Raw genomic sequence first — 576,716 nt, forward strand, 5'->3', positions numbered from 1 at the left:
GTATTTAAAACTTTTTTTTTTTTAAGTAGGGATTTAACAATTCCAGGCACATTGTTTTGGTTATTGTTGTGTTTTGGGTTTTTTTTCCCATTTCAAAATTGTCCTGTCCCTCACATGTCTTTCTTCCTACAGATATTAAACTACATCCTAACTTTGTTAGAAGAATAGGAAATCTCTTTGAAGAGAATAAATACCACTCCTTAAGTTTTAAAACTTCTCAGTCATGGCAAGAAGACTTTTACAGTGCTGAGTGTAGAAGGCACAGTGATTTGTACTGCTCTGCAAGAGCCTTACCTTATTTTATATGTTATGGAAATGACAAATAAAAAAGCTGACCTATCTACTTTTTTCTTTCCTCATTATTCTTGGTGTTTCTACACCAAGTACTAAAAATCGTTTGATCCTTGAATAGAATGAAACCATTCACTAAGAATCCTTGCTCATTCACTTGATAAGTCTGCCTTTTGGCTGGAATACAACTGAAAAAGTGTGTGCAGGATCAAAGGCAGTTGGTGATCAAAATAAAGATAATCACAGCTCACTCATACGGTCATGAACGTACAAGGGATCACAAAAAACCCACTCTGTATTTACTACTTTAATTGTATCTACTTTAACTTTGATCAATTATTCTTTCTTTTTGCCTTGTAGGGATTTAATGTTGGTTTTGTCATTTGGTTTGGGTTTTTTTTTTTGGTTTTTGGTTGGTTGGTTGGTTTTGGTTTTGGTTTTGGTTTTTTTTGGGGGGTGGATTCCTTATATATGACAGGCTTTTACCTTAAACTGTGTGCTATTAGAATAATGTCTACAAGATAACTTCAGGGTGCCCTCTCTTCTGCAGTGTGTGAGCTCCATAAGCTGAGAGAAAATTTCAGAAAAGTTCTTTATGAGTTAAACAATTTTTGAACAAGGCCAGTAATTCTCAACATTTACTTTCCACCTGGAATATATTTGGAATTAAGAAAGTAAAAGAAAATTACTTGTGGACAAAGATAAAAAAATCAGACAAAAGTTAAGTTTCACAAACTGTCTGGCAAATATCTCTGGAAAATTAAACAAGTCACTCCTTGTATAACAGTTGTGACCCTGGTTTTGAATGGCTCCCGCGTCTCATAATGATCTAAATCATTAATCTTTCTCTCTTTGAGGTACAAGCTGGATCTCTTCCAATATCACTCATCTCCTCTCACTTGTTTTTTCACAAAACTTGCAAAACCCACCTATCTTTTAACTTCTACCACTGGACCACATTTTGCAAAATACTATCAAAATGCAGAAGTTATTAGGAGCACATTCACAAATATGTAAATACAGGGGATGATGGTATAAAACATAATTAATAAAACTGGCTAAAAGCGTTGACATAGACCCACAGAAGCAGCTTGCTAGAGTGACTAAGGAAGTTGGAGTTCCCACATCTAAGCCATCACCTGTGTTATGTGCTCTCAGTCATGCCTGACACACACCAGCAGAACGTGCGGTGAGTCCCTACAGCAATCCTTACCCTCAAGAACATTCTTACAACACTGCGTAGTAGCATTTATGAAGGAATTACCCTTCATTACATTAACTCAATGACGACTTAAAGGTTCTACCTAGACACAACTGTCATGCAGCTCTGATGGAAATAGTCTGTGACTCCTTTTCTGAAAAATACTAGTATTTTGGAAAACCAGGGTTTTTTTTTACTCATGTATCAGAACATTCAAGAAGTTAAAATATTTATGTAAAGAGGAGCATGACATGAGAGGAACCTTCCAGGGATAAACAATATTTTGTTTTAGAAAGAGAAGACAGTTATGAAGAGAGAGACATGAAATTTCTGCTCAATAAAGTATCACTCCTGGCTCAACAAATAGTGTAGGGATCTTGTCAGATTTAGGAATACAGCAGATGATAGAATGTATTCAAAGAAAAATCAGATGTTAAATGTTGGGGTAGTTGGGGTTTAGAGAAAGTTTAAAAGAAAGGGTATAAGTAATATTTTTAAACCATGAGGCTGCTTTTTCTCTTAGAGCTTAACTTTTGACAACATTTGATGTTTACTTGATACTAAAAAGCTTGTTATCTTTGCTCAAATCTAGTTTAAGCCACAGAACACTAGAGGTTGTCTAGTTTTAATTGTCTCTAAAAGTTAACATAATTTATTGTGCCTGCTGTGAAATGGCTAACTTACACATAAGAGTGCTCTATTAAATGCACTTCTGTTGTCAAAGTCAACTGCTTCTGGCAGTGCCATTCCTGAGAAGCTACTGATCAAAAGGTAATGAGAACTGACAGGCAACATCACAAATGCTCCATTGTAAACAGACTGTTAGACTAGGAATTAAGTGAGCGGTACTGATTGATTGTTTTTACATTAGTGAAATCTAGCAGAAAGAACAAGGGTTTCTTGACATTCACTTATATGTTATGGTGACTAAACCTGCGCATTAAAGCATACTGGAAAGTGCCAGCTACTCTGAAATACATGGAAGTGGGTATATGAATTGCCTTCAAAATAAATCTGAGTATCATGGCACCCTAAACCATAAACTTCTTATGAGTGATTTCTTTGCTGTGCAGTTATTGCTGTATCTGCATCAGTTAGAGAAGCCTAAAAGAATAAAATAAGGGAAATAAAAAGATCCCAGAGAAAAGATGATATCTCACTTCGGTGCAATTCTTTCCACACTTTCAATCCATTGGTATGACTGATGGTTACAGACCCAATTTACAGGTGCCATGCTATATTCCTCAATTAGTGAGAAAAAGAGAGCTCTACATTCTGGCAGTGCAGGGATCAACAGAATCAATTGAAGTGTATGTGCTTGGATGGGTCTGTGACCATTACTTTTTGTCCTATACCTTGTGGACACAGCAGTCTGTTTTCTTCTTAGTGACAGCCTTTAACATACTGACAATCATTATCATGTCATCCTCTCAGTTTTCTCTTCTGTTTTAATTAATGCTAGTTATTTCAACATTTTCTTATTTCTTTGAACAGACCTGTACTCTTCACTGGACTGTTTCCAACTCAATGTACTCGAAAATTCAGTGATTTTCCTTCAATTTTCATATCCTTTACAAACTAACATTTTTCTCATCCAGTGTTTAAATCTTTAATTACAAAACTGAGTAGTAGGAAACCTGGAACAGACTCCTTGACTGCCTTGCTTGATACAGCTTTCAGTTTGAGGACTATTCAACATTGTTTAACCATCTATGTACCCTACTATTATGGTTTCATCTAGACAATTTTTGCCTGACTTGCCTATGAAAATGTTAAAGGTGTCCTGATCTCTGATTCTGTATTAAGATGTGACATTTTCTACTCTTCTCTCACCTACAAGAACTTTTGTCCTGTCATAAAAAAACATTAAACTGTTTTGATTTGTTTTGCTCTTGACAGATGCATGTTGACTGTTGAAAATAGCTGATTTACTTTTTTGTTCCAGGTTTTCTGGGTGTTTTTTGTATACTGAAGCTAGGCTGGATTAGCTACAATTCCTTGATTATCTTATTTTCCTTTTTTTTCTCTCTTTTTTTTTCTCTTTTTATTTTTTGAGTTTAAAGAAAGTATATACATTTGTCAGTTTGTAATTTTCTGGAATTCCTTCCTTCCTTAACAAATTCTGATATTTTTTTGTTTGAATACTCAAGAATGCACAGTTCCTTATGGGTGGTAAGGCACTGGAACAGGTTGCCCAGGAAGTTTGTGGATGCCTCCTATTCAAGGCCAGGTTGGATGGGGCTTTGAGCAACCTGGTCTAGTGGAAGGTGTCCCTGCCCATGGTGGGGGGGTTGGAACTAGGTGATCTTTAATGCCCTTCTAGTTTTATGATTCTATGATTCTCTGAATCTATGTAGCCTATGTGAATATCTCTAGGTCCACTTAATCTGAGAATTTTTAACAAATCTTAGCATTCTTATCTTCACTTGAGCTTCCACATTTAGACGTGCCACTAGTTGTACTAAGCTTCTGATACTACTTATGTTAGTATAAACTGAGCAAGAAAAGCTTCAAAACCTTGTCATTCCTGTCATCATGTATGGCTTTTTTTTTTTTTTTCTGTTACTCTGTTTCCCTACGGTTCATTCTGTGCCTTATGCCTCCTGATTTTGTCCTGTCATGCTATAGCAGTTTGTCTTAATCCTTAGTAATCTCAATTTTCCAGTTGTGTGATTCCTTCTTGAGCTTCAGATCATTGTAAAGTCGAATTTAGCCAGATTAATCTTTAAGTATGTTTTATTCCATTTTTCCTTACATTTTGGTTTTGCTCCACCAAAATTCCTTTCTCCTCAGTGTGTTTTTTCAGAAGTAGAAAAATAATTTATCAAAAACCCTCTTCCTAATTCATGTGTAAAATGCCTAATTAGAGTTATAAAAGCAACTATAGCTATGGCATTTCCAGTTTCTGATTAAGTACTTGCCCTTACATCCTGGGTAATATATTGCACAATCATGTAAAAGAAAAGAAATTAATACAAGAAGACAAAAGAGACAAAATTGTTACCTTTACATGTCTTTTCTCTGCCCATCACAAGAGTTCCTTCCTACAACTGTACCTTTAAAATACAGAAATACAGAAATGTAGATTGTTAACAATGCCACTCCTACTTCCTATGGCATGATTAAGAAGTGATGGTAAGAAAATCCGCACAAAACTATTTTAATTAAAAGTGAATTTATTAAATTAAAGCTTTTTTTTAAGTTAATAGTTTTATTGCATGTGAAGTTTTGTAAGTAAACAAGTTTGTATTTTCTCTGATTTCTCAAAGAACAGTTCAGAACTTTTACAGAATTAAGAAAATTTTATTACTTTGTTAGCTTTAGATATGACATGACTGAGAGTATTTGGGAAGTTTAAGTCAAATGTTATCAACTCTAGTCCTTTAGTTTGCCCTTTTTGTTAGCAGATTCAGAAAGGACAGTAGCAGTGTTTATAACTCAGTTTCCTTGAGAATGAAGATGTACTTACACTGATCAACATGGCCTGGTTAAAAGAATATTCAGTATTCACTCTTCAGTTAAAAAAAAAGCAAAAAACTTGTCCACAAATTTTCGTCCTTACAGAAGATGAGCTGTTTTTCAGACTCCATCTGTTTCCCAGTGATTGTTTAATAAGAATACAGGCAGCACAAACTGAAAAAGATCAGAGAAACCTGTGCTCCTCAAGGCTGTTACCTTGTTCACCTAATTTATAAAGCCAGGCCAAATATTTTCATCCTCTTTGCATTTGTTTGTATTAATTCATCACTCTGTGAAACATAATATTCTAAAAGCAACTGACCTCTGAATATCCTTTGCCTATGTCAATAGTGAAAATCTGAAATTCCTTCTTGTAACTGTCAGTTCATCTCTAGGAAACACTGGTTACAAAGTTAAACATAGTCCTGTATATTGAACTGCTCCTGTAAATAATTCAGCTTACCCAGGACTACTTCAGGAATGAGCAATTTGGTCTTGTGACACTGAAACTGATTTAATTTCACCACATGTTACAGGTGATTGTCCTATTTAATCCTACCATGAGTACATGGCCAGGGAAATAGTGGATTTCAGTCCATCTGATCCAATGGTAAAGTCTTACATTTCCTAGCCTCTCCGTATTAGAACAAAGCATCCCAATAAAGAGCACAGGTATACTGGTAAGTGAAGACCAATGAGACTTGTACATAATGAAATTATGTAAAAGCAGTGACAGCAGCACTATTTAGTATAGACTGAGAAAACAAGGGCACAGGTTTTTGTTAGTAACCTGAAAAAGAGTCCAGATGCAGAATAGCTCTCTTCTTAACAGTACCCTGATATTTGAAGATCCCAAAGAACTACCACAGAGACACTTGCATTTACTGTCCCAGGGATATTATATAAAGGCTGCGTATTTAAGAAGTCAGGTCTTTTTTCCAGACTTTTTTTCTAGAAATTTTGCTTTAAGATTTTTAATAAGGAATTTTCAGCAAAATCACATCTTAATAAAAAGGCTTATTTCTTAATGATCATTAAACATTTCCTTTAAAATTTTGCTTAATATCAGTTAGACTATCTCTTAGATGGTCAAGGGAACAATAGAGTAAGAGGGTTGGACAATACAGAGGCAGTAGTCTCTTGACTCTTAAATTACCCTCCTTTGTGAGTCTATTTAACTGATACTAGTTTCCTGAAATTCATGCTCCTTTCTCACTATCTCTTGTTCTTGGTGGACATAAATCAAATGTTGTGGCCATAAGTACATAGGGTTTTATATCAAAAAAGGTGAAAATATTTTCTCCTTATTTTGAAGATGATAAGAGAAGTACAAGTTAGTATCTGCAGAAGAAATAAATTAAATTTTCTGCTTTGTTTTGAACACCATTATTCCTTGGTTGATCGTTATAGAAGCATATTAATAGAAATAATACAAAATTAAGACTTAAAAATGTTTATAAAGTAAGAGGTGAGCAAGGAATCATAAGATTGTAGTTTACAATGAACCTACATTCATTTGGTGGTTCCGTTCTGCAAATAACAGAAGGGAACATACCATCCATTGCTTTAAAGTTTTTTTTTTGTGGTTTTTGTTTGTTTCTTCTTTCTTTCTTTGATTTTATTTAGGAATGAGTAACACAGTTTAAGGTATATTTTGGATTTCATAGAATCATAGAGTCATTCAAGTTGGAAAAGACCTTTGGGATCATCAAGTCCAACCATCAATCCTAACCTACGAAGTACACCCCTCGACCATATTGCCAAGCATCACATCTAAACGACCTTTAAGCACATTAAGGGACGGTGACTCAACCACCTCCCTGGGCAGCCTATTCCAGTGTCTGACAACCCTTTCGGTGAGAAAATTTTTCCTAATGTCAAGCCTAAACCTACCCCGGTGCAGCTTGAGCCTGTTCCCTCTCGTTCTACCATTAATTACCTGTGAGAAGAGACCAACACCTGCCTCTCTACAATGTCCTCTCAGGTAGTTGTAGAGAGCAACAAGGTGTCCCCTCAGCCTCCTTTTCTTAAGACTAAATAGCCCCAGTTCCCTCAGCTGCTCTTATAAGACTTATTCTCTAGGCCTTTCACCAGCTTTGTTGCCCTTCTCTGGAGTCTCTCCAGCACCTCAGTCTTTCTTCTATTGAGGGGCCCTAAACTGCACACAGCATTTGAGGTGTGGCCTCACCAGTGCTGAGTACAGGGGGACGATCACCTCCCTACTCCTGCTGGTCACACTATATCTGATACAGGCCAGGATGTCATTGGCTTATTTGGCCACGCAGGCACACTGTTGACTCATATTCAGACACTTGTCAATCAGCACCCCCAGATCCTTTTCCACTGGGCAGCTTTCCAGCCGCTCTTCCCCAGGCCTGTAGAGCTGCATGGGGTTGTTGTGGCCCAAGTGCATGACCCAGCACTTCGCCATGTTGAAGCTCATACAGTTGGCCTTGGCCCATTGATCCAACCTGTCTAAGTGCCTCTGTAGAGCCTCCCTACCCTCACGCAGACCAACACTCCCACCTAATTTGGTGTCATCTGCAAACTTATTAAGGGTGCATTCTATCCCTTTGTTGAGATCATTGATAAATACGTTAAACAGAAGTGGCCCCTGTACTGACCCCTGCGGAACACCACTTGTGACCAGCCTCCAGCTGGATTTAACTCCATTGATCACCACTCTGTGGGCCCAGCCGTCCAGTCAGTATTTTACCCAGCAGAGCATATGTTCATCCAAGCCATAAGCAGCCAGTTTCTTCACTAGAATTCCATGGGAAACAGTCTCACCGTTACCTTATGTAACTCCATTCTCTTGGGGATGATTTTGCCCACTACAGCATACTATGATCATGTTTGTCATTTAAACAGTTACTCATCTTTGGTGAATTGGTATCAGTTGAAGTATACATTAATTAGAGCCAGTTTTTCTTTTCATTGTTTCTTATATGTATTCTTGTATGTCTCTTGCTTTTCCATTTCTGTTAAATCACTTAGTAAAATTTGTATATATTTTATAAATAAACAGAGAGTTGGTAGAGCTTCCAACCTTTTGACATATACATGGGATATAAATTGCAGACACACCTTCCATTTTCTTGATAATATTATGCTGTTCTCCACAAGAGTAAAGTATCAGCTAAAACCAGAATTTTTGTCTCCATTGATGCATGTATGTGAACAGCTCTTACTCTTTCTGTTATTGGGTAAATTCCATTGATCTGCTTTGTATGCTCAGATTTAGACATGTTTTCAAGCCTCTGATTATACTGGTGTCATTCTCTGAAACTCTTCTAGTTTGCCAACATCCTTTTTCAATCATGTATGACAGATCTAGACATCGTGTCAATATCAGTGTTATTAATTACATTGTATCAAAAATGAAGACCAACTTTCTGCCTCTGTTAGTTTTCCTTTTCTGATGCAAGAAACTAGATAATTAAATTTCATAACTAGAGAAGGTGAACAAGGAACTCCTTTTCAGTGTGTTAATTACCATAATCCATAAGACCTTTTCAGTATCTTCAACTTCACATGATGGTTTACCATCTTGAAAGTGTACTTGCAGATTTTTTTTCCCCATGTAAGCCCATTCGACTTTGGTGAAATAAAACTTTGCTGTCTTAAAGAACACATTATTAACATAATTTATTTTACCCATCAGTTCAGAATAATTTCTGAACTGATCTATCATTTACTAACTAAACTATCATGGCTTACAGTTTTCTGCAGCTTTTCATCACAATTTCATGTTATTTCCAAGTCATGATAAATATAACACTGTATCAAAAGGAGATTTCTCTATGATGTGAGGATTACTTGTTTATCATTGCTTGTTGTCTTCGGTCAGTTAAGAAGTTTTAATGATCTGGTGTAGTGCTCTTTTCTGTTATATTTTAAAATGGGGTAAATTAAAAAAAAAAAGCTATACTCAGTATTTCTTTCCTGATTAGGACCTTTAGCATGAGTAATGTATGCATATAATAGCCATAATTATGACAACTATACATCAATATCTTCCTAATATGGGAAAGATTCTGGTTGCTGGATAGTAGGTGCAAACAAATTCAGAAAGTCTAAAAGTACAACAAAACCAGAGTGGAATTTAATCTAGAAAAAATAATGAACATACTGGGAAAAAGAGAATATAAAAATATGTTTTAAAAATGAGATTGGACAAAGATACTATTTTCCCTTCCTCTGTGACTTTCAGTAATGTTATAATGTTTTCATGCAATGGGGGAAAAAATCAATAAAATCTGAAACATTAAAATATAAATTAATGCAATGAGTCTAAGGCAGATTATTGGGCGGGGAGAAAAAACAATAAAAAACCAATATTTTCTATTATGAAACATAATAGGATAAATTTTGAGGTGGGATTTGGCAGAAATACTCGTATGAAGGGAATTTCTGGAAGGCAACAGATTTACGAACTAAATGGATAAAAGAATAACTCATAAATAGCAATATATTTGTGACATGCTAGCATGTGCATAATTAAAGCCAAAAATAAACAGGATAAGAGTGTTGTATAAAGTGACTTGTTGTTGAGGTTAGAGTGTAGGAGGATCATCATGAAAAGTTTCCCTCAAAACGTGAGGCATCACTTGCTGGTATATTTCAGTCACAATGAAAAAACCCAAATGCCTAGGACCCTGACGATATGTCGGTTTTTACCTATTTGATTGCTGGAGGACTGACAAAAAGGTATTTTTTTAGGATTCAGCAAATTAAAGCATTTAATTGCAGTATTTCATTCAACTCAAAATAATCTTTTTAGTTTTAAAGCATTTTAATAAAAGTAGAGCAAGACTTGTGTAGGAGTTAAAAGCTTTACAAACTAGACTGTTGATCTTCGTCACCTGCTTGTGATTTTGTTGATATTTTTGCACCTACTGACATGAAAATCTAAATTCTCTGAATGTATATAGAGAAAATGTAGGCTAAAAGATTTTAGATACACTTGTTGCAGAATAATCTTCTAGTTCAATAGACTAGGGATATCTTCTGAGGAGCAGGAAAGTCATTTTGAATAGGACATCCTAAGTAAAAATAACAGCTTAAATCTTTTCTGTCACTCGCCAGAAGATCCTGGCCTTTCCTGTCAGTAGCTCAGCTTGAACTGGGATTGTCACTCCAGCAAGCAGGAGAGTATAGGGACGTTTCTGGCTAAACAACCACCAGAAGAGGTATTCACCAGCTGCAAGACTATGAGTTCTGATTTTCAGCATGTAACCTGTCAAAATGTATTGGTCACTTCATCTCTGCACACACATGTTTCTTGGATATGTACTGATCATGCTAGTGATGTGTTGAGACAAGACCCTGAGCTGGTTAGAGATCTAAGATACAACAGCCTGCACATTTACCTCAAAACAGAACACACCAAAATACCAAAGTTTTTTTTTGAATTTTAAAAGCTGTATTTTATTGGAATTTTATCTTCAAAATGAATTAATTTAGATGGAGAAAACTCAGAGTATCTGGTAAGGAGTCAGAGGTATGCAAGCAAATGTCTCCCCTCTCCAGCAGTCTTTCAGGGTGGCTTCTTTCCTTGAGTTTATTTTCAAGCCAGCAACCAGTGGGTTTCTGGACTGCACCAAACATCATGCAGTACCTAAAAAAAGTTGTCTTTTTTCCTTTTTCTCGTGTTGTATCATGGCTGCCTGTCTTCTACCTGTTTGTCTTAGTCCTCTCAGTCCCTGATCTTGCAGTCCTCCTTTGAGTCATGAGTATCTTCCCCCTCTCTGCTTGCATCCTGCCTGCCTATTACCTTTTGAGTGTAATAGCACAACACACCACATCACAACATAACCTGACAATAAATAGAAGAAATATGAGTCATACATGATTATCACTCCCACAACGGTTCTCAACATTGAGAAAGATCCACTTAGTTGTCCTACAAATAGCTAGAATTTGCTATTCATTGCCTTTATAATTCAATCCTAACTATATTATAAATGTTAGTATACTTCATTTACTAGGACTATGAAATCAACCACACAGATTCCTTTCTCTGTTTTAAAGATTCTGACTGATATATCCATGCTGTGACAATTAACAGAACCTGTATCTGCATTTCATACTGAACCCATTTCCTAAGAAACAGGAGCGGTGTGGTAGTTGTGTAATTAAGCTGTGAAAGGCTTCACTCAGCGGTGTATGCACATGCCAGAAAAAATTATTAAAACTAGATGTTGGACTGTCAAAGAAGTCTTATCAGCAAAAAGAACAGGTCAACTGAGGTACTGACTAGAAGGGATGAACCAAGTGGGGTGAGGATGACCGAACCTACAATGAACACGTGTCTTGGTTTGGCTGGGATAGAATCACAGCCCAGCCATGCTGGGCAGACTGTTAGCGGTTTTGAGTCAACCAGTGCAGTTGACCCGTGCTAGCTACAGGTGTAGCCCACACCATAATGTCACGCTCATTATAAAGGGGGAAGGTTTACAGGTTTGCTGAAGAGAGTGGGCTTATGTGGAGTTTCTTCTGCTGCTCCCCTCTTGATTGCGACTGCTGCATATTCATTTGGCTGTGTATAACTTTGTATACCTGTGCTGGTATTAGTGCTATTTCATGAAATGTATTTTCACTTTAAGCCATGGGTCTCTTCTCCTTTCCTGATTTCCCCTTCCTGGCTGGTGAGGGGTTGTTGGGTGATAGAGCAACTATTATAGTTTAGTCCTGGATATGGGCTAAATGTAGGCAATGTGCCAAGGTAACCCCTTGCTCTTTTGTTGGGAAAGGAAACCTGTATTAATCTATGGGGGTAAGTCACTGATTAATGAAAATACAATGAGTGCCAGAAAATAACCTCTCCATCTCATGGTGAAAATAAGATTGTTTTTTTTAACTAATGGACAGACTGGTAGTACAAGGTACTTTGAGTTAAGCATAGCTGCACAACAATATCAAGTCAGTGGCTGCAGTAGGCTTAGAAAGAAATGAAGATAACCATATTAAAAGTGATTACTCCTCTGATATGACTCTTCTGCATGGCTTAAAATTCTAATACTTGCAGTGTCATTCTTGTTTATTCTCTTTTGTAAAAAATAATCCTTCTGGCAGTACTAAGCAGGCTTTCAAATGTAAATCACATGTTATAAAGGTATTTATGTCAAATATATTATTTCTCCTTTTAGAGGTATACTTCTAACAGCACTTCAGCAGCTTGTACCAGATTGTATAATTACCAGCCTTTCCCTGCGTTGCATTCTAATCTTTAGTGCTATCAGGACTTTAAGCAGTGGCAGCCTCTGTTCATATACCAGTTTAAAAAAACAAGACACCAAATCTCTTAACTATTTGTGGAATTTATAGCCACCTTAAGACCATTTTATTGCTCTAATGAAATGATAGACTTAAGTGGAAACAGACATTTTTAGATTTAAAAACAGAGGCCTTTCTCTGAGGTATTTGAGTATGAAATTCATAGTTTTGCACATTTGGGTCATCTTGGGCTAATGTAGCTGGAATGAGTCTACTCATTACAGAATTAATGAATGATTTCTGCTCTATTCAGGATTCTCCTGGACAGACTCTGCAGGATATATTAATAACAGAGAGTTCCTAGAACTACCTCTTTGCCTTTTGGTAAATTCAATTTATACCAAAGGACACATTCAATTTTTAAAATCATATTCATCCTCACAAAAAAGTTTAACTTAGTAGGGTATACCTGTGTAGAACACTGTTGATTTTTTTTGCTGTTGTATACAGCTTTACAGCTTTGAACATTGAATAAAACTCCTGAGATGTCTTGGCAGGCACTTCTTCTGCTTTCTTGGATACTCTGAATATTGTATTTGAAATATTTATTTCACCTTAGAAAAAGTTTTAGTAAGAGCTCACAGTCTTCTCCTTCTTCCTTCTCATTATTAGCCATTGAACAGACTGTATCTCCAAATCATGCACTTTTCTACAAGCACTGTAACATGACTATGTAGCTGTACAGATTGTGGATTGATTTGGCTGTTTTAATATAAAGCTTAAAAAGGTAAGCCCTTTCAAAACCAATTTAAATAGTAAAATTTTAAATGTTAAAATTTCCCAAATTTTTTGAATTTTCGTTTATGGAAACATTTTTGAAGAGAATATTGTGAATAGAACTATCATTAAAACTGATTACACAATACCTAATTTATATATATACATATAAACATAAAAACCTATACAACCACAAATATTTCAGTTTCCACCTGAGAGAAGAAGAATTTGCAAATATTCTACCTTTCGATATTGAATGTTTATCTAGTCAAGATAACTGGCAGCTGCTGAGGACGCTGGACTAGTTAGCCAAAATACTCAGGGCATTTTCTTGCACCCTATGAGTCAATATAATTTTATACTTGTGCAACACATTAAATTAAAAATTGATTTACTGTTTCCTCTAATGTTTCCTAATGAGCACCCATAACTGAAACAGCACCCATTGTCTTGTCTCATGCTTTGTCAGTTATACCTGCTGTTGGACACACAGCCCTCCCTGGTAAAGTAGCAATAGGTTTGAGGTGACTGTGTTTTCTGGAGGTTTGCATGTTGTTAGGTGGCTATATGGACTTCTAGGGACTAAGGAATTACTTCTTGACTTCAGTGGGAATTTTATCTGAAAGGAATGCAGTGCCATATCCAGTCTGTTACGCTGTTGTATGTTGCCTCGCCCTTTTGTTAACAGAGTTGTAAGTATAATTTGCAAGAGAGATAGAAAGCTTGGATGAAACAAAGTGCTTGGATTTGCCAGGGAGAATGAGCCTTTTCCAAAGTTGGAATGTGCTTCCAACTTTGCACTGGAGCTCAGTCTGCATTTAATATTTGATGAATTACAGAGAAGTTCTATCATCCCATTCTTTCAGATACTTCTGAATTTGTTATAATAATGCATTAGAACTAAAATGGTTAGGTTGCCTTCCTTTTTGTATTTGACAGAAAGTCATATAGACCATGTTGATGGTCACACATCTAAGGTGACTACTGAAAATTATGGTTTTTTATTTTTGAGACTAAAGATAACCTGTAGCACAGACCACACAATTACTTAAAACCTTCTCCTTTACTCTAAAGGTAATGTTATTGCAAAACTGTTTACTGGGAAAAAATAAGCAATCCTTCCCATTAAAAAGCGTGCTTCAGCAGACTGGATTTACAATTTATCCAGAGCTACTGTACATTTTGCTGAGCTAACTTCTACAACAAGGAAAATATTTGATGCTCAAACAGACTGTCACATGTTTCCATGGAAACCATAACCCTTAAGTTCACATGATTTGGAGAGGAAGCTAAGGACTGTATTCTAGCTGAAGAACAGAATGGTTGGAGTACCTTGTTTTGTTCAAATGCATATATAAATATACCATCTTCTCTCTATATAGAAATAGATGTTAAGATGATTAAAATTTCATCTCAGTTGAAATTAGTAAAATATAGCCTATGATGCTATAACTCAGAGTCAGATTTCATATCCTTAATATGAAAAATAACTCCATTAAATTACATATGAGTAGACCCAACTTAAAGAATCAGATAAAGTGGTCTGTGAAAGACCTAAGAGAGAACCTGTATTCATGAAAAGTTTGAGAAATCTACAAAGAATATTAAATAAGTATATAAGGACATGTAATTAGGGCAGAAGAGGAAAAAGAGAAGACTATCTCTCTAGAAGAGGGAAATGGATATTGTGGGGAGAGAGGGAGAGAAAGAGTTAGCCATGAGCAGTGGGGAATTGCTTTCAAAGGGTATTAGACATTGACATGTATTTTCATCTGTGAACTAAAATAATAACACCTTAGTAAGTTTATAGAGAAGAAATAGAAATCTCTGTTGAATAAAAATTATTTGAAATCTATTTTCTTTGTTTTTAAACAACTCTGTTTTGTGCAGATTATTTTTGCATGGGCAGTTTCACACAGATTTAAACCAAAAAATAGTTTTTAATGCATGGTGGCCCGGTGGCATCGTGGGGCTAGTTTGAGATTATATATACATATTTCCACATGGTCACCCCCTTCTGTAAACAATAGGTCCTTATTTTGGATATCTAGACCGCTGTTGGGTAGGTCAAAGGGTATTACAAAGGTATTTGAACCTAAAAAAGCATTGCTGTCACACCACAGCAACAAATTTATGGGAAAAGTCAGAAGACAAAGACTGCTGTAAAAATATGTATAAGCTTCAGTCAGAAGGCTGATCTTCTGCTCACTATGAATAGATTTTTTTTCTGCTTCTACCTTTTCAATTGGCTATTTGAGAAAAAGAATGCATTAGGATTTTTTTCCACTGAGTTTATATGTATGTCTATTTTGCCACTGTATGACAGAATATGGAACTAGATGAGAAATACCGATTCTGTTGGAAAAATCATTTAGGAATACTTTTGGAATCATGGAAACTCTTTTATGGCAGAAATAGCCCAGAACTATTGAAGTCCTCAATGCCAAAAAATCAAAATTAACTGCCTGCATCCATCTTAAATTAAAATCAAACCTGTAAGCTTTCTTAGCTTGGATACCAGGTGAGTTTTCTTTCTTCCAGGTTGTGCTGGGTTTCTGTGGCAGGGTTTTGTTGCAGGGGGCTACAGGGGTGGCTCTTGTGAGAAGCTGCTAGAAGCTTCCCTGGCTCCAAGTCAGACCTACTACTGGCCAAAGCTGAAGCAATCAATGAAGGTAGAAATGCATCTGTGATAACATATTTAAGAGCAGAAAAACCTGCTGGGCAAGCTGGAGCAGAGGAGAGGAGTGGGATGTGAGAGAAACATGGATGCAGACACCAAGGTCAGTGAAGAAAGAGGGCTGCAGCCCATGGAGATCAATGGTGGAGTAGAGATCCACCTGCAGTCCATGGAGATCCCCACACTGGAGCAGGTGACTGTGCCCAGAGAAGGCCATGACTCTGAGGAAGCCTGTGCTGGATCAGCCTGTCGCTGGGAGGACTGCACCCCATGGGAGGGACCTGTGCTGGAGCAGTTTGTGAAGAGCTGCAGCCCCATGGGAAGGACTCACATTGGAGAAGTTCATGGAGGACTGTCTCCTGTGGGAGGGACCCCACATTGCGGCAGGGTAAGAGTGTGAGGAGTCCTCCCCCTGAGGAGGAGGGAGCAGCAGAAACAAAGTGTGATGAACTGACTGCAAGGCCCATCTGCTGCTGGAGTGGGGAGGAGGTAGAGAAATTGGGAGCAGAGCTAAGCCTGGGAGGAAAGGAGGGGTAGGGGGAAGGTGTTTTTTAAGACTTGTCTGTATTTCTCACTATCCTACTCCATTTTGATTAGTGACTTAATTGTGGTGGTGTTGTTAATTAAACTGATGGTTTTCCCACAAGTTGAGTCTGTCTTTTGCCCATGACCATAACTGGTGAGTGACCCCTCCCTGTTTTTGTCTTAGCCCATGAGCTTTTTTTTTTATATATTCTTCTCACCATCCCACCAGTGGGGGAGGAGTGAGAGAGCGGCCATGTGGTGTTTAGTTACCAGGTGAGCCTAAACCATGACACAGGTCAAGGTATTACAAAGTGAATATGTGCTAACATTCTGGGCAACTAGAGATTCAGTTCTGCATCCTAATTGAATTGCCTAATTTGCTCTTTTTAGGGTAGTGGTGACATATCTCTTGCTCCCTTTCAATGAGAAGTGCTCAATCTATTGCTTTAACTGTTACACAAATTCCTCTCCATCCCAATTTTCATAGATATGTGCACTTTCATCTTTGCCATTTTAGTAATTTTCTGCAGTGATATGCTTCTGTGGTTAATTATGCAAGTATTCTTTAATGAAAATGTTCTGAGAAACCATTTTATCTAGAAGACTGAGGGACAATCTGTTTACCAGCCCACATGTAGCTGATGTGTAACTGGCAGTGACAGAAAAGAAAAAAAAAACCAAATACTAGGGAAAAAAAAAAAAGCAAGCTACTGAATGTGATCTTAGTAGGAGAACTGATTTCTAGGGCAGGGAAGATTTCTAAGCCAGGGAAATATGACATGAGACCTAAATGGAGAGCTGGAGGTCTTGGGGAGATTAGCGAAGGCAACCTGAGTGCTATTCATCTCATAGCAGATGCAACAATTCCAAGACAAAGAGAGGATCTCTGTGCACAGTGTGTTTAATGCTCTTAAAACACTATCAATAAAAAGCATGAAAATCAAATAACCAGTACAGTGTCCTTCAGGGTCAATAACTGTTATTTGAATATAAGCATATTAAAAGAAACATATGTTAAATAAAAGAATATATTTAAGAAAGATTTAAGTGACAGGAGAATTAACAAAGAGTGTTTTGTCTATGTAACAAGCGGTTTTATTATTCAGCCAGGGCTCTAAACACTACTCAGTCCCTGTAGATAGTTAAGAATGGAATAACTGCTAAGTATGTGAACAATGTTACATTGCCTGAATGCAGATGAGCAAACAAAAAACCAAACCTGTATACTAGAAATACTTAAAAATATATTGTGCAGAATGGCTACATTAGCTAGGAGAATACAAACTGAATAACGTAAAACTGGAAAATACTATAGGCAGTTTTTCTATGGGAAGCTAACATCTGTCATATCCAAAATAGCATGTGAGAAAGATCACAGACAAGCCATCTGAAAAGTTTTTATTACAAAAGACTTGTTCATTGTATTCAAAGACAGTATCCTAGGGTAGGAAAGGAACCACTCACAGGAAAATAAGCTTTTGAAATGAAAAAAGGAGTTCTATGCAAATTACTAGAAACTGGGCCTGAATCTTCATTTTGCATTTCCAAGAACTATGAACTTCAAGAGCATTCCTTCATACTGCTGATATAAGTCAGAAGACATATCTAGCTCTTTCCCTTGAACATTATTTAAATATTACTAATAATACACACATTAAAAAAAACCCCAAATGCAAGGTTTAAAAGAGTCTGTGAAAAAGTTTTCTGCTGCATCTTCATCTCATGTGTCTTTCTTTAGCCAGTTTACTAAGAAAATGGATAGGCAGTGATGTTTTCTGTTTCTAACCCCTCTCCCTTGTCACTAGTGAGGAGTCAGTGTAACTGGAGATGCACATAGAATATTTTGCCTGTTCTCATGATTCATTTACAAAATTTGAGTCGTGTCCCAATTTTGCATCATTATTTTGATTGAGAAGCAAACCAACTGGATCATTGCTTGGATTTTCAAATACCAAGCTGAGTTCTTCCAGTGAAAAGAAATCTGATTGTCAGGTTTCTAATTGAGCCACTATGCAAGGACAAAGGAGAGGGTGTACTCTCCCAAATTTCTTTCATTTCAGTGGTGCTAACATTTTACTCTGGCTCAGCTGAAGATGTGACTCTTCTCCCAGTCTGAGGAAATGAAGAATAGGTATAATAAAAATCTCAAATTTATGAGAACTGTTGATATTCATATCTTTCATTTTCTCCTGCTTTGGTGTTTTAATAATATCCCGAACATGCATTCTCATCCCTTTCTAAATGGAAACATTACAGACGAAACCATTATATTTTTGAAGGTCTGACTGTATTGAAAATATATTTTAAGTAGAAAAATTCCATTTTTCCCCCTTTCTTAATTACAAGTGGGGAGAACAGAACAAAACAGGCAAATAAGAGACTGAAGAGCATTATCCATGTCTCACACTGTTCTGACATGGATATTTTAAGATAGATATTAAAAAAAGTATAAAAACCCTATACATAGGTAAGAACAGAGAGATTATGTTTGCTTAAAGGCTGGAGCCTTTAAACATCATATATAAGAAGGTATTTGTAATGATCCATCATTCTCAATTATCCAATTTGCTCCAGATGCTAAAGAAAATGTGAGGGTTTTGTAGATCATGTCAGCTACACAAAGAAATTTATTGACGGGACAATAACTTTAACTGATTTTATACAACTGCTTTTCTTAAGCAGAAGAGGATTAAAACTATTTTCCTACTTACAGCCTTGTGTTTTAAGGACAAAACCTACACTTTACAAGTGATTTCCTCTAATTCTTCTGAAGCTGTCACACATGCATTTCCTTCTCCTCGTACATACGTTCCCTAACACTCTTCAGCAGTACACAGTGGAAGGTCCACTGCTCCACAGCGTTTAAAATATTTAGTAGTTTTGGTTTATACTTCATTCTTCAGCAATTTATTCTGTTCTTAAATGCAAAAGAAAAAAGATGGGACATGGTTCTGCAATTGCTCCTCTGTCAGCTTGGATGAGGTGTGGGAAAGGTTCATGGTGTGCGACTTCAGATGATGAGAAGCATCTGCTTCCCACACCCCAGTGGGTAAAGAATGTTGATAAGACCAGGAGCAGCTCTGGCCTTTGGCTCCTGAATGCAGCTCATCTATCCTCCAGGAGAGGAGTTTCTGCCCTTCTGCCAATGTCTGAAATCCAGCAGTAAATTCGTGTCTGTTCAATGATGAATGGAAGTCAAAAGTCTCTTTGTTTCAATAAGGTCTAGCCTCTCTTATAAATATCAAAATTTACATAAGTGGCAACAGATCTGACATCCTGATGTTTACTTATTTCACTTACTGAAGAGAAGACTTTTTTTCTGGATCACTCGTAATTTTTGCAACTGACACAATGGGAACATGTTCTGATTTTTTGTGACGATGTAGGGAGATTTGTACTGCGACTCATTTGTTGAAGAACCTGCTAGCTATTTCTAGCCCAGTGCATTTCCATCTCTCCAGACTTAAAATTCAAAATAATACAGTCCATCCTGTCAAACGTTCCTTCCTGTCAAACAACTGAAAACATATCTTTGAGACCAGGCAGCTTCAGAACAGCAGTAGAAAAATAAATAATTTCATTTATGCTCAAACAGTTCAAGTCAGCGGTGAATAATGTAATACCTGAATATTTCTGCCTGTTTGATTACATGGCAAATATCTGTTCAGTATTTCTGACTTGCTTTAATGATTCAGCTGGAGTCCAAAATTTGCCACTGGCCAACATTACACCTGCTCCATCTGCTGCCCAGTCACTTTCCAATGTACAGCAGTTAGTAAAACAAACAACTTGACTCATGCCATGTTCCTGGCAACAGTATGAACCACCGTATTTTGTTTTTCTTTACACTTACATCCTCACATGCCATCTGTGCAATGTGCAGAAAGAGTGTGCTAGAGAGGGGCACTCATAGTTAAAGGGAAGATTACACTTAAGTCTACTGCTGCACTCTTGACAATTGACTTCCACTGAATTCAGAAAGAGATTACAGTCTCATAGTGACAGAGATCCCTCCCAGTCTTTGGAAGCAAGGGTGAATAAGGAGGCTGTGACACTCTGTTTAAAAAGAAAGCATTTGCTGAAGAAAGCTGGAGATGAAAGACAATCTCAAGGAAACTTAAGGAAGTGGAAAACAGTAGTATATGGGGGAAGACTGAATAATGCTCTAGGTTCAAGATGCTGATTGAGAGATGTAAAGTTACTATAAAATGGAAGTCTCCACTGTCTGAATTTTGTGACCAAGAAGACAAGATTCTGGCAAAATTTAGTTTGTTTGGGTTTGTTTTGTTTTGTTTTTAAAAATGAGAATAAGCAAAACCAGAAGTGCCCAAATAGGTTTTGCACTCAAAATTTTGGCAGTGTTTCAGGCACAGGCTCCAATGGAGAAACTCTGAGTTTGTGTTGTTGTTGAAAGATGATGTGAGAAGGTTTGGAAGAACAGTTGAAATTTCACAGTCTGACAACAAAAATTTATTAAATAATAATGTGCAATACAAAATCTGATTACTTTATAGATATTAATGGAACAAATCCTATGACAACAGCTAGAAGTTTCCTAGAAAGGATCAAAAGCTGGACATGATCAGTTATATCTTTGTTGGACCAGCAGCTACAAAAGGTTCATTTTACAGAGCTATTTTGTGAAACTCCTGTTCTCTCATGGTGAAAGATGTCAGAGATGAAAGGCTGACTTAAACCAAAAACAGGTAAGAGATGTGGGAAACTTTGCCCAATCTGGAGTCTTCTAACAGAGATGATCTGTACCAAAGATTAAAAGAACTTTAAAAGAATAGAACGTCATAAACACCACTGGGATTGAATAATCATGATTAGAAGTTGGAGTTTTAATAATTTATCAGAATTGTCCATCCATGACAATTCTATGAAATAAATTCTCCAAAAAGAGATTTTTTAACAAGACTTGTACAGTCCTTGGGCATGCATTTAGAGGCTTACTATTAGTCAGAAGAACAGAACATAGCAAAGACATAAAAGAAGAGAACTTGTCTTGCTACTCCTGGTAAAATCGACAGTGGGCTTGTGGAGGCAGACATTATTGGGTGTCCAAACCCCAAATTTGCCATGGGACTACAGATTTTCCTTGAAGGATCTCCTTAAAAGATGAAGATTTCACTCACTAGAGGAGAGAGGAAACTAATCACAAAGAGATTTATAATGATTACTTTTCTGTGTCTAATTAAGAAGTGGTGAAATGCTGAGTACACTTACTGTGTGGGATGACAAAAATTGGCCATTGTCAATATGGGCAACTGTTCTATTAAATGCTGATCCTGTGGAAAAACTGACCCTATCCAAAATGGTCATCCATGCAAAAACTATTGTACAGGGCTTGAAAGTGTTTCTTGGCAAAATTAAAAGGTTACTGGGCTCAGGTCGCCATTGTGCAACATTATACATTTTATGTGGGGTATGCTCCTTTTAGGTTTAAATAATTACCAGAACCACAGGAGTCTGAACTAGTTATCTAGAACTACTGTTTTTCAACATAGCCTAATGTTGATAGTGTCTAGACTTATGGAGTAATTTGTAAGAGAATTGATAGTTCCTCAAGCTACAGTTATCCAGGCAAGGTTGGCAGCCTGTTCTCAAAAGACAGAGGATTATTTTTTTTATCTTATTATCTGAAAGACTATATCTAGACATGCATAAAAGCAACAGTCATGAGATTTCCAATGAGCTGTGAAAGAGAATAACATGCAATTCCAAAAAAGGCTGAGATTGTATAAACAAAGTATAATATTGGGCATGAACACTGGAACAGGTTGCCTAAGGAAGTTGTGGGTCCTCCATCCCTGGCAGTGTTCAAGACCAGGTTGGATGGAGTCTTGAGCAACCTGGTCTAGTGGGAGGTGTCCCTACCATGGCAGGGGAGTTGGAACCAGATGATCTTTGAGGTCCCTTCCAACCTAAACAAATCTAGATTCTAGGATTCTATGATATTTAGCATGTATTTTTTAGACATTCTGGGAAGGAAGGAAGGAAGATACCTGTGCATCCTACTGCACTGTTAGAGGTTTTTTACTGGTAAACTGACAGTTAAAACCTTTCCTTAATTTTTAGTTGTACTTTATTAGAGAGCAGTGTTTAACTGTGTCGCCAGTTTCCAACATGCCAGGGATTCTGGGGAAACCTAAAGAGGAAATTTTCAGGTCAGGACTGTAGAAGGAAGAAGTTTAGAGCTATGACCAAGGAAACAACTATATTCTTAGAATCTGAGTATACAGCCTACCATATTTGTTTATTCTTAGAAAGAAACAGAACTGAACTAAGGATGCCAAGTTTCCATTGTCAATTTCTTCTTTTAGATGGAATAATATCAGAAAAAACATATGTTGTTTAGTAGTCCAGGCCAGCATGGTAGCAATATGCTAATTATTTCTGGAGCTACATAAAAAGTGCATTACTGATTTTGATTGATTTTCTACGGGGTGTTGAGCAAAAAAAATTATTAAACTAGTAGCATGAGTGGAGATCAAGCATCTCATCTGAGGATAGGTAAGGCTCAACAGAAACTCATAAAGGCTCAAAGTTTACAAACTGGCACATTAAGGCAGTCCCAAAGAGCAAACAAAACCCCGGTGAAGTGAATAGAAGTCTCCACAAGTATACGAGCCTATGAGAATTCTGTATAGAGAATTATTTATACATATATTATATTGTAATATACATCATATTAAAGCTACTTGAGGGCTTATTAGTGCCATAAGTACCATTTTATCTTGTTTCTCTAAAGACACTTTCATTTTACTTCAAGTACACCACAGGAGACCCAATTCAATATTTATTGTGTCACAAATAATTTATGAAACAACAGTTTCTAAGGATTTGTGTGATGTTTAGTGACAACTCTAGGTTGTAATCAAGGTCAGTTGCCTACCTTTCTTGTTCTGTCATTCACTATCTGGACATTCCTTTTCCCTTCAATGACATGCAAATTGGCCTATAATTAGAAATGCCAAGAGCACTCGGAATTCTGTTGCCTTTTATGCACAACACTAGGAAAGCTGAGAAAGAATTAGCAGCTTCTTCTAGCAACAAGTAAAAACGGCTTTTGTTATATTTATGTAAAGATAAGAAACAATAAGAAAAAAATTATAGTTGCACTTGGATACAAGGGAAAATAAATTTGAGGTACAATCCTTCTCCCAACTAATTTGTAACACATTTCAGCAACCCTAGTTATCTCAAATCATTCAAACACTCCTATGCTAAGACCTGAAACAGTTTTGTCACAATGTGCTATGTGTCCATCCAGAAAAACAGTAGTTTTGAGAGGTGGATTTGTAGCCCGTGGAAAAGTGTTAGAATTTCTCTATACTAACTAAAATCTAACTAAAAATCTTTTTGTCTGTGCTTTTCTAACAAGAAGTATGCTGAAGCCTAAATAACTTGAAAACGTTAAACTAAGCCTTGTTTTCTTAATTTCCAGCATTTACTTAGCCATTTTCTCTACATCAAGAATTTACACTGATTTCTGTGTCTGTTTTTTTGAGCACCTTAGAATGAACCTCTACTTCATTTATGTACACACTATTTCACATCACAGCTTCCTAACAATGATTAACAATGATTGTTGCCATGAGTGACCCTTGTGGTCCAGTAGAACTTAAACTGATGTGGACTAACAAAGCATCAACTTTCAAGATTTCTTGAACTCTTCTAATCAGATAGGAATCCTGGAAATATTATTGTCAGTAGACTTTTGCAGAAATATTTGCTATGGTTTTCTGACTCATCAGTGCTTTGCAGAGGCTGTGGGCCTACACAAGCACAGTTTCACATAAACCTTCAGTTGCTACCAGAGAGAAAATCAATTTGGGGGAGAAGAATGAAAGGAAAAAGAAAATAAAACCTTGGATCTAGATCCTTTTAGATGTTTTAAATACCTAATTCTAGCAGATTTCATATTTAAGCAGAATATGACACAAAATTTTAGATGTTGCCAGAAAAGGCTAATAAAATCCTACTAACATTTATTCTAGCTACTTTCCTAAAGAATTATCCAGATATCTATTTTTGTTTCTCTTTCTCTCTCACGAGGTTTTGACTAAATCAAATATTTAAAGAAACAAACATGTTTAAGGTTCCAATTTCAGTCCTGTGTGAGTATATGGTGTGCCTCCAACATTTTCACCCTCTTCTGTTCTTCAGTAACAGGGGGTGTATTTCACAAAACTTATATTGGCTCACTTCTTTCTCCTGCATGAACACAATATTGGTGACTGATTCAAAAATAAAAGTATGTATAAATCCAACATATTATAACAGACACCTCATATCAGAAGCAAGAAAAGAGCTGGAACAGGTATGTTTTAGTTCCACTGCAAGCATGAGTTTTCACTTCTTTTTCGTTCTTGAGAAAAAGATGTTGGAGGAGGCATACTAGTTAGGCAGTCCCTTCCAAAATTGCTTCTCACATATAAGAAGTCAAGTGGTTCAGAAATGAGTCTGTTTCTGTCTAACTATTGTGTTTTCCTGTACAATTTAAGAACGATAACAGTTTTCAGTGAAAATATTTAGAAAAATAAGAAGGCAGTAAATCTAATTTCCCTTTTATTATAGATGAAGAAATTGATATCCAGGGGACCAAGTAATTCTCAGCACAACCAAGAGGAATATCTGGGAATTGAACCAGTCTTGTCTGTGTTTGAGAGGTACCTTTTCTAGAAAAGCCAATGTCGTGTTGCAAATAGATGGGGCTGAACCTGTGTTTTGACTCTCCTTTCTACAAGAATCATGTAGCAACAATGTTGGCAATTTGTTTTTTACCATATGCCTTTAGACTGATTTCAATCATCAGCCACCCAGATAAGGGAGTTCAAAGGGGCCGTTGTGGTTCGGGCCAGCCGGGAGCAGGGCATTGTGGGCTGCTCGCTCACCCTCCCCCCATGGCGGGGCGGGAGGAGAAGCTGGGGGAAGAGGGTCAAACCCCACGGGCTGAGGTGGGGACAGTGTAATGGAATAGCACAATGAGAGAAGGAACCACGACACCGCCACCACCAGCACTAATGAAATAATAGGTACAGCGAGAGACAGGGAACCGCGCCGCGTGCACCTTCCCCCTGCTCCTCCTACATACCGAGCATGACGTCAGCATGGTATGGAATACCCCTTGGCCACTTCTGTTTGGCTGTCCCGGCTGTGCCCCCTCCCAGCTGCTGGTGAGAATGAGCCCTATCCTAGCCGAACCCAGGACAGGGGCCCTGTCGTCCTTTGGGAAGGAAAAATGCACAAAGGAACGAGAAAGAGGGTGCCAAGTGGGTATTCCCCTCTGAAGAACCAACACAAATGTGGTTGTTCTTGTTGGGGCACAAAGCCCACTGTCTAGGTCTAGAAGACAATGACTCATGTTGTTTTTTAACAAAGCACGTGTGTACCATACAGTAAAGGCAAATACAAATCACAGATGAAGTGGCTTTTGCTTTATGTCAGGCACCAAGGAGCCTTCTCCCTGACCAGTAAGAATTAATGGTGGTGATTTTTTTCTTTAAAAAGTCTTCTGTAATTCAAGTTATAAATATTTTTAGGGAAGTGTTAACTCTGTGTAATCATATGTTATCATAATAATACAACACCCTTCTGTCCTTTTAGTCTATGGGATAAGGATGTACCTCTTTATGTTATAAATGTCTGTCTTCTTTCAAGTTTCCTCTGTGCACAGAAGATGGCTAATAGTTGTGGGGAAAAGCAGAATACAATTATGTAATTGATGTAAATTCCATAATTATTCTCCTTGCTCCTGCCATACTACTTAGCATTGGTAAATTCTTGTACAACCAGTTAACAATACTGTGACACTGTGAGCTGGGCCCCAGTGTGCTAGAATTACTGCAATGTCTGCTACGCTTTTCACAGGAAATGTAAGTGGCAATAAAGAAATGGTATATCTTGTAAGATTATATTTTATGAGATAATAGATTACATTTTTCATTTTGAGGAAAAAAAAAATAATTGCTGTCTATAAGACACAGCTTTTCCAAACAGCAGAAGTCTGCTTCAAGCAGAAGGGCAAAAGCATTTATCATAATGAAAAGTGTTAAGCAACAGAAATGCAGGGGTTGTTGTTAGCTTCCTTCAAAACAAAGAAAATGATTCTTCAGACACTCCTGCCTCAGTGAGGCAGTTGGTCAGTCTAGAGGGTTCCAGCTCCTCCTTCTACCAAGCAACTGAATAAACACCTTAACCATCCCAATCATGAACCTGTATTTTAAATGCAAATAGCTAAGCATTTGTGCTTGTCATGTGTTGGAATTTGCCATAGGATATCTATAGAAAGATCCATTCAAAATATATTTGCAAAGGAAGATTTTACATAAGATGGTGGTACAAATTCTTACATCTAGCATTCGAGGTACACTACCTTGGCCCAGCCACTAGATTGTTCAATTCTTGCAAATTTGCTTGTTATATGAAACTTTAGATTCTTTGTCATTCTTGTTCTTTAAATGTTCTTATGATACCTTTACCTTTTATAATGATAATACATCTTTTTGATATACTTCATATGTATACAGATATTTATAGATGTATATTTACAGAGAGTTTATGTTTTCTCTCTGGGGTAATTATACTGATTTTTTCAAATAATAGCATTTACTCAATTAATTTTTTTAATGTTCTCTGAGCCTTGAATTTTTACATTAACATTACTATATTTTTTCAAAGCATATTGTTTCACACGACATTTTCAAAGAATAAGGAGAATCCAATACTACCTGACTTAAAAAAGAGCATATAAATTTCGTTATGTCACTTTGACAAATTTTAAGCACTGACCCTACTCCCTGTATGATCATCACTGAGAATTAGTATTTGTTGTGACCATATGAACCTTTCTTTCTCTTGCATGTAAGTTTTGCATAAAATTTTACTAGAGCATATAGCTTCATGGATAAAATTTGCCTCTTGACTTCAAAATGGCTAAGTACTGTTAGAAACAAGGACAAAATGGGGAGCTTTGATTTTCTAGAAAACAACTGTTACGTGACCCACTAGGAAGAATTATTGACTTGCAGTCTTCATGTTTAAAGTCTTTTTAGTCCTTATTTATATATTTGTTTCAACACTGTATGTTGTCAAAAGCATCTAATTATTCTGGCTGACACAAATAATGCTAGATAGCAAGTATAACAATAATTTCTGCTTTTGCAATATTTTTCCAGTGTCATTTTTTGTATGTGAGTATGTAATACTTATTTGCAAAACGAAGAGTATAACAAAGAGACTGAGATTCAACTAAGAAGCTGAACTATTCTAAGTTAATATTCTCATTTAAAATTCATTAATTGCTTTTGAACAGGTTATGCCATTCACCATTTTTTTCTGCTCAAACTTTCCTTAGAGCTTTTCTATGAACATATTATTTGTAATAATTATATGTCTGCAGTCTCATTGCAGGAAAAATGCATTCTGCTGCTTGCTGCCAAAACCTCCTATTCACGTAGTTAGTGGTTACCTAAATCACATCATCTATTTGTTGACCGGATGACCTTACTTGTATACATTTTTACCACTAAAATATAATTTAATAAACTAACCTTGTTCCATGAAAAACTTTAAAAGTACTATTAGCCTAAAACTCATTTTCTGTGGACATAATTTGAAACAAGACTTAGGTCTCATAAATTAGTGATGGGAAAGAATAACTGAAGACTTAAAAGGCCACCTAGCTCATTGAAATATGTGGTTTTGATTGAAAGAAAACTCAAAAAATATAGAGACATAAAAAAAAAAATAATAAGGGCTCTTCTATTCCCCAGTGAATTTATTTAAATTCTATGTTGAATCTGCTTGCTTTTTCTGAAAGAGTTCTTAATTTTTTAACAATTAGAAATTATTTCTATTAGGGCTGTTTAATTCAACAAAGTAACAAAACACTAAAAATCAAGATTAGTATCATGTGGCAACATATTTCCCATCCTATGATAACAGCCCCTCAACCAACCTTTCTCCTTAAACCCCTCAAAGCAGTATGTTTTTTCCTGTCCTCCTCCTTTGTGCAGCAGTATTTGTCTTCCCACTTACAAAAATTCTCTGCCTTGGGCTTTCCTTCCTCTGAAAAGAAACCAGTGATAAATGCGCCCAGTAAATGGCACAGATGCAATATCCTTCCACTGTTCTGTGAAACAAAAGTAGGGTGACTTACTGCTTCTCCTGTGAGGACCTGAAAAGCAAGGTTAATCTACCAGCTGCGGATTAACTGGCACAGTTTGGAAGGGCTGGCCAATGTAGTGAAGTTCATCCCTTACCAACAGCCTTTTTGCTCAGCCATTTGAGAGGAACACACTGCCTCTCAGTCCTCTGGAAAATCAGATGGTAGCCTATATTTCAGCTGTTAGCTTAAAGAAAATGGTGTTGGTGAGCAAGGTTTGTTAGCACACTTTGGAGAATGCAAGATAGAAAAAAAAAAAACAAAACTACTTAACAGTTTAATATTGCCTCCTAACTGTGCACCTGTTTTCAGATATGCTGGGAATTTTCCACTTTCCATAAATTCTCACAACATTCAAATAAAGCAACTTGAAACTCCCCAGATCAGCATCCTTCTTCATCCAGAGATGGTACCTTTGGGATAAATAGCCCTTGACAGATTTTTCTTCCTTGAATTTTTCTGATTGCTTTTAAAGTGACGATAAACTTCGAAGATTCGCAGTGGCATAATTCCCACCACGCAGAGAAATATTTCATTTTACTTTCTTTGAACTTGTCACATCTTAGTGTTATTTGATTGTTTTGTGTCTCCATGTCACACTATGTTTTATACGTATCAGCAACACTTTCTCTCTCCTTATGGTACTTTGCAATGCTGAAGAGTAGTAGTCTACTTAGCTGTTTCTGAGAAGAAGATATATATTTGATCATCCTTACTGTCCTTCAATTTTTATGATTTGATTATATTATTTCTGATAAGAGGACCACATGGGTAGACAGTATTCAAGGAGTGGATTTCTGTTGATTTACATAGTAATCTAGTGGGCTTCATGATTTTATTATGTAGAAGTAAAGCAGCTTGCACAACTGGCTCCATATTATCTGTAAGAATACTTCTTGTATGGAAAATAAACTGTATAGAAAATGGTAAGAAAGTTATGAAATGGAGATGGCAATTTGAGTGAAGCCTGCATATACTAATAACAAGAAAATAAGCAAATCTGCATGCTATGCAAATGTCATCAATCCTAAAAGAGCAGAGAGAAGGCTGATGGATTTTTTTTAGGCAGATTTCAGTGAACATTTAAAGATTCACATAACACATCCATCCTTTTAAAATATAGGATTAGATTAATGTTACATGGTGCTTTATCTAGTGATAAATAAATGGGTATAGCAACTACTTATAGATACTTGAAAAGACTAAAATGAGAAAGAAGTATAACTTAGTTTTGTAGAAAAAGAATTTTTTTGCTTCGTACCTTATTTGATAAATTATAGCCTCTGCTGCATTGTTGCTTTATTGCTTTCACTGTTTATCCAAGATTTAGATTACTGTATGACCCTCTGTGGTATCTATAGAGGGACCTAAGTGCAAGGCATCTCCTAGTATGCCCTGACTCTGACCCTTACATCTAGCACTCACAGTATCCTAGACTGTTATCCACCCACTTCTTCAATAAAGCAACCGAGGAGATCAATTCTGTATATTGAAACACTCCCTCAACAGAGGACTCAGGCTAAGTCTTCCCAGCTGCTTCTCTTAAAGTATCTGCTTTCCTTCTCCTCCTTTCAGGCTCCAAATTCTAAATACAAGGTGTTTGTTTTTCCCTAAACCACACCTGGAAAAAATAGAGAAACTTCTTCCTCCTCTCTTCGTGTAACAGACTCTTAGCTATGTCTGCTTCTTATCACATCCAGTGTCAGGAGGGGAGTAGTAAGCCTGGGAAGATGTGGATTTTAGCACAAAATAGATCTTTAAGCAAGAAGTAGCAGTGGCATCAGTAAACTTACCTCTGACAGATTAATTCATAAAGTGTTTTTTGTGGTGTAATTTTTTAGAATAAATAGAGGAAATTAATATTGGAGAGCATTTACCTTCAGAGTTGTAGGAGAAAATAAAGACTTATACAGAGAAAGGCAGAAGAAAACCTGTAGGGTTGTTTCTCTGGACAGACTCATTAGCCAGAAAAACTAATTCTAATTCAGTGTGTAATTTTCTGCTCCTCTCCTCTGTGGTATGATCCCAGAACTCTGAAAAATATATAAAAGCAAGGGACCATGCAGGTCTTTATGCAGGTGAGATCAGTTCATCTTTAGTTTAGAAAATTAGAGCTATTTCTTGTTTGTCCGTTGCTAAATCTAAGGCGAAGTCCGTGCAGCAGCTGACCTTCGTCCCAGTTTCTAGGCTATGTAAGGCTTTAATTCTATCAGTACAAAGTGAAATTAAGTTTGGAGACTCAGTTTGTACAGGGAAAAATATGTTATGTTCCTTCCCATTCATGTCTGTGCTTTTCCAAACTTCCATCAGGGATGACAATTTGTGTTAATTGATGCAGGTTTTTTTTCTGTTTATTATAACGTTCATTGTGAATCTCCTTGCTGGTCAAAAAGAACATAGTAGACCACAATGGAAACTTTACTAAGAATAACCAGACATTGCTGCAGTTAATATCAGTAGCACTTTCCTATGACACATGCTTCCTCATGGTGAACTAAAAGGTGTAAAAAAAATGCTAGAAGCAGCAACATCAACAGGGAGTTCACAAGTTCAGAGAGAAAAAGCAGCAGCATATTGTTACTGTATAGAGCATGGTACTGAAATGGCATGAAAAGCGAACCAAAACACAAGAGGTGTTTTGTAAACTTGGGTCACTTTATATAAAGAAATAGAGTCATTGAGACTTTTCAAGTGATTGAATAATACACTGAAATCTAAGTTCACAGCTCAGGTAGAAATAAGAGGGCTGATAGGATTTGGTAGCTTTTCATGCCTATTTTTTCCCTCTTTCCTGTGTATTTTTGTACTGTGTACTGGAGACTGAACACATTTCGCTCACTTTCTGGTAACTCCTCTGCCATGAAATGGTAATTTCAAGAAGACTGTTACCTTCCAGGAAAGTTTTTAATGAACCCATGGCACATGTGTATCCTTTGTCTAAATGATGCTAGTGTGATGTTCAAAAGCAGTTTTGCAATTCCTGGCTTCACTGCACAGGTGCAAGGTACTGTTCTGTATCCCCCTGTGTGTGATAGCAAATCTGGTCCAGTTCTGGAATGTGGTGAGTTGAAAGAAAAAAATACTCACCCGATGGAAGATATCTTCCCCCTTTTCCTAAAGCTCCGCAGATCTATTGGTTCACCTCTTGAGAAATGCCATTACAAAGATAGCCCTTGATCACAAGTCCATATTTATAATCCTGCTCCAACATGTACAGCATGTCCATACTGCTTTGTAGATATGCTTGGCCTGACTAATCCAAGTTTTCAGTCGAAAATCATACCCTTTCCATGAAATAAAATTGCTGTAATTCAAAAAAAATCTCTTCCAGTTTTGCCCTAGAAGTAGCAGTGTTATTTCCCACTTAAATTACCCCAGCTCTTAGGCCAGGAATTTAGGAATGACACTACATCTTCCTGGACTCACACTCAAGAGGAAATTGAAATGCATCTTGGAGACACCTAAAACATAACTCTTCACGGAGCACCAGTATCTTTAAAACATGCTACTCTTTCCAGAACCAGAGGTTAAGATTACAAGATAGTATGTAACCCATGGCCTCTCCTCAGCTCTATAGAGAAACTAATAGGTCACCATTGAAGGATGCAGGTCAGTAACAGAACAAAATGCTGTGTTCCAGCCACTGACTTACAGCTCCTCTAAAAAGCATGCAAACAAACTGAAAAATAAAATCCAACAGGGTCGAACCAAGACAATCTGGCTTAGATTTTTAGCTATCAAAACCACAAGGGCTTGGAAGCCCTTTGGTATTTTTTGACCTTGACCTGTTTAAATACTGGACTCAAGAAGTGCTTCACATAACAGCATGACAGATACAAACTAATGGTCTGACAACAGGGTTTTTTTGTCTTTAAAGTTGTACATCCAGATGTAACAGTTCTGCCTAGGAAATGATTGAAGGTGCACAGACACCCAAGCCCTCTTGGAATAGCTGTTACAGCAGGAGAAAATTTTTGGACTCTCCAACCTTGATTAGTTTACAAGGTTAGAGGAGGAACATGTGAAACAGCAGGGAGCATGAGAGTAGAACAGAGGACTGGATGAGGTCAAAGAAGCTGCCAGATCTTTGCCCTCACTGTTGGAAACTTTTTCAACTGCTAGGAGCAAGGAAAACAACTAATCAGCTATCTACTATCTTCACAAGTCCCAGAGCAACCTGCGTGGCTGCCATTGGTGCAAAAAAGATGATGGCTTGAGTACCCTCTTATTAGCCATCAAAAAGGTGTAAAATTGAGGTGGCTGGAAGTCTTTCACAAAAATACCTTTCTGTTAAAAGCTCCTGATCTGACAATATTCTATGTTTCAAAGGAAAATGAATATTTGACAAAAAATTGACACAGATAAAGAGGAACGTGCCAACAGCGCTGATCAGCCTGTATTCCTGCCTTGGGCTTTGGGCAGTATGGGGAAGCAAGTGTTTTACAGCTCTCTAATTGCACTGTTCTGTATGATGAGCAACTCGTGGTGAAGTATGTTGAACTGTCAATGCAATTAGTCATATGTAAGTCACAAAAGCACCTTTCATATCCCAGTGTTATCCCAAGTGCCTGACATACAGAGGATACTGCTATTAACAAGAAAAACATAGTCAATACGGTCTATCTAAGCAAACAGTATAAGCAATATTGTTCACTTAGGGCAAAATAAGCAAAATTACAGAAGGCAAAGTAGAAATAACATGGTTTAAACAGAAAACCACTATAAAAAGAATAAAATAAAATCAAATACTTGAGGTTTGCAATCTATCGTTTAAATGTACTTGCCCTTTCAAGAGACTGAGAGACTGGGATGTCTAGAGACATCCTGTGGAGCGTGTTGGGGTGCTCCATTCTATGATTCTTGCTTGCTGATGTCAGCAGCTGTGAATGAAGGTCACTGAAGTCTGCTGTAAATGTTTTCACTGAACTGGTTGTATCTAAGACTTCAGATAGCTAAAGGAAGTACTAAACTGGAGTTTACATTCACCATAAGAATCTACAAGTCAATCTATACTTCCACTTGGCAGCTTTCAATTCTTCATGGGAAGTGCAGGGATTTTGAGTGGGCACAGTCTAAAAATATAGCCGGCTGGGGAAACAGCAAGGTGAGTACAGGTCTGGATAGAGCAGCCCTATATGTATGCAGGTCATATCTCATTATAGACCTCTTGATAAGCACACACCAAGTCACTGAGGTGCTTTCTCCTTATACAAGCTATCAGGAAGGTTTAAGAAGCAATAATACTTTTGTGTGATCTCAGGGTGGACAAGACTCCTCAAGTGGTGTAGGACTAGAAGATGATGAGAAGTAGCAAACAGTAAATCCTTGAAACTAAAGATTAAACTTTGTATTTTCATATAGAATATGACAGTAGTCAATGAGGTCTGAAGGCTGATTTTTGCCCATCAGTCCAGGAATATGGGTAAGCATTTTAAAAGGCACATCCCTAAAGGGCACATCTCACATTAAGAGAAGCCAGAAAAGGACAAGACGAAAGAAAAAAAATACTGCATGTTTGGAAATGGAGTAATACATTCAGGGGTAAAACTAAGTTTACTGACAATTGATGCTCTACAAAACCTTGTAAATCATGTCAGGACAAAGAAAAAAGTTATCGTGGCCAAATTAAATACCGACAAGGTAGCATAAGCTCTTACACAAGACAGTAAAAAAAGCTGAATTTGGAGGACCCATCAGCTCACTTCAGATTCAGGACAAAATAGTTAAACCAAGAACTCATTCAGAGAAATTGCACATGTAGTTGTAGAAACATGTGAGTCTTTGATCTGCCATCCTTTGAAATAAAAGCATCACAAACACAGAAATTAGTTTGCCATTTTTGCATGTCCAGGAAGAAATTTATTAAGCACAATGTCACAAATTTCCTGTTGAATTTGAATATGATCATCTCAATAGACACATAGGCAGCATTAGGAGGTAAAATAAGCTGTAATCTGAAGTAGGTAGGTAGGACCTTAATATTACATATTGGGTATATACTGTCAGACTTTGTACTGAGATAAAATTAGATTTTGAACCTGGTACTTGATCCCATCCAAATAATTGAGTGTAGTGCTGCACATCTATCAGATATCATTTTCAAAGACCAAACTCATCTAATATACCTAAGAGACAAGAATTACTATCCAGTAATGATTATTCTCATTAGTACAGCTAACAAATGGTAAGCAGACAAGCAGAGAATTCAGTTCTACATAAAAAGCTGGTTAGACAATACCTAAAAGCGATTCAGAGAAGTTTGAAGGGGAACCTCCACACAAGCATGACAGCATAATGAATGGATACATCGTCTTCAGTGATAGATTCAGAGTTTTACCCAGATTTAAAGAAAGGATTTACTTAAAATGAACTTGCCCTCTCTGTGGATTAACAGAGATGGAAGTGAAATTTAGATTTCTCTGATTCTTAGAGAGTTTAGTAGATTATTAGGACAGCACCAATGCTACTTTATTCTAGATAAGAAAGAACAATATTGAGAAAACAGAGTTGATGAGAAGCCATTTGAACATGAATTTTCAAGACACTGTAAGGCAAATTAAAAATGTAATAATCTGTCTCCTTTTTTCCATTCCTTTCCAAAGGTCAGAAAAGAAAGAATTGCAGCACATCAGTGGAATCTGTGGAATTTAATCATAGAATTATTCAGGTTGGAAAAGACCGTTGAGATCATCAAGTCCGACCATCAACCCTACACTACCAAGTACACCCCTGAACCATATCTCCAAGGCCTCCATCTAAACGACTTTTAAACACATTAAGGGATGGTGACTCCTGTGACATTTGAGACCTGAAAGAATAACATCAGTTCAGGAAGAATACAGTCACTATAGAAGATGATGGCATTACTCGAGCAGAAAATATCAAAATCAGTCCAGATACAATATGATTCATGATGAAACAAAAATATGTGGGTTATATACTAATTTCATGGATTAGAATTCTAGAATTATAGAACAGTTTCAGTTGGAAGAGACCTTGAAGATCATCGAGTCCAACTGATTCAAGTGAGATGACAGAAAACTTAAGTCTCTGTCATCAATGTAACCTCCGCAAGACAAGAAACATTACAAAAGGTTCAGGTTAAGATTAAATTTTGTGCATGGCACGTGTTTTTTTAAACATCTTTGAGTGATCCATTAAGAAAACTGCTAATAAGAACATCACTTAACAATGTTCATGACATGATACTGAACCACTATTCTCTATGGCATCAGTGCTTAGATTCTGACACCAACATGCCAGTCACCATTTGAGTATATGCATCCAGAGAAGATCATAGAGTTTGTCTGTAAGACAGAAGTCATCTCATATGGAAGACAATTTCTGAGTGAATTATGCCTAGACTGAGAACTACTTACTATGTTGTCTGTCACAAAAAGTGTACAAATGGAGAAGACTGAAGAAGCTGGTCACATTATGATCTATGCAAAGCATTACCGTTTAAAAAATCTCAAGTAAGTTGCATCACATTTTGATTCAGCTGCAAAAAATATTTGTAAATGTATCTTATCTCCAATGCCAAAATGTGCTTTTTAGATGCTACATAGAACTGCAGTGAAACATATCTCAAAAGCAGGGGATGGAATTTTACCTCTGATGTGACCTAACTCTGCACCCAATATAATTTTATGAAACATAGAAAGAGAGATTACATAATTTCAGCTTCACATAAAGTTTTTATGAGGATTGCCTTCACAGAATATGATGGGCCACAGAACATAGTGGGCTACAAAAGATGATATGGTATTGTGACAGTAAAGAAGGTCTGTTGGTGGCAAATGACAGAAAAATTCTGAGAATACAGAAAAAAGCAGAACCAATATCAAAGTGTTTGCCTGCCTCATAGTGAAGGCTTTCAGAAACTTGAGTGGTATGCAAGGTACTAACTAGGTCTGAGACTACAAAGATCAAATAACGAAAAGGAAATGTAGTTGCATTGCAAGACTGATGAAGCGTAAGAAAGCTGCTGGCATTTTGGCAAGCACTAATGTGGTTAATTTTTCCAAAACTCATTGCATCTATAAGACAACTCAGCATAATTGGACATTCCTGAACTAAAGGCTGCTTTTGCATGATCATGTCTTTAAATAATCATGAATTAGACATAAAAGAAGGCCCTGCTATGGCTTACCAAATTTGCCAGTTGTAGACATTAAAAACGGTGGTAATGTTGCTGCTCCCCTTTGTAAAGAGTTTTATAGTGTGTTGATGACAAGTATCATGTTACAGAAAGATACAGTCAGTCTTCAAAAAACTGGAAATTTATTATCCATGATATGAAATGAATTGATTTATAATGCATAAATAGGCTCTTTTTTTTGGAAACATTTATTTTCTGTTCAGATAGTTTAGAAGAACGACATCGTTTTGCTCTAGCCCTTAGAGAATATAAGATTACATTTAGCTGGCAAAGACCTGCAGAAACAAATGCAAGAGAGACCTACTAAGAATTAGCATAAAAACAAATACAAAAGCCAGAGTGACTAGGAGAACCATAACAGCTATAGAAAAGAAATTGGGCCAGAAAGAAACTGAATAAAGATGATTTTTCCCAATTTTGTGATGCATGAGATTGTCATGAGAATATTGTTATGGTCCCATATTCTGTATTAAAACAAAACAAAACCATACCGAAACAAACCAAAACAAGCCAAACACCTGTGAACTATATGGGATTTGTATTCCCAAATAATACCGGAGGAACTACTTAGAGATGTAATTATACATAGGTTTATTTTATCCTTGTCTCCATATGATAAAAAAAACTCAAACAGGGAATAAGCTGTGTTTCTTGTAAAAAAGATCATACTAAAGTTGTGTTTGAATATGTGATGTCAAGGGAATGAATGATGCAGCACAGACATAACTGGATCAGGACCTAAATTTCATGTCAATTTGTCCTGGTTTGGCTGGGACAGAGTCATAGCCCAGCCATGCCGCGCAGGCCGTTAGCAGTTTCAAGTCAGCCAGGGCAGCTGACCTGAGTTAGCTACAGGGGTAGCCCATCCCGTAATGTCACAGGCATTATAAAGGGGGAAGGTTTACTAAGAAGAGAGTGCTTCTGTGGGGTTCTTGCTGGGGTTCCTGTTCCTCCTCCCTCCTCTACCTCCTCCTTTCACCTGCGCGCATGCCCCCCCCCCCCCCCCCCTTCCCCCCTTCTCTCTGGGTTTTTATTTGCCTAAGTGTGTAAGTGTGTTGGTGGCGTTTTAATTAAATCTGTTGTCCTTCCACCATGGGTCTGCTTTTCTTTTTCCCTGATTCTTCTCCCTGGCTGGTGAGGAGTTGTCAGGTGACAGAGTAATTGTTATAGTTTAGCCATGGGTACAGACTAAATGTGGACACAATTAAATGCATTTATTGACTAGTTCAACCTACTGAATAGTTTACTAGTTTACTTGGTATGTGTAATGATGAAATAGTTTTCACTGATAAGCTGTGTTTTCTCCCAGATTTTGGTGCCCAACTGTCTGAAATTTATGCTGTTCAGTTTACCCTGCATCTCCCTTCAGAAGCAGCACAACTAAAGATGAGATCAGTTTTAATTAGGTTAATAACAACTTACTGTCTCCACATACAGTATTTTCCCTTTTGCATGTACTGTTTTTGAATACAACAGATTAAAAACCAAAAATATCTTTCACTGGCTTTGTGCTTGAAATACAGAAAGGAAAGTAAATCTATGTGTTCACTTTTGTATCTGTTTGAAAACTATCTCTGTTAATGGTTCATTGGTCATCAGAACGCTCCTTGAATTTGAATAATACAATAATTTAGGTTGGAAGAGACTTCTCAAAGTCATCTATTTCAGTCTTTTTCTCAAAGTGGGTTCGGTTGCACCAGGGAGCTAGGGTCTTGTTCAGCCTAGGTTTAAAGCTCCAAAAACAGGAGTTCTGCATCTTCTCTAATCTAACTTTCCTTTTGGTGATTTTTTCCACAATATTTAATTGTAATTTTCCTTGTTACAGCCTTTGTTCATTGCCTTTTCTTGTATTGCTCTGCATTTCCTAGAAAATTCTAGATCCACCTTCTCTAGAGCATTGCCTTAGGTAGTTGAAATCAGTAGTAAAATCTACCCTGAGCCTTCTCTTCAGGCTGAGCAAAATCCAGCTCCTGACTATATTAGTACACCTTGACTGGATTCACTCCAGTATGGCCATGTCTTTCACGTACCAGAGAGTACATGAGTGAACCTCAGCCTGGGAAGAAGGTGGAGGAGGAAGATGTTGTTAGTTTTGTTCTTATTCATCACTGCCCTACTCTGTTACTAATTTAATTCACCCAAGTCAAGTCTGTTTTCCTGGTGAAGGTTAATTTCTGACTGATCTCCCTGTACTTATCTTGACCCATGAGTTTTTTCATCTTGTTTTCTCTTCCTGTCCTGTTGAAGTGGGAGTGAGAGAGTGGCTTGGTGGGCACCTGGTGATGAGCAAAGGTCAATGCACCACAATGTATGTGAGGGTTAACAGGATTGTTGGTGAGCTATCATTTGCTTCTGGGACTATGAGGCATGATGGCAGTCCCGTGTTAGCTGGGACCAAGTGTTTCATGGGGAAAAGAGTCAATCCCTGCAGGATTCCCTATGGCAGTACTGCCACAAAGCAGCATCTTACAGAAGAAACTTTTGTTACTTGCAAGTGTTTGTGCTTTTCTGTGCATTACAATATACAACAGCAACACAAAAAAAAATTGGAGGCACAGCAATACCGTATGAAATCCCCGAACAAGAAATCTTCCTTTTCCGATGCTTGTCTGTGGTGGTAAATACCTTTAATAGAGATCTCTGACACATTAGTCTTTTTTTCATCAGTAGATGGTCTACATTAACATTTATATTAAAGAAAACAAAAGGGAGAAATAGAGGAATGATTTATATGAAAAACAAAACATATAAAAATGGAAAAAAATAATGACAAATAAGACAACTAATGCATGATGTTGATACTGCTGCAAGAACCCAGGAAAACATGCCTGCCTATCTGATAACAAAATAAACATGGGGATTCAAACAAAATGAATCATCAGGGAGAGAAACAGTTGAACAAGACGTAGGAAAGCATTTATGCAAAATAACAAACAAACTAAACAAATTGTGCACAGACAGTCACATAACTTGCTGCCTTTAAGAAAAATATAAAAAAAGAATTCTTATGACAGACAAGGACAGAATTCTAGAAATAGGGTACACAAGCTCCCCAGCTTTATAGGGAAGCATGGAAAAGGAAAAAAAGATTACATCAGAGAAACTTTGCAGTCACTCTAGGGAAATATAAAGCTGAAGCTTTCTGCCCCCAATAGTAATCACTAGTTAATCACTAGCAGTAATCAGAACAGGCATATTTTCTCAACACAATGTCAGCATATATTCTGATTGTTTTTACGTTTACTTCTTGCAGTCAGTAATTTGATATCATAATTCCTGCTGGTAAGAATGGTGTTGCAGTAAACTTTTGTGTTTATGACCCTGAAAACATACCTGTGAGTACAGAACAGAAAAAAAAAAAAAAAAAAAAAAAAAGGAGGAATCGTTTAAAGAAAGCTATGGGTTTTAGTAGGAAAAAATGAAAGGTCACGAATTAGATAAAGCCAGAGTATCTTACTATTTGTTGATTTCTAGTAAACATTTATATTTTGGCTATTTCGTTATTTTTAAATGAATAAAAAAGAACAGGTAACCTGCACATAGGTTTTGATTTACTCCAGCCATTTCACATTTATTCACGAGATAATATATTATTTAAGAAAAACCTTAATGAACAGATCAATAATCTATGAATAGAGTTTGTCACACTGACCATATTTTAATGGATTATAGGGACATAGTTCTACTGGTCAGCTTCTTGCTCCTCCCTCCACCAACTGATTCAGCAAGAGATTAACCCCTTCTGCCTCTTCTCATCCCTCTCCATACACACAGTAATTACTTTTTAGCCAGATCATCTCCCTGAACAGGCTAACTGCACATTCATATGTGTGCTAGCACAAATTGGATGTTGTGAAGTGAAATTGCGTAAGCCCAGATTCAGATTTGTTTAAACTTTCATGAAGCCTCACTCTAGATGCTCAATCCTGCAAAAAGAATAAACATTGGAGTATCAGTATTGCCAAATTCTTCTTTATTGCTTGGTATAATAACTTAATTCATTAGCTTCATCTTCTTCGACTACTTCCATCTGCATTTGAGCTGTACCAGATGGTACAAATGTATCTTTAACATTTCTATCTTGCCCTGGAATTAATATTGCATCTAAAAACATGACCTATGATATGGACATTTCTAATTTAAAATATTCCCTTTTATGTGGTCATTCAGACCTACAGGTGCCTCAACTGTAATAAATTTCTTTATTTTAAACTTAAAATATTCTTAGGCACCTATAATTGTGCCTCAACACATCACTAGAAACATTCAAGATTTGAAAGGTACAGTGTTTAATTAACACTTCAGCTTCACTCAGATGCATATTCCTCCTTGTGGAGCTTGAGCTTGCAGAGATAGGTGTCTTAGAGCATACCTTAATTCAAAATTCTATTTCTCACAACATGTAGTGCCATGTGTCTTTTGGAAATGAGGAGTTAACTTTAGCCTTACAATATACTTATATACATGTAATAGAACTATCCTGAGTATCCTCTTTGCTTTCTTTCTTTCAGGGCTTGTACTTGTCTATCTACTAATGACCCCTTTCTCAAAATTCCTATCTCTGTACGTTTACCTTTCTCACATTTTAGCACTTTTCTCAGAAGTCTGAGCTAACGTTGCACAGCTTTGGTGAAGAGTGACTGGAATGACTCCCTGACCCAAACCAAATTCTATACAATCCCTTCTAGGTTCCTGAAGAAGCTGGCTTCCCCCCTGCGCTGCCCCCCCCGGTGTGTAAGACTTCAACATGAATTATCTCTTCTTCTTCACAGATACTGTAGATAGCAAATCTCCTCCACTAAGCATGCTTAGCTATTGCTTAGCTATTGCAAAAACCTGCTTTCGTAAGCCCACCTCAACCTTTTTGAACAGGCTACTCAGTATTTATCCAGAAACTGAAAGCAAAATCCATAGTTCTATTATCTATCATGCTGTAGTTCAAAAGAAAGAAATGAGTTTTTCTTAAGTGCTTAGAAAAAAGAGAGAGTTGTAAAAGCTTACTTTCAAGACAGTTTTAGGCTGTGGATAGAAGTATTGTATTTACCCCTGAAAAACTCTTTTTGCCTCAAAGACCAGTCATTATCCTCAGTGTCTTTTATCAACTGCCTTTAACTGTGTTGCTGTCTTACTGCAAGGGGCTACTTCTCCCCTGTGCAGCAGAGGTGTTTTGGTGCATAAAATTTTGTTCAAACTCAACTATGGCTAAGATGATGTTGTGACTAACTCTTACAATGCTCAGTCTACTTCCAGGCCCAAGTTTAAATCCTGCATGCACTGTTACATTTCTTTCAGCTGCAAGCACTACTGATAAAGGTATTCACTTCTATTTAGAATGTTAAAATTACCTATATATTCCTCTGTCAGTGAAACACACAATTATTCCTCCAAGGCTTAAATTCTAGTCTCAGATTGACTGTATATATTTCCAACATAATATCCCAATATTTTCAGGTTTGAGTATGGATAGGTAAATCTCTGCTCTTCTACTTTTATGTTTAAATTTTATGCAGCTTCATCAGCCCATATCACATTAAAAATGTATATATTGCTTGTTTTGTAGTCTTTGTACTCTCTCTCCCTCCTGCTCTCCCTCTTTCTTTCTTTCTTTTTTTTAAAATAAAGATACTTCTTTTATGGTAATCTGTGATAGGTCAGCCAGGTTTTAAAAAAGTTTTTATTGTACTAATCTCTTTTTAGGAACTTCCTTTATTTTAGAATCATGTTTAGGGATTTTATTGTTTTAGAGAAGCAACAATTCTTTTGTGGCACAGGATGACAAGCCAAGTAAATATAAAAGAGCTTCTGCATGTACTCATATTTTTTAGGAAGTTGTGCCTGACTTTAAAAAGTCATGTTCAAGGGATTTTTACTTGCTTGCTTTTTATTATCTCCTTCTTAATATTAATGACCTAGGTTTAAAAGTAACTTTATGTTAACCCAGAAGACTGCTGGTTTAGATATGAAGGGAAAGTACAGTCAATATGAAGGAACCAGACTGTGATACAGAAAAACTTCGTTAACCTTGCAAATTGGGAAAAGCAGAGTTATCCTGAGTACCGAAAAGCTTTCAGCTGATGAGCTGAACAGAGCCCATTAAAACCTGGGTACTACTTACCATAGGATGCCTATGAGCTTCCCCAGTACGAGACTGCAGCCAGGGAAAGGTAAATGAAATTTAAGATTTTAATTCATTAAATGTTTCCAGGAGAGATGAGAATATTATTGCACAGGACTGAGCTGAAATCTTGGGATATTGCACAGATAAAATCTACCAGCAGATATAGGGAAGGACAGCTAAAATGAAAATGAAAATGTAGAACCTCTCCTATTAAAAAAAGGCCTTGGCGTACTCAGGTAGAAGAAAGAGGAGAGGGAATATCCATGCTGTTTGTTTAGACACTGAAACATCGGGGAAGAGGAGACCTATCAAAGCTAAAGGATAAAGCTGTCAGAAGAAAAAAAGTATAATGTGAGCATGAATAAATTTATGTTGCTAATTAGTAATTTCTAACCATCAGAACAGTCAAGTATTGGAACAACTTTTTATGTAGAGTACTGAAGGACAAAAATCCAACCACCTTCTAAGGTGAAGATTAAGAAATGTATAAAAAGGCTTATTGAATATGTCTGCCTTCAGTAATAGGGAGCTCAAGACACTGACCCAGCAGCCTTCTAGCCTTGAGTTCCCAAGTACCAACGTATTTTTTAATTTTAAAGTTAATATAAAAGAAATTGCATTTTTGTCCAGGTCCTATAAATCAAATTTTAATATTTGGCTATTTTATAACTACATAAATTTCCTTTAGAAAAGTCATTACTCTATAACATATTTACAGGCTCTTGCAGCAACTAGAGATAATATTAACTTCCCTTGACTGATATACTGAAAGTGACCACACAGTGCATACTAGTTGGAGCCATTTTCATCTAATTACTGCTATGACATTTTTCAGAATAACACTACTTGACATTTACAGTGAAATGTGCTATCGTTTCCTTATGTTCATTGCCTTTATAGCCATTTTAGTCTGCCATTGCAGTAAGACACACATTGTATGTGAACTTTCACTCATACAGTAATTTCCTTTAAATTTGATAACTTTTGCAGTAATCTTTGGTATTAGGAAGGACAGCATTTTTATTAAATCTAGCCCTCTGTCAAGTACTGTTTCAGTTTCTTAGTATGGGTACAAAATTTTCATTTATGTGCATTATTACTGCTGCTCTGAAGATGCCATACTGAAAGGATAATATGAGAGAGAAGCAGTTTTGGAATTCTGCTGAGTTCTACATAGAAAAAAATAGAACTAATTTAAAATTTTAGAAGCTGTATGACCTTGAAGTTAATAGATCTTTCTAGAATGTATAAAGTTTCATTTGTTCTTCCTCACTTTTATGGAAAAAAATTAGAGATTCTCTCTGCATGTAGTAGTTGGGGGACTGCAGAAGTATGACCAGTGCTTTATGGAGTTTTGATGACGTTTTTGTTTTTATTTACTTGGTGAACAGCTACATTTTGCACTTTAGGAAAGACTAAATGTACAAGTGAGCTACAAATTTTGCTTTTTCTAGTGATCAACTGTATATAATTTGAAAGCATCGATTACCATAAATATCTTTGTGTGAAACCTAATAGATTTCCTAACCTTTTAAAATAGGGATTTAGGTGTAGCTTGGTATCTTATATACATTACTGTTGCAGTTTTATTGTAAAATTTTTCCAGGAGTTATTCACTTATCTATACTAATCTGTTTTTCTTGAAAAGAAATCCAGCACTGCAAGGAACCCTATTAGTTTGCAATTATTAACATTACATCAACAAAGCTCTTGGTTGCTCTGTCTCATACAAGGTCCCCAGTATAAAAAGGCTGGATGCAGTATCTGTCAAACTGGCAATAATTGGCCCCAAGTTTTCCAGCATAAGAATAATATATTACAGGCTGTTTCTTGCTGCTGCTTCTTTCCTATGGGATGTTGTGTCAGTCATCATCCATCACTGGCAATTGCTGTCTCTTTCTGGTTATGTGATTAACAGACAAGCAATGTTGTAGAAATAGAGCAGACTATGCAAAACCCAGTAGAATGAATTTCAAGCGAAAGTATCTGCTAGCAGAACTCTGACAGTTACAGCCTCAACAAAAACTTTCTTCCTTTTTCATAAAAATTCATTATACATCTTCGAAAGTCCCAGAAGCCTCTGGATCTTTTCATACTTCCAGAATGTGGAATTATCACCTAAGCTTTGTAAATCATAAATGTACACCCAAACAATACCTTCTATGAAAATTTGTTTGGTTATTAAATATAAGGTTTTTTCAGGCCCCATTATTATATTGAAATAAAGAAAAGTCTTTAACATCTCCTTAGAAACAGCTGGTGATTTTCCATGTTCTTCTCTTTGTTTTGTAGTCCAGTCCGTTGACCAATTGCTTACTCATTCTACTTGGCAGATTTTAACTGTGATTTTTGGAGAATTCAGATGGAAATACTATATTTAAGTCCTTCAGAACCTACGATAGAATATTTTTATTACTAACCAGGTAGTATAACTATGACTTTTAACTATATTTATAAATGATCTTTTAATACTAAATTAGTCTTTTTACAAGTAAAAGATAAGCTATTAAACCAGATAATCCACAACACATCAAACAAGAGTTTGAGCAACAAATACTGTTCAGGCATTCTGATACATTAGTTTACTAGGTGTTTGAATTAATGAACTAATTTGCTACTGAAACAAGTTACAATTTCGACAGTTATTTTTGGATTTTGGTAATTTTCTTTTTTTTTTTTTTTTTTTTTCTTGGAGTCATCATGAACAGTTTCTCTCTATTAATTTAAGAGTTAGGAAAGAAATTTACCTCTGTGAAACTCCACTGCTTTAGATGATGCTTTTACTTCATTAGTCAGAAATTCAGATGTGCAGGCTAATTCTTTCCTAATTTTATTCTTCCCTAGCTAATTAGTTGAATTCCATTGCAATGCAAAAATATCACATTTCTGACAATATCTCACTTTATTGTCATGCCTTGTTCCTTTTTTGTCTCACTGCCATATCACAACCATTTCCCAGATCTTCTCTGTTCACTTCTTACCCTTAGCTTGCCAGCTTTACTTTGTGATTAAGGCCAACCTACTTCAGTATTTAAAATTTGCTGCTCAGTACAAATTTCTCTCTTTCTTCTTCTGTTTTCGACTTCTTATGCAATATTCTCACTGCATTTTTTCATTTTACATTACATTCCCTTTCATATTTATAACATAGGCTTTGTCCTGAGCTGTCCAAATAACAGTGGTTCGTCCCTTAAAAAATCAGTAGTGCCTATTTCTAGCTCTTCAAAATGCTTCTCTTTTCTATACAAATGAATGTTAAATACTGTAAATCTTAACTTTGAATACACAGTGGAGAACAGCGTAGTCTTATGAGCAGGGACTGATAGAAGTTGCCAAATCTGATAGTCTGTCAGAGCTGAGGCTGCTGCAGCTGTCTCAAGGTCCAGCTGGTAGTAGGATGAGCATGTCATCCCAACAGGCACACGCACACGCAGACACACTATGAACATATACGTATGCATGCGAATGGCCACACAAAGCAATATAGAGAAAATGCAAACAGCAAAAATGGCCTGATCCTGTTCTCCTCTCTGGCCGATCAAGGTAAAAATCAGTAATGGAAAATATATATCTGTATAGATAATATGGTTTCCTTCAGTAGCTGGCATTAGACTTTTGCCCAGCAGCTGGCCCCTGGATCTGCCAGGTCTCCCCAGTTGTCTCATGCACAGACATACAAGGTGGGTCTTTCTAGTAGTTGGTCCAGACCTATGGCCCCATTGTCAGAGTCCTGGATTCTCTGGTAATCTGCTTGCACTGTGATTCCTCCAGAAGCCAACTCTCACAACTTCTGGTCTCTTCAGAGACGGCTTCTCTGATACCTGGCTTCCAAACTTCTTATTCTAGTCTCTGGCCAGTCTGGCCTGATGATCACTAGTGAAGTACCTGCACTCACACACACATGTGCACACACACACACACTGTGCACATATTCTGATCTCTCCAGCTGCTGCATCACGGACACATGGGCTGTGACACATGGTCTGACTCCAGTGGCTGCACTCAGACCCTAAACATACACACGTGCAGAGAATAAAGAGCCCTCAGCCAGTTAGAAATGAAGTTTAATTAGAAGAAGACATTGCAGCATGGCCAGTCAAGTGTGCTGTCCTGTTTCTGTGCAACTGGCACCTTTTATGCTCTTTTCCCTCTATTTTGCCATGCCTTTTCCTCCTCAAAGCACCTTTATCCTCCCCTTTCCCCACCTTTGGTTCCTCCTTTAAGCATTCCATAACAAGTCCCGCATAATCCCAGAATGCTCTTCCCAACATCCCACAATGAACTCTATCCCCCAGGGCTCTTTTCACATTCATCATGTAAAAGCAAATTTTCACTAGCAACATCTCCATCATCCATATAGCAGATTTAAACTTAGTGAAGGAAGAAGTAAACAGCTAGCAGTATGGCTTTCTGGGCAAGGCAAGTGTTGAATTCAATCCTATTCTGAGATCTTGGGCTTTTTTGTTGTATTTCATTTCATTGGGTTATTCAGACATCACACATACTACAGAAATAACTTTCACATATTAAGATTGATTTTTAGGTTATAATTTCTGGAGATAGCTTTCTTTTTATTGTACATATACTACATACTGCATTTGTAATATGGTTAAAAACAGTAATATACCACAACCAGATCCACAATTATGATCTGTTCCTAATCACACAGAATCACAGAATGTTAGGGGTTGCAAGGGACCTTGAAAGATCATCCAGTCCAATCCACCTGCCAGAGCAGGACCACCTACAGTAGATCACACAGGAGCACATCCAGAGAAGGATACTCCACAACCTCTCTGGGCAGCCTGTTCCAGTGCTCTGCCACCCTCACAGTGAAAAAGTTTTTCTTTATGTTAATGTGGAACCTCCTATGCTCCAGCTTGGACTTATTGCCCCTTGTCCTGTCATTGGCCATCACTGAGAAGAGCCCGGCTCCATCCTCCTGACACTTGCCCTTTACGTATTTATAAACTTAATGAATTAATTTATAAACATTAATTAACTCCTATTTTGAAACAATTGATTAATAGATACATGTGATCCTTTTCATGTTATATATATGTGGTTTTAATCTTTCATGAATGTGAAAGAAGTTTCAGCAAAAGTGTAAACATGCTTGCAAATACATCTCAAGACTTTACATATTTCGTGCTATTTCACTCTGGCAGCAAGAGCAGTGGTCTTTTACTAATGTATCTATTTTCATACATGCAGTTAAGTGTTTCTCTGCAATAAAATGTTCTATTAAGTATGAAATGTTATATTGGTAAATTACAACTGCTGGCTTCTATTTTTTACTTTGTACTGTATTTAGCAAGGAAAATGCAATATCCAATGTAAGCTTTTAACAAAAAAATACATATTTTAAAATCATTGGAGCAAAGAGTCGCTCTACTGTGGTGCAAAATATTTAGACAGTTAAATTTGCTTAAAATGTGTTCGCCTCAAGCCTGTAGATTTTCTGCAAATATTATAGCAAAGACCTTAATTTACTCTTTCTACATTCTGTAATTGGTAATAAAATTAATGTGGTGATACATATGAAAACCAAATTTGAGCTAACACATTGAAATGGAGAAACGGTATGTGTTATTAGTATTCATAAAATCTGGTCAGAATAACTTTGGTTCTGAAAGTTTACAAGCAAAAAACCACCTAAATAACATGAGTGGAACTCAGCCCTCTCTGATGGGTTTGGATCTCTAATTTCACTAACTTCCACATGTGGTTTACTTATTGAGCTGACAGACTCCAGCACAGAAATTTCAAAAAGTAATTAAAAATATGAATAGAACTGAAACTGCAATCTAATTCATAGAAAGATGCTAAACACCATTGCTAAAATACTTGTACAATACTGTAAGCCTCTTAATATTTGAGAAAGAAAAGTTTTCAGAAGGACAATAGTGATTACAATTTCTAAAATTAAAGCAAAAAAAGAAACCCCAAAATACAGTTTTTATTCTGAAGAAATTATAAGATTATGCTCCCAGAAAATTATTTCAGTGGGATTCCAGCAAATAGTGTCTGTGTGCACTGGGGTTTTGTTTCGTTTGTTTTCCCCAGCATGAAATTGCACTTGTGGGACCACCTGTAATTGCACCATCTAATGGCCTCACAGTTGCTTTTAAATAAGTGTTTCCTGATGTCAATGAATTCTGAAGTTTTCTACAATAATAGACCTACAGGTTCTGCTGGAGATACGGTCTAAGTCTTGTAAGATTCCTTTCAAAAGCAGGGTAAAGAGCAATTTGAACACATAGATAGTTGTGGAAATTGACGTTTTTCATTCATTATCTTTGAAAAAGTTTCAGCACTTTCAGGTAGATTTTCACAGTAGACAATTCAATGACAGATTTGTATTTGATCATAATATTTACAATGTTTCGCTTCACTTCTACATGAAATATTTTACTTTTCTATTATATGGCAGTTTTGATCTTGTTCCAGTGGTGTTTATGAAATTGATATTAGTTGTAGTTGTGAAAGACTAAGTCAATGATCACCTAACTGCTCATGACAGTTAAATTAAATCCTATCATAGATTTAATTAATGCCTTTTTGCTTGCATATCTACATAAGGTTAATTCAATTGATACTGATCAACTGAGCTGAAGGGTGCTGCTGACAGGCTGATGGCATATGAGCTGGGAAGGTTTGAGTATCCTCCTGGTGATGAGCTCATTGATAGGATCAGGATGCAGCTTGCCAGTTGCTTTTGTGCAATTTCTAAACATATGTTAGGAAGGGGTCAGGAAGATGACGATGTCATCGGACCTAGGGCAACTGCAGGCATGGTAATACCTTTGTACTTGTCTTGGGCTTCTCCCCTACCCCGTCCCTTTGAATGAAGGGTGGTGTGATCAGGACAACTGGTTTTGTTTCTTGCCCTGCTCAGTCTGCAATAATCAAGTGCATCTGCTATCCCCAATAGACAGCAAATTATTACATCATTTGCCTGTCTCATTATCCCCTTTCTGGTTCCTTAAACATTTTTTTTTTTTGCCACACTTGTACCTGTCTCTGTTCTAAGAACATACAACCTGCTCCAATTTACTCTTTCACCTTTGATCTCAGCTTTGCTACATCTGTACTCAAATTTGATTTTTCTGACTCTGCTACTTGGGTGACCTTGGCAGTACGTGGCATTACTGGCACAGTTACCCCGCTACTGCTGGCCTTGGGTGATTGCACTCCCTGGGGGCCCCCAGTGCTCCCTCTAGGGGCCTGTGAGCCTCCTCCTTTTCCCACGTAACTCCCCTTGCACACCCGTTGAGACCCAGTTGTCCTTCGCAGCACTGCCTGTAACTGTTACCTGTCGTGTCCAACCGTTTTCGGTGTCCTGCTGATACAACTTAACCTCAGCCAGTGCCCGGTAAGTGGTCAAATCATGTGCCTGTGGCATAACAGTGCACTCCTGTGACCTTCTACATTAAGTACATAAAATATTACTGTACCATTACTTTATATATAAATATGATGATTCCTGATGCAATTTAAGCGCTGGAGGTAAAAAACGGTTATGCTTTCCTTTCGCCTAGTAGATCTCTTTCCTGTTGTTAATCATAAACTACTGTTTGCTTTTTTCAATCAGAACACATTTTGGGGGCAAGACAGTGTGCTACCTTTCCACTGTGTTCTAAAAATCCCACAAACAACAATTGCTATCTGCCATACTGTGTTGAAACACCTTGTCTCTTGCGAGCATGGTCCCATGGTGGAGGGCTCTTTATCTTTGACATTGAGACCCCAGAAGCCTCTCCTGAGATGTGTATATCAAAGCTGGAATATCTTCTTTTAAAACAAGCAGTAAAGGTGTTACTTTTTATATAACGGCCTACCGGTATGAACCCTCTGCATGGAGAAGAGTTTCATTCAGCATAGGGGAATTAAAATCCATGTATGTTGCCAAAAAGATGCAAGCCCAAATTTCAAAGGCTTTAAAATATGCTGGGGTTGCAGTCTGCTTTTATGTCTGAGTTTTGCAGAAAAGAAGTCAATCTTTACAGGGCAAGAGTAGGTTGGTAAAACAAATTAACTCTTTATTCTAGTATTTCAGACACTCATTGTTCACAGCTCATAGGATTAATTCTCTAGTTATGTTGAATAGTATCTGGATGGCATGCAGAAATAGTGCAGTGAAGTGGTTGTCTTTCTCATCTCCCTCTTCTTCATTTCACCTAGGCTTCATGAGGGCATTCTCCTTGCAGGGTGTTTTTCCCTTAATCTGTTTCCTTACTCCCAGCTGTTCGGAAAATGTGCGTTTTGGAAATATAGGTGTAGGAGGGTTTGGAAATCCCTATGCTACTTCATAGGAAAGTCTTATAATCACTAGGTTGTCACTTCAGAAGGATGAATGGCAATTGCTCTCCCTCCATTCATTTCAGAATAGACAGTGATCATAACCATATTTTGTAAGGGATTTAATTTTCTACATTTGTATATGAGCGTATGTGTGTTTTCAGCATGTGCTGAGAAATGTCTGGGTTCCTCTGGATCCAGTGAAGTTTAGAAACGAGATAATCACTGGGCTGCTCAGGCTGCAGTACTTCTGTGTCAGTACATAGTCAAAACTCCAGGGAGAGATAACTTCAAGCAGGGAGGAATCCATCTACTTAGGTACATCTTGTTTTATACAAAGCAGCTAAGCAGGAGCTTTTGATACTGAAGTAATTAGTTTAAGGACTTCAATTCTACTTAATCCCTATTTGGAAACTTAATTCATTTATTTAAGTTTGCCCTGTGTGTCTATTAAATTGTCTGATTTGCTACGAACATTTCTGAGATTTTGTTAAGACTGCTATAGCACACAACAAAAGCAAAGATTATGATGTAACATATGAAAATGTATAAATGTTTCTGTTAATGACTGAGAAATAGTACATGAGACACTGGAAAGGAAAAATAACTTGCAATTAGAACAGTTAAAATGTTTTATCAGATATTCAACGAATGATTGTCCAAAGTACTTTAACGACATAAAGCCAGCTGCCAAGTGTATATCAAAGCAGGGAGAGCATATTGTGGAACTGCAAAGTTTTGCTTTGCCCATTAGTCAGTACTGCAAAAAAAAAAGAGGGGGGCAACCTTAGACTGAATTAATCAGGAACACATAGAACTATGTGCCAAGAACGAGTATTAATCAAGAGAATGTTCTGAAATAGTACTAGGCATTATAAAATGAGTGCAGTGCAGTATTCCATATCAAGGCTTATAATGATCAATGATCCTCTAATGGGAACTCTTTTACCTGATGAAACTCTGAGAGGAGTAGCCAACCTGAGAGGGGTCACTGGGATACCTTATTGCTATGCTTTTTTATAGTACATGATTTCACACATCATTGTGGAGCAAAAATATTTATTAATTTATTTACTGACATCAGTAAGATCATCAGTATGCAGTTCCTGCAGTGCACAAGAAATCTTACTTTCCATAGTCACTCTGGAGGTAGTTTATCGATCACAGTTCACCAAGTAGTAAAGAGAGAGAGAGAAAGCAGAGTTTGCTTAAAGGGTGATGCATTTCTTCATCCCTTTGCCTAAAGGGCATTTTCTAGTACAACTAGTTAGTGATAGAAACTTCTTTGTATGGTTGTGAAATATATCTATGTAGACAACATCAAGCCTGTAAAGGTATAAAGTTAAAAGTTGTCAGTGCCCTCACTCTCCTAACTCAAACTGCTCTGTTGTGTTTGGGGACTGCTTTAACGATGGCAACCCATAATCATTATAACTTACAAAGTAGCAAGCTACAGGTCTTTAAAATTTCTCTTTCTAATACACTGTACTCTGGTTTGCTGAGTAACCCTTAGTTATCTCACGTATCTCAACAGAATTTTTTCTCTGGGGAAGCTAGAGATAAGGTCCTGAGGGGGACATTTGCGGCCAAATGGTGTTTTGGTCTAGAGGAAAATTTCTAGCCACGTTATATGGTTGTGAGTTTTAACATTTTTTTCACAAGATGTCCTGACTACTGCCTTTTCCCTGGGCAACAGCGCAGTTCCGAAATACATACAGTAAGGCCTCTGTGATACAAGAAAAATATCTTAGAATAAATCCACCCTCATAATATTATTAAAAATAAACGACCTATTTTTCTAGATTATTTTTCTCCTTTTTTGCATAATATTTTGTTTATTATTTCCATTTCCATATTTGCATTTTCTAATTCTAGACTTCTCTAAGAGAAAATTTCTGAACTTCAGAAGGAATCATGGTTTTATTGTTGCAGTTATTAAAAAAGTGAGTACATTAAATAGGAAAACTTTTGCTCAAAACTCCAAACTTTCTATCCATAAATTTTCATTAATTTAGGAATTAAGAATAACAGTTACAACTGTGGTGCTTCATTTTATCACTCCCGTCTAAGGAATGGACTATGGACAGATTATACCCCAGAAAATCCATGACCCCAGTCCTTCAAGGAGGATGATCAGCAACAAGGGGGTGTTCATTCCTCACCTAGGAAAAGCCTAATATTTTAGATATCCTGTATACTGCCCTGATGAGCTACTGGCTCAGGGTGACAGTTTCCTGACAGTTTTTCATGTTATGTCAAAGCTAAGTACCTCACTTCCACTGCACAAAATGAAAAGTTTCAATTCAGGGACACCAAAGTTTTCATTGAAAATACTGTAAATTTTATTTAACATCTGACCAAAGAATTGTTATAGGCTCAGCTTTCACTACAATAGCTTGTAGTTGTACAGTCAGAGACAATAAACCCTTAAGATACTGGATTATAAGTGGAGATTTATGAAGATGAAAAATTATATATAAAGAATAACCATTATTTTATTTTGTGACTCACAAAAGGTCAGAGAAGCTCAAACATAGAGTTAAATTACTCTCAGTTATTTTGTGTTACTTTTCATAGTAAATTCTTCATTTTTTTACTGAAATACATCTAAAAAAATATGAAGGGCTAGAGGAGCATCTCTGAATTTGCGAAAGAGACTGGATGGAAACTTGTTAATTCAACAGCTATGAGTTTGGGTCACTGTTGCCAGATAAGTAAAACCTTTTTTGAAATTCTTTGTTTGCTGGAAGGGTGAGAACCTGGAGTACCTGTCCCTTGAGGGAACTCTTGCACCAGATGGTTATGAAAAGCGCCAGAAACCAGCTCCCATTTTTTTACACTGACTGTGTTCTGCATTGCATACGTTAGATAAATAATCATCCATGCAGAAAGGGATATTTCTATTTAGGGAGAAAATCAAAGCAATTTTTTGTTCCTGTTTCCTTCTAGATTCCATAAATCTAACTCTTCATTATTACCAACAGTAAGGAGTTCTGAACATGTCAGAAAAATAGTTTGGATATTTTTTGAAATTTTACAATTTTAATTTCAGTGAAAATTACTCATCAATTTGAGTCATAGTTGGTTTATAGAAAATTTCTTTTTTTCAATGATTAATGACTCACTGAAAAAAGTTCATTTAGCTTTCAAGTCAAGTACTAGTTTTAAAATACGTTTTGAAATATATATTACCAGATGTCTACACAGGTGTGTAGACAGTCACTATCAGTGTGAAATCAGTTGTGCATTAAGGACCTGCATTGGCTAAACACAGTTATACCATCTGTGAGGCTGTTCTACTTCAGGTTGCACATCTAAAGATGCTGAGTTATACCTAAAACTGAGAAGTTTTAAGTCACCAAGTTTTTTCTCCTTCATCTTTTCAGCTGTTCGTAAGTCCTTTAAGTTATGGATGAGAGAGTTTGGGTCTTTTTATGCTAGTACACTCTTCTGTGATGTTAACATTAAGATTTTGAAGGCAAGAAAAAATGTTTACTTCTCTAGTGTATTGTACTTAGCTTCATGTGTTGCAGAAATTAAGCAATTAATGACATCAAAATATCAGGTAGACTTGCGTTGTCTTAATATCAGATCAACAGATCCTTTTGGTTAAAATTTATGAAATAATTTTAATATGTAAATAGAGTTTCAATTCTGTTGTAAGAGTCAAAGGGACTTAAATATAAATTTCAGAAAAAAGATTTACCACTCTGTTTAATGTATTCCTTCTCAACCACACATGCACCTCATAGCCTTGCCTTCCTTGTGATGTGAAGGCCATACAATCTGGAACTCTGAAAAGCCTCTGATTTGAGGTCCATGTTAGCATAGAAGATGCATGGACAATATCAGGGAAGTCATGCTGTTAAGACATCTGTTGTTAAATTAGAGTTATTTTAGTGACATCTATCAGCTCTCCTGAACCAGACAGTTTCTGCTAAAGAATTATTGTAGGTTTCAAAGAATTATAACTCATTTCTTTGGCATCCCTGAAACTCCCAGGACTGAAAAGAACTAAATAAATTTTCTGGTGAAATTTGCTTGGGGAAAATAAAATAAAATCATGTGTGTTCAGATAGTTTGAGAAGAAAAGAACTCACAATTTTTTTCCAATATTTGATGCTGAATGGGATTTTTTTGATAGATTGGAGATATTTTCACTGTACTGTATAGCAACACTGATTTAGTGGAGCTACTACACATTTACTGTGTAACAGTGGTCTTTGCTCTATGTTATGGAAAAGATGTACAAGCATTTCAAGTTTGTTTTGATTAGCTGAAGACAACTATTAAGGAAACAAATTTATTTCCTTGTTCCATGATTCATACTATTATATTGCATTTTTATGAACCAAATTCTTTTGTCCATTTTAAGAATAATTTGCTTTTTCTTAATAGTCCCAAACTCACCATTTTCATGGGATGCTAAAAAAGATGGAAAAAAAAAGTCTCACAAAATTAAACAGGAGTTTTATGTTTCTTTGAAGAATTATAGGAGAAAGGTAAGTCAGAGATTTTGTGAATCATCACAAACGACCAACAAAACAATCAATCAAAAAAAAAGAACAATGAGAGAGCTCTTTTTTTTTGTCCTGTCATAGCACACCGCATCTTGTACTACGCACTGAATGGATCATGTGCACGTGTGTACGAATATAAACAGGCCTGGCTGTATCTTATTCTTACTACATGACACCATTTTTTTATAGGAAATTTGTTAGTAAATGATAGAATTTTCAAATGTCAAGATTCAAATATTGTATTTTTTTTTTTGTTAGGAAAGTGATATTTCAAAGAATTATATTATTACATACCAAATACAAAACTCAAACACACTTGCATTTCCAAGCCTCAGAACTTCTTTCCCAGAAATTCTTACTTGTTATGCTATGCTTGCAATGACCTAAGCTTTACTTTCTTCTTTTCCACTTCATTTTTCTCTTGCATTGGTTATTTTCTGCAGTCAAACACATTGCATATCTTTTCTATTAAGGCTAAACCTTCAGTTCTATTTTACAACTGCATTTTTGTACAAAAGATTAATGATTTTTATGTTTACAAAATGTACAACTTAAACCTAGAAAGAACCTATGATACATCTGCTATGTGCTTGTACCAACTATGTTCTCATTGTAATCAGTGGAATTATATTAATTTCCATATGTTCCATAGGTATAATTGAGCCAAATTTCTAGAAAATAAGATTTATGCAGGGCATTAAGTAGAATTCTGCTGAGAATTAAGGTTGGGTTTTTTTTGTGGGTGAATAAAATATCGTAATTTGTGTTAAGTCTGTTGAACTGAAATTTGGAACTTAACTTTTTGGATAAGCGAGGACAAAATATTGCTAAAAAAGTCATTATGGGGGGAAGATACATATTTATAGTTGCAGTCTTATTGAATTGAAGCCATTTTATAGTTTATGTCTTGAAATTGCATTATTGTCATGGAAAACATATGCAGTATATGCTTGCATGGTAAAACAAACACTTTTGTGATAACAAAAGTGTTTCTTTCTAATAGTGTGAAGTTATTGCAAAGATTAGTGATGAAAAAATGGTACCATGGAGTTGACATAGTGATGTTAATCAAACCCCAGATCTCTCACTTCCTGAAGCCTCTCCTACTTCCTGTGAATTGCCTTACCTAGGACAAATATCCCATACTGATAATATTGCTTTCATTAGTATTTATAGGTCATATAACACTTAATCTATTCCTGGACTATATCCACTCCTAATTCTAAACCCTACTTTCATTAACCTAAAGCAGTTATATCTAGGTTAGACGAGGTTTACTTAGATTTAATTTAATTGAGAAAAGACCCACAGAATACAGTAGAAAAGAGTTATTTTTCAGTATCTGGAAGTTAAAAATAACCATGGAGAGAGAAGCTCAACCAAACTCTTTTACAGATTCTTAGACATCTTAAAATTATGTGGTTAAGTTGGGGAAAGTGAAATGGAGAGGGTCTTTTTCTTTACCAGCTGAGGTAGTCATACGTTGCTCTTTTTTTTTTTTTTTTTTTTTCATTTTCCTCTTCTCGCTTAATTTTTTCCTTTCCTATTTGTCAAGTTCACATTCAGAATGTCAGCTGGAAATCTGTTTGTTTGAGATTAGTCTACGCAAAGCAAAGTGAATACTGAATTACCTTCTATGTATGCTGGAATTTGAAGTTTAGAGAAAGTGATATAATACTCAGTTGAACATGAACTGTGCATTATGCTAAGTAAACTTAACACAATCTTCTTTATCGAACACTTTTTTATGCAGGAGCATGTACGCTGACTGCTGGAGATCCATTTGTGTTTTAACAATGTGTTTTTCTTTGCTTTCCAATGGGGAACAATTTGTTCTAGCAGATTCTAAACTCATTTTCATAAATACAAAGCAAAGCAATTGATTTCCTAATGTATTTCTGAAGATATACCATGAGTTTAGGAATAGTGATTAAGTGCTCAGTCAGTCTCCTTTCCTTCTTCTCTGCATACTTATATTTGCTTAGGATCCTGAATTTTTACAAGGCTTATATAGAAATTTGCGACAAAGATATTCTCTGCCTTCCTTTCTACTGATTCTGCATACTTCAGGAAGTTTAGTATCACAGCATCATAGGATAGTTCAGGCCAGAAAGGACCCCAGGAGGTTCTGTGTCCAACCTCCTACTCAAGGCAGGTTAGCTGTAAGATCAGATCAGATTGCTCAAGGCTTTATCCAGTTGTGTCTTGAAAACCTCCAAAGAGGGAGACTGCACAACTTCTTTGGGCAACCTGTTCCAATCCTTAGCTGCCCTCATATTGAAAAAATTTTTCCTTATACTCAGTCTAAACCTTTCTTGTTTCAAGTTTTATCTATCGTCTTTCTTTGTCCCACCAGGCACCACTGTGAAGAGCCTGGCTCCACCTTCTCAGTAACCTCCTCATAGATACTTGAAGATGACTTTGAAGTTGTCTCTTCTCCAGGCTAAACAAACCCTCTTTCTTCACCCTCTATTCACGGGGTAAGTGCCCAAGCCCCCAGACCATTGGTTGATCTCTGCTGATCTTGCTCCAGCTGATCAATGTCTTCCTGGCATTGTGGGGCCTGAAACTGGGTAACTGTTCTAGGTGAGGTGCTTAGCAGAGGGAACGTCACCCATCCATCAATCTGCTGTCTATGTCCTGTTCATATAGCCTAGGATCTTGTTGGCCTTGTTTGCTGCCAGGGCACACTGCTGGCTTATGTTCATTTTGCTGTCTACTAGGGATCCCAGAGTCTTTTCTGAAGAGCAGCTCCTCAGTCCATCAGTTGCCAGTCTGTACTGCTGCCAGGGACTCTTTCTTCCCAGGATTTTGTTTTTGTTCTCGTTAAGTTTCACGAGGTTCCAGTTGGCCCATTTCTCCAGCCTGTCAAGGTCCCTCTGAATGGCAGGGCTGCCTTCAAGCATATTGACTGCTCTTCCCAGTTTCATGGAATCTGCAAACTTGAGAAGAGTGCACTCCATGACTGGTCACCGGCAAAGTCGAATGGGACATGCCCCACGATAGACTCCTGCACTATTTTACTTGTTACCAGCCCCCATGTAGAGTCTGATGAGATCAGATTTTTATCCATCTGGTAGCCCACCAGACCAAACTGTAATGTCCCGAATTGAGTATAAGAATACTGCAGGAGACATTGCCCAAAGCCTTGATAAAATTAAGGAAAATAATGTCCGCTACTCCCCTCTTGTCTACAACTCCAGACGTTTTATCATATAAAGCAGCCAGGTTGGTCAGACCTGATTTATGCATGGTAAGTCCCTGCTCACTGTTCCAAATCTCCTTCTCATTCATGCATCCAGAAATGGCTGCCAAGAGAACTTGCTCAATAACTTTCCCAGGGACTGAAGTGAGGCTGACCAGTCTGTAGCTTCTTGGGATGAGCTTTTAGACTTTTATGAAGACGGGTACAACATTTACTTTTTTTTGATCATTAGGAATTTACCCTGATCTCTCTAAATTTCCAAAGATGAGAGAATGGTCTTGCAAGTGCATCAGCCAGCTCTCAGAGCACCCTTGGAAGCAGCCGATCTGGACCTGTGCTTATAAGTAATTGTAAGAATTCAACCCACACTCAACTAATGCAGTGGTAGAAGGTTTTCCTGTTGCCCTTGATGCCCCTTGGAAGTCTTAACTGTTGCCAAGGTTTAAATCTCATTTTTTACTGTTTCCAAATTTCTGAAGCAAATTTTCTGAGCCTTTCTGAATTTAACATTTTCTTGTAATTTTTGAGGAAGCATTTCAGTAATATTTCAATGAAGAGAGGGGATTAAGAATGCATTTTCTTTTCAAAGAGGAATAGTTTGTAGCCTCTGAACAGTTAACCAAATCCAAACAAATAATGTTTGGAAATTGCTATTTGACATTGCAATTGATTTTATACTAAACAAATTTGTTAACAGACCATTTATTCACTTGACAAATTGAGTTGTGTAGAGACCTACACAATTCACTTGCAATTTTAAACATTTAACTTTGGTACCTAAGTTACAATCTGAGCAACTCCTAAGGTTGCTATAAAAAGAGAACTTCTAGAGCATGATCTACCTATGTTAAGATTCTACTCTGACTCATTCCCTGGAGGAGCCTGTCTCTATCCATTGACTACATTAAAATGACTACCTTCCCAAGTTAGTTACCTACTATTGCTTAACGTGAATAGCTCATCCGGTCACATTCACAGTTGAACATATGGTAGAGCAGATACACACTTCTTTCTAATCAAGGAAGTGGAATTGCAACTTAGTCCTGAAACTTCTGGACTAAATTTACTCAGAAGTAATATTCAAGATGTAACAATATTTGCATATGTTTTACATCCCCAAACAGAAAGGGTTTCACAGTGGGGCAGAAACAGGTCAGCACATCTGATTTTAAGATGTGCATTTCCTGACTTTTGAATATTTTATTTTGTGACTCAAGAACAGAAGTATGCTGTCTCTACTTTCATTAGTACTTTGTCCACTGTGTCCTACAAACTTTGTCATGTCTTATACACTTTCAGCTTCACCTTAAATGAAATGGCAGAATTAAGATTTTGCTTGCCACTTGCTATTAGGAGAGGTCCACTAATGTCAACATTAACCTAAACTGATTACCTGAGCTTTCAAAATTAATTCTAAAAGGCGTAAAATGAAATGGATTCATTATAATTCTTGTAGAAGAAGTAGAAATTTGGCACAAGTTCATTCTGTCATGGTGATTTAGGTTTGTGTACTCACAAGCACATGAACTTTATTAGTCCTTGGCGCAAAAAATTCTAGGGCTGCATATCGGAGTCTTTGATGTAAATTTATTTTTAAAACATACAAACCCCCTCATTTATTGATTATAGAGAATTTCAGTAATTTAGGTAGTATAATTCCAGTAATATGTTCAGACACACCCGGTTTACCAATTACACTTTCTGTCTCAAGTGTGAGAATACAGGTAGTTATAATTTAGGGGATCCTTAGTCACAGCTAGTCCATTTGCCTGTTCACTGCTCTTTCCGTTATAAATATACTTGTCTTTCTTTCATTTGCTATCACCAGTGTTGAAGGAATTCCGATTAATTATCAGGAACTTTTGTTAAAGGGTTGCAAAAACACACACTAAGTTCTTGATGCCTTTGAATATTATGATGTATAAAGAAGATAAATAAAAAGCTAACAGACAAATGCAACCTAATCCTTTGGCTTGACTCTTTCCTTGATGAGTGGCTGCTTTGTATTATGTAATTTTTTTAATAAGTGCAAAATTTCCATTAAATAGGACAATAATATCGGGTTTATTTTCAAATAGCTTCATTTTCTTCAATGGAGTAATGACTTCTGATGTACACTGTTAGGATAAAAATGTAAAGTGCTTTACACTTTTCATGAACATCTAGAAATGTGTAAAAGATGTAGTAATTACTGACTCCTAACCTTTTTCCTTTTTATACTATACACTTTATACTCAGAGAAAGGTTTGGTTATTGAGGAAAAGATTAATAGAAAAAAAAAAACTTTCTCTAGCTTTAAATACTTAGTTATGTTTCATTATCTTAAAAAGTTATGCTTTCTAGATTGCTCACTGTTGCACTCACTCTCCTTCCAAAAAATATGATAATGAAATTCCAGTATACTCGAAGAGAATAGAGGTCAGGACAATACAAAGACTTTGAAAATACCTCTACTTGGTTGTAACATTCTTTTTATCTCTTTTGATCAGATATACAATGCAAAGCATGATTTGTTGATTATTAAGGATTTTCAAACTTGGATTGTGTTTAGATATCTGGTTATTAATTTTGGAAAAGAAAATACAAAAATTAGATACCTATTTTTAATTTTCAAATTTGGAAAAACAGTCTCTCATTTTTTATTTTTTTTATTGAAAACTTTCTCTGAGGTCTTTGTGTTGAAACTAGGTAAAGTACTCTCTCCTATTTATTTATTTAGTAGAAAGCTTTCAGTAAAAATGGATAGGACAGAGTTCAAATGTTTCTTATTAAGACTGAAGTCTCTAGTGAGACAGGGTAAGTGCTCTTGAATCTGATAAACTCCTCTCTGGATGAGAAGAGAGGACCTTAACTTCCCTCTTTCAGAACTATCCAGGTTTCCAATCTGTTTCTTTAACAATGTTAGACAAGTAAAGGGAATGACAGGGACTGAAGTACATCAGAACGCTGATAACATGCAGGCAACATCTTTAATTGGCCTTTTATGGTCCACTTATTATTTAGAATAGACGTAGGCTATAGAAATGAAATATATGCTGAGGCATTACTCGCATCTGTAAAGAAGCATTTTCAGAGATGCTTATTAATGGAATGCGGATGGTTTCCTTAGCGTGAATGACATCCATGCAAGAGAAGGCCTGTGTAATGATAAATAGCTCATCCTCTATGAACATCTGCTTAATTTCTACAACCATCCCACTGTCATTATAAAATGTGTTGCAACATTCACAGTTGTTACTGTTCTGTAACCACCTCAGACTGCTATGTTTGGGACTCATGTTTCAAGCTGTGGTACACACAGCTTTGTTTGCTTACAGGAAGAAGTGCCCTTTCTCTTGGCTTCTGGGATATTTCTTACACATTAGCTGTCTATTATGACTTCATGAGTACAGGGCCTTACTACACTTCTTCTTTAGCTAGGCAATTTCAGCAGACATAACCTAACAAATTTCCGTTATTCAATCTTGAAAGTACTCTGGGGCATAATTCACCTTCAGAAGTTTGCCTTTGGGCCTCTTATAAGTCCTCTAGTTCCTAGCAGTTAAGCTAGATGCAGATGCATCATTTGCTTAGTTTGTAAGACAGATGATATTTGATTCAGGAAAAAAAGTGATGTCTGTCTGTTGACCCTGGCTATTCTATTCCATTACTCTACAAGTATGTCACAGCCCAGCATGTATGGGAAACCATGCTGACTTGGTACAGTAGTGGTGTTTTTTGTATCAATTTTCAGCTAAAAGTACTTTAGTGTTGCCATCTAAGCAGCAATATTAATCATTACCTGTACTTCTTCACAGTTTTCTTTAATAAATCTTGTTAATAATTAATGTCATTCTTTTGATAACTCCAAGATAAGCTAGGAAAGATTTAATAACTTTTCTCCAAATGACCTACCGAAGTCTCAAAATCTATTATAGTAATTAATGCTTAGCTGTGAAGTTGAACATATTTCACACAATTTTTTAATGTGCTTCTGATAAATATTGTTTACAATACTAGTGATTAATCAGTGTTATAATTACATGTCCATATGCACAAAGGAGAAAATCTCAAAGTGAATTTACATTTTGCTCTTATTGGAACTAGACAAGAGAAACTGAGCTGTGTATGAGGTAAAGGTCAAGAACACTTGGTAGAACTGCCTCTGAAGCAGAACTGACACCATCACAGTGATGTATTTGTACCTCTAGGGCTGCATTTTCACCATTATGATGATATAGGATGCACTTTAGGGCAGTATTCATAGAAATGCATGGATGTGATATGGTTTTCCAGAGTTTCTTTCAGTGATGCTACTCATCATATTGCTAATATAATCGTCTATTGAATAGAATTCCTAACCTAACACTATGTAGTTGTGCCACCTCAAAAATGTAACTCCTTAATCTAATTCTCATTGCATATACAAAAATCTCTAGGGTACTTACCCTTCATATCTAGGGTGAAATTAATTTTATCACTAATGTAGTTTTCTCAATGTAAAAACATTTTGGAAAATAACTAATATACTACAAACAGAATTAAAAATTCTTCTCCAGTCATTTCAGTATGAAAGTATGGATGTGCCCAGCTTTAAAATGTATATGAATAATTATTCTCTTGTAAAAGAACTGTGCTTTTCTTATAGCTGTTGTGCATTATGGTAGAATTCCGGATGCTGAGGTTAGAACTACATTCATGATAGAATATTCCTCATAATTTTCCTGTGATTTAGCTTCCAGAATTAAATTCTAGTCTTTGCTCTTGTTTTTTTTTTGTTTGTTTGTTCGGTGGTTTTTTTTTTTTTTTTTGGTTGGGTTTTTTTTTATATACTGCCTGTAGAAAGATTTCTTATACACATCACTCTTTATCTGTGGAAAGTGAACAACTTCAGGAGTATCACTTCAGAATATACATCCAGCTGCAAGGTAGAATATGACTTAGGAAAAAAATCATAGTACCATCATGTAGCAATTTTTCTTCAGCACAGCACTAAGGGAGCATTCAGTCTGCAAAACAAAACTTGTTTAAAACATGATTTTTATTATTGGAATTATTGCCAATAAAATCTCTTCCTGGAAATTCTTAACCTCAGAAAAAGAAATGGTCACTTACAAAACATGTCTTATGGATTAAAATAGTGTAAATCTAATGCCTCTTTTGTGCCTAAAGCACAAAAATCTGAAAAGGATTAAAGATTCTTGAGATTTTATTTTGAGACTCGTTATTCCAAGGGATTGGGGACTTCTGGGATGGTTTTCATAGTGCCATATAACCCATCAATAAATGTCCAGCACAGCTGAATAATAATGCTATTAAAATCCACACTACTCACACTAACCATAAGTGAAACAGGAAAGAGAAAAAGAAACTGAAGTGTTTCTTATTTTTTTTTAATTTCTAAAAGCAAGAAAAATTTTAGAAAGTACTATAATAATTGTTAATGCATTCTTCCCTAATTTTTTTTTTTCCTGAGTTTCCTTATGTGTGATTTTGTCTTTATTTGTTGCATGTGGTGTTACTGAGATGCTATCCGACCATAACGGTGCTTTTAAGGTCTGAAAGTTGCTGTTTATATTTCAACCTGAAGTGCTGTATGCATTTAAATTAGCATATTTTTCTAGTTCTGCTTATTGTCTGAAAAGAAGATACTAACTCACCTTAGAAACTTTGCTTAGCATACATTTTACAACAATAAAGTCGCTCCTAAGGCTTTTCTTGGCTAATCAAAACCAGAAAATTATTTGCTCTATGATGCTACTATAGATCTCACAAAGTTTCTCGGTCTCGTAACCATGATATGTAACATGAACACAATTAAAATGCAGTTTGTTTCTTTCCCCAAAAGAAGTTAAAATATATAGAAGCCCTTGATTTTCATTACGAGGAAAGTCATGTCACTTGGCAAGCATACTAGTGCTATGTGTACAAAAAATATTGTTCCATTTCCAGAACTTTATTTTACTAGTAGTTTGTAGTTACAAAACCTGTAATTCTGGGAGTGATGAAGGCTTTGTATTCGACTGTTACTTTATTCAATAATAGCCATGTTTTAATGTTCTCTGGAGTTTCATGTATAACTGACAATTCAGTAAAATCTCAGCTCTGTTTCAGCAGTTATTTAGGGAGAAACTCAGCCAGTCTGCCGCACTTAGTGGCTTGAGGCATGGGCATCCTTGGTAAATCCTACCAGAAAGTTGGAAGTGGGGTCTCTGTAAAGCTCTGCAAGTTCTAAGCAACCATATTTAGTATTCTTTAATTTACAGTTTACATTCTAAAAGAAAATACAGAGTGACGAGGTACAGTATGGGCTAAGGACAAATTTCTGATGATGATCAGCAGGTATTATCTTTCCTTTTCAAGAAATAAAACAAATAATTTGTGCTTAAATTATAACTTATAGTGTTATAAGACTTAATAAAGACTTATTTTCCTCTTTTCATCTTGAAGTGGTAAGGTAGCTGGAGAGAGGGTCTCATCTACTAGACTTCTTTATTTTGGAGAGAGACAATATCGCTCGATCAAGAGTGATGTAAGATTGTACTTTATTAAATTTCTCTTCACTGAAAAGAGAATGTTCTTACCAAGAATTCTATCTTTATTTATAGTTTTTTTCTTTTTTATGTCATCTATTCCTTTGCTCAAGAGTATAACCATTTTCTCACTGTTTTTTTTTTTTTTGCTTGACATCCCAGAAGTCCTAGGCAAAGTTGATAATATAGGAAACTGAACAAGATTATCAGTCTTTTGAGGACTGTAATTTTTCCCTTACCACAGTGATTCTGTGATGCTTTTTTAGAAGTATCTTATTTGGAAAAGATTTGCTAGAGATATTTGGAACTATAGTGTACTGAATGAAAAGATTTTTGTGACAAAGGTATTAGTGGACAAAACCCTTTTTGGGAAAAGCTTAGCATCTTGTCTAGTGTTCTGAGGTCCGTCTGCTAGCAGTGAAATATATTATCAAGCGCAGAATACAATCATATGGTTGTACTTTTGAATTGTGTGGAGAGTATGGTGTAGGCCAGCTGCATCACATATGACCATGTATGATAGAAGGATGCACTAAAAAAGAAGATTTTTTGTCTTATCTAAGGAATACTAAAAACTTAAATTCTGCATTCTTTTTAGGGCCAAACGCAGATCATTGTGTATCTGAGTCATGCTTACTGTTAGCTTATTTTTCATTCCTCCTACCCATATCCGTTTTGCTCCTAAAATATTCATTTGTTTCACAGTGTTAAGGTTTGTGACATTCTCCGTCCTTTCTTCCACTGTACTGATGTGTCATGGTATTATGAAAACAGAGAGCACTGTCTGCTCAAACCTCTTTTGCATTAAATTCAGTCTGTTTGTGCAAACTGCTGATTGAAGCTTCTGGGTAAGGAAAGAATAGTAGTCATTTATAACAACAAATCATTTTATAGACTGATGAAGGATGCATATCAGTTGCTGAAGTGCACCTTCCAAACTACCCTGAATTCAGAAAATGTGTTGTCTTCTATCAGCAGAAGGGAACGGACAAGGCATGGTAGTTGAGAGAGTATATCCTAAGTTTGTGAGAAAGAGCTCAGCAGTCAGTGTCTGAGAAGCCACCGGTTTCGTTCCCAAGGGGTATATACAACCTCTATGCACATTGCTTTCCTCGGGGACTTATCCCTTCTTTATGTTCTGGATTAGCTCCACTGAATTTTTGTTAGTCTGGTCTGAGACAAGAAGAGGGATGGACACAGAAGTCTATGCAGTTTCTGGGTGGCAAGGCAATGTATCTCTGAGCCAATAAAGTGAGTGTTGGGGCATGATTTTTTTCCAGGTAACTTCATTATATTCTGATGTTTAGTTTCAGCTAAAATAAAATATTAAAATATGTCTTCATAATTATGTTTCCTGCCCTACTAGAGTGGAAAGTGTACTGTGTATATAAAATATTAAATCTTCACTCTTCGTTTGTGGGTAGCAGGTCAGAAGCAAAAAAAAAAAAAAAAAATAAAAAGAAGAAAAAATGTTATCTATGCAATTTAGGTAACTTTTCTGTTTTTAAAAACATTTGGCAATGAAATGTGATAGGAAAGTTACAGTTACCTTTCTTTACAGAAACAGATATTAGGTAATAAACAAAGTTTTTCCCAATTCTCATTGGAAATCAGTGTGAAACTGGATTAGGTTTACATTGATTTAAATGAAACTATTCTTAATTTACAATCATGTAACTAGAAATAGAGGTAATCCAGTTTATGCATAGTATTACCGCATGTATTACTGTTTAGTCACATTGCTCATCTTTATCTGTGTCATACAGGAGTAGGTGTTCTCCATAGCTTTCCAAGATACATATATCTGTCAAATTAAGCTAATTTTAGATTCCAAACATTTGATTTTATGGTTTTGGCTTTTAGGTTTATTGTATGTTTGTCTTTAAGACTGGTAGCAGGTCCACAAAGTATTTGAGGTCTTTTTTGAATTTTACAGGAGTGTCCAGTTGCAAGGGTGTGCTCCCGAATTAATTATATTAATTCAGGAAGCTGGAGCAGGAATATAAATTCTAGATTAAGGCTTAATGTGGAAGGGAAATGCTCACTGAATGATGTTGAGGCAGAGCAGATCCTGGGAGAAGGAGCAGCTATGACAGGAGAAGAGTTTGTTAGAAGCAGTTTTTAATAGCTGGTTGTGCTGCATTTGTTTCATACTAAGTGAAACATCACTTTAATATTCTGTATTTTCTATGCATTTTATGTGTTGTAATACTAGCTATTTCAATTCCTGTCTTGCAAGTATAGTTAGCATTCACTGTCAACATTCACTGTAGTAGAAAAAGTGTATATTAAATGGTTTCACATGAAAAAGAAACATGCTCAATTTGGAAAATACTGTGGATATTTTGCATTTCTCTGTGACCAAGATTAAATGAGACTTCTATTTTAAGCTACCAGAGCCTTTTATGCTGCAGAGAGGTTGTTCCATCTTACATGTGAGTAAGGAAGAAAATACTAATTATTTAGTTTTATCATCAGATTATACTCTTACAGCCTAGTGAAGTTACTGAGTGCTAATTCATCACTAAAATAAGCAGCATTGTTTTCAAATTAATGTTAGACTATTGTTAAAATACAGCAATTTTAAAGTTATGTTACTACCTGTGGTAAGAACTGATATTTTCTTTAATTTCATATGAGAATTTACTACTACACTCTTATTTTTTAATACTTAAAGTTGGAACACTGCTTTTACAGAATAGGAAGAGGACAACATACAGGAAATATTATCAAAGAAATAAAGTATTTGTTCTGAAAATAACTTATATGCTAGTTATTTTAATACTTATAAAAATGGAATACAGTGATATTAATCTCTAAATCTGTGGTTTTACTTCTGCTTTATATCAGGGTGATCAATTATTGTAATTTCATTGTAAAACTTTAATAGAAATGTTTCATTATGGCAATGGAAGCTCACTTCTGGGAAGGGAGCTGTACAGGAATATAATGTGGAACTTGATTATTTGTGCTGTGATAAATTTCCTAAGCTTCATCACTCCTAGCATATTATAGTCACATAGGTAATGTGCATTTACAATATCACTGTAAAAACCCAACCACTTTAGAAGTACTTCTCCCTGTGTTGGGAGTCCCATTTCTTGGTCTTTTGCAATTAAATGAGGAAATATTTTTAATGTTTAATTTACAATAACATATTTTGTTCTTGTGGTGGTGTACTTTTCATAAGCTTTAATTAGTTCTGTGACTAGTCTAATTTGGATCAAATTTTAAATTAAAAAAAAAAAAAAGATTGTCCCAATATTTTATGGAGAACAGAGAGGTGATGTTCTCAAATTGGTCAGGTCTTGTGGTACTGACTAAGGAAATGCAGACTCAGGTTCAGATTGCTGTTATGCAGCATGTGGAATTGATTCCAAACTTCCCCTTCTCTAAAAGACTACTGCAGTCAATTACTAAGGAGAGTTGCTCCATTATTCCTCCTCTATCTTTTCCTTCATCTAAGATTGCTGAATTTGAAAAATCTTTCAGATAAATTTTATAACTGGAAAAGATGAGTTGTAAGTGAAACAGCTATAACTGTAAAAATTCCTACTGTTCAAAAAAGAGGTCAACTTAGCTCTGATTCTCCAATGACACTTTGCTGTAGGTTAATGCCTGTTCTGCAACATATTGTTTAATGATATATGGTAAAGGTCTAACAAAACTAAACAGTCGTGTAACTCACATGTGGGTCAATAAGAAAAGAAAGAGTGGTTGGACAGGCTGTTTAAAACCATAAAAAATAATACCAAGCAGACCCAAGACTGATGAAAGGAGTATCCCCACGCTATCAATATCATACTCATCTCAGGAAAGAACTCTGAATGCTGATATTTCGTTGCAGCCCCTTCTTCAGGAACACCAAGTTCAGCCTTGGGGCCCAGAGGGGCATTAGATAAGAGTAAAATAAAAGCGGTGGATATGGGTAGATTTATGTATAATAATTTAACTACCTCATTAATTAAGGGGTTTTTGTATTTTTTTTTAAATAATTAGATAATTTAGCTTTTGCTACCATCATTGTCAGTGGACAAATATAACTGTTACATGCATATTTATTAGCCTGTGAATAACTTAATTAGTCAAATGCTAAACTCCTGGCTCGATGTATAAGGTGTGTTCTCTTTTTGGCCATAATGAGATTTTGGTTGTAACAAGGTAGTTTTTTATTCAACTGTTAAAGTCTTTTGTCCCTGTTTAGATGTTGGTATTTCTTCAGAGTTTATCCATTTCAGATTACTTGATACTTGATTAGATTTTTATCCAAGCTGGTGGAGAGCTCTTCCTTTCTGCCTTGCACCAGTTAGCGGAGCAATTGAATAGGAGACAAGCAAAAAAACGCTTGGATAATAATTGGGATGAAACTGTTGAATGAAGCTCTATGAAAATTTTGTGGCCAGATCTACAGGAATCAGGTGTAGGTAGGTTAGAATTTAAGTTGAAACCTTTAATAATTGTATCTGCTGTTATCAGGAATTTTTCCTAAGAAAGTTAACACCAAAGCTTTTAAAGGTCTAAAAGTCACTATTTGTTTGAAATAAAATGAATATTCATAAACTTATCATGAGAAACTCACGAATAAATCAAGACATATCCACTTTGTAGTCTTCTTTTAATATCAATCAATTAATATCAAAGTCACAACAACCATTGTTCATTAAAGCAGTAAGAATGAGTTGCTAAAGAGACTGAGGCCTAATTGCTTCTGGTGGGAGAAGTTCATGCTGATGCACTAGACAAATTGTCAATGTGGAGACAAAAAAAAAATCAGCCCTGTGTCAAAGTCAGAAACATTTAGTACTTTATTTCAGACAGTGGATTAAAAAGGAGTAACAACCACTGACTTTGGGGGTTTTGGTTTTGTGGGTTTTTTTGCTCTTTATTTGTTTTGTTTTGTTTTGTTTTTTAAGAATAATGTGTATTATCAAAAAGTGCACAGATATTGTGACATTCTGACGTTGCATGCCAGAATAGTGTTGAGTAAGGATTTTTAAAATTTTTATTAATTATTAAACAAATTTTATAGCATTTGTGAGATATTACATCTGAATGGTAGTCTTACAGTCAAAACATTTTGAAGTTAAACTTCCATCCTTGCACACTTAATTCATGCTCCTCTGAATCTTACATTTCTCTGAAAAATTGCTATATACAAGGTGTTCATGAAGGCCATTTTTATAACGTATGTTGTTGGGCCATGTGAAAAAAAAATTTCAATAAAAGCAGTAATAGACATGTTCCTAACTCAGAATGAATATATTTAGTGATGTCTTGTGTTGGCATGTGTTGAATACAGATTTAAAAAAGAAAAAGGAAAAAAAAGAAGTAATGTTCATGAATGCTCATCTTCTAGAGTTCTCTGGAGTAAAGGGAACATATGGATGGTGTATGTTATGTTTTTTATTTGCCTTGGTAAGTAAGGTTTTGATATTAGATGGTGATCTTTGAAAAATAAATAAATTGGCAAAGATCACTGTCTGGGAGCAGTGAAAACTTTCTTGATGTTTCACTTGACTGAAGTTTACCAACTGAATGAAAACAGAGAATAAAAACAGGTCAAAGTGAGTTACTGGTAAGAAGTTTATTGTTGCGTTTATCTTTATAGTTAGTTTAGGAGCTTGGAATTTTGGACTGCATTGAAAACACATCTTCTGGTGGACAAAAGTACACAGATGCTATCAGAGACTGAAAGTCCTGAGATAGTATTTGCTGTTGCATAACTCTTGAAGATGCTTTCTTACACACAGAGCTACTGTCAGAAGACTGAATCTACACATGGGCTAGCTAAGCTCCTACTATAGTCACTGGAAAGTAGGTTAATGTGGAGCCTGGAGTTGGGTTCATCCAAATGCAGGCATCTTCTAGTTGATCAGGTGAATAGTGTGGAGTGTATTGACCGAGAGGCAGGATTCAGTTTCATAAATATAGTCTTCCTGGGTGATAGAACATGCTTTAGGTTACCTGTGACACCTTCAGAGGACTGAATAAAGTGACACACAACTTAAGACACCAGTCCCCCTATGGAGAGACAGCTGGAGGCAGGCAAGATATCCTAGCTATCTCAAATGACACTAGATGCTACATGTGGGCAATTGAAATGAGCCCTATATCTCCATATAATGGAGATGCTACATATAAACACTATGCACAATCATCTGAACATAGCTGATGGTAAAAATGTCGTAGACGTGGTCTTCTAAAGGCACAGGTCAGATTAGACAAAGAGAAAACAGAAAAAATATAGAATCATAGAATGCATTGGGCTGGAAGCGAATCCCAAAGGTCATCTAGTCCAACCCCCCTGCCCTAAGCAGGGATCTTTAGCTAAGTCAGGTTGCCCAGGGCCCTATCAAACTGGATCTTAAATGTCTCCAGGCATGGGGCCTCCACCACCTCTCTGGGCAAACGGCTCCAGTGCTTTACCACCTTTATCTCCCTAATATCCAATCTAAATCTACCCATTTCTAGTTTAAAGCCATTGCCCCTCATCCTTTTGCTACATGCCCTTGTAAACAGTCTCTTCCCAGCTTTCCTATAGGCCCCCCTCAGGTACTGGTAGGCTGCTATAAGGTCTCCCCGGAGTCTTCTCTTCTCCAGGCTGAACAACCCCAACTCTCTCAGCCTGTCTTCATTGGGGAGGTGCTCCAGCCCCCTGATCATTTTCATGGCCCTCCTCTGGACCCGCTCCAACAGGTCCATGTCCTTCTTGTATTGAGAGCTCCAGAGCTGGACGCAGTACTCCAGGTGGGGTCACACCAGAGCAGAGTAGAGGGGGAGAACCACCTCTCTTGATCTGCTGGCCACGCTTCTCTTGATACAGCCCAGGGTGCGATTGGCCTTCTACGAGGATTGCCTCGGCCCAGGTGCAGGACCTTGTACTTGGCCTTGTTGAATCTCATGAGATTCACATAGGCCCACCTCTACAGCTTGTCCAGGTCCCTTTGGATGGCATCCCGTCCCTCAGGCATGTTGACTGCACCACTCAGCTTGGTGTCATCTGCAAACTCGCTAAGGGTGCACTTGATCCCACTGTCTATATCATTGATGAAGATTCTAAAAAACTTCAGAAATTAGTAGAATAGAATACACTAACTTTCAGGTGCAGAATTCTTTACTCAGGTCAATTGTTTGATTTTCTGGACAGAAACATGTTATTTTGAGGATGGAGAGTAAAGCATGGTATACAGTTGGTTTAACCAGGTAGAGTAAATCAGAAATATTTGGATTATGTGCACAGACCAGAACAGGCCAGGCACTTTTAAAAAAATGCTGGATCTACAGTGTAGGCTCACAGTGCCTGTTGGGTGTCTGCACTAAATTAAGGTTTTGTTGATTCTCTTTGACATGTGACTGGCACTTCATACACAAGAGATTTAAAGTCTTCCTTTAACAACGTCTTAAGCAGTTGTTTCCCAAAAGTGGCAGTAGCCAACATAGCCAACAATAGCTTCCAAAAGCACTGACTATTTGGTGAGCAATATAGATTGCAGTTTTTAGATAAGAATACTAGAGACTACTGAAATACTGGGTTTTGCTGTTCTTCGTAGGGCTTTATCTTTCTACAAAGAGTAATCATGGCTAAAACTCCTCTAAATTTGGATCCTGGAGTAATCAGTTTCCTCTGCACTCAGTAGATTTTAAAGCAATCCAAATACATACATGCATTTTAGAAAAGCAGAAGTTTTTAAGAGGAAGAGTTTCTCATGGTGTCAGTACTATGTGCTGCTCTCAGACTACTATCTGCTATCAGCAGTTTATGGACATTTACTCTGCTGAAGAGCTAGTTTAAAAGCAGCTTGAGTACATCACATAGCAGAAATACAGTGTGGTATAGAAAAACATATAGTTCTAGAAGTATAAAAAACTTGTAGAATGTTGTTGAAAAGAAGTTGCAGGGCTTGACCATTTCCCACACAATTCCAAAGGATTATGCACACTTCAAGACAACAATTCAAAGAGATCCATTTCTTGCTGGATAGATTGAGCGTGTTTTTCTTGTTCAACAAGCCTGTGCTTGTTCAGTAGGACAGTAGCTGATTGGTAATCTGGCCCCGCTGCTCTGTTCTTTTGAATTAACGTGTGTGCAGGAGAGAGAAAAGAGGAATGGAGTAAGGCTGCCCAAGAGGGACTAAGAAGCTTTCGTATATGGACAACTTGAGGGAGGACAGAGTTGATTTTTCTTTTGAAAAGGATATATGAAAGGAAGCAAAAGTGCCTACTGGTTATTGCCCTAGGCTCTTTCTAAGCACCTAGTGACAGAAGGAGCAGAAAATTCAAAGGAGTAGCAGATGTGAACTTTTGACTGAAAGAAGTTCACTACATTGTAAGTAGCTGCTACTCAATGTGATTGAGGGTTGGGATTGTCCTATGTTGCAGTGCTACAGAGCAAGGCATTTTAAGGGGTGCAAGTAAATTAAGCTCTGTCATATATGTAGAGATTGGTATGATCTTCTGAAGTATTAAAACACATGTGGAAAGCTACTCTAATGAACTACTTCAATTTTTGTGTCTTCAAGGTTGCAAACAAATATGGATAGATTTTCAATTCTATTGACTTTTCAGATCACTAATTCTACATATTGAAGAAAGTTTCATATGGATGGAACTTCTATTCCTTATTTTGGTGTGGATGCGACATTCTTAAAAAAATATCCTTTCTGAATCTCAAATCTTGCAAAAAATTTTCTTGGCATACTTCTCACCTTTTTAAAAGAAGATCAGTTCAGTGATGCTGAAAGTTAAACTACAAATGGTTGAGCACTTTTGGCATTTAGCTGGCAAGGCAAAATGAGACTTCTTGTAACGTTTTGGGAGATTTGGAATATGTTAACCTTCTTTCTGAGAAGTTCATGTGGTGTTAATTTTATCCCTATTTACTTTCCTATACTTTTCAATACCTTGTGTTAACACAGAAGCATGGTAAATTCATTTTTAAGTCTTTGAAGTGAACTCCCTTGGATTCATGGAAACCAAGGAGAAAATACAGGGTTTCCACATGATAATCTGAGAATGTTGTTTATTACTTTGATATCTTTTCCCTCGTACTCCTCTACCAACAAATCAGAAAACAACAACTTTGCTCTTCTAAGAGGGTCAATTACTGAAAAAATAATAAAATAGGAATATTTCTTTAAGGAAGTTGCACACAGCTGTGTATCAGGATCTGTCTTTCTCAGCCTTTCTACCAATTCTAGGCAGGTAAATTCCTCTTTTCAATGAAATGCCTACATTCACTCTTTGCTCACTTGGTGCTTGTTTTTTTTTTATTTATTTTTAATTTAAATGAGTTCTGTATTGCTTATGCCTATAATTAGTTATTTCTTCCTATCCACTTTTTCTTCACCAAAGAGTAGTGCAGACCAAAATTTGACCTTGAAAGAAGCAATGACAGAAGTGATGGGTAAGCAGGTCACAAGCTATCTGTGTTCAGACTGTCCAGGAATATGTTTTAACAATTTAACAATAAAAATGGAGTGAGAAAGAAAATCACTCTGGATAACATTAAAGTGAATTGGGTTAATTATTCATGGAATCATATATTTTTAAAAAAAATTTTAAGAGGTTAAGGAAATGTAGTCGAGTCGCTCTCATTTGGGAAAATTTGGTATTAAAAATAATCCTAGTATACAACTCAGTCTTTGAAATGGTATAGATTTTCAGCAACAGTAGTCTGCTACTCATTTTTAATCAAGTTAGGAGAGCAGGCATATAGTATTATGATATATGTTAACTTTGAGTTTGCCCTTTTTGAGTAATTGGTGGGGAAAACAGCAGAAGACCTCAAGAAGTTGCTTCAGGCCTGATATTTTTAAAATTGACTTAGTATATACTAGGTTCTCTAAGCTCTTAAGGACTCCAGAGGAACAAAGCAGGCTTCATTAAATGTTAGTATTGCTTATTCTTAAAGCAGAATCATAGCATTGTTTTTGGTGAGAATATATCAGACCTCTCTCAGGCGCATGCTGGGACTTCAAATGAGGTCTTGAGGTTTTGAACCCATATGGTCATTAAAGGTAACATGCTGTTTTTTCATTAGACTAATATTGGTGACTTCTAAATTCTCAGTTAGGAGCTGTTATTGACCTGAATCCTAGAATTTCTAGTCAGTAGCAATGTTTTTAGATTTATTTAATCTACTGATAATCTCTAGAAGATAAAATTGGCGGGGGGTGATTACTCCTCCACTCCCATGAAAATATCTGCATATATCACTTTGCTCCAGTCAGGACACATGTGTTGATAAGGAGAAAGTATTATTCAGATAGTAAAACACTTTGTGATTCTTTCTCATATATTCAGGATCTGCTGCTATGGTGCAGTCTCTCTGTACCTGGAACTGTCAGGGTGCTCCTGAAATGAGGTTTCTTGTTTGTGAAAAATTGCTGCAGTGAAGATCACATCTAATCTCAAAAATAAAATGTTTCTGCTTCTACTAATGTCAATATAGTGGTGGTTTTTATAGAAAAATTTCAATAATATGACTAATTCTCTGCAACATCCAGCATTTCTAAATTATTATGCCCTGTTACAACTAAGGTATTTATGATACTCATCCTTGCCACTCTTGCTTTTCTACCTTGCATAGCCATATCTGACTCTTGGCTGCACTTTCTGCACCTAGCATGCTTCTGTTTATAACCAGCCACTCCTTCTCCTTCCACATCCATCTTTGCCATCACTGCCTGCCAGATGAATGTATTTTTTTCTTTTCTACCCCACAGTTATTCCTTCTATTCCTTCTTCTCTTTTTATTATTATTCTTAGCATAATACCAGGGAAGAGCTGTCATACATAGGAGTCAGTAAAAGCAGAACACTTGTCATTTTGATTTGAAATCATTTTATACCTGCTGCACACTCAAGTAGTACTTCATCTGGAAGGGATGTCTCTCTGGCACCTTATTCCAGGCCCCTACATCTGAGTCACACTCTTTCCTTTTCAAGTGGTCAGACTGTGTCACTGTGTCTCTGCTACTCCTGTGGGTATGACACTACAGTCTAACCCAACTTCAGCTAGACTCATATGCTTCAGTGCTTGCTCCAAACTGCCAATCAAAACACAGATTTGACATGTACAGAGTTTTGCTTTTGGAGCTTGTAGACGGTAAGAATGTGCCATGTCCGAAGAATGGTTTACGATTTATTTGTTTGAAGGAGAATAGCATTCAGTATGTTTATGACACACTGTATTACCACTTCTGGCATTTCGGTGAAGCCTGTAGGTAGATATGAGGTAGCCTTGCTTAAATCCTGTGATTCGCACTGTCTCTTTAGGAACATAGTGTGTCCTAATTCAAATTGCCCTCACTCTTTCAGTATGTCAGATTCTAAAGGCTGTGGGGCAGATTACTCAGGTATAAGTATGTATTCTCTTTTTAAAATCTTCCTGTCTCAGCTATGGGACTGAAGAATTATATCTTCACAGCTTCAGAAAAGAAGGATATGTTGAACGGGATTCTGTAAGGGTCTGTCTTGGATCTAGTCCTGTTCAATATGTTCAGTTACAGCACAGGACACAGCAGAAGTATGGCAATTAAAATTTACTTCCAACAAGAAACTGGGAGGTCCTACAGATACAGGAAAAAATACCCACAAGATTTTAAATAATCCTAAATAAATGCTCCAGAGATGAGAAAGATGCTAGTCAATAAACATAGTTGCAGGGTGGCATATTTATAATAATTAGTTACACAAATACAGGGAAATAATATGCCATGTAAACAGGTCTGCAGAAAAGTGTTGAAATGGATCATAAAATATAACAGGAGTCAATGTTGTGTCACCACTTTTACACACATTGTGTAAGCAGAAGTAACACCAAAAAATTATATGAATAATGCTTCAGTGCCGCTTGGGAGTAAGATTCCAGCAAGAGGAAGCTGTGTAATTCTGGGCACTCCAGTTCAAGAAAGACATGAACCAGTTAGAAAAAGTCGAATGGACATTAACAAGAATGATCAAAAGTAACAAAAACGAGGTTTATGAAGAAAGATAGAATGAATTCTACACACACACACAGGTATACACACACACACACACATATATATATGTATGAGAGAGAAGATAATATGGTTTTCAAGTATATAAAAAGTTCTGCAAACAAGGAATATTCTGCATATTCTTGGTGACTATAATAAGACATAATTGACAAACATTGTAGAGACAGGAGAAAAGTTTCTGACAGTGAGGGCGGTGAAGCAGTAGAATGAATGCAGAGAGAGGTCGTGGAGCCTCCAGTTGTAGCGTTCTTTGAAAACGAATTGATTAAACATCTTTCAGGAGCGGTACAAGTACAGTTCTGTCCTAAGAGCAGGACATGACCATTTATTTTTCTTCTTTTTAGTCTTTCTCAAATTCTAATACTTTTGTATTCTAATAGAGGTATGAGTAGCCCAAGTTTTTTGGAATTCTTGAAAATAACTCTTTTTCAGACTAAAGTAAAATCTAATGAACAATGCATCATATAATAGCAGCATTTGTAAGTGTGAGAAAATGGTTTCTGCCCGGAAGTAAATAACTTTGGATTGAAATAGAAGGGAAAACCTATGTACAGAAGAGCTATCCATAGGTGTATTCCATCTGTGGTTTTAACTGTAAGAGGAGTTACAGACTGTTTTTATCACACTAAAAGTATAACTCTTCTCCAAACACTGACAATTTTCTCATGAAAACTTCTTATTTCAGGCCAAAGGAATTTTTCCTAAAGATTTACTTCACATCACATAAGGGTAAAAGATCTGCACTGAAGATTTTGGAAGAGAGATGAATGCTTTAAAGGCTAGTACCAGGCGACTGCAGGTCTGAAGGTAAGTGTGATTGTGCTGTTTGTGCCGTCATTGTCATCACTGAATCATTGTTCCCAGAAAGTCAGTGCTACAGCTTGCACAGTCCATAGTTAAATAATGACTTGAGGCAGAAATGGCACTTCAAGCAAAATTAAAACTGCATGTTTTAGCGAAGTGTCAAATAGCTCTTGTCAAAGAGGTTATTTTCTCCAACCTGCAAATATCATGACATTTTTTATTGAGTTTAAGGGCAAATTTCCATGTGTTTTCTTGAAGAATTATGACACTTTGTATTTACAGGTAGTGTATATTTCAGTTCAACATTTTTCCCTCTGTTGAAGTTCCAAGAATAACACTGCGATTAATTCTGGTTTAGGTTTTGTTCTTTTGTCTGCAGAAATATCTGTAGGTTTAGATTATGACAAACAACCTATGTGGTTTATATCTTATTATGGATGTTAGTTCTCTGTAGAAAATATCTTTGAAAAAGCTCAGGATCATAAAAATTAAGTCTGTGTATAGATCTTCTGGTGTTCAGCATTTTGAATGACCCTGGAGACTTTCATTAGTATATCAGAGCTTTCTCATGGTTTTGTTTTTTCCCATATAAAAGGTGACCACTTCCTGGCAATGTTCATTTATTCATCAATATGATTCACTTAAGCAAATAATTCCTTGCTATAATTACAGTACATGTTCAGTACTGGTTACTTCAAACATTTCATATTATTCCCCCACTATTATCTTTTAGCATATGATTGGACATTTAAGAATAAATAGGCTGTTCCAAATAATCCAGAAATCAGTAACTAATCAACTGAAATGGCTGATTTTGGGAGCCTTCCTGGTCCCATGAATTGTAGCTGCATTTTCCTTACTTGTTTTTCCAATTATGTACTTCTACAGGAGATTGTAAAAATATATTGATAAAAGACTTAAGGGTAAAGTAACTTAAGATTTAGATTGTCATATTAATTTTCTGGCTAACTGCAATCAGTTTTCAAGTATATCCCAGCACGACAGATGTGATTTCACTAAAAATATTTTTAAGAGCACAACAGTTTTGATTTGGAGAAAGAAAATTTTCAAACCTTTTAAATGAACCATCAATTTCTGAGGTCACAAAACATTTTCACTCCTAGTTATTAGAAGTAATGTCAAAAAGGAAGAATTTTTTTTAGACTAGAAAAGAAGCACCACTGCAGAGTATTTAAGTGGAAGCTTTTTAGAACTATAGTCCTTGTGGTTTGTAAATTGACCGTTAGAATTCAGCTATATATATATATATATATATCTAAAGTAGTAGGCTAAATTGATTTTGCTTTATAGACACTGAGAAAGTGATGGGTTATATTTAGCTAGAACTATGCAGTAGCCATTGAAGACTGCTACTTTTTTTAATAGTTCTTGGTTATTGCATATAGGCAGACAAATAGAAGAATCCACACAATCTGGTTGTGCACAGAGCTAGATCATGCACCTACTATTGTTTTTCATAAATGTGTTTTTAGTTCTGTGAGATCACAAGCAGGAAAAACAAGGATCTGGGAAGATTAGTTCAAAAAAACCCACAACAATAATTCTGAAAATTTTATATTACCTGATGTTACTTCCCACAAAAATTACTTGTGTCACTTGAGAGAGAAGCTTTGGTTAGAAAGTAATTACAAAATGAATCTATAATACTGATATAAGCATTATAACAGCATAATATGCGGTAATAAATTTTGATATCTGTTTGGGTATTCTTTAGGGATTATCATAAAATATAAATCAAACATATTTAGGAACATTCAGGGAAAAATATACTACACAAATGAAGTAAAACATGAAAACTATATTTACGAGGACGGATGTCTTAGAGATGTTTCCTCAGCCTGATTCTTGTGTACATGTCACGGCTACAATTTACCCTTCTTTACCCTTGTAAATGAGGCTGTAAATTGAAGACTATGTATATTTGTCCAGCTGCTTTTGTCGTCTTCTTTTTTTTTTTTTTTTTTTTTTAAGGTATAGCTGCATTCATATTTAGTAATAAAGGAAATAATTATTATTGGTTCTGTTGAATAACCCTTAATCTTTTTAATCTCAGCATGAATAATCAGCAGAGAATACCAGTAATGTAGCAAAAGTTTAATTGTCTTCATCCAGTATGTCAGTGAACACACTTGTTCTTCCCCTTTGCCTTTTTCTGTACCTGACAGAACTTTTTGTGCGGTTTTTTATTACATATGTGTAGAATAGGCCTTAAAAAGTAAAAAGAAGCTTTGTGGCCATGAAACCAAATTTAAAATGGAAGTAGTGGTAAAAGCCCACTGACTACAGTGGCAGTAGGATGCATTCATGAAAAACCTGTAGTTAAGAATTTCAGGCAGAAATATGTCCTATCATGTCTGTTTACCATACTTGCTGCACAGGCTTCAAGTCTGGTTTAAGTTTATTTGTAATTAATCTGTACTTGGAGGTAACTAATGCTATACGGAGTACAGTCTGTGGCACATCAAAGTGCTAAAGTATTAAAAAAAACCAGAACAGATGACTAGTGACTGGCACTATGTTGAAGTTCAGACATCTATTCTGTAAAAATTGAACACTTTTATTATCTTCAAAATAAAGATAAAATAATAAATAGGTGCCTTGCAATATACTCATGAATTGAGGTATTTTTGTCTCTAGGTCACTTGTTTCACGTCATTCTACATTAACATCACCTGAAAGCCCTGGCATCTAGGTGTCTTTGTGTGGAGTGTGCTGTTCAAAATGAACTAATGGGAAGACTCAAGCTGTCTCAGTGAAGGCAGTCCATCATGTAGCAACATATCAACGTCATATGCCTATTCTGGCACTAATCATGTCACTCTCTAATTCAGTCTGATGGGATGAGCCCTTTACAGCAATTTGTTAATTTTAGTAGGTATGTTCCTGAAAGTATCAAAGAGAAGGAGCAGATAATCAATAGTGTGACCAATGTAAACAATAGGGGTGATGAAATTAATCATTCAGTCAAAAACTTTTAAAACTGTGTTATTCTGGTTTTGCTTTATCCTCTTCCAACAAAAAGACAGACAAGATGTAAGTGATCCCAAAAAACTAAAATAATCCTATTAATTTTGTTTTCTTTTCTTTCTGCTCAGCAAAGTCTCAACCAATTAATAGGAAAAAGTTAACCTACTCTACCAGAGGAGAACTTTCCTCTGAACAAAGCTAAAAAAAATCAAAGGTTTTATAGAATAACCTGTCTTTTCTTCTGAATTGTTCATATAAAAAACTCCAGACTACAGAATCCTCAATCTGATATTTTTGTTATGTATTAAATTAACATTAAAAAAAACCCTTCAAGGGTGAATATTACATAAATTTAAAAGGTTCATTTTCTTACCCTTAGACTGCCTTAAATGCAGTATATATATATAAAAATTATGGTATAGTAGTTGATAAATTTTCCCCAGTAAGGTTTCACAAAAAATTTATCTTGCAAACTTATGATTAATCATGCAAAAGCTAAGATATCAGTGGATTTAGGAATTCTTAAATTATCATTGGTCACTAGCCACTGATTTCATGAATGTCTTGTCTTAGAAATGTTTCCAACTTATGAAGTAACATCATGACTCATAAGAGCTGAGTAAGCATATCCATAAATTTCTGTTAAGTCGATGGTCGTGACTGTAAGTGTCCTTATGGTCCTAAGTAAATGTGCATCTTTCCCCCTTCATTGACATTTATCTTTAAATAAATTATAGGAACATTGGAAGAAAAACATGTTACACCCACAGAATGTCTATAAGGATGATCTAGAGCTCACTGAAATAAACAGAAGTTTACAGAAGATTTTTATTTGGATTATATCTCTTCGCTGCAGTTCTGAGTGGCCTGTTTCTCTGGTGTCCAGGAACCAGTGAGCAGGAACTAAGAATCACACTGATCTGCTACAACGAATGTTGTTGATGTGTCCTTCAGCCCTGAGGCTAAAGCTAGCTGCATTGCATTTAATGTAACGCTGCCTTCTAGGCATTGCTTTTACCAAAAATTCTAGGTGCAACTTTGTGGACCTTTTGTTGTGCTACCACACATGGGGCAAAACAAATCTCTGTTGAAAGCGTATTAAGAATTAAGCTATCAATGAGTATCACAGCTGTGAATGCCGTCACACAGTACATATGTATAGCTGTGGCGATGCAGTGCCAAGGAACTGTCTCTGATGTTTTGTGTCTTGTCTACACCACCACATACGTGTGCAGCACTCCTGTGATGAGAAACAAGGTTCTTAAGAGGCATAATACGTAAATGCCTATGTTATTCAGCGTTACTTCTAAAATAATTTACTGCTTGTTCAGTCTGCTCATGGCAGTGTAGGCATTTCACTTCTAAAGAAAGATTTCTGCTCTTGGGGAAAATGGTATTGACTGCAAGGCAGACGTTGCAGACATCTGAAAGATAGTTTGAGGCTCAATTATTTCTTCTAAGATCTGAACACAGTGGCAGCCAGGGAGTTGTTCTTCTTTTAGCTGTCCATTACTCAGGGGAGTTATTCTAGTTTCCCTGTTCTCCCTTTGAAAAGCCGTTGGCTTTGGTGCAGCTGTAGGGAGCACTGCAAATCATTGTATTATGTGACTTTTTTTTTCTTTCATGTAAAAGATAATGTTTACAGGGTTCTATACAGTGAAATCAGTTAAGCAACTCACTCTTACAAAATATGTACTGTTTTTTATAGAAAGTCACGTTAAGTCTAGATTTCCCTCTTCCCTCCTGTGTTTTGGCTTTTGTAAATTTTAAAGAATGATCCAGTACACTAAAGTGCACATGATAAAGAGACATATTGAACACTGAATTTTCCAAGTCTCTCAACATTTCAGGGGCATGTGCTAGATACCTTGGTATTTATAACTTTTGTTAGTACTTAATACTACTTGCTGAATTTTAATTCCAACTGTTATTTAGTAATTACTACAATGCTGCATAGAGTAATGGATACTCTAGCTCAAGATAATTTAAATAGCTCTAATTTATAATTCAAGGGATTAGCTGAAGAAGAATGGCTAAATATAGTCATATCTGCATTAGAATTTAATTTATAAAATATGATAAACTCAATTTTTGTCCATTCTTAGTTTAGGATCCACAATTAAATTTTGTAAGAGTGATCAAGCTTTATTCTTTGGAATCTTATGTGAAATAATGTTTTCCACAATTATTTAATACATGATTGCTTTGATATTTGGGTTAACTTAATTTCTCTACTTTTTTAAAAACTTCTCCTCCCTGTCAATTTACAGAATTCATACTTTTCAACATTTCTTTTCGTCTTTTACTTTTCCCACAATTCCCTAGGGATTTATGATATCAGAGACATGAGACCGCAGACACTGCCACTCCTAGTTTTCCTTTAGTAGGATGCTGTCAGGGAATGTCTCAACCATCTTATGTGTTTTACAGAAAGCATAGACTGCTGTCCCACTGAATTCAGTTTTCCATTATTCACTTTACCTTACTGTCATATAATACTTTTTATTAGAAATCTTTGAATAGTCTATCTATGTTTAACCCAGAAAAGCTGTTTGCTTCTTACTCACAGTTATTTATTTCCCTTAATAATATCTTATGGACAATCTTATTAAAAAAATCTTTGAGAACACGACATATATATAGATATATACAGGGTCACATTTGGCTCATGTTTTATTTTTGTTCCTTCATACCAGAAAATCTTTATATCCTGCCTAGAAGCTCTCAGCATCACTAATCTTGTCTAAATTTGTGATGGTTATAATGAAGCTGAACATTATTGGAATAGACATTAACTCTGTATGTGATCACTATCAAACTTAATCTGCTCTACAGAATTTACAATATATGCTCGTAACTACCAAAAGCACATAAAATCATGCAGATCTTTATACTGCTTTTCTGTTTTTAGAAAGATGTCAAAGCCTTTATATTTTTTTTCAGTGGTTATTACCATTTTATAATTATCAATGCCTTAAAAATTAAAAACCGGTAAAATAAAATTCAGAAAATTCATTCAGAAAAATGGAAGAGAAGGCTGTGGACAAATGCTAGGCTTGCAAAGTTTGACTTAAGCAAAGTAAAGCAACGTGTTTATCATGCTGTGGATAGAGCAAGGATAAGAGCTGAGCAACTTGCTCATCTGGTAAAAACCAGCACAAGGATAAGAATGCTGGTACCCTCTTATCCCTTCTACAAACCTTGTGAGGAGTGATAACAACTGGAAGAGGGAGCCTTGTGGTGGCAAGATGGCTCTCTTTTGACTAAAAAGGGAGGAACCAAGCAGAAAAACAGTTTCAGCACAAAACTTTGAAGGCTATCGTGCTCAGAGTGAAACCTTTGCTTAATTATCTAGAAAATTAATATTACAGTCAACATCCCTGCATATGTTAATGAGAATTACAGAGATCATGCTATACATATATGACTACGCTACTGAACTCTCCACCTAAACCATGCTATATATAACCTGTGGGAGGGGAAACAGAGAATGAGAGAACAAAAAAAGGAGAATAAGCGGTAAAAACTGTGAGAAAGGGACTGAAGATCTAGAAGAGATAGTCAACGGGCTGTGCTCCTCTTCCTCCACACAAGACAGGGATGCCTTCTTGGTAAGAACTGCGCCTTCACCCCTGGCACAGAATACCCAGGGAAACCTGGCTAGCATTATTATACTATATTAGCACTATTGCAGTAAAGGTATTTCTCAATGACAGTTCCATACTTGTTATATCTGTTACCTTAATAACTTACCTATATTTGCAACTTTGTGAAAGTATTTCAGTTAAAGTCCCTGAGGGGACTCTGACAGACGTCACATCCTTACTCTTAATGTGACAAAGGTAGATTTTATGACTATCTGTTCATAACATTGCAATCATTTTCTGTGTGTTAAAAACAAGGAGGAAGATTTATATGCTCTGTTTTTTGTAAATATTGGCAGCACACAACAGCAAAGAGAGGTACAAAGAGCTGGGGTTAAACTTTGAAAAAGACAAAAACCTAATGATGATATAACTAGTGCAAAATACTTCCTGATCATTTACAAAGAATGGATTTACTTTCATCTGGGGTCTTTCCTTCTATTTTTCCTTTTCCTAGCACCTGTTTGGGCCACTATGGGTGGCACCTACAAAGAATGTACTGCATACCTAATATGTAGTGTCTTAACACTTTCCTTGGAAGTTTTGTCATATAAATGCTTAAGAAGGTGGGAAAATTCAAAATGTATGCCTTCTCTCTTTAATAGTAGGAATCTTAATTTTGGCTGTCAACATTCACAGCCCCACTTGTGTAATTACAGTGCCAGCTACATGTCTCCCAAGCTGATGATTGTGCCAGTGACATTTCTTTGCTTGTATATTATCAGATCTTCATTAATGTTTGATCAAAAATAATTGAAGGAGGAGATATTTGCTATGCAGATGAAGATCCTTTTGGCCATATGATTATGACACTCAATTTTCCTCTATTAAAGACACATTTAAACCGGTAGTAGTAATCCCTAGGATTGGGTGGAAAACTGTCCTATTATTGCATCGAATTCTTCTGACTGTCACTGTTTTTTTGTCCTATGGACTTAGCCATTAAATAACCCAAAATAAATCAGGGAAATAATCAGGGAAAGTTCCTTCAAGACAGGCAATTATTGTTACTTTAGTGTGAGGATTCAGACCCTATCTCCCACCTGGAATACCACCTTTAACTCTAGGGACAAATGCCCAGAATTTCCACCATGGACATAGTACACGTTTGATGATGAAAATGACATCAAAGTCAGTTTTTAATTTGTAGAGCTCTTGACTTAAACTCAGCTTCAGATCTCTCCTTCCTAGGTTCTGTCAGCTAATGTTTCCCCAATTTATCTACATCCATGGTGTCCAACTCAGAGCTCTCACTAATGACCAGCTGAGAACACTGCTTATAAAAAAAGAATGTAGAAGTAGGAAGAGCTAGGAATTGTGCTGTAGCATAGTAGCAATAATACTGCTAGTACATAAGATAAAAGCAGTCCAGAACTAGATGCAAATGCACCAGCACCTATATAAAAATGTATTTGCACTGAGTCTCATCTTGCAACCTGGAAATCACACAGAAACCATTACGGTCCTGCTGATGTATTTTAGAGGAATATGATTTTTCATTTGAATTTCCTTCTTCAGGAGCTAAACTAACTCATGAAGTTATGCCTCTCATCTAAAAGGCTATATTTTAAAATAGATTATTGCTATCAAAGTTCTGTTTGAAAAGGTTAACATTAAAAACAATTATGGTGAGAGACCAGGGATTAAGCTATGGAACTTTTTCAATTTTAGAATAGTTTGTCTCACCAGGCTGGGTTGACTTTGACTAGATTGCATTGCATCAAAAGATAATTCATGAATGTTCTCTTATGTGCTAGAGAGGCAGTGCTATCAATTGAATTCCTGTTACAGAAAGAATCCATATTATGAATGGGCCTAATTTTGAATGGCTTAGTCTCAGAACTGTAGATGTTTTGATGGCGATGACTAAATTGGATTGCATCTCAGGGTTAAACTTGCTTTATGTCTTGTGGAAATTTGGGCAGGTACTAGAGGTACCTTGTTCAGGTTAGTATTTATATGTCTAACTGCAGTGAGGAGATATTTTGATCTGTCTTTAAACTGTCTAAATTAAGGCCTAGGTTACTCTGTACACTATTTTTCATCTGTTGGGCTCTATGTGCGTGTCAGTCTTGAAATTTGTGTAGATGGATGTTTCATCCAAACTCAGCATATCATATAAAATTTGGAACTGATCTTCTAGAGATATAAATTGTTTCACTGTCAAAACCTAGTGAATTTTTTTAAACACCTGTTTAAAACATTACTAGCAGCTGTTCTAAGAACAGCTGCTTTAAAAGTATGACTGTATTATAACAAAAGAAATTTCTGTATTTTTTATTTATTTTCTTGTATTTTATTTTCTACATTTTTCTGTGGGGTGTCTAAATGATAACTCCGCTTTTAAAAAAAATCTGTTCTATAAAGAATAAACTTTAAATGCTTTAAAAATCTAGCAGTGCTTTTACTATCCATTTACAATCCTAAGTACCTGTAAAATATTATTCCCCTTGAACTGTCAAGGGCAGACAATGCTGAGCATTCTTCCAATACTATGGTTAATAATATTTTTTTCTGATGGGTATCCTGCACATGCTTTACAGGTTTTCCATATATAAAACTATGATCTTAGCTGTTTAGCATCATTATTTTGAGATCTGGTGTGAGTATGAACACTCAGAATTTGTATGCCTTTTGACATTAGACTAATATCATATGCCTTTAAGATGAATTTTTCATCTATTACCTGTCTCTTATAATTTTTCATGGTCATTTTTGCTAAACATGGTCTTTTCTGTGCAGGCAACTGTACTTTGTATTACAGGTAATTTGTTGGAATGGTTTGCAACGATTACTCCATATGAATTTCAGGGACTGTGAAATTTGAGGAAATTTGCTTTTGTAGGTAAATGGGAAAGATTGCAGTAGTATAAGCCGCCTACAAGAAGAAATCCCACTGAACAGTAGAATTGTTATTCTGGTTGTGGGAGGTAGTTGCCAGGCATACACTGTGGAAAGCATAAGTTTTAACAATCTACTTCCCGTATTTACTCTTAGAAAAAATTCTTGAAGTTACTGTTTGGAATAGATTTATATATGCTTGCACAAACAACATATAGTTACCTACGATACCATATTGATTTAATTTCTGTTCAGTACTTTTCCATTTTACTATTTTTGCTATGAAATTTCAAATAGTTGGTATATATAAGAAGATCATGATGGACACAACTATAAAGAGCATTTTCCCAGTTTCAGTAAAATATTTCAACAGAAATTTGCCCAAGGTTATTTGTCCGTTAAGTCATCCATCTGCACACTGGCCTTTTTGGTGTGGCTTGCACTGAGATGGAGGAGGAAGCTGGTACTGAATAACATTAAAATACACTCCCTCCCACTTTTTCAAAGTTAAGAATTTGAATTGAAACATGATCTGTAAAGGTTCCTAATTAAGTTACCCATTATATGTACTACTTCTAAGTGTCAATACTGGGTTAAAAGAAGTCAGCTTTGAGAAATCTTAATTATTACTATATCAAGATTTTCTGGGTGTACTTAATCTGGTTTATAAATCCAAACGAAATATTCTTTTGCTCCTTTCATACTGATATCTCTATACACTGATAAGCAATAATTAACATAATCCACATGCTACAGGCTTTACTCTGGAATAGTTCCATTCACTCAGTGAAGTTGTTGCTTCAACAAACGTTTGTTGATGCTACAAAGACCGTGAGATACATATATATCTATGACAACATTTTATCTCTGTGTTACATGACCATGCTGGTTAATTTTCTCCATAGTAGCTGGTATGAGGCTATGTTTTGGATTTGTGACAAAAACACTGTCGGTAACATAGGGACATTTTTGTTACTGCTGAGCAATGCTTACACAGACCCTCAAGGCCTTTTCTGCCTCTCACACCATCCCACCAGCGAGTGGGCTAGGGGTGCACAAGAAGTTGGGAGGGGACACAGCTGGGACAGCTGACCCCAGCTGACCAAAGGGATAGTCCATACCATATGACATCATGCTCAGCATATAAAGCCGAAGGAAGAAGGAGGCAGTGTGTGTGGGGGGGCATTTGAAGCGATGGTGTTTGTCTTCCCAAGCACCTGTTAGGCATGACAGATCCTGGCTGTCCTGGAGATGGCTGAACACCTGCCTGCCCATGGGAAGTGGTGAATGAATTCCTTGTTTTACTTTACCTGTTAAACTGTCTTTATCTCAACACACAAGTTTTCTCACTTTTACTCTTCTGATTCCCTCCCCACAGGACAGTGAGCAAGCAGCTGTGTGGGCTTAGTTGCCAGCTGAGGTGAAACTACAGCAGTGAAGATATTGCAAAGCTGCAGAGAACTGTAACAAAATGAGAATAGTTTAATAAAGCTTACTATTTCAGGCAAAGAAGAATCTGTGTTTAGCATCCACGGTGTCTGTAACTACCTGGATACTCCTGCTCCTAACTCCAGGAAATCTAGATATAAAAGTACTCTTTCAAGCACACTGAGACTCCACACCTACCGACATCAATTATACCCTATAGCATATCCACACCCCCAACCCCCCAATATATTCTGATTTACAACTAGCAGATACCACTTTATCTCTGCAGGTTCTGCCTCTAAATCCAGCAGGATGAGGTCTAATGTACACTGTGGTATTAGACCTGTGAGACTAAACTCACTCCTACCAAACCAGGATGTTAATTTTAATGCCACTTTTCCAGTTGCAAGTAAAATACAATTTGTTTGCACGACTATGCTGATATCATTGGATATGGGAGTTGAAACTTTAGTCTTGGCACTGTTTTTGATTGCTGTACTTCAAAAGTACAATCAATGCCTTTTACTCTTTGTACTCCAGGATACGGAAACTGTTGTGTTATTCTGAGGATCAGACATGATGGTGCAGTTCTCCCGTTCAAGCTCCATCAAAGGAGCTCTGTTTGTGTCATTTCACCAGAGACCACAGGTCAGTTATGTCTGTCTAGATGTTAGACTGCAAGTGCTGAGGAATGCAGAGATGAACAGTGATAACTGAGGCAGGGGATCAGGTTTGTTCCTAACATCAAGGTACTTACCAGCCACTACAGATTTAAATCTATGACACCAGAATGTGTGGCATCGAAACAGGAAGACTTGAAGCAGATTCCTCCCAAATCATAGAAAGGATATGTGTTCATAACTTCGAAAATATATCTCAACATAACTGTTTATTATGAACACTGAAGTATCCAATTACAGCTCCAGTAAATTCATGCGGAAAAAATTTTTTCACTTCTATCATTTTTTTCCTAAAGAATTTACTCTGCAAATAAATGCTTCAGTGATAAATTGTGTTATTCAAATGTTTTAAGCCAAGAGCTCACATTTATTTTAATACAGACTATTATGGTACAAAACAAATTTAGGGTAGTAATTCCTGCATTTAATAATAGACATCTTTAAGTGAAGCATACAGATGAAGCTAGCTAAGCCTGTTCTCTTTACAGGAAATGAAGACATACAGGAATATTCAGGGAATAATCCATCCCCAATTAGCTTAAATATTTGTCTAAAAGTGGGACAGAGAGATACTTCATTTCTTCTACTAAGTAGAAAGGGAGACTAGAAAATAAACTGAGAACTAATTTCTAGCTGGCTTTAGTTAGGTGATGTGAATCTTACACTTTATCAGTTACAAATTATTCCTTTGAAGGTACTAACTGTAGCCTACAAAGACCATCTGAAAACACTAGCATATACTTTTTTTTTTTTTTTTTAATATGATGCAAACTGTGGGCATGAATCATCAAATTATTCAGTCTGAAAGTGCCCTAAGGAGGTCTTTAGCCCAACTACCTGATGAAAGTAGGTACGACGTCAAATTCAGAACAGGATGAGCAAGGCTTTAGCCAGTTGGATCCTCAAAACCTCCAAGCATGGAGGCTGTACAACATCTCTGTGCAGCCTGACCAACACACTGGCTGTTCTTATGGTAAAAAAAGATTTTTCCCGAAGTCAGCTGGGGAATCTGCCTTTTCCACTTTATAACCACTACGTTATACCCACAATGTACCTCAGTAAAGAGCCTGGCTCTGCCTTCTTGTCTCCTCATAAGCACTTGCAGGAGCTACATGTTCCTCCAAAGCCATCCCCTCTCCAGGAAGAATCAGTCAGGCTCCCTCAGCCTCTCCTCACAGGGCAAGTACTCCAAACCTGGCCATTCTGGTGGCCCCTCACACATGTTGTGAATGTGGTCTAGCCAGTGCTGAGTCAAAAGGGACTAGTCACTTCTTTGATCTCCTGGCTGTGCTCCTCATTAATACAGTGAGGATACTGTTTGCCTTTACCATTAGCAGGACACACTGCTGACTTATGGTTAAGATCACCAGGACCTTTTCAGCAGAGCTTCTCCCTAGCCAATGAGTGACCGGCTTGTATTGTTATTCCTTCATAGATGCAGGCCTATGTGTATGCCCTTGTTGAATTTCCTACCTGATCCTCCAGCTTGTCTGGGTTCTTCTGAATGGCAGCTCAGCCTCTGAGCATGTCAATTGGTGTCATTCCCTACGTTTAGTGTAATGTTCAGACTTCGTGAGAGTACATTTTACCTCCTCTTCCAGATCAGTCTTCAGAAATATTAAACAGAACAGCCACCAGGATAGACCCCTGAGGAAATCCCTTTGTTAACTCTTCTCCAGCTATAGTACAAAACAATAACTACTACCTAGAGTCTAACAGTCCAGACAGATTTTTACCCTCCTGGTAGTCAGCCATTCAGACATCTTGCTTAGGTACAAGAATATTATGGAAGACAGTGTCAAATTCCTTACTAAAGTCAAAGTAAAAAATTTCAACTGCTCTCTGTTCATTCATGGATCTAGTTATTTTATTATATCTGTGATCTTTCTCTTGATAGCTTTATGATCTTACTGTTGTTAAACCCATGCTGGCTGGTGCCAGTAACCCACCTCTCCTTCATGTGATTAGAATGGCCTGGACTGGGATTTTCTAAGGACTGAAGTTCAGCTAACCACTCTGTTGTATCCTTATCTTTCTCGCCATTTTTTGAAGACAGGTACAAGATTTTCTTTCTTCTGTTATTGAGGACCTCTCCTGGTCTCCACAACCTCTTATGGGTGATAGAAAGCAGCATCACAATGACAACAGCTGTCTCAGCGCTTTGGTACCCATCCTATCTGGTCCCACAGGCTTATATTGGTTGAGAATACCATTCTTTCTTATCTAAAAAAAGTAAACTTGAATTTATGGTTCAAATATACACTTATGAAGGAATACAGCATTCAAGCATAATTTCAAAGCATTGTATCTTGGTTTGTTGAAGAGTTCCACTGGGGTTCTCAGAGCAGCAGGTTTTCTCCGACACCATAAGAAATGCAATATCTAGACATAATGATACCCAATAAGGACAGAATTTTTACCTTATTTCTGAGTTGCTTGGCTTTAGCCAGCCTACAAGATATCATCTGTATCTTTCAATAAATCCTTTTTCATTTCATATGTGTGGGTATACACTCAGCACTAGTTATCTTATCTTGAAAATAAATCAAACATCTAGCTAAATCTGCACTGCATTGTATTTTAATATCTCCAAGTGAAATTAAATAAAAGTTGTCTGAAGTGTATACTTTTTAAAGGAAATGTGTAGTTTATTGTTGTCCTACATTCATAGGTTGTGAGGGCAGCAGCAGGAAGTGAAACCATTTCCACCTTAACTGAGTATCTTATGGTCTATTTAAAAAAGGGAAAAAAAATACCATGTGAGGAGAAATGTACTATTATAATCTTTAAATAATAAGTTGTGTAATGGCTCTGAGATGGACTTAATTTTCTCCATAGCAGCCCTTATCCTGTTGTGCTTTGTTTTGGTAGCTAGAAAGGTGCTGGTAATGTATTGGTATTCTGGATGCTGCTGAGCAGTGCTCACACAGCATCAAGGCTGTCTCACCAACATTCCCTCCTCACCAACAGGCTGGGGGTGGGCAAGATCTTGGGAGGGGACATAGCCAGGACAGCTGACCCAAACCGATGAAAGGGATATTCCATACCATGTGATGTCTGCTCAGCAATAAAAGTTAAGAAAAAGGAAGAGGAGTGGATTTGTCTTCTGGAGCAACCACTACATGTACCGAAGCCCTGCTTCCCGGGAAGTGACCATACATTGTCTTCTTACGGGAAGAGGAGAATAAATCTGTTTTCCTTTGCTTCTGTGTGCAACCTTTGCTTTTGCTTTTTTAAACTGCCTTTATCTTACCTACAAATTTGGTGGTATTTTTTCTACCCTCCCTCCCCCGCATCCTGCTGAGGAGGAGAGTTATAGAGCAGTTTAGTGGGCACCTGGCAACCAGCTGAGGTCAACTCACCACAGTTGTTAGATGATGGATTTTGTTTGCTTAATACAGCTTTTCTAATTGATACAATAAAGCTTTATAAATATAATCAAATTGGAATTATTACTTTTGTACCAGCATTGTATTTGTTAATGCCAGCTCACTTGCAACAAAGCCTGTGAGCATAAGGAGTTGATTCAGATGTTCATACTGTGAATGAATTGCTGTTCATATTCAGCAGGACTTAATCTACAGTTGCATTTTATTCAAATCAGACCAAAAGGATAGTTTAGTTACTGAATATCAACAATAAGTTACACAAAACCTTTTCTCCTCAAACTCTCTATAGCATCTGATTTTTAATCTACACAGATACCAGGGAGCCAGATCACTGTGTGCCAAATAAACAAATGCAGCAAAAAGATTTTTTTTTTTTCCCCATCCTCATTCTCTACTGTCCTTAATTTTGTATAAACATTGGTAGTCTCAGCAAGAAAATGCATAACCAAGCAGAGCCCTCACAGTATTACAAAATTGGGGCTTTTTGTCACAGACTGTCCACAGTTACTGGTTTATCAGTCTACATCCTGGAATCCTGGGGTGATAATGATTACACTGAGGTGGATCTGTGAATAGTAACTAAGGAAACCATACCTGTTGTGTGTCCTGCAATTTGTCTGGAGGCTGGCCACCCCTGAGCTGAGCCTATCTGGACCAGGAACAAAAGGCCCTTGAGAAGCGCAGAGCACAGGGTACGTTACCTTGCCTGATTCACTGTGCTCATTTGCCATCTGCCTGTTATGGGCACAGCTAAGACTGTATTGTACAGAAATGCTGCTTCCAGTACCCAAACTAGTAATGTATACTAGTTGAACTTTTTCTGTGCTGTCTTGCAGTCAAATCTATCCTGTGGATTTCACAAGCGTAAACTTAGTTTTGTTTTCATGATATAAAAAATTTCAATATTACTACTTTCCTTTTATATTTAATCTTTCTTCCCACCCAATATATTCTAAACCTTCTTATTGACAGAAATTGTTGTAGGCTGTATTTTATTCAGGTATAGGCCACAACTACCAAAAAACACTCTTGAAATATTAAATGTTAATTTCTTAACTATACTAACATTCTCAGTTGCTGAAATCTTTAATTTTGATGTTCTGTCAAGGTTTCAGTACTAATAGATCTAGTTTGTTTTGTCTCATAAGTTATCTGTGCTCTTTGCAACATCCTGTGACAAATAACACCACAGACCATACAGCCCACATACAATATATACCAAACAACATGAGCATTCAACACAGCTAATGTGTGCCTTTTGCCAAGGAAAGATCTGCCAGGAGACAGTGACATTAGGATGGAAATATTAATTATTTGAAGCTGGGTGGAAATCAATCAGTTCAGAGCAGTTCTAATTGCTTTATTTAAGAGATGACGAATAACTCAGTATAATTATTGTTGTCAAGTGAAGTCTATGTGATTTATCAGCAACTGGCAGCAGAATGGCTCCAGTGTCCGAGAGATCAGGCATATCACAGTGCTCATGTCAGAGCAGGGCATGTAGCTCTCTCAACAAGCCTTCAGGCATTCAGCAAGCTAGGCAGGTGGTTTCCTTTATCTCAGCTGAACAAAGTAGATGAACTCAAGGTGGACTGTTAATTAACAGTGGAGATGGCATAAGTTTTGTCACTTACAACACAATTAAGCTGTGTTAGAACATCTTTGAAATCCTTTGTGTGTCAGTGAAAGACTTGAAAACTCCAGAAAAAAGTCATCAAGTTTTCACAATAATATTATGGAGTAAAGGCTGTGGAGTTTATTAAAAAATGTGGTGTTGCTGAAGGCAAATCTATTTATTGTCTTCTTTGATAGAAGTATTTGATATCGTATTAGGAAACCTGCTCAGATATCTACAATAAACTCTTCAGTAAAAACACAGAAATTTATTTTTGGAAGCCTGAGTAGAGCATTATGTCATTCCCAATACCAAACACTTCTGCAAAGATATTCCTAGAATTAATCAAGGGTATTAGGTAGAAATAATAGCAACTTTGTGATCAAAAGAAATGTGAATCTGAGTAATTTATAGAAGCATCTTGCTTAAATTGACTCTTTACAAAATAATAATTCTGAAAAAGACAATAAAAAAATTCAAGTAATATCTTTTAAATGTAAAATGTTCTGTAATAATGAGAGTCTTGTGTTAGCCAATAGACAACTTGAAAAATAGGAAAATAAATTTAGATAAATCTCATAAAGCATCTTTAAAAATAGAGTTGACTTTAAATCAAGTTGTTACCTAGATCAAGCTGGTATCACAGTTAACTATATCAGTAAGTATCAATATTTATTGCCTTTGATATTCAGCAATACAGAACTGCACACTAGTAAAGAGTTGCTATTAAGTCAAAATTTAATCCTTTGTTTGCTTCCTCAGATTGTCTTCAAAGTCAGAGCATACTGCAGTTGGATGTCTTCAAATGGTATCAAGGGTATCAGCAAAGTCCCAACTCACTAGCAGTTGCCTATCTCTTAGAATAAGATAAAGTCCTTCCCTATAAATAGGCAATTTTGTGCTTTTATCCCTAGGCAAAACCTGATTTGGTTAGAGCTGATAAAACACATGATTACTACAACATTGTGCAGGATGAGATATTAATGATTATGCCAAGGAGATACAATGCACAATCATGCAATTCTGCACATTTTTGTACTGAAAGAATATTCTTGGCACTGTAGCAGTCGTAAGCTGGTAAACTTGAAACTCTTTGATGCATTTAGCACAGGAAAGGATTTTGTATTAATTAATGTAACTGATGAAGTTTCACTAATCAAGAAAGACCTGACCTAGTGACACTGTTTCATGGACTAAACCAGCTTCATTTTTCACAAGAAGAGTAAAAAAATGTAAAATAGAGACAATGACTCTCTGGATTGTTACTGAATCTAATGGATAATCCATTTATTTCTCCTGATAAAGAGCTAGCAAAAGGTGTCTTTTTCACTATGCTTACTTACATCATCTCTGTTAACACCGACATGAAAAAGGAATGTCTGGAAATATTCTGCACAACAAAGTCTCAGTGATGCAATGTATTGAACAGCCCTACAAGGTGACTGCTGGCAGTATTGATGGGAAAAAAAACAGACAACACATGTAATCTATTCCCAAGTACCTAAGAGTTTTAGATTACTTGTCAAACTCAGTGAAAATAAAGTCCATGAAAAATTAGTTCACAATCTAGTCCTGTATGTCACTAAATTACTAATTCCCACTGTGTTGCTGATGCAATATAGATGTCCTATTATAATGACACTTTGTACTCAATTTACAAATCATACCTGTTCCTATAACATGCAAAAAAGGTATAGGATTGGAAGTAATACTGGTATATATTACTATCCTTGAAGTAAAAGATCAGACCCATTGAATGAAATAGCTAAAAAGTTAAAGTTTCACAGTACTGATAATACTCTGTAATAATTACTGCTTTAATTCGTTGTTTGCTTATTAACATAACATACTGGAAACTTGTTTTAAGTGCTGAAATTCAGTCAAGAAATCAAATTTCTACAGAAAGGACAAATAAGAATAAAAAAAGTCAAAACCACTATAGAATCACACATTTTTATGACACAATAGTGATGACATCAAATTGCATTATTTCAAGGGTCTCTAACATTGGAATGACAAGCAAGCTACATGCCTACTACTGTCTCAAGTTAAATGCTTTTCAACATTAATCTAACAATCACTCCACTAATTATCTGAAGTGGAATGACCACTTAAAATAACTGAGGATTTATCCCTGCATGTTGCTATAGGGATGACAAAGTATACATAAGATGTAGTCTTAGGACAACATTGCTACTTCTTTTTTGTCTACATTTGGACTGTACCAAGGGCTAAACTGGCACAGTTGCTCTGTCACCCAATGATCCCTCACCAGCCAGGGAGTGGAATCAGGAAAAGGAGAGGAGACCCATGGATTGAAGTGAAACATTTAATGAAACACCACCAGAGACATACAGAGTTATACTCAGCCAAACGACTATCCAGTCATCACAATCAACAGGAGAGCAGTCCTCAGGAGGAGCCAGAAGAGCTCCCTCTCATCAGCAAACCTTCCCCCTTTATAATGCCCATGACACTGTGGTATGGGCTACCCCTGTAGCTAACTCAGGCCAGCTGCTCTGGCTGACTTGAAACTGCTAATGGCCTGCCTAGCATGGCTGGCTTATGATTCTAACCCAGCCAAACCAGGAGGTTTGGTAGGTTGGAAAGGATTAAGCAATAATATAATAAATTGTTTCTCACTCCAAGTAACCGTAGTACAGATATCAGCACAAATATCCTGTGCAACGGAGTAAGTTCAAATGTACTGCATTAAGCAGCTTGTTATCTCTAGTTTTATTATTATTGTTCCCAAGTCAGGCTATTGTACTCTAGAAACTGTGCTGTTTCTGGTTTATCTTTTTCTTAATTTGATTGGAAGACATTGCCTGCCAAATAAAAGGTCACTTAAAATGAGACAATTAAATAGTGTAGTGATCCTCCACTGTAGCAAACATCTTGTCTGATGGGGCTGTGCGCTATTTCATAAATACTTATGTTATTGTGATTCTGGCCACACAGTGAATACTCATAAATATAAATTCAAATGAGAAAAATAAGGCAGTGCAGTAAAAGAAGAGTCTAGAAGATAAACATTGTAAAATACTCTGTAGACTTGCATTTGTTCCTGTCTCCACTGAATACCTGCAGCAAAACTGAAATATAGATGGTGTTGGGACTTCACAAGCAACAAAGTTTCCTAAATAAGACTTATTTTTTCCCTATATCTGGATCTAAATCATAATGTCAAAGACTGCTTGTAATGTGTTTTGAATCAAACCTTTATATAAAAAAATGTTTTTCTCAAATATGTTTGTTATAAACAGGTATCACTGAATAATAGGATTGCTTATGTTCTGTTTCTCTTGCCTCCTACTAATGTACATTGCTTTGGCTTCCTAGTGTTCATAAGCAAAGGAAAGGCATTACATTAAAGAACATTTGAAAATGTATTCCATTTCCATTCTTTTGAGCCTATTTCAATCTCTGAAGTCCCAAGAAATTAAATCAGATATAGTAATTTTTCCAATCTAACATCAAGTCTTTTACAAAAACATCAATATCAGAAAATAGAAGAATTCAGTAAACTCTGTGAAAGGGTGACACAGCCCATACCATTAATATGTCCAGACATAGTACTTGCTTCCTTGTTTGTTTTATAGTTCAGGATTTGAGTCCTAAAGCACAGAGGAAGTCCAGTGGTTATTCATGCTTGTATAGCCACCAGTCTTTGATTTCTTGCACAATACTGATTACAGTATTTGGAACTAACACAATTTTAGAAAAAACAGAGAAAAGCTGAATAGTAACCTGTAAAAGAAGGCTGAGTACAGAAGGTATCAGGTAGACTGAGAGCAACACCCTAATTTTAGAAAGTACATATCCTCATTGAGTGATTAATATTTTTCTCCCTCCCTACTGCAGCTGCTGTCCACTATATCTCTCCACTGCATTTGCAAAGCTTAATTTACTTTGTGTGCCACTGTGCAAGAAACCTTCAGAATGATTCAAACGGGGAGAAACATTGTTAGATCTAGATGTGCACCTACAACAACTCATACCTTTTCTTCAAATGCTTATCAAAATTTCATTTTGCTCTCTCTGAGGATCTTTCCACTTAAATGTAGTACAGCAATGTTTGGAAATGTAAATTTGCATTTTGTCAATTGTTGATGTTCAAAGAACTAATTAGAACCCTACAAACATATACAATATGTAATTATCCTTCTCTCTTCATGACAGAGTTAATTAAAATGCTCAGCACCACCTCACTGAGACAAAAACATGAACAACATGACATTTCCAAGAATCAAACTAGTGCTTTACTTCCTATTCACTTCTACAAAGTGTACTCACCCTCACATGGTATCTATGCTGCCCGGTAACAATTCTCAGTAAAAGTGAAATTCCTGTTAAGGTGAGATATGTTATCCTATATCAATTATGTTTCAATGTTGTATATATATTTATTATCAAAAAGGATTCAGACAGAAAAAAACCCAACTTCTTAAAGAAAGCATTCCCTGAATTATATTTCTAATAGTGCTTATGCTGTGATTTTTAAATAAAGATTTAACTTACCCTGGTTAAATGATGAGAAAAATCACAGTCCTTTGTATAATGTGAATGTTGATACATACTTCTATAAGGAACACTTAATTATGATAAGATATACAAAACACCTTTAAATGTGAATAATATAGATGTGAATAATCCTATAACCTTAATTTCTCAGTTATATTTCTTTAAAGGAGTAGAATGGATGTTGAAAGTCTATACGACACTAATTTATTAGTTCTGTCTTATCATGTATCAAGGTGTTTTTACGTTGTATTTTTTTCATTTTAAATATTTTTGAGCTTAAAAGGCCTAAATCCGTGAGCCTTTCCTCACTCTGTAGTTTGCTTCAGTTGAAAGCTCTTCAAGAATAGAATCTACCATGTAATTTCTTTACCAATACTTTTATCTGTAATAACTCTAAAATTATATTTGGGGGGAGAAAAATATAAACAAATAGTTTTGCTTTATTGCTACAATGTCTGTTTTCCAGTGGATCAAAAAGTATTCATTTTACAGATTTTTTTTTTTTGCTTCTGCTCCTCCTGAACTGCATGGCAAAGTTTTTCTTGTCTTTGAATAGCATTAAATAAAATAAGAATCCATGTTTCATTTTGATGGGTTTAATATGGGCACCAGGGCAAAACACAGTAGAAATTAAATGGAGGATGGTCTAGAAACTAAAAATATAAATAGGTTTGAAGAACAATTCACTATCTTCGAAGCACAATAGTCTAAATATAATCTTTGGCTCAGGAAGTCTGTAATTGCCAAGCACTGGCCACTCATGGGATATCCATCAGATAATTCTATATTTTCCACGCTTTTTTTAGATTCAGTGTTTCATTGAGCAGCATTTTATACACATGGTGAATCACCATTTCCATTCTATTATTAAAAACAGTAAAAAAATAATTATTTTAACAGTAAAAAATATCTGAGTCTCATAAGTGCCCTAATTTTTTAGCAAACAGGTTGTTACTCTCCAACAGTCCTTTTATTACCGTTCTTCAAAAAGTAAGATATTCTTGATGGCGGTGTTACTGCTGATGTAAATGCTTTAAAATACTGACATTCGGGTGAAAGAAAGTGTAAATACAAAGAATTCTACAATTATTTGCTATTTAATAATTTCATTTGCTCTTGAATGTAAGTACGTAGCAAGAGCAAGTAATAACTATTACCAAAATGATTTATTTATGATATTTATGACCTTACGAATCTCATAAAATTGTTAAATTTCAGTTAACTGTATAATACTCTAATATTTCAACAATTAGTAGCCATTAAGAATACAAGTGGTAATTTTTAGTTCCCAATGAAAGCCTCAGTCTACTAAAGTTTGTATCAATTTTGTTTCAGAGACGCTGATACATGTACAGACAACACAGGTTAGTGACAAAGAACTATCTAACAACTGTATTTGGAATCACTTTTCCTGACTGCCATTTGTCATTTACATAATATTTGTAGATAATTTGCTATTGCATATATTATCTGGTTCCATAATCTGATCTGGTTTCACATGTTGAGCCATAATATGGCCTTAAAGCCATATCCAGTGTATCAGAATACTGCTTCCTCAGGAGGCAGTGCCACTGAGAGCAAAGATAACCATAAATTTTTAGGCAAAATACATTTTTTAATATAATCTCAAATGTTTCATTAGAAACAGCTGGCATTCTCCAAAGTTTTACTGATTCCAAAGCAGTTTTTTAGATTTTATTCCTGTAGAAGTGAATGTATATAAATCACTAGTACAGAAACAATCCAATCCTTAATAAACTGAGTAGATGTAGCTCTTAGTTGTGCCATCATACCTTCCATGGCAATGTTTCCTTTAAGTACATCTTCTAATGTAAAACTGTTTGTTAGCAGAATCAGACCTTTTAATACTCATACGGTATTGGACATATGTATTGCAGTGTCTTTTTTAATCTGGTGGACAAAATTCTCTACGTATTTTTTTGGCAGGTACAGCTCAATATTTGTCTTAATGGTATTATACCCGTTCTAAATAACTATTTTGAATTAAATGATACAGCTCTGTTTTGTTTAATCAAGTCAAAGAAACAAAGCAAAACTACTGAATGCAGACTTCTAAAGAGCATCATTTTAAGCAACAGAGAATTTGTACTTCTGTGTCATCAGAGGAAATGTTTTTGATTTAATCGAGTAGTCTGACATAGCACTAGCTGACAGACCAAGTAGACAATGAAGGACTGAGATACAGAAATACACCATGCATGAGAGATGGAGAAATGAAAGAAAGGCAACAGTGAAAGTGGCTGACAGTACTGCCGTGATGCTGCTGGGGACTGTATCAGGTAACACAGCTTCTTCAGTACTGTAAATAATATTAATGAAGCTTACTGGTTTTTGTGTCTTACAGAATTCAGTTTTGGAGTGAGCATGAGTTGACTGACATAAAACATGGTTTGGTTTGGTCTGGGTTTGTTTGATTTTCTTTAGTGTACTTTGGTTCATTCTGTTTCAATTTGTAGCACCTAGGACGTTCAGAAAAACAATTCTTTTTGGTATTCCACAAAAGCTGAATCTCTAAACCTCTTATTGGGTTTCATATGTGTCTGCATTAATTCAGATATTACTGGTGAATTGTAGGATATGTCTAAAAGAAAAGACAAATAACACTGAACTCCACAGCTGCAGCACCTTGTGTAGCACTGCTCAGTTGCAGAGTTGTGGCTTTTTCCCAAATATCCTGTCTTTTTTCTTGTTGCTATGCTATCTGTGATGTAGACCATTTATCAATAAAACACTTCTGCAGCCAGGTGTCTATTTTATCAGATATAGAAACACTACCAGTCCTCACTATAAAGGATAAGTAACAAAATGGTTCTACTGGAGAACCAATATTAAGAAGAACCATAGTAATATTCCAAGTAACAGCTAGATGCGGAGTTAAATATTATTATTGTTGCAAGCAGAAGAGGATTAATCAGCTTTTTTAAATAATAGAGAGGGCATTTAATGGGGTCTTTTGGTGCTTCATATAGTAGCGTTCTATTGGTTATCATCTCCCAAGGAAACAAATGTAGCAATAAACTCTACATCAACCCCCTTAGAAAGGACATAAAGAGAAGGCAAGCATTTTACTCAGGAAAAATTCATGCAGTTGGCATTAATGTTAGATAGGAAAATTTATGTACATTTTTTTATATCTCTTGAAAAAGGGAGAGATTTTTGTTCCCCTCTATTTTTAGACATAAATTTAAACCATAAACAATTAGAGGTATAATAGAATAAATATGTCTTAAGGCATTAGTAAATGAGAAAGTCTTGTTCCATATTAAAAAATAAATACAGAAAACCAGAATGTAAAGGTCTAACTAGATTATTCTATTTATTTCCCTGTGAGGAAGAGATGTCACATAAAATCTTTCAAATACTTTTTGAGGTCCAAAATTCAGCAAAGAGTATAATTTAGCCTGACCTCTTCCCGCTGGTAAATTGAGATCCTGACCACTAGACTAAACAGTTATGAACATACTATATTCCTAAAAATCGTGTTTCAATGGCATGCAATAATATTAGCAATGCACTGGAGGCTGTGTAGTTCAAAGCAAAAAAAACAGATACATAAATAGATCAAATAAGAGAAGTTCAGCTTCAAACACAGTAATGAAACAGAAAAGTAGGAATGTTATTTTACTTCTGAATAAAAAATGTGCAAAGCTCTCAAGTATATGAAGTAAAAAACCCCCCAACTTCCTAGTTATTGCAAATTAACATCATGCTGAAATTTGAAAACTTATATCAAATATGGAAATGCATAAGTCTACCAGTCCCACTAAGTTACAGGTCTACATTAAATTACTGGTAACTGACATACAAGCCTGCATTGTCAAGGTCACAATTATATCGATTTTGAAACCTTCAGTTATGAAAGGCTGCAATATTTATATCAAACAATCCCATCTATGAAAAATGTACAAGTAAACACACACCAATGTATGAATTTGCTCTTTCTTATCCCTTTAAGAATTGAAAGCATCTCAGTAGTTAACACCCATGTTTCACACAGAAGTATGAGACTCTTCACACTGTATTTTTGATACCAGATGGAAAAGGTAGAGGGCAAAAGAAATAGATTTGCAACACCTCATTTAACAAAAAAAATAATCTCTGTATTTATGCACTAATACTAGGATTACCATCATCTAAGCAAGTGGTAAAGCTGAATTCACCAGCTAAGTAATATTGTATGACTTCCATTGTATTGTTGGGCAGTATTTAAAGTTGCTTTTAAGCCTACCACCACTAAAATGAAACAAACCTGACAAAATATAAGGCAAATCAAGTAGTTCTTTTCATTGTGATCGAGGCAATGACATCCTCCTCTTTTCACAGATTTTTTTAAGCCCTTTTTGTTCTCTGAAGTCTCCTCTGTATTCCTTCAGACTGAGGGTAATCATGCATCTACCTTTTCCCTAAACATGTCTTATTTTCAGCATGGGAATCTTGTTCAGGCAGATTTTTGAGTTTTTGAATTTTGCTGGCTTCCCCGTCTTCCTGATAAACCTGTTCTTAATGGGAAGTCAAATGATGTTTCAGATATGTTATCCATTTGGCAGAGTATGTCCACAGTAGCTCATGCACAGAGGTCGCATTGCACACTCATGTCTGGGCTGTCCTTTCCAGGGGCCTGTGTAACAGTTTTGCATTTGAAGAAAGTGTCTAACTTTTTGAATGTGGAAAATATTACATGGTTAGACCATGGATGGAAAGTCAATTCCAAGGGCAAGCATTATGTCCCCTTCTTCTCTTCTGATTTCCATGAGCAATCTGTATGAAAGAGTTGGTATTCTGCCTAAAAAGGTAGAAAAATAACCATGATAGATTGTTTCAGTTGGGGTGAATGTTCATTCCCTGTTAAGGTATAAGCACCTTTATCTCTTTACCCTCTTAGCATGAGGAATGATGGCGAGTTGCTAATGTGGTGCTGTAATGGGTTTGCATGGCAAGGTTTTGGTAGCGGGGTGGGGGAGGCGGCGGTGTTACAGGGGTGGCTTCTCTGAGAAGCTGCTAGAAGTTTCCCCTATATCTGATACAGCCAATGCCAGCTGGCTTTAAGATAGACCTGCCACTGGCCAAGGCCGAGCCAATCAGCGACGGTAGTTGAGCCTCTGGGATAACATGTTTAAGAAAGGAAAAATGTTATTGTGCAGCAGTAATTGCAGCAAGAGAGAGGAGAGAGAATATGTGAGAGAAACATTCTGCAGACACCAAAGTCAGTGAAGAAGGAGGGGGAGGAGGTGCTCCAGGTGCCGGAGCACCAGTGATTCCCCTGCAGCCTGTGGTGAAGACCATGGTGAGGCAGGCTGTGCCCCTGCAGCCCATGGGCAGTGGAGCAGATGACTGCCTACACCCTGTGGAGGACCTCACGTCGGAGTAGGTGGATGCCTGAAGGAAGCTGTGACCCCATGAGAAGTCTGTACCAGACCACGCTTCTGGCAGGACCTGTGGATCCATGGACACAGAGAAGCCCAGGCTGGAGCAGGTTTGCTGCTAGTGACGCCAGGAGCCTGGGAGGGCCCACGCTGGAGCAGTCAGTTCCTGAAGGATGCACCCCATGAAGGAGACCCATGTTGGAGCAGTTCATGAAGAACTGTAGCCCATGGGAGGGACTCACACTGAAGAAGTCATGGAGGACTGTCTCCTGTGAGAAGGAACCCTACACTGGAGCAGGGGAAGTGTGTGAGGAGTCCTCCCCCTGAGGAGGAAGGAGCAGCAGAAAATAACAGTGTCATGAACTGACCCCAACCCCCATTCCCTATCCCCCTGCGCCGCTCAGGGGAAGGAGGGAGAGAAATCGGGAGCAAAGTTAAGTCCAGGAAAGAAGGGAGGGGTGGGGGGAAGGTGTTTTAAGATTTGGTTTTATTTCTCATTGCTCCTCTCTGAGTTAACTGGTAATAAATTACATTTTTCCCAAGTTGAGTCTGTTTTGCCTGTGACGGTAAATGTTGAGTGATCTTTCTGTCCTTATCTCGACCCCACAAGCTTGTTGTGATATTTTTTCTCTCCCCTGTCCAGTCGAGGTGGGGGAGAGTGATAGAGCGGCTTTGGTGGGCACCTGTCAATCATTCAGGGTCAAACCACCATAGGTGTTCATATTAGTATTAGGTCACAGGAAAACAAAAAGCAAAATGTTGTTCTATATCCTCACTCCTAGAAAGCTCTATTATTCCTATCTGATATTCATAGAATCATAAAATATCTCAAGTAGGAAGGGACCCATAAGGACCAGCGAGTCCAACTCCCTGCTCCTTGCAGGGCTACCTGAAGTTAAACCTTATGACTGAGTTCCTAATGTCCAACCCGAACTTCCACGGCCACAGCTTCATTCCATTTCCTCATGTCCTATTGTTGGTCACCGGAGAGAGGAGATCAGCACATCCCTGTCTGCTGCCCCCCTTGAGGAAGCCGTAGACTGCGATGAAGTCACCCCTCAGCCTTCTCTTCTGCAAGCTGAACCAATAAGTGACCTCAGCTGCTCCTCTTAAGTCTTACCCTCAAGGTCTTTCACCATCTTTGTTGCCCTACTCTGGACAAACTAATAGTTTAATGTCCTTCTTATATTGAGGCACTCCAAACTGCACACAGAACTCGATGTGGGGCTGCACCAGTGCGGTGTAGAGTAGTATTCATATTTATGAGTAACAACTTCAACATGTATCCCTCACTTTCCAAAAATCTTTCTGTGTAAACGGAATTTAATAAATACCGTAAGTCACCATGCACACTTGTCAACTAAGCAATGAGAACACTGGCTATCCAAAGGGACTGCATCATGAGGTCTGTCAGCAGAAGGGTGTCATATTGAATCAAACCAATAATTCTCTGCTAGCTGGTGAAAAAAAAATAAATATTTATTGTTCAGACATGGTTTCCAAAAGAGTCCATAATCCATGTACAAACTTCTTATGACTCTAAAAGCAATTAAGTACTCCTGTAAGTACTCCTGTTTTTAACTCTCCTGTTTTGACTTCTCAGTGATATTACTCTCTATTGGGAATACATTTGGTGCACATGTTGCAAATTGGAGCATAAGTTACTTGTAAGCCAATGCAGGTAAGGAAGACAGGACTTTTTGCCTTTCATCAGTTACCCTGGAAGCCTCTGTATCTCCATGACCATGTCCTGGATGCCATGCCCTGCAGTGCAAGCCTAAGGATACAACAATACAAGCCGCTCAAATCCTGTGTCCAATTTCTGGGGAAGCCTTGATGGGACTAAACTACAAGTTTGTGAGTTGGGATGATGCTGCTAAAACAGAGTGCTTTTTTTCTTCACCCAAATACATAACCTGGCCTACACAGAAGGGGAGGGGAGAGTTATTTGGTCAAATCCTATTTTCATTGGGACAACACCTACCCCTGGCAGCTGGAGTCTTCACTGCCTGTAGTTGTAAGATCAGTTATTACCAGGATCATGTCCTCTTACCATTATCTAAAAGTTGGAAGGTACACAAAACCAATTCAGTGCTTAATTTACTCAGCCTTCTTAGAGAGTTTAAAAAAGGTGTTCTTGTTGAGTAAGAATTTCTTATTTATCTCATTATCCTGCCAAAATATGGAGACCTACTGCAATAAACCTTGTGCAGTTATACCAGCACAGTATCAGTAACCTAACATAGTACAGTTCAGCATGCCATTTCATTAAAAGTAAAGAGGCATGGTACAACACTCATGAAGGAATGAAGCTATGTAATCACACTCTAGAATTTAGATAGCTGAAGCTTCCAGTTTTTGATGTGAATTTTAGAATTTTCCACAACCTCTGTCCGTAAGAGCTGTATGAAAGACATGATTTTGTTGTATAACCACCAAGGGAAAATAGCATCTATGGTATCAGAGGACAGCACATATCTGCTCTATTCTGGCTGTAACCAACAAGGTAACACGCACTGTAGCAATTTTTTCTCAATTTACCATAAATCAAGCAGTGGCATGTTCTGCAAATGGATCATTAACATGAAATAGAGTTCTATGTATCTGGCAGACTATTGTTGTCAGCTAGCTGGCAGGTAATTGCTGGTAGCGTTTTCCTCCATTATTTGATGCACTGACAGATCTGTCTGTATACTTTAGTTTTGATTGTAACATCTGTCCTAGAAAACATGCCCAAAATCCAATCCAGAGCAACTGGTAATGCGTTGTTCATTGTCTTTCCCTCCTCTCAGTTACAAAAGGTCCTCTATTATTCTCTGCAAAACAACCATGTGTGCATTTGATTAACAGCCGAAGTCTGGCAGGATTGTTCCATAATCGTTTCACCCTGCCCTGCTTTATGACTTGCAGCTACCGAATAGGTTCACCACCCTTATAGCTGATGAGGAGCTGGGAGTGCTGTGAAACAACACCTCTGGTGGCTGAGTCTGAGCCACTCAGGACCACAAAGGGGAAGTGGTGAGTGACTGGGGTAGAAGAGTCACCATGCAGGTGACAGAGGCCCTGATCTGCTGAAGAGACTTGTCATGTAGAGAGGTTTGCTATGTGCTGGGGTCTTGCATTTAGGATTTTGTGGAGAGGTGACTGAGGCCTAATCCAGCCTATTAGTCCCTACTACTCTTCCACATAGGCACCACATACGGGCAGAGGTGACTTGGGAATTACCAAGTGTGTCTATGGGGCTCCAGAGGCAGTGTTCAATGGTATGGGGACCCAGACAGCGTTTGACTTGATCCTGCCAGTGACAAGGAAGGGCATTAGGAGGACTCAGCAGGTCTTATGTGTCAACAATTGTTTACATAGCTGGTGTTTACAGGAAGGTTTCAGGTTCTACAACCATGGGACTTTCTTAAAGGGTCAACAGCTGCTTGAAAGAGATGGGATCCACCTGACTAGGTGGAGCAACATTATCTTTCCCAACAGGCTGGAAACACTGGTAAGGGGAGCTTTCTCAAAAAAAAAGTGTGGAAGTTTTAAATGGGGTAGGCAAGCCAAAACTCAGGGTGATGGGAACAGAAGGAACACAGTGATCAACAAAATGGGATTGAAGTGGAAATACTTCAAGCTGAAGCATGTAAAGAAAGAAGTGCCTACAGAACATCTTTACGGGGAAGCTTTCAAGCTTATATTAGGGAATGAGCACACTTAGGTTCCTATCTGAAATACCTCTACACTAACACATGCAGCATGGTGAATAAATGGGAGGACATGTACAGCCTCCATGCTTGGAGGTTTCAGGACTTGACTTGCTGAAGCCTTGTGCATCTTGGTCTGAATTTGATGTTGTACCCAATTGCAGCAGGAGGTTGAGCTAAAGACCTCCTTAGGCTGTTTCCAAGCTGAATGATTTGATGATTCACGCCCACAACTTGCATCATATTAAAAAGAAAGAGGTTAAAATACTGATTTTTTCAGATCATCAGTACCTTCAAAAGCAATAATTCATAAATAATAAATTCACCTCACCTACCTAGACCCAGTAGAAAGTAGGTTTCCAGGTTAAGCTTATTTTCTAATCTCCATTTTTAATTACTATGAGTTTCTCTACTTATATATAACGAAGTGTCTCTAAAGGATAATCTGTCTTTAGATAAATATTGAAAGTACATTTGGATGAATTATTCCCTGAAGTTGTCTGTGTGTCTTCATTTGTTGTTGAGAGCTGGCCTAGCTAGATTTGGCTATATGCTTAGCTTAAAGACGTCTATTATTAAATACGAGGAGTACTACGCTGAACTTAAGGTGTACTGCACACTAAGCAGCTTTAAGTGTAAAAAATAAGTTTTCAAGTCCCAGCTGGATGAATCTTTGTGCAACCCGGTCTGACCTCAGACCTGACTCTTCTTTGAGCAGGATTTTGGACTAAAGACCTAAATTCCCTTCCAACTGAAATGATATTATGAATGAATGATCAAGCAGATGATGGGCTAGTTTGTATTTCAGAGTATTCTCCAGTGAATCATTTTTAATCTGAAATCAGGCCATACCACAGTAATTTTTAAATATTTCTTAACAGTCCGTAGCTTTTTGTTACTCAAAAAAAAATATTTTGGAGATTTGTGTTTCATGTAAGGACATCAGATTGTCTCAAACAGTGACAATAAAATGATTTTTAAAAGCTATTTCAAAATGCTGCTTACAATATTTGATCCTTGTACTCCTGCCAACAGAAAATGGACAAATGGGCAGTGTTGCTTTTTTGCCTAGAACAGCTGTGTACCTGAAATTTGAAAAAAAATATTCTCTCTGCATGCAGATTTCACTTTCAGGGACTTTTAAAAAGCAAACATATTGCAATGAAGAAAGAGCATGGTTTCTAGTAGTCCTGCATTATCAGCATATCATTTTACCTTTCTTCTAAATTTGATCCTGATTGCTTTGTTAGCCATTCTTAGAATAAAATTGTATTTCATTTATTTAATAGCTAATGGCTGCACTAATTTTTTATCTCTGCTGTTTTAATGTTCATTGGGGGGAAAGAAGAACTCGTTATGTCTTCACACACACACATTTCACCTTCAGGTAAAAATATCAAGCAGACAGTATCTGGAAAGTATCAATTCTGTGAATGCTCATTGTTTTAAGCACTATTTTATAGCCATCGAATAAATTATTTATTTGAATTTATGCTAGAGAACTGAATTGGAGGCAAGAGACCAAAAGAACACAAAATAAAATGGAATTCTTGTCTTTCTGATGCTGAAAAAGATGTGAATTGAGGCAGCTTTTTTGGGTAGAAGCACCTTAGTGAGTGTTGTGACTCAGTGACAGGACAAAGGAGTCTTGAAAAATATGGGGTACAGAGACTAATGAACTTTGATTTTATGGTGAACAGTTGATTTACAGGAAAATACCATTTTGATCACCAACAACAGAAATTAACATTTCAGCTGAAAAAATAAAACCCATGTTATTTAAAAAAATCATAAATATATAAACTCTTGTGTTTTGGGTTTTTTTTTTGGTTTTGCAAGAGGATACTGTAATTGCTTACAAAGCCATTGAGGGAGATCCACCTTCATAACTTGTTCTATAGACTGTGAGAGCTATTATATCACATATATGGGAGAGTCACATACAAACCTTTTTCCATATGAACAATGACATCTAAACAATGTTGAGATCTCAACTGCAGCCTCTGAACTATTAGGCTCTGGAGTATTATCAGTTTCTGCGGTTTGAGCTTCTCCATTTGGTATAAAACAGTATTATAGCTGACATCATTTCAGTGCTTTGGTCACCAAGCTGCAGAGTTATTGTCTCTCTTTTTAAAGTTTGCTCTAATATATACTCACATTATTAATACATTAATTTGCTTTTATTAATATATTAGTGGCTCAGAAATAAAATAGAGTCCACATAAAATTATTCCAGTCAAGGAAAATATTCTACTTAATGAAATTTTTTTTTAAAGAAATACGTTACATTAATTTAGTCTCTCCTCTTTGCTCATTTTGTGCAATATAAACCAGATTCCTGGTGATGGTGACTTCACCCTGGGTTGAAAGTGGAAGTGACACTATTCCCCCAATTTAAAAGATAAAAGCCAAAGTTTTATTACTGATTTTTTAAAAAAATATTCTCAGTCTCAAAAATCTCAAAACCAGCCATTAAATATAATGACTTTCATATTTGTGGAAGTTTGTATTTTTTGTCTTCTTTATTTTGCTCAGATATCTTATCAGAGCGTAGGTATTATGATTCCTTCTTAGCTAGGTCTTTTGATCGAATTTCATGTCTACACCTTGATTAGTGGCTTGGTCATATCTTTTTTGACACCTTGTCCTCACAGACATTTCTCACCTTCTGATTCTTCTTCTTATGTCTGTATCTGAGACATATCCAGCATAACTCTTGGTGGACTTTTAGTGGATTTATGTTTTCCCATTGAACAGCTCTAAAAAACTCTAGCATAACATGATGTCTTTTCATAAGAGGTTATGCTGTCCTCAACTCCCGTCTTTACTTTCTAGTACATCCTTGCAATAGTCCTCTTCATAAATCTCTCAGTACTAGCTACTTCGATCCAAATCGGCATCTCAACCTTTTATACATCTCCTCTTAGAAGCTGTATAGAATGATCAAAACAGAGCTTTGAAAAAATCTTTCATGCCTTTCATCTAGTTCTTAACTCACAGATGTGTGAAGTCTCTGTCCGCTGCTTGTAGTAGATGAATAAAAAAGTCCCTAGTAGTGTGGTTTCACACGATCATCTGCTCATGACTGTGTGCAGAAGTGCCAAAGAAAACAAGGCTGTGAATAAAATAAATACCCCAAACCCTGATGTTGTCAATAGTCTTCGAATGTTCTTCCTTTAAAAAAAACAACCAACCAAACAAAAATTCCTGCTACAGCTAAAGTACTCAAACACAAACAATTTCAACACCTCCTAGTGCTAACATTTTGTCAGAGGCCAGAAAATTAACGTGATTACACAGCTACTGTGCCAGCAACATTTTCCATGCAGAGGGATGAAAACAGTTTCTGAAATGTGGTATGCAAGTGACCTTCATAGTTTCTCTTTTCCACTGCAGTAAGGCAATATTGATGTTACCTCTCACTTCTAGACAATGACAAAAAAAAAATAAAAACAAACCCAAAATGAAAAAGAGTAGCTTCTTCAACACCTTACAGATACCATAGGTTTTGTCAATTGTTTCGTTAGCACAGAATCACAAAATCACAGAATGGTAGGGATTGGAAGGGACCTCTGGAGATCATCTAGTCAAACCCTCCTGCTAAAGCAGGTTTGTCTAGAGCAGTTTCCAAAATTAATTTTGCAAAATTAGTTTTGCCTTTTAAATTAATTGACACAGAATTTAATTGAAATATTACATTAACATAAAGTTTTTGTTAGCAGAGAATCTTAAATAAAATTTCTTAGCCAACCTGGAATCTGGGGAGTGGAACTGAGGAAGACAGAAACATCATCATATGCCATTCTCTTTGTGAAATAATTCTTCAATTCATCACTAAAAAGATGGTACTCTATTCAAAAAGTATTCTAGATTCATTCAGCCATTGTAAAATGCTCTTATTCTTGAAGGCTACTTTCAGGCAAAATTTTGGCCCCCAAGCTTCTTCAAGGCAGATTACATGAAGCCTGGATAACAAAATTTTTTATGTCAGAGGTTTTTTTCAATATATTTCAGAATTTACAATATGGAAATGAGAATTTTAGAATTCCTATTTCAAAATTATATTTTCACCTTTCAATGCAATGATGATATTGTCTATAACATGTTTTCAACTGTTATAGATAATTGATACACGCCATTTATTTATTGAGCAGATACAAATTAACTTTTTTGCACATTGAACCATTTGGTGGTACTGTGATTGATTCAATATTTTTTAGGGTTCTTGCACATCTGACGTTATGAGTCACTGAATAAAAGGCCAGTGAACAAAAGATGACAAATTTTCAGTTGGGTTCATTGCCATCTGTCTGTATCAGGATACAGTACAGTAGCTATACACAAGATCCATAGAAAATGGTGCAGGATGTGCAAATAAATGTTGGGTAGCCTATAACATGTCTACCAAAAAAAAGACACAAGCTATTCTACAAAGTGGCAAAAAAAATCTCAAAAGAGAGGCACTTGAATAAAGTTCCAGCCATGTGTTTTAAGTATCAAATACATGAGAAATACCTAATGTAAAATTCCTTAACACTTCTGCCTCTGATAAATAACAGAAAAGATAATGATAAACCTAGACAAAACCAAATAATTTATGTGCTTGGGAAAAATTAGCTCTTTCTATACAAGAAAGTGCCATTAAAGATTGTTTGCTACAGATGATTTTTCCTTTAAATAGAACTTCTTGCCAAGACTGATGGGGAAATGCCTCAAAATCAGTTGTAAAAGTTGCCCACAGATCTCTCATTTAAAAAAAAAAAAAAAAAAAAAAAAGAATTGGCCCAGTATTATAAGGAAAGTTTATATTTTCAGTACAAAAGTTTTTCAGCTGTATTTGCTTGTGAAGTTTTCTGCATGTGTCCTGTGTAGAAGTAATTTATTCTACTCCAGGTCTGTAGCTTAGAAGACTGCTCTAGGTACGCTTGGTTTACTCAGGAGCAGCTGATTATAGGATTTTAACCGCAGTATCATTTCTTAAAAAGTTTTCTGCCTTCTATTTTTTTTTTTTTACCAAAAGGAACACAATTAAAGTTCCTTGAATTTATATCCAAGTGATTTCGTTCCATTTTGTTAATACAGTATTTTTATTGCCTTACCTTTTTTAACCTATAACAGATAACATATCCATGTAATACAGAATACTTTTAGACACTGTCCTGTAATTTCAAATTGTGTTCAGATTATGTTTTAATGGCACAAATAGCTATTGAAGATTGTGCAGAACAGTACTATTACAAAAGCATAGCTATTTTCCCAGAGCAATGAAGGATCAAGCATGTATCATTAATACTCATGTGGATGCATTCAAAAGCTATTCAGCCTTAGTAACTGCTACTCAGCAGAGAATGCAGAATGTAGTTGTCCTCGATTCATTTGTAAGGGATGTTTAGCAGAAGGTTCAAGGATGTCTCCAAGCAATTGGTCTCTGTAAGGAGAAGGAAATGTTTCCCCTGCAGGGAATACAGTAGTTTGGGCCTAGATCACATCTCTGCACAGCTCCACAAGCACTTTGTAGATGTATCAGCTTGCTCATAGATAGCTATCTGTTTATGTGTTCATTTCTATGCTCATTTGTGTAGACAAGAAGCTTCTTTTAAGCCAAACTTCTGACAATCTAAGTGATAACATTGCTTTTAAATTATATTTTTTATAGACAAAAAGAAAATGCAAAATATTCCTGATACGTGACTTCTTGTGCATATACCCTCACTTCACACAGTGCAATTAATTCTGTATGGACTATTGCATTTATTTAGGATAAACAGTTTTCCCCCTTCATTCCAGCAACTACTGAATTACTTGCTAACAATGTATAAAAAAAATCTATTCAGCGCTGTCTCAAAAAAGATAAGTTAATCATAATTATTACAAGTTGGAAATTTACGGCATGTTATATACCGGTATACATTCTCTTTGCATATAAGATTAATTGAAAACTTACATAGGAAAGGTGCTGCTGTCAGAATAATCAGACAAATACATGGTAAAAAATATTTCAATAAAGAAGAATGTGAAGACTGAGTTTAAAACAAACCAGCTACTGCAACCACTGTCAAAACCCAGATCTATAAGGTGACAGTTCTGGGCTCTTTGTCACATTTGGCAGCTAACAAAGTTGTGCCTCTTATGAACTATTTGCATTGCAAAATTTATATGGGCACCTCATCATACTCCCATGAAATCAATGTGATTTTTGCCATTCAAGAAAAGGAAAATATTAAATAGTCCACATATCAGCTTTTAGGATATAAAGTAGCTAAACTGAACATTCATATCTTCTCTTTAAAGTCTGTCTGAATATTTCATTTTAATTTTAAAATATAAACACATGAAAATATGTACATTTTTTATGAGGATAGAAGAAGAGGGAGGTTATTTTCAGTTATTAGTTTAATTTAGAAGACTTTGAAAATATTAAAATCGAGTGATTTCTTCAGTAAGTGGTTCATTCAAGCAAAAAATATGGCAATAAAAGTGTGTATCAAATACACATCAAATCAAAGAAGTTACCAGAACACAGACACAAAAAGGAAGACCAATAGAGCTTTGTCAAGTATCAGGGCTTAAAGTCATTAAATAGCCCTGAAAGAAGAAAGTCCAAAGTGCATGAAGAAAAGCATGTATTCATGAGATAGAAACACTAAACTCTATCAGCAGCCCAGCACACGTATGTGGGCACACATGCACCATCCTACCATTCTGATTGTTCCTGTATGCACAGAAAAAGGGCTTACAAGAGCATCAGGTATGTAAGATCCAAGAAAGCTCCATGCTTATAAATTCCACATGGACATATCAGAGCTCTTTTAATGACTCCCATCCAGCAGTCTTAACACTTTACTAAGCACAAAACCATCAGTCCCTAATGTATCAAGAACTTATTCTGAAAGCAGCCAAGTTAGGCTCTCTAAGTTTCCCTCCTTCAAGTTATGCATTTGATTTAAACTGTTTTATTAAAAAAAAAGAAAAAAGCTACTTTTAATCTCCTCAGCTCAAGCAGCAGCAAATGAAAAGAACCGTATTTCCTCACAAACCCTACAGTTTAATAGTAATAAGCACTTTTAATAATAATAAGCACTTTAATAATGAGGACCTTACACATATTAAAACTGAATGGTGTCGAACGGAATTTGCCCTGAAAAGACACATGGCCACCAACTCTGGTCCCTGCCCCTCTGGTCTGGCTGTGATCAGCACCGGAGGACAGGACACGCCCTTTGACCCATCTGTGTGTCACAGCGCTGGCTGGTGGCCTAGCATTGCCATCTGGCACTCAACTTTCCTCATGGTGCTGGGCATATGTGGATGTACTCCCACTAAAGTGTTAGTATTTTCGTTATTTCTTTCTTTCTAACTCTCATGGTTGGCACCAGTTGCTAATGGCTTAATTGGTCATGTAGTCCCAGGTCAACCTCTTTTACTTCGTCTGTATCTAAACCCACTTAATGGTAATTTCCTGTGTTATTGTCACCTTCTGGCCTCCTGTTGCCAAGAAGAAAAGTGAAAGGTTCATCTGTGCTGGTTTTTTTGTACCCATGCGTGCCTCAAGAAATTAACAGAGGGTAGACGTAGCCCAGAGCTTTCAGGTATGTCTCCCTGGTAGCTATCATCTGAGGAGTTTGTTTTCCGAGCAGATAATGGCATCGTGTAATGAGGCAGAGCTGCGTGGATGGAGCTAAGGACTCATTTTCTCTCAGGGGTGCATCTGAGTAGGTTTCAGCCTGTGACACATATAAACATGTTCATTAGTGAGTAGATGGATAGCTGTAATCGGCACTGCTATTAAGCTATTGGCTATTACGCCTTCAGAGGAACTGACTAATTTTAGTCAGATCAGCAGTATCAAGTATTTTTAATGAAAGGAAGCAAGTTGAATGTTATTTTATAAAACAAAGTTTTCCACAATGTCCAGAGAATTTCCTAGGAAAGTACACAAGGCTTGTACTTTTACACCTTGATTTTTGCAATCCCCACATACGTAGCTTTCCTTTCTCCCCCAAAAATGTTAAGGTTCCACCTTTGAGTAAGCAAGCAAGTTTACATGCCACATTTATATTCTCAAATGGATTTTCTGAAACCTTTCCCTTTTAGGAACTTAATTCTCTGCTACAAATATTTCTTTGTAGAAAGGGGAAAGAAATCTTATGGTGAGGTAAAACACAGTTTCCTTTGAATAGATTTGGTCTCAGAGCAGATTAATAGTCTGCAGTTTTAAGACATGGTCTTCACAGGTGAGGCACTGCATTATCTAATTAAAATAGATAATAAAAAGAAAGAAAATAATCAAAATAGATTAGAGGAATTTCTTTTTTTAAAAGTGAGATGTATTCAAATGTATTATGCCACTTTGCTCTTGGTCTTAAGGATATCTTGAAAATGTATCACTATTAACGGACTGCATGTTTTCACTAAACTGAAGTTATTTACAAAATATAAAAAGTATAAAAAGAGCTCTGCTCTAAATCATACTCATATTTCCATCTCTTGTCATTATTTTCCACTATACAAATAATCTGTTTAAATAATTTAAAAAGAAATGTACTATATCTAAACTAATCTAAATCTAAAATAATTCACTTTCTAAAAACAAAACTTGAAAAGGAAAAAAAATGTAAATGGAACATATTCACTGCTATTATCTCTGTATGTAATGTGAAATAACTGCTGAAACCCTATTCTATGTTAGACATAATTGCTACAAACTAAGAAGTCTCAATAACCTGCTGAGAAATGGTAATACTACCCTCCCACATATAAGCCATTGTCTTTTATAGTACTGGATTTCTTAATTTAACCAGTGATGATTGTTGTTGGTTTTTTTTAAAGAACATTTTAAATTTATGTTCAAAGGGATCCATAGATTTATTTGGAATAAAAAAATGGATAGCTTTTTCTTATTTAAAAGTTGACCTCAGCAAACTTTTTTGTTGTTGTTGTTGTTGTTTTTCTTTGCTCACTGTTGCTCAAAATCAGATTTCTACTTTTTTGAGTCATGGGTTGAATCTATAAATATTTCTGAATGTTGGATTAATGCAAACCTTTCTATTTCCATCTAGATGTCCACTGATATTTACAATGGTTTTAATATTTTCATAATTCCTTAGTTAATTGATTTTTTTAAAACAAAATTTATGAAATAATAGCCTAGTGTAGTTCTGTTGCAAATAAAATAATTTTCACCTGTAAGGCCATTTTTTAATTAATTTTCTGTTTGGAGAATGTATCTCTCAAACTAGCAAAAACTCCTTGCTTAACAAGGAAAGATATTTTATTTTGCCAAAAAACCTCAGTTGTTGATCAAAAGGAGAAAATGGCAAACTTCTAGGAAAGATAGCAAAATACTAGGCATTGGAGACAATACAGGGAAAAAAAAAATCTTTCTAGATTCCCACTTATCCAGGGCAGGTTAGTGCCCTCATAGTCTGTTATATCACGCTGGTATCTTTTTATTTTTATTTTCTGTTTAAAAAGTGCATCTTTCCTGTAGTGGTTTTTCCCCTTCCCAGTTTCACATCAGAAATGCTTCTAGGTCTCTGCAATGTGTTAGAGCTACAAGTCTCATCTGTTATCAGCTGACAGTATCATAGCCTGGAAGTTAGGAAGCTACTCTTAAGAGAATATCCTACTTGCTCTGACTCGGACTGAGCATTCCTGTAATGGGAGATCTTGGAAACATTTAAAAGAGAAAATGAGATAACAGATTTCAGTGCCATAAGCCTGTGGTAAAAATGAGAACTTTTTCCTGAGACAAGAGGGCTTGAGGACATAACACCAAGCTTTTTATGCTTGAACTAAGTCTGGAGAAAAAAGAAACCAAGTATCATGCAGAGGCGAGAATCAGAGTGCAACAGTAAAGCATACAAGCCAAAATTTTGCTCGCAGCCTTATCCAACTCATGCTAATTACTTCCCACCAGGTTGTCTTGGAGCTGTGCAGCAGAGGAGCTCAACCCCATATTGCTGACTGCAGAGGCAGAGCTGAAAGCTGTGTGCCTATTAGAGGGTAGGCAGAACTGATTGCTTATCCAGAAGAGGAAGGAAAACCCCCTAGGATCCGGCAATCACATTCCTGTATGTAAACAGAGACTAATATGTATGACCCAGTCTGGATATACCATTTCCTACAATGTATGTTAAAATGAATCAAATTTGAGTACTGATGACAGGGGAGTAATTGCTAGCAGTGTAAAACTGATGTATGTAGGAGAGATCAGGCCAAAATTCCTTGGTTTGTTGCAGAATCAAGACTGGAAATCTATGCCACATCTACAGACACAGTAGCAGAATATACGTGGAAACCATAGCTTTTTTTCGTTTGTTTATAATTTTAAGGTAACCTTACTTCTCTGGTACACATAAAAGACATAGTAGCAAAAGTAAACATATGCACAAATTTCATTTTAGGATTATAAATTTGCCTGTCTGAAAAAGACTAGAGATAAGTATATTACAGAACATTAGAGATGATCATAAAAATTTTGTCCTTCAGCAACTGTGACATCTGGTAAATCCCAGTAATTCTTAATGTATGTATTGAACAAAACATAAATGCAATTTGGGATATCCTACACAGGAAAGCATCAAAATAGGTTGTTTAATTCTGGATTGTATGACACCTAGCTAGTTTACTGTGGATGGTAAAAAAATGGAATACCATACCTGTATCAATCATCTGTACTTGACAGTGACGTGAAACAGTGTGTGTGTTCTGGGAACTCATACTTTCATCTTATGTGGTCTTTATATTGACACTGAAGTGTGATTAATATAGAGACCATGAGGGTAATTGTTGGTTTGCTATCTATTAAAAACGCTCTTAGGAAGGGTCGATAATCATTGATATATGAGTGCCTGACGAGCAATTTTATTGTACTTAATTTTTTTCTTTGAAGGGTTTGATTCTTGGTCTTGCAGTGTAATTTGAATTTTGAAAGCATGTAATTGAGGATATTTCTCCAGATCTGTGTTTTGATCATTTTGTGGCAGTCAGAACAAGGATGCGTGTTTGGTGAAAACAACCATAAATTCTTAAAAGGTGAAGCTTTAGCCTACTGTGGATCTGGATCTGGTGTCGTACATAAAGTGCTGGCTTATGTTTGGCCAAATATTATTTCCCTGTCCTTGTGTCATCCAAAGGCAGTTGCCTGGTTCTTTATGGTTTGAAGTCTGCTATTGAGAGTATATTACTGTGAATAGAATTTATAGCATCTTCATATAGGTATTATGGCTTAGAATAGCTGTGAAAATATTGTGTATATACCTACATTTTTTTTTTAATAGGTTACCCTTTTCTATCAGTTGAAGATCTGGTCTTGATTCCGTCTTCTCTATTCCTTTTCCCTTTTTAATAATACAATCTGTGATAGAGTGCATCAGAAAGAGAAATTGCTCTTGCAGAAGACTCTAATAAACATGTCAGGCGTATTATATGGAAACTGTCTGTTTATTTGGAGTTGAAACAAAAAATTAGCATAAGAGAAAATGTGAGCACATCTTTGGTGTCTTTCATTTTCACCTTTGGTAGGCAAAGGCATTTCATATTGTTGTTTACACTTTCTTTGTATCAAAATAAAATTAAAAAAAAATTCTGACAGCAACTCCGAAAAAAAAAAAGTATGTGCTGGCTGTCAAAAGTTATTTGGGAGACCTCTTCTGTATGTATACAGATTCAGGGCATTTATGTTTTGAACACTATTGACATTGAATTGTAACATGTCAAAAGCACAACATACCATTTTTAAACTTAAACGGTTCCAAACATATTAAACTTTTCTTTAAAAAAACATGTGAAATGAGGGGAGAATTTTACTTCTGAGTGATTATATCTTCTGTGACTCTTTTCTCTTTAAGGAACATTTTCAAAAGCTACATTTAAAAAGATTCATGCTGGCACATTATTCCTATGAAATGCCACCTACTTACTATTTTCTTACCGTGTGACAGGTGAAGACTGCTGAATAAGTGAACTTTGGCAGGAGGCAAAGAACAGGGAAAAAATAACCAACCAATATTATATATATAGTGACACAATACATACAGTATTGCAACTTTCTGGAGAAAGTAAAGTTGGTGAAGTACGTTGTGAGGACACAGAATAGAAGACAACAACAGAGGTAAAAGTCTGACAGGCTTTCAAAAACAGGCTGCAGAAGTAGGGAAGATTTAAAAAAAAAACAGTGTATAGCAAAACAACATCTAATCCCCAAGATCAAAATCTGGTCAAAAAGAGTCAGGGACAGCAAAAAGCTTCACAGATTGTAGCAAAGAAATTAATCCCAGGAGTGCTGGTCTCCTGGGATTCTCTTTTGGAGCACTGTATCTGTTTGAGATTAGATGCACTTAATCCAATCAAAGAAAAATCAAGATGCACTGCTGCTTCTCTCTAACGCTTTCATTGAGGAAATACCACACTAACTAAGGAAAGGCATCAGCTGTCCTTTTGAAAGATCTTCCTTTCACTTGATCAGCTTCTGTAAACCGCATGCATACAGTCTCTTACAGGAAACTATCATATGGAACTATCAGGTGCAGATGTACTTTCTGTTGTTCGTCTGTAGTTTACATATACTTCAGCTTTTAAGTGGCTTTGTCATTATACCTATTGAGATAACAACTGAATGTTATACTAAGTTGTGAGATTTCAAAATGTATTTCTTTATCCCATTGAAATGAAACAAAAAAATTCTTGAATAATTTTCAATGTGCTATGTCAGAAGCATCCCCTGAAAATGGTAAATTTTGAGGCTTCTCCCTCCTTTTCCTCTCACCTCTTTCTGAAATTCGCGGAAGTCTCCACCTTGGACTAAAGAAAACATTCACGTTCAAAAGACTGTTGGAACTGCAATATTTTTGTGGAACAATTCTGCTCAGATAAAGCAAGCATAACCGTTAAGTAAAAAGTGTTCCATCCTACCCTCATAGAGTCAGCAATACAGTTTATAGTCCCTTTGTCTATCTAGTGCTCTTGGCTTGCCATACATGGCAGCATATTACATATTTCTACCAGCTTCTGCTCTAACCCTTGCTAGAATTTTCCTGCCAAATATTTAGATCCCTTTTAACCCTACTTCCAATTTTTGTTGTGGGAGATGTTGGCAGTACTCATGCAGAAATTTGGTCAATCTGAAATCCATTGATGACATTCACTTTGTTAGAAATAAAATGGGGTTTTGTTCAATTTGAAAGCTGACTGGTGGGTTTTGGATAAGGAATTCAGCTTAACTTTGATTCTTCGTTCTCTTGTGGATCTGAAGATGTATTTGGTTTTTTGTATTTCATGTTGTGGTATACTAATATGAGAACAGAATTTTCTTCCTTGACATTAAGATATCCATCTGTAATGCAACTACAGATGCAGTTTTATGATGTTGTTGTTTGTATGATCCTGGGATGTAGGTTTTATATTCTGTTGCACACTTGGTCAGAAAACTATGTCTTTTATTAGTGCGTCCTGTCATGTTGACAACTGAAAGTCCTCCAAATATATTTCTGCATCTGTAAATTGTGGCCTCATAAATGTTGTGACAGGTTTGGTTTCCAGCACTTTGATGCCCATTGTATGATGTTCACCAAGCTGCGCATTGGGACCTTTACAGCCACAGATGGTTGTGGAGTACACATCGTGCAAATATTTACTTACTTCATAAAGCATGGATGTTCCTTACACAGGCTGTGATGGGTGCTAAAACCTTACATAGTTTCTGGGCAGTATAGTAAGCTCATGGGAAAAGAAAAAAAAATCCTTACAATTTACAACGGCAATGATGTGTGATTCATGGTGTCGCTGAGGCACAAATCCAAGATGGGAGACTATTCAGGAAAGTATGAGTTCATAATTGCTCTGTGTTTATGTTTTTACTTATGTGTGCATGTTCGGCCACTCTTGTAGGTGTGATACTGTTGTAGAGAGATCTTTGGTCTCACTGTAATCAGTCTTATTTCTCATATCGTTATGAGCAAAGAAACTTAAGAGACCTTCTGGTCTTTGAATGCAGTCCCCTGCGTTTTCTGGTAACATGTTGAAAACCTTTTTCACAAACTCTCTTCCCAGATCATGGTGGTTAGAGTTTTTCTCTTCTCAAGTTCTCACATATGTTCCTTTGCAGGCACAGTGGAGGTGAATTCTGCGAATGGCTCTGACTTAATGGCAGGTGGTGAGGTGCATGAAATAATTTATTCTAGCTAAAATCAGGGATTTGAAAATCAGTCCACAATACCTTTACTTATGATTTTTATTACGTCCTTCTCTCTCTTGCATGACCACTTCTCCTCTCCTCTTATTTAACTCCTGCTAGTCTCTTAAAACTAACTGCCTGATTTTAATTTATTATGTTTTTACATTGGGCACAACTTTTATTCATGTATTCTCTACTGCTTTCTACCATTGCTCCTAACTGTGGTTTGGAGGTCCAGGTTTCAGCAGTTTTTGAGGTGCTGGAATTGGCACTAGAGAATGTGGGGTTTGTTCATACTCTGTACATTTTCACTTATGCAGTTCTTATGTTCTCAGCTTTACTTCTATTTGCACTTCCTTTACTCCAGAAAAAAAAAAGCACAGACTAAAATCTTCTCAGTAAGGGAAGCTGTGTAAAAAAGTGATAGTCATGTGGCACATACCTCCCTTGAAAAGTAAGTATGAAAATGTAAATGTTCCCTATGTTACGTTAATAAATCAATAATTCCTTTATTAGTATACAGCTAATTTTACTTATAAATTAGATACCTAACTAACATACACAAAAATTGCATTTTGTATACATTTAAAAACTGCTTTATGATCTTAACTTTGTCTATTAAATGACACTTTTCTGACATTTGCTCATAGACAATGGTAACACCAGCCACAGACATAATATATGACATTCTAACTCCTTTAAGAAAGAAACAGTATGTGCAACTCTGTAGAAAAATACCAGTAATGAGACCTCATTCAGGCTAGAAAAATACAGATATTACATTGTCAGCAATAATTCAGATAAGGACCACATCAAAGCTTCTACTTGCTAAAACCAGCAGTCTTTGAAAAACAACGTGGAAGAGTTCACACATTTGAAATGTAAAAAGAACACAAATTAGAGATCAAAGTAAAATATATACTGGGAAATACAGAAAATTAGTTTGACAATGTAGTCTTTCTGCAAAAAACCCTCTAAGATTTAACAGGAGTAAAATGACTAAGACCTTACAGCAGCAGCACTAAAAGCTAGAGAGCAGAATACGAAGTAAAATTTTTACTAAAACTCACACTAGATTTTTATATAAGGATACTTAGTTTGATTCACTGTTTTTTCCATTTTGCAGCTGCTTTTACTTTCTTTCACTTCAGCAGAAACCCCCATTTATTTCATTTGCCTTTCAACATCGCAAATATATTTTCATTGTCTATCAATAGAACTGGTTTGGGGGGGGTTAGCTGGTTAATTGCCAAATTAAGTATTATTCTGTGGGCCATTCCTGATAGTTTGGATTCAAGGCAGTACTGTTTGCAGCTATTATTCATAAAACCATGTAAAAATCTATCATTACATAAAGTGTTCTGCACTATACTGTTTATATAAAAATATATTCAATTTTCATACAAGCTAAGTAAAATGAGCTGCCTGCACAGATGAAAGACTGAGCGTACTAAAAAGATAACAGCTTGAATAATCATGAACTAATTTCATAAGTCATTCCATGTCAGAAAATGCACATAAACTTTTAAGATCTGCTAAAGACTTATCTTTAAATAGAAAACTTTGTCCATCTGTGTCCATTTTGGATTACAACTTATAAGTCAATATATTTTAAGAAAGTTTAGCATATAAAGAGTTTTGAAAGTCAGTCAAAGTTATTCCAGCATCCTGAGAAGTTCATAAGGATTCGTCATACACACCACCAAAATGCGGAAGCACAATGCATTCTTTAGAATGTTGTATATTAAACTATGTAAGTCTGATGCTTTTGGGTTCTATACACTGTTCTTTATCAGCCAAAGTGCTCTGAGCTCAATACAAGTAAGCACGCATTTTGTACAGAAATTCTGGATGTGATCATACCGGATTTGATTATTTAATTTAGAAATAACAGGGAGTCTCTCTTATCATAGGATCATAGAATAGTTTGGGTTTTCAGTCTATTTGAACCATAACCATAAAAGTTTTGTGTTGAACATTTCCTTACTATTACCTTAGAAACATCTTGACTGTTTGGGTTTTGCTCTTGAAAATGACATAAACTAAATGAAACATTGGTAAATTAGGAAGAAAAGCAGTTAAGTTTCTTCTCTAAACCACAAAATTTGAAACAGACTAGAAAGTCAGTCACTAAGTATGTCTATCTCAACTATGGTCATGGGTGGCATGATGAAACCATACCAATGAAAAGGAAATTAATCTGGTTGGTAACCCTAGCCTTAATATCACATTAATATGAAAGAAAGGTTTCTTCTCTGATTTTGTTTATGCATTTGACATTACAGAACCACAGAACCACAGAATCACAGAATCACAGAATGATTTGGGTTGGAAGGGACCATTGGAGATCATCTAGTGCAACCCCCCTGCCACAGCAGGATCACCTAGAGTAGATTGCACAGGACAGCGTCCAGGCAGACTCAAAATGTTTCAAGGGACGGTGACTCCACAACCTCACCGGGCAGCCTGTTCCAGTGCTCTGCCACCCTCAAAGTAAAGAAGTTCCTCCTCATATATAGATGGCACCTCCTATGTTCAAGTTTGTGACCATTACCTCTTGTCCTGTCACTGGGCACCAACGGAAAGAGGCTGGCCCCGTCCTCCTCACACCCATCCTTTAGATATTTACAAGTATTGATAAGATCCCCTCTCAGTCTTCTCTCAGCTAAAAAACCCCAAGTCCCTCAGCCTCTCTTTGTAAGAGAGATGTTCTAGCCCCCTAATCATCTTTGTCTCCCTTTGCTGAACCCTCTCCAGTAGTTCCCTGTCCTTCTTGAACTGGGGAGCCCAGAACTGGACACAGTACTCCACATGAGGCCTCACCAGTGCAGAGTAGAGGGGGAGGATGACCTCCCTCGACCTGCTGGCCACACTCTTCTTGATACACCCCAGGATCCCATTGGCCTTCTTGGCCACAAGGGCACATTGCTGGCTCATGGTTAACCTGTTGTCCACCAGCAGTCTCAGGTCTTTTTCCACAGAGCTGCTTTCCAGAAGGTCAGCCCCTAACCTGTACTGGTGCATGGGGTTATTTCTCCGTAGGTGAAGGACCCTACACTTACCCTTGTTGAACTTCATAAGGTTCCTCTCTGCCCAACTCTCCAGCTGTCCAGGTCACGCTGAGTGGTACCACAGCCTTCTGGTGTGTCAGCCACGCCTCTCAGTTTTGTATCATCAGCAAACTTGCTGAGGGTACACTGTCCCTTCATCTAGGTTGTTGATGAATATATTGAGCAGTACTGGATCCAGTACTGACCCCTGGGGAACACAGCTTGTTATGGACCTCCAACTAGACTCTGTGCCAATCACCACAACCCTCTGAGCTCTATCTTTAACCAATTTCCAATCCACCCCACTGTCCATTCATCTAACCCACAATTCCTAAGCTTGCCTATGAGGATGCTGTGGGAGACAGTGTCAAATGCCTTGCTCAATGCAAGGTAGACAACGTCCACTGCTCTCCCTTCATCTACCCATTTGGTCATGCCCTCGTAGAAGGCTATCAGATTAGTCAGACATGACTTCCCCTTGGTGAATCCATGTTGACTACTTCTGACAACCTTCTTTTCCTGCTCCAACATCTTTCCAGGGATGGAGGTGAGGCTGACTGGTCTGTAGTTTCCTGGGTCATCCTTCTTGCCGTTTTTGAAGATTGGAGTGACATTGGCTTTTCTCCAGTTTTCAGGCACCTCACCTGTTCTCCAGGACCTTTCAAAGATGATAGAGGGTGGTTTAGCAATGACTTCTGCCATCGCCCTCAGCACTCATGGGTGCATCCTGTCAGGACCCATGGACTTGTGGATATACAGTTTATTTAGACCTCTAACTTGATCTTCCTCAACCAAGGGAAAGTCTTCCTTCCTCCAGACTTTCTCTGATACCTCCAAAATATGGGACTCCTGAGGGCTGGCCTGAGTAATAAAGACTGAAGCAAAGAAGACATTCAGTAACTCCACCTTCTCTGCATCCTCCGTCACCATGACACCTGCCTCATTCAGCAGTGGGCCGTTTCTCTAGTTTTCCTTTTGCCTCTGATATACTTGAAGAAACCCTTCCTGTTGATTTTGACATCCCTTGCCAGGTTTAACTCCAAGGAGGCCTTGGCTTTCCTCATTTCATCCTTGCATACTCTGACATCATTCTTGTAATCTTCCCGAGTGGTCAGTCTCTTCTTCCATGTACTTACAGTACTTATATTCCTCCTTCGACTTGAGCTTTTTCAGAATCTCCCTGCTCAACCAAGCAGGTCTTCTTCCCTTGTCTGATTTCTTGCTCTTAGGGATACACCAGTCGTGGGCTTGGAGGAAGTGGTACTTGAATATCAACCAGCTCTCTTGAGCCCCCCTACCTTCCAGAACCCTGGCCCATGGGATTTCTCTAAGCAGTTTCTTGAAGAGGTCAAAGTTAGCCCTCCTGAAGTCCAGGGTTGCAGTCCTACTTGTTTTGTGCCTAATACCCATGATCCTGAACTCTGTCTTCTCATGGTCACTACAGGCAAGGCTGCCCTCAACCTTAATGTCCTCCACCAGTCCCTCTTTGTCAGTACTAGGTCCAGCAGTCCACCTCTCCTTGTTGGCTCCTCCACCACCTGAGTCAAAAAGTTATCATCAATACACTGGAGGAATCTCCTGGACTGCGTGTGCTTGCCTGTGTGGCCTTCCCAGCATATATCAGGGTAGTTGAATTCCCCCATGAGAATCAAGGCCTGCGATTGTGAGGCTACTTTCAGCTGTCTGTAGAAGGCCTCATCAACTTCCCCATCCTGATGAGGTGCCCTGTAATAAACACCTACAACAGTGTCTCTCATATTAGCCTGACCCTTAATCTTTACCCACAAGCTCTCTACTTGCTCTTCATCTACCCTCAGGGAGAGCTCAATACATTCCAGTTGCTCTCTCACATAAAAAGCAACTCCACCACCTCGCCTTGCTGGCCTATCTTTCCTGAAATGGACATAGCCATCCATGACATCATTCCAGTCATGTAAGCCACCACGTCCCAGTTATCACAATGAGATCATGGCCCTGCAGCCACACACAGATCTCCAGTGCTGCTTCTCCAATTCATTGAGTAGAACTACCAATTCTGCAGTTAAACTGTGTGCATTAAAAAGGTTTGTATATTTTTATCTGGCATCCCATCCTTCTCTATGTCTAGACATTACAGTATCACATGTCACTATAGCAGGATGTCTGCTGGAGAAATCCATCAGCTTATGAAATCTTGGAACCTAATGCAAAATGTCTACTGTATAGATACACATCATTATTTTTTTCTAGCAAAGCAAATTTCCCATTTTATATATAAGCCTTTGACTTGTATCATGGGGAAGGGCCTAGTTTCATAGCCAACATTTGGCTTTCCTGATCTTTCAAATCTATGAGTTTTGTAGATGTCTTACAGCAACATTTCAACAAATACTGGTTTTGTAACACAGCAATCAGAACTGAAATCGTTAATGAAAAAAAAAAAAACCAAAGTATTTTGTAATAGCCAGCTCTGGCCAGTGACGTAGAGGACTGTGTCTCAGGATCCTGCTTGGGCCTGGAAGAATAGCTTCTAAAATCTGCATTTTCCACTTCCTATCTAAGTGCCAGAATCATCTGCTTATTCCAAAGTAATCTACCGCTTGCTGCTTTTGAATCTCAAAAAAGATTTTGAAATTTATTCCCCATTGGACAAGTACATCCTAACTGTAAACAATACTTTAAAAAAAAAAAAAAAGGCAAACTTTGTTTTCTATCGTTCACCATTCAATTTATTGACTGGTTCCTCTGCCACAGTATGTGGTCAGATTTTGGAATAATGAGTCTTTACCACAGAGTTTCTTTTTGGATATGAGTAAGCTGTTTAAAGTAATCCTCTAGTCTCTAGCCAATGAAGAGAGACAAGCATCACAAAAAGGCAATTAATCTCATTTTTCTTAAACATTTACTTTAACTGAAAGAAAAGGGAAGCTTACAGGCACACCACCTTTCTTCAGCTGAAATATATATATTCATTATGAGCAGATTCATTTGTAGATTGGAGTACAGTAGTATTTTATGCGAAAGACATGTTACAAGGCTTAGTTAATTAATTAATTATTACAAAGCACTTTGAGAACCCTGGAGAGAAGACGTTATAAAAGTATGTGATGTTATTTTAATAATGTTCCATTTAGCAGGGTGGAATGAATTACCTTAGAGCCCTTGGGATCCTGGGCCTGATTAAGGACTGTTGACTGCATTATAGAAAGTACAGTTTCCACTTCCCTTCTGCTTGGCAACCTTCTGACTTCCAACTGTCCTCTAGTAAAATAAGAACTCCATAGATTTTTACATATGAGTTTTGAAAGGTTAGAAAATTCTTTTAGAAAAGCAGATATCAGCTAATTTCATCTTGTCAGAATCCCTGGGAAGCTGCTATGGTGAGAAAAAGCTGTTTGAGTTTTAATGAAAACAGAAATCTGGAGCAAAACATTCTGTTGTGTGGAAAGCCCTGCCTATTCAGCAAAAGACCCACCTGGCTAAGGAAGGAGCTTCTCAATGAACCGAAATGCAAAAAGAAAGCATTCAAGAAGCAGAGACAAGGCCAGCAAACATGAGAACAGTATAATAGCATTACTAGGGACTTAACAGACAAAATCAGGAAGGACAAAACTTAGCTGAAAATAAAACTAGCTGAGGACTTTTAAGGTAATGGCAATAGATTCTACAGATATGCTAATAGTAAACGGATTCAAAGAAAATGAGGCTTCAGTATCTGCAGAGAGACAAGTATCTCTGCAAGTATTACTTCAGGAGTGGTGCCAGCAACAGCAGGGGAACACTAGACTAGGGACTACTCAGAATAGCAGTATGTCTTCAAATCCATCGCTAGATAGAACTCCCTTGGATATAATGAAAGCGTTGACTGGTTGCAAGGCTCTTGTTTGTTATCTATGAAAAAAAATATAGTGACTGGGAGAGGCCTGTGACAATCACAACAAGGTTAATCTGATGTATATTATACGATGCATATATCTGGAGCTCCTCCCCTATGAGGACAGTTTGAGAGAGTTGGGGTTGTTCAGTCTGGAGAAGAGAAGGCTCTGGGGAGACCTTATAGTGGCCTTACAGTACTTCAGGGAGGGTAGTGATAGGATGACGGGTAATGGTTTTAAACTGAGAGAGGGTAGATTTAGATTAGACACTAGGAAGAAACTATTTACTGTGAGGGTGGTTGAGGAGGAACAAGGAGAGAAGGGATGGAAAGAGTTAACAGGATTCAGGCAGTTCCTGCCCTGAGCCTTGAAGAAGAGTAAAGGAAGATAACGGGGAAGAAAGCGGGTGCAGACCGTTAGATATGAGAGGAACGCAAGCCTGCGGGACAGCAGCCAGTGGGGTTAGCGGTAGTGGTGCGTGAACAATGCCTGTACACCAATCACAGCTTGCTTAGTGGTGCGTGTACTAGTAAAGAAAAGTATATAATGATGCTGTAACAAACAATAAAGGTCTTCGGTTTATCCCAAATCAGAGTCCATGCCTTAATCCGCCATAGGTGGTGAAACACTGGAACAGGTTGCCCAGAGAATCATAGAATAGGATCATAGAATCATCAGATTTGAATAGAACTCTGAGATCATCAAGTCCAACCATTGACCTAATACCACCATGCCCACTAAACCATGTTTACAAAGAAGACAAGAGAACATGTGTGGGTGTCCCCTCCCTGGCAGTGTTCAAGGCCAGGTTGGATGGGGCTTTGAGCAACCTGGTTTAGTGGAAGGTGTCCCTGCCCATGGCAGGGAGGTTGGAACTAGGTGATCTTTAAGTTCCCATCCAGACCAAATAATTTTATGAGTCCATGATATTTCTTTAAAAAAAGTAAGAAGAAGGACATGGGAAATTGTGACTAATAAGCCTCACCTCAATCCCCAGACAGATCTTGGAGTAATGGAATCAATCTACTTCCACAGATGTAAAGAACAGGACTGAAACCAGGAGAAGTCTGAATGAATCAAGAACAATGCTTATCCAGCCTGCTTGCCTTCTGCAATGAAATTACTGTCTGTATGGATAGGGGGAGAGTGGTGATTGTGACACTGCTGCATGCTGGTAGGTCCTGTGATACCATCTCTCACTGCTTTCTCAGAAGCTGGGGTCTGGAGGAAAGCACTGCTTTGGATGTTGAAAACTGGATGGATTGTCAAGCTCAAAGGGTGGGAATCAACAAGCTTGTGTCCTGTTGGTGGTTGATAATAGTACCAGGGAGTTACTGGGACCCATATTGTCCAGTATTTTCATTGATGATGTGGGCAATGACACAGAGAACAACCACGGTAACTTTGCAGAGACACTAAAGCAAAGGGAGTAATTGACACAATGAAAGAACGATCTTCAGTTCTGAGGAACCTTGATAAACTTGATGAAGCGAGCAGAAAACTTATGAAGTTTTTCAAGGACAAAACTCTGGATCCTCTACTGAATCTGAGTCTATATTTCACTCTCTTCACAAATAAACCACATGCTGGACTTGCTTTAGAAAGAGCATGGTAAGGAGACTTGACAAAGTTGTTACCGCCTCTACCCTGTGCAAGTAAGGTTGCAGCTGGAATACTTGTATCCAGTTTGAAAGTGGTGTTAAGAAACTGGGGTGGATCCAGTGGAGTGCTACTGTGCTGGTCAGGGGCGTTGATCACATGACCTGCAAGGAGAGGCTGAGGGAGCTGCACTTGTTTCGATTGGAGAAGGGATGCTAAGGGGTGGTCTAGAAGCAGCACGCACCTACTTTAATAGCACTTAAAGACCTACATCCTTTCTGGGAAATAAATTCTTTTGATATGGGCAGAAGATCAAATAAAGGACAATAACCATGAGTCATTGCCTCTTAATATTCTCTTTTACTATGAGGAATAGATTATCCAAAAAGGTTGTGGCCTCTGCACCCTTGGTTTTCAAGACAGAGTTAGCCTAAGTCTGTACCTTTGTTTCAAGAGTTTGCATGTTTCCGCCTGTGTTCGCTTGTGTGGCTGGCTTTGTCATTACGTGTGTTTTGTGTATACATGTATACACAATATTGATGTGCGTGCCTACCTGGAACACAAGCTCAGCCGCAGTACTGGCTGGACCTGGGGCACAGAGCTGCAGCAGCCTCACCTCTGTTGGGCTACAAGATTCAGCAGCTCCTAGTACATATGTTTGATTTATTCAGGTTCAAGATATCTATAAACCCCCAATCATGAGAATATGAGAACTGGGATAAATAGCAGTTTTTAAATTTCTTACTAATCATAAAATTGAAAAGAATGCTTTTATCAAATCAAATAATCCAAATATTATTTTGATTAAGTGAAATATTTTGCACAGATAGATGTAAAAGGCTTTATTTTGATATTAAGGAAACCAAAATTTAATTTTGAATTTGTCACAATTTAAATAATTAATTCTTTTAAAAGACTTAAAAAATTATTCAGATTAATAAGTTAAAGATTTTATTTTCAAAGTATTCAGGTACAATGAATTAGTTCACATCCAAAGAAAAAAACCCTCAGCTATAATCAAAGCAAACTGTCGTTGTTCACAAACACAAAGTAAATATAAAAGTAATTTAATATCTGATGTCACGGAACCTACATTTTTGGCAAGAAAAAAACCCCAAACATCATAACTGTTAATCAGAGAAATACTAGTATGATGGATGGGATCATAAGAGCAGGAAGGATTTCAAAGTTGAAAATTCTAAGGATCGTAGTCCTGAAATGAGCCTGTTCAAATGCTTTCTAAGTCTGGATGTCCTTGAAGGCTAGATGCTCTTTCCCCCTTTCCCTTTCCCCTCTTCCCTTTGCCTTTGCCTTTCCCTTTCCCCTTCAGTTTTCTCTTTCTCTTCCCCTTCCCCTCCCACCTTCCCCTTCTCCTTCTGCTTTCCTTTCCCTTTTCTTCCCTTTCCCTTTCTATTGTTTCTCAGACACTTAAAGCTATGTTCCTTATTTTACCAGAGCTCTTTACACCAGGTGGTTTAGCAACTCGGCATTAAATCTACCAGATTCATAAAGGTGCTCTACATTAACATTTTAGCTTGGCTCAGGAGTGTGCTTTTGAAGCAAATGTGACATTTTTTTCCCACTTTCTCTGCTTTAGTTCTTGTCACGCAGCTGTTTTGGAGCACATGAACAGGATTTTTTTTGATGAAATAAACATGAAAAATGAGAAAAGAAACTGCAAGGGCATATGTAATTCACACAACTACTGGTAAGCAGCCAGTTGACAGGACTAAACCAGAGCTGGTCTAAAGTATTCATCCCAAAATGTACATAATGTTGGTGCCATGCCTTCAGTGCCAACTGTTTGTCTGTACACAGCCAGTCCTATGAGACCATATTTCTTAGTGGTATAAGTAAAGCCCAAATCATGCTCAGTCTAACTAGATTACATTTTATTACCCTAAATCACATCTTACCATTCTTATCACAACTCCTGCTTCACTATGCAACTGCAGGCTTTTCTAGAGCTGAATACCCAGCACTTTGCCCAGGACAGAATTAACCCAGCAGAGGGAGATGGAATGAAGAACCAGAAGCATGATTCTGCTGTGTGGGTGGTCAGCTGCACAGCTCCACCACTTCTTAGACAGCTTCCCTAAGAAATAGGTTATTGTTTAAAAAAGAGAAGTCAGGACAAATACAACTGATAAAACACAAGGTAATACCAGAAACCTGTCCTCTTCCTGCTCCTGTGTTTCTATTTTCCTAAAAGAAAGACTGTACATTTCTGACTCCAGGAAAATTTCCCACCTGTGGTTTCACTACTCAAAGAGACAATATCTTTGCACGCACAGATGTCCCTGTGGGAGTGGATCTGAAAGACTAAAACTGTTCTCCTTGCTTCCCTACTGTTGATCAACGAGCTGTTAGAGATCAACATCCTTCTGAAGGGTGTGACTGTGCATGACCTGAAATGGATCCTAGACAACTGATTTCAGAAAAAAGGCCACAAATATTTTATTTAGATATGGCCCATTGCTTCTTTTGCTAGAACTGCAATTGGAAAAACATCTAAATCCAGCCATGATTCTAAGATTCTTTTAAAGTTTTTTTTGAGAGTCAATGCTAAGCTATTTCAGGAAACGAAGCAAACAGCAAGTAAATAAATAAATAATAAAAGAAGGGAACATTTTTCCTTCAGAGACCTTCATTCCTTATGCTGAATACCATAAGAAACAACAAATGAAATAAAAGTCTTAAACCCTCAAGTGTAATGAAAAATCTGAAAATACTTTATCACTGTGAAATCATGCAAACAAATTTTATCTTATTGAATGGGCAGGGAAGTAAAAATGTCCCATTAAAAATTCTCAAATCAAAACTGCAATGAGGGGGCTTATAACATAAAAAATGATATTTCTACATTCCTAATCAAGTCATTGTACAAGCAAAACCTGTAATATATTTTGGATCTGACAATTCACAAATCAAATCAAATGCAAATACAGTAGAGATATAAGAATCCATATGTTCTCCAAAATGATTTGTATTAAAAGTTGAGATATGATATGATATGATATGATATGATATGATATGATGCTGTATGCATTTTTGCTCAGACTACTGTGGACTCCTGAGCTGGTTTTCTCATTGTTTTGTTTTGTACTTTTAGTATTTTTGCACCATTGTGATGTTTTATCAGAATTATCAATAGATTGTGCACATACTATCTAAAGCAATGTAGCCAATTTATGAAAAAAAAATCAATAATTTATTTTTTTGTTTATCAGGTTTCTGTGAGCAAACATAGGCATTGTAATGTCCTCACATAGTGTATGTATCATTTGAAACTTTTCTGTGAGCAACCATTAGCATATCTGAAATGGGAAATTGGTAACATGTTCATTGCATCTAAAGAGCAGTCTTTATGTTTGTTTGCTGAGCTTCTCTTTTCAACAGGCTACTGCTCTAACAAACTGATTAACCATTATGAAAAGCAATGGTTTTGTGATGCAGAATCTTCTAAATGAGTTGTCTTAATTTATGCTTCAGTTATGCATTTTTTTGCATAATGACAATAAGTATTTGACTTTATCAAAGTTCCTTATTTACTTCTGATCTAAGTTTTTGTTTTTTCCTTTTTAATCTCTGTATATGTGTGTGTGAAAGAAGAGGGTTATTGCCTTTTGTATTCCCAGTTTAAGCCATGTTGCTATTATTTTTTCAAACACATTTCAAGACAAGAAAGGGTTTCTTTCATGATCTGTATCTCCAAGTAGACCTTTATAGCAATATGAGCTGCCAAAAAAACACCCCATAAGAAAAAGAAATGTAGAATAAAGCTGTCATTAATAAGCTACATGATGAAACAGAAAAATATTTTTGTAGCGTTCCCACTTTTCATTCCTTTAATTTCAAGTTTTACTAACAAGAAAAGTTATTGAGTTTTCAGTTCAGAATTTGATCTTGTTGTTGACCAGCTCATGCATGCACTGAAGTATCTTCAAAGTGAGGTTTCCAGAACAAAAAAAACCCCATGATTGTAATTTTAAAATCCATTTGCTATGAAAATTTTTTCATATTCACTTTAAAGTAACCAGGAGAGGAACACTCCTGCCACTTCAAATACATGCTAGAAAATGCATAAAATTTGAATATGCAATCCTGAATTGAACTGAAAAAAATAGCTTGAATTGTAATCTAAAAAGAAATTCATATTAGAAAAAGAATGCCCCAAGAGTCCTGCCCTAGTAACTATCTCGGTTTTACAAGGTGCATATTCCTCTGTTCTCCTTTATGAGTCCCACTCTCTCTCACTTGCTTGTGCAAGGGGAGTGCAATAAACTACAATCAGCAACTTCTAGGGAAAGATATTACTCTTACCATGGCAATGAAGTGGTGGGAGCTGTAAGATAATGATGTCTACAACTATGATTCTTACATATTTTCTCCACATATTGAAGTTAAGACTGTCAGTACATATTAATTCAGCTTTTTACTCTGCATCTTGACAGGATATTTTGCTTGGAATAGCACTGCTATTTGAGGCACAATAAAAAAGGCATTCTAGTGAATTGAAAATACACTTACATTTTTTAAAAATAAATGGACTGTATATTTGTTCTTCATGGTAATCTTTAAGAGTTTTGCAATCAGCTGTCTCTTTTCAGCTGCCATCTGCATGTTCCTGAATTCATTCAGGATGTCATACAGTTCTGAATAGAAAGCCTCATAAGGTCATTTTCTGCCTTACAGCTTTACACTTAAAAGATTTGGCATATCTGCATTTGAAAAATGTGAAGCATTTCACACAGAATAAACTTCCTGTCAAATGACAATTCATATCTATGCAAAGCATAGCTTTTGTTTATGTGTCACAGGATTGACTATGTGCAGATTAGCTGAAGCCTAGAGAGGTGTCTTAGCTTTTTCTAACAGAGAACAGGAACCAGCAGTTTGGAGCTAGAAACCAGCGGCGAACCTGCCTGACATAATATTTTTTAAACTGACCCAGGAGCTGAATGTTACATATGTTTTCGTTACTTTATTATGTCAAACTCTGAGGCACTGACACAGGTTTAGAATAATGCCATGTTGAAGTAAGAATTTGGATGGAGCTGGATTCACTAAGGAAGCATTGTGTTCAACTTTTTAATCTTAATTTCTCTGAGAGTGTGCTATTTTTTTGCCAAGAGTGGGTTTTGCCATTAGTTTTTTATTTATACAGTGCAGAGCTTTGGACCAACATCAGGCAACGCAGAAACAGGTCATGAAAGTCAAGGCATGTCTCAAAGATCAGTCAAGGTGAGATGGTTGGGACAGTAGAAATACAGATGCATAAAGAAGAAAACTAAATTGTGCAGATATCATAGAAGGCATGAATATAATCAAGATTTTGCGTTTTAGACAATATTCATTCAGCAAGTTATCTTCTAGCTGCATTTTCTGTTATTTTCTGCTGGGATTTTTTTGTTGATATGATCAGATTATTTGTGAGGAGAAAAAATATGTCTAGAGATAGAAGTAAGAAGCCAGAAGAAAGGGAGAACATTACACCTAGTAAAAAAGAATGCAAAGATAATGTGAAGTTAAATGCAGTAGCAGCATGCTCCTGTTTGAATGCTGTCTTCTCCCAGCTGGACTTGGATAGAATATGAGAGCATTAGCTAGTTCAGTGATGACAATAAAGTTTCATGAGGACATGCAATCCAAAGTCCTATCTGGAGGACAGAAGAAACCTTTGAATTTTCCACTTGTCCTCTGAAAAAAAAGATTTTTTTCTAGTATTTCTCAGATTTTGAGTGCTTCCTTTTGCTACTATTAGATCCACAATGCCTGTGTGTTGCGCATCCCTCCCTTGTGATTCACACAAAGTGAGGATCTTGCCAAGCAATTGCAGGTTATGCCTACAGTGTTAGATAATGCAAGTTCATTATCTAACACTGCTCACCAGAGCACCAGCACTAGTCTGTCCACCAGTGCTGGTGCTCTGGTCATCTTCTCTATAACAGTCTACCCACAGGACTTTTTTCAAAGTAAAGCCAGGTTGTCTAGAAGCCAAATCCTAGTTGCAGTTCTAAGGATGGTGCACTCCACAGACAAACATCTGTAGGCAATGTGTAAAACTGCACCAAGTTTGGCTTCGTTTACCTACATAGGCCTGCAACATCATCCCAGCAGGTCTTGCAGTTTCTGACGCTCCCAAACACCTTCATACCACACCCAGCATACGTACCCTCTCTCTACACAAATCCTCAGCTTCATCCTATCATATAATACTCAGAGGTGTTTCTTTTACATAGAATCATGGAATAGTTTGGATTGGAAGGGTTTTTTAGAGATCACCTAGTCCAACCCCCCTGCAATGACCAGAGACCTCTTCAACTAGTTCAGGTTGCTCAGAACCCCGTCCAACCTGACCCTGAATGCTTCCAGGGATGGGGTACCTAAAATATCTCTGGGCAGCTCGTTCCAGTGTTCTACCACCCTCATTGTAAAAAACTTCTCCCTCATATCTAGTCTGAATCTACCCTCTTTGAGTTTAAGACCCTTACTCGTTGCCCTATCACAACAGGCCCTGCTAAAATGTTTGTCCCTATCTTTCTCACAAGCCCCCTTTAAGTACTGAAAGGCTGCAATAAGATGTCTCCAGAGCCTTCTCTTCTTCAGGCTGACCAACCCCAACTCTCTCCGCCTGGCCTCATAGGAGAGGTGTTCCAGTCCTCCGATCATTTTTGTGGCCCTCCTCTAGACCTGCTCCAACAAGTCCATGTCCTTGTGCTGAGGACTCCAGAGCTGGACACAGTACTCCAGTTGGGGTCTCATCAGCGTGGAGTAGAGGGGGAGAATCACCTGCCTCACCCTGCTGGCCACGCTTCTTTTGATTCAGCCAAGGATATGGTGAGCTTTCTGGACTGCAAGCACACATTGCAAGCTCACGTCCAGCTTTTCATTCACCAGTTCTCGGCCAGGCTGCTGTCAATCCCTTCATCCCCCAGCCCGTATTGATACTGGGGGATGCCCCGACCCAGGTGCAGGACCTTGCACTTTACATTGTTGAACCTCATGAAGTTCACATGGGCCCACTTCTTGAGCTTGTCCAGGCACTTCTGAAAGACATCCTGTCCCTCAGGAGCGCTGACTGCATCACTGAGCTCGGTGTCATCTGCAATCTTGCTGAGGGTGCACTCGATCCCACTGTCTATGTCATTGACAAAGATATTAAACAGCACTAGTCCCAATATGGACCCCTGAGGGACACCACTTGTCACTGATCTCCATCATAGAAGGCCACTCCATCATTCTCCACCATGGAAGGCCACCAGGTTGGTCAGGCAAGACATGCCTCTGGTGAAGCCATGCTGGCTGTCTTAAATCGCTTCCCTGTCCTCCATGTGCTTTAGCATGGCTTCTAGGAAAATCTGTTCCATTATCTTCCCAGGCACAGAGATGAGGCTGACAGGTTGGTAGTACCCAGGGTCCTCCTTTTTAGGCTTTTTGAAAATGAGTGCAATGTTACCTTTTTTCCTGTCACCAGGGACTTCACCTGACTGCCATGACTTTTCAAACATCACGGAGAGTGTCCTGGCAACTACATCAGCCAATTTCCTCAGGACTCTGGGATGCATCTCATCAGGTGCCATAGACTTAAGTATGTTCAGGTTCCTCAGGTAGTCACAAACCTGATCTTCCCTTTGCTCCCCAGTCCCTGTCTTGCAGTACATCTACTCTAGAGGTCTGGGAAGAGAGGCTGTGAGGCAAAAATGTTGTTCAATACCTCAGCCTTCTCCTCATCTGTTGTTACTAGTTTGCCAGTCTTGCTCATTGGGAGGGTGTGCTTTCTTTGACCTTCCATTTCTGGCTGACATGTCTGTAGAGGCCCTTTTTTTTTGCATGCTTTGCCAAGTTCAACTCCAGCTGCCCCTTGGACATCTTTTTAGACATGTAGGATTGGGAAAAAGCCCATGAAAAGTAACTTTTTTTAGAGCTACAAGGGCACCCAAAGAGCTCTAATGTGATGCGGACAGAGCTTGTCCATCCTAGGGCAAATCAGCCCTAAGCAGTGTGACACAATCTTTCCGATGATCCTTTCCCTGGAGACTCTACTTCAGGATCACACCTGGGAGTGACTTTATTAGTGTAGGTGTAGTCTTAGCCTGCCTTTACAGTGTTAGCTGCTGGAAATAAGAAAACTTCTTCATAGCATAGACTTCTTTTCCCTACCTTCTTTGCAGGATCCTTGGGCAGGGAACCGCAGCACTAGACCATCATGCAAGCATCACTACAGACCTAAAGAGTTTGCTAAAAGGCTGTTTTCATTCTATTTGTATCATTTGTCACCATAGACACAAATAGGCTCCTCCTACCGGAGGAGCGATTCAGGCAAAAGGGGTGAATTCAAGTCAGATTGGAAGTATCACAAATTCTAGTGGTGAAATAGCTCAGGAAATTAAATTGCAATACATCACCAGAAAAGGGAGATATTCATGTCAGACTCTGGAAGGATCTAAACAAAGTAGCTAAGTCAGTGAGGAAAATGGACAATTCATCATTAGAAATTCTGATTCTTCTGAAATACACTATTCTTTCCTTTTTAAAAAAAGTTGTTAAAATGATCCCCAGACTAGACAGTGCTACAGATTACCTTTGATTCCAAAGACTATGTTGGAGTAAACCAACTTCTAAACCTTTAATTGTAACTGTAATATTTTAGAATATCTGAATATTAGAGTAAAAGGCACAGTTTGTAAACATATATACGCCAGTAAGAAAGATTTTAATGGAACAAAGATAATGTGCCATAATACTTAAAGAATTAGCTTTTAGTGCTCTCTCTGAGTCTTGGTCTTGGTTCTTGTATATCTAATCTTAGATAAACATATGAAATTAGTATAGAAGCAGAAGGCAAAATTGCTCTTCATGTTTGGTCACTGGTAAATTTTCTTCCTTCATTTCCTTGTTTGGGCAATTAGGGTAACAATATTTATCACTGAAGGAAATTTTAAAGGAGTAAGGTAAGTAACGTTTAACAAGATCTTTAAGATACCATGTGTGTTTATTCAGTCGTTATCTTAACTGGACATAACCTTTGAGTTAAGCCTGAAAGTTGCTGTATATCTATGAATTACTGTGATTAAACCCTGTGTTTAATTACTTTTCCTAGGTAATATTCTATAGGTAAAATGATGACTATCTTAAAAATTCCACTCAGCTTGGAAGATGTTAGAATGAATGTGTAATTAAAAACTTTATGAAGATGTTAGAATGAACGCGTGATTAAAAAATTTATGAAAAATGGCTAGGACATCAGTAATGCAAAACTAAAAGTAAAGTAAAGCTGTGTAGAGAATTATTCTAACTGACCCTACCAGCTGTCATACATTTTCTTTCTTTTGGTCGAATTAGTAAGACCATAAGCAGACATATGAAAACCAATGCCTCCCAGAAAGCAATAGTGTCGTGGTTTGAGCCTGCCCAGCTGGCTCCAAAAGCACCACGCAGCCACTCGCTCACCCCTACCCTGTCACCTGAGGGATGGGGAGGAGAAAATGCAACCAAAAGGGCTTGAGGGTCGAGAAAAAGGACAGGGAGGGCTCAGTCACCAGTCATGGTCACGGGCGAAAGACAGACTCAATTTGGGAGTAACATACATTTAATACAAAACAACCAACACCATCCAGGATAATGAGAGCTACAACCAGGTCTTGAAAACAACACACCTTCCCCCCCCGATCCCCCCTGTCTTCCCGAGCTCAGCTCTGCTCCCTCTTCCCCCCCACCAGCGCAGGGGGCAGGGAATGGGGGTCACAGTCCGTCCGGCACAAGATGTCTCCGCTGCTCCTTCCCCCTCAGGGAGAGAGGCCCTCGCAGCCCTCCCCTGCCCCACCGCGGGGTCCCTCTCCCGGCAGACAGCCCTCCATGAACGGCCCCAACGCGAGTCCTTCCCGCGGGGCCGCAGCTCCCCAGAACCCCCCAGCGCGGGTCCCTCCCGGGGCTGCCGCCCTCCCACCCATGGGCGGCTCCAGCACGGCCGCAGTCGCGGCTGCTCCGGGCCCGGTCCCTGCTCCTCCGGCCTGGGCTCCTCCGCAGGCTGCAGGGCAACCTCTGGGCCACCGCTGGGCTCCAGGGGCTGCAGGGGCTCAGCCGCCACCCCACCGCGGGCCGCAGGGGAACCTCTGCTCCGGCACAGCTCCCCCTCTCCTGCCTCACTGACCTGGGTGTCCGCAGGGCTGGCTCTCTCCCATCCCCCTTCGCTCACGGACACAAACAGAACAAAGAGACACAATCAACAATTTCTTTCACTCTTAAACAGTTATTCGCAGAGGCGCCATTGGTCTGGCCTTGGCCAGAGGCAGGTCCGAAATTGGAGCAGGGGGAGCTTCTCGAAGCCCCTTACAGGAGCCACCTCTGTAGCCCCCTCCCCCACTACCAAAACGCCGCCAAAACCTGGCCACACACCAAACCACCACAAATAGCCAAGCACTGGAACAAAATCAGTGATGTCTTCCATTCCCTAAGGTAAATCATAGTCATTAAATACAATGTTGACTCTCGAGCCATCTTAATTTTAGGGGTCCATTAATCCTGATGCCATTGATATCAACCCCATCACCTCATTTGTGAAAATTCTGGAGATGAGAACACTTTTTTTTTTTTTGTATACTGAGAACTTTAAGTACATCAGTACCTATCCTGTCTTTCATTTAAAACTTACTGTAGGTATCAAAGCAACCTTTAAGGGTAGGAATGTATTGAATTGTTACTGTGCCGGCAAAGTAGAGGGAACTGCTGAAACAAAGTAGGATTTTTCAAATCAAGTTCTTTGCTAAAACAAAAGTAAAGGGCCCTCTTTTAGCCATAAACACGTTTCATGTTACTTTAAATAGAAGAAGGTCACTTTAAATAGAAGAACATATGGTAAAAATAACAGGTGAATAAGTTCAGAGAAGTTTCTAGAAGAACAGTAGCTATGTATCTGTCTCGAGGCTTTAGTGCTTAAGAAAAGCAGCTAAACTGTAAACATTCTGGAAATGTAAGTCTTTATTTGATTTGGGTAGTTGGAAATGTGTCTTACGCTGTCCTTCAGTGTAACAGAATAATTTCTGCATTTACATAGCTTGCATCATCAATATAAGATGTTTTACAGATAAAAAGTTATAAAGTTTTTATATTTAAACTTTCAATACAGCAGAATAAATATTGAAAGAAAGGTCTTTATGTGCACCTAGGCGAAATATGAAAAAATGTGAAAAATGGCAAAAGGTTGCAAAGCTCAATATTGTTTGTCATAAATGTCTGTGAAAAGACAAGCCGTATTCTGCACTTGCTTTTCAGCTGTGGCATAACACAGAGGAGTGATTGTGAAAGGCATATGTGTGATATACTCATCCATCTGCTTAAATTAATGATACCTACCACATACGCATGAATCTCACTTCCCTCCTTATTCGGAGTCTAAGCTCTTGGAAAGAATTTATGGTCTTTGAGTCATCGGTGCTTTGACATTTATTGAAAGTGTTGCTTGCTAGGAAATTCAATACAGGACAACAAGAGAAGAAAGAAAGGACAGAAAGTTGAGGACATAAATATAATGCGTAATCAAGAACTGCGATAAATCAAGGTAGTGCAGGTAATGGAGAAGGGATATAAGACATGCCGTAAGCCACTTATCTTCTGTAACTGAATTTGATTGTTCAGAAATTGAAAAGAAATAATTGGTCAGGTTTTCAAAGACCTCAGAAACAGCTCCTCCCATTCAGTCCTATGTTAACTTACTTGTGGATAAGGCAATTTGGATAAACCACAGAAATAAGCTTCCACTGACAAAGAAACACCGGAGACCTTATCCTTCCCATCATGGTACCACTGTGTACCATGCAAAAACTGTCCCTCTGCAATAAATTCTCTCTGCACCTGAAGAAGTCAATTTATAATTAATTGTTAAAAAACCAAAACAAAACAAAACAACAAAACCCCCCATGTTATCTCCCAGTAGTTAACTTATTCTTCTGGCTCATAAGCCAGATATATTAATACAAAATATTCCAGTGGTCAATGCATGTTTTCTATCCAGTAAGACAATTTTCAGTAGATTGTATATGTATTTCAACATGTTGCATCCTCAAACCTTTCTGATTTGAAAACAAACTACATTTTATATTTGTGGAAGTAGACATGGAAGATAATAATATGAAGTTAAGAAGGGACATGGCATTTGGTATTACATCCTTTCTCCTTGTTCAACAAAAAATCTTCCACTGATTTCTGAAGGAAGCATAACTAAGGAGTTCTAGGTAAACTTTTTGTGGTGTCTGCTTTCTGTGTGAGGCTAATTTCACTACAGGCTAGTGAGCCGTTGAAGAAACCCATCTATGCTTTCTGATCAGTACAACATCAGCATAGTTTGCAAAATTTTTAAACAAAACAAAACGAAAAAATCAATCAAGCTTGCACTGGAGATAATTTTTCTTGTCAACAGTGTATGGATTCAGGAAAGAGAGATGGAGAGTTACAGTACAGCATTAGCTGGTGGGTTAGAGAGGTAACACCGTTAACTGAGAAAATATGTACATTAAAAAATGGTCCCATTTTGGGGATGGGAAGATAATTTTTATGCTGATAGAAATTTTCTGCCTGTTGTGATGCATTAAACAGTCAAATGAAGTTTCCTATCATCTCAGACCTTGTCAATAGCATTCTTTACAAAGAGGAGAATCTGGCCAAAACAGTCACATTCAGAATTTGTCACCTAAAGTATACTAGAAGAGAAGGAAGATCTCTTGCATATAGGATCACAGGATGGTTCAGGTTGGAAGGGAACTCAGCATCAGCTGTGAGATCATACCTACTTGCCTGAGGCTTTACCCAAAGTTTTGAAATCCTCCAGGGATGGATGCTGTACAGTCTCTGAACAGTTTGATCTAATGCTTTGCTCTCCTTATTGGGGGGAAAAGTGTCTCCTAATATGTAGTCACAATCTCTCGTTTCAATTTATGACCACTATTTCTCTTCCTCCTGACATGCACTACTGTAAAGGGACTGGCTCAGTATTTGTAGGAACCTTCCCACAGGCACTGGCAGGCTCCTACAAGCTTAACTCCCTCAACTTCTCCTTGAAGGTCAAGTGGTCCATCCTGACCCTCCTGGTGGCACCTCACTAAACTTAATCCCATTTATTCACAACTTTCTAGCACTCAGAGGCACAAGCCTGGATAAAGTCTTCCAGATGTGGTCTGGCCAGTGTTGAGTCAAAAGGGACTAGTCACTTCCCTTGGTCTCCTGGCCATGCTTCTCTTGGTACAGCCTAGGATGCTTTTGGCTCCTTTACTGCCAGGCTCACACTGGCTCACATTCAGTTTGCTGTCCACCAGAGCCCTCAGACCTTTTCAGCAGACCTGCTGCCCAGGCAGTCAGGCCCCAGACTTCCTTTTTGCCAGGGGTTCTTCCTTCCCAGGTACAGGACTTTGCATTTGTTGTTAAATTTCATAAGATTCCTGTTGGACCATTCTTCCAGCCTGTCTAGGTCCCTCTGCATGGTCGTTCTGTACCTGAGTGTATTGTTTATCTTCCCTAGCTTGATGTCATCTATTAAACTGATGAGTGCACTCTGTCACCTCCTCTTGGTCACTGGTGAAAATGTTTTAAGGAATAGGTCCCATGATAAACCCAGGTGATACTCTACTATTTACTGCCCTCCAGGCAGACTGCAACAACAACCTGCTGAGCCAAATCATCCAAAAACAGCTTGCTGAGCTTGATCATCCAAACACTTTTTTATCCATCCACCCAGACAATAATGCCTCAATTTGGGCACAAGAATATTATTGAGATAATGTCGAAAACCTTTTTATGTTTTGGCTGTTGTACTTAGTTTGTTACAAGGAGTGTTCAGTAAACCTTCAATTTCCATGTCCACCTGCATGGACCTTTCCCTAGAACTGTGTATGTAAGAATACATGCTGAATACTCTTTCATTTTAAAAGAACTGAATCCATTTAGAGACAAAATTCAGGCTGAATACTCAATATGTCATTCGTAGTATTTGCATTTTAATTTTACTTTCTTGTTCTTTACTTGAATTGTTTCAGATTTGGTGAAATTATAAGAACATTGCCAATTTGGAGTTAATATATCATAGGTATATTAATGATGTTGGGAAACAATGAAACTGATGTTTCTAAATTATATTTTTGATGTTTTATTTTCTTCAGGTCATTGCAGTTTTCCTGTTCTGCTTTAAACTGTAGAATTAATTTCTATCATATTCTGGTTTTGGTTTCGTTTCATTAATGTGTCTTGTGAAATACACATCTTGCTGGGGAAATATGATCAAAAGAAGACATGTTGCTTTTGGAATAAAAGAAGGTGAGGTTTCAGCAGGCCTTAAGTCTAAGGAAATATCTTTCTTAAGAACACGAGTTTCAGAAAATCCTTTTCAGCTTTGTTGTAATTATAAAGAGTCTGGATGAGACTAAGGCACCTATTTTAGTCACAGATGTCTCTTCAGTTTGTTTAGGTATCTTCCAATGAGGTTTAATGGTAAAGGAAACAAATAAATTTTAGCGTTCATGGGCAGTGAATTAAGAAAGAGGTTTTGTCATGTCTAGTATCTCGAATTCCTAAGAAGACAGATCTGAGCATTTTAGTCTTCTCAGAATTTCTGAAATATAATTGTATCATTGCCTAGTGAGGTAAATAAAAAATATTGCAGTTGAACGCAGGGCATTCAAGTATATTTCTCTTTCATCTATTCATCGAGATATTCATTGAAATGTGTTGGAGCAACTCAAACTATTGAGAAAGAACTTATTAGAAAATAGCTAGAAGAAAATAATTCAGGTACTATCTTGATGCAAAGGAAACCTAAGTTTAGCTTTTTTTGTCCTGAATACAACAAAATAAATTCTTGAAAATAAGGGCACACATATAGTTTAGAGGAGAAATCTTGAAAGTTCTCAGTCTCCGTATAGAATGAAGACATAAAATACTAAAACATACTACATAAAACTACATGAAACACTGAAACATTTCAAGGGATGCAAAAACTATTTTCCTCTTCATCCATTGTTGTCAATGATGCTCTGTCATCACTGACTTGCTTTTAGCAGAAGGAGTTTATTTGTAGGCTGAGCAATGTCTGAGTGAGCAATGTGTTGAAGAATAAGGCTGGAGTTCAGGCCTTCTACCTTATAAATGGAGTTTTTTGTCAGTCTCATTCCTGTGTTTAAGGGATGGAACAGAAAGCCCACTATTTTTCTTTTAGAAACAACATCTAATTGGTGTTCTTAAATATCCAAAAGCAAAGGTGCTTGCAAATGAGCATGTCTTTTCTTCTAAGTGGCGTTAGTAGACGGGATAATGAAGAGCATGATGATTGGAGTGAATATGTTTAATTTGCATCAACATTGTTCATGTCTGAAATCAAGCTTATTGAGAAAAGAAAAAAAAATTTTGTAGTACAAAACACTTTTTTCTATCTTTCAATATTACTGATTTTCAAGGACACACAATGAAGAAACAAAACTACATGAAACAAATGACTTTATTCTCAGGGTTTTACAATAACTGAATAAATTTCCATTTCCCTTGTGGTTCACTGGATAGAACAGAAGGTGAAAGGAAGTATAAATCATAATGTACCTTATAATGCTGGACAGAAGATTACTACATCTGTTTCTGGTTTAATTCAGACTCCGCGTTTCTAAGTCTCTGATACAGCACAGATAAAATTCACAAGGGAAGAAAAAGTTTTCAAAAATTCTTAAAATCTTGAGCAGCTAGAGAAAATAAATATGTCATTTCGAGTATACTAGTTAAGTATTAAGGAATAGACATCAAGAAAAATGTAATATTACATCTTTGTTAAATCGCTACCAGCATGCTTTGTGACAAGGCACAGTAATAACACACATTAAAGACATCCAGTCAGAATATACAAATCACTAGTATACATCATAATGTGCTAAACCGACCAAATAACAGAGAAAAAAAAAATCCATGTTAATTATTCGTAATGGACTTTGAAACAGAGGTCAGAACCTCCTTTCAGTTACATCAAATTAAGAGTAACTTTAAGGATGTTTTTACAATTATACAATAAAACAATTGCAGAAATGGAAGAGTAGATATCTGATGGAATGGGTCCAACCCCAAATTTCTTTTGCCTAGACCTACATTGTTTCATATGAAGAATTTCCAGTTTTCCAATACTCAAGAATATTAGACAAACATCACCCAAATTACAGAAAGAACATGACTACTATATTGAGTTTGTTCTTTCATAAGGAAACAAGTTTTTCATCCCTGTCATCCAAAATGCACATTCCTTAAAAATTATGGTGTGAAAGGTTGTTCTTTGATCAGCCTACATTCTTTTTATTTGACATGTCACTTCCAATTTCATGTCATATGGATTAAGCTTTCGATGAAAATTAGTCAATTACTGCCTGCACTCTGTCAATACCTTAGCTGGGGTCTGTCAATAATCATCAGACTTCCTATCATGAATTTTACCTGATCTAGGTTTGTTTTGGTTTGTTTCAATAGCTGCTTGAGCTCTACTTTTATAATTTTCAGTTATGGGGTTTTTCTTCAGTATTTAAAATAAAGATCTCATGTAGAAACAAAGGTCTTCTGTTTTAACAGAAGTTAATTTCTATGGAATTATCCCGGTATTCTGGTTTCTACTGCAAATCTATTTATATGTGTTGTTTCATGTACTACCTGTCTTCTCTGGAGATTTTGCTGAGCTCTTGTGAGATTTTCAAATATTATTTTGCTTTTTTGAAATGTAGATAGATACACATTCTTGTAAAATGTGACAAGAGTATCTTAACTTATGTAAGTCTGCTGGCTGAAGTCTTGTTTTGATATATTTCTGTGATGTATTTAGAATTTCATATTTGTTTTGATTGCTGTATTGCTTGATTTCAGAGAACTTTTTTTTTTTTTTTTAAAAATGGTTTATATTTATGTTGTTTGTAGACTTCTAGTAAGGTTGAATTAGGATGAGCCTGGCATCCCCAAATTCAGATATTAAATCCCTTCGTATAATAAAGTTATTCACATTTGACCCATTGTACCAAAAGATTAAAAGCCAGAAGCCAGAACCACTTATGTTTGTTTAAGAAATTGGGAAGGTTTCTACTGATTTTGGACTAAGCCTTCACTGTATACTTTAATGCTGCTAGAGATCAGTTGAAAGCTTGACCATATGCATCTTATACTGCGTCCAAGACCGATCAAACGTGGCTATGGTACTTAGGAAGAAAGGGTAGTTTTTAGGACCTATATTTGTTAAATTCCTGTGGTTTGTATGTGGCGTTAAGTGCCATTTAGGTTTGGCCTTTTTGCAGTTATCACCATCTTCTGTTAATAGAATAAAATAATCCAATCACAAAAAGACTGCAAGCTGAAAAGTCAACCTTGACAGCAGACACGTACATAAGTGCACAATTATTTGATGACAATGTACACGTGACTGTTTAAATTTGAACAAGCCTAGGGATGCCTTTGGTGCCTACAGAAAAGATGGGGAGGGACTCTTTATCAGGGAGTGTAGTGATAGGATGAGGGATAATGGTTTCAAACTGAAAGAGGGACGATTTAGTTAGATGTAAAGAATAAGTTCTTTACTGTGAGGGCAGTGAAACACTGGAACAGATTGCCCAGAGAAGTTGTGGCTACCTTCTCCCTGGCAGTGTTCAAGGCCAGGGGGCTTTGAGCAGCCTGGTCTGGTGGAAGATGTCCCTGGCTGTGGCAGGGGGGGTTGGAACTAGATGATCGTCAAGGTCGCTTCCAACTCAAACCGTTCTGTGACTCCATATTTCAACAAGACCATTGTAAACTTTTAATTCAGTTGCAATCTGGAACAAATGTTAGCTTCAAACTGCTTCTTTAGCTATCAAATGAATAGTAGAATTATGCATAAAAATATTCAGACTGAAAGGTCTTAGAGAGAAGTATCTGATACAGCCATGTTAGTAGAGGATGTTGCATAGTTGCATGGCTAATATTTTTTCACAGGACCCAAAACCTAAATACAGTCCTGTATGTTACAAGTGGAAAAGGATGAGAAGGCAGAAGCTGTTGACTTATTACTAACTGGTAAGTCCACATGGATCTTTAAAATAACATGAAAAGCATGACAGATATCATATTTAAAATTTTATAGATTGAAATATGTCTTAAATAAAAATAAGTTACATAGCATTAGAAAGTACCCAAGCCTGACAGAAACAGAAAGAATACCATCAGACTGGTCTTTAAAGGAGTTAATGTGAGATGTTGAATGAATTTATATGAAATGTCTCATATTTTCATTCTAAATTCTTTAGTCCCTCTATTTCCAATTTAAAGCATGTTAAAGTAAGCAGTTAATTTTTTTAGATCCTCAGAAATGCTGGTACACATTTGTTTCATCTAAGTGGAGAAAGTGGTAATGGGTTAGATTTTTCTCTTTGATACAGCTGATTAGTTGTAAAGGAATATGCAAAATCCTGTTTCTTGAGAAATGAAGCATGAAACAATTTATCTGTGTATATTAAAAGTGTTTTCAGTAAGCTATCACTTCCAAAAACCATTTCTCCAGACTTTTTTGGATGTTCATGTCCTTGGGACATTCTGGCTGCATCAGCTGTGTTTCTTTTTTTCCTTGTAATGGCTGTGTTGGAATTTCTTTCTGTTTCACTAATTTATGCAGTTTATTTTTATGCCTTATGAAAACTAAATGTGAGTCTCTGACAGGTGCTGCGTGGCTCCTTTCCCCACTTCCTGGTCTTCCCTGTTTGCTTCCTTGCATCCAACTCATACTAGTATTGCTAAAGCACTTGTGAAAAGAGAAGTCTCAAGAGTTTGCAGCTACAGTGTGGAAGGAGAAAGGAAGAGAATAATTTCCCCTTTCTACATTTAAATACGACAGATTAGGTCTGAAGCAGAACTATATCCGGGTATACCTTTAGCAAAACAGTACTCCTCTGCCCACATAGGACAGATGCGTGAGTGAACTTGCATACTCACAGCAGCACGTATTCTCTTGGAGGCCTTGATTGTTGCAGCTACCTACTTTTACAGAGAAACTTAATGACTTCTCACAACTATGGTCTATCTTGTATCAGTTTAATTTAGATTTAATTGGATGCCTAATGACTTGGTGACTTATGTACAGTTCATACAGAATGTACACTCTAAAGACTCACCTTTAAATCTTGGGAAAGTTTTAAGTGGAACACGAAGGAAGCAGCAGATATTCCAGGATATTTGACCAAGATTAAAGTGCTTAAAGGAGTAGCTGCTGAACAAGAAGTTCAGAATTCAAGGAGCATCTGGACAACACTCTTAGTCATATGGTTTAGTTTTAGGCAGTCTTGCAAGAAGCAAGGAGTTGGACTCAATGATACTTGTGCTTCCCTTCCAACTTGAGATATTCTATGGTTCTAAGAATTATCATTCCAGATCACATAAGCTATGGAATAAATTATTTTCCTTCAGTTTTCTCTTAAACCGTGTGAAAACAAAAGTAATATATCTTTTAGTGAATTGTAACAGAAGACTTAGCTGAAGAACAAAAGACTGGTTGTGCAAAAACAAGTGATTACTTCAGTGTTGCCCATGCAGACATTGTGAGGCTAAAACTAAGAAATACTATGTTGTTCTAAAGGCAATAGAACCTGCTTTTCAAATTATCATAAGCTTAAGAATATAGCCTATGTAGGGAGTTTTCCAATTAAAAAAATCTGTTGTATTCCACTAGCTAGTGTAAACCTTCTCTAATTTCAAATAGATGTCTTTACACTTGTTCATTAGCAGTTGTAAATATTTTCATCTCTTTTTTGTGAAATTACAAGAAATGAAGCTGACATTGAGGGTTTCTATCAGCTGAAGCTAACCTGGATTTCACTTCAAGGTAGCAAGTAAAGTTAATTCCTAATTTACCATGGAAAATAAAATACTTACCTACATATATATGTAGGTATAACGTAGATATATGTACAATATCTTTATGAAAACTGACAAGAAACAATAAAAATAGCAATGACAGAAAGATAAAGAAAATGTTAAATAAAATATTTTTAATTGAATGTTGACTTTTAGCAGACATGTCTGTTAAAGCAATTTGTGGTCACGTTGCTCGTTTTATTTACAGCATAGCTTTGTTTTTGAAAGTAACATAGCAATTAATTCAAAAGACAAGCAAAAAGAAAGTGAATCTGCCTTAAAGTATTGTAATGTAAGAAAGACTATAATGCGTATATGCTTCATGCATATCCATAAAGGATTTTCAGTTCTCTCCTGACTTGATTCTAAATCTGTCTCTTCAGATACGCACATTGATTTTGAAGATGTTGCAGCACTAAACAGGATACGTTCTTGATTCCTTTCAGTGCTGTCACTGAGATTTATAAGCCACATTATGGTTTGGTGGCCATTTAACTCTTGTGAAATTGTCAGTCTTTCCCTGGAGCAAGGAAAAGAAAAAAAAGAAAAAAAAGAAAGAGAGACAACAAATGTGCTGGACCTCAGCTGTGCTCAGGATTGCTCTGTGTATGAAATGCAGAGGTTTTCTGACAGCAAAGCCAATCTTTTCTCTTCTTTGTTGCTTCCTTGCTAAGGAATACAGAAGAGTAATTTTTTTTCTTGTTTTAAAGCTATGCAATTCAGACTTAGTCTTTGGAATGGAAAAATAATGTTTGCAAAACTTCAGTGTAAGGAACAGAGCTGTGCTGATTCTGACAACACATAGGAATTGGACATGTTTGTCTGACCAGAAGGCTTGATCACAGATGCCCAACTGTCCTCCTCCATCTTCCAGGCAGGTCTCAGGACATAAGCAACTAGCAACTGGGACAAAAACTTCTATATGCTCTTTGATTCTGCAGTAGAGTTTATAGTTATCTTTTAGAATGAAAAACAATGAAATTTTCAGGATTTTTTTCCAGGTTTGTAGTGAAATTCCTGCTCTGCTCCTGAGGAAGAATGACTACATCTGAATCCATAGTGAAGACTGGGGACACAGGTCAAGAGATGATCGAAACCAAACACTAAATGGAACATAAACAAAGTCAAGAAAAAGGACCAGAAACTCCATGAACGAATGGCTGCAAAATTAACTAGACATATTTTGACAAACTTTTGCTGACAGATAAAACTCAACTCAGTTGCCCACAAAAAACCTCTGTAATTTTTGTTGCCCAAGATCATTCAAGTCAACTGCCCAGTACTGGCAGCTAAGGCTCAGGACACACTTGCCTCCCACGGCAGGTGGAGGCAGAGGGAGACACCCACAGGCACTGGAAGCCTATGCTTAGGAAACAATGAGTCCTGGGATTCTCAATGGACAACACCCTCCATCTGCAGCCAAAAGTTCAGGTTAAGGACAGAAGTTCAGTCTCAGTTTTGTGGTCTGTGTTTATTTTTGACCACTTCAAATGCAGGATTAACAAATGGATGCCTATGGACCAGTGGTTTCCTCTCACTTTCAGCTTCAAGGGCCTGAAGAAACCTGAATGTGTCTGTGTTTATGGATTGTCAAAATGATGTACCGTGATGTGGTTGTGAGAGTCACTGCTCTCAACTTACAAGCACCTCAGGATATTTTGTCCTGCAGTTATATAAAACTCAGTATTTCTTTTTTTTTCTCTGTTTGTATTATGTAGATTGAGTGGGAGAATTTATTGTCTTAAGATAGGGTGTGCAAACTTCACAAAAAGATTGAAATATAATTTTATTAAAAAAGTAGATGCTGCTTTATCTACATTTCCTGCATAATAAATATTCTGCGTAATACTAATTGAAGAGCTAAAATTCAATTAATTTGACATAATTCAGCAATTGTAAACAGAAGTAATAAAATGTATTAATTAAAAATGTGATGGTTTCTCTTTCATACACTAGAATACTGTGAAACAGCAATGCTATTATACTATGATTAATTTATTCAGAACCTTTCTTCATTGGGGTAATTATATTCAGCCAAGGCCTGTCAATACAATTTGCTATCAATTGTCGCTTTATATCAACTGTAGGGAGTACAGCTGCGTATAAAGTCATTGTCATTTGAAATATCGGATTTTTTTTTCAGGAAACAAGAAACCAACAATTATTGTTTATTATTTAACTTAGTTTAATTTATTGTAAATCTGTTTAGTGTTGTGTTTTCTTGTATCAAATATTTTAGTATAGATCTGCTGTGCTGGGGTTTTGGTATCCCCATTAAAAATTTTGAACATGTAAAAGAAAGTTTCTTCTGATAAGTAGTGTAGAAAAGTCCTCTAAAACCTCCCATACGAGTTTTTGAGGTAGAAAAATAGATCAAATCTTAGATAAAAAGAATTGCTTGGTGTTGGCATCATTTGCATTCTCTTTCACAAGCTCAATTAATATTTTAAGTATTTAATATAAATTAAAACAGCTCCAGTAGAAGACAATAATGAAATGCCATCTGTACAACTGTACAATTGGATATTAGAAATTTCACATTGAGATACATATGGAGAGGCAACAAAACTAAATCCAGTCCTACCATGCTTTCAGTTTGTGCCTTGGTTGTTTGGACATAGAGGTTGCTACCTACCCAAACATATCCTTTTTCTGTGAGGTGTGTCAGTATAACTATTTTGACTTACATAAAATAGAAAAACATTTTGATTTAGGTGGAAAACAACTCTTTGTCCAAATTAAACACATTTTTCTCTTGCCTTGATAGATAAAGTAAAAAAATAAGATTATTTGTGCAGGTATAGCTGTGAGTTTTTCACTGTTTCCATTTATTATTTGTTACTGGATATGTTTGTCCATCTAGACAAACACTATTGCTTTGGTTGTATAAATCATTTTATTTGATAAAATGTAGAGATTAAAAATCTTTGTATCTAGGTCCAGACAACCTTGCTAAAGTGTGAATAATTTTTTTGTATGTAGAGCATCAGGCTCGTCCCAGTCTTGATTATTAGGTTGGTGAGTTTTTTTGTGACATGAATCTTTATCTTGTGATTGGTGCAGTCACTACTTTCATAACAGAATTGACTCTATGAGAAACTTATGGTGTACTCTTCTATATTAATGTCAAAATAATGCAAAAATATATTTAAACAAAATTTGCATGTGGAAACTGCATGCAGAAAATTTAAAGCACACACAGCTATGAAGAACACACACACTTTCCTGGAAAAGAGAGTCATAGAAAGTAGTTAAAACTGTGAAAGGATTTTGTCCAAAGGACACACAAGTTTGGACAGAAATCTTAACTCCCATTGACCATCCATGTAACTTTAAACATGCCATTATCCTTACTGTACCTGCGTTTTCTTCTGTAAGCGAATATTAGTAAGTAATACCTGTGTCTTTCAGGCATGCCTCAATTCATATGTGTTCATCTTATTGAAAATCTAGGTGAAAAGTATTCAGAGAACAGCCTATTGCCACTTACGGTGTATACAACATTGAAAATAGTGCTAATACTGTTCAGGAAATTATGATTATTGACAGTTGATTTGAGAGGAGTATTACTCAATTTAAAGCCTTGATTTGAATTGAACATGGTTTTGGAGAATCAGTGGAGAAAAGAAGAAAGAGACCTGTGCAGTACATGCCATCACTGTTCTAAAGAAAGACCAAAGCATAGGCAGATTAGACAAATAGCTGCCTTTTGCTATTATGATCAATCAGCACTGGCTACAAAAAGAAAATTATAAAAAACTGGTTATAAGGTCGTGTCTCTGCCCCTAAGTTAGATGATGTCTTCAATAAATCACAGCATGCTTTGAAATGAACTGCTAGGACTCAGTCTGACTGTTAATGCTTCTCTGACAAACCATGCCATGACTGCTTGATATTAATTTAGGCACAAAACCTCAGAAGCGTTTTGCTAAATCAAAGGTCACAGAGCATTCTATAACCTGGCTATAATACACCTGAGCTGAAATAATTAACTGAACAAATTAAAAGCAGAAAAGTAAAACTGGAAAAATCTTAAATTGGGGTATATGTGCATTTGTGCTAATTACAAGCAGTTTTCCAGTGTTTTCTCAATTCTTTCTGGCTGCTATATGTCAAAAAATCATTGACTAAAGCATTGAGGATTAGGAATTCGTCACTATATATGTCCAGCTGAGAAAAATGACAAAACTACTGGGCTCAGCTGTAATCTAGAAAAATATGGAAAGCCAGGACAGACTGAAACATTGAAAAAAGGTAGCCTATGGATGAAGTATGAAGATGCAGATCTGTGGGAACAGGGAAACTTTCATAGACACAGATAAGCTAGAAAAATATAATAACTGGGGAGAAGAATGGAGAAAAAGAGTTGATGATGATGAAGAAGCAGTAGAAAGGTCTTTCATCTGAAAATGGCTTAGATGTTCATAGGTCTTTTTTTTTGAGAATATCAAGTTGTGAAAGTTCAATAGGTAGATGTCTCCACAGTTTCCATTCAAAATATGTTATGTCTTCAGAATTTAGCTTCAAGGTTTGCACACTCGAACTAAGTATTTAGTGCAAACAGTACAAGCAAAGGTCGTTCAGCTTCTACATCTTACTTAGCAAGTGATATGCCTCTTTTTTGAAAGTGTGAAAAGGGAGTGTACAAAAATACCATGTAAAGAGTCCTATAATGTAATTGTCCTGCTGGTCTAAGAAAACTAATTTGAAATTGTAATTTCAAGGAGGATTTTAAGACAATATTTCTCTTTTTCAGAAATTTTTTTTTAAGATTAAATAAAAATAAATGTAGTTGGTTTTGGCCAAAACTAGACATAATCAGCTAAAGGCTTATCTTTTATTTTGTTCATTCATGGACACACTCTGAATGATGAGTAGGCACAGATTTACTAAACATGTGGGAAGATAAAGGAGCCCTGATTAGTATAAGCAGGTGCATATGCAGGTCTGTCACAAACCACCTACATGGTGATGTGTTGGCTTTATTCAACAAATCTGGCTCATAGTGCTGTGAGAGTGTTTAAGTTGCAGTCTGTTTGGAAAGCTGGCAAGAAAACATTTGTACTTTTTGTGACCTGTTTAGAACATGCCAAAGGCCACTACTGTTTGGCTTATTTCAAAACAGCCGAAGGACACCAGAGAATTTCTTTGCATTAGCTACCAAAAAGCTTTTGGTCACCAGAGATCTAACCTGCTGATTAAAGAACACAGATTCCCACAAGCTATTGTTAATTCTCATAAACTTGCCAATACCCCAAAGAATTTACTGGATTCGGTGTGATTTGACAGCTTAAGTAAAGGCCTTAAAATTATGACAAAAACACTGCTATAAATATATGACTCACTTTATCTAATTAATCATTGTATACAAATTGGTGGCTGCCCTGGTATTGTGTAATATAATGGGTAGACAGGTTTTAATAATTTTTCATTCATATCACAGACTGAGATGCCTGGGGTCATTAGGTATGGTAAAGTATACGTCAAGATTCTTATTAATATTCCCGTCCTGCTTCTTGTAGTTTTTATTACCACTTTTGCAAAAATTAAGTGTTATTCACGCATTTAAAAAATAAAATTAAACTCCTCGAAATTCAGCATTATAAAACCAGCAGGAACTCTGTAGTAGTAAATTGACACTAATTTATTGGGAGTTAAAAAACTGTATGGAGGACATTGTAAAGCTACTTTAGATAAGAAAGAACATTAATAGAGTGGGAATTACAGAACTGTAATACAATTATTTGAATTGTCTTTCAATGAAAGGATCAAAATTTAAGTAATATAAGACTTGGAGTTATTACTTTCTTTTTGTTTTTATTTGTTTGTTTCTTCTATGATATTTTCTTAGAGTTCAAATTCTTTAGTTTTTAGATATACAATTAAAAAATTAGCTGATTTGGATGAAAAAATTCTCTAGGTATAAAACCCCATCATTGTTTGTAAAAAGCTTAGAAAAATTATGAAATCTGAAAACATTCTGGAATTTAAAAAATAAAAAGCAAGTAGGTTATTGAAAGAGTGATTTAGCGTGCAGCTACATTTCTTTGAAGTTGGTAAAGAAACTACCATTACCTTGCAAGGGAGTAGGATAGCAGCTGAACAGAGATTAGGAAAATAGTATTTACCCCATTCACTGCATATACACTCAACTTCCTAAGTTAAATCAATTCAGACATACTTACATCCTTTCTACCAGTAAATGAATCATCAGTTATACTGGGATGGATAAAGTAATTTCAAAATATTTTTCTTTTCATGCTGGAGTTCTTTAGTCAAAGGAGGTGGGATTAAACTGACTATCAGACAGCATTGTTTCCTTCCTGAGCAATACATGACATCATGACTGCGTTATGTCAGAGAAAATTTACACACATATATTTGTTGAGCAGTGTTATCCTTAAGTCTAGAGTGAAATATACAGGCATGCAATGCAAGCTGGGATAGAACTTAATTCTTCTGTTTCCAGGTATGCTGAGTCTACAAGCAAAACCATTTGTGAACCAGATTGATGACTATGTAAGCAATTATAATTTCAGTGAGGATAATTTATGTGTGAAATAAATCACTGGCAAGTTGTTTAGTTCACCCCCAGATGTCTTTCAGGGTCACGCTATTCATTCCTAAATTTTATTTGTTTCATGTAGGAAGATCAGACAGAATGTATTCCTTGTTGAATGTATTCACTGCTCTACAGGCACAGATGACTGAACCATTTGTAATATAAGTCTTTCCTTTTCCAACATTTTTTTACTTCTTTCCTGCTAAAAATTAAGAATATTTGGATCTGCATTCCATCCTACCAAATTACACAGAAATGCATAGGCAGGCATAGCATAAGTACGTGCATTCAGTTTCATCAACTATAGGAAAGATTGATACACCTGTCTTTTTGGTCTATGTGTATTTCTGGAACAATGCAGATCTCAACCCAAACTTGCTGAGGAAAATGTATATATTTGTATTGACATAAAAGGACTGAAAATGTTGTTTTGATGACTAAGGATTTTTTACCATTCTATAAAAAGCAAAATCCATTTGTTCATCTAAAACTTGTAGGTTTTTAATAGATCTCAGTGTTTCTGTTCTGTTCATTAGGACTAGAGACTTCCACCTTAATTCAAGTTAAATATGATCTCACTGAATTTCAATATTATTAATTAACACGTAAAATAAGTACATCATTTATTCCAAAACCAAACTGATGTTAATAATTTAAACAAATCCACATGGCTTATATGACTGCTGTTTAGTTCTTTTATAGTAGTCTAGATCAAACATACAAAAATATCACTGTTTTAGATTTACCTGAAAGACTCATTAACAGTATTGTACATTTTTCTCCAACTTTTCAGTAGCTCTGAAAACAAATAAATATGCAAAAGTACATTTAATACCAACGATTATTTCTGAATCTGTCAGCTTTTGTTTTCTCTGCTAATGACAGCTCTGAATTACATTTATAATGATTTTTTTCCTACAGTCATTTAATTTGTTTAACAATGAAGTCATTTTCGTATAAATTGGCACATGCTCTCTCGAAGTCTGAAGAAAGTTTTTTTACTAGTGTTGCAGGTTTTTTTTCACAAGGCTTGTCTGGCGGCAAATGGTTCTTAAAGGAGCATTTTTGTCATAAGGAAAAATTATACTGAGCTATTCCAGTGAATCTGATTAGATTCAGATGGCACCAAGAAGTCTCACTAGAAGAAATAAATCCCTGTCACGTTTGTGCTGAGAGCTGCAGTCTACTTGGAGATTTGTCCCTTGCTTACAGCTTTAACAGGAAGAGAATTCAATTACTTTATCCTGAGGCCAAGTTTACTAGCAGAGCCACACTGGCACACAGAGGAGTAGGAGCTTGTTTAGGACATTAAATACTGAAAACACTATTGAGACTTATGCTGTTGTAATGTGATGTAAAAGTAGTATTGATTTCAAAAGTGAACAGCAGCAGGCAGTATGATAAAACAGTGAAGGCAGAGGGTACTTTCAGGGTGTGCTATTTTGTCTCTCCTTAAGTGCATCCTCTGGAGTTAAACACCCAAACTACCATTTTTCTGGACAGAAATGAAGAGGCAAAACAGCAATCATAAATTATTTGGTGTAATATCTCTATAAGGGATCAAGGGGTTGCTAATTATATCAATTCTGTGTTTAGTACTACAAATTCTATTTTGGAAGCCTACTTTGACATTATATTATAAACCAAAACATAAAAAATACCAAGGGTGTCTATCATATGCTGGATTTCACTTTCCTTGCAGCTAGGTAAGCTTTCAATTTGAGAAGATGAATACCTATATTAAATCATAGATAAATACTGTTGCACTCAAAACCTCATGAGCAGTGGGGACACACAATAAACACAGGATTTACAGTTAGCTTATGTGATGTTTTTGCAGTCCAAATTAATAAGATCATTAATAACACAATTCCGACTTTAATGAAAAATAATCCCTGCCCACTTTTCCACCCCTCTCTCTGTGGTTATTTTGGTTCTTCTTAGAGGGGCCTGGCAGGAGGGATGGTGCTCTTGGTGGGGCACTTTCTCCTTACTCTTTGCTGGGAGGAGCATGACTTCGCTTTCTTCCTCCGCTGTCTTGGGGTCTGCTTAGGCTCAGTTTAGTACCTTACTATAACTGACCTGCTTCAAGTCCAGTGTGAAACCCGCTGCCATTTTCTAGCATTGTAAAAAATTACATTTAGTGGCCACAGCCTGCGCTTCCATGGCTGTCCAATGCCCAGCAGCTTGTTTGGGCTGAAGCAGCATGGAAGAGGCTCTGCACAGTAATACCCTGCAAGTAGCAATCGTGCAGGAAACCAAGTACCTTTTGACATGAAGGTTTTACAGTCTGTTTTGAGTTCCTTCTTTATTGTAATGTTCTACAAACTGATTTTCTGACACTGACATTGTTAGAACCTGAGGTACTACCATGTACCTATTATTACCACAAGTAACCGTATGCCAAGAATATGAAGTTGTTGAATTTGCTTAAATGAAACATAAAGAACCAAATATTGTATTACTTGCCATTCAGCGTACCGAATGCCCTCTTCTGGACTGGCTCAACAGGTCCATGTCTTTCTTGTGTTGGGGGCCCCAGAGCTGGACGCAGTACTGCAGGTGGGGTCTCACAGGAGCAGAGTAGAGGGAGAGAATTGCCTCCCTTGACCTGCTGGCCACGCTTCTTCTGATGCAGCCTAGGTACGGTTGGCTTTTGGGGCTGAGAGCACACATTGCTGCCTCATGTTGAGCTTCTCGTCAACCAACACCCCCAAGTCCTATTATACTTAGTACTCCCCCCACCTCCTTGTGAAATGAGGGAGAGAATAGGAAGGGTAAAAGTGAGGAAAAAAACCTCATGAATAAAGATAAAGACAGTTTAATAAGTGAAGAAAAAAACCCCACGCTCACTAACTCTGACCAGTAGACCTATGTCCAGTCAGTCTCAGAGCAACAACTACCTTGCAAAAACTACCTCCTGAGTTTTATTGCTGAGCATGACGTTATATGGTGTGGAATATCTCCTTGGTCAGCTGGGGTAAACTGTACTGGCTGCATCCTTTCCCCACCTCTTGCCAATGCCAGCCTACTCTCTGGGGTAGGCAGAGTGAAAATTATTACTCCATTACTCTACCAGAGTGCCATTTCTCTATTTTGTTTAGGGTTAGTTTGCAGGGAAGAATAGTCATGAAAAGACAGACATCTATGCTATCTAAAGAAAGACATCTGTGCTTTGAAGGCCTTTCATAATTCCTGGAAAAGTAGGTTTATACCTTGTTTTGGCTGGGCTTAATAGACCTCTCCCAATTTTACTTTTGAGCTACAATGAACTGGGTAATGATATTGTCAACTTGGTGGACCTTTGACTTCTCTTCTGGATGACATCTGCAGTAACGATGCCTTTTGAAGCATTGTTGGGAAAGGGACCTTTGCTAAAATTGTCACAGACTCACAGGCGTCTCTAAAATACATATTCAAGAGAGAAGGTTGAGATAATGGATAAAATTAAGCAGGATCATTGCTACAGGGGATGTATGTAGCCTGTCTGTTTGGAACTGTTAGCCTTATTTCTTTGTTTCTTTGTGCAACACACCAAAACCTCTTTTAAATGTTGAGTTAACAGCTATGATTGCAGTTTTTAAATTAAAGTTTCAATTGAGTTTTGAATGACTGATGAACATTTATAAACTCAGGATCATTAAACCTTGAAAAACTTTTGCTCTGGTGGAAATGTCTGGTGATAAAATAAATGTTCAGTTACCCTCGTAAACTAGATTTTTTGTTTAAATTTCAGAAGAATACAGAAAAGAATGAAAATAAGTGTTAATCACAATATCTGCTGAAGAAGTAATGCCTAAAATTGGATATCAGATCAAACTGGTTTTATTGCGAATGACTTCAAGCAACTATAGCATAAATACATTTAGAAACACTTCTGTATATCTCTTTAACATACTTTTAATTTAAAAAAAGTAGATTCTAGTTACATCTTAAGATAGCAGAGTGGGTAAAAGCAAGAAAGCTGTCATAGCAAAGCAGTGATAATAGTAATTTGAAAGCAGAAAGGCTTACTTCAGATCTCACTGTTTGTGCTTTATCATCTTGGGGCTACACCTTTTCATATTTCTTATGTTACTCACTTGGGTAGCAGGAATGCTTGCTATTCTCATAATATTAAAACTACTAGTGAAATCGGTGAAAATTTATCCTGAAGAATGGCAACAAAAACTTGGGTCCAGTACACAGAAACATTTTTTTCTCTGTTCTGTTTCTTTCACATAGAAACATGATTGCATATATATATTTTTGGTTTCGCCTAAAATTCAGTCTGCATTCAGATCAAAGTGTTTTGAATGCACACAATACTGATGAGACAGCTAGATGAAAGCTTTTAATATATATTCACATCTACATTTGCCAAGTTTTAGCCAAATATCTTTGCACAACGCCCAGTGCTAAGGGATACTGACATTGCATAAGACATCCGATCTCTAGTTTAATTATAAAAAAACCAACAAACCAGCCACAAAATAATTACTGTGTATTTTCCAGGTCTAGCACTGAATCTAGTCCTAAAATACTGTGTAAGTTGAATGGCTTCCATGTTCAAATTCACGGAGGGAGATGAAGCACATGTCATGGGAGATTTACCAAAGGAAGTGGAGAAGGTGGCTAAGGTGGTCCTCTGTTCAGCACTAACTGGTAAGATACACGTCCCTGGCAAATATAGGAGGAAATGCTCTATTCGTGTCTCAGAGTTTCCTCAGGGCATATGTATTCCCTACATTTCCCCACTGTGTACACAAACAGCTTAAAAGTGGAGTTTACATCAAAATGTTTTTTGGAGAAAATACTGATTTATTGAAACCAAGATTCGAGGAATAGACAAGGATGTAATTTTATGCTGGCTTACTGCAGAGAGATGAAAAATGTGTGGGAAAATACTGACCCATGATATGGAAAATATAGGTGCAAAACTGTTTTTCTTCTAACAGTTTATCACATCCCAGGCAGCTTTTTTGAGGGTAAAACTTTTGGATAACCTGTTTTGTTTACTTAAAGTGTTGGTTTATTCCAGCTTCAACTCTACTTGAAAGCTATCTACAAACTGTGATCTTTTTCTTCTTACCCAGGCATCCAGTGATGGATATTTTACAAATATCTTCTGAACAGTTGCCTCTTTGGTGAAATTGTGATGCCGTTCATAGTTGTTTTTTTTTTTTCTTTTGTGTGAGAAACCTATAAAGTTAAGAGTGAAATGTCAATGTCTCTATAAGTGCTCTCTGCATCACAGAAATGTTGCACTGAGAATTGTTTTAGGAAAGTATGCTTTCCCTTGACTATATTAAGATTCAATAAACCTTTCCTGATGTTTACAGATTTGTGAAATAGATTTGCTTTATTGATTATGCTAATGAAATACAAATATTTTGGAAGATTTGCTATATATTACTGTCCTTACTTCTTTCTAAGCGTTCTTACTCTCCATAGTTCTCCTTTACAGAACCTGATTTTGGGTTATTTCTCCCCAGATATATAACCTTGTACTTTTCTGAGCTGAATCATCTTTTACTTTTTTTTTTTTTTTTCCTGACTGTATTTCTACCATCACTTGTTAAATTGGTCCCACTGCTTCTCTCAAAAATAGTTTCTTTACATGCTATCCTTTCAGAATGTAGCATTTAAATATAGGACATGCAAAAGTGAGTAATGATTTTGTGATACTGTAGTAAAATATATCTCTGTTAGAGGGTTATAAAAAATATTTTGAAGCGGTAGACTTACTTGTTGAGAATGAATGGCCCATAAAGTAAAATAACATTTTAGAGCTTTTTAAGCTGTCTCCTTGCAACAAGGAATACTAAATACATTTGTTACCTAGTTTTATCAACAAAACAGGCTGTATAAATTCTCTGCAATTATAATTCACAAAAGACTCATTGTTGGGGTAATTAATAATATCAAGATTGTATTCCTTGTACAGACAGGGATATGAAGTTCCCAGTTAAATAGTCATAAATGACAAAATGGAAGATCACACATTCAGAACAACGGCTACTAATTGTATTTTGAATGGAGGTACCAAATTGTTATTGTAGGTATGCCTCTTGTTAGAGTGTGGATCTCATACCTTGATTATGTTGTGTAGTTAAACATCAGGGCTGCTATGGCAAGAATGCTTTTGGGTAATTCACAACCCTGAGTACAGGGAGAAATAAGCCACATAGGTAGCATAGACTCACATCTTTGTGTGGCCAATATGTGGTAAGCATCTTGGACCTTCCAGCCACATAAAAACATGTAACTCATAAAATCAGACAGGTTAGCCATCTCTGGCCTAGTGGTTAGAAGCCTATCTTGAGACAACTTAAGGTATACTTTAGAATCTGTACAGCTTTCTACCTCTTTGTACAGCATGGATAAGACCTACCGGAACATTAGAAGTTGCAACGTTCTGTTGCCTCTGGAAGAAAATAGAATTTAAGATTGTAGAGCTGTAAAATGAGCCTATGACCTATGGCTTACATAACTGATGTAATTCCAAGTCATGAAGTAAGCTGATTCATGACTTGGTTATTATAAATCTATAGCTGAACATGGAAAAGAGATACAATAGTGCTGAGCTTCCTGATGAAGTTATGACTGGATATAACAGCCTACTGTGGCTAGGTAAATGCAGTCATGAAAAAGACACATTCTTAGCAGTGGGATAAAGCACAATTAACTATTTACCTGCACTGGTATTTATGATAAGATTTAAAATACTATTCTGTTACATGCTCTTTATTCTTTCTAGAGTCATTCTAAGAAAAGTATGTTCACAGAACAAGACTGGATTCTCAAGGTAATCTCTTCTGGATGGTGAATTTATGTAGCTATGAATATCCCCTTGTACAGCAGAGCAGTAACAGAATGGATTTTTCACAATATTTGCAATATTATCACAAAAGTTTCAGTTCTTTCTACTTGCTGATTTAATAATCAAACAATATTCTCCTGGCATTGGGAAGGGTTATACAAATGGTCAGACATATTATTTTGTTGTTGTTACTTGCTTTTGTGTTTTCCTCAAGTATTAAGTAGCAGAAGGAGGTGGTGGTGAGGATTTAGAAAAAGTGACCTTGTGATGCTATGTTGGTGGAGAATCTTTTTTCATAAATGTCAGTGTGTTTTGTATACTTACCCATAGGCTGGACACCAGACACAGAACTGGAAAGTTTTCCCTGAGGTTTGCCAAGCCTTTGAGAGGGCATTACTTTCATTCCAGAATGGTCAGAAATACTTCAGCAATTTTGATGGGTCTTTTTCTGAAATGAAACATTCACCTTTCCACCAAACTAATGTTGTTTGCTGTTTGCTAATTGATTGCTAATACCTTCTCCATTTTATTGTGTTGGTTTTTTTTTTTTTTAATATAGTTGCAGTGTTTAAAGAATAGAACATTTAACATGTAAATTTTTTTCACTTTCTTCACAGAAGCTATATATAAAATAAAAATGACTGGATTTCAAGTTAATTGATGCTGCACCAGAAGTAAAATGTATAATTCTTCTTCAGCCTTGTAGGAATAAGTGTCAAGCATACTTTCAAGGACTATGCTTTTACAGTCAAGATCCCAGGTATCAAATCCCAGATATCTGATTCACAATACCATTTTTTTTGTCCTTACACTTATTTCATTGTGAAGATTGGAAAAAATTATTTGCTTGCACTTGCACTTTTCCAGTCCAATAATAATATTAGAACCCCCAAAGCTGTACTATATCTATGTCATTATTTTTCAAACCAAATTTCTAAAATATTTGTCTTTAAAAACATTATGTATCTAATGAATTGTCCAACCATTATTTTTTGATGCAGTGACAGACTTCTGTCATAACTTATCTAAGCATTTGTCCTTTGAGTCAAGTGTACTGCTGTCAACATAATTAATCAATGTTATAGCTAGATTAAAAAAAAACTATCCTCTTTTTCATAATTTTTGCTCTATGGTTTATAGATTTTTACTGGTCAGTCCAAACAGACAAATTGTTGTTTTCCTTGAATGTGGTTTAGCAGCTAAACATTGTATGGAGTATAATGGGCCACAAAAATGGTCAGGGGGCTGGAGCACATCTCCTACAAGGAAAGGCCGAGAGAGTTAGGGAAGTTCAGGCTGGAGAAGAGAAGGCTCCCAGGAGACTTTATAGCGGCCTTTCTGTGCTTAAAGGGGGCCTACAGGAAAGATGGGGACAATCTTTTTAGCAGGGCATGTTGCAATAGGACAAAACTAAAAGAGGGTAGATTTAGACTGGATATAAGGAATAAGTTTTTCACAATGAGACTGGTGAGACACTGGCACAGGTTGCCCAGAAGAGTGGTAGAAGCCCCATCCCTGGAAACATTCAAGGTCAGGTTGGATGGGGCACTGAGCAACCTGACCTAGCTAAAGGTGTCCCAGCTCGCTGCAGGGGAGTTGGACTAGATGACCTTTAAAGGTCCCTTCCAGCCCAAACTCTTTTATGATTCTGATTATATTTCAAATTGAAAATGTAATTTATTCAAGATCATGAATAAATGCCTAGATGACGTTGATGATAAAGGATTACTTCTTTTGTTTTCCAAAAATAAAACCCCCAAACATTGGGTGAATTGGAACAAATATCATGACTCAATGTAAATATAATATTTAGCATATGTTATTTTAATACAGTATCTGTTTTAATACAATATCAGACATTCGAAACAAAATGTACTGCAAAACAAATAGTTCTCCATACTGCTTTATTCTAATAATGCTTTCATAACAAGGAGTACCACTAAGCAGGAAACACCTGTCCAAAGAATAGTTAGCACTATGAATTGTTCAGAATAAGCAATTTAGTTAAGAACTAATTTTTTCTCTTTTTAGAAATTGTTTATCAAAAAGTTTTGTTCAAAAGCATATTCATTATTCATAACTGACAACAAACTCTTAGTGCTACTTTGTTTCATTCTGTTGATTGTTATACTATGTTTCAAAAGGGTGAGTATTCTCGCAAAGTAGTATGGTGAACCATAATCTCTTTGAGGTGTATACATTATTGTTGGGGGCTTGGGTTGCACAAATTTTCTTGGGATTATCAGGCTATTTATTTACCAGCAGTGAAAGTACTTACTTGCATTACAGAGAATTGTTTCTACTCCCTGCTCTGATCACAATATATTTTATAAACAGGAAAGAAATCAAAGTAACTTTAAGATGTTTACACTATCTCTTCTGTCAAGGATCTTTGAACAAATGTATTTTCAAAAACGTTTGTGAAACTTTCTGCCAGGCAGTATTCTCACAGATAGAAAATAGCTCAGATAGAAGTATTTGTGGAAACTAATAACAATGGTTATAAATAATGTCAGAATAAATTTTTTGTTTGAAATTCAGCACATACTTGCAGATCCCTTTTGTAAGATTCTTTTAATTTTGAAAGTCATTTATCATAACAGCATTCCAGCTATTAACAAGAATTGTTTTGTGTTCTTAGCATCTTTACAATGTTTGTAAAGACCTTGGTCTTCCTTGCAAGATTTTATGCTGCTAGAACATGACCTTGGGAGTAAAGTTAACTATAATGATGTGATCAAAACTTTTGAAGTAGTGTAGAGAAAGACAGCTGAATTTACAGTGTTATCAGCTAGTGATGATTTACACAGTAAGAATGCTGAAGTGGGATATATAGCTTGCTCTTTTTTATTGTTATACAAAACCAGAAGAATCTAACACAAAACCCCAAATAAAAATGAATTAATCTTTGCTTTGGATACCATTCTATAAAAATATTTCTCCCAAGTCAAGAGGAGTTATTCCCTAAATACTTTACACAATTGTATTATTGCCAGAACACTTTAACAGAGCATGAACAAAGAAAAACAATGAGAGGAGTTAACCAGATGTTTTGCTTAATTATGATTCTCCTTTTTTTCCCTTGATTATAAAAAAAAAAAAAAAGGAAATCCCCGTTTATCTTTCGTGTACAAGGAGAGAGACACAATGAGGAAAGCTCATTTCTGCAACAGACAGCAAAAGAAGCATAAAAGAAGTTGGAAGTATCCTCGTGTAGGAAGTTTAGCAGAGTTACACTGATCATTCAGTAAAATATATTTGAAAGACAGAAAATGCCATGTTGACAGTGAAACCTGCCAGTGTGCTACTGTTTGATTTATAGAAAGAAAATTTAGGGTTTTGTTTTTCCCCCTTTTAGAAGTTGATATTAGGTTTCTTCTTATTTTCTACTTGTCTTCATTTATATTTACATTGAAAATTTATATATTATTTTATGTTGAAATATTTCTGTTTTTTCAGAGACATGTTTTTGTCTCCCCTGAAAGATATATCTTTTGCAAGGTATGGGGTGTTTTTTCTGTTTTGATGCAATCCATCAATGACCCAGAGTGCTCTAAGAATGAAATGACAGTGTATAAAAATTAAGCTTAATTTGCTTGTAACAACTAGTCAGATTATTACAAACAATTCTTCCAAATCTTCTCAGAAAGTTGCCAGTCTCTGTGGGAACTTAATGGCTGTCAACTGGGAGGAAGTAACTCTATGTATGTTCCTAATTTAGTACAAATTCAAGTGGTACAAGCATTACAAATCACAAGTTAAGGTAATTGAAATGTAAGAAAAGAAAAGAGGTATTTATTATTTCACAAAATAATCTTTTGCCCCTCCCCAAAAGATTATACTTACGAGTAGTAATTTTGCAGTACTGAGAATTATTGGATTTTTCTTTCTTCCTATCCTCTAAACGAGAGTTCGTTCCATGCTTTTAAATAAATCCAAGCTCAGGTACCTGAATTACTAATAACCAAATGTATTAGGAATAAATCTTTCCACGTCACCACAGAAAGGCAAAAATCTTGCCTGGATCACCTGAACATGATAGAGAGAATGGAAAGCAGTGTTTCATAGGCAGTGTCAGAAAAAAGTGTTTATTAAAAATACGATTTATTTTATAATTCGTTGTTGTCTTTTGCCTGGGCTAACAGTCATGTGGGGAAATGATTTGCTCTAATGGGATGGTTAGTCACTGTCGGGATGGTAACAGGAATCTCCACTGCAAAAGTCCTTGCAATGGCATCTTCAGCTGCATCAGGTGAGACTCACCAAACTATTTTGATAAATTCTTGTATCCAGCTAAGCCATGGTCCTATAAGACTGTTCCAGCACATGCATGATCCACTACTGTTGATTATCTTAAGCTATGTAAAAACATCTCCTTTCTTATCTATGCACAAGAGACCATCCTATGTGACCATTCCTGAGTCTACTAATGACTACTTAAAATTACCTGTGTGCAGCCTAGTGTATTCAACAGAAGGAACTGTCTGGAGAGACAGCCAGACTCTCCGTCTAGGATATTAATCACCACACTGAAACACACAAATAGTACTTATCGATTAGCAAACACAGCAGGGGCTGCTTGAAGGAGTCTCCAAGACCATCCCAAATTCCCACCAATCAAGGTTCTGCACCAAGCAGTCGAATGCTTTGGTGTGAAAGTACTAGAAGTTCATGCAATCACCTAATCTCTGGTGACCTGTTTCAGCCACACATCTGAGGAGTTTCTGGGCCACGCAGTTAATTAATGACTAATTGCACTGGGTATGTACACGGTCAAAACCCTGATACCCCAGCTGAGTATGCAGTTATTTGTTTTTTCCTTTTGCCATTGGAATTTGAAAAATTTTTGTCTCTCTTATTAAATTTCCATTTTATTAATAGAGACATTGTTTTTGATTAAATAATTTCTCTGTTATTTTGAAATATTAGAAAGAAGAAAGCTTCAAAATGATTCAGGGTTTGAGGTTTTTTATGTTTTGGTTGGGGGTTGTTTGGTTTTTTTTTCAAAACAAGTACCTCAACAATAACAACAAAACCATCATTTTGTTCGAATGTTGTAATCTACCCTTAGAAGAATTTAATTGTAAGTGTCAGCACTGAAGAAATTATGGACTACTACTTTAATATTAAAAATCCATTGTGATTTCCAGTCCCTGAAGACTACTTTCTTACTTACATTCTATTGTTTTCATGCATTTAAGCTCCCTCCAGTAATTGGGCTGACTGACTAGTATATATCACTTCAAATATACAAATAAGTTCAATTTAATAATTCTTCCATTTTTTTCAAGGAATGATTTTCCCAAATATATGAGAATAAGCTTGACCACATTAAATAACATAAGGAAAGAAACTTTTAAATTATTTTTGAAAATCAAAAAGAAATAAAATAAAAAGGAGTTAGTTGTCTTAAAAATGTGGTCAAATCTGCAGGTAAAAATACAGCAGTAGATTTCTTAGTCATACTGTTGGTAGTAAATTATTGTCATGGTTTCAACATCTTTGTACAACTAATACAGTTAGAGACATCATACGGAATTGCTTATTAACTGTTTTATTTGGTCTCTGTGAAATAAGTTATCTGTTTTCCTTACTGGCATTGGTCTTTCCCAAATCGAGAGCAATCAAAAATCAGTAACCCAAAGAGACATTATACACGGAAAGCCATAAGAAAAACAGGGAGAAAGAAAGGATCTTAAACCTGGGAGAACCACATGGAAAAACATGAGCTATATGTATCTTCATGCAAGGTCCTGAAGGACCCAAACCCCAAACAACAGTGAGGTGTGATGAGAACACAGCACTTCGATGCTTCCGGTTTTGCTGGGACTACGATATCCGAAATCAGGAACCTGTCAATCTGAGCACCAGTGATCTCTGGTATGCCTCTTGACTTGAAATACTGGAGCTGTAAGGCTTTTCTCTATGAATGTCAGTCACATGTTTTCTATCCTGCTGAGCCTTTCTCACACAATTCTGTAGTTATCTTTGTGGATTGTGAAATAAATCCTTCTGATAAAGGGAGGTATTCCCCAGCTTCCAGTTCAAATGTTTCAGATGATCTTTACTGTGTTATGCTCTATGTGTGAATGACTATCACCACTGCGTAGGTGATAGGTACATCTGTATATGACCTGGGCATAGATTTCACCATGCTGCAAGTGCTGGCTCCTTACAACCTGCCTTCCTTTCTTGCTCTTTCAAGAGCTTCTGAGAATCAGCCTCATAATCTCAGAGTGCATTTCAATTTTTGTAGTTAGCAATTGCTAATGTTGCAACAATTTATATAATTTTATATGTTTCAAATGTGTGTATTTAAAAATAATAACTATTCATATACTAAGTGATAAATAAAATAAGACCTGTTGTGACAGGAAGTGTAAAAACTGAGAGTGCCAGTTGGTTCTGGATGCAAAAATCATTAACTGTAAATGGTTACAGGAGTCCTAAAAATTTTCTGTAGGCTTCATAAAAAGAAGGATTCATCTTTTTCCACCATGAGGAACTGCCTAAAATCGAAAAACTGCATAAAACTTACCTAGGGTTAAATAATTTACCAACAAATTAAGGAAAACTAAGAGAACCATTGTGTTTTGATTGCTGTAGGACATATGCTTAATCAAAGCATTCATGTCTCAGGTTGAACTTAAAGGTTAAAATGCAGTAATTTCTAGGTTCCAAATGTAAGCTAGAATAAATATATTAGAATACATAAGCTTTCAGCAACTCTGAAACCTACTTGTTTTCTCTCTTATCTCCCTGAACAGTCCCTGAATAGGTATGTAAATTTCTAAAAATGGAGCTTAATGCTAAATACAGGAAGAAACTCGAAGTTCAAAATCTGCAAAGAATCGTGTTTGTACCTCAAGTGAACTGCCCACTAATACAATGCATGACATGCATCCTAAAAGTTAATCTTCTGAATAAGCCCTTGTAGGCAGAGTGTATTAAAGTAGACTTATTTCATGATTAAATGTCCATTTCATTTTATGACAATTTTTTTTTTTTTTGTCAAGCACTTACAGCCGTTGAAATGGAGAGCTGTAACAGGTACTTTCCCAAACAGTCTTGCTTTATCTGAAAAATATTTTAATTATTTCATCATTTATAGTGCTCTTCATGGATGCTACATCAGTGGTTGACCAATGAACAGCAATTTGTTAAATTTGAAAGCTGTTTGTAAAATTTTAGCAAAGTTGTTTGGGAAGTGCAGTACATTGCTTTCATACGTATCAAGGAATTTTTCAGATTTAAAAAAAAACAACACTTGAATTGGAGAAAATAAGATTTTTTTAAAATGTTTTGAAATACTTGATTTTTCTGGTTTTTTGGTGTTAAAATATATTAAAACTGCTATTTTTTTGATAAAATGTTCATACACACAAGCACATGTATAAATACACCTATGTATATACAGAGAAAAAGAATAAGAGAGACAGAAATACTTTTATATTTTTGATCAGAATTAAGCCAGTTTCTGCAATTCTAATATCTATTCAGAAATGAGATATGTATGTTGTGATGGTCACAGTTCTGAAATAAGCTGGAGACATGTACATGTTGAAACCCATGTGACTGGAGAGGGTCTGTCTGCAACATTATGTGACAAAAATGTTCCTGTGGTGGGGTTGCGGTCATGCTCTCTAGAGTCTCCAGTCTAAATCAGCTTTACCTGCTATGGCAAGCTGAGGAGTCAACTGAGTAAGTTGTTAATAATCTGTGAGCTTGGAACGTGTACAGTGGGGAAGAAGCTAAAGTCTTTTCTGTGTCTAAGTAATACACCCCCATCTATCTTCTGACAGATTTAATAACTGTTCTTTTGCATACTCCAAAATCAATCTCTTACACTTGAGCTTGTGTGGGATGCCTAAGGATTTTCAATTGTCATATTTAATTTCTGAAGAAAGAATTGGCACCAGATGTTAATAAATTTAAAAGTGTCTGTAACTTAAAATGACAGAAATAGAACACCACTAAATTCAAAACAGCTAAAAACCACAATGAAATGACACTTTCTTCATAAGAAAACTCAGAAAAGCTAATTCATCAAAATAGTTGAATACAGTTTGAAAAATATGCCGACAGTTACAGGTAGGTCTTAAACCTCTAAGGACATGAATGAAGGTTTACTCAGCTCTGCCTGAACAAAAAATGAAATTCAGCCCTTCCACAACATTTTAAATGACTTCTAGGAGAGTATGGCATTAGAAAACAATAGATCTCTCTTGAATTTACAGCTAACATGACTTCAGAGAGCTGGTTTTTGCTGATACAAAATTTAAGCAGTATGACATTTTCACTATCTCATGTAGTTAGTGTATATAACTCCTTCTTCAGGATATTTTAATCTTTTCATTGCCCCCCAAACCACTTCTTCAGAGAAGGGCCTGGTGCAATGCCCTATAAGGTCATCAGAAGTCCATTGGCTTAATTGGATTTTGGTCCAATTAAGAGCTTTATCTTTGCTCAGTGAAGTGTCATTCAGCAGACTCCTTCTCCTGAGACCATTTAGTGAAACTGTTTCTTGTTTTTCTTTTCAGTGGTCTCTAGAACTTCATGCTCTCATATTTATCCACTATCATCTCTTATCACAGTTTCTATCTACTACTTGCTCATGGATACTAAGGGTGATATCCTGGCTATCATCAGCCAGCAAAAGTTAGACTGACTTTCATCCATCCTGCTCAATATTACTTTCTGATTTAAATCACTCACAAAGTAGGGTACCTGATAAAGTCTCATGACTATTACTTTTAGTACAGTTTAACCTGTAAAAAAGAAGATCATTGCTAAGCTGCTTGACCTAACAAGTAGTAATGATACAGGATATTAGCAATAATTTTATAATTTGTCCTATATTATCAACACTAATTGCACAGCTTTTCTGTCTGTGACTTGCTTATTTTCACCGGAACTCTGTTAAAACAGACATATCTTTGAGGAACAATTTCCTTTCCATATCTTGTACTTCTGTGATGACATCTTTCTGTGTGAGATAGCCTGGGCCTTTTAATTTCATGGACCATCACAGGGTGGCTGAAAACCACCATGGCCCCTTTCCTGCTCTGTGATGCGACCCTGAGGCATGGATACCATTTTCCCGGGTACAGTGATACCCACATGTGTGTAGGACCCATGTGAGATGTTAGCCATGAATAGGCTGCTCCTGCCACCAGATCTGCTATCATTGCCCAAAGATTCCTGAATCACTCCTGAGAAGGAGAATTTCAAGAGCAGGCACAACAGGTCACACCCAGACTGTGATTGCTGGCTGAAGGCCACTTATGTAGAACATGAAGGAAGTGCAGTAACAAATTTACCCATTCTCCTAGAAGAAATTCACTGTCACCTTTCTCAAATGCAATCATAAATCCTTAGGAGAAAGATGCAGTCCATAAGGGCTTAGGTATCCTGAACAGACACTAACGAGCGTTAGCTGAGCTACACCTGCAAACTGTGTGCATGTTAGTTGGCACATAAATTTGCAACTAAAATCTAACTACTTATGTGTTATTCATTCATATGCAATACCTCATTTTTGCTCAGAAACAGCCCTTAGATGCATGCAGCAGATCAGCTGACCTAAGATTATTCAGCTTTGTGCCAGAGTCCTCAAACAGAATAGTACAAAATGGGAAAAAAAAGGAGATAATCAGTCTTCCAAAAAGACAGTGTTTGTGAGTATATCGGCAAGCTCCTACAAAGCCCCATCAGCTTAAGCAAGGTTCTAAGAAGATTTAGGCTTCTATCCTAGAACAGGTTTTTGGCATGGAAAATCTATGTTCATCACAGTTCAGTTGTTTTAAGCCAGTATTTTTATTTGGTGGTGTTGCACATGTGGCCAGAAGATTAAATGCTCTAAGTCTTCTATGCTTATTTGAAGGGATATATGAATACATTTTGTGTCGCTTAGCTCTCTTTCACATGGCTTTCTGCTAAGAATAAGATCTATGCTAGCAAATAACCTTCTACTGATTTATCCTGGAACTGCATCCTTGCTTTCAGCTGAGTGCAATATGACAAAGCAGAGGTTTAGCTCATAGAAGGAAAACACACAGGAATTCGTTTAATTCGCCAAGGTCATAAGCTCACCGAATACCTGGCTGCACAGTGGATATTTTTTTTTCAAAGCTAATTGGGCTTAGAGTTAGGCTAGTGATTACACATCCTCTTAATCACAGGTGAGGAAGCATTTCAAGCTGGGAATCATGCCTTTACGCCTACTCTTGCATAGTGTTTTTCCTGCCAATGCTCCTACTCATCTCCTAGACTGGCACGGTGCCTTCTCACAAATTAGTGGAGGACTTGCTGAATAACAGAGATGCCAGTCAATTGTATGTTATACAAAAGCAAGCTGCATCTTAGCACAGGTTCTGAGTCATTCTAAAGAGCTTGTTTGTGAGTGTGACACAAGAACAGACAAACTGTGACCCTTTCGAGCTGCAAACCTTGATATTTCTTTTAAAATCGCCACCTTGAATACCTTAAGAAAGGTTAATATAAATGTCAGGGAAATACGTAACTGCAATCAAGATAGATTATGTTCTTGGTTTTGAGTTTTCAATAGAATGGCAATGAACAGATTTTAAAAGTTACTGCTATTTGTAAGAAAAAGTGTTTGTCATCGTCATGACAATACTTAATCAGAAACTAACATGATTTAAATAGGTGGCCAGATGTACTAGCCCAGGAATTGAATTTGTTAAAAAGAAGTGATATATACGTTTTTTTTTCATAGTGCCAGTGCCTTCTGATTTTTTCAGTAAGTTTAAAAGGTGATTTAAGCAAATGGAAGAATTTAATAAAGCCCTGTTCAGAGCTAATAGTTATCCCTATTGAATACTTCATAATGGGAACGGTAAAAAATATTATGGTCTAATTTTTAGAATATTTTGATTTTGATAAGGGGCACAAAAGGTAAGACCTACTAGGCTATTATGTAAGTAACAATATACTTTGTAACCAGATTCAATATATGTGAATTCAGGATTATGTAAATCACATGGGAGGAAACAGACTGCAGCTGACGTGTGGTCTATTACAGTGTAGCAGCTGACCAAAAATTGTGATGGTTTTGGTCAGAAAGCAGCTTAGGATGAGAGGTGTAGAAAATGTTTCTGGGCTTTTAATATGAACATTTCTTTTTGTTAATTAAATTAGTCTTTATGGAGCTCTGTAATATTTGACTATTGACTAATAAATCTGTGGTAGTAATTCTGCTCCCTGGCATGAAAATACTTATCATTGAAAGGACTTTACTTTTCTGGTACTATGAACGAAGTTATTTGCTGAGCTTCTTGGACTAGGTTCTAGTAGTATGCTGCAGAAAGGCTACAAGTGAGAGGCAGGGTGAAATGTCCTGCCATCTATTACCGATTCCTGAGTTAGAGTACAAATTCTTGCTTATGATAATAAAAATGTCCTAGAGGTTCCCAAGGATGGGTTTATTGTTAATAAAAATAAGTGTGTTTCTCCTTTTTTTCTGTTTAATCTCCTGCTTCCATGACACTGAATGTTCTGGGATACAAGTGCCAGGTTCTTTTTTCACCATATTTTTTTTTTGTCTGGTAAAATATTTTAATACCTAGATGCTGAAGACTTAGATGCCAAATGATACCTAAACTCACCATCATAATGTTGAAAATCCATGCATATCTGCTATGTAATTTGTGTCTTTTTTAGGTTAAAAGTAATTCAGATTTTTCAGAACTGTGGTTTTGCATACACTTAAAGCTATCACTTAAAACTGTCATGCAATGCTGAGTGACTGGGTCTGAATTCTATCTCATGTCTAAAAGGAGAATATACCATCAAGTCATATGAGAGTTTGATTCTGGATACTACCTAAATAAAGAATAGAGATGCTAGCAAAATCAGTCCTTCCACATGATGCACTGAGATTTTCCTTACTGTGGGTTATCATTAATTAGGAACATTCTGGTTGACATGCTCACTCAGAAACGGGAGATGTAGCTTTGGCTTACCCTCTGTTGTTTTCAACCTCTTTACAAGAGCATGTCTTGCACACCAAGTCAAACGAATAGCCTGCTAATATGGAGGCATTTCTTTCCTTATGAAGGCAGTCTTTGTTTCCTTCATGTCTTAAAAAATGGGTTTTAAAAAAAATAATACAACCCCCCCCTCGAGATTTAAAAATAATTTCACTTAATAACCCAAACAATTTAGAAATTTTTTAACAAAACTGTATTTAAAAAATTATAAGATACTTACAGATACAAATGCCATGTTATATTATCCTATCTAAAATTAAAACTTACTGTCTAACCTCACACTTAGAGCCACAGTTGAAAAGCTGTAACTTGTGAGAAACTAATATTGCATACCTAGAAGCAATGCAAGAGCTGGAGACATTTCTCTGAAAAATGGCAGCTACGAGAGATAGAATACCCTGGTAGGAGGCTCACTGGTCTGTTTTAAAATAAGTTTTGTATTGCTTTGGTGTACCCTCCATTCTTCTGGGCTCCTTCTGAAAAATCCTTTTAAATCTTTCAACCACAAAGACCAAATGACTGTCCTCAGATACACATTTTCAGCTGACCAAGGGAAGGAATGGAATTCTTAATGCTTCTATTTGACTTCTAGCTCTTCTGGACCCTAAGAGAATGTGAAAAATTTGAAGTTGCTATTTATGACTTTGATTATAGTATTATTTCTGTTAAATAGGTGGGGTTGAGTTGCACTGAGGTTTGATGGTTTATCCAACGTTACACAGGATTATTTTGGGAAAAATGCTAGTAATAGATATTTCAGTTTTCAAAGCATGTTTTGATTTCTTCTTCAATAACTGCTAAATATATTCAAAGGTTCTTGTAAGCTAGGTTTGGTTTCTAATGGAGTCTGATAACTTCATAATATCTTGCAAACTTAGAAAAACTTTTTACAGTGGTCTTGGAAGGTGGATGATGTACATGGATTATCCAATTCAAGCAGCCTACACAGGAGACAGAATAGCAGATTTAGTATATCAGTCAAATAGCGTGAGGAAAAGCAGGACAGGACAGCTCGGTGAAAATGATGAAAGCCTGTATGATGAAGTATTTTCTCTACTTCTACACAAATCCAAAATTCCATAGCAAATTTCTCTGTAGGAGGCTCACACCTGTAATGGGGTCATCAGAGCTTTACTATGATCTCTGTGAAAAGTATCTTTTTTGAGACCGCGTGCTGTGACTCAGAAACAATTAGTAGAAATGTAAACACATACAGACCAGAACATGACTAGAGAGCCGGGTCTCAGTGGCAAAAATGCACTGCACCTTTCAGAATAACCTTCTGCACAAAAGTCATCAGCTGTTAAAAATCATGGCTAGTGAGAGACAATCCATTTGCACAGATGAAGATTTGTCTTCATAATACTTTCTTCTGGAATGGAAATTAGTTTAAGACTAAGGTGGGTGCAAGAGGGAAAAACATGAAAAGTGAGGAGACAGACTTTATGGGATTTGGACTTACCAGTGCACTGATGAAAAGAGCCTGGTTACGTATTTCTGCACTGGGGGAACAAGTGGGGCTAATTCCTCTGCCTGGGCTGGGTGCACAAGAAGGCAATTGACTGAATCTTTAAGTCATTCATGACAAACCAGGAGAAGAATGCAGACCTGTGGAGGGGTTCAAAGAAGCAATGTGACTAGGAGTGAAGTCTTGTTCTTTATACAGTCCCTTTTTTTCCTTCTGCATGCTTCAACTCTTAGTGCTCCTACTTCACCTTCTTTTTTTTTTTTTTTCCTGTAGATTTTGAGATCTATGCATAACTTTTACTCAGAGTAAAGCCGCCTTTTTGTGGAGAAGCTAATAGCTGAGCAGTGGCCCCATTTAGCTGAGGAATAATTAGATGTCCCCATCTCTTATATGTATGCCCTGTAACTTTATTGAAGTTCTGTGGCTGTCTTTTTCAGTCAAATAAATTCTGTTGCATGATCTTCTGCCTCCATTCTGTTTGATTTTCAGATGCACTTCATATTCTACTTGCAAATTTAGTTGCATACTTTACTTGCGGATCTATTTGCAAAAGTATTGAAAACTACAGGAAGATTTGGATTTTAATGATTTCTTTGGCTACCAGTAATAACCATTCTGGCTAGACACAAACAGTACTGAATTAGTAATACTTTGAGAGACTTTTTTAAAAATAAATGATGCTACAACTGTGGGGTTATTATGTTTCTTTTTATTCCTTTCTTTATTCAGGAAACAAGTGGGGAAGAAATGTGTTTACACTGAAAGCAAAATTGTTTATCTAAAAGATAAAATAATTTAAATACAGTGGAGTGAGTTTTTCCTTGGTTTTTTTTTGCATTTCTGCTTTTCGTGGGGGTAGACCGTCTAATTCATGCCATGAGAAAAGAATACACCCATTAAAGAAAAGTTACTGGTACTGTGGAAACTTTCAGATCTATAAAGAAAGGTGTGACCACTGAAATTTTGTGATAACTCACATGAATACATCAGAATTGTCTAGTAAGAAGTACATTAGTACTATTTTAGTAAATTCCTAAAGAAGATCCAAAAATAACATAACTAAAATATTTCCAAACACTCATATGGAATCTGTATCCTTGTAGAGTAACACATCTTGGTGAATTTGAGGTAGAATGGTCAAATCGTATTCTTAATGGTATTAGTTCAGGTTTTAATAAAGTCTAATATTCTAACAATAAACGAGTATGTACTGTTTGAGGAATGGTAAATGAAAACATCTTGGTTTTTTATGACACATGTCATGAGTCACTGGAAGCTCTCGTTAGCTTACCATTGTGTATGGTTATGCAGGGCCTGTATTCCATATGCTCCAAGGAAATCCTGAGTTCACAAAGAGGAAAGGGCTTATTGAAACCTTGAACTGCAGTTTATTTCCTTCTACTTATCTTCATTTCAAATGCAAATCAGACTAAAGAGCTGGCCCAAAGCTGAGGCTAATGCTGAGTTCCTGAAAAGCATTCAGCATATTTTGGAATGCATCTGAACTAAGTTTTGGTTTGAAAAGAAATTGTGCTTATGCATCTTATCCCATAATCCTATCATCACCTATTCAACTATCATAGTTTACAGTGGTATTTTCTTGTTATAATCCCTGATAGCAACTTATTGCTTGTAAAAAAGAATTAATGATGATATGTTTCCAAAAAGATATTACAAAAACAGTAATGGGAAGCTGAAAAGTTGCAATGAAAATTGTACTATTGCAAAAGAAGGAAAGCAAAACTTCAGTTACTCTCAAATAGTTCATACAATAAATATTTTTTTTCCTGAATAGAGAGTTTTCAAATATAATTTCCATGAGCACAGGTCAACACCAGTTTTTTTTTTAAAAAAAGGTAACGCTAAATGGAGAAATACTTTCTTCTGTGATAAAGTGAAGCATAAGATTGTCTTTCATCTCTCAGCATGCTCTATCTGATACAAATCAGGGCTGCAAAACAAACCTCATGTCATGATCCTATGACAAGGGCTCGTGTATTCCAGCATCTGTTATCTTTTCTTTCCAGAAAACCAAATATACCTGAAAAATATTTACGTATTTGATAATGCTTTAAAGACCTCTGAGGATTTACTTCTATGGATACGTTCATCTTTCCTTTCCCTGTAGAAATGAGTAGGTGTGAGGAGCTATTTTTTTACTGCTCATAAGTATTTCAGATATTTTCCAATGGAATATTGTGTATGGTTTTCCGTTGTTCACTGATTTTCCATTTGTTCTACTCTGGTCATTGAAGAACCTCATGAGATTATACAGCTGTGTTTTATTCATTGCTTCAGTCTGATTACTAGTACTAATTCAGTAAAATTTAGGACAATCTTCTTAATCTTCATGTTTTTTTAATTTCCTGCTCATAACAGGGCAATAGATATCATACAAAAAACCCTTTCAAATTGGAGTTATGATTTCAATACATTGTTTACATATATTGTGGATATGCTCTAGGCAGCCCAGGAATATCTAGACAACCCACCCAGCTGTGGTTCTTTATTAGTTTTGGTATCAGATAATTGCTAAGCTGCTAAATATTCCAGACTGCATGTGTGGAAGGAAGAGTTCCACAAACTGTCCTGTCCACAGAGCCTAGTTTCTGTAGCAGCAATGCCTGAGAGTACAGGGTAATAGCAGTCTGGAGAGTACAGGCACAGGGCCACACCAGAGAGCTATGGAGTATAAATACAAATCATACACAGTTACTGGCTCTCAAAAGAATGCAGCCTTGAGAGGTGGGTGGAACCAGTACTAGAGTGTAGTGAAGATAACAAACAACTTTTATCCAATATATGCTAAACATCCCATATATGGTGAAAACACAGAGGAAAATAAAATTCTCCAGTATTTTCTCCCCAGTTAAGGGCATTGTGTTTGGTCATTGCTACTTATCTACAGTGGGTCCTCTCTCATTTTTGTCAGGAAAATACTCCTTTTCTCCCCCCCCCCCCCCCCCCCATCTGTTACATTTCCCTAGTACACATCATTGCAGACTTGCAAGGTTTTATCTCATGTAAAGTTGGGTAAAGTACATTAGAATCTGTTCGCCTGTGTAGGTTTTCTAAAAACAGAACACTAATGTAGCAGAAGGGACCCCATTTACCCAAGGTGTCAAACCAACACCTTATGGGAAAGGATGAAAACGTACTGTGCTGAGTTTTTGTGAAAAGGGAGATGATTTAGACCATTTTTGATGGCTACTAAGCTGTTCTATAGATATCCTTCTGCAGCAAATAAGATGATGTAAGTTGAGATTGCTGCATCCCTATTCCTCTCTCTTCATCACCCAGTTTGTTGTGTGTCTGCCCTTCCTGGCCCATTGGTGAGCCAGCTCAGGAGCAAGAAAAATAATAGATGCCTGTAGCCAGAGGGAAAAGAGTGGTGATCCTGTCTCCAATTCAGCTATCTACCTTATAGTTACATGCTTGATACTTGAGTGTTTTCTCTTGGCTTTCAGTGCTGCTTCATTGTAAGTAACAAGATCAGATAAGAAAAAGAAGAACATTTATTTGCTGTTTTAGACTAGGAAAATATGAAGCAAAGAAAACCCAGTGTGAAGTTTGCTACAGTTCAAATAATATCACACCGACTCATACAGTTAAAATGAGTAGAGTGAAAAATTTCCTTCAGCTGGCAAAAAGCAGACTGGAAGTTAAATTGATGCTTTTTCTGTTGTTTAAATACTTAAGTGGTTAATTAGCTTCATTATAACTTGTAACCAGGAAAAGGAATCACTCAATGAACTAGATACAAATCTGAAGAAATTGGTTTTATTCTCTGCATTTTCAACAATTAAAAACTTGAAAAGTTTCACTTACTACTTCTCTCTGAGTAAAGACATGAAATCCAGGGTGTTTCTTATTTCTTGAGCCTAGGAGGAGACATAAATGGATTTTTTTCTAAAAAATATGAAGTGCTCAAGGCCTGTAGCTCCAAATAAACGCAGCTGTGTAGACTGTCACAGGGATGAAAGCCTTCAGGGACCTCAAGTTTCTGCTTCTGGACAGAAATGCAAATATGACCAATGCTTTAGGAGTAGAAATGCTAATCCAATGTGCAATTAGGAAATCCAAAGAAATTTCAGTCTTCTCCTTGTAGAGCTGCAACCTTTATTCTTCCCTTAACCTTTTTGCTTCTGTATCTGCAGCAAGGAGCTCTGGAAACTGAAATCTCTGAACTGATCCAGTCTAGGGATTTTAGATTGCCAGTTTGCACGCTAGGAGCCTTGGGAACAGTACCAAGGTGAGCTGTATTCCATGGCTGAGATTTGTATCAGAACTTTGCAAGTCAAAAACTTCTGATGGTTAAAAATTCTTATCCCATTGGAATATCCAAAATAGAACATCTCTTTTTTTTTTTTTTTTTTTTTCCTACCCTTGGAATTTCTGTGCTGAGGAAATTTTTGCCTGAACTATTCTACAGACTAATGTCCTTATAAACCAAGCAAAAATTAGTTCAACCAGTGACATGTTAGTTTAGCATTTCAAAACCTGGTATCCTCTGATTTATGTGAAATAGAAAGCAAGGAATTGTGTTTAGTGTAGTTAAGCAATGACGACAATCTCAAGTTAATGTATTAATAACCACAATGTAAAAGTTCTGCACTTTATAATTTGTGTCATAGTTTGTCATAGATTTTTCTAAATGCTACTTGTTTGATTCCTTGTGTTGTCATTTGTCACATTCATGAGTATCCTGCACTTGACAGTTAGGAGAAATATTTGATATGGGTTAAGGAAAGGGCCTAGATAGGGAGACTACCACAGACAGGTTTTCTGAAGTAAAGCTACTAACAAATCCTGTTTCTGCAGCCAATTCTGGTCACATTTAGTTTCTGGAGTTCTTCAGCCTGAGGAAAATACAGAATCTTTTAATCTAGCGTAAAGTATGAGACAAGTCACGTAATGATGCATCACAGCATCTTGCACTGAACAAGAGCATTTACATAGTCAGGAACTGCTTCAGCAACACAGTTTATACTTCTAAATCCCAAGTAGATGCAGATCTTTTCTTTGTGGGCAGGTGCAATTCTGCGGACTTTACCATTTGTGAGAGATTAACTGGTATAGCCATTCTAAAATAATTATATTCTGCTAAAGCTTCCTCAATAATTTCCCCTTAATAGCTGCTCTTTTCTGTATTGGTAATATACACTAATGAGAGTGACCCACTACTGCAATGACCTCTCTCTTTTGGCCAGTGAATGACTATACCAAAGAAATACTACTGCTACGATGGAATAGAAAGGTATTCTAAAATAACTATGATCAAGCACTTTGTGTATGTAATTGACTGTTTGGGAATGATTATGTGAGGAACATTAAAGTTTTAATTAAAACAATCAAAACCTACCAACAATAATTTGTCATAGAATACACACTGAGTATTATGGCACTTCTAAACAATGTTCTTTTATAATTTACATATTGTAAGAATAAGGGAAAGAAGGACTTTTTAGGTCACTTCTGTTTTCCATAAATCTTGATTTCCATCTCATGCCCCCTCAAAATATTTGGTTTCTCAAAACCTATTGAACTTCTTTTTACTCTTAGACAATTACTTAGTTAACAGATAATTTCCCAAATACATGAAATGTCTGAAATCTTGATATGTTTCTATTGACAAAATTCACAATAATACATGTGTTAAGTTTCTGTGTGGTGTGGTGCAGATAAAGACATGAAAGCACTGTAATTGATGAATAATTCATTACAGCAGTTAACTTCTTATAAGAAAACAAGTGTTTCATAAGGGAAGATATCTGCAAATGCAATCATTATATCATTACATGTTTTACATGGCTGAACTATATATTGAAAAGTGTATTTTTAAGTATAATCAAGACCAGAGGTAGCTATGCAATGCAGCGAAGCAAAATGCTTATAAAGAATCAAAACAAAACCCATCAACATAATGGAACAATGTCAATCTAAGGGTAGAGGAATAAATGAGGCAGCTTTTTTTAAGTCCTTTTGTTATCATTGGCATTAATGAAATGTAAAATGTGATTGAAGCAACTGGGAAGCTGCTAAAAGTCTGCTGTATAGTCCCAATCCTACTTTGTAACAGTAACTAGAAACTAGCTACTATTGTCAAGAAATAGGATATTTCTGTCAGAAAGGGTGATGGATTCTGGTTTTGTCAGCAAACCATGAAGAACTACTTGGGACTGCCAAGATTAGAGAAGTAGGCAAAAGGTAATTCTGGCAAGGGGAGATTGCGACCACCAACTCATTAACCACCAATTCAAATGATACCACATACTTAAAGAAGACAATAGAAGAAGACATCAGAGGCTGCGCACTAGTTTGCATTAGAAGGGAGGAAAAAGAACAAAACACTGAAGGGAATAATGATGAATATGTAATAATTAAGTGTATAATTATGGAAAACTCTGAGGCCAGGCGTGCTGTCTTGATATAGACACCCATTAACGTGCATCAATGAAATAAATACCTCAACTGTGTGTATATTGGCGTTTTGCACATCGGGTACCGGACCCCGCTTTTGGGACAACACTTTCATCAACCCAGTGATTCTATTGAAATAAGGGAATTACTAGGACCTCAACTGATGGATGTTCACTGGATGTTAGTGACTGTCCAGAAACAGGTATAAAGCACAACTGTATTTTACAAGCAAAATAAAAATTTTGGGAATGAAAACAAGGAAAGTATGCATCAAGTTACTGAATAAGTATATTTTTATGATGGCTGCAAGAGGAATTATTTCTGTTCTCCCTCTTCTTCATAAAAGTGGTGTCTGGTGGGCGTAATGAGACTAATGATAACATTCAGGGAACTCCTTTTATGTAAAGCTCATCCAACGCCTTTCCAGTATTCCAAAGCGGTCCAATATTGAGTAGGGTAGCGTTAATATCTCCATTATACGGGTTAAATCTGAAGCAAATAACATTGAAATGCTTTGCTCTAAACCCCTGACGCATTATTGTAAATACAGCTTTGTCCCCGGGATCAAATCCAGTTATGGTATGAAGCAATACCTGTTCCTTTACCCATTTGTCTGCACTGTGGAAGATAAATTTCCTAATGGTTGTTCAGAGCACAGACTGGAATACTGTAAGTCAGTCTGACCATTAAAAGCCTTTGCCACAGTTCGCTGATATCTATTAACTGCAGGAGGTTTTAGGTCAAACACAGTTCTGTGTAAAGTCTTGTAAATAGGTGTTGCCAAGTTTTGTCTGTCTTTAGTATAACAATTAGTTCTTGCATAACCTTGGGAGCTGCAAAGACTTCCAGGAACTCCTTACATATTATCTTCTTTACCAAGATGGATTATGAAGCTCACAGATCTCAAGGAAAAAAAAAAAAAAAACAAAACCAACTTTATTGATGATAAGTTAATGTAACACAGTAAAATAGTTATATATCTCCAACTTCACAACTGGTTAGAGGGCAAATACTTGTGAATTGCACAATTTATGATGCCATCAGGGCATATTATAAAAGGAAGTCCAGTAGGACTGTCAGAATTTGCACTGAAAGAAGTGATAACAAATGCAGTGTTATACCTAGGAGGTGATAAAGAGCTAATAGGAAGTGTGGATGTCTCATCTTTGTTTCACCAGACTGTTCAAGAATCACAGGTAGAAGCTTCTTAGTTTTGGTACATGCTGGTCATTACAATGCCTCATACAAGAAAGATAAGCCTGACCTTCTTGCAATGAATCCATTCTTGCTATTAGAGGAATTCTGTTTCACATGTCACCTGCTGCTCGTCTATCTGTTGTTTAACTACATTCCTTTATGTTTCTGTCCCAGAAACAGGGAGTTGCTTAGCCACAGTGCTGCTCTTTAGCCTCTATGCTGCTCAGGGTGTGAAATGGCTGCATACATGCATTCTTGCACTAGGACAACATGTAGAACAAAGAACTCTACCATGCTACTTTTATCTAGGAATAGTTTCTTTAACAGCACGAAGTATCCATTGAAATATTGGAGTCATTTCCAGCAAGAATGATTTTGAATGTCTTTTTGCTTCTAAAACCAATAAAAATAAAAAGTATATATGTTATATATACATACATATATATATATAAAAATGATGTATATTATTGTGGTGGTTGACCGTGGCTGAACACCAAGTTCCCACCAAAGCTGCTCTATCACTCCCCCACTTCAACTGGAAAGGGGAGAGAAAAATATAATAATAGGCTTGTGGGGTCGAGATAAGGACAGGGAGATCACTCAACATTTACTGTCACAGGCAAACCAGATTCGACTTGGGAAAAAAATGTAATTTATTACCAATCAACTCAGAGATGAGTAATAAGAAATAAAACCAAATCTTAAAACACCTTCCCCCCTCTTCTTTCCCGGGCTTAACTTTATTCCCGATTACTCTCCCTCCTCTGCTTCGAGCGGTGCAGTGGACAGGGAATAGATGTTGTGGTCAGTTCATCACTCTGTTGTTGTCTGCCTCTCCTTCCTCCTCAGGGGGAGGATTCCTCACACGATTCCCCTCCTCCAGTGTGGGGTCCCCCTCACAGGAGAAAGTCCTCCATGACTTCTCCAACGTGAGTCCTTCCCATGGGCTACAGTTCTTCACGAACTGCTCCAGCGTGGGTCTCCTCCATGGTGTGCAGTCCTTCAGGAACTGACTGCTCCAGCGTGGGCCCCCCTCACGGGGTCTCTGGCAGCAAACCTGCTCCAGCGTGGGCTTCTCTCTCTCCACGGGCCACAGGTCCTGCCAGGAGCCTGCTCCGGTGCAGGCTTCCCACGGGGTCACAGCTTCCTTCAGGCATCCACCTGCTCTGATGTGAGGTCCTCCACGGGCCGCAGGGGAATCACTGCTCTGGTACCTGCAGCACCTCCTGCCCTTCCTTCTTCACTGACCTTGTTGTCTGCAGAATTGTTCCTCTCACATATTCTCACTACTCTCTTACTGCAATTACTGCTGAGCAATAACTTTTCCCTTTCTTAACCAATTTATCAGAGAGGCGCTACCACTGTTGCTGATTGGCTCAGCGGCAGGTCCATCTTAAAGCTGGCTGGCATTGGCTGTATTGGTCACAGGGGAAGCTTCTAGCAGTTTCTCACAGTAGCCACCCCTGTAATCCCCCATTACCAAAACCTTGCCATGCAAACCCTTTGCAATTTTTTTGGGTAACCTCTTCATCTACTGAGATGGATATAGGATGATCAGCATTTGATTATAATGCTTTTAATTATCTTCTTTCAAGCATGCCTATTTTCTAACATGTTGTATTTTTTGTTCTTTCTAATAGGTAGCATGTTTTCCTTACCAAAGATAAATTTAATCAAATCCTTTCTCTGTTTGCATAGATAAACCTTTTCAAGTTAGATCTACAAAGTATAAACTTCATGGTATAATAAATATTTTAATTATTCTTCTATGTACCCTTCAGGGGTCAGATCTAGGGAGAGAACCCAATGGGACTGCATGCTGAAAAAGAAAAAAGCTTTAATTACTGTTCTGCATATCATTTATGGGTCAGTGGTAAAGAAAGGTGTCTAGGGAATCTGTTCTGCATATACTCATGTTTATCGGGTGAAATGTTACACTAGCTTTAAACTTAACTTTTTTCATTTAATCTTTTTAATTAATGCTGTTGTAATACTTAGAATATCTGAGCATTCTGCAGATCTTAAGGCCATATCTGTGGCCTTTTGTGAGAAAATTTAAATGAACTTGTTTAACCCTATTGTTTATGTTTAATAGGTTTATAAATCTTGATCACATCTAGGATATCTACTCAGACACTCTAGGCACTTTGCATTCTCTGCAATGATTTGATGCTGCAGTTCATTTCCTCAATCAGATCTGTAGTACTGTACTCACTAGCCTTTTTTCTGTGATGCTTAGCCCAGCATAGATTGAGTGAATATGACATGATTGCAAGTTTAAATGGTGTTCAATGGCATTCCATATGCTTATGTTGCTATTACAGTGTAGGAATGAATGTTACTAGACTGCACTGTTGTGGTCTTGTGTTGAAGAGAAGTGGCAGAATTTAACCTAATTATTCTTGCACAAAGCTTCCAAATATGACTGAAGATATCTTCAGAAAAAAAAAAATGACTAAAGTTATCTTCAGGAAAAAAAAAAGAGTTATAAAGGGAAACAATTAAAAAAAAGCATAATCTGTTTCTTTCCTTGATAGCTTGTCTCAGGCACAAATTTACTTAGAGGTTAGAGGGTTCTCATTAACCCTAGTCTGATCTGTGCAGCCTCAGTTAGGGAGTTTTGAATATCTGCAGGCTTTACAGCATTCACAGCAGGTTCCTGTGGCTCTACTTTCTTTCAATAGTTAATCACCATTTTAATTAAAAAGAAGAAACTGTGTCATTACAGTTTATAACAGCATGACAAGTTTAACTGCTGAACTTTTACGGTTCTCAAGACTTACAGTGCTGTTGCCACTGCATGAACAATCCATCATAAGCATGATGAGGAAGGGAGGCTGTGCAAGAAAATAATGCAGGCAGCTATCTTCTTAGCTTCTGCAGACAGAATTGCTAGTGTGCAGATTTGCATTTATTTTATAAAGCAGGCTACAGTCACAAAGCAGGTGAATGAAGCATGATGTCTTTATTCAACTTGGTACAATACAAGAAAAAAAGAATTGCTTCAAGTTTTAGAAACTGAGATTAACCAGGAAGGAAAAATTGTAATAGATCTGTTCTTAGTAAAATTTATTGGTTTGGAATGGAGTCCGTGACTTTTTTTTTCCACTTCGATTAAAGATTTCTTCTGAGTGCAAAAAAAATACAGAAAATTGAAATAATTGTGATACAAAGATTTTTCTTCTTCTATGTGGGCTGATGAGTTCCCTATGGATTGCTAATCCTGTGTAGAACAAATGTAAGTCACGCTATCAGTAAAGATAAGTGTTATTTAGGCATAATTTCTAGTTGGGGCAGTAAATTCTCTGTGAACAGTTGTTAGACAAAATAGAGAAACGAAGTTATAAAGTAAAAAATTATCCTTTCAAAAAAAGAAAATATATGTATATAATGTATATTTGAAGATGGTTATTTTAAATGTTGCATCATATGGCTGTCATTTGGTGATTGGAAACTGTTAAAGCTGAACATTCATTTATGGATGTTCATACATATCACCTAGGGAAATTGAGATTGTATTGACAGGAGTGTTTAGAAGACTGACAAATCAAGACACTTAAACTTTGAAACTAAACTTTACTAGTTCAGTTCAATGACACCACATATTGTACTAATGGTTAGTTCTTTCTTGTTATTAATCATCACTTTTACACCTGCAAAACTGTTAGTCTTGAATACTTGTATTTTAAAATTAACCATGTGTATAGCATACCACACCACAAAGTTGATGCTGTACAGTGAGCACTAACGACTGCAGCTGTTGTTGGTTCTTCATCACCGAGGTCAAAGAGATCAGTCATGAGCATTTTTAGGAAAGAAGTGGGAACAAAGGTGTTTTCTCTTTTCTTTGATTTAATTGCCTTTGACTGATATTTCTATGCTACTTGCCTTCCTCACAAAAGTGGGAAGTTTGCTCCAGCACTCCTGGTCTTGTTTTGTTTTTTCTACTCATCGTTCTCATGTATTTGGCAGGATACCCTATTTACTGTCCCTTGTGCTTGTCTTGTCTTGCAACTTTCTTACTTGGATGTCTCTTATGCACAACTACATGCATCTTTGCACCTTCCATTGTCACATCGCTCACATATTTACACAAAACCACTTATCTTGTGTCTGGCCATGTTTTTTTTTTTTTTGGTTACACTATGTTAGTACACTGCCTCTAATAAAAACATCAATAAGAACACAGACCTCTAAAGTGGTCTGATGGAGGCTAATTTTGGCTGCTGTTGATCACACCTGCAGAAACTCTCTCAAGTGGCTGGGCTATGTAGTCATCTGAATGTTGATGTTACAAAGTTCATGTGTTTGCATTAGAAAAAGGTATTTTATTTCTGCCAGTGACAGGATCTGACAGATGAAGGTGACTTGGCTGAAGATTGATCCAGATAGAATTTGAATATATATTACAAGAATATTTGACACCAGCTTTGGTGAAATTGTTTCTTTTTTAACAATGCTGGCATTAAGAAATTATTTCAAGTAAATAATTTTTCTATGTACAGACTGTAGTGGTAGTGAAGATGGCATTTCTTTCTCTAAAAGGTGTGATGTTCAGAAATTCTCACATTAAATTTAAGCCTTCATGTTTTGACCTGTATCTGCCTTACTTACAAATTAGACTATTCCGTTTTACATACAGACTGGAAGCAACCCAACACTTAAATTTTCTCTAGTTAATTGCGACTGTATTATACCTGTCTACTAACAACTACATCAGCCTTCTCAACATTTTAGTAGCTGCAGATGATAGTTGCTGAACACTTTTTATTCTTGTAAGCCTTAAGATGTGAGAAACTGACTTGTTACTATTATGTGGCAATGATGTTTGACGGAGTTAACTGAGTCTGGCATTCTCCAAATGTCATTTGCCTGCTGTTCCTATTTTGTGATTGGAACAAAGGTATTTAGGGGAAATGAGTGTCACCCCTGACCGTGTTAAAACAAAAATTCATTCTTTGACTTCAGAGATGGCTCTGGTTGATTTTGTTTGAAAGATTTTGGTTTTTTAAAGGTGCACCCTTTTAAAATTAGGTTATGCAAATCTATCTTCTGAGATGAAATGGTACATAAGAGATTTAGACTCTGCTCTTATTAACAGAAAATGATTAAGAACATGCTGCATTTCTGGTCAGCTAATTTGGAAGGTCTGTTGTGCTAATGGGTTATGATTTTTCAATATTTCAATATTAAATATTTCTTTTATAATTCTTATGAAAGAAAGAAGTCTCAGAGGAATACTTTATGAATATTTGTTACAGCTCACACTGTACAAGTGTAGAAGAATTTTAGAATATGTTTTATCAGGATAACTGAAAAGTTTTTATTTTATTACAGATATCAAAATTAGAATTTTACACATGTATTACTAAGTAAATAAAAACATAAATTCTTATCTGCAATGTGTTGATGATGATCTGTAGTTTTTACAGAACTATAACATTTTTAACATTTGAACTTCTACTATTCTTCTTTTTCTTTTATATTTTGACTATTGTGGTTCAGCTATGGCAAAGCTTCTGCTAGCTGAGTATAGGAGATGTAAATTTCTGATTTTAAATTTTTCTTAGAATGATGGACAGTTTAATTTTAGTATTTAAATATCTTGATATGCAATAGAATTATATGAATAGTTATCTGATATAAGTTTTCAGGATCCGAAAGCTGATTAACATATTTCAAAATAAATTCCCATTTATGGAACATCTGTGCTAACAAAGTCATGATTCCTTAACTCCCTCAGCTCATCATAAATCCAGATAACGTGCCCAGCTGTCACAGACAGATATAAAGTGCAATGCTTGGGTAAAACATTTCCAATTAACAATGAATTGGAGATTTGGTTTTATTTCCTTTTTTTTTAAAAAAAATACATTTTTAATCATCTATAAATCACTGGACTTTGTCCATTTCCAAAATATTTTTAATCATCAAGAAACCCTGATCATGTGATTAACACAGATAAAATACAAACTGGATAGAGTACTGCACAGTTTTGTTAATGCATGGAATGCCAATATTCAGCACTGCTGACTTCTTAAGTATTTTTGAGTATTGTATAAATTAGGGAAATAGATTGAATCTGTAAGAATTCAGTCAAGCATTTGTTCTACTATGACAAAGAAAACATGCAGTCCTTAACACAAGAAAGGTGATTAAAGAACTTGTTAAAGTGAGATAACTATAGATTTTACTGAGACATTTGAGTTAAGAAGGAATTTTCTAGTGGTGCAGTACCTCAATGATAAGTTTGCAGAATGAGGTGCTGTGTTTGTTGTTGTTGGTTTGGGTTTTTTTGTTTGTTTTTGTTTTTTGTTCTGGTTTGGTTTGGTTTGGTTTGGTTTGCAGAGGGGGCTGAAAGAACTAAAAGGCTAGAAATGTAAAATAGAGAGCAAAACTCTTCTGGTACTTTTAGAGATAAATTTTAAAAACTTTTTTTTAAAAAAGAGCAGCTACAAAAGAGGAGTAAAGGAAGAAGGATCAAAGTAATTTGATGATATTAGTTAATCAGATCAGATAACCACAACTGTGGATTTCTGAAGAAAAAGAAATATGACTTTTATTTTTAGACATATGGCATCTGTATGAGTATTGCTAAGACCTTATTCTAGAAGACTGAACACCATTCTGGTTACCTGATCATGAAAGACAAGTTAAAATTAGAGTAGGCACAGATAAGAACACTTCCCAAAGAGTGGTGAGTCAGTTTTATGAGAAAAGATTACAAGAATTTGACTTGTGTAACCAGAAAAATGAAGAATGAGAGGAGATCAGATTGTTCTCCATAAATACATCACAGGAGAAAACAGGAGGTAGGCGGAACTGTTATTTAAGCTGAAGGACAATGTTGGCACAGGTGGATGGTTATAAATTAGCCATGAACTGGACAGGCTGTAGATTTAACAGAAAATTTTCTAGTCTTTAGAGGGTAAGTGAGAAGGGAAAAATATACAGCTGCTTTTAAGATAAACCTTGACAACATTTGATTTTAAAAAATAATAAATTTAATTTAATTAATTTTATAATTAATTAAATTGTTATTTCAACTTCCAAATATTTTTTCTGTGAATTTAAATTATCTTTAAAATTCATATGCAGAATGACTGTCTTTATGTTCCTGTCATGGAGAAAATTAAACTGAGACAATAGATATGTAATGGATCCACAGTGGTTCAAATTTGATGAGCATTTTTTCCTATTAAAAAAATCCAAAAGCTTGCTAGGATCTCTTAGGAAGGAAGATTGGTGATTAGGAAGGAAGATTCAAACATATTGAAAGAGCTAATTGCTATCTGGATTTAGTCATAATTTCCTAGCTAAGTTCCTGCTCAAGTTATTTCAGTGATAATTCCACTTTAAGTACTTTGATGTGTTTAGACCCTTGGCTACATCCTCTTCCAGTCGACAAAACTATACCTAAGTAAGCATTTCAAAAATACATAGTTACATATGATTTTTCTTATGCTGTTTTACAGAATTTTTTAAGATTGTTTTCTTATTAAAAGGACTTGTAATCAAACTGATGACTAATTTGGCATAATTTCTGTCTGTGTCTTAATTCTTCTCTTCAATAGTTGTTGCAAATAAACTTTAAAGCAAAACTATAAGTATTTCTTATTTTATGAGATAATATATATACAAATTTTTAAAGACTGCAGTTTTCATAGTTTTGCCTGAATTGACAGCTTCCCCACACTCTTGGGAAACTATAGTTTCTGAAAAATCCCCTAATTTTTTGTACTTTAAGGCCAACATAAGTTCAGATCTGTACTATGCTGTAGGATTTTTTCTTTTTCTCTTTTAACTTGTAGTTAGTTTTTCATCTTGAACTGTATGACATACTATGAATGTTTTTAAATAGTGGGTACATACAACATTGAAATTAATTTTTTCCTAATTTTACCTAAAATCTTACTAGGTCGCTTGTAAGCTGTCTCTTGGAAAGAATTTGAACAGAAGCTTGTATGCACTTTCAAACTGAACAAAAACATGCCAATCAAAATCTTGTATAAAAGATTCTGCCAACTTTTTTTATTCTATCTGCAGAACCTACTGGATTATGATAATTTAACATTATAAAAGTGCCCAAATTTAGCTGCCTCTTTAAGAAACTATTATTGATATAGATATATATATATATCTATCTAAATTTCCCTATTCATTTCTTTGGCAGGATATCTGTAACCAGTATAATCTTCAATAAGCATTTGGTCTGAAAAGCTGGCAGATGGGCACAGAAAAATACCATCACAGGCTTTTTTGAAGGCCTTCAAACACAATCTAGACTTTAAGGCTGCCAAGTATGGTAACGTGGCATATGTCGTTTGTAAATGACCACCGATACATTGACTAAGATGTTTGGAAAATGGTGATTTTCAGGCAATTATAACAGAACTGACCTTATTTCTTTTCAGTATCTGCTGTGATTCCTCATTCCTGTTCAAAGTGTCTCTAAAATGTGTGTCACGGATATGCTCTGGGGTAGATGACTCCACCAGATAGGACTCCATTGTACTATGTAGTCCATGAATTCATGAAAAGTAACAACCTACTGATAAACTTACTGTTTAAGCTGAAAATTATAGCTTGTGAATAAGGTAAATAATTTTGAGGGAAGAAAAAATAAATTGGCCACAAAATACTACCCATGAAACAAGTCACAGAATTGTTATTAGTTGTTCAGGTTACCAGCATATGTGCCTGGATGAGCGCAGTGTGAGATGACAGTTTACTGGAAACTTTGAACCTGGAGCCCTACATGGCCCAAACCAATGCTTTGCTATCTTACTGTCTGTGAACTAACTCATCAGCTGAATATCTTGGCAGCATTTTTCTTGGATGCACATTAACATTGCATCAGGACCGAGGTCTAAGATGTTCGGCATTGACATTGAATTGCTTTGGGCTTTTGCTTCCATCACTTTGTGCTTTCACTTGCACAAAGTGAAGTGAGATCGATCAATAGCTGTCAGTGTAGGCACACCTTTTAAGCTTTTATTAAATAGCTGCTTTCTGAGTTATTAGAAGAGAACTTTTAAGTAGTAACTTAAAGAATAATAGAAGTCATAATATTGTTTGCTAAAGAATGGATTACAGTGGTGGAAAGTAACTACAGTTTTCCTGGTTATTAATGATTCTGGAAGTGGGTGGCTAACACATCTTGTTCACTATGTAGAACTGTCAGATCCTGCAAAACAACCCTTAGATTTCATTTCAGAGTAAAACTAAAAAATTTGAAGCCTACATTTTCTTAAGATGCAGAAAACAGAGAGCAAAATCCTGAAATGCATTATTTTAAAAAAAGAACCACAAAAAGAAAGAAATTATACTTTACTTTAGTCTTTTCTTTTGCTTCTGAAGTTGGTATTGATCATGGATTGTTTCTGTTTGGAAACAGTGGAATTCACTTATTGTGCACTTTGTACTTTGTGACGGAATTACACCTGCCTACAATGCTTGTCTTTCTTACACTGTAGGCATCTACAACTGAATCTGTTTGTCTATGCTGTGACCGTTAATACAGATATAGTCAAGAGTGTAATTCATCTCACTAAACGTGGGTATTATAAAGCATATGCCATAAATAGTGCAATGAATTGCATCATAACATCTGCTGACTTTCTCGCAATAAGTGCTAAAGTAAGCCAAGGAGTCTTGCTCAGATCTAGATGACCATTCAGATGGATTTTTTCATAGGAATCTTTTAAGTTACTCACACAGGGCACTGGCTCATATTCTGCTTCCAGAAGACCAGTGTGATTGTGCAGAAGTCAATGGCAGAGCTTCTCTTTGGCACTTTTCTTTTATGTGCTTGATGAAGTGGACGAAACTTTTGTTACAGTTAACTTTGTGTCCCTTTTACAGGTAGAACTCTGAAGATTCCCCCACTCCCTATTTTACTACCAGTATTATGCTAATTATTAACTATCATATAATTTTATTAAGGTGTTCAGACCTCATTTTCGTCCAGTAAGGTTTGTCCCTCCTCAAAAGATAGAACTCTCTATTCTCTTCTATTTCCTGTATTCACTTTCAATATAACTCCTATCACATAACCATTACCAGAAGTAATAGCTAGTATTCATTTAACAGATAACATAGTTTCAGGAGAGCAATGCAGTGTCCAAGTAGCTACTGAACTAAGGATTGTAGGCTTTGATTTTCTCATTTGTGTGATAAGGTATTGAATGCTACAGAAAGTTCTCAGCTGAATATGGCCCACCCTCTGGTTACACTCGGGTCTCAGTTCATCCCCTCTGCAAAGCAGCCGTGTTCTTGCTGGTCTTTAATTGTTGACTTAAAATAAATTGAGGAAGAAAATTCCAAGTATTTCTTTACCAATATTTTGTTTTCGTCTATGGAAACATCAATTTTGCTACCCTGTTATTATTCAAAGACACATGAATATCACTAAAGAAAAATACTTAATTTCTTTCTCTGTCTGTCATTCACAACTGAGAGGCCTTTTTGGGTAAGAAATAGCTTGACCCTTAATCTCTGAGGCTTGATCATATGGGACAAAACTAGTGCAGACTGTATCTTTACTTCTCTTAGAATTAAAATAAATATATGCACACATAGAGCACATGCCACTTTCTCTCTCTCCTGAAAGTTATTTAATATCTTAGAGCTTCTTTTCTCTTGAGTTCTTATTTCTGAAGTTTTATGACAGATTCATAAAGTTAACAGGATCTAGTATAAGATGTTGCCTCTATGTATAAGATAAATATTTTGTGTGGATTGTGATAATGGAAACTCTAGAACTTCAGTATCCAGTACCCTTCAAGCATTAACTAATTGTCTGACCAATTCAGACAATTCCATTGTATTCATTTTTTTCTTCAGAAAATTTTAACTAAGCTAGTCAAAGGAGAGTCCTGATTATTTTGTAAGTTTGAGCATTGTTTGATCTGAGTTGCTTATCTTCTGCCCATACAAATAATTCAGCACAAGATGTAAGATGTAAAATGCCACCATTTATCAATATGAAGTACTTCTGTACTGTCTCCTCCTCTGATGAAAGTATATCTCAAGCCATGTTTGAAGTTTAAAACTCCTACTTTCTTTGATTTTAGTTTTGGACTGCTTCCTGGTTGGAAAGTGAATTTAGACTGATATTTAAGAAAAGTCAAAGGGAAGTGTTTCAAATTTTCTATATGTCTACAGGGCATTCTGCCTGTAATACTTACACCATGTGAGTATGGAGGATGTTTGTAAGTTTATGGGATAAGGCAGCTTTTCAGTTACCTGATAAATGATTTCTCAGAAGACTGGCAAGTTAAAGGTGTTCTTCCTTCAAGTTAGCTGCATAATTTAGAAAATTTCTGCAATGAAGCCCTGTGGTCATCATACAAAAGTCAGTCATTTGGGTTTTCTGTTAGTTTCCTTATCTCCCTGAATGAACGGACTTCAGTTTGCAGACTCTTCACTCTTAGTCCTCATCTGTCCTTGGAATACTTGTGAGGTTTTATCTCAGCACAAATTAAGTCTCAGGGAAGCTATGACATGTAATGTACAAGTTGTATCACCCTGTAATGCTTCTAGGGTTTGGGACTCCTATTTTTTCACTTCAGAGCTAGTAACTAGCGACAGTGGCCAACAGCATTATTGAATTTTATTGTTTATAATTAAAAATTTTAAAAACACATAAGAATATGCATTTCTAAATAGCCATAACCCTCCATCTATATTTAATGTCATAGTTTTACTCTACTGCAAGGTCTGTCAAGCAAGCTTTTTTCTTGACGTGCCAGAACAGAACTAGTTTATGTTCCTTTAACTCAGACTCAGACAATGCAGTGACCCACACCAGACCAGTATATCCTGTTGTGTTTTGTTTTCTTTTCACTGTTTGTTTGGAGTACACAGGAAAGCTATGCTTGTGTCTATGCTTAAACTACCTGATACAGTTTTGCATTTCATTTTAAATCTCAAATTCATCTTGCCAAACAAGGGAGACATTCAGCAGTACTGAAGGAGCTTAGGAGATAATATCTATGCACAAGACACTACTAGGTAGATACACAGAATTACTTTGAGACAGCTCTAGAAATTCTTGTGGTCTTGATGTAATTTAGTCTTCTTGTCTTAAAGCTCCAAATACTCCTGTAGATATCTTGGTCATGCCATTCTGTTAGTTTTCTAAACTCAACAAATGCACCTCTCAGGTTTTGCTTTCACAAATAATCACTGGAGGGAAGGAGGTGGGATTTTTCTTTTTTTTTTTCTTCATGCTTAGTTATTCTGACTCTTAGCCCCTGGACAGAAAAAACACAAAGCTTACCTCACTTCAGTTTGCTGAGCTATGGATATTTCACCTTGATAAAATTTTCTGGGGAAACAAGATAGATCACAACCATGCACTGAAGTAAAAAAGGTTAGTTTGTTTCCCCCTCGCCCCTCCCAATTCACTAGTGATGCAAATGTCAAAATACATTTTGATTAGTTGTAACATAGCCTTTTTCATGCTTACTTGAAATTTTTCTTTCCCCCGTTATGTTGAACATCCAGCCAATTCTTTCCAGGAGAGTACTGCTGTGGTATTTTCTCACTGCTTGGCCAGGTAGCTCAGTGTCTTTATTGGCTTCATAATTCAGTGCTCCCATGAGAGAGAACATTGTAGACTGGTGAAATGGATGGTTTGATGATTTAACATGCACTCAAAAAAATCAAACGGTTCCAATCCCACCTTCAGATGGTTTCAAAAAAGCAGTTTGTTCAGACAGCTGAGAATGTGTGTTGTTACAGCTACAAAAATCTTTAACTTTCTAATGTCAGACTAGTGCTAGGAAAAAGGAAACTTGTAGACGTGTGAGAGGAAGTTTGGGCAGGATAATTAATAGTAAAAAAAGAGAGTGAGGGAGTGCATACAGAAAAATTTAACTGCAAACTGGTCATCCCAGCATGCTACTTTTTATATTGGTATTTCTCTTATTCTGCTGCAGTAATGATGCAGTTTCTGCCAGATCTGAAACGGTGTGAAAGAAAACTAAAGCTATGAAATACGTATTTTCGTCTGCCTTTGCTGTGATCCATTCGAAACTCTGTAGATTGGTGTAGTCAGTATATACCATGGCCCTAAGATGCTTTGGGGGATTTTGTTATCTATGAAAACATAACATATAATTTATATGGCTAATATTGTAATACAGTGAGGAAGTCCGTGATTTTAACGTATAGTTGCTAAGATACAAAGGAACTCAGCAACTCTTAAACAGTTTTCTAAAGAGTAATTATAGGACTCTAGCAAGTTATTGGAGATATTACTTTTCAGGAAGACTGAAAGTTATATTATAATGTAGAGTTCAGATGCTGACATTTCTCATATATATATGGAATAAGTAATTTTATGCAGTGTAGAAGAACACCTCAGGGTGCTTGGAACTGACATGCATATGACAGTCTTTTTGGAAAGCTAGGAGACCATGAGGCTGGTGAAAGTAATGGTAATATAGATTTTTCACTTTTGGTATAAAAAACATTTAGAAGCAAACTCACATTTTAAAAAAGTAATAATCAGGGATCGCTGAAGTTCAATTCACTTATCTTCAGTCCGTTATCTTTGTATATATATGACATTATTTTTTTTTTACTCTAATATCAGTCTATATCTAGAAAAAAACAGAAAAACTATCTCTTTTCAGGGAAATCTTTGTGTTTAATAGTCAGATAACATTAACAATTTTCAATTTATTTTGAACTCAATCGCTCTATAAACATTTTCAGGTTCCTTTGACGTCACACTAGTGTTCATCCAGACTTGCTTTAATCTAATTTTAATGAAATGCTTCTTACTCGGGTGCTAATTTTCGGTGAGCACTAAAAGGACTATAAATTGTTCCTGTCTGATATGAAGGAAATGTGGAGCACTGGAAGTAATTTACATTCTGGTTTTCCGTATTTTCTCATCAGTCTGTTTTCCTTCACAGTGACATGATACTTTATATACAAGTTGGAAGAGGTTTTGTTGCTGAAAAGGTAGTTATTTCCTTCTTTTGGCAAAGATGGAAGAAAAGGTGGTAAAGAGTGCTTTATCTCCTTCTGTATAGGTCATGCCCAATGAGAAAATCCACCTCTGGAGAATGAGATTACTAATTTATTAAAGAGGTTTATAGCAGATGTTGATTTTTAGAAGCATAAGCAACGATTTTCTTAGTAGAGTTAAAAACTCATATGAAGTAATGCATCTTTCTGCCTGAAAGATGATTTCATGGAGATAGCTTTCTAATTTATTTGCAACTTCCATTGTTTTTAAAGCATGGTTCATACATCAGAATTATTTTTTTTTCCATGGAGATTTTTGAATTCTTGGCAGTTAAATAGCTGTTTTTAAATGGACCCATTAGTATTACAAAATCTGAAACAGCTACTGAATTTACTAAAACTGAATTAATTGTATTCATACTAGTTGAAGTATGTCAATTCTTACTTTGAAAGTAATTTTCAGAAATAAATAGAAGTTATATAAGGATTAGAAATACATTAAGATTGGAATACATAGGTTCTTACATCCTTAATTCTCTCAGAGAATACATGATGGATTTTCAAAAGAAATCCTTTTGTGAGATTATGTAGCTTTGATGGATGCTAGAAAAAGAGGCAAAATAGATTTCTGGATTGTTCACATTACGAATTCACAGAGCTGACACTCTACATTGACCTGTCATCAAATTTGTTTGTATCTGACAGTTTTAGTCCCAGACAAGCAGCTTTAGTTTGCTGGTAATATTATTGTTACAATAATATCAGACAAAGACATGTATGTGAATAAGACATTACTATGTATACCATGTCTTTAGGTATTCAGCATAACTTTTAAGCTATAAACCTAATTTTTCTAAATGAGACACTTCACATGAACCTGCTTAGGGATACTGTATGTTGAATTTTGAAAAGTTTCAGCAATAAGTAAATTTTGTAACTGTGTGCCATTCTTGGTAACTGGAATTATTAAGGAACAAATAATTACTTTTACCTAGACTGCTTTTACTGTCTTTTCATGGGAAGCTGAAGTAGAAAATGATCGTCTTATCCTAAATGAAGTGACAGCCGTTCAAACAGATACATTTGTTTTATACATAGTGAGAAAAAATGTATGACAGTGCAAAGCTGCATGAAGGTTTTATCAGTGTAAACATGGGATGGCTACGTAAGTCAGAAATGACAAACCCTTTAGTCAGCCTTATAGGTCATCCCATGCACATGTCGATAAAATCTACAAAAAAACCCTTACCCAGGTAGTGGTTAAGTACATGTGTGCATGATGCCTCAGAGGCTTAGGATAGTCTGATAGCTCCAGAAAAGTTGAATGGGTAGTTGGAACACAGGTGAATATGTGAAAAATGTCTGAAAAATTTTGGAATTATAAAATATAGTTTATTTATCAGTGTTGTGAATTAATAGAAATTTGTGTATCATATTTTTGCTTCTGCCAGTAATTGAAATACTATTTTCCAGACATTCATATAATTTTACTGCCGTGAGAAGAAAGCCTAATGTCATCTTTCTTCTATGACATGAATTTAACCATGAATTTTGATAACCTACATTTTTAGAAACTTCTGCTGACAAAGCACTAAGGAGAAGCTTTGTTATAAATTACATTGCTTTGAAGAGATGCAGATTTGCTTTTCCTCTGAAAGCAGATGGTCTAACTTTATGTTCTCCTCCTACCTTTCTTATCAATATAAGTATCAGACAGATTAATACTGACAAGTGTGAAATCCATCTATAACATTTTAATATCGTCATAAAAATTTTGAATCAGAAGCATATGAAGGGTGAAATTCAGTATTAGTGTTCATATCACAGATTTTTGAATACAGCTTAGATTTTGTGATGGGTTGACCCTGGCCAAAATGCCAGGTGCCCACCAAAGCCACTCTATTGCTCCCCCTCCTTAACTGCACAGGAGAGAGGAGAGTAAAAAATAATAACAGGCTTGTGGGGTTGAGATAAGGACAGGGAGATCACTCAGCATTTACCGTCACAGGCAAAACAGACTCAACTAAAGGAAAATGTAATTTATTGCCAATTAACTCAGAGAGGAGTAATGAGAAATAAAACCAAATCTTAAAACATCTTCCCCCCACTCCTCCCTCCTTTCCCGGGCTTAACATTGATCCCGATTTTTCTCCCTCCTTGCCCCCAGCGGCACAAGGCGGAAAACAGGGAATGGGGGTTGGGGTCAGTTCATCACACTGTTGTTTTCTGCCGCTCCATCCTCCTCAGGGGGAGTACTCCTCACATGTTTCCCCTGCTCCAATGTGGAGTGTCCCTCATGGGAGAAAGTCCTCCATGACTTCTCCAACGTGAGTCTTCCCACGGCTTCAGTCCTTCATGAACTGCTCCAGCTTGAGTCTCCTTCATGGTGTGCAGTCCTTCAGGAACCGACTGCTCCAGCGTGAGCCCCCTCATGGGGTCTCTGGCAGCAAACCTGCTCCAGCGTGGGCTTGTCTCTGTCCATGGGCCACAGGTCCTGCCAGGAGCCTGCTCCGGTGCAGGCTTCCCACGGGGTCACAGCTTCCTTCAGGCATCCACCTGCTCCAGCGTGGGGGCCCTCCACGGGGTGTAGGCAGTCATCTGCTCCCCCGCCCATGGGCTGCAGGGGCACAGCCTGCCTCACCATGGTCTTCACCACAGGCCACAGGGGAATTGCTGCTCCAGCCTTGGAGCACCTCCTCCCCCTCCTTCTTCACTGACCTTGGTGTCTGCAGGATGTTTCTCTCCCATATTCTCACTCCTCTCACTCGCTGCAGTTACTGCTGCACAACAACTTTTTCACTTGTTGATTGGCTCGGCCTTGGCCAGTGGCGGGTCCATCTTAAAGCCGGCTGGCATTGGCTATATCCGACATAGGGATATACTTCTAGCAACTTCATACAGAAGCCACCCCTGTAACCCCTCCGCTACCAAAACCTTGCCACACAGACCCATTACAGATTTAAATCTATAGCTTGATTCTTGAATTAGATTATTAACTTAAAGCAAAAATATTTTTGTGCAATTCTTTCTGAAGAATTGTTTTAGAAATATTTATCTAGTATTTCTTTCTGTACTTTAGCTTTCTATATAGCTCCTAAGATGCCAGTCATTAATCAGGTCATATTTAAGTCCTGTGTATATTTACTTCTTTGCTACGGTTTATGTTTGGCTTTTGATTTTCAGACAATTAACACTGTGTCTCTAAACAAGGAATATGCAGAGACCTAGTAATATGTCTATTTTGGAATGTCATTCATGTCTCTTAGGGAAAATCAAGTTTTGGTAGTTTCATACAGTTGATAATTTGAAGGTAGGCTATACGTTTTGGAATTGGATGCTTATCTTTTCTAATTACACGCTGAAGTAAACATGATAACCAGCACAGATGCTTGTGATTTTGTATGGTCTAAGACATACTGTAAAACGTACTTCAGTAGAAGAGATTTCTAAATTCAAACTTTTTGACTTCAGGGGAAAGGACAAATGCAAACAACAGTAAGTTAAACCATTAAAGATATGTGTATGTATAAAAATGGAATAGCCTATGCTTTGCTTTAATATATTGTAAAAGCAAGTACAGTTTTGAATAGTTTGAAAACTAACCTTTAAAATTAACTACATCAGATGATGACAGTGTCAAATATTATAGCTGAAACTTTTAAAAAATGTGATAACTTTATGATCAATACTAGTATTTGTAATGGTGTAAGTTATAGTGAAATACAATAACCTCTGCATTCACAGTGACAGCTTACTGTTATGGTATCTATTAAGTATTTATTTTGTATAGGAAATGGCACAGTTTTGCTATTGTGGCTTTTTGTCATTTCTTAGCTATCAGAGAAATGTGTTTGAAATTGTTATTCTGTTTCCATAGACCATCCATTCAAATGTAACATTCAGTTTTTCACAATCTAACTATTGAATTTCTATGAGTTGGAATTGCTTGTGACTTTTTGAAATAAAAAAGTGATTTCCCCTCTTCTTATTCACAACATACTTTACATAAGTATAACGTATTTTTAGCCAGGAACTTGGGCTGTTTGAATCATTTCTCAGGGTATTAGGAATGGGAAAGCACAGTTATATATCAGATCTCAGATTCTCTCTTAAAAGAAATTCCCTCTTAAAAAACCCCGCATATAAGTTTCATGGTTGCTTTTTTTTTTTTTTCTGAGCTCTTGATTTTTAAAAATAAGTGAAGTACACATTTTTTTCTACAACATCCAAGGATGCTTTTGAGAAAGTATTGTTTTCTAGAAAAGAAACCCGAGATAATGTAGCCTGGTAAGTGAAGTTTTTGCTATTATCAGTAAAGACCGCAGTCTATGTGTTGACCTGATAGTGCAGTATCTCACACCTTGTCTGGACTTCTTGTCCTGAGCTTATTTAACTTGTTTAGCTTTAACAGCTGCGTAATGACCACGTGGCTTTTATCTAATTAGAATTTTTTTCTTAAATTGATATTATTTTGTGATGTAATGCCTACTACAAATAATTTCCATAAAGGCAGAAGTAACAAGAGTTACTATGTGTTAAATGAATTTTGGCCCTAGAAAGCTAGTGCAACATAGAAGAGGGCAGTCATTAAATGATACCAGAGGTGCCAAGGCTGTCAGCAATTCACCAGTGGTGAATTATGGATACAAATGAAAATTTATAAAAAACCTTACAGTTTTAGGAGTAACATAAAGAATAAATAACCAGTATCTAACTCATGTTCAACATACAATACCTAACAAAGTCAAAAATAAAATGAGTTTTGGTCTGGTGCAGACAGAGTATAAAGCATGTTAGAAAAAAACAGGACCCCAAGTAGACCTTAGGTTGATGAGAAGGAAGCATGAACATCTTGCTAGTCCTGGCAAAGCAAAGGAGGAACACCCGTCGTTAAACACCGTACTTCTCCCTGTGAAGGCTTCAGCCTGGTGACAACTCATTGTAATGCCTTGCTGCCACTCCAAGGGGGAAGACCTCACTCAGCCTTAGGACCCAAAGGAGCAGCGTAAGGATGAACGTAGCACCAGAGGAAAAGGAGAGTGGACAATAAGACAGGGTTTTTTTTGTATAACAGCTTTTAAATGTAACATTGTTAGGGAGATGCACATTAATCAAAATATTTGTTCTGTATTAGTAGTGGTGTACCTGACCTAATAATAATTTTTTTGGTGTTTTGGTCATGCCATTAAAACTCTCGGTTAGACTAGTAATAAATTCTTGGCTTCACTTGTTCCTAGTGTATTTCTATGCTTGTCCATCACAATATTTTGAGCATAATAATATGCCCACATCAAGACTTCAGAAAATATTCATAAACTGAGAGCAATAGGGAACTAGATGGTGTTGGTCCAAATCTGGGACATCTTACAAGAAATGCACTGAATTTCTAAGGATGTGTATTACCTAGTTAAATTCTGTTAATTTTTCTAAGGATCTGTAAAAATAATGTTCACAATCTGTCTCTAAATGAAATTATTTAGATAGCAGTGCTGATATTTATAGACTAATGTTTTGTGACAGTTGCTGATAATAGTATTAAAATTACTGCAATTTTACATATTTGGGTCATCTAAAGTGGGGAAATTCCAGTAAAACACAGAACAGAAATTTTTGAAATTTCTTTTGAAAATAAGTTACTGAAAGCTGTGTATCTGAGGTGCTCAAGTATTATATTAACTACTCAGATATAACAATGAAGACTGAGTCCTGATTGATAAATTCAAATAATTGAAGAGATTGAACTTGATGGGACAAGTTTCTCTAAGGTCTCTCTCTAAAATAAAAGATGAGAAAGTACCAGACCTCCTTAATCTTTTTCATAATACAGCTCCTCCTTCCCCCAAAGCAGTAAATATAATGGAGGTACTTACCATAATCTGATCAGGAGGAAGAACTCTATCTATAATAAATACGTCCAATCTTCCTATGGTGACTGCAAAGCCTAGCATACATTGTGACTCTGTAGTGTTATGTAAGACCTCCAGTGTAAAGCCAAACCAACTCCAAACCAAAACAACCACCTGTGTGGTTGTGTGGCCATTAGCTGCCTGCTGGAGATAAACCATGACACTGTGCCCAGTATATATGTATTGGTGCATGAGGTATTCCTCCCCGTTTGAAGGACTTTCCACTTCTCCTTGTTAAACTTCCTAAGATTGTGTTAGTCCATTTATCCAGCCTTTTGAGGTCCCTCTGGATGGCAGCACAGCCCTCTGGCCTTTCAGCCACTCCTCCCAGTCTTGTGTCATCAGCAACCCTGCTGAAGGTACACTGTACCCCAGCATTGAGATTGTTAATGAAGATGTTAAACAGGACTGGACTCAGTACTGATCCCCGGGCTACACCACTAGTCACTGGCCTCCAACTAGACTTGGTGCCAATGACCACCACCCTCTGCGCTTGGCTGTTCAGCCAGTTTTCAATCCACCTCGCTGTCGGCTCATCTAGCCTATACATCAACAACTTGTCTGTAAGGATCTCGTCAGAGACAATGTCATAGGCCTTACTGAAGTCCAGGTAGACAAGACCCACTGTTTTCCCCTCGTTTACCAGGCCAGTCATTTCACTGTAGAAGTTTATCAAGTTTGTCAAGCATGACTTCCCCTTGGTGAATCCATGCTGACTACTCCTGATGATATTGTTGTTCATGTGCCTGGAAATGGCTCCAGCAGAGAATATATATGCAGAAGCCCATCTGATACAGGTAGTCTTGTTTGACACAAATTAGATCACTGAAAGGTTTTGGGTTGGTTAGAATTCTTGACTCTGGAGCCTTTCTTACTTAGTATTGCATATATGTTTGCATAGGTAATTTGAAAGAAAAATCTGTGGCAGGCATGTTGAACGAATACATAAACATGATTACACATTACAGGAAACCATAAACTTGACATGAAAAACTAATGCAAAAATGTTCTGTTGTCAATGAGAGAGACCTGTGTAGTGCGTTATATGCAATAGATTGTTCTGCACACACAGTTAAGTCATTCCACAATTCACTACATTGAACTGAAGACTAATTCATTTAGCTCTCACTCAATTAATTGAAATCTTTTCTGTAGCCTGAATTAAAGATAAGTGAAGCATCTGCTTGTAACCAGAGAAATATTTGGCTTTTTAGAGCTATTTTAAAATCACCTATTCAACCAGTTTAACAGCCACATCAAATAAATGTGCCTTCTAGGTAACAAGAAAAAAATTATTTGGAAAAAAAAAACCAAAATGTAAAAAACCCCACAACTATTTCCTTGATGCTAGAGAAGACAAAAGTGCTATAATCTGCATAAGCAAATGACTGACCAAAAGTAACTCCAAAGCTGCTAGCACAAACTGCTGAAGGATCTTGCCAACCAGTCAAAGAGTACTGCTAGAAGAGAAATCCTTCCTGGCTGAGCAACTGTTTCCTAGGATTCAAAGGAACAGGGAAAAAAAATACTTCAGTCTTATAAGAAAAACATTCTGTTTTCAAGATTCTTTACCTAACGAAGAAAAAAATAGAAAACTGGTCTGAAAATATTATTGTTCAGGGAAGTAGGGGTGCATTCCTTTTCAAGTGTCTATAGAAGTCTTTCTTTAGGGCTACAGAATGAATGTGCTTTTCTCAGGTGACAGGTGATGTAATAAAGCACAAAAGCTGAGAGTGAAGCAACATCCCATTGCTACAGGGAATAGATTCTATAAAAAGACACCTCAAAGCTATTATTTTTTAGTTTGTAAACTGTCACTTTACCTCTTGATTTTGGGGTGATATAGATGAATAAAACCCTTCCTTTCCAAATCTCTCAAGCCAGGGTGTTTTTATACTCTGACATAAGCTATTGAACTGTTCACAGGTCATGAAACAGGCTGACATGACTGATAACACTCAAGAAGACCATTTGTAGTTCAAAAGCTCACACTAAATAACAGAAAAGAAAAATATTATCTTCTCAAAACCTATATTAAAGTGCTGTTTATAGGATTGGTTCAATGTTCCTGAAAAATGCATCTTGAAGACATCTCATAAACTGTCATATATGAGCAATCCTTATTAAGATTCACTAACTGAATCTGAATTTGATTAATTTAGATTAAAACATCATGCCAAAAAATCAAACAGCCTTTTCTATGCTGAATTAGCAGCTGTGGCAGGTGGAATTGGCCAGCTGCCAGGTACCCACCAAGCTGCTCTCTCGGTCTTCCTTCTCAACAGAACAGGTGAAGAAAGTAAGATGAAAAGTTCACAGGTTGAGATAAGGGCAGGGAGATCACTCAGGAACTACTGTCACAGGCGAAACAGACTGAACTTGGGAAATTAATTTAATGTATTGCTGGTTAATAAGAGAGTAGGTTCATTTTGATGCTGGCTGATACTGGTTCTGTCTAATATGGGGGAAGTTCCTGCCATCTTCTGACAGAAGCCACTCCTGAAGCCCCTCACTATCAAAACCTTGCCATGTAGACCCAATACAGAAGCTCAAGTCTAAATGATGTCCCATATAGACTCTAATTTGAATGGTTAATTCGAATTATCTTATTGAGCAAGAAATATATATATTTTTGTATTATTTAGGCATACTTAACTAGTAGCCGTTTCTGTAAGAATTCCCTAAGTACTCCTTGACAAAAAGAATTTTTGTTGGTTCCTTTTATCCCGTCTTATGGAAAGCTTTGCCTTGGAAGGGGTCGTAAGTCAATTGAGAGCTCAAGGATCAGAGGAGAGACCAAGAATTGTGACATGGTGATAAGTGTTTGCCGCACACTACCTATTGAAGATGAGTAATTAGATGAAGCCATTTTAAGCAGCTGGAGAAATCTTCATGCTCACAAGATAGCATTCACATAGGGTACACCAACCACCCCAGTATCTGGTAAAAGGGCAGCGTGACAGGAACTAACACTCTAGGGACTTCTGAAGAGTACTGAGAATAGTTTCTTAATACATACAGTCTGTGGGAGAGGATGTGCTGGACCTGTTGCTCATGAATAAGGGAGAACTGATTGGTGATACACTTACTGGTAGCAGCCTTGACTACAGCAACTATGAAACAGGACAGTTTAAGATCTTGAGAAAAATGAGTAAAAAAAAATAAAAAATAGTAGAATTACAGCCATGAACTTTTGGAGAGCAGATTTTGGCTTGTTTAGGTATGTGCTTTCTGAGATCTCATGAGAGACTGACCTGAAGAGCCGGTTGATCATCTTCAAAGCACAGAATGGTTCATCCTGACATGCAGAAAGTTGATCAGGTGAGGCAGATGGCCAGCACAGATGAACAGGGAGTCCCTGACTGAGCGCCTGTGCAGGAAGGAAGTGCAAGGTGGGGTGGAGAAAAGGACAGATCACCTGGGAGGACCACAAAGACATGGCTCATGTGTGCTGGTTTGGAGAGCAGAAAGCAAAAGCTGAGCAGGAGGTAGCACCTGCAAGAGATGTGAAATGAAGGTTTCTGGAAGTACATTGGCAAAGGGAAGGCTAAGGCTGAGAGAATTGATCTTATTCTTTTTTAAACAGGAAGGCTAAGGGAGATCTTGCTGTCTTCAGTTACTGAATGGAAGGCTGTAGTGAAGACAAAACTAAACTGTTCTCAGAGGTGCACAGTCATATGACAAGAGGCAGTAGGCACAAGCCTATTGTGATTAGGATAAGGGGCAAGGCCAATAAAGCTGATATTGCTGTGGGATTCTGCTATAGACCTCCCAGTGAGAGCAGTGAGGTAGATGATACCGGACAACCAGTCAGCATGGGTTTATGAAGGGTGGGTCCTGTTTAACAAACCTGATCTCCTTCTATGACAGGGTGATCCGCTTATTGGATGAGGGAAAGGCTGTGGATGTCATCTACCTCGACTTTAGTAAGGCATTTGACACTGTTTGCCACAGTGCTCTCCAAAAGAAATTGACTGCTCTTGCCTTGGATGGGCACATGCTTTGCTGGGTGAAAAACTGGTTGGATGGCTGAGTCCAGAAAGTTGTGGTCGCTGGAGTTAAATCCAGTTGGTGACCAGTCACAAGAGGTGTCCCCCAGGGCTCAGTACTGGGGCCACTCCTGTTCAACATCTTTATCCATGATTTGGATGAGGGGATGGAGTGCACCCTTAGTAAGTTTGCAGATGACACCAATCTAGGTGGAAATGTTGATCTGCTTGAGAGTAGGAAGCTCTACAGAGGGATCTAGATAGGCTGGATCACTGGGCCAAGGCCAATTCCATGATTTTCAACAAGGCCAATTGCCGGGTCCTGCACTTCGGCCACAACGACTCCCAGCAGCACTACAGGCTTGGGGAGGGGTGGCTGGAGAGCTGCCAGGCAGAGAGAGACCTGGGGGTGTTGACTGACAGTCAGCTGAACATGAGCCAGCAGTGTGCCCAGGTGGCCAAGAAGGCCAATGGCATCCTGGCCTGTATCAGGAATAGTGTTGTCAGCAGGAGCAGGGAGGTGATCATTCCCCTGTACTTGGCACTGGTGAAGCCAAGTACTGTGTCCAGTTTTGGGCCCCTCTACAAGGACACTGAGGTGCTGGAGAGGGTACAGAGGCAGGATACCAAGCTAGTGAAGGATTTGGAGCATGTGTCATATGAGGAATGGCTGAGGGATCTGGGACTGTTTAGCCTGAAGAAGAGAAGGCTGAGGGGAGACCTTATCGCTCTCTACAACTACCTGAAAGGAGGTTGTAGCGAGACGGTGGTTGGTCTGTCCTCCCTTGTAACAAGTGACAGAACAAGGGGAAATGGCCTTAAGCTGCACCAGGGGAGGTTCAGGCTGGATATTAGGAAGAATTTCTTTACTGAAAGGGTTGTCAGGCATTGGAACAGCCTCCTGAGGGAGGTGGTGGAGTCACTATCCCTGGAGGTGTTTAGGAGACAGATAGAAGTTGTACTTAGGGACATGATTTAGTGGTGTTGGTAGAGCTAGGACAAAGGTTGGACTTGATGATCTTGAAGGTCTCTTCCAACTGAAACTGTTCTATGATTCTAAGAAGCAACATGAGAAATTCTGATTAGATATGAAAAAAACACCCTTTTTATCATGAGCGTGGTCAAACACTGGAATAAGCTGCACAGAGAGGCTGTTAAATCTCAGTCCTTGGAGACAGTCAAAATCATTTAAGTGGACCTGCTTAAAAACAGGGATTAGACTAGATGACCTCTGGAGGTCCCTTCCAATTTGTTTTTAAAAATTAAATTATACAATTAAATTGTAATTGTATAGTACTGTATTGTATGTTGTCACAAGTGTCCAAAAAAATCTCCTGCCATGATAGACACTCTTGTATCGGTCTTAATACATTTCAAAATTCAACAGTAATTTGAAGGAAGGACATAATGGGGCAGATTATCCCTTGACATTACTACCATTAGCTATATTAGCTACAGGGGAACAGAATCTATTTATCTCAGTCAACTTTGCTGACTAAAATTTGGTATGTTTTCCTTTGCTTCTGTAAGTGAGCAGTGTCAAAAGACAAATTAGCTATTAAGTAGTCAATCAACAGATTTAAACACTCTTCGAAATTTAATTGATGTTACTTGTGGATTTTTTCTTAAAGTAACCAGAATGAATGAAGAACTTTGGAAAAAGCTGTACAGTTTTACTGCTGTTGCTTTGCTTTAATTGGTTTTGAAGTTTCTGAAATTGTTGTGGAAAAAATAAGAATAAATTAAATTTTAACAGAAAATGAGATACTGACAGTACAAATTGTTCAGAACATAAATTTGCTAGTTAAATCACCCACAGAAATAAAAAATCTTTAATTTAGCAAAACACATTTTCCTTTCGAGTGGCTTAAAATTACTTCAGAAAACAAGGGATACTTGACTTTGGTTGAATAAGACCATTTTTCATTTGGTCAAGATCTAAACAGGAGGTCTTTTTATAAAAAAAAAAAGTCACCAGATGTTGTAATCTAACACGTAACATCACCCCCCCATCCCACCCCCCCACCCCCCCCCCCGATATTTAAAAGGAGCAATAAGGGGAATAATTTATACACGTAATGAAAATTTACGTTTTAGCCAAGCATGTGTGATATTGCAGGTTTGCGTGCTAGCACTGGCTGTTTAGGCATCACATGAAATCAGTTAGATGCTTTTAATTTTTTTAGACTGAAACTGTTAAAATTAATGAAGACCGCATATGAAATTGAACTGAAGTTTATATTGAGTTGAAATTGAGGTGAAAAGTTTTATCTGTGTTTTCATACAGGTTTATACTGCAGAGCTGTCTGCTCCTCTGAAGAGGTGTTCAAACCAGTCAGGAGTTAGACTTACTGCATTCCTCAGACCCATGGTAAAAGTTGTTATCCTTTGCAGCTGGGATCTGCTTAAAATGAACTCTGGGATTATTTCAAGCTGCAACATCTAACAGATCTCTTGCTTTTGACATGTAGTACGTAAACTTCACAGTTATTCTATCAGGGGATAAAGGCAAGCAAGGATAATCCCTGTTTTTTTACAGCTCTACAGGTAAGAATAGTTCATCGTTCCACCTAGCATTTATTGAAAGTATGCTTAATGATAGGTGGGTTTCTGAAGACTGAGAACAGTTCCAGTAAGTATTCTACTAAGGTAAATCAAATATATGAGCTGCAAAAGGTTTCCTATCAGCACATCCACTTTAGAAGTCAGACACTGTAAAGCTGCATACAAATTATATATTTTATAACTTCTAATAATAACTTTTAAATGGAATTAGCAGCAAGAATTATTAAAACCTGAACATTATACATCTGAAGCCCCACAGGTAGGTGCCCTATATGACGATCCATCACTGATTGTGGTTTTGACACTCTGCTAGTTATTTCCCCGGCTGGATTTCTATCTGTCCTGTAATTCATGCTTTTTTCTTTTTCTTTTTCTTTTTTTTTTTTTTTTTTTTTTTTTACATCTTGGATATATTTGTTTTTCTTTGTGGTTCATGATTTGATTAAACTTAAGGCTGCTTTAAACTATGTATGGTGAAGAAGAAAACTGTCCCTGTCTAATTATACAATTCTCAGCCTTTTTTTCCCCAGTAAAATGCAGTTACTTAACAGGGAAAGGAATTCTAGTCACAAAGATGTCAAGATGCACATATCTCTGTGTCTGCTCTTATTGAAAGTATGGTTCTAAACACTAAACAAAACATGTTAGTTTCTGTCTTATCTGCAGAACTGCTGACCAAACTCTTCCCTAACCTGATTCCTAGAGCTATTTTATTTTATTTTATTTTATTTTTATTTCTGGACACAGGCAGAAACAATTCCTGCTGGCATTGCCACTACCATTTTATGCAGTGACTTTGTCACCATGTCAGTTCTTGCATCTCTGTTTTCCTTTTTCCTACTTCATCTTGACAGGTCATTTTTCATTTCCTATTGCTAGATGTCCATCCTTGAGTTACTTGAAGGGATCTTTATATCTGGAGGTACATAAGCGCTGCACTGGGATCCTCTGGAGAACCTTGTCAGGACTGTGCTTGGTCATTCTGATTGATGACTACAGATGTAACTGTCATCATACAGCTGTCATTTGCACTTAGGAAACCAAATGACCTTCATTCAGACCTGTAATTAGGTATTATAATACATAATGTTTAAGTCGTTTATCTTTTATGGTCGCTGGTTACATGAAACTCTAGAATAATTCTTACACATAGTTGCTGAAAGGAAGAATTCAGATTGCTGGAAGTGTTCCATCCATGAGGGTTTTTTTGTTTGTTTTAATTTCAGTCCTTATTTACTTAGTGTGGTGGGTTGACCCTGGCCAAAATGCCAGGTGCCCACCAAAGCTGCTCTATCGCTCCCCCTCCTTAACTGGACAGGAGAGAGGAGAGAAAAAATAAATAACAACAGGCTTGTGGGGTTGAGATAAGGACAGGGAGATCACTCAGCATTTACCGTCACAGGCAAAACAGACTCAACTAAAGGAAAATGTAGTTTATTGCCAATTAACTCAGAGAGGAGTAATGAGAAATAAAACCAAACCTTAGAACACCTTCCCCCCACCCCTCCCTCCTTTCCCAGGCTTAACTTTGATCCCGATTTTTCTCCCTCCTCCCCCTCAGTGGCACAGGGGGAAAACAAGGAATGGGGGTTGGGGTCAGTTCATCGCTCTGTTGTTTTCTGCTGCTCCTTCCTCCTCAGGGGGAGTACTCCTCACACGTTTCCCCTGCTCCAATGTGGAGTCCCCCTCACGGGAGAAAGTCCTCCATGACTTCTCCAACGTGAGTCTTCCCACGGCTTCAGTCCTTCATGAACTGCTCCAGCGTGAGTCTCCTCCATGGTGTGCAGTCCTTCAGGAACCAACTGCTCCAGCGTGAACCCCCTCATGGGCTCTCTGGCAGCAAACCTGCTCCAGCGTGGGCTTCTCTCTCTCCACGGGCCACAGGTCCTGCCAGGAGCCTGCTCCCGTGCAGGCTTCCCACGGGGTCACAGCTTCCTTCAGGTATCCACCTACTCCAGCATGGGGGCCCTCCACAGGGTGTAGGCAGTCATCTGCTCCACCACCCATGGGCTGCAGGGGCACAGCCTGCCTCACCATGGTCTTCACCACAGGCCGCAGGGGAATCGCTGCTCCGGCGCCTGGAGCATCTCCTCCCCCTCCTTCTGCACTGACCTTGGTGTCTGCAGGATGTTTCTCTCCCATATTCTCACTCCTCTCACTCGCTGCAGTTACTGCTGCACAACAACTTTTTCACTCTCTTGAAGACGTTATCACAGAGGCGAAAAACGCTGTCGCTGATGGGCTCGGCCTTGGCCAGCGGCGGGTCCGTCTTAAAGCCGGCTGGTATTGGCTATATCTGACATAGGGGAAACTTCTAGCAGCTTCATACAGAAGCCACCCCTGTAACCCCCCTGCTACCAAAACCTTGCCACGCAGACCTGTTACACTTAGGTTTTATATGGTCAGCTCTGAGGACAATTGAGTACAACTTTTATTTTGGAACTCTTACATGACTTCCTGTTCTCAGCTTTTTTTAGAGTGATACTTTTGAAATAGCAAGCTGTCGTGATCACTTGAGGAGGACTTTGACACAAGGAACAGAACACAGATTTCTTTGAAAATCATGTTTAAGTGCTTTTCTATGTGCCTATAGTGCTGTCTGCTACAATGCTTGCGTTTCACATTCATAGAGCTGGTTTGAGTTAAGAAAATTTTAGTTACTTTGATCTAATGGTCATTGTCATGCATTCTTTCATGAGAGATCCATTTAAGGCAGAAAGACTAAACAAGCTCCAGTATTTCAACTGCAACTATACTGAAGTGAGATACATAACAAGTTTACAAATACTCGGTTTTAATAATTCTAGATAGAATATTTTCTTCCTAACTGATATGGGAAATCCTGTTGCAGTGTACTTTATCTCTTAAATACACAACCATACCTTTCCAGTTTCTTAGTGAAATCAGACAATATAACAAATAAAGGCTTTAGTAATCTTCGCAGATGAGAATTTTTAAAGATAGACCATAAAAGTAACATACCAAGATTCTCAAGTAGTCAAATATTGAAATGACTATAATTTTTAAATCTACAATTAATTTGAATAACTGAAATTAAAATTACGTTAGGAAAAATGTAGGCCTTATCCCTATTGCCAAGTGATTCATTGGCAACTTTGAGACCCGGTTTCTGGAGCGTTGGATGAAAACTTCTTATGAATACTTTCACTTCATTTAAAAAGGGTCACTGACCTCAAGCTTGCAAAACTGCCGTCTGTTGTTAAGTGGGCTTTAAATTAAGGATAAAAAAGGGAAAGGGAACTGTCACATAGCACAAAAGAACTGACATGATCTCCCAACCCACAAAATAAGCAAATGCTGAATGCATTAACTATCTTTTATTTCCAAACAAAAGGATGAATATTAATATTGTAAGATGTCTAGATGAAGAGAAAAACAAGATCAAGAAACTACATTATACGATGGACCTGTTCTAGCATGGATAATAACTTTGTGATAGTTTTGCACAAAGGGATCATCAGTATGTAATCTTTGTAAAAAGCATCACAAAATCAACTGTATCATAAAGATGGCATGTACCAGAAAGGGGTAGCAAATAAAAATTACAGAATCTCATTGGAAATTCTTTGGGTTAATACTAAGAAAAGAAAAACAGAACTGAGGGAGGGCAATTTTTTCTCCAACTAACCTGAAATTAACTGTTTACAATATAACTAACTGATTTTCTGTTAAAAAAGAGAGTCAAGCAAACCAAGAAATAATGTTTATGAATAGATGTTGCTTGCTCATTCAGGGAGACAATTATTCTTAAAATGTAATGTAAATCATCACGCTGATATAAAAATGCTTTTAAATGCAATCAATTGGTTTCTATTATAATAGACGTTGAAATGTCCTGGGAAAGATTATGGTCTTACAATAGAAATTATTTTTTTTTGTTTAGTACTATGTTCGCATGTGAATCATTAGCTATTTGCTTTAATTGAGAAAATGGCTAAGTATTCCAAAACAAAATGTAATTGAGGTCAAACATACTAGAAAACCTTGAACAGAACCTATACCAAAAGCAACCTTATTTTGACAGTGATATCATTCTGCACAAAAACTGAACTTAGACTCAACGTGTTTAAGCTGTACAAAGGTAATTATTTTTTCATGTTTGATTAAACTAAATTTTATAAATTACTTCAATTATATGTGTGTGTGTGCGTACAACTATGGCTGTGTATACACATCATAATATATGTTCACTGTCGCAGCTATACAGCATTCTCATCTTAAATAGTTTTTTGTTAATTGACTTGCCCTCAAACAGTTTAAAAAAAAGCTACGACTTTCAGTTCTGTGACACAATGAAAATTGGTCACAGAAGACATCCAAAGACAGTCATCTGTCTATTTGTATTTCCAGTCTGTCCGTCACTTCAATAAGTAGGCACTAATTATAAAGCTTAGGAGAAGCATCTATGCTGTCCCACTAGGATCATCTTCACTGCCCATCTTAATGACTAGTTATGTTTCTTAACATATGTAGAAACATAACTGTATAACATATATATACATATATAGTGTCACAGTATTTATAGGTTTTTTAATTGGCTATATTTCTTTTAATATTTTTATTTTGTTAACAGCTGATGAAGGAGCCACCAGTGATATCTTACTGATATTTTTAAACCATGTTAATACATTTTTGAGAGATTAGTGCCTGATCCATGATATCTATATCTATCTATCTATCTATCTATCTATCTACGTATTTTTTCTAGCTGCAGCAGCATCCTTTCAGGGTGCCAAGTCTAGACAAGAGAGTTTGTTCAAGGTCATTTATGCTTTATAAAATCTGGCATTTTGCAGCTCAATACTTGACCATAATGAGTGACACTGATAAAGTCTAATACAAGGTGTCCTTTACGTGTGGCAGCTTTTCCTGTTTTATTTGTATTTACGCATATTGCCTAGTTAATTGTCATCTGTATTTAAGTACAGCAAACAAATGGGAAATGAGGTTGTTCAAACACCTTTAAACCCGCATATGAAAGGCTGATTTTATTTAGATCTATCTTGTGTCTTTTTATAATCCGTGTTTATGACAGAAGCTGATATTTTATTATTTTTGACAGCCAAACATTACTACAGAGAGGTGATCCTTCGGACAGCTATTAAAATTAGGTAACAAACATCATTTTCATCGGGAAATATGCAGCTCATACAGTTATATTAGTTTGTATTCTATCTGAGTGTATTTCCTAAAGGTATCATCTCGATATAGAGTTAAGCAAACTGCTGAATGTCTGCCATGAGGGATGATTCAAATTCTGTTTTATTTGAGCTTTGGGTTTTGAATTCTTGGGCTTTGCTATGTTGGATAGATGACAAAATATTTAAAAAAGTATTTGAATATTCATCAAACTGCCCTACTTGCACTGGTGAAACCACATCAAATACTTCTGCATAAAAACTTACATTGTTCTACCTGTGATGCCTTGAAATCAGGCAATTGCTGTTTGAATTGCCAGAGGAACTGATGTGGAAAACATGTGTATCTTCAGTTACAGTTTATCTAGATGGTTTCATTAAACTGCAGACACCGTAACTCTCTATAGTGAGAGCCTATTTCTGATGTCACGTGAAACCAATGGCAGAGCCACCATTGGTTGCAATGGGAGCATGACTCTGCTCCTGCGGTGCCGTGAGAGGGATGAGCTCAATGAATCACTCAGAAGTTGCTTGGTAGTAAGGTGTTCATGTGTAAAAGGTTAAATTTAAGTGGAGTGCTGTTTCCTTTCTTTTATTAACTTCAAAGGTGAGTTTGCATGTGTTTGCTGGTAAGAAGGTTTAGTGCGCACTGGGCTGTGGTTTATTGGCTTTCAGCATTAAATAATACAGGTGAGTTTACTAAAAGAGGGTTGAGCAGTATTGACAGGTGGTGTCATGTTCGATCCACCAGTGAGGGCATCTGGGGTGGGACAGCTCAGCTTTTTGGGGACCTCTGCCTGTTTTCACTAATTGTAGAGTTACAGGCTTGTTCCTATGGTCACCTCTCATGGGTGTTTGTAGTTTCAACTTCCTCCCACAACTCTCTCTTCTTCCACTTTGGCTGAAGGTCTATTTTAAAGGGCTCTGAAGTGTGCTTTTGCAAAATTGAAAGCTCGTTGTCTTGTAAGTAGGTTAAAGATGGCTATTACATACTCTGTATCAGAGGACATCTCTGAGAGCAAGATGTACCTGGCTGGGGGCTGGGATACTAAGGTATACTATGATGAAGAGTGAGATACCCCTCTTCTAAATGTTATTTACTGGTGCAGATGACCCTTCAGTTATGCATTCTTAGGTACTCTCACTTTTTTTTATACAGGAAATCAAATTTTCTTGGATATTATTTTTCTTATGTCTTGTGAAGCTTATGTGAATATCTCACAAGAAATTCAGAGTTCATCTGAGTGAAATATTTCATTAATGTTTTAAGGCTGTTCTATGGAACATTTTAAGCTTATGGTGTTTTGTATATGGTATGCTTTTTTTAAAAAAAACACCTTTTATTTAAAAAGTTTTAAATGTGAGAATTATTTTCCCTGATTTGGATACATTTATGTTCATTATAATAATACGTTGGAAACCTCATCTCTTGCCAGCTCTTAGGAGGACTGCACTTTAGAAACTATGATCATATGGAGCATTTTAAAAAGAAGCTTTTAGAAAAAAAACCCACAATTTTATAGAACAATTATTCATTTTTGCAAATGGTAGTGTATGAAAAGATGAAGCTTTAAAATTACTGGCGACAGCACTGAATTACTTCCAACCGTACACTTGAAAATGTAAAAAGGTAAACATTATATGTACAAATTATGTATTAAAAATGTTTTGATTTGCTCTTATTTTTTAATTAATTCTTGATGAACATGTGTTGCTTGGTAACCTTGGGAAAGTTAGTTAAAAATGAAAGTTATTTTTTGTTCCCTGTGGAAGATCCCATGGTCAGAAATTATTGGCAGAGTGATATATCTAGGACTACAACAGGAGCCATGAGACTGTTTAGCTATGCCAAAGAACATAAATTATTATTAAAAAAAGGTCAATGAAAGTTTTTCACCATTGTGAGTGAAGACAACATGTTCTTCAGATAAGGAAGAAGGGATCATTTCCTTTTTCCTTTTTTTCTTTTCCACTCCTCTGTACATTTGGTCCACCCTTTTCCAAAGTCTCTCAGTAGTTTTCCGGAAGAGGTTCAGTGAGGCCAGTGTATATATCATGGGGAAAGGTGCTATGCTACCTCACAGCCTCATGTCTTAATTTCCATTTTTAAAAAAATGTATATATTTATTCTTTTCTGTATGCCTAAAACTTACTATTTTTGCGTTTCTTGAAATGAAAGTTACCACTGCTGATGTTACATTACAAATACATAGGGTATACATTAGCACTGTTCAGTACTGTATGCTACACTTGAAACACGGTCATGTCTACTCTCCAATTTCCAATTTCTGCTGTCTTCTGTTGACTTGGCATTTCTAATAAACCAAGGTTCAAGGATAATGTAATGAGAAAATTCTCATCATCTCTCCATGATATCCGTGTTTGGGTCCAGGCACTCTGAAAAATCCATTTCCTTGTGCTCTCCTTATTGGCAAAATACAATTCTACATAATGGGGGGAAGGGGTGTTGTCTTTTTTTTTTTTTTCTTTTAATTTAATGGAAGCCTTATAATCCTCTTATACCAAAATTTCATCTCAAGCATTTTGTGAAACTGTTTTGCCCCACAGAGAACAAGGATATCTCTTTGAGTGCAAACAACATAGTTTGGTGCAAGAGACATTGCAAAAAAGAGAAGGTAAAAGACATTGATCTTAACTCCAAAGTATGGACTTTTCTTCAGCATCTGCAGAAGCGTAACTCACACGTTTAACACGATGACACAGAGCCACGAGAGCTACAAGGGCAGTAGGCTGATCAGCCACAGCAGTGTCCAAAGCACAGAACAGAAATGGAAAGAATTGGCAAAACAATATATAGTCCAGGTGCCCTCACATGAGTATTAAAGCACAATAACTAAACATAAACCCGAACTTAGCAAGCACTTCAAAAATACTAGAAAAGCATATGCATTTTCTCTCCAGTTATTCATGCTAGGACCTGTATTTTCTGAAAAGGTGTTAATTGACTTTATCATGAAATCTATCCTCTGTAGATAAAGTGTTGTCTGTAGGTCTTATTTTTCCTGGTAAGAAATGTGGCAAAGGAGACTTATTTCACTTCATGTTATTTTGGATGTAAGAGTTTAGGCAAATAACAGTCAACCGATTATTTAAATTTCTGCTGTCAGAAAGTCAAATACATTTCCTGAATTTCCTCTTATTTTTACAGGTACTTGCACATGTAGCTGTGCCAGGACCAAATCTATGAATACCCACAGTTTTTCTTAATCTAGTACCATAAAACAAGTAGAATATGCAGTGATTTTACATCTGTATACAAGGATTCAGCCTGGGGCTTGAATTACAGCCCTGCTGTTAAATCCCTGATGACACAAACTAGGCATGTTTTTACTCTGTAGTCTTAAGTTACACGTTGGTGATGGTCCTGAACTGATAAAGTTTACCAGAATCAGTCTCTACCCAATCTGACTACACAGATGGCCATACTGCTATGTGACAGAAAGCTGTTTGACACTAGCTCCCATTCTGGGGGAGCTCGTGGAAGGGGCTGAAGATTAAAATCACCTCCAGCATCTCAGTAAATCGGTGCTTGTGCTCTGTCCATTCTTCTTATTTTTGTTAAATTTCTCACAAATCTTTAACATTGTTCAAATCTCTCACAAGAGCAAACTTATTTTCTCTCTTCACATTGCTCCATGAGGCTTATTGAGGTCCAGGTAGGATTACAAGACAAGTAAACTCCAAGTGATATATACCAGTTTGGAACGAGCCAAACTACAGATCTTGTTTGTGCTCATCTAGCTCCAGGCAGTACATGAACTTCAGGTGATCTGATATCCCATTTTTACATTCCCTGTGCCATTTCTTTAGCCTCAGAAGTTTCTACTGCACAGTTGAAGCCCTCAACATTTTTGATGATGTGAACTTACCTTTGCTTTCACAGTTACTTTATTTTCTTGCCTTTGCAAATGTGATGAAGTAATCTGAAAGAAGGAATTTTTCAGGGTGTTATAGTTTATCTATGCTCAGAAGTAGTCAGAATGGATTCTCTCCCTGTTCTTTCAAATTTATTCTGTTAAATCCCTTGCGTTTAATATACATCATTTTCCTCTTGGAAAGTAAATTCAATTTCTTTCAATGTGGCACCTTCTTCTTGAACTGCTGAGTCTTCATTTTTCTTGAGAGACATTATTTTTAAATGCATTACTGTATTATTAAACTTCCTCAGGATGCCATCTTAGGCTACAATTTGAAGCCTATTTTAAAATTTTCTTTTAACTAATTTTTGTGGCAATGTGTTAAGGTGCAAGTTGCAATACACATAATGCTTTAACCCTTTTTAATCAGAAATAATGTATGTAAGTCTGTGTCTTATTCTGAGTCTGAGCAATACTGAGATGTATTAAGAGTCTACATATTTATGTGCATTCCCTCTGCAAATTTTTTTTCCTATCTTCATTCACTTGAATTCTCACTGCATGTAAGATTCAAATAGTTTTGTTTATTTTTTGAGCTCCATTTGTGTGCTTATCACTATGTAAATCATTGAGAAAAAACTGATAATCGTCCCAAGTTTCTTTACAGTATAGATAATCTGAGTAAAGAAGGTTTTGTGCTTGCTTCTTTTGCCGTTTATTTTTTATTTATGGAGTTTTCAACATCCTCTTCAGTAGCCATCTTAGGACACCAGCTGTGAAGTACATCAGCTTATGCCCTGTGTAATGAGTGATTGTTCAGCACAGATCTCAAGGGAAAGAGCTTTGGGGTTTTGTTTGAGTTTGTTTTAGGAGACTATGAACAGGCTAGAATAAAAGGTTTGAGATAGTTCAACATACCTCCACTGACTCCAGGGTTCTGCACTGGCTAAGCAAGTCAAGTACTTGTTCAATTCATTTTTATATTAACTTCAAACTATATCATATCTGATTTAACGTAGATCTAGTAACGAAGGATATAAAAATAACAGAAGTTTTCTCTACAAAAGAACACAAAACATATCGCAGACCTGCTGCCTCACTTCTTCATGAGTGATTTGAAAGCCCCTGAAGATTGCCATTGCAAGGCTCACCACTTTCTCTTAATCAAATATTTCCCTGGGGCCCCGGTGTAGCCTGTGCACTTGGAGACTGCAACTTCCAGTATAAGCCATCAGTGTTGAAAACTGTTGTCACAGATATTAATGTTGTTATTATTTTTCTGTTATCCAGGTGTTGCATGAAAAATGTTAGCGTTGTAAGAGATGACAAGTGGAGACTGGACATGATATAAAATCAGACAAGAGATAGAAAGTTAACGACACCTACCAACAGATGCTTAGTAGAAGGAATTCAAATAGTGGAAGTAGAATCATTCAAACAGGTTGAAAGCATCTGATAGCAAAGATTTCTCACTGTGTGCTCTCAATGTCTGAGTCTTTTGTAAGGCTTAAGGTGTTTTCTTTTATAACAATCTTTGCTCTTGTCATGACATTGCTCTAGCTGTGATGGGTTAAAGTTATTTGTAAGCAATGTTTGTGAGGAAGATAATATCAGTTCATCTAATAGAACATACTGTTGGAGTTGGCAATAGGCAACCTTCCAGGCAAACAGACTATTCTTTTATGTGTTCAAGAGCTTGTTCTTTTTTCCCCACTATAGCAGTTATAATGACATATTACATCTTCCTGCAAGTCTTGCATGTTTCAGATCATTGTCCAACGTAAAAAGTTTTTAAGGTGGCTTCAAGTTAAGGAAGTTGAAATATTTTAGGGGTGTGGATGTTTGGGTTAGGGTTTTTTTGTCTTAAGTTCATTCCACTTCTGTCTCTGTTTTTTGTTTGTTTGTTTGTTTTTTGAAGGGCTGTCTAAGTGTTTGAGTATTTTTGGCAATTCAGATAAGCCCCAAACATCCTCTTTCATTAACTACACAGTCCTTCCTCTCTCTTCAACATACCACTACTGTGGTATGTGCCAGTATGTTGTTGCTTGAGATAGGAGGAGAATGGCACTAATACATAAATAAATAAATAGTTTCTTGTTTAAATTCTGGGCATGAAAAAGGTCTAAAAATTGAACTTAGAGTAACATTTGCTTAGCCTGAGAAAGAATGGATATTACAACTGAAAAGTTAAGTCCCTAATAAGAAAAACTCCTAAACCTCAACTCTCTATATCATCAATAGCAAATTAATCTGCCCTCAAAAATGTATCCAGATAGTTCAAATTAATTATCAAAGCACCTTTCATGTTTTGAAAGAAAACCAAAATAATTTTAAGAAAGAATCAGTACATTAACAGAGAAAAGGGTCCAATTTATTATAAGTACACTGAATAAAACAGCCAAGTGTGTGTTAATTTATTTTTAAAATAACATTTTAAGGCAAAATTGAGTTATAGAATTGGGTGCAGAATACTGTGCACGATATTGGTTGAACTCAGCAGAGGCATCCCAATTTGTACCAACTCAGAATTTGGTATGGTGTGTGCTGCACACAAAATTAATATGCTATGCACACACAATGAATGAAATTGTCAGTAACATCTCCTTTCACTGAATTTAGGCAATACGTTATTAAATATGAAAAAATTTTTTGCTAAATTTATTGCTAAACATTTCTTGTAGGAAAAAAGAATAATTGTTTTCTAACTATAATTATTACCATTTTTACAAACTTAAACTATTATTGCTTGGATTGAATATGTTACTATTTTTATAACTGATCAATTTTCAGTAATGTATTACCAGGTCAAATTTTATCAACTAATGTTTTGGAAGGTTAGTAAAGGTCTCCTTTGGAGAAAATGGTTATTGAACTTTCCACTACCACATAATATAAACCATTGACTATTTGTATGTAAAAATATGTAGCTGATAAAATACAGTGAAATTTTATACAAAATAGTCCTAAGAAATACTAAACAAAGTTTCAAGATATAACATGGAAAATTGATCAGATATTTTATGATAGAATGCAACTTTTCAGACATTAGAGGAAAAAGACATGAATTAAGGTCAATGAAGCTGACCCTGGACCTGAATGAAAGGAGAAAGTCAGGTGAAGAAAACAGTTTTGATTAGAACATTTCATTGGTCTTTAATAATTTTATCTCTAATAAATTTACATAACTTGATTCATAAAAGTCGTTGAAATAATATGTTGGGAGGGATATGATGCAAGATAATGTTAATATGGAGAGACTTTAATTAAAAGTTGCAACCATAGGTCACACAAAGTTATTCTCAGTAATGACTCAGACTTTATAATACTTGGCAATAGTTATTAAGATATTTTACAGCTGCTATTAGGAATAAATTGACATTTCCGGATGATTTAAATCGTTTTACTGCTAGTGCAGTACTGAGGACAGAAACAAATAACTAAACGGATGTGCAAACAAAATTAGTTTACTAAGTGTTATTGCTGAGTTGCTATGGTTTTATCACTTAGCCATGGCTGACCACATCATTATGTAAATTATTATAAAATATTTAAGCAGGCTTTGAGAATTTCAGGGTTTCCTACAGATCCAAATCCAGATCCACAGCCTTATTGCAGACTTGCTATGACTTTTTATCCTGATAGCATAAACAGGTTGTGATATGAGATTGTCATCCTTTTCCCTGTCATGACTGAACTGTAGCATGAGATAATCAGTTCAGTTCTGCCTCAACTCCCCTGGGCAAGATTTTCCAGAGAATGGACTGGTGGATTTAGCTATAAACAGGAGATAACTTTAATTTGCTTTTTCAACCTAAAAATCCCTAGAACTGAGGATGCATGAAAAGTTTTTTAGAATTGCTTGTGCGCTTGCCCTTATTGTCTTCTGCTTGTAGAGCCAAATGCAGATAACCTTAACCAGGAGGCTCAATCTGTTACCAGCAGCAAACTTCTCAGTGCAGTGCAGTCTCCAGAGTGCAGAAAGTAGCCTCTAGGCCCATTTCTACTACCTCCCACCCTGCCCCCTGATATTAATGTTACAAGGTCCAGTTATGCTACCTTATCAATGACAGATTACCAAGGAAGGATTTCTCACTTTTCACCAGTATTTTAACTCAATGACTGGAAATATATGTTCTCTATCTTTTTGTATGAGTTCATAATTGTTAATAATTAAATAACAAGATCTGCAGAGCTTTAGGGTGCCCTGACAGTTTGTTTTCCTCTTCTATGGATTTACATGTGTTTTCTGGAGAGGCAAAGACAACCTCACCTGATTTCTGCTCCAGAGGATGTGAGAAAACATTCATATTGCTGCCATTTGGCATACATATGAAGATTACTTTCCAGTTTGATTTGTTTACACTATGTGCCAAAGCCTTCTGAAATGCTACACTAGTTGCTTTTCTGGTTACTAAAGCAGTGACATCCTTATTGTGCTCAGTACTATGAAGCAAATGTGTTCTTACAAATACATTACCAATCTATACGTATAAGTTTCTATAATGCCCTTCTGAACGTATAACTGTAACAAATTTTAGCAAACTTAGATATATATCTGTATATGGGAAAAAGGGGAATACATATATATGAGCATGGTGTTTTAGTATATCATTTACATAGCTTACATTTGAAACATTTGAAAAAGTTTCATTGGAATTTTTTTTCTCATCATATTTTAAATTGGCTTTTCCTGGTTTATTTCTATTTAATGGAAATGTAACTTTTTTTTTTCCTTTCTTTTTTTTTTTTCTGATAGAATTTTAGGATACTAATGCAACAGTGTAATAGTTATAACTGCAAATGTATTTATTGTACCAGTAGAGTTTTCTTATCCCTGGAAAGGTTGTTTTCTTGCAGTGAATTCTCTTAACATCTATGTCATTCCTATCTTACACTCTCCTCTTTATACAGTGATGCTGTCTCGGCATTCTCCCTACTAGGAAGAAATAGGTAGGTATTGGACTTCTTACGTTTTAACTAAACCTAAGTAGTTGGCCACAGTGGATTTCTCTGAAAGGCATTTTGCACTTTCACTGAAGTATTGACTTTTGTGAAGTGAAAAGCTATTTTGCATACTCAAGATATCAGCAACTGTTGAAAGTCTCCAGATATTTATTAACTGCAGGGTAGACTCATATAGAACCAACTCATGTTGGTTCTATATACAAGATAAAGTGAATTATCCTGGATTTTCCACTACTTTTTGGTCTAATATTTGTGTCTTACTTTTGAGATATTCAGGTACTACATGCAGAAGACAAGACAGTGGGATATAAAATAAATATGTGTAAACTAAGTATACTGAAAAGTTTCTTTCCACTGTCATGTTTATTGTTCCTTTTTCTTACATTTAAATTGCATAGAACTAGAAGCCAAAGACAAATTGCAATTTAAGGTTTTTTTGCACTGAAAAATACTCTGGAGAGCTCAACACCTTAGTAAATATGGCCCTTTCCTGGAGTTACTGCTGTCACACTGAGTGAGTCATCATTATAAAAGCTCATCAACATTTTGTCCTGTGTTTCAGCAGGAAGAATGTGACCCATAACTGTTTGTGACAAGGAAATATATTAAGGAGTGAAGTGGAATACCAAACCAAACACTTTGGTTACCTGATGTATTTTTTTTTATGAAAATCTCAAATTCGATTGATTTGAGAGATAAAGTGAATTTTAAAGTTAGTTATGCTTTCTGGGTGAGCAAAGAACAAGTAACAGCTACAACAAAAAAAATCTTGTATATTTTTGGGATTAAAAGCAGCTATTTTCAATCACTGCCAGTCCCGATTTATGGATGCAGCTGTAAGTTAAGGCATTTTTATTCACCTTTCATGGAGAAAGAAAATGCTGCAAACATCCATTTGCTCCTAAGGCTCAATTTAGTTTATCTTGCTGAAGTACTGTGGGTTTACTTTTTTTTAAAAAAAAAATTAAAAATATAGTTGTAAGATACTATGTTTAGTATAAAAATAAAGTAGATTGAAATTATTATTAAGTGTTCTTAAATTCTGATAGGTACTCAGGGACACTGAAATGCAGCTTCTAAAAATCTTAAGAAATCTTCATGATGTTTCTTTGAAGAGTAAAAATGAAAATGAGAATTGAATAGCTTTAAACTTTCTTTGTAGCTCAAGCCAAAGATCATTCAGGCCTTATGCTTCACTTTCAAGTTGCATGTTAAGATATTTAAAGGAAAACACAATAGTAAAGTATGTAAAGATGAAACCCTACCTCATTTTCTGGAAGCTTTTGACAATAGCAGGACCTGGGCCACCTTGTTTAAGAGCAAGAGACAACTTTTTTTTCTCTTAAACTTTTGATTGATTTTGAACACATTTATACTTTTGATCTCCAGAATGTTGTGTGCCAAATGAATTACACAGTTAATTCTCTGTTTTGTGGAATGTGTCTCTCTTTTTGCCAATCTGATTCCTGATTTCACTAGCTGACCATAGTTCTTGAATTAGGAAAAAAAACAGATAATCACTGCCCATTCTTTTCTTGAACTTATGGACTTGTGTCATATCTTCTGCTCATTATTTTTATCAAAGTATGAAAAACTAGACTATTAATCTATCTTCACATGGAAAATATTGCGTACTTTCTTGTCCTTCTTCAAGCCTTCTTTACTTCGCAAGTCTGTAGGACAACACTAATTTAATTTTTTGTAATGTTTACCATTTCTGTATACTAAACTGTTGGGTTTTTTTGAAAACTAACTGTAACATTTCCAAGATTTCTTTCCTAAGTGGGAATATTCTAAATTGAGCCCATTCCTGTAGAAATAGAAGCTGTATTTTATGAGAAACTTTGTGTTGTTAATCAGTTTAATCTCTTTATCACTCAATACTGTGATTTTTTAATTTTTTTTTCAGCTCTTCACAGTCAACATTGACATTTTGGATCACCTGTAAGCTTTTTGTGTTTCAGTATTTATCATATTTTACAGCTCATGCACAGATAAACACATTCTCATATGATCGAAAAAAAAAGGCAAGAATATGGGAAAGTTAGTTTTTCTGTTGGCTTTAAAAAAATTTTAAAAATAGAAATTATGTTTTATAGTAGCTAAAAATGTCTTTCATTTTATCTTCAGTTGTTTCTGACATGAAAACTTCTCCCAAAAACAACAGAAGATTTTCAAAGAGAACTTGAAATCATTTAAAAAATATATATACCATTCACTCCTTTGCAACTTTTATTACTGATGGCACATTTGACTAGCATGTTACTTTCAGCTGAGGAACTGCTGAAAAACTGGGAAGATGGGAAAGCTGTAACCAGAAAACTTTTGGTTTTATAAGATATTCTAAGATGCTCTTGGATGCAAATTAAACAGGTAGCACACAGGATTCCAATGCTTTAATTAAAAAACAGCAAGACAGAATACGTAAGGAGAAATAGTTATTACTAAATTGGAGAAGATTTAGGGGAAACAGCTGGATACAGACCTATAAATTTAAATTATGAATTGTCCTAAAAGTTCTAGTATTTCACTTTCGATTAGTTGGAAATATTTATAAACCTTCATTTGACACCTATCCGAATCTCCTGTTGTAGACAAACTTGTTGGATAAACATGAGTCAGGAAGCAAGACATGAATTTGAAGTACCTTGGCACAGAAAAATCATAAGATAATGACATATCTTTGTTGTATTTGTTAATTTTCATTGAGAACATGATGGATATTTACAAATAACATCAAGAATACCTTTTATTCATAAAATATTTTTAAAAAGACTCCTTGTTACTTGCTTCTGTTTTAATAAAATTTGCCAATTAAAGTGATTTATGTAATCTCTAAGGTAGGTATTTATCCTGAGAGCCCATAATCCATTTACAGATAGATAAAACCAATGCAGTCTAAGTACTAGTAAAGTCATTTGCTTTTTCCGAGAAGAAATCATTTCGTGTTCCTAATGTTAAGTCAGGGCAGAGACAATACCTGAATTGCCTCTTCTTTAAGAGTGTGAGATGAATATACAGATATAGAGTGTACATCCATGTACATGTGCAGTGTATTTGAAAAACATTCTGGAAAATGTAAAGATAATATATTATCGGTGGACAAAGTTTATCAAGACAGGAGTTTTGGCTAGTGAAATGCTACCCCTTTCCCATCCGCAAGGCTGAGTAAGTGAGCTCTAAGAGTCATCACAAGGTAGTGGCAGCACAGGGAAAAAAGAAAGGTGGTAGAGAATAGCTTTTGCTAGCACTCTGTCCTCAGATGTGAAATGTATGTATGTTACTTCAGAAACTGTCTGCTTAACTGACTTTCTACATGCAACAAGAATAATTTGCAGTCATCACAGAGAACGCTTAATGAGACAAGGTGCAAATAAGGTTCAACACTGCAAGAGCACGGTTTAAGCAAGAACAGTTTTCTTGGTATTATAAGTACATAGTAAACAGTCATGCCACATCAAAACTTGAAAATTCAGCTATTCTGTGTTTGCCTGGAGATTCTGATACTGTATTTTTAAAGGAAATAATATTTTGAGCATCTAAGGAGTTGCCATCATTTGATCCTGCACCTATAAAACTTCAGGAACTTCAAATATGTTATGCTGTTGATAACGTCTCCCTTTTTGATAATGATCAATATCTGCTAATTCTTTGGTATATTTTCCCCTAGTTGTGCACTTTTCAGGGTGTATTTGCTTACAGGCAGAAGTCCTAGAATATTTAGTGCGGGAGCTGCGTGAGGACACTGACACGATCAATGTGATCTAACAAGTGAACCTTTATTTCCGTGTTTCCAGTGCAATTTATAACCCTCGACCACACCCAATAAATACTGATTGGCTTCATCGCAAATAATCGGCCCATAGTCCAACCTGATGGGCCACATTGCGAATCATGTTCAAGTCACGTTCACAGATGTTCACACCCATCTTCTTCAGGAATTAAAACTGCGTCATTAATGGCAGCTGTCTCTTCTCCTGCACCTGCAAGATGTTCATGCCCCCTGCACCGGAAGTTGTTTATGCTTTCAGCAGTTCCGGTACGTCCCAGCTCGGATTCTCTGGAGAGGCTGGATTGTTCACATGTCCCTTATTTCGTAAATATCCTTCCACAATTCAGTATCTCACCAAAGTCGTGGTTTTTGCGTCTCATCCTTCAGCTCCAAACTAATTTGTAAGAAGCCATTTATCCTGCATCTTTAACATCATTCATCATGTTTTATGGAAGAATGTAGGACTTTAACAATTTTTTACTGAACCCTTAAGTGATAAGTTTGTATTCTTAAGACTTCAAAAACACTGCTGTCATGCTGTTTCTAGCTTTCAAGTTTTAAAGAAAATACGTCTACTCACACCTTTTTCTGAAATTCTACTGTAAATCAAGTAGAAATCGATGTCTTTACTAAATATCTGAAAGAACCAAACAACATCCTTTACTCCATTATCATTTGCTTATAATTTATTGTTTTTCAGCAGCAGATATTAGGTATGCTATTGCATTTGTTGTATCTTCAGAACCTATTCTTATGGACAACTATGTTTTCTCAGTGATTTGTTGTTTTAAAGAATTCAATGTCACAACTTACACAAAATATAGACAGTCTTTATTCTCGCTATAGAAATGGCCAGGTGATTTCACTTTTTTGTTAAAATGAGGCTTGACTGAAAAAAACCAAGTCCATTAATAGGTGCTGTACTAGACCAGTGCCACTGAAATCCTATAGTTTAAAGAAAAGTAGTTTATTTTGTGCTATATATTCTTACATACATATTCAAACAGTTTCTTTTAACTGCTGTTTGAAGCTCCTTGTGAAAGAAAATACCAGTCAAACCAAATTTTATTCTTTAAGCAGTAATAGTAATCATATAAAGGTCAGTTTTGTAAAATGCAAACTGGTACCTCATTTAGAATTTTTAGAAACAAGTTATCATTTAAAGAAAAGAAGATGTGTAAATGAACAACAATGTTACAAAAAGATAAAGCATCAAGCTTGAAAGTACAAAATTGTTTGCTTTAATATACTCATTTATAGTAGTGTAGAACAGCCTTAAAATTACAGTTGATTCCCAAACACAGAAGAAAAAATTGTGTGACTGCTCTGCTAACTTAATATAAAATGAAAGACACAGCAGTGTTAAAGCCATTTTGTAATTCATCTTAGTTATTTGGTTTTTCAGATAATCATGTGATTTTCAAACTGTTTGGAAAAAGGTTATATATTTAGCTCTTTATCAATATCAAAATATTAGTTTCTACATTCACAGAATCGCTGAACGGTTGAGGTTTGAAAGTACCTCTGCAGACTTTTCAGACAGAACTTTACTCATCTGTGAAGCAAAATTGTGCAATAAGAAAGAAACCCAGACTACTCAATACTCTTAAATTGATATGTCTGCTACTTCATGTTTGTAGGGGAAAACGCATTCTGCCAAATCTTACACCTATCTGCTACACCTATATTTAAAACAGATTAATACCGTAGAGAATGACTTTTTGCATCATGAACTGACTAGTGGACAGGGACTGAAGTGAAAAGGCAGAAGACTAGACCTGTATCTTCATTTCTGCTAGCCAATAGTTGAAACTTCTTGCCTTTCCTCTTTAGAATTCAAAACTTCTGAATTAAAGCATGTCACTCACCAGGTGAATGTGCATTACATAAATCAATAGGTATGGCAGTCTATTTGTACTTAGAAATATTCAAAGTCAAGAATGAGCTTTTGAAGGACAATATTTTGTTTGATTTTAGCTAATATATTGGACTGTGTCTCATTTTGTCTTTTACCGAGAGAAGGAAGAAAATTTTAAAAGCAAGAACCATCTAAGAAATGTACACATACACACACACACACACACATATATATATATGTGTGTGTTTACATTAAATACATTAACAGCACTTATTTCTTCTTCTACACTTTAAATTCCCCAAACCAAATACGTCTGGATTTCAGTGGATTTCACTGAATTTGAATTGCCATTCAAATACAAATAAATGTGATTTGTATGAGTGACATTTTATGCAGTTAGAGATTATTTCAATTTTCAAACCCTAAAGTTCTTTCAGCTAATAATTTCCTCCTCCGCTGTATTTCAGTGTAGGAATTCTGTATGTAAATATCATATAGATATGAAGTTCTTTCCGTGTTCCAAATTGTCTAATTAGTAAAGGAGCTTAATTACTATACTACAAGAAATTAGTGAGTGTAAAGGGATCTTGGGCTATAGAGTGAGGAGACAGTGAGACTGACAACTACTTCTGCTGATAAAAGCTTTGATGTAAGTTTATCTTTTTTCCCGTGTATTTGGTTTATGTGGTAAGATTTTGGTAGCAGGGGAGCTGCAGGGGTGGCTTCTGTCAGAAGATGCCAGAAGCTGCCCCATGTCTGACAGAGCCAATGCCTGCTGTCTCCAAGATGGACCAGCTGCTGGCCAAAGCTGAGCCAATCAGTGATGGTGGCAGTGCCTCTGTGATAACATATTTAAGAAAGGGTAAAAAATACTGTGCAATTGCTGTGGGAGAGAAAATATCTGAGAGAAACAACTGTGCAGCCACCAAGGTCAGTGAAGCAGCACTGAGAGGACGCTCTCCAGGTGCCAGAGCACAAATTGCCCTGCAGCCTACGAAGACCATGGTGACACAGGCTGTTCCTCTGCAGCCCATGCAGGACCATGGTGAAGCAGATATCTGCCCTGCAGGCCATGCAGGACCTCACACTGCAGTAGGTGGATATGCCCTGAAGGCAGCTGCAGCCCATGGGAGCCCATGCAGGAGCAGGTTTTCTGGCAGGACCTGTGGACCATGAGGGACCCGCACCAGAGCAGTCTGTTCCTGAAAGACTGCACGCCATGGAAGGGCCCACACTGGAGCAGTTCTTGAAGAATTGCATCCTGTGGGACAGGCAAACATTGGAACAGTTCATGAAGGACTGTCTCCTGCGGGTGGGACCCCCTGCTGGAGCAGGGGAATAGTGTGAGTAGGAAGGAGCGGGAGACAACACATAATCACATAATGAACTGACTGCAACCCCCATACCCTGTCCCCTTGTGCCACTTGTGAGAAGGAAATTAGAAGAGTCAGAGGTGAAGTTGAGCCTGGGAAGAAGGGAGAGGTGTGAGGAAGGTAATTTTAGATTTGTTCTTGTTTCTTATTATCCTGCTCTTTTTAATTGGCAATACATTAAATTAATTTCCCCAAGTTGATCTTTTGCCCATGACAGTAATTCCTGAGTGATCTCCCTGTCCTTAATTCAACCCACAAGCTTTTTGTTGTATTTTCTCCCCCTGTTCTACTGAGGAGAGGGAGTGACAGAGCGGCTTGGTGGGCTCCTAGCAGCCAGCCAAGGTCAACATACCATATCCTAATTGAATGTTTTCTTGGTAAATTGCATTTTCTTTTATTATTTCATTACTGTTATTTGCTTATTACAATAACTTTCTAGATTTTAAAGCAAGTTAGTCACTTTCACTTACAGGTAGGAAAACTGGAAGATGCCTTTTGTACAAATAAAAATACCAGCGTCGTATTTTGAAGTACTTTCTTCACTGATATATGATTATTTTTCTTAATAATATCCCATAAAAGTTAACTAATGTTCAGAAAAAAAAGAATGTATAATCTTTCATTGTAAAATCCTATACATGTCAGACACCTTGGATTAACTGACTGATGAGGTGTTATTTTAAGGATCATGTTTTTAATTTATTTATCACTAAGGCAGCTTAGGTCCAATTTTAGATAGCTGCATCTTGGGCCTCTGTGTCTAGCATTGTAGTTAAGGATCCTTTTCATAATCTCTAAATTTACTCAAAATCTAATTAAAGGAAGAAACAATGAAGTAATGCAGCCAGAATTGTATCTCTTGGTACATTCCCTAGTTCAATACACAATGCTTTGAGTAGTTTAAGTAATTAGATTAAGTTATATGAATTCTCTTTCCTTTAATAAAGATGTTGGCAGAAAACTTCCTATTGTCTTTTTAATCCATCTAGCATTCCCTACTGAATTCACACTCATCACAAATAATAGATTTCTGTGAAAAACAGGTAAGTAATTTATTCTCATGCTTCAAGTAACTTTACATTCAGACATGCAAGACTTCGTAGAGTACAAGAATATCTTTTTTTGCATGTACCTTGAACACTTGTGAACAAACAAGATACTCTCTGTATATGTTTTAATTGGAGGAAAAGATAACTAGGTTATCCAGGACTTAAAACAGTTCTTAGGGCACAGGTCACCATTCTGCTCTCAGTTATCTTCCTCTTGTGAAGAGCTCATTGCTATAGGTCACTCAGGCTTGTTTTCTACCCATCACTGATAGCCCACAAGTGGGCATTTTAATGATAATTAATTGAATGTGCTGTGCAAGAGCTCAAAAGTATATGCAATATTTAATAGAGCAATAGGTAAAATAAGAAACATTAGAGCAGAAAACACCTTGTGAGGGTGAAAAAGGGATCTGCAAGTCCTACATAAACTATTTGTCACAGAAGTCTGTAAAGAAATGTTTTAAAAAATAATGTCTCAGGTTTTACTTCATTTGGTCCAAAGACTCTTAGGTACCACTTACCCTATAAGTCATGGTTTTGTATTTATTTTTATAGTTAAGTAAAATATTTGGAAACTTCTTTACTCTGCCTTTTCAATTTGTGTGAGTTTTGCAGAATAACTAGATGAGGTTTATTCCAAGTCTTGTGTTAAACCTGGGCATAACACTATAAAAATATGTGTGATTATGTGATGGAAATAAAGCTAAAAAAATTATACTCATATTTTCTCTTCTGGTGGACAGAAGTGAGAGACGAACTACTATCCTCAAATCTGGGTTAAAAAAAGTAAAAAACTGGGACTCTAGTGCTCATCTCAAAGCAGATTTATTTCACAGTTAATACCTATAAATTCCCTCTCCTGAGACAGGAATACCTGATTTTTTCTTGAATCAAAGGGTGTGACTGTTTTCAGATAGTTTCGTACAATGTAATGAAAATGTAAATGCTAAACAAATCCCTCTGTAGTTAGGATCACAACATTATTTAAGTTGAATGAAACTCTGGAGGTCATTTTGTTCAAGCTCTTACTCAAAGCAGAGCTATCTTTAAAGATGGATCAGGTTGTTCAGGGTCTTGTCTACAAGTTGATTGTCTCCAAGAATGAAGACTCTAGTTTCTCTGAGTAACCGCTCTGCTGGATTGATCTTAGCTGGCTGCCAGTCACCCACCCAGCCACTCTCTTACTCTACCTCTGCAATAGGACAAGGGGAGAAAATAGGATGAAAAAGCTCATGGATTGAGATAAAGACATGGAGATCACTTAACAGTTTTACCGTCAAGTGCAAAACAGTCTAGAACTCATGAAAATTAATTTAATTTATTAACAATTAAAAGAGATTTGGAAGGAGAAAAACAAGGACAAAATAACAGCACCTTCCCCTACACCTTTTTTCCCCAGGCTTATCTTCACCCTTTCTTTTCCAAATCTCTACAACCTCCCCCTCCCTAAGCAGTGCAGGGAGGATGGGGAATGGGAGTTACAGTCAGTTCATAACAGTTTGTCTCTACCACTGTCCTTCCTCAGTCTGTTCTCCTACTCCAGCATGGGGTGCTTTCTTCAGGATAAACCTACTGCGACATGGGTCCTCCATGGGCTGCAGTCCTTCAGGAATACCTGTTCCAGCATGAGTTCTTCATGGGCTTCAATTCCTTCAGGAAATATCCACCTGCTTCAGTGTGGGGACCTCCATGGGCTACAGCGTCAATAGCTGCTCCAGTGTGGTCCTCACTGTGGGCTGCAGGGGAACTGCTGCTCCAGTAGCAAGAACACCTCCTTCCACTCCTCTGACATTGCTGGTCACAGGATCATTTCTTACGACTACCCCCCCACTCCCCACACCCACCCTCCCCTACTCCTTTCTGCTCTCTGGCATTTTTCTCTTTTTTAAATAGGTTACCACAGAGACACCACCAGCTTGGCTGATGGGCACAAATGTGTTTGTCACGGCTGGTAGATGCACCTGTCCTGAAAAAGGCCATAAAGTCTGGGGCCTTGCTAAAGGCCTGACAATGACCAGGCTTGCCAAAAACAAAGATTGGGGTTTTTCAGAAGTTAAAACCTGATCACTCTGTTTACCTTGCCTTTTTGCACGCTTGGTCTCAGCTAATTAGAATAGATCACAGGTCAGACTCAACTAGCGTGTAAAGGGAGTCCCGCCAGAGAGCCGGTTGGAGTCGGTCCTCCTTGGAGCAGTGGGTCTGCAGTCGAGGACTCTCCCCTTGGATTGGGATGCAGCCCAAGGAAACTTCCTGGGATAGAGCACCCTCAGCCCCCACCTTTAGTGACTGAATACTTCTTCTGGATATATCTTTGAGTGAACCCTCACCCCTTTTGCGTGAGTGATTCCATTTTCTGGGTAGCCTTAAGTGGGAGGTTTTCACCATTTTGTGAGTGTGTGCACATTTAGGATCATCTTGCTAAAAGTGCTAACTGCAAAACTTAGGAATTCTTAAGTCAAGTTGTGTAGTAGTATATTCCTGCCTGACATCTGAACTTGTGATTTGCTTTGGTCTGTCGGAGTGCTGACTAGTTTTTAGTTGCAATAAATCTTCGTTTTGAGTAGCTGCTCTGCCTGTTTTGTTGGTGCCTCTGCCTGGCATCCAGGCCTGAGGTTTACTGTGTTTGGTCAGAGCGTTTTGAGTGACTATTCTGTCTATTTTGAGGGTGCCTCTGTGACACATGGGTCCATTGTGGAGGTAGCTGGGACCAGCTGCACCTGGCTAAGGGCAGCCCCTGCCCTCTCCTCACAGAGGAGCACTGCCCCAAACCATTTCTAGTTAAATTTAAGATAACCTTCATTTTCTTCCACACTGATTGTATGTAGCCTTCAAATCTAATACTGAATTTAAAACAACTGATGAGAAAATTACTCATTAGGAACATAAAGTTAGTCTGGTGAATCTGTATTAAGAACTATTTATCCACAATTCAACACCTGATGAACTTAGAAATAAAATAGTTTGTGTTTGTTTGTTTTTTTTCCCAGTAAGTCAAAATCCCTGTCCCTGTCTCCTTCCACTTCCTGCACCTAGCCTTCACTGTCCCAGTTTCACTAGAAAGTTCTCGGGTACAAGTGCTGTTCCTGACAGCAGCTGAGTTTCAGTAAGCACAGACACCAAGACCTACATATTACAAAACTAAAAAAACCCAAACCAACAACAAACCATAAAATAAAAAGAATTTTTAAAATCCTCCTATACACAACATAAGTTATTTTTCTTCCTCACTCCTGTAAAAATCTGAGCACTAAAACTTACTGGGGAAGTTATTCCATGATACTCTAATACCTTTCTGACAGGTTAAGTCAGTCAGTTTATTTTTGTATTGGCACTGATATGCAAGACAAGCTTCTTCATGCTCTCTCTAAATTTGTTCTTCCTGCATAAAATTTCAACTAGATTAATTTGAGCCCACAATACCATTGTCATGATGCTATTTTTCCAGATTGCTGCATTCAGATCGTGGTGTAATCTAGAAGGTTGTTATTTGTTTCAGTGAACTCAGTCCTGAAATTCCTACTCATGAGTAATCTTTTTTTTTTTTTTTTTCCAGAGAATCTGCCCTCATGAGTAAGATTTATTATAGTTGAAGATGTAACTCAGTTCTTGTGGGACTCTGTGAAAAGATTCATATCAACTTTCAGGGAAGCTGAATCAGGCTTTTACTATTATGATAAGCATCTATGGTCTTTATGCATATTGCAAAGATAGCCTCTTTACCAGGTGTCTGCTCACATCCTGTATTTATGCTATAGTCATCTGGTCTCTGACTTGTTTAGTGAAGTACCAAAATCTACTGTAAGGGACAAAAGATCAAAAGACATATGTGGCGTTTAAGAATAATGGACATTCTGCATCACGTCTTTCTCAATGATGCATGTTACATAGGTCAAGCCTTAACAGAGATACAGACTTCAAAAAATTTAGTGGGCATAGCTGGTGGAAGCAAAAAGTTAGTAACTAAGAGCCTGATGTACAATAGGAAATGCTACAGAATACAAATCTCTCTCATGTTGAAAACCAGGTTCTTTAATCTCAACCTTGTAGTAAAAATATTTACAGGCAGTAGGAAATAGGTTTCTAATCCTCTGAAGTATATCTAGGGGGTTGGAGGGAACCAAAAATGTGTATCTTATTATGCTGGTTTTGGCTGGGATAAAGTTAATTTTATTCATAGTAGCTAGTATCGGAATTTGTTTTGGATTTGTGTTGAAAACAGTGTTGGTAATATGCTGATGGTTTAGATATCGATGAGCAGTGCTTACACAGTGTCAAGGTCTTTTCTGCTTCTCATGCTGCCTCACAAGCAAGCAGCCTTGGTGCGCACAAGAAGCTAGGAGGGGACACAGCTCAGACAGCTGACTCCAACAGACCAAAGGGATATTCCATACCGTATGATGTCATGCTCAGCAATAAAAGATGGGAGAAGGAGGAGGAAGGGAGAGCACATTTGGAGTTACGGCATGTGTCTTCCCAAGCAACCGTTAGGTGTGATGAAGCCCTGTTTTCCTGGAGGTAGATGAACACCTGCCTGACAATGGGAAGTGGTGAATGAATTCCTCTGTTTGCACACCCATCTTGTGCTATACTTATTAAACTGTCTTTATCTTAACACTCAAGTTTTCTCACTCTTACCCTTCTGATTGTCTCCCCCATCCCACTGGGGGGAAGTGAGCAAGTGGCTGTGTGGGGGTGAGCTGCCTGCCAGGGTTAAACTGACACGCAGAAAATAAAGTACAACAAATCAAACAAAAGATCAACAAATGTCAGTGTGTTTGTGATATATTTATGTACTCTAATACTAATTGACAAGGACTCTAGATATGATACTTGCTTGTAACCACAGATCCACAATTTTAATGGGTGAGGGAAAAATGCATAAACAACCATCTTGCCCTAATTCCCTCCACCTCAGTAGGTTTTCCAAAGAGTATGCTAACTTAACAGGACAGGGTAAAATAACATTTGAAGACAACCTTTAAAAAAAATTATTCTTAGACCATATGCTATAATGCTGGCTTGTATCATCAAGGATGAGAGATTTTACTGAATTAAAAAGGAGCCTGGACTGTGATTATGCCCTACAACTAAGGTTTGCATTGCCTCTGGAAGTCATATGTATAATTCTGCCTCTTCCAAATGAAATTAATGATGGGCAGGACAAGCCACTGCTTGTTATCCTGAGATGAGTTTGTTTCTACAGCTAAGATAAATGTGGTTTTCATTATGAAATATATTTGAATGTTGATTGAACATGAATGCAGTGCACTTCATCATCAGTATTTTCCTCCTATAGTGTGTCCCAGGGTATAGATTTTCCTTTCTAAGTAGGGGAACAGTTCTACAATTGATACCTTTGACAGCTAAATGCGTTCTTCGTTCCCAGGATACCTTCAGGTACAGGTTGTAAATGATGTGAAACACATGCTATGTCATTGAATATCTCAAATAAAGCAGTGTTTTCATTAATTCTTTCCTCATGATTCCAAGATGTTTATATTAAATCTCTTAATCCAGCCTTGCCAATTCTGGCAGGCAACTAATTTAAATGGTAGCTCCAGACTGTGCTGTATAGCTTTTAGCATGAAGTTTGGCTCCTATCTAAAGAGATTTGTTATTCTCAAGAACACCATTCATGAGCATGGAAAGTTCAGTTGTGTTTCGGAACAAAAGATACATTATTCTATTAATTTCCCTGATGTCCTGATATAAAGCTCAGTATACTCTATGATGTATCTTTTAAAATGTTTGTTCCTTTCTAAAGAGATGTTTCTTTAGCAATTCCTCTATCTATAAACAGGCAGTTTCAATGTATAAATAGGAGGTTTGAATTACATTAGGGCTCAAAATGCAGTGTTTTCATTCCTGGGAATGAAGAAATACAATATTTTCTCTTCAGTAAGAACTGCATAGATTTTTATTTTCTACAAGTCATGCTAGTGGACCACTTTTCCACTGATCGCTGATTTTTATTTAAGTTTCATTTTTTCCTGTTTCATTTTTTCCCAGTCACGAGAATATTAATAAGTAAAAGTTAATTGTCCTGCAGAGGGTTACATACCCATACTTTGTTTATAGCAACCCACATATAATATTTACAAACAGACTAGAAAGCAATTAAACATATGAATACAATTCAATTGTTAATCTGTTTTTAAAATCATAGGTTGTAAGTATAAATATATGATTAAAGTCTGTACCAGAATCCTGAGAATTCACTTGTGTGCTTCTCGTGATTTTGAAGTTTGACTCTTCCTGTTTCTTTACAATGGGAATACATAAATATATTTAATTAAGATTTCACATATCAAGATTTTTGTGATGCCTGACTAAATCCATTTGACCACAGATATATTGTTTCCCTAACAGTATGTATGATCTAAATAGAGATTTATAAAAAAGTATAATTAATTGCCTTGATTACATTGTAGCTTTTTAACACAGTAATTGTGGAGTCACTTTACAGATCATATTTCATGCATCAAAACAGTACCTAGCAAGGCACCTAGCTAGTGCTCTGTGCTGTGCTTCAGTTGAAGAGTATAATTCACTAACAGATTAGTATTGTCACGGTTTGACACCAGACAGCAGCTTGCTCACTCCCCCCTGCTGCCCCAGCAGATTGGGGGGAAGGGCATTGGGAGGTTAAAAGTGAGAAAACTTGTGGGTTGAGATAAGAACAGTTTAATAGTTGAAATAACATAAAATAATAGTAATGATGAAGTCAATAAGAGGTTCTTTTAGACTTCATCTTGCTTTTCTTTGCAACATGAGGTCAGAATCCCTGATCATGTCATTATCCTCTTCTAACAAAATTGCTTCTTAGAAAGCACCAATCCACATGTAAAATAATGTAATATTTACAGAATTTTGTAACATCGCACCATTTTCAAACACTGACATAATAAGATGTTACCATCAAATAAAATAATTATTGATATGCAGAAGCTTTTGATGTCTTGTTATTAAAAGTGAGTGATAAGTAACAAATCTGGACAGGAAAATTAGGGAAAAAACACTGTATACTCATGTTCATGTAGCAATCAGCAATAAACTAGTTATTCTATCAATGGATGTGCATTGCAAGAGTCCTCGGAATTACATTGTAAGCATGTTTTTCTGATCAGTTATTAGCAAGATCTTTTTGGTCATAATATCCTTATTAGCTCTGTTATGTAACATTAATCATATTGTTTTGGTAACTGACTGACCGAAAAGCAAATACAGCTGTACACATGTTTCTGGACAATTCTTTTCAACACAATTCATAGATGTAAAGCTTCTATTAGTATTTCAAATAAATCTTAAACAGATTCTAAGAACTCCTCCAAAAGAAAGGAGTTCTTCAGTGATGAAAGGCTTGAAGACATATTCAGAATTATCACTGAGATTTACAGGTGAGCTTGAGTAAGAGAAGCTGCCTGGAACACTTGGTATGTGATGGAGTTTTGTTTATATAGACACAGGATAATGGGATATATATTCATAGACCTGATCTTTGTTTCTTATTCATCAAAAAGAATAAAAGAGGCTTAAAAACCTGTGTTCTGTCTGTGTGGATTGTTGACAAGAGAGATCACAATTCAGTAGCAGCTGAAATCACGGAATGACAGGTATTCAGCTGGGAACAGGGTAGACAATGTGTTTAGGAAGTTGAATTGTTTGGCTGTAAGATAGAGGAGATGTCTTCCATCCCAACCCAGTAGCTGTAGCTGCTGTTGTTCCCCTTCCCCAGGCTCAGCTAGTAGCAAGCCTGTGCACATACTCTCAATGGACACGTGAGTACACACACACATAATACAGAGAAAATTTATGAACAAAAAATAGGTCTTGGATCCATGGGAATGGAAATAGGATAGACTGATAGACGAGCATAACTTGCAGGGAAAGAAAGGCATTGGCACATGGTATGCCTCAACAAAATGTTGCCAGCCACCATAGCAGGGAGGAGGGGACGGTTAAAGCCAAACTAGTCCATGATACAATTTTTGCTAACACTGCACATATATATTCAGCATTACTTGCAGCGAGACAAGGATTAACCGAACCGTTGATCTAGTGTTAACATGGGGCTTTAAAATATCTACAAGCTGTGGTGACATCGAAGTACTAAAAAACTGCTGATTAAGCACAGTAAACAGAATGTGGAATCATAGAATAATTTAGGTTGGAAAAGATCCGTAAGATCATTGAGTCCAGCTATTAGCCTAGAACTGCCAAGTCTACCACTAAACTATGTGTCCCTAAGCACCACATCTACATGTCTTTTAAATACCTACAGAGATGGTGACAGAATCACTTCCCTTGACAGTCTATTCCAGTGCTTGACAACCCTTTTGGTGAAGTAATTTTTCCTAATATGCAACCTAAAACTCCTCTGGCACAACTTGAGGCTATTTCCTCTTATGCTATTGCTTGTTACTTGGGAGAAGAGACTGACCGCCACCTCACTACAACCTCCTTCCAGGTAGTCTTAGAGAGCCATGAGGTCTCCCCTCAGCCTCCTTTTCTCCAGACTAAACAACCTTAGTACCCTCAGCTGCTCCTCATAAGACTTTTTCTCCAGACCCTTCCACCAGCTTTGTTGCCCTTCTCTGGACACGCTCCAACATCTCAATGTCCTTCTTGTAGTGAGGGGCCCAAAACTGCACACAGTATTCAAGGTGCGGCCTCACCAGTGCTGAGCACAGGGTGACAATCACTTCCCTACTTCTGCTGGCCACACTATTTCTGATACCAGGATGCTGTTAGCCTTCTTGGACACCTGGGCACACTGCTGGCTCATGTTCAGCTGAGTGTTGACCAACACCCCAAGGTTCTTTTCTGTCAGGCAGCTTTCCAGACACTATTCCTCAAGCCTGTAATGTTTCATGGGGTTGTTGTGACCCAAGAGCAGGACCCGGTGCTTGGCCTTGTTGAACCTCATACAGTTTGCCTTGGCTCGTTGGTCCAGCCTGTCCATTAGGAAAACTAATGCAGCAGCAAAATGGTTAAGAGAAATGCAGAACAAGGGAAAAAGGAACAGTTAATTTTGACTCAATTCTTCGTAATCAGCTCTCCAGAGGAACATCTGCAGGATGAGGAAACAGAAGGACATTGTGACCAGTTATCACTGGACCAGGCAGTTGCCTCAGCACAAATAATGAATAATCAGTTGGGAAACTGAGGAAGTGAAGAGCAGAAAGGCACAGGTCACAGAATCTTGATGGGATAAAAAACAACTTAAAGGATGGGATCAGCCAAAGAGGATCATCACTGAAAATGCCAGCAGCTAAGAATACAGCAGTAAGTATCTCCAGGTCACTGCAACTGCAGGCGAGATATCACAGCATGCCCCATGCCATGAATGGGGACTCTAAGGTGCAATAAAGGGACTTGTGGGTCTTAATGCATTAGGAAAACTAAGGGATTTGATAGTGTCTGTTACAACCATAATGCTATGACAATAATACTTGTACAACCGTATGCTGCTAAGGCCTTTATAGCTACTCTCTGTCATCATGGTATTTATATCATAGTTAAGCAGTTTCAAACTGTGGTTTTATTTGCTATGGCCACACTAAATTGCTACAGTTTAGCAAAGTTTTCAGTCACCACAGGCTACTAAAAATCTTCATATATACGTCATATATATATTTCACAGTCTGTTCCCTCCCCAGATAACACTATTCTATATTTCAATCTTCTCACACATGTGCACACACGTGTGCACACACACAGACACACACAAACACTAACAGCCCTTACACAAATATGAACAAGTCAGATGGCCTGATCCTGATCCTACTGTTGGACTAATCAGGATGGGAGTTTTCTACCAGCCACAAACACACACACAGTCCCTGAAGCAATTGACTCAAATCCCAGTCCCTCCAGTAGGTACCTGCTGTGACCAATGGCTCTTCCTCCTGTTGCTGGCACCTGACCTCTTCCTGTTCACCAGCTAGTCCAGACTGAAGTTTGCCAGTGATTATACATATACACGCACACTGAAGAGAGAGCATACACTGAAAAGTCAGGAATAGTTTAATAAGAAGATGGGTCTGACAGTTGTGGTCGTGCAGGGACTCAGTCAAAGATGTGTACTGACAGCCATTGCTTACATGCTGCCAGCCCCTTTTATCCACCTCCTTTCCCATTTCCAATGACTTGTCCTCTATGATCCACACTGATCCCTCTCTTGTCCTCCCTGATCCCTCCCTTTCCCTGCTTTTGAACTTTCCTCAAAACATCCCATAAGTTTTGCACCTTCTGCAATTCCTTTAAAACATTCCATAATAAATTTTACATAATCTCACAAGCTTCCTCAAATGTTCCATAATAAATATGTGTTTTCCTATAAAACTTAAGATAACTTTGTTTCCCTGCCCCTGCCCTCTTGTAATCTGTTGCAAAGACCTGGTTGAACCTCCTCAACAGGTCAGAGCTTTTGTCTTCAGTAATGTCTCAGTTACTTCCTGCTCCGTATGGTTTATGTACCTGCGTGCTTAATTTATCACTTTTTTTTGTCTCACAGTTTCAGTTTTTGTGCTGAAAAGTCATTGACTGACTATCTACTTACGAATCAACTATCTGCTTTCTAGTCATCAATATATATTTACATTCCACATATCCTTATGTAATAATCTAAGATTGCTCCTATATACAGTTTTTCAGATCTGATAAAGATACCAGAGCTGCTGTGGCAGTTTCTTCTGTTTTATTCAGAAAAATCAGTTTTATTGAAATATCAAGCAGAGATTGTGGAATTACTTTCAATAAGTAGAATTATTACTGGTAACTACAGGACTTTTGTTTAGATATCCTGATACTTATAACACTTACGGTCTGTAAGTGGCTTTAACAAGAACATAGTACTATCTCCCAGACTAGGTGCTTTTTCTAGAGGAATAAGCAGGGCTTTTTGTTCATCTAAAAGTTGGGTAAAATAATCTTTAAACTGTTCATGGCAGGTTAAGTGGAGCTCCTTCTAGTTTGTCTTGTGGACTCACAGGTCAGCTATAAAGACCAAATGGCATGCACAATGTGCTTCTTACAAATCCTTAACAGCTGACAAAAAAGGCAAGAGGAGAAGACTGGAAGCTAAATCTACATTCACATTTCCTCAGAATAACAAGGGCAGATTTGTATATACAACAGAAATTTGATTAAAGTGACATCTTGGCTGCTAACAAAATCATTTTGGCATGAGGGAGAAATACAAGAGTTCTGAAATTGTACATCGAAAACAGAAAGTCAGAAAAATTATGACCTGGAATATTTTTGTAAGTTAAAAATAAAGAATTAAATCAACTAGGAGAAAAAGCTTTTGATTCTGTGATTTGTTCCTGTTTGGAGAAGGAAACTTCTAAACTGCAGTGGCTTCCCTGCATATAAGCTATTATTTCTGATGTCACACAACTTTGCTGCTTCTGTGTTCCTAGTAAACCATTGTGACTATCCAGTGTGATATTCGGAAGATGACTCACAGGCTAAATAATTCTCTGATAGATGTATCCATAGTGTAGTGCTGCTCAAGGCAGAGAGAAGGTAAGACCGGAATAAGTGCCTGAGAGAACACATACTTCTCTTGATAACACTCCACAGTATAGCACACGAATGGCCATGTAACTGTGGAAGCCCGTGAGCCTCTGGCAGTCAGCAGAATATGAAAAATGATTTGCAAAACAACTGTAGAAAATATGCATGAGATACATGTAGAAGGAAAATAAATGGATTGAACAAATACATAATGAACAAATATGAACTGTATTGTTCGTATGAACAGATGTGACTGAAGAAGCAAGTTGCCAAGACTGTAGAGGAAGGTTTTGGTGCTTCAGAAGATGAACTATCTGCTGAAGGCTGGAATAAGGAAGTTGATTTTAAAGGACGATTTCTGCAGAGCCAGCATTTCATCACAAATGATGCTAGTTTCAGGCTAAGAAACTAGAAATACAAACTTAAAACCTCTTTCAGGGCATGCACATTAGAATGAATTGAGATAATTTTTTTTTTTCTAATGGTCTAACTGTATGATTGATCTGACTTAATCTGACTTATAACAGAATCACAGAACAGTTGAGGTCAGTAGCCACCTCTGAGATCATCTTGTCCAACACCCTTGTTCAAGCAGGCCCACTTAGAGCCAATTGTCCAGGACCATGCCCATACAACTTTTTAATATCTCCAAGGGTGAGACTCCACAACTTCCATAGGCAATCTGTGCCACTGCTTAGTCACCCCCACAGTAAAAGTGATTCCTGATGTTCAGAGGGAACCTCCTATGTTTCATTTTGTTTAGAATAGACTATTTCAATTGGAAGGGACCTACAACAATCATCTAGTCCAACTACCTGACCAATTCAGAGCTGGTCAAGTTAAAGCATGTTATTAAAGGCAATGTCCAAATGCCTCTTAAATGCTGACAGGCTTGGGGCATTGATCATCTCTCCAGGAAGCTTGTTCCAATGTGTCTACATTTAGCCCATATCCAGGGCTAAACTTTAACAGTTGATTTGTCACCTGATGACCCCCCACCAGCCAGGAACAGGGCATCAGGACAAGTAGAGCAGACCCACAGGCTGAAGTGAAAACATTTTTAATGAAACAGCACCAATTACAACAAAAGTATACAAAGTTATACTCAGACAACTGAATATACAGCCATCACAATCAACAGTAAAGCAGTCCTCAGGAGCAGGAAGAACCCCAGGAAAAACCTCACAGGAGCTCCCTCTCATTAGCAAACCTTCCCCCTTTATAATGACCATGACATTACGGTGTGGGCTACACCTGTAGCTAACTGAGGTCAGCTGCCCTGGCTGTCTCAAAACTGCTAACAGCCTGCCTAGCATGGCTGGCCTGTGATTCTATCTCAGCCAAACCAGGACACAGTGTATGACCATGCTCTCAGTAAAAAAATTCTTCCTAATGTCTAATCTAAACCTCCCCTGGTGCAGCTTTGAGCCATTCACACTCACCCTGTCAATGGATACCAGGGAGAGGAGATCAGCACCTCCCTCTCCACTTCCCCTCCTCAGGAAGCTGTAGAGAGCAATGAGGTCACCTCTCAGCCTCCTTTTTCCCCAAACTAGACAAGCCCAAAATACTTAGCTGCTCCTCGTAGGACATCCCTTCCAGCCCTTTCACCAGCTTTGTTGCCCTCCTCTAGACACATTCAAGGACATTCACATCCTTCCTAAATTACATGGCCCAGAACTGCACAGGTGTGGCCTCACCAGTGCCGAGGAGAGGGGAAGGATCACCTCCCTCAACACGATGGCAGCACTTTGCCTAATGCGGCTCAGGATACCATCAGATTTCTTTGTAGCAAAAGCTTATGTTCAACTTGGTGTCCATCAAGACCCTCAGGGCCTTTTCTGCCAAGCTGGCTTCTAGCTGGGTGGCACACAGCATATAGAATCACGGAGTGGTTTGCGTTAAGAGAACTTAAAGATCATCTAGGTCCAACCCCCCTGCCATAGGCAGGCACACCTTCCACTAGATCAGGTTGCTCAAGAGCTCATCCAGCCTGGTCTTGAACACTTCCAGGGATGAGGCAGCCCCAGCTTCTCCGGGCAACCTGTGCCAATGTCTCACCACTCTATCACAGCAAAGAATTTCTTCCTAATATCTAATCTAAATCTACCTTCTTTCAGTTTAAACCTGTTACCCCTCATCCTATCACTACACTCCATTTTGAAAGGTGAATATATATAAGGGTGCAATTTTAAAATTCAATAGCAATGCATATTCCTTTTCACAGCCTCTTTTTACACCATCCTGAAAAACAAGCTACTCTAACGTGTATTTTCACATCCTTCCTTGTCTCTTGCCCAGTAAAATTCTAAAGGATTACAAGCTTTCAAGATATCTAACAGAGAAGGAGTTCTTGTACTAAATGTGGTGCTCAGGTCACTGCATTCTTGTGTGTTATTTCTAGAAGGTCAACATGTATGGCAATCTGTATCCCACAGCCTGACTTGCACATTATGTGTGAACGGGCCAAGAATAAACTTTGTGCATTTCATTAATCTGGAGCATTGTGGTTTTGGTGCTGACATGATTTACCAAACCATTGGTTTGAAAAAGAGAATGCATAACAAGTTAGGCTTAAATAATCTTTCTAGGGAAGAAAGTGCTCAGTGCAGGCAGAAATAGAGAGGCAGCAGAGCATTATGGAAGAGGTCAGCAATCACTTCAGCCTTCTACTAGATGAAATTTCTGTCAAAGGAGTGCAAATAAATGTAGGCAGCATCAATGTTTTTTATTGTTGTTGTATCTTGAGAGATGCATGATAAAACTCTGTAATCCAAACAGCTCTGAATTCAAAGAAAATTCAGGGCCAAATTTGTAACCGAATGTTGTAGCTTGCTCTCTTTTTTTTAATGACTGTAAACGGTTGGTCAGTAAATGGGATTCTGCCACTACTAGAAGATGGTGGCAGGAATCACACTGGGCTTCCAGGGCAGTTTTCAGCACATGGAAGATTTTGTCTGGGCTGGAGCTGGTGCCAGCTTGCTCTAACAGCAAGCTGGTGGCCACAGGACCATTTTCTGGCCTGAGCCGAACTTCTGTGATGGTCACAGATGGACAAAGCTGCATAAACTTGGGAGTCACCACAGCACAGGTGGTCACCCATGATGTCCCCTGGAGCTGGGGAAGGTTGCAGCAGAAGCAGGGCTGGGAGCCAGTGTGAAGGAAAAAGGCCAGGGTAACATAAGGTACTGAAATAAACCCAAAACTGAGGAGGAACTATGAACTTTGAACTCTTCCTGGCAAGGACGTCTGGGCGCTGTCAGCTCCAACTATTTGCTCTGTTCCTTTTGGCCCACAGGGAAATTTTGACACTAACAAAATGTTCAGTCCAAACAATTCTACAGCTTTACCTGCTGCACTTGCAACAAGCTTGGATCCTCCCAAAAGATTTTGGAGCTCTAACCTATTTCTATCTTTCCCAAAACATTTCCTTATCAGAATATTCTAGTCTGTGACTTGGGGATGGGATATAGAAACTTTTGCTTTGGCATTTTGTTTTAAATCATACCTCAGTTGCCTGAAGTTAGATTTTTTAAATCATGTGCGTTTTTCTAAGCAAAAAAAGTTTTGTTTTTCGGAGGTTCAGTAGCATGTACATAAATTGCTGGGGCTGACACATGAAAAATGAAGGGCAGAATAGAATATGCTTTCATCACAGATCTGATGAGGTTTTTGATGTAAGGGTATAGTCAATATCAAAACAAAGGAGTAGTGTTTATATTTTAATTTGGAGAATCATAATAACCTGGGGAAGGGTGTGCATATCAAAGACCGTTCAACTTGCTGGTTTACAAGACATGCAATTAAACAGTATGGGCTTGATCCATTTGCCTAATTGGAAGCATTTATTGTTCTTGGAGATATCCTAAGTATCCTGTCTAATCTCTGAAATAGCATGAGTTTCCTATATTTGACAGTCCCATGCAAATGTCTCTGATGTTTAGGGCAATTCAAACAGTGTAGACTTCTACCTTTAGGCAATTGAACTTATCCCTTTCTGAATCAACTGTGACACATCTTGCTGAAGCTGGTTTTATTGCAGTTTTAGAATTTACTCTTCCCTTTTGACTTCATGTAGCTTGACAGTACATGGCACACTTTGTAGCAGATTGACCATTTCACCTGTGTGATTTAGTTCCTTTCCAACAGAACTGGAGATCTGCTGGATTCCAGCATCACCTGAGAGCCAGAGATTCTGTTTCACTGAAGCAGTAAATCACAGTATCCTCATTACCTCTCATTTTCCCGTAACTAACAATGTCCCCCCAAAGCTAGCCAACTTATTCCCCATATCCATTCGTGGCATGAATGGGATAGATATGATCTGCCAAAGAGGTAACCCAAAAATAGAGAAGGAAAAAGGGAAGAGGGCATATCCTTATTCCTACTTCTAAAATCCATGGGGAAGGCAGGTAGAAAGAAAAGGAGGTTTTACCTTTCCCTACCTTATCTCATTTTTTCTTCTCCATTCTTTTAATTTTTCCTTTTCTGGCCCATTCAAAATTGTGGTCCGGAAAGAGGATGTCCCTATTTTAGCCAATTTTCTGCCGGTACTGATCATATTTGGTGCTACGAGCACTAAGTACTAGCTTGTGTCTATCAAGGAACCTGATTACATACAGTACTACTCATGTAAATAAGCACAGTTCAAGATCCAAAACTTGCAATTATACTGAAAGGTATGAATCAACATATTTTAATTTCCTATTTTTTGCAGGAAAAATGTGAACTTATTTTGTAGCAGAGAATATAGCACTACAATTTAGAGCTGCATTTTAATGTTACTTGAAAGATTGGGTAAAAGTAGGATTTTTTTGTTCAGAATAAGAGAAATATAGTGGTAGCAATCAAGATATGCCGTTGGTTTGGGATTTTATATCAGCATGTGTTTACATGCAATGCAGTGACAAACAATTAAGAAAACAATTTTCCATTAAAATCCAATATATTCAGTATTAGCTCTTTCAGAATTCAAGTGTGTGTTCTCAATGTATAAAATTTCTGAAACCGCTTCATGTAATTAGATTTTTCTCTTTAATTTTAAATTATTTTTCTTTTTTTGTTCTTTTTCTTTTTTTTTTTTTTTTTTTTTGAGAATTGGGTGCTCCAGAAAACTAGCAGAACATTGATTAGTTGCTCCAGAGACTGAAATCCCATAATTATCATCAAAGAAACGAAAGAGCTTCCGTGTATTCCCTACTAGCAGTAGGCAACATTGTAACAGCATGACAAGGTGTAGGGCCTAGAAGATAAATCACTGGAAAAGCTAGATGCCTAGCTAAAAGGCACAGTAACCAAAAGAGCAGGTTAATATCAGCAGTTCGTTAGCAAGTGGAGTTTGGCTGTGTGTTGTGCATACAAATCTCGATGTTTACTTTGAGTAATGTTTTATTTTCCTAAACAAGTAAGAAAAAGGAAATGACGTTACACAAGTGGTTCTTGTACCTCCTTTGTTTTAATGCACCGTATTACTCTATATTAACCTTTCCTGTCTATAGGCAATATTAACCCAATTAGCATGGCTTTGCCACTAACAGTCTTTGTCAATATATAAATTTATTATTCTGCACTTTAAGTACCAATTTTCTGTTAAGATGGCTTCTCTCATTCTTCTGTTGCTTTGAATGTAAAAAAAAATACAGAAACCAGGAAATTCAGAAAACATTTCAGGATTGTTGGTGGCAGTTTTAACGTTTAAGAGACTTTATATTTGGGGCCAAACCTAATCTAATGTAGTTTTCCTTCTAGTCTACCTTACTCTCTTTTGGAAAGCTGTTATTTCTGTTCTCTGGTTTGCATTGAAGCCACTGCTATATTCTGGAGTCAGCAAATACTTAAGACTACCAGAATTTGCCTTTGCACAAAAGTAAGATTCCTGTGTCATTTGTGTTTATTTTCAGAACACTAACAATTATCAATTTTCTCTGAATATAAGTACTGACACTTAAAAATCTATCATGAAATGTCTTTGTTATGTTTTCTTAGTGCTTTTATATAATGTAGGTAGTGTTATTTTAATTCAATTTTCCTCTTCCTTATTCTGGGTTGCAGACATTCTTTAACACTTAGGTTCAATGCAGGCAAGAGTCCTTTTCTGGCCCCCCAGACCATCTCTTGATACATCTTCCACAGCAAGTGGTATGCAGAACTGAGCCCAGTTAGTTAAAGATTATTTCAAATTTGTAAATACATGGACGTGTACATCACATTTTGTAAGTACCTATAGCACATCTGATTTAAAAATGAACAAAAAAAACCCAAATCACCAACCCCAAAAATCCGCACACTTTATGTTCTGCTAGTTTTAGCTGCACACAGGCTATATACATTGTCTACAAAGCTCACCATGACAGAGTGGTGAACTTAGGGGTTACGCACGCTGGTAGGTATAACAAAGAAATGTGAACGCCATGGAGGATTGCATTGTCTTTTCTTACGTTGGTAACAAACACCACTACTTCCTAAAAATACTTTACACTTTCTGAAATGAATTTCTTCATTGATCATAAACTCTTTTCATGGTCAACATGACTGTTTCCTGTAGGGGCTTCTTCTGCCCTCCCAGAGCCATGTGACTTATCAGCTATTCTTAATGTTCAAAAAGCCTATAAAAATGATCCTTAAAGAGTAAAATAATTTCATGGTTTACATAGTGATATAACCAATTATCCTTTTCATGCAGACTACTGCATTGGATTATTTGTTTGGGCTTACGCCGTTTAGTCACAGTACTGTCTATTTTAAAATTTATCCAGAGCACAGAACAGAGCAGAATTTAAAGACAGCTTTCCCTTGAAAGTTTTGTTATGTTGATCACATTGCTTGACCTTCTTGATGGCTAAATTTGCCTTTAATTCAGATAAATTCAACTTCTCAAAAAACTAATGATATTTCTTGAACTATTGCTTGAGTAAAATGTTTGGAACACATACATCATCTTTCAATCTTAAAAGAAAATGATTTGCTGAACATAGAGATGTTGAGTTCATCCAGGCAAGTAGGTCAAGTAAGGTTCACCAGAAGGATGAACAGCACTTTTCACAGATGTCAAATTTGTGATTTAAGAATTAACACTCTCAGATTTCCCAGAGCATTTTCAGGCAGTGCATCAAATTCCTAGTAGATTGCCAGGAGAATGCAGGGTAGAAGAAGACACATCATTCAATATGTATTCAGCCATGGAGTGTCTGCCCTTAGAGCTGCTATGCTTTGTGGTATTACTGGTTGCCTTTGAGAGAAAATGTTGATAAGTGCAGTGCCTGGCTCTAGAAATGCTCTACATAAGCTTCATATTTGAGTTTTCGACATGCCTATTTTGGTTTCCGCATCTATTCTTACATGATTCCTAAAACTATTGGTAGGATCCTGCACTTATGAGTAGTCCTCTATAATAATGTTTTGATGATTCAGCAGAGTCACCCAACTATGCATAAGTTTGCAGATCATCAGTCTGCATAAAAAGATATAAAGAAACTAAAAAAATAAAGACGGGAACAAAATGAGAAAGTAGGCCCATTAATAAATTAGATCAGTGAGAATAGTGGAGTTATTGATTTACTTAGTAAAATAGTCTCTAAGGTAAACAAATGAAGTGAAGAAGAGGAAAAAAAGTCTAAGTGCAGGAGAGTAATGCAAAAATAAATACAAAGATGGGAGGATATCTTTGGTAATTGCTGAGCAGACCCGCATGCTAGTCAAAGCAAGTATAATTATTCCACTCATAAAATTGTACTGGAAGAAATAGTATTATTAATAGAGCCAGTAATAGTAATAAAACCTTGTATATACGCAGTCATAAACATGTGACCTTTGAAATAATGGGATAAAGGAGATAATCTTAAATCTTTATATACATATCAATTAAAGTATTTCACAGAATGTTTTTGGAAAATTTTCACACAAATAACCCCACATAAAAATCTAAGTTACCCATGAGTACTGGGAATTGCTTTGAAGACAAATTGTTATTACCTTTTCTGTTTATAAGGAAGAGTTAAAATTAGCCTCTCTGAGAACATGAACCAGGAAGAGAGCCAATTTATTTTAGCATAAAGAATTAAATTAAATGGTAGCAATTGAGGAATACGTTGCACTTTTTACTCCTGTAGTCTGAGTAAGAAGGTGAATCACTATATGAAGCTTGTGCACTGTATTTTGGTATGACTTGTGAAAAATTTTAGAATTAGAACAATTAGCATATATATATTTTATATATACCTCATCTGGTATATATAGATTTATATACACACTTAACTGTGGGGAGATTCCAAAATATCTTTTCCTATGAAAACTGTGAAAACACCACAAAGGATGTGAAGGAAGGTTCTGACTACACCGAAGGAAGTTAGGAGACCCACACTGATTTCAAACATTGAATGTAAAATTAAACTAGGAGCTTCAATGCACAGACTAGATCATTTATCGAACTACAGGTCTCTTTAATGAGAGATATCCAGATCAGCATAATTTTGAGAAATTAGATAGACAATGGGAATCAAATTTAGTTTTGTTGCAAGACAGGCTTTGAAAGTATGAAGAGCGGGACCATTTCCCTTATATTAAGTAATATGGAATGCAGAAATATCTTTTAACCAAAATGTTGTCTTTAAAACTGGTAAGGTAAGAAGAAAAAGTAAGTTTTTAATAAGTATACTCTTGCTAACCCAGTGGTTACCTAATCTAAGGTCTTCTAAATGTTCTAAGCAGATATTTTGCCAAAGAACTTGTCTTGATACTTGTCTACATTTAGCCTGTGTCTGGGGCTAAACTATAACAGTCGCTCTGTCACCCTATGAACCCTCACCAGCCAGGGAGGGGAATGGGGAAAAGGAGAGCAGACCCATGGTAGAAGTGCAACAGATTTAATGAAAACACTGCCAATAGAATAGTAAAACTAAGACAGGCTTAGCCAAATGACAAAAACATGTGCTTGAAATTTGGGAAATAATACATTTTGGTAATATCTGTGCAGACTGATTCTTACCCTCATATGTTATATACTTACATTGATATATCTGTTATCTATGTGCAGGACCAGTTCTGCACACAGCATAGAGGAATACATAGGTAAAAGAAAGATACACAAAATATCAGAGATTGACCCTTCCTTACATACTAGAATATTTGGTTTCAGACATGCCCTTCACATCCCATTCTTCTCTGCTACTTTGAGAAGCCATTTATTATTCAGTGTCTTCATTCCCCCCCAAAAAAAACATTTGGCCATTGCAACCAAGTCACCTTGATTTTTTTTTTTTTTTTTTTCCCATTTTGGGTTAAGTTGAAGCAATTTAACTCTTTATTTTTTTCACTATTTTATCTTCTATCCTGACTCTAATATTATTTTTATGGATTTTTGAATGATGCTGAGGTTTTCCACATCCTTTAAAAAATATAACCAATATTGAAAATGTAACTAATTGTATTGAGGAACCCATCTGACCAATAGTGGTAATAGGCCTTTTTATACTCTTACTATGTCTTCACTATTTATACTACAAAAAACGTTGTTAGTCTTTTTTTGCTACTGTATTACCTTTCACCCTTATGATCAGTTTCCTATCTCTTAACTCTTGCTCAGAACCAATGATTTCTGAAATGAAGTTCCCACTTCTATAATTATGGTCCTTATTCACACATGTATATGTTAATATTTAAATATAAGTAACTGAGGTAATTCCATGAGTAGTAAAACCTTTGAACATGGTTTGCAATTGCTTTCCATGTTTGTGAATCTTCTAATATCTTACAGGATGATGAGCCTTTTTCTATTAGTTTGGCAGACATGGTGTCTTTCTTCCTAGTGAATTGTCAGTGTTCATAATGAGTCTAACCTGTGTTTTTCAGGTACCTAACAAACTATTTTCTCAGTTGGGTCTCTCTTTCTCTCATCCATTAGCCAACTATTTTCTCAAAACATGTGGGAAATTTATATCTGTGACATCACTACTCTTCGAAGAATCTGAATTTTATTGGAAATTTCCAAAGATTAAAAAAATTAGGAGTGAAAATTGAATGCAAAGATTGTCAGATAACACACATAGATACACACCACACCTACACAAATGTGGTTTCTGTAAGAATCGTGAATGAAAAGGGATTTTTGTCCATTTATACATATTTTGTAGGGCTGTCTTTGACGGGAGGCCTCTTGTGCGGAGGGCAAAGGGGATCACTTCTGATTTGCAGTTTCCCTTGTCTGAGAATTTACCAGGCAGATATTGCTGTATTTGTGTTATTGTCCTAGCATGAATCCTTGATGTAAGATCAAACTGTGTACTTTTAGTGTTTGAAGGCCCTAATCAGACCTTCGGTTGTCAGATTCTGGGGCTAGACTTGTATTCTTAGCCAAAGATAAATGGAATTTTCAAAGCATCCCAGATGAAAGAGAGGTTTCTTAGAGTTTGGGGTTTTTTTTTGCCAATGGTCACTATCAGATTGAATTTTCAAACAAAGAGGAGTTTTGGTGAAAATATTACCATTGTTATAACCATTTTCTATGCCGTGTTCTGTCCAGGTGTGATTTTATCAGGTATCTAACTATGCAAAAAATTTAAATGGAACAGTAAGTATCAATTTTTCTATTTCGCTTTCTATTGAATCTAAATTCAAGGAGCCAAGTTATTTTTGAAAGGGGAGTGGTTGAAGTTTTTTGTTAATCTAAAGATGTACTTATTGGACAAAAGTCAATATGCCCCAGTATCACGCATAATTAGTAAATTAGATCTAAACTCCTGTCAGCTTAAAGAAAAGGGAAAACCTGAATAACTGTGATTTCTCCATCCACAAGAAAGGCTAAGTGTTAACCTGAATTTATCAAAGGTTTATGAATTCTTTTATTTATGCAGTTTTTATTATTATAACATAATTTGTAAATGTAATTTTTGCATCTTAGACTTAAACTTTTACTTAAAATAACTATCAGATAAATTTCATTCTAGACTGCAACAAATATATTAGATTTTATAAACATAAATTTACTTTAAAAGATAGATTAGGTGACTAAAAAATAACATTCAAGACCTTTTTTATTGTATTGTTGAATTATAATGAATTGATCTCAGAGCCTGAGTTGTAGATTACAGACTGAATAGTGAAAAAAGTATAAAACTTGATTATATTCTTAATAAATTCAAGCTTTACCTTGAAGGATATTGTTTTAAAACACAAAATATTTCCTATGGCTAGACTATTCAAGACATCTTTAATTAAATATAAAAAAAAAATGGATAGTTTGTGTATTACTTTCCTCTCCTGTTTGCCTGAACTACAGCTGAACCTAAAGCTCTGGCAGAGTTTTGAAAGCAAGCAGTTGGTGAGAGTACAGTCCACATTTTCTCTTTTTTTTTTTTTTTTTTTTTTTTTTGGAAACAGCTCAGTGACTGCTTATCTTTGCTTTAAGAAAGAAAAAAAGCAAAACATTTTAGATATTTATGGCTACATGGCTATATTACAGCAAAAAAAAAAAAAAAAAGAAGGTTTTGGGTAAAATAGATGACTTTTTTTACTCACAAAAGAGATTGCATGCAGAGTTATACAAATATTTCTCTCCCATGTGTTTAAAATTCAGATCTTTAAACTGCATTTATACATTTAAATGTGACTTCCCTGAAGCAAGTGGTGTTCACTTGGGCATTAGAAAGACTTAGAAAGGAGGTTCTTAGCTCCTCTTTGAATAAGACCAGCTATAGATAGAGAGTCATCTGACACCAGTAGCAGCAGAGTCACAGAGATGGTCTTGATATCAGGAAGGGAAAAGTGTACTGGAAGGAGAAGTAAACTTACCACGTGGCACAAAAGGGAGGAACCAAGATTCATAGGCCTTTAAGGAGACCCAGACCATCTCTACATCCTCAATATGTTCAAAATTTCCTAGAGTTCAGAATGAAAGGAACAATATAATATTTTCTTTCCTGTATGGAAACTGAATCAAAATAATTCAAAACAGGTTTAATAACATTGAAAAATTGCATCCTTGTGTTTGTTACTAGTTATTCAATACATACAGCGCCATACTTATCATGTCTGCTTTTAGTAGCACTGCATTATTTATTTATTTGTTTTAAGGAGGAATAAAATTATAAAAGATCTCTTTTGAAAAGCAAATAAAATTTATTATCTAATCTAAAGAGAAGTTATGTCAGCCTGAAAAATTGATCTCAAATTACCGTAGCTGCGTGACTGAATTAATATGGAACTTGTTTAGGTTACTGACTCACAAGCAGATTGTAGAAAATTCTTGTAGTGTTATATGAACAAAATTTTTAAACAGAAATGACAAAATACAACATCTAAAGATGCATTGAATGACTGCAAAATGTGATTCTGCTAACAATGAGAATATCAATGCATGTTTAGTGCATGGATAAGCAAATGAAATTTAACTTAGGATGCATGATAAAGGAGAATAAGCAATAGAAGGATGTATGATACAACATAGAAATAATTTACTGAGCAGAACTGTGGTCAATATCTTTGGAACTGGGCACCTAGGTGCCACAGCTGTTTTTGTCAGCAGCTGCTGAGAGCCACGCAGCCAAGCTATCACACTGCCCTGATAGCCAAGTGAGCAGAATGCCTCCAGGGTCGGATCCAGCTGTCATGGGCAGTGAGTGAGTGTGGTACCCGCTGGAGGTGTGAGAGGGAACAGACCATGGGTCAGGCAGGTGTAGTTCATGACTGAGCAGCCGCACCTTTGAGTCTCAGTGGGAGCTTGGCAGGATTGGAGTTGGGAGCAGGGTGGATAACAAGAGAGGACAACTGTGGAAAGGATAATTACGTCATTGATTTGACTAGGGGGAGTGCAAAGGAAGGAGAGTTACATCTGTGACCTCTTAATTTTAAAATATGCTTACATATTTAAATCAGGAAATACTGCAACACTCCTTTTTGAATTTGCCCAACTATTCTATAATAATAATACCCTTTGAGTTCAGGAATATTTTTACATTACTAGAAACTGGTTTATCTGCTCACTATGTTACTCTATACCTGCACAAGCTTATATATCAGCAATGTCTATAACTCTAAAGCTAAACTGTCATTTATTGTCATGCATCAGTAATATTTTAGCATATTTATGGTAAGAAAATTGATGTTAGGATATAAAAGCTTTATCATTCTATCACAGATTTAAATTAGCCTGAAACTGTGCTTGAAAGCCCGTTATTCTTCCACTGCCTAGTCTCAGACTATGACAGAGACCTATCTACATCATCAGCACATCAGCTAATGGTGTTCAATGGCAGTTTTGAACACACACAAAAAAATAAATCGAGATTCAGTGGCTGTGACTGAACTAACTTCTCATGTGTAGTCCCTTGCTAATGGGTATCTATTAGAGGAACAGCTTGCAGAAATCTGTGCCATATCTACACAACCAGTTTTCTGCCTTGTGAAATAAAATCACAATTTTAAATCCATCTACTTGCAACTCTTCTGATTCAGAAATTTACATTAAGTTAGAAATAATGTAAGTTTGTTTTCTTTCAACGTAAAATACAAAAATCACTCATTTTGCCTCAGAAAGTACATGATAAACTCTTTCCCCCTTAATTTTCCCAGGTGAAATAACTTTTCAAAGCATATTAAAATTTGACAAATGAGTAATTCTTTCTAAATTTCACATTTTTACCATTATTCTAATTTATGTTTCTTCAGTGTTTTATTTTGGGGAACATATAACACACCTGATTTGTTGACCTCATAAACATATCCACACAAACATCAATGAGACTTCTTTTTTTGAATGATTTTCAAGGTGTAGCTCCATATCTTTGGTAAACAGATCCAGAAAATACTGGAACTTGGAAATCTATGAGTTCACACGCTTTTGTACTCTTTGCACTGTTATACAAAATACTGCTGGTGAAGATGTTGAACAGAGTACTTCATAGTGAGCTTCTCGGCTGGCTAAAAAAGAGACTATTACATTAACCAATCTTCCCTATCCTAATTTACGATAACATTTTCAGCTTTCCCATAAAGTATTGCGCCACTTCAATGCACCTCAGGTGAAACAACAGAATTTGCCAGTTCTATTTTAAACACACCATCTGTGACAGATCTGTTGTGAATGTTGGCAGCATACTGACACCACATTACCAGAATGAATGAGATGTGACACATGGAGAAGTCCCAGGTTTCTCTTCCAGCTGATATATATGTATATGGATATATATATGTAAATTGGCTTTTATTCAGAATTATTTATTTTCTTTGGGGAAGGTGACTGCTACTATCAATAGCAATGTTGTAGTCTGCACTAGTATTTTAATACCTGTTTAAGCTCTTCTGATCTTGTCAGAAATTAATGGAAGAGATCTTGCTGAGCAATGATTCTTGGCATGGTGGAGTTAAACAGCTATGTTCCTTTCCTGACTTTTCTGCTATCAGCAGCAAAAATTTAATGTAGTCAGGTTTTTATTACACTAAACTGATGGTGTTTTGTCCACTGGAAAGATGGAACAAAAGCAAATTTTTGAGATGAAGGAGTCTGCCCTAAAAATTTGTGCATGAATGTGATGTGGGCAAGCAAGGTAACCTCTTCAATGGTTACATTTTTGTCATCCAATCCCTTACATTACCTGTAAAATATTTTTAATTCTAATAACTAATACAACTCAGAATTAAATATGTATACATCTCCTCTTGTCACTTTACTAATATAACTAATTTTGTTAAGGCCAAACCATAGCTTCATTGAAAATTTAGACAGAAGTTTATGTTTGCAGGTTCTTCAAATATTTTTTGCATGTTAATGTACCTTACAAGCTTACCTTTTTCAAAAATGAAATGTTTCTTTCCTTGTTGCTGAGTAAAGGCAATGGGATTCCTCAGAGAACAGATGTTTCTCAGTATACTAGAAAAACAGGGTAAACTTATTCAAGAGCTGAAATATAGTACTATTAACTGATTTTTGGGCATTTAGCTATATAACCAAATAGTACAACATATGACCAACATTAGATCTGTCACAGTAGTCTCCTTTTCTTTCTAGAAAAGCTCCTGTCACAGTTTATAAATGGCTCCTACAGTTCTTTGGTCTTTTAAAACAGAGGAGGGCCCTAGGATAAATCTCACGTGTGCAACAGCACAGATGGAGAAGCAGTTTAAAAATTCAAGCAAAAAGTTTCTTAAGGTCATAGAGTTATAGAATCATTTAGGTTAGAGAAGATCTTTAAGATCATGAGTCCAACTGTTAACCTAACACTGATGAGTCTACCCTTAAACCATGTCTCTAAGTGCCATATCTAGATGTCTTTTAAATACTTCCAGGGGTGGTGACTCAATCACTTTCCTGAGCAGCCTGTTCCAGTACTTACTAACTGTTTCAGTGAAGAAATTTTTCCTAATATCCAATCTAAACCTTCCCTGGCACAACTTGAGGTAATTTCCTCTCATCTTATTGCTTGTTACTTGGGAAAAGAGACTGACACCCACCTTGCTACAACCTTTTTTCAGGTAGTTGTAGAGCACCATAAGGCCTCCCCTCAGCTTCCTTTTCTCCAGGCTAAACATCCCAGCTCCCTCAGCATCTCATCATAAGACTTGTTCTTGGTCCTGTCCACCCATACACAACTCTCTTTTTGTCTGTTTCTCCCTTCTGCTGCTGCTTACACTCATAGACAGGTGAGCTAACCTACAAAAGGCAAAGAACCAGGCTGAGAAGGGTGGTGTGTGGGGCTACTGCAGAAAGATTTTCAGATCTATGTGTGCTGGCAGGCTTTGAGCCAGTTGTCCTTCATCCATTCCCCAGACCATGGAGACAACATGTTCTCTTGCAGTGATGGTCTGTTATGAATGCTTAGACAGGCATTATTTCTAGTTTTTTTCTCTACATCCCTCTCTTCTGATGAGGAATGGAGTTTTCTGCTGCCCGGCAGAAAAGGACCTGAGGGTACTGGTTGACAGCCGGTTGAACATGAGCTGGCAGTGTGCCCAGGTGGCCAAGAAGGCCAACAGTACCCTGGCTTGTATCAGAAATAGTCTGGCCAGCAGGACTAGGTAAGTGAACGTACCCCTGTACTCAGGACTGGTGAGGCCGCACCTTGAATACTGGATGCAGTTTTGGGCCCCTCACTACAAGAAAGACATTGAGGTGCTGAGTATGTCCAGAGAAGGGCAACAGAGCTGGTGAAAGGTCTGGAGAACAAGTCCAGAACTGTGAGGAGTGGCTGAGGGAACTGGGATTGTTTAGTCTGGAGGAGTCTCAAGGGAGACTTTATCACTCTCTACAACTACCTGGAAGGAGGTTGTAGTGAGTTGGCGGTCGGTCTCTTCTCCCAAGTAACCAGCAATAGAACAAGAAGAAATGGTCTCAAGTTGCACCAGGGAAGGTTTAGATTGGACATTAGGAAAAATTTCTTTACCAAAAGAGTGGTCAAACATTGGAACAGGATGCCCAAGGAGGTGGTGGAGTCACCATTGCTGGAGGTGTTCAAAAAACATGTTGACGTAGCACTTCTAGACGTTTAGTGGTCATGGTGTTATTAGGTTGATGGCTGGACTTGATGATCTTAGAAATCTGTTCCAACCTAATGATTTTATGGTTCTACAATTCAAATATTCTATTTTTCTAATAGGCTGAATATAATGTACATCCCAGGACTTTGGCTGTTCCAGTTAGTTCCTTGGTAATTTCCTATCACCTTTCATCCCCCACTGCTACACTGGCTGGTAGCCCTGCTAAGTATGACTGTTCACTTCATGCTGTGTCAATAAGTTGATAAGCACAGAGCCTATGCCTCAGAATGATGTCAAAATATTTCATGCCTGTTATGTTACAGTTGCTATGACAATCAGTGCTGCAATCATCTCTTTACATTTTTGATGAGCACAGAATTCAACTCCCTGCACTTTAGTGCAGTTTGTCTCAGCTCCATATCTAGTTGTAATACTAAAAAAAAAAAGGACACAAAGATCTTGATGTTAGGTCTGCACCAACTTTTAACAAATTAAATGAATTGACTTTTAAAAGATGTCTTTGCTAGACCACTCTTCTTCTCATACATTGTAGATTTATCAGGTTTCCTTTTATACTAACATAAAAATGCAGGGAAAATGCAAAATAATTTCTTTAAAATTACCCCTACAGGAAGTATCATAATCTCTTGTTCAGTCACTGCAACTGTCTCTATTCTTAGATGTCTGAGTGTGTTCAGCTCATCAATATTAGGCAAGTTGATGAGAAGGTTAGAAGTCACAGTATGTTTGGGATCTGTGTGTGTGACTCTAATCATATTTGCAATAAACATTGTTTATCTTACAACTTTTTGTACGGGATGTAGGTGACAATGTTTTGCTAATGGTGGGAGCTACAGGGGTGACCTCTGTGAGCAGAAGGCTAGGCCTGCCCCACGCCAGGGGGAAGAAATAGTAAAAACCACTGCACAGCAGAGAAGCAGGGGGAAGTGTGAGAAAGGATTCTGTAAACACTGAGGTTAAAGAAGGAGAAGGAGGTGCTCCAGGCACCAGAGCAGTGATTCCCCAGCAGCCCAGAGCTACAGCCCATGGAGGGCCCTACACTGGAGCAGGTCGATGTGCACTGAAGGAAGCTGAAGCCTTGGAGATCCCACGCTGGAGCAGAGAAGGACTCTACTCTGAAGGACTGCAGCTCATGGAGAGGGTGCACGCTGGAGTAGAGGAAAAGTCTGAGGAGGAAGAACCGTCTGAGAGAAACTGTTACAGACTGACTGTAGCCCCCCACTCCCCCTCTATGCTGTTGAGGGGGATGGGAGAACGTGTTGTTTTAACTTGTCTTTATTTCTCACCATCCAACCCTATTTTATACTGGTAATAAATTAAATTAATTTTCCCCAAATCAAGCCTGTTTTTCCCATGATGGTAGTTTGTGAGTGATCTCCCTGTCTTTATCTCAACCCACAAGATTTTCCTGTAACTCCTGTTGAGGAAGGGGGTGAGAGCGGCTGGATGCACATCTGGCAATCAGCCAAGGTCAGCCTACCACAGCTATAAAATGTATTAAACAGACAACTCTCAAAAGACATGTAGAGTATGTAAAATCCAAATGTCAACACTTTCCGAAGAAATAACATCTTTAAATGTTACTTTTCTTCTTGAAATCCATAGAATGGCAAAACATTTATCTGCTTTATCATTCTTAAAGATTTTCTAGAGAAATTAACAGAAAATGTAACGTTCTTGGATCCAGCCTTTTGGATCAAAGAATCCTTTTGTCTGAACAGTACTAATGCCACTCATTCTCTATTTTCTAAAGCTTCTCCAATGAATCCACAGATGCTCACAGCGTTTGGGGCATGGGTACGGCAGGTGGGAGAGAGTTACAGGACATGCTTCCCCAGCCAAGCAGCCTCCTGTGAGTTGTAGTGTGTGCTCGCTGTGACCTGGGTGCTACTATAATCCAATCTCTCCTGGGTACACTGAAACAACCATCCACGCCCTTTATATCTTCAGTCAATCTATATTTATATTACTTCTATAGATTGATTCAGGGCCAGAGGTCATCTTGAATCTCTCCTCTTCCTGTCTAAAATAAAAGACCTGGAAAATCTTTACCTAAAATCCTCTTAGGGAGTAGTCCCTTGAAATAATCAGTCTTAGGGGTGCTGAGAATGTAATTAAAATAATGTTTAACAGGAGGGTGGCAGAACTGCATTTTCTTTATCAAAACCAGCCTCTCTTCAGTCCTCCTCAGTCTTTGTTGCAGCAGTGCTAATTTCCAGAATGTTTAAAACAGGAGACCTCCCAAATCAGAAGCACCTGGAATATCTACAACATTGCAGCTAAAGGTGAACAGATGCAGCCTAAGAAGACAGTGGTAACATGCTTCCTCAAAAAAAACATCAATACAGCAATCACTCTACACATGCCTTTGGAGGCAGCTTATATTTATGGGAAATTTTTTTAAGATTAACAGAGAATGCAGATTTTTCCTGAGACTTTTAACACTCTAGAAATTTTTATAATAAAGAATTACACAAACATAATTTTTGGAAGAATATAATCCTCTATGTAAAGAAAATGGTATTTCAGTAAATTTATGCTGTTTCACCCTTGTTAAATTCTGCAGACTTTTCCATAAAGTTGTCTGGTCTACAAGCAGGAGCTCTGTATTGAGGTAATAAATGGAAGAATAACCTTATAGTATCTTCATCTAGTAGCCATACATACATATATACATATATATACATATATAAAAAATCCATGTGGTTTTCTAATATTATAGCAGCACCAGCAGATCTGATACTATCAGTAGTTTATATCTCTTACAAGAAAAAATAACTTTCAGTTGTGCACAGAAAAACAGTACCTGCATAGCATATCAACAGCATTGTTATGGCTCACTACACAGTCAGCTTTCCCATTTTGTCCGCCGATTGATCAGCACCACTTTCACCTTCTCTGAATTGAATTTTTTTTAATCTATATTCTGACAAGAGTTTCAGTGATGGGAAAAATTGCTGAATGCATCTTGTTTGTGTTTGTTCTAGAAGATGGATCACTATCAGTGATTATAAAGTGGAAAGGGTAAACAAGAGGTCTAAACTGTCTATGGAAAACCCCCAGCTTTTCAACTCTATCCATTACAGAGGAAATTTTTAAGCAACTACAAAAAATAAAAAGTAACCTTTGTTTTCAAAGGTTTCAAATGTAATTTAGTGGGACTAAAATACTATACAGCAATGCAACATCTATATATTCTTGATTTGCCATCCTGAAGCAGTGATGCCAAACAAAAATTAAAAATCTTTCTTATTTAGAGTGCTTTCAAGCAAAATTCATATGAAGCTTGTGAAAGAAATCTGGCTTTTTTTCCTTTCCTTGCTAATGGTGATACAGATGATACATAAAGTATATGTTATTTTATTTTTCAAATTCAACTCTTCTGCCTTATTCTTTTATTAAGGAAAAAAGTAAAGAGTGAGTTTAAAAACTCTGTGTTATTTCCTCTGAAAGCTTTATTTCCTGAGTTTTTACTTTATTTGACAAAATATATTGTTGTTTTCTCTGATTAAATATTTTATTTTTTTGCTGACTGTTAAAAGTTATTTAGTACTATGCTTTCACAGCATAAACGTAAGCATTCGCATGACCACTTCTGCACTTACTGTATAGTCTACACATGCCCTTAAGTGCGGTGAAGTGGACTCAGTGATCTTGGAGGGTCACTTCAGCCCTACTTTTTCAGTATTGCTCCTTCCAGTTCTGAAAAAATAAACAAAAAAGAGAGTTAATGTAACTATACGTATATTTTTGTTGAAAGTGGTAATTGGCACAATCAAGTCAAGGAAGGAACCAGAAATGCTGACAGACTGACCTGAGAAGCAAGCAGAGGAAAAATGGGACTAGGAATGTCCCTGCACAGTGACAGTGACAGAGCTAGGTCTGAAGCAGCAGAAGCACAGCACCAGCAGGGGATTAGGAAGGTGGGAGAGGGTGAGAATCAGCAGCATGAGCTGCATTATCAGTCTGTCCGTGTTGCAGTGTTGACCCATGTCTGAAATCCCTCGCACATCCAGGGCACTTGCAAGCAGCTGAGTTAATTGCCCTTAACATGGTACCTGGATGCAGAGATCCACATATAAATACAGGATGACTGTGTTATGCTAAGAAATACAGCTGAAAAATAACCTTCTAATTTAGAATACTTTATTGTCTCATCAGCATTCAGTACCGTAGTGACAGCTCAGAATAGTTGAAAACCAAACAGAGGAACAAAGAGGTTTAGAAAAGTAGATAAAAGGAGAGCAATGAAAGGAAAAAACATGGCACTTAATGTGCTCAGGGAAAGGTAGAGGGCAGTGGCAGAGCCTGAGGCTCTGTACTCATGGGATGTTTCTTCCAGTGCTATATGTGTTACAGATGAGCACGTAATGTGGAGATCAATTTTTTGTTGATAGTGGGTGAACACGGAGGTCTTTTTCTGTCTCTGATATCTTAAGTGTTATAATCATGCTGTAACAGGTGTAATAGAGCATTCTTGAAAATTTACATTTCTTCCCTGTTTAAGATATTTTTGGAGATGAAATGTTGTAATATAACTGGAACTCAGTTACTATATTTGGATGTAACTGAGTAACTGATGAAGAAATTACAGTATAGCAAAATTTGTACTTACATATGATGACTGTCACCCACAAATCTGACCTGTGGAAGATCGGGACCTCCGTTATTTGAACTTTTGGCAGAAGCATGCAAAGAAAAGGAAAACACTGTGTAAACGAACGGTAATTTCTGGAAAAGGTTTTGTGCGTCGTATTTTATAGGAAGGGGAAGCTCACATTTACAGACCTTTTTTAAAGATTTTAACTGAATTTTATAGATAAATAATTTGGGTCTCTAAATAAGTAGAAGTTGAAAATCACTTGCCTTTCATAGGTCAAAAGGTTCATATTAGCCTTTATAATGTGTCTGAGAGTTTGATCAGAAGTTTAGTTTCGAGACAGGCTTTCTGTATGTCTGAACTGACATATATACATACAGCAGTTTGATAAACATCCTCTGCAATATATATGTCTTACCTTATCGTAGTACAAGTGCCTCCATGAGACAGTCTGAATACTGACCTTTTCCATGGGTTGGGGTTAGGAACACTAACAAACAGGTGTGTTCAAGTTTAAGAGGAGAGGAAATATGTCTGGAAACAACAATAGGCTGCAGGAAAGTGAGCCTATGGCACTAACAACATGCCTTAGACCACAGGTCCTTGATTGCAATATCCTGACATAGCACAGTCTCAGTAGCATAATTGTCAGTAACATAATAAACAACCATACAAGTTGGTTATTAGCAGCCTGCAAAGAAACTGAGCTCAGAATCAAGGTTAATGAAGAAAAAGATGGTTGAGAGGATTGTGGCAGGTAGGGTCATAGGTCAAGGTTTGCCTAACAAAGAAACTAACTCTTATGATTTGTGATTTAAAAAACAAAAGGAGTGTAAGAGAACTTCTTTGATGGATTGCTCAGGGATCTTTCTCTACAATATTTTTTCACCTTGCTAAATCATTCGCTCCTCAGTTTTAAATTTCTCTTTTTCACTTTTTCAGTAAGTGTGAAGACGGGATCTCGATCAAAAGATTTGACTTGAAACTTGTAGATTTCTTTTCATAAGCTCCCAAAGCAAATATTCATCCCAGTTATCTAAAATGTTTTATCTATCCGTAAGTTTGGTCTGAAATACCGTGTATAGGACTTCACTGTACCAAATAATACGAAAATGGAGGAAATGCATTTTAATTACAAGATTTGTTAATTAGATGTTCAGATTTATAAAGTATAAAAGGCAAAACAGTAGTCCACATACTCCCACAAGATAACGCTAGGTGTTCTGAAGCAGGTGATTATGGAATAACTTGTTGAAGACTGGAAAAAAAGACCCTTTTCTTCTATACATGAATAAAAAATTCACAATTTGGTTGGCATATGTCCATCTAGACAAAGATGTCCCTGCTTATGGCACAGGAGTTGGACTAGATGATCTTTTAAGGTCCCTTCCAACCCAAACCACTGTGTGATGCTATGGTTCTATATCTGTGTTATCTATAGAAGAATAGAAGTGCCATTCTGCATATGAGCAGAGGACGGTATAGACCACTATATACACTTCAGGAATAATGATGGCTGCTTCTCTCTTTTTGGTTTAATTTCCTTTTAGTTTTAACTGTCATTTTCTAAGAATTAACCAAAACTAAAAGCTGCAACATCTTGCACAACAAGAACTTCCTTAGTGGCTAATTTAGATGGACAGAAGTCTTTAGACAAAAAAGTAAATTGCTTTTAGTGATGTATTTAATTTCCTATAATTTTAATTCTTAAGTGAAAAACCATAAATAATACATTAATACAACATAGCATCTAACTAAAATGAGTAATAAACAGACAGAAAGAGGTAGACTTTAACAGAGCAAAAAGCATCCCCCAAAATAATATGCAACTATTACTTTAATTCTAACTGGAGGCCATAATGCACTAATATAAAAGAAGAGCTTGAGAAGAGAAAATCAGCCAGCAGCTCTCAGACTCTGGTTTGCTAATAAGTTTATCTCTTGTCAAGAACACAGAAGGTAGTTCTAAACTATTTTTTTCCTCCCCTCTAAAATCTCAGGCATTGATTTTCATCTCTTGAGTCTTTAAGGACTTAATGATTTTTGACAGTGACAACACGAAAACTTTCAAAAATCTAGATCTATATGTTCCTTAGGAGAAAACATGGCACCTCTGAAAATGTTAGCTGAGTTTCAAGGATCAAATACTGAAATTTAAGAAATGCCAAATATGTTTCTTTGTTGTCACTTGAGTCTTATGCATACTGATTAATGTTTCAGTCCCCTGACTGTATCAGAATGTAAGCTCACAAATGAGTAAGGCATATCCTGACTTTAACCAAACTCATCTTGGCACTGTTAGAGAAAACATTATGTGTTTATGCAGATGTGTTTGTATATACATCTCCAATATGGCTAAGTCTAGGCTTAGCCCCACATACTGGACAGAACAAGGCCAGGCCACACTCACTGAGCCTGAGGGATATGGCACAATCTGGTTTATGTCCATGTGGCTAAATTCTCTTCCCCTATAAAACAGAATGCCTTGAAATCTTGTCTGCTGCTCTGGTGCTCGGATCAGGTTATCTCCGATAATCAGGGGCTTCTATAACAAGTGGGGATTGGCTGCATCAGTACAAGCTGATACAGACCAAAACTCTTCCAGGAAACAGAAAAATCATTAAACAGCATGGATGATCACGTACCTTTGTAAAAACCCAAGGTGCAATGTTCTTGTGAATATGAGCATAGCTTTTGTGACCAAGAGTCGACAGTCCCATCCAGCCTTGCTATCCTCTCCATCTGTCACAGAACCTGCTGCTGCTGCTGTTGTCGTTTCGGAAAAGCCAAAATATTTGGATTCAGCTTCTACTACTGTGTAAAGTTACATTTTTCCTGAGCGATGAGAGCAGGGAAATAATGTCTTCATATTTCAAATCACAGCTAAACTATAATAAAATTCATGGGACAAAGGAAAGGCACAGGTTTAGCCCGAGGCCTTTTTCAGTGCAAAATGGGAAAGGCCTGTCACAGTGAATGGAGGGGCCAGAGCTTCTTAAATGAAAGTCACTAACACAGTTTATAGCACAGAGTAACAATTAACCAAAGAATTGGATCAGACTGTGTCCTACAAAATATTTCGCTGTTATAGAAGAGTCCGGCAAGACTCTCTGCCAAGTTGCAAGGTTCAGACTGGACTACCTTACTTTCTAAACTTCCTCTCAGAGAGGATTCTAGATGCGGCTGGATCCAGTCTTAGCCCCCAGCTGTAAAGAAGAGTTCAGACCCTAGGTTCTGCCACAGAATTGGTTTATTTCAGCTTCAGTTGGGACGCTCTGAGAGGGACCCTGAACAAAGAAATCCCTGGGCAATTGTACTCCTACAGTCTAATTTGCCCTGCCCTCATGTGATGGTTCAGTCCAATAGCAATATTTGGGTCTGTGGTCTTTATGTTCTTCATTGTATGCTTTTTCTGCCTCCAGTTTTTTCTTATTTTGAGGATGCAGATTCTGTTGAGAAGATGGAGATCTTATTTTCTGCTAGATGCTATTTCTGTTGAGAACGAGGCTACCTTATTTTTCCCAGGATGTAGCTGTCTAGAGGCCTCCCTTCATATAATAAGTTCAGCATAAGTTCACTACTTGTGGCCTAAGGCTTCAGTAAATCTAGCTACTCATGCTAAGCAAAGCAAAACAAGTTTTAATTCAATCTAATTTTAAGCAATCACATAATTAGTTCTAATATTCTACAAGTAAATTGTTTTAATTCGCAACACTTGCAAAATAACAAGGTTTTTTTAAAGTAAATATAATGTAGAAGGTAATCTAGAATGTGTTATTTCATGAAATAGAGACTATATATTCTTATGTTAACATAAAACTTATGATAAAATAATGATAAAAGAAGTGAGTGATATATTGATAACTATGTGACGTGTTAATGCATATAATTCTATTTCTTCAAGATAATAATATGACAAAGGCAAAACAAGAGAACTGCTCACCTTCTATATGGTAGCTTTCTAAACCTAACATCATTGTGATTTTTTTTCTCCAAGACCATGTCAAACTCATGCTTAAATAATAATGCCTCAAGGTATTGCAAGTTTTGCTTCCTAGCTCCAAAGAGTGGGAGGGCTGAAGAACGTGACAAAGTCTTTCTCTCAGTTTGCTTTACGTTTTACCACACAGTGTTCATCTCACATGCTGTGCTACTATGTGTTACAAATACTTGTAAACATCTGGGAAAAGCAGCTTAATTTCCATAATCTGCAATCAATATGCCTTTGTGAGCGCACTCTTCTCCCCATTTCTCTGAGATCTTCTGTGGCATCTTTATCCTGTGGTGGTCATCCAGGTTCTTTGATGTTGCAAATCCAGCCTGTTCTCTGTCTAGGGGCTTCTCACCGCAGTCTGTCTCCTCCTCCCACCCCAACCCTCTGCCTGCATCTCTCCCTTTGTCTCAGCTGCTCGTGTCACATTTACTAGTAACAGTCTCAATGTCCAACCAATTCCAACTTTTCTTTCCTTCTCTTGTAATTCCTTTTCCATGCAGTTACAGCCCTCTTTCTCACTCAGTCCTAGCTTCTATACTCCCACTTTCAGCAGACTTTATGTCCCAATCTATTTTTTTTTTCTCTCATGCTCTGAGTTATGGCCATCTGTTTTTCTCTATCAAACTATTAAGTGGTCGTCAAGAGCACAGGAAAGACAGGGTCCCAGAGCCATACTTTCTCCAAACACTTCCATTGTGCAGTAAGCAATGCTTCAACTGAGTTCCTTGTAAGTTATTATGGATTTATAGTAAATGTTTCAGTCCAGGTTTTGCTTTTTTGTGTTGTTATTTCTTCTTTTTTTTTTTTTTTTTTTTTTTTCTTCTCCTAAAAGAATTACATTTTCAAAGTAATTTCTTAATCAATACAGATATTAATTGGGAAAAACAAAAAAGTAGGATGAAATAGCTGTTCTTTTTCACCTTGATACTCACTTGTTCTAAGTAAGTTAGTCACACTAATCACTTTCTTCCAGTATATTATTTCATTAATAGTCAATATGATTTCAGCTTATAGAAAGGGGCATGAACAAAATGGAAAAATATAAGAGAAAGAAATCAACCAGAGAGAGACAGAGCAGCAAAATGATCTGACCTAAAATATTGAGAAGCACCACCAAGTTAGAAGGTATGATTTGAATGCTTTCCTCCATTACTAAGAAAAGAAACATTGCTGCAAACTGTAGGGACCAAAGGTTGTCCCCATTGATTTCAGCTCAGGGCTTCATATTTTCCTTAGAGGCACTAGGATTCAGTTAAAGCTAAGATTAAATATGTATCTACATAAAAATATATACTTATATGGACAAAAGTACATGATAAGAACATTTTGCTGGTTATAGGGATTGTAATCATTTTGAGTGTCACCCAGTGCAGTGTGACCCCTAAATTGACATACTGTAGTTTTTTACAATTTCACTATAAATAGATTATTGGTTTCCTGGCTTAAGAATCTGTTGGACTTACTTTTAGGAAGTATATATATATAAACTGCAAATTTCACCATCAAACCTGATCTTAAATGCCACTATTTTTCCATATTGAATGCCTCTTTATTTTTCCTGTTTGCAAAACAGAGGCTTCTAAAAGCAAGAAAAAGAAGTTATTTCTCATATAGTGATTATAAAAAACAATCCACCAGTGCTATCAGGGATTTCTAAACGTGATAATATTTTGGTAAAGGTATTTGAAAATCTGTGCAGTTCCAGTTCCTATATGTCTTTCAGTCTAAGTCAAATAACTTGCAAAATGCTAATTTTGAACTGAAGGACAAGCAAGAAAAATTTACTCTGTTATTCTTACCAGACTTCACATCTATCAAATAAAATATAATTTGATATTCCAAGAAGCAGGTCTTCAAAACGGTGTACAGAGAGCTACACAAACAAATCTTTTTAATGTAAACGTGACTTGAGCACATAACTTCCCAAGAGGGACCTATGAAAGACACCCCTCATCATCTCTAAATGTATTTGAGTCAAAAGGAGATCCCGGAAGGATAGAAGAACTTTTTTGTTATGTTAATTAAACTTGTACCTCTAGCAATTTGTTTTTAACTACTCATCTCCCAAAACAAGTAAAACTATAGTAATAATGAAGAAAAGAAGCAGTTATTTCAATGAGGACAAAGGAAAGATAGTTCCTAATTACCTAAAAAGGTGATGACCTTTATACTAGTCTTGGAAGTACCTTTTATTATGGTAAGTTAGCACTAGCTGGTGCTGTTCTTTTTGCTTCGTATGAAACAATCTTTAAAACTCTTAAATGTTATATTGTTGTAAGTTTTACATAGAGTTTATTTAAAATACAGGTTTTACATGCTAAAAAAAGTGTTAGACTGGTAACATAATGTGTATTTCAAGATGGAGAAGATCTTCTGCATTCAATTATTAGTGGAGAGGCTGAAACTTCTGAAACTGAGTATTTCCTATTGCAGAATGGGAGGAGATTTGCTGTGGCTTCTGTTCCAGTACACTGTTTAAAAATAAGCAAATTAAATAGGAAGGCACAATAGTGAAGAGACTGAAGAAGTCATTCCATACTAAAAAAATATTTTAGATTAGAAGTGTTTCAAAACATACAAAATTAGGAATGACAAACAGTGAGAATTTGTCTTAGACTGAAGAACATGATGGTAAAGATGGAGATAGTAAAAAAAAAGTAAGAAAATGCAAAATCTATCATATACATGACTTGTTCAAGAGAGTGAGCTACACTTAGAAACAGTGAAAAGACATATGATGAAAGGACTGCTTATGGTGGTTGAGCAGAAAGCAATGGATATTATCTATTTTTGGTTTAATGAGGCTTCCGACAGTCTCCTAAAACATCCTTGTAGACAACCTGAAGGAGTACAGATTAGATAAGCAGACAGTGAAGTGGATTGAAAACTGGCTCAATTGACAGGCTTAAATGATTGTGATGAGCACCATGAAGTCCAGTTGGAGGCCAATCAGAAATGGTATCCCATGGGGTTCATTACTGATGTTAACACTGTTCAATATCCTCATTAATTACCTGTTTGGTGGTCATTCTTAGCAACTTCACAGGTAATACAAAGCTGGGAGGGGTGACTGATACATCAGAGGGTTGTGCTGCTGTTCAGTGGGACCTCAATAGACTGGAGAAGTGGGCTGAGGGGAACTTAATGAGGTTCAGCAAAAGAAAATGCAGAGTCCTGCACCTGGGAAGAACAACTCCATGCACCAGTACATGCCGGGGGCAGACCAGCTGGAAAGTAGCTTTTCAGAAGATATTCTGAGGATCCTGGTGGACACCAAGTTGGCCATGAGGCAGCAATGTGTTTTTGCATGTGTATAAATGGCTGACTGGGGAAGTAAAGCACAGGAAGTCAGTTTCTCCTCAGTGGTATCCAGAGAAAGAATAAGAGGCAACGGGCTGGGACAAGTTGGAATACTACTGATTTAAAATTATCATATGGGTGTGTGACTCGTATGAGCTTCTAGTTTATGCGTGTAGGTTTTCTAACAGAAAATCTCTGCCTGCAGGCCAGGGAAAGACGGTCTAATCTATCTTGCGTTCCAGCAGGGTGGATATAATGATCTGTGTCAGAAACAGTGTGGCCAGCAGAAGTAGGGAGGTGATCGTGCTCCTGTACTCGGCACTGGTGAGGCTGCACCTCGAATACTGTGTGCAGTTTTGGGCCCCTCACTACAAGAAAGGCATTGAAGTGCTGGAGCGTATCCAGAGAAGGGCAAAGAAGCTGGTGAAGGGTCTGGAGAACAGGTCTTATGAGGAGCAGCTGAGGGAACTTGTGTTGTTTAATCTGGAGAACAGAAGTGTCTCAGGGGGAACCTTATCACTCTCTACAACTACCTGAAAGGAGGTTGTAGTGAGGAGGGGCAGGTCAGTCTCTTCTCCCAAGTAACAAGTGATAGGACGAGAGGAAATGGCCTCAGGTTGTGCCAGGGGAGATTTAGATTGGACATTAGGAAAAAATTCTTTACTGGAACAGGCTGCTCAGGGAAGTGGTGGAGTCACCAGTGCTGGAGGTGTTCAAAAAACGTGTTGATGTGATGCTTCTAGACATGGTTTAGTGGGCATGGTGGTATTAGTTTGATGGTTGGACTTGATGATCTTAGAGGTCTCTTCCAACGTAATGATTCTATGATTTTACGATTCTATGATTCTAGGGTACATAATTGAACGAAAAGAATGCTTTGATGAAATATTATCACCTATCCTCACCAGGAACTGCCAGAATAGTATGTTTGTTGCCTGATCATTTTAATGTTGCTAAGTCTTACTTTTTCCAAGCACATGCTGTTAATGCACGTTATGAGTTGTGAGTTAATGTTCAAGTACTGTAAAATTGTTTGAATTTAGAATAGAGCCTCTTAGTTTTTCTTCACTGGCACACACTTTTATGCTGTAGGCATCCCTGCAGAGCCATGATATCACTGTTTATTTTTCCCCCAAAATCCTAGATATTAAACCCATTACACAGTCCTGGTGACCTATAAAGATGGACACAGTAAGAATGTGTTACTCCATGCAGGCAAAACATAGTAGTAGCTCTACTTATGATGGAAAAAACAGATTAGTACAAAGCCCTGCTATTTTGTCTGAACAAACTGAGATATCTCCACGGATAATTTACAAAGACTTTAATCAGCTCCGTGATTTTTAATTAATAGATTATGTCTATAATAAATTATTATACGTTAGCTAAACTTCATATAGTCTGGTTGGTTGACTATTTTAAGTGTGATAGAGTCAGAGACGACGTTCACTAGACCACAGCATAAATTGCAGTTGGCCTGGAATTTAATATATAATACAATACAATCACAGTAAAAGAGAGTTTCTCAATGGATGAGATAAAGTGAATGATGACATTTTTATCTGTCATAAATACATGTTCAGCTCTTATTCAAGTTATCTACAGGCTGGCAGAATAGTTGTAAAATATCAGGCAGGCTAATAGAATAAAACTTTGGAGATAGAGTAAAATAAATAAATAAGTAAAATGGCTATGCTTCATTGTTCCTGTGATTGAATTTCCTCGTTTGAAATGTCAGGAGACTAAACCACTTTCCTTATTTAGAATGTGCATCACTTAATTAAATTTGTACTATATTGTAGAATCAAAACCCATCACTGTTCCATTGCTAGATATTGTATTTGGGTTATAAGCAAGACAGAAAAGAAAATATTGCAACTTTGTTACAAGTTTATAAGACCCGACGTTTTTCTGGTTTAATGAAATGTTGCCTTGAAAGCCTCAGCTCCACTTTTCACTGAGAAGTATTAAACATTGCTATACAGTAACTGCCAGCAAAGAATGTGCATCTTAGACCTATGTTTGTGTCCCTGAATATGTTAAAAATTGGAGTTGAAAAGCATTTAAAACTGTATCTCTGAATATCAGCAAAACATTCTTAATCACTTTTACAAAAAAAGTAATTCATTTTAATAATATACCTTACATATTACCGAAAGTAAGTTGTGTGATAGGTGCATCACTGCATATGTTTTTAATTTAAATAGATATCAATTGTCTAGAAAACATATTCTCATTTTTTTTCAACTGAAAGCAGTATTTTCTGGAGTTTCTGAAACTATCATGTGTGAGAAACCATCATATATGTATCATTTTATATTCTTAGTTATTGCCATACATTTATCTCATTGACTGACGACAAAACATCATGTAATAATGACTTGTAAAACCCAATAGGATCCGTGATGTATACAGCATCAAAAATATTCTTGAAAAGATTAAACAGCTTATTTTTCTAATTTAGAGGATGGTTACATTTATTGCTTTGCAAAAGTATTTTTGTTATTGTGATGCTTGTGTTTTAAAGTCAGCTATAGCAGAATGTTGCTTTCAATGAACTCGCTATAAGGAGGAAACCTTTTTGTTTAGCATTTTGCTACCTGAGAAAAGGATATTACACTCTGGATAATATCCAGTAGCTGAACCAAGTTACCAAAGCAGGCGTTCTTCCACTCCTTGAAATCTATATTGTCACTGGGAAACATAATCATCTAAATCCCGAAATAGGCTGTGCCTGTTGCTTCATAGAAAGCCATTTTTCACAAAGAAAAACAGTACATCCAATTGCAGTGCTCCTCCAGGTGAAGAGATTACTTTTTCTATCGACATATGTGACAATCAAATTATTTTTTAGGCTACCTATTTTGTGATAATGTTAATAAAGGATATTGCCAAAATCACAGTTAGTAAAGGATCTTGCCTCTGCCGTCAGAAATTGCTTTGGTGGCTACTTTTTCAGGTGCTTTCGCTTCCATTTTCATGTGTTAATTGACCCTGGGAAAATTCAGTGTTTCAAACAGAACTGGTTTAGATTAGCATTTGTTTAGTTTTGCTAATTAAATAGTATTTTGCAGTAACTCACAAATTTAAAGCTAAAATAATGAAAAATAGTTCTAAACATGAGCACTTACATAAAATGATGTGATTCAAAGACTTTTATTTAACAAGTTTATATAATGCTGGCTATGAATGTTTTAATCTGCGGCTTCTTATTTAGAATACATGATTATTCCAAATGTGCTTATGTATATGTAGAATCATGACCTTAAGGTGTGAGTCATTCCATTAACTGTTTTTGCTATGTCTTTCATGTTGTTTCATACAGCTTCGTGCTTTCAATGTGGAAAAGAAAAGAAGCAACTGAAACAAGCTGAGGCATTTCCTGTTGTTTCTAGATTGTTTATTTTGAAGCTAACCTTAAAAAACTAAAATACTCTGCCTATATTCAACACTATGTAAATACCCAAAAGTCATGGCAAGAAAAGTCTGAAGAACTAGCTATCATGACTCTTTACAAGGATGGCATTTATTCTTTTCAGATAGTAAATTTATTTTATGAATTTCAGGCTAAATTGGGATACAACAGCGACACAGATTAATTGTTTTTCACATATGCAGCCACAGATTTTTTTATACTTTATTACATACTGCAATTAGTATATTTATTCTTTTTTTTTTAACAAAAAGTCTGTATTTATGACAAATTCAGGAAAAAAAAAAAGCTGTAATTTAACTTCTGCCATTAATCTCCTTATTTAGCACTCTGGTTAAATGACCGATGCCAATCTGATAAAAAAATTCACTTCATACCTATGAATTAATTCATATTTTTTTTTTCAAAGTTGAGGCACAATTCAGCCCACTGTCTAATGTCCTTCCTGCTCTTTCTCACTTTCCATTCCATTTCTTCCTGTTGTGAGTTGACTTGGCTGGCTGTCAGATACATGCCTCCCCTCCCGCGCACCCCCCCCCCCCTCCCAGCTGTCCTCTCACTCCCCTCTTCCACAGCACAGGAGAAGAAAATAAGATGAAAAAGCTCCCAAACTGAGATAAAGACATGGAGATGGCTTACAGATTACCATCGTGGACAAGATAAACTTGACTTAGGGAAACTGATTTAATGTATTCCCAATTAAAAGTAGAGTAGGATGGTGAGAAAGAGGGACAAAACTAAGACCATCTTCCCATCTCCCCACCCCCCCCCACCCCCCCCCCAGTTCTGCTCTTCCCAGGCTTAACTTTACTCCTTCACTTCTGACAGTTCTGCCTCCTCCCCCCGAGTGGTGCAAGGGAATGGACAATGGTGTTTGTGGTCAGTCCATAACACTTTGTTTCTGCCACTCATTCCTGCTCATGCTATTCCCCTGCTTTGGTATGGGGGCCCTCCCACATAACACAGTCATGGACTGCTCCAGCATGGACCATTTCCATGGGATATGGTCCTTCAGTAACAGACTGCTCCAGCATGGATCCCCCATGGGCCACAAGTCCTTCCAGAAAACCTGCTCCTCTGTGGGCTGCTCTCCATGGACTTCAGGTACTGCCAGGAACCTGCTCCAGCATGGGTTCCTCCATGGACTGCAGAGTAGATACCCACTCCAGTGTGGTCCTCCATGGGCTGCAGGAGGACAACCTGCTTCCCAATGGTCTTTACCGCAGGCTCCAGGGAAATCTCCGGTGTAGCACATGGAGCACCTCCTCCCCCTCTTTTTCACTGACCTTGGTGCCTGCAGGGCTGTTTCTCTCACACTTTTCATGCTGACATCTGCTGCACAGTGTTTTTTAGCCTTTATTACAGACGCACCGCCAGCTTGTCTGATGGTCCTATGTTGGGTTCATTTTGGAGCTGGCTGCAACCAGCTGTGCCTGACACAGCCCTTGGTCTTTTCTCACAGAGGCCATCCTTGCAGCCTCACACCACTACCAGAACTTTGCCATGTAAACCCAATACACTTCCATAGTCATAGTCAGCCCTTCTTTTTCAACCAAGTTTTCAAAACACTTCTTTTAACTTTCTCAGATGTTTTGACGTGATTTTACATCTGACCAATTTTCTCCATATCAGGTTATTAGGGTTTAATAAACCATGTTGTACTGAGCTTTTGTTTTGGAGTAGCCACTGAAGTACTTAGATTTTTATTATAAATATGAAAAGTCCTGGGGTCCTTTCACCCATACCTAGATATTCCTCAGACTGGGGAACTACATGGTCACCAGGCTATAATGCCATTCTTTCTTAGCCTTTGGCTATTGAATAATTCATTTAAAGGTTACATGGTTTCAGCAACATAGGTGGATGTGCAAGAACAGCCTAAATAAGGTTTTCCTGAATGAAAAGGCAACATGTATTTTAGGTCCCCCAGAAAGAATATTTTTTGATTTTCTCTCCAACGACTTTCTCATTACAATTTGCTTCACTGAACTCTGAAACAGTTTGAAGCCTTATGTCCCCATAGAGCATGAACACAGTGAGTGCTTTGTTTTCTGTTTAATCACTGAAACATTTCATTACAAGACCCACGCATGCTTTCTGACTCATAGATAGCTTGTACTCTGATTCTCCTCTTCTGTCCCAGTCCACTAGGCAATAACTCTGTTTAATCAATGGGTGCTGTATGAGGTCTTCCTAAATCCTTCTTTCACCATGTAGAGAAATTTTGTACTAAATGCAGTCAGGTGATAATAATGCACAAAATAAGAGTACATAGAAAATGCAACTTCATGTATAATGATGAAAGCAATACACTGATATATTAACTGATACACAATTAAAATGATGGATAAATTCTACTGTGTACATTTTGTGAATTTTGAGCAAATTATACATAATCCACAGATGTGTAAATTTTAATTAGGTTTTATCATTTTTCCAAGAAAGAAGGTGACATGCTTGCATATTCACATATGCTTTCACATTGTTACATCAATGGACAGCTAAAGAAAGTGTGCTTTCTCTCCCCCTGCCTCTCTCACACAGCTTCTCACATTTATATAATTCTACTAAACCATACAGAATTTCTGTTTTGGGGAAAGGACAAAGCAGAGAACAAACCATACCTGACAAATACTGGTCACACTGCCTAATGTCCCTCTGCAGGATAGTTGGGTACCACAGTGTTGAGAATGGTACGAGTAATTACACTTAAAGTGTGTGAGTGTATTGTGATGCAGCGCTAAGATGCCAACTGAGATGAACTGTAGATAATATTGAACTAACAGTTTCAGATCTGGGTGACAACATGTACCTTCCTCTCTCCATTGACCCAGGGGTCCAATCTGCCTAGATAAATAAACCACTAAAAATGTTACCAGTGTTGCAACACCCTTTGTATCTTTAATAATGCTTATATCATCAGACACCAGTGTATATGGATGTTTTTTGTGTGTAAATGTGTACAACGAATTAGGCTGTATTTGGGAAGAACTACAGCAAAAATTATTTATGCTCACCACAGGTTTGTGTCTAATTTAGAGAATTACTTAAACATGTCAGCCGTTCTAAATGAGGGAGTTAGATAAAGCATTATTGGCTGTGTATCAAGAAAGCAAATTTCTGCTAGAGATGAAAATAGCAGCACAAATCAAAAAAATGGAGGGTGAGAATTGTAAATATAATCTTCTAGACTCTAACTTATTCCACTTCAGGCACCTATTTCCTATTTTATGTTCAAGCCTCAGATTTCTTTGAAAATCCTGGTCCTGTTATTTTATGTTTTTTACATTTCAAGCCTGAGGTAGTATTGGTGGCAAACCTGTGGCAAGCTTTACAAATGTTTGTGAAGTTTTGAACATCAGTGTCACAGCTGTCTAATCTAATTAGATGTTAAGCTCTTCAGGGCAAGGACTGCACTTAACCATGCACCCAGTACAATGTGATTTCCAATCTTTGCTTGGGTTTGTAGACAATGCTATAATAAAAATGATTAAGAGGGGCAGAAGGTTTAAATAATGCTGATGACATGGCTTTGATGACCTCCCTGGGGAGATTATTCATCACAGTCTAATGAGATCATTAGGTGGAAAACTTTCCTGCTTCAGTATACAGCCAACATAATTTTGGCTGAATCAATGCAAAGTCCAAGTGGCTATAAACCGTAATGGTGCTGTGCTGGCGACTGTGGGGTCAGAAGATTCATAAAGGAAGTGGGATCTTTGTGAACCATTTAAGTAAATCTTCCAGTTAAATGAAGAATAAAAGAAGGAAAGATGAGGAGATGAGATATGTTAAATAAATAATAACGTAGAGACTAGGACCTGAGTCTCAGAAAAAAACAGATACTTACAAAAGTATCTTTGAGAGTTTAATGATACGCTGTCAAATATTATTTTGGTTTCTGACTTAAAAAGGTCACTCAAACTGATAGCCATCATCTAAGAATGTATTTCCTGTGAAATTTCTATGTAAATGTTGCTGGTAGTGGTCATCATTCAGTAAGTGACGTTTTTCCCTGTGCATCATTATTGAACGGACACCTAAGTTCAGGGAGAAGAAGACACATAGCTGGTGCAAGTAATGTCACATAGATAAAATTATAAAATTAGTATCCTATTGATCTATTATGCTCATTGGAAATGTTATAATTTCTTTATTACTTAAAAGATGTTTGTATACTGTGCCCAAACCAAAGCTTATTTTTCACTCTTTACACTACTGTTTTCATTAAAATGGTAGAAAGCATTGCCTCACTCTGTAAAATCAGTTTTATTTTGTCACAGTGGTGACAGTAGATTGCGAGACAGGGCAAAGTGGCTGTACATATAACATCATTCTTCTGCCTTACTAGTTAATAGCAATTCTCATATAGATTTAAATTAATATTTTTTTTTCGGAAAAGTTTAACAAAATGTAAGGATCAGAATTTGGGATATCATGTTTATTTTTAATGGCAATCACAAGTGAATTAGAGTCTTTAGTCTGAATACAATAATTTATTTATTTATTTGTTTGTTAATGGGAATTTTCTTTGAGTAATGCCTGAGTAATGTTGTGGAGCTGGGCCTGATGCTTGACTAAAAATAATCAAGTCAAGATGCAATGGCATTTAAATGAAATAAAAAGTTAGACAGATAGAGAGAAAGAGAAAATTATTCCATTTCATGTGCTAGTCACTGTGAACATTAAGTTTAATTACTTCAGCTTTCCTTCTAATCTTTAGATTCTAGAGATAGACGTATCAAAACTGCATGGATTTGGAAGCATTTCTTGTCTTTTTTCAATTCAAATGTCTTTAAATATAATTATTAAAAACAATCTTAGAGATTTTAAAGCAAGACTTCACAAAAAGAGATATTCTTGCTTTATAGAAAAATGTTACATATTAAAAGTACATAGTATTCAGAATGACTTTCTTTTTATTTCAGCGGTATAACTTGATGCCTGAAAGGAAGGTCCTAAAGTTCATAAGACTGATTTGGTAGCATGTGAGGTGTTACATTTTCATATAGAGAACAGTAACTCTTTGCAGTCAGAATGACCTTTCCTTTAGAAATTAAAATTCAGCAACACTATAATAATCTCTCTTTGTCTTTTCTGCAAGAAGTTGAATGTAAAATGGCATCTTCTGGTGCAGCAAGAAGGGAGTCTTTCTTTGCTTGAAAGGTTGGTAAACAGAAATTTAACCATAACAGCAAAAAGTTGCATATGCAGAAATAAGCTTTGTAAAATTGAGCAGGCAACATCTACAAGAAAAAGTAATCAGTAACTTTCATTGATGAGGAAAATTCAGCCTGTATATGTATCCAAAGAATTAAATCTAACCTAATGTGTGTCTAGCTGGTGGCTGTGTGATTACGGCTCCACGGTAGAATTATTCCTGTTTGATATGCAGAGCAGTTGTGTACAGAAGTTGGACATAAAAGAAAAAGGAAAGAGTGTTTACAGGAATTATTATCTTAATGTAACTGAGTAATTTGTAAAGCAGAAAATCAAAAATGTATCCAGATCATTTTGGGTCAAGAACTGTGCTAATCTTGCATGAATGTTGAGATTATGTAAGAGCTTTCTGAAAATGCTCACAGTTCTTTTCAGGAGTGAAAATGTGACAACTTCACACCAATGGTGGGATAACCAAAAAAGTCTAATAAAATAAAGTCAGGGTTTTAAGTTAAGTCTTCCATTACAGACGTTACTTAGTCTTGATAATTTTCATATTGACGCTCAATATTTTAATTTCTGGTAGTGAGGAAATAACTACAATGACATAGTAATTCCTTTAGAGGTAGTCATAGCTAATTTTATCAGTCAACCATTGGAATATGGAAACCTCAGAAAAGTAAAGGTAATGTGGATAATCACTGGGTGCACATTTATACCTATGAGAATAGTTTCAGAACGATGTAAATTCAGATGATTCAAACACCATTATAAAATCTTGAGGTGGTATTAGGTACTAACTGAAACTTCACATTCATATAAAAATACATAGATACAAAAAATATAACTATTTCCTGGTTTTCTGACAGTCAGAAATTAACTTGCATGTAAGAATCAAATCAGTGTTTCTTAAGGTGCTCAAAACTTCAAATATGAGAGTGTAAGGAATGGATTTTTTTCCTTTCTGTTTAAACTCATGCTTATTTTTAGATATTTAAAAATATTATTTAGGTTTTATAACAGACATGAAAGAGCTGTTCATGAACTTGATATAAAAGTTTAACTTTTCAATTTTTATAAGCCTTTACAACTTATTTAAAGTTTTACAATAGAGTTGACTCAGGACTAAACGGAAAAACTCCTTTATGAATTATTTAGAACTAAAAGGCTTGCTTGGGGATAAAAACCTAACCTGAACAAATGTTGTGTTGAGAGTCAAATTCTCCCTCAATATTGAAGTGATAGTTCAACTAGCTGTTAATTTTCACATTCAGTGACTCACATTTTTGTAGCAGCATTTTCAGGACAGCGATTTTTGAGGAATGTTGTTTTGCTAGGGTTCTGAGTGCTCCTAAAAATACATATAATCACACTTTCTTTTTCTGCCTCTGTATCTCTTGCATGACACAAAAATTCAGAGAAAGATAATATTAATTTCTTATTCAATCACATCCAAACAAGAACTATAAATCCAAGTAATTCAAGATGAATACTATGTTTAGAAAACTTAAGTTAAAAAGAAGAGATAGACAGGTTGGTCAGGCAACTACTTTGATTACATTTTCTACATACGTGTCACAAAACCCTTTAGTCAGGATTAAGACACTGTAGTGTATTATCAGATTAAATTGATAGATAAAAAACTAATCTTATTTTTTCCCTTGGGTCACTTAAGTGAAAAAGGTAAGACACCATGCTTGGCAAACCCCAAATCTGAAAGAATGACCTGAAAGCTCAGGTGAGAGATCTTAATCCACAGTTAATCCACTGAGGATTCAGTACAGTTGGAAATGTGGATAGTCGCTTATGCATTATACTGTCATGCAAGAAATCCAATGAGTTTTCATATGGCCAGGCTTAAACCGTGCATTTGTTTTGTCTTAACATCTAGTGACAGGTTTGTGATTTTACAAGACCATTATTAAATCAGTCTGGGGAAAACCAGCTCTAATATATCTGTGCATTACATTTATGCATTCATCTGAAATAGCCTACATTATCAATCTCCAAACTGGATCATAGGTTATATAGACATGTATTTAATGCTTGATTCTTTTATTCAGTGCTCTCTCTTAAGTTCCTGTTATAAGAAATAATAAATAATCTTTACTTTTTAAATTTCTCATTCTTATTTATAACTTTAGAGTGCACTGTCATATTCGATCTGATCATCTCCTCCCTGAGCTGAAGAATCCTGGTTTTCTGTACATGGAAAGCATTCTGTAGTAGTAACTGAAAATCCTTGCCACTTTGCTCTATCTTTTGTACATTTTGAGGAGGTAGCACAGCTTTAGACAGCGGCATATATTTTTTTCTATATCCCACCTAACAAATCTGAAATTCTACCTGCCTTTTAGCTAACCATGTAAAGAATTAATATTTTATTTTATAAAAACTTCTAATATCTCTTTCCAGCATGGTAATATCTAAATTCAGCTTATTGTTGAAGAGTTAAAGCTTTTATTTGCTTTTATGCACACTAGTCTTAATATAATAAAGCTGAAGTTCACATTATATTTTATCATCATCGAAAGTCATAGCATCTTTTTATAACTATATTTGTTGTCACCTTTCATTTTTAACAACTGTCAATAATTTATACTGTCAGCAAACTTTTCACCTTACTACTCAATCTCTGTTTCAGGTTATGTATTTAAGAGTATACAGAGCAGAATGGGTCACAACACAAACTCCTATTAGATTCCACTGATAATCGCCTTTTTTTTTTTTCAGGAAACTGACCATTTACTCTTTCCAGCTGTGTTACATACTTTATTCTGCCACTAATACAGAAGAAGAACCATTTTATCTTTGTACTTAGCTTCTTTAATGCTTTTTGTGTGGGCACCTCACTATAATTTTTTTCTGTTATTTTTTAAATAAAAGTATACTTAATCATCTTCATTGGATGCCTCAAAAGTCTTAAACGGACTTTGAAGCTTACGTTTTTAACAAAAGCTTTATCTTTATTCTAAAGATTTATAGATTTAAAAGATTCTATTCTATGTATCTGCCGTCTCTGTTTATTATGTATTTTTCTGATTTTCCTATTGAAAGTCAGACTTCCTTTCCTGTACTTTCCCAGTTCTTTTCCAGAGCAATTTTTAAAATTTGCAATTTAGTACACACCATCCATCCCTGTTGTCCCCAATCTGTATTAAATGAGAGCAAATATTCAGGTTGTTTATATTTTTTTTTAAAAAAATAGTACTCTGTCCTAATAACGTTTATTTTCCAGTTTATCCGTTTTTTACTTTCTTCAGCTTCAGGGAGAGATTATTCCTTAAAGTGATGCTACAAAGAAAGCCTTTGGAAAGAAATTCTCTTTGGATCATTTGTATTTAACATCAGGGTGAAAGACTATTTTAGTTTCTTTCATCTATTTCCTTGAATGATCTTTTTGACCAATCACCCACTAGCCCTCAGCTTCTCCTACACAGTCCTTACAAAGCTGAGAAAAAGATTTTATTGGTAGCCTTCACATTTCTCCTACATGTATTCTTGACTCATTTTTTACAGTTTTATTGTTAACTTGTCAGAATTCTCATTCTTTTGTGCATTATTTAGGCACTTCCACTTTTTGAAGGACATATCATACTTTTAGTCATTTCCTTTATTCTTCTATGTAACTATCCAAGCTTTTATTTTGTCCCTCTACTGTTCCTCTGAACTTGTAATATAGTGTATCTAAAATGATTGTCTCACACTTGAAAACATTTTATCCATTCTTCTGCTTGTAATTTCACATATTTGACTAAGTTCCCTTTCTAAATTAAATATGAATGCAGTTATTACCTGAGGCAATACAAAGTCATAATGGTCTCACCTTACTACAAATGTTGACTAGTCTATATACCTCTCCAATCCTAAAACAGATACAAAATTAAATAGAGAACATAAAATGCAAATTCTTTTCTACAAAAATAGCCCAGAGTCAGTTTATTTTATATGTATGAAAAAGCTGAAGTATATGCTACGTTTTTTTTTTTTATTAGAGTGATTCAGGAGAAAAGGCAAAGGCAAGAGAAGGAAGGGAAGACAAGGGAAGGGGATGGGAAGGGCAGAAGACGGAGAAGGCCAATGTTGACATGCATTACTTTAAAGCAGAGTCTGTTTTTTGTATTTTGAATCACTGTGATATTCTCAAACATTTATCGCCTATTGCCTGTAGTGATGACAAACTTGTTTTCTCAGTGTGTTTTTCTGGGAAGCTCTTTGTCGTAATAAGAAAAGGCAGGAAAAAATGTTGGAGGAAGCTGAACTGTTCTTTTTACTTACACATACAGCTCACCGATGTGCTTGCTTAGCACCTGCTCTCAGGACAGTGAGCTCAGGGACAGCTGTGAACCTACGCTTGTCCTCTATGCCTGTCCTTTCCCCATACCACCTCAGCTTTTTCAGTATACTTTTCTTTCTGACAGATTAAGAAACAGCAAACCCCATTTTGCACAGCTTGACTCACACAAGACTCCCATTACCTATTCTCGCATGTATGCTCCCCTTATTTATTCTCTCTTCTCGGGAAACATCAGAGAAAATGACTCATGCACAGAAGGGGGCACCCATCCTGTTATTCTGGAGGGAACTGATAGACCCACTACCTGTTAAAAGATCAGCTCTATAGTAGTTACTTCAATTCAGGAATATAGTCACAACATGTGGGAAGAATCCTGAATCAGAAATTACTCATTTCAGAGCTATTATTATGAATCATGCTGTCACCTCAATGCAGGAATTGTCATTCTAGTGCTGCTCTCAGCATGCAGAAACAGACAGTGGACTGTTTTAATTTAGAAAAAAATTACCCTTTGCAGAGTGTGATTTTCATATATATCATAGACCAATAGGTGCCACCATTGCACTGTGACAGTCACAGGAAGTCTGAAAGAATTAATAAGAGGACCTGTTTTGTTTTACAGTTCAGAAGATGCTTTTTCTGGGGAAAAAACAGGGAGTTTTTTTCCCCTTAGAAAAAGCGATTTTGGGGAAGTAATTTGGTTGTTGGGCTTCTTACTCCTTTTTGTTTCCTTTCCCTTCTTTCTTATTTTTTCCCTCTTTGGCTCATTCTAGCCAGAATGTTGCAACCTTGCTATTTCTTTGTAATTATTGGAAGCCTTTGATCCCAAGTATCCAAATGAATTAAACTTAGTAAACTGTGTGGTTGTGCCTTTGTGTCATTTTACTGCTGAGCAGCAAATAATACTGCAGAATGACTTGATTTGATTAATTTCTCATTTCTTTGGCGATCTAAATATGTCTGCTCTTTCAGTTCTTTATTGTATTTTTATATATGAAAGTCACACCAGATATACAGTTGCAAGTTACAGGGTACAGTGGAAAATTATGTTGAGTTTGGCCTTGAACAATCTGGTCTAGTGGGAGGTGTGCCTGCCGTGGCAGGGGGGTTGGAACTAGATGATCTTTGAGGTCCCTTCCAACCCAAACCATTCTGTGATTCTATGATTCTATGATGGTATTCCTTTGATCCCAATGTAATGAATGGAAGCATGTTTTTTGGATGTATTACTGACTTCTCTGCCCATACTTGGGTATGTCTCAAAGCCTCTGACTGCTACTGTTTACTAGGCAAAAATTAAAGAAAACACCACCCTTCACAGTTAGATTTTCTGGAACTTAATTATCAGTCCATTTAGATGACTTTAAAGTGTATTGTGTTAGATGCAATCTGTTTTCCTATTTGTAGGCAACTGTAATATCATGCCATTGAGAAATGGCAGACACACAAATACTTGAAAAGCCAATTTAGATGATAATAAGGGAAGTTTCCTATACTGTCCAACTCACTTGTCTGAACCCCAATTTAGTCTGAATCTCCAAGATGAGAAGCAAAATCTATATGAATATCTTTTCAGCTCTTATCTTGCTGCTCAGACTTCTAAATGAGTCAGCAATTATTGAAGGTTTGTATGTAATTGAGAGGGATGTAGAAAATGTGATAAAGCAACTTCACTTTGTAGTAATTATCAAATCATTTCCTAGCAGTAAATCAATACCAGTATGACTTGGTTTACACCAAACAACATAAAGATTAAAGAGTTGCCCTAGTTTCTTCAGTTATTTAGTCTTATCTGCATGACGATATTTTATTTGGTTTTGTTTTGCTTAATCCTATAACATGCCAGTAATATATTAAATGGTTAGAATACCCACTCAATCACTTTTGCATTGCATAGTGGTCTAGGGAGCTTAATTCTTTCCCATTAAAACCACTGGGTTTTCCATCATTTCCATAAAACCATTGAAGGGGGAAGAAAATCAGATATGTAATGTTCCATATCTTAATGAATCAAGTCCATTGTGGTAAGGAGTGTTATGGGTGACCGTTAAAATGTCATGCTTTTCTTTTGCCAAGAGCAGCCAAGAACCAAGACTTGCACAGATCAGTACAGCACAATGTCTAAATCACTGTGTGTTACTTAATAAACAGAGTTTATTAACCAAAATACTTTTGTACTAACACAGATTAAATCTCTGTCAAATCCAAACTAGGCACTCCATATGTTTTTTTCCCAGTAAGTTTATGCAAACTGATGTGTCTCTGTATTGTTTTTCCCTACAGAAGGCTACATGGATATATCTGCAATAGTTAACTAAATAAGGTGAAAGAATGTGCCATTACTGTTACCATTTGCTCAAGTACAAATTGGCACAGTTTTGGCCTATGTCAGCAGCACTCTCCCAGGCAGTGCCCAGCTGCAGCTTGGGGGATAGCTCAGGAGGAGGGCACCAAAACTGGGAAAGAGGGATCCAAGCCCAAAAAGAAGGAAACATAAAGTATTTCAACACTGACAGTCAGGCTCCTTACAAAATATCTTAGTGCTGCTGACATTTTTTTTATTTCATATAAAATGCTTCACGTAGTACAAACCTACTTTGTTTCTGTCAGCTAACATTTTCACTAAAGATATTTGTAGCTTTTGCCCCTCAGAGCTGAGAAGCTTTCAGAATCTGCAGCTGCCTGTCAGCTCTTACGTCAGGAAAGGCAGGGACACACCATCAGTAAGTGATGAAAAAGCACAACACTGATGCAAAAGGCAAGTTTAGAGGAAAAGATGAGTCTGACAGAAAGTGTAGGATTAAGCCAGCAAGAATATTTCATGCACCAGGCTGTCAGTTCTCTGTATAGTTGACTAGATATCTCACTCCAGGATAAGGGTGATAATGAAAGACCCTGAGTATACTGAAATATCCTGGTCTGCTTTCTGGTCTGTGCTCTGGCCCGGCAAACCAACTCCACTGCTTGTATGCTCGCCCTTTCCTTCTTGACTTGCATACAGGTAACCATTTACTTTTTCTAAAACAACATTTTTATAAAATGCTACAGGGGGTTGCTTTTTTTTAAGTAGCTGAATGGTTTTTCTATTAATTGCAACGTGTCATAAAAGAGTAACCAGGAAAAATCTACAGCATAATATAAATGTTTCCAAACTCTACTTGCAATAAAAACCAAAACAATCCCAGTGTGTTCAGTGCACTAAATACTGTCATACAAAAATATACAGAAGCCTTTCTGTCCTCTTTCAGCATGATAGGTAAAGCCCAGGTCTTTAAAATACTTTTCTAGAACTGTGTTTTACATCAACATTATCAGTGTTGGTTACTAAAGAGACATGAAAGTCAAATTTTAAAAAGGCTCTGGTAAAGCAGTTCTGCTGAAAACAAAAGGAGACATCTAAAAAATAAAAGTTGTAAAATATTTTAAAATAAATATAATAGATTGTTTCTACTCCTGGGCAGTCATTTTACAGAATTTTGTGATCCACTATTGAACAAAATTATGATTTTACTAAAACAGCTGCGATATCAAAGTAAATCAGTTTTCTGTACCTCCAAGGTATATGTCCTTCTTGCAAGACTTTGTGATTATCAATATTTTGAAACAGTTCCTTGCTATTTTTCTCAACATTTTAAAAAAATATTTGAAACATATTTTCCTGCAATTTTTTTTTGGACTACATCATCAGTGGATGTTTTTTTCTGGGAAAAGAAGATTTGTTAATGGAAAATAATGCCCATATCTCTTGTCTAAATTCTTCTCTGTCTCTGTATATGTGTCTCCCTTTCCTTTTATTTGGACTAATTTCAGGAAACACATGAGCAAATGGTCCCTGTCATCAATAAGATTTAATCTTTTGTCTAAATGAGCATGTATTTATACTTCTAGCTGAACAGTGATTAATTGGAGCCTTAACATAAACAGACTGATTAAAGACTTATTTTGTGGCTACATGGACAAGAATAGAATCTCTCCTCTTGTCCAGTAAAGCTTTAGGTAGTCTGAACATTTATTGTACTGTTATGCAACATCATAATTCCTGTAAACCTTCCTTCTATTTAACCTCCAGGTGTGGATAGTCCCATTGACATCAGAGCATTTGATCACATGACAAAGTCTTATGGAATATTAAGTAACCTCAGGCACTTTTATATTAATAGGACATTAGGACAGCAAGACTTGGATGACTGGTACACTTGTTTTCCAGGTGATATGAGAGAAAATCTAATGAATCCATAAGAATCAATGCAGATGCTCAAAGTGTAACATCCCTCTCTTTCGCTGTAATTATAGATGAGATGTTTCTTCATGTGTGAAAAGCTCCACAAGGATGCATTTGCTAGTTTGGTTTTTGGGTTTGTTTGCTTTCAGGATCTTTTGATCAGCTCTAGGCATCAAAAGATTTAGTACACAGGATAATTCCAATCACTGTCCTTTCAGATAAACTACAGATACTTTTTTCAAACATACTGTTTTACATTTCAAGGACAGTGAAGTTGTTTCTGAAAAAAAAAAACTCAACATAAAGGCAGGTATTGCAATGCTAAGGCAAAGATATCAGTTGCTGGTAGCTGATAAGAGGTACACAGATCATGTTCTTAATTACATTATTAATGAAACCTTGTTCAGCAGGGATAACCCAGGAAATCTGGGAGAGTGAGTACTTGCAAAACTTCCCTGTTCTGAAGTTCAGTCTTCAAACCAGAGTCTCATGCTGAAACATGAAGGAATTTCATTTTTAAGGGAACTCTCTGTAGTTTTGGAATTTTTTTGAGGGGTGGTTTGGGTTTTTTTCTGAAGTTCTCACCCAGTCATTATCACAAGCTCTAATGAAGCTCACATCACTTTCTAGCTCCACTGCTAGTGTACAGCTGTATTTCAGCACAGCGAAGCCTCCTGGCAGCCAGAGCACCCTGCTAACAGGCTGCTGAACCAGAATAACTATACCCAGAGACGCCCTATGTTGTTTCCCTGTATAAAGTTTCAAGCTCTGCCATAAGGAACTGGTTTTATATCATGTTTCCTAACCCTATACTGCACTAAGTATTCACTAATCTTTAGATAAAAACATCCTAACATTCACTTGTGGAAAGCATTTTCGATTTATGTTTTCACTAACAAACTTCATTGAGTTGACGAATTTTCTTCCTTCATTTCCGGTTTTTACTTGAGGTTGCTGATGCAGCACCTGCTGTTCTTCTTGGGAAGTAACTTTCACATATGTTTCAGGTGTGTAATTCTTTGCAGTCCCAGGACAATGCAAAATAAAATAATTTTACTTTCTTTCTTTCTTTCCTTTTTTACTTTCTTTTGTTCTTTTTGATCTGTGCAATGGGTTTTGTGAAAGGTAGGGTTCCTTAGGCTGAATATTATACTAGAAGCAACAATAAAGACATTGTTTGGCATTTTATGTAGAGATTTCACTAACTGGTTCACCTCTCCCACTATAGGTGCAAGAAAATATTTAAATAAATTATTTCCCTAGAAATAAGGACAGATGATTACCTTATATTCACTTCTTACCACTTACAAGAGGACACCATGACCAACATTGGAAACTGCTACCAGTGATTAAAAAATAACTTTATACTTCAAAGTAATGCAAGATTCGTAATTTTGTATTATAAATTTCACATACTATATAAACTGGTCTTAGAGAAACAGAAACATATATTAAGAGAAGATTTTATTTATTTTGGGCAAATGTTAAATTAGCAGAGTCAGATTCATATGCCTTCTCATACAAAGAATAAAGGTCTTAGATTTAGGTATAACTTCCTATGTTCCTCAACATATCTTTGCCATGGAACCAGCTAAATAAAACAAGCAAGGCTGCAGCTATTCCTCTGTAATTAAAATTTGCACATGTTGTGAAAATTACAGACGAATAACAGTAATGAACAATTTTGCAATGAGATGTTGCTTAGCGTAGCTGAGACATGGAGCTCCCAAACATTTTACTAAATCAGTTCATGAGTCAAAGAAAGTCCAGGTGGCATTTTTCATAGCTAGCATCATGTATGCACCAGCAGTGGAAAATCCAATCTGGCGTGAGCTCAGATATCTCAGAACAATCTGCTTAAAGCAAATAGAATGAAGTCAAAATGTTTTGACTGAGTATTTTGGTCCTAAAAAGAAAACATTTAGAAGGTTAAAGAAGTTCTAATCATATATTAATTACATTTTCCCACATTAATAATTAGTTTTGAGAGAATGAGACCCCCAGATTTTAAGTTACACAAATATAATTAAAGGGATAAAATAACAGACTATTTATGCCACCAGTTCCATTGAGCCGGTAAATCACTTTAATAAATGAGGGCTCATTGTGAGGTGTTCATGATCAGTCTAGAAGTTTAGTTTACTAGAACTAACACTCATAGCAAAAACGTAGAGCACATTCACATTGTGGGTGAATTCAAGGAATCATGATTTGACTAGGTAAAAAGGGAAGCGGGAAGGGAAGGGAAGGGAAAGTAAAACTCTAGTTGTGAGAAGATTGGTATCTTTATGTAAGATGGCTAAGCAAGTATTCACATTTGGGGGGAGGAAGGAGTATATCATACTATCCTATCGGGACAATGCTCTCCTATAGGACAACTCTGTGCATCATACTGTCCCATATGGTAGTTCCCACTGTCCTATAAAGCCTGAGAAGGAACCAGTTCCCTCGATTGAATCTGTCCCTGCGTATTCAGGTTATTCAGAATTGATCTGCACGCTACATAACAGGCAGAGTGAGGCAACTGTCCTCATGTACATTCCCAGTCCCCAGTTCCCAGACATAGGAAAGGCAAGACCTGCTGTGCAAGCAGTCCTTCTAAGCAGATGTTTTGCATGCTGGAATTCCTTGTGTTTTCTCAAACAAGGAGTAACAAAGTTTATCTCTGCTTCATTCCCTTGAACTCTACCAAAGAAACACTCTGCCATTGGCTTCAGGAAGATGCTTGCTGCAGTTTCTAAGTATGTAAGAAATATTATGTCAAACAATATGAAAAAGGAGATCAATAATTCATGGTGATTTTTTCTAAAAAAAAATAGAAATGGACTGTTGGATTTCCTTACTGGTTGATTGGGAGATTACCTGAAGCGATTCTGACTAATGATTTCTTGCTTTGATTTTTTTTCCTGTGTAGCAGGCTAAGTATTGACCAAGAGATTTAATGAGGAACTCAACGAAATTCAACAGAGGCACAGGTTTCTCATCTGCGCTGTAACAGGATTCTTAATTCTCCCTCTCTAAAAGCAGTAAAGATTTGATTTTTTTTTTTTTTAATTGAACCTTGCAAAATTGAAATAGGTACTGATGGCTTATTTTCAATAATAAAATAATCTGTATGAGTAAACTTCATTGTTGTGAACTTTGTGAATTTTTACCGGAGCATCAGTTTTATTTATTTGTATAAATATTTGTGTATTCTTTGAGGGTATAAAATTTGAAAGTAATTTCTTTAGTGCTCTAAAATAAAACTGAAATAATTTGATTTCTTATAACGTGACTATGAAGTGCATATCCAAGCACCGATGTGTTACAAACAAATACATCATGTTACATATGACTGTGTCAGAGGCAAAGCACTGTCTGGAAATCTGGACAAGCTGACTGATAGCAAAATAAATGGGAGACTATTTTATGCCAGACCAGCATTTTGTGGATTTCATGCAACATTTTATTCTCCTTTCTTTTTAACTAAAAATATGAGAGATAAAAGAACAAAGTTCCCGTCTCCACGGGGATTTCATTGGGCAAGAAATAGATATGGAAAAAAATCTGGGTTTACAAAAGAAATTATTTTTTATTCAACCAGATGCAAAACATGTTTAATTTGAAAGCCTATAATGTTTGGTACATGATTTTCAGTTTTCTGAAGAAAACTACATTCAGTACAATACTAAATACTCAATTCGAACCAGAAATTAGAGAGAAAATTGACAGAAATCTCTAGATGGGGAGAATAAGCACTGGTGCCAATGTGTTATTAATTGTTACACAGGGAGCTGGTTTCATTTTTTATGCCTTTATCATTTATTCAAATCTGATTTAGCAAACAATTTTAAAATATCTCTAAAATGTTTTCTGTGTTAGCAAAATTCTCCACATAACGAAATTCTACATATAATTAATTTCAACTCTATGCTGTCTGTTCTCCTTCATGGGAGGACCTGGACTTGAATTCCAGAAAATGAGGTGAGACTGCTTGAACTTCAATTTCCACACTCTTCCCTTTGCATTTTTTGAAGACAGGTGCCATGTTTGCCTTTTTCCAGGCATTGGGAACCTACCTCCTTGCCATGGCCTTTCGAAGGTGGTAAAGGGTGGCATTGCAAAGACATCAGCTAGCTCCATCAGTGCCTGCAATTGCAAATCATCTGGTGCCATGGGCTTCTGTGGGCACAAGTGGGCTGAGTGATCTCTAACTCTTCCTTCAGTTTCACTTCAACAAAACCTGAATGTAGGCTCAGGGGCATGTGAGATCTAGGGCAAAGCCTTCAAAAAAATCCATTGAATACCTCAGCTTTCTTAATATCCATCATCACCAGGTCCCCTCCGCACTGAGCAGTGCGCGCACAGTTCCCTCAGCCTTCCTTCTGTGACCAATGAACTTCCATAAGCTTCTCTTGTGAGTGCCAAATCCCGCTCAACTTTGGCTTTCTGATCTCCAAGCCAGCACACACAAGCAATGTCTCTGTGGTCCTCCCAAGCGGCCTGTCCTTGCCTCCACCCTGCATGCACTTCGTTACTGCATCTGAGCTCAGTCAGGAGTTCCATGTTCATCTGTGCTGGCCTTCTGCCTCACCTGCTCAACTTCCTGCATGTCAGAAATAACCTTTCTGTGCTTTGAGAACATTGTCCTTGAAGGTCAACCAGCTCTCTGGCACCATTTTGCTTTTCAGGCCAGTCTCCTATGGGATCTCACCAAGCTGAGCCCTAAACAAGTTAAATCTGCTCCAGAAGTTCGTGATTGTAATTCTACCATTTTTCTTGCTCATTTCTCTCAGGATTCCAAACAGCACTCTCTCACAGTAGCTATAGTCAAGGCTGATCTCAATAAGAACATCACCAACCAATTCTTAGTCATAAGAAACAACTCCAGCACAGCTGCTCCCATAGACCGTGTCAAAAAATTGTCCTCAGTGCTCAGCAGAAACCTTGTATAAAGCTCTTCTCTCAAGGTTAACAAGCCAGATGACAAAAGTGTGTGTGTCTCTGTCACTTCACTATTAACTATTCACACAAAATGAGCCATACCTGTTTGTAAGCCACAAGACTTTACTGTAAATGGTACTCTGGTATTAACTTATTTGTGTGATCTTCCTTCTTCCAATAGTTATTTGCATTTCATAAAAGATTTTAAAAAAACAGAGGAAAAAATGTAAACTAATTGTGATTCAGAATTTATTTCTAGTTTTACTTTTAAACTAAGTATATTAAAAAAAGAAAAGTTAAAAAATCGTTCTTATACCTTTCCTCCTGGGCATAATAGTTGCAGATTGACTATGGGGAGGGTACTTTGCATTTTCGTTTCTTTTCACTATATGCTTATTGAAATATGCATCTAAATGACCTCTAGCTATAGAGCTGAATTAGTCTAATTTAAATTTTTAAAAGTCCTCGCATTCTAGATGTTAATAGTGCTATATGAAACAAGAGGTTTTTGTACTTCTCAGCTATCAAAAATAATTTCTTGTCTGATTTACAGTTAATATAAAAAAGCAAAAATATATCTTGAAAGTTAAAAAAGGCTAAAATGTTACCTTTTTCATCACAAAGAAATCTTTCTATTCTATGAATTCTGTTAAAATCGAAACAAAAATCCGGGTCTTCCAAGTGATTTCAAATTCATACAACTTATTATGAGCTAAGGAGGATTTTAAAAAAATGTTTCAATTGTACAAAGCTACCTTTTAACATCTTTTCTACTATGATTTAAGGTTTTTGGTTACAGTAAACAATAAAATGAAATTGGCTCAATGCCCTTCCTCTGGTTAAAATATCAGGAAGTTTTCTCTTTTTTTTTCCTTCCCTCTTTAGCAATAAATTTGCAAAATTCAGGCTTTATTCAAGTAGAAAACATTGAATCACACAAAATAAATTCCGAGTAACATCTGTGAGTTTAGTCAGTTTTCTAAAGAGCATGACAAGGACAGTAATTTTTCAGTCACATTTAGAGTTCAAGAATGAATTCTTTTTTTTTTTTTTTTCTTATAATTCAGTTCACTAGCAAAAGAACCGGTTCAACTTTTTCTCTAGGTTCTTCCAAAATCTCTCCTTCAAAATGCTTCTAATGATGGTCAGTTTTCAGAAATATTTAGATATCTCTCTCCTGAAATCTGTCAAAAGTTAGACATCTGTTTTATCCTAATATGACAGTTGCAGCACACTATTTTATGGTTTTCTTAGGCAAAGATGACTTGATTTGTGTCCGATTGTTCTTAGGCTCTGCTCAAACTTCTTTTTTTTTTTTTTTTTGTAGAAGATCATTCAAAGAAAAAGAGACCACTATTAAATTCAGTGTTGTTGCTGCAATTTACCTTGTTAAAAGATATTGTTTTCCCATCGGCTTTTGGAATTTTTAACCATCAACTACTATTAAAAGATCAGTCAATTGTTTGAAATTCACTATGAAAACATTTCTCAGATGGCAACATTTATTGAATTTGACATTACATGTAATTCAGGGTGAAGTAATTCAACTTTACATGCTATTGACACTGTCTAGTCACATGTATACTTAATTTTCTTTGATACTTCTTAGAACTAGAGTATGTAAACAATAATATATATTTATAGAAGACAGTCACCATTTCCCATTTCACAAATATTTTTCACTAGAAGATAAACCCCAAAGATGAAACTTACAGTTTTAAACTGGCTCTCTGTTGTATTAAGATATTTAAAAGCAAGCTGTGTAATGAATCTTGTTGTGGTCCCTGGGCCTAGAAGTCTTTCTATATTAAAAACAAAGAAATAAAATCAAACCAAAATATGACCTGGAAGAAGGGATCTGGTGTTTTCTCCTTTTTAGCTCCTTGTCCACAAAGTAAGGCCTTCTTTCTTCTATGTTGCCTGAAGATTTCTTGCATTCTGAAAATTCTTGTTTTAACATTAAAAAGAGATCATTAAAAGATCAGTATCTTCTGGTTTTGTTCACAAATGTAGAAATGTTTCCTGATATACTATTTCATGTATACTTTTGTGGCCTGAGAGTGACCTCAGCTATGACACTGTGTAGAGGAAATATGGTGGCATATCCTTCTTCAATCATATTTGTGGATGAGAGACTATTCAATTTATTGTGATTGGTGATAATTTGCAATAAGCATACTAAGAACCAAACAGAAAGTCAGATGGGGATTAGAAATCCACTGAAATATGAAATACTTCATCCACTTAAGTGCTAATTTTGATGCTGAAATAGGCAATCTGTATTTCATAACATCATAGAACAGTTCAGGTCAGGTTGGAAAAGACTTTCAAGACCATTGAGTCCAACCTGGGCAGCCTGTTCCAATGTTTGACAATCCTTTCAGTGAAGAAATTTTTCCTAATATACAATCTAAAACTCCCCTGGCACAACTTGAGGCCACTTCCTCTTGTCCTATTGCTTGTTACTTGGGAGAAGAGACTGACCCCCACCTCACTACAACCTCCTTTCAGGTAGTTGTAGAGCTATAAGGTCTCCCCTCAGCCTCCTCTTCTCCAGACTAAACAAACCCAGTTCCCTCAGCTGCTCCTCATAAGCCTTGTTCTCTAAATCCTTTACCAGCTTCATTGCCCTTCTCTGCATGTGTTCCAGCACCTCAATGTCTTTCTTGTAGTGAGGAGCCTAAAACTGCACACAGTATTTGAGGTGCGGCCTCACCAGTGCTGAGTACAGGGTGACAATCACTTCCCTACTCCTGCTGGCCACACTTTTTCTGATACAAGCCAGGATGCTATTGGCTGCTTTGGCCACCTGGGCACACTGCTGGCTCATATTCATCCTGATGTTTGACGAACACCCCAAGGTCCTTTTTTGTCAGGCAGCTTGTCAGCCACTCTTTTACAAGCCTGTTGCATTCATGGGCTTGTTGTGACCCAAATGCAGGACCCAGCACTTAGTCTTATTGAATCTCACACATCAATCTGACGTGTCCAGGTTCCTCTATAGAGCCTCCCTACCTTCAAACAGGTCAACACTCCCACCCAACTTGGTGTAATCTGCAAACTTACTGAGGGTACTCTTGATCCCCTCATACAAATCATTGATAAAAGTGTTAAACAGAACTGGCCCCAGTACTGAGTCCTGGGGAACACTGCTTGTGACCAGCTGCCAACCGGATTTAACTCTGTTCACCACCACTCTTTGGCTTGGCTTTCCAACCAGTTTTTTACCCAGTGAACAGTACACCCATCCAGGCCATGAGTAGCCAGTTTCTCCAGGATAATGCTGTGGGAAATGGTGTCAAAGACTTTACTAAATCCATTCCCTTATGCACTAAGTGGGTCAGCTTGGCATAGAGATTAGGTTAGTCAAGAAAGACCTGCCTTTCATAATCTCATGCTGACTGCACCTGATAACCTGGTTGTCCTGTACATGCTGTGTGATGGTACTCAAAACGATCTGCTCCGTGACCTTGCCCGGCACCAATGTCAGGTGCTGGCCTTTAGTTCCCAGGCTCTTTCTGGCCCTTCCTGTAGATAGGCATCACATTTGTTAACTTCCAGTCAACTGACCCCTCCTCAGTTAGCCAGGACTTCTGAAAAATGATGCAAAGTGGCTTGGTGAGCACTTCTGCCAGCTCCCTCAGTAACCTTGGGTTGATCCTCTCTGGCCCTATAGACTTGTGTGTGTCTAAGTAGTGTAGCAGGTTGCTAACCATTTTCCCTTGGATTATGGGGGGCATTTCATTTTGCTCCCATCCCTGTTTTCCAGCTCAGGGGGCTGGGTACCCAAAGAACAACTGGTCTTACTATTAAAGAATGAGGCAAAGAAGGCATTCAGTACCTCAGCCTTTTCCTCATCCTTTGTCATTATGTTTCCCCCTGCATCCAATAAAGGACGGAGACTCTCCTCGGCCTACTTTTTTTATTGTCTTTTACAGCAGTAGCCAGATTAAGTTCTAGTTGGGCTTTGGCCCTTCTGATTTTCTCCCTGCATAACCTCATGACATTCTCTGTAGTCCTCCTGAGTTGTCTGCCCTTTCTTGCAAAAGTCATAAACTGTCCTTTTTTTCCTGAGTTCCAGCCAAAGCTCTCTGATCAGTCAGGCCAGTCTTCTTCCATGCCAGCTTGTCTTTTGGCACATGCAGATGACCTGTTCCTGTGCCTTCAAGATTTCCTTCTGGAAGCATGCCCAGCCTTCCTGGACTCCTTTGCCCTTCAGGATTGCCTCCCAAGGGACTTTGTCAACCAGGCTTCTAAACAGGCCGAAGTCTGCCCTCTGGAAGTCCAGGGTAGCTGTTCTGCTGACAGCCCACCCCCCACACCACCCTTACTTACCTGAGAATTGAAAACACTATCATTTTGTGATTGCTATGCCCAAGACAGCCTCTAACCATCACATGAACCACAAGTCCTTCTCTGTTCACAAACAGCAGATCCAGTGGGACGCCTTCCCTAGTTGGCTCACTCACCAGCTGTGTCGGGAAGTTATCTTCCACACACTCCAGGAACCTCCTAGACTGTTTCCTCTCTGCTGTACTGTCTTTCCAGCAGACACCAGGTAAGTTGATGTCCCCCATGCTTGCTTTGAGAGAAGCAAGGATTCATCTCATTAAGTTTTAGCTATGTGAAAGTTGGGTCCTTGTCTAGGTGGCGTGTTTTGATTCCCTAGATCTCAGTGGAGTGAAGACAGGACAATGCTTCCTGCCTCTCACGTATAGCAGTAGAATAGGGATCCTCATTTCCGCCATGAGACACAAATAGGTGGGAAGTGTCACTTTTAGGTGATTCCTTCCATATGTCTTGTGCTACATCACACTGGAAGCCTGTGGGAGAAGTAACAAATTTCACCCCATGTGAAAACTGGAAGCACTAAATACTGTTTGTAAAAAAATGGAGGAAACTGAACAAATGAACATTTGCTCATAAGGGATATAGCTAGGAAAAAGCTTATAGATAAATTAGACAATGTGAACCTGACATTTATTTTCTTTTTTAAGATAGCATTTCTCTTCATATTTTAATAGGTGTATTATAGTTCACATCCAAAATACCCTCCTCATAAATTATAGCAGAAGCCTTGCACTGCCTGCCAAGCTCCTTTTTCAGTCATTTAAGGCAAAACTGAAATAAATGTTAAATAGTCCCATTTTCCCCTCTTCATCCTATTAAAACTACCCTTTCTTGATAATCAGTTTTTAGTTTTATTTTCTACCTTCTACAGTTGTGTTGCAAGAAGGCCTTAATTATGGTTAAAATACTCCCCATAGTTCTATTTCAATGTATTTTACTTCTCTAGTTATCCTAAAAAAAGTGCTCCCACTTATTTTTATAGATGTCTCAATTTTCCTTCTTACCAAACTTAGTTTAGGAATTATAAACTACAGTTTTATGAACAGATAATGTAACAGAATTAGAAATGTTGGGCATTGAGACACTGTAGTCTGCAATAAATGGTGATGCTAAATAACTATTTCAATCTCAATATAATAGCAATGTGAGGAAGCGATATCTCTTAATTTTGTGTGCGACAAATCAGTCACACATAATAAAAGCAACCACAATTTAATAGACTTAGAGATTAGACCTTCATAAAATCTTAACTACTTATTTCCCAAACAATTAATAGGAATCAATTTTCATGCAGTGTATATAAAGGCTATTTTCTTTCCAGTTATATAACTGCAGGTAACAAGACCACTGTAGAATAAAAAAAAGAAAAAATTGCAATTCACTAGAGAGACATTCTTTTAAAAAAAAGATCTAGTTGTCTGTAAGTCATGGTTGTTTTCTTACATACCACACTTGAAACTTTTATTCAGGAGTATACGAAATCTTTGTTCTTGACATGTTATTACGTTGTAATAGTTAATTTTCTATTAGAGTTTACATTGCAAGTCTCAATTTGCAATTACTTGTTTCTAAGATCCTTTCTCTAAGTCTTATGCTAGGACATAAATCTGTGACATTTTTAGGTGTAGTAATTATAGGTAAGAATCAGTTATGATGTTGTGAATAGAAATTTAATTTTCAATTTAATAGAGACAAATCTAGTTTATATTCTTAGATGTGATGTAATGAAGGATGTATTTTCACAAGTTCTTACAGTAACCACTGCTACACTGAAGTGAACATTAATGGCAACAAACATTAATACAACTTTTCCATTGTAATTATGATATCGAAATATAAAGAATTTCAGTATGAAAAAAAACTTGATTACAGTAAAAGTGCCTGATAGTACATCAGCAAATTTTATCCATTCCCGTGTTTACCTTGTCTTGATTTTCTGATGACTTCTCCTCATTAAAAGACAAAATTACTTAAAACCTACCAAAATTTTCACTTTGCTGACACTGTCTACTAGCTATGAAGTAGTTCACACTCACAGGACAAGCTCTCTGAAACATTCCCTTAGGAGGGAGATCTCATACTTTCAGAAAACCTTCTACACTGGCTGGTCTGATTCAGGACTGTTTGTGGTTTTCATCTTCTCTTTCAGAGGTGGTAATGGTCAGATGTAGGTGAAGGAAAAAAAAAGCTTTTATGTCATGTATAAGAACAAATTAAACTTTAACCTGAATATAAATTCCTTTCAGATTACTTAGACAAGCCCTCCAGTGTTTTTGCTCAACAGAAGTTGTTCCTCTGGCCTTTAATGAATCTGATTCTCCTCCCTTACACTTCAGTTCAGTTCAAACTTCTGTACATTACCATAACATGATGTTTAGTTTCTGATTGTTGGTACACTCATTTAATCTTTAAACTCAAATAACTCCATTAATCATCATAAGGTTACTTCTCACTTCTACCAATGTAAACAGGAGGGTAGTTAGTCTTTCGCCACATCCCTCTGAAACACTCTCCTCTCACCAGAGAGTGAATAAAATAATTTAACTTATTGATCACATGTACTAGGTAAATAATACCTTTTTTATAGAAAGTAGCTTTTTAATTGCTGGATATAGGGCTTAAAAGTTCTGCCAAAAACCTTTGTCACAAAAGTATCCACCAGACAATGACAATGAAATGAGAATGCAATTCAAATATACGTACTATGATTGCACTTAAAAAGGGATTTAATGAAATTAGTTTTGTGACCCTACTTGTAACATCAGAGAAAAAGAGGGCGAAGACTGGAGCGCCTGAAGTAAATGGAAGATTTTTCCAATTGTTTCCATGGACCAGCATTTATGTCAATAAAAGAAAAACTGAAGGATCATAAAGAACCAAACAGAAAACAAACCAACCAACCAAACCACCTAGCCACACCTTTTTTTATCAGCCTTTAAGGGATTTAAAGAAAGATAAAACCTTACCTCTACTTGGTTCGCTAAGCAGAAATGTTTTGGACCTACCTCAGTCTATGATTTAGCTAACCAAATGTTGCACTGGGGAAGATCAGGGTCAACTGTCAAGCAGAAAATCCAAGTGTCTTAACTGGAGATTTAATGCTTCTATCCTTCCTGGATCATGAATCCCTAGACACCTCCAGCCTGATCATTAGCTTTACCTTTGTGTAAGCAAACCTCTGCTGTTGTGGCCCTTCCCAGGGAAGACCAGTCCTTTTCATGAATGGTCCCCCAGTACGGATCCTGAGCTCTGCAGCAATCTATAGCTCAGCTTCTCTACTTTAAAAAAGCTTTGATGCTGAGTTATTGAATCACCTCTGGGAGCTGTGTGACCTTCCTTGGAAGATAGGGAGCTGTTGATCTGCAAAGCAGTTCTGATTACAATGGTCATTAAAATTTGTATATACTTATATATGTGCGTATGTGTGTGTGTCTGTGTATTTGTGCATTTGCATGTGTGTAGATAATATTTAGTGACCATTACTATGATACATAATATTCAGTAGTTTTTTTAGACATAACAAAATTATAAGGAATTACTTAGTAAAAATATTTTAGTAAAAAAAAAATCACACTCGCTACAAAAGTTAAATTAAAATAGCAAACATGATAAGAAGGACATAGCAGTTACAAAAGCAATGCTGGCTGGAACTTAAGTGGCAAAGGAACACCTTAAGAGTGTACACAGAGACTTGTGGGAGTATACACATGAAGTTTTGGAGGTGTTAGAAGACAGCACCAGAGGATTAGACTTTGGGAAGTGTATAAAGACTCTTCTAGCAGTCAGTTTTGCTGGTATGTATGCTGATGTTCCCAAGAGCACAATATTCAGAAACCATTTCCCATACCTGTCCCTTATTTGGAAGTCTGGTCAGATTAACTACGAGCTAAAGCTTATGCTCTCAAGGAAGCCTGGGGCTTAGCTTCCAGCAATCCTTTATAGTTAGCACATGAGTCATCATCAACTGGAGATGAATTTGAAAAATACTCAAAATACGTTGCAAATACCAGCCGGATGTAGAACTGCCACAGGTGCCACTTATGGGAAAAATGTCACCATGTCTGTTAATCAACATTTTATTTCAGCTGAATCTCTTTTGACAACAGTGTTTTTGAGGACAGTATTCAAGCATGATATGAGAAACTCAGTAACATCCCACCGCAGGTGTATAGGTCATGACATGTTGTACCTGACATCAGCCAGCCAAGTGCAACATTTTCATCCTTGACCTCCCTATCATAAATTCCAATTTTCTGCAAACTGCTTTGAACTTTCTTTAAATTCCACTTCTTTGGACAGAAGTATTTTTTAGCCTTACCTTATCAGTACCACAATGTGTTTACATGTCAGAAAGGAATAGCATAAAAGTAAGTTCTACTCATCTGTGACAGGCAAATATTTTAATTTTCATCAGTTTTGACAGGACTTAGTTTGCCATAGGTAATATACATTTATAAGTTGTATTTTATTAGCACATCAAATCATGTTGCACAGAATTGCAATTTGTCACATAGTATTAGTGTTACATTGCATCTGACAGGACATTCCTTCCACTTAAACACAGAAGTTGATAAACTTACAGGAATTTTGTGTATTTTGTATATATCTTCAGCTTCAAAAAGGTGGGGTTTTCTTATTGGTCAACTGAATGGGTATCTATTAATGAATGTTTTGACACCAGATAGCATAATCTATCAACTGAAATCTTAGAATTTATTTTTTCTCATGATTTTTTGATGTTTTAAAATGCAAGATTTTGCAAGCTTTAGTATCATGTATAGAAATGCAACATGCAAAGTTCACTGGTGGCCTAACCCTGTGTTATTTAAGTATGCAGGGGCTTCAACCATTTGTTTACTTTCAATAAAAGTCCTCAAGCTCTATTCCACTTCATTGTATTTTGTGCAGTGTATTTTATTCAGGGTGTGTTCTGAATGTTTCATAGAGTAACATGACTCGACTGCAATGCTAACTGCCATCTTATACTTAACTAAGAAAAAGAAATTAAGAGGGATAAATTAGATATGTTTTCAGGAAATGGTGACAGTGACCTAACAATTCCTTTTACAGCTGTTTGTCTATTTGAAACAGAGGTAACATCTTATGAGACTTAGAAGAAATTAGTAATCTATACTAATATTCATTACAGCATGCATAGGTCTCTCAGTCAGACAGACAATGATTCCACAATATTAGATATCTCTCATTTGTACCTAATAAGAAAAAAATAGAAGGAAAAATGAAACTGAAAAATTTGTACTAAAATATTTGTGGACTGACACGCAACCAGATACACAGAAGAAACAGTACAAGCCCACAAGGAGATTATAAAAATTAATTTAACAAGTTTGAAATGCAGTCATTTTTCCCTCTGGAGTGGCCAGTTGTGAAGTGACTTGTTTAATTACCTTTTCTTACTTCCAAATGTATGTATACACCATAAATTTCGCAAATGATTTAAAATTATTCTCGCCTATTAAACTTCTAAGAAGTTATTTAACAAAATCTTTTCTAAAGGTGCAGTTCTTTACTGCTTTAGGAGGAGCTTTTTACTAGTAGTAGTGTATATATATTGTTCAAAATGGGCATCAAAACAGGAACTCTGATTCCAAATCTATTTAATATTTTGTTATAAGTGATTGTAATCTAATTAACTACTGTTTAATATTTCCTATTATTCTGTGTTGCTAAGAATTTAATATTAATCTATAATCATCAAATTTTCTAGAAACTATTAAATATATCTAAATTATACATATAAATTATTTATAACATTATATATATAATATATATACACACATACGAAGAACATAACAACTGAACTCTCAGTAAGGAAAATGCAGTCACAGCCAAAGCAACTTCATATCTCTTCATCTTTACAAAAGAGCTCTTTACTTTCATTTTAAGGCATCTTTTGTTAGGATGGTATATTATGAGTGTCCTCTTGATCCACCACCTAACTGATCTCCACTAGCTCTGTTATGGTTAAAGGAAACTGCAAAAGCTCTTTCAGTGTAAGTTTTTAAGAAGAGATTTTACAAATGGATGTTGACTTAAATATATATCATAGAGATTCTGCATTAGACTGCATGACCTGTCAAGATTAATTTCATAATTTCGTGATAATTTCTTTTATATGCATCCAGTCATTAAAAGCGCTCTTGTTTTTTGTTTTAGTTGGTGTGGCAACTTGACCTTGGCTGGCTGCTAAGTGCCCACCAAGTTTTTCTCTCATTCCCCCTTACTCAACAGGACATGAGAGAAATTAAGTTTAAAAATATAGAGATCAAGATAAAGGCAGTTTAATGAAGAAAAGCAAAGGCCACATGGAGAAATGAAGCAAAGCAAAAAGACTTATTATCTACTTCTCATCAGCAGGCAACAGCCAACCCTTTCCTGGGAAGCAGGAACTCGTTATGCATAGCAATTGCTTTGGAAGAGAAACACCTTTATAACAATTTCCCCCTCCCCCCTTTACCTCAGATTTTATTGCTTAGCATGGCATCATATGGTGTGGAATATCCCTTTGGTCAGTTTGAGTCAGCTGTCCCAGCTGTGTCCCTTCCTAACCTCTTGCCCACCCCCAGCCTACTGGCCTTTAATGGGGAGGAGGTGTTGGAGAGGCAGCCTTGATGGTCTGTGAGTACATCTCAGCAGTAGCCAAAACATTGGTGTGTTATCAACACTGTTCTAGCTACAAATACAAAGCACACTGCTGTAAGGGTTACAGTCCTTGGGTTTGGTTAGCTTGGAACCTAAATCCTAGCCTACACGAAGTTTCCCTTTTTCTTCATCCCAAGAGCTTTACATTATCTCACATCAATTATATACTGCATATAGTTCTAAAGTGTTTTAGGTTCCTAGCATGAAAATTGCTGTATGCCCACTATCATTACAAAAGAGAAAATGACATGTTCTAACAGTTTAAATACAAGGCAAAGAACTGAGTACTTGTGAGTTCTTGTACAAAATCCTGCTGTGGTTTTGGGTAATAATAATTATTATCGTAGCTACTATTTAATGTTTCACATGCCATAGCTTTGAAATGTCAAGTGAGATTATATTATCAATTCTGATTCCATGCAAACTCTACAGACTTTTACTAGGTGGTTATCCCCCCCCTCAAAATTATGAAATATAAGTAGATAATATAAAGGAAAGGCTGATATCCTTCAACTACAGACTGAGAGTAAAAGCATTGAGTAATTAAGGAAAACATCCCATAGAGCACAAACCATGTGCTTTTTTAATCCTCAGGAATGGGTTTATATAGCAAGGTAATTAATTTGATTTATATCATATTTAAAAGCAAAGAAGATGACCTTGAAGAATTTGGACTAAACTGTGAGGTACAGCTAAGACAGGCAGTCTGCAATAGCCTTGCAACAAACCCTGAACAGTGCTTTACTCACAATCCATCTTTGCTATCCTTGAATTAACCTCTACTTTAGTTAAAATGAAAACCAAAACAAACAAAAAAACCCCAACCACAAAACAAAAAAAAACCCTCAAACATGAGATCATGAGATCAAGACCTCAGAACTGTAAAAACCCCTGACATTAAAATCCTTATTCGATGAACTTAATGTATAACCCATTACCTCTTGATATGCACTGCACATAGTACAGCACCGTTGCATATTGTGGAGGAGAGATATTATTTACCATTATAAAATGTCACTTCTTTTCCTGCCAAAATTCTTTGCCCGTCTTTGAAATAATTAGTTTTGTCATGACTATTCAAAATTCATTAATAGAAAATTCTGGCTGATTAAGCACATCCAAGGCCAAGACTCACAAACAGTGATTCCTCTGATTTACATGGATTCCCGGAGCAAATGTTTATCTGATACTGAGCCAGAACTGCCTACATCTTTTACATTATGTTATCAAAGCTTAGTTTTGCTCTTGATCACACAATTTCACTACCCTTATAAAAAATGGAATAGAAAGCTTGAAAACCCATTACCTACCTGTGGGGACTAAACTCTAAAAGCGCTTTGCCCTTGTTCGAAAGACAGCATTTCCAATAGCTTTTGTATTTCCCTGCTGGTAGGGGAGAGAAACTTGAAACTTTAACACAAATCCAATTTTTTAAAAAAGGGCTCCCACTCCCACAATAAACTAAGAACATGAATTCTCTGTCAACTACTTCCTTTTTTCCCCATCTCCTGATTCCATGTATTCTATTGGCAAGCCTATAGAAAAATACTTGTTACGGTGCATTGCTTGCATTTTGGAAATGGCAAATTAACCACTGTCAAAGATGAGAACATACAAGTGCAGTCTGCATTCAAGAAAGGGAGAAAACGAACAAGCAAACAAACTTCTGCAATGGGAATATAAAGGTTTAATGAAAGATTTTGGTTTTCTTCTGAAAATTATACCAGTCCTTAAATTGCTTCTTTCAACACTTTCTTTTCTAGATTTTTCTACAGAGGCACATGAGTGTATGAAGACATAAATTTGAAAACTGTTTTTATCATTGTCTGTGTTGTGGAACTGTTTTCTTTGCTGATTAATCGAAAACTAGGACATTTATAATCAAAAGTTGTTTTCACTCATAGACCAAGAACATCAGGAATCATTTTAAAATGATGGAGGTGATGTTTCTAAGTATTCTTAATTATATTCTTTGATGCCTTAACTCTAGGAAGAAATACCAATCAAATTCTATATGCACTGTTGTTATGAATCACCTAATAATTTCAATGTAAATATTTGTTAGTAACAATCTTCTCAGTCGTGTGTTTATGAGGTTCCAGCTTAGTATTACAGACCATGAATTAATAATACCTGTTCACCATTAAACAAAGGAGTCACATAAATTTCCTTTGTTGCTGAAAATAACATTGAAGAGTGAGGACAGCTATATAGTGAAAGTCATACTGAACAGAAAGCTCTTAAAATGACAGAGGCACACTGGCATTGCAGCAATGAAAGCACACTGGGATTTGGACTAAAATTCTAAAAGTTAGAGAACACAGGTGGAAAAAAACATTTTTTAAGTGTTCTACTCCCATCAGATCTGTAAAGTTAAAGAAGGTTCAGGAAGCTTTTGTACTTTTGGATAAGCAAAATGTTTAAGACAGTTTGCCATGACAGTTTTGCTCACAGCTACAAGAACATAAAAAGAAGCCATTTGCATGGTAGCAGCTGATATAACCAGTAGGAACAAAAAACATGCATCTCTTCCTGTCTTCCAGCCTCTTGCCAGACTGAAACACAACTTTTATAGTACCTTTTTCCTCACTTATTTTATTTAATAGACCTCCCAAGACTTAGCCCCTATCAAGTTTCATTACAGTGATAGCCATTGTGTAAAAGTAACATGCAAGTATTTGTAAATAGGAAATAAAAAGAACCTGAAGAATATGTAAATCAGGGCGTTTTATACAGAATATGTCACAACTGGAAAAAATTCAAGAACTCTTAGAGCATATTATTAAGGACTAAACCTTTGATAACAAAAATATGTACAGTTCTATTGCCTTCAGAAAATTATAAGTTAATTACAACATGAAAAATGATCTTTCATACTAGATTTTTGTAGATTTGAGGAATGTCTCATTTCCTGAACACTGTCACTGCCAGCACTCTGGAGGTGAAAGTGTCAGAGAGATGTTGCCCCATTGTAAAACCAGATGTGTCTTTCTCTTCTGAACTTAGTTTTGCAGCGTGTATAAAAGCAAAAAAATCGATTACTCAGCTCCATAATGAATATTCATGGTGCATTGTTTGATTGCAGCCCCTGGAAGGAATAACTAAAAATAGTTCAGAGGCCTCCAGAGTATATATTTTCACTCATTTCCATTCTTTTCCTTTGACATTCTGTACTAGTTTAGCTGCTGTTTCAAAGAGTGAGAAAATTAGTGGGGCTTAGATACAGAACAAAATCTGTTGTGAGGTACTAGTGTGGTTTCAGGTCAATAGCTTCTAAAAATGGGTCTTTCCATGCTTTAGTTCATGTTATGAAGAAATAAAATATAAGCTGAAGACAAATATTCAAAGTGGAATTCAGTACTGTCACAGTAAAATTATAAAAGTTTATTATAGTTGTATTGAACAAATGAATTACATGACTGTTTCTAATTTTTACACTTCATCTGTTTCCAGGTTAAAAAATGTTATGTGTGTTTTCTCTTCTTGGCTTTCCAGAAGTCCACTTTTGGACACTACAATGGGATAAATAATTTCAACAATAATTTAGTAAAATTAATATTTTCACATGTACAGGTGAACTACTTGTTTAAGCTCCTACTACAGTCAACAGAGATTTAGTTAGGCAGTCAATGTGGCTTAGACTTATTTAGATGTCTCTACCACAAATGAAGGTTAAACTCCATAGTAAATTGTGTTACCACCATGAACTGTTATTTAGAGGTGGTGAGCATCCGTATCTCATACTCGTATGTGGAAAGTTTTGTAACCAGACCCAGAACATCTTAATGCTCGCAAATTAAGATATTCCTGTTTCAAAGGACAGTACTAAGCACAATAAGATTGACACAGAAATTGATGTTCGTGACTTTTTGATGTATCAGAAGAGATTAATCTGTCTTGTGGAAAACAGGGAATCAGTCTGAAGACTGCCTGTACTTGTACACAGTCTCTGTAGGGCCAGAAGTTTGCTGGAGTGCATCCTGGTAGTGACAGTACGTTGTCCTTTGGAACAACCAAGGCACAAGACATAGATGCAATATAGCAAATTTCATCACTTCCCAAGAAATTGTTTGAGAAGTGAACTTTAAGCCAGTGCTGATTTTTCTGCCCATTATAGCTTTCCTTTCAGGGGGAACCTGGTTCCTCTGTTATTGCATTCCTACTCGTAGGTCTAAAGCATGGTGTTCTTTGTGACCTGTTACGCTTATTTCATTTCTGTTGTATGATCACTAATTTTGTAAAAATAGATATTTTTCACTCAAGAGGATTCTATATATTGTTTAGCTAGTTCATTTTAAACATTGACAATCAGATTGTTAAAGAATGGGCTTCCATGCAGCATGTGTAACATCAGACTTTATCAGCCCTACTGTCCATTGTATCGAAGAGGGATCTGTTTCCGTGTTATTTTATACTCTTATTGGAGTCCTTATATCTGTTTAGCATAAATGTAAGCTACCCCTAATCAGATTGGAAATTTGTCACATTTATTTTGAAAAACAATTTGCTTCTAAACAAGGAGAAATAAAACCAGGTGAAGAAATCTTCTAAACATCTAAGTCCAAAAGAAATACATTGAAATCAGTTTGTTCCTCACCTACAGAACTGCAGATATTTAATAGTTTTAATAAACCCAAAGAAAGACATGTATTTTATTATTAAATAGGATATAAAATAACTTCTTCCATTGTCTTAAGATTATCCAGTAAGCTGCTAACAGTAACTACTTGTTACTTTTGTCCTGGTTTGGGCTAAATCAGAACTAATTCTGTTTTAGTGCTTTAACTTTTCAGTTAAGTCTACTCTAACTAATGGCATTTTCTGAAACAGCAGCCTGTTTTTCCAGACAGTGACTGCTCCTAGCAGTGATAAGGCCTGGTGTTTATAGTTCATACCAAGGAATGGGATGCAGAGAGGCCCTTGCTTATACTTGTTCTTCTAGCCACCAAGGTCACTGCTAACTCTTGTACTCCATGTCGGGGTGCCGGGAGTGAAAAGAGTCACACCTACAGGGAGGAGTGAACTGGACAGGTGACCCAAACCTGACCAACAGAGTATTCCATCCCATAGACGTCATATTCAGTATAAAGCTGAGAGATCACAAGGGTCTCGCTCTCTTCCTCTCTTCCTTGATGGCCGACATCTGAGGTGGACTCTGTCTGTTCTTCTGTCATCGATCCCGATCCGTGCATCCCTGAATCCAGTGCCTGAGTCCAGCTCCTGCATCCCGTCCCTGTCTGCTGCCGAGTCCAGCCTGGGACTGCCCCAGTGCCAGCCCTGCAGTGTGGTGGTGACGTATTGTCATCAGGGTCGGGCGAGCTGGGTTTGGTGTTGGTTTTGTATATATTTGTACATATTGTATATATTTCATTATTTCCTTATTCTTATTCTTATTTTTTCTTTTATTGTTACTGTTTCATTAAAGCTATTTTAGTTTTCTTTTCCAAAAGTCTCTCTCTCTTCTCTTTCCTTTTCCCTTTTGGGAGGGGAGAGGGGTTAGTAGAGAGCGTCTGTCATATGTTAGTGGCTGGCCCAGCCTCAAACCGTGACAAATTTGCACTCTACATACTATTTGTATTTTGAAGAGTAAGGCAAGAAAAATGGAGCCTGTACTTTGAAGTTATATTTGTCTTCAGTTACTAACACTTTTCTTAGTGCTCTGAAAGTGTTCTAGTGCTGGTATGTGTCCCATATGCTTTCTGCTTCAGCTGCTTAATTTGTGACCCAAGGTCATTAGAAGGTTACTGAGCTGATCTTGTATTTTCTTTCTGAACTGGGGGCGGGGTGGGGGGTGGGGGATGTGTGTGCCAGTCTGATTAATATCTGCAGAATTTCTTAGTAAGTAAAGTAACTGTTTTATTGGATGATTAGTAATCTGCATTCAAGAGAGGGTTCTCAAGTGTAGCCAAAATATTTCCTCTTAGAGAAAAGATTTAACCAGTTGAGGCTGCATTGAGGTGTTCTTGTGAGAGCTACTGCTGGTGCGTTCTCTTAAACAAGAAGTACTGTGATTTGAAAGATCTACACCATCCAGATCCATGTTTTTAATAACACGAGTCTACTATATATGGCAGTGCTACTTAGGTGTGCTATAACTTAATTATCATTGCTCTAAATAGTGAAAATGCTTCACATGTTCAGGAAAAACCTGTAGATAGTTCAGCTAGTACAAGTACAAATTATCTTTGATTTTTTATACTTGATTATGAATACTTTGAATGAACAATAACACTACTTATACTTATTGAGTGCCTGCTAATTTGCTATGTCATTATTGATTTTTACTAACTTTTTATCAGCCTGAAATGAAAATAGTGTAGCTTAAATCACCCCGATGTTTACATTTTTATTTGAAATGTTACCATCTCACAATTTGTTCAATACTAGATCACCTAGAATGTACTTATACTGGCAGCTAAACATAGATAATCAAGAGTTGTCTGTGCCATCAGTCTTCAATTGTGAGCCTTGAAGTTTTGACATTTGTGTATAAAATCATGAGATTTTCCTAAAAAAAAAACTTGTCTTTTTTCTTTTTCTTTTTCTTTTTTTTTTTTTTTAAACAGTTTATACAGTCTTTTCCAAGTTTCCCTACACTTGTGAGGTCCAAAATCTTACCAGAAATTTTCAATTTCTGAAACACTTTTAAGTGTTACCATTAGCAAAAGACACAACAATAACTTATAGCTATTGTTTAAAATAGAATCCTGAGGAGGTAGACACTCTCAATGTTCATTCAGGACCGAGTTTAATATGTTGATTTTGAGACTATGAATTACTACGTGAATAAACAGTTACTCAGTTGATAACCTTTTGCTTAATTAGCAAGAAAGAACTTTAATAAATTTATATTTTGTATATTTTTTCCTGTTACAGAAAGCTTAATTGGGAAAAATGAAATTGGTTATCCCACTGCAAGTAATTTCATAGATAAATCTAGTTAATTGCCCTGGAGTGAATCAGTCTATCCATTTAGGAATATAGATGGTAATATAATTCTTTGGTTTGTTTGAATAATTTTGTTGTCTTTTACAGATTTGCAACACTTTTCATCCTAAGATATTACTGAACGAACTATGATGAGTGGCATGATTTTTATGATGATTTAAAAAAAAAAAAAGAAGGGGCTTCCTGGAGAGGGGTCTTATTACTTATATACCCGTTTCAAGGGAAGATCTATAAAAATATATATAAGTTATAATGCACATTTACAAAGTTCCTCTTTTTTTTTTTTTTTGTATTTTATTTTTAAAGATGTGTCTCGCAAAAGTGGAAAAATTTGTAGCAGAGATATTACTTCTGTTAACAGATTTTGTTTCTTCTATGTATTTTTCCTCACAATTTCTATTTCAAACAGCTATACAAACTGCTTTTTAATGTTTTAAAAAATAATTAATTAAAACAAATATTTTGGCATATGCTTGAGTGGTAGATAAAAATAAAATTTAGGATCTTTGTAACAGTGTCCTGGTCTGAATGGTTTGTCTCAAAACAGATTTTGCCACCTAGGTTTTCGCAGTAAATCTATACACATTCTCCTAGGGCACTACTTTTCACAAAGAAAAGTATATACCAAATATATTCACATCTCAGAGGCATGAGGATTGTTGGAGTTTCTGTCTGTGGCCATTATTACATGCAAGTGAAGCAAAGAATGAATTAAACAAGTGAGCATTTGGAACAACCAAAACTAATTGTATCCTGGGAAGCTAACTAGGGAAATGCACACTATTAAAAGTTAAAAGATTAATAGCTTTACCACGTTCCAATAATCATTGGAAGTGTTTACCTAATGACTCTAGGGTTTTCCCAGAGACTATCTCTAAGGAAGTTATTGTCTCTTTAAATTGAGTACACTTTGTTGAAGAAGTAGGAAGTAAGAAGGAGCAGTAAGAGAGCATAATGATAGGAAGCAATACAGGGACAAAGTGGAAAGATGGTTTAATAATTTGGACCGTACATTAACAATTAGGACTGTAATTTACAAGCAATGAGATGCAACTTATATCTTCTATGAGCTGTGCGACAAATCATTCAGTGTACTGCTCATCTCAGCAAACGTTATCTGTAGTCATCCAGACTCTTTTTATAATCAATAGAGGGAAAGAGCCCCTGAGTTTATCAGGACACTTGAGCAGATGCTTATGTTCCCCAGATGTACACATTTGGCCTTAGAGAACCAGCTTGTGATTAGTGATGGTTAGATAAAGCCGCTTGGTGTCCCTCCTTCCAAGCAGTTATGGTACCAAGTATTGCAGATAAAAAGACAGGTTAGGATTGTAGGCAACCTGAGTTCAGATAGCTGAAAAAGTATAGCAATATAGCCGCTTAGAGCTAAGACTTGGAGTGTAGCAGACTTCAAGCTGCACAGGCTGAGTGGTATAGCTAAGGCTTCTAAGAGCCCTGGCCATAAAACAAGAATATCCAGTACTTTGATATCTGATGGGGGAGAGAAAAAGAATCAGTAACCACATGGTGGTAACTGCTACTAGTGACAGCAAATCCTACTTAAGGCTGATAGAGTAAGAATCTCATTTTCTCTAAAAGAGGGGGAATGAAAATATAATGTGAGGATTAGGATGTTTGTCTTAATCCATACCCCTAGAATGACTGGCAAAAAAGAGCAGAATTATCTGTAAGTTAATCTACTGAAAAGTAAGTAACTCTTATCAGTGCAAGCAACTAATTATATCATTTATATTAAAAAAAAGGTTTGTAATTTTGAATACTCCTACTTTTTTCAAGGAGATGTCTACAAAGCCAATCATAACTTTCTGCTGGCATGAGCTGTCTAAAGAACAAAATGATCTGTAAAACATTTCTACCATTTACAAATGACTACAAACCAATTAAAAAAAACCCAAAAAGTTAAAAAGTATTGAGTTTCATTTAGTGGAACTGAAACCCCCCGAGATTGCACGAGTTTCCAAATTTCCCCAGCCATCCTTTAATGAATTGTTTTCCTACTAGGTTTCTGCAAACCAGCAAGTTAGCTAAGCGAGCTCTTTGACTCAGCAAGGGGAGCATTCAATCACCAGACAGTAGTTCGTAGGGCTTCTAGTAGAATTTAGCTGCTTCCAGGAAAACTTCTATTTCGACCTTTTGGGGGATGTCAATCGTCCAATGAGCCTGGCAATCAGGCAGGGCAGCTGCGTGGGAAGCCAGTTGCTCTAGCCATCTGGAAAGCTTGGGAGATGCTTAGTCAAATCTCCAGACCAGGATCCAAGAGAGCCAGTTGTTAAGGAAACTTTAAATTTCATTAGGCACCCTGAGAAATGCACCTAGCTAAATACCTGATTGCCCTGCAAACCTGGGCAAGCTGGTGCCCTGACAGCCTGGGTATGACACTCTGTCTCCCTGGAATGTCTGCCTGTTGGTCAGGTAAGAGGGCTGCTCTGCTCACCAACTTTGCAGTCGTCTTGGCTGGTTCACAGGAGGAACAGCTGTGGTGTGCACAGGATTGGTGAGACAGACAGCTCAGCAGATGGAGAGCAGCAGAAATTTGTAAAATGAGCTGTGGGAGCCTGGGAAAATCACTTAGATTTATGTGGAAGACTTAGGAAGCTGAATGATTTGGTTTCTTGGTTTTCATATGAAGTGTTGATATGATTTAATATTTCCCTAAAATATTGGATTTTTCTGGATCAGCATTTTCTGTCCATTTTTTTAACCAGCTCTAGTCTCACAGCCTACTAAAAACAGTTAAACATTTTTGCTAGTTCCACATAACTGGAAAAAAGAATGTTTCATATTTAATATTATTATACATTTTTATTTAATACTTTTCATTTAAAGACTCAATTTGGCCTCACAAGAAAAACAAAACAAAACAAAGCCATTTAATTTGTAGCCTTAATAGCCAACTGAGAAATCCAACCCAGCTGTTAGACTGTCAGCATCCATTCTCTTGACCTTTTAGTCCTGAACCCACATCCCTTTCCTTGGCTCTAGAGATTTCTGAGCCTAGAAGGGAGTTTTTCCTTTCAAATGTAAAATATCACTGCCTAGATTTGGGGCTAAATTGAAAATCTACTTGTCTGATTTAACACTTTAAAATGTTATTGGTTCTCGTACTATTATTGACTACAGTATTTGCAGCTCTCTTGGGGGTGGAAAATAACTGCTCAACAATGGAACCTGGATTGATTTTCATTCATTAACTTTGAAAAAGGACATAAACATCCTGAACTATGTATTCATTCAAAATTTATCATTTGTCCTTATGTTTTAATCATGCTTTAGGAACTGATCTTATTGTTCCTTTCAAGAAAGTCAGTAATAAGTTAATGTGTTAGAACTTAATTGAAAAAAAAAAAATCCAATGAAACTGCTTTTCAACAGGTTATTTAGTCCCATTACAATTAAAAGTTTTCAAGAATTTATACACATACACACACCCCACATTCTTCCATATATATATATATATATATATATGGAAGAATTTAAATACATCCAGCTTCATCATTTCTATTTGACGCAAACCATAACTTACAATAGTTTTACATACACACATATATATGTGTATCTATAATATTAATTCTGAATTTCTTTTATAAAATATTTTACAAATCCTGATATGGGAAATTCACACATTTGGTTTTCTGATAAAATGAGAAGCTGGAGGAATGTGCTGTGAAATACATACAGTATAATGCATACACATCCTACAAAACATTTCATTATTTACCAACAGATTTCAGAATGCAACAGAATTGTCAGAATTCCCCGAATTATTGTTTTTACATCTGTAGTATGACTAGTATCAGTAAAAATCTACCAAATACAACAAATAACATGTAGTGAAGCACTTCAAGTACTTACTGGATAGGGAGTTCAACACAGTGGAAAACTTCTAGAAGCTTGATCTTACGGCTGCCTTAACCCTCAGGATCTTTAGCACCCTATTAAATCTTCTTCTTATTGAACATGAATTAACTCCTGGATAGAAATTTGCTCTTCAGGTAGTCAGTATTTTGCAAAAATGGGAGCCCTCTCCCTCAATTTTTCGTTGCAAGATTTTAATCAGATTTATTAATTGGTGAGGAATCTGGTTTAAGGAAAACCAGCTTGAAGGAATCAGATTCATCAACACTTACACTGCGGAGTTTGATGAAAGACACTAGAGAAGGAAATACTGTTTTCTTGTGTTGCAGGTATTTCATATTAAATAAAATAAAGCATACTCTTCTTGCCTTTCAGAAGAACCTACATAAAGACAAAAGTTTAAAAATATTTAATGTATGTAGAATTTTTTTTAGAAAACAGAAAATTAAAGAATATAGGCAACATCTATAGAAAACGAGAAAAAGAACTTGTAGGAAGCTCATGCTGTTTATTCTGTGTTTCCCCACGTACCTAACTGCCTTTTCAAATACCGCTCATGAAAAAAAAGAAAAAAAGAAAAAAACAAGAGGTCTGTACACTGAATCATACAACAACAGGCAATGAGATCATTGTTAAATAGCTCTAGGTTTCAAATATATTTTGATGTCTTATCACATAAGAATAATCTTCTTGTGAAAGTAATGGATTCAGAAGTCCCGAACTCCTTTTTACAGGATGCTATGAAGGTCACAGATACAGATCACTCTTGAAAGATGATTAGACAAAATCCTTGGTGAAAACTGAACCTAGTAGTTCTATGCAATCCAGTTATGAAAGCTTCTAAGACTATCAGCAAAAGAGCTTCAGGATTCTTTTACTTGGAAGCTTTGCTTTTAACATGGTAGTGGTAAAAGTATATTGAGAAATGTTCAGCTTGGAGGAACTACTTTTATGTTGATATGCTAGTGAGGCACTTCAGAATCACCGGTCACCTGTGTGAGTTTTCTGTGATTTAATTTTTCAACATTTCTTATCTGTGCCAGAGTATATGGCTCATTTGACAAAGATGAGAGGTAGAGATTACCTGACCTAAGATATGCCAGGCATTTGCATTGTTTTGACAACTCTGCAGAAGACGTTACACCACATAAAAGCTTTAGAATATATTGGCAACTGAAGAGAAAAGGCACTAAGACCTGTCAGCAGATGACAACTGCTAACCAGTTCTATTAAAACATGTGGCTTAACAACTGATGGTTGAAGACTACTGTTCATTTTTACGAAAGACGTAATTGTTCCTTTAATTTTCAGATTTCATCCATTACTACTCTTCTCTGAAGAAACATAAAGCCTGTAGTGTACTTCTGTGCATTCTATCTTTTTCTATAGTTATCTCTAAAGGAAACCTATGCATGTATGAAGAAATAAATGATAAATAAATATCAATGAAGAAATTGAAATAAAATAACTTAAAATACTCCAGATAATATTCTTCAAAGGACACTTTAAGATTTCAGGAAATTAATAGTAAAGAGCTGTCTTCACAGTCTTTTGAGCATTTGAAGTTCCGTTTTAAAGAAATTAAGGATATTGCATGCAAGTCACTTTAGAACTTCATGAAACACTACTTCATTAACTTTCCAAACTGTAAGTGTTTGTTAATGGAGTAAAGACTTGCCTTTTTTCTACACCTCTTCAGAAATTTGCTGTTACTTTTCCTGAAGTGATCTCAATGTTCTGACTGTTCTTTTATGCAGTAGTGGGGCATGAAATATTTTATGTCACAGTGCCTAAAAATGAAGTGCAAATGGAAGCAAAATGTTACTCCGGTAGACATTTTTAGTATGCCCTCTGTGGTTGTGTATTATTCAACATAAGGCTTTGAATGGTAGAATGGAAATTTCTGTGACAGAAAAGAGGCAATGATGAGTACAGCCAGTACCATACTTGTTTACCTACACATTTCAGGATATGTGTTTTTTAAATTTGTAACCTCAGCTGTAGATACACAAGACAGATCGAAGACAAGAAAATCATGTTATATGTCTTCAGTATTAACTCTGGAATAACTTCTGAAAAAAAATTATTTATCAATCCTCCCATTTTTAGTAGGCAGGCTTTTATGTAAATCATATTTTCTATCTGCAGGCTAAAATAGCTGCATTACAGAGCCCTGATTGAGTAATAACAGTGCAATTACATAGTTTACATCTTCATACTTAAAGAAACTGCAATGCACTAGCATAACTTATTTATCTGTTTTATTAATAGTTGCAGGCATTATATCACTTTACACATACAACACTACTTGTTACATTCAATCAGACGAAAATAAAAAAAAATAAAATAAAAATCCAGACCGGTGAAAAGAAAGACAGAAATAACCTACAGTTCTGAATACTGTATTAGTTTCTTCAAAGCTATGATTCATTAAGCTGACAAAGAGTCCTGTCTTCTTTTTAGGTCATTTTTGTTATTCTGGTTTTCCTAGACTGCTGGTTAAGCTTTCTTTCAAGTGTAAAACTGTAAGAGAAAAATATGGGAATTCAAACAGTCCTCATATGTCATTGTGTTGTTTTGTACTGTTTTTCTGGAACAAATTAAAAAGTAAAGCTCCTGGGTTAATTTTAAGCAGGTAGGTGGAAACTTCCCAAAGAAAATGTTATTTAATAGAATACATTGAATTATCAAAATGTTAAATTTCATGGAAGCTTCTCAATCAAGGAGGCTTTGCCTTTAGGATACAATTTCCACTTAAAATAGCTAATTTGGACAGCAATGCAGTGCTCAGGGATCACCTATAACACTTGTGACACAGGGTTAAGAATCTATTTTAACACTCAAGTTACTGTTTCATACTCTACCTTATTGCCTTCACCATACCAACTATTCTGGCATATGGTCTCACTCATTTCCTCCTACTTCTTACAGTGTCTAACAATAAAGAAATATTTGTCAGAGTACAGACTTTAATTTTATCTCTCCAAGGCTGTGTACATAAGACTTTGATTTACTTAAGGCATTTTTCTTTCAACATGAGCAGTAAAATTTTTGAAATTTTTAAAATTTTGCCATTATTTACTAAATACTTTTCCCACTCTCTGATGTAACTAGATGTGACTATATAAGCTGTCCTAATGTTCTCACTCTGTCTCTGTTTTCAGTGCTATGTAGCACTTTCAAATATTACAAGTTCTGAGGTTCCTGAAACAAGTTTGGACATTAAGGAAACTAGAATATCTTCCTTTAATCTCAACTGCTTTGATTTTAAAAAATGTTGATCTAACAATTTTTCATAAACCGTGTTAGAAATAGAGCAAACCTAACAAATGTCTGCTGTTATGTCCTTAAGGCTTCAGAATGGTTTCCTGCTGCAGGTTTTTATTTCGTTCTCCATTTTTTTAAGACAAACACGCAATAACATTGGTTTTCTTTTCCATGTTAAAAGAGGTTAATCTTTTGACACAGAGCCATTATGTAAAGTTACAGAGCCACAGTCCTGTTCTCATTTGGCTGAGCCATGCTGGGCAGGCTGTTAGCAGTTTGGAGTCAGCCAGGGCTGCTGGCCTAAGTTAACTACATGCGTAGCCCATACCATAATGTCATAGTCATTACAAAGGGGGATTGTTTGCTGAGGAGAAAGAGCTCCTGTGGTGTTCTGGCCGGGGTTCCAGCTGGTATCTTGCTGGGGTTCCTCCTATGGCTTCTCTCTGCTCCTGAGGACTGCTCTCTTCTTGATTGTGACTGCTGCATATTCATCTGCCTGAGTATAGCTTTGTATACCTTTGTTGGTGTTAGTGCTGTTTCGTTAACTGTTTTCACTTCAACCCATAGGTCTCTTTTATTTTTATTTTTTTCCCAATTCCCCCTCCCTGGCTGGTGAGGGATCACCAGGTGATAGAGCAACTGTTATAATTTAGCCCTGGATACAGGCTAAATGTAGACAAGTCACTAAATGGTAAGGCTGGAAGAAACATCTGCAGGTCATCTATTCCAACTCCCCTGCTCATGCAGGACTATGTAAACCTGGTTGCTCAGCACCATGTCCAGATGGCTTTTGAATATCTCCATGGATGGAGACTCCACAATCTGTCTCAGCAACCTGTGTCAGTGGTAAGTCACACTCACAGCAAAAAAGTTTTTCCTGATGTTCAGAGGGAAGCTCCTGTGTTTCAGTTTGTGCCCATTGCCTCTGGTCCTGTCACTGGACACCACTGAATGGAGTCTGTTTGCACTTTCTTTACAGTCTCCCTTCAGAAAGTTATGTTCATTCATAACACCCTTCCTGAGCCTTCCCTTCTCCAGGCTGAGCAGTCCTAGCTCTCTCAGCCTTTCATCATATGAGAGATGCTCCAGTCCCGTGATCATCTTGGTGGCCTTTTGCTGAAATCTCTCCTGTATGTCCGTGTCTCTCTTGTATTGAGGAGCCCAGAACTGGAATGTTGTACTCCAAGTGTGGCCTCACCAGTGCTGAGGAGAGGGGAAGTGATCCTCCTTCAACTTGATGGCAATACTTTGCCTAGTGCAGCCGAGAATACCATTATCTGTCTTGGCTGCAAGGGCACTTTGCTGGTTCATGTTCAACTTGGAGTCTACCAGGACCCCCAGGTCTTTTTCTGCCAAGCTACTTTCCAACCAGCTGACCCTCAGCCTATATTAGTGCATAAGGCTATTCCTCCCTAGGTGCAGGACTTCTGCACTTTCCCTCCTTAAACTTCACAAAGTCGAGTTCTAGGGAAGATTAAATAAGTTACAAATCAAGGAGCTTGTCCTGAATCTTCCAAATAATAAAGATACATGAAACAGAAGCACCAATTGGGAAGCTGATCATACATTATGACCATGAACATAAAGACTATTTAGATAGGTTGGGACAACCAGGGACAAGGAACCCAAAAGAAGTGTTCACCAAAAATAAGAAGTGGTTCTGGAAAGAAGGGGCCTAGAAAGAAGGTGGTGAAGATACTGGCTGGAAAAAAGATCCTGGAAGTTGAGGAAGGACCTGAAGCTGGGGAAGACACATAGAGGTGAATGCAGAGGGAAGCTGAGAGACCTTGGCTGGTGACACCCAAGACTGTAACTGGAAGGAGTGGCACAGCATGATCCAACAAAACTTTGTGCCCACCCTTCCTTGGCCAGCAGAGACCTTCCTGCTGGGAAAGGAAGCTGAAACCTACTAAATGTAATGCTAAGTGGAACAAGTTAAGTGAGTGTGAGTGGTAATCTAGTAAGGTAAAAACTCTAATCCCCTTGCTACTTCAGTAAACCCCAGTATCCAGATCTACTGTGGACTCTTGTGCTCTGTCTTGCTGGTGAAACTTAGCTCTGCTAAAAAAAGTAATTTGTTACAGGTACTTGGGAAAGTGATCACAGCTGATCTTCAGACCCACTGAAGAATTTGACTACACCTCCTACTTCAGGCCAATCACTGAGCAAATCAATTAGGAAGAAAAAAAAATATTACCTGGAAAATTCTCTTTCAAGAGGGTAACTGTCAGCAATTATGTTTCATTTTAGAGATTAATTTTATCTTAAAAGAAAACTATACATTATCTGGAAATTACAAATATTTTGGTACTTTGAAATTTTCACATATTTTGGAACTGAATATTTTATGCAAAACTGAATAAAGTAAAAAATTATAAAAGAGGTTAAATTATCCTGAATAGATTGTATGCCATTAAAATTCATAAATTGACCAATGATAATGTAAAAATTTGGTTTTATTTCCCTATGTTTTCTGTATTACTCAATACAACAGATAACTATATTGTAAAGCAGGATATTTGTTTAAAAAAGAATGACCAATTTAATTCTAATGTATTGTTATGATCATTGATGACAATAACCCCATGTGACCTATCAAATGGTTTTGTTGCATTCTTTTTGTAATTTTTACTAAAGGTAGTCTAAATATGTTGTAACCCTTAGTGTCTGAAGACATTTGAAAAGTAATTTAGCTTTTTTGTCTCCTTGGACTTCAGGGGACCATAGCTACTTGTTTCTCTCAGAAGGCCTTTCTTGTAGCACCATGTCAGAGGACCTACAGCATGGCAGGTGCTGTCAATCTTCCTAAGAGAGATCTAGAAAACTAATATTATCAGCACTATTATGCAAACAACTCTTTATTTCCAGATTTGATCATAGAATCACAGAATTATTTAGATTGGAGAAGACCACTAAGATCATTGAGTCCAACTGTAAACCTAACACTGCCGACTCCACCACTAAACAGTGTCCCTAAGCGTCACATCTACATGTCTTTTAAATACCTCCAGGGATAGTGACTCAACCACTTCTCTGGGTGGCCTGTTCCAGTGCTTGACAACCCTTTTGGTGGAGAAATTTTTCCTAATATCCAATCTAAACCTCCCCAGCACTGTGACAGTCCATGTCCTAGATGTTCGTACCAGTTTACGTACAGAGAACAGAAAATACATTCTTTGCAATGATGCGGTATGATTTGGGGACCTCTTATCAGAATGTCTAAATACTCTCCAAAAACACAGTTTAACTGGTCAACATGACATAATAGCTACTGTCACTCTGCATTTCTCCTTTTTCTGTAAATTAATGTAATCTGGCAGGCTAACAGGCTAGTCTGTTTTTCCTGTGTTCTGTGTTTGGAAATACTACAGCTAACTAGTTCAGAATTTTCCTGGTAGAACTGGCACATAAAAAAATAACTTTTATATTCAGCAAATGGTATCTCTGTTTTTCAGTTATCATACAACTGTCAATCACATTTTTTAGTTCTGGCATATAACACACTAGCTATGGATTTCAAAACCTATTATACTATCATTCCCAGCCTTAACATTTAAAACCCAATGGTTTCCAGTCCTTCCTATAACACAATCTAAAATGATTTATATACATTATCTCTAATCTTCCTTCCCTCAGTCATTTACTCCCCTTTTCATAAGAAAGACTAGAAATCTTTCCTGCACTCATGCACTCATTTAAATGTCTAATCTCATCACCAGCTAAACTATATGGTTCACAATGACTGGCTGAATTTTTATTTTCAAGTTTTAGTATTTATTCTTTATGCATAAGTATCTGCAAATCTGTTCAAGGAGTTGATTAGAAGCAAATGATTGTAGTAAAATACTTGAGTTACTGAAAACTGTTTCTGTATAAAACCATACACTTCTTCTGAGATTATAATTTTACATTTAATTGATCTATCTTTACAGTATAGTTAGGAGGTACATTTCTGAGTGAAGTAACTGCTTTTAAGATATGCTGTTTTGATAGTCCCAGAGAACAAAATCTCCCACATCAACAGGAAACTAGAAATTTTCCATACTGCTTTGTCAAAACTATAATCACTTCCATTTTTCAGAGCCTGCCAGTAAAGGCTACTTTACTGCAAAACTACTGTGTTGCAATGGGCAATCAGGTAGGAGGAACCTCAGGCTGTAATTTGAGACTAATAAGCAAGGGACATGTTTTGAAGTTCAAGGATAAAATATTTCCATATGAATTGGTCACACGGCACAAACCTCCCTACCTCAGCTACATATATCCACAGATACTTCCTTTTAGCAGAGTAAACTCATCTAAGGAATGTGAAATTCACTACCTTCCATTATAATATTCATAACAAAAATTCATTACAGCAAAGCATGTGCCACCTGGATGGTTGCACAGGTATATGCTGTAGTAGGATATGCAGAACACACGACCGTTACAGACTATACACTTGGATTAGCGCTCAAATAAATCCAGTCATGCTTCTCTGTAACCTCCTTCTTCTGTAACATTCATAATGCCATCATAGGGACATTTCCCACAACATGTATTAACTTCAGAAAGAGTGCAATGTATGTCCTTGCTTTTCCATTTGTATTAGATCTACTTCTGAAGTTTTATTCTACAGCAGGCCTTACAGGGCATCTTGAGTGAATCTCACTCACAGTAAGGAAGATACTATAATGAAAAGATTTGAGGGGAACAACAGCAAGGTCTAAACATTTCTGTCTGTGCAGAGGCTTATAACAATCTCAGATCCCCAGAGACATCTTGGTTGCCTCAAGGAATTGGGTGCACTATCCCCTTCCAGTTCTAGGTTCTTTTGGTAGAAAACCCAGGCATGCAAAGAAAAAAAAAAAAAGGTAGCATTAGTGCTCCATTTCCCCAGTCTGTGTGGTAGGAAGAAAAGCACTGCAGGGTCTATTACACAGCACACCTACCCCACAAAATACCTTTGCTCTACTTATCTCCTTGCTTGTTGCTTATTCCCTTTGTAGGCACTTGTGATGTTTGTAGCACTACCAAAAACTTGTCCTGGTCTGAGAAAATCAGTCAAAAGCTTTCTCAGCTTCTGCAGAAATGTAGTAAGACAAAGTTAGCCACAGGCAAAGTGAAATTTGTTTTGCATAGACAAGCTTTCACACCTATACAAGAGGTCAGCCAAACTAAATCTAAGTGATACCCTAAGTATTATAAAACAAAGACAGATCATTTAAATTCTAAGTAATGAAAATACATTGATCTAGCTTTGACAAGAAGAGTGTGTTCTTATTACTAGCACAACACTGGACATTGGCTTTAGGTTTGTTTTGTTTCTTCTTGTTTAGCTAAAATATCTGCCTTTAAGCCAAACAGTTGATTTGATGTAATGATGCATTACAAGTGAGAGCCACTGGGTAAACGGTAAACATAAAGGACTGTGTTAGAATGAAGTTATAAAATCACTTTTGAGTTTCCATGATTTTCATGATCTGATATTTGAAATAATTTCTGATGTATTAAAGAAACAGAGTAAGATGACACCTGCGATATTAATTAAATTTGTTTGTGTTAATGTTAGTGAACTCCAGTTACTTCTGTCTAGTACTAAGTCTTTATTGTGTCTGGTATTACAGCTGCCAGAAAACAAACAAGTACAAAAAAGATCACTTTTAGGTTTTTCTCTCTCATTTTATTTATTCTTGTATCTGACCATGCAAACAAGATACAGAACATAAAGTACATTCTGATAGAGTTTGAATTTTTCCTTTTGGCTAATCATACACATTTAAAGACATCAGTGTTTCTTTTTATAGAGTTCAACTTTTCTTAGTTACAATTGATATTGCTGCTAACCTTTTTCCTCTTTTCTCATGCTCTCCTTTTTAAACTCCAACTCTACGTGTCTTCTTCATAGCACAACTCATCACCAGTGAGAGAGGCAGAGATTCTCGATATCTATGAAAATTATGTCTTACCCATCTACACATTCTCATCAGAATTCTGTTCAATGAAAAAAGAAGAAAATTCTGTCAGTGAATTACAGGAGATTTCTAGCTATTTTCTATTGTCCTGGTTTGGGCTAAATCAGAACTAATTCTGTTTTAGTGCTTTAACTTTTCAGTTAAGTCCCCTCTAACTACCAGCACTTTCTGAAACAGCAGCCTGTTTTTCCAGACAGTGACTGCTCCTAGCAGTGATAAGGCCTGATGTTTATAGTTTGTACCAAGGAATGGTATGCAGAGAGGCCCTTGCTTATGCTTGTTCTTATGGCGACCAAGGTCACTGCTGAATCTTGTACTGCGTGTTGGGGTGCCAGGAGTGAAAAGAGTCGCACCTACAGGGAGGAGCGAACTGGACAGGTGACCCAAACCTGACCAACAGAGTATTCCATCCCATAGACGTCATATTCAGTATAAAGCTGAGAGATCACGAGGGTCTCGCCCTTCGCTCTTCTTCGATGGCCGACATCTGAGGAGGACTGATCCGTGCATCCCTGAATCCAGTGCCTGAGTCCAGCTCCTGCATCCCGTCCCTGTCTGCTGCCGAGTCCAGCCTGGGACTGCCCCAGTGCCAGCCCTGCAGTGTGATGGTGACGTATTGTCATCAGGGTGGGGGGGAGTTGGGTTCGGTATTGGTTTTGTATATATTTGTACATACTGTATATATTTCAATTTTTTTTCCTTATTATTATCTTTTCTTTTATTGTTATTGTTCCATTAAAGCTGTTTTAGTTTTCTTTTCCAAACTGTAAAGTCTCTCTCCCTTGTTCTCTCTCCTTTTCCCTTTTGGGAGGGGAGAGGGGTTAGTAGAGAGCGTCTGTCATTCGTTAGTGGCCGGCCCAGCCTCAAACCGTGACATCTATATTGTTTATTTATGATCACATGACTGTATTAGCAATATTTTTTTAAAAGTCATTCTAATGAAGTTCTAATAAAGCAATTAAATATTATTTCTGTAGATAAAAGTGAGAAAATTGAGACATTTTTGAAAGCACATTGGGTTTGCATGACAAGGTTTTTGGAAGTGGGGGGGCTACAGCAGTAGTTTCTGTGAGAAGCTGCTAGAAGCTTCCCCTGTGTCTGTTAGAGCCAGTGCAAGTCGGCTCCAAGACGGACCTGCTGATGGCCAAGGCCAAGCCCATCAGCAGCAGTGGTAGCGCCTCTGGGAAAAAAAAAAACTATGCAACAGGAACAGCAGTCAAAAGAGAGGAGTGAGAGTATGTGAGAGTTACAACTCTGCAGTCAACAAGGTCAGTGAAGAAGGAGGAGGAGGAGGTGCTCCAGGCACCTGAGCAGGGATTGCTCTGCAGTCTGTGGTGAAGACCATGGTGAGGCAGGCTGTGCCCCTGCAGCTGTGGAGGTTAACAATGGAGAGGATAGCCACCTGCAGTCTATGGAGGACCCCATGTTGGAGCAGGCGGATGCCCGAAGGAGGCTGTGAACCCATGGGAAGTATGCACTAGAGCAGGCTCCTGGCAGAACCTGTGGACCCATGGAGACAGAGGAGCCCACACTAGAGCAGGTTTGCTGGAAAGACTTGTGAACCTGCAGGGGACACATGCTGGAGCAGTCTGTTCCTGAAGGACTACCCCTCATGGAAGGGACCCATGTTGGAGCAGTTCATGAAGAACCGCAGCCAATGAGAAGGAGTCATGTTGAAGTTCACAGAGGACTGACTCCACACTGGAGCATTGGAAGAGCCTGAGGAGGAAGGAGTAGCAGAGACAATGTGTGATGAGCTGACTGCAACTCCCATTCCTGGTCCCCCTGAACCACTGGAGGGGAGGAGGAGGAGAAATCAGGAGTAAAGTTGAGCCTGGAAAGAGGGATGGGGGGAAGATGTTTTAAGATTTTATTTTATTTCTCATTACCCTTCTCTGACTTGATTCGCAACAAAATTAATTTCCCCAAGTTGAGTGTGTTTTGCCTGTGACAGTAGATAGGATGGCTTTGGTGGGCACCTGGCGTCCAGCCAAGGTCAACCCACGACAGAAAGGCATATGATAAGGTGCCTTAATGGCCTTTTCTCTTTTAGAATATTTCATACTTTCACTATATACCTCAGTTTCCACATTCTAACTTACATTCTGAATTAATTTCCTCTCTTCTCCCATATTTTCCCCTTCCCTCTTTGATTGCATATATTTACTTTCTTTTAGATATATTTAGGTAACTAGAAGAGTTTGGGGGTAAGACTCCTCTAGCAGAATCTACTCTAGGCAATGAAACCTTTTGTGCCAAGAACAGACATCAGCAGCAGTTATAGATGAATTAACACAACTCCCCCACCCCAAGTTAACTGTAAGTGCCAGCAGTCAGAATTCTTGCAGACACCATATTTCTGTTCTGTTGAATAATCCGGGTTCATCAAGACCTCCGCAGAGAGAATGTCTGCAGTGAGATTAACAAGTCTGCATACAGGCTTCAATTTAACTACCACAGGTGATCACACTAGGAAACATATGACAAGTCATTTACAGCACGGACGTGCAAAGCTGTCCAAACTTCACAAATTCTAGTTGGTGGAAAGCTTTATTTTCACAATATGGCCTCTTGGTCCAGAATATTAAGAATCAGAAAATGAGAGAATCATAGCATCATTGGGTTGGAAGGGGCTTCTAAGATCATCAAGTCCAACCATTGACCTAATACCACCATACCCACTAAACCATATCTAGAAGCACTACATCAACATGGTTTTTGAACACCTCCAGTAATGGTGACTCCTCCACTTCCCTGAGCAGCCTGTTCCAATGTTTGATCACTCTTTTAGCAAAGTAATTTTTCCTAATGTCCAATCTAAACCTCCCCTGGTGCAACTTGAGGCCATTTCCTCTTGTCTTATCATTTGTGACTTGGGAGAAGAGACTGACCTCCACCTCACTACAACCTCCTTTCAGGTAGTTGTAGAGAGCCATAAGGTCTCCCCTCAGCCTTCTCTTCTTCAGACTAAACAATCCCAGTTGCCTCAGCTGCTCCTCATAAGACTTGTTCTCCAGAACCCTCATCAGCTTCGTTGGCCTTCTCTGGACATACTCCAGCACCTCGAAGTTGCATTCCATGCTAGAAACCTGTTCAAGATATTCACAGTCTTTTCTCTGTAGGCTGAATAATTTCTAAAGCCTTGGTTTTTAGCAGACTGTGCATGAATGCTAGACCTATGGCTATATTTGTGAATCAAATTCAATTTAATTTAATTATCAGTGACAATTCCTGAGGACAGGACAAATGATTGTCTAACTGAAAGAATGATCAACGTGCCTGGGTTAGGCTTAGGAGCTATGATGCTCCTGGGACCTTTCCAAGTTTCCCATTTCCCAAGAGGCAGTTTGAACATGACATGTCTCTCATGTAGCCCCTGCTGACTCTGTAATAGTGCATCGGGTACTACAAGAGCTTATTGAACCTGATGTCACTCATCCTGTGCAGTTACCACTATGGTTTGCAATCCTGGGTGCTTTTAATTTGCATATACCTTTAGGGTTACTGCTTACTGCTGTGTGGTAAGCAAGAAAGCCTGGATTATAATATGGCTTCTAAAAATTTAAGGATCAATATTTATATCAGGTTATCTTCAAATCTGAGCTGTTAGCTCTATAACTTAAGGTCCTTTGCTCTGGGGACATTCAAGAGGTTGGTTCTCCTAGAACACTAAAAGGTATGAACATTAAAAGATACAAGATCTTTATCAACCTGCTGTACTCTGTCAATCCACGGATGTTTATTGTAAGATTTGTTGGGTCACAATTTACAGAAAAAATTGCAAACACATCTGTCCCTAGAGTTCTTACTATGTTCAAAGAGAAAATAAGAATGACCATATTTGTATATTTATCCAGAACTGCTATTAAAGTTAGCTGAATCAAAGCCAGGATAATATATCTACCTACTTTGCAATCATACTTCTAGCCTAGAACAAGAACTTCTAGAAATTCATCAGGTGTGTCTTCCTGCAAAACTTTATTTCATGTAATTGTAATGGTTCACATCCATGTCATTGTCAGCTCAAGAACAGTTTCAGGAATTGTTTCCATGTTATAGTCTATACATATATTAAGATAAAATTTAGTAGGAATACCAGTTGTATATACTTATGGCTTCCCGTTATTTCTTATCTCTTACATTTTAAATATATTATTTAATTAGTTTATTAATTTATTTTTTCTCCGCAATTAATAAATATTTTAATGTAGTTATTTCTGAAGTACCATAAAACAATCTATATTTGGTGAGGAACATTTTGAGTTTGTGCCAACTTTCATTCTGGTGCAATTTTTACTGCAAAAATTGTAGTGGTTTACTGCTTTTTGGAGACAGAGAATACTGAGGATATGCGTATCATGCATGCTTATAGACAAACGAATTGTATGCATACAAATATACATAAGTAATATAGATATACATGTACTTCTATTGTATTTTTAGTCTTTTGAAACTACCAGAGTAGGCTTCATTAGTATTTTCTTGTTTCCTGGACCACACAAACCTCTTAGTCTTCTGTAATAGCACTCATCCAGAGCTCTAAGGGGTTTTAAGTATTTACCTAGTCACTGGGTGTGTAGCTGTGACATTAAACGTATACATCTTCCTGTTGTGTGTTCCTTGACTCATGTCAAATGAAAGTTTTTATAGAAGTAAGGAACTTTTGGTTTAGCAGTTTAGTCTTATATTTGTATTTGTGTTGTTCTTGATGCCATGTGGAAGAAAGCCTGGGAGCAAAGATAAGATACAGTAAGTATTTGGAGATTTAAGTCTTTCAATAGAAAAGTTCTGCAAGCCTGACTTTAAGACTTTGTAAGTATGCTTTTTGTCTTTTTTTTTTGTCTTTTTTTTTTTTTTTTTTTCCCATTTTGTGTTTCTCTGAATGTATAGTCAGAACAGAACCAGTCAATGTAACAATGTTGCTTAAAACTCTGGAGAATTTGTCTCTCTCTAGCATCTGTCAGGACACAGTAAAAGCTTCAAGGGAAAAGTGTTCTCTCTTTTGCTATTATATTTGAAACAACTGAACAACTGGAGCTCCTTGTAATACACTCCTGGAAAGACTAATAAACCTAGTAGAAGGCCACAAAGAAAATATTGAAGCCATTAAAAATGTAATTTGCTTGAAGCCAGTTAAAGGATCTTTCTCAAGATGGAAAGCAGCCATTCAGTTGCTACAGCCAGTTTGCTTCAAAAGGAGCAAACCTTCTGATAGGAAAAAACCAGCAACAAAAAAAGTAGCATCATGGGGTTTAGTACTGTTTCACTGATACTGCAGATTATGCTCTAGGCACAAATACCTCTCTCCTTGTTTGGCTGGTTGTTTTATTTTCCCTCCCTTAAGAGTGTCTTTTGCTTCTGTTTCACTACCACCCTAGTCTGTCAGCCACACCTGCCCAAACTAAATCTAGAATATTTTAACTTTTACCTTTATATGGTCCAAAAAAGAAAAGCCTCTTCAAAAAAAAAAAAAAAAAAAAAACACCAAAAAACACCAAAGAGGAGTTATTCAACTCAGTGTATTTTACTGTAAGGAGCATACTGAGAGAGATGTTTTTAAGCAGAAAAAACAGATCTTACACAGGTGGTCCAACAGTTAAAACATCTTCATTTTGGTGAAGTAAAATAGAAGCAGACCTAAAAGTATAGATGGGTAAGCACCAATATATTGCTATCACATTGTGCTTTTTATGCATTAGGCACAAAACTTTGAGGATATATGCAAAACAGTTGGTTATAGGTTATAATATTTTGTATTTTCCTATTTCATTTCATTTATAATAGGTTATACCGATTATATCATTTAACAGACAAAGCTTGCAAGTTGAAAAGTGAAACTTTTGTCACCTATTAAAATTTTCAAGATTTGCATGATGTGGGGGGAGTAAGGGAAAGAATTATGAAGACTTGCCATCCTATATCATTAAGCAATGTAACAGTATGGAATACATTCAAACTATTGTCACTTTCACATACTATATTGGACACTTCAGGTCAGCAGTCAGATATGGAAAAAAATGTGGTTGGTATATTTTCCAAAACAAATCTGATGGTTGACTAATAATTCTATTTGAATGAAACATTATCTCCCAGTAGAATTATGTATATTTAATGTTTGCACCTTTCAAGCAGTGTTTTAGCTTATCTGCTTGTTATTAAACCAACTATGATCTAACTGCCTCTCCAGAATGTGTATGAGATATGAAAACAGTGAAACTAACAGTGAAACTTTTGACAAGTTCTGCATATTCTGGTTTGGTTGTTTGGGGGTTTTTTTGAGTGAGTATTAATTAATTCTATTATTTTTTGATGTATAAAATTTAATACAGAGACAGATCTCTATTTCATATTTTACATATTTATATATTTGAAATGCCAAGAAATTCCATCAGGATTATAGAGACTTGCAAGATTTAACGTGTGGAAAGTGAAAGCAGGTTAGTGTTCTTCCAAGATAGGAACAGGCACATGGATGTCTTTTAAAATGTACGTTTAATGAGTAAGTCAAACTGTGCATTTTAACACACATGAAACTTTTCAGTAGAAAATTATATCCTCAAATTTTATAAACTAATCTTCTGCTTTTCTTACATTTTTCCAGAACATTTAAAAACATAATGACAATTTCGTATAATTTTCTTAGTTATTTTATCCATGAAGCTGGAAACAAACTCCAAATTATCAGTCCCGTTTTACCCACTGGCACTGTATGACACCTTATGGCTGTCTCATTTCCTTCTGCCTTGAACAAGAGTCCTTTCAAAACCAACGCAACGAATTATTTCTAGAATCTTCAATACCATGTTCTCACTCCCTTCTATGAATGAGATATAATTATGTTCTTTCAGTGAGAAGGTGAATGGAATTCAACTGCCAGTAAATGTGAAGGTTTCTTCTTTTTGAATGTGATAGAGACCAGAACTCAAAAATGAGAAAGGTGTTCCCTCTTTCTCTTATTCTTTTCATTACACTGGAAAAGAAGCTTTTTACTCGAGATATCTCAAGCATCTAGCACTTTTCTAGGGTTTCTGAAAAATGTCCCATTCAACATCAATCTGTAACGGAGAACTATGGTCCTTCCACAAAAACTTCTGGTTGACATCATCTCATCTGATGTCAAAAGAAATGAGATTACGTGAGTACAAAATCAAAATGCAAAGTTGTGATTTCACTCAATGTTTGAGCTAGGACAGTTGTGCCATGTGAGCTGCATAATTTCAACACAGGAGGAACCTGTCTCCTGTATAAAGATCACAAGAACATCTTACTTAAACCCTGAAACTCTAGAATCAGCAGGACAAAAATTCAAATTTCTTTTAAATGACAGTAGATTTTACAACCAGAATGTTGCCAGTCAGTGGCAGGTAACATTTACACATTTATGACAAGCACAAATATAAGCTAAAAATAACTTTAAGTGAGTTTTGTTATTTTTTAAAAAAACAATTTATGTTCACAACATATTACAAAGGAGGATCCCTGTCTGATGTGCTTCACAGTAGTACATTATGTGGTATATGACTAAGACTACTCATTGATCTAGAGATTTAAATCTGCTTTTGATTTCAGTACCTGGAAACAGGTCCTGTAAGCCAGCAAGGGAGTAGAAGGAAGACAACCTTATTCTTGACAAAGGAAGAGGAGGATACTCCATCTTTAGTTACGTTCCATACTTTTACCCTCCCACTCAAGCTGCCTACGTGAGAAATATTTTTTTCTATTATTCTGTTCTTGCTTTCGTTGCCTGTTAAACTAAAGGTCTATGAGACATAAACACAAAGGAGTTTGCAAAGTTACAGTGAAGAGGCTGTGAATGGTTATGGTTTTGAATGAGAGGTTGTATTTTATTTTTGAAGAATAGTAATTTATGGAAGTTATTAATTTTCCTTTCTACTGCAGAAATTGAATGATAAAGTGGTAGGGGAGAAGTGTGTACATAGGTAATTTTATTGAATATGTATACTAAGTACTAGAGCCATGGTAACTAAGCCTCTTAGTCTAATCCTGCCCTAAAAAACAATATTCTCTGATTCTCCAAAGTTACTGATGCTAAGTAGAAAAGGCAATGCTAAATATAGAATTATATAGGTTTATTTGCATGTAGAGGATGTTTATTAAACCCAAATCTACTCAGCAATGCACATGGGTTTTTCCCATTATTTATTTTTTTATTTACTGGAAGACAGAGTAATAATGCTCTTACTAGTTTCATTAGAAGTGATTACAACCACAGTTAAATATTGACCCTCAGATATCTAAAGAGCTTTTCCTTGATTTGAGTAGGGTTTTCTCTACTTTCAATTACGTTTACACTCTGCTCTCAAAGCAGAATGACAAAAATTTTTGTTCTGGAAGAAAACTGTTCAAGGATTTACACAATCAAACTCAATATAAGTGAAGACAAAACATCATCATCTTTTAGTTACAGTTTTACTGTTGACTGTTTTCAGGTTTCTTTTCAAAACCAAAGTTAACAATCTAATGCTTCATAGTTAAAAAATTATATGTGAAAATTTTCATCTTTCATACAACACGCACCAGAAAAAAGGCAAATTAGACACAGAAATAAGTGCTGTACCTACATCCTGATAATTACCAATTTAAATATGCATTCAATCAATTTAATAACAATTACATTATTTTTTGTCTTTTCTTGATAGAATGAAATCTGCTGTATTGGGAAGGATTTTGTTATTATTCTCATCGTCTTTGACTGCAAAAAAGTGTTTCTTTAGTAGGACGTAAATTAATGGTCTTACTGACTATATGTTGTGATAATAAATTAATGGTCGTACTGCCTCTATGTTGCGACAATTCCATGTCGCTGCTTCAGAAACACAGTTAAAAAAACACTACATAAAGTAACTCACCTGTAGCATATTGTGTTCTTGGTTAGCCAGTAATTTGTTTCCTACTGTTGGATCAGTAATTTACAGATGATTGTTGCATTTTTTTTTCTTGCACAGACTTTATTGGAGACAAATGTCTTTTCTGTAACAAATTCAGGAAAATATGCTTGTATCACTTATGGATTCCCTATACTCAAGGAGAATAGATTTGATTTTTTTCCCCTAGATACAAATAAGTATATCAGTGTTTCACTTTTTATTAGTTAAAAGTTAAACTGTGGTGTGGAAAACGGTATGTCTAGCTGTGAGAGCTTCCTTGAGGGATAAGAAATGAAGTCAGACATCTTAGATACAATTTTCCCAGAGAGTTATTTTCTTCTTGTTGTTTGTGGGATGGAAAAAGGCAGTAGGATCTTCAGCCTTTTCATCTATATTTTAATCATTGGAAGTGATTTCTGTAAATTATATACTGCTATTTTTGGCACTAGCCTGTCTTGAGTTCTCATTAAATATTTCCTTTTTTTTTTCTTCACAGGGTTTCCTACTCACTTCTTTTTTTTATTATTTATTTATTTTAAACTGGCTTGAGGTGCTAGGATTCCCTGGAGTGCATTTGCCATCAGTTTGGAATGTGGCCATTAGTGTGCAGCTGTGATATTTTATTGTGAGATTTCATTTTCGTTGTTCAGTCTTTCACGGGACATAAGGAAGATTTATTTTATATGACTTTGTTCTGTATACAGGGCAAGATTTTCTTTTTCTGTATACAAATTTGTTCTTCTTTTTGGTAATTTTATTTGACCTGTGGCCAAAATGTTTTCCTGTTTAGTTGCCAGCTGTGCTTTGGTTATTTCTTCTTATGCATTAGCCTGATCTTACAGATCATTCCACTTACTTTTTCCTTCACACATGAAAACTCTAATGTCATTATTGATTTTTTAAAGCATTGTGTACTGCCAGAGTGGAGACCTAACCACTAACATAGGAAAAATAAAAGGAATTTAATAGTGTTTCCCAAATTCCCAAAATATGCAAGTTTATAAAACGTATTTTGCAGATCTAAGCTGAAATGATCCTAGCAATGACCTCCTATGACATGCTTCAAGTAAAACTAACCTTTCAGCAGGTTATTTTAGCTTTTTCACTTTATATTTTAAGTATATCATATATAACTGTCCAGTAGGAACATTTCTATTCCCACTGCTAAATCACATGATGAAAACCTTACAATATAAAATACTTAATGAAAAACTGGTTACTTCAAATTTCACAAAAAGGTCATTCTGTTTATTTGAAGGAATGAAGATACATTATTTTTCTTCAATATATTCTCCTTGCCCTTTAAATTATGTCAGAGAAAGTAAACTAAGTTTCTTGTTCAGATGAAAATAGTTAAAGTCTTCTACAAATGGATCTTATCTTCCACTTGTCACTGGTTTTAAATTAGAAAGACTACAATACCAGCAAATTTTCTGCATTGTCTTCAGCGAATAGTAATAACCCAGTGGACTTATTTCATTCTCTATATATACAGCTGCAACTTTTTGTACGTAAAAACACATAAATCAAAAGAACAAGCTATATTCAATGGCAATTTGGAATACATCCAAACACAGAGGTGACAAATAACTTGTGCAAAACTCCGTATCTCCTGTGCTTGATACCTAATATAGACAGATGAAAATAATTTAATCTATTTCCTAAACTAAGGAAGTATCACAAATAATAATGTCTCGTGGAGAGAATGACTCACGAGAATGCCCAAGTATACAAAATGCCCCAAAGCAATAACTAAAAATAGATATTTCTATTTATATATTCTGATTTCTAATTCCTTCTATAAGATGTTTCGCTTATGAAGGATGAAGAAAGAAAAGTTAAAATTGTGTGTATGCAAAAAATGAAATGGATAAGTATGCATCAAGTAGGAAACATAGTTTACAAGTTCAGTGTTCTTATTTGTGGTTCTTAAAATCATTTCAGAGATGGAGTAATGTAAAACAATCTAAGCCTTTGAAGTACCTTAATATTTTCTTTCTCAGATTCCAGATGAAAGGTACTAGGATGCCCCTGAACCTCAGAAGTTTTAAGAAAAACTTAATAACAACACAGAACAGAACAAAAAACAAACGACTCCAACAAATCTGTCAGAAAAGCACACAATAAGACCTCCTGAAATCATTGTCTTGGTTAATTAATCTCTCTGAGTCTGCGCATCTCCACTGACTTACCAGAGTCATTGTAACCACAGAAAGGTGGTATTTTAAGATCATGGTTCTAGTTCCAGTTTACTGGACCTTTGAGATATTACAGAATAACTTTTGTTTATTTTCATGTACACTGCTTTTTGTGAGGGCTACACATTCTGGTCGAAAAGGATGGGTTGAGCAGCAAAAGCAGAGGCTGCCTCTTGGACTGCTCTTGGCTGCGGAACTCAGGTGTGAACAAAACCTTCTCAGGGAGCAAGAAGGGTTGCCTTCTCTCTTGTAGCAATTACCATGGCCCTAAGGGTGAGTAGAGGTCAGCAAGCAGCAATACTACAGCATGGGAAGGGACAGGGAAGCATACTTTTTTACGGACCCAGAGGTGGCTATACGTCCAAGTTGCCACGCAGGAAACAAACACTGACCTGACTGCAAGGCTTAGGGAACCCACTTGGTGGAAGCAAACTTCAACCCTTCTTATCTGAATTTGTAACCCAGTAGATGAGCGTTCTGTCTGTGACAGACACTACATAATTCAAATATGTTTTCTAATAAAAAACCTAGAAATTAGAAAATATTTCTATTGCTGTTGTGCATGTTGTTATAAACACTGACATTGGATGCTATAAACTAACAGCAGTCATAATGGCAGTTATTCCAACAGTTTTTATATCTACATATGTGGCTATACCATGGGCAGACTGTATTTTCACAGCAAGCCTAAATACAGTAAAAATATAAAACACCTTATTTAAAATTCATGGTGAAGTTTTTCCTCTTTTTGTTATTGAAATGGACTAAACTTGTGTAATTGCTCTAATGCTACATGCAAATATTGTAAGTTTGTATTTTGTTAGACTTTCTGAAATAGACTGAAATTTCTTCCTTAATTCTTTGTTTTTTTTATTTTACGAATGGCTTACAAGGAATTACGGTATCGTTAGATCTCAACGTGTTCGATTTTTTTCAAAGATGTTACAATAAGATCTCTCCCACTCTCCAAAAGGAAACACAAATTTCCCCAGGAATCATTCTGCTTTATAGTATACAGATACTTATTGTGGAAGAAGGAATGATGGCTTTGAAAAGGTAGAAAGCAAAAATTCAGTTTCTAAAATGATATAAAAATGTATTACCATCACGAAATTTTGAGGTCTGTTTGGAAAACAAACAAAACCTTTGTAATGGGTTTGCATGGCAAGCTTTTGGTAGCAGGGGCTTACAGGGGTGGCTTCTGTGAGAAGCTGCTAGAAGTTTCCCCTATGTCCAATACAGTCAATGACAGCTGGCTTTAAAATGGACCTGCCACTGGCCAAGGCTGAGCTAATCAGTGATGGTGGTTGCACCTCTGTGACAACGTGTTTAAGAGAGGAAAAAAAAAGTTATTGTGCAGCAGCAATTGCAGCGAGTGAGAGCCATGAGAATATGCGAGAGAAACATCCTGCAGACACCAAGGTCAGTGAGGAAGGGAGGGGAGGAGGTGCTGCAGGTGCTGGAGCAGTGGTTCCCCTGCAGCCTGTGGTGAAGACCATGGTGAGGCAGGCTGTCCCCCTGCAGCCCATGGGCAGTGGAGCAGATGACTGCCTACACCCCGTGGAGGACCCCATGTTGGAGTAGGTGAGTGCCTGAAGGAAGCTGTGAACCCGTGGGAAGCCTGCACTGGAGCAGGCTCCTGGCAGGACCTGTGGATCCATGGACAGAGAGAAGCTCATGCTGGAGCATGTTTGCTGCTGGTGACCTCATGAGGGGGGTTCATGCTGGAGCAGTCGGTTCCTGAAGGACTGCACCCCATGAAGGAGACCCACGCTGGAGCAGTTCATGAAGAACTGTAGCCCATGGGAAGGACTCACGCTGGAGAAGTCATAGAGGACTGTCTCCCATGAGGAGGGACCCCACATTGGAGCAGGGGAAGTGTGTGAGGAGTCCTTCCCCTGAGGAGGAACAAGCGGTAGGAACAACACTGTGATGAACTGACCCCAACCCTCACTTCCTGTCCCCCTGCACTGCTCGGGGTGGGAGGAGGGAGAGGCATTGGGAACAAAATTAATCCCAAGAAAGAAGGGAGGTGTGGAGGGAAGGTGTTTTAAGATTTGGGTTTATTTCTCATTACTCCTCTCTCAGTTAATTGGTAATAAATTACATTCTTTCCCAAGTTGAGTCTGTTTTGTTCATGATGGTATCTGTTGAGTGATCTCCCTGTCCTTATCTTAACCCCACAAGCCTGTTGGTATTTTTTTTTCTCTCCCCTGTCCAGCTGAGGAGGGGAAGAGTGACAGAGTGGCTTTGGTGGACACCTGGCATCTAGCTAGGGTCAAACCACCATAACCTTCAAAACCATTCTAGAACTGGCAGGTAAGAGGCAGAGCAACAGCTGAAAACAAATGAATAGAAACATCTTAGACTAGATCCTCTGCTACCTTCTACTGCAGTTAAGACATGTGTTGGCTGTGTCTACACTATAGGACAGATGTGCTGATGCGGTATGCTGGTCTTCTTATCCAGCTTGCATGCTCAGTTTGCTTTCCAGGGTGTCTGGTAGGCTGCGGTGCCTATTGATAACTTGTTTTGATATGGAATTGGAGAGGGGGGTCCCAGTAATAAACATGGCTCATTATATTAGACTGGGATCCCAATGCAGAGCTTCATTTTACTGTGATTTTATTTTAAAAATACATAAGCAGATTATTAATACAGGTCTGGAATAACTTTACACAAAATATACACATTTGCAATTGCTGATACTTCTCAAAAATGTTATAGTTCTTTCCTGTTTTTCCAACCAACAATAATTTTTATGAGAGGACTCATGGGCTTTGATTTCAGAGATGACTACCTGTACAGGTCTCTAAGATGCAAGTGAAATTAGCTTGTCCTTGTAATTTTACCTCGTCTCATACCTGTGAGATGTTTTTGTACCTTCCCTATAAATGGTGTTTCCAATATCAAAACCTGTATCTCTCAGGACGAAGTAACACCCATCTTGCTATTCTATGTATAATTAAAAACAATACTGACATGTTTAGAAAAAACACCCAGAACTCCAGAACTCCAGAAACTGAAACTTGCATTATCCTATAGTTCTGAAACTATGATGGGCTCCTTACTAACCAAAATACGTAGCCCTCTTAGTTATTCAAAAGAAATGTTCAAAATCTGTAGTTTTATTAAGTATGTCTTCTCTTCCTTTTGATTTGAGAATTGAATTCATTTTCTCAATCATTTCTCTAAAGATACAGGACTAGAAACTTATCCTTTTTTTTTCTTTCAAATGAAAGCTAAAGCATTTCACAATTATACAGTCCAGGACACTAGAACATTGTGATGAACATCAAATATTTTGATACTGGGAAGTAATGGATTCAGTGACCCCTGTTTTCCCGTGGAGAGCCTGTGAGGACATAAGCAGTGCACCACAGAAGGTCTCCTGACTCTAATGAAACTCCTCATTATTAACATTATTCATATTGGCTCATAATTCTTCCTTCTGTTCAAAGAACAGTCATCAGAAGTAAGTCTGTGCCATTGTTCAACAGTAGCCAATTAGACTGAACACAGAAAAAAAAAAAGGAAAAAAAAAAAAAAAAAGCCAGTATCGGATAGAATGTCATCAGCTTTTTTTGCCCTGTATTGTAAACACATAGGAGAGTAAAGACACAGGAGGTAAAAATATTCATTAATTTTTTTGAAAAAGTTGTTTAGTAGGTTTTTTTTTTTTGGGGGGGGGTGGTGTTAGGTTTTTGTTGTTGTTGTTTGTTAATGGAAAACTAACCTTGAGTAAGTATCAATATTCTCCAAGAAAATATTTTTTATGTCTGAGATATTTTTTAACGGAATGGAATGATAGCACTCAAAACTGGAAATGACTGTTTATGATTGAACAAGATATATTTTGGAAGAACATGAAACACAATCTGCTTAGAGACAGGTGAAAAATTACCCCAGAGCAAATAAAGCTGATGTGAATTTTCGATTTTGATTGATGAAAAGCTCAAGTAATCTTTATCCAATCCTAAATTGGAAGTCATTTAAGTCTGTCTGCTCTGTCAGGTTTTTATTTGGCCAGAAAAATAGCTATTGCAAAACAAGCAAAAGTGGCAAGTATTACAGGTACTCCTGGGTTCGTTGTGTTCAGGCTGATAATCCCTGACTGACTGCTGAAACACTTTCTTCTGAACAGACTGCTGCTTTAATTTCTTCAGTACTTTATTAAAAACTGAATTCTCTGTTTTCTGAGCCAAGCATAAGCTGTTTGTTTACTTTTAAGTAAGACTAAGCCAACTTTTCTTAGGATGTTGAGCTTAATTATTGCCATTATAATTAGTGACATAGATATCATCACTTTTTAATCTAATTTTCTCTGAGTTACTTAGGGAACATTCAAAATAATTTATCTTCTCATTTACTTTGGTACTCTCTACTTTAGGAGACAATTATTTAAGGTGTTGAAAGGTCTTTATGATATACAGCCCCTCAATATGACATGAGATCAGAGTATACAGATGTTGTTTAACTGCTTGTCTCTCTCCTTCTGTCTCACATATATTCATATACATATATATATACACACACACACATATTTTTATATATAACTGACCACACTTCAACTTGTTTCCGGTAAATTCTGTTGACAAGTCCATTTCTTTCTTGGTTTTGATGTTACTCAACAGAGATACAAAAATACCTTAGCAGAAGAGCATATTTTAAATAGAAGTGTATCAATTACTATTTTTTTCCAGCTTTGGCAATTGTGTATCCTTTGTTAACCTTTTCCTTTTTTTTTTTTTTTTAAATTGATTGTGAGATGGAAAAATGTTATTTTTCTTTTCCCTGAAATCCTGGAGAAAAGAATGCCCACTGAGGCTGGGCAAAATGTTTTCAGGTACTTTAGAGTTTTAATGCATAATGTAATTAATTTTAGTAAAGTTTGGTACTGAACATTTATTTTAAAAAGAAAAGTTGAAAAAAAAATTTCCTGTAGCTTTCGTTTACTCTTTTCTTTCCATTTCTGCAGTATGATAGAAGCTTAAACTTATTTAAACAAAATAGTTTGATCCAACTTTGTGACCAGTTCTGAATACAGTTATTGCATTTGTAGAGCTGAATGCATAGAACTGAAGAAATCAGTACCTGTAATTTCTTTACTGTCAAAACTCTTACATCTTTGATTACTGCTACTAGAGAGGAGCGAAGCAGGAATCGCATATAACCTGATCTGAACATGACCTAACTTCTTTTTGCACCACTGAACAACATCCAACGCATAGAAAACATGGGATGAACGTTCATACCACACAAAACTCTAGTACTTCTTTCTGCACGCATAACAATTTGTAAATGTTATTTCCTGGGTAGAATAAATACCATATTTTCCCAAAATATTTAAACAGAAGGTAAATCATAGCAAATAGGTTATTTACATGTTTTATCATATACCAAAATACAAAGTTCTCTCCACAGTTATCCTGGACAAATGTCTTGCTCTGCTGCACACTCTAGGAAGGTGGGAGGAGCCTCCAGAGAAAAGTATTGGTTGCCTGGTGTCATATGAGATGAAAAGGACAGGAACACAGCCCTGTACTGTGAGGTGGGGAAAGCTATTTTCCAGTAATACATCATCAGATTCAGGTTTCTTATCCACTTTGCTATCAGTAACTAGTGAAAAATAGTAAGAGGCTGTGGTGGGTTGATCCCAGCCAGCAGCTAAGAACAACACAGACACTCATGCACACCCTACTCACTCATGGCCAGCGAGACAGGCGAAAGAATAGAAAGAGCAACAGCAAGAAAACCTGTGGGTCAAGATAAAGACAGTTTAATAAGTGAAGGAAAGAGGAAGAAAAACAATAAACAAAACAAGTGATGCAAAGTCAGTCATTCAGCACCTCCCATAAGTAGACCAATTCCCAGTCAGTCTCTGTGCAATGGCTACCTTCCCCCAGAAAAACCTTCTCTCACTTTTTCTTCCTTAGCATGCATGGAATATCCCTTTGGTTAGCTGGCTGGGGTCATCTGTCCCAGCTGTGTCCCCGTCCCCTACCCAACCCACTGTGGGCAGAATGGGAAAAAGAGAAAGCCTTGATGCTGTGAAAGTACTAGTCAGCAACAGCCAAAACACTGGTTCATTATCAACTCTGTTCACAAATCCAAAACACAACACCATATGGTTGTGTTCTGCTGTAAAGAAAATTAACTCTGTCCTAGCCAGTAGAAGTACATTCTTCACCCCTTTCTCCATACCATTTGCATCATGCTCAGGTCCTGCACTGTCTCGTATACCCTTGTTAACCAACACCCTCTTTCCATTTTCTAGTACATATACAGATATCATTCCCTTAGTCTATAGGCCAACCCCATCAAATGTCCATCATATCCATTAAGTTCCCATGTCCATGACTTGGGCTCCACCTGTTGTGGTGATCACTCAGGAGAAGAGAGGTGGCATGTTATGTTAAATTATTGGATGCCAAAGCCAGCTCAGTTTGGCTCTCTTTCCTGGGCTGCAGTTCCTTCACAAAATATCCACCTGCTCCTATGTGGTGTCCTCCACAGGCTGCAGTGTGGATATCTGCTCTGGCACAGTCTTCTCCACAGGATGCAGGGGAATCTCTGCTCCAGCACCTGCAGCACCTCTTCCCCCTCCTTCTTCACTGACCTTGGTGTCTGCAGGGCTGTTCACATTTTCTCGCTCTGACAGTTGTTGCACAGTTTTTTACCCTTTCTTACATATGCTTTCCATAAGGTGTTACTGTCATGGCTGAAGGGCTCAGCTGTGTCCTGTGGTAGGAGCTGAAACTGGATGCATCCGGCATGGGCCAGGCCCTGGTCTCTTCTCAAAGAGGCCACCCTGCAGACCCCAAGCTGCCAAACCTTGTCACAGACTTCCAATACAGAGGCAATGACCCTTGCATCAACCAGTAGGAAGGACAGATGTCACTTTGCTTCCCGTAAAGCTCAGGAAAAATCCTCATATATGTGCCAAAATTTTTTGAGGGAAAAATCAGATTTGTTCTGCTGTACTAAGAATACTTAATGTTATTGCAGTACTCTCTGCTTTACATAAGCCACAGTATTGCCATGACATGGAATTAGAGGATTTTCAAACAGAATGGCATTCAATGAGCTTAACTACGTAAACACGATACATTCACTAAAAACAAATCATTTTATGGTTGCATGAATATTCCTGCTATTCTAGAACAGTCTGTTACTTATTTTGCTCCTCTTCGGATGGCAGATGACCACATGACCAGACTTAATTCAAGATTAAATTCCTTAATTTTTAATAATTTTGGAATCATTTCCATATCTGGAAAAATTTTTTGGCATAAGCTTCTTACTTTGCTGTTACCATCAAAATTTCATCAGAGTTCTTTCCATGGTATAAAAGAAAATTTATAGTTTAGGTTGCTTCCTTACACACAAATGCAACTGCAAACAAACCAGGACTGATAGGAAACTTTGCCGCCTCAGAAGTAATGATAAATTGCTTTATAAGCAAAAGGAGAAGATTTTTATACTTAGAAAGAAGGAAACAAACATTTTTACTTCAAACCAGTCCATTTATTTCCACTGGAATTCTTGTTACTCAGAAAAGAAAGTGATTAGTGAGTACTGAATTTTGCTGGCACAGTGCTATTCAGAAGAGCCAAAACAAAGGTCTGGAAGAATTTTATGATATTGAGAGATCGGTGAATTAATTTTTTTTTTTTAAAAAAAGGGAGTACATTTAAAAAAAAACTCACACAAACCCACTATTTTTCAGCAACAATGTAATTCCTTATATTCACATGGATAGTTCCTAAACTATTAATACTCAGAAAAATCTTAGTGCCCTAGAATTAGAGCTTTCTGGAAATACATATTCAAATATTAGTGAAGATCAAAAAGAAAAATATGTTATAAATGACTATGAGATGAACTGTAAATAAAACAGACTGTGTATGTAAATCATCCACATCTTTAATTTTGCAGCTTTATCTGTCCATGTGTTCTTGAAATAAGTTAGTAGCATTGCTCTGTAGCAATATTCAAAGAAAGAACAAATATATGATTAGAGGTATGAAATAACTGCATTGTGAAAATAAACAGTAAATAATTAAAAATAAATTTCTGAGGGAAAATCGATAATATCATTAACATTATGGAGAGAGTGAATAGTAAATGATTATTCTTTAACCAGAAGAATGTTGGGGCACTCATTGGAATAATTAAATAAAAGGAAGTATTTATTCACACAGCACATAATCAAATTATGAGATTCTTTGTCAGAATCTCATGTTGAAGCCTGAAGTATTGATTAGATCACAGATTAGACAAATTCACAGAAAACAGGTATATCAGAGGTTATTAATCACGCCAGTGTCCATGCACTCTCCAGCTCGAGAAGATTGTGAAAATATGGAGTGTGGGCCGATAAGCTGCCCAAATATCACCCTACATTTGCACCGTTTTTTATGTTCTTTTCCTAATCAGCTGGTAACAGCTAAATTCTCATTGTTTTCCTTGGAGATAAGATAGTCCTAGACCTTTCAAATAATATGGAACATTGCCTAAGTTGCAGGTAGCCTCGCCTCCTTGGAAATTATTTTTAACACATACTTCTATCCAGCTGGACTGAACTGTTTTTCAGAGATGGATCTTACATCGGAAACAGTGGGATTCTCCCTCACTAGAGCTTCACCAGGCGTAACTATAGTAAAACTTTTCTGAAATATTTTCCTCTGAGCATGGATCATGTATGGTAGGCGTACACATGACAGTATTAAGTTTGACACCATGGGTCTCCTCCAAATAGAAGGCATTAAATCTGCAGCAGATCATGTTTAAGTTAAATATTCAGCCATGGTTGGGGCAGTTACTTGCTCAGTAGCTACTTAGTTTCTGGGCTGCTTTCTAGGACTGATAATGTAAACTGACCTCAATCATACTTGAACCTAGATTCTTTTTTTTTTTTTTTTTTTTTTTTTTGGATGGCACAGGAAATATGTACATTCAATAAATGTATTTATTGTACCAGTTAGGAATATTATTCATTGGTATTTAACCTTGTATATCATAGTAAGATATTTTTCTGACCTACAGAAATTTTGATATCTTTAGAAGTAAAACAACATCTTAGAAGATATTCTTATCAACATGACATCACATAAGACTAATGAGTTAAGTATAAAAAGCAAAAAAAAAAAGTTAACATAGCAGTAACAATTGATCACCTCACATGTATTCATAACGTGCCTTCTTTTGGAGTTTCACTTGTATTTCATCATGTAACCTTGAGTAGCACTGCCAGAAAGCACTGCCAGATTTCCCAGGCAAAGAAGATTTAAACTGATTTGGTAATTATTTTTTCAATAATGATGACTTATTTGGTTATTAATAAATCACTCTCCTACCAGGAGGGAGGGTTTTTGGAAGAGTCAGAAGCCTAAGTTCCTTTTTTTTTTTTTTTCATTATGGACCCTACTATTCTTTTACAAAAACAAGGATCTTGTTGTAACAAGTGCCCTTGAAAATTTCCAAGCTGGAAAGTGATGATCTGCTTGTAATAACCAGCACAAATAGCTTGTATTCTCTTTGAAAAGCTGTAACAACCCGGGCCACTTATCATCTCTGTTAATCTCAGAAGCAAATAGCCAAAAACGCAAAATCTGTAACACAGATGTGGTCACTTTTAGACAAACTACCTTTGTTCTTTGTTTCTCTTAACAACTACGAAGATGCAGCATTGTGTTCTTTCAAATTCCTCCTTAAAACTTTCCTGTGTTGCCTTTTAAAACAGCTCATGACAAAGGTGAGGTGATCTATATGCTCAGGCTGCTGCCTGTCATGCTGATAAATATTATCTCACTGTTTCATTGCAGTCCACTCTTCTGTCTTTGTTATCCTCTCATGAACTGTTCGCTAGAGCTGTTTTACATTATTATGCAAGTACTGTCTTTGACAAATTACTTTCTGTTCAGCTGAACTTTTTTCCTATAGTTATAAAGTACAAACTAAAGCAGTTCTGTTACCTTTAAATATATGATCTAAACAGCTGGGGAGGTGCATAATTTTTTGAAATACAACCTACCTGACTAAAGGTGATCAGTTCTGGAAATAGTTATTATTTTTTATCAGTAGGAGAGAACCTCTTTGTTCTAAAAAAGCCCCAAACCCAAAAACCAAATAACTGTTTCTGAACACCATATCATTTATATTTAACACCATATCATTTATATAAAACAAAATAATCAAGATGTCAGAGCAATTCTGGCTGGTGTTCTCAATCAAGCTTAATACTCAAGCTTGAGGTCTGATAAAACACAAAAATTATGAACTTAACTACTCAGTGGTCTGCTGGGTTTATATTGTCAAAACAATTATGTAGATAACTTTAAATGTTTTGTTTAACTTCGTTACCACATATCAAAGGTTCTGCCAACAAAACTACTGACTCACAGGATTAATGCTGGATTATTTTATATGCTAACAGTATCAAAGAAATTACTTACTCTTCTCACTCATTTTCACGTGAATGATGGGTTGAATTTGGCTGGGTGCCAGGTTCCCACCAAGCCGCTCCCTCACTCCTCCTCCTCAGCAAGGCAGAGGGAGAAAATAAGATGAAGAAGCTCATGGGTCAAGATAAGGACTGGGAGGGCACTCACCAGTTATCATTACAAGCAAAACTAAACTCAGCGAAGATTAATTTAATTTATTGTCAACTGAAAACAGAGTAGAATAGTGAGAAAAAAAGACTAAAAAAACACCTCTGCTCCTCCCTCTGTTTTTCCCAGGCTCAACGTCACTCCTTCATTCACAAGTCTTCTGTCTCTTCCCACCCTGATCTGTGCGGGGATCATGGGGAATGATAATTGCAGTCAGTTCACAACACCTTCTCCTCCCCTCCTTCTGCACACTGTTCCCCTGCTCCAACATGGCATCCCTGACACCGGATATAGCTCTTCATTAACTTCTCCAGCAGGGATCCTCCCCACAGGCTGCAATTCTTCAAGAATTACTCCAGTATGGGTCCTTTTCCATGAGGTACATTCCTTCATGAACAGCTTGCTCCAGCATGCCCTGCTCCCCACCCCCCACTCCACCCCAAGCCACAAGTCCTGCTCCCTCATGGGGTCCTCTCCATGGGCCACAGCTCCTGACAGCAACCTGCTCTGGTGTGGTTCTCCACGGACTGCAGAGGGACAACCTGCTCTTCACAGTCTTCCCCACAGGCTGCTCCAGTGTCTGAAGCATCTCCTTCCCCTTCTTCTTCACTGATCTTGATATCTGCAGGGATGTTTTTCTCCCTCCTCTCTCACACAGCTGCTGTGTAGCATTTTTTACCCTTAAATACATTTTCACAGAGGTGCCACCAGTACCGCTGATTGATTAATCTGTGTCCTGCGGTGGGTTCATTCAAGCTGACTGTAACTGGCTATGTCCAAGATGGGGGCAACTCCTGGTATCTTCTCATTGAGGCCACACCTGCAGCGCCCCCCCCCCCCCCCCCCCCCCCCCCGCCAAAACCTTGCCATGTAAATCAAATACAATATGTAACGTTTAAAGCCCAAGCTAGAAGGTTCGTCTCCTTAGGCTTTCTTTATTATGGGTAGTTTTCTCTGTTGGGTAACTCATAGTGCTATTTTAAATTATCTTCACTGAGGTGGCTCTGGAAACTCTAGAAAAGCCTGTTTCTCTCCATTGACTATATTGACAGTTGTACTAAAACTAGCTAAGAATGAACTCTTAGGTGTCTAAAGCAGAATTTGTGCTGTCGATACTTTCAGCAATTATTCATGTGCAACAAGAGATTTCTTTTCTTGCTAACAAAGGTTATGTTAAATAAATATTGAGAAGTTTTACATATTCTGCAGATGTTATTCCACCTATTTTTTTTTCCTCAGCTGTTTTTTTACTGGGGTCTGAAATAAAGACTCAAAAATTACACCAGATTTATTTAATAGGTGATCAACTTTTATTTGTTATGAAAGTTAGTGTCCTGGTTTAACACACTGCTGGCTTGAAATATTTAAACCTCCAGTCAGTGTATGTATAGCTTATAATTCATTCAAGGTTATCAACTTTTTTAGTAAGAGGGGAAATTTCTATTCTCCTATTGCAAATTCTGGATATCTTGCTGCTATGTGCACATATTACAGAATCACGGAATCACAGAATGTTAGCAGTTGGAAGGGACCTCGAAAGATCATCTAGTCCAACCCCTCTGCTAGAGCAGGACCACCTAAAGCAGATCACATAGGAACACATCCAGGTGGGTTTTGAATGTCTCCAGAGAAGGAGACTCCACAACCTCTCTGGGCAGCCTATTCCAGTGCTCTGTCACACTCACAGTGAAAAAGCTTTTCCTTATGTTAATGTGGAACCTACTATGCTCCAGCTTGCACCCGTTGCCCCTTGTCCTATCATTGGACATCACTGAGAAGAGCCCGGCTCCATCCTCCTGACACTCGCCCTTTACATATTTACAAACATTGATGAGTTCACCCCTCAGTCTCCTCTTCTCCAAGCTAAAGAGACCCAGCTCCCTCAGCCTTTCGTCAGAAGGGAGATGTTCCACACCCTTCATCATCTTTGTGGCTCTGCGCTGGACTCTTTCCAGCAGTTTCCTGTCCTTCTTGAACTGAGAGGCCCAGAACTGAACACAGTACTCAAGATGTGGTCTCAGCAGGGCAGAGTAGAGGGGGAGGAGAACGTCCCTCAACCTACTGACCACACCCCTTCTAATACACCCCAAGATGCCATTGACCTTCTTGGCCACGAGGGCACATTGCTGGCTCATGGTCATCCTGCTGTCCACCAGGACCAAAAGGTCCCTTTCCCCGACGCTACTCTCTAACAGCTCAGTCCCCAACCTATACTGATATATGGAGTTGTTCTTTCCCAGATGCAAGACTCCACACTTGCCCCTGTTGTATTACATTAATTTTCTCCTCATCCAGCTCTCCAGCCTGTCCAGGTCTCACTGAATGGCAGCACAGCCTTCTGGTGTGTCAGCCACTCCTCCCAGTTTTGTGTCATCAGCAAACTTCTCCAGACCCTTCACCGGCTTCGTTGCCCTTCCCTGGACACACTCCAGCACCTCAATGTCTTTCTCGTAGTGAGGGGCCCAAAACTGCACACAGTATCCAAGGTGCGGCCTCACCAGTACCAAGTATGTTGGCACAATCACTCCCCTACTCCTGCCAGCCACACTATTTCTGATACAGGCTAGAATGCTGTTGACCTTCTTGGCCACCTGGGCACACTGCTGGCTCATGTTCAGCCGGCTGTCGACCAACACCCCCAGGTCCTTTTCTGCTGGGCAGCTTTCCAGCCACTCATCCCCAAGCCTGTAGCACTGCATGGGGTTGTTGTGACTGAAGTGCATGACCCAGCACTTGGCCTTGTTGAATCTGAAACAGTTGGCCTCAGCCCATTGATCCACCTGTCTAGGTCCCTCTGCAGAGCCTTCCTACCCTCGAGAAGATCAACACTCCCACCCAATTTAGTGTCATCTGGAAACTTACTGAGGGAGCAGTCGATCCCCTCATCCAGATCATGGATAAAGATATTAAAGAAGACTGGCCCAAATACTAAGCCTTGGGGGACACCACTTGTGACTGACCATCAGCTGGATTTAACTTCATTCACCACCACTCTCTGTGCTCGGCTGTCCAGCCAGATTTTAACCCAGCTTAGTGTGCACCTGCCTAGGCCATGAGCCACCAGCTTTCTTAGGAGAAATATCTGAAATATCTTAAAGCGTTTGAGGCACTAATATATTTTACAGTAATAAATGCAATCCAAGCATGCATTATTCCTTTTGTAGTGCTAGGTCATAAACCTAGGTGAAACTTAACAGTGCGACTTTTTTTTAGCAGCTTATTTATATTCATTTTCATTTCTGTAATGTAGCAAGCTATCAACTATTTCTCAAACTGGAGGAGAGAATTGTGTTCTCTTGAATTAGTCAGAGAGAACACAGAAAGAAGCACATTAAGTCAACTCAAACTCTACAGTGTAAGTTTGATAATGAATAACCTCCAACATCATAATACTTGTTACAGCATCACTTATATGAAATTTGGAGTTAAGGGTCTTCCAGGGCTATATAGCCAACATGTAGAAAAAAAAATAATACAAGCTGTATTCTGCATTTAATCATCTTTTTGAAAACTTGAGACATTTTATTAAATATTTTTACCCCATGAGAAATAGATTAAATGTTTGGGTATCTATAGTTTTAGGTTTTGTATGCAAACGTGTAGTTTTGCATGTGTACACATGAGCATTTCTTTATTGATATTAAAAGAAGTAGAACCTGATTTTTTTTTGCAAATTGTCTAAACATTTGTAACTAGTGTTACAGTGTTTTCAGACAAATTGCTCCATCACAGCCCGAGCTCTGAGTTGCCTGTGGTCCCCTAAGGAATAACTTTTATTTACCTAATTATTCCTTTGTTTGAAGGAGGCAGAGAGAGAAGGGAGACTTATTTACTTTTTTTTTTTATATGCTAGAAACACAAAAAGACACAATCAGGCTGCGTTGTCAGTCAGCTAACAAATAGGTCTTTAACTTGTCTTCAGCTTTCCCTTTTCCACCATTAGTTCTGTAACTGATTTTAGTCCTCCTTCAATATATGTAATCTGAACGGTACCTCTGTAGTTCACAGGGAAGTATAATGAAGAACGGAAAAAAATTTAAATACACTCATCCAGAACTCTTTAGGTACAAGGTCCTCAGTTCTGAGTGCAGTGTAATATGGCAAACCTGGGGAGCATGTTCAAAAGTGTGGAAGAAGTTGAACAGTCCTTGACCGATGCTGCTACATGGCCAGGAAAAGAGACTGATCCAAAAGTAGGAGTAAAATAAATGTCATGACTATAGGGGACCAGTGATTGGATGTTTTACTCAAAGCTGTTGGAAATGTTATAATTTTACAATTCAATATTTTCTTTTGGTGATGACTTTCCCAAAATTGCCAGGGAAACTAGATTTTTTGAATAAATATCTTACCTGTGAGAACCGCTGAATCTAAATTGAACTGCCTTTGGAATGTTTCCAAAAAGTAGGCTGGGAAAGGACTTTTCAGGCTTACGTTTTCAGAATGTAAGTTGAGTGCCTTTAATGGAGCTTGATTCTTCCAACTTTCTCAAGGTAGACTTGAGAGGTAGATAAACTCTCAAAACCAGTTTTGCTTCTGTCTCATTGTTTAGTAAAGCATATCATAGAATCATAGAATGTATTGGGGTGGAAGGGACCTCTAAATGTCATCTAGTCCAACCCTTCTATAGTAAGCAGGGACATCTCTAACTAGGTCAGGTTGCTCAGAGCCCCATCAAGCCTGATCTTGAATGTCTCCAGGGATGGGGCTTCCACTACCTCTCTGGGCAACCTGTTCAGTGATCCACCACCCTCATATTACAGAACTTTTTCCTAATGTCCAACCAAAACCTACCCTTTTCTAGCTTAAACCCATTACCCCTCATCCTATCGCTACCAATTCTTGTGAACAGTTCTTCCCCTGCCTTCTTATAGGCCCCTTTCAGGTATTGGAAGGTCACTATAAGGTCCCCCCAGAGCCTTCTCTTCTTCAGGCTGAACAACCCCAACTCAGCCTGTCTTCACAGGAAAGGTGCTCCAGCCCCCTGATCATCTTCATGGCCCTCCTCTGGACCCGCTTGAGCAGGTCCACATCTTTCTTACGCTGCAGGGTCCAGAGCTGAACACAGTACTCCAGGTGGGGTCTCACAAGAGCAGGGAAGCGTCTGGCATCTTCTCACAGAAGCCACCCCCTGTAGCCCTCCCACTACCAAAACCTTGCCATGCAAGCATAATACAACCCATTATGTATTTTATTTACAATTGCATATTGTACTGAAAAATAGGTTTCTGGTGTGTATGAATTTAAATTCTAGAATAACACAAAGCTAGAAATAAGGACCTTTGAATTAAAAAATTAGTATGAATAAAATCCAATATTTCTATTTGATTGTCTCTTTATGAAAAAAATTACTCTGAAATTCAGATGCTTCTTTTTCTATACCTATTTTTCCTATGCTTAACTTAAATTAAACAGAAGAAATATTAAAAATATCTCCTGTCCTCCAACTCAGCAACAGAAAAAAAAAAAATTGTATTAAGCCAAACTTTCTTTCCTAGTATGCTTTTGTCTCAAGAGAAGGCTAAAATGTCTTAACAGTGACCTCATTCTTTTGATAAGGTTGTTCAGAAAAGATATGACTAATACTTCAGTATTTACAAAGGAGAAAAAAATATAGAAAATTAAGAATGAGAAGAGAATTAAATCTAGTCTTTCATTCAAAGTAGAGCAAACTTATGGAATAAAATTTCAACTAAATTTAAAGCAAAAGGAATTTAAATTGAAATAGATAATACAAAATGATATATAGTATAAAGGTTTTCTAACCAAGAATTTGTGGAGATTGATTAGTGACAAGTAGAAAGTTATAAGTGAACCTTGTAGACTATCCTAAATTAGTATTATGTTTGTAGTAGTTTTTTTACTTTACAGTTCTGATTTTTGATGTAGAGGGAATCAGACCATTCTACTTTGAAAATTCTATTTAAAAGTTAAAATTATGCTTTTATCAATGACTTTTCATAGTGTTTGATACACTAGAAACTTGTGGTTTCTATCCTTCAGTCATGTTATACTTTCTTTTGCCATTTTTTACATCTTGCCTTTTGCCATTGGCATTTTGTTAGTTCTTGCAAATAGGACCCATATTAACCTATAGATGTTTCATGAACATTCATGTCCCAAATTCTGTACCAATAGAGGGGTCGTTTTTGCTACAAAAATATAACTCTATTTCACTAGCTTATCCACTACCAAAATCTAGAGACTGTAGGAATCCATATATTCTTTGTTCAGACACAGTGGCTTAAGAAGATTACAACCTCAGCCAATACTGATCTGTTCCTAACATTACTCTTTAGTGCAGATGAAATAACTTGAAAATCACAGAAAAATTTATATATCACAGCAGGATGCATCCAGTTAGAAGGCACCCAATGTCATGTTCTCATCCTATACATTCCTACTGAAATAATGTATCTTTGCAGATGAAAGAAGAATAATGTGTCAAAATCATTGTACATAGAATAATTCATTGTATAGCTGAAGCAGACAAAAAAAAAAATGTTTTTCCACAATCCAAAATTTATATATTAACATTTCATCATTTTTGTTTGCATGTAATGCTAGTAAAGAATTTTGAAGAAGAGAATAAATTCCCAGTAACAGATGATTTCCCTTCTGCATTACTTTCCTAGTAATGGAAATGCCTCTTGCTTACCTTGGGTTGAATCACTGTGAGCTCCTACTTATGCATTGTGTGACAGGTAAAGATGTAAACTTGAAACAAACTTGAATATAAGCATTTCAGGCAAGGTGGCTGTTTCTTATCCAATAAAGCAATTAATTGTTTTTTCACCTTGCAATGAGTGCATTATAAATGCACACGTGTACAGGCACACATTATGCCACCGGTTGTAGTTGCAGCCTGCACAATTAACTGTTAAGAATATTTGTTTAGTTATATTTAGATTCTATTGCCAGACTCTTTGAAACATAAAATATTCATTGCAGAAAGTAACTCTCACTTTAACTGAGACTTGTTAAGCACTGTGTCAATTAGAAATGAATTCAAATCTCTCTTCTCAGACTCCCAGTGAATACTCATTTTCAGCTGTGCACTATAAACTCTTCTGGGTAATGAAACCATTTATTTAGACAACATGGAGGAATAAATGGAATTCAGAAAGTAAACAAAACAGTGAGCTGTAGACTCAAACCTTGTGTTAGCTAATATCTTTCTTTAGTCCTGGAGAAAGATACTATGGATATCATTGCACCACTTCTTACCAACCTTCACCTGCTCTAGCTATCTTCAGGAAATGAGAAGGGTAACTTCTTTTTTTTGCCTTCTCTGTTGAAGCCATTAATGCCATCTGCAAGTGTTCAGTGCTTTGTAGATTCTATTTAGCACAAAATCATAACATCAGAGGGTTATGTTAATGAAAAAATACAGGAGGCTTTATTGTTGAAGAAATAAATCATGAACCATTCAGCCTTCCTTCCCAAAACAACCTTCTTAAAGTTGCTACGGTTGACACCCATTTAGTATGTCAACCCTCATGATTCAGTGTATTTTATATAAATAATAGATAATAATTAATACAAATTCATGTGAGGCCTAAACGTGTTGGAAATTAATATTTTAAAAGTAGGAGTGTACTACAGTACTATGTAGTGAAGAAGTTGTTTTAAAATACGAATTAAATTATTTAAGGTAAAAATTAAGCTTCCCTCCCCCCCTTTTATATGTCATAATGAAAGTATTCAATACTGTTTCCTCTAAATATTAGGTTAACATAGCTTGCAAATTTATCAAGAGAAATATCATTCAATGTTCTTTTAAATACGAACCATGAAACTCCATGTAACAGATACTTATTTAATATCTGTGACAAAGAAATTTATAACCAATGTTGATCTAGAATTGTATACTGTGCCTAGCTCCTATATCAGTTTCGTACCTCATTAACTGGACATCGTTCCCTTGTAACTTTTTAATAAAGAGACTTCCAATACTCATTGACGACCCTTTCATATTGTGCAAAACTGTCATCTTCATGAAAAAAAAATTGAAAAATTAGATATTGTTTTCTTGGAACTTAAAAGTAAAGTGATAATGAGAACTTAACTTTTTTTCATAAAATAAAAAAAGCCATAATCAACCCAAAATGGATACTGTCCAGCAGAAAAAGGATTTTTTTGTGCCTGAGTGAGATTTATCTCGCTACTCTGTCCTAGCCCCTAGATTATATAGTTGACCTTTGTTTCAGTATCTTTCGTCTACTGGACTGTCTATAAAATAGTTAAGCACGAATTTTACTCTAGAGAGCTTGAGATCATATCTTGATGATTAAAATACTCATCTGGAATATAGAAAACCAAATTCATACCAACAATTCACTTAGGGTGTGATAAATCTTTGACACTGAAAGCAAGACTCATCATTAATTGACACTTCTAGGATGTTTTTTCCTCAGTGCAAATTCTGCTTGTATCAGATAAAGCTACTGCATCTTTTTTCCTTCAGTTTATAATACTCTGAAACTTAGTTTGCCTTAATGCTTCATGTATCCTAAATCTGGTGCTTACAAGTAGCTGTGCTAAACACATCCTCAGGGAGTTTACTAGATGAGGGCCTCCAAACTTAAGTCAGAGAATTTGCCCAGAGGAATATGGAAACATGTTATTGTGGTTTAGCTTGACAGAAGATTATCTCTCTTGCCAGTTGTCAGGAAAAACATATAGCATTTAAAGGACCATGTCTTTAAAAAGACAAGCTGTTGCAGTGTTTTTAGGGAGTTTACAATTTACATACACAGGCAAACAGGTTTCTCAGTCGATCCCTAGACTTCATCGACTCTGGCAGTTGGACTGGACTTTCTGATCTGGTCCCTCTTGTCCAGGTGCCTGCCTCCAATAGACACACGCACACCCCTGGCTCCCAGGCCATGTCACCTACGCACTGACTTGTCTGGCTTGATCTCTGCTGGTGATCACACTCTGGCTTGTGTACCCATACTTGTTTCAGCTGCTGGCACCATAGACACACAACAGACACGCTGGTCCCTCTCACCCACTCCAGCTGCTGCACTCAAGCCCCCATACATGCATATATGCACAGAAGAGAGAACCTCTCACCCAGAAAAAGAGTTAGAAATGGAGTTTAATTAGAGGGCAGGACAGACTGCACTGATCAGGGCAGGGCATGGTCAGACAAGCATACCAGGCAAAGCACTGTTTACAGGTGACTAGGTCCTTTTATCCCCTTGTCCCTTTATTATCCCATACTTTTCTTCCCCATCCACTTTGATACCACCATTTCCTTACTTTATCTTACCACTAAACATCCCTTCCCTGGCATCTCATAATAAGTGCCAGCCCCAAGGCAGAGACTCATGGTGCTGGGTCTCCCCTGGCTGGTGGGGCTGATGCTCTCTGGGACAGCCCTGGGGAGCTGGGGCAGGGGCTTCTGTCTCTGACTGGGGTGCTGGGACTCTCCCACTGCCCTCTGCCCCTGCGTTCCTCTGTAAGTGTGGGTGGAGATATGCCTTTCACAGGCTGATCATTCTCCCGTGATGGCCTAGGAAGTTTTCAGGCTTTCCTGTCTGTCTGTCTTTGTTGTTTGCCTTTGTTGTTGCCTGCTATGTGTGGAGATGAGCATTTTATCACATAACCTAACAGCTGTATTAAGCCTTCATTTTCTGGATACATTTTTGATTGATTGGCTGACTATGGTTGAACTTCAAACACATAGAGAACATCTAGAAGCCACCAGTCTTGGAAATCCACTGTAACTTTCTTTCACCTAAATGACCAGAAATCATCCTAAAATACTTGCCTCTCTACTCTAAAGATAATTACGTATTTGGGCTTACACTAGACTGATAAAGTCAACATATTTTTAGTTTTCTTTCTTGTGATCATTCCATACAGGAGAATATGTACGTATCCCTCTTCCTCTCTATCTACTTATTAACATGCCAGTGCTAGGTAAATGGTTGGATTTGATGAACTTAGAGGTCTTTTTCAACCTAATGATTCTATGATTCTGTACCTGAAAGATATTTCTGTATATAATACGTGGGAAAAATGATATACATAGCTATATCAGCCTATCTCAGTGTCAGAGGAGAATAACAAGTCATTCTGCCCCATGTTTTTATAGATTTAAAATACTTGAGATGTCAGAACTTGAAATATGATTATGTGAGACAAAAAAAGCACTCTTCCCCTATTTTTTAAAAAATGTCTTCCAGAACTTAGAGAGACAGAGAGCTGTCCTATACACAAAAAAACACATGAATTTGGTACTCAGCTAGGTTTTCTAAAACAATGCACATGCATGGTTTACTTTACGGGCACAATGAAAGAAATGCAGTAAATAGTTAACTTGTAGAAACTCTTTTGATAAGACCCTCATGTAAAATGACAGTACATAATGTCTATAGCTTATTCGTTTCAGCCACAGATCGAAAGGGTCTTCAAATAAGAAAACAGGAAAATAAATAAAACAGATTGGTCTTGTTTTACCGCCCTTAGCATCAGTTTTTTAGCAAAAACATTAAGAATCCATTTGAATTGAATAAGATTTAGGGATGGTAGTCGAGGAAAAACTCTAATATTTGGTCATCACAGGCATTTTTAGTGAAGAGTGAAAGGCAGAATTCAAACTAGAACAGTAAACACATAAGGTAGGAACTCAGTTAATCAGTTCTGGTCAGCAATATATGAAAATTTGAATGGAAGAAGAGAGATTAGACAATAACCTGTAGGGCAGAGGAGATTAATTTTCTGAAGTGAGAGCAAAATATTTTTGTGCTGAATGGGAAAAGAATCTAAAAAGACTTTAGAGGTTAGGCTGAAATGAAAGGGTAGGTCTGAAAGAAGTTAAAAGATAAGACTGGCTGTAAATAATGGAACACAAAAAGGGTTTGAAAAACAATACACAGGAAAAGAAGTGAATGAAAGTAAGAAGCAAAAATTGCAAAAAAAATAAGAAGCCGTTAAACTAAAAAAAAAATTAATTAATCTAATTTAAAAGTATCTGAAAAAAAGAAAGTTCACTGACAGTTTTTATAGTGTGATACAGCAGAGCAGTTCCTTCACCCCAAAACAATGGTGAAGATTATAACATTAATAAATGAAGTTTACCACACTGCATTGCAGTGACTTCTAAACACTCTGAAATAATATAAAAGCCAGATATACCCATACTTCTCCAGCTCTCCATTACTGTACCATTTGTCTTAACAACCTTTTTCATTGGGACAGAGTTTATGTTCTCAGGTGTATTGCTTTGTTAGTCTGAAGTGTTCACACCAGGATCATTATTACCTTAAAATAAATCCACAATTCCATCTCTTTAGGCTCCCCAAAGACAAATGTGATTTGTAGCACATACACCTTAAATTAGAGAGACATTTATTGTTACTGTTTCAGTTCTGATTATTGTTGTGTCTCTATTGCAATGTATGTTTTTCCTCTTGGGGTAACCTTTGATTTTTGTTCTGTTCACATTGCCTATTATATTTGCTGATATTTACAAATGTCTTCAAATCTTGCACTCATTCTGTTAGTAATTCAGCAATAGCACTCGATCACAGATAAGCATGTAAAGTATTTCTTGCATTACACTGACCAAGACAATACATACTCTATGTAATGCCTTCAAGTTACCATGTTTAAAGGTGATTATACCTTTTTCCACTGTAAATGAGGTATTTCAAATGTTCCTTTGTAATTAACTATGGAGCAATTATACTTAAAAGTCTTGATACATTTCTTGGGTAATGAGGCTAACCTCTAACTATTTTATACATAAATTCCTGATGAAATTTCATAGAATATTTACAGTGCAGAACTATGTTCTTACTCCCTCCCTGAAAGTGTTCAAGACCAGGTTGGATGAAGCCTTGAGCAACCTGGTCTAGTGGAAGGTCCCTGCCATGGTGGAGGGTTGGAATGAGATGATCTTTGAGGTCCCTTCCTACCCAAACCATTCTGTGATTCTATGATTCTGTGAAAATACCAAACCCATTGACATTTCTTTAAAAAGCAGCAACAACAGATATCTAAGTGTACAAAGGGACATAGTAGATTGAGGAAAGGTAAAATAATATTCAACATAAGGAAGGAAAATTCAGAATATAACTCCGAAATGCAATGAAAGGAAGGAATGGAAATATGTTGGGGAAACATGCAGTGGTGCTAACCATTTCCTCCTGACTTTTAGGGGCAAATTTCAAAAGCCAGCCTGCAAAACTAATGCTAGTTCATTCCCAGAGACTGAAGTTGATTCAACAGAGGAACAAATAGCTTAGCCCAGGTACAAGGGAGGTGGGTGCTCAGAAATCCTTGAGAGATGGACAGACTTGTAGATGAGTGATGAATTACTCATATATTGTCACAGGAGGACAAGCCTGAAACTAGAGTCCTTTATTTGTCTACCAAAGAGAGATTTTGCATTGCATGGGTAATATTCACTTGCTGACATTTCTTACAAATCTCCTGACAAACTCCAGGTTGTCATAGCATTCTGCATGATACAAGCCCCAGTATTGGGGATGAAATTATGACTCTCAAAATGACTGGTTATAAAACCATTAGTCATCTTTAAAAATCATATTCCCTTGCTTCTACTGTTTAAATATCCCATGTATCTTGTGCAAATCAAACCAGAAATTATGCTTTGATTACCTTTTTTTCAGAAACCAGTTCAATGACAGAGATTTATAATCCTCAGGGAAAATTGATGTATCGAATAAAAAAGTCTGAACTGAACTAATTTAACGCTTTCTATTCGTTCATTTTTGTTATTTTTATGTGTGCATGTATTGAAACCCACTGAACAAGCATATATACATAAATAATAATCAATGTCTTTAATCTACTTTCCTTCATTCTTCTTTCTTCTGTGAAATGTAAATCAAAGGAAAATTTCAGAATGCTGGGTGCAGACTCTCCTGAAAAGTCTCTTACCAAGTCATCCTGAAATTGTGTTTTTCAGATAAAGGTCAAGGACAGAAGGAAGCAGTGAGTATGCAGTATGGAAGCAATCAACCCTTACATTCATTTAAAAGCAGGACACCTTTAAAGAACCATTAGCAGTTTGTCACAAAATCAATGGGTCTGATTCTCTTTTCACTAGCACAAATATAAATTGGGAGTAACTCCAAGTTTATGAATGAAGTTTTATTGGCATAAGTGTCAGTGTATGATGAGCCTAGAGGACAAAATTGTCAACTGGTTTCTGTTTGCATAGCTCCAGTATCATACTTCAATGGAGACAAGCACACGTACATGCTCATGTATGAATTGGTTTAAATTATCCATTATCTTTTTTTTTTATTTAGAACCTAAAATAAATCAATTTCTGAAAGCATGAACTTCACTCATTACATAGTTTATTTTTATTTTAAAGACTTAAATTTGTCTGAAATTTAATTCATTTTTACAAGGAATTTTTAGATCTAAACTATAAAGATGAAAATTTATTTTTTCATGGTTTTGATGTGCTCTAGTTCTGCACTTTTTAATATAGCATGATTATAACAATGTATCCAATTTACATCCAGTTGTTGAATACAAATAGAAGTCTCACTGGAGAAAAGTCATTTTGCCTTTTAAAACTTTGTTCCTTTCTCACTTCTCCTTCTGTATGACTGTTATTTTTCTCTTTCCATGATCAGGCTTGTATAAATAAAGTTGCAAGGACCATGCCCTCAGAGAGTGACAAGAAACAATATTTTACTGACAAACGTCTCATGGATTTCTTTAGATCACAGACATGTTATGTTAAGTGCCATGTTCAAACATCCAAAAACAATGTTCCAGGCCTAAACTGTCCTCAGTAGGTGTCTCCAGGGCTGCAAATAGACACAAGGATGCTAGCTGTTATTGAAATGATTGTCTTAGTTGTTAATTACTAAACAAAACTCAAAATTTGACAAAACATTGTTCTCATTTACTTTATTGTTCTGATATGCAGTGGCTGCAGCTCTTGACAACAGTTCTGACATGTCCACAACTCACTGAGTAGGTTTTGGTTTTGTCTCACAGTGAATGTTCTCATGTAAATCTCACTCTGAAAAAAAAAAGGTATATGCAACTTTTTTTTTTTTTTTTTTAAAGCATAGAAACCTGCAGTTGGATGGCAACGGTAAAGAGGAATAAGAAAAAAACAGTTTTAAAATATACACATACTTAAAACATCCCCAGTGAGACAAAAATCTATATAATGCCAGGATACACTTTCCTGTTTGTATCTACTTGTGTGGTAAAAAACCCATCTGGTGCAAGAGTAAAATGTAGTAAAACTTGGTAAATGAAAAAGGATCATAATAAAATTACTGATCTTTTAAAAATTATTTTGCAGGCCTACAGCCACTCTTCTTTCCAGAAGAATCTGCCACTCAGAGACGAGGGAAGAGCTTCACACCAACTAATTTCAGAAGACAGAAAAACAGCCAGGGAATGAGTATAGACATCCTATATCACCACCTGGAGGTGACAATTTCTCTTCGTTGACTATAGAGGGAGCTGAAAGAGATGAAACTTTTAGATTGTACATTTCAGCTGAGAGCCCAAAATGAGCATGATGAATTCCCTCCCTGTTCAGTATCATTAGCTATCACACTATTTCATCATGTTTGGGCATGATGCAATCACCATACTAGAGCATATATGATTACACTCCATACAAAAGCAATTACGTCTAGGCCAGTGTCCTAGGTGTACTGATGTGAGACATGAAACGCAGTATTATAAATACGGTTGTATTTTGTAGCACAGTTCTGTAACACATTAATCTTTTATATGCTCAGTTGCCACAGAAATGACTGAATATAAATATGAAATAGTTATTCCTTTTAAACCAATTTCAAACATAAAACAGCAGTGAGTACACCCTTTATCCTATCATCTTAATACTAAGCCTAAGTTTTTTGACATACCAGATGTTTTGCGGTTTTTTGGTTGGGTTTTTGTTGTTGTTATTGTTTGGGTGGGAGGTGCTGAATTAAATGGGCATGAGAGTTAGGATTTCAAAGACTTTATACTTTTCATTTTATAATTTTCATTTTAACTAGGTTTTAACTAAATATGTGTTCTTATACCCTGTGTCTGCCTAAATCTGAAGTAGAACATTGGAGTCATTGAACATACATTTTCTTACTTCAAGAAAACATTTAAGGTTTAGATTCTATAGTGCAAAAGCAGAAGTTCTTACAGATGCTCTATTTACTCTCTTGCACTTGATGCAAAGTCATGCAAGCTTATAAATATTCTTTGTCATGTTGAAGTCAGCATTAAAGTTAAGCATATCTGAATTTCTCCACAGGGGCGATGATTTGGGAATTATCTTAAAATATCCTTTGTACTAGTGGTCCATTGCATAGATCTGGAGTGCCACTGACCTCACTGAGACTCAGGGAGATGCAGAGTTTCAGCTACATTGAACTCATTACAGAGCTGTAAGATAGAAACTCCCACTGCGTTCAGAAGCTCACATTGCCTTTGGTGGGACCAGAACATTTTTCTCCAAGTACAGGCTATTCAAGGGAAAATAAACAAGAAAGTGAAGCCTTTAAAACTTAATCTAATGCTTGATGAACAAAAATGTTTCTAAACAATTCTATATTTTAAACTATCTACATGGAAATTTGTCTCATAAAATTTTTATTCTAATTTTATTTGATATGGTATATCGGCATATATTTTTTTAATGGAGAAAAACTACATATGCTCAATACTCCCAGTATTTTTTTCTTTTTATTTAATTTGCAAAGTAAGCATGCTCATAGATCAGTTTCTAATTTTCTTTGTGCTTCCAATGCTTTTTAAAATCTGAATTCCAAGTACCTTTCTTCCCCATAAAAAGCATTTTTAATATTAATGTAATCCAATGATAATTTATTTTAAAGGTTAAATGTTGCTGCTCACTGAGTTCTTGGTAGGCTTCATGTAGTGGCACAAAATCCCACAGCATAAATTTAAAGAGAGATGAACTCTTATTTTGATGTGAACATCATTTTTCAATTTAATGACATTAAATCTAAGAAAACAGCAACACAAATCTTAAGGTAAGAGACATACCCTAAAGAAAATTAGACAAAGATTGGTTTTGTTCACTTAGTTTGTCTTATTAGCAACTAAGTTACACTTGGTATAGAGAATTTTCTTATATAAAATAATAATTTAACTACCATAGTAAGTATTTTCTCAGTTGACATAATTTAAAATACAGTTTTTCTAACCTTGTCCATTCAGAGATACAGTACATCCTCTTAGCTGCAAATAGCTGGTTTGTTTTTATATTGCCAGCTTAATTATCTTTAATTTATTTTCTTAGTGAGCAGAAATGATGGAACATATTAGCATAGTGGTAATACATAGGTGAAAACACACTACTAAAGTGGGGTTAATCAATGTCACACTGTCCAATGAATCCTAATGTTCAGATATTAAACACAACATGTTTTAATTCACTTGAAGGTAGTAATACACACAAACAAAAATAACCATCCCAGGTTAGAAGAAATGAGTGTTCTTTTCCTGCTGATGTTGTATGTTCCTATCAAGACATCTGCTCCATAAAGACCTCATGCATTGCCAGAGCTTTCCTCTCTGCAAAGTTTCAAGAGCTAGAGCTTTATGGTTATATGCTACTGAGGAAAGAAAAGAACAAACAGAACTCTTGGAACATGGAGGCAACTGTTGCAAGTTCCTAGGCAGGTACAGGCGGGACAAAAATTGATTTGGCCATAGTTGTGCTATGGCAGGATTTTGCAATCACTTCTGACAGGCACATGGGCTCTATCAAGAAAGAGCTTCCACTCCTTGTACACAGGGCTTCTTGGGAGGACTTGCACACAGGGCCTTTACAACAGTAATTAATAATCCAAGTAGGCACATGAAATTACTCCTCAGAGGTTTTAAGTGCATTTTCCTTTCTCTACTATCTGCACAGGGGACCCAAATACTTTGTTCTAGTGTTCCAAACAATTGTCTTTGAATGAGTAGGTTACCTCTTGGTCTTTGCCGCACTTTAATTAGCCTCCTATGACTTCTGAGCAGGATGACCATTTTCAGTTATGCATCATATGCCTCACAGGACTATATGGATAAATCATAGAAAATACTTACTAAAAGTAACAGAAATATTTCACAGTCAGTGCTGAGTAACAAGAGAGTACCAGGTCTTAAAAAAACACAGTGCAAACTAAGACTGTTGCCAGACTTGGTGCTTATTATGTATAGGTCCTTTTTTTTTTTTCTTTTTTGAATTCACTAATTATGCTGTCATAAGACCTGAGCGGATTACAATTACAGACATTCTCAGTGATTTTGCTTAGTACACTTCTGTTCTCATACAGATGCTGTGTCAAGAGAATCAGGACATTCTGTGATTCTAGGGCGGAGGACATTTGTCCAGCTTTAAATACGAACATGTTCACTGAAGCATTTGCAAAACAGGTGTGAATTCTGCACAGCTCTTAGTTCTACACTAACGATTATAGGAAGTGAAGGCTCAGAATGACTATTTGCAATTCAACTGGTATGCTCTTTAACTTAATACAGTACAGATGTGAAACAAAGTACACAGTCTAATTAGGGAGAATACCTCAGCTATCTTCAATGACAAAATTCACACTCAGAGAAACATGGGGGTTTTTGGTCAAGCAGATAATTAATAGACTTCTGCAGAAGTCCCACAATGTGTAATTTAGGGCTGCGGAAATGTTTTACATTACAGATAAATATTCACTGAAGTAACCGTAACTCAATCCTGTAACTGTATTCTTTTTAGAGCAGGCAAAGCTCAGAAAGCCATGTTTTGCAGCAATGTGCATTTTCCATTTATCTAGCTCTTTCTTCATTTAATTCTGCATCTCCTGCAAAAAAATGGCATGTACTGCATGAAGCATTGCTCAAAACTGGTTTAGAGAAATAGGTTTGGCTCATAGGAAAGTACTGTGACTAAGGCCTGAAGCCAAGAGGCAGAACTGCAACTTCCGCTTTCAAGAATGGTTGGAAAATCTAATCTTTAATCTAAACAATGTAATCTTAAATTAATTTTAATTACATCAGTCTCATTTAATCTTCATTCTCATCTTAAAAAAATCCCAGATTTATGACCTAGTTCTCAGAGGTGCTGAGCATTGTCGCTTGCAGTGTCTTTCATTTCATCATAAGTGCAGTAGAAATATTAACACTTTGTATTGAAAAACAGTAGAGGGTTTCAGCTCCTGCAGCATCTCTGATTTCAGTAACCGCAACCCTGTTGAATAGAGTGGAAAACACAAATACAGAGGTTTGTGACTTGCAGACACAAACAGATCCAAGCTGCTCTAACCCTGCTCCACACTGACGAGATCCAAGCTGTGTCCAGCTCAGAGTTGCAGTTTCATTAGCACGAGCACAACACTGGATCCATGTGCTACTGTGGCTTTGTAGTTTCCAGGTTATTTGTTTCCATCTGGGTGGCTCAAAAGCACCCGGGAGCATGTGTCTCTCTTTAGCCCTGGTTTCACCATTACCATCAACTAAATTGAGGTGGTGACTCCATGTAGATATCCCCCTTTTATATACATGACGATCTATTTGCTACAAAGTATACTGAGAAGCTGCAAGAAGTGCAGAAAAGGTGAATTACTTGGTAAAGAAAGTCGTAGTCAGGTTTTCTCTGTAACTGCAAAGCAGTTCAGCATGCAGCACGCGGGTTCCATTGTGAGGTGATAATTTTCCCAAGATGTCCTTGATCTCCTGAACAGGGAACTTTGTGCAAACCACACCTCCTGTGTGTTTATGTTATGTCACAAATAATTTCCACATGGGTTTTGTGTACGTATTTGTACTTAAAGTGTAAAATTAAATACAAGCTTATTAAAAGGTATATGAATTCAAACTCATACATGTCTTTAGAAAGATAGGACCAAAACCATAAAAATGCACGAAGATTAACCATTTTGGAATTTACCACAAACTAACTCTTTTAAAATATAATCTAGGTAACAGATAAGTAAAATACTTGTATCAGAATGGAAATTTTCATAAGTGAAAGATTATTATTAATCCATTTATCTTCCATAAAGCTGTGAATAAAATAATTTTGATATGAAGTTTCTAACTGCATGTTTTTACAAAAGATGATTTACTAAATATTTTTATTATGAATTATATAATTTGATCTCCATTTGGTTATCATAATGTTAATGTACACATGCACAAACACACACACACACACACACACACAAAATGTAGAGGAAAATATCAAATATTCTATCATTGTTGACACTTTGTTGTAAGCAACCACAATAACCTGAAAATAACTCATGAAGGAATAAATGCTTTTGTCATTCAAATTATTTATTTGCAATGGTATTTTAATATAGATGTTAATTAGTTGTAAACAATCTTTGTATTTGACGTTATTGTCAGGTATCAAATATGTTTCAGATAAGTTTGGTGAAAGGGATGATAGGTTGCAAAGTGAATCAGTTCTTCTCTATCTATGGGACATATGTAATTTTCTTTGCTAAATTCTTTGTGGCCAATTTTAGCCAAAAGATTCATTCCATCTGCCAAAACAGGAAATTTCCATTCACTTCCAGGACAGCAGAGTTGCTACCTCGAACTTCAGGAGAGCAAATTTCAACCTATTCAGGGAGCTATTTAGCAGAATACCCTGGGAATTTGCTTTTGAGAGCTTACGAGTCCATAAGTGTTCATCAGTCTTTAAGAACCACCTTTTAGAAGCACAGGAGCAAGTAGTTCCACTGTGTTGTAAGATCAGCTTGGCTGAACAGGAAACTCCTCATGGAGCTCAAGAGGAAAAAGAAACTGTATGATCTCTGGAAGTAAGGTCACTCTTTGCAGAAAGAGTACAGAGCTCTAGTTCACTTATGCAGGGAGAAGACACAAAAGGCTAAAGCTCAATTAGAGTTGAAACTGGCCAGTGTTGCTTCAGATAATAGGGCTTTGTCTAAGTATGTTCATAACAAAAGGTGGTCTAAAGAAAATATTCAGCCTATACTTGTTGAAGATGGTCACCTGACTAATAGGGATCAAGAAAAAGCAGAGGCATTCAATGCATTTTTTGCCTCAGTCTTTAACAATACTGATAGACCTTGGGCAGCCCAGTTCCCTGCATTGGAGGACTGCAACTGTGGGAACAGTGACTTTCCACTTGTGTACACTTAAATTGTAAGGGACAGTACCAGCTGAATGTTCACAAGTCCATGGGGCCTGATTGGATTCATCTCAGAGTTCTGAAGAAGCTAGCAGATCTTATGGCAGGATGCCTATTGATCATCTACCAATGGTTTTGGGAGTCTGAGGAGGCCCCTGCTGACTGGAAGCTAATCAATGTTATTCCAATCTACAAAAAGGGTGTGAGGGAAGATCCAGGGAATTACAGACCTATTACTCTAACCTCAGTTCCTGGAAAAATTATGAAGATTATACTGGATACTACAGAAAGGCATTTAAAGAATAATACAATCATCAGGCACAGTCAACATGGGTTCACAAAGGGAAAGTCCTGTTTAATTAATTGATATCCTTCTATAATAATGTCACCCACCTAGCGGATGAAGGGAAGGAGGTGGATGCAGGTTTTCTGGATTTTAGATAGATTTTTGATACCATCCTTCACAGCATCCTTCTGGACAAGTTGTCCAGCTGTGGGATGAGTGGGTTCATGGTGCACTGGATGAAGAAATGGTTGAAGGGCAGGGCTCAAAATGTTGTGGTGAATAGGGCTACATCTGGCTGGTGACTGGTCACCAGCAGTGTTCAGGGTTCAATCCTAGGGCCAGCTCTGTTCAATATATTTATCAACTATCTGCATGCAGGGGTTGAATGAACCATTAGCAAGTTTGGTGATGATATTAAACTGGGAGGTACTGTTGACTCTCTTGAGGGACAACAGGCCTTGACTATGTAGATAGATTGGAGCATTGGGCTGTGATTAATAGGATGAAATTTAACATGTTGAAACCCTGGATTCTGCATGTAGGACAGAGTAACGCCAGGCACAAGTATAAACTTGGAGAGGAGTGGCTGGAAAGCAGCCCTGCAGAAAGGAATCTGTGGGTGCGGTCAACAGCAGGTTCAACAGGAGTCAGCAGGGTGCCCTGGCAGCCCAGTGGGCAACCAGCATTCTGAGGGGCACCAAACATAGCATAACCAGCCAGTCAAGAGAGGTGATTATACCACTTTATTCAGCGTTGGTATGGCCTCACCTTGAGTATATTGTATACAGTTCTCGGCCCCACAATTTAAGAAGGATGTGAAGGTCCTCAAATGCATCCAGAGGAGGTCAACAAAGCTGGTGAAAGGGCTGGAAGGAATGTTCTATGAGGGGTGGTTAAGGACTTTGGGCTTGTCTAATTTGGAGAAAAGGAGGCTGAGGGGTGACTGAATTGCTTTCTACAGCTTCCTGAGGAGCGGAAGTGGAGAGGGAGATGCTGATCTCTTCTGCCTTGTATCCAGTGATAGGGCATGGGTCAAAGCTGCAACAGGGGAGGTTCAGACTGGCCATTAAGAATCATTTCTTTACCAAGAGGGTGGTCAAACACTGGAACAGGCTTCCTAGAGAGGCAGTCGATGCCCCAAGCCTGTCAGTGTTTAAGAGGCATTTGGACAATGACCTTAACAACATGCTTTAACTTTTGCTAAGTCCTGAGTCGGTCAGGCAGTCAGACTAGATGACCATTGTATGTTCCTTCAAACTAAAACAGTCCCTTCCCTTCCCCTCTCTTCTCTGTTTTTGTCCCATCCAAACATGATCCAGGGAGCTTTTGTGGACAGCTGATATAAGTTGTCAAAAAATGCAAACTGCTCCTGATTCCCAAGTAGAATGTACATCCTGCTCATATCTCTTGCATTGCATCAAAGAAGAATGACCTATGGATGAGCCAGACAAGTTAGGATTTGGACTTAATGATCCTCATGGGTCCATTCCAACTCAAGATATTCTTTGATTCTAAGTTTGCTAATCCAATAGAAAAGTAGTTTTAATTTATTACTTTCTATACACGTCAAACTAACTCTCCAGACAGCATGCCCTTTAGGTCGTAGCAAGTGCGGCAATAAAAGTTAGCAAACAGAATTAGGTGGAAGACAGTAAATTGCCCCTTTTGGTAGCAGATCACAGTTAGAATAAATTGTGTATAAAGTTAAACTGCTCTCAAAATATGTTTTCCAATCTAAAACTGAATTCTTGTCACTGCGGGATTCTAACATCATACTTGCAAGAATGTTTTATACCTGAGTGAAGTTATCAGTCCCACCAACCATCTGGCTATGCCCAGAACATGTTGCTGCCCTTATTCAATCTCTGTGGTGAGCTTCCTTACTTAATTCGTCAAACTCAAAATTCAGTATTATTATTTCACTCTTAGCAGTCTGAGAATAAAAGCAAGACTGATAGATAGGCAAAACCACACAATTTTGGGTGCAGAATATTACTTCAGATGTGAAACGGAGTAACAAAGCAGACTCTTTATCATAGCTGTTCAACAAAGATAATTATGATAGCAATAGATATTAATGCAAGAAGTCATTGAAAATTTGATAAGATTTCCCACTAAAATATTTTGATTTTCAATATCAAGGAAGCTATAAATTTAACAAAACAGTAAATCTTCAAAGTCATTATCCATTAATCCCTTATCAATGTTATTTACAGTCTTGCAATGAAGCGAACATGAGCACTTATCTACAGCATAAACAGGCAGGAAATCCAGAAGCACAGACTTATTGAACTTATTGCTACCCTTCATATATGTCTCTATCTCAATGCAAAATGACATGGAAAAATCTATAACACAGGATAGGGAATGTAAAATGGAATTTCAAATTTAGAAAATGTTATCAAAATTTCTTAAATTACAGGGTGAAACTGTCTTTCATTATCTTCCAAACTGATGGCTGAGTGCCACAGGTCAAAGTAACCCTCTGGAGACACCTTTGCTGTTTCATCTCATGAAGCAAGGACATACATTCCAATATTGAGATTGGGATTTAGTCTTACTCGACACTTGACAGAACAGAAGCTCATTTTTGTTGGACAGATCCTAACTGGCAGATGCAGGATTGATGAAGATAAAAACACAATGCTGCTGAACAGGATTATGAAAAATAAGTATACCTGGAGTGTATATTTCAAAGTTTTTATTCACAATCTGTCTCTTCTCATTTCAACTCATCCTGTATCACTCATGTGAGCCTAACAGAATGGAATCAGACATTGGTCTCCAGAGTCCTGCCTGACAGAGACAACAGTTAAAAGGGGAGCCAAATGCCTTTGAGCCCCTCTGTCTCATGTCAGCCTACACATACTGCTTGTATATTTCACTGCTGCATTAATCCTCAGTGTATTTTGGGAAGTGATTCCTTCACGCTGGCTTCTGGCTTATTCATTTCAGGTTTTTTCTTACAGAAATCTGACTGGAAATGGAAAAGGCATTGTGTTTTCTCCTTAGCACAGACACAGAAGTGCTTCTGGATCCTCTCATATGAAATAGTCTACCTGCTGCCTAGAAAAAGATTCTAGGAAAAGAATCTAGACTCTCCTAGAATCTCTAGAGCACTGACCTTTTGCATTACTGTCTTATTTGGACAACTACAAACAATTAGAGATTTCCTTGTTTATTTATTTACGTTTGCTTCATATTATGTTTTGCCATTGAAAGGCAGAGGTTCTTTTCCTTTTCTGAAAGGCAGCCTTATTTCCTCCTGTGATCCAAGGATGCTGCGTCTGAAATACATAACACACCCTTCACATAGACATGAGGTCTATCTAAGCCTACATAACCATGCGTTCACAAAGGTTTATGATCTTTTAAATTTCAGAGCTATAGATTTTTGATTTCTCATTTTAAGCTTTAAAAGCTGAAAATACATGACATTGGGAGCATGTGCTTTCACAGGAGACATACAGAGCTTGTGCTTCAAATGGCCAGTGAGCTTAGAAAGAGCTGAACTTTGTATGCACTAATCACTGAGGATACTATTGTGTGATGCTGAGGAAGGCACAGAAAACAAATTCTGCAGATCTACTGACCTCCCTGAAAAAACAGTTGATATGTTATTGTCTAAATTTTAAAAATCGTGAAGACAGGTAAAGCATACTAGATGCCTTCTTACAGTCAAAATATTCATTCTTGAGCAGAGTAAAAAGCATAGAAGACAATATGCCCACAGGAGCTGTCACATACAGGCAAGCTACTCATTGGATAGTCACATTGTTCTGTCTCTGTCTCCCAGATTTCAGCAAAGCACTCATTTTTCTTCTCACAGTTAACGTATTGAGCACTAACTCTGGATACTGCCTAGCTGCCCACTAAATAAACATCTTCTGTCTCCCAAAGGTACACCACACTGTCATCCCACAGCTGCTTGTTTGCTCATTAGGCAGGTCTGTTAACCAGACACTAAGGCTGCAGCACACATGGTAATAGAATCCCAAATAAAAAGACAAGAAATGCTTACACCTTTTCCTTCCATGTTGCTATACAGAACACACTTCCCGAAAATTTTGTTGTGAATATTTCTTGGCTGGTAGCACTGACACCTGGAACTCTATAAAGAAAGTCTTCTCATTTATGAATTGTGAAGCCTGTGGCATGAACCAGGAATAGGAATATAATTTCTAACTAAAACTGTAATGTAGTTGGAGAATTCTTCCTTTGCCACAGCAGGAACAATCCCACAGTGGATAAGACAAGGCAGCAGTTCAAAAAACATAGCAAACATTCCTACCATGGTTGAGCACATGCTTTGAGATAAATTTCCCTCATGTAGAAATAATAATTTGAGAAGTAGCATGCTTTGGCAGATATCTCAGATGCAATTGCATCAGAGCAGTTACTGCAGCTTTTGCTTCAATGCATCTCAGTTTTAGATAAACCAATTTGTGTAGACATGCCCCAAGAGGTAACCATATGGTAAGTTTGCAAGGCTACGTGAACTACACAGTGGAAGTCTCAAGAATTCAGGCCGTTCTTCAAGTGACAGCTGTGTCTTTATTTTTAATAGTCATCATTACCTGCATCATCAAATGCTCCAGGCTTCAGGTGCTTCTTCTTGTTTCTATGCTGTTCTTTGACTTTACTTGCACATGTAGTGCCAAGTGTAAAGGAAGCTGAGGGACAAAGAAGTATTTAATTCAGATTAAGGAAGTTAAATGAATGTTAGTTTCTTGTTATTAATGTTAGTGGCTTTGAAATAATGACCTTTGTTAAACAGTTTTTAAAAAATATCTATTACATGGACTTTAAACATTGGTGCCTAAAGGGCAATAGGGTTTCTCACTGATAAATTGTTAATTTAGAAGTGTTTGTTGACAGTAATTGCTCAACACATAAGATTTTGCTTAAAGGCAAGCTGTAAGAACATTGTGCTCAACTTTCATCAGCGAAGATATGCCTTCCTAGCATCTCCCTTTTATTGAAGGAAAAAATTAAAATGTAATAAAGTAAAATGTCTGACCTCTAAATCAACTACGTCCAGTGTGCCTAGTACTTCTGGAAGAGATCCTACACACACCGTTTAAAACACAGCATTCACTTCCCCATCTGGCAGCGCCCCCTTTCAGCTTCTTAGTGGGTTCTTACGTCTCTCTGACATATAAAAGCAAAAACAGTATGATAAGAAATCAAGGGCTTTTATAGTTTCACCTTGATAAGAGTTACAGTGTTCTCCAAAGCTCTAGAAACTATATTTGTTACAGTTTAGTCTCTTTTTGGATGAGTAAGTTGCAGAATTTAAAAGGAAATTTTTAGCTATCAAAGGAGTCTGAACCAAACAGGAAGATGTGGTCACCAAAATTATGATAAGAGCAATAATGATAAGCTTATGGGAGAGATTCCTGAAGGTATATTTCCATAAACGGGAGAACAAACATTTTCTGCTTTGAATTTTCAGGTATCTCATGTTTTTGGTACCTCTAAGGTTTGAAAAAAAGACCATATCTTTTCAATGGAACAGTAACCCTAAATCTGAGAGTATCTACCAGTGTTGTTGTCAGTATGAACAAAGAGAAAAAGGAGCTCTCTCACCCTAAGACTAATTACTTGATTTATTTTTTTTCCCCTGTGTGTTTTTATTTTCCTTTTCCCCTGAGCATTGGTGATTTGTCATGCTTAGAAACAGTATGTATGAATCTGACCTGATTGCTTTTTCCATCTTCATCAGATTGCTGTTTTGAGGTAAAAGAAAAGAAAGTTGTTAATCCTTAGCTGGTTGCCAGTTGGGTCTTCGCTCTTTTCTGTAGCACAGAATGTGTACAAAGGTATGTGTACATATCCTAAGATCACCTTGGAGGTTTTGTTAATAGATTCCATTCTGAGAGTTTAGGTTACTTGTGATGCTCATAAAGTTTCTGCTGCCTTCTTGCAGCATAGTGTAGATTTGGCTTCTGGAGCTTTACTATAGGTCTTTAAGTTGTCTCCAGGGCACAGGGAAGGGTTTTGTACACGAAGAACTGTGGCAGGGTCTATGCTCGATACTGTGGAGAATTTTCTTAACAAAATTCTTGTTTCCTGGTTGCTTGTAATGAAATAGACTGAATTTCATTATTCAGGAGACTCCCTTGGAGGCCTTTCTTCCCAAATTCCTAGTCCTTAAATGTAAAATAGAGCTGTCTACTACAGGCAATGTAGAACATAGCAGCAGGAACCAAAATGAACAGAAAAATTAAGAACACACTATAGTTGAGTTGATAAAATGTTTCATTTATGATATGCAAATAAGCTTGTGGAATACAACAGTTGATATGAAAAAGCTATCTTTGCTAGATACCAATAATCTCTTACATAGTTCGTAGACAATCGCTTAGAAAACTGAACGATATATATCAGTGTTCTCATATATATCACGCATGTTCAAAAAGACTTTATCAGTTGAGGCCAAAAAAATTATTGCTGTCTCTTGTTTTGAACAGATGCTGTAAAACACCAATAGCATCAGATTAATGGGGCTCGCAGATCCTCTTGTTACCAAGTTACATTTCCTTTTTAACTAAGACTCCTACCACTTCCTGCAAATTTCTGATATAATTCTATATACACCTTCTTGGAAAATATTTCTAACAGCCTGCAGCAAAAATGCATCTAAATGTCTTTAGAAGTTAGCATTTCAAAAATGAGGTCTACTGATTTTGTATAGAACATGGGATATTATTAATACTTTTAAAATCTGATTTAGCCACCAACATTCAAATTGTGTGCATATATGACTGTTGCAAATTCAATAATACAGGCTTATATGGACTTTTTCCAGGAAAAATTGTGTTTGTCGTAGATAAAAGGCTGATGGAAAAATGAAATTTCATAGTTCTCTGAGGAATGAATCATTGATTTTGACAACAGAACACTTCTTAGACATCTTTTAGTGTGGACAATATGAAAAGACACATTTACATGTGAATCTTAGTACTGTGTAAAACCCTATCCCTGGTCCTCTTTAAAAAAACAATGGCATACCTCAAAGATAAAAATCTATGTCATCATAAATAACAATAAAGTTTTTCCATGTTTTTAAACAGTGTCTGACAGATAGTATGGCTGTTATTCTATAGGTCTTCATATTTCTTCCAGCTTAACAGTTCAGGATTCAGGTCTAGAAAAAGTACTGAAAATTTCACTCTTTGTGTTGTCTGATGATGCCCTGTTATTAATGGATGAAAGCAAGAGTGAAGTGAAATGATGAACAACTTAATTCACTTGGATGTCAGCTGTCTTTGATGATGACAATGGTGGTGTTAGGATGCAATCTCAGAGGTGCCATTCTAGAGGCTGAAGATGCTGCTGCTTCTCTTCATTTATGAGGAGGAAAAGACTGAAGATGGATCACAGATTATTTTGTAGAAATACTGTAGCTGGCAATATGTAGGGCAAAGCTAGAGTGCAAGGATGTAGTTCCAGTTGTAAGGGGTAACTGAGTCCTTAAGAGGACACAAGATGAAATGCAGCATTCTCTGGCAGTTATTGGTTAGTAGTCTTCGACAACCAAGCTAAAGCCTGTTGGAAAATTAGTTTATGAACAAGGGAGATACAAAAATCCTTTTGTTGTCCTCCTAAACACTTTTTCCTATTTGAAAGTTTACCTTTTACACTAAAGGCTCAACATAGTTCTTGGCTCTGACTTGGGTATGTTCAGAATCAGTGCTCAAGAACATTACTTCAGTGACTTTCCTGAGCACCAAGAAAGTAAAAGGAAAGATTATGGAAATAACAGTGAGAAATGCCCTGCTCGCAGCAGATGAGAGCTGTTAAGGCATGAAAAGGAGAATGTTGTGGAAACTGGAAGAGTTTTTAGTGCTTTAGCCTGATATGTTCATGGTGTTTTGCATCATACAGACACTAAATTTATGAAATCACACATTGTTCACTAACATCTCATCTTCTCTCTGTCAATGTTTAACTATGTAGTTCACTCCTGAGTCTTGGTCCTTCACTTGGCTATCTTGTAAAACATTATATCTCAGCTTCTTTTGGTACAAGCCAAACAGTTTCCTTCAAAACAAGTCTTCAGGATGCTTCTGGAGATGGTTCAGACCCGAGGGTTCTTCTAGCAAATAGTGTATAAGGTCTTTCCCCTGCACAGGTCTCTAGTTCTAATTCAGCAGCTGAAGTACAACTCTCCCTTTTTACTTCATGCCACAAGTAGGCAGAATATTACCCTACCCTGTGCATTGTGCATATAACTCAAATTTTCAGTTCAAATTTTCATAAAGGTCTTAAAGACAATTAAATTCCTACAAATTTTCTTAAAATAAATAATCAGGCAGAGTTGTAATAAAAGCTCAGCTAGTGGGAACACTTTCATTTGAGGTCATTGCCTCTTAGACTCCAGAAAATGTGCAGAACAAGCAAGGAGACATAAAGATTCTTTTAAATTAGCATAATCCCTAATCACAAATTGTTAGATACGCAGTTGTTCTGTTGGTATGGACTATATGAAAACCTTATTTTTCTGGATCTTATTTTAATTAGGAACCCGCTTAGGTGACTACTTGGTCTTCTTTATTTACATATAATACTTATTGAACCCAGTGGTTGATTACAACTGCAATTGATGATGAAATGGAAGAGTCAAAAATATTATGTGGTGAGGTAAAAAGGAGAGTCAAAGTCTATCCTGTGAAGTGAAAGGTATGATTCCTTTACCCAGGGAATGGGAGTGATGGGGTTAATATTGGCAAGCAAACACAATCTAGTTGTGTGATTTTATTAATTTTCAAATAAATAATCTTCCCAAGGTGACATTCAGTCTCTATCTGTATATTTAAAAAATTAATAGTTCCATAACTAGTGATGGCAAATTTTTAAACTATTCTTTTTTTTTTTTTTTTTTTGTGAAAGCTTGTGGACTTTAAAAACAAAAACTTGTTAGAAAAAAGACTGTTTGATGGACGTCCAGAAATTAATCCTCTTTTTAAGGTACAGAATGTTACATTAACAAAGTTAAACACCCATTTATTTAATCTTGAATCTTGGCAAAAAAAGTTTTGAATAAGATATTAAAAAGTATTAAAAATGATCAAAGTTTAAGTCAATTGTTTCATCTAATACAATTTGGAATTAGTTTATTTCAAGATACAATATCTCTTGAAGTTTAATTTTACCATTTCACTTCACGACTGAAAGATTGTTAGAAATCTTAAAAGTCTTCCTAGGTTAGGACAACAATCGTTTTTTCAATCTAGACAAACTATAAATAACAAATAGCAAGAAGTTAAAGATATAGTCAAAGTAAGTACATTTCAAAAAGCTTATAAAGTCAAATACATCTCCACAATGTGTTAAAATTATTTTGAGAAAAGACCTCCAGAAAGCCAAATCTGTTTGTGGATACCACATATATGAACAGAAAAAGTTACGTGCTATATCAGCATGGCATACAAATGTACATAACCTGTATAGTTCAGCCAGCTCTTCTAGATAAGATAGATAGGATCTGAGGATACATGTATAAAAAAAGACTCAGCAATGTAGGGACTGGGAAATTCAAGATACGAAAACAGGTTTAATAGTCTCACTATAGCCCTAGTGATTTGAGTGGAGCTGTGGCTGCTTAAAGTGACTGTATTTATCCTTAGGACTGCAAAAGGAATTAAGAAAATGCTTAAGGACTTGAGAACTGGAACACAAACTGTGCCTTCATTTGGTGTCAGAGAGTTATGAATAGATTCTCTATGAAACTTAGATTTCCTACCCCTCTTTAGTGGTACCAGACCATTCTTTAGTGGTTAATTGGACGCCTACTACAAGATTTATGCAATAAACTCATTTCTCTCGCACATGCAATTTTTACCCTTTTTTTCCTCCTTGAAAGGAAATACAATTTTTGGGCTGTTCATTTCATTGTCAATATCCATTGACAATCTATGAGTGAAATCTAAAAGAACATTTTACAACTGCTGATATCAATTACTTTGCTATTAACCCATTTGTTAGAAGAACTATGTTCTTGTTATTATTTGAAGACAATGAGCAGGACTTATCTGTTCTGTTTAGCTAGAGAGGCTTTTACTCCATTTATGATGACAAATGGTGAAAAAAAGGCAATTCAGGAAGAAATTAATTTCATTCTGAAGCAGAACGGGCATATTCAATCGGTTATATGAATTCTTAGGTTAGAGTACAACTTTCTTATCATTAGTAATAGGGTTAATGTTAATGACATCCTTTTCTTGAGCCAGCATGTCAAATTCAGTATTTACTGATACTCTATTCCATTTTCTGAATTACTTTATCACATTGAAACACATATAATTATAATTTAGAAGAGCATTTGTTTACAATGCGGCTTTAACCAAAGCAAACATATAAATACAAGCATATTGCATAAAATAATTAAAATATAAATAACATATTCATTATAAAATCCTTTTACATAGAATTGAGTCTATTTGAAATTAGAGCTCAATATGAGGCTTTGACAAGCTCCCTTTAGTCCTTACTCTTAGAATGTAGAGCAATAATTTATGTTAAAACCAGCTATCCCTATTGTAGGACTGGAACACTGGTCAATTCGAGGATACTACCTTTTCTCCAAATTTTCCCAGTGCTGTTTTTTTTCCCCCCAGATAAAACAAGCTATGTCATAGACCAGCTTGAGAACTGACGTTAATAATAAGAAAGTAATAGCAGCCAGCTGTCACACAATATTACATCAGATTCTCGCCTCTACTCCCTCTGGGAAATGTTCTGAATCATAATTAGTACATAATCAGTTTGTGTTTTTAATTAAATAACAGCCAGGTAAGCAAGTATGACAAAGAAAAATGTTTTTGTTCTTGACCTTTAAAAAACAAAAAATGAAGAACAGTGATCAAACTGGTCTTGTGTCTGTTAAATTAAAGTCACCAGTTGCTTTGGAAACACATAACATTTTATTCTGGCTCATTCAATGTGGAATCCATCCACATCTTTCAGAAAGTTGCAATTTAAAAAACAGCCCTTCCTCTCAAGAACTGCCAGTAACTTCCACCAAAAAAATAGAAGCAGATGGTAAGTATTTAAGAATGTTATTTTTTCCAGGCATAAAAGGAAAATACAAGATTTCACTACTGTTGTGAAAAGTTAAAGCAAAAACTGGAGACAATGGAGAATTGCATTAGATGTCCAAAAGGACATTATAATGAGTTTATTCCACACTGTAGTCAATATATGTTTGGTCCCCTGCCATTTTAATTAGACATGAAGAAGAATTATATGCTCTTAATATAAAGTCTGACTTCATTAAGAAATCTTAAATTGAAGATACAATGGTCAAAAAATAGAATTTAAAGAATACATTGCACATCTGGAACATTCTGAATTTAATGTGAACAGTGAATTACCACTTTTTTTTCCTAGATTCATGACCATTTTTAATCTCAAAACCTATAATAGGAAGTAAAATAGTTTAATATACAACTAAATATTTTAGGGTTTTCCCAAGAGACTTACCAATTTTCAATATTATGAAAATACCAGTAGGTGTCTCTATTGCTCTATTATTTCCAGAGGTTAAAAAACAAAAACCCAAACCGAAACCGACAAAACCCCCCAAAAACAACAACAAAAAAACAAATAAAAAAAAAATCCCCACAGCAACCACCACCAGTGCCCTACATCACCACAGTATAACCCACAACGTTTCAAATCCAGAAGTGAAACATGAAGCTTACAGTGTAAAGCAAATGATACTATGACTCTTCTATCCTTGTTTTCCTGCAGGAATTAAAGAGCTTTCTTAATGTTCTGTCACTTTAATACACTCTTATTACCACTGCTATCTGGATTATAAAATATGAGATATTTCAGTTGGGTTTATTTGCCTGGAATTTGGCATTGCTTATCTTGTTGTCTAAGCAGAATTTTGGACCTCATGAAGTCTTGTATACTTAAGCCACAGTATTACAGCTCTCCTCATGGTCACACTCATCTCCCAGCCCTCCTTCTATTTTGGTTTCCACATAGTAGGTGGCCAGCAATTAAAATTTTCACATTTAAAGATTAAGTTTTGATAAAATGCTCTGAACATCTAGAGGGCTTATGATTTAAGAGTACTTACAACTACTGAATATTCACATTAACTCTATGGAAGACTTATTTTGTATTTCGTAAAATAAGGAGATGCTGGGAGGATGAGGGCATAGCTGTTGTGAAGAACTTCTGTTTAAGAAATGGACAAGAAGTGATTATCGGTGCCACCAGAGTGTCGGGAAATGTATTGTCACTTTCAAAACTACTTAATTTTTTTTTTTTAATGCTGATGATTAAAAACATTGAACACTGAAAAAATGAAAAAATGAATGGAGCTCAGCTAATTTGTTGAACTCTTAACACCTACATTAGACACTACAATCCATTATTTTTTTCTGGATTTGACTGAAGAGTTTGGAAGGACTGCCAAAATGTCAATCAATGTGAATCTATAGTATATTGACTTATAAATTTTTAGAAAGGCATTAATTACATTAGAAAGAATTTACATTTGATAATTTGTACTGTAGTACTCAGAATTTTTTTGTTTTCCTTCCAACTCTGAAAAAATAAGAAATTAAAGGGGGCTTGAAGAAGTTACTAACCTTATCAAAAAGCTTCCGAGTCTTACTATATTTAACAATATTCGCTATATAATATATAATATGCATTAATATGAAATAATACTAATTGAGAAACAACACACGAAGGCATTTCTGAAAAGCTATATATAGCCTTCCAAAGAGACTATACAATGCAAATAAAAGCTTTAGTTGCAACTCTCTCTTCCCAATTCCATAATGCTTCTTATATTGAAATAAAAACATTGTCTGACTTATTTGATCCAAGCTAGTATTTTCAAAAGGGCAATGGATAACTGGAGAACCTTTTCCTCTGAAACAGAAACAGAAAAAAAAAAAAAAAAAAAGAAATTCCTCTGTTTACACCTGTATTTGAACTTAAAATATCTCAAGTGGTATAGTAATGTCAAAAAGACTTGAATCAAGATCAGTTAAACTGGCAGCAAGATAATGCTGGCAACAAACTTTCCTTTGCCTTCAAACTTTCCTTTGCCTGTATTTTGAAAACTAGAATACACAGTCTATGTTTTCAACGAATGGGCAATAATGCAGCAGGTGAGCTGGATTGAAAACAGCAGCAAAATCCACACAAGGAATTCTCTGGTCTTCGAGTTAGTTGGAGAAGAGGTGTACCGTGTTCAATGTGTTTGTGTGTGCTTCTGTGTCATATTTTTGTGTTTTACCAACCACTTTTCATGACTTGCTGCTTAGAAAATACATAACCTGCTTGCTGTCTCTATTTCTGCAATTTATCTCTTCACAAGATAGAGTGGAATGGTGAGGGAAGAATTATCACATGCTTTCTCAGATGTCTACTACAAAATATACTTTTTCTCCCTCTCAAGTAATTATCTAATTTTGTTTCATTTCTCTATTACTCAGGCATATAAGCAAGCTTGAAAGTTCTAAAGTAGCTAGCCAGGACACAATAATACAGTTTTTCTATATCCTTTCTCACCTTCTTTTAGACCAGACACCTTCCCTGAAAGCCTAAAATACTATCAGGAACTACAGGGAGAAGAAAAAAAAAAGAAAAAGAAAAGAGGAAAAAAAGAAGATATGTGAAAGAATTTATATTGGGGAAAAAAGGTTGTGTCCCTTGATGCAGCATGAAACTTCAAGAAGTAGTTTTAAAATAATCCCAAGAACCTATTGAGACTCAGGTCTCAGGGCAGCTCTATACCTTTACCTTCCCTTTATTTTGTACGTCTGCTTTTGACTACCTAGAAATACTCTGCTTGTATAAAAAGCAGAGGGACCCCAGGAGGTATTCATGCATTACTTTTCTAATTTTCTCTGAGAAAACAGGGGTATTAAGTTTATTAACAAATTTATTTTAAAAAAGTTTATTATTATTGTTTTAAAATAACTATATTGGTGTTTGGGGACACCATTGTACTCAAAGGGCATTTTGAGTCCAGAAGTATTTCAGACTAAGGTCTGCATGTAGTTACTGTCTCCAACACTGCATCATTGATAAGACACAGTGAAAGGACAGAGTCAAACGATCAGAGGTGATAAAAGGCAAAGAATACAAAGAACAAAATTTAACTTAAACTTGTTCTCACACGCAATCACATTCTGAATGAATTTAAATACTTTATTTTAGTGAAAAATGTTTTATTCATGGATTTTCTTATTTGTGAATGCATTTAGATATTCCCTTTTACGATTTCTTTTTTTCTTTTGTAACTAGAAGGAAAAGGAACAGGGAAAGAAACACACACAAACGCCTTAAACACAACTATGTTAGTCCATATGCCAAATACCTAAATTTTAGCAAGTGACTTACATGATATGCATGTAAGTGAGGCATTAAAGTTCCCTCAGCCTTTTTAATTTGTAACACAGTTATCAAAGAAAAGTCAGTGTCATTTCTCCACAAGTACTTTGTGCTGACTCCAGAAAGGCAGCTCCTGCAATTTGAGCTCTCAGGTTCTTGTTTGATGAACTTGCAATTTTTCATTGCAGTTAGCATGGCTGCTACTAGATTTTGACCGAATCTGTAACAATAAAATAATATTTTCATACTTTTGGCATATTCATAGATGTTATTAAGAATAAATAGTATACACGGAAATATTTTTAATAATAAACAGGGATATTATTTGGATTTAAAACTAGCAACAGTTTCTTAGATATTCAGAATCACATATAATCTTCTAATGAACCCATGTGATAATTAACTGGGATTATCTCTGACTCCTGAATTATACAGCAACATGTCTCTTTTTAAAGTGAATTATGTTGTGAGACAGCATGGAAATAAAAAGACCCAGAAATCATACATTACCAATAATTTAAGAATATAGACTTACTGATTCATTTGTTGCTTAGTCCAAGAAATAAAAGTCTAACTTTTTCGAATATAATTTATCTTCATTATGACTTTCTATTAAAATATTTTTACTAGAATTATACACCAGAATCTTATTTCCATAATGAGTGGGGATGTAACATATTCTGAAGTAGCTGAACATAAATCTTTCCTAAATTTCAGGCAGGATGTCTCTTTCCTTCTCAGATTTCATTTAAAAAGTAGTTAAAATATGCAACCACTCAAATAAACATTCAAACCTATGGAGCCCTATGAAACTATTGAGTGTACAGTCACAAGTCCATAAATTTCTCTGCTTAGTAATTTATAAAATTCCCATGGCCGTATTAAATATACAGGAGTTCCAGTATTTAACTACTGTATAGGCATTTAAACAGTCTAGCATGGGAAATATGTACCCTGTCCTTAAAATATACATACATGAGTGTAAGAACATATACACCTACACTTGGAAATTATTTCCACAGCTGAAGAAGCACGATATTTACTTTCAATTAAAAGGCATTGTTTATATATAGAGAGAGAGAAAAGAATTTCCCAACTTTATGAAGTATTTTAGTACTAATTTTCCCACATTTTACTGATATATTTATGTTAATGTTGAACTGATTGGGAGGAGGGGGAAGGAAAAGATTTGCATTTGTGATGAACGGCATGATTATGCCTTTCTTTGTTCCCAGTTTGCTGCATAAGTACTATACATTTCTGCAAAGGACAGGGACGGGTCAGCAGAGAGAAGATGTCTGTGTGCTCTGCCTGCACTGCTGCTAGCTGTGATTTCTGCAGAGCTCATTTCTCACCCTGGAAAGGCCCTGTAGCCTGTGGAGTTTCAGTGTCAGAGCAGGTCTGGGTCGTGAGGAGGAAGTCAGCTCCATGGGTCCAGATTGGCACACCTCTAAGAAAAAAAAACAAGGGAATTAATTGCAGAAAGAAGCAAATACCAAAAAAAAAGTAAAGCCCAAATACAGCAGGTATGGGAACAAGATGACCTTTTGAAGACTCTTAAGATGATTGTGTGGATTTCATTCAAGAAAGTTAGAACTGCTAAACTAAAAAGCAAGATAGAAGGTAAGGGCTTTCCCTGCAGTTACTTTGGGTGACTAGATGTATCATTGCTATATCTAAACAGAATTTCTACTGTGATATTTACCCAGATGTAAATGTTTTTATAGATGTCAGTAACACATAGAATATTTAGATTTAGAAGTTAGATCATGAGAGATCAAATTTAGCCTAACAGTAGCCTGGAAATATTCTAGAGGAATTCATGGAGGCAGAGAGCTGACTGAAAGCATTGTTATGTGTGTTTGGTGTGTGACCACTCCACTGCAAGACTGTTTAACTCTTCTTGCTGTGGGGTAAACACGCAGGATTGGACTAGTAGATCTTTCTACAAACCAGTAGATGCTTTAATCCTCTAAATACTATATAGCTCTAGTAACGATTACTGCTCAGCAGCCCTTCTAAAACATCATCTTTCCCTCTGAAGCTCAAAATATTGTTTGAAAAGATGTGTTGTGCTGGGATTAAACGTATGATCAGAGTGATTGATTTTCAAGAGGTTGAACGCATAAAGTGGTCTGGCTTCAGTGAAGATGTGCTTTTGGAGCACCCACAGCTCTTCACTGCCTCAGAGGTGCCACTCTTTCAGAGATACCTCTACAGAACTACTTACTGCTAGTCTGAAGTGTTGACCTCCAGACTGGTGACAAAAATTGCCAGTTGTTGCACAGTCTGAGAGCTGAGCCTATCCTTAACTTAACTGCTGATCTGTGTTTTCTTTCCAAAACCAACAACCAGCCGTTTTTCAAAAGAAGAAGGTGAAAGGGATGCACAGGGACACATAGAAGTCTTCCATAATGTTAAAGGGGATGGACAAACTATGTAACAGAGATAACTGACTCTGTTAGAAACCCTAGACAAAAAAGTTTCTTGCCATGTGTGAGTATGCAGGATTGGTTGTGAATGAGTCAGTCATCTGATTGCCTTTAATGTGACTACCCATTTCATACGAAATTGCGTTATGTGACATGGTATTAGGAAGCACTGAGTCTGATACCCCAAGCCTGAGCATTAATAGTTCATGGCTGTATATTTAGATTTACAAAACAGTTACAAAGTACCTACACCTACATTAGACTTAACAGTTTAATGATATGCACTGTGAAATATGACTTTGATTTTCACTATTTTAAAAGAAATTTGGGTTAGGTTAATACATAGAAGTTATCATGAGATAAAGATGTTCACAAAATACACAGTGTGAGAAACATTTAATATTAATGTAACTCCAGAACAACCTATTCTTTGTACTTCATCTCATTCAAGATACTCAATTTTCCTCTCTGTAATTCTTGAGGTTCTCAAGGGGTTTTTTTTATTTTCCATAACAATCTTAGAAGGATGCAGGTGCTTGTATTGGGCCCAGACTCTTGTGTCTGCTGGTTGTGTAGATTAGCATTGGTTAAGTAGTCTTCATGAAGGAGTTTACAGGTTACAATAAGATGTTTCTGTCCTGCAATTTGACTACACTTCTAATTTGTAGAGCACAGATGAGCAGATCAAATAAACATTTTGTACAGCAGGAAACAGATAGTGACTAAAACTGAGAAGCCAAAGGATAAACAAACAGATTGTAAAATGAATTCATCCAAAACCCGCCTTTGTATTGGACTAGTGGTATAAAGAAGTCTTTGTTGAATTATGTGAAGCTTAATTTGTGACTCTTGCCTACCAAGACCTCTGTACAGCAAAGATTAAATCCAGTGTCCTGAAATGTGGGTGCTGACAATATTGATCTGCTACAGCTCTTCGGCTTTCAGGTCTAGAATATAGCTTGACACAAGCAAGAACTTTACAAATCCCTACTCTTCAGCACATCCTCAACTACATGTTCCATCAACAGCATATGCTTATGCATGTTTCTGATTCAAGGGTGGGAGGAATTTACCTCAAGTTCCTTAACTCCAGCCTAAAATAAGACAGAGAGAAAGAAAGGAAGTAATCTACTTCACTGATGCTGAAAAGTTTGTCATAATCTTTTACACTAAGAAAATCAAGACCTTATATTGTCAGCATACAAGAAGAAAATAACAAATGCATGTCTGGGGGTTTCTTGCATAGTAAAAATCACTGCTGGTAAAGTCCTTTTTTAAAATTTGGAACATAGCTTGAAAAAAATCAGAGTTCTTCGCTTTTAAATGTCATGGAAAAACATCACTGAACTTACTAGAGAACATGAGGGAGGGCTGGCTTCACTTAACTGTATTGACCTATAAATCTTATTTGTACATCCAATAACCGATTACAAGAATGGGAATACAAGAATGGGAAGCATCTACTTGGTCTTGGAGTACAAATCCAGCTCATAGAGGATAATTTCAATTTGGCTGCAGATCAGGATACTATTCCTTTAGGAATTAAAATATTGCAATTTCTAGGCTGAATATCTTCACACCCATGTATATGCGTTTAAAATTGCTCCAACATATTTTTTAAGGCTAAATATATGATATTCCTCCATTACTGCTTATCTTGATAAGTTTAGAGAAGGAAATCATATCTATTCTCAGTGTCTGTTTTGCCAGACCAGACAGTCCAGGCTCTTTTAATGTCCACTGCTAAAGTAAGGAACGTGTTCCCCTTCTCTATCTAGTAGTCCGTCTCTGTATCTGCTCCTCTTTGAATCCTTTTTCTGGAGTGCATATGATCACAACTACACACAATGTGAATGCTTTGTAGCTTTTACTGGCAGTGCCACAAAAGATACACCCCAATATCTCATTTTCCTTTTTCCTTTCCCCACCCCCCCTCCCCCCCCTTTTGAATCTCAGTGACGACGGGGCTTTTCCTCTTATCTGTTTTCTAGATTTGTTTCATCTTCATCTGCTTTGTAACAGCTCTTGCTATTAAGCCCTATGGAATAGCCTTGCCCTTGGTACTAATAAGTTTTTGTACAATATAGCACTTCTTTTTGCTGCAACCCTTACATTTTTGTTTTAATCTTCCTTTAAAATATTTTGATCAACCTCTACATTTATAATACCTCCTTTCACTTGCAAGTTTTCTTAGTCAAATTCTTTTTTTTTTTTTTTATGGCAAAGTGAACAATAAAAATATTGCATGAGAACTTATTCAGTTGCATCAGAAATTTCCTTCCAGCACAGTATCACTCACATTTCTAATATCACACTCATTTTCTCTTTCTTTTATTCAGTTTCTCATCCAGTTTGTAGTAACCATCTTGTGCTATTATTGCCTAAAAATAATGTAGTGTGAAAGTAAAATATTTCTGAGAAACAAGCAAGCCAACTAGCATATCTATCTAGAATAAGAAAGGTGTGTCAATTCTATCTGTAAACAAGTCTTTACTCTTCAATAAAACTAGTATGTTCATTAGTATGTGTCAATGACTTATAATACCCTGACTTAATGACAACATCAAATATTATCAAACCTTTTATCTGACCATTAGATTACTTGACTAACTCTATGAAGACAGGAAAATCTCTTTCAAAGGTAAAAGTCTCTCTTGCATTTCATATTTTCCTGAAGGTTTTACCTCCTTCTTCTATTTTTTTTTTTTTTTAAGATTATGACTATAATGGTGTCTCTCTTGACTGTTCTGGGTTACTTTTTCTCAAGAAAGGAACCATGGCATTTTGAGAATACGAATTGCTATCTGCATGTACATGAGGCATTTCTAGCAGATTTGATAACTAGGACTTATTTTTTTTAATGAGATAGCTAGACATTTTTGAGACAGAAGTTCGAATCTTCAGACACTCCTGAGCAAGAAATGAACATTCTTCTTATAGCACGATATCACAGAATCACAGAATGCTAGGGGTTGGAAGGGACAAAGATCATCTAGTCCAACCCCCCTGCCAGAGCAGGATATACACATTTTTTTCAAAGAATTCAAAACACTCAACTTTACTGTACCAACATATAATGTGAATTATGCTCCTCAAAGGACAGTACACCAGAGAAACTCTTCAGTATGCCAAGAGAGGAATTAAAACAACTTTTAAAAATCTGTATCTTACTTATTTTAGTTTATAATAATCACAGGTTTAGTTTCTCAGATATTCTTTTATAGTATTTTGGAGTGGAATCTACCAGCAGATATCAATATCCAAAGTAGTATCTTTAGGTTGTCTTTCTACTTATGACAATGAAATAAGCACTTCTGAGTTACAATTCTTGTATTTTAGGGTTAAAAAATGCTTCTCCCCATTAATTATGAGTTGATTAAGTTGATTTTTGAGATATAGGTTTTAGAGTAAATCACCTGGTTTCCCATTTAATATTTTTTCTTGAGGAGGAAAAATTACTGTGTTAGTTGTTCCTTCATGTGTTTATTCTGTGTTTTTTGTTGTTGTAGTTTTGAAAATAAGTCTGAAATTACGTAGCCTAAATACTAAAAACATTTATGAATTCCAGAGGAAATGTGAGGGTTTTCAGCATTTTCTTGGAGGAATATTATGAACTGATCAACATGATAGCATGAATATCATTAAAATTAATAAATTGTAATGAAGTTTTATCTCGTATTTCAGCTAGCCATAGGCTAGAAAAATATAACGGATACATATAGAAATCTATGAAAACATTTTTTTATTTTTTTAATTCATATTTACAGAGAATAATACAACAAAATCCAGTTTTGAATTTAATCATTAGTCTCATCTCAACTGACTGGTGACTGCTGACCACTTAAAGCCTAGGAGATAATTTTAGAAGTTATGTTTCCCATTTGCTTTTTCATTCTTTTTCCCTCCAGAAATTTTCTTTCTAACTTTCTTCAGCATGAATTTTATCAGTAGTAAGAAACAAGGCGGGAGAAAAGGGAAGAAACAATATTCCCATTCTCCCAAACTTCACATATAAAATTCCCTGGAAAATTGCCTATATGATACTTCCCAAAATTGGAACGGAATTTATATGGAAGTGATTAATTGATTTTATCATCAAAAGAAGTAGGCAGGAAAACAACATGAAGGTAATCTAGAAAAATGTAATGTTTAAGAAAAAAAAAGAAAATGGAAAAAAAAGAGAAGCAAGACAACAGAAACAGAAGGGGACATTCTGCTAATGTGCAAAATTATTCTACAAATAACAAAGCTATTTTCTTTTCTATTCACAAGCAGCTTGGCAGTTTCTTGTCAGACAATATTGCATTAACTGCTTTTATCATAGCAAAGGAAAATGACAAAACTGTAACAGCACTTAGAAAAGGTGATATCTTGCAGGGACAATATCCTGCATGTATTTGTCTGTGCAGAAAAGAAATATATTAAAAGTCGTAGTACATGGAATACAATCAAATCTGAAGCTCCACAGAAAGATAAACTTCTAGGCAGAACTCCTCCCCCTTTCCCATGAAAAAAATCCACAAATGACTTAAAAGAGAAAACAAATGAACCCTAGACTTCCTGGGTCAATATATAAATAAGACATAATCAACAGTCTTAAGACATCAAACCCCCCAACAATGTGCTGTCGCCTCATATTTTTCAGTGCTCAAGCTAGACCAGATCTGTCAGTGAGGACTTTGGTCTGGACAGGATGAGCCTGTGTTTTCTCATTACTATGAACTTTCTAGTTTTAAAAATTGCAGTCTGAATCCAGTTCATATCTCTTTTTAGAAGCTTATATATCACAGCCAGCATGGCTTTACTAGGGGGCAAGTCCTGCCTGACCAGCCTAGTGGCTTTCTACAATTGAGTGACTGCATCAGTGGACAAGGGAATTGCTACGGATAGTCTATCTGGACTTCTCAAGGCCTTTGACACGGTCCCCCACAACATCCTTCTCTCTAAGTTGGAGAGATATGTGTTTGATGTGTTGACTGTTTGGTGGATAAGGAATTGGCTGGATGGTCGCATCCAGAGAGTAGTGGTCAATGGCTCAATGTCCAGATGGAAAACAGTAACAAGTAGTGTCCCTCAGTGGTCCAGACTGGGACCAGTGTTGTTTAATATCTTCATTATGATACCAACAGTGGCACTGAGTGCACCCTCAGCAAGTTTGCCGATGACAGCAAGCTGGGTGGTGAAGTCAATATGCCAGAGGGATGGGATGCCATCTAGAGGGATCTGGACAAGCTGGAGAGATGGGCCCAGGTGAACCTTATGAGGTTCAACAACGCCAAGTGCAGGGTCCTGCAACTGGGCCGGGTAACTGCCAGTATCAACACAGGCTGGGAGAAGACATGCTAGAGAGCAGTCCTGTGGAAAAAGACTTGGGAGTACTAGTGGATGAGAAGCTGGAGATGAGTCATCAATGACCTGGACCTGTTGGACTGTATCCAGAGGAAGGCCATGAAGATGATCAGGGGGCTGGAGCACCTTTCCTGTGGACAGGCTGAGAGAGTTGGGGTTGTTCAGCCTGGAGAGGAGAAGGCTCTGGGGTGACCTTATAGTAACCTTCCAGTACCAGAAAGGGGCCTATAAGGAGGCAGGGGAAGAACTGTTCACAAGAATTGGTAGCGATAGGATGAGGGGTAATGGTTTTAAGCTAGAAAAGGGTAGATTTAGGTTGGACGCCAGGAAAAAATTCTGTAATATGAGGGTGGTGGATCACTGGAACAGGTTGCCCAGAGAGGTAGTGGAAGCCCCATCCCTGGAGACATTCAAGGTCAGGCTTGATGGGGCTCTGAGCAACCTGACCTAGTTAGAGATGTCCCTGCTTACTGTAGGGGGGTTGGACTACATGACCTTTAGAGGTCCCTTCCAACTCAGTACATTCTATGATTCTATGACTCTCTATGTTTTGCTTTTGATCCCTCAGTCATTTATGAAGAAACTGCTCATGTAATTTTTTTTATTATTTTTTAGAGGAAGTTTCCAACTGGTACCTATGCATTTCACATTGTCACAGAACTAGGATAAGATAATTACAGGAACTCAGGACTTCCTCACAGTCTTCTGAACAGTGAATTAATCTCTTGTTCTCAGTCCTGAAGTGATATCTGAAAATCTCCAGCCTCCCTCAAAGTAATACAATTCTGTGGATCTGTGTTCTTTCCCTCTAGCTCTATTGATCATCAACATAATGTTACTTCTATTAATTCCCTAGACTTGTCAATAAAATCTATCTGACAGTGGAGTGGCAAGAGAGTAAAAGTTTAGCAGGTATTTTGGAATTCGCTAGATAAGTACTTGGAATAACTGTGAATTAGTAGAAAAGGATTAACTGCAAAAATTATATAACAGTAGAGTCAAATTGGGCTTAAAATGAGAATGATCAAAACAAGAAATATCACAAGAGGTTGTAAGGATGACATTTAAACCATTATCTTGCTAGGAAAAGCTAAAAATCATAGATCTTTGTCTCTGTATTCAGACTTGCCTTACAAAAATATCAGCGGAAGGTGAGATTCAAGAGGAGGTACAAACTCCAGTAAAGTCTTATTTCTTCCAGAAAGTGCATTAGAAATCTGTGCCATACACTGAATCCTTCTCTGACATGTGTTTTGTCACATAAAACTTTAGAACAGAATTCTACTAATACTTTTTTATTTTCTAAAAAGAAAATAGTGTAAATACTTACATATTACATAGGTTAAAAATTTAATTGTTGGATATATATCTGATAGCATAATTCATCATAGACATTTTTCATAACATTGAAGAGTTAATTTTTTAAAATAAGCTCTTTAAATCTTAATGCAAAATTTCTTTCTGGAAAAGTTTTAAGAATTCTTAAAGTCATTTGTGTGTCTCTTGCTTGCTCCAAGTCAACTGGAAGATTTTGTTAACAGCAGAACAAATCAAATGCAACTGGAAGATTATCTAGTATAATTTGAGAGAAATTTAATTAAGAACCCTTGTGACCGAGTTGATAATTAATATTATGACAGGTGCAATTTTAAGTACACTCCTTTGGTGACTAACTTCAGAAAATATTTATAGTACATCAGTGTTTCAGATGTTGATAAGAGTAAGGAATCCTACGTGTATGTTTTTCTTGTCTATTAATTTATTAATATGTTGCTTTTAGTAGATGTATGCTACTGTCTATTTTGAAACATTTATTTAGAGCTGATGGAATTCAATTAAACACTCAAGGCATTTCATATTTTCATATAATATGGAGAATGCTCTATGATAGTTAGACTATGTCAACAGAAATTATTTGACAATGCTCTAATTAAAAAAATGCAAGTGACATATATTAAATAAAGCTCTAAAGAAATACTAATGAATATTTTAACACCATTCTATAAGGCTTGTGTTTTCCTAAATATCTTCGTTCTATGAGGCTGTAATAGTACTCTCCTTTGTTCGTCTCTTCTGTAGTTTAGCTTCTTTTCCTCAAAATTAGAATTTAAAAAAAATTTATAATATTTATTTCACATTTAAAAAAATGTTTAGAATCTTGTGTATGAATCAGCACAAGAGATCTGTTAAGTGCATGCAAAGCATGTACGTGAAGTAAATCCTACAAATGCTTACCTGCAGCATTACTTTTTTACCTTTTGAGATGAAAGTTAGCCATCCAGAGTATGCACAGATGTCTTTTACTGTATTTTACAGACAGTGCTGTTTCAAAGTCAGGGCAGCCAGCTGAAGGTAGTTATATGTCACTCAAGGATGATGACAACTGCTGAGGACTATTATGTGCAGGCTGAGATGAAGTGTCTCCCATATGGTCTGTGAAGAACATAAAGGCACAAATTTGCCTTTAAAAATTAACTGAAAACAAATGCTCATATGTCAAAAGTACGTACCAATAAGTAACTAGTACTTGTAATTACATTGTAATGAGTATTTGCTGTGTGTTTGCCTGAATGCTCAGTGACTGGGCGTACCGTTTTCTGGAACCTCTTTGGATGGGAGTGCATTTACTGCAGTTACATTTGTGTAGATGGATGCAAGGTAGCCGATGTAGGGTGTGTGCTGCTAGAGCTTTGCAGGTAAGATTTGTGCTGCTGTAGCTGTGCCAGCTGTTGAGTCTGAGATATAAACTTGTGAGCTGCCACCATAGGACTAACCATTATAACTGGACAACTGATGAAGAAATCTGCAAGCAGTTGAAGAAATTGAGGGTTTTAAAAAAACAACCAACCAAAAAAAAAAACCCACACCAAAAATAAACTCTCTAATTTTTCGAATAACGATAGTTATTTGTTGGAACAAATTGCAAGGGTAGACTGAAAATTTAAAGTTCCAAAAGACGCTGCAGTTTATGAAACTGTAATCCTACATATATTAGTAACTTTAATCTAATGGGAGGGACCTCAAAAGTTGTACACAGGTTTTCTGTTGGTTTTTTTAGAAGGGGAGGATCTTTATAAGAATTAGTTGTGATACCAATTATGTATTACAAAAGATTTTATGAAGCAAATGCAACCATTTTGTGTCCAAAATGAAAAAATGAGTAGTTGACTACCTACCTCAGTTTCCAGAAACTACATATTTGTCACATTTACCAGTTAGAATACCATGGTCTGTGAGGTGTAATGTTCAGTCTGAGTTTGCTCTATGCAAGTTTCCTTCAGATCATCAAGAATGAACCAATAAACTTTTATTGTCACAGAACGTTCTTATATTCTCCTCAAGTTAATGCTCAAACTTAAAGGCATGTGAAAATTACAGGACGCACCTTGAAAAAATTGCTATCAAACAGAAAATGTTTTTATTTCTGTTATCTATGATGTGCCTACCAGACTTTGGCTGCTATCTCATAAGTCTAATAATCCATTTACAGTTTCATGCTGTGACTACCCGATAGCAGTGTTAGTTGGCAAATGACTATCAGGGTTTGTACTTGTAACATGTTCCCTTGTACTTTGCAAACACTAACATTTCAAGAGCTGCAACAATTCTTAATTATGTTTACTGACACCTTCCATCCTAAGATATTTCTTCAGCTGATTGGAACTCCACTGCATTTCAGACCAGAATTTCTATGATGTGCATTTTCCTGAACATAAATTTAATTTTATTTTCATAATTTCAGCAAAACATGTTCAATCAGATTGAGTTTGGGGCATGTGTTCCCATATAAAAGAAACATTAAAGATTTCTGAAGGATTCTTGAGCTACATGCTTGAAATAGGTACATGCATGTACGAGTGTGTTTCAGAGGAGCAGTGTTTAGAAGAAGAAAAGTATATTTGCCGATGCAAAATCCAATGATATTTGACCAGGTTACAGCCATCTAAAAAATGCAGTTATGTAGTTCATTTATCTGAATATTTATAGGTAGCTGATTTATCCTTGGTGTGCTCTATTCTTCGTGCAGCAGATCAGCTTTCTTCTGAACTGCTGCTTCTGCCTGGTGTGCAACACTACACATAAGCTGGGAGCATGGAGAGTGCATCTGTGTTCCTGACACCCTGCCTTGCTCAGGCCATGCAGCTAGAGATAGAGGGAGTGCTCAAGTGGAATACAGAGGGATAAAGACTATGATTATGTATACTCAGTTTTGAGCTGAGGTGAAGGCCTTTTCACATTTCTGAGTGCAGGACTGTGCAACCTTCATGTTCTTTAAATGTAGTTTTGTCACTTTTCATGATCTCAGCCAACATCACTGAGTGATTGATTTCCAAATATGCAGATTTTCAAAGTCACAGCAAAGCTTTTTAGATGTCAAGTTAAAAGTTAATGAAAACAATTTTGCCTTTCCACCAAACTCTGCATTTAAAAGCAAGAAATTGGGAAGCTTATGTTAACAACACAAGAACATACTTTCTAAAATGTTAAATGAAATATTTAGATACTTCTGCCTTGCTTATCAAAGTTGGGCATCCTTATAGGCTCCACTGATTTCAGAAACACTGTGGCTTTGAAAAAAAACAACATTTTTGTTGCCTTGATGAAAGAAAGTAAGAGTCAGCTCATTCACTAAGACAGGTACCTGCAACTTACAAGTTATAAATTAGGGGTTCAGAAGTGAATAGATGTGTGGCTTCCTTGACCAGGGGGATACTGAGCATGCATTTCAGCCTGTGCTGGAGTATTGTCCACATCTCTGTGTTAAGATACTCAGAGGCTCTCTCCATGATTTTGGTATTCACCCTGAAGACTATTAGGGTGATCCAAAGTTATGCAATTGTTACCAAAGTGCAGCAGTTTATCCCCCAAATCCTTTCCTTCATGTCTCCCAGAACACTCCTAGCGTTCTGCCATGCCCAGCTTGCTTGTTTTAATTTCTTCCTGATGTCATATTTTCTCCCATGCTGAAAGCTAGATCTGGTACATGTGTGTTTACAGACTCATAAAATATTAGTATACCCTGTGCATTTATATCTGCCACCCAAGCTTTCTATCATATAGCCAAAACGAAAAGGAGTAACATCAGTCTCAACAGATATGTCTTTATAATGCCTGCAAGAAGCATTCTAATCCTTATCTACAGCTGTGATATTCACATCAAGTAGGTCCTCCTCTTGGGTCTTGCCATACAGACATCTTCACATTTGCAACAGTGCATGAGAATTTAGACCACCCCCTTACATAACTACAGCTCCCAAATTGCCTGCATGTGCCACTGACACTACCTGCGCCTCAGTGTGTGATGATAACTATGATTGATGAAAGGCAGATTAAATTACCTAGAAATCTATATAGTGCAGACCTAAGCTCTCAGCCTCTTCCAGTTCCCCCTGAGACCCTAATTTGTTCTGCTGCAGATTACTGACACAGCACAGAAGCAACACATAGTCTACAGGCTTGGGTTGCTTGAGTGTTTTCACTTGTGCAGAAAGCACATCCTGCGCTCTAAAGACTAAGGGCATTGTCATGTTCTGACCCTCTTCTTTATTACCTCTTTCTTACCTGTTATTAATTGGGGTCTTTATTCTGTGTCCCCTGCGGAGATTACCAAGCTCCTTGGGCTCAGGACAGGTAGGAAACACTATCAGGGAAAATGAAAGAACTGTAAGAAATTACACACTCATGCATGAGCACTTCACTCAAAGAGGCTATAGAAGAGTTTAACTTTGGTACAAACGTTAAAAGAACAGCACTTTTAGGTTATATTCCATTATCATATTAATATATAAAAACCTGTCAATATTAATAACCAGGTACACATGAAACAATCTTGCACACTCCAGTTTCTAAACTACACAATAAAAACAGTCAATTAAAGCAAAATTGCCTTTAAGTCTATCTGGAGATAAACCCAAAGAGATCTGGGGGGGATCCACTGTTAAAAACAGTGTCTGATTTATATTCACCGTTATCTTGTTAGTCATTGCGATGTTCTCTTCACTTACCAGGATTCTGGCAGAAACAATTAGTTACTCATATGCTTTCTCTGGTCAAGGTCATCTTTAAGAGCCTTTTCAATTTTCTGTTGAAGCGGGACACTGTCACAGAGGCACCCAAACGACAGCCGGAGCACTCACTCGGAACACCCCTACAGACCTCAGCAAACCGCAAACCCGGGTGCCAGGCAGGGGCACCCACACAACAGCCAGAGCAGCCACTCAAAATGCGGACTTATTCCAACTAAAGTTAGATAACGCTTCGATAGACCAAAGCAAAGTTCAGATGTCAGTCGGGAATATACCACTACACAGCTGGCTTGGGAATTCCTGAGCATTTTTAAACAGGCCTTTTAGAAAAATGATCCGAAATGTGCACCCGCTCATCCACTAAGAGGGGGGAAAGGTCTCTCACTTGAGGGTGCCCAAAGCCAGAGTCACTCGCCCAAAAGGTCGAGGGCTCGCTCAAGGATCTGTCCAGCAGCGACCGCTCACCGAAGGGGAAAGAGAGGGTGAGGGTAAGAGGGCTCAACACAATGATTAGGATTCCAAGGGCTGGACAGCCCTGTCCCTGTGTGCTTCCTTTGGTCTCCAGAAACACCTGATCATTATTGGGTCCAGGCGGGTGCACCTGTCACAGACAAAGGAAATAAGAAATTATGCAATCTTCTTTTCAGACAAAGAAAGATATCAGCAGTAGACAGAACACAAAATGATATTCAGAATCCTGAGAAAGGAAATGGCTTTCATAATCCTCTATTGATGAGAAAGGGGAAAAAATAACCCAAACCCAAATATTTTCGCATAATGGGAAAATCCTTCCTTGACTTTTGTCAGCTCCTTATTGGGTCCTTATTTCTGTAAAAGAACTTGTAAGAAATACCAGAATTTATACCTTGCAGAAATAAAGATATATCTTCCTAGATACTATCTCCTGCTACTAAAGCAACATCATTAGATAAAATGCTGCTTGACAATAAAAATGAAGACTGATTTTTCTTTTCTCTCCACAAATACCTGCAAGCAATACCTACTTTATAATGAAAATTTTGTTCCGATTTCTCTTTCACCAACACCCCATGAACTATCAGGGTAACACTGTGCTGTAGATTCAGGGGCTCTAGGATTGTAGTTCTGTGTCAGGCCGTATTCTAATCACTAGCCACATGAAAATGAACAGTCATCACCTCTTGTAACATCAAACAGAATTCTTGTGCGAGTCAACAGGATCCCCTTTCTCTCATTTACTGAGAGAATAATATTCACTATAAAGAATGAGCCTTTCCTAATCACTCAGTTTTCTCTCTCATCACAGGTGAGGCTATTAGCATTTACCACTTCAAGTTAAGTGATAAAGCCACTGTTTCAACGAGGAAAATGTCGAGGCAAAGTAAACCTTGAAAGTTGAATGGTTTTGAACTAACTTCCTGTTCATCATCAGTAAGTTCCTAGTCTATGAAACATGCATGCAGATTACTAGTTTTAAATATGCTACAGCCTGGTTTGTTGACTCTATCAAATGTAGACCCTCATCTGTCATTTAACAACCATCTGGTGTCTGTTGGCAAAGCATCACTTCATCATCTGTAGAATATTGTTCATGTGAGGGCTCTAGTCCTAAAGCAAATCTTGAGATATCCATATATTCAACATGATCAGACCTTTTTTTTTTTTTGCTCTTGCAGATCCCAATTTTGTGGATTATTATTGATATGCAAAGTGTCATCTTCAAGCAGAAACATATTTAACTGTCCTTCAGATCCTGAGGCTTAAAATTAGATACTTATGTCCACATTTACGTACCTAACAAGACGCCCACTCAGGATTTTGAGAACCTATCATATGCCACTCCTACTAACTCCAGCCCAAGTTTACAGGTGCTTAGCTTGTCCTCCTTGTACTCAGTAAGTCAGGCAGGTGTTCAATGAGGTCGTTGATATATAATGCTAATTGCGAATTGAAGACTATAATTTTAAACAGCAGTTTTTGGAGCTGTTGGCTATACTGATTTTCCCTAGACTAACAGCCTTTGACAAGTGTCTCTCTAATTTTCCAACTGTTGCTTTGATTTTATATTGCTGTCTAATAGAATATCACAAAGCATCAGATTCAGTGGAAAAGAAATGATGGCCTCCCAAAATTTGATTTGGTGCCAAAATTTGAAATTATATGCAAGTACAATAAGAACATTATGCATAGTTTCTGCCAAGTGTAGACTACTGTACAAACATGTATAATATAATGTGAAATAGAACTAGAAATAATACTAGTGTTTAAAGAATAGATTCTTATGTTAGATTTCTTTTAAATGTGCGGATACAGTCATCAAATGTTTGGGGTTGGGGTTTTTTTGTTTCCATTCTAGGGCCTTTGATTGAGAATTGCTAGGATATTAAAACATTGCCACAGTCTATTTTCTCCAGTGTAATTTCCTCAACAAACCTTGGGCAACGCTGCTGATTTTTCAGTGGTTCTTACTGCGCTCAAAGATGACAACTAAGTGCTTGAAGGCAGACTCAAAAACTTATTAACCACAAATTTTGTCATCTGGAATTTCCTAGCTTTAATATGCAAAAATATGTCTTAGGTACATTTGAAACCTATTATTCATCACATTCAATGTTCTTCTGAAAAATGAATTCTTCTGTTAGCAATTCAATGCCTGCAGTTTTTTGTCTTTACTTTAGGTATATAGTATATCGTAATCAGAACTCGGTTGTCATTAATAAGCTGATGAGTGTGTGTGTGTGGGTTGTAACTAATAATGTGCCTACCCTACGGTCAAAAGGACTTATGTATGGGTGGTGCTGTCATTATTGTATCTATAGCAGTAGAAGGCACAGTATGTACTAGCTGCCCAAAATGATTTGGCAGCTTCTGTTGAGTTTGGCTACAGTGCTGTGAGTAGTTAAATTAAATAGTTTGATTGTAGCTTATGTATTTCTGCCACTTCAATGTACTTCTGTATTAAAAGTTACTAACTGCACTTAACATTACTAATTTTCAATGCTTAAACTCTCTTAGAGCAGAACAGAGAGGACACATCTAATTTTAAACAGCTTACAAACTCTTCAGTTCTCCTCAGCTCTTACGCTTTGTTTTCCTGCTTAAAATTCTCAGAGTGCCTCACCCTGGTGTCCTGGTTTGGCTGGGATAGAATCAGAGCCCAGCCGTGCTGGGCAGGCTCTTAGCAGTTTGGAGTCAGCCAGGGCAGCTGACCTGCGTTAGCTACAGGTGTACACACCCACGCCATAATGTAATGGCCATTTATAAAGGAGGAAGGTTTCTGGGTAGTTGCTCTCTGCTCCTGAGGACTGCTTTCCTGTTGATTATGGCTGCTGCACCTTCATTCGGCTGAGTGCAGCTTTGTATCTCTTTCTCGGTATTAGTGCTATTTCCTTAAATCTGTTTTCACATCAACTCATGGGTCTCCTCTCCTTTTCCTGATTCCCCTTCCTGGCTGGTGAGGGGTCATCAGGTGATAGAGCAACTGTTATAGTTTAGCCCTGGATATGGATTAAGCGTAGACATCTGGATGACCAGGAATATTTCTTGGAAATTACTTTTTCTGCCCTTATCTGCTTGAAGAAATATATTTTGTAATGTGTTTAGTGCTAAGGTAGACTATGCCAAAGAAATCACTACATTTTTCCAAAGTTATTATATGAATATTCCTGAAGAAACTGTTTCAGCATTTTTTCCTAACCTCTGGCCTTGTGTATGTCCTGCTTGCGTTTGGATTAACCAAATACTGAATAAGAAATGAACAAGGAAGCTCTTGTTAAATAATGTCATCTGGTATTAAGTGTTCAGAGGTTGGAACATTATTTGCTAAAATGAAGTTTTGGGTCAACCTAATTAGGAACACAGCCCAGGAGTGGACTTGAGGTCAAGCTCAAAGCCAGACTTGCTAGCTTTCCTCATTGCTTATTTAAGGCTGGTGCAACCTATGTTTAGCTCTTGTATAAGCTAGCTGAACTGCTTTTGATGTGAAGGGAAACCTCAGACAAGGAGGCAAACTCAGGTAGATAAAAGCAAACTTTTTTTTTTTAAGAGTACAGATATCCACCCGTATGAAACGTGGATATCTCCTGACATTGGATACAAGATTGCCCCATCTGTTTTGTTTGTTTGTTTCTTTGTTTGTTTGTAAGAATACTAGGTAACTATTTCCAGGCTGAGAAGATGATTTAGAGTTGTCAGTAAAAGGACCCTTGGGACAATTTCTAAGGGTGACCATTCCAGACACAAAGTCAAACAGGAATACAGACACCCTGAATCCATTTTTGTATGGACAATTGTGGCTTGGTCTCAGGATTTGAACTCCTTATGATCTGATGGATTTTCCTGAACAGCAAAATTAAGGCATAATTTTATGTGGAAATTTGGAAAGTCTAGTCCCAGCTAGTCTGAATAGTAAATATACAATAACCTTAGTAATGTCAGCTGTACTAAAAAGTCAACTTTTTCTTGAAGGTACAGGGATACTACTTCAGCATGTCTGAACAATATCAGAATGACTGATAAATTACTTGATGACTCTGTAATTACTTGGTAAACCTGGAGAAGGATTTTTTTTATTATTATTAAATAAGAAAGCAAACTTGGTTTCCAAAGTCTAAGTATAGCACAATTAGGATGACTGCTAAGAATAGCTGCTGTACTTGTGAGTATACATATACATAACTGAAAAGAACCTGTATTTAGAATTTGGCTGAGGAAGGGCTCAAGCAAGTGAGACAGTCTATTGGAGATGGAATAGTAAAGTGTGGATGCAAGACTCTGTGTTTGATTCACGGGCAGCTAAGCATTCCCTGTGCCATGCCAGTCAGTTCAGCTGACATAATTCCAAAATCTTCTTACTTTTCTTCACGTTGTTCCCTCCAACCCTATCTGCCTGCATTCATTGCCAGTGCTGTATCTTTGAAGACATGCCACATGAAAAATCTATGGAGATGTCGCATAGAGGCCTATATTATTCAGTTACCATAAACACATGTCAGATGACTATGATGTAGTTAGCCTGAGTAACTTTTTTCCTCATTTCTAATGAACAGAGGTTGCAAAAAATAGCAAACGAAAATTTTACCATGTTCTTAAAAGAATATGTAACAAAACCACAGATAATCACGAAGACCTGAAGTGGAAAACAAGGTTCAGTCAAGATACAAAACAAGCAAAAAGCCTCTCAGTGTGACTGGGGTTCAGGCTCTGTTGAGGTTTGACTATAATGAGCAGTTAAGGTCCAGAGTGACGGGGATCAGCTTTTCTCTGTTCCTCTCTGCTTTCTATTTGTGCTGCCCCTTTGCCATTTCCACTTTTAAGTGTGAATTTAGCACTCCCCCATACTGTGTATTATGAGGCATCTCAAACCATGCTTTACATCTTTGTTATTATTTGACCTGACCTAGTCCTTGTAGCTGTTGTGGTTTGAACCCACCCAGCTGGCAAAAAAAGCACCACGCAGCCATTCACTCACCCCTACCCTGTCCCCTGAGGGATGGGGAGGAAAGAATGCAACCAAAAGGGCTTGAGGGTCGAGACAAAGGACAGGGAGGGCTCACTCACCAGTCATGGTCACGGGCGAAAGACAGACTCAACTTGGGGATAACAACACACATTTAATACAAAACAACCACCACCATCAAGGAGAATGAGAGATACAACCAGGTCTGAAATACAATACACCTTCCCCCCCCCCCCCCACCCCCCCACCCCTCCAGCCTTCCCGGGCTCAGCTCTGCTCCCTCTTCCCCCCCACCAGCGCAGGGGGCAGGGAATGGGGGTCACAGTCCGTCCGGCACAATGTGTCTCCGCTGCTCCTTCCCCCTCAGGGAGAGAGGCCCTCGCAGCCCTCCCCTGCCCCACCGCGGGGTCCCTCTCCCGGCAGACAGCCCTCCAGGAACGGCCCCAACGCGAGTCCTTCCCGCGGGGCCGCAGCTCCCCAGAACCCCCCAGCGCGGGGCCCTCCCGGGGCTGCCGCCCTCCCACCCACGGGCGGCTCCAGCGCGGCCGCAGTCGCGGCTGCTCCGGGCCCGGTCCCTGCTCCTCCGGCCTGGGCTCCTCCGCGGGCTGCAGGGCGACCTCTGGGCCACCGCTGGGCTCCAGGGGCTGCAGGGGCTGCAGGGGCTCAGCCGCCACCCCACCGCGGGCCGCGGGGGAACCTCTGCCCCGGCACAGCTGCCCCTCTCCTGCCTCACTGACCCGGGTGTCCGCAGGGCTGGCTCTCTCCCACCCCCCTTCGCTCACCGACACAAACAGAACAAAGAGGGCAATCAATGGTTTCTTGCACTCTTAGCTATTCGCAGAGGCGCCATTGGTCTGGCCTTGCCCAGAGGCAGGTCCGAAACTGGAGCAGGGGGAGCTTCTCGAAGCCTCTTACAGGACCCACCTCTGTAGCCCCCTCCCCCACTACCAAAACCCTGCCAGACACCAAACCACCACAGTAGCTTATTTGCTTCTGGCTCACCGGGGATCTGTGAGGTAAAATACTTCAAGTCCTTGGAGTACTTTGCTGTGGTGAACGGGTGGCATCTCCACATCCATTCTGTTTCCTGTGCTCTCTTACCTCCTTGTCTCTCTGACTTCCAGCCTACTGACTGTGCCTGATATTCGGGGATACTGTACATTACTACTTAAATGTCACCATTTTCCCTTTGTTCTCTTTCATTTTTATCTCATTTGGTTTCTTGTAAAATAACACTTTCCTCATACTGTAACTATTATTATGCTATTGTACCTTGTTATATTTGTTACACTGTTTGCTCTGATTTAATTTACATTCTTGGCAAATCTGTTGTAGGACAATGCTTACCTGCTTTATTTTTGTTTCAGAGATTATTGAACAGAAATTTAGGCCTGTCAGTTTGGTGACAATGTTTGTGTTCTTCTCCTTAATTTTCATGTTAGACTGCTTTTAAACCCTGCTGCTTGGTCTGATGCTGTATTGCCAGATGGGAACAAGGCCCAGTTCCTTTCATTTTCATCAGCAATGCCTGGCCAGCCTTTATGGTACATTTTTCTATTTCCACTGTTTGACAAGTATTCTAAGAAAAGAAAGCTTTGCAATTCAGAACATGTATCTTGCTGAAGCTCTCAGCAATTTGAAATTACACCATTCTGAGTTTAATAAAAAAGGTAGCGTCACAAATTACACTCATGTTGACCATAAAAGGGTGAAAATCCAGTCTTGAAAAAAAACCTGGATACTGTATCTTACATATACATGCGTTATCAGAAGACTCTTTAACTAAGGTGTTCTATATCTCATAAAAATACTAAAATTCTGTATGTCTTTGAGTTGTCACCAATTAACCAGTCCACCCATATTTGAATCTCTGCCTTTATGTTGTCATGCAGTGGAAACTTCTCTGCTGCTCCATGACTCTACTGAGAAGCAGTGGTCACCATTTTCAACATGAATACTAACCAGGTCCTGTTTATTAAATGGAGACTTGTTTATTAGTTAGACTGTGGAAGCATCTGCTAGATCTGAAGAATTAAGCAGAATAATGCTGAACATCTGGATCCCTATAGAACTGGCAGTTTGGTGCGCATTTGTTGCCTCTGATCTGTCAGAGATGAGAGATTTCTTGGGAATAACCAGAGAAACAGTTTTCACCTGTATGGAGAACCTTCTGTTCAGAAACATCTATACGCAATAATGGTGTCTGTGCCTGTGACTAGCTGCTGAGTGAGTGTGACCAAACCTAACGCTCCTGTAAAAGCCCTTCCTGGCCAGCCCGGGGCTGTGTTTGACCTGGTCCCCCTCACTGGGCCTGATCCTGACCCCTGTGCGTGGGCTGACATCCCCCAGCAGGTGCCTGATGCCCAGGACTGGGGCTGCCCTCGTGCTGCCCAGCTGCCCTGCTCCTGGCTGGAGTGCTGGGATGGGTCTTGTCAGCCAGGCCCTCACAGGCTGCCCTGCTGCCCCCAGACCCCAGGGAGCAGCTGCCCGCGTGGCGCTCTGACACTGAGAATGTGTCAAATGTGCTAAAGCCAGTTCAGCCTGCCTCTGGAAATGCAGCCGTAGTCAAAGTGGCAGATGCTCAAATCTGAGTTGCTTCACAATATTTTTGGAGGCCAGTTTGTTGGGTGGAAAAGGCTGTGTGTCACAGCTTTGAAAGGAGAAGGGGACTGAAGAGGACCTCAAAAGGAAAGGTGACACTATGCTGACACACAAAATGCAGTAGGGCATTTCATGCTTAATTTCAGATTTTGGGGGGCACTAACTGTATGGGAGGAACGGGTCTGAACATGTGCTGGACGATGCTTACATTGTGGTGGGATTTGGCAAAACATTGCAGGAGATCCTGTGTTAGATGCAGTCTCATGTGCATAGTGATGAGCCAGTTTCACATTCTCTGTTTAAAATAGTGCTTTTGGAAATTTAAACCATAAGGAAAGTTGGGGAGACATGACACTGTATGGCTCTTTTGTCCTGACAGACCTTGTAAAAGATTTTACTCAGTTTTGTAAAGGTCTAGTGCTAATTCTTTCGCATTCGTTAACTGAGAAATTACAGCTCATAAGTGCTTTTAGACAGTCTCTCTGCATTAATGTGGCTCCCTGACTGTTCTCCAATGTGTCACTTTCTAAGACTAGCCTTTCCTCTGGGTTATAATATTTCATTAACAGAGAATTTGAAATTAACCTCCGTACTTCTTCAAAAGCTTTTTCTTGTATTTCTGTCCATTCCCATATGATGGCTTTAAGCTAGTTGGCTCAGAAGCTTACCGTTTTTTGACAAGTGATTGAGAAAGTCCAGTACTATCCTTAAGGTTCTTTGACTAGCACATATTTATGGGACTGAGCATCTTTACAATTTTTTTCAGATCATAGCTTAGTCATCCTTTTGTCAGCAAAAGTATGACATGTGGCATGTTCTCTAACTAAGCCAAATTCAATGCAATTTCAGGTTAACCAGATTCTGTTTGATATTTTTCTCCCCAAGTTAATTTCAGTTTCTGTTCATGACCTCTTCACATTGCCTTGTTCTCAAGTAATGAGAATGTCAGCAATTATTTGTGTACTAGTCAGGCAGTCTTTCTTGACCTCGATTTAGTTTTGATCAAGTGATTTCTTACATGTACAGTGCTTCTAACAACACATAACTATGCAGTACCTGGTATAAAAATAATTAACTTGGTGAAATATCTGCTCTATCTTCAATTTCTTGTGCAGTGATCTTGAATACAAATATGTTATTTAAGCTCTTAGAGTAACTTTACCCAAAGAATACATGGTTCTGACTAGTCTTTTCTCAAAGTTTATATCACGTTTTATGTCTTCTTTGTTAACCTTTACAAGTAATCTGATTTCTTATTATTCAATAGGCCTCACATATGTATATACTTCTACTTAGTATTATGTATAGAAATAGTTTGCATCTCGAAAAACAATTTTCACTTTACTTTAGGCCATATCATTGATTTACTTTTTCGTATTTTGGATACTGAAATACACATGGATCTTAACTTTTGCCTGTATTTTTTTCTTTTTTTTTTTTTTTTAATGCTTCTGTGTTGGAAACATCCACAAATAACTTGGATTTGTGATATGGCAATGATGCAATCAGTATGATTTTTATTTCCTTTATACTGCTTTTATGTATGCATCCTGTGTCCCTTGTGTTTTTACTGTATATAGGTTTGTTCTTATCTTCCTTCATTCACTAAATCTATGAGTAGTTTTACTACTATAGACATATTTGCAATCTGTCTAAAATTTAAGTGATTTCACAGTTACAAAGGTATGCACACAGTATGCACACAGATTATTATATTCTTAATGCATGTAGATTATTGTCCTCTGTACATATTTGTCTTCACAGAGATTACATCCCCTCAATTTTCTTTGTCCAAACATTTTTCTATTACTTTCAAATTACTTTCTTTTTTTAATATTTGTAACCTTATTTTAAAACTAGGTGACAAGGTGATTTCCTTATCCACTCATGTTTCAGGGAAATTTTCTCTTCCCTGTTTTTCTGAACTGTTAAAGAACTATTTCTATAGAGAGAAGAGCTGAGATGAAGATTTGATCTCAGTCAAAAACATCTAGATATGTTCTTCCGGTAAGTACGGCTCATGCTTAAGAAAGCTTTCAACAGTGACACACAAACTGCAAATCATAGTAGATCTTTCAGGTATAACTATCCTGATAATGTTGCTGAGCGTTCACTATGTCTTATGCATAGTAAATGGAATAGATATTCTAATTTATACTTTGCAAAAATCATTGCAAGTCAGACAAATTCTTTAGGCAATTGTGATAGTGATAAGGGTATTAGCTTAAGCACCCTTTCCAATAAGCTTGGAGAAAAATCAGCTCTCTTCTTCCCATTTCTTTAAAAAATGTTTGAGGTCAGGTGATCCATAGCTGTTTTTCACTGCTCTTTCAGTGCAGCCCAGAGTCCTAAACAAATTATTCGGACTCCTTCCCCTGAGCCACTATCAGTGATTTTTATTTTTTTTCAGCTGCAGATTGGTGTGTTCATAAATTTTAACTTTCCCAGTAACTTATGGGAAAAAAAGTGCAAAATTAAAATATCAGATTCTTTTAATAACTATGTCACCTCACATTAGGTAGGAATAGTTACAGCTTTTAAAGGAACATAATTGATTTTCTTCCCTGCATTTCCATATTGTAACCACAAGGGTGCACGTCTGCCTCATGCTCAACTTGCTGAAGATCCCCTATGTCCTTTCTTGTCAAGCTGCTCCTTAACCAGTCAGGCCCCAGCTTTTACTGGTGCATGGGGCTACTCTGTGCTAGTTGCAGGGCTCTGCATTTGCCATGTTTGAACTTCAGAAGATGTCATCCCATTTTCCCCAGCATGTTAAGATCCCTCTGAATAGCAGACTCCAAAATATGAACCACTTTTCCTAGTTTGGTATCGGGCTGCATTTCTTTGCCATGGAGGTCAGCTGTGCAGTTAAACAGTATCAGATTTAGTATCAACTGAGGGTAAGCCATGGATTTAAATAATGGCATAATGATATTTTATTTTCTTCTCTAGTTTCTTTCTTAATGATTCCTAACAACTGATTTGCTATTTTTGACTCATACTGCAGGTTGTGCTTATATTTTCATGAACTTACCTATCAGCGGAGAATCTGACTCCTGAGTAGTAGTAGTCAGGTCATGCTGGTTGGACACCTGAACATTTATTCTTAACTTATTTTTCCTGCCTTTTATCCAACTGCTTACACAAATTTTCTCCTACTTTTGACTTTCTTTTGGCTTGCTTTTGTCCTTTGTTCCTCTGTACAGCAGTTGAATCTAAGTACATCAACACAAGTACATCAACACAATTATTTTTATAAGATTTTGAACAAGATCCTGTACTGAATCAAAGTTCTCTTACTTGTCATACTAGGCTTCCACATGCATTTTTACATTTACTGTCCCAGTGACTCCCAACAAATTTCTGATATAATTATTTTGTTAATATCTTCATCTAGGGCAAGATATTCCAGTTTCTTTATCTTGCTTCTTATTTCCTTAGACATTTAGCATTGGTGTAGAATCACAGTTGCCACTGTTTTGGCTTCCTTCTTGACATCCTATTTAAGTTGCAAGCATTGTATTTCACATTCCTTTTTCAATTATTCCTGATCTCTTTTTTTTTTTTTTGTATCGTATTTCAGAATGCAGGAATCTTTGTGCATACATTTTTGGATACATCTTCCCCAGCTGAGCGCTTTTCTACACCTTTTAGTCTGTTAGCTTTCCTGAGCTCCTCAATTTCTAAGCTCAGTCACACCTTTCTCAGTTTTAAGTATCAACAGCTTTGCTCTCAAAACAGTGATGTCAAATGTAGGGCTACAGTAAGAATAAAACAAGAATTGTAACCAGGAAGACTTCAATAGATGTGCATTCATACAAATAGTCCTAGTCCTGTGAAAACTAAGTGTTTTTAGGTAATCTAGGGTGCTAACAGCAGGAAAAACATACTTTCTAATATATTTTATACTACTTTATTTTATTGATTACTTTATATCCCAGTGTGCATGGTGGAGAGGTGGTAAACGGATGGTATGATATGCCGTCGCAGATACCAAAATCTTGTGTTTGGCTTTGGTCAAAATAAATTAAATAACAGCAGTTAATAATGCTGATGTTAATATTCACAAGAATTTCTGTAGATAACAATAACAATTGCAAGAAGAATTAAAGTATATTGGAGCAAGCTTTGGTTTTGCTGGCCTTTTTGTCCAACTGCATTTCATGGGTATTTGGATTTGAATTGAACCTACACATCATGCACTTCAGAGGCACAAGATGTAATTTTTGCTGCATGTTGTTTATTTCATGCCAAATTGTGCTCTACAGAGGTTTACCGGGAGATCACTTAAAATTGCTATGATGCATACTGCAGCAAGCCAGCTTACACTTGTCCTGTTGCATAGGAAGAGCTTAACACATATTTACAACAAAACCAGCAAAAGTATGATGACTTTGAGGCATAAAATCTGGGACTGTAATGGGCCTGACAGAAAAATGTGTGTCATGACGTAAAGGCTGGTGATACTAAGAAATTATTTAATGACTTATACGCATAGTTTGGAGTACCTACACTTCCAGAAAAAAGAGTTTACTTTTCCGTATTTCCAGTATAATAATTGCCCTGCAATTTAATGCAGAAAATTCAAAATTGATTCACAGGCAATTAAATTAAATTTTGTCTGTCCAAAATCTGTGATTGATTATTTGCATACATGTTAAATATTTGCTGAGAAACTCAAAAGAGGATAAATGTAAAGGATGCAGCCACTTTATAACTTTTTTTTCCTTAATTAGGAAGGAATAAAGCTGTTTTACAGACAATTTACTGATAGTTTTTTTAAAAGTATCCTCTAAAAATCACAATTCTTTGAACATTCTTGGAGTGTGTAAATTATCATAGATCTGAGTTTACATCAATTAAAAATCTGGGGTATTACATTAATCCTGGTGGCAAAGCAGTAGGTTCTATTAACTTCTTTTTTTTTTTTTTTTTTTTTTCTCTTATAGTATGAAAATCAGTGGAAGATGTAAGTCCTTGTGATTTCTCAAACTATGTCTCAGGGGAAAAAGCCTTTTCCTTCAGTGTCTTCATTGAATTTGTTTTGTTATTCTTTCTGTCATCCAGGAAGTACTGCTGGTGAATTTTCCAATCAGGAGAACCAGAATATTTATGTACATCTTTTAGGCAGTCATACTAGTTTTGTAATCAGAGGTCTCAAAACAATTCTGTAACTTTTTTTTACTCTTGTAAAAAAAATAGGCTATTTTCTACCCTGTTTTGCTTTTTAATCTGATAATGTTGAATCAGAATTAAAGAAATATTTGGATACAGACGACTGAGAAATCTGAGGACCAAAGAGCATGTGTGGTAGCGACTACAGATGTATACCTCACTGAACATGTTGCACTTTATACCATTTCTGTATGCAAAAAAGTCCCTGAAAACATGTAGTCAAGAGTTAAAGCTGGAAATTACTATTATAAACATGTCAGTCTCTAATTTTACAAGATTATTTAGAATTGATGTGAGAACTATGTATATACTATAACTTAGTGATTTAAATGTTGGCTTCTGTTTTAAAGTGGGTAATATGTGGTATCCATAGGTTTTAATTTTTTATTTTAGGTGTTGTTCATTCGTATTTCTGTTCATTGCTTTGTTATACTTCTCTTAGTTCAGATAGACCTACAGCAGAGACTGTGCAATATTTTGAACTGTGTCCAAAATTGAAATTCAAAAAAATCTCTTCTGAGCTGCTACCTGCTCCGAGGAGGGTTTTTTTCCCCTTGAGGGGAACCTACAGTCCGTAGCTTTCCTTTCTACTGTGAAGATTTTTGACAACTGACATTGCATCTTGTCAGAGCTGGATGGCTCAGAATATAGCTTACATCAAGGCCAGTCAGGATTTAGGAACTATTTATTACTCTGTGTAACTCCCCTGATAGATTTCAGTCTACAGGGTTTTCTGGGATCATGTCAAAGCACAACATCAGGAACAGATCCTCTGCAAAATACAGTGATGATCCCGCTTGCTTTTAAAAGCAGAAAGAAAAGGCTTTCTTTTTTGATGTATTATTGACTTATTATAGTGCTCAGTCTTATAGCCTGCAGACCAATATATACAGCATTGCCATTGCTAGCAACAGCCCACTGAGGTTTGTTTTGTTTTGGTTTTTTTTTTACCTGCAACAGCATTTTTTGACCTGATTTTTTTTTTTTTAAATTTGCTTATCTTTGTGTGGTACAACCGTAATTTTTATATAGTAAGTCATAAAGAGTAATTATTCTTTGTAGAATGAAACTATTTGTGACTATAATATAATGATATAGTGCAGAAAAATGCAGGCCTGGTATGGTCACAGGGGCCTTGAAAGTGAAAGTGAAGCAGAGGTCTCCACAATGTGGGCAAGTACAGGAATGAGATGATTAAAAAAGGAAAAAAAAAAGGACGCCTGAGACTGGAGCTATGAAGAATTCGACAATGGTCAGTTAAAGCAGTGCAGATCTCAGAGCTGGTCAAAACTGGATTTTCAGTAGGAAAAAGAAAAAAGAGCAAGTCTTTAAAATATGTAAATATTTTGTTTATTTTTAAATACATGAAATATATAAATGATAGAAAAATAGTTTGAAATGGACCCCACGGGGAGGAAGAAGAAACCATCAGAATCAATAACATGTTCCTCCTGGCAAAGCAAAAGAAATCCCATCATTGACATTGCTGTCCTCCAGGAGATGAACTTGGGATGGGGACAACTTGCAGCACCCCCCTTCTGCTAGAGGCAGTTGAGTGCATCAGCAGTGGGTTGCAGGGGAACAGCGTAAGGGTGAGCGCAACAGCAGGCAAAAGTGAGCACTAGAATTTTTCTCTATAACAAATTTTAAGTATAATATTAATGAGATTTATTCTGAGTTATTCAGATAATTTGGACTATTATTGTTAATATCACTGTAACTGGACTAACAATACAAACTGCTGTAAATTAGTTATATATTTAAAACTTTAACTAGACTAATAATAAGTTTTGGGCACCTCATGAAAGGCACGTTCCCTGACTTGCGCATAAAATGATTTTGGGGGTTACATTCTCAAAGTAGGATACATATGTGAGTTTTCTCCTCTGCCTCTAAGATCTGTATCGCCTCCTATAGAATCATAGTCATTTTGATTGGAAAAGACCTTTAAGATCATCAAGTCCAACCATTATCCTAACACTACCAAGCCCACCACTAAACCATGTCTCTAAGCACCACATCTATATGTCTTTTGAACACCTCCAGGGATAATGACTCCACCACCTCCCTGGGCAGCCTGTTATAAATCGTTATAAAGCTGTTCAGGTTGAAGCTGTTTCAGTTTAAAGGAATTAAATTAGGAATGAATGATGTATCATTTTCCACCATTTCAGGTGACAGTACCATAGTGTTAGGTGGTGCTCAATTTCTGTTTCTCTTCCCTTCATCTCACTCCTGGTACTCAAACTTCCCCTGTCACTCCGTTGTTGGTTTCTGATCTCGGAAGCAGAAGAATTTGTACTGGTTTTACAATAGTGCTTTGGAAAGTACCATTTTGTCTACTTGACCAAGCAGTCTTTCCTGGATGACCTAAAACTGGCAAAGGATGATGCCTGGAATTAAAGAATAGAGGAGCGCCTTGCTCTGTCATGCAGGAAGTTTATGGATGGCTTTGTAAAGCTAGGACTACACTCCATACATTCTGAACTTCAGTTCAATCCTTTAGTGTAAATCCATTACACTTTTTTTGTCTTATCTCCTAAAATAACTGTGAACTGATTCTTTGGTTTTGGATATTCCTATTTCCTCCAAGGATTGTGGGGGGGAAAAAAAGGGTTAGGAGCACAATAGTTAGGCTTAGGAAATTGTATAATGTCTTAAGACTGTCTAAATGTTTTCTTCTTTGTTGACTGAAGAACTAACCATTTTGTTGTCATAACTGAATCTCAGCCATGTAAGATGTGTAAATATGAATCAGAATGTGATCAAAAAAGGCCACTGCTGAGAGTTTATAGAAAAAGTAGGAGTTAGTGGAAAAAGTATTATAATTACATCAAAATAAATAATTGTAAATCAACAGCATATAGATCTCTTTAAACCAGGACTTCTGAAACTCTCTGAAAATAGCTTTGTTTCCTTGAGGAACGTAAATGCTGTTGAAAGAAATTATTACTTCAGTGAGGTGCTTGTGAAATGAGGATGCACAGGGGAAAAAAATTAAAAGTAACCTTACCGTTGTGCAGTTCAGAATGATACCTCAGCAGTCCTGATTAGTCTTTTCACTTTATTACGTAGTATCTCTTACAAGTAACTTATGTTCAAACAATAAGATAGACTTTCTTACCTTTCTGTTTCACTCTTTGCTTTTAATGAGCTGTCTTTCTCCATCTATGTTTAATGACGTGCCTAAGAAATGGTCTCCCACTTGAAGTCTAATTTAGCCTCTGGCAGATGCCCATTCTCAATGTTTGCTTACTATGGTATGAATTACTTTCTTGATTTCAGGTTATTACCTAGAAATAAAACCATGTTTTTTTAAAATAACAGCTCAAGCTCTACTGTTACATACAAATACTGTGAATTTACTAGTTTCAGACTAGAATATTAAATATCATTATTTTCTATATTTATTTATTTTGAGGCAGAAAAATTACAGAACACATTTTTCATTAATACAAATTACTTGTGTTCTGAATAGTACAAATTGTCTGTGCAATGATTTAGATGCAAGTGTTTCAGCTGGTTAAAAGTATATTCCACTATATATTTTAAAGTATAAGGCAAAATAAGATTGCATAGCTCCATTAGGTAATTCCTGCAAGAATTAAGGAGGGATCTAAAATATATTATGGTGTCTGTATGGTACTGTTTCTACTGCTAGCATAAGTTTCTTTAGAACAGGATCAGAAGAGAAATAATAATTTAAAAAAAAAAAAAAAAAGTGTTCTGTTTTCTCAATACCCACCTTGCTATTTTGTGTCGGAGCATCATAGAGAAGATACATTGCTTTTCCTCCTTTTGGAATTCATATGTGGTCCTTTAATATAGCAAATACTATATAGAAATTGCTTATAGCTTTGCATGTTCCTGTAATGACCTTTGGCTTCTGAAGTGGTAAGCAGTAGGCAAAATATGCCATTTGTGCAGAAAAAAAATCAGTTTGGCCTTCATATCTGCTAAACCGCTATTTCCTTTATATTTATTGCCTGTCATTTGAAGGACTGGAAGGAATTACACGTAAATGCTGTAGAGAAGGTAGTAGTACTGTTTAGTGTTACCTGACTCTTCAGTCCTGACTAACCTACATGGAATCTCACAAAGATCGTTTTATTTCACTGTATTAGCACTATAGGCAATCCATTTATTAAATTATGTATTTTGTCTTAATTAAAGAACATCTCTCAATGCTTTTGTTTGGGCAAGTTTGTTGGTTGTTGTTACTGTTGGTTGTTTTTTTTTACATAGAGGTCTCATTTTCAAGGAAGGTTTGATCAATACATTACAAAGACTAGAGAATTGCAGAAAAGTCTGAATGTCTATGAACTGGTTAACAGCACTAATTCAAATACCTGACTATGTAGGTTTTAAGACCTCAATATTTCAGAATATTAAGTGGTGTTGAAGAGTAGTAGTCGGGGGGGGGAGGGGTGTCAAATCATAAATGAAAATGATGCAACAGTTCCTCTCTGATAATCTTGTATACTCCTCTGTCACTGGGATAAAAGTAGTCAGTATGCTTTCATGGCTAACAAACCAATTTCAGGATATGTCATCATCCTGATAAAACAATTGGATAGAAAATTACAGGTTTTAATTCTGCACATTAAAAAGTCAATCTTTGAATGAGGAAAAATAGCTAAGTAGACTACTTTTTTTAGTGTTTGATAAATCTTTCAATTTCTGAATGTCTAATATCCATCAAGTGCCAACTTTGTTCTCTCCTGTAGACGTGCAATGTTGTCATCTTTGATAATCTGAAGTTGCAAGATCATATCTGTCATTGCACAAGCTTCACAGAAAAATTGTTCAGAACATCGTCCAGCTATGCACTCCTTGTATTTGAATACAACATCACTCTAAATCAGAACTGGTTGCTTTACTATGTACAATTTTCCCTAAACTAGAAATCTGAAAGTTAGTCCCCCATATCCAAGTCTTTTTTTTTTTCTGAAGATTAAGTCACTTGATAAATATTTAGCAAAATATTGAGAATTCATATTCCTAGCGTTTTACTTCTTTTCCTTCTGTCATCAAGGACAAGTACTTTGAAAGGGAGGAACTGAAGAGGATTTACAGAACTTAGTATGCACAGTCATGAGGAAGATGAATGGCTGGCTGTTTTTCAGAGCAAGGCAAGATTCCAGTAACGCTGTTAACTTTCAACAACTGACAGAGAAAGTGAAACTTCAAATGTTTGTAAATGGCGTGGATAGTTAAAGAAAAGAAATTACAAGAGTCAAACCTGAATTCTTTATTTAGCAGACCTTTTGTAGAACCTTTTTCTGTGTCATGGATTCTCTGAGTGTCCTGTGTCTCAGGTTACATTCTTCTGAAAGAAATCCCTATGTTGAAGGATGTTAACTTTTTAAACCACTCTGGTTTTTGAACACCTACAGAAGTACCCTGTAGGTTCTGTCTTTCTCTTCTAAAAATGCTTTTCCTTTCACCTTCTTTTGGAGAATCTCTTGCCATTCCCCATTCACCTCTTTGGTGGATCTTTCACAGTCCTTTGAAGTCACCGACAGCAGTGGATCAATTTTCTCTTTCCCTCCTTTATTTAACACTTTTTCCTTTATGCTGGACCCCATAAATGCATTACAGCATGACTGATGCACTGAACCTTATGTTTTAAAACAAGATTGTATATCTTTGTTAACTTTATGAAAGTTTCTGATTAAGATAAAATTATCAATGATTCTAGGCTGAGGCCAAACATAACTAACCAGCCACTCTGGCTTAGTGATAGATATGAACAACATCATAACACCTATGTATTACCTGCTTTTTTTCAAAGCATTTCAATATATCCTAGAAAAGACTGTTATTGAAGTGTATCATGCTAGTGAAACCCATAGTTGGCTTGATAGTTCAAAACCAGAGTGAAGCTGTTTATTATCAGGCCAAATATTTTTGTCCTTATAAGATATGGGAAAGACACAGAATGCCTGAAGAGCTGCATAGGAGTTCAGTACTATTCAGTGCTGTTGCTGCATCTCCCAGAGAAAATGCTGTTTTTATTTTCCTCTGTAGTGAAAAAATAGAAAAGATTAATTGATCAAAATATTATGAAAGAGAAAAGCGAAACAGACCTGGAAACCATTTGTGGTGAAAATGCTGCTACAGCTAACTTTCTTCAAATAATATTAGGATTAGGGTAGCTGTTCAACATGATAGGGTGTGGGGTTTCAGAATATCAGTGAAGCAAAAAAAGAGATGGTTAATTGCCTAATTTTTTTTTCTAATTTTAGGTTCTAATACAAGTAGTTACTGTTTTGAGATCTTTGGACATTGGTACAGCGTTGTTTTTGTCTGAAACATTACTCAGTAATGCAAAAGAGCTGTCTGAACAGGCTTCAGATTCCATATCATTTCATATCAACTGTAGCTATATGTGGAGTGCATACCGGACGTCAGTTTAACTAGACACTCACTTCTCATTCATTCTCAACAATACTGTAGGGAATGCCAGACCTGCATGTTAGATGTCCCCTTCACAGGTAGACAGTATCAAAGGCAAAGAGATATACTGCATACATCTTCCAGATTATCAATAGCATGGTGATACTAGTCTTTACTACTTTTTAAAGAATGAGATTTCCTTCATAAGCCTGTTCCATTTTGTGTGCACCACCATTTATATTAAGATAGCTATAAAATGTCTTAAAGGCAATTTCAGAATTGACAGGATTATTGCTTTTCTTTTTCCTCCTCTTTTTAGCCTTTCTGCCTGACATCACTCAGTGCACAAGAGTAGTAGTTTGTTTCAGAATTCTGTTACTGATAATACTGTGGGAGCAGCTGTTCTTAGAGAATTTTCTCTAAAGCATGAAGATGAGAAGAACATGAAGGCAAGTCAGGAGGTTACATTATGGATTCATAAGAGATTATCTCAGCATGTGGGAGAAAACCAAAATAGTTAAAATAACCAAACAACAGTCTTTCACAGAGTTAATGTCAATAGTCTTTGAGTAATCTTAGTATTGAGGTGAAAAGGAGTGGTCATGGCTCAAAACTAAATATATATGTATATATCTGCACTTTAAAATATATCTGTATCTATAAGATTATATATCTAGAATCAGAAACAAAAGAATAAGCAGGTTTGTCATTTTATAATTTAATAATAGGCACAATCTTGGATTGTTTATTGTAATGTAAATTACTTTCATATTTAGAAACCGTTGAAATACCTTTCATGATATGAGAATACCTCTCTTGGCTTTGGCTATCCTTAGAATTAGTTGTATACTAGGAAAGCAAGGAATCATATCTTAGAAACTTCTACCAAGACTAAGACTCACTCCACCATCTAGTTTTATTTTCCCTGTGGCAAGTGGTAAGATAAGACATTATCAAAGCAGTAATGGGGCATTTAAAATCATATTCAAATTCTGTTGAAGCCAGTCCGTTACTTGCCAGTTGTATTGTAGGAGTTGTAGCAGGATCACCTGTGTATCTGTACTGCTGATTCCTGTTACAATGTTAGTCAATTTTAATTATTTTACTGGCTTTACAAGGATAGGACTGTATATCCTTGCAACAGCTAATTACCAGAGAAACTAAATAATGTGTGCCTATGACTCCCACAGCTGTCTCACTAGCGTCTCTGAGCAGAGGAGCATGCAGTACTGCCTGCAGTATAGACTTCTTTCGTAACTCAGGTGTCAGTTCTAAATGGTCTTATTTCTCTGCTACTTTAGAGAGCATGTTTAGGGAGTGCCTTTGTTTTCCCAGTTTAGGTATATCTAAAAGTATGTCTCTTCTGCCAAATAATTTAGCTTCTTGGCTGCCAGGCTTCTGATAGTCTGCTTTGGAGAAATTTTTGTTTACTCTTGGGCTGTCTTTTCAGATAAATTTTTCCTTCCAAAAGAAAATTTGTTTGTTTGTTTGTTTGTTTGTTTCTGGAGATACATCACTCAAGGGAAGCCTTCCATTAGATGGCATAGACACATAGCATTGTGTTTATTTTCTTGTGCCCTATCTAGTCATCTACCGCTGTGTCAGCTTTAGGACAAAAAGCCTTCTTTCTTATAAGCTGACAGGTATTGCACAATATGTAATCCATGACCTTATCACTCCAATGACAGCACGACTTCACATTATTATTTTGAAACAAAAAGCAGAGAAGAGAACATTGATGTCTTAGGACTGTGGAGTCACCACATGGGGTTTTCTTCAGTGAAGCGTGAATGAATCAATTAGCTAAAAAGGGTGGTAGTCCTGGGCAATGTAGACATGACTGCTCAGCCCCTCCTAGCCTAGGGGCAGAGCCTCCGTCCTGGATTGGTTGCATTTGAGGATATGGATGTAACCTTGGAGACCGTTAATAGCAAGGTCTTCAACTTCTATAACAGAGAATCTCTTTGGTGAGTAGGAGATGGACCCTGTAATGGTGAGGCCTTTACCTCAGTTTTCTTCGTTCTCACAGCTGACTTCCCACTATAACTGTCCATTCTGTGAGCCATATATCAGACAAAGTGTGATGAGAGTAAGGCTGGTTTTGCTTTTTTAATGTTATCCAGTGACCCAATTTCTGTTTTATAGGCACTTTTAAGATGTTATATACTATAGATAATCTTAAAGATTAAGTGTGAATGGATTCTGGAGTCATATTTCTTGGTTTTTGACACTCATTTGAAGCCATCTTCACAGATTTTTCTTAGTTTATATTAGGCTGGGAATTCTCAGCCACTTGAATGGTACCAGGAAAGGGGCTCTCTAGACATCTGATAGCATCTTACATTTTATGCCAGTGGATCACAAAGTGCTTTATAAGCAAATAGAATGCTAATAGTTTAATATCATACGAGAATCACAGAACTCAGCATGACCATACAGCACTCTAAGGTAAAACAAACCATTTAGAATAAGAGATGTAAAATACCATCTAGTAATTACTTCATGATGATTTACCATAAGTATACACAGTTTCACTAACAGAATATAAATTATTATAGAATTTATGCACATATAAGTGACCATAATTTCATTACCCAGCTTGACACTTTGTCCTAAACACAGATGAGATAATTGTGTGATCTGGATGTTTGCAAGGTTCATTTGAAATATTGCTACCAGCCCTCTACCTCCTCATGCCATGCATGCAATGTCTTTGAGGGTGTGGTATTTTTTTTGCACATCTCCCATACCAGTTTGGAACCAAAACGTAATTGTTGCCTGTCCAATAGGCTATGTACAAGATAAATCCAAGGGAAATGCATCTACAAGTTATCTCACTCCCAAAGACACCTCACTCATCCCCTTTAGCATAATTTATCTGAAAGCCGTAAAATTATGCACTTGAAATTTTCATTTATCACTGGTGGCAAGAAAAAGAGAAAAGCACAATTAAACTCCTTATGTTGCTTAAAGAAAGACAGGATGAAGAAAGGAAGCATCTACATTATAGAATAATACTTTAATATGTACTGGACCTGTTTGTCTTAAAAATTATTTCACATGAGTGCAAGCTAGGAGTAGACAGAATTATTCCCCACCTGGTCTGCATATCCAGATTAATTTTTGAAGGAAATTAACCTTATGCTCAGAGGAGTGGTGTACTGAAATGCATACCTGGGTAGGGGTGATCAAGATACCAGGATATATGGACAGTATATTCTCTCTGCAGTCAGGCTGTAGTCCAAGTGCCCATTCTGGAAGCATAGCTGTAGGATATTCCTGTCTTGTATTTTAGCTGTGATTAATTTCATGGTCAGGTCAATGATGTTACTTTCAGATAAGAAATTTAAACTGTCTGTCATGAAAACTATAAGAAGAAAAAAAGTCTTGCTTTTGAAGTTATGTATGCATTTTTAATAACCTTACATTCCTAACAATTAATTTCACCATTTTTAGTGATTGAAAATGCTATGTCTTTTTGTAGAACGATCTGTGGAAAAATCATTGTCTTTTTGTTTCCTATGATCTTGGCCACAGCTTTCTATCCCCTTTTTGAGTACTGTACCAAATTCAGAGAGCGACAGTTTTTATTACAGCACCCGTCAGAGCAACTGAAAAGGGAAAAAGTGCAGAGACATTGTGTTCAAAATTAGTGAACAGTAGCCAGAGGACAGAACTTTAGCAAATAAGTTACACCGTTGGAACCGTGTGGCTGCAGAAAACAGGGCTGACTGTAGGCTATTTGGTTTGTTTTCCACTCTGAAATTAAGCATTTGGGAATAGATGAGGAGTGGATTTATGTGACTTTTCTCCAGTTTATGAGCAATAGGTTATTTTTTAAAAGCTAAATTCCATTAGTTTGAAGCAATATTCTGTGTATACTGAATTTGGGAACTTAATTATATTGTAGTGCTTTAAAGAAAAATTTTTTTCTTTTTTGAGTCATTTGCTCCTGAAAAAATTCACCAAAATGACATGTAAAGAGGGTTTTTCTTATTTGCTCCTAAATAGCATATCTGTCTGGATCACTTTTTTGGGCCCTTTGGAGAAGTCAAGTGTTTTTGCAGCTGGTGCACTTGAAGTAATTAAGTGATGGGAATTCATCTTATCAAGCACAAAATGAAGCCAATTAAAAGAATAAAAAGTTAATTTTAAATGTCATCCTTCACACAGTCAAATTCCAGTATTTTGTAGTGCAGAACCACTACTGTTGCATAGGAATGTAATTACATCAGTTTATTTTAACTGGGCTTAAGGAGCTGTTTCTGCTTTAAATTCCTTAAATAGATGTTTTGTTATGCAAAGCAAAATACCATATTCTTTGGGAAGACATTACACATATCTTAGTCTGTGCACAAACAAGTAACAAAGCCATTAAATGTATTCCTATGATCTATAATAAAGGAAATATTCTTATATTGTTGTGTACATGACAGAAGATTCAATCATGAGATATTTTTACCAGGAAGTTCAGTAATTGAGCGTGAAGTCAAAAACGCTTCTTGAGCAAACAGAAGTGGAATCCATTATGAAAGGATTAAAATGTAATTAGGAGTTATATTAAGATGATATGAACAGTTAAGAAATCATTCTTTAAAGTTCTCCAGTAATGAAATTTGCATGTTTGTGCAGTACCCAACAAATCTGTCTAATTCTTTTAATAATAGTTGATAATAATAATAGTCGTAATAATAATAATAATGTGATGTTGGGAAAGGATCATAGGATCTGGACTGGATTAATGGCATGAACTTTTTGATCTAACTGTTAATGTCATTAAGAGAGCAGAGATCAGGGGAGTGCAGTCTACTTATCACAAGGACACAAAACTAATATTTTTAAACATTGCCCTTGCTTATAGACTCTCAAAGCATATATGTCAGCTACTCAGTAGACACTTTAAAGCCAGTCTGCTATGTGAGATGTTTGCTCTAGTGAACAGTAATGCTCATTCTTCTCTTCAGAACAACTAGAAATAAAAGTTAGAATATATATATATTTAATGTCATTCTATATATTTCTGCTTAATTAGACCCTGTGCATGTAAATTATGAAGATTTCTAAGGGTTCATGAGATATTTCTCTTGTTCATCTGCTGACTATGCAAAAAATATGAGCATACCGAACATGGAAATGGTCTCATTTTGACAAATGAAAGGGCCTTACAGCCTCAGGCAACACATCTGTGTCCTACTTTTGTACAGAGTTTGCTGGTGTTTTGGACAAATACCTGTATAGAATATCTATTGTCTTTTAATGTGCATATTGTTGATCTTAAAGAAAGGTGCAAAGTTCTATTTCACAACCGTAGTTTGCAACAAAGTTGGTTGGGTTTTGTTTGTGTGGGTTTCTTTTTGCTGTTTTGGGGGGGGGGCGGTTTGGGGTGTTTTGCTGCCTGATGGCTTTGTGGACTCCCTGTCGGGGTCCTGAGGGGACTGCCTGGCCCTGCCCAGTCCAGGACTCTCCTCACACTGTCCAAGGCCTAGGACCCCATGTCAGTCCCCCAGGGCCATCGGTCAGCAGAGCTGGTCTCCAGCTCCCTGCAGCCCTGCCCTGCTGAGCCATGGGCCCGGCTGAGCCCATGTCCTGGCCTGGCCTCAGCACATCCCCATCACCAGGGAGGTGTCTGAAGCCTGGGACTGCAGCTGCCCCAGCACCCCTGGTTGCTTGCTGCTGACTGGGGTGATGGGGTGACCCCTGGCTGCCAGGCCCCTGACTGGCCAATAATTTTGGAATGTGTTTTTTTTTGCAATAGAAATTCCTGAGATTTCATGTTTGGATGTTCTTTTTTGTGCATAATTTTCATTGTTGCTTATTTGACATTAAAGAGATACCAGTACTATCTAACATGGGTGTGCCTAAGAATGTGTACTAAATAAAATGTTGTGGTTTTCACTATGAGAAACATTTGTGAATTGCTGTTGATTAAGGTGTTCGCTCTCTTCTTAAGCCTGAAGTGTCAAACTGTTTGTTTTCCAGATAAGCTGATTCAAATAATTCGAAGTAGCAGCAAGTATGAGAGTTTGAGAAATAACAGATTGTTTAAACTATGTAATTATGTAAACAGTATACTGTTAATTATATTCAAATGATTCTTGACCACTATTTATGACATTAAATAATGAATTACAATAAAAAATGTAAAATAACTACTTGACGTTAATTTTTATATTTTCTTTCCAAAAGGGGTTTTTTTTGCCCTTTTTTTTTTTTTTGGGGGGGGTGGTCACCACATCTTTTGAGTGGGGAAGATTTTCAAAATGTTCTATAAGTAGATATGAAAAATAACGTAGCCATAGTCTCCCACAGTGTCCTTGCAGCTAAACTGAGAAAGCGTGGTTTGGATGATCTGGTGATGAGGTGGATTGTGAATTGGTTGAAGGAAAGAAGTCAGAGAGTTGTGGTCAATGAGACATTATCTAATTGGAAGCCTGTACCTAGTGGAGTCCCTCGGGGAACTCCCTCAGGTCGGTACTGGGACCAGTACTATTTAATATATTCATCAGTGACCTGGATGAGGGAACAGAGTGCACTGTCAGCAAGTTTGCTAATGACACAAAACTGGGAGGAGTGGCTGACACACCAGAAGGCTGTGCTGCCATTCAGAGAGACCTGGACAGGCTGGAGAGTTGGGTGGGGAGAAATTTAATGAAGTACAACAACGGCAAGTGTAGAGTCTTGCATCTGGGAAAGAACAACCCCTCGTACCAGTACAGGTTGGGGACAGAACTGTTAGAGAATATCGCAGGGAAAAGGGACCTTGTGATCCTGGTGGACAGCAGGATGACCATGAGCCAGCAATGTGCCCTCATGGCCAAGAAGGTCAATGGCATCTTGGGGTGTATTAGAAGAGGTGTGGTCAGTGGGTCGAGGGACGTTCTCCTCCCCCTCTACTCTGCCCTGGTGAGACCACATCTGGAATACTGTGTCCAGTTCTGGGCCTCTCAGTTCAAGAAGGACAGGAAACTGCTGGAAAGAGTCTAGCGCAGAGCCACAAAGATGATGAAGGGTGTGGAACATCTCCCTTCTGATGAAAGGCAGAGGGAGCTGGGTCTCTTTAGCTTGGAGAAGAGGAGACTGAGGGGTGACCTCATTAATGGTTATAAATAAGTAAAGGGCGAGTGTCAAGAGGATGAAGCTGGGCTCTTCTCTGTGTTGTCCAATGATAGGACAAGGGGCAACAGGTGCAAGCTGGAGCACAGGAGGTTCCACATCAACATAAGGAAAAATTTTTTCACTGTGAGTGTGGCAGAGCACTGGAACAGGCTGCCCAGAGAGGTTGTGGAGTCTCCTTCTCTGGAGACATTCAAAACCTGCCTGGACGTGTTCCTGTGTGACCTGCTCTAGGTGGTCCTGCTGTGGCAGTGGGGTTGGACTAGATCGTCTTTCGAGGTCCCTTCCAACCCCTAACATTCTGTGATTCTGTGATAACTGCTGTGCTATCTTTTCGTCAGTTGTTCTATCTCCCAGTGACTCGTCCCCACCCAAGGAGAGGAATCGGGAACACGAAATGAGACCCATGGGTTGAAATGGGACTAGATTTAATAAAATAGTAATAAAAAACTAATATTAGCAATAATATAAAGTACATAAAGTTATACTCAGCCCATATAGTGGTTGCAAGCTGCATGCTCCCAGCAGTGGATGCTAGATGTGAGCACCACAGCTCCAGCCAAAGTGCGACAGTCAGGAAAACAGGCCTCAGGAACAGAATGAGGGGTGAAAAGCTCCAGAGATGGTGACCACTGAGGAAAAGGGCCTGTCCCCAGCAAACTTTCCAATTTATAGGGAGCGTGATGTTTATGGTATGGAATACTTCTGTTGGCCAGCTTGGGTCAGCTGCCCCGGCTTTCACTCAACCTAGTTTTAGGACCTGCCTAACTTGAAACTGCTGAAGACTTTGATCACTATGGAGACTGACACACCAGACTGGCCACAAACTAAAACAAAATGTCTTATCAGCTTTGTTCTCACTGAATCAGATCACAGAATCACAGAATATTAGGAGTTGGATGCTGCAGTCTTCTCAGAAATGGAGCTTTTACTGAATAGAAAATTGATTCTATGGTTCTATCCCAGCAAAACTAGAACATATGCATAGAAAAAAATGCCATTTTCCCCTGCTTTAAATATTCAAATGCATGAAGTTGTACTACTCTTTCCAGACATCATTGTATTCTAATGACAGGACATACCAGAGGTGGTCAGGTTTCAAGTGTATTTATGGGAACAATTCCATTTAAGGCATAGTGGAGAGCATTTTTATGTGTTTTAATTTCAGTCTGGCTTTGATTTTACATTTTCCCCTTTATATAATCTGTTCTAGCCAATTCTGTCTCTCTGCTTGCAATAAAATACGGTATTTCAAGGCACTTGCACCATGTAGTTACAGTACTGCTGCTGCAATTCTTCATTTTTATTAGCCATGTTATTAATAGGTCTTCCAAGATGTATAGGTTTCAAAGAGCTTTTCCGTTAAGGGGGGGGGAGGGGGGGGGAATAACCCCGTTTCAATTATCTAAGTTGAGGCAAGTGGCCTTCAATTAAATATATAAATATCTGCTTAATTGCCCAGTACCTTCAACTTCTTTTAAAGTGAGTCACTATTGATAGCAGCATGGCTCTTTTAAAGAGTGCATTGCAAGACTGGACCATAGCTTGGACAAATATATATGATATTATGGCCATTAGTCAAGTTTCCAAGCAGATTTCCTTCTAAAAGTGCCAGATAAATCAACAGATCATGGTAAAATGGAACTTACCTTTATTTTAGTTCAGTTTATTTTTTCTCAGAATTATATTCTTAAAATCCTCCTCTGCCTTTACTCCTTCACTATTTCTACATTTATAAGTCTTTGATATGGATTAATAGGTGTCATGGTCTCATCACAAAAATGATTTTCAATGAGAGAGAAAGGGAGAGACCAATTAATCTTTATCATAATTAATTAACCTCAGTTAAACAGCAGTATTAATCAGCACTTTCCCTCAGCTATTTAGACTTTGAAAGCTCTGTTTACGGTCATATTTCTTCATGACTGGTGGTATGACAGAAAAGTCATACATTGCGAAAACATGTTTAAAACCACTTCATTTCAGCCGTTCTTTGGGCATTATTTGGCGTATGGTGATAGTAATAGTGGTACTTGCACCTTATGAGTATTATGTTCTACTTATGCAATTGGAAGTTGGGTGCTTGTATATTGCAGTTTACAAACTTTAAGGTTAAAGCTTTATGATCAGAAGCACTGGACATTGGGGGGGCAGCCAACAATCTAAATCTGATTTTACAAACAGCTTTCCCATCTTGAGATAGCTTCTCATGTTCTGAACCCAGTTCAGTGGCCATGAAAAGAACTGGTGAGACCTTGAACACCGCCAATTGCTCTGCTTTGTGGTACTAATTAAACAGCAATTTAAAAAAAAAAAAAATTACTGACCACAATGTTACTATAAAATAAAATCTCCTTGGTTATCTAGCTTGCCTCTAAATGCGAATTATTTTAACATTGCCCTTCATGTGCTACCAAATATCAGTAACTATATGCAATATAACTATTTTAAGACAGATAGATAGTACCTGATGTGATTGTAGGTTCATATATCATTTAGCACACATTTGAGCTATCAGTTGTGAAAAGGAGATATGAAAAAAGCTAAAGATATTTGTGTTCATTTCTTAGTGAATTTTTCAGATCTTTGTTATATCAGACTTAACTTCAGATAAATGGTGAAATGCTACAGAAAATTTTTGCATTTCATTTGAACTAGGAAAAATTAAATAAAATTTTAAAACCTACCCCACCACCACCACCCAAAACAGAAGCTGAACATCTCCTTTTCAATGAAGAATCCAGTTCAGAAAGAGCTATGTCCACCACCACTATTCCACCTGGCACACACTTAGGTACCATCCTGTACAGAGCTATTGTTTTCAAATTTAACTGTCTTCTGTCTAAAACTGTTAGGTACTTCTCTTCCTCTGATTCCATCACAGAAAGTGAAAGAAAGATAAAAACTGTGTATGGGTCAATAATTTTTTTCTGACTACAAGATAGAACAAACCTATCTACCCAAATAGATTTACAATGTCTGAAATTTTACTGTATTGCAGTTTCAGCTATGCAAATCCCTTGAACATGTTCTCTGCCAGCTTTTTGAGTAATTATCATTGAATCTACAGTGTTTTCTTGAAAACGGAATTTTTGATCACATTTTCCTTCCAAGAACCATTGAAATATGCAAACTTTGTGTTTGACTGCATTAGACATTGTGGAAAAGGTGATAAACTAATATTCAGTAGAAAACATGCCATTACCATTACTGTTAAGATTCTAATTTGACTTTTCTAAGCTTGAAAGACATAATTAATTTTAATTTCAGACACTGGCTCACATTTATTCTTCTTACATTATCAATGGAGAATTGTGTTATACTCCTTCCTTACTTCACACTGAATAACAGAATAGAATAACAGAATTGTATTAGCATGAACATGAGGATTTTTCTAGATGGATGCATTTGAAAAATGGTATCCATTGAATATCAGAGCCACTAGAATTTCTTTCGAAGCAAGCTAGGTGATATTGATGAGGAATGCTTCTTTTTGCGTGGATGGTTTCTTTAGATGGCAGATTGAAGAGACACTGTTTAAGAATTCTTATCTATTTTTTAATCTTACATTTCCTTCTCAGGGTGATGCATACAACTGACACACAGTTGCTAAAATATGTATCAGCAAATAATTAAATTGATTAAACAACATCATTAGTGAAGACTCCACATGCTGGGATTTCAAGTAAGTGAAGAGAAGTTCCCTGGGGCTGGGGAAGGCTGTGGTGCACTTTCTAGGCAGGGGACAGAAACCAGTGTGAAGGAAGCAGGCCAGGGCAAGAAAACACATAAAAATAGTCTAAAAAATATCCATGTGTGAACAGGAAGGGATCTTCACTGCCACAACCATTGTACTTCTCTTAGGGAAGATCTCAGGGTGCTTATGATACATCACAACCTTCCCCAGCTCTGTTCTTGAGACAGACTGGTGCTGTTGACCTCAGGGCACAGGGGGACATTGGAAGGGTGAATATAAAACCACAGAGAAGGGATAGGTATTCTGAAGTTTTCCTGTATAATAATTTTAAGGGTATTACTGAGACATTTCTGTATTAATATAAACAGTAAGCATTAGTAGAATAACCAAACTAAAACTATTTGTTATATCTTTATTAGGTTGCAAAAGCAGCAGTTGAACTAACAGCAGATTCTTTCCTCCACATGTACAGCATGTTCCCCTTTTTTATCCTTAACAAGGTGGTGAGTGTGTTACAGGCTCGAAGTCTGATGTGATCTGTTTGGCTAGTCTAAGTTATCTGGACTTGGCAAAGTCTATTGTTTTCTCAGTATTGCTTAGCTCAGATAGTTTAAACTAAGCCAAAACTAAGTGGCTTATTGATTTACTAATGACACATGATTAATCGTCAATCAGTGAACTATAGATTCAAGATCAATATCCACAATTCAACAGAAAAATCACTTACTAGGCTCTTCTGAAACGTTGGTATTTACCGACAAATTTCTCAACACCCTTTTATTACTAAACCTGAAATGTTTTTGTCACACACACAAATACAGAGTTACAAGTGCACCCACTGTCTTGGGTGCACTGCCCCTTACTTGCACACCCCTTCTGTGGGTGCTCCAGTGGGCAAACTTGTGCATCTCCCAACACCTCATTGATCTCCACACCAGTGAGAAAGCAGCCCGTGAGTTCAGGTTCATACACCCTGAGTGTGGGTCTCTGTGCTACACTCCATCTTGGCATTTCACACCAATTGAAAGGTTGCCGGTGGGGAGCAGCAAGTCCTGCTGCTTCTACTTCAAGTTCTCGACCCACTGTTAAAAAATATTCATGTTTCTTTTGTATCTCTTTTCAAGCTGAATCCTTTGTTTCAAATGTCTCTTTGTGATTCCCTGGCTACTGTTTAATCTGATTGATGGTCATCATCTTCTATAACATGATGAGTTTTGGGCAAACACCCTCCCAAACAGCACCCTTCCAAAGAGCTTTGGGAGTCCCATTGACACAAACTGTGTATATTCACATTTCTGTCTTAACATCTGTTGTTGTTCAGGCCACAGGTGAGCCCTGTGGGCACTCCATACTTGTCTAAATGAATAAGCAAGTTAGAGAGTAATAAAATGTGACATTTTAAGAGCAGAATACTATAAATGATGGTTCAAAAAATGCAGCCATTCAGAAATATTTCTAGGAGATTTTTATGACAGCTGCTGTGGTATAACTTCTCGTACTTTACTGAGATACGCCTTCCTCCCACTTTCCATGTCTCAGTTTTGCCTGTGTCACTCTCTTCCATTGCTAACTGAACTGTATGTTAGGTTCCACATCAGATGTCCTATTTTTTGTCGTGATCTGCTTTATTTATTTACATCAGAGCAAAGAGGATGTAAAACCTCATTAAATCAGAAAAGTAGTAATTTTCACTACTTTGCAGTCACTGCACACAGATGTAATTTGCTACATAAGGTGAAAATCAGTAAGATATCCATCCCAAGCTATTTACAACATCATACAGCTTAACACAATTGATTCCTCAAAATACGTATATATACATTCTATGTATCTATTTTTAAATATCAATACATACTTGAATATATATTTTAAAAAAGTCAAGTGGAAAAACAAACACTTGAATTTTTCAGTGTAACTGATAACTTCCCAGATTTTTATACTTTAGGACAGGAAAATGAGGGTAGAAGGAAACAAGCTCAAAAGCCATAATGAGATATATTTTTGATGTGAGAATTACATGTACTATGAGTACTTATGAATCCAGTTCCAGCTGGGAGAGAAACAAATGGGAGAGCGTCCAGAGGATCTGCAGAAAGCCTAGACGTTGCTAGAAAGGGAAAGTTCACAAGAGCAGTATTTAACAAAATGGTTATGGAGGGAAATAACAAAGGAAGAGACGGATCTCCTGGGACGTTGTTATGAAAGAGATCTGGCATTAGAAGATGCCCAATGTGATGTTGTAAATACACTCATTTCCACAACAGAGGAACAAAAATCCACACACAATTGGAAAGAAGAAACCTATGACATTATGTTCCCTTCACAGAAAATAAGGCATATGGTTATCTTGAGCATTGTGTAGCTCTGTTTTTAATGACTAGCTGCCAGAATTAACAAAGCTTTTCCTGAAATGCTGCGATTTACATGCTAAGCATGGTGGTGATGCTGTCTTTTGACCTGCAGCTTTTTCCTTGTAATCAAGGTTTGGTTTTGCTCCCAGAGGAACTGCAGATATAAAACTGGAATAAGGAAAAGTACTCAAGTAAAGAGTAAATTGCTTTTACGGAAAAGCTTAAGTATACAGAACAAAATAAAAATGGTAGCAAAAATGCACTGGCTTTTTCTACTGCTGTCAATTTTTGAAAGCAGATTAAAATGTATGCTTTTAGAATGATGTTTTAACAAAATACTGTTCCATATGAAATAATATTCTAGTCACATCTGAGCAATAACAATATTTGTTTTATATATAACAAAAGAATTTTTTCTGGGAAGGAACAAGCCCTCGTACCAGTACAGTTTGGGGACTGAGCTGTTTGACAGTAGTGTGGGGGAAATGTACCTGATGGTCCTGGTGGACAGCAGGGTGACCATAAGCCAGCAATGTGCCCTCGTGACCAAGAAGGCCATCTTGAGGTGTATTAGAAGAGGTGTGGTCAGTGGGTCGAGGGACGTTCTCCTCCCCCTCTACTCTGCCCTGGTGAGACCACATCTGGAATATTGTGTCCAGTTCTGGACCCCTCAGTTCAAGAAGGACAGGGAACTGCTGGAAACAGTCCAGCACAGAGCCACAAAGATGGTTAAGGGTGTGGAACATCTCCCTTCTGATGAAAGGCAGAGGGAGCTGGGTCTCTTTAGCTTGGAGAAGAGGAGACTGAGGGGTGACCTCATTAATGGTTATAAATACATAAAGGGCGAGTGTCAGGAGGATGGAGCCGGGCTCTTCTCTGTGTTGTCCAATGATAGGACAAGGGGCAATGGGTCCAAGCTGGAGCATAGGAGGTTCCATATTCAACATAAGGAAAAACTTTTTCACTGTGAGTGTGGCAGAGCACTGGAACAGGCTGCCCAGAGAGGTTGTGGAGTCTCCTTCTCTGGAGACATTCAAAACCTGCCTGGATGCGTTCCTGTGTGACCTGCTGTTGCAGTGGGGTTGGACTAGATGATCTTTTGAGATCCCTTGCAACCCCTAACCTTCTGTGATTCTGTGATATATATATTATATATTGCAATAGCAATATACTGGTGTTACTAAGATTTAAAGATGGCTGAACCCTCTTAATTTTATATTCTCATTAAATAAACTGTTTTCATGTTAGTAAATTTCTGAATCATCTTTTTGCACTGCTGGTTTCTGAGTTTATGGATAACAACTTGCTTTTTAGCTTAAGTTAGCATGTTAAATTTTATGCTTGACAACAGGACTAAAAGGAACTAAGGAGACCAAATTAGCTATCCAACAGGTGAGACTGTAGAATTTATGATGGACTGACTACAATGTTACTCTGAGTTATTTAGAAGAGGATCTATAACTTCTTTAGAAACTAGTTCCAAGGAGACCTTATAGCAGCCTTCCAGTACTGGAAGGAGCCTACAGGAAGATAGGGAGGGACTTTTTATTAGGGAGGGTATTGATAGGATGAGGGGCAATGGTTTCAAACAGAAAGAGGGTGGATTTAGATTAGTACTGGGAAGAAGTTCTTTCCTGTGAGAGTGATGAGACACTGGACCGTGTTGCCCAGAGAAGCTGTGGCTGCCCCCTCCCTGGCAGTGTTCAAGGCCAGGTTGGATGGGGCTTTGAGCAACCTGGTCTGGTGGAAGGTGTCCCAGCCCATTGCAGGGGGGTTGGAACTAGATGGTCTTTAAGGTCCCTTCCAACCCAAACCATTCTGTGATTATATTCTGTGATTCAATCAATTTACTTTTGAGATTAGAATATGACTAACCAATATGGATTTGTTTGTGCATGTCTACTGTTCACTTAAATTGAAAACATTGGCCGTAAAGGCTGCAAACCCTGAGCTTTCTGAGAAATTTTAAAAGATATTCTCAGTCATCTCCTGATACTTTTCTCATGAAGTGAATGTTTTATGTAATGGAGTGAGTTTCCATGGAGCAGGTCGATACAAAAGTTCTTGAACAATTTCTAATCAGTTGTTAGTTTTAAAACTGTCTTTCATTAGCTTTAATGGGGTTTTACAGACTCAACTTTCTGAAAATTAAATCTATCAAACAAAAATACATAAATATTGATCCTGGAGCCTAACTGACAAAGGCAAGTTTAGAAAATTAGCTTTAGTAAGGTGGATTAATGATTTCACTATCTGTATTCTCAACATTAAAAGTTCAAGTGTATGAATTCAGTCTTTTAATACCCTCCGTGTGCCTCCGTTCCCCAGTGTCCAAAGGCAGCTGGCAGATAGAAATATGTTTAAGGGAAATGCATACTGCTTTCTGTTGATAAGGGCAAATTAAGCCAAGATCAAATAAAAACTACTTTACTGTGGAACTTGTGTTGCCTTGTTTAAAACTACACCAGGGTAATTTCATGACAGTCTGCTATGTAGGTGTAGAGCAAGTGAAGCAAAATGTACAGGAGTTAAATGTAATATATATATATATATTTATGTTCCACTTTTCCTTAGGTTTTATTTACATAGTTTCATAGCTAACACCACTGTTAGTAGTATGACCTGATACATGCTTTCACGGTCTTCCATAAGTGGAACAAAACAAGATTATAATGTGTGAAATACCCTGGTGGGTGCCCTTGATTAATCACTGCTCAGATTCACTTCCTGCGGATTATGTTATCATTTGTGCTCTTTGTACTGTACTCTCATCCTTCCTCTTTTAAACCAGATCTTTTCTTCGTGATAACTTTCTTACATTGTTTCTTCTGCGTAAATCACAACTCTCATTGATTTCTCTGGAACTGTAGGGTTCTCTGGTCAAATAGCTGACAACTGTTACTTTACAGCAGTCTCCCTAATCACATTTTGATAGATTCATAAATTTTAAGTCCAAGTCATAGATATGCACCAGTTAATTACAGAATCACGTCCTTACTTTTTGTACAATAACTAATTGTTTTAAATGTTTACCAGTGTGAATTCTGCAGCATGTCCTGGGTAAGATGTTCCAGTGGTTAATAACCCTCACAGTAGAAGAATTTTTTAAGCTTTGTATTTTATTTGTAGTCTGGCTGTGTTTGACCTCCTTTTGTGGTTAAAATACACATTTGTTAACAAGAAAAAAAGTTCTCAGCTATTAGGAATGCATAAACCACAGTTTTATACACTTATTGACCACATTCCAGGTACCTCCTGAGCTTCCTACTGGGTGCAAAGCTGAAGGTTTGCATGTAAAATTGATTATAATGATATAAACTTTTTTATTACCAATTTAGCCTTCTCATTTTTGTTGATCATACTGATTAATGGTAAAAAAAAAAAGCCACAGTGAGCAGTATGAGAAAAGAAAAGATGTGTAATTTGTGATGTGCATCTGAAATACCCTAGGTGGAATTTGAAACTTCTTGCCAAAAGCAGTTCAGTCTAATGACAAAATTGTGCTGGAGTGCTGAATTAACAAGAAAGTAATCTATTTAGTGTTGTCACTGCAGAGTAATAAAACATTAGGCTCCAATTCAGCCTCCTTAGACTTTTATCATGAGGTAGATTGTAGTAGTAGTAGTGCATTATTCTTAGCATCCTTCCCAGTCATTTCACCTCTGTTTCAGAAACCAGTGCCACAAATGGATACAAATGGATATGTTGTCTCAGTTGCACTGCTCTACTTGAGTTTACAGTTTCATGGACTCACTTTCTTTTCAGCCACTGTATCGTGCTATAAACTCATTTTTGGTTGGTAAGTCACTGTCTCTTTTAAGGCTTTAAATAATTCATGTGCTTTAAAATATAGTTTTCCATTTTATATGTGTGTGGCTTTCTTCTGATTAACAGTTGTTATATGTTGCAGCTATAGCATGCTTGCATCATGTGGATAGAATCTCCAAGAAGCCGGGTGTTCGGTATAAAGTAATCACTATCACTAATGGAGTTATCACTAATACAAAATTATCACTCGTCTATGAATAATGTGTCATATTTGTAGTTTCCTGAGTGGCGTCAGAAGAGTTTATAAATGTCTGACAGTGGAATCACTTTGCTTGCATTTTAAAAAAAAAAACCTTTGAAATAAAAAATAGTCCAGTTATAAATCATGTCTTTTTGATTTATTAGTAAGTTCAACAACCATTTCAGCCTCCTTTCGATTAAGAAAAATGAAGGAGTGATATTGATGGTAGCTTACTCTAGTCTAGTGTGGATAATATTAGCACTGAAACACAAAGACAGCCCACAAAATTCACTAGCAAATAAGAGTATTTTACGCAGGGTTTGTGAACCTCTATAGACTGCTAGTATATTCTGCCTTCAAAACTTCAATGAACTGCACTGACAGAAAAATCATCTGTACATGCTTAGTCCTGCACATGTGCAACTGCTTTTTTTTCATGTCAGAAGTTCCACTAAATTCACTGAGACTAACTAAAATAGGCCAAATTAATTGTTTCGTTGTGCATTTCTGTTATTAGACATAGAAGAGTCATACACTGCAATCTCTCACTTGCAGGTTAGGTCTTCTCATAGTATATATCATATTCTTTGGCATGCCCCTGTGTAACACGATGCAGATTAGCATACATATGTATATGTGATAATCCCTATACAGTGCCAGATTTCTTTTCTAAGACCGTACTTTTTGAAGGCTATCCATTCAAATGACATAAACATTTTCTCCTCCCCAGCTGAGAAACATGATCATTTTTTTTGATAAATGGAAGGTTGCTTAATTTTTATGTCTATTTCTTGCCAAATCTATCTACAATTTGGATGCACACGTTGTCAGAGATTCAGATTATGACTTGAATTGAAGAGGAAAATACAAGTGTCAGTACATAGAAAAGATGTGCTGTGGTTGGAAAGTACTAACAGCAAAGATTACTAAAAAAGTCTTTGTCCTATCACTAGTGGTTTGTTTGCATAGTGAATAAACACACCCATAGGTATATGGCAACATGAACTAAATAATATTCTGTCTTCTCTTGTTCTTTCCCAGTGTGCTATCCAGTTAAAGATGCCTGGTAGAAAAAATTTAGCAGCAGAAAAAACCATGATGATAAAAGTTCAGCAGCCACAAATAAATTAGACCTATTTTAGAAAGAGGGTTTTTTTTGCTGTATCCAGAATTTTAAATTAAAACAAGATAGTATCAGAGTAATGGACGATTAGCAAGTGGGTTATACTTGTACGTGCTTTCATAGTATTTAGGCAGTCACTTCATCATAATTAACCAACAAAATTGATAAAAAAGAAGTCTGTGTCTCCCTAAGCTACAGCTAAATGAATATGCTGTATGTATAATTGCAGGCATTCTCTTCCATTTCTTCAGGATTGGTAAAATTATCGTACCTACCTTTTCTCTCTCTGTGTACTTGCGCCTGCATTATTAACTTCTGCATTGGAGTTTTCTAGCATTATGTAACACTTGTTTCATCTAATTCTATCTCATTGTATTTCCTTCTTTTCCATCTAAATTTATTTCTCTCTGAAAAACTGTACCTTAAGACTGGCTATAATACTATCTTTTTTCTTTGCTTCCTGGTAGACTCCTGAAAGTGATCTAATGATATATGAAACAAGACAGCAGGGCACACAATTTGTTTTAAATGCTATTATGGGATACAGCTTTTGGTTTCTTGTCAATAGTATGTGTCAGTACTCAAAATCTCCAATGGAATGCTGACTTCTGAGAGAATAAGAAACTTCTCGTTGGAGGCTAACAGCGTAAAAATAGGAGGGAGAGCCTTAACTAGTGCAAGTAGCTGGGAAGATTGTCAGCTTTCTTAATTCTCCAACACATCAGACATGATGCCATTTCAAGAACTTGAGCCTAAAGCAGTGGTAGCTGATTTTAAGCTGCCATGAGACCAAGTTGAAAAGAATCCTAACTTCCTGCCCTCCTGTGGTCTCTGCTTAGCAGCTGATACGTACACCTGTGCAAAAAAACAAAGCTGAAGAGAAGTCCTGAGCAAATGACAGATTTTTTCAGTTCACCGGAGGGTCTCAAAACAAAACCAAAATGTTTCCAGCAATACTTAAAAGGATTTTTTCTCTAAACTTGGATTGAAAGAGAAGGTAAAAGAAATCAATTAGGCAAAATCACTTGTTATATTGAAAACTGGTTCCCTAGATTCTGAATTAATTTAAATGTTTAAAATAGAACAAAAAGTTACTTCAAATAATTTTTTTTTTTTACGTAATATTGCATGAGTGGCTTCAATATTTTGGTGGACAGAAGGGAATAAATTATTGGTAAATAAATGGGACACAGTCTTTGTCTAAAGCTGTATGCACACATACAAGAAACATTACATAAAGATTTTTCAGAGTGATACCAAATCAGTCTGATAGCTGATAATTAAGAAATTACATGGTTCTGTTCTGCATAAGTTGTCATGCTAAATTCATTACTGCATTATCTGAATATACTTCCTATGTTAAAATATTCAATAAAAATGCATGGCTATATATTAAATAAATGTTATATCCATTTATGTCCATTTAATTCTGAGGTCCGGAATACAAACCAGACAGTAAAATGATTTTTCAGTGATTGAACTTTCAACTTTGATTTGTGCTTTTGTTATTAACCACCGCCCATCCTTTTTTGCATCCAGATACATTTGATGCAGCATGTGTAACACTGATTCAGGAATAACATGTTTTATTCTAATATGTTTGAACTTATCCTTTCTTTCCTCAAAGCTGTAGCTTAACTATTAATTTTAAGTGATATCTTGAGCCTTTCTACTGTGAGGTCCTCACAAAAGTAATTGAAAGAAGAGACACTTGACTGTTGAAGTAGGAACAGAGAACAAAGCATACCATTAGATACAGCTAATTTAGCAGTAGCTTTAATTTCATTGTCTTTCACTTAGTTCTAATGGGACAGATCCACTTTGATGAGTCAGTAATCAACCTAAATTCATGAAAACTGAGGACCATGGGCTTGAATAAGGGTACAACACCAGTAAATTGCTACTGATTATCAATTTGCGAGAAGCACTACCAAAACCACAAATATTCAAATTTCTTAATTAAAAAAAAAAAAACAACCAAAAAACCCCAAAAAATTGTCAAATAAATTTTAAATTATATTCTGTAAAATTATGTTTCAAGCTCCAACTTTGTTTTGAAGAAAAAGAAGTTCTGAAGAGAAAGGTATGCTAGACTTCACAGTAGTGTTATGTGTTTTCCTATATTCATTTATTTTTCATGTCATGTTCATCTGTTGTAGCCAAGTTGCAACCTGTGAAGTGTTTGTCTGAATCCTGTAACTCCACCAGCTGTCCAGAAATGACTTACTGTTGTCTATTAAGGGGAGAAAAGAAAGATAGCAAAAGAGAAATCTAGTGGAATGCTTTACCTAAGAATTCAGGCTCATTGACCAGAAGCAGGATTACTCTTTTTTTCCATGAGGAAGCGTTAGTAGCATTGCTATATGCTGAAGTTCCTTTGTTTTTTTTTTTGTTTTGTTTTTTTTTTTTCATCTTGTCATCTTATCTCTCATGACCATAAACTTTAGCTTGCTTTTAAACTTTCACTGATGCCAGCTTGAAGATGACCTACCAGAACCCAGAAGGGACCCCATCAGTATCACAGTATGGCTCTATGCCCTGAGGTTTTTGTATAGTCTGTTTTATTACTTTATACATTTTATACAATTTATCCTTCTGAATTCCAAAAGCAAATCCTGTTGTAAAGTCACAGGTGACCTTTTGTGGAGCAATTAAGCAGGGTTAAAAAAAAAGTCAAGGAATTAGTTGCCATATGATTCTACTTGGACAGGACTCCACTGAGCTTTACTTTCTAATACATTCCATTAAAACTGCTGGAGCTTTCCACAAAACTCCCAAACAATTAAAGCTCTGGCTTGTCAAGCATCTGTGCATGAGGACAGCAGGAGACACACCGTCGCAGGGAGGGTTGCTTTCCCCCCTAACTCATTCTTGTGAGTATCTCTGAAAAATGCTGCTGGGGCTGTGAAGCCCCTCTGGATACGTTCATAAGGGTGATCAGTTTGTAGCATGTTTATGTGGTACACAGTACATTTTGTTGGTATGATTGTGCTTATTTGTTTATCTCTTGGGACCTATTAACAGAAGATGATACAAAGAAGCCAGCCAAAGTAAGTGATATATTAGTTCCTCACTAACCTTGAGGTTAAATTGTAAGAGCTGCTGGCGTTCAACTCAATAACTAATAACAAGGGCTCCTCATTCATTGTTGCAGCTTCAGAAGGAAAAAAGCAGATCTGAGGAGAAGAACAGATGCGCAATAAAGTATCTATTGAACTGTAAAAAACTTAGCCAATTTATCATCTGTCACTTCAAAAATGGATATTTTCTGTGCTTGTGCCAAACTTCTAAAAAAGTCCTTTTCTACAAGCCTTGATTCTTTTGTATGTTTACAGATACAAAATACACCTGATTTTGCTTAGTTGATCTGTATTCTTATTTGCTGAAATATGTTGCTCATTCTGCAAGTGGTGAGGAAGATAGGAAGATATTCACATGTGGGTTTTTTCAGAATGTAAAGTGTGCCTCACTGGCGAAAGTTTAATTCCTTTTTTACTCCAAGAAATAAAAAAGAATCTCACAAGCACATCTTCCAGACTAAATGCACAAATTCTCTTAAGTTTTTTTCATCCTTTTCCTCACTGAAATTTAAGTTCAGTTATTTCTTTTATTTTGTTTTCTACTGTTTATTTCTGAAGTATCCAAAGTCACGTGAATGTCACAAAGGTAATTTAATTGACAAAGTAGAAAGATTAATATTTTCTCTGGGGGAAAAAAAACAAACAACTGACAACCAGAAACCTAAGCAACATTACTGACAGGGTGGAGGGTGGAGGGGTGGGGTGGGATGAAGGAGTGGCAGGTGGGGAAGCTTTTTCAGAGAAATTCTGTACTTTCATGCGGGATAGGTTCCTTGTGGCTTCCCAGTTTCCGGGTGCTGGTAGATGAAGAAGGTGTCTCAGTTCTAGACATCTTTCTTTATACAGCCCTTTCTTATAAGAAATAAGAGACGGTTAATCAGAAAAACAATCAACCTCTTTTTAACTGAAAGGATGCAATTTAAGAATAAAAATCTACAGGTATTTAGTTACATGGAGTATCAGCCTAATATTTCAGAGACTAGAGCAAGAAAGATTAGTAAAAGTTCTTTTCCTTCAGAACTTTCAGAGGAAGGTTTCAGAGTAAAAAAAAGTGCTGATGAACTGATAGCCACACTGTCAAAATCCTTCTTGCATTCTTCAGAAAGGAGATAATGCCTAACAAAGAACTCCCAGCACTGAAGTTGATTTAATTAACCTGGCCAACTGCCTCTTAGCCCTTCAGGGTTAAACAGCTGTGGGAAAGGAGAGGGCAAAGAGAGGAATAAAGATGTTAGCATCAGACATGACCTTTACCCAGTAAACTAGAATACTTGTACTGTGAATAACTGTACAAAGTGCAAACCAGCACAAATTAGCAGCACTGACTTTATTTTTTATGTTCTATAATAAAGTTTAATCTAAATGTTTTTTCTAATGTAAAATGTAAGATCACTCGGTCTATATTGATGATTTTCTTAAGTTATCCCCTACATTTTTAATTTCTTCCTCTTTAGCATTGAACCACCAGCCACAATCAGTTCCAAGTCTGAGTTGCAGTAGATGTGAGTACCCACTTGTGTTCTGTAAGGATCTCATGCTTTGTTTAAACAGATGTTTTCCTCCCTTCCTTTTTCAACCGTGTACTTCTGTGATCACAACCCTGTGATAGTTTTCACAGCATCCCAACTCATCTCGTGTTTCTTCATTCAAGTCCCTTCTGCCATTTACCTGTGTTGGTTTTAAATATGAGCTCAAGCATTCACCTTCAACAAGGTGGCCAATGGAGTGTCACCTTCTTTTTCAGTCCCATAATGGAATAAACCACTTAGAATTTTTACCTATTTGGAACCTTGTTCTTCAGTATGACATGCACTTTGCTTTCAACTCCCAGTTAAATCCCTGTCATTGGCCAGGAAGGCAATTACTTTAGATCTGCTTTTTCTGACTTGCCATGTAGATTTGATTGGCCAGACCCTGATCATTTCTTCACTCATTTTAGTTTAATTTCAGATTCTCATTTTGCCCTTTTTAAGTGCAGACTCCTAACAATTGATGTAAAATTATGTAAACATTGACTTGGATTATTGATATGACTTGAAGCCTTATTCCACCCTTAATGGGTTTGTAATGAGTGCTGCATAATTTAGAGCTATTGTCTCACAAACATGGGCTATGAGTGGGCGTCTGCCTTTCAGAAACACCTGCAGTTCAGTCGATGATATATGCAGAGATGCTCATCACTAATCCTTTTTTTCTGTAACAGTCTTTTTTCTTTCCTCTCTTTTTCATCCATCAAATGCAAGACTAGGCAGACTTCTTGTGCACAGTCCTTGGCTGTAGCCTGGCTTAATCAGGTCTTTCACCAGTCCTTGGATGGCTCATTCAGTTTGTTCAATCTGATGCAGTGATTGCTCAGTCTTCAGTTACACTCAGAGAAATGTTATTTAATCTGTCTACTGCCTACATTGATGATCTCTGGCTTTTTCCTTTTCTTAAGGTTTTCTTCCATTTTAGATGGCATCTATTCAGTTCTAAGCTTGGAGTGGCAATCTAAAAACAGCTGTCCCTTCTTCAGTGGCACCATAGCTAAGGCCTGAGGAAGCAAGGACAGTCTTTGCTGTGTTCTGCTCACTTCAGATTATGCTGATTATAGTGCTTAGTTATTACTTTGCCATGGCATGAGGCCTCCCACGTTCTGGAGGTACCTCTCAGTTATTGATAATACTGTAAATTCAGAAACAGAAAAGGCCTCCATCAATCTCCCTGTTGACACCAGGCATTATACTACAAATTGTTATTAAAATCTAAATATAAGAAAAAGACAGCAAAATCTTTTATGCAAACTTCTTCCACACATGAATAAATACATTTTTCAAAAAAGTTTTCAAAGATACAGAAAATTGCTAAGTATTTTATTGTCAAAAGATGTGAAAATTCTGTTTAGTTCTGAAAAATAACCTGATTCACTACAGAGGAATGCTGGAATTTCTCTGTCTGATTCAAGAAAATTTCTGTTTTAGATCACTCTCCTTCAAGTAATGCAATATCTTTAATCTTGATCTTCTACATATTAGCATATACCTATCAGACAGTGGGGGAGAAGTGGTTTCTTGAAGCCCTGATCAAAAAACTTATTATTAAAAAAAAAAACCCAAATTTATTGACATAAAATGTCTCAATACAATATCTCACCTTAAAAATATGCATATGTAATTAATTCTATTAAAAACAGCAGTTTAAAGATGTGGCAGACCCAGTTCAATGGATGGGTTTCAAGGTGCAGTAGCACTGACTGCTTTTGTATAGGACATCTTAGTAATAAGTAAAGATAGTCTAACCCGGAATAATGGGGAGTTTCAAATTCCTGCCAGTTGGATTTCCTTGCAGACCAGCTGTCATGACTTTACATCTTTCTTATATACATATAAAGGGTTATATACGTATACATGTATAAAAGGTTGTTTCCTAAAGCTTTTCTGAGTAGTATTTAACTGGCCCTTACTCCAGGGCAAAGAGTTTTTAATCTGTTTTTCTCCTCCCTCTCAGTGCTTTCCTCTGCTTCTTATTTCCTTTCATTTTGGGCCTTGGCTGCCCACTTTCAGCATTTTCTGCAGACTCAGTGTTGTCAGAATCTGATAAATTGGTGTTTCTATTTGGAACATATTCCATACCTGCTAAATGCCTTATCCATCTGCTTATGACAGTGATTTTTGACAGCTCTGTTGCACTGCTGTTTCTGTCAATATTATTTAACTATACTGTAGATTGGACTGTTTCACTTCTTCACAGCTTTTGTTATTTTATGACTGTTCTAAGATTTTTGTCATAACCTTGGCTGATCCCTAACATGTACAGTTTGAAGTGGAATGTATTATTTGTTTTCTATAACAAAAGTAAATATATTTACATTACCTGCATACTGATACTGCTTTAATTTCAACATTGATATACCATAATGTCACACTAATGAATGATATCTTTTACAAAAAAAAAATCTATAAAATTGCCTCTATAGTAATGGTCAAACCCATTTACAATATAATCTTATGTTCAGTGAAATTTCCGTGAAGAATAACTTTTCCTATTTACCCTAATACTAGATACATTGTAAATAAAAGAATTGTCTCTATTCTTACATCTATATGAGAATTTTCAGCTGACAAACAGTGGAAACAAAGATTGCAAACTACTTATGGAAACGTATGTAAGCGAAGAAATAGTTAAAAGAGGATTGTAAATTCCTGTATCAAAAACCTTTTACTGTGATGATGTTCACTGTTGCTTTGTCATGGTCTCTGTAACACATTCCAATGCTCCATAGTGTTCTTATTCAGTGTTAAGTCATAGGATAAGAAGGTACAAATGAGGCACGGTGCTTTAGCAGGAAATATTGGTTGATGGGTATTAGATTAAGTTTGCCTTAGCAGAAGTGGTATACTTAAAACACTGTAGTGCTTGTTTGAAAAGGTAACTCAACAGCTAACTTGGATTATTCTTGAAAGACTTTATTGTCTATGGGACAGTGTGATGATAGGTGATATTTCTGTGAGTACGAGAAAGGAAAGTGTGGATAGCATAACTGCAAGCTTTCCTGGGAGAAATTATTTTTCATTTAATCTGTTCTAGATTTCTGTAAGGATCTTCCACCTCTTCAAGAAGTTCTTCCTATTCTGTCATATGCTTGTGACTCTCAAAAGCATTACTACGTGCTTACAAGTTCACCAGAGAAACAGTAGATGAACAGCAAAAGGCTTGACTATGCAGAGATTTGTATAATAAATACTTTTGTATCCAAGGCCATTGCAATCCAGGGTGACTGAGGATGGCAATTCACAAAACTCAAGTAACTTAATAATTACATTACACTAACTAGTGGTAAAATTAAAATAATATTTTTTTAAATGGAGATAAATCAACATTATATCTATTTTTTAAAGAGAGAAATATTGAATTTGTTGGGGGGGGGGGGGGGGTGCGGGCGGGTGGTGCTGAAGACAAAATTTCTGCCAGTCCAGACAAGCTTCCCAGTTTCTATACACACATAAGGTTTAAAAAGTAGCTACATATAAACCAAAACTCAAATTTCTAAGAGGATACAACAGAACAAACTCTGTCATTCCAGTGAGATTTTGACTATACATATTCCTGAAATTTGTTTTCCCTAATGCACTGTGTAATTGTTTTGATCTTCCGACAAGATCTCAATTTGAACTCAATCCCAAATTTTTCTGCTTTTCTCAGAATCATATAAAATCTATGGAACTGCATAAAAGAGAATATAGGTACAAATGTATGCTTTATGTCTACAGACTGGCAACAAACTGGATAAGACTGCAGATCTTCTAAACGGTTAATGTATTTCAGTTGGGGTTCCCTTGTGAAAGTGTTTCAAGCGGCAGGAGGACCTCACAGGATTGGACCTGTTGAGGATTCTTCTCTGACCTGTTTCCAGATACATAAGGATGCAGCTACGGAACAATGGGATGAAATTACTGGAAAGTATCAACTACTTAAACATTTCCAAAACCCTCTACTATTTATCATATATCTAAGTTCTAGAGCTGTTTTAAAGCCCTGAAAACTAAAATATATTAGTTTATTAGAATTTAGTACAATTTATTTAGAACTAAGTGCAATTCTTTCATTTACTCTTGAACAAAAATTGGCAAACTTTCTTGCTTCTGAATTTTTAGCTTTTACTAAATTGCGTATTTGCTGAATGTTTTGCTTTAGTATAATGTCATTTGTATCTGTAATTCAGGCTAGTAAATTTTTTTTTGCACAACCAGAACTACAGTCTTTAATTCTGGCTTCCTACCTTCGCTTGTCCTCCAAAGCTTTTAGCCTCAATGTCACACCTAGGAAGATAACTTTTCCAATTTTATTCCCCCACTGAGTAGTTTGTCCGTATCTATTACAGAGACTGATCTGAAGTTTTTCTCTAGCCTTGTGTCCTGGCATGTCTGGATTGCTGCCATTTTCTCCCTTGATGCTCTCAGTTATATATTTATTTTGCTGTAAAAATCAACTGATTCAGTTTCATGCATGAAAATATTTCCTCTATCCCTCTTCTTACTGCAATTTAAAAAGTGGCATGTTTCTTTCCTTCCTTCTTGGCCTCATAGAAAAGCTTTGAGGTGCCTTTGGGATTGTGATATGGGTTTTGTGTTACTTTGTTTTCTCGGAGTAACCACACACTTTTTCGTTGAGGCTCAGGGATCTTTGAAGAAAGAAGGGTTGAACAACTCATATTTTATGTTCTTGTGTTTGTAGGAAGACATAAAGCCATCTGTGGGGAAGCTAGAGGACTGGCAGGGCCTGTTTAGAAGACAGGTGAAAGACAGATTTGAAGTTTTTGAGGAAGAACTGGAAAGTATATCCACATTTTTGAGATTTTCTTCTTTTGGGCAGTAATATTATTTACAGTCACCCTCAACTAGAAATAGTCCAGATGGGAAAGAACATAAATGTTACAGGAACATGAAGATAAACTAGCATACATTTTAAATGCAGAAGACACTGCAACATTTTAATCATCCTGCAAGAGTCCAGTTTGAATCTAAACAAAGGAAAATAAGTGTTTCAACAAAATTAAGGCTGAATTTTGACTTTATGTGAGACATCAAAGGAACCTCCATAATTTGCTGACTATACTTAATGATTTGATTAATTTACTACAACATTTCTTTTAAAGCTGTACTGGCTATTCAAATTATACATGAAATCTCGGTACCAGCATATGACATTTTCAAGCATCCAGAGACTCAGCAGTGCCTGCAACTGCTGTGGTAATAATTAAACTTTGATGCAAAAGTATAGGGAAAAATATTCAACAGCATTTTATTTCCAGACATTAAAACTTCCTAAAAGGGAAATTCAAATTCGTGAAGGGTGTTTAGTTCCAGAGAGCTATTTCAATACTTCTGTCTATATGTACCTTAATAATGAGTGCCATGCATTAGCCCAATGGAATGGACACATGGAGTGAAACAGGGGCTGAGGACCAGCATTCAAAATATATATTTATATAGTGTGTGTATATATATAACATGTATAAATACATACATACACATATGTATATATAAACACATTTATATATACACATAAACACAGGCAGAGAATTCCTCTGGATAGCCTTAGCTCAAATTAAAACTGAAAGCTCATCACCTTTTGGAACACATTAGTTGCACTTGCAGTTTAATTTCAGGTGAAAGAAATCCAGTTCTTCTCATCTGACCTAGGACTCTGAAATAGATGTACCGTGCGTAACAGCAGCTTTCTTCTAACAGATTGCACAGTCTGATCCTTTTCCCAAGTAAATATTCGCATTTCAGCAACAGTTGCTCTAATTTTCAGTCTGATAGCCACAAGCACATATTCATAACTTTTCATGTTTATTGAAAACAAAGGAAAACTGTGGAAAACCATTCAATCATGAATTTTCACCCAAAAAAATTATCACAACCCTACAGAAATATGCAATTTATCTTTAAATATGGCAAGCTGGGATGGCCAAGTTGTATTTTACAGGTTCATTGAAACACACAGTTTATTACTCTGTAAATTTTGCTTGTAGTTTGCAGTTTCCTGTTTATGAAGAAGAATGTCATTGTTAACACAGAAACATTCCTATCGTCTTTGGCATCTCTCTGATCTCTGAGCTTTCAGTTTTTGAAATTGTTTAGCTCCTTTAGCTAATCAGTTTCAGATTACTGTTCAGATTACAAAACCAGGGAATAACAATATAGCAGTTTATTTTACATTGTAAATTTTGACATTTTCCTCTTATAAGGTATATTTGTCCTAAGGAAAAATATCTTAAAGTCATATAGTATCTTAAGAAAGTAAGCCATTTTGAGGATTTGCCTCTTTTTCTGTCCCATTATTTACTTCCAAATAGGAGTTGTCATTATCTATTAATTATTTTTTTTTTTTTAACTGTATTTTTTCTGCATTGTTTCTGGCATACTCCAACATCACAAGAAGTTCTTATGTGGCAATGTATTCCTTGCTTCAATTATCTTTGCAGAATCAAGTTCATAGAGATCTTTTCAATCACTCTACATTTCAGCTATAAAAACTTTGACTACATCATCAGCTTGTTATTTAATGTTTTATTACTAATATCATATTTTATGAGACAGTTTTTGCTGAGTTATTTAAATGTTCCGCTGCAGTCAGCAGCAGGAGCAAGGGAAGAGAACCAGAGATGCTGTCAGTGTAAAGGATGGATACCATTCTTCTTAACAGCTAGGATACCACGGTTCTACAGACATTTTTTTTTTTTTTTGCCTGCATGCATTGCTTTAGCTTAATTGAGAGCATTAGCATTATAACTACTATGGACTCATGTTCTCCCCAGTAAAACCATTTTTAAAGAATTTTCTCACATCGTACAGATCTAGGGGGCTTTCATGTTTTGGTTTTCAGAATTTCTCATATTTTCCTTTTTAAGTTCTCATTATATTCTAACTGGACTAGAATTCCTTGGGAGTTTTTTGTTTGGTTTTTTTTGTTTGTTTGTTTGTTTGTTTGTTTTTTTCTTCTAGTCTCTGGTGTAGTAGTTTTGAAAGTTTTTTATTCCCCATATCAGTGACTGTTTATTATGTTCTTTTGATAGCTCTTTTTCTGGCTAAATTGCTACAAAGTGTTTAAATATTTTCAGTCCTTGTGACTTGTAGTTCTGTTTTGTTTAGGTTTTATTTTGTACTAATGATTTAGAATATAATTTTGCACAGTTCTGTGTTTGTACATGACTTCCATATAGAATGGAACTAATTCAGGTATTGAACCATATTGCTTGATCCCTAAGTTACAAAGAACTAAACCATTTTATCACTGCAATGGCAATTCCTTTCTGGTCTCAACCTACCCTGATCTTTTCCTTAATTCCTTAATCATTCATTTCTAATAGTTTCAGGAACAATTAATTAATTGTAATTACAGAACAGACCAGTTTTTCTTTTGTCACCTGTTCCTATTCTAACAGTAGCAGATTTCCTAAATTGCTGAGCATGTGATAAAACTAAATATCTTAAGCATCAGTATTTTATGTTTATAATGGCAAACAAGCTTAATTCAGTCATGAATTCAAACAAAAGAAAGATTTCTTTTTTTGAAAAGGTGTTTTTTCTGATGAGTATCAGAATCCATACTGTTCAGGGATCACATATAAAATAAATATACAGTATCTGAACTGTTGGTTTGATTTTTTTAAAGCTGTTACAAAATAGAGATTTTAGCAGCGGCACAACCATCATGACAGGACAGCACTAATTTCCAGTGCAGGACTTCTAGTAGATTTCAAATCTCAGCCTCAGAGATACCTGTCACTGACTTAGGTAGGCAAGTCTGCAAGACGGGCAAAAATTATAAAAGTGTTTCTCTTCATCTCTTCCTGTTACCTTGCTCAAGTATCTTTGCCCTCCTCTAGCTATAGAAGTGCACAAATATCCTATTTTCTTTTCAGAGAGATACAAACAGTTGAATGTCCAGCCTGACCATGTTTCAGATGGGGCATGTAAGCCACTTGGGAAGGCAAATATTGCCACAAACATATAATCCGAGGGGTGTGGACCAGATCATAGGACAGGGAGGGAAGAATTTGACAGGCACAAGATACAACAAAGTTTGGGGTTGAGAAAAGTCGTCAAGCTGGGAATGAGTTTAGGACTGTGAATTACTTCAGCACATACTGTAAGTGTCAATAGAGCGGAGCAAGTTCGTGAAATAAAGTCTGACACCTTTCATGTGAGGAAACAGCAGGGCACGTGTGAGGTCATATTCTAGGCAGAGAGATTCATGGTAGGGAGACGTATGAGATTCATAATATCAGAAGTAGTAGCTGAAGCTATGGGAGCACTTGGTGGATAAAAACCCCAGCATTTAATTCAGCCTTGCTTTGCAGTTTATAAATCAACTAGCCATTGAGTGACTCAGGGTTCCCAGTTCTCATTACAAATTGCCTGCCAAACAAAAGTGACGTAAATTGCACCCTGATGAGCTGTTTCACAAACACAGAATTCCAGAACGTCACCAAGATGTTAAATTCTTTCAAAGCTATTTTTCCTCATGCTATGTCTAATGTAACAAGTATTTGCTTGTAGTACTTGGTAATAAACTCGTTAGGCATTAACTATGCTGACTCATGATTTTCTCTGCATCTGTATAACACAACAGAATGAAGACATCAGTAGATATTTTATCAAATAAAGTGTAAAGATTGTCTTAGAAAGCAGTTATTTAAAATTAGCCTTCTGGAATTTTTAAATATTAATTCATACAATAATTAGTTTATCATCTGAGAGGAAGTAAAATGTAACTATCAGTGACAAAAAGTATTATAGCAATTTCTGTGAGGCCAATACATTATAGAAGTTAGTAAGCATAGGCAATATTTTTGTAAGGATAAAATACTAAATATGGTATCTAGTGTGTTAATTATTGTATGAGACAAATCTTTTAGTATGCTGCTTTCCTGTGTTCTAAGAGAGAACTGCCTTTACAATCATGATATATATGTTCACAATGGTTTACTGTTGGTATACTAATAGGCAGAGTTGCATTCTGAATTAAATTATCAGATCTTAGAATTGCAACAATGGCAAGAAATGTCTGGGCTTTGTTACATAATATGTGAATTTTATTTGACAGTTTGCAGTTCATTCTAAATGAATGTGAATGACTGAGACTGGTTTTCTGAGAGGAGAACTGTGCAATAAAGCAAAACCGAATGATAATGATAATCCTGTAGAGGATTACAGGAAAGACTGAGAGACTTCATGGTGTATTAATCTTCCCAAAATAACGTGAATTAAGATATTATTGCTGTATTATTGTGTTGGGTTTGTGTGGCAGGGTATTGGTAGCAGGTGAGGGGCTACAGGAGTGGATCCTGTGAGAAGTTGCTAGAAGCTCCCCTAGCTCCAAGTCAGACTTGCCACTGGCCAAGGCCGAGTCGATCAGTGATGGTGGAAGTGCCTCTGCAATAACATGTTTAAGAGGGGAAAATCCTGCAGTGGAGTGGGATATGAGAGAAACAATTATGCAGACACTAAGGTCAGTGAAGAATGAAGGGAGGAATGTGCACCGTAGTAGAGATTCCCCTATAGCTGTAGTGAGATGGCAGACTGTCTCCCTGCAGCCTATGGAGGTTCATGGTGGAGCAGATGCCCACTTGCAGCCCATGGAGGACTACATGCCAGAGCAGGTGGCTGTGCCCAAAGATGGCTGTGACTCTGAGGAAGGCTGTGCTTGAGCATCCGGTTGCTGGGAGTAGGACAGCCCATGGGAGAAGAACTCCAGCCCTGTGAGAAGGACTCATGTTGGAGAAGTTCATGGAGGACTGTCTCCCATGGGAAGGACCCCACGCTGGAGCAGGGGAAGAGTGTGAGGACTCCTCTCACTGAGGAAGAAGGAGCGGCAGAGACAACATGTGATGAACGGGCTGCAATCGCCATTCCCCATCCCCCTGTGCCACTGGGAGGGAGGAGGTAGAGAAATTGGGAGTAAAGTTGAGCCCAGGAAGAAGGGGGGATGGAGGAAAGGTGTTTTTAAGACTTAGTTGTATTTCTCATTATCCTACTCTGATTTGATTGGTAACAAATTAAATCGATTTTTTTTTTTATTCCCCCAGGTTGAGTCTGGGTTTTGCCTGTAACCATAATTAGTAAGTGAACCCTCCTTGTCCTTATCTTGACCCACTAGCCTTTCATTATATTTTCTCCTCATCATCCCACTGGGCGGGGGTGAGGAGTGAGCGAGCAGCCACATGGTGCTTTGTTGCCAGCTGGGCCTAAACCACTGGAGATATATTCTGCCTCACAAAGACATTCCCTTGTGTAGATAATGCTAATTCTTTATTAATGATAACTATGTAATAATTTGCAATTATGACTGAGATTCCAAACCACAAATACTCAAAGAAAATTCAAGAAATTGTAAATTATGTATTCTTTGAAACCACAATTTCTATAATCTCCTATACAGATATAATTTGTTCAATATTTTATTACTTACTTCAATTTGTAATAGTGCAACAGCTGCCATCTGCATATGCGTGCAGGTTCACAGGTTGTTTTTTTGAGGTGTTGTAATTTTCTTTTAATTTGTAATCAAACAAGTACAGAGTTTTCCATATCTGTTCAGAATTTTACCTCTTCCAGAAATTTTTCAAACTCAGATTAGTCCTTAAATCTCACTAACACCTACACAAAATTATGTCTGACTGTCTGAAATTTTCTTTTGTAATGATCTGATATGGGAAAAAAACAATAGAAAATGTTCATATATATGAACAGATTAAAACAGATTTTTGTTCTGACTTTCCTAACAGCATCTTTTGTACTGAAGCATAAGTAAAAGAAATCTAACCCTGGGAATTAATTCAACGATAGAATGTGAAAAGGATCAGATTTACAGCAAAAATTAAAATTTAACTAAAGAAATATTAATCAAATAGTTTCAGATTTTATTTAATATTTTGTTTATTTTATTTAAATAGAATGCTGTTCTAAAGGTATCTAGGAAACTTTAAAAATCAGATTATTTTGCAACAGCAAAAGTCATCTGAAACTATATTCGAAGGAAGAACTTTGGCTATGTTGGAAAATAGAATGCTATCATGTCCTTCAAATAGCTTACTTTACCCAGGTTTGGGAGAACAAATAGTTCAGCTGAAAGCTAAGTAGGATAAAGGAAAATTGGCTTCTCGGTTGCTCCACATCAATATAGAAAATTATAAAGGAAATAAAATCATATTTATTTGTATGCTTTTAAACTCACCTTTGCTTTAATTAGCTATTAAGATTATAGGGCTAGACATGTATGTATATATTTATATGTGGATGTCTGTGTGTACATATATATATATATAAATGAATCTGTGGGCTCTTGCTTTCATAAAACATAAAGTGTTTCATAAAGTGTTGTATAATAGTTGTACCTGGCTTAATTCCTGGCTATGAACTACCTGGCTGATCCTTATGGAATGGGAGGTTCAGTTTACCATTACAATTTAGAATCTTATTGTGCTGTAGAAACTTTTACTGTGTATGCAATTATTAATCAGATAGCAGCATTCCTCAGTCAGAACACTTCCTAGTTTAGATCTTGTGTAATATAGCAGTAATAAGGAAGCTACTCAACTTGACAGAGCAGTGTTATGTATGACAACCAACACCTTCATTTGGGATCTTACCTGGTACATAATTTACCATTAAATGCACAGACTATGAGAATAAAACAATTTCAAGGCAATTAAAGTAAGAATGAAATATAATCCCACTGAAAGCAGTGCTCATGATGGGTTTGACTGTGTTTGGACTAGAACTCCATTATTTTAGGAGATGTACAGGTAACAAAGCCACTGCCAGAGGGAAAGCATACAGACTGTGTTCTACATCTTGATATGTTTGCATAAAAATTGCATGACCAAGTCAAATGAATGCTAGACTCATGCAGATCCTATGTTGTCAGGCAATGCATATCTTTATGAATGTCCTGCTCCAACACCCTGCCAAAGTAATAATTTAAGTTGAATGATTTTATTATGTATGTGATGCCAAATTTTCAGAGATAAAACTGTTTTGCGCTGTGTTTAGTAACATATTTGTTACAAAACTAAGCATTTTACATTAATTTGCGGCATCTTTGTGACTAAATATGAGCTGAAGACTTTTTGCTTGTTACTGCAAAGCTTAAATAGCATTGTTCACTTGAGGAATCTTTGAGATACTAGCCAGTTTAACATAAGCATTTCAAGACAATATGTTAAATCACTCTGATGAAACAGAACTGATGTTCTGTTCATTTGAGACATTATGTTTTGAACTAAAAATACATCACTGAATACTGTGTTTCTTAGTTTTATTTGAGGACATGGTATGCTAACATCTAGAGATCATAATTAACTCTTAAATTCTGGTAAAAACAGACACATTGACAAATAAGGTTGGCAATTGAATTGAGACGCCACCAATTAACATACCACACATCCAGAAAGAGGCATCTGTTTTTAAATTCACTGTCTCGTGCACTCTTGTATTGTCCCATGCTCAAACCATAGGCAATGGCTAGTTCCAACTGGCCAGCATCAGGAAGTGGAACTACCAACCCTCAGAATCCATAACACTGAAAATATTATTGCTGATATTTTTACAGTCTCAAACCATGATGGCCACCTATCTGACCTCTGAGTCACTAGTTCATAGGGAAGGGAAACTAGGTTAAATTAAGAAGACAGAGTATATCGTGTAGCTTTATACCCAGGAAATTTTCATGTTGATCTGTTTTTCCACCTGTGTAGGCATGATGAACTTTTACTGAGTTCCCCTCTGTATCCCTCAGAGACACAGATATTGAACTAAGGAGAACTGTAATAGTCTAATCCTAGGAGGAGTTCAGATCAATGTTTTATAAAATTGTAGCTATGAACAAATTGTACCATATACCCCTTTGCTGTCATTTTAGATTATTCCCTTTCATATGGTTGGGAACTACTTATATGTCTAGTTACACAGTTGCCCGTACAACATACTACTTTCTTCACTTCATGGTAATTTAACTCAAAAATACCAAAATAGTTCTGAACTAAGGTTATTATAAAGATCTATATTTACTATTTTTTCATGTAATAACATAAGTCTAGACTTTTTTTGGTTATATGTTCTGGAGCAATAGAAAGAATATTCTACTAGTTCATGAAGAAAATGCCTTGTCTGTTTACAATGAAAAGACAGAAAAGCTTAAAGTTATCTATATAAAAGGTACAGTGAATTCTGGCATGAACTTTTGGTGCAAATTCACCTTGATATATAGCACTGACAAGTCCTAGATGTGAGCTAATTAACCTACTGTTTGAGTGGAGGCATTTTGATTCCATTCTTATACACTAGAATTTAAAAAAAAATGGCACTCTGACAAAAGATCTTGTCCATATACATACAATAAAAGAGAAAATGGAATTCGTACTGGATGTTTTTCTTTATATATTTCTTTATAAAGCCACATATTAAAAAGAATCTGACCCTTTACAATATGTACAGATTTTGTTTGGAACACTCCTAATACACAGTGTCTTATAGTAGACAATTTATTTCCTCTTAAGAGCAAATATCTTGTAAAAAGATGTTGTTTATCTCTTACTGTAAAGCTTCTTCCATCATTCCCTTTCTGTCAAAGGCAAAAGCAGAATAGTGAGTGAAAAATATTTTCCTATATAGATAAGCTTATGGATTGGGGTGTGCCCTTTATTTTCAAACTGAAGAAGGAAATTTTCAATAGTAATAGGAGAAACATTATCAAAGCTGTACAAAAGTAAATGTTTTATCATCACTTATTATAATTCCTCATATTTTTACAATATAACAATTGAATACATTTTTATGCAATGACAGCAACAGTTGTTTATTAAATAGAAGTCAACGCTACCAAAAATACACATTTGCAATTTGCTTGTTTTAGAATACATCATTGAAAACATTGAGATAATGAGAATCAAGACAAAAAGAAATGTACCATCTAACCAAAAGAATCATCTAACAAAATCACAGAAGAATCATTTGTTCAGATTGGATATATAAATATAGCAGTCACATTGATACAGCGCCTGAATAGAAACTTGTAAATCATAATGCATGAATAAAATGTTACTGTTAAATATGATTCAAACAAAATTAAAAAGAGGATTGAACATCTTTTTTAAATGAAGCATTCTTCTTTATAAAAAGAAAGTAGATTGTTTTACAATTTATTTGAATAATCACAAAATCACTATTTTTTGAAATTACTAATGCCCTCCTCCCCCAGCATCTTGGGGAAATAACAGTATTACCTCTGTTCCAAATTCTCCCCAAAGTACTATGTATATTGATGACTTAAAATAGTCTTTTTCATTTTTAAAATATTATTAGCACTGAAAGACCGTTTTCTTGAAAGAGCTACATTTATTATTACACATCTCAGAATTATAGCAATGGTTCTATATTAAAACATTACTATTTTTTTCAGTAATTAGCTGTTATTCCAGGGTAGCTACTCATAAGCCATTGGTTTTGCATGCCACCAAATTGAATTTTTTTCAAAATGATTTCCCAGTAGTGGGATACTCATGCAGACACCTTTCTATGAGGGTTTAAGAATACGGTGGAAATTTCCAAAAGCCTTTCTGCTTCAATGCTTTGCTGTTAGCAAATGCTCAGTCCGCAGAGACAAGAGAGGCTAGAAGAGACAGCATCAAATCCTTTTTCCTCGTGGCTTAGTGTGACAGGGAATTAGAATCTTGTCTTGCCAGTGAGATAGAAGGATGGTTTTCAAGAAACTTACCTTGCTTGTTATAAGGACTGAATGGACTTTTGACAGTAGTGCAACTCTCTGGGCTCTGCAGAAGGCTCTGCAACCTCTCCACCTCACAGTCTGAGATGTTTTGCTGCCTGTGCTTAAAGCCAACTCTAATATGGTGCCTCTCATCTTCTGGGAGATGAGCTGTGAGAACGTTCATCAGGAACCTCCTCCCTCCTTTGCTCAGGAGATGCTTTTGGCCTCAGGCCCTGGCCTCTGCTTGAGGTCCACTCCAGGGTGCCTGTGCCTAGCTGTACACCCCTTTGATCCTAAATACGGACCCTGCCTGGCAAGCTCGACATTCTGGCTTGACCTAGGGCCTTTCTCAGCACTTTGGCTACCTTGACTCTTGTCTGAACCTAGTTAGTTCCACCGGAATGGGTCTGCTTAGGGGCAGTCATGGGACTGAAGATCTCTCAGAAGCTGTGGGGACCATTGTTGCATCTGAGGTCTGACACTGAGCTCTGCCCTAAACTCAAGGAATAGTTTGAATAACAATTTTAGAAAGCCAGGGAATCTTAAGAATTATAGATTTACATAATAAACTTTTACCTCAGATGAAGATTAGCAATTTGTTAACTGTTTGCCTTCCTTCACTATACTTGGTATCAAAATTATGAGTGACTTAGTTAAATCCTTTTATGAGTCAGTGAATATGTCTGTCACCAAACAGGATGGTGAGTTGTTTATTTATTTTAACTTGCTAAAAAGAACAAAAGTAAACAATGTTCACTCTTCCCATGTTGGTAATCAATACATTATACTACAGAATGACTTCTGTTCAATTTAGTTGGTCAATATTAAAATTAGATGGACAAATATATGTTTCAGAAGTGATGAATCTATGTGTAAAAATACACCCTGTGAAGCATGAATCATCCTCAAAAAAGGAGCAACAGTACTCCAGCATCAGTCCTTAAGTCAGTCATTAAATATGACTGTTAACAAAGCACAGCAATAATCCAAATAAGATCTCTGATCTTTGGTGTTGTACAAGTAAACCACTGTGGTTATTTTTCCGTGGAGTATTAGAAATAATCACTATATGTACAAACACTGTTGCTTACAGGATGTGGTAGTTATAAACCAGATGATTAACTGAGTGCTGTTTAACGATTATCTAATTGTCTTTGATTAGATTGTGACATAGAGAATATATGCATTATTTGCATTTGTTCTCTATATTCTAAAAATATAATTGCTATATGGTTGGATGCTATGAATAAATGCTAAGTTATATCTATGCTCTGTAATATTGACATAACTCACTGTCAATAGACATTGATGACTCCTAACCTGTTCATTAGTTTGTGAGGTGTGGTTTTTTAAGTGACAAGAGCACTATCCTGGAACACATAGTCTAAGAAAAATCTCTTTTTTTATTCTGTGTGCTCTAGTCTCATTCAAATATCTAGGAAATCTAGTGCTTTTTCCTGTGGTTCCTCCCATTGTCTGTGATTGTTATAAATTGCATCTGAAACACTGAATATTCACAAATAAACTTATAAAATGATCACAAGTGACAAATGAACTGAGATTTCATTTTCAAGGTTATTTGCAATTTCCACCTTGTCTCATTCACCTGAATTCGGCCAGTTGTCAACACAGATGAACTCTTCTTTGAAAGATTTTCTTCTAGAATAAGGCCCTTCTATGGATGCTTTTTGAGGGCACTGATTTTGGTATTTTCATGGATTCATTTAAATGCAACTTTTTTGTTGATGCTTTACTTAGACTTTGACTTTTATTATTCTTGTCTTTAATGAGGCACTGGTGTAGTTAACCCAAATAAAAACAGCTGATAATTTGACATGGATTTTCAAACTGTGGGAAGAATATTACACCTATTTGCTCCTTGCATATCCAGTACAGGAAACTGTCGTTGCAGTGCACATACACGTGGAATAGAGGGTGAGATTACACAGAGAGATAGGTAAGAAAAGATTTAATAAGAAGATAGGACAAGACTGCAGTAACCAGGTGCAGGGCGCAGCCAGACATGAGTACTGACCAGCACTGTTTTACATGTGTCTGACTCCTTTTATATCCTTTTCTGCCTACCCCCATTTTGTTAATTCATCAGGATCTCCCACAAGAGCTGCCACCTCCTGGTGGGTTTCTCTGCTGCCGTGGAACTTCCCTGCCTCAGGAAAACCTGCAGCATGCCGAGATCTGCCTCTCTGCTATGGGTCTGTCGGACTCCAAAGCAGCTCACCTCAGCCACTGACCTGATCCCTAGGTCAAATACTGGATCTCAGTACAAGAAAAATATGGAGTAAGTCCAGCAAAGGGCCATAAAGATGACTGAAGGACTGAAGCATCTTTCAGATGACAAGGGACTAAGAAAGCTGGAGATATTAAGCTTGGAGAAGAGAATGCTCAGGGTTATCTTATCCATGTGAATAAGTACCTGATTGGGGGCAGTGAAGAAGGTGGAGCCAGGCTGTTCTCAGTGGTGCTCAGTGACAGGACAAGAGGCAATGGGAACAAATTTAAAAAAATGAAATTCTACCTGAAGTATCTATTCTGTCTATTTTTTTTTGCTGTGAGGTTGGTGAAATCTGTAGCAGGTTTCCCAGATAAGTTGTGGAGTTTCTGTTCTGGGTGATATTTAAAACTCGAATGAACACCGTCCCAAACAACCTGTGTTAGGTGACTGCTTGAAGAGGGTATTGGACTAGATGATCTCAAGATCAAGGTCTTGCAACCTTTCTGTGATCCTCTGTCAGCTTTCATCTGTCACTAATGTGAGTTGTTTCTCTGAAGCTGGATAGGCAACTACACAGAACAAAATTGGGAAAATTGTAAATATGTTATTATTAAAGGCAAATCTGATTTTCAGAAATCAGGCTAAGCATTTTAAAACCTTAAATATTATTTACTTTGATAATCTTGCTGGTTTTAAGTTCACCGAAAAACTGTATATAAAAAAAAAATGCCCTATGACTGTTTTTCAAACTTCTTTCATTTCTGGTAACTCAAAATGTACCTCCTTCTCATTCTTTGATCTGCAACATAATTCAGTAAAAGATCTGTCATAATTGCACACGTTTTTAAAATAAAGGTGCACCATCTGGAAGAAAATGTCTCTTCGTGAAACAAGCCACAGTTCTCAAAATAAAGGTTATTAATGCCAGAGTGATACTTGGGATCAAGGCTCCCCATGGGCCGGGCCCTTCTGAGGCTTCCCTGGGGCAGCAGGGCAGGACCCAGTAGCCAGGACACATCCCACCACTTCAGCCAGGAGCAGACGGCAGAGGGGCACCATGGGCAGCTCCAGCCTGGGGCATCGGGCACCTCCCTGGGGATGGGCTAAGGCTGGCGCCGGGATGTGGGCCTGCAAGTGGGCCTGACTCGGCAGGGCCCATGGCCAAGTGGGGAAGGGCTGCAGGGAGCTGGAGACTGGCCCTGCTGTGGCATTGCTGGAGCAGGAGCTGGAGGTCCCATCAGGCTGGTATGGGGTCCAGGGCTGTGGGCAGGCTGGGAAGGAGGTCTGATAGAGGCACCATCAAGGTCCATTAGTGCAGGTAACATGTAATACCATAATTCCTGTTTATTCCTATGTATTTATCTCTTTTGGCTATATTTTGCTGTCTGAACATTGTGTATGTTAATTCTTACTGAACTTAGTGATTATCCAGACAGTAGGGTTAGTAACTATATATCAGTATCTGAATTTTAAACCATGGATTTTCTTCACATTATTTTGGATGTCACTGTTTAAAAAAAACGTTTATAACATGCTGAGACACCTGTTTATATTGGCTGACTCTCAGTAATAAAAAGTCTCAGTAAAGGGATTTTTTATGAGAGTTTTCATCATGAAATGAAAAAAAAAAAGGAAGAAAAACCCACTTCCTTTTATTGAACTCTAATTAGCCCCCGATATTCAATGATTTTGATATCAAGTGCATGGATGTACTTTTTCGAAACATTTTTCATAATAAAATCACATTTTACTGCAACTCTGTTACAAAATCAGTTCTTCAGTGTTATTCCATAATTTCTAAATCATGAACAAAGGGTTAGTAGTATTACAGCCAGCTAATGTCCTGAGTTTATGCAGCATAAAGTTCTCACTTGACAATCTAATTAATCACTTGGGTTGCTGAAATTATAAATCATATAGTACTTGCCACCTGTAAAATCATTTAAAGAATAATTTACTTTTTAAAATAATGTTATATTGCCACTTTACGAGAATAAATAAATAAATATTACTTTACATGCTAGGACTACACATGTCAGGAAGGGTACGCCTTTCCCTATCACTAACAGATTCAGAAAATCATGTGTGCAATATTCAGTAAATCTAATTACAGTGTCAACATAACAACAGAAATAAAGTTAATACTTTCTAATAAAAGCAGCTATAACCAAGAAAAAATTAGAGATATCTGATTGAATGATACAGGTTTTAAGTCAAGCACAAAAATACCTGCGACTGAGCATTTCCCCTCATCTCTGTTTAATGACGCTAAAGACTTACATTTGGCAGAATTTTGTTGAGTTTTTTGGTGCTGTTTTCATGTTTATATTGTGGAAACTAAGGGCAGTTCTAGTGTTTGGTTTTCCCCTGACCCTGGCCTCAGGGGAGCAGACTTTGGCCTCTTCAGGGAACTTCTTGGAAGACACCATGGGATAAAGCGCTGCAGGGAAGAAAAGCCCAAGAAAGCTGGTCAGTAGTCATGGATCACTGCCTCCAAGCTCAGGAGCGATGCATCCCCACAAACAGGAAGTCAGGCAAAAATGCCAGGAGGCCTGTGTGGATGAACAAGAAGCTCCTGGACAAACTCAAATGAAAAAAGGAAGCCTATGGAGGGTGGAAGCAAAGACAGGTAGCCTGAGAGGAACATGGAAAAGCTGCCTGAGCAGTAGGGATCTAGTTAGGAAAGCCGAGGCCCTGATAGAATTAAACCTGGCCAAGGACAATCAAGGACAACAACAAAAACTTCTATAGGTACGTTGGTAACAAAAGGAAGACTAGGGATAATGTGGACCCTCTCTGTCAGGAAACAGGAGACCTGGTTACCCAGGATGTGGAGAAGGCTGAGGTACTCAATGACTTTTTTCCTCAGTCTTCACCAGCAAGTGCTCCAGCCACACTGCCCAAGTCACAGAAGGCAAAGGCAAGGACTGGGAGAATGAAGAACTGCCCACTGTGGTAAAAGATCAGGTTCGAGACCATCGAAGGAACCTGAAGGTGCACAAGTCATGTCCCTGCTCACTGCAGGGAGGTTGGACTAGATGACCTTTAAAGGTTCCTTCCAACCCAAATTATTCTATTATTTAATTCTATTCTGTTCAGTCCATGGGACCTGATGAGATGTGTCCATGGGTCCCAGGGGGACTGGCAGATGAAGTGGCTAAGCCACTATCTATCATATTCGAGAAGTTGTGGCAGGCCAGTGAAGTTCCCACTGACTGGAAAAGGGGAAACATAATGGGAACTATAGGCCAGTCAGTCTCACCTCTGTGCCTGGAAAGATCATGGAGTCGATCCTCCTGGAAACTATGCTAAGGCACATGGAAAATAAGGAAGTGATTGGTGACAGCCAATATGGCTTCATTACGGGCAAATCATGCTGACAAATTTGGTGGCCTTCTACGATGAGGTTACAGTGTTGGTGGATAAGGGAAAAGCAGCTGATGTCATCTACATGGACTTGTGCAAAGCATTTATCTCTGTCCTGTATGACATCCTTGTCTCTAAACTGGAGAGACATAGATTTGATGAATGGGCCAGTCGGTGGATAAGGAATTGGCCGGATGGTTGCACTCAAAGAGTCATGGACAATGGCTTAATGTCTGAGGGGAGAGAAGTGATGAGTTGTGTTCCTCAGGGGTCAGTATTGGGACCAGTCCTGTTTAACATCTTTGTCGGCAGCATGGACAGTGGGATTGAGTGCACCCCCAGCAAGTTTGCCGATGACATCGAGTTGTGTGGTGTGGTCGACACACTGAAGGGAAGGGATGCCATCCAGAGGGACCTTGGCAAGCTGGAGAGATGGGCCTGTGTGAACCTCATGAAGTTCAACAAGGCCAAGTACAAGGTCCTGCCCATCAGTCAGGGCAATCCCAAGCACAAACACAGGCTCTGTGATGAGTCCATCGAGAGCAGCCCTGTAGAGAAGGACTTGGGGGTGCTGGTGAATGAAAGGCTGAATATGAGACATCAATGTGCGCTTGCAGCCCAGAAAGCCAACATATGCTGGGCTGCATCAAAAGAAGCGTAGCCAGCAGGTGGCGGGAGGTGATTCTCCTCCTCTACTCTGCTCTTGTGAGACCCCACCTGGAGTACTGTGTTCAGCTCTGGAGCCCCTAGTGTAAGAAAGACATGGACATGCTGGAGCGAGTCCGTAGGAGAGCCACAGAGATGATCAGGGGGCTGGAACACCTCCCCTATGAGGACAGTCTGAGAGCACTGCAGTTGTTCATCCTGGAGAAGAGAAGGCTCTGGGGAGATGTTGCCCAGAGAAGCTGTTGCTGCCCCCTCCCTGGCAGTGTTCAAGGCCAGGTTGGATGGGGCTTTGAGCAACCTAGTCTAGTAGAAGATGTCCCTGCCCATGGCAGGGGGGGTTGGAACTAAGTGATCTTTAAGGTCCCTTCCAACCCTTCTATGATTCTATGTTTCTATGATTCTATGATTCTTGTGGTAGGGTTGTTAGGCTGTGTTTAAGTCCTTTCCAAATATTGTTTCTCAAACTAAGTAATTTTAAATCTATGATGGTTTAAGATTGGCAAGCTGATTGATTTTCTGAGATGGAGAATAACTTTTCTGATATTTTTACAGTGTTAAAATAAAGAACACTTTTTTATTAATTATTCAACCCAACAAAAAGAAACTTCTTCATAATCATGAAAACTCAATGGATTTAATAAGAACTTTTGTTCAGTTGAAAGCGCTAAGCAAATCCAAAATAAAAACTACCAAGTTATCATGAGTAAAACACTCCTGAGCAGAAAGTAAAATATACATTTTTTATGTTTTCTTTTCATGGTCCCAGTTGATAGTTGGTGATTCTGACAACCTGTGATTGTATATGTTTAACAAAGCCCCCAGCTTTCAAGACGTTATAAAATAGTGGTTTTCTGATAAGAGATTAAGTTCGCATTTTAATGATGTTGTATTGAGATTTTGACATTTTGTATATCTGTAGATAAATGACAGATTGAAAATGTTCAGCCATCTTGCTTAAAAACAGTAAGTTCATATAGTTAAAGACAGAAGAAAGAAACCTGTGTAAGTGGCTCTTATTTTTACACTATACACCAATAAAATATATAAAGCAAAGGCAATCATTATCTAGAGTAGTGGTATAACAGATACAGATAGTGAAAAGGAATTTAAGTACAAATTATTCAGTTAATTGGTTTTCATATCATTAATTCATAGTCACTTTAATCACAGCTTAAAGTAAGTAACTTAAGTCATTTTACCTCACAATGAATGATTTTTCTTTATTGCACGTTTATTACTATTCTTCCTAGGCTACTCTGAAATGTTTGAAGTGATGGAATTTCTATCATTTCTTCTGGGAGTGTACTTCACATGCCACAGATCTCACTGTTGACAACTTTTGAATGCCTTTTTTAAAAAAAAATCCTTAAAATTGCTGCCAGAATATTCCTTCTACATTTTTAAATAATTTCTTAAACAATTTATAGCTTATTTAATTTTGTGAGTTGTGGATTTCTTCCCTCCTTGCATTAGTTTGATTCTTCCCTAATGAATCTTACTGAAGTAGTCTCCAGTCATATGTCTAACGGCTCTGGAACCAAATCTTTATCTTTCTTTTAAGTGTTTCACATTTTAGTATATCATCTATGAATCATATTCATGCAATGCCCTCTACATCTTCCAGAACATTAATGAGGATATTAAAGAAGACTGGGCCCAAGATAAATTCCACATGAGCACATCTTTCCAATACAAAAACAATAGCTTGCCATTTTTCATAACACTTCTTTTTATTAAAATTTTCTGATCAAGATATTAACTTGTGATATAGTTCATTTTTGAGATCTTTATTCTAAATCAAACTTCACTGCAAGTCTGACATGTATGTCTACTACATGTAAGTTCTCGCTTTAACCATTACTATGCAAGTTTCAAAGAAGCAATAATATTTTCTATCCAAAGCTCTTCATTCACAGATATATTATCTTTTCCAAGAGTCCTATTTCCTTTAATGTCTTTGCTCTGTTAATTTTATTTTCTGACTTCTTATAGGGTAAATTTTGTTGTAAATTAGCCTAACTGTTCTCTGTCGAAACAGCTGAGATGAAAGATATTTTCTGCCAGATTATTATTCAGTTAACTGAACATCATCAATTTAATTTTGATATTGTACCTGTCTTTTATTTTTATGGAACAATTTAAAGTAGGTTTGACTTATTTGGAATTTCCGTTATTTACTGATATTCCCATTATATACATATATACTTCTGTTATTTTCTTTTTAAATAGTTTTCTGATTTAATTTGCTTGCTGATTTGAACTGATCAAAGTAACTTTCTTAATTACTTAATTTTGGTTAAAAATCTACCAATTTTTAATCTGAAAAATAGGCTTACGATTTCTGCTTTTGAACAGAATATTTCAATTTATGATCCCTATATGAATCTTTGTTTCCTTGAGATCCCTGAAATCTTTAGTTCTTTTAACTCTTTCTTTTGCTGATGCTGTTTTCATTTTGACTATAGAGGCAATTTTTCAAAATTTGTCATGTCTCATAACCACGTTATAATATAATTTATCATAATAGTGTACCATAATTTAACCTGACTGTAATATTCTTATTTATGGGAGGGAGTGATTGCATTTGCTGATTGTCATTTTCAAAGGAAGAAGATGTTCAGATTATTTACTCTTTTTGTAAAGGGGCTTTAAGTTTGTGATTAAAAGAGATGGATTTCCGTCCTCCTTCAAACTTCAAACTTCAGGGTTTTTTACCTGTGACAACTACATTTTTCATAGTGCTTATTAATGTTAAACATCTCCAGCTACACATTTTTCTCCCTCTTCCTCCCTGGGTTCCTATTTCTTTATGGTCCAGCATATCCATCTCTCCTACATGGACATTTTGAATAATTTTCTCACAGAGAAACTTCCTGTCCAACTGGAATGTCCACTTGATTAAATCTGTCTCCCTTTCTGTCTTTCACAGGGTTCACTTGCCTTTCAAGATTTCTTGCTTTTTCTTCTAGATCAAAGAAAGAAAACTTTGTAGGTAGAAGTTACAGTTTCTGAGAGTTAGGAACAACGGTTTGTACTCCATTCCTAGGCTGGTTTTGCTCTGTGACCTTTTAAAAGTAATTGAAAATAACCTTTGTCAGTACTTTTTATCAAAATTAAAGATTTTTTTTCATTTGCAGAGTAAACCTTTTGTGTTTTGAAACACTTTTTTCCAGGGACCAGCTTATTCAAAATAGAATGTCCACAATTAAATCATAGCATCTTCAAAATTAGGATGCTTTGCTGTTAATCACGTGAATAAAATAGGTATCTAAACTCAGTCATTAGAATTGTTTATAGTTGTGTAACTTCATTGCTGATGGCATAAGTTACATGGTATGTGTTTTAGTTAGAACATCAGAGGAGGTATAGCTATCTTTTCTAGAAAGGTTTCTCTCAAAAATCAGAGGCAACGCCAACACAGAGTAGCACTCAAGCTATTAGCATCCTTGAGAGAAAACACAAGATGAAAATTTTTGCACCATCTCCTGTGATGGAGTCATACTCAAATTATCCAAAATCTGAAAGGGTTTAGCTTTTTCCCAGCGAAAAGCACCAAAAAAACCAGATCAGTAAATTTCTATAAAGTGGTTAACTCTCAGCATTGTTGGCTTTGCCCAACATTTAACTTCTATAGGAAAAAAGCTGAATGTTTTATATAGGAACATCAGTACTTAAGTTTGAATTTTCTTATGTCTTTGACAAAACCTGATTATTTGAGAAATAAAATATTTTCAGAAGGCATGGATTTCTTTATTTCCTTTGAACAACTAACTACACGTCAAAAAATGTTCTGTTCAACACAAAATATAACTGTTTGCATGCTTTTTGAGACTGAATTACCCACTGACACAAATTTATCCTTCTGTGTACACTACTGTCATTTATTAGGCTCATTTTATTGAAGTCTATATGCTAAGAGCAGTATCCTTAAGTGCCAAGTAAGAATTTATGCAGTGCCCTTCTATTGTGAGTGCTTTATCTAGCACTTTTAAAACACTTAATGAGAGTTAATTCAAGTTAAAAAAAAATAAACCAAAAACTATGTATCTGTAGGAAGGAAATAGGCATGAAAAAGATCAGAGCAAGTGTATCCAGACTTGAAGCAAAGTTCAGCAGAACTGCCTGCTGTATTCACTTGTTTTGTTAGCAGATATTCAATAGGTATCTCTGTTTTAGATCTGAGCTCCTTTTTTAGCTGTAACTATCTTGTGGTCTTACCCGGTTCCTTCTGGCCTTTTGGACCCTTTGCCAGCAGTGTGTCAATCTGCACTTGATTATGTTATATGCTGTAACTGAACTTGCCGTGTGATTTTATGAAAGTGTACACATGTTCAGGTATTGTGAACACTAGCAATTCCAGTTTTTGCTGGGTGTGGGCTTTTATGAAGCACTGTTGAAATGTAAATGGGAAACAGAATTTTCTGTTATGGTTATGTAAGGCTGTGGATGGAGAGAATTCTGTAACTATGAAGCAAAAAAAAGGATTTTTAATGCTTGAAATATAAGATCACACATATTCCTTGTGGAAGATCTAAATAAACATTACTAAGTCAAGCTATGTTTACAACTATCATTAAATTAATCTTTCTTTTCCAGATTGCAATAAACCTGATTAAACTTATCTAGAAGTTCTCTAAAATATTTAAGACTTCTTTAAAACTTTATCAGAGCAGTAATTTTAGTTCTCTGCTTAAAAACTGAAAGACAAACTTCACCACTGCAAGAGTAAAACCACTTGTTCAATGTAAGTTAGTCTAATAGGTGTTTATTAGGTGTGTATTATATTTTTCCTTTCTTTGTTTCACCATAAATTCTAATCTGTCCACACAGTAAAGCCACTTCAGTTTGCTAACTTGACCATAAACTAATGACTTAATTTCTCTGTTTCTTCAGTTAAGTTCAATCAGACAAATGAGAGCTGGAGTTGGTGCAAAAGAGGAAACCAGCATATGTCCAGGAGGGATAAGCAGTACCTTTCTCTTGGAAAGCATCAAGTTGGCTCAAACTATGTGAAGCTTCGTCCCAAAGATAAATGAGACAATCTTCAGACAACTTTTTTTTGTCTCTTGGCAGAGAGACTTCTTCCATAAAGGTAGGTGTGACTTCCTAAACTCAGAAGTTCCCAGAGTTCCTGCTTAAACCTGCATAAGATTGAATCTAATGGTCAACAGTCTTTAATAACAAGATAATCTAAACTTTTCAGCCAGTTCTTTTCAATTTAGTGAAATGCAGTTTAGTGAAATGCAATCTAGTGTTACTTCCTTTCTGACCTCAGTGAAATATTCTAATTAGATTCTCTTTCTCCAAGTACTTTTGGTACTCATGTGATCTTCATCCTTATGGATTAAATATATTAATTTAACTTGGAGTCCTGTCATTGAGTGTCAATTTCAGAGTGCATGAAGGTTTTAAAATGAAAATAAGCATACAGATATGAGAAGGAATGAAATGGCAAATAGACAATAATTTTCATGTTTCACAGACTATCCTCTATCACATGAAACATGTGATGCAACAATAATGGAAATCATAATATAACAGTGACTTTTTTTTTTAATAATGATGTTTTTATTGAAAAGAAAAAGGTACAGAAAGAAATGTAGGTTCTGGTAGTGCTGTGTAGTAGGCATTTTTGTGAAATAAGGACAATACTTCACTCTCCTTCTATTGAAAGTCATTCAGAGAATAATGCTTTGTTTAATTCTAGAGGAGCCCCATATATATCATGGCAAACTGAAGGCAAAGGAGCTAGAATCTGAAGAAGATCTGGAAATTTCAGTAATTCTGCACTAGACAAGATAGATGTCTTCATTTTAGAAAAGGGGCAGGAGTGCTGCCCTGAATGGACTGTGATTAGCTGTGTAAAATACAGCTGGATACCAGTTAACAGTGGTGTTCCTCAAAGATGAAGACTGGGGCCGGTACTGTTTAACATCTTCGTTAACGGTCTGAATGATGTGTTATGGTGCACCTTTAGAAAGTTTTATTGTTGATACCAAAGCGTATGACAGGAGGAAAGGGCTGAATTTACACGAGTGGAGACAGCAGGTAGCCTCTATGTGGCGATTCTGAGAGCAAATTCAGTGTACTGTATACATTTTTTTTGTTCCTAGTAGAAAAGACATTTGAAAAAAAAAAAAAAGCTCAGTAGAGGGCCACTGTAATGGGTCTGCCTGAGATGCAGCCCTCATCGTGCTGTGCAGTGGCAGCTAGATAACACACCAGTGTTTTGACTACTGCTGAGCAGGGCTCACACAGCATCAAGGCTGTTTCCCCAACATTTTCCCAGTAGGCTGGGGGTGGGTAAAAACTTGGGAGGGGATATAGCCAGGACAGCTGACCCAGACTGACCAAAGGGATAGTCCGTACCACATGACGTCTGCTCAGCAATATAAGCTGGGGAAAACAGGAAGAACGGGGGGACATTCGTTTCACTTTGTCATCCGGAGCAACCGCTACACGTACCAGAGCTCTACTTCCCAGAAAGTGGCTGGACATCACCTGCTGATGGGCAGTAGAGAATAAGATCTTTTGTTTTGCTTTTGCTTCTCACGTGGCTTTTGCTTCATTAAACTGTCTTTATCTGACCCATGTGCCTGTTATTATATTTTCTCTCCCCTGTACAGCTGAGGGGGTGAGAGTGATGAGTGGCTTTGGCTGTTACCTGGCACCTGGCCAGGGCCAAACCACCATAGCCACAAAGGTGATTAGAGACTTGAAGTATGTGACATTGAAAAAGAGAATGAGAAAACTCTTTCCTCAGTTTTGAGAAGGAAAAACGGAGGGAGGATCTTAACTGTTGTCTCCAGCAACAGTGGGAGGGTAGAAAGAAGATGGAACAAGAGTTCATAGAGATGTCCAGAAAAGAAATGAAATGTAATAGGGACAAGTTGCAGCAAATGAAATTTTTATTAGAAATTAGGAAAATTTGCTCACAATGAGTGTGTTTAAACACTAGAACAGGTTACCCAGAGAGATTGTGGAATCTCTGTTCTTGCAGATACTCAAAATGGGACTGATTTTAACACCAAACAAACTGTTTTAACTTGGAAATTTGATCTACCTTCAAAACAGTCCTTGTTTTGAATAAGAGGAGGTTGAATTAGTGCCTTCCAACCTAGGTTGGGGTTTTTTTTTGTAATTCTAATTTTTATGATTTTAAATGGCTCCTATATCTCAAAGGCTTATTTTCTTAAGTGATTTATTACATTTGAGCTAGCTGGTAAGTTTTATGGCAGTGTAATTTTGTCTGACAAATTCTGTAAACAGAACTCTTCATGAAAATGCCTTAAAGATTTTTATATTAAAAAATTTGCCCCCACATGCCAATTTAGTATAAATGAAAACTGGGGCTTTAAGTGATGTTCTAACCAGTGATAGTGGACAAGCTTTTGTCCCAGTGTATAGATACCATAACGAGTACCATTTTTAAAAAATATAAGTTTATTTAGATAAAAAATCCTTCATGTTTCTTGCAATTGTGTACTTAGTAATATGGGTAAAAATGATAATTTTTAAATTTAATATCAGAGTATGACTTTAGACTGTTTCTTTCATACTTTCTTTTTTCATGCTGCTAGGAATAAGTGAAAACATCAAGTCGATTCAAACCAAAGTTAGAACAAACAACTGTGTATTGATCTGAGAACTTCTATAAGGAATCTATAAAGTCACAACAAGAATATTTTACCATTACTTACAAACCATTGTAAGTTTCAGAAAATCTGTGTTCTAAATAAAAACAGCACTTGATCTTCATCTATACTGGTATTTTCAGATACTGGTACTTAAATAAATTAATTCAATCTGTATGTCATTGTAGATATTACTAGCATGTTCAGCAAATACTGTTTGTTAAGTTAAAGAGTGAATATTCAAGAAACTGCATAAAAGACTGAGAGTTTCTTCTCTTTATTGTATTTCCAGTTGGTTATTCTCTGTCTAAAGATGGCAAGGTTACCTTTCATCCTTGGAGGTCAAATACTTATTATTAAAAGCATGGTCCACAGGGTACCAGATTTACCATATAACTCTAATGATCTGAATAAAAGAAATTTTTTTTTTGCCTTGAGCTGGAGATGAACAGTAGAAGCAAACAGAGGCTTTCTAATTTACATTCTGGGAATATCTCTATTAGTATTCTCAGGACTTCAGAAAGATCCTCTACAAATTAATGTTCTATTTATTCACAAGTTTTCACCTTTAACATAGAATAAAATGTCTTATACATATACGCATAACTGCATAAAAGATTAAAAAATGCTATGTAAAATAAAAGGACCTTAGAATATTCTTATGTATGTAGCACTTTTTTCTATTTTCAATTTTTTTCTTCTACATTAAAAATTTGTCTACAAAATATACACATGTATTTTAAGCAATTTAGAAATTGTGTGAAAATAGTTATTATACAGTGCATTTATTATTATCATGAGTTTGGTTTTTATATTAAAATTGTCAAGCCATTTAAATCTTTAGCAGAAATAATCTATAATCATACATTCTAGTCTGAATATGATAAAGGATTTTTTTCACTAGTGTCAAAAAGTGTGTCAAGTGCTTCTTGAAAGAATCAGAACCACTATGCTCTGTGAAAGCAACTAACAATATAATAAGAACTCCATTTACAAGATGAGATAGAGGCCTGTGACAGATGTATATACGCCAGGCAAATGTTAACTCTACTTATTGTATTGATAGACATTAGTACTGGGGCACATTTAGTGTAGCATAATAGTATATGTCAGCACATTAAAAAAGTTTCAGAGAATAAGAAAATGCCTCTGTTTATTTTTTAATGGTGGAAATAGGTTTCAGATCCCAAATCAAACACATCTCACGTGTGTCTGTCTTTGGTTTGAGCATTCCAAGAATTTCCTTATGTAAAAGGCTTCTGCTAAATGGGTCATTTTTTTAGTCCAATCTAAAATTGTATTCTGCGTAATGTTGCCTACAGGTAAAAATCTGTGTCCCTTCTCTGTCCTGCAGCATTAGATTTGGTTCTGTTGGTGCCATTGAACCCTTAAATATATTCTGCAGCTGACATATATCACTTAAAAGTGTGATGTGCTCTGGCATATTCCCCTCCAAAATCCTTTTAACATGCCAGTCATACAGCAACAATGATACATTACTTTGTGCTCTGAGATTTCATTACTGCAGGATAGTTAATCATAGAACGGTTTGTGTTGGAAGAGACCTTGAAGATCATCCAGTTCCAACCCCCCTGCCATGGGCAGGGACACCTTCCACTAGACCAGGTTGCTCAAAGCCCCATCCAACCTGGCCTTCAATACTTCCAGGGAGGGGGCAGCCACAGCTTCTCTGGGCAACCTGTTCCAGTGCCTCAGCACCCTCAAAGTGAAGAACTTTTTCTTATATTCTTATCTGTGTTCTGAAGAATGGTCCTATTTCCAAAACCTTTGGAAGAAAAAGAGATTAAATAGAGCTAGACATTTCCTAAAGTAAGTGTGATCTAGTAGGTCTTATGCTGAAAAGCACTAAGTTTGTTACTGAAGGATTGCTTTGTGTTGCAGGCCAAGCTTATGTAAAAATACTTTCCTGTAGAGCCTTGTCTATTGGTTCTTGTCTATATTTGGAAGATGTTTTCAGTACTACACACATCACCACCCCTTCTATTTCTTTGGGATATTTCTCGTAAAGATATTGATTACTTTGTGCACAGAACTGTAAGGAAAAAATCTAAAATAAACTATTTGGAGTAAAGTAGGTAAATCTGTTGAGAGATACTGTTTATTATTATTACTACACCACTTAGATGCACACAAGTTTATGGGGCCAGATGGGCTACATCCAAGGGTATTGAAAGAGATGACAGATGTGCTCAGCAAGCCTCTTTCCATCATCTACCAGAAGTCCTGGATGACTGGGAGGTCTCAGTGGACTGGAGAATAGCAAATGTGACACCTATCTACAAGAAAGACCGAAAGGAGGATCCAGGAAACTACAGACTTGTCAGTCTGACCTTCGTGCCAGGGAAGGTCATGGAGCAGATCATCCTCAGTGCCATCACGAGTCATTTACAGGACAATCAGATGATCAGGCCCAGTCAGCATGGGTTTATGAAAGGCAGGTCCTCCTGCTTAACAAACCTGATCTCCTTCCATGACAAGATGACCTGCCTGGTGGATGAGGGAAAGGCTGTGGATATTGTTTACCTTGACCTCCATAAATCGTTTGACACTGTTTCTCACGGAATTCTAGTGAAGAAACTGGCTGCTTATGGCTTGGATGAACACACACTCTGCTGGGTAAAATACTGGCTGAATGGCTGGGCCCAGAAAGTGGTGATCAATGGAGTTAAATCCAGCTGGCAGCTAGTGACAAGTGGTGTTCCTCAGGGATCAGTATTAGGGCCACTTCTGTTTAACATATTTATCAATGATCTTGACGAAGGGATAGAATGCACCTGTCATGGGTTGAGGCTGGGCCGGCCACTAACAAATGACAGACGCTGTCTATGAAGCCCTCTCCCCTCCCAAAAAGGAAAAGGAGAGAGAACAAGGGAGAGGGACTTTTCAGTTTGGAAAAGAAAACTAAAACAGTTTTAATGAAACAGTTACAATAAAAAAAAAAAAAAAAAAGACAATAATAAGAATAAGGAAATAATGAAGTATATACAATATGTACAAATATATACAAATAGATACAAAACCAATACCAAACCCAACTTCCCCCACCCTGATGATGATACGTCACTACTATGCTGCAGGGCTGGCACTGGGGCAGTCCCAGGCTGGACACGGCAGCAGACACAAACAGGATGTAGGAGCTGGACTCAGGCACTGGATTCAGGGATGCATGGATCGGGATCGACGACAGAAGGACAGAATCCTCCTCAGATGTCAGCCATCAAAGAAGATAGATTGACCCTCGTGATCTCTCAGCTTTATACTGAATATGACGTATATGGGATGGAATACTCTGTTGGTCAGGTTTGGGTCACCTGTCTGGTTCACTCCTCCCTGCAGGTGCGACCTTTTTCGTGCTTGCGACCCTTTTCGTGCTTGCGACCCTTTTCACTCCCGGCACCCCAACGTGGAATACAAGATTTAGCAGTGACCTTGGTCGCTAGAAGAACAAGTATAAGCAAGGGCCTCTCTGCATCCCATTCCTTGGTACAAACTATAAACATCACGCCTTATCACTGCTAGGAGCAGTTACTGTCTGGAAAAAACATGCTGCTGTTTCAGAAAGTGCCGTTAGTTAGAGGAGACTTAACTGAAAAGCACTAAACCAGAGTTAGTTCTGGTTTAGCCCAAACCAGGACAGCACCCTTAGTAAGTTTGCAGATGACACCAAGTTAGGTGGGAGTGTTGATCTGCTTAAGGGTATGCAGGCTCTATAAAGGGACTTGGACAGGCTGGATCAATGGGCCAAGGCCAACTGTATGAGCTTCAACATGGCAAAGTGTTGGGTCATGCACTTGGGCCACAACAATCCCATGCAGCTTTACAGGCCTGGGGAAGAGTGGCTGGAAAGCTGCCCAGTGGAAAAGGACCTGCGGGTGCTGATTGACAAGCATCTGAATATGAGTCAACAGTGTGCCTGCGTGGCCAAATAAGCCAATGGCATCCTGGCCTGTATCAGATATGGTGTGACCAGCAGGAGTAGGGAGGTGATCGTCCTCCTGTACTCGGCACTGATGAGGCCACACCTCGAGTACTGTGTGCAGTTTAGGGCACCTCAGTAGAAGAAAGACATTGAGGTGCTGGAGCGTGTCCAGAGAAGGGCAACAAAGCTGGTGAAAGGCCTAGAGAATCAGTCTCATGAAAAGCAGCTGAGGGAACTGGGGCTATTTAGTCTTAAGAAAAGGAGGCTGAGGGGAGACCTTATTACTCACTACAACTACCTGAAAGGACATTGTAGAGGGGTAGGTGTTGGTCTCTTCTCACAGGTAATTAATGGTAGAACAAGAGGAAACGGACTCAAGCTGCACCAGGGCAGGTATAGGCTTGACATTAGGAAAAATTTTTTCACTGAAAGGGTTGTCAGACGTTGGAATAGGCTGCCCAGGGAGGTGGTTGATTCACCGTCCCTTAATGTGTTTAAAGGTTGTTTAGATGTGGTGCTTGACAATATGGTTTAGGGGTGTACTTGGTAGAGTAGGGTTGATGGTTGGACTTGATGATTTCAAAGGTCTTTTCCAACCTAAATGATTCTATGATTCTATGAATATTGGTGCAGGTGTGAAGATAAATGCCTGGGTGTCTCGAGACTTACTGTGAAGCCTAGATAGGGTTAGACTATGACCCTATAGCTACCAATGTACACATTGGCTCAGGGGCCTGTCCTTTGAAGTTTTGAGCACTCATAGATAGCACTAGTTATATTAAAAGTAACTGCTGTGACAGAAAATCCCCTAAAATTTACAGTGGACTGAGGAAGAGGGTTTGTTACTGGTGAATGTGTAATCCATGTCTCATGTTGGTGTCTGCAGAAGACTTGTACACACTGGAGACTATGAAATAGAGTTAACTAATATTTCATGCAATGTTTAATGTGAATTTATTAATGCACACAAAGGCACAAGACACGGTCAGCCAGCTGCCTGAATAGGCAAGATGAACATTAACTTTTAAATGCCCAAGGCATCAGACTAAAGACAGACTGATTAGAGCATTTTCCATATATACCATAAAACCTGAAGGGGTAGTTGTGGAAGGTGTGTCACAGCTGCCAAATGTACAGATGCAGTTTCACTTAATTTTGGGTATGAAAAACATAAAAATAGAACCTGGGAATGCAATTTGACAGGGCAGCTAAACAACTAAGGAGCTACTGTTAAAATTGGCAGTCCAGTTTCACTATCTGCAGTTCCCCTCAAATACTTCCATCACTTTCTCTGAACTTTGACCATTATTCTTTGGGTGACCATGAGGTCAGCTGATCCAAGAAGAAATCCAGAAGAAAACCACAAACAAATTCATATAATCTTCTAATATTTTAGTTCCCTAAACTAACTTATCATCAGGTCAGGTGTGCACTACTACTGGTACAAGAGAGAGGGCAGGAACTCAGATGGAAGTTGGAGGGTTGGTTCTTTTAGTGGTAGGTCACTATGAATTAAAGCGGGTTGTTCTTTGGCACCGAGACCAAACATTGTCTTACTGTCTATTTTCAAATTCTACTAACCTTTGAAACAAAGTGGTCACATGAAAACTTTCTATTGGGGGTTGTGGTGGTTTGGTGTCTGGCAGGGTTTTGGTAGTGGGGGAGGGGGCTACAGAGGTGGCTCCTGTGAGAGGCTTCGAGAACTCCCGCGGCTCCAGTTTCGGACCCGCCTCTGGTCAAGGCCAGGCCAATGGCGCCTCTGCGAATAACTATTTAAGAGTGCAAGAAACCATTGATTGCCCTCTTTGTTCTGTTTGTGTCGGTGAGCGAAGGGGGATGGGAGAGAGCCAGCCCTGCGGACACCCGGGTCAGTGAGGAAGGAGAGGGGGAGCTGTGCCAGGGCAAGGAGAGGGGGAGCTGTGCCGGGGCAGAGGTTCCCCCGCGGCCCGCGGTGGGGTGGCGGCTGAGCCCCTGCAGCCCCTGGAGCCCAGCGGTGGCCCAGAGGTCGCCCTGCAGCCCGCGGAGGAGCCCAGGCCGGAGGAGCAGGGACCGGGCCCGGAGCAGCCGCGACTGCGGCCGCGCTGGAGCCGCCCGTGGGTGGGAGGGCGGCAGCCCCGGGAGGGACCCGCGCTGGGGGGTTCTGGGGAGCTGCGGCCCCGCGGGAAGGACTCGCGTTGGGGCCGTTCATGGAGGGCTGTCTGCCGGGAGAGGGACCCCGCGGTGGGGCAGGGGAGGGCTGCGAGGGCCTCTGTCCCTGAGGGGGAAGGAGCAGCGGAGACATCTTGTGCCGGACGGACTGTGACCCCCATTCCTTGCGTCCTGCGCTGGTGGGGGGGATCTGGTTGTATCTCATTCTCCTTGATGGTGGTGGTTGTTTTGTATTAAGTGTATGTTGTTACTCCCAAATTGAGTCTGTCCTTTGCCCGTGACCATGACTGGTGAGTGAGCCCTCCCTGTCCTTTGTCTCGACCCTCAAGCCCTTTTAGTTGCATTTTCTCCTCCCCATCCCTCAGGGGATGGGATAGGGGTGAGTGAGCGGCTGTCTGGTGCTTTTGGAGCCAGCTGGGTGGGCTGAAACCACGACAGGGGTGTTTCCTAACCCATGTTGTGCTCAGGTATAATTTTGGAGAGTCTTAGGTGACTTGGGCCAAAACTGTGCAAGTTATTGCTCCAGGAAAGAGAATATTAAATTCCAGTGCCTGGAAACTTAATTTGTAAATCGATAAAACCTATTAAAACAGATTAGATGCAATCCAAGGGAGTACCTAAACTAACAAACCAGCCAAAAACTGAGTGGCCTCTGGAGTGAAGTGGCCCTAAGAATTCAGGTCACCAGATAGCTTTGAGTCCAGAACACAAATTAGCTTAGAGTTGATCTATAATAGTTGGGTACATTTCAGACTCTAAAGCAATCAGAAAGCTATCTACTTGGTAGATAATGGACTGACTCTATTTTCCTTGTATTCAATATTTTATTCAATATTGTAATTGATATAAGAACAGATTTTAGGGATGCTAACCCTTGGCTTAGCCTAACTTCTTAAAAAGTTTTTAACCTCTATTTTAAAGAACACTGAAATACCAGAAAATTTTTAAGAACCTTTACAATTACCTGAAAACTACTTTCAAAGTTCAGGCATCTTTCTCCTCAACATCTTTTCTGGTTATATTTCAAAGAACCCTTCATTACTATGAGAAGATTGAATTGTCCCACAGGGATTAATGTTTTAATAGCCATAAAGCTTTTCTCATGTGATAATTGCATTTCAAATTATGAATTATGTTTTAAGCATGTGGGTAGAATGCTTTGATTTTCTTGTTCAAATGTAAACACTCTCAGTGGGTAGCTAAGAATTCCATAAGTTGATGAATATTTATATGTATTCATGAGGCTTGACATCTGCCACGTTGTGCATATTTATGATGTGGTTCTATGTTAGAGTTCTTGAGGGAGGTCAGGTAGAATAAGCCCTTATTACTTTGCAGTGTAGTTTTTAATGTTCCTGAATTTGGAACACACTTGCTTGGCAGGTTAAATTAATTGCCACTGTGGGCCTACTTGGGTCAATCTTCATTTCATGAGAAGTAATGCAATTGCATAAAATACAATAGGACAGCAATGTAAAAGCTTTCATATGAATTTTCATAACACAGAATCTTTGAGGTTGAGAGGCACCTCAGTTGTCTTGCCCAGCTTCCTTGCTCAAAGCAGAATGAACTTGCATAGGTTACTCTGGTCTTTTTCCAGTCAGGTTTTGAATATCTCCAAAGATGGAGACTACACAACCTCTCTGGGCAACCTGTTCCAGGGTTTGGCCATCCACACAGTACAAATTTGGCCCTTGCCTCTAAGTGGAATTTCTTTCGTTTCGATCCGTTTCAATTGCCTCTTGTCCTGTCACTGGGCACTACTGAGAAGAATCTGGTTCCCTCTTATCCATTCCCTCCCATCAGCTATTTATACCCACTGATAAAATCCCCCTTGGTCTTTTCTTCCTCAGGCAAAGCTGTCCCAGTTCACTCAGCCTCTCCTTGTATGTTGTTCCAGTCCTTTCATCAGCTTTATGTCCCTTCACTGGACTCGCTTGAGTATGTCCATATTTTGCTTGTACTAGGGAGGCCAGCACTGGATGCAGCATTCCAGATGTGTCTCACTAGTCCTGAGTAGAGGGGAAAGATCATCTCTCTCAACCTGCTGGTAACACTTCTACTGCAGCCCAGGAGGCTGTTACCTTTTTTGTGTCAGAGGCACATTGCTGGCTTGGCTCATGTTCAGACCTTTGACTGACAAGCTGCTTTCCTGCTTGTTGGCCCCTAGTCTGTACCATGCAGGTGCAGGACTTTTCATTTCCTCTTTGAATTTCATGAGGTTCCTGTTAGCCCATTTCTCCTGCTGAGGTACCTCTGAGTGGCGGGACAACTGTCTAGTGTATCAACCATCAAACTCCTCCTAGCTTTTTATCATCCACAAATTTGTTGAGGGTCATTAATGGAGAAATTGAACAGTATTGGCCCAAGAATCAACCCCTGGGGTACACTACTAATGTCTGGTCTGCAGCTTGGCTTCATGCTGCTAGTTACATTCCTGTGAGCCTGGGACTTTAGCCAGTTTTTAATCTATATCCACAGTCTTTTTGTTATATATTTATTTATTAGATCATAATTTTATTTGGGAGGATGCTACAAGACACAATGTCAAAAGCCTTGGTAAATTCAAAATAAGCAACATCCCCCACTTTCCTCCTTCACTGAACCATTTGTCTTGTAGAAAGCTGTGAGATTGGTCAGGCACGATTTCTCCTTTGTACAGCTATGATGAACACTGCCAGTCACCCTTTGTCCTTGGTATGCTTGGAAATAATTTCCAGGACTATTTGCTGCATTACCTTCCCAGGAACTGAGGTGAAAGCAACCAGACCAGTCCCCTGAGTCTTCCTTCTTGTCCTTCTGCAAGGTAAGAGTGACATTTGCTTTCTTCCAGCCTTTTGGAACCTCTCATTATCTGTGTGACATTTAAAGAATAATTGAGAATGACCTCACAATGACATGATCCAGCTCCCTCAGCACTTGTGGGTGCATCTCATCAGGTCTCATGGACTTGTGTATGTTCAAGTTGGTTTAAATATTCCCTAACATGATCATCCTCCACTGAGTATAATGTATGACTTTGTTGCTCCAGACTTTCCCACAGGTCTCAGGGACCAGGGATTGCTGAAGGCTGAGTTTACCATTGAGGACCTGGGTAAAGAAGGCATGGAGTATCTTGGTGTTTTCAGTGTCCCTTGTCACCAGGTCCTCTGTCCTCAACCAGCATTTCCCCTCATCTTCCTTGTGCTGCTGATATATCTGCAGAAGCCCTCCTTGGTCTTCACATGACTAGCCAGATTCAGCTCCGCATGGGCTTTGGCTTTCCTAAACTTATCCCTGCACACTCAAAGAGTCTCAGAGAGTGTCACCATCGTGAGTGACCTGACCCTCCTTCCACATCTTGTATGCTTTCTTATTTATTTGAGTTTTGTTGAAGCAACTTGTTCATCAATACACTGCTTTTGCGTGACTTTGTCCATGCTAGAGTGGGTCGTTCCCGAGTTTTCAGGAGGTGGTCCTTGAATATCAGCCAGCTCTACTGGAGTATCTTCTCTCCAAGACCCATGGGAATCTTCCTAGCAGATACCTGAACAGGTCAAAGTCTGCTCTTCTAAGGTCCAGGGTTGTGAGCCTGCTGTTTGCCTTTGTTCCCGCCTCTCAGGATCCCTAACTCCAACAAGCACGCTGTAGTCAACTGCATCACATCTTCCTATTCCCAACCAATTATTCCTTGTTTGTAAGTATGAGGTGCAGCAGAGCATTTCCCTGGTTGTCTCCTTGATCACCTGTGTTAGGAAGCTGTCATCAGTGCACTCCAACTCCTGGATTGCTTTGCTCTGCTATTTTGCTTTTCTAGCAGATATTGGGGTGGTTCAAGTCTCCTACAAGGACAAGAGCCTGTGGCCTAAGGTTTTCTCTGAAAAAGGCCTCATCTGCTTTTATTTCCTTATCAGGCAGTTTGTAGCAGACACATACCACCACATTGCTTACATTGATTTGGCCTCTAATCCTGACCTATAAGCTCTCAGCTGGCTCATCATCCATCCCAAAGCAGCTCCATGCACTCCAGTTCCTCTGTGACATCAAGGACAATTTCTCTTGCTTATCTTGCTGGTCTGTCCTTCTTGCAGAGTCTGTGTTCTTCCATTATACCACTCCAGTTGTGTGAGCTAACCCACCATATCTCTGTGATCCCAGTGTGATTGTGGTCCTGCAACTACACACAGATTTCCTGTTTGCACTTCCTTATTTTTGTGCATGGGATGGGACTCCTTCAAACTTCTTTTGCTGATCACAAGGTTTCTCATGTCCACACCACCTTGCATCAATTGCTTGCCATTATGGTCCACTACTTCCTCACTTGTCTGAGAGCCATCATCTCCCTCCTTGTCGTACTTTAAAGCTTTTCTCTCCAGGTTGATCAGCCTATTGTCAAATATTCTTCTGCCCTGCTTGGTCAAGTGGATCTTCTCTAGTTCATGGTCCTTAAATAGAGACCGTGGTTGTAAAACCCAAATCCTTCTGGTCAGCACAAGCTGTGTAAGCAGGTGTTGACCTGCAGAATTCATTCACTCCTCAAGCCCATTCCCTTCACTAGCAGGACTTAGGAGAAAGCCACCTGGCCCACCGTGTCCTTGACCCTCACCCCCAGAGCCATGTAGTCACGCCTCATGTAAACCATGCACTTCCTCCCATATTGTTGGTGCCTACATGGAAGAGCAGCAGGGAGGAATAGTTTCAGGGCCAGACAAACCTCAGCAACCTCCTCACAACATCTTGGATCTAAGAGTGGGCAAGCAGCAAGCTTCCGTAGCAGTCAGGTCAGCAAGTGAGGGCCTCTATCCCCTGCAGCAGGGAGTCTTCCACTACTGTCACTCATCACTTCCTCTGAGTGCTGCTGGGGGGCTCAGGCTCAGCTGTCTTGGGTGGTGGGTTGAACACAGCTCCCAGTTCATCGTCTGCTAGTAAAACCAATCCTGTATTTAAATTCCCACCTTTTCATTGTACCTGTATCTGGGTTTTCCCCCATTTTAATTGTACCCATATGTAATAATTGAGCAAACAGAACTAAAATCTTATGTGTACACAGCACTTCTCAAATCAGACTTACTTCATAACACTACTAGATGACTGTCTTGAGTCTCATGCTGTAAGAATTAAAAAAATAAACAAACCTAGGGATTATTCTTGGATTTAGTTGAATTCCTGTGATCTCTATAAATTTCAGTTAGAAGACCCTATAGTGGTAGCTGCTGTGTAATTACAGAGCAAAAAGGCAGAGCTGGGACAGGTGATCCTAGCCAAAAGGATACTCCATACCATGTAATATCACAATCAAAAATAAAAATGGGTGTTTTCCAAGGTAGGTATTGTCTGAAGACTAGCTGAGCATCAGTTTGCTTGTGGGAGGTGCTGAGTGATGGCTTTTACATCACTTTTAAATTTTTTTTTCCTTTCATTTATTACACTTTTAGCTCAGCCTACAAGTTTTCTCACTTGCTCTTACTGTTCTCTCCCCTGTCCCACTGCGGGGGTGTGGAGGAGTGAGCAAGTGTCTGTGTGGGTGCTTAGCTGTTGGCTAGGGTCAATAAGCACAAGGAGGGAGTATAAAAAAAATCAATAAAACAATAATCTTTGTTTTCTGCTGGTTCTCCCACAAAGTGCAGAAATGTATATGCCAATTATCAAATCAAACAGGATACACAGTACTCTAGAGACATATGTTAAATCACACAGAATAAATACAATTGTTGAATTGTTTTGCTTTGATTATTAAAAAAAACATGAAAGAATAACAGAATTTCAAATGTTCCAATTGAGTAGTAGTTATTATGTAGTAATCATTTTCCTCTGGCTCATAGCCCAAAATATTTCCATTCCTAATGTTAACATTTTCTTGGTATTACCAAAGCCTTTCTTCTGGAAAAGTAGAGAAAAACAGTTTGAGAAATAAAGCGGTTTCCCAGGTCATTCATGTGTGAAAATGAATGGCCTAAAATAAGCATGTGACAGATACCACGAATGCATATAATGGAACGACAGCACAATAGTTTTGATCAATGTATTTCTTCAGAAAAAGAAAAAAAAATTACTGATACGATACACTTCATGTGTTGCACCCTTAATTTTTGGTTCTACATCACTGCATAGATTCAATTTTCTGTTTTCACATATGTGCAATTTCCCCATCTCTCTTTTGCAAACTCAGGGCTTTACACTTTTGAAAGAGATCATGAGAAGATTGTTACATATATGGTGTAACATTTGTAATAAATGGATACTAGTCATATGCATCAGTAGATTGCTGCATCACAGGAACAAGGTGAGAACAGGAAGGAAATAGACTTTCCCAGGTGGCATATCCACATGTCTCTTACTATTTCAGATAGTTTCAAATGTGACAATTCATTTTTAGCTATATTAAATAATCCTAGCTGTTAAAAGCAGTAGTTCAAAGCAATATTCATTTGCAGTACCCACTGGGTACAAATGAAGAAAGTCTCCAAATAAATATTAATATTCCTTGAAACAGGTTCTTACATTAAGCTATCAAAAACCAGCTTTTATAATCAAGGTGAAAAAAAGAAAAGGTTTACCTAGCACTATCTCCTGCCTAACCATTAACTTCTTACTTTTTAATATTATAATCAAATTCTGAATAAAGATGAGCTAGCAATAATTAATTATTAATAAAATAATAAAATTAACTGTGACAGATTTTATTTCTATTAATATTAAATTAATTAAAAATAAAGTAATTGAACTACAATCTCTGTGTTCTCACAAATGGTTCTTATTACTATAAGTACCTTCTAATTAAATTTACTGAATACGTTTCTCTCGCTTGAAATATCAATTCTGCTTTATTCAAGAAGGAGGAAAGCCATTTCCTGTAGCAGTATTTATATCCTAGGACATGTTGTTTTGGTTTGTTATAATCTAACAGATGTCTTCTCATGTGGTTTTATGGACTTCCAGACTTACTCCTTCTGAAAGTAGGATCAAGGTGTTACTTATTTCTCCTAATTTCGTTCCAGTATTAGTTGACTTGGGCTGACAGATTATGGCTTACAGAGCAACCTCATGCAACACCATTTGTGTTTCTGTTTGGGCTGACTGATTTCCCTCATAGCTGTGCATTTGTTGTATTCAAGAGTTGGTGGCGGATCTCAGAACTCTAAAAGAAATTGATTTTTTTCAAAAAAGTTTTGCCTGTCTCTTTATGCTTTGGCAAATCTTTTTCTCTGACCTTAGTTTCTGTAATTAGGTTGCTAGTCTTCCTCTTTGAAGCATGTACAAGCAAGAGGTTTCTGTAATTATTCTAAAAAGTAATAGTTCTGAAAACATGGGCCAAAGCCTAATGCTTCTTTTTTCTTTCTTTTTCAGCTTTTTTTTTTGTAACCAATTTGTGAACAATTTTGAAAAAAAAACATTAAAACATAATAGGATTTGCTGTGACAAGTCCAAAGCCAAATTTTCCTGCAAATTGCTTAAACCCTCTAGGTCTATCATAACGCTGTGTGAAGTCCCACAAGAATTCAACTGCCAGTTACAAATGATAATATTACCTTTAATATATTGTAGACATTATGTATCTCAGAGAAGTGAGAATAGTGGTCAAGGTAACAGATAACAATAAAATAAAATTAAAGACTATTTATTTTGTCCCAGACCTCCAGGTGAGGGTTTGCCTATACATTTCTACTAATTTCCTCCATTTCATGTAATGATAAACATTTCTTTCCTTATGTCAATGATTTAGGCTACATACACTAGTGACAACTTTGATCACCTTTTCTACTACGCATGCAGTCCCTCTTTGATTCCCATATGTTGACTAGCAGATCAACAGCTCCTTTTAGCCATTTTCTAAGCTCATGGGACATTTTTCCCACTGGAGGGACTAAGGCAGTTGTACTTACTGAACTGACTCTCCTCTGGCAACTTCCTCATCACCTTTCAAGTGGTTCTTCTGATATTTTCATCCTGGGAACCTCCACTCAGTAAGGTCTTCTAATGAGAAATATTGATATGCCTTATCACAGATTATTAATCCTATAAAAGATCATAGAATCACCAAATCATTTAGGTTGGAAAAGACCTTTAAGATCATTGAGTCCAACCATTAACCTAACACTGCCAAGTTTTATAAGGCTGGCCTTCTAATTGCACATTGAACATCCATTCAAACAACTCTGAGAAGATAGTGAACCATCATTTGAACAGTTTCTATGCTGAATAGTTCCGCAGCAGAGGTCGACTCTTCACCGTACACAGAATGTAAGAGGAAATGATGTGATATTATTCTAGCTGTCATGTCACTATTAACCGGTATTGCTTAAGATTTAAGACTAAGTATTTGATCTTGAACCAAGTGGGACCAGTGTAAAGTTTTGCTGTCTTCAATGGTACAGGATCAAATCAGGATACTGTCAAGTTACCCATCAGTAGACAACTGAAGAATAAACATGTAGAACCTGCCAGGAAATAGGAATATGCAGCATATATAAAGTTCCTCTAGTTTAGATGAGAGAATAATAATAAAAGAAGTTACTTATCTTATGGAATTTTTGAATTAAAAAAATCTGTTTGAGATGAGCCCAATCAGAATTATTTGGATACTCTCCCACCTCCAGAGCTCTTTTCTCAATCATCTTCTTTCTGCCAGGAATTAATTTTTTTAGATGTAATCCTGTATTTCTAGCTCTGAATCAGCTTTTTTTTTTTTTTTTTTCACACAGCTATCCATCTGTCATAACAATTGTTGTACTTTTTTAATTTCTGTAACAGTTTCTGCATGTGTTATGCTTTTATAAATAGATATTTAGTATTTTGCATTTAGTCAGTGCTTGGCCTAGATATTGTGACAGAATTTTTTAAACACGGGTACAACAATTGAAAACAAAACTCATTTTTTCTTGACTATTGTTTGCTTAGGAAAATAATGCAACAGAAATTGGTTCCATTCACAGACTTACTCGATGTTGGAACCACAATGTTTTGTCTTGAAAAATGTATATTTCTTCACTGTTTATAGAAGAAGTATCTGGGAGTCTTTTTTTCTTCCTTGTGCAAGGACGGTTATTAATGTTTTCATGAATACAGGCTTCAGCTATGTTCCCAAAAATATAGCTACTGATGATATTATCACACATAACTGATTTCCACAGAGGAAAAGCTATTGGGTTCTTTTAAGAAGTCAGGGCATCTGATGGCCTTTAAACTCCAGGTCCGATTCTTGCATTGCTACACAACAGTCTTTTTCACCTGTTGTAGTGTCAGCTTCCCAGGCTTTTACTTGAACTATCCAGGTCGAGACCTTCTCCTGAGTATCTGCATTCTCTCTCTGCTGCTTCACTTGATGCTTTGCTTGGAGTTCAGTTGTCTCCTTGTCCTGTTGTTTCTCTCTGGTTGTCCTGGGTTTCCTCATACCTTCTTTCTGAAATCTATCCCTAGCCACAAGCTTTTAGCTTGTCCCAGCTACTTTCTTTGCTATTCACTCACTGAACTGTGTAAGGAAGTATAAATTTCTTGGTATCTGACATAATAGATTTACCAAGGGCTTCATCATTCCTAAAGCTTGAATAGAATCTGACACAAAACATTTTAAATACTTAAGCAATTGTGATGACAGTGTTTCAGTAAGAGCTAATGGCTATAAATATGATGAGAAAGATGAAATGGCTTCCGTGAAATGAGAGACTAAGTAAACTAGAGCTATTCAATTTGAAGAAGAAATATTTTGGGGAGAACAAGCTATGACAAAATGATAAGCAGCTGATCAGAGAATGCTTTTTTAGAATTATTCAGCCTCTAGAGATTGTTAAATTAAATTTTGTTTTTGTTACAAGTGTCGATTTCTTGATAATTGTCTCCTTTTGTGGGCATTACATGCTGTACTGCAATTTTATCTTTGGAGATTTCTGAGCATATATATGTGTTTTAGTAGTCCAAATGAGCTATATTTGCTTTGGGCTGCATAAACTCAATAGTGTGGAAATACAGAATAATCTCAGGAAAGGTGACATCTCCTTGTATAATCCATACAAACATACAAATATTTTACTCAAGAGATTAGTATTGAAATGAAGAGTTAAGTATAAGCTTCTGTCTTGTGAACTCCTTCTTTCAGTCTTTTCTTTCCTAGAGTAATTTTCTTTTATCAAAAGGACCTCTGCTTTTTATAATTGTAATTAACAAAGTTTATGGAGCAATTTTCAGGACTATTGTGTTCATAGACATCTTCTTTTTCACAGTAAAGATTACTTATTCAAAAGACAACATCCTGTTCAATTTAGAAAAGTTTTGTCTGACCTCCTGAGGCAGACATTGTACAACTTAAGCATTGTTCAGTGGGTCTCTTGTCTTGACACTACTGGGATGACTTCTTATCCATGCTGCTGTAGCAAAGAAATGAAAGGGGGAAACGTTTTAGGAGATTTGAATATAGTTTGGATCAAGTCTGAACAGGAAGGGCTTATCTCTAAAGTTAAAATTAAAAGGTAGATATTGGAGGGAAAGAGGACCTTGTGAAAAGAGATAATATATTTTATTTCTGAAAAAAACAGGAAATTACTACAGAAGTAGTTTTATGATTCTACCAGGTAGTAGATCCAAGGGGTTTTGGTTGTCTTGTGGGATTTTTGGTGTCTGCCAACATGAAGCTGCTAAGTAAATAGATGAAAACTTACTTTCTAGAGTACTGAGATCACATTAGAAAAAAATGGCAATTAACTTCGGAAACTGAATAAATAAATAAATCTGTCTCAAAGTGCAGTCTAAACAGGGGTACTGCACAACAAATAAGATGGAAATCACTGGTAGCAATAAACCCAAAATAAATTAAATAGTGGGAAAGGTTGATTTTAATGTAAACAAAGTATCTTTTATAATGATGTGGTCTCTAATTCTGGAAGTTCTGGAGTTCCATCAATGACAATTTCAGTACGTGGCAGAAAGTGCTGCTATCTGGCAGGATTGGGGAACAGACAGAAAAGTAAGCAACTTAATTGGTTGGCTGTGGGTTATGAATCAAATTAAAGGAATTAATTTGTTTTGTTGTTGTTCAAATAAAATCAGTTGGTACTAATCTCCATGTTGTATCCCTCATCTTCCCACCAGCTTATGGAGGAGAGTTTGTCTTCAGAGTACCAGGAGATTTTTTATATTTAATGCACTTTTTTTACCCTTTATTTTAAATTTAGGTGTTTACTTAGAAAGAAGTGTGATGAAAAAAGTGGAGAATCATAAAATCACAAAAAGGTTCCTAGGAGTAGATCTCCATGGTTAATTTAATTCAACTCAGAGCATAATAGTTGCTAGACAGACATCATCAGAGTTATATGATCCATACGTGAATTGTTCAACACTTTTCAATATTTTACATTCCTAATAATAAGCAGCTAATTTAAACATTTAAGCTAATGGATAGCAAATTCAACTCACCATGATCTCTTTCCTGCATGAGACCTAATCTGACAGTACTCCATTTAATGTGCTTTTATAAAGGCAACAAGATTTTGCGCATTGTGAAACTCTGAGAATTGTCATGAGGGAATCTATCTTTAGATGTCTTTATATTCACATGAAAGGGAAAAAGTAAATAGTTCTATAAAAGGGAAGCAACAATTAATAACAGCAGAACTAATCTTCAGCACTAAACTTTCCTTCTATTTAGTGCAGAAAAACAAAACAGGAAGACAAAATGTCACATAAATAAAGGCATCTCACTGTCAGCTGACAGTAATATTTAGTGTCTATGAACTAAGAATTATATATTTCCTTACTGCTTTGTCTTAGCAGCTGAAAGGTGACCATATTAAGATTTACCTAACAAGACAGTCTTAAAATCAAGCCATCATTCAGTCTCAAAGGTTAGTTGGGAAATTGTATACATTCTTAAATGATACAATTTCTTTGTCTTTCTCTCAGTCCACAAGGGAACTGTACATTTCAAACACAAAGGTCAGTATTGCTGAAACACATAGCGACACCAGAGATCAGAGTGAGCTGTAGCCTAGAGAGAGACCCATGACACTTATAAATTAATTAAGCAGGATGTAATTGATATTAGCTTGCCTTGAACATACATATAAGTTTACGGAAGTACTAAACAAATTCTTTAGCAAACAAATAACAATGTTGGAGTGTTGTTGTTAAAAGAGTACTAACCATAAGTATTTTGTGACACTGCAAAGGCACAGGCAGACAAAGTGAGCAATATGATTACCAACGGGGCAAAGAAAGATGGATGTACCCTTTATGTAGGAGACATCCAAGTAACAACACCTGCCCCCCATCCCTAAAGAATAAGGCACAAGACGTTGCAAATAATCAGGGCATCCTTCCAAATTTACTGGCAAATCTGAAAAAATGGGAAACTATCAGGAGCAAAGGAGACCTCCCACTTCAGTTCCAACTTCCTTTGCTCTTAGGTTTGATCATTTTGGCCTCAGTGACCAAAAACTACCAAGAACGACAGCCACCAGTGCTAAACATACAGCATCAGCTCTGTATTGTACACTCAGAGCTAACTTAAAATCTAACTTTTAGAGCCTAACTGTTCTATATACACAGTGATGAAGATCAATTATTTGGTAAGAACTGACCTTTCACACAAAGTGTTTTGCTAACAGAAGCTTTTTGTAAAGTTATGTTTTAAAGAGGTTTGATTTGTCAGTATTCTAAACACTCCCACCACAGCTATCTCTAATTCCTTAACTGAACTATGTATATACATATGTTCGGTCACAACAGATAACAGATGAAAGGATATGCTGTTAGGAGAATACCACCAAAACAGAAGAGAGGTTTCATGTAATTGTTTTGCTGACAAGGTGAGAGCTTCATCCTCATTTTTAGAGATACATGGAGAATAAGACATGTAAGATCATAATTCTTTGTATGCACAATCTTGCTATAATTCCTGCAGCCACTATGAAAATTAAGTCAGAGTTTCTGCTCAATTCAAAATGATAAAGTGGCATTCTCCTGCATTGTCAGATGTACTGTAATAATTACTCCATTATTTTAAGCTTTAATCATCAAAGTATTTATTAATGTTGAAATTTTGCAAAGTGACACGCTGATTAACTAAGGGTGAGGTAAGGAAGTGGGGACAATGAAATTTCTAATATTTAGGAGGAGTCTGTTCCTGTCATATTTTTATGAAGTAGCTACTTCAGCTATGCCTCTATGAGCTTTAAAAATTTGTTACAGCTGGATGCAATTACCTATCTATAAATAAAAATGCAGAATATATATCATGCAAAAATATAGAATAATATATATGTATAATCAAATATATGTAAAATGAACGGATGGAATACTAGTACATGAGAAATCATGTTTAAAGAAAACATCTGAGCTTTTCACTGAAGTATTTTTTAACATTTATAAACAAACATAGAAAGATAATCACATATAAAATATTGTGAAAGCATGTTGTGGATTAACCTCAGTCAGCAGTTTAGCCTCTTGCCATTTGTTCACTCCCCCCACAGCAGGATTCAGGGAGAATAAGAAAATCAAAAGGGTAAAAGTGAGAAAACTTGTGAGTCGAGATAGAGACAGTTTAATAGGTAAAGCAAAAGCTGCATACACGAACAAAGCAAAATAAGGAATACAATCACTACTTCCCATCAACAGGCAGATGTTTAGACATTTTCTGGAAAGCAGGGCTTCATCACATGTAACAGTTACTTGGGAAGACACGATAATCCTGAAAGTCTCTCCCTTCCTTCTCTCCCCCAGCATTTATTGCTAAGAACAATGTCATATGATACAGGATATTACTTCAGTCAGTTAGTGTCAGCTGCCCCAGCTGTGTCCCCTCCCAGCTTCTTTTTCACCCCCAGCGTACTTGCTGGCAGGGGCAGCAAGAGAAACAGATGCTGGCAGAGGCAGAAAAGAGAAACAGAGCAGGCCTTGATGCTGTGTAAGCGCTGTCCAGTTGGTATGTGACTGTGACAGTTTTACTCAAAAATCCAAAACAGCACCATATGGACTGCAATGAAGAAAATTAACTCCATCCCAGCCAGAACTAGTACAGGGTGTTGAGTAGGTGAGTGCAGAACCGTTACTCATTAAATCCTGTAAACGAGAACAAAGAGGCATTTGTTGATGCTGCTCGGGGATCAGTTAAAGAACGAAAGGCAGGATTTCTTTGCCAGCAAAGAGTAAACTTCTATAATTTGTTAGAACAGGAGTTTGTAGACAGAGATGGTATCAGTAGGTTTTAAAGGATTAAACAAATTATGGACGATAGATCCATAAACAGATACTGAAAGGAACAAGCAGAAATATATCCTCTAACATCTCCATGGGAGGGAATAAAAAGTGAATAGAGTGTGTAAAGCAGCCAGAATAGGGTAATATCCCTACATGTCATTCTCTTGAATTCCTCTGTCACTACCACAAGGCAAAATTCTCATCTGGAGGAATTTATTGGAGTAGTTATTACATTCACAATTTGAAAATAAAAGCAAAGTTCAAAAAAAAGGTTAAATACATGTCAATGTGAAAAAAAGATATAAGCCCCTTCATTTTCTGTGAAATGGACTTAATAAAAATGGAATTTTAGTTGGTTTTGTTCTGCTTAAAGAGTATGTGTTTATTCTAGTTTGATCTGTTTTAGAAACAGTTTGAATTTGAGATGTCTTCTAATACACTGCCTTTCTTGTTCTTACTCTAGTTGTAGAAACAAATGTGCTTTTTTCCCCTATGCAAATATGAGTTCTACATTTTAACATCATAATCTTGTAAGCTTCCTAAACTTATTTTTTAACATCTGTTACATTTTGATTGATCAATGAATCATGTTTCTTACTCGTGAATATCTTATGAAAACAATATACCAATGATCCTATTTTCATTATAACAAGTCTGTGTCATGATGAGTCAGAAGAATCTGTTATGTTGGTTTTTACCCTTTTTTGTATGTGTATATTTTCTTTTGCATATTGCTAATGTGCTTCATGGCATTCAGTCAGTCTAAGATAGCTACTAAGAAACAAAATGTACTAGTTCAGTCACAAAAATGTTTGGTTTTGAAGTTTTACATCACTGTGAATGTTATGAATAGTTGATTTAAGAGCAGAACATTCTAGCAAGCAAAGACTTTTTTATTTAATATGCAAAGATTTTTGAAAAGGAAGACTTTTGTTTGAGATGATCCTATGAAACAAAAGAAATTTATATTTGAGAACACTTATGTAATCATATATTAAACAAAGAGACTTGTATCTTGGGTTTAACATGCTGTATTGTCTTCAGTACTCTTCAACTGGGATTTCTTGTGAAGAAGACCTGTAAAATTTTTAAAACTTATTCAGAAGTTACTTTGTTATAATAAATTGCATTCAAATATATATATTGTGCTTGAAAGTCCAGTGAAGTCAGTTCACTCATTTAATATTGTTTGCACAGATTGTCTCAGAGCATCTTAAATTGCTCAGCCCCTATTAATAAAAGTTCCAGCTGAGAGAAGTTTCTGAATTTGCAGTCAATCTTGACTCAGTCCTTAAGATACAGAATCACAGAAAGGTTGAGGTTGGAAGGGACCTCTGGAGGTCCTCTAGTCCAAACCTCTGCTAAAGCAAGGCCACAGAAAGCCAGTTATGCAGGACCATGTCCAGGCATTTTTTTTTTTTAGTATCTCCAAGGAGGAGACTCTACAACCTGTCTGGGCAACATGTGTTGGTGCTTGGTCACCCTCACAGTAAAAAAGTGTATTCTGATGTTCAGAGTGAACTTCCTGAGTTTCAGTTTGTGCCCATCGCCTGTGGTCCTGTCACAGGGCATCACTGAAAAGAGCCTGACTCTGTCCTCTTTGCACCCTTCCTTCAGGTATTCCCCCTGAGCCTTCTCTTCTCCAGGCTGAACAGTCCCAGCTCTCTCAGTCTTTCTTTATACGAGATATACTCCAGTCTCCATTTTTATGGCCCTTCATTGGATTTCTCCAGCAAGTCCATGTCTCTCTTGTACTCAGAAGCCCAGAACTAGACACAGTACTCCAGGTATGACCTCATCGATAACACCCCAACACCTGCTGGCAACATTTTGCTTAATGCAGCCCAGGATACCACTACCCTTCTTTGGCCAGAAGAGCACATTGCAGGCTCATGTTCAACTTGGTGTCTACCAGGACCCCCAGGTCTTTTTCTGCCATGCTGCTTTCCATCTGGGTGTTCACCAGCATATATTGCTGCATGGGTTTGCTGCTCCCCAGGTGCAAGACTTTGCACTTCTCCTTGTTAATCTCCCTGAGGTTCCTCTCAGCCCATTTCTCCAGCCTGTCAAAGTTCCTCTGGATGGCAGCAGGACCCTGAAGTGCCTCTACACCAATTCACGCAGCATGGGCAAAAGCAGAAGGAGATGGAAGCCACTGTGCTGCTAGAAAGCTATGACCTAGTTGCCATTACTGAAACTTGCTGGGATAAATCCCATGAAATCCTGTAGCCATGAGGCTATTGATGGCTATGGGATGTTCAGAAGGGACAGGCAAGGAAGGAGGGGTGGAGACATTGCCCTCTACATCAAGAAATGGATAGATTGTGAAGAGCTGTCTCTGAAGAATAGCCATAAGCAGGTTGAAAACTTATGGGTAAGAATTAGAGAGCAAGGAAGCAAAGGCAAGCTTGTGGTTGGTTTCTACTACAGGTCACCTGATCAAGGGGAGTTTATTGACAAAGCCTTCTTACTGCACTACAGGAGGCATCGTGCCCACAGGCTCTCATCCTCCTAGGGTTCTTCAACACCCTGACATCTGCTGGAAAAGTGGCACAGTGAGGTGTAGGCAATCATGGACACTCCTAGAGTGCATTGAGGATAACTTTTTAAGCCAGGTAATAGGCAGTCCTAACAGAGGGGATGCCATGCTGGACCTGGTGATCGCCAGTGCAAGTGAGCTAATCACTGACATCAAGATTGGAGGCAGCCTGAGCTGCAGTGATCACACACTGTTGGACTTTACAGTCCTGAGGGATATGGGGCAGGCAAGACCCTAAATTTTAGGAAAGCAGACTTCTGGGTCTTCAAGTAGTTAGTCAATAGGACCCCCTGGGAAACTGCTCTCAGGGACAAGGGAGCAGAACAGAGTTGGCAGATCTTTAAGGACGCTTTCTGTAGAGTGCAAGAGCACTTGATACCCAGATGTAAGAAATCAGGAAACGAAGTCAAGAGACTGGCAGAGAGAAGTTGAGACATACTAGTGAACCTAAAGTGCAAGAAGGAAATGCACAGGCAGTGGAAGCAGGGACAGGTATCCTGGGAAGAGTATAGGGACGCTGTCCAGTTGTGTAAGGACAGGGTCAGGAAGGCCAAGGCATGGAAGGAGCTGTACTTGGGCTTCTATAGGTATGTCAGCCAGAAATGGAAGGTCAAAGAAAGTGTACCCTCCCATGATGAACATGACTGGAAAACTAGTAGCAATGGACAAGGAGAAGCCTGAGGTACTCAACAACATTTTTGCCTTAGTCTTCACTGGCAATCTCTCTTACCACACCTTTGGAGTGGATGTACTGTAAGATGGGGACTGGGGGAGCAAAGTCCCTCCCACTGTAAGAGAAGATCAGGTTTGTGGCCACCTGAGGAACCTGAACATACCTAAGTCTATGGTGCCTGATGAGATGGATCCCAGAGTCCTGAGGGAATTGACTGATGGAGTTGCCAGGACACTGTCCATGATATTTGAAGATTCTTGGCAGTCAGGTGAAGTACCTGCTGACTGGAAAAAGGGAAACATTATTACACCCATTTTTAAAAAGGGTAGAAAGGAGGACCCTGCGAACTACCAACCTGGTAGCCCCAACTCTGTGCCTCGGAAGATCATGGAACAGATCCTTCTAAAAGCTATGTTAAGGCACAAAGAGCACATGGAGCTGACCAGGTACAGCCAGCATGACTTCACCAAGGGCAAGTCTTGCCTCACCAACCTAGTGGCCTTCTGTGATGGAGAATGATGGAGTGGCCTTCTGTGATGGAGATCAGTGACAAGTGGTGTCCTTCAGGGGTCTGTGTGGGGACCAGTGCTGTTTAATAAATATCTTCATCAATGACATTGACAGTGGGATTGAGTGCAGCCTTAGAAAGTTTGCAGACAACACCAAGCTGAGTAGTGTCATTAATGTGCACGAGGGACCAGTTTTCAATCCACCTCACTCATCCAGTCCCTACATCAACAACTTGTCTGTAACGATCTGTTTGGAGGCAGTGTCATAGGCCTTTCTGAAGTCCAGGTAGACAATATCCACTGTTCTCCCTTTGTCTACTAGGCCAGTCAGTATTTCTCTCTGACCTCACATAATGTGAGCTCATGATTGGCTTGGTGAGACATTCTTCTATAAATTAAGAAAAAGCAAACCAAACAATTTAATGTTGTGCAGATAATCTTGTATAATTTTATACTAAACATGAACAATTGTTCTTTCTGCTGGTTTTATCTCTTGTCTGTAACACTATGGTCCTTCATGGACAAGAAAAGACATCTAACTCCTCACATGGTACTGGTAGTTTAGCCACATCAGGATGGCTTAAATACAACCCCTCATGTTTCTCTGTACATTTCTTTACTGAAAGCTGTGCTTATGTTGCACTTGAGATTTTCATGGTATATGAGAGGATTATATGAAGAACTGAGTTATTCTTAATTTCCAGATAAGCAGGCAAACACACACCAGAAGACAAACAAACAAACAAAAAAAAAAAAAGGAAAAAAACATTATTTCATAAATAAACTAGACTATGTTATTTTTTAAGGTATCATAGCTGTAATTCCATTCCCTCTTTTCTCTTAGGAAATTAATAACCTTACATTGGCCTGAAGCAACTTTCTTTTCCTATGTTGTCTTAGGAAAGATTGGAATTCTTTTTTTTTTTCTTTTTTTTTTTAATTTATATGATCTCTTAAAAATTAATGTAACTAATCACATAGGAGTTATCAGGACTGTCTTTGCTTGTTAAATTAATTACCTCCTCCAGCTTTTCACAAGTTGAAAGGAATGGATTTCTCTCAGATTTATGAATAAAGGGTGAAAGGTACCTGTTTGTCATTGTTCCCTTATATCCAAATATGATGGTTTAGAAAGTATTACCTGTCTTGCTGTGAAGGAAGTAAACTGATTGATAATCAGAATTAAACCAGCTCTTTGGGTCTGTCTGCTCAGAGCTTGGCAAGTATAATTTGAGTTCCTGGATTCTCTGAAGAGATAACTGGGTGAATTCTTGGCTGTCCCTCTTAGTCTTATTTTCTCCATCTTGTTCTTGGCAATGAAGTAAGCCGGTTTCCCATTTTGTTCTGTTAAATGTGGGAGTCAGTGGAAAATAAATGTCTTTTTTAAGCAAACAATGGAAATGGTTCTCTCCTAATGGATTCTCCAATTTAGCTACTGAGCCAACAAGAAGGACAGAATGAAAGTACTCTTTGTTTTGGTTTGCTTCTTAACAAAGCTTTTACAAATATTGAGTGCTTTGTATTTCATATTTTATTTTTCCATTACAAAATACATGAGAAATTTAGGAATGTCAGTTAAAATGCAGTCTCCTCAGGAGATTAACCTAATACTTTTGAAATAAATTGTTTTCACTCCTCACTCACCCAAGCTATGAGATCTTTGCTTAAAAACTGTGATGATGTATGGATGTTATTTTCCTCCTGTGTAGAGCTAACTATTTGTTTAGTTACATAGTGATGAAATATATTGGACGTCATTGAAACAGCAGGGAAATATTAAGGGGAAAAAAGTGAAGATGTATGAATCTCCATTTAGTTTGCATTTTTTGACAGAAAGATCACAGAGGGCCCTAAAAGTACTTAACTCTTGCCCCTTTAGCACCAGTATGTGCTCTTGTATCACAAGCCATAGGCAAGGATTGCCTCTCCCCCATTCCCTGCACCATTTAGTTCAAAAAATGTGCCAGTCTATTGCCAAGGTTTACTTGAAGATCTGTAATACTTCAGAAGTTCACAAAAATATATTTTATAAAAGTTTTTTTTTTAATAAAATATTACTGTTAGCCAGAGTGTGTTTTAGAATGAAAGTCTGAAAAGATAGTACCTGTTCTGCTATTATAGAAGGGAAAAGTGTTTTCATTTATTACTTATGAGTGCTGAGATTTAAACACAAATTTGCTCCCCAATTCTCCTCCTTCTCCCACCAGTATTTACTCTAGAATAATCATGAAATGTTTGCTTGATGTAGCTGGATGCGTATGTTGACCTAACCTATTTGAGTGTCAGAACTTTCCCAGGGGCGTAGTAGCTGATTAATAACTAGTGTTACTTGTGGAACAAAGTGTTTTTAAAATTAAGGGAGAGGTTTAGATTTGATAATCACTGCTCAGTACACCGCAGAAAAGACAGGCCTATGGAAAAATCTTTGTTCATTGCTATTTGTTTAGACTATAAAACCAATCAGAAGATGTTCTACCATGAAAAGTTTCAGACGCAATTCCTCAAAGTGAATCATCTTTTCACAATAATGTAAAAAATTAGACATCGTAAGTGAAGTTTCACAGATTGTAGGCTTTCATAAACAGGATACCTAAACAGAAATACTATATATATTTCATAGACAAAGGCAGAGCGATGTAAGCATTGCTTCTATTTAAACCTTTCCAAATTTCTTAACTGCAAACCTTTCCAAATGTCATAAATAAACATTTCTTTCTCATATTGTCATATGTGTGTGTGTAGATAAATTAATTTGGATTACATATCATATAACTTTAATATTGGTCTTTTTTTTTAACTTTATGCATGTTCATACTTTAAACACAAAAGCATGTCTTTTATAACCTGAACAAAAAAAAAACCCACAAAACCCCCTGGAGATTCTTCCTTAGGTTTTTCTTTTCTCAGATGTTGTAGGTGGAAATCTTTTGAAGTTTATCATTCCTTTTTTAACTTATATATTTCCTTTTCTTCTTACTTGTTTCAAAGAGAAAGAGAAATAAACAAGGAAGAATATAGAGAATTGGGGAGTTATCTGAAAATTCAGAAGCGTGAGTTTGAAGACTCAGAAAATAATCTTACCTTTATAAATTTGTCTTTCTTTATAATTCTGTCAGATTTTATTTCTGTTTTTTCAGTTTAAAGGGAAAAAACAATAGCTGAAGTTGTGTCTCTTTTTTTTATCCATTTGTTATGTAAGGCAGTGGTTAATGAGACTATAAAAGAACAAGTAGTTCTTTCCTTTCTGTTCTACCATGAAAAGTTTCAGACGCAATTCCTCAAGAGTACCAAGTATTGCATTTGATTTTGAAAGACATCTGAAAGGAAGGCTTATATTTTGGCATTGGAGCTATTAAGTCATGCTTAATAGTTTGTGACTATATAAAAATATTTGTATGTTAATTAACAATAAAAAGGGGATTCTAGAATTATTCATGTATAATATTCTGTCAATAAGCAAGCCCCCTGTGATAGCATAATCATTGATGCTGTAACCTAAATTCCCATATTCTACCAAAATTCATTATCAGGTAGTACATAATGCACCACTTGTTTGAAACATATGCTATTTGAGTAAATTAGAACAATTATTAAGTTTTTCTTTTCTTGTTCCTTTGTTTTATTTTTGTATTTTCTTACACTTCTATATTTGCAAATGACAGTAGTAATTCTTTAACGTAGGGAATTCTTTTAGCAATTCAGAAATTTCAGATTCAATCAGTGCACAATAATAAGTCCTTGAAGATCATGAGATATGCGTCTGGAAGAGTATTTGGAATATTAACAAGGGATTTCATCCTGAAGTAATCTGGTGGTGATAATACTGGACATTCCTTTAAGGTCTTATAAATTGCTTTTATTCTTCTGTGTTTTTTTACAATATAATTGGTAATAAGAGAGTGGAACAGAGAACATTTATTTTATTTACAACCATTTAAGTCACTTATTCACTCACACATTCTGTTTCACGTATCAGAGAAAAAAACACACTAATTGCTGACTGCAACTTTACACAATTTTTTAAAATGTTCTTCCATTTTATTTGCACAACTGATGAACTTTCTCTGTACTTTCAATAAAATCAGTATGATATAATTTTTGGCTTTATGAACATTCTAACAGTGCCTCTTCAGAGAATATACCTCATGTCAGCTTGAAGAATCGATGTCATTGGATATTGGGGGGGGGGGGGGAAATCAGCCTTACAAGTATCCTTCGCACACTTCAGTAAAAAAATCTCATGGTCCATAATGGCTCCTCAGTGTAAAGGAAACATGGACAAAGTGGAGAGAGTGCAACAAGGATGGTTAAGGGACTGCAGCATCTTTCATATAAGGAAAGGCTGAGAGAGCTGGGACTGTTCAGCCTGGAGGAGAGGAGAGGAGAGGGGAGGGGAGGGGAGGGGAGGGGAGGGGAGGGGAGGGGAGAGGAGAGGACAGGACAGGACAGGACAGGACAGGACAGGAGAGGAGAGGAGAGGAGAGGAGAGGACAGGAGAGGAGAGGACAGGAGAGGAGAGGACTCAGGGGGGAACTTTCCAGCGTATATAAATACTTGAAGGGAGGTTGCAAAGAAGACAGAGACAGGCTCTTTTCAGAGACAGGACCAGAGGCAAAGGGCACAAAATGAAATACAGGAGGTTCCTTCTGAACATCAGAAAACACTTTTTTTTTCCTGTGAGGGTGATGTGTTGCCAAAACAGGTTGTGGAGTCTCCCTCCTTGGAGACACCCAAAAGCTTCCTGGACATTGTCCTCTGTAACTGGCTCTCAGTGGCCTTGCTTTAGCAGAGGTTTGGACCAGATGACCTGGAGAGGTCCCTTCCAATGTCAACCATTGTGTGATTCTGTGATTTCCAGTTTAGGCTATTCAGACAATTAGCTTTTAGAAGATAAATTTGTCATTGTTAATAACAAAGATGTTACCCATAACACAAATTTCAGTTATGCAGAGCACGCTGTATTTATTGTTGCTACTAGGATAACATTAGGCACATTTCAAGGGTTTTATACATACATTTTTTTGGTTAAATGTGAAAAACAGCATAACAAAAGTGATGAAGAAAAGATTAAAAAGTTTTCTGTGAGAGTTAATTTTTTGTTCACACTGAATAGTAGTTTACTTCAGAAGTTCTACTGAAATTAAAAAGCAGAGAGGAATAGTGGAGCAATTAGGTCTAAAAGGCATCACTCATGAACACAGGCTTCACCCATTCCAATATGATCCACAAAACCTTAAAGCAGACCCTATGAATTGTTAAGGCTAATGAGTTTTCATATACCTTCCTATTTACCTTGTCTGGGGTAAAAGAAACAGCTGCCTAGACACAGAACCGTTTAGAAAAAAACAGTAATAAGTAACAGCTACCTGTGGTAAAGCAAAATTCATGTGAAAACTGCAGCAAAACCTATCATAAATATCTCTAAGCTCTGCACCTTTTCTCAGTTGATTTTATTGGATTTAAAAACTTGTCAAGGTCTTACAAAGTGATGCAGGAGAATTCTTCTTACTGGAAATGACAAGATAAAAATATGTTGCCTCTGACTTGGAGAAGACATGACAAATTTAATAGAATGTTTCTTTGTTTCATAAAACCACACAATTTCATCAAATACCATTTAGCTTAAAATGTTTTTTCCTTCAAAATGATCAAAGCTGGGATGCATCAAAGCAAAACAGCAAATGGTAGAAGAGGTAATTATTTGTATCAGAATATCAAATTAAAGTACCGACTGAAAACAAGGCACCATTGTAAATTCCTCAAATGCACAATCCAAATAAACAGAGGAGACAAAATGAGGGAGCATAAAAGTATTGATTCCTAGTGTTATTTGGAAATTAAGGATATACTTTCAGAAAACATTTTCAGATTTTGATACCTCCAAGTATCCATGTGGGATGCAGGAGACCCATGTAGGAGGAACAGAGATCTGAATTTTGCCCAAATATATGAAAAAAATATTATGATTAAAAGTTGGTCTGTTTTTCCCTCTGCTTTTTTTTTTTTTTGACAAGAAATTATGTCTTAGCCTTGGAAAATTTCCGTGATAAAAATACAATTAAATGGTGGTAAATCAAATCTTTCCAACAGGGAAATATGTTGTTGAAAAGTTCCCAATAAAGTTCACTGTTTGCATTTTATAAAAAAGCAACTGAATCATACGGAGTAAAGACTCACGTATATAAAAACGTTTTAGTTCCTACTAGATGCTTAGTTTCTCATTGAAAGCAATTGCAATTTGGTCTCTGAAGTGTAAATTATAATCCTAAATTTTCTTGAGCTGACCCTAAATAACGCACCTAAGGTAATGTAAGAAATACAACGTATTGAATCAAGGACCAAGGCAATGTCTCCTAGCACTGAGGATATTTTTTGCATGGGACTGAACAGGATAAATTGCACTGAACGGAGCTTCATACTGTCAGTGCAAAAATGACAATACCAGCTATTTCCTGCAGTAGTCACAGAGATGGCAACAGTGTAGATTTACTTTAAATTGTTTTATTTAATCATAGGTACCTCCTTTGTGCCTTGCACCACCAAGAGTTACCAACTCACTGGAGTAATGCATAGCAGAATTTTGCTTGATTTCAAGGATTCTCAATTAAATCTGAATATTCCACAAAGATTCCAAATTGACATGCTCAGATGAATCCGTGAAAAAATACTGGTTTTGAAGTGTGCAATAACAGTGTAACAGAGTCCCAGCTTTTTCTTGTAGGCATATTTCTGCAAAATACAGCTTCAACAAGGGGTCGGGGGGAAAGGCAGAAAACCATTAACAAAAGAATTGCCCCCTACAAATTTTCTTTGAATTGAGAAATCTACACCCTGTACATAGACTGAAAAGCCAACCTGGAAATAGAAGGAGGATTGCCTGGGTAAGGGGCAGAATTAGAATTCCCAGAAAAAATACCGATTCATTTGCATTCCTCGGCATGATCACTGTCATGAATTTGATCCGATGCAGTGAATAAAGTGAGAGTGACACATGCTTAATAATTGATGAACTGAAAAATACGGATATGGAAAAACAAATTGTCCCTAACTAACAGTTTTGATGAATATTAATGTTATATCAAAGAACAATTCAGAGAAAAAAAAATAAATAGATAAACATCCAGCTGGCTGCCCAAAGGGGACAGATTTAGATAAACAATAAAACAGAAAGGGAATAAATCTCACATACTAGTCAACTGTTGCAATATTCCCAATTAATTTTTGACTACAGCAGAAAAATATTTGGCATTCTATGATTTAAAAGCAAAAGGCATTCCACATCTTTATCAACCACAGGTCTGATACTAGTAGGAATCCTTTAGCTCAAACTGAGTCAGAAAAGTTTTATCTGATCACTTAGCATGAGGCAGTATATACATAAATCCACTCTGTATTTTGAAATTGAATCATCCAACAGTAAACTAGGGCCTACTTACAAAAAAAGTTACTTTGACACCTAACCTAAGAAGTAGAATTTGGGTCCCATGGTCAACTGCTATAGCACAGTGACCTCAGCCCCGACTCATTATGTTAACCTAGAGGATGTTTGTGGTGCCAGTACCCATGTTATACATGGGCAGCTGCCTACAAAACTCCTTTGCCTTTATGTCAAGGAGAACTCTGCTTCCTTCTGGAAGAAACCTACTGTCACATGCTATCTCTTGTCCACTGCATTGTAGGTAAAGAGGTATTTGGACAGTACTGTAAGAAAACTTATACAGGTTCATCGTCTTCCTTAAAGCTCATATGATGCCTGTAGTTCAGCATGGGCTTGTGTCCAAACTATGGATGGCTTGTGAGTTTGGACCTAAGGCTGGCTCAGGTCAGTGAAGGACGCAGTATATATGCAGCTCAAGTTGCCCCAGCTACTCTTATTCTGCTAATTCAGGCATCTGGTGTGAGCTCTGGACTGCCACTGCTGCCACTTGTAACTCTGCAAACTTGGCTGGGGGTTTGTATGTCCATAACCTAAAATCTTCTCTGTGTTCCCTCCTGCTATTAATTACAAACAACAACAGTGAGGAAAATAATGAAAAAATAAAGTATCCAATTGGCTATAACATTGTGCCTCTTGGTCTTTGATGAAGACTTCAACACCCTTATTTAGCTCTTCCTAAACTTTGGTTGATTTGACTGCAAATCACAGCTTCATTGTACTGGTTAAATAGTGGATGCCACATCAGTGAAAGACAATATTTCATCTATCAAAAAAAAAATTAACTGAGTGCAAATTTAAACTCTAGATATAGTATGCTAAAAGTCTAGAGAGAAAAGATGTGCCAGTATGAACACAAAATGTAAGGTTCAGCTTCCTGTAGTACAAGTTTGGAAGTGACTTTGAAATGTATGCAGAATAGGTCACAGTTGAGCATAGATGAGAAGAATTATTCCTGGCTTGTAACCCTTTTTTTTTTTTTTTTAGATTGTTAGATTGTTCTCTTTCCTTTTCCTTTTTTTCTTTTTCTTTTTTTTTTTTTTTTTTTAAAAAAAAAAAAACAATGATCAGTAAAAATGTCAGGCTGTGAAATCAAGATATTTGTGATTAATCACATCTCCCCATTCTGTGGCTTATTTCAGCATATACTTGAATTTAAATAATCTAAAATATTTTGGCTGTTCCAAGTACAGAAGACAGACATCTATCAAATTATATAAACTGACATATAAGAAACCAAAATAAATAACAATACTTCCTTGAATTTCCTTCTCAACCTTTATATTAAAGACCTTTACCTTTCATCTTTTCAAAATCCTACTTATTTTACCTGTGAATTATTCTGTATTGTTATTTCCCAATTTTCTCTGATGTTAATTCTTTTTTGTTATTGTGTGTTGTTTCTCACTAGCTACATTTAGTCCTTTCCCACAAAAATTGCCATAAAATAGCCCTTTCTGCCATTCCATCCTCTCCGTCATTTCTGATAACTTTGCTTTCTCTTTTTTCCTTTGTTTTGTTTTTGTTTTTGGTTTTGGTTTTTTCCCTTTCTTTGGATAACAACCTCTTCTCTAGTTTCTTCCTCACATTTCTCTCAGCCTTTGTGAAAAATAGTGAATCTGCACACTTTCATAAGATAAGATAAGACATCTCCAAAGGAAAAGAAAGGACATTGCTAGGACCTGAAATCCTTCATTTCAGACAGTATTTTACTCTTCTCTATGAATATGCGTAATTACAAAGCAAGGCTTCAGAATACAAGGGAGGGAAAATCTGAGCACAGTAGATACTTTTTTCTTCTATTTGTGAGGTATTGGAATTTGGAAGATATCTTAGAATTTTTGTTGCTAAGGAAACTACATCTTTGAGCTCTGTCTTTTCAGGCATGGTTTTATTGCTCTTAGATACTTTTAAAGAAAAAAAAAAAAAGAGTTCTCAGTCTTCTAAACACAAGACAGTTAACATTCACTTTCCTACTTGGGTAAATATAGTGCAGAAATGTATCTGGAGAAGTATATGAGTATTGCAGAAATTGACACATATTGAAAAAAACGTAATCTGACCAAGAATACTAAAATACTTTTTCAAACTGGTACAGTCCCTTGACATTTGCCAGTATCAAATGTTTAGAGACAGATGAGGTTTCAGAAGGCACACTAAAAGGCCTGACTACAGGGTCTTTTGTTCGTTTGTTTGTTTTTTCCCTAATTCTAGGAAGTTAGTGTCCTATCTGATCATAAAGTGTTTCATTAATCTCTTCACATCACTAATACTCTGTTGCAGTAAATTCTGTTACTTGTTACGGCATCCAATGAATAGTTATTCTCAGAAGTTAGAACACATACCCACTTTCTGTTCATTCTGTGTGTCCCCATCTCATCTCCTGAGAGAAAAATTAGGAGCTCTCATTTCCCCTTTCATTCCTATTTAGGTGAAACATGACAGAATTAAATGTTGATTAGACTCGCTGCTTGGATGTAAAGCATTTCCACTTCTATTGTATCTTCTTTGGGACAAGGTAAGAAGGACATAACTTTGTATCCCAAGTCTAACTTTACCTAAATCTACCTTTGCCTTCTGTGTGATATTTTGTAACACATCTGTTTATTTTGTAAAAGTCACAGTATTTCTTAGGGTCTTGGTTCATAACACAAGACAATATAGAACATTTATTTGTAGTTTTACTGCTGTTTCCCTATTATTTCTGCATATTTTGTCCATATTTTTTCAATAATATAGATTGTTGGTGAAAGTAACAAAATAAGTAAACCCAAGCTTATTAAAAATTCTAAGAGTGTCTAGAGCAATAAAATATATATTTTAAAATATCAATCTTTTTTTTAAATTTTTTGTGAAACAACCTTCACATTTTAGCTTTACAGAACTGAGAAATATCACCTTTAAATTGATGTCACAGAACAGAAGCTTCCATCTCAGAGAGAAATTTCTAAGGATATTGGAAATACATGAAAGACATATTTCCTAATCTGTATAATCTTAACTGTAGGTTTATATAATGTAGTGGTCATTACCATACAAGTGCCAGAGAGTAAGAGTAAATAGATAGCTTTAGTTAACAAGAAGACTACTGCCTCTGTTTGCCCCTTTTTTCTCTTTCTGTTCTATTTGTCTTGTGTTTTATTGGGCATTACATATTACAATTCTTAGTAGTCACCAGTGATTTTGAAAAATTTATTACCATAAGTATGAAATTGGTTTTACTGCAAATATTCAGAAATCTGATGAGTATTTGCAATAACTATGAGAATTTTGTAATTTTACCTAAAGGATTTGTAGGAAACTTGTTTCTTTGGGGTAATTTCTTCAGGTATACTTTTTTACTTGAAAAAAGACTGTGAGCATAGACGGACTCTTTGCACAATGTTTGGAATAACTTATTTTGAGTTATAACACATGAATTTTATTGGGGAACATGTTGTCCTGAAGAACAATGCTTTGCATAATATTTAACTTTGGAAATGTGTACTCAGATACATTTTGTTTAAATATTCCAAATGCGATCCAACTTGTGAGACTACTGAGGTGATGCATTTTCCGTGTTTGTTCAGTTCCCCAGCTCTCCACCAAGATTGCCAGTAACAGTTTGATTTATTGTCTGCTCTGGCTTTCAAATTGAGTGCTTGCTTCTCAGGAAATTGTCAGCTGATAGAGGAGATGTTAAATATCAGAACAGGTATTTTTCGTCATTATGAAGATAAGGAGAGTGATTATGAATAGAAAGGTGTGGTATTCCTCCTATACTGGAAATAACACTACAGATTTCAGAGGTTTTGCAACAACATTAAACTGTGTAAGTAAGTCCCACATTCTTTATAAAGTATGAAAGGGTGACATCAGTCCCTTCACTCTCTTGTATTATTTGGCTTGAGAGACCTGCTACTTGTAAAGCAAAAGGAGCAGTGCAGGGTTTCCATTTCACCACTGATGTCCTCAAACCTCAAATTTTGTAAACATAGTTTCTCTTCCTTTTTATCATCCTCAACTTATTTCTTCTATCATACATTCCTGGACAAAATACTAATAAATAAGTAAGAAAATAAATAATTAAAATATCTGCTAACCTGTCCTTAGTATTTTAAATGCAATATCCTACGCACTTACAAAATCATTAGCTTAACTCAAAGTTTAGGGTCCAAGCTTGAGATTTGGCAAGGATCCAATTAATAGTATCTTCTGGATATTTTTAAGGTCTTAGATAATACAAAGTCTGTGGAAAAACAAATGGGATTTACACATAACCAAAGAGAGTTATTTACAGTGCAACTGGTAGTCTTTCCCAATGCTAAAGAGAAGGCAGATCAGTATACCCACTGTTTATTTCACTGTTGCAGAATTTTTGGAGATACTATATGTAAGAAAATTTTGGGGATGGGTGGGAATTGAGCAGAATGAGATACAGAGATGAATAGAACTCACAGGCCGGTCAAAGTACTGTTTTCTTCAGGGACAGCATAACTGGCCCAAAATTGGTAACTGGGCAGATGGCCAAGATACCACTTTGTTAGGTTAATGTTGAGCAAAACTTTTATGGTGTTCCTGAGAACCAAGTCTGCTGTTGTTAATCTGTCTTCAGTTAGTTCTTTTCACTAACAATTACAGGTAAAAGAACAGAGTTGGGCTGAGCTGTGAGAAGCAGGAGAGGTGGGAAGAAAAAGGAGAATAAACTGCCAGTGAGTCACACTGGAGAAAGTGTTGCTACAGACAGGAGATGGGGAGGAGCTGGTCTGTTTTGGTGGCACCGTTTTCTCCCAAAAGAAGGATTATTCTGACAGAATAAGGGAAGATGAGACTTTTACAGTATTTCTCTTGAAGTTTGGATCTAACCAGTAAGTTCACCTGCAAATTGCTCTTCTGCACATTGGAAGAGGCAAAAAATCTACAGTGACTTCTAGAAAAAGCTTATTTCTCTATGAAATGAGTCCATTAATATAAGAAGTTTGACTGAGCATGTCAGCTCAGATTTTCTTTTTGAAGATCTACATAAATGTAATGTATGTGGTCTAAAACTGAGTGGGGATGATAAACCTGGACTATTTGGCATTTTGAGTTTTGTTCTTTGTATTTCAGAATAATCAAATGATACCTTTTAAAATATATTATAGGACCCATAAGTTCGATTTGACAGAGAAAACATCTTTATGTAGAAATCTGTTAAAAACTGGATATACATTGATGTAAATTAAATGTTTGCAGATATCAGCAAATGCATTGGTTTAAGCCTTTCTTAATTTTGTTTCTTTCTGGATTTTTTTTGTTTATTAGCTAATGTAGATGCAAAAGAGTATGCCTCCAATACTATTATTTTATGAATAAACAATTACATTAGTTAATAATTTTGCACCCAAGAGTAAATTCACAAAGCATAGATTTACGTATCAGCTTACAGTTGTTAAAATGTACTGTAATTTATAAAGTTTAATAGCTCAGTTGATGACAGTTATGAGTTTAACCATAATGCTACTGTGTATCATATTCACATTCTTGCAGAAGTAAGAGGTCATTTTAGACTGATGTGCTGTTGCTATGCAATAAGCAGTAGTAGCAGCAGGTGGTTTTAGAAATCATTTCGTTTTTTTCTTATCCAGCAAGTTATGGGTATCTTAATTTAGTATTCTATATAACAACAAATGAAGGAATTCTTCATGAACATTTTCACTTTTGTAGGAAGTTTTGCATTTCTTACTTTGCATAGCAATGTGAATGTTTAGGATAGCATAACCTACAAGGCTCAAGTAGGTCACTCGTTAATCCAGTTCAGAAGTACATACTCCATATGCTTGCGCTAGGATGGAAGGCAGACCTACTTTCTAAATTATTCACAGTTATATTCCTAACGAGAAAGTTAGAGATGTACAATGATATATATATACCTCATTCTCTTCCTTCCTTTTTGTTGTAACATGAGAAATATTCAGTTGCTTTACATTTGTAAGAGTAACTTCCCAGGAGCAGCTCAGGAGTCAGACTATTCAAAGGACCATTCTTATTAGACAGGCTGCATGCAGCTAGCCTCTGGTGGAGTCGATGCTCTGTGAGCATAAATTCAGGCCATTTGGTGACAGTCAGCCTCAGTGCCTGGGGACACTCCTGAATAAATGTAATTACTAATGCCAGCATAGCCCTAAGAATCATGCAATATGCGCCTTTGGTTTTGTTTCTTATATAGCAATAATCACCCTCTTGGACTATTTCTGTATGCAGGCTAATAACATCTGGCTCCTTTTTACAAAGGATATACATACAAAATACTTGAGTGTCAGGGTGCCAGGTGTGGACCAGGTACTGGCTGCTGTGGGGGCTTCCCTGTGGTGGCACGGCAGGGTCTGGCAGCCACGGCATGTCCTGCTGCCCCAGACAGGAGAAGGCAGCCGGGGGACACTGGGGCAGTCCCAGACCCAGGCATTGGTCATCTCCCTGGAGACCAGGGTACGCTGAGGCCACCAGGGTGGGACATAGGCCCACAAGTGGATCCGCCTCGGTGGGGCCCATGGCCGGGCAGGGTAGGGTTGTGTAGAGCTGGAGATCAGCCCTGGTATGGAGTCACTGGTGCAGGGGCTGATTGCCCTGGGGGGTGGGGGTGGAGGGGTGGTGGTGGGATGGGGCTGAAATGGGGTCCTGGGCTGTGGGCAGGGTAGGGGGAGACCCTGAGGGGACTGGGAAGGGACAGGCAGGCCCATTGGTGCCCTTCAGGCCCTGGGACATGGAGGTTGTCACAGTTCTGGAGCTACTGCTGATTCCAGCTCATTCTTTATATTTGAAATGAGGTATATTGGAAAAAAAGTTCTGTGCTTCTACTGTATCAGAGTTCTTCTCTGTAACAATATAGAGGCTCCCTTTCAATAACGTTTAATATTTTAATTTTTTTTAATACAGAAAGATGATTCCAGCAATAAAATTTCTTAGATATATATATATAAAAATCCCTAAGCAACTCCACCTCTAAATACTTTGTGTAAATCTGGACACACGTTACTCTCTTGTCTTTGGAAAGCTTATAGCAGCACAAAAAATCAGAAACGAAAACAGGAGAAAACCCATGCTGTTTTCCTAATTTATGGAATAGTTCAGCCTCATTGAGAGCTCAAGCAAAGACCCAAATTGGTTAATGAACTGCGTGAGATCATTTACCAGTAAAAAGAGAGCAATGGCTAGGAAATAGTTTCAGTTACTAAAGTTTTGCTTTAGGGAGACTTACCTGCACTCTGTTTTATCTAGTCTCAAGTGCTGGTATCCCTGCTGAGGCTTTCCTTTGTAAATCAGTCTCAAGGCAGCCTATGTGATGGAGCTGCATCTTGCCAAGGTTGCTGATCCAGGCTAAAGAGTCACGCTTCAGCATTACTAGTTCCTACCTTAGTACATGATGCCTGTGCTGGATTGAGCTGCTCAGTCATAACTGGAGTTGTTGCACCCTTTTAGGTAACCCAGGTGGCACCACTATGTCCCTGAGCTATGTCTGATTAATGAATTAAACAGAAACATGCTTAATTCCTGGGCATTGCGATTTGTTTTTCTGTACTAGTGAATGATCAGAATGGTCCTTGACATTTAGGACTTTGGAACTGTGTAAACTAGCACTTCCCCAAATGCTTCTCAGGCTCAGCTTAGAAGTTAGGACACCCCAAAAATCTTCCCTGGCTGTCTTTGGAGGCTGAGAGTTTATAAAGATATATGGCCACTGCACTGGACCCGTTGGCTTTTGCATCTGCGGATATGCCTCATCATACTTCACTTAACAGCACAGGTATAGCCACGGGGACCACGCAGAAGGGAGTTGTGTATCTATTCCATATTAAAGAAGGTCTTATCTTCTTTGCCAATTTTTATGGAATGCAGTATGAACTGTTTGTGTGTTTGTGTGAGACTCATCTTGTGTTCTTATTTAACATTTTCTTTTAACATACATTTTTGTGCCTTAGCATCAAAAAGTCAAGAAAAAAGACATGCTGGAAGGTATTTCTGTATATGTATATATTCTTTGTTTATGTCTCTGAACACCTGAAGGAAATGTAGAAAATGGGGAAATATTTAAAATATTTCTGTATGTACTGTATATGACTGGTTTTTTTTCCCAAAATTTCCAAATTATATTTAGTGGTAAAAGAATGGATTGAAGTCTTGCTTTGGGCAAAAAGAGAAGGAAACAGAGCCTAGCTGTCTAAGCTGAAACTTTAGAACTGAATAGGCAATGTATTTTAGAGAGTTGTCTTTGCTGAGACAGTGGGAAGCCTCAGCCAATGGACATTAACTTTTAACACTGAACCTCCCTGGAGTGAGCTTCAAAAGAAGCATGTAGACTGTGTTTAAGAAGAAAAGCAGAAGAAAAGGGAGAAAGTCATCAGAAATAATGGAGGCTTCCAAATCCTCCCTGAATTTTAAAATATGATTTGGATTGGTTTTTGCTCTGAGAACTTTCATTTTGTAATCCAAATAATGATTAATGATTGTTTGGTTTAAGGGAAAAAACCTATTTCTTCATAATGACCACTGATAATCAGCTGAACTTCCCAAATTTATTCAGAGCTAATTTAAGTCCCTCTAGGGCACAGACAATAAACAGAGTTATTGTGACCCACAGTCCTACACTTAGAGTCCAAAAAGCCAAGGAGGCTTAATACTATGTAAACTGTAACTGTTCGTTTTGAGACTAATTGAAGAAAATATCTAAAAAAACAGAATTCTCAGCAACATTCAGTTGTACACTCCATAACATGTAGAAATACCTTATTGAAACAAGAGGCTGCACCTTGGAAAGCAGAGTGAGAGAAGCTGGAAGTCCTGCTGCCATAGACAGAGTGATCATTAGAAAGGAGTGCCTTTCTCTAGACCCATCTGATATTTTCCACCACCTTGGGAAATATGTAAATAGATATGATAGTCAAATAATCTTCCTACTTTCCTGTTCCATGCATATAGATCATGCTTCTGAGCTGCAGAAGCAACTAGAAAGAGACTATTCTATTTCTTTGCCACTATTTTTGGATTTGAGGCACTCTCCCAAAGTTTTCCAAAAAACTTGTTCTCAGTAGGGAGAGCAGAGTTTGAATCCTGAGTTTCTATGTTTCAAACCACGGCCCCAAACACCAAATCATAGATGACTATTGATTCAAGAAAATTATTCATAAGAGCTAATATGCACTTGTTTTTCTCAGATATTTTTCAATGTGCACGTCCTGACCACTTCTGTAAGAAAATGTAATAAATGTGTAAATTAAATCATTTTAGCAGTCTTAATTACTGTTTCATTTTTATTTCAGCCTTACCTTTGCAAGATTTATTCTAAATCCAAGGAAAGCACTATATTGCTCCATCAAAAACAATCAGTCTTTCAGGCTACTTTAGTTGCTATTAGCCTACCAGCTGCTACCCTCTCCCAGTTTTCTCTGCAGAGGGAAGTTTGATCTGCCTCATGGAAAGACAATTACCAACTATAGTATTAATTTGGTGCTGCAATTTGTGGAACTCTGATGAAATGCACAAATTATTTCCATTGCTTACACTGGAGTTCATGGAGTCATGCTGATGTAAACATCATGGGTCTGTAGAAAGATTCAGGATGTGAATCTGAAACATTAGTTGTCTGCCCTTTCCACTCTTCTTACTCACAGCTATCGAATAATGTAAATAGTGTGACCTGAAAACCTGGTAAACTAACAAGTCCTGGTGCAGGACACAAATAAAGAAGTCATTTTTAAAAATTTGTATTTTATGTTGATGGTTTCTTACTGTGTAATACCTTAGTACTTGCACTGACTTATTTCAAGAAACTGCTATTTCTCATTCCTACAAATAACATCTGTGTCTTACACTTCATTTGAATATGTCTTTTTTTTTTTTTTTTTTTTTTTTTTTTGCTAAAACGGGCAGATTCTGGTTTCAAATATTCAATAATTTTATCAGAAATTTCCTTCTTTCCTTCCTCCCTCCCATCTCTCTCTCTTTTTCCCTTGCTTCCCAGGAGAAACAATACTTCTCTTCCTTTGACAAAAAAAAAAAGTATTTAAGAACAATCTTATAAAGCATCAAGGAAGTTGTAATTTAAATAATTAATTTTCTGTTCTGGAATATTCTGCCAGGACTGCTAAGATCTTCTGATATCAAATGAGTAAAGGTTTTCCTAATTTAGAGAGTCCTACTAACAGTGAAGTAGAAGAATCGAGGAATCAGCATAAAAATCACGTCAGGACAAAAACTTTTTTTTTTTCAGGAAAAGTTACTCAAATAAATTCTGCTGGTAGTAAAAAATTATTATTTTATTTTTTCAAGTGAACAGTGTTTTGTTTTAGTGTGAAAAAAATATTGAAGTGAGCTGGAAAATAAAACTAAACTCTTTTTGCCCTGTTCTGCTACTGCTGAAAACAATCCCGAAAAGACCTTATATCAAAGCTATGCAATATATCTAATTTATGCCTTAACACATTTTAAAACAGTTAAGACTTTAAAATTAAATAAAAGTGGTTATAAAAGCAGGGATGTCTTGAAGGAACAGCCATAAAGTATATTAGGAAAACGGTATTGTACTGTAGTGTAGTACTACGTTTAAATAAATCTATTCATATGATAAACATCCCTCTAAGAGGTACAGCAGTTTACCATGAGGCAATGTGAACAAAATTGTCACAGCATTATCCAAATGACTCATGATTATCTTGTTACAGCTAAAACCAACTCTTAATAACTTTTCTTATCTCCTTTAATATTTTAATTGCCTTTTCTTTTAGGCTTTCAATCAAATTTAAAAAAAAAAAAAAATTATCTGGTACACAACCACAAAGCCAACCCACAATTATTAGCAAAGTCATTAAAAAGACAGTAAGTAGCTTCTTATATACAAAAAATGTTTTGTAAATCTTGATAACAGGGATTTAATGAAAGGCATAAATATATCTTAATCATAGAATCATAGAATAGTTTGCATTGGAAGGGACCTTTAAAGCTCATCTACTTCCAACTCCCCTTCCAGTAGACCAGGTTGCTCAATCCCCATTCAACCTGGCCTCGGATACTTCCAGGGAGGGGACATCCACAGCCTGTCTGGGTAAACTGCTCCAGTGTCTCACCACCCTCACAGGAAAGAAGTTCTTCCTTATATCTAATCTCAATCTAGCCTTTTTCACTTTGAAACCATTACCCCTCATTGTATTACTGAACTCCCTGATAAACAGTCCCTCTCCAGCTTTCTTGTAGGCCCCCTTTAAGCACTGGAAGGCCGCTATAAGGTCTCCCTAGACCCTTCTCTTCTCCAGGCTGAACAATCCCAACTCTCTTAGCCTGTCCTCATAGGGGAGGTGCTCCAGCCCCCTGATCATCTACGTGGCCTCCTCTGGACCTGCTCGAGCAGGTCCATGTCCTTCTTATGCTGGGGACCCCAGAGCTGAACACAGCACTCCAGGTGAGGTCTCATGAGAGCAGAGTAGAGGGGGAGAACCACCTCCCTTGACCTGCTAGCCACGCTTCTTTTGATGCAGCCAAGGATATGGTTGGCTTTCTGGGCTGCAAATGCACAATGCCAGGTCATATTGAGCTTTTTGTCAACCAATACCCCCAAGTGCTTCTCCTCAAGGCAGCTCTCAATCCACTCAACACCCAGCTTGTCTTTGTGCTTGGACTTGACCCAACCCAGGTGCAGGACCTTGCACTTGGCCTTGTTGAACTTCATGAGATTTGCACAGGCCCACCTCTCCAGCCTGTCAAGGTCCCTCCGGATGGCCTCCCTTCCCTCCAGTGCATCAACAGCACCACACAAATCAGTGTTGTCGGCAGACTTGCTGAGGGTGCGCTCAATCCCACTGTCCATGTCCCTGACAAAGATGTTAAGCAGTACTGGTCCCAATACCGCTCCCTGAGGAATGCCCCTTGTCAATGGTGTCCACTTGGACATCGAATCTTTGACTGCAACTCTTTGAGTGTGACCATCCAGCCAATTCCTTATCCTGGAAGTAGTCCATCCATCAAATCCATGTCTCTCCAATCTAGAGACCAGGATGTTGTGTAGGACAGTGTCAAATGCTTTGCACAAGTCCAGGTAGATGATACCAATTGCTCTTCCCTTATCCACCAATGCTGTAACACCGTCGTAGAAGGCCACCAAATTTGTCAGGCATGATTTGCACTTAATGAAGCCATGTTGGCTATCACCAATCACTTGCCTATTTTCCTGTGTCTTAGCATAGTTTCCAGGAGGATCTGCTCTATGATATTGCTGGGCTTGTATTGATTGCTGCATACTTTCCTTGCTTAATCTCAAAAAAGTTTCTGAACTGCACTTCTTTTATCTAAATACCTATTTTTATTTTATTGCAGAACAAACTATAAGAAAATTATATATGAATGCTAGAATGAATCATCTGAATGAGGTATCATGACAAGTAACAATACCGAGTTGAAGAAAAGCAACAAGTCTATAATTATGAAAAGAAGGATTATTCTCCTCTGATATTTTCTCTCTCTTTACCATGTTATAAAATTTATAACTATGCTGATTATTGAATTCAGAAACCTTTATGCACTAAATAATAACAGATCTATTCTCTGAACTGACTTTTTTTATCCCCATTAAATAGAACTTATTTCCATCGCAATACCATGATTTTGTTCCTGGAAAAACAAATAAAATTACATATTTTGCTAACATAGCAAAATGTCTCTACTCCTGCTTCTGAATTGAACCTCAACAGGAGATGGGAGTAGCATCTTGCATATAATATATTGTTTCTATGAAAATGGCAGCTTTAACAGACACTCAGCAGTAGATGAAAACTTCTCACAGAAGCATGAGTTTGACTATCAGTCTGCCACTCGAGTTTAGCTGACTTGTAGCATGATTTGAACACAGACTTAGTAGGTCCCAGAGCTAGGGTCAGGGAGCTATTTCTTCTTAGAGTGGTAATCACTGTAAACCCTGATGCAAACCAGCCAGAATCTTGCTGCATACCTTATGTTGTTAATCTCTCTCCTCTAGATCACCACATGGCGGGAGGGAAAGAAATAAACAGCATAGCCAAAACCTTCAGAATACAACAGATGATAACTCTGAAATATCCAGGAATAACACACAAACAAGTTCTTACTGTGATGTTGATATGAAGTAAACACCAATGCTGTGTTTCAAAAAAGTAATAATGAGATATTACATAGCTTTAATGCTTGTATTCATATACAGAGCTCTTCTTTTCACAGTTTGAAAGATATTAGAACTATAATGGGAAATAAAACCAAAGGTCTGAAAAAGTGTTATAAGTGTTCTCAATACAAAGAGACTGAAGGAAGTAAACATCATGTACTTCAGTACGGTTCAATCAATATTAAGATACAATCAACACCTGAAATGTAAGATCCTACAGCATAACAATATAAATCAAAGAAAGGAATTATTCACAGCTTTAGAAAACGACAGGAGAAAGAGCAATGGCCAAAATCTAAAAAAAAAGAAGACTGAGCTGTGCAGGGAAAAAAAAAGGAAAAGGGTTATTAACAGGGAAAGTAGTCAAGAAGACTATGAAGGAATTTGGGACAATCAAGACTGCGTACGTTTGAAATTAGCTTACATGAAATAGTAATGAGTGCTCCTGAAAATGTGAAAAGTCCTTCCTGGTTCTTATGAGTCACTTATGATTCATTAGAATTTCTGTTTCCTTGTGCAATGTGTTGATTTGCTTTATAATTGTCTCAGAAACAGACCTCAGGGCATTAACGTGATTGGATTAATCTTTCAAAGTATCATTTATTTAAAAAAACTTTTTCCCTCCGTCAAGTTTACTCTAGGATCTACTTTCAATGCCTTAGACACTTTTAGTTTAGATTAGTTTAACCTCCAATAGTTTAATTACCATTAATGGTTTAATAAGTGTCATGGACGACCTTATTTACTGTTTCCAATCCTTTAGTTTCCTCTCTGGAATTGGCTGCAGGAATTGTCCTGCCCTGCTTTGTTTTGGCTGGTAGATGGTAGTTTCAGACAAGGAACTCTGCACCCCCACAGAGCTGTCACATCTGTACACTCTTTATTTTGTATAGGTTCATGAATGAAAAATCTTTTGAGTTTTTTCCTTCTTCTTTCTTCTCTGGAAATGTGATCCAAAGATGACAGTAGCAATGCAGTATTCATGTAATACTGAAGATCAAAAATTTCTGACCTCAATGTGCCCAATGAATACTTATTTTAGAATGGGGGAAGAGGACAAAAGGGGGGAAAGAAAGCTACTTCAGTAGTGTCTTTGTGACATACAAGCTTAAGGAAGCTTAAAAAAAAAAAAAAAGAAAAAAGGTAAAAAAGACTTCAAACTTTGCATTTTAAGAAGACAAAGTGCAGTCAGGAAAAACTGGAAAAAAAAAAAAAAAAAGACCTTATCTCCTACATTCAGAACTTCAGATCAGTTCTATTGTCACTCCCATTCTCTGGTGCCTTCTTCCTACCCTTCTGTTATCTCAAATGCTCTTGCTTTGTCATTTTTTTAATCTATGGTAACAGCATCCAGAGCTCATCTTCTGCTTGCAGGATGCTTCTATCAAATAAATCATTGATAAACTGCCTGATTCAAAAATTTCTTTTGTTATTCCTCATGCGTTCTCAAAGATTTACATTAGTAAAGCAACATTCAAATTATTTATTTGTTCACAGTAAACATATTAATAGCAAAAATTTTTGCTATCCTTCCAGGAGGAGAGAGAAGAAAATATTCTAATTTAAATGCTTTTGTAAATACTTGATATCTAACCTATTCCATGTATAACTGATAGTCAAATGGATATAACCTGTATCTGATCTTACACACACATCCTCTGTGACCCTAAGTACAAAGAACTTCATTAAAATCTGGACTAATGGTATTTATCTATTCAATTGCATTTCTAATAGTCTATAAATGCATCACCTTAAAAGACTGAGTGGGAGAACCCATGGTAATAAAGCCCAGAACATGCTTTTTCAATAATGTTTCTTCTTTACATAAGCATGCAGCCAACAAAAACTGATTTGTATGTCATTTCATTTGTACTTTTTTCGTGCCAAAATGGTTTTAACAACTTTCAGCTGCCCTGTTTTCAAAACGAAATTAATTTAGTAAACCTGAAGTAAATAAGGCAAAGCTGCCCTGTTTTCAAAATGAAATTTAGTAAACCTGAAGTAAATAAGGCAAATTTGAGCAACTGAAAACTTTTCCCTTTAAATAAGTGATAAAAAAATCAGTGACATGCACACACATCTTTTTTCCTGCATTTGTGTCAAAAGTGTTTGTATTGTCTTACCACCTGGTAGTCACCTTGAAGACTTGTCAGTGATTAATGTCCCCATGGTGCTGACTGATATTTAGATCCAGTAGATAATTTAGACTCCATTCCTTAAAAGTATTACTCTTTGAACCAAAAGGTACACAATTTCAATGAGATTTGGTGAACCATCTAAAGTCACTATCTTGAAAAATTATATTCAGTTATCACTTACCTAGACATGTCTGAAGCCCTTCAGCCTTGACTGAGATGACCTACTGATATTTAGGCTGGATCTTAATGTGATAATTATATGTTTTCTATTTTTTCTTTTTTTTTTTTTTAGTTTTTAAATTTGGACTCCTCTGTTGGACACTCTTTCATCCTGAGGCCATCAACTTCAGCAATGCTTATGCATATGTCTACACCTTTACTGCTGCTGCCTGTTTTCTACTCCCTGGAGAGATGCAGCCTTCTCTATACAGCAATGGTCCAGGCAGGGTCTTCATCAGAGTTCTGAGACACGCTGGCTAGAATTTGAGTGTGCCCTCCTGCACTAGCCACAACATCATTGGCAGTCAGTGACACTCAAAGACAAATTTGACAGCAGTGACCTCAACCCTAGCCACACCACTACATTCTGTTGTACTCTTCACAGTTCTCAGGAGAGCATATTCACTAGGAGTTAAAACATCAAGTTTGTTCTCCTTCACATAGTCCATCACCTCAGTGTCTTGACTTTTGTGATGGAAAAATAGTCAAGAAAGGCATATCTAATAGTATAATGCATATGGAAGTGCTAAAACCTAGGTTAATGTTTGGCTTTTTTAGTTCTCAGCTTCTGCCTTCTCTCCCTCATCAACAGATGCATCTTCTTTCATTCCTTTCTCTCTCTGATTTATAAAATTAAATAATCCTATTCCTTATATTCCCCCATCCAAGAACATTATCCCTCTTCACCAAATGGAGTAGCAGTTTTAGACCAGAGATGTTGCCCTCCTAGTTGTCATGGTATAACCCCAGGCAGCAACTAAACATCACACAACCACGTGCTCACTCCCCTCCACTGGGATGGGGAGAGAATCAGAGAATCAGAAGGCTAAAAGTAAGAAAACTTGTGGGTTGAGATAAAAATAGTTTAATAACTAAAATTAAATAATAACATAATAATAACTCTTAAGACTTGGCAGGTTTCTTGCCCACAAAGCAGCTTAGTTAGCCCAAATGAACTCCAATTTACTAATATGAAATAAATACCTATTTAAGACCATCCACACCCCAAGTACATGCTCCAGCTTGGTGACATAAAACTATATTTTGCTAATGGATATGTAGTTTATGCTCCATTCAGACCTTCTTAGACATAAATGGATGAGTTTGAGTAGTTTTTTTCTTCTATGAATTGGCTCTAAAACCAGAAAAACTTTAGAAAACTGCACTAGTTTCAAAAAGAGCCCTAACCCTTTTGTACTTTTTTTTTAACTCCTACCAGCATGATGTGTAGCCATTCAAAGACGGAAGAGCGTGAAATCCCTGCAGGATGCAAAACACCAACTCCAAGGATCTTAGTGTCATGTCTGATAACACCACTACGAAAAAAGGACTTCCAAATTCATGGGATATTTTTATGACTGCAAAGAAAAACAAGAAGGGCTTCTACAGGTATGTCAACCCGAAAAGGAAGGTCAAACAAAGTTTTACACACCGCCCCTGCCCCCGCCCCCCGCCCCGATAAGCAGCAATGGTGAACTAGCAACAACAGACAAGGAGAAGGCTGAGGATCTCAACAACTTTTTTGCCTCAGTTTTCACTGCCAAACTCTCTCCTCACAGCTCTCAAGTTAACGGCCCACAAGATGGGGACCAGGGAGAGCAAAGTCCCTCCCACCATAAGTGAAGACAAGGCTCGTGACCATCTGAGGAACCTGAACACACACAAGTCCATGAGGCCTGATGAGATACACTCCAGAGTCCTGAGGGAACTGGCTGATGCAGTTGTGTAGCCACTCTCCATGATACTTGAAAAGTCATGGCAGTCAGCTGAAGTCCCAAGTGACTGGAAGAAAGGAAACATTACGCCCATTATCAAAAAGGGTAGAAAGGAGGAACCTGGGAACTACTGACCTGTCAGTATCACCTCTGTGCCTGGGAAGATCATGGAACAGATCCTCCTAAAAGATATATTAAGGCCCATGAAAGACAGGTAGGTGATGCAAGACAGTCAGCATGGCTTTACTAGGGGCAAGTCCTGCCTGACCAACCTAGTGGCTTTCTACAAAGGAGTGACTGCATCAGTGGACAAGGGAAGAGCTACGGATGTCATCTCTCTGGACTTCTGCAAGGCCTTTGACACAGTCCCCCACAACATCCTTCTCTCTAAGTTGGAGAGATATGGGTTCGATGGGTGGACTGTTCAGTGGATAAGGAATTGGCTGGATGGTTGCACCCAGAGAGTAGTGGTCAATAGCTCGATGCCCAGATGGAAAACAGTGACGTGGTGTCCCTCAGGGGTCCGTACTGGGACCAGAGTTGTTTAATATCTTCATTATGATATTGATATTGGCATTGAGTGCACCCTCAGCAAGTTTGCTGATGACACCAAGCTGGGTGGTGCAGTTGATATGCCAGAGGGACGGGATGCCATCTAGAGGGACCTGGACAGGCTGGAGGGGTGGACCCATGTGAACTTCATGAGGTTCAACAAGACCAAGTGCAGGGTCCTGCACCTGGGCCGGGGCAATACAGGCTGGGAGAAGACATGCTAGAGAGAAAGCATGTGGAAAAAGACTTGCGGGTGCTGGTGGATGAGAAGCTGGACACGAGCCATCAATGCGCAATTGCAGCCCAGAAGGCCAATCGCATCCTGGGCTGTGTCAAAAGAAGCGTGGCCAGCAGATCGAAAGAGGTGATTCTGCCTCTCTACTCTGCCCTGGTGAGACCCCACCTGGAGTACTGCGTCCAGCTCTAGAAGCCCCAGCGCAAGAAAAACATGGACCTGCTCAAGCGGGTCCAGAGGAGGGCCATGAAGATGATCAGGGGGCTGGAGCACCTCTCCTGTGAAGACAGGCTGAGCTGGGGTTGTTCAGCCTGGAGAAGAGAAGGCTCCAGGGGACCTTACAGCAACCTTCCAAAACCTGAAAGGGGCCTATAAGAAGGCAGGGGAAGAACTGTTCACAAGGGTTGGTAGTGATAGGACGAGGGGTAATGATTTTAAGCTAGAAAAGGGTGGATTTAGGTTGGACATTAGGAAAAAGTTCTTTAATATGAGGGTGGTGGATCATTGGAACAGGTTGCCTAGAGAGGCAGTGGAAGCCTCATCCCTGGAGACAAACAAGGTCAGGCTTGATGGGGCTAGAGCAACCTGACCTAGTTAGAGAAGTCCCTGCTTATTGTAGAGGGGTTGGAGTAGATGACCCTTGCAACCCAATACATTCTATGATTCTGTGATTGCACAGTCCTGAAACCTTAATGCTTCACAGACTGAAGATGTATGACCTGATTACAGGTGATGCTGTTTTAGACTGTCAGAAAAGTCAGTAAGCTCATTAGAAAAAAAAACCTATATCAAATCTCCTTTTATTTATAGTTGTAAATATTACTTCTATCCTTTCAACTTATATTGCTTCCCATCTTTTTATTCTGGCAACAAAAAGGCATATCCTACCCAGAGCATTCTCCGTCTTTCAAGAGTCTACTTATTTCCTACTGTTAATGAGAAAAAACTCCTGATATTCAACAAGGTAAAATATCCTTAAAGGCTGCTTTTCTAATGCATTGTAAATAGAAGAAAGACAATATATCTGTAACTGTAAATAAATTGTTTTCAAATTTTCAGAGTTGTAATTGATTTCCAGAAGGTCTGTATCAACAGCTATATACTGAAATAAAAATTTAGATTAGTCGTATGTTATGAGCGCTGTGCTGGGAGGTTCAGCTGAAAAGTAAGTCTGTATATATTGAATGTCCCTAGCTTGAGGGCTGTTTTTTGCTATGTATTAAATGATATGGGTGACCTTAGTCCACTGATCTCTCATAAGCAATGTTTATAAACATGTAGTTATACTCAAATGCTAGTCATGGGGGTAAAATGTAGACATGTTCCTAAAAAACCCACTGTGCTTTAAAGAATAAAAATGAAAAGATCAGTTAGTGTGGGAAAACACATCTGAAGGTGTGTGTACTGAAGAAAGAAGGAGGAGAGGGTTCTTTCAGGGAGTATAAAAATTATTTTCTTTCCCCACGGAAACAATGAAATAAACAAGATATATTAGCCCAGCTCAGGAGAAACAATAAGTTGGGGTGAACAGTGTCTGCAGCCAATATTTAGAACTCTTGTCAATCTCCCTTTTGCCATGAGCAGCTAGCCAGGGTTCCCAGTTCAGCCCTGTAGGCTCATCAAAACACCCTAAACTATTGACAGTTCAGCCTATTTGGTTCAAGGCAGATAATGTCTAACTGCCACAACCACCATTAGGAAACTTCGCAACCTATCAGCTAGAAGGTTTGGCAAGGAGGAAGTTCTGGCGGCAATACTGACCTCCTTTCTGGTGCTCATCCTCACATTTGTGCCAGCACAAATCGTTATACTCTGAATCAGAGCAAGGAACTGATCCAGCTTTAAAAAAAAATAAATTAAAAAAAAAATCCACAAATCTACAACCACATGATCCATATATACATCACTGTGTTTCTCAATGCTTTGTTCACATAATCTTATGATGCCTTTCTATCAGAAAGTTTCAAGGGCAAAATTGGCCAGTCTCAAAGTATGAGACTGTTCTTTGAATCAACTATTAAAAGCAGGAAAATGCTTGAGCACATGTGCTTTAGTAAAAAACTAATTTATTTGTGTTCATCACCAACAAATAGTTTTAATCTGCATTATACTTTGACTATTTTTGAAAGGACAGCTAGGTCAGCTCTAGGAAGCAGCCAAGTTCTTCTGTTATTCTATTCTATTCTATTCTATTCTAAATAAGAAATAGCAAAAAAATTTTCAATGATTAAAGTGACCACTTTTCTCAATCAGGCAAATCAAGGTTTTTTTGCAATACCAGTGTCCACTGTAAACACAGAAACTGAGCTTTTTCTGGTTTTAATTCAGATATATATTTTTCTTTTTTTTAAAATTCAGGTTACTTTTTTTCTACTTTCTTAATATTCAGATTCTTCTATTATATAAAATTTCTGTTAATTTCTTTTTCCAAAATAAGGAGTTAAACCAAAATAAAAAGGCAGTGAATACTTAGCAGTAAGGCTTTAACATCTGAGAATAGCAAGGCACTAAGAACATTTAAATTGACATCCTAAGGTGATTTATAATAAACACTAGGTATTTCTTTAATATTTCTAGCTTTCTTTCAAGTATTATTCTTAAGAATAGTGGGAATTTCAATGTTGTAATCAGTTCAAAATAATGTTACCTTTCTTCCTTTCCACAGGGTTCCTCATGATTAGTAAGTGACTCTGATTACAGGTGTAAGATTCAGTTTATAAAAAAAAGCATAAAATACCTAATATTCTGTAACTTTCAGCTCCTGCCTCTCCAGTACACACGTGATTTGCTACTGGTTAGAGATAAGTGATGCTCTTCCCTAAACAATGTTGTTTTTTTTTTCTGCACAGTGCTTTCTTAAAACAAAAGTTGCATTGTCCTTAAAGAAATGTACTGTGAGGAGCCTGACTGGCTGAATTTCTAGACCTATGATTACATAAAGCTGTATTTCACATGGATTTGTATTAGGTTTGAATAAGATTAAAATAATACAGATGTTTATTAAACATGCTTCTGTGCTAGCAGACAAATTGCAAGCTCTGTAATTTGTGGAAATAATTGTTCTCAGGCTACAAAAATCTACTCAAACTATTTATAATCTCAGACACAGCCCACATCTGGAATATTGCATCCAGTTTTGGCTTCCAGTACAAGAAAGAGGTTGATAAACTGTAGTGAGTTTAGCAGAGGGCCACTAAGCTGGTTTGGGCTAGAGGACTTACCCTCTGAATAACACCTGGGGAAATGGCTTGTTCAGCCTGAAGAGACATCTTTTGGGTACTTAACAGCACCCTGCCAGTACCTATGGTGAAGTTACTGAGAAAGCAGAGCCAGGATATTTACCAAGGTGTAGGGCAGGAGAATGAATGACAGTGGTCATAAATTGAAATGGAAGCAGTCTGACTTATAAGGAAAAATTCTTTCACCACAAGGACCATGAAGCATTGAAAGAGGTTGCCTAGTGAAGCTGTGGTATCTCTATTGCTGGTTTCCAAGATCTGCCTGAGCACCGTGGTCTGCTCTCACAGCAGAGCCTGCTTTAGGCAGAAGGCTGGACTAGAGACCCTGAGATCCCTTTCAACCTGAATGATTCAGCAGTTCTATGATATTGAAGTGAGTGGCTACATAGAAAAAGAATTCAAGTTTTAAAAGACACTGAGGTGTTAGACATTTTTATATTACCTAGTCTGGTATCAAGAGAAAAGTACTTTAGAAAATGATTAGTTAAAAACTAAACAAAAATGTCAATAACATTTCCTAAAAGAACACATTTTGCTAAACCAAGCATTAACTAAGGGCAACACTAAACATCTGTGATCTGTGTCTGCTTATGTAAAAGACAGGAAAATCAGTGGGGGGATCTATTTCTTTACCTGCATTTAGACATGATAATAAGAAGTGTATTTCCCTGAAAGTGCATACCTGAATTTTGTATGTTTCTTTCAAATAGCAATGAATTGTTGCTTCATTACACTTTCTTATTATTTATAGATCAGTTAAAATACACATGCAATATGAATGTTCCATTTATACATGGAACAAAAGTAAATAATGACCACTTCTTTACTTCCTATTTATTGCTCTTATCTCGTTCTAGACTTGGTATCATCTTGTGTATCAAATTACTGGATGTGATCTGGGCTGGACATCATATACAATTAGACTTAAACTTTTTTGCAATTGTTTCTATATTTTAAAATTAGTTTAGCATTCCAGCTATGGTTTTCTTGGAGATTTTATTGCCCCTTTTATATTTTTACACTTCATAGCTTCTGTTTATTTTACTTTCTGTTTTGATTCATTTATAATGTGATTACTTTTATTTGTTACGGTTTGTTGATTATTCTTCATAACTGTTATCTTCATTTCCCCTCTTATTTAGGGACTGGTTGTAAAACTTACGTTCCTATTTCTGAGACTACGTCTTTTGCATCACCTGACCTTAAAAATGCATGCACTTATGATAAGAAATGGCTTTCTCAAGAAGATCACAGGGCAAATAATAGGAAGTGATCCAGAAGAATGCTATTTCTCTCTCCATTTCCTTTGATTTAGTCATTAAACCATCCACAGAAAACTGCTAAGGCAAAATACACTATACCTACATTATTTTCCTGGCTTCTTTGCATCCTAAAATTTCAAACACTCACCACACTTGTTAATGAAGCATATATGATTGACTGCAGTAGTTACTTAGAAAGACATTGCTGCTGAACCATGTTTAATCAGGGTACTGCCACAAATCAGGTACAATATCTGCATATCACAGTAAAATGATAGAGAACCTAATTAGAAAATCAAAAGGACAAATTTGGGTTTTATTTGATGGCAGACATTGCTCTTAGAATTTCTACATAGATATTAATAAGTAAAATGTTGGGGAAAAAATATGAATCTTGGCAACATCACTTGATGGACATTTTGCGCTAAACCATCAAGTCACATTTCCCTGAGGAGCAGCCCTAAATCTCTGAAAAGAAATTGTTATAAACAATTGAACAGAGATGTCAGAAACCATATATGACAAATAGATCTTTGGCTACATCAATGTATGCACACACACATACACAAAATGCATCCAGTTTAAAAAGCAGTATTATGTAGTTTAAGGGAAGAGAAGCTTAAGGAATAGCAAACTGTAGTTCTTGAAGAATAATATCAAAAGAAGAATATAAAAGAAAAATGTTGAATATTGCAAGACATAAATGTACTATATAAATAGATTAATAAATAGTTCTAACGTAATAGATAAATGTACATATTCATATGTAGATATTGATAAACATCTGCATCTATACAAATTATCTCTATAGCAGGATCCCTGTAAAGATAACTGAATTTAAAATGTCATAGCATCTTTCTTTCATGCACTATCAATTGTTGATATGGTAATGTTAACAGAAGAATCAGTAATCCATTGGGCTTTGTCAAATTCCTTCCTGAAAATTTTGACATCACTAATTCTGTTAATAGTTTTCTAAGTTTGTTCTTTGCTTACAAAGAAGTGGTTAGTTTTATCCACTTTTGATTTAAGCATGGCTGAAGATCAAGTTAATATTGTTTGTTATTTATTCGATACCATACAAATAAACTCTTGCAAAAATACTTGAATAAAACTTGGACTTAAAATTTTAATTAAATGATAAAAAGAATCTGTTTTCCTGTTAATTAAGACTGACAATTAATATACTTTAAGGAGCAAGAACCTATTCTAGAAAATCACTCTGAGCTTGACTAATGGACATATGGGTCCATAAGAGCTCATTTGCATGACTATTCCCTGTGCAATGAGTTTTGGATTTTATCATCGCAATTTATTGTCTGACTGACACCCATGCATTGCTGAATTTAACCTTATAGACCCCTAATAAATAAAACACTGCGTTCAACAATTTGTACCTGGAACTGAGGTACAAAGAAGAATTACTTGCCTGAGAATAACAGATTGGTTAGATCTGAAATTCAACCCAGACTGCATAAGCCTTACATCAGTGTGTACACAAGTACATTTATTATTTTTTTCCCCAAGATGTGTTCAAAGAGACGGCTGTGGAATATCTTAACAGATGACAGTCAAAAGCAAACAACTATTTTATTGTATTATCTGATTTCATTGTTCATAATAATTATTTCACTTAAATGTCTGCATAACTCACTTATATCATACCTCTGCTGGAAGGCATTCAGGGAGACTTTTACAACCTAAATGAATGGGCTAATAGAAATCTCATGAAGTTCAGTGGAGACAAACATAAACATGAACCAGCAGCTTGAAATTTCAGACTTGGAAATAATACTGGGAACTGATTTGCTTAGGGAAAACTTTGCAAAAAAGACCAAGGGTCCTGGTGAACCAGTTGGAGGAAGAACCAGAGTGAAGTGCGTACACTGGTGATGGCGAGGGCTAACAATGTACTGGGCTGCATTAGGAGGAGTTTATCCAGAAGGTCATGCAAGATGATTATTCTTTTCTAGGCAGCACTCATGAGTCAACATATGCAGTACTGTCTCCAGTTTAGGACCCTCAATGCACAAGAAACACGAAAAAACTGGAATGACTACATCAAAGTACATTGAAAAGCTTGATGCCTTATCTCATATATGTTTAGCTATCCAGAAAATTCCAAACAGGCTTAGTCTGTAATTCTTTATAGCCAAAAAGAGGTTATCCAGCTCTTAGCTAATGCTTAATTGAAGATTAAGGTTCTCAGAAATGTTATCCCTCATTATGAATCTTTAATGGAAAGGTCAGAAAAAACTTTTTTTTTTTCTTTTGAGTAAAGCTCAAATGAACTAAAATTATTTTCTCAGTTCCTACCATAGAGAACTTATCATTTCAAAATTCATATTGAATAGGCAGGACTACTTAATGCTTTCTGTGACTACTTAATGCTTTCTGTGGCTTTGCACAAGTTTTTTTCTTTTTACTGTACAAAAAAAGACATTAACTTAAAAGGAAGATATGGGTTTAATACATTGCTTCATTTTACATGATGGAAGATAAAATCCAGAGAGGAATGTAATTCACTTTTCTTTATAAATTTGTTGCAGAATGTATTATATGTTGTCGTTGTTTGTTAACAACAGCACTTCTCTCATGACTTTCACCTAGGCTGTTCTGAACATCTCAAAGCACAGGCATTTACCCAATCTGCAATGTCTGCTATTTCTCTTCAAGTTCTGCATGCTGAAATTTGATTTCACCAGCTGCTCAGTAAAGCATAGTTCTTTAAAAGTTGACAGCATGTATTGTCTTCTGTGGGCAGAACCTATGCTGCTGACAAAACATCAATTGGCTCAAAGAACTATAAGGAAATAGTTTTTTGTCCATTTGTAGGACGTGAACTTTCAATTCTTTCCCTGAGATGATAACAAAATCTGTTTGAAAGTCAGTATAAAGAAAAGGAAAATTAAGAGTCAATCCTAGGATTATGAATCGATATTATTCAATTATTTCTTTGTCACATACTTTCCATCATCCATTATTTATGTATTATGGATAAAACTCTGATCCTGCAAATCAGTCCGTACTAGAAAATCATTTATTGGAATCTATGGATATCTGGGCACAGAGATGTGGATATGTCAACTCGTCACACTGGTGACTCATACTATAAACTCCTTGGAGCTTGGGATCTTAGTTTTTAATACAATGTCTCCTAGTATTTCTAAGGAGTATATTCTCAAGTAAATATATGTAAATAACCATGAAAACTAAAAGGACATAATTTATGCCTTTGGTATATTTAGGGAAGTCCCAAACAGCTACTTCCTTTAATGATTACTTTAATCATCTTATATTTATATTAATTACTTAAGGTCACATTTGAGTACTGTCTGGAACATGTAAAAGTGGCTGAATTTTTCACATTTAAAAACAAAACAACATTCCATCCTTTTTAAAAAATCTTGTTATATAATTCTGTGACCTTTCAATTTCACAGTTGTCTCTTAAACAGAAAATTAACAGCTACATTATTATGTTTTGAAGGCATTTCATTATATATAATTTACCTTGAGTAGGTTAGGTTGTTAATGTTTCAAATCCTTCGTTTTTACAGGAAGATTAAGAGGAATGTGAACAAAAAAAAATTCACGGAGCTGCTTCAGCCACATTTTTATAACTAACCTACTTAAGCCTGGTCATGAATCTGTTACCATTCTTCTCAGAAGGAAGAAATTTCTTTCAGCTTCCCCAGCTCCAGCACACCCTCACCCATCCAGTGCAATGAATGATTAAGAGGTCCACTTATCTTTAGTAAACTATTTTCTCTGGAGTCCGTTGATAGTAAAGAATTTTGCAATATTATGTTATAGGGATGTATAGAGTATTTGAGGGATGGATTATGAAATATTGATTAGGTTGAACAGAGCTAACAACAAGGTTGAAAACGTGAGGATAATATGAAATTACTTAGAGAGCTAAAGACAAAAGATCGTACAGGAGATCGAAAGCACCGGATGTATAGTGCTATGAACAGTCTTAGCATAGGTAAAATTTACCATTTAATGTGCCATATGAGAAATAATTTTTACAATTTTATTGTATTTACAGGAAATCATTACCTCCTGTGGTGATTTGGTGTCTGGCGGAGTTTTGGTAGTGGGGGAGGGGGCTACAGAGGTGGCTCCTGTAAGGGGCTTCGAGAAGCTCCCCCGGCTCCAGTTTCAGACCCGCCTCTGGTCAAGGCAAGATCAATGGCGCCTCTGCGAATAACTGTTTAAGAGTGAAAGAAATTGTTGATTGCCCTCTTTGTTCTGTTTGTGTCCGTGAGCGAAGGGGGATGGGAGAGAGCCAGCCCTGCGGACACCCCGATCAGTGAGGCAGGAGAGGGGGAGCTGTGCCGGGGCGGACGTTCCCCTGCGGCCCGCGGTGGGGTGGCGGCTGAGCCCCTGCAGCCCCTGGAGCCCAGCGGTGGCCCAGAGGTCGCCCTGCAGCCCGCGGAGGAGCCCAGGCCGGAGAAGCAGGGACCGGGCCCGGAGCAGCCGCGACTGCGGCCGCGCTGGAGCCGCCCGTGGGTGGGAGGGCGGCAGCCCCGGGAGGGACCCGCGCTGGGGGGTTCTGGGGAGCTGCGGCCCCGCGGGAAGGACTCGCGTTGGGGCCGTTCATGGAGGGCTGTCTGCCGGGAGAGGGACCCCGCGGTGGGGCAGGGGAGGGCTGCGAGGGCCTCTCTCCCTGAGGGGGAAGGAGCAGCGGAGACACCTTGTGCCGGACGGACTGTGACCCCCATTCCTTGCGTCCTGCGCTGGTGGGGGGGAAGAGGGAGCAGAGCTGAGCCCGGGGGGATCGGGGGGATGGGGGGGAAGGTGTGTTGTATTTCAGTCCTGGTTGTTATCTCTCATTCTCCTTGATGGTGGTGGTTGTTTTGTATTAAATGTGTGTTGTTATCCCCAAGTTGAGTCTGTCTTTTGCCCGTGACCATGACTGGTCAGTGAGCCCTCCCTGTCCTTTGTCTCGACCTTCGAGCCCTTTTGGTTGCATTTTCTCCTCCCCATCCTTCAGGGGACTGGGTACTGGTGAGCAAGTGGCTGCGTGAGGCTTTTGTTGCCAGCTGTGTAGGCTCAAACCACGGCAACTCCTCACCTGGACTACCTTGCTTTTGTTCTGACTAAAGTTTCTATTTACAAGGCCATATTCAGGATTTCAAGTATTTCTCTCCTGTAAAATATTTCCCAGATGTGCAAGGTATAGCATAATTCAGTAGCCCTCTAGGAAATAATAGATGTTTCAAGGGAATACTATGAAACTATAGGCAACAGATACCTACTGCTCCATACTGAAATAGAAAAAAAAAAAAAAAAAGTAAGTATGCGTAAATTCTTGAAAACTGTTTTGGCTATATGTGATAAACTTATTGGTAGAATATACAGATCTTGAATCTCTAGGCATCAGACATGGGCAGCTTCTGATGATCCAGAGAAGGAGCATATTATCAGCATCAAAGACCTAACAAGATAATCACGATACCAGTAGCATTCAGAGAATTCAAAGTTGTTTGAATACATACTCCTTATATACACAACGAGCATGGCATACTGCAGGCCGTCACTCATACAGTTCATGAAGAAGAATTTGAATTTATGAGGCTCCTAAGGAATTCATTAACCTTTCCTGAACTCTACTTTTAATGTAATTGCTTTTCAAGTTGCAAGGTTCACTGTTAAAGCAATCAAATGGACAGACAGCTAGCAGAATGAAAACACAATTGTCATACAAGCAAACTTGACCAAATGCTTTTCAACACTTTAAAGATATATATTTGTTAATAATTACAACTGTGTGTACTGAAATCTAAAGATGCTTCTCAAATAATTGTCTGACATTTTCAATAGTTCATCAAATGTGTGAGCAAACAAATTTTCTGATTAGATGTTTGATACTCTATATTTTTAAACATCTTGTTAACTTTGGAGGTTCTCATTTTGTTGTTTTTTAAAGAACAAAACAAAACAAGTGCATTTGAGCTGACAGCTTATTTATCAAGCTTCAGACTTATGCAATTTGAAGTGGTTGAGATATATAAAGATCTCTACTAAGGACTTTGATTGTTAAAGAGTCATACCAGTCTTACATATTGCCTTTTCTGGCAAAGTGGTAATACCAAAATAGAACATCCAGGAGAGTAGATGTTACGTGCCTTAGTCATGCTGCAAGGAAAAGGAAGTAGAAACTGAAAAAGAACAAAGATTTATGAAGAATAAAAGGACTTATGAAGGCAGAAAGGGAAGCTCAGACATGGTAGTTAACTTTCAACAGTTTGATGTGTCCTGTGAAATTATTACATATAATATGACATAGTACATACAGCAGACATTGAGTGTAATATCTGGCATACTGTATGCATTCTGTGTATTACCGCAACATTGTAAACATTACCTATCACAAGATAGTGGTTTTGTTATTTTTGCTGTGGTTATAAACTAAAGCTGAAGAAATGACCTGGGAAAAAGGAGCAATAAATAGCAAAGGGCAAAAAACCATACTAGTAATGGTAAGATTTTATTGCAAAAGCATATACAAAATAGGTATACTGCACTACCACACTGTGTTTCTAACCTGAATCTCCTCAGTATTCAGCTTTTTCTTAGCAGGCTGTGAAATTTCAAGCACTGCAGTAAAACATGCACAGATTTTACTCAACTTGGTGGCAAGCAGCTTGCCATTGAAAGTTTCAGAGCGCTTTCTTCAGCTTTTCAGTGAAAGTACTGAAATTACAGAACTATGGAATTTCATATCAATCGGTTTTCTAATAAGGTTTAAACAAGTTTTCAGTTAAACTTATTCTGTCATTTTTTGATGAAGTCAGTGCATTAGACCATACTTAAGAGCTAGTGCTCTTTAGGTGATTTCATTCAGTGTCGTTCGCAACTAGACAAAATTTGGACCAATAGCCTTAATGAGTAAATTATGTACTTATGAAGCACAAACTTTGTTCAGTATCATGAAGACATACGTCAGTTATTTGACAGGGTAGAAATTATTGCACTATATCTCCCCAACAGAACAGGCTGCTGAAAACTTTTTAATTTACCTTAAATAGGTAAGAAAAAGATGCATGATTAGGGTAAATTATCAGATTTATGATGCATCAGCTCTGTACCTCTACAACTGTTTGGAAAAGAAAATAAAATTATGGAAAATGGATGAAGAAAGGAACCAGAAAGCCTGCCACTCAAGACATGCCATTGTGAGCTGGAGAAACACAAAGCAGTGAACTGAATGATTGCTGTCATCAAACAGTGCTTAGAGAAGAAAAATCTTGATTGTTGAATCAATGAATGAATAGAATTTTCTGTTTATAATATACAAAGTGTAACTCAGACACTGTAATCTAGGAGCACATTATACCTTATTGCATAATAAACAAGAAAAGAGAAATAAGTTTTCCTGGATAGTTTTCACAGAATAAAAACGCCCTTAAATCTCTTATTTCTCGATAAGTGTTCATGTATTTAAAGTCTTTAAACTACAAAGAAAAGACAGTGAAAATATAAAGAGATAATATAATGGTACAATTGCAGAGTAAAATCTACCCAGGTACTGCACTAGGACAAACTAGGTACTTATTTTGCAGAGCTGTTTAGCACAGACAAACATTTTTTTTTCTGGAACTCTTGCATTGCACCTCAGCACCTCAGCAGCCTCTGGAAAAAGGTAAACACAGAAATTTTTCACGTGTTTATTTTCCATCCTCTCTCTAGGTGAAACAATTTAAAAAATTGAAAGTTTTCATGTGGAATGTATGCATGTCATTATAGATATATTTTTGAATTTTGTTATTTTTAAAAAAACCCTAGATCTTATGTGCACCAGATGGAATGTGATGAGTTTAGTGGTAACTTTAGTTCTTTCAGCAGTCCAATGTGTTGTCTTGGCTCTGAAGAATGATTAAGATCTGTTTTTGTAAATGCCCTTGTGAAAATTTTAAAATGGGAAAGAGAAAAAGGAAAAGGGAAAGAAAAAGAAAAGAAATTGAAAAAGAAAAAGAAAGAAAAAAAGAAAGAGAGGGAGACGGAGAGGGAGAGGAAAAGAAAGGAAAACTAAAAGGAAAAGGAATAAGAAAAAGAAGAGAATAAAGAAGAAAAAGAAGAAGACAAAAAATAAAAAAGGAACCTTTTCTCCCTTCACTGATACCTCTAGCATTTACATTTTCCTTGGATATTGCCCTTTCAGTGACCCAAGAATTAATACAGACAGTGAAAATAATAGCTGATAGAGAATGTGCAAGCTTAAGGGAGAAAATGAAGGAAAGAGCTGTAACTGATCTGTCTGTATTTCAATAAAGCAAAATAGCAAAAGATATAGAAAGCTGTGTACCTATATATGTACTAGTATGAATATTTTCCACAGTTTCAGCCATTCTGCGTGCTACTGATGCCAGTCAATGATAAGATGGCTTGCACTAGAAAGGTTAATCCTTACTAAATTGGAATCACTTAGACAGTAAGGCAGATTTCCTCTCTCATGAGATTTATTTTATCTTTTTATTTATTTTTATGTACAGTTCCAGACTCTGTCAAGGGACAAAGAAGTAATTCATTCATAAGCAGATACATCTAACTGCATCTATTAATACAATTTTATTTTTTTATTTGGTCTAAATTATGTTCTGAGTATATTGGATGAGTGAATACTGCATTCATATTATCTAGCATCTAATTTACACTATATGCATGTTAGTTTAAAGTTTCAGTTAAGGACGCTTATAGCCAAGAGCATTCTATTCTGTCATTGTTCAATCACTGAAGTTCTTTTGCGAAGATCAGATAATGCATCAAATTGCAGAATGAAATTCTGCTGTCAATTGGCATTACTCCATCAAATCAAGAGGAAGGCAGAAGAAAATGTAGCATACTGTTAGGCTATGAACAAATTTCAGTGAGAGTAAAGTACCAGCAAAAGCACTGGAAGTTTTCCAGTGAATGACAAGCATGTGGCTGGGACAGGTGAAAGAGCAAACAGTTGTAGTAATTACTTCAAGAAACAAAGAAGCAACTTCCATCTTCTCTGAAGCACCAAGCATGGTCAAGAAAGGGTAATGTACCTCAGAGTTTGCCACAGTCCCATTGTAAATCTTTGTTCTCTAAACAAATGTGCTTAAGTGATTTGAAATCTGAGGACAATATTCACGCATGGGTACAAGTAGCATCGTGTTATTTTTATTCTTTAAAATGTAGCTGTCACAGCAATAAATCTATAGATACATGTTTATATAGTCTTTTCTTCCCTACGTAAATATAAATTTAAAAACACAGAATCATAGAAAGGTTGAGGGTGGAATGGATCTCTGCAGATCATCTGGTCTGAACACCAGTGCTCAAGCAGGGCCACCTGGCGACAATTGCCCAGGACCATGTCCCGATGATTTTTTGGATATCTCCAGGGACAGAGACTGAACAGCATCTCTGGGCAACCAGTTCCAGTGCTCCGTCACTGTGTGAGCTGGCACAGGCAGGATACAGGAACAGCCACAAAACCACAGATTAAATGCAAGAGTAAATTTATTTTTGTTACTTTGCCAACTGGAGTATCCACAAAGCAAAAGCACACAAGGGAGGACACAAGCACCGCAGAGCTCAGTCCATGCTAAAGGATCACCAAACCTGCTTTTTGTCTGTATAACAGGGATTCACACAGGTGTAGTTTACAGCAGTGCTTTGATCTTTCCCACAGCAGGGCAGGAATCTCACGCATGTTTGATAGGGTGCCTCTAAGTCTATCACAGGCCTATGTTATCTAAGCACAGATGTTCTGCTTGTCAAATACAGAAGACTAAACAATGATTAGCAAGATAGACATGTTTTTCTACACCTCAGCTGCAAGTCACTTGAGAATGTTTACAATCCTCCTCGCCAATCTTCTATAATTTTCCCACAGTCACCCTTACAGTAAACAAACGTTTCCTAATGTCCAGAAGGAACCTCCTGTGTTTCAGTTTGTGCCCAATGACTCTAGTCCTGTCACTAGGCACCACTGAAAAGAGCCTGGCTCTGTCTTCTTTGCACCTTCCCTTCAGGTATTTATATACCTTGCTGGCTCATGTTCAACTTGGTGTCTATCAGGACTCCCAGGACCTTTTCTAACAAGCTGCTTTCCAGCTGCATGGCCCCCAGTGTATATTGTTGCACAGGGTTGTTATTTCCCAGGTGCAGGACTTTGCACTTCACCTGGTTGAATTTCATGAGGTTCCTGTCAGTCCGTTTCTCCAGCCTGTCACAGCTGGATTGCAGCATGGCCCCCTCCCTGGTGTACCAGCCACTTCTCCCAGTTTTGTATCATCAGCAAACTGGCTGAGGGCATACTCTGCCCCATCATTAATGAAGATGTTAAACAGTACTGACCCAGTATTGACCCCTGAGGTACACACCACTAGTGACCTGTCTCCAACTAGTCTTTGTGCCATTCATCATCAGCCTCTGGGCTGCTCTGAAAACCATTCAGTCAGTTTTCAATCCACCTTCCTGTCTGCTCATTTGGCCCAGATATAACTCCTATGAAGTAAATTAAATTGCTATTGATATTAGAGGCATGTGCTTTTTTCAGAAACAATATTATCTCTCTTTATCTAGAAAAAAAATATGTTTGTACCCATTAATTTGGGAAATTGTGTACACAGATAATAATGGATATAACCAATATAGAAAAGATGAGAGGTTAAAAGTATAAACTCCATATATTGTCTCACTGATACAGGTTTACTGGCCTCCAGGAACCCTCATCTGGAACTATCTTATCAATATGCACATAAATATGTTGATGAATTATAGTCTTGAAAATGTGGTTCACAAGCCTGTCTCACCACCAGACTTTACAGTGATTCTTTTTTTTCAGAATCTACAAAAATTCAAACAGGTGACAAGAAAATTGTCAAATTTTATTCCTAGGTACATCCAAAGTAGCTTCTTTTGATCCTCCTCAGGTCTGACAACATCAAGGAATCAAAGGCTGTGAAATCAGCCCTTCACTGAGAACTTTTTTCTTTGCTCAATGAAAGTAATTTCTTTCTTTCTTTCTTTAGTTTACAACATCTTTTTCCACTTGAGAGAGAAAAACTTGAAATCCCTAGTGTAGAGCACTATGCTACTTCAGAATTCAGAATTCTTTCATCACTACTTATGATGAGTTTAATTCTAAAACTTTGGTTTAAAAGTATAAAAGTATGGCGAATTCTCTGCAACACTGAAGGCAACAGGAATTTAGTTGGGCTATATTTATACTAAAGGACATAAGAGCATTTTCATGCTCCTTCAGCTCTGAGTGCAATCTATAGTTTCATGTAACTTCAAGTTTTCATTAAACTTCTTTTAACCATTTCCCTGGCATTCAGTTCAATGGAAATGGAGGCTGGCAGCATAGAGGAGATGGAGTTCTCTCTTGAGGTGAGACCATCAAGACTGTGAGACCATGAAAACTCATTGAGTTATTTGAAACTGGACTTTTATCTGTTATTTTCTCAAATTTTGGTAGAAGCCTCACTGAGAACTCATAGCACAAAATTAGTTAAAACATAGCATCAAGTAATGATTACAGTCAGAAATAATGGAAACAATGCAGGAAGAACATCATAACCTAGGACTTTGTATAAGCCATTATAAGTCTAGGACTTTGTATAACCCCTTATAAAAGAAGCCCCTTGGGAGCGCAGCGACCTGGTCACTGTGCACTGAGTAAACAGGCAGTGAGTGGGCGTCACCCAGGGTGTCACCTCGGACCACCACGGCAAGGACTTGCTCTCTGGGCGAGTGAACAGAGCAGGCAAACAGAGCGTGGCAGTTCACATGGGAGGGCACTGAAATTCTGCCAGCTTGGCCAGGGAGTGATGGTAGCCACTCAGCAGAAGACTCTGGCTTCCCTGAGCACTGCACCCATCAGCTCTGATACAGCTTCCCAGACGGAGCTCTCGTGGGAACATGCTGCCATCCCACAGGCATTGGGCTGCGAAGTGTGCCCGGCTCTCATGCCACTGTCAGATGACAGTGATGAGCACACCTGTGGGAGATGTGCCCAGGCAGAGCAGCTCCTCTGCTTAGTGATGGAGCTCAGGGAGGAGGTAAGAAGGCTGAGGGCCATCAGGGAATGCCAGAGAGAGATAGATGCTTGGGGTTGTACCCTGACTCCCATGATAGAAACCCAGCAGGCAAACAGAACCTCTGCTACAGAGAACTCCCTGTCCTGTCTCTGCCCAACTGAATGTGGCGATTTGGATGATAGCGGGCAACAGCACTGCAGGCGCGTCTGCCCTGTGACTACCCCACCTTGCCAGGTGTCCTTGCATAGCAGGTATGATGTTCTACAAGGGGAACCAAATAACAACAGAGGACAGCTCACCTAGCTTGGAGATGTCACCGAGGCTAAGATGCAGTACACCTTGCATTGAAACATCTGATGAAAAGAAAGAAAGATGGGTCCTTGTGACAGGGGACTCAGTTCTGAAGGGAGCAGAAGGCCCAATATGCAGGCCAGACCTGCTACATAGGGAAGTCTGCTGCCTACCTGGGCCTCAGGTTAAGGATGTAAAGATGAAGCTTCCTTCCCTAGTATAGCCCTCAGATTACTATCCCCTTTTGATATTTCAGGTAGGCAGTGATGAAGCTGTGAGAAGTGCAAGGGCAATGAAGAAAGATTTCAGGGCCCTGGGACAACTGGTCAAGGGATCAGGAGCACAAGTCATGTTCTTTATGTCTCTAGTTGTGGGGAATGATGAGGTAGTAAACAGGAAGAGCCAGAAGATGAATGCCTGGGTCCAAGCCTGGTGCCACCAGCAGGACTTCAGGTTCTTTGATCCTGGATTGATCTACAAGACACTAGGCCTGCTGTTAACAGAGGGGAAAAGCTTATCTCACAGGGGGCAGAGGGTTCTAGGACAAGAGTTAGCAGGGCTCATTGGGAGAGCTTTAAACTAGATTCGAAGGGGAATGGGGATGTATCTGGGCCTGATAGAGAGGCACATGGGGATAGTAGCTTAGTACTCATGGAGCAGCATGCTAGTGTTTTTGAGAACCAAAAGGGCTACCACCACGTGCTCAAATCCCTTCCTGAAATGCTTGTACATGAATGCACGTGGCATGGGGAGTAAGCAGGAAGAACTGGGAGAACTGTGTGCAGTCTCAGAGCCATCATCTCATGGACATTACTGAGACATGTTGGGATAGCTCACATGATTAGAATGGTGTCATGGATGGCTATGTCCTTTTAGGAAAAATACGCCAGCAAGGCGAGGTGGTGGAGTTGCTCTTTATGTGAGAGAGCAACTGGAATGTATTGAGCTGTCCCTGAGGGCAGATGAAGAGCAGGCGGAGAGCTTGTGGATAAAGATTAAGGGTCAAGCTAATATGAGAGACATTGTTGTAGGTGTTTATTACAGGGCACCTCATCAGGATGGGGAAGCTGATGAGGCCTTTTGCAGTTAGTTGAAAGCCTCACAATCACAGGCCTTGGTTCTCATGGAGGACTTCAACTATTTTGATATGTCCTGGGAAGGCCACAGAGGCAAGCACACGCAGTCCAGGAGATTCCTCCAGTGTATTGGTGATAACTTTTTGACTCAGGTGGTGGAGGAGCCAACAAGGAGAGACGGACTACTGGACCTAGTACGGACAAAGAAAGAGGGACTGATGGAGGAAATTAAGCTTGGGGGCAGCTGTGCCTGTAGTGACCATGAGAAGATAGATTTCAGGATCATGGGTACTAGGCACAAAACAACGAGTAAGACTGCAACCCTGGACTTCAGGAGGGCTAACTTTGACCTCTTCAAGAAACTGCTTAGAGAAATCCCATGGGCCAGGGTTCTGGAAGGTAGGGGGGCTCAAGAGAGCTGGTTGATATTCAAGTTCCACTTCCTCCAAGCTCAAGATTGGTGTATCCCTAAGAGCAAGAAATCAGACAAGGGAAGCAGGACACCTGCTTGGTTGAGCAGGAGATTCTTAAAAAGCTCAAGTGTAAGAAGGAAGTTTACAGTACATGGAAGAAGGGACTGACCACTTGGGAAGATTACAAGAATGCTGTCAGAGATGCCTCCTTGAAGTTAAACCTGGCAAGGGATGTCAAGGTCAACAGGAAGGTTTCTTCAAGTATATCAGAGGCAAAAGGAAAACTAGAGAAACGGCCCACTGCTGAATGAGGCAGGTGTCATGGTGACGGAGGATGCAGAGAAGGCGGTGTTACTGAATGTCTTCTTTGCTTCAGTATTTATTACTCAGGCCAGCCCTCAGGAGTCCCAGACTTTGGAGGTAACAGAGAAAGTCTGGAGGAAGGAAGACTTTCCCGATTGGGGAAAATCAGGTTTGAGATCAATTAAATAAACTGGATATCCACATGTCTATGGGTCCTGATGGGATACACCCACGAGTGCTGAGGGCGCTGGCAGAAGTCATTGCTAAACCACTCTCTATCATCTTTGAAAGGTCCTGGAGAACAAGTGAGGTGCCTGAAAACTGGAGAAAAGCCAATGTCACTCCAATCTTCAAAAATGGCAAGAAGGATGACCCAGGAAACTACAGACCAGTCAGCATCACCTCCATCCCTGGAAAGACGTTGGAGCAGCTCATTCTGTGGGTCGTCTCAAAACGTGTGGAGGAGAAGAAGGTTGTCAGAAGTAGTCAACATGGATTCACCAAGGGGAAGTCATGGCTGACTAATCTGATAGCCTTCTACGAGGGCATGACTGGATGGGCAGATGAAGGGAGAACAGTGGCCGTTGTCTACCTTGACCTCAGCAAGGCATTCAACACTGTCTCCCACAGCATCCACATAGGCAAGCTTAGGAATTGTGGGTTAGATGAATGGACAGTGGGGTGGATTGAAAATTGACTGAAAGAAAGAGATCAGATGGTTGATCAGATGGTTGTGGTGAGTGGCACAGAGTCTACTTGGAGGTCCATAGCAAGTGGTTTTCCCCACGGGTCAGTACTAGGTCCAGTTCTGTTCAGTATATTCATCAACGACCTGGATGAAGGGACAGAGTGTACCCTCAGCAAGTTTGCTGGTAGGAGTGGCTGACACACCAGAAGGCTGTGCTGCCATTCAGCGAGACCTGGACAGCTGGAGAGCTGGGTGGAGAGGAACCTAATGAGGTTCAATAGGGGCAAGTGTAGGGTCCTGCACCTGGGGAGGAGTAACCTCATGCACCAGTACAGGTTAGGGACTGACCTGCTGGAAAGCAGCTCTGTGGAAAAAGACCTGGGAGTGATGGTGGACAACAGGTTAACCACGAGCCAGCAATGTGCCCTTGTGGCCAAGAAGGCCAATGGTATCCTGGGGTGCATTAAGAAGAGTGTGGCCAGCAGGTCGAGGGAGGTCATCTTCCCCCTCTACTGTGCCCTGGTGAGTACTGTGTCCAGTTCTGGACTCCCCAGTTCAAGAAGGACAGGGAGCTACTGGAGAGGGTACAGCAAAGGGATACAAAGAAGATTAGGGGGCTAGAACATCTCTCTTAAGAAGAGAGGCTGAAGTACTTGGGGTTTTTTAGCCTAGAGAAGAGAAGACTGAGGAGGGATCTTATCAATGCTTATAAATATCTAAGGGGTCAGATTCAAGAGGATGGGACCAGTATTTTTCAGTGGTGCCCAGTGACAGGACAAGGGGCAATGGGCACAAACTGGAGCACAGGAAGTTCCACCTCAACATGAGGAAAAACTACTTTACATTAACAGTGACAGAGCACTGGAACAGGCTGCCCAGGGAGTTTGTGGAGTCTCCTTCCCTGGAGATATTAAAAACCTGCCTGCATGCTCTAGGTGAATCTGTTTTAGCGGGGCGGTTGGACTAGATGATCTCCAGAAGTCCCTTCCAACCCCTATAATTCTGTGGTTCTGTGATTTACCTAAGTGTACATTTATTTTAGAAAATACACACTGAAGAACTATAGTAAATGAAACCCTCTAAACCTGAATCAAACCACACACTGGAAATCTAAATAATATCCAGGGAAGCATGTCCCAGATCTCATAACACATTTAAATATGTGTTGTGTTTCAATATCTTTTAGGAAATCTGTAGTCATCAATTAGTATTGAAGTTCTTTTTATATGCTAGTCAGCCAATGAAAATCGGTGTATAATTTAATAGAAAATGTACTATTCACAGACAAATATAAGGCAACATGAGATTTGCATATTTTTTCCAGCTTTATGAGCTGAATTATGCCAGTAGATGAAGGGATGGTTAGTGAGTGAAAATATTTGTTTGGCTACAGTACATAACTAGTACTCTCAGATTTTCACACAACACATACAACAGAGAGTCTCATTTGTATCTATTAGTTCAATTTAATGTGGAGGTTTTTTTTTTCTGATTCCAAACCAGGTATTATTTTCCAAGTAAACTTGTGTTCTCACTAGGGAAGTAGTGCAACTCAGCTGGTGATTACATCTATAATGTTATATTCTGAGTTTATTTTAATATTAAGATTAATTCACATAAATTATTTTAGCCGCTCATTAGTTTGCAAATCTTGTTTGCAGCTGCTGCCTTAGAATAAATAAGCAGTCTGATGGATATATTTATTCATATGTTTTTTAAATCATCACTATGTTATAGCAAAATTTGTTTACACATGTGTCTTGATATAAATCCCACTGAAGAATTAATACGAATTCATTTTGGTCTTGAAATATACCAGAGAAAAAAATATGTATTTTTCTGCTTGCTCCTAATTCTGAAAACCTGTCCCTCATTAAGATTCAATGATTGTCTGAATAGTTTTTTTCAGGTATTTTATATTACAATTTTTTCTAACAGATGCTTTGAATGACGTTATAATCACAGTCCTACAGATACTATCTGTGTCTGTCCTGGTTTGGGCTAAATCAGAACTAATTCTGGTTTAGTGCTTTAACTTTTCTAAAAGCTTTTAAAAAGCTTTTAGAGCTTTTTAACTCTAACTAACGGCATTTTCTGAAACTGCAGCCTGTTTTTCCAGACAGTGACTGCTCCTAGCAGTGATAAGGCCTGGTGTTTATAGTTTGTACCAAGGAATGGGATGCAGAGAGGCCCTTGCTTATACTTGTTCTTATGGCAACCAAGGTCACTGCTAAATCTTATACTGCGTGTTGGGGTGCCAGGAGTGAAAAGGGTCGCACCTACAGGGAGGAGCGAACTGGACAGGTGACCCAAACCTGACCAACAGAGTATTCCATCCCATAGACGTCATATTCAGTATAAAGCTGAGAGATCACGAGGGTCTCGCTCTCTTCGTCTCTTCCTCTCTCTTCTCCGATGGCTGACATCTGAGGAGGACTCTGTCTGTTCTTCTGTCGTCGATCCTGATCCATGCATCCCTGAATCCAGTGCCTGAGTCCAGCTCCTGCATCTCATCCCTGTCTGCTGCCGAGTCCAACCTGGGACTGCCCCAGTGCCAGCCCTGCAGTGTGGTGGTGACGTATTGTCATCAGGGTTGGGGGGAGTTGGCTTTGGTGTTGGTTTTGTACATATTTGTACATATTGTATATATTTCATTTTTTCCTTATTATTATCTTTTCTTTTATTGTTATTGTTCCATTAAAGCTGTTTTACTTTTCTTTTCCAAACCATAAAGTCTCTCTCTCTTGTTCTCTTTCCTTTTCCCTTTTGGGAGGGGAGAGGGGTTAATAGAGGGTGTCTGTCATTCTTTAGTGGCCGGCCCAGCCTCATACCGTGACAGTGTCTTAATAGTAGCATAAGAATTTAAGAACTACTCTAAAACCAAATTAACTTTTTGATGTGTTCTTATACCAGATGGTTGTATTTAAGATTACTATAGTCTAACCATTAGAAATAATAATTCTTGAGAAATAGGAAGCTCATAATACCAGAGGGAAGACCACTGTTGTCCTCTCCCCTTCTCTCCTACTGTCAGCCAGACATTTAATGGTCTCTTCTCGCTGTACCACACCCTCCTGCTCCTCCAGTTCCTGACAGGTATATCCAACTTTAGTTCATCATGCGGTAACAAGCATTAGGAAATTATCTACAATGGAGGATTATTCTCAAGAATATCTCTAGACATTAGGGCATTAGACTAGAGAGATCAATATAATGGCTATGGTACATCGTATGTTTTGTCTATATGGAAAAGGCAGTAATTGCAGAAGTAATGGGAAACTGCCAGGTGTACTCATTGCTATTGAGGGGAGGTTATAGGATGTATAGTTATGATTCTGCTCTTCATTAAATCATTTCATACTATCTTCAGGTACTACACACTTTATCTTCTATATTTCCTGGATATAAAGGTTTACTTTCTGGATTTGAACTGGAAATGGGATCTGAGGTGTTGGTAAATGTATCTGAATGTGGGTCTCATTTTGTGGAAGAATATTTATATGAGAACTGAATTGGCTGTCCATAGCAGAGTTTTGGTAGCAGGAGGTCTGCTTTGTTAACAGGGATGGTTGCCTTGAGAAGAGGTCAGGGGCTACCATGTGGCAGACACAGACCCACCACAGGACACAGCTGATCTCATCAGCCAAGCTGTTGGCACCTCTGTGTGAACATTTTTTAGAAAGGTCAAAAATAGAAGAGGAAGGAACAAAAAGACTAAGAAACAGCAGAGGGAACACTGAGGTCCAAGGAGGAGAAGGAGATGGTCCATGCCAGAGTAGAGGAAACGTGTGAGAAGGGAGAAGTGAGAGAAAGGAATCATTGTGTACTGACCATAATCTCCCTGCCCCACCTGCACAGTTCATGCCAGGGCAGGGAGAGGAATTGTTATTGAAGGGGTGAAGGTGAGCCTGAAGGAGGGTGGAGGAACGGTGTATTTTTAATCTTTGTCTTCTTGTTTCTCTGTACATTAATCTGTTAGAATAGAATAGAATAGAATAGAATAGAATAGAATAGAATAGAATAGAATAGAATAGAATAGAATAGAATAGAATAGAATAGAATAGAATATTTTCAGTTGGAAAGGACCTACAGCTATCATCTGACTACATCATTCCCTAACCACTTCAGGGCTGTCCAAAAGTTAAAGCATATTATTCAGGCCATTGTTCAAATTCCTCTTAAAAACTGACAGGTGTGAGGCATTGATGACCTCTCTAGGAAGCCTGTTCTAGTGTTTGACCATGCTCTCTGTAAAGAAATGCTTGCTAATGTTGAGTCTGAATCTTTCCTGAATAGGCAATAGATGAATTAGTTTATCCCAAGTCAGTTCTGTTTTGACCATGATAGTAATTGGTAAGCAACCTCACTGTATTTATCTTAACGAGCTTTCTTGTTCTTATTTGTGCCATCTGCCCCACTAAGGAAGGTGAGTGAGTGGGCATCTGGGTGTGAGTTTGTCTGCTAGCCGAGGCTAACCCACCACAAGTACCAAGTTAGATAAAAATTTCACATCTGATCCCACACTAAGTATGGGTAGTTGCTCAAAATTTTCTTTTTAACAATTTGTCTTTCAGCAACTTTTTCCATCAAGTTGCTGCTGCCTTCTTTCACAGATTTGGCTGCCTCTGAGGAGAGCTATTGTATACTTTGCCATGTCAGATCTAAAAAATAAATTGCTGCTTGATGACCTGGTCTTAAATGTTGCTTTTGGTTTTGTCATGAGTTATTCTGAACAGATCTATATCTGTTCAAACAGACAGAGGCTCCAAACAAGAGCCTATTACAATGCTGAGTTGGGGGGTGGGGGAAGAAAATAAAAAAAGTGTGTCAGGTGACTGCAATGCAGGGAACTCAAGCTAAATTGCCAGCCATACTGGTGTGAAATGCCTTGGTGCCTTAGAAGAATAAATCAAAAGTAGTAGTTTTCATTTAGACACTTCCAAAAAAATATACCTGAAAGTGGTAGTCCAAGAAAATTTATATCTCAGATTTAGAGAGAACCTCTTTTTATAGTAAAATAGGTGAGAAATCCTCAAAATGTAATACTGTAAATCACATTGCTATGGCAGAGACAACTTTAACTGTCAAACAGGATTCCAGACCACTGAAGTTTTTCAGTTAAGAATACTTTTTGTGCATTCCAAAGAAGGGAAAATATTCACTATGTTGTCTAGTATTCAAATTATGTAAGGACTCATAAAGCTTTAGGGAACAGTTATAAACCAAAATTAACCACAGACCAGCTGAATGGGACCACTCAACTGTTTCTTTTTCAGAGGCATGAGATAAGAAAGTTTAAAATGAGACCTCCTCTTTTTGTTTTTCAACACACTTTTCTATTCAAAGCAACTCTCATCAAGATACTTTTCCCAAAATTACAGTGTTATTTTCATTATCCTGCATTGCCATTTGGCCCTGTGTTTAACAATGTGACTGTATGGAAATATATTACTTGTTACTGGGATTGAAGGCACTTTTCATATGCCTTCTTAGAATAATGAACAGTGACAGAATTTAAAAGCATTTTAAACCTTCTGTTGCTACAGTTGTATTATAGAGCTTGTCCTGGAGCTTTGGGAGGAAATGGGTTTAGTCCCGAAAATCCTTATTTCTTGACAGGACCCAAGCTAATGTGGTAATGAGCAAATATGTAGCAAAGATATTGATGTCTGTTGCTTCTTTGGGTAGGGTCAGTATTTCTCTGACATATCCCTGCTGGCAGATCCTTACAAAAAAAAAAGGAAAGTCTGGTGCCTGCAAGATTGCCTTTCACTTGTAGGAAATGAAATTACTTGCATTCATCCAAGGTATATCAACAGAAATGCAGGGCACAGTGATAGGGACCAAAAGTCATTCTGGTTGCCACTGAGAGATACCTGGTTTTGGTCTAGTGGCTGAAGAAGGGTACACTGCTTAGTGATGACAGCATGGCATTCCATTGCTTATTCCCATGTATATAAGGTGCAAGTAGATAATAATCTAGTGTCTGTAGCATAGGAATCTGTGCTGTTCCAAACAGTGTTTAAAGTTCACTGATCTAACAGTCACGATCTCAGTCACCCAGTAAATATGTGAGAATTATTCAACCAACAATTATAGTTTCTCGTAGTCTTCTCTTGCCTATACTTCTTGCTGCACTCTCTGTGCTTTTCTACTTAATTCGTTGTTATGCTTTTACCATGACTAGATTGCTCCTGTTCTTCCAGTCCTTTTTTCTGGAGACTGAGGGTCCCATAAATGCTGTCCTAGGGAGTGTTGTGCTCACCTTCTTGCTAGGAGCAAAAGGGGAAACACTTTACATATAGAGACAAAAAATTGTTGTTTGTCTTATAATGATTTTAAAACTCTAATCAAAATATAGCAGCTATTTCATAGTTCAATTACAATGATACAAACACTTGTAGTCTAACTTATCTGATTATTACAAAAAGGCCTCATTAATAATATCATTAATTTTTTAATAGAAAATACCCTAATATCTACCCCTTTTTTCTGGTGTGCTATGTTTATGCATCCATTCTGGTGGTGTTAAGGTCAGTGGTGCCAGCTTATCTCAAGCAGAAATGGAGAAAGGATGACGTGTTGTCAGGGTTCTAAGTCCTTTACTGGGAGCAGTTCAATGCTGGAAGGTCGTCCCCCTCAGCTCTGAGGTTCACTGGGGGTTATTTTTCCACATTTTGTTAAAAAAACTTTTCTTTTCTTTGATTCATAGATAAAGTTTGAAAACTGCACAGGACAAAGATATTAGAGTGGGATAAAAAGAAGATTCTAAATTGTGTATTTAAGGTGTTTTACTTTTATTGTGTTTCCAGGTATTGTGGTAGTAAGGGTTGAATTCAAGTTTTTTCTAAAAATAGGAAAGACCCAATGCTTCTGCCTGCATCTGCCATCATCCTTAACAACTACTCATTATGACTACTTTCATCCATACAATACTTACAATTTATTAAGAGGGCCAAGAATTTTGTGGACAGTGAGAATATTTCATAATAATATTTTTACATTCTTTGTTTCGATATTTCATTTAAAACATTTTTTTAATAAAATACTTTGGAAAAAAAAAGTAATTCTGAAATTTAAAAGAATGGACACTTCCAGCTCCTATGGTAATATAGCTATTTTTAATATTTTTTTTTTAGATTTTGTTATTTTCCTACCTTTAAATGAAATAACTAAGTTTTAAGATCCTTACAGTTTCACAGCAAAAGTAATTGTTTTCAGTATGACATTTCCCAATTTAAAGCTCTTTGGAGAATCATTTCCTGTTATCTCTAAGCATCATACCTTTTGAAAACCTGATCACAGTTGTTTGTGCTCAGCATGATCCAATGTCTTTCCCCTACAACATGAAATAGGACAGCAGATTCTACTTGGGTAAAAGGTTTAAGGTGGTTACTCAGTATCTCATTCTCCTTCTCTACTTTCTCACTTTGACAACAGTAAATATACTTATCTTATCTTGAAATACATTATTGCAAATTTTGTTGTGGAACTGTAAAACCATAAGCATGGCTTAGATGAAAGAAGAAACCTTACAAAATGAAAAGAATACATTTTTCAGAAGGAATTGTAAAAAGATTAAGGAAGGGACAAAACCAAACATATTTCAAATTGAGAGTGGTATTCTGAATTCTGTCAAAAGATTCCTTGGACAGTAGAAGATAATAATCAGTGACAAAGTGAGTGCAGTCAAGCTTAAATCACCAGTAGGTAAATTCTTAATCTATGAAAAAATCAGGAGTAGGGTACTTGAAGGTAAACTTTTTTAAATTGCCACTGACAGCTGTGACATTGATATGTTTTTCTATCCATATGAAAGCAATTCATGTTGGTTTTAACGTATTTGGCAATATAAAGGCTAAGCTTTTAAGGCAGGAAGTCACTGCAGGCTCAGCTTTGAACTAGAACCCCATTTGTCTCTGGGCTCATCGTGTATCATCTTCTCAAAATGTCTAGTTGTCTGTCATTTCTTATGAGTTCAGGGCACCTACTTTCTCCCCCTCACCTCTTTTTAAAAATCGTAGTGACATCACTGAAAATATTTGAGCTGCTTTTCTTCTGGTCCCAGTGTTAACCTTCCATCAGCACATGGCAAGGGCGCTGTAGGCATCTACAGTGCTTGTGCTAATATTTAATAATCTACAGAAACCTAACGGCACTTGCATACAATCTAAAAGTAATTCACTAACTTTCAGACAAATCATTCTCCGAATTCTGCTACTTCCACCACACCACCACAGACACAGAAAAGAGGGCTGGTTTTGGATGGGATAGAGGAAAGATCTAAAATAAACTTAAAATACTTTGAAGTTTAAACCATAAGTCTATACTGCTGGGGATTACACAGCTGGAGTCAAACAAAAATAAGCATCTTCAAATAAGGTGGGAATGAAAATATCTCAAGACTAGTCAGATGAAACAAAGGATCCCTTGTGTTTGGGGAAAGAATATGTCTTCACATAACCTCTTTTATCTGCTTCGCTGCTTGAGTGACACTTGTGCAATGCTAGTTTGGATTGACATTTCTCTCTGGATGAAAAAAGAAATTGTTAGACATGTGCATTTCCAGGAAAATTAGTGACAAGCAAACTTCAGAAATACAGTCTGATAAACCCTAAGGAATTTTGAATTCATATCATGTTTCTGGATCTTTTGCATTTTCAAATTATTCTTTCTCAGTGGCTTAGCCTTTCTTCTCTGCCTCTGATCACTTCTTTCAAGGTGTCTTATATCCATCTAATTTAATGAGATTTACTTGGGTTTTATGTTTGAACAGGGGAGCTATGTCAAGTCTATTAATCTGTGTATTGGTGCAACCACTAGTTTTAAAAGCATGTTGAAACAGTGGTCCAAAATGTGGTGTCTTCCTGATACCTGCCACACCTCAAAACATATGAAAAAGAAGTTTGTCTCAGTTGAGAACACATACATTGACATCGATTTCAGCAAAAGCCAGATAGGTAAGGGAAAATTTGACCAAAATCCAAGTTCAGCAAAGCTCCAATAATGGCTTTTGTCTCAAGTTATGAGTGATAATGTTTTAAATAGTTCATGGTTGTTTTCTAAATTGTTTCTGGTTCACTAAAAATGACATTAACTAAATGAGACTCTTACCCTGAGGAGACCGTGTACCAAGTTCTCCATTTCCAGAGGGCAAACATGGAGGATCTTTCTGTGTTTCTGAAAACATTTTTTTGTTTTATTTCAATCCAATAGAAAGCTATGAGGTGGTTTGAAGGTCTGAACAGGAAAGTAGAAAGGAAGTTGCTTAGAAGAGATGCTGCAAAATGTGCAATCTTAATACACCATTCCTTATCAAATAAGCAGAAACAACACAAAGGTATAATAAATAAGCCTTGTGTGTACCAACAAAAAAGTTTACTAAACTCAAATAAAAAAATGTTTAATCTCCCATGTGAGCTATATGTTTGTGGCTTTATACTGTTTTTCTTTGGAGTCACCCCAGGGCAATTTCCCAGGCATTTGATAAGATCATTTTTAGACCAATCAGAAATTCGTCAGCAGGAAGATAATTCTGAGCTTTCAGAGGGTGCTGGAGGCAGAGAAGGAAAACATGAGTCTTTTCATTGCAATCTACATGTTTCTGCCTTGATTTTTGCATATATTCTCTGAAGAGAAATTCTATACATTTAGTTTACTATGTTTAGAATACAAGGAATACTGTAGAGAAACTGCTCGAATTAGGGTTATTTTTTGTCTTGTATTTTATCAACATCAATACATTTGTATTTTTTTAGATATTTGTTTTTCCAACATATTTTGATTTTTTAAGATGCTGATCGTACCTTTGTTCACAAACTATGATGTGATGCTGGTAATATTTGTTCAGTGTTCATTCACATTATTACTGTCCGGAAGATGGAAAAGTTACTACAAGTCATTTCTGAAGAGATGCTTCTGCTTCACTGATTTTTCAGTCTTTCTTACATATTTCTGCAAAGTGTTAAACAAATCATCTCCATAAAAAATGAAAAAGGAATTTCCCCCTCTTTTCTGTTTTTGAACAAGCTCGCATCTCTTTCTTCTAGAAGAATAATTTTTTTATTTACTTGCATGCCAAGTGATATTCTAACAAAATTGAAACAAAGATATCTATTTTTGAAACTTTAAAAATAAACTTTTCTTTGTAAATGAAAATTTTTCACTAAGAGAATTATTTTTCTGAATGCTTCTTGTTGTCTGTTGACATATTGGTATAGCTCAGCAGATTGTGTACACAAGCTGAGGAAATAAAAGCTAAAACTAATAAGCATATGCTTATTCTATTTTCTGAAAATCTAAATGAAATCAACCCAACATATGATAAAAGTAATGAAAACCACAATCCAATAGGGAGAAACTTAATTCAAATATTAATTACTATTTTTCATACATACAGCTTCAATACCTTAGGAGTATCTGATTTTGAAGTAGAGAGGAATTACTGAGAAATGTTTTCTTTCATTTACAATGTTAAAAATATTATCTGTGATTGTTGTTATAGTGTAAGAGTGTTTTGCATCATGAAACAGGAATGTTTTAGAATGGACATATGTGCAAGTTACACTTAATTAAAAAAAACAAAACAAAACAAAACAGAAAACCTAATTAAAACCCAAAACATTATAGCTTGCTTTTCCCCCTTCAAATTCTTGACCCTTCCTTAGAAGAAAAGTTTTGAGGGTTTTTTTGAAGAATGAGACAGATAACAGAGACAACCTTTAGTGTCTCTACTTTGAAACAACTCAATCTCATTAAAAAGGAGACCCAGAGGTTAGATAATGGTCAAACAAGAGATCCCTTTAATAAGAATGCCCTACAGTTAGATCTTGAGAACCTCATTATTATCAGCCAGAAGGACATGAGCTGCAAAACCTCAGAAAAACTGCAACAACTCTGCCAGTAAAATAGCTTTGGGTCTGCTTTTGGGTACAGATTCTTCTTCACTTTCCCTAGTACAGTAATGGTACAGGAGAAAAGCAGGAAAAAGAAAATTGAAATAAAAGAAAAAGAGGAATACATTGCAAGGAGCATAAAACCAACAAGTGAACAACTCATCAGACAGCAGTATTTCCCTCAGTATATAGTAAGTTGTGAAATAACTTTATATTTGAGTTTTTTTAATACTGGCTCATCTGAAAGTCCAAGTGAAGATTACTCTCTGGTAATAGTCTTGGAGCACAGGCTCATGACACTACATATTCTTGTAAAAACTGAGTAGATCCAGGCCACAAGATTGGTTTAGTACTGCTGAAGTGTTAGAGCATTCTTTTGCACAGTTTTGGTCCGGACGCAAGAGCATTCTCTAAGATCAAGGTCAAGGGATCTTTGAAGGACAGTGTGTGTCAGGAAGAACATCTTCTAGGTATTTTAGCATGGTGGATTTGTTTGGTTTGGTTTGGGTTTTTGGGTGTGAGACGTGCTAGTCATTTATTCATGTTATTTTCTTCCCTGGCTCATTTTATTTGCTGATGTAGATATGCCTGTAATAAACTCAGTCAGAAAGTCTTCCTGAAACTGACATAACTACATTGACTCTGCAAGGGATGCCAAGTGGATGCCATTTCATCATGGAGGATTTATAGAAGAGGGAGAAAATTGCAGAAGTTGATAAATACATTTTCAAAAAGTGGGGGTAAATCTGGTAAATCACAGATTTATTAACATTTGAAACAATTTTTTAATAATAAGCATTTATGTTTTGTACAAAATATTTTGCATGACTCCTTTTACATCCTTTGACTTATAAAATCGTACTTTCCATGACAGCTTAAGAACTTATTTTCTTTTTTCCTTTCTTTTTCACAGCTCTGAAGTAAAATACAGCCTTAGAAAGAAAACCCTACTGCAAATCAAAGCAGATATGTAAGTTCTTATAAATATATTCACAGGTTTCTCAAGGAAAAATATGTAACATTTTATTTTATTTGTGGACAGTCCAGCGTCAGACAGTTCAATATATTAGTAATAGCAATGAGTTTTGCTCTTAAGATTCTTTGTAGGTTTTTTTTTTTAATTTATAATTAAAAAAAATATATAAAAAAGCCTTACCAACATTTGCAAGAGAGATTATTTGCTGTTTATTTTTGTAGCTTTTGTTTCAATTCTTATGCTGAAGCAAAACATTTTATCAGCTATTGGAAAACAAAGCCCTGAGTTTGTATAAATTGACTCAATCCTCATGGAAGGCTTGTGATTAATAGGTTAGCATTTTTTTATGCTATTGACAGTAGTTCTTGCAAAACTAGTGCAGATAGCAGAAGTTAGAGAGTAATTTCTTCCTGTAGATTTTGTTCACAAAGCAGAATGCACAAAAGCTGCCTGTACAGCTGAACTCAACTTCCATATATTTGTGGCTTGGAGGCACTCTGCTGCTATATCTGCAAACAAAGCAAGTTTGTAAAGTCCTGTACTAGACAAAGGTATAAACTGTGTAGAAATCAGAAGCTTATTTTATATATGAGTAATTGAATCTTAGAAGCAATACAATCTTCAATATAATTTTGCAAGAATTATTAAATTTCACATTCCCCCAGGCATGACTTCAAAACTAAGAAAATTCTTAAGGAAACAGTTTCAGAAAAACAAAGTATTATATAAAAATGAACACCTCTTCTAAAAGAGTGTTTCTGGAAGTTTTAATTATGGGATACTGTCATGAAGGATTTTGTGTAGGGCAGCTTTAAGAGTCAGGCCACACTACACTGTGATGGATAACCTAAAAGTTATTTACTGAGCAGGATGGGCAAAGTGAGTGGAAAGCAGGTTCTGTTTGAAATACAAATCTATTTATATTTCTGTTCATAAGATCACAGAATCTTTTGAGACGTCTCTGGAGATCACTTTGTCCAACCCCATTATTCAGAGCAGGCTCAACTATGATGCATTGCTCAGGGTTGTGTTGAGTCAGATTTTGTTTATCTCCAAGGATGAACACTCCACAGCTTGCCTGGACAACATGTTCCGGGGCTCAAACATCCTCACAAGTTAAAAAACATTTTTCTTATATTTAAATGTAATTTTCTGTATTTTTATTTGTACCAAATGCCCCTTATTCTCTCATTGAACACCACTGAGAAGAGCCTGGCTTCTGTTTTCACCTTCTCCTCATCGGATATTTGCATACACTCATGAGATTCCTCCTGAGTCTTCTCCTCTTTGTACTAAGCAGTCCCAATCCCTCAGTCACTCTTTCTGTAAAAGATGCTCCAGTCACTGAATCATCTTCATGACCTTTTGCTGAGCTTGTTCCAGTGTGTCCATGTCTCTTCTACTGGGGAGCCCAGAACTGGACATTGCACTCTGATGGGGTTTCACCAGTGGTGAGAGGAAGAATCGCTCCCCTGCACCTGCTGTCTATACTGTTGCTGAGAGACTCCAGGAATTTGTTTGCCTTCTTTATCACAAGGGCACATTGATGACTCATGTTCAACTTGTGGCCCCTCAAGACCACCAGGGCCTTTTCTGAAAATCTGCTTTCCATCTGGTTGGCCCCAGCAGGTACTGGTGCATTAGATTATTCCTTCCTACGTGCAGGACTTTGTGTTTGCTTCTATTAATCTTTGTGAGTCTCATCATGAGATTCTACTCACTCACCTCTCATTTGTGTCAATCAAGTGCCAAGCCTCTCCCATCCACTTGTGACCTGTGATATGTACCAAGCAGAACAGGACACTTACTTCAGTTACATGATGTGTCCCAGTCCTGGGTGGTGGTCTGGCCCTTATGTGTAGTGGTTCCATCTTGCACTCAGACTTCAGTATGGTGTCAGATGTCGGATGGATATGTTGTCCCGTGCAGGGCCACTGTCTTAATGATTTATTGCTTTTTTGAATTAGATTGTACACATAAACTGTCAATGGACTTGTAAGTTAGGTTGCTTCAGGCCGATCTCTCTTGCTTTCACATTATATAAAGCAAATTTGCAATTGTTACCTGGGTGACTATCATTCTGTAGCCTCTGTCTCAATTGACTGAGATGAATATAAATTTGGCAATAGTTACACAACAAAACTCATCGAAGTTTCTCTGTTCTCCCAACACATACAGGAGTAATGTAATCAGTTAGATACTGGCAGATGTAGTCCAGGTCTCATTTCTTTGAGCAGTGCTTTCAGATAGCCTTCTTCCTGCAGCAAATACAGAAGAATAGTTTAAATATTGAAACGTAGAGGTTTAAAGTTGTTGAGAAACAAGCTAAGTAGTAAGTCTTTTAGGGGTAAACTTTGTCCAGGCTTCAAAGTTTCAAGGAAGTTAAGACTTTCTTACACTTGCAGGTGAGAATGTTAGTATAAAAGAGAGGTCATTGTCAGATACACCTTCTTCTAATCACTAATGTAAACCACATTATTATAAGTAGGAAAAATGGATGTAAGCAGTGTGTCACTCTGTCTCCAAGGAAACTAACTTTGAGTCTAACTTGAATAGTCTTAAACTTGTCTGACCCATACTGTGATCACACTGTTGGTGAAAATGTTACTGCTTTTTGAGCCCCCCATTTATGACCATTTCCTTTTATTCTTCTTAATTTAACAACTCTTGTTAACCTAATTTAGTCTGGAGCCTAAAACTTATAAAGCATTTTCATGTCTACAAAAAAGCTTACAAAACCTGTATTACTTTAACTCTAGCATGCTCTGTATTCATTTTGCGTGCATTCATCTTTGCTTTCTTGGTAAGAGGCAGCCGTTTTACTTTGTCAATACATGTTTCATAATTTGGCTTCCATTCACAATTTGGATTCCTGGTACTGTCAAAGGTTTGCAAAAAGATAGTCCACAATGTAAATTAGAATAGTTGCATAGCACCTCAACATGAGATCTCTGGTCTGTTATACATCGAAGTATAAAATTAAGTGTCTTAGAAACTTCATTAAGTCTCTTCACATAGATGTTTGATGACAGTCTACCTGAAACAGTTTTCATAAAACTGATATGCTTTGCATGTAAATGAGGTCTATGAAAAAGGGATATTTTGATCTTATAGATAGAACTCATCAAGATTTTGGAAAAATCTTTAAATCTTTTTTTTTTTTTTTTTTTTTACAGACCTTCTGCAAGCTTTCCCCAAAAATGAGGCTGTACTGTAGCTTATTTTCCATGTGGATTCATATGGAAGAAAGAGATGTGCAGATATCTTGAGGACTGTATCACCAATACTTTACATTGTTTCTACATTTTCTTCTGTGACTAGTATCCCTGTGGTTTTCAGTGAACTGTTAACAACTGTGAATTGAAGACTAGACAGAAGTGAAAGAGATTCTTAAATATCTCAAATGCTGTTTTCAAATGAATAGAAACTTTCTGCATGATTATTGAAATGCATCGGTGAAAAGTTGTATGAACAAAAATAAGGAAAGCTTAAGAAATTTAAAATACTGGGACACTTTGCCGTTTACTCGTGGACTGGGGAAAGAACTCTGTTTGAAGTCTGTACTGCAATATTTTACTTTTAGGTTTGCATCAGTCCTACATTTCAGAATGCTAATTTCTTTCACGCTGTCAACAAAAGCTCTTTTATTTTGAGCTTCCTTACAATTTTCATTTTTAAGTGTCAGCTTGGTCGGTTGAAAGATTGATGAATACAATAATTTATTAGTAGATACATGTCCTGCTGACTGTCAAGAAGTGTACTTTTATTATAGTTTATACTTGCACTATTATAGTTCGTACATGTGCTTTCTTATAATGTTTGCATATTTTTCTGCATAAAATCAAATCTGACTAAACAAGAAACTAGCATGGATTAGATATCACAGAACTATTAAATTTTACTCTAGTGTGTAATCACAACAAATAAGTTATTTATGAAATAGTTTCTTATTATTTTTCGTCGCTTCTGGTAGAGATGGAGTGCATGGAAAAAAATCCGACAAGAGAAACAAATATAATAAATGATTGCTTTAAAGACGTGTAACTATAAAATATGTATCCATTTTGTAAAAGTAAATACTTTGGTTATTATTAGGTTTTGTTTGTACAATTCTATGCCAACATTCTGTAACTAATTTTTGTAAAAGAAATTAAATGTTTTCTGCAGTTTATATTACCATCTGGTGTTTATTTGATAGCTAAAAAGACATGTATAGGTTACCTAGATTTCCAAAATGGTCATATTAAAGTACTGTATATACTGAACATATCATCGGTTTGTAAGAGATCCAGGATCGCAAGAGTACCTATGTCTCAGGAATTCATTAAGACTGTCCAGGAACCAGGAACTGTGAAAATCCAATGTCCATTATTCAGTAGGTTGCCTTTTGGTTTGCCCCATTCAGTGCTCTTCTACTTTCTGCAGATAATTTTGAGGATTTTGAGGAGTGTAGAGTTTTGTATCTAATGGAAGTAAATAATATTTTGAAATAACATTGTTATTTTTGACTGGGTTTTGTTAATAATAACACTCATATATAGTGAAATAGTAGAAAGGTGAACTTTACAAACTTTGAATGGATGCTAAAATACTTAAATACTGTTAGAGTGGGTGAAATGTTTTGCTTTGTAGAAGCAATTAACTTACTTCTGAATATGGGATCGGTTACAGAAGAAAAAAAGAGAGTTTATTGGTTCTTTTTTTTTTTTCTTCTGACATTGTTTTGACTGAGTTCTATCAATGATCATAGACCAATAATTTCATCCACTCTAAGAGCACTATACAGTGCTCAGAGTACCCCTAAAATCTAAATAAAATTGTAAAATTTGCTTCATATGAGAATTGGATGTATTAACATTCAATATGGAAGAGAATGTTATAATTTTATTTAGATTTTAGGGTAATTTTTTACTCTATAAAGTCTTAAAATCAAAGTATCTTTAGGCTGATTTCTTCTTTAGTCATCACCACTTATGTTCCCAGTGACAAAAGCCCAGTATCTATCACTTCACTTCTGCCTGTGTGAACTGTTCCCATGAAAGTTTCCTGTGCTCGAGTATGGTTTCCATGACACTTATTGTAACTTTAGTGTGCCTGAAAACTTAGTCGCACTTGTACTGCTCTGTTCATGAGGGACCATCAAATACGACACATGGGTCATAAGCCTTGGACAATGCTTTCTTATTTATTTTGCCTCACGTTGTGCTCCTTGTGCTCCAGGTTTCCATGGCCAAACTACTTTGCTGCGTTCTGGGATCCCCTTATAGTGTGTGATCTTGGCTCTGGGTGCTTTTCCTTTAGGGTCACTTGTAATCTAAGCCTATAGATTTCAGTATTTGATTTTAGTAGAATTCACAAAAATAACACAATGACTTTTTAATTTCATGGCAAAAGGGTTGAGTCGTTTCCAGTGGCAGATTATGGAGCTCGTACCTATGTGTAAATCTAGTTGTCCTGGTTTAGGCCTAGTTGGCAACAAAGAATCACTGGTTCATTCCTCCCCACTGATTGTGGCTACACTCATGCTTTCCTAGAAAGTCCACAACAGTGTTGTCCTGCCACCAGGTGCCATTCTGGTAGTATCTAATTAGCCTAGTAAGTAAGAGAGTTGTATGTGAAATTTCTGAAAAACAGACACTAAAAATTATAACACTGGGAAAGGTAAGAAAGGCTACGGATGGAATTAGTAGAGTAATAACTAAAAGGAAAGAGGCACAGAAGTTTAATATGGAAACCAGTTTTCCTAATGAAGGTTGTACTTTTTTTTTTCTTTAATATAGAGCAGAAGTTTTCCTTTAACTGTGTTTTGTTTTTTTTTTTAAAGTGTTATCAATAGACTCAGTCAAGAGTGATTTATAGAATCATCGAATCATAGAATCATTTTGATTGGAAAAGACCTTTAAGATCATCAAGACCAACCATTATCCTAACACTGCCAAGCCCACCACTAAACCACATCCCTAAGCACCACACCTATATGTCTTGTCTTTTGAACCCTTCCAGGGGTGGTCACTCCACCACCTCTCTGGGCAGCCTGTTCCAATGTCTAACCACTCTTTCAGTGAAGAATGTAAATCCAATCTAAATCTCCCCTGATGCAACTTGAGGCCATTACCTCTTGTCTTGTCGTTAGTTACTCAGGAGAAGAGACCAACACTATTTCCTTTTAGGTAGTTGTAGAGAGCAATAAGGTCTCCTCTCAGCCTTCTCTTTACTAGGCTAAACAATCCCAGTTCCCCCAGCTGCTCCTCATAAGACCTGTTTTCCAGACCCCTCACCAGCTTTGTTGCCCTTCTCCGGACCCACTCCAACACCTCAATGTCCTTCTTACAGTGAGGGGCCCAAAACTGCACACAGTATTCGAGGTGTGGTCTCACTAGTGCTGAGTACAGAGGTACGGTCACTTCCCTACTCCTGCTGGCCACACCATTTCTGATACAGGCCAGAATGGTGTTGGCCTTCTTGGCCACCTGGGCACACTGCCGGCTTGCTGTCAACCAGCACCCCCAGGTCCTTTTCTGCCTGGCAGCTTTCCAGCCACTCATCCCCGAGCCTGAGGCATTGCATGGCATTGTTGTGACCGAAGTGCAGGACCAGGAACTTGGACTTGTTAAAGTTTGTAAAATTGACCTCAGCCCATCGATCCAGCCTCTCCAGATCCCTCTGCAGAGCATCTTTACCCTCAAGCAGGTCGACACTCCAGCTTAATTTTGTGTCATCTGCAAACTTACTGAGGGTGCACTCAATCCCCTCATCCAGGTCATTGACAAAAACATTAAACAAGACCGGCCCCAAAAGTGAGCACTGAGGAAGACCGCTTGTGACCAGTCGCCAACTGGATTTAACTCCATTTACCACGACTCTCTTTCTAACCCAGCGAAGAGTACACCTGTCTATGCCAGGTTGTCCAGGAGGTTGCTGTGGGAGACTGTGTCAAATGCCTTACTGAAGTCCAGGTAGACAACATCCACAGCTTTTCCCTCATCCACTAGGTGGATTGCCTGATCAGAGGAAGAGATCAGGTTGGTCAAAGAGGACCAGTCTTTCATGAACCTATGCTGGCTGGGCCTGATTCCCTGGATGCCCTGCACTTGCCATGTGATTGCACCAAAGATGAACCGCTCCATAATCTTACCCGGCACCGAGGTCAGGCTGACACGCCTGTAGTTCCCTGGATCCTCCTTCCTGCCCTTCCTGTAGATGGGCATCCCATTGGCAAGCCTCCAGTTTTCCAGGACCTCTCCCGTTAACCAGGATTGCTGATAAATGGTGGACAGTGGCTTGGTAAGTTCCCCCTCCAGCTCCCGCAGTGTTCTTGGGTGGATCTCATCCAGCCCCATAGACTTGTGAGTATCCAATTGACATAACAGCCTTCTGTACTGTAATGTATTAAAACTAGTCAAGAAAAGCAAAAAATGCAATCATAATCCTTAAAAATGCCTGAAATAATGATCTGTGGCAGATGCTTCCACTCGTTTACATCTAATTATTAAGCTATTTTAGCCTAAGAGCTACAGTAAAGACTACAGAAAATTGAAATATAGTGTATGATGAAGATTTCAGAACCATGCTTCAAGCTAGTGTATTACAGTTGAGGCCTGCAAAAACCAAGGTTAAATGTGAAATTCGAACAGTGCTGCTCTTCCACCATGTACCTCCCCTATCACCTTCCCTGTGAAACTCTAATTGGGCTTTTTGACTACTGTTGTCAAGTAACTGGTGGTTAAACTCATCTTAACAGCTAAATTTTTTTTGGTCTTATGTTCAGAGAGGTCATGCTGAAAACAGAGCAAGTCAGTGAAGAATTTGATGCTAAATATGTATTTAGAATCCTGAACATGTTCTTTCTGTATTTTAACTACTCAATCTGTATATTCATGCTGTATGATTTTTCCTTTTACTGTGCCATGCTGTATTTCTGCAATAATAAGTAGGAATCATTTATGAAGACACAGTTAATGGGTATTCTTAACCCTAGCTGAATCCAAATATAGATTCAGGTTAAAATGGCATTATAAAACAGCTGGAGTGCTTAGCACACTGTGATGGGAGTTGCAATGCAGAAAGGCTTATTCTTATACACAATGTAAAATAGCAATTTTCTGATGGCTGTATCTCAGGAATAATTAAGAGCTATCGTCATGAAATATAGCATGTAGCACCAGAGAAGGTCAGTTCCCACGAATGTTTAGTCAAATTTTGTTCAGACTTTTCAATTTTGCAAAGAGGTCAAGGTACTGTGAGATTTATGTACTCACTGGGATGTCATCATCCATTAGCATGAATAAGGAACTATTTGCCTTAGTGGAGAAAATAGAAGAAGCTGAAATGTAACTGACTGAAGAGTTTACCTAACCAGAACAGGTTACATTTCCTGAGAAAGATTTTATCTATAAATAACCCCCCCTATTATAGCATGACATCAAATTAGGCAGATAAACATCAGATGTTTATCATTAATCAAAAGCTAATTTAGACTTAATACAAAACATGAAGTTGACTGACAGACTCTCATGAACTAAACTGTTAAAAAAGTATCTTCTGCAATAATTAGTCAATTTTTGGACACAAACCAGCTCCTCTTTTAGTTGATGGCAAAACTCCATCCATTTGCAATGGGAGCAGACAAAGGGCAGACTCTAAACAGAAAGGAAATATCAGAAGATTTTGCTGGCTAAAGAGGGATCGAGCAACTGTGTGAAAAATCAAAATGCCAAACACAGGGCTAGTACATTAGATGGATAGAACTCAGCTCCTTCAATGTGGGCAGAAAAAAGAAGAAAATAAAGGATATAAGAAGTTTCTTTGTAGCCTCATTTACATGAGCTATAAGTTTAGCATTGCTTAGCTGTATTTCAGTGTGCAGACCTGGCAGGTAGGCCCTGCCAGATTAGCAGCAGGAATACCAAGCCAACTCCACACCAGAATCAAACCGTAACAGTAAAGGCAGGAGCTGCAGGCGGGGGTGGTTATATCTTTGATTGGAAACTGATAGTATAGATTCCTCTTGACAGCGGTTGACATACAGAGGACAATTAAGTGCTACCATTCTTGAAATACAAAGAGCTTGAATCTGCATGTGTAAATGAAATGTGTCAGGGCATGTCTGCTGATGCTGAGGCCAGCTGGCACGGTGTGGCACACGTCTGTAGTTTCAGATTCTCTGACAGTCTCTAACAGGATAACGACATCTAAATTCACTGTGCAGAGTGGTCTCTGTCCTCTGCTAACTTCTGTCTGTGCCCAAGTTGTGTAGGAGAGAACTGGAAGAGATGCATCAGGTCCCTGAGAGAGACTGTTTCAACAGTATGAAAATATGTTAGTTTTCTTGTTTTCCTGCCTTTTTCTAAAATGAAAACAAAAAATTTCACATCCCTAGTAATGTCAATAGTAAGACAGTAAAAAATAACCTGCAAAGAGAGCTGGAAAGGTTTTACTTTTTTATTTCTTGTGGAGAAGACCTCGTGTACAAGTTGAACCAGTCTTTCTTGATACTACAGGCCCTTGTAGAAAGCTTAACTCCTAATGCGTTGCAGTGTGGAAGAAAAATAGTTTCATATTCACATGTATTTATGATCTTTATTCTTGTTCCATTATTTCCAAATGAAATTAATTTTATTGTGCTTTTTTCAGTGAAAACCACGAAAAACATTCTGCAGATAACATGACTTAAAGGAACAGTTCTGTTAGAATAATTCTACCCTATCTTTAAATTAACATTCAACTTTTCTTTTTTTAAACCAATATTCAATTTTTGGAAAACTGAGTTAATGTCACTTCAGCTTTTCCTTCCTTCCAGTTGAACTGTTTTACCTTGTCATGCTTCCTTTAGTCCTATTTGCAATACAAAAATGTGAACTGAGCGGTCCAGTTTGCTTTCTGTAAGGTTGTTTTGAAGATTTTTTTTCTTTTGTTGATTCACTTTCAGTCCAACGAGGTCTCATGTTTTGAATTGTGATACTTCTTCTGACAAATACTGAATGACTTTTCACTGCAAAAAAGTTAGAGATGCTTTCACAGAACTGAGTGTTCACCATAACTCTTTAATGAAAAGAGGAAGAGATAATGGCCACAATATGTAAAAACAGAGGCCTAAATTCAGATTCTGGAAGTTGCACTGCAATTCCCAAAGACATGGTCAGCCAGACCATTAAATAATTAAGTCCGAACATTTAGAGAAGCACCACCCTCAGAAAGGCAAGATTATTGTGTATATTCCCTTAATATTTAACTTTTTTGTTGGTTTTAGATCATACATGTGTTTGTATTCTCAGATGAAGGATGTTCACTTCCATTTGATGAGATACGAACTACATTTGCAAATATAAATTCTTAAACCAAGACCTTTCAAGTGACTTGATTTTTCAGGAGTGCTGAAAACCCAGCAGCTGTTCATGGCAAAGTGGGTCTACTTAAGGCGTGAAGTGCTGTGGCCAGTAAGACTGATAGGTTTTGTCATTTTAAAATACAGTCTTTAAAATGGCTAATTTTTGTTAATAATTGCTACATACTGATATACACTGATCTTTTTGTATCAGTCTAGTGCAGACTACTTTAAGTTTGGAAGATAAATGTAGACAATATTGATTGCTTCTGTAGGAAAGACGATATTAATACTTTTGCATTCTTATCAACTACATTGGCTAAAAGCATCAATCCTCCAGTCAAGCCACTCAATCTGACAGCAGAAGCAATACTGAAGAGGCTCATACCCTGCTATTTGCCAAGATAATCTGACATATGCTGCAAAATACAGACTGGAAACACAAAAATCACATGACAGATCTGCTGTTTTAAATGTGTTCAAAATGGCAGTTTTTTAACATCCTTGCAACAAATGAAAACAGTCTAATTCCTTCTTCAGTCATATAAGGGACTGGTTTTCTTTTGCTGTGAATACTGTATTCACATAAATGCAGGCTTTAATACCTTTAATACTTAAAGCTATATTTGAAGCTTTAATATTTTAGCAATCAATTATTCTGGTAAGGAATAATAGCTTACAAGATTTTAAAACAGTGGATTACATAACATACACTAGCATTAACCATATACAGGCTTCAAACAGGGACTTGATCATAGTTTTGATTATCAAACACAATAATTAATGAATATTTAAGATGTAAATTAGTTTTAAAGTATAACCAAATACTACTTTTCCTGAAATTTTATCTATTGTTTCATGAGTATTATCTATGAGAAGTGCTAGATAGACAGTTTGAGTGGTTTATTTCCCTTCCACTTGCCAACATTTAAGTATGAACGTAGATATTGCAATTTTCTTCCAGCTCTAAGCTGGAGGGATTTACACAGTGAGAATAGAATGGGTTTTGGATGCTGATGGGTACATGGTTATTTTCCAGAGAAATAACTCTACCATCGCAAGAGTTACCAAGGTCAGGAACAGCAGCCATAATGTTCTTTAAGATAGAAAAAAAAAATGTTAATTACCTATTATCTTACCTGCTTGTCACTTTATTTCATAGGATAAATTGGTCTACTGGTATATTTCTTAGCTGGGCCTCCATCGCTTCAGGAGTATCACCAAAATTCTGCTTGAAACACCTTTTTTGAGATTTACCTTCTTTCTTATGAAAATATGCAACTTCAGGGAAGCAGAACTGTCTGGATTTGATCTAGATTTACATGAAGTAGTGCTATACCTTGTGAACCACTATGCCTATATCATTAAAAAAGAACACCTTATACTACAATTCTCTATGTTCCTATGGTCTGCCGTTTTCTTTAGAAAACAGTTCAGTGACTTTTTGCTTAGTCAGCTGCCAGATATTTTCACTATTTCTGTATTTTAAAATTAGGCCTGCAAAAATTATTTTAACCATGGTGCACTTCTTTTGAGAACATTTACATATTTTCCCTCTGACTGTTATTAATTAATATTGTGGAGTTCTCTGATTAGTACATTAACATAATAAATCAAAGTCAGCTAAACATAGAGAATATAAAATTGTGCACATCCTTTTAGTCTATGTTCTGTGCCAATTGCTCAGCAGAATATTGCTTCATCACTTGCTTCGTAACTGAGGTTGCTCATTGGAATTACAGTATAAATAATAGTATAAAGCACTATTCAATATCTACTAAACTGTGATTTTCACTAGGTTTTTCTTAACTTCAGCATTGAATAAAAACAGTAATGTAGGGCACTGTCATGGGCAAAATGGTCTTGACTCAGGGAATGTAACTGAATTTTAATTTATTGCCAGTTACATGAACTTTTAATTACTGATTCAGGTACGGAGGTACCATGAAGACAATAAGGTAAACAAAGACTTAGGGAAAAACATTTTACTCCTCCTTTGACTGTCTCAACTTCACTCAAGACATCTTTCATCCCCCTTCCTGCTCTCCATTCCGCTTGCTTTTGCCACACGTTACACTCAGACCCTTCAGAGATAATGGACAGCACAGGAGGAGGAGGGTCAATGCACAGCAGTTCCTTCCTGCCATTCGTTGTTCCTTACTCTTTTTCTTTCCCCTGCTCTTCCCACTTGTTTCCGCTGCACTGGTGTGGGTCATACAGAGGCTGCAGTCTCTTTCATGGAGTACCTGCTCTGGCGTGGGTCACTCATAGGCCAAAGTGCCACCAGAGGCATACCTCCTCCTGTATCTCTTTTAGTATGTCCTCACATGCTTCCTCACAGCTCTTCTCCCATGATGACCTTTGTGTCTCTTTTTGTGTGCCCTCACATGTCACTCCTGTACCTCCTCACGTCTCCCTTTGTGCTTGCAGAACTACTACCACTTCTTAAATATCTTTTTGCAGAGGTGCCTTCTGACTCGTTCCAGTTTTGGTGCATGATGGGTCAGTGCCATCTGTTATAGAGTCAGCTGGAACCATCTGTGATTAGCACAGGGCAGCCCCTGACCTCCTGCCACCCAAGTTGTACCTGCAGCTCTGTTACAAAAATCCTGATGGCTATGCCCAATATAGGCAATGATTCTTGCTGCCACATATTTTTGTATTTTGTAAGTCTTACAAAAAAAGAGAAAAGCTTGGAATTTTTCTTACTTTTACTTTAATTTCTGCTTCTGTAGGTGTCTTGGTTTGAAAGACAGATGTCTGCTGAGGAAGGCAGGAGCCTCCCTTGAAATGGAAAATGCAACCCCCTTCCCTCCAAATTATGATAATTTTGAAATTACGGGGCCTTCAGGCAAAGATATGGGGAATAGGAATAACAGTTCTTTACTAATATATATATATATATACATATATATATATATAAAACAAGGCAGAAAAAACCCCCACTGGTTTACACTGACAGAGTCAGAAATACAACCTGACACCCTGTTAGGGTGGCAGTAGCAGTCCGATAAGATGGTGGCTGCAGTCCTCCTGAAGTGATGGATGTAGTTCTGTGGAAGCAGCGATCTTGTAAAAGGGTCTGGTCTTCCTCCGAAGGTCCAGTGGTAGGTAGGTAGCTCTTGTCCTCTGGAACTCCAGTGGGGGGAAAAGCTCCTCTGGGAATCCAGTGGAAGAAGGCTGCTAGGGTGTTCGAGATCTCAGTTTTTATTTAGCATGGACTGCTTGGCTCCTTCCCCCCGGGCGGAGCATCTCACAACGGGATGGGGAGTCGTGAGGCATTTCCTTGATGGGCCATTAACAGGAGATAGTCCAGGAGCGAGTTATCTATGGGTCAGGCGATAAGGCATTGTTGTGCCCAGTAACAGAAGATAGACCAGAGGGGGGAGGCAGGGAGCACCGCCCCACCTGGTCTCAACAGCTCCTGAAGATGGTAATAGAATACTTTTTGGGCACATCTTACACTGTAACCTAGGACAATAGGTTTTCTGAGAACATGATCGTTGTATCTATCTGCATTTCCACTTGCAATGAATAATCAGATCTTCTCTGAAGCTCTATGAATCTACTAAAGTGCAGCTTTATAATATCTACTCTTATGAGAAAAATGAAGTAATTGTCATTATTTCAAAAAGTAACAGGAAGATTCAGAAGGTAATTTATACAATATCAGTAACCATCCTAAAATGTAACTATATTGTTTTCAATCTAAAAGGCTTATTTCTATTGAGTTATTGACAGGATGATTAAAGTAAATCTCTTGGAAGTACAGTCCTTGACAGACAAAACTCTGCTACTATCCTAGAAGCATAAACTTATACATATATACATGCCTAATTTTGATATTATAATTTAAAATCATGTAATGTATAGAAAAGTGAATAGTAACAGTTGTGTAGGCACAGATCAGTCTCAAAATTATTTCTAATATCATTCAGCGTATTTCAATGTGAGCATAGTTTAGTCAGATATTTCATAAATAAAATGTCTAAATTTTGCCCTAAAATTTCCCTTGAATAGATTTAATAAAATATTTAAATTTAAAATTTAAATAAAATAAAATTGCTTTTAGTTAAAATTGTAGTGGAACAGATGCACAGGAACTGCCCAAATAAGAGCAGAAAGCATATTTCTTTACCTCAGTTTCCTAGGAAAATGTGGACAAAATATATTTTTCTTCTTTCTTTTTAGTGTATGCATACTGATACAGTAAGGTGATGATGAACAAAACTTTTTTTTTGGTGTTGCTTCCCATAATAGCATCTGTCTTATTTTTAAGCTTTTTGAAGATACCATAATACCAGTGAAGACAGCCTTGGAGTCACAACTGTCTGAATGCTGCAAAAGGCGTTTATTATGTATTGTTTTTCTAGTTTTAGCAATGTGCAACTGGTTGTTTTGAAGTGACATGTTTCACTTCAATTTACTATCCAGTCGATAGTTCAAATATATCTAAGAAAACTTGAAATACAGCTAATACATATACTGAAATTTAATTTTAATATTTCTCACTGTGGTCTTTATTTATTTATTTATTTATTTATTTATTTTACTTGAAGAAATAACTTTATTTCAACTCTTAGCACTCTTTTCTGTACCTGGAAGACAAAAGCATATGCATAACATCATGATAAAAAAGATAGGTAAAATAAAGCTCCATGTTTGTTTTCCTGAATCAGATATGTGTCTCCAAACACCAAATAGAGATATAAACCACTGCAACACTCACACTGTGTGCATGTAGATATTATTGAATATTTTCTACGAAAAACATTTTTGATATTTTTATGTTTTATAGAAATGTTCAATTTAGAGTTTAAATGTAATTTTAAATTTGTATGAAGTGAAAAAGTAAAGGATTTACCAATGCTACAGTAGGTTAACTTCTGCTAAAGTTTAGTTGCTGAATATCTACGTACACAGAACAAATGTGTATTTAATTTCATCATATTTAAAAATAAAATACACTAAGGCTTCATTAGACACTTCAATTAATTGTAAGGATGTTTGTGTAGGAGATAGACTGTCATGTGGAGTGTTGGAGTTCAGGCTGATATGAAATAGAAAGGAATTTGTAAAGCTTTGTTTTAATACAAACTAGACCCTTCAAGACACTTGTTAAGAAAAAAACAAACAAACAAACAAAAAACCCAAAAAGCCCAACAGAAATCTTATCCTGTGCCTGTCAATTACAAAAGCAACCAAGGATGTGACAAAGGCATAGATAAGTATGGCAAGGTCACCATCTAAATGAAAGAAAAAACCCTTTCAGAGGAAAGACTAAACAAATGCCTTTGGGACTCTACCATCTCCTGACTGCCAAGGAGCAGCCAAGGAGCTGAGGACCATTAGGAATAGTTAAGACTATTGCTGCATAACCTGAAATGCAGGGAGAAGATATTTTTTCCCCAGTCTGTGACAGCAAAGTCCTATTAGCCAATGACATTTACCTTGGGTTTAGGAATGCAGATTATTTTACTGTATGTTCTCTGATTGTGCATCTCCACATTAAAATGATGGAGATATCTGTTGTTCAGCTACTTGCAGGTCCTAGCTGACCAGTACCGTGTTTTCAATCTAATTGCAGCTACGTAGTGTTGCCCCAAGACACTATGGGGAGGACTTGCCTAAGCAAGCACAATCACTGTATCACTCAGCCCACCTGTGCTGAACTTAAGACTTTACCCGCCTTTCCATGACTTGGAGCTTTCTCAAAGGAAAGAATACATTTTGACTAGAAGTCAGGTAAATTTGGGCTTCAGAGGATAAGTCTGCAAAATTAAGGTTTGTTTTCATTTCAACATCCAGACCAGTTCCCTGCCTATCTTCACTCTATGACTGAGGGATGACTCATTTAACTTCTGCTAGCAGCACAGCAGAACTAAAGTATCTTTGTAACCACAATATCAGCATGTCTGAGAGCAATGACACTGCAGAAAGTTTTCCCTGCAACAATAGAGTTAGTAGCTCTTCAAAGGATCATCAAAATCACCATGCGGATGCAGTCTGAGGCTTTCACCTTTGGTGACTTTTAGCCAGTCTTTCATCTTCAGGGGAAAATAGATTCTCTGCATGGGTGGACCTGGACAAAATCATAGCAGGCAAGCACATGGCAAGAAGTGGTAGGGGACCATTTAATCATCAAAACACAATAACTCACAGAAAAGAGAAGTAAGAGAGACTGATATGTGGACAAATTTTGGATGTAACAAGAGGAAGAAATCATGTTAGATCTCTCAGGGAGAAATGTATTTTGTGATTTATATTAGCCTGAATACTTCAAGTGTTTTTAAAAACAAAACTTAGTCTACTTACAATACTTCAGAGTCTACACAAGATGAAATATATTAAACAGGCTTTTTTGCTAAGAAGGATTTTCAGGAGTACTTTGTGCTCTCAACACCTCAGCTATGCAGATTCAGAAAAAGTAATAGACAGATGCAGTGCATGAACAAAATAAGCTCTGTGTAATAAAAGCATTTAGAAATGTCATTACTGTGTTCTTAATTATAATAGTGTCAGAACATAAGGTAAACCCTTCATTCTCTGGATTTAAATCTTATCCTATGTTGAAGCTAACAGTGTAAGTACATCATCAAAATAATCTTGTGCTCATTTTAGTTCTAATTTCAACCTTTTCAACTTCTTCTAAAGACTGGGGAAGTGTAGAGATACTGTTCTCATTCGATACTTGAACAGACCAAATCACACTTTCATCAGCAGACATGGTTTCTCTGACAGAAAATGCCCTCAGTTTCATGTCAATAATTGAACTCTGCATTACTTACATAAAGAACCAATCTGCTGAATTAATTTTCGTGCCAGAATAGAATGGATCAGTTAGCTATTCTTTTCTGTTAAACATGGAGTTTCTTTTGGCAAGTTGTAACAATTTAATACCTTTAGTTATCTATGTTTCTTCTAACCATCTTGCTAAGATGTAGTTCATTCTAATTCAGTACCCTTATTCTAGCCGTTTCCTCCTATAAAACATAAACTTTGTTTATCACATGGTTCTTAGATATCTATTCATCATAGATGTCAGAGACCTTTTTTCGCTGTTGTTTTTGTTTGTTTTCCTAAAAATAGTAAGCTTAAAAAAATCCAGCCTTTTAGAGCTTTCCTTATGTTTGAGTGCCTTTCATAAGCAGGTTTTTCTATGCAAATATTTCAGATGTTTTGTATTTGTTAAAGAGCATTTCTTTCTACCATGCAAAGATTTGCTTCAGCAACTCCTTCCTCTGTTACAGCTTCTAGATATGTTTCTTTCTTCAAAAACCTATATAAAAATAATAGTTTTTCTATTCTTCAAAAAAGGCATAGTCTTTCCTTCGACTCTGTATATTTTTCCTTTGCCAATTGTAGAAATAAGCAGACAATTAACAGTAGACAAGTAACACAGTTCAAGATGAGCTGTAGAGGATTTTTATCAATAAAGCTTTCCAAGCACACATTCTGGATTGCAATTCATTAAGACACTGAGAGAAAAAGAAGCGACAACATAAAAATGCCTCTTGTGCTTGTCTATGTGGTTGGCAAATTCCTTTCCTGAGTCTGTTTTTCTTACTTTCTGTCCTTTTTTCTTTATTTTTTTTCCTTTTTTTTTTTCTTGAAGGATTAAACCAGAAGCTAATGTGGTGAACTGAGAGTATCTGTGACTGGAGAAAGAAGTTAGACTGGATTGACATGCCTTCCTAGACACTATCTGTTTAGTTTGGAGCTGTATGAGAACCAGATAATGGATTATGTAACAGACTGACCAGGTAAAATGCTCTCATTTCACCAGACTGATACAGACTGAAACAGGTGGGTTTGGGAGAACAAAGAGTTCATGGCCTTTGAGGACATGACACAGCAATGTCACTGCACGTTCAACTACCTTTCTTTCCCAGAAAGAAACAGGGAAATCTTTGTAATGTGAGCAGAACAGTAGCTTTCTGAGAAAATGAACCATTGTTTTGAAGTATCAGCAGGGATACAACTCGGAGTGAAGCAAGAAGGTACTCACCTAAAACCACTCTCTGCATCAAGTGATGAATAATATTTAGCCTGTGGCATACAATCAATAAGTTGGAACTTGTCTGTAAATTTAGAAGAATGAGCAATTATGCCTGGCTAGCTGCAAAAGGTTTCACTGATCTCACAGCAGTATTTACTAGCTTAAGAGATAAAAAGAATTACAAAGAATTAAACTAACAAAGAAATGGGAACAACTCCCCTTTGCAGTCTTCAGTACTTTTGTTCTAAAATGAAAATACTTTTTTTCATTCCCTCTGATGCTTTTCTTTGCATCTTGTTTACATTTAGTGTTCTTGTCCTCATTTTAAGATTGACTGTCATCTCGTCTAATCATTTTTCCATCCCTTCTTTTTCGTATCATATCATATCAGCTTTGTAATGCAGTTTCCTTCCTGTTCTCCCAACTAGACCCATGTTTTTTCCTTTGTTCTTCTAGCTCTCTCTTGTGTTACAGATGTGTTTGAGGATTAAGCTAAAAGTTTCCTCTTATTTGGATCCACCTTTAAGAAAAACTTACATGATGTTTTAAGACATTAATCAGTGATACCAAGAAAATTATTTTTATTTATTTTTATTTAGGGAAAAAAACCTCAGTTGCAAGTGGATTTGCCAAACATTCTTTTTAATGTTACTATGTCAATAACATTGCTGCTTCCTACTGTTTAGCCTTGTTACTACAATATATCTGAAAAGGTTAGATTGAAGAACCTTAGTCTAAAATACTGACTTTTCTCCTGGCATTACTCCTCACAGCCTTTTTGATGATGTAAAATTATATATAAAAATAAAATATCAAGATCTTTCTTTATTTACCATGAAATAGGTAAGAGAATAAAGATGAGCTTTGAATGAAGCAATCAGTATTTCTTTTGCTTATATGTGAGCATTTCAAATACAGGAGACATGTTAGAGACTTAGAAATTAACCTTAAGTTAATAACTGAGCATTCAACCCTTTATGTGCCTGAATTAAGCTCAATATTGTCTTACAGTATCTGAGTAAAAAGTATGAAGACAAAGAAATCAAACAGTTTTTTAGTATATTTGAATTTTTTAAACAGTGCCTAGAAAAGTGCAAAACTGAACATTATCATAGAATCATAGAATTATAGAATCATTTTGATTGGAAAAGACCTTTAAGATCATCAAGTCCAACCATCCTAACACTGTCAAGCCCACCACTAAACCACATCCCTAAGCACCACACCTACATATCTTGTCTTTTAAACACCTCCAGGGATGGTGACTCCACCACCTCTCTGGGCAGCCTGTTCCAATGTCTAATCACTCTTTCAGTGAAGAATGTAAATCCAATCTAAATCTCCCCTGATGTAACTTGAGGCCACTACCTCTTGTCTTGTCATTAGTTACTCAGGAGAAGAGACCAACACTATTTCCCTTTAGGTAGTTGTAGAGAGCAACAAGGTCTCCTCTCAGCCTTCTCTTTACTAGGCTAAACAATCCCAGTTCCCCCAGCTGCTCCTCATAAGACCTGTTTTCCAGACCCCTCACCAGCTTTGTTGCCCTTCTCTGGACCCACTCCAACACCTCAATGTCCTTCTTACAGTGAGGGGCCCAAAACTGCACACAGTACTCAAGGTGTGGTCTCACCAGTGCTGAGTACAGGGGCACGATCAGCTCCCTACTCCTGCTGGCCACACTGTTTTTGATACAAGCCACGATGGTGTTGGCCTTCTTGGCCACATGGACACACTGCTGGCTCGTGTTCATCCAGCTGTCAATCAGCACCCCCAGGTCCTTTTCTGCCTGGCAGCTTTCCAGCCACCCATCCTCAAGCCTGTAGCACTGCACGGGGTTGTTGTGACCAAAGTGCAGGACCCGGAACTTGGACTTGTTAAAGTTTGTAAAATTGACCTCAGCCCATCGATCCAGCCTCTCCAGATCCCTCTGCAGAGCATCTTTACCCTCCAGCAGATCAACATTGTTTGTTACGAGGACATGGTTTCATTAAGAAATGTTTCTTATGCTTGTCAACCTTAATGTATGTTTCCTAATTGATTAATGACTAATTGAACAAATTTACTGTATAATGTAGTGCAGAGGCCATTTGTATGGATGAAAAGCACAGCCATGCACTCAATAAAAATCTGATTGATATTTCACTGAAATCTAAAAGCAAAATAGAAGTAATATTCTCTCCTCTCAGCTGAAAAATATGCTACAATTGCTTCTAATACTAAGACTATATTCCCACATGCGGTTAGACACGTTTGCACACTGATACTTTCTCACACAGGCACATTTTAAAGGTGTAAAATACTACTGACTATTTTTTGAGATGTTAGGGAAAGAGGAGTCTTGCCTATCCATTAATATATTAATTAATATATGTGCTTAGCACTTTTTTCTTTTTTATAAGATGAAAGAAGGAAACATAGTACATGTGTTTTCAGTATGTTTCCATTTTGGTTTCTTCAGGAGTCCCTGGTGAACTTGTTTAAATGTAAAATGTCAAGTTTAGTCCTGAAGGACTGAAGTTTATATTTTGACTTGTGTGCTTGTGTGCGTGCATTAGCATCTGCTTTCATAAGTGAAGATCTCCATGCCAATCTGCTACTGACAGTATGTATATATGACGAAAGGAAAGAGCACTTACTGCCTACAAGAAAACTTAAAGAATAATTCTGCTCAATGCAACATCCACAGTTCAGAAATGAACTCTGAAGAGATTACCATTTTAAGGCTCCCTCAAGGAGCTCAGAAGCCTGTCTTACACATCTTATTTTCTTACGTAAAGAATGGAGAGAAAGAGATAGAAATGGTACCCGAGAGAGGTTTGTGGTTTTCTTACTGAGGTGCGTATTATGTATCAGTGGAAACATGCCTTTTAGCAATGATAAGAACAAAAACTTCCCTTGCTCCCAGACAATACAAAAAGTAGGAAGTTGTAGAAATCCCCTTTTTTAAGTCAGTGTTTACTTGAAATCCTAAATTTTGCCTAAGCAATTATTAGATATGGTTAATTGCACATGCACCATATAATTGTGTACGGGTGTGCCTTAATATCCTTCTGTAGATTGGACATAATAGCACTTCTATGTCTCAGAGAATAGCTTTGAGATTAAATGTATTGGAACATGATCAGATATATAGTAAAAGGTGTTGGTAAGAAAATTAAAAATTTGTCAGCTTATGTACTGTAATTCTAGCAGCTTGTGTGTTCTACAGGAATAATATGGAAAATAACGCTAATCAGCTAGTGGCAAGAGTTATTTCTAATGCATACAGGAAGACTGTAGAGATGATGATTAGTTTAAAATGAATCTCTCATAATCTGATTCACACCATAAAAATCTCTGTTATAATGACTGAAATAATCACAATATCACAACTATAATCTTGTATTTTGGATGTAGTGAAGACTTCATAATGTTAAACAATACTTCCTTGAATAAAAGTGTCACTATTAGTATTTGCTGCTCATTAATTAAGACATTTATTGCACAGATACAAATCTTCAAAAATGCATAAGCCATAAACAGATGCTAAACTACTCGATTGTATGTAAAATACATGCACAAGTGTATAATTTTGCAATCTGCAATTCGCATACCTAATATTTGTAAAATTTTGTCTTAAAAATCCATTTGCCTGGTGCTTTTTAACACAGACCTCTTTTTTCTGTTATGTAAGTTTAAATGCACATGCATGTGTATACATTCTATTTTGCACAGAGACATCTGGTCATTACTGTGCTCGTCATCAAACATCAGTAGGAGGATCTGCTACTGTAGGAGAAAACCAGATGATGTCACAAATTTTTCCTTGTGCCACAAACTCTGGTAATATTTTCTGGTACCTGATCTATCTTGTGATCAGTTAGTCTATTTCAACTGTGTATATACGTGTATATGACATAATAAAAAATCACAGAATCACAGGATCACAGAATGGTAGCAGTTGGAAGGGACCTCTGAAGATCATCTAGTCCAACCCTCCGCTACAACAGATTCACCTAGAGCAGGTTGCACATGATCACATGCAAGCAGGTTTTTAATATCTCCAGGGAAGGAGACTCCACAAACTCCCTGGGCAGCCTGTTCCAGTACTCTGTCACCGTTAATGTAAAGTAGTTTTTCCTCATGTTGCAGTGGAACTTCCTGTGCTCCAGTTTGTGCCCGTTGCCCCTTGTCCTGTCACAAGGCACCGCTGAAAAGAGCCTGGTCTCATCCTCTGACACCCACCCTTTAGATAATTATAAGTGTTGATGTCACCTCTCAGTCTTCTCTTCTCCAGGCTAAACAGCCCAGGTCTCTCAGCCTTTCCTCATAGGAGAGATGATCCAGTCCCCTAATCATCTTCATAGCCCTCCACTGGACTCTCTCTAGTAGTTCCCTGTCCCACTTGAGCTGGGGATCCCAGAATTGGACACGGTCCTCAAGATGTGGCCTCACCAGGGCAGAGTAGAGGGGTAGGATGACCTTCCTCAACCTGCTGGCCACACTCTTCTTAATGCACCCCAGGACACCATTGGCCTTCTTGGCCACAAGGGCACATTGCTGGCTCACGGTTAACCTGTTGTCCACCATCACTCCCAGGTCTTTTTCCACAGAGCTGCCTTCCAGCAAGTCAGCCCCTAACCTGTACTGGTGCATGGGGTTATTCCTCCCCAGTTGCAGGACCCTACACTTGCCCTTATTGAACCTCATTAGATTCCTCTCCACCCAACTCTCCAGCCTGTCCAGGTCTCGCTGAATGGCAGCACAGCCTGCTGGTGTATCAGCCACTCCTTCCAGTTTAGTATTGTCAGCAAACTTGCTGGTCGTTGATGAATATGCTGAATAAGACTGGACCCAGTACTGACCCCTGGGGAACACCACTAGCTACAGGCCTCCAACTAAACTCAGCACCGCTGATCACAACACTATTTCCTAATATACATCTTAGCACAGATTGTTTACTTGTGTGTGTATGTATTTAAAATAACAACCAAGGGCCACTGCGAAGAAGATCTAAGAGCAGGAATAGCAAGTACCTGGGCATATGCTTAGGCTGTCACCAGCCACATATTAAAAGGATCTTTCTTTTTATTTAGATGGTATTTTCTCCTAGATTTAAATTGGAGTATACCGCTATAGGCAGCAACATCCCTCACAACAAAAGAATTTTATTTTTTTTTAATAACATGATTTTATATTGTGGAAGTCCCAAGAAGCTTGCTTTTTGCATGATTTCCAATGTTGCAGCAGCTTTGAAAAGGCTAGACATGGTATTTTCTCTAGAAACTGTAACTTTATGACAAAATTAATATGTGACTGTTCTGATTCTCTAAAGAAAAACTTTTAAAAATGGAAGTTCTTACAAGTGGAGGCTCTTATTTAAAACGACAAACATGACAAGCCAGTGAGAGCATTCAGGTGTACTCTGTGCCTAGAGACCTTTAACTAGTGAGCGTATGCCTATTATTTTTCAGGAGACAGTGATGCTTAGAGTTTAGCCCAGCAAGGGCAAAACTGTGTATATGTTGGATACAGATCATAGATTCTTCACCTCCTCAGTATGTTTTTCAATACACGTAGTTTACGTGAACCATATAAATCTCTGGGAAATGCCAGTTTGATCTGATAGGATGAACACTCCTACTGGTCTAAAATTTAGCTTAGCAACATTAAATCTTACTATCCTGTGAAGGAAAATAATCTCATGAGAGGTTGGGCAGATGTGACACTGGAACCTCCAGCCATGAGGAGAAGGGTAAAGGATGAAAAACAAATTGACACTCAGATAATTCAGCACCTGTTTTCTTGATGTCAAGTTTCACCTTCTACAGGGAACATGCACCTTAATGGGTTCTCACAGACATTTGTATATCAAGTGTAGTGTTAAACTCCACAGTTACACCGCAATAAGAGCACATGAGGTAGGCTCATGCCTCGCACTCAATTCTGGTCTCATAAGAAGAAGAGAAAAGGAAACACACATAGAAATCATCAACTCATGAGTGTATTTGCAGGTAATAGCTTTGTCGTACATACAGCCAGAAGAAGATCAGCCCTCTTTTTTATTATGTTTGTATTGCAGGCTCGGGGGGGGGGAGGGTGGGGAAGCTTATCTCAGAATACCTTTTCACTATGGAATGAAAAAAGGTGTAAAAATACTCAAGGGAGTAGAACTCTGAGCTGGTAAATTCATGTGGTGGTGTAAAGTTCTTGTCAGTGGAAAGCCCAGGAAATCATGTGTCTGGCTTTGTGGACCTGAACTGCACTGTGTGGCCCAAATCATCGCTAGCTTGGTGATCTTTGCCATGGGCATCATGTCTTGAGGTAGACTTACTCCAAGGAAAGATTTTATGTCAGCCTCTTAGTGTGATTCAAAGGATGTACAAAGATCACAGCACAAAGTACAGTAGTACACAAGGTGCAGTTTCTGGTCTCCATGTCCACAATTTGGCTGCCCGTGCTCAAAGCCAGCTCCCTGATAACGAGGGCTATTCAAGAAGCCTCAGCTAGCCTTAAACATTTTCAAGAAAAGTCTGGAAGAAGCATCAGAGGACTAGCTGCCCCAAATACGTCTACTAAGAAGCCTTATCAGAGGCTCACTTCCCTTCATGCAGGATTTGGTTTTAAGCTGAGACTTTTGTGTATGATCCTGGCCTGAATTATGTTGCAGCAGCCTTGCAGATATGCCCATGCCTGGCCATGTACATCCTTGATCTAGTCACTGACAGTAACTTGCAGGTTTGACGTCCCAGTTTGACCTTAGACTTACCTCATCATGATGGACTCACCTGGCAATTACTGGATGGTGTCTGGTCCCAGCTACTGTTTCCAGACCTATCCTGACCCTGACTTGCCAACTCAACTTTCAGTTGACTTTAGGCCTGATTTATCACCAAGGACTTCTGTGGCTATCTGGATTCTTGCTGAACCTGGTTACTATCACCAGTCCTGTTTCGCTTGCTTTGCTGTGGTACTGTGGGACTGGGCACTTGTCTGTGATGCAACTGCCTCTGCCTCCCATGGTGTCACCCTTGGGTCCTGCCTCCACTTGTTGTTTCCCAACAGATCTAATTGCAGTCTTCCATGGCCTAAGGAGGAGGGCACTTGGAGAATAAGGTGCCAGATTCATCTTAGAGGTTCACAGGGAAAGTACAAGAGGCAACAGAGAAGCTGTTGGAAAATCCCACTGAATATAAGGAATATTTCATAATCAGAGTTGTTAAGCCCTGGAACAGGTTGCCTAAAGTTGTTGCAGGCTTTCTGTCCTTGGAGTTTTCAACTCAGCTGGACAAGACCTTAAACAACCTAATATAATTTTCCAGTTAGCCCTGTTTTGAGTAGCAGTTTAGACTAGATGACTTCAAGAGAGGAATCATGTAATCCAGTCTAGGATTACATGGTATTATACTCTTGGAGAGAGCACAGAAGAGCTTGGATATAGCCCTGTACTGAGGATGTTGTGCAGTGGTAACACAGATTGCAGTTTTTGAGAGGTAGCAAAATTGTTTTGCTCAAAAGGTAGAATGAAGTACATAAAAGACAAAAAAATCCCCAGTAAATCCTGTGTACTGTTCCTACTATGTCTTGCTTCATGTCTTGGGAAAATTGTGGTGCCACTTACAATCTTATTATTCCTGGTCCCTTTTGGAATTCATGCTTTTAGCATCTTCGCTTTTGTTCCAGTACAGAGACCACAGCTGTGATGAGCTTTTATAGAGATCTTGTGGCTACACAATCATTACCCATAATCTAGGTTATTATACTGAAGCAGGTTGAGTGTGCTACGGACCCACTAATTGCTAGCGGTCACTTTCTTTCTGCTCTGTCTGCTCTGTCAGTAGGGGTCAAGTTTTCTGAAGAAAGGGGAAATAAATTTTAATCCCTTTATTACTTGAAACTGAATAGCTATAAAATCTTGTTCTAAGACAGCAACAGAAACCTAGGAGACAGTTATTACGGAATAACCACAAGTGTGTCAATATAAGCCACTGAAACAAACAAGGAGCAGACCTGAATGAGATAAATATTTATGTAACATTCACATTGACAAGAAACAAACTAGAGTGGAAAACCTGCATAGTTTCTCTTCTTTGCAAATTAGCTTAATTTAGGTAATTGTGATTTCCATAATTTGCTACATTTCCAGGTTGTAACAGCAATTTTTTAAGGATGCTGACAAAACTGGTAAAATACGTCATTATTATGCAAACATGAATTTATGTTTCCATATTAATAGCAAAATCTATCAAATTAAGTGAGGCTTTCTTTGGATGATGGGTAATGAAGATCAGTGACATTATGTCTTCGGTAATGATTTTCCTCTAATTAATTTTCTCAGCATATTTCTGGCTGATATCACAGCTCCTAGCAACAGTAGGCTTATGTCATTGGACTGATATCACTGCATATCCCACTAGGCTTGCTCTGTGGTTCAATGTAATACTAATCTGTCCTTGATCATCTAATTACATGAAATATTTTCCCATTTTCCATGTTCAGTAAATCAAGTATTTTTCTGAAAATAAGTTTTCTTTTAATAATACCATAATCTAAACAAAGGTGAATTCCCTCAGGCCATTAATTTAATGTTAATCAAATTGTAAATACTTTTCATTTTTAGCTGTAATGTGCAATTGTTTAATTGAATACAAAACAGATTTGCCAGCATGATGATTCTGTAAGAAAGGAACTGCACTAAATGGCTTCTGTCTCCTGTTTGTTTTGAACAATTTTTTAGAACAAAAGATATTTAAAACTCTGGTAAATACCAGAGATCTATTGTTGTGCTTGTCATGATTTATTGAGAATTTCTCATTTAATCTTGGTCCTGATATTTTTATTTCAGAAATAATAGAAATGCAGTTTAAAATTCAGAGGATTTTTAAACCCTGCTCTTTGGGTGAAACAGTGTAGGAAACAATTGTTTAGGTGCAGGAGATACAGACCTTATTCTTGGCTTTGCAGCACTCTGTTGCCTTCAACAAGCCTCTTCACCAGTGTATCTCCATTTCCTTTTCATTTCCTTTAAGATTAGTATAAATCATAAACACTCCCTTTGTTGGGGTGACTGTTTCCTGCTGTGGGATTTTCTAATTGGTCCTAGTGGAAAATTCCTAAGTGGACATACTGGAAGAACAGTGTTCTGCAAAGTGTTCATGGTACATTTTGGTAAAATAGACTGTTGTATACATTTATGAGTATTAAACCAACATTATTTACAGATAGGCACAGAATTAAAAATGGATTTTGACACACACCACCATTCTAGGATAAGTTCTAACAGTTCCTTGAAATTTGTATTTCATTTTGCTCAGAGAAGTGGAAAGTGGGGGCTTCTTCCTGAGAACTGCAGGTTCATATGTTTTCTGTCACACTCTGCACCTTGCTGTTTCTTCACTGGCCTTCAACTCTACATCACACTTGAAATTAATATGAAAAAATATGTAGAACATAATACATAAGTAAGTTCTACGTATATTGAACGTTTTTACTTGTTTTCATTGGTATCCGTGTATCTGATTTTACCCAACACCTGAGATAATATTCTTATAATGACCAGTAACTATAGGTCATCAAAGATTGCTGTTCTTTTAGAACAGACATACCACTTCATCTTATGTGTGATTAATCTATTCAGAAGCTTCTCACAGATTAGGTAATCAGACGTAAACTATTAAAAGATATACACATTCTAATGATATTATTTTTAGAACCTGTGATATTGAGGCAGCAGGAAGAGTTCTAGTATGCATTACAATTTAAA

The sequence above is a fragment of the Leptosomus discolor genome, chromosome 5 (genome assembly GCF_034619465.1).
Source record: "Leptosomus discolor isolate bLepDis1 chromosome 5, bLepDis1.hap2, whole genome shotgun sequence".
Classification (NCBI taxonomy): domain Eukaryota; kingdom Metazoa; phylum Chordata; class Aves; order Leptosomiformes; family Leptosomidae; genus Leptosomus; species Leptosomus discolor.